Source organism: Episyrphus balteatus, chromosome 2, assembly GCF_945859705.1.
Source record: "Episyrphus balteatus chromosome 2, idEpiBalt1.1, whole genome shotgun sequence".
NCBI classification, from domain to species: domain Eukaryota; kingdom Metazoa; phylum Arthropoda; class Insecta; order Diptera; family Syrphidae; genus Episyrphus; species Episyrphus balteatus.
In genome coordinates, this window is record NC_079135.1 from 118,845,659 (window position 1) to 119,293,350 (window position 447,692).

The 447,692-nt window shown below is 31.2% G+C and overlaps 22 protein-coding genes and 1 long non-coding RNA gene across 24 annotated transcripts in view; 7 read left to right on the top strand and 16 right to left on the bottom strand.

Annotated features, from left to right (window-relative positions):
• The first annotated feature begins 3,445 nt into the window (after window positions 1-3,445).
• LOC129910181 (uncharacterized) lies at window positions 3,446-286,711 on the top strand. The gene is made up of 3 exons (XR_008771487.1): window positions 3,446-3,910; window positions 267,058-267,487; window positions 286,607-286,711. It is a non-coding gene; the product is annotated as an uncharacterized LOC129910181 (long non-coding RNA).
• On the top strand, window positions 130,468-131,540 carry LOC129910165 (farnesol dehydrogenase-like). The gene is made up of 2 exons (XM_055987438.1): window positions 130,468-131,125; window positions 131,195-131,540. The coding sequence occupies exons 1-2, from the start codon at window positions 130,553-130,555 to the stop codon at window positions 131,369-131,371; spliced, it is 750 nt and encodes a 249-aa protein (XP_055843413.1). The 5' UTR covers window positions 130,468-130,552; the 3' UTR covers window positions 131,372-131,540.
• Window positions 197,390-198,339, top strand: LOC129910180 (farnesol dehydrogenase-like). Its single transcript, XM_055987454.1, has 2 exons — window positions 197,390-197,996; window positions 198,069-198,339. The coding sequence occupies exons 1-2, from the start codon at window positions 197,427-197,429 to the stop codon at window positions 198,231-198,233; spliced, it is 735 nt and encodes a 244-aa protein (XP_055843429.1). The 5' UTR covers window positions 197,390-197,426; the 3' UTR covers window positions 198,234-198,339.
• On the bottom strand, window positions 218,374-219,257 carry LOC129910178 (farnesol dehydrogenase-like). The gene is made up of 2 exons (XM_055987452.1): window positions 218,673-219,257; window positions 218,374-218,559 (listed from the first exon to the last, which is right to left on the bottom strand). The coding sequence occupies exons 1-2, from the start codon at window positions 219,240-219,242 to the stop codon at window positions 218,389-218,391; spliced, it is 741 nt and encodes a 246-aa protein (XP_055843427.1). The 5' UTR covers window positions 219,243-219,257; the 3' UTR covers window positions 218,374-218,388.
• Window positions 224,657-225,558, top strand: LOC129910167 (farnesol dehydrogenase-like). The gene is made up of 2 exons (XM_055987441.1): window positions 224,657-225,263; window positions 225,377-225,558. The coding sequence occupies exons 1-2, from the start codon at window positions 224,694-224,696 to the stop codon at window positions 225,551-225,553; spliced, it is 747 nt and encodes a 248-aa protein (XP_055843416.1). The 5' UTR covers window positions 224,657-224,693; the 3' UTR covers window positions 225,554-225,558.
• On the bottom strand, window positions 231,028-232,073 carry LOC129910168 (farnesol dehydrogenase-like). Its single transcript, XM_055987442.1, has 2 exons — window positions 231,469-232,073; window positions 231,028-231,327 (listed from the first exon to the last, which is right to left on the bottom strand). Exons 1-2 carry the CDS (start codon window positions 232,036-232,038, stop codon window positions 231,151-231,153), a joined length of 747 nt encoding a protein of 248 aa, XP_055843417.1. The 5' UTR covers window positions 232,039-232,073; the 3' UTR covers window positions 231,028-231,150.
• LOC129910164 (farnesol dehydrogenase-like) lies at window positions 232,170-259,401 on the top strand. Its single transcript, XM_055987437.1, has 3 exons — window positions 232,170-232,383; window positions 258,535-259,133; window positions 259,203-259,401. Exons 1-3 carry the CDS (start codon window positions 232,326-232,328, stop codon window positions 259,374-259,376), a joined length of 831 nt encoding a protein of 276 aa, XP_055843412.1. The 5' UTR covers window positions 232,170-232,325; the 3' UTR covers window positions 259,377-259,401.
• LOC129910175 (farnesol dehydrogenase-like) lies at window positions 237,822-238,716 on the bottom strand. Its single transcript, XM_055987448.1, has 2 exons — window positions 238,112-238,716; window positions 237,822-238,053 (listed from the first exon to the last, which is right to left on the bottom strand). The coding sequence occupies exons 1-2, from the start codon at window positions 238,679-238,681 to the stop codon at window positions 237,880-237,882; spliced, it is 744 nt and encodes a 247-aa protein (XP_055843423.1). The 5' UTR covers window positions 238,682-238,716; the 3' UTR covers window positions 237,822-237,879.
• LOC129910169 (farnesol dehydrogenase-like) lies at window positions 277,800-278,862 on the bottom strand. Its single transcript, XM_055987443.1, has 2 exons — window positions 278,246-278,862; window positions 277,800-278,186 (listed from the first exon to the last, which is right to left on the bottom strand). The coding sequence occupies exons 1-2, from the start codon at window positions 278,816-278,818 to the stop codon at window positions 278,013-278,015; spliced, it is 747 nt and encodes a 248-aa protein (XP_055843418.1). The 5' UTR covers window positions 278,819-278,862; the 3' UTR covers window positions 277,800-278,012.
• Window positions 286,712-313,021: 26,310 nt separating the features above from the next.
• Window positions 313,022-314,224, bottom strand: LOC129910171 (farnesol dehydrogenase-like). Its single transcript, XM_055987445.1, has 2 exons — window positions 313,330-314,224; window positions 313,022-313,238 (listed from the first exon to the last, which is right to left on the bottom strand). The coding sequence occupies exons 1-2, from the start codon at window positions 313,897-313,899 to the stop codon at window positions 313,062-313,064; spliced, it is 747 nt and encodes a 248-aa protein (XP_055843420.1). The 5' UTR covers window positions 313,900-314,224; the 3' UTR covers window positions 313,022-313,061.
• Window positions 314,225-318,524: 4,300 nt separating this feature from the next.
• On the bottom strand, window positions 318,525-319,551 carry LOC129910170 (farnesol dehydrogenase-like). Its single transcript, XM_055987444.1, has 2 exons — window positions 318,929-319,551; window positions 318,525-318,775 (listed from the first exon to the last, which is right to left on the bottom strand). Exons 1-2 carry the CDS (start codon window positions 319,496-319,498, stop codon window positions 318,599-318,601), a joined length of 747 nt encoding a protein of 248 aa, XP_055843419.1. The 5' UTR covers window positions 319,499-319,551; the 3' UTR covers window positions 318,525-318,598.
• Window positions 319,552-323,879: 4,328 nt separating this feature from the next.
• Window positions 323,880-333,728, bottom strand: LOC129910158 (protein stoned-B). The gene is made up of 8 exons (XM_055987430.1): window positions 331,904-333,728; window positions 330,753-331,844; window positions 330,528-330,696; window positions 330,213-330,464; window positions 329,972-330,153; window positions 329,704-329,914; window positions 329,492-329,637; window positions 323,880-324,897 (listed from the first exon to the last, which is right to left on the bottom strand). Exons 1-7 carry the CDS (start codon window positions 333,726-333,728, stop codon window positions 329,493-329,495), a joined length of 3,876 nt encoding a protein of 1,291 aa, XP_055843405.1. The 3' UTR covers window positions 323,880-324,897; window position 329,492.
• A 42-nt stretch (window positions 333,729-333,770) lies between these two features.
• On the bottom strand, window positions 333,771-350,864 carry LOC129910159 (protein stoned-A). The gene is made up of 3 exons (XM_055987431.1): window positions 350,626-350,864; window positions 335,152-336,528; window positions 333,771-335,089 (listed from the first exon to the last, which is right to left on the bottom strand). Exons 2-3 carry the CDS (start codon window positions 336,497-336,499, stop codon window positions 333,771-333,773), a joined length of 2,667 nt encoding a protein of 888 aa, XP_055843406.1. The 5' UTR covers window positions 336,500-336,528; window positions 350,626-350,864.
• Window positions 350,865-365,886: 15,022 nt separating this feature from the next.
• LOC129909685 (farnesol dehydrogenase-like) lies at window positions 365,887-366,384 on the bottom strand. Its single transcript, XM_055986759.1, has 2 exons — window positions 366,127-366,384; window positions 365,887-366,060 (listed from the first exon to the last, which is right to left on the bottom strand). Exons 1-2 carry the CDS (start codon window positions 366,382-366,384, stop codon window positions 365,887-365,889), a joined length of 432 nt encoding a protein of 143 aa, XP_055842734.1.
• A 1,753-nt stretch (window positions 366,385-368,137) lies between these two features.
• Window positions 368,138-369,058, bottom strand: LOC129910166 (farnesol dehydrogenase-like). The gene is made up of 2 exons (XM_055987439.1): window positions 368,451-369,058; window positions 368,138-368,377 (listed from the first exon to the last, which is right to left on the bottom strand). Exons 1-2 carry the CDS (start codon window positions 369,024-369,026, stop codon window positions 368,204-368,206), a joined length of 750 nt encoding a protein of 249 aa, XP_055843414.1. The 5' UTR covers window positions 369,027-369,058; the 3' UTR covers window positions 368,138-368,203.
• A 1,095-nt stretch (window positions 369,059-370,153) lies between these two features.
• LOC129910172 (farnesol dehydrogenase-like) lies at window positions 370,154-371,027 on the bottom strand. The gene is made up of 2 exons (XM_055987446.1): window positions 370,422-371,027; window positions 370,154-370,358 (listed from the first exon to the last, which is right to left on the bottom strand). The coding sequence occupies exons 1-2, from the start codon at window positions 370,992-370,994 to the stop codon at window positions 370,185-370,187; spliced, it is 747 nt and encodes a 248-aa protein (XP_055843421.1). The 5' UTR covers window positions 370,995-371,027; the 3' UTR covers window positions 370,154-370,184.
• Window positions 371,028-375,542: 4,515 nt separating this feature from the next.
• Window positions 375,543-376,392, bottom strand: LOC129910177 (farnesol dehydrogenase-like). Its single transcript, XM_055987450.1, has 2 exons — window positions 375,797-376,392; window positions 375,543-375,728 (listed from the first exon to the last, which is right to left on the bottom strand). Exons 1-2 carry the CDS (start codon window positions 376,364-376,366, stop codon window positions 375,555-375,557), a joined length of 744 nt encoding a protein of 247 aa, XP_055843425.1. The 5' UTR covers window positions 376,367-376,392; the 3' UTR covers window positions 375,543-375,554.
• Window positions 376,393-379,728: 3,336 nt separating this feature from the next.
• Window positions 379,729-380,599, bottom strand: LOC129910173 (farnesol dehydrogenase-like). The gene is made up of 2 exons (XM_055987447.1): window positions 380,008-380,599; window positions 379,729-379,935 (listed from the first exon to the last, which is right to left on the bottom strand). The coding sequence occupies exons 1-2, from the start codon at window positions 380,575-380,577 to the stop codon at window positions 379,762-379,764; spliced, it is 744 nt and encodes a 247-aa protein (XP_055843422.1). The 5' UTR covers window positions 380,578-380,599; the 3' UTR covers window positions 379,729-379,761.
• A 2,949-nt stretch (window positions 380,600-383,548) lies between these two features.
• On the bottom strand, window positions 383,549-384,480 carry LOC129910176 (farnesol dehydrogenase-like). Its single transcript, XM_055987449.1, has 2 exons — window positions 383,833-384,480; window positions 383,549-383,761 (listed from the first exon to the last, which is right to left on the bottom strand). The coding sequence occupies exons 1-2, from the start codon at window positions 384,400-384,402 to the stop codon at window positions 383,588-383,590; spliced, it is 744 nt and encodes a 247-aa protein (XP_055843424.1). The 5' UTR covers window positions 384,403-384,480; the 3' UTR covers window positions 383,549-383,587.
• A 3,554-nt stretch (window positions 384,481-388,034) lies between these two features.
• Window positions 388,035-390,514, top strand: LOC129909686 (uncharacterized; the record flags this gene model as incomplete). The annotated part of the gene is made up of 3 exons (XM_055986760.1): window positions 388,035-388,640; window positions 390,022-390,141; window positions 390,210-390,514. Coding segments are annotated over exons 1-3 (840 nt in total), but the record flags the coding sequence as incomplete, so codon positions are not given.
• LOC129910179 (vasoactive intestinal polypeptide receptor 1-like) lies at window positions 390,511-391,441 on the top strand. The gene is made up of 3 exons (XM_055987453.1): window positions 390,511-390,909; window positions 390,973-391,153; window positions 391,218-391,441. Exons 1-3 carry the CDS (start codon window positions 390,515-390,517, stop codon window positions 391,380-391,382), a joined length of 741 nt encoding a protein of 246 aa, XP_055843428.1. The 5' UTR covers window positions 390,511-390,514; the 3' UTR covers window positions 391,383-391,441.
• Window positions 391,442-395,048: 3,607 nt separating this feature from the next.
• Window positions 395,049-415,374, bottom strand: LOC129910161 (alpha-(1,3)-fucosyltransferase C). The gene is made up of 3 exons (XM_055987434.1): window positions 415,157-415,374; window positions 402,567-403,644; window positions 395,049-395,523 (listed from the first exon to the last, which is right to left on the bottom strand). The coding sequence occupies exons 2-3, from the start codon at window positions 403,412-403,414 to the stop codon at window positions 395,085-395,087; spliced, it is 1,287 nt and encodes a 428-aa protein (XP_055843409.1). The 5' UTR covers window positions 403,415-403,644; window positions 415,157-415,374; the 3' UTR covers window positions 395,049-395,084.
• A 4,167-nt stretch (window positions 415,375-419,541) lies between these two features.
• LOC129910162 (glyoxalase domain-containing protein 4) overlaps window positions 419,542-447,692 on the bottom strand; it is a 29,444-nt gene continuing 1,293 nt past the window's right edge. The window contains exons 1-4 of one of the 2 annotated variants that reach the window (XM_055987435.1): window positions 429,659-429,901; window positions 429,466-429,515; window positions 429,264-429,370; window positions 419,542-420,276 (exon numbers count right to left, since the gene is read on the bottom strand). In XM_055987435.1, coding sequence (XP_055843410.1) covers window positions 419,666-420,276; window positions 429,264-429,370; window positions 429,466-429,515; window positions 429,659-429,754 — 864 coding nt within the window. In that variant the 5' untranslated portion in view covers window positions 429,755-429,901 and the 3' untranslated portion in view covers window positions 419,542-419,665. Of the gene's footprint in view, window positions 420,277-429,263; window positions 429,371-429,465; window positions 429,516-429,658; window positions 429,902-447,692 lie in introns of those variants that run through there. The other variant, XM_055987436.1, reaches the window with a different exon arrangement.

The window sequence follows — 447,692 nt, forward strand, 5'->3', positions numbered from 1 at the left end:
CGATGTGAAGAGTTTTATACACTCGGTTGTGCACAATAATTTTGTTCGCATGAAGGACGATGGAGATTTGCATCCTGCAACAAAACTATCCTATATCCTGGCCAAAAAGGAATAGCAATTTTATTCTCTATTATAAATATATACACAACACGTATCCTTCTTTGGAGGCCCTTATACCAATGATGCTAGCGGGTAGGTTAGTAGGAAAAAGGTAAACCATCCGGCAAATGGAATATAATTGCATATTTCGTTGCAAGGATAATAAACGAAACAAACCGGGAATGAATAATTTTCAGGATTATGCTGGTTGAAGTTCAAAACCCACACATATATCTACTCTCTGGATGGCAGCAGCTACAAAACTGCTGCTATATGTTTTGTGTTCTGTATCCTGAGATCTGGTGTTTATGGAGCTGATTCAGCCTTGTCAGACCCTCCGGGAGGGGCAGAAAAGGTTATGTTCAAAGTAGTGATGGGGATGCAGCTACAAAAAAAAAAAACATAAAAAAAACAGCACACCACTCTCAGGAATTATATTACTTGCTACAATATAGCTGAGGATATGATGATGAGATTTTTTTTTTGTTTCCTATTTGGACATCCTTTATTGTCGGGCGTTGGAATTCAGTTTGTTTTTCTTTTTGTATTTTATTTGTTTTGCAATGTTACCATGAATAATACCACTGATGTCTGTCGTCCTTTTGGCAAGGAAGTTTTTAACCAACCAACAAAAAAAAAATGGAAAAAGCAATACGAGAAAACCCATCTCTGTCAAGAGTGCAGTGCGATCCTCATCATCACAATGATTAAGGACGATTTAATGAAATTGAATTTAATGGACTGGCAGTAATGAGCACTTAGGTTTTCAAAAAAAAAAAAAAATAAATAAATAAATAAAGACAAGGTTGTAGTTTTTGTTGTTGAGATGACACTTGTTTTGTTTTGTAAATTAAATTAAAATAAGGAAGGCTAATTTGATTAGAATATCCCTTATTACAATATAAGAAGGTAATCAAGAGCACAATAATACAATAGAACAAAATAAGTTCGTGCTTTAATATTTTTTTAAAAAACTGTTACTTTGAAAAAAAAAAAGTTGTGGCTAGCTAAAGTTGAAACTGGAATATGTCAAAGTGAGGCGACTTATCACGGATTTTCTTTATTTCCCAAAAAAAAAACACTCTTTCACTTAAAATAGGGTAACTTCGGGCATTATGGCGCACCGGGCACTATGGCGCACCTCTCAACTACCATACTTCCAATACTCGCATTTAAGTAAAACCAATGCAGAAACTTTGGTCTTCGTCGAATAATAGCCTTGTTTAAATCGCAGGTCAGTGCTATTATTTTTGTGCCAAACAAAAAAGAAAACAAAAAAAATATACCGGTTCTGGGTTCCAATATAATATCGCTTTGTTTTTGTTTGTGTGTAGCTCGGTAACTATACAGTGCACGTGTTTGTTGTGAAGAGTGAAATGCAGAGTACATTTTTAGTTTGGTTATATAACTTGTTATATTTTAAATGAAGTAAGAATTGTGTTTGGTTTTTGGTGTTTTGTGAATATGCACAGAGAAAAATAGACCACATAAAATAGAACAAAAACAATAAGATTTCTCTATGGTTTTAATCCAAGAAGGAAACCTTATTAAAACAATCGGGTTTTCCTTATTGTTTTAAAATCTGCAAAAAAATAAAAAAAAACGATGACCAGGCTGGGAATCGAACTGGAGACTTCAAATCATTAGTCGCCCACCTTACCACCTGAACCAACCTGCCATGAAAATATTGATCGCGATTTTTGTTCTAGTGCTAAGTTGCAAAAAAAATCAACTTTTCAGTCAAATTTTAATAAGATTTTCTCTATAAAAATAATAAGAAATCTCCTTAAAAAACCTTATTAATCGTTGATTTTAATAAGATTTCCTTATGAAATGTATGGACGGTAAAACAATATGGCAATCTGTTAGTTTTTAGCGGGTCATATTTTTCTCTGTGTGTGTATATTTTGCAATATGGCGCAGATGCATAATGCCCTTACGTAAAACTAATTTCAAAAGTAACTTACATAATGTCTCTGCATTTTTTTAATTTGAAATTAACCTCAATTTAACGTTAATTTTATGAAAGTTATTTACAATCATATTTCAGAAATGCCGAATATACGTAAAAAAAGTAAAGGGATCCGAAGTAAATGGGGTTCGCCATATTGCCCGTACATAGGGCAATATGTTTTTTGTTGGACTATTTTTAATTTAATTTATTTTTTGTTAAAAAGCTTCAATTTTTATTCTTAAATAATTTATTTATGTTACGTTTTTATGAAATTTAATAACAAAAAATGATTGAAATAAAAATTGTTGTCTGTAGTAAAGTTATTTGAGTTTGTGCTTAGGTATGCCATAATGCCCTAATTTACCCTATTTGTAAAGACTGCTAAGATTTTTTGTTTCTGTTATAAATGAAACATTTGCAAAAATTTTCATTGGGGTAACATTTTTGTTTCAGTTTTTGTGGTACTAATTTCGAATTTCATCATTTCTTTACAAAAAAAAAAAACACCCTTTCACTAAAGATAATTTTGTTAACTCTGTAGATTCTTAGTTCTAATAACAAAATATAACTTTCTTACTAAGTTTAATAATTTACCAAAATTTATGTTTGCTTTCTCACACGCAACTCAGCCCATACAAAAAAAAAACACCCTTTCACCAAAAATATTTTTTTGTTTTTGTGTTGTAGACATGTCATATTTTTCACCTGAAATTTGGAGTAAAATGATGCAATCTACATATTTTCATGCCAAAATTTTGTTTACAAAAGTTTTGATAGTATGCATAAACTTGAAAATGTGCTATTTAAATTAAATATTAAAATTTGTTCGTTTTGCATTTCGAATCGAACAGTTCCGAAGAGTTCTAAGAATAACCAGTGGCGTATCCAGAAAAAAATTTGGGGTGGGGCTGAAAAATTTTTCAAAAATTTTTGATAAGGTAAATGTAGGTACTACAAATTTGTCTCTTTTTTATTCATCTTTGATCGAGAGAAAAGCGCTGTGCTGCGGTACTGAAAGTCGCATAGTAGCATTTTACTGCTCCCGACAACTTCGTACTACTGTTTCCTTTCACATTCAAAGTAGCTATTTTTCCAAGTTCTTGTATCCCAAACATTTTACACAAACAGCAAGGTGTTTAGTAATCTTTAAAAAAAAAAAAACACTTTTTCGTTCGAACTTTTTCATGTGCTGAATTCAAAACTGTTTAAAGATTTATTCCTATCACGTCTAGTTTTTGAGCTATACTCATCACTTTTTTCGGTATAAATGCCCATATTTCCACAATTCGACCGAAAGTGAACTAGCATCACTTTTCAATTTCACGTGAAATTGATCTTCGATCGATTTCGAAATTTTCGAAAATGCTTCGAACTGTCAAAACTGAAGGATCATCCATTTTTATTTTGTTTCTAAAGTTAAATTACTGCTACTTTGAACATGGATGCAATTTTATTGGCAACTTTATTGGAAAAAAGCAGAGTTTAAAAGAAAAAATAAGAAGTCACATTTTGCGAGACATATGAAATATGTAGGTAAGTGAAATGCAGAACATGGGCGATATTATTGCAAATTTTCAAAGAAAAATGAATTAGATAAAGTGTAAAGCGAATGAGGTTTCAAACACAGAGGCATGATATTTCATGCCTCATGTGTTTTATGTATTTTGTATTAAATTAACAACAATAAACATTACAAAACAATAAAAATATAAGTTTTGATAATATTTTGTCCAAAAATTGGAGATTCATTGAAAAAGATACCAAGTTCACGAGCAGAAACAAAGCGAATTGAATTCGATCAGAAAATCGAAATGAGCGAAAAAATGTAGAACACCTTAATCACTATCGGCAACGCAAGTGAATGTTCAAAAAGTGAAATGCAGAACGTAAAAGTCTCAAAAACTAGTTTTCAATGAAATTCTTTTGATGTTTAATCCGAAATATATATTTTTTAATAATATGTTCCTTTTTTAATACAAATCAGAAGCACAAACTGGAATTTGCTTAAATAAACCATTAGTTATGTTGACCACTAAGATATTGAAATATAAAAAAATTGTATTTCCAATTCCAATATCTTTGAGAAAAATATTATTTTTGAAAAAAAGTAATATACTCAAGACAATAAAATACGACGTGATTATTGTACGTGAATATTTGAAGAATTCTGAATTGGACTAAAATCCTGAAAATCCCAAACCTCAACGTCAACTAAGGCACTTACTCAAACAAACACTAACAACCATTTTAGAATTTGGAGGGGGCTCGATCTAAATCTCTACGATTTACGAAGAAGTTGCAGTTAATCATGTAGATTATGATGAAATCAGCTAAATAGTAACATGATTTTGGTGGCTTGGGGGGGGCTTGAGCCCCCTGAGCCCCCCCCCCCCCCCTCAATACGCCACTGAGAATAACCAAACAAAAACGTTGTGTGATTCGTTTGCTCTTATTTGTTTAGCCTTAAATCTTCACCAATTAAGACCATCCTGTCCTTAAAATACAGTGTAATGTATGAGTACTTCGATTGAATAATTTGCCTTTAAACAACTCTGCATTGTTTTCCGGTATTCCAGAATTATTTTACAAGTTAAAATAAAATCTTTTTAGTTTAATAACACTGATAACTTTCGAATTAATTGTCTTCCTAACCTCAGGCAAACGAATCGCAAGGTTTTGCAAAAAAAAATTGCATTTGAAAATACAATTTTTTTTAAATTTTGTTTTAAAATTGTACGCGAATTTTTTTTTTCTTTTAAGACGATACAGGATTCAAATACCTCTGCCAAAATAAATATTTTTGGCGTAACAGAAAATAAAACAAAATTATGCTAGTTCAGATATTTTTTCGAAATTTCAAACGGCAACGGCAACAACTAATTAAAGAAATGCTTTTATAATATTTTATGATATTCGGCTCTCATTTAATCAGCTTTCAGCGGTTTAAAATATAAAAATTGATTTCGAAGGTTATTTTAAGTGACCTAAGCTTGCTTAAATATTTAATTTGCCTATATTCTTATCTATTCTCGGTTTAGTCAAAATTAAAAAAATTATTTGGATTTTAAATCCATACAAAGCTCTACAACACAGCTTAATTTGTAGCCTATCAATGCCTTATATTATATCGAACGAATCAAAATAATCCTAATCCAGCATAGCGTTCGCTAAAAATATGATCACATCCCCAGATATGGCAAAAAAATTCGGTTGAATACCAATAAATTTTTTCACTTTTCATTTTCGTTCTTGTTCTAAAACTTCGACATTTTTAAAATCATCTTACTCAAAAGAATTAAGTAGCACACAACAATTTCTTGTTTAAGTTTTGAATTCTTGGGAGGGGTCATAAACCCGTGAACCCCCCTGTATACGCCGTTGCTATTCCTAAAAACTCTGAAATCTAGAAACTCATCTAGAAGAAGATAGTGTATAGTCTAGAAAGTGTGAAAAAAATACCTCTTTGAAGGCATCTTTCCTCATTTATGTTTTTAAATTAAGACTTGTGATTATTTTTTACGTTTTCAAACTTACCATTAAATTCGAACTGTAATTTATTTGTTCTTCCGCTAACCTTATTCCGAAGTAAATATAACAATCCTTCCTTCCGGACATCTTATATATTCCAGCGGAGTTCCCATCTTCTTCTTCTTATTATTAAACTTAATATAAACAAATCAGCTTTAGTTTATTTTCATAAAAAAGTACCTACACCGAAAAAAAAAAATTGATAATAACAGCTATCAAATTAACATTTTTCAGTGACAAAAGTCGTCCAACAATTAAAATATCAATTTTGATATTTTATCATATCATTTTGACATTTTTACTTGCTCTATAGGGCAAGTATTGGTTTCGTGTAGAAAAAAAAAATCGAGGTTTTAATCAAAACCAACATTACGATGATGGAGAAGATCAAAAAAGTGGTTTTCGTGCGTCTGTGCGTCTGTGCGTCTGTACGTCCATCTGTACATCGAGCTAGGGCCTAAACGGATGAATGGATTTGCTTGAAACTTGGGTCAGATGATTTTTACGTAATTCCCTAGACCCTTTTTTTAAATTTTTTTTAATATTTCCATTTTAACGCATACCTCCCATATAACGTTTTCGAGGTATTGCAAATTTTTCGAAAACGGCTCTAATGATTTTGATCAAATTTGGTGTGCGGAATACTCTTATTGATTCTAACAAAACTGCGTTTTTTGTTTTTCTCAAAAAATGCGGAGAACGGAAATATGGCGTTGCCGTTTTTCAAAAATTGACATATTTTTTAAGTTCATATTTTTCATGAAAGCATTAGTTTTATTTAAAATTTACAGAGATCATTAAGTATAAAGTGTTAAAAAAAAAAAAATCATGTGTGCAATTCACACGTGGTAGAAGTGAAACCTTAAAAAATCATTTTTCTTGCAAAAAAAAAAAAAAAAATTGAAAAAATCTACCTAATTTTATTCTATCACCTTCAAATCCATGTTTTTTATATGACAACCTAGATAAATTTTATATCATCTGAAAGCTTATTGTCTTAGCTCAATCAATATACAGGGTGTCCCAAAAGTAATGGATCAAACGAAATATGCTGATTGGGGAACTTAAGGGCTCTCAGAATTTGGTAACTTGTTCATCCCAAATCCTTACGGTTTTCGATTTAATGCAATTCTTGTGCAATTTCGAAAAATTCCTACTTGGCAACAGTATTTTGCTTCCTGCGCCCATTATTGTTTTTTGTTTTTTTAAATTCTTTTACGAAAATATTGCCAAATAATTAGGAACCATTAATTTATCAAAAAAATTTTTATTCCATACGCCATTTCGCTGCAAATTAACTAACAGTTTCAAGTTTTATAAAAAATCTATTTCTTACTTTTATTTGAGAGCGCCACCGCAAAAAAAATTTTGTACAGTGTGACACTGGTTTATTATTTTAAAAACTTGTCCCAGTATTGCAGTTTTCAAAAAAGTATAAAAGTTTCCAAAGTTGAAGTTAGATCGCAAAATATTGCAATTTGAATTCAACAAAACAAGGTTTTTCAGAGCAAAAATTCAAACAAAAATAGAGAATTTTGTTCAAAGAGAAATAAACAAACAACTGTTCAAGAAAATTTGTTTATTTTTGTTTGTTTTTTGCTCTGAAAAACCCTGTTTTGTTGAATTCAAATTGTAATAATTTGCGATCTAGCTTAAACTTTGGAAACTTTTATACTTTTTTGAAAACTGCAATACTGGGACAAGTTTTTAAAATAATAAACCAGTGTCACACTGTACAAAATTTTTTTGCGGTGGCGCTCTCAAATAAAAGTAAGAAATAGATTTTTTATAAAACTTGAAACTGTTAGTTAATTTGCAGCGAAATGGCGTATGGAATAAATTTTTTTTTGATAAATTAATGGTTCCTAATTATTTGGCAATGTTTTCGTAAAAGAATTTAAAAAAACAAAAAACAATAATGGGCGCAGGAAGCAAAATACTGTTGCCAAGTAGGAATTTTTCGGAATTGCACAAGAATTGCATTAAATCGAAAACCGTAAGGATTTGGGATGAACAAGTTACCAAATTCTGAGAGCCCTTAAGTTCTCCAATCACCATATTTCGTTTGATCCATTACTTTTGGGACACCCTGTATATATCGATCAGGTGTATGAGACATCTACAAAAAGAGCTAGAATTTTTTAAACTCGATAAAATTTCATCCAAAAAGCAAAAAAACATTTATTTTTATGTTCTCATGCTATTAAATCAATTTTTTTGTTTGACAACCTATAAAAAATTTTAAACCATGTGAAAGCTTATTGTTTCACCTTGTATAATGATGTATAAATTTTATTTTAAAGATGTCTACAAGAGAAGTTAGAATTTTTTAAAGTCAACCATGTCGAATTTCCAGACTGAGATTACGGTACTTCCTACACTGGTAGCTGGTCATCGCCAACAGATCTCCACAGGTGTTTTGAGGTATTTTTAAATTTTTTTCAATTTTAAATTGTGTAACTTGTAGAGCACGTAACGTTATGTGTGATATATCAAATAAAAGGTTATGTTATCAGCATGCGTATTAAAGTAAAATCAAATTTGTATGTGCACTAGATCAAAAGATATAACGTGTGTTGGAAAAGAACATCTTTTTACCGTTATCTCCGAATTTTGAAAATAAAATTAATTGAAATTTTGTGCAGTTATAATTTATTTAATTACCTATCTACAGTACAAATTTCATTTGTCTATCTATTAAAACAAAAAAGTTATAACAAGTTGAAGTCGTGTCGCGTTTTCGTTTCATCTTGTTTCAAATCACTACGATACTAAAGAAGTTTTCACTTCAAAAAAAAAAATATTTTTAAAAACATTTTTGAAAAAAAAAATTTTTTAATTTAATTTTTAATTTTTTGATTTTTTTTTTTTTTTGATTTTTTTTCTACAAAATCTTAAATTTCCAATAGATATTTAAGATAAAGGTACTGTGAACTACAAGAGCAAGTACGTGGGACCCAGTCGTGCATTTTATTTAATTTCACAATTAAAATATCAATGTTGACTAGATTTTACGTTTTAGTTTATTATAATGAAACCTATTTCTTTCCTTTTCATTTATATTATTTTTATTATTTTTAGAATTTTCTTTCTTTTTTCAAAACATTACTGAAAGGGAATATTCTTTACAAAATAATGGTAATATTATTTTTTCTATTATAGGTGATATAATTGTTTTGTTATTTTCTCCCAAACTATGTGAAGTAAAATCTTAGTGCCCATCAAATTTTCTCAGTAAATCATACATTTTACTTCGAAAAAACTCAAAGCGCCTTTAAATTAGTACACATAAAGAATTTTTTATTTAATATTTTTCAATGATTTGGAATGAGAATTTGATATGAAAAAATGATAATAAAATATCAAAAAAAAATTTCCAAAATGTGACATTTAAATATCATCCTGATAATAAAAATGTTGTTTTAACATTTTAAATATCATAAAACACATTTTATAGAGCATTTTTGGCTGATATTTAAAAAATGTTAAATTGATATTGGTTTTTTTTTCGGTGTAGATATCAGTGGAACCTTAGTAACTATTGACACTGAAGTGACAGAAATGAATTAAAAGGTCAATATTTCTTGACATTTAATACTCTGTTATCAATCTTTCATAAAAAAAAAAAATAATAATAAATCTCAATTTTCAAACATAAATCAAAAAGCTCTAACATTGTAATCCTCTTTGTCTCCAAAACAAAAAAATCAAAAAAATGCCTCTAGACAAATTTAATGCTTTTATCTTTCACAATAAACGAAAATTGATTTTATTTCTGCGATTCACAAAAATAAATCTACTCGATTCCACACCAATAGCTTCTTTATAACCAAAAAATCACAAAGTTACCAGGTAAAATGTTCTTTGATATTTATATTTTTTTGTATTTATTTTTTTTGTTTCTCTGAGAAATTGAAATCGAAACTTTATGCTTCTCTGATTCAGTGTGTTGGATTTCATGCGAATGCGATTATATGCTGCTTCGCAAGTTTTCTTATAAAACAGAGAGTGCCTATACCCTGACTACGCACCTTTATTTCTACTTAAAAGAATCTACTTGTAGGTATTTTACCAAAAAGATGTTCAAATTTGATCACAATTTTACTGTTTATGGCATTCAAAATAGAGCCTTTTGTTTTCTCTATAATAATCCCATCGATACAAGTATGCTAAATCCAAGGCAATAGTTAAAAATAGAAGATTTGAAGCAGAGCTCTGTTTTTTTGGGTGTGTTTTTGTTTTACCAGAAGCTCTTCTTTCTGCCACCACCGACCGTAGTCGATACGATACCATTCTCAGATATGCCACTGCTGTTGCTACACTTCCTTTGTGTAGTACACACTCTCTCTCTTCTATAGCAGTTGGTTTTGTTGGTCCTTGTTGTCTGTTGTTTGACATCAGAAACAGGAAATGCTCTACCTCCTTCGACAAACCCAAAATAGCTGCTTGCTGATTCTACTGCTGCTGCTGTTTCTGCTTGTGTTGGTGCTCCAAAAAGATGATATTCAAATTTACTTAAGTTCTTTTGGTTGAGTTGTCTTCGTGTTGAAATTATATTCCTGTATACGCCTTCCTGTTCCTGTTGCCCTACATCGCACAGTTATCTTCTCTATATAGCTCGATGACTGTCTCACTTACTCGTACTTTTTGCCATGATATTTAACTTTCTACTAAAATTCTATTGTTTGCATTTCATATTTTAATGTTCGAAGAAACCCTCTGTTTCCATTTGTTGGTTCGTCTTTTTGGTTAAGTCGTAGAGCTTGAGTTTGTAGAGGTTTATCTATAACTGGGGAGTATAAGGATAAGGAGGTTCATCTTTTGGTGGTTTTGAGATGGTTTTCGGTAGTATACCTTCGATATAAATGGGAATTAACGGAGAGGGATTTTGTAGAAATCTTTTCGCATCGAAGGTTATATGAATTCGAGTCGATTAATATTTTGCCAGGATGTACGAGTAGAGAAATAACGTTGTCAGTTATGTGTTTGTTCAAACGACGAACAACCTAATAGTAATTGGCGGCAATATGGATATCGATTTGAATTCAAATATTTTCGTTACCTCCTTTCGCACTTCTTTGCAAGCAAACTTTTTCATCGATGAGGACTCTAGGACACGACACGGTAGCAACGATGACGATGAAGTTTTAGATCCTTCGACGTTTGTCGATTTGTTTTTAGCGTTTCACATGTATAGAATTTGAAAGGAATACGATAAAATGCCTCAATCTCGACGATGATGAGGAGGAGCTCTCCTCTCCGACAGGAAAAAGCATCCGGCCAACGACGACGACGTAGATGACGATGACGATATAGAAAATCGAACATCAGTTTGTATACATATTTCGAATCATTAGGCAATCGAGTTGGTGATGAAATTTAAATTTATTGAATGAGAATTGATGTTCAAATTCATTAAACTGACTTTACCTGTATACCTTTTCTACCTTATACCAAGCTTATATATCTTTTTATCTATATTCCTAGGGCAGATATAGAAATATTTGTTGCTTTATTTTTGCTGTTGGATGGTGTGTTGAGTCATTAGAGAGTGCTCACTTAATTTTGGTAGCTGTCAATGTGGTAGAAATAACTCTGGTTCAATAATAATTGAAGTATTAAAATTTTATTGCAACTGACAATTTAACAACCATCGATGACGATTGGATGAAATTTAATGAAAATTAATATGGACATGACATGTTTCTTTACTAACTCGTATTTCATTTGTACTAGAATAATTTATTAGTATTCTGTACATAAGAATAAAGGGAATATTTTAGGAAGAAAGATATCTTAAGACGATCCTTACAGAATTGAAATTTTCTTTTTTATTATTATCTATGATACATTGATACATATCATAGATGCAAAACTGGATGTTGAATTCAAAGATGAAATTTCACTGACATTCAACACAACAATAAAACCAGTGGCGTATTGAGGGGGGGGGGGGGGACTAAGGGGACTTGTTCGTAAATCTTATAGATTTAAAGGGAGCTCAGATGCTCGAGCCCCCTCCAAATTCGGAACTAGTGATGGGAACTATCGAATAAAAACTATCAAACTATCGATAGTTGTAAAATATTCATTCATTCGATAGTTTTAAATCATTCATTCATTCATTTAGTTACTATTTTCATTCGAATAGTTTTTTTTATACGGTAGTTTTGTCATTAAAATAGTTTTTTTTATTTGATAGTATTTTCTTTTGAACATTATCCTTATTCGATAGTTTTTTCATTTGAATAGTTTTTTAATACGATAGTTTTTATTCGATAGTTTATTCGATAGTTTGTTCGATAGTTTTTATTCGATAGTTTTATTCGATAGTTTTTATTCGAATAAATAAATGAATGACTGAATGAACTATTCGATAGTTCAAATCATTCGATAGTTCCCATCACTATTCCGAACGGCTATTTGTGTTTTTTTGAGTTAGGGCCTTAGCTGAAGTTGGGGGTTGGGAGTTTTTTTTTTCGGATTTAAGCCCTTTTTTTAGTATAATACGTACGTCGAATAACATCACCGTTTAATTTTGCAAAAGTTCTTACGCAATCTCAATAAACACTTTTTCTCAAAAATAATATATTTCTCAAAGCTATTTGAAATAAAAATGTTTGATATGTCAAAATCTTAGTGGTCAACATAACAAATAGTTTCCTTTCAGCAAATTCCAGTTTGGACTTCGAATTCGGATTAAAAAAGAAACTATTACGAAAAAATAATAATTTAATTGAAAATTAGTTTTTGAGACTTTCACTTTCTGCATTTTTCACTAATTTTGATTTTCTGATCGAATTCAATTCATTTTATTTCTGTTCGTAAATTTGGTGCATTTTTCAATGAATCTGTAATTTTTGTACAAAATATTATCAAAACTTATGTGTCTCCTTATTTTTACTTGCGATATAGGTACTATATATCAAGTTATGCATTCGTACAAAAAAAAAAAGTTGAGATAACATTTTTCCATGACATTACGATGGTAGACAATGCCAAAAAAGTGGGTCCCGGAAGTCCGTCTGTCTGTCTGTCTGTCAGTCTGTCTGTCAGTCTGTCTGTCTGTCTGTCTGTCTGTCTGTCTGTATAAGGAGCTACAGCCTAAACGGATGGACCGATTAATATCAAACTTGGTATGTAGCGTTATTTGGCGACTCTCCAGAGGGGTTTTTGGAATTAATTTTTTTGGACCAAAAATAACGGTACTTGTCATATACCGATTTTAGTAAAATTGAAATTTCTCAAAAACGGCTCAAACGATTTTGTTTAAAAAATTCAAATGTTAGTTTTAAGCTAAGGTCTATCTTTCAATGAAAAAATTTTTTTTTGAGAATCATTATTAACGGTACCTGTCATAGAACCGTTTTTTTCAAATCCGATTATCTCCGAAACGGCTTATTCGATTTCAACGAAACGAAAAAGCATTTATATAATTAAAATATAAATCAAAAATAAGATTTTGAAAAAAATAGTTTTTGGATTTTTAAAAAAATTTTGAAAATTTTTTTTTGAAAAATCAAATTTTCGAAAACGGTACATTTAATTCTTTTGAAATTTTGTTTTTAGATGTTGATTAGTGATTTCTACAAAATGGCATACCAATTTTATTTTAAAACTTTTTTTCCAAAAAATTATTTATAAAAAATTAGTTTTTTAAAAAACGGCTTTAACGATTTTGAAAATTTTTTTTTCTAAAAATGCATCTTAATATATCAATCAAAACTGCATACTTGTTTTGGAGGGCAATTTAATTTCAGATTTTATTTTATTTTTTTTTAAACGAATTTTATTTTTTTCCAAATTTCTATATAAAAAGTCTCAAAAATTAAAGCAACTTTAACTCTAAGAGCAAGTTCGTGCGACCCAGTCGTGCATTTTATTTCTTTTAAATTCTTCTTTTTTTCCATTAAAATTGCCGATGAAATTGCATCCAGCAGTAATAATTTAACTTCAGAAACAAAAAAAAATAAATTGCACGACTGGGGTCGCACGTGATTGCTCTTATGGTAAAAGTTACTCTAATGTTAAAGTTTTCAATTGAACAAAATAAGGAAAAAATTAAAATTTGATATTTTCACTGAATTTCGTTAGTGGTGCAAAAAAATAAAATCTTTTTTTTTATAAATAATTAAATACCGTTTTAAATGCTCTTTTACAAAAAACTAAGTATGCCATTTTATTTCTAGTATAAAAAGGAATTTTTAGAAAAAAAAATTTCGAAAATCGTTAGAGATGTTTTTTAAAAAATTAATTTTTTATATAGGTATTAAAATTTCCTAACATTTGTCAAAAAAAAATTGATATGCAATTTTGAATAATTAATTAATTTACACATAAAAACGAAATTTCAAAATTTTTTACCAACCCGTTTCCAAAAAATTGATTTTTCAAAAAAAAAATGTTGAAATATTTTTTAAAAATCCAAAAATGTGTTTTTTGAAAAATTAAATTATTCATAAATCCAAAAAACCGTTCTATGGCAGGTACCGTTAATAACGGTACAAAAAATATTTTTTGTATTATCAAAGGCGGCTCTTATCAATAACAGTAAGCATAAAAATTTTAATCAAAATCGTTAGAGCCGTTTTTGAAATAAATCAACTTTTCTGTTTCCGTTATATGACAGGTACCGTTAGTTTTGGTCCTAAAAAAAAAATTTCAATTTCTCCTCTAGGGAATCACCCAAAACTGTTAACTACCAAGTTTGAAGAAAATCGCTTCAGTAGCTTAGGCTGTAGCTCGAGGTTCTTACAGACAGACAGACAGACAGAATTGCCGGACCCACTTTTTTGGCATTCTCCATCATCGTAATGTCATGTAAAATTGTTATCTCGAGTTCGATTTTTTTTACGAATCCTAAACTTGCCCTATAGTACCTATATCGCAAGTAAAAAATGGATGATCCTTCAATTTTGACAGTTCGAAGCAATTTCGAAGTTTTCGAAATGAAGAACATGATATTTTGTTTCACGTAAAAATGAAAAGTGATTTCAATTCACTTTCGGTCTAATTGCGGAACATGGGCGTGAAATGTTATACCACTTTCAGTACCGCATCACAGCGCTTCACTCTCGATCAAAGATGAATAAACTAGAGAGACAAATTTTTCGTTCCCCTCTAAAAAATTTTTGAAAAATTTTCCAGTCCCCGCCAATTTTTTTTCTGGATAAGCCACTGAATAACACGTCCACACTTAACTGAAATTGTGGACGTAGCTTAAGGTAAGATATATGGAAAAGATTCAACAGTTTTTGAAAGAAGAAAAATAGTTTTTATAAACAAAGCTTGAAACAATGTTGAAATAATTAACCACAATTAATTCAAATCAAACAATTTTTGGAGTTGAAAATGTTAAAAAAAATTTCTCCCACAAGAAATGTGATTTCATGACCATATTTTGACTTACTTGACTGGGCTCTTTTAAAATTTATAGAAAAATATTTTTGATTATTAATTTTACATATACGAAATTTATTTAAAAACTTAAGAAACTATATAATAACATTAAAGTGGTTAAAAAACATCTCTTTTGCTTTAACATTTCTTGTACACTAAAGAAATTTAATTTTTAAAATTTTCTTGAATAAAATCTAAAATTGAAATCGGTTACGTCGTTAACGAGAAAGTGAGTCATCAACAAAACGGTTCTTTGACAGATAGCATTAAGAACTGTACAAAAAGTATTTTTTTTTTTTTCAAAACTAAGAACTTACTTGCCACAAAACATATATTTTTTTTAATCAAAATCGTTAGGACGGTTTTTGAGAAAAATAACCTTTTCTAATTTGATTATATGTAAAAAATCACAAAATTATGGTAACCAGCGTTTTAGGCTGGAGGTATTCAGAGTTACGAAGCCAAAGTTCTCTTTTTTTTTCGAAAGTGAAAAATCCTATTTCTTGGATCTGGTACATTTTGTAGAGCTTCTTTTAATGATTACAAAACCTGTATGTAAAAATTCCGTAACACCCCCAAAATCTGGAATTAAAGCGAAAAAAAAAACTATTCTTACTATCGAATAAAAAAAACTTTTCGAATGAAAATAGTATACCGAAATGAAATGAATTAAAAAAATAAATGCGGTTTTAAATTATCGAATGAATAAATGTTTTGCAACAATCGAATAGTCCTATAGTTTTTATTCGAAAGCTCTAAATTTCCCAAACACTACTTAAAACCAAGAATTGATTTGTGACTTCTATGACATTTTTTTATTTTTATTGGAGTTTTTTGGTTAGAAATTGAAAAATGAAAAGTTGATTAAGAAGAATTAAAAAAAAAAAAGTTTAAGAATGTTTGGCTAACAAAAATGAGTTATCATCTCCTCTTCATATGAAAATTTTTAATGAAACACGCCGAGTATTTTCAATTTTAATTGCTCATCAAAAGGTACCAGTGTAGTCTTCAAGTCCTCTCAATTTGCTGATTTCACCACATTTTCACTTCAATTTACTTTTAAATAGATACCACTTAATTTTCTTACCCACTCAATATAATAAAAGAAAAGAACAGGAAACCAAAGAAAAAAAAAAAATAAAAAGTCATTGGTAGCAATAAAACTGATAATAATTTCAGCACTTTTGTGGAGTTTTATGTGTTTGACCACGGAATTGCTGCTCTTTTAGTTTAACGTCCATGGTCCATGTCCTACCTTTACAAAAACTACAAAAACACCATTAGGTATACAAAAGGATATTCTTTTCATATTTTTTTTTCTTCGTTTGTATAACTTCCTTAAAACTTTACTTCCTGCCATGTATAGTGCATTCAGAGAAGGTATACAGTACGAACAGTGACTGCATATACCACTTACAAGAGAGTTGAAAAAAAAAGTGACTTTGCCCTCTCTAAAAGTCGAAGTACTTAAACCTTTAGAGTCGTTAGAACAGATTGTTTATTTTTGAAATCCGTTAGCCATTTTGTCCATTTTTTTGAAAAAAAAAGTAAAAAAAAAAAGAGTGATAGTATCTCAAGTCTTAATAACGGACAATGAAAAGATGCTGAGTTCACAAAAGGAAGGAAAAAATCTTTTTTATTACTTCCACTTTAAACTTTGTTAAATAAAGTTTAAATTCTGCCTTGGAGTTTTTAACTGAAAGGAACAACAAACGGTATTATTTTTTCTAGACATGTTAATGACTGCTGAAAATCATCGATTTAAGGTACCTTCAGTAGATTATTGATTGGTAATATTTCTTACAAGTACCTACTACCTACCTTCCCCGATTGTAGTAGATATATACTTGGTCAATAAATGGCACCTATGAATTCAACTTACTCCATAGGGCCATTTTACACATCGCCGAAAATCGGCTTGGTACCGGGTTGTAAAAGGTAAAAGAATATGTAACCTGCAACCATAAAAAAGGGGCGTTTACCCAGTATACCGGGCAGATTTTCGGCGATGTGTCAAATGGTCCATATAGTCGCTTGTTGGTATACCTAGTACCTACTTCTCCCAATTCCATTTACTATTGAACTCATACTTTAGAAGAGAGAGCAGAAAAAAAATAATTTTAAACATAACTTAAGGACATAACTCAAGGACATAACTTATGAGTAATATTTTGGTTATTGAAGAAATACGCTTTTCTTTGTAACAAACCTGTGTGGAGGAAATTTATTTTTATTTATAAATTTTTTTTTAAAGCTAACTTTTGCTTTCAAAGATCACATTTTTAAAATTCAAATTAATCATCATCGATATATCGAAACTTCAAACATTTCTGAATTATTTTCGTACTTTTAGTACAGTTTAACAGAATTTTGTAAAAATATAGGTAATTTTTTTCCAAACCGGTTGCTGCGATTTTTATAAAAACATGCAACCGCAATCGCAATGTAAAATGTAGTATGGTCAACGTTGATTCAATTTTGAATAAAAATACATTTTTAAATGATGGTCTTCAACGCAAAACCATTCCGAAAAACAGTTAAATCAAAGTGGTTTCCGTTTATTTTAACAAGGTTGAAGTTTCACACAGTGTAGAACGGTTATTAACTTCTAACTTTGTTTAAAATGACAACCTCAATAATTTCAACAGATTTTTCTTAAACAAAAGCTTTGATTGTATTAATTAAAAATTTAATATATAAAAGTTCATTTTTTGGATTAAGAAAAATATATTTATTTTTTAAATATCAATTTACAAAAACGGGACATTTTTTTTATTAGTTTTAATTTGGTTAAGTATTTAGCCGAGGATAAGTTTTTGACATTTGTATCTTTTTCACCAGGAAAATAAAATACAGCTAAAGTGAAATATAATGAAAAATATTGATTTTGACAAATACACACTCATAATGTTGCATTACTTTCCCAATTGTATTTCTTTATTTTCAGTTTTTGATTTATTAATAAAATACATTAATCCTTCTGCAAATAATATATCCTCTGAAGATAAAAATTAAACAGGGTCACAGAGCAGGGTAAATGTTTGACAGGTGAAAAATTTTTTTTATTCAAAAATGTATTGTCAAAAATTTAACCTCGGCTAAATATTTAACCCAATTCACACACGACCTTATGTAGTGTGTAAACAATTAGATACAACAAATGGTATGCCAACTATATTTTGAATAGTAATTTTTTAATTTTGTATGTATGTTTCTAAAAACACTTCTTAATGAAATAAATCAAGTTGGCTACTTAGGTATGCAGAGTATTGAGCTTAATTTAAGCTCTGAAACAAAATCCTCTCGAAAATACATTTGATCTAAGATTTTGGATAGAATTTTGTATGTTAGCTAAAATTAAGCATATTGAGGACTTGACCATTTTTTTTTAAATTATCTTTGAAGTAAGTTTTTACTTGCGATATAGGTACTATATATCAAGTTATGCATTCGTACAAAAAAAAAAAGTTGAGATAACATTTTTCCATGACATTACGATGGTAGACAATGCCAAAAAAGTGGGTCCCGGAAGTCCGTCTGTCTGTCAGTCTGTCTGTCTGTCTGTCTGTAATTTTATTTTTTTTCCAAATTTCTATATAAAAAGTCTTAACAATTTAAGCAACTTTAACTCCAAGAGCAAGTTCGTGCGACCCAGTCGTGCATTTTATTTTAATTCTGTTTTTCTGCTTTTAAAATCTACAAGTAGACTACTATAAAAGTGCTTTGAGCTGCAAGAGCAAGTACGTGCGACCCCAGTCGTGCATTTTATTTTAAATCTACCATTATTTTGAAACTGTGTTTGGTACTTGTTGCACAACGTTCTTTCTCCCTTAAAAAAAAACACCCTTTTCGACGATAAATGCCCAGGTATATAAACAGATAGTTTTACTTATTTTGTTTAAAAAATTCCTAGCCAGACTATAAACCAAGCCCTCTCCATAACGAAATCCGGGCCAACGCCAACGGCCGGAAATTTGCACAATAGCACGATTGTGTATCAGCAGACTAAGAAGTTTGAAATTGTTTGGCTACACCATTTCCTTCTAACTATGTAAAGTATTTTGTAAGTACCAACCCGAATCTTTAGCTGGCCGACTATGCGCATGCAAGCAGATGAAACCGACTACATTATTGGTTGATAGAAAGTTTATAGGGGGCTCTAAAGTAGGGTTGCCATGCGTCCGGGTTTTCCCGGACATGTACTCTTTTTTGGCTTTGTGGGGCACGTCTGGGATAGTTTCTATCAATTGTCCGGGATTGTACTCTTTTGAAGCCTTTAAAAATCTCACTTTTTGTATGCTACTCTTAATTCATTCCTTATTCAAAAAACGAATCGAGTTCATTAAAAGCGAGGCGTTTTAATTTTGGTCTATTATCTGCTCAATTCTTTTTTGTGTTCTGTTCCAATATAATCAAAACTCAAAAATGTGCGTATGAGGTACTGGTTAGTGAATTCTCTGACCAACAAAAATTTATTTTAATAATTTATTTAAATTTTATTTTACAGTAGGTACCTTATTGTAAGACTCAAGTAGCAAAATTTTAAACGTTTAAGAAAAAATATAAGGCCGCTTAAGTAAGTTGCTAAGTCAAAAAGACCATTTCTTAACTTAAATAGTAATTTACTAAAAATTCTATTAGCATTTAACTAAGGGCTAACAGTCAGTTAAACAGTCATTTAGAAAAAATAGAGAAAAAATCAATTTTTCAACAAGCAGATATAGCTTATTCCTTAGAATAAAACTATCTGCTTCAATCAGAGACGAATAAAAATTATTCTAAGGAATAAACTCAACAAAAATATTGTGTCAGTTGTCAAAGCTGTTTTGAAAGAATTTTGAAAAAAATACAGTGGAACACAAGAAAACAAAAACAATCATGAATAAAAATGACGTTTAATTTTAAATATTTTTGAATAAATTATTCTTGATTGAAAAATTCAATGTTTTTATCTGATTGTCTATGAGCCTAATAACTTTATTCGTCGAACAGTTAACTGACCTTTTATCAGAAGATTGCAAAATTGGCTCTAAATCGTTTAAAATTTTGAGCAATTGGATTTTAATGGAATTTTAAATTTTTTTTTACTGTAACTACATTCCAACTTTTGTAATATTAGCTAAAATTTTTTCTTTTATTTTTTTTTTGTGAAAAAAATAAGAAAAAAATGCTACGGGAACAAGGGTTAAAGATGTGATTTTTAGTTAAATTTTGAAAACATTGTTCCGCTTTTTTTTGTTTTTATAAAACTATGCATTCCTTTTGTCCTAGTTTTGTACTCTTTTTTGTGTCCTTATTTGTCCGGGAAAGTCCGGGATTTTATCTCGATTACTAGTTTCGTCAAAATACATCTGGTAACCCTACTCTAAAGGTTGGCTCAAAACATGGTATAAGAAGAGAAGGTATGATCATTAGAAAAAACTCAGTATCGAGAACTGTCAAATGAAAGAAAAAAAGATGGCTACTTAAGGTTTTGACAGCCCAGCCCATTGAAATTGTTGTTGTAAACAAATTTGTCTTGGAAATTGTTGTTGCTTTTGACTTTGCCAAATGCCAAACGTCAAAACACTATTACCCCATTTTGTAAGATGGCGGCTCTAATGATCATACCTTGTCTTTTTATACCATGGGCTCAAAAGCCATCGAGCTTTTAAATCAGCTGCATTTGAAAACCTTGTAATCAAATTTCATATTTGCCAACAAAAATGACGGGATATTGATTTTTTTTGGCTAGTTTGATACCTATTCTAAGAAAATATTTATTACTGATGGCAGCAGCCGAATAGGATCATGAGTAGGTGAAATGCTGTAAGGCTGTAACAGTAGGTTCAATCGAGTGCAAAGTGTGTTTTACTATGTTTTAGCTCAAAACATTAACAAAAATATGGTGTGTAGTAATTTTTATAAGATTCTAGGATATCAAATGAGAGCTGGTTGAAATTGTTTGGCTCAAATTTGTTGTTCTATCATAAATCGTTTTTAAATCTTCTTGCACTACTCCTCCCTCATCATTTCTAAAAAAAAACATTATTTTCCATTATCTAACGGACACAAAATTCATCTTAATATATCTTCGTCATTTTTTTTTTAAATTTCTCTCATTTCTCATTTCTTTGACTTTTTTGTCTTCTAAAACCTGAAAAGAACGATTTGTAAAAGAAGTTTTATTTTTTACCAATCTTTGAACTTCATTATATACTTTTCTTTACTAGCTTTTTTGAATCTAGGTTTCGTTTTTTTTTTTCAATCGAGACTTCTAAACGTTCTCATTGCATTTGACATAAAAAGAAAATATGTACCTCCAGGACTTCTCCAATGTGACTGCATAAGTATATTGAGTCACTCACTCGATATTGATGTTCTCAGCAAATTGGATTTCTCTAATGTGGTATAGTTGCATTTGAAGTCATTTTCATCACCTTTTCATATAGCATAAGGTTTTTATTTTATATATTCCAAGAGGTAAAGTTTTAATTTCGAAAGAAATTTTAATAAAAATACTCGTAGCTTTTATGAAAAAAATATTTTCCAACTTTGTCACTGAAAAGGAAACATGATAATTTAGACTTCAATCTTTCCAAATCTCTTTTCGAATAGGTACATTGAATGTGCACATGACACCCATGCTAAAACAGCATACTAATTTCAAAAGCTACTTCCTGGGATATCATCGTCACTTAAACCACCAATCTTTTTCCTGGCAAAAAGGATTTGTCCTTCAAAGTGAACTATATAAACGTTCATTTCAAAAAAACTCCATCACACACCACATACTAAACCTAGTCAAGACTCAAACTATGGTGTATGTATGACCATTGTATTAGCTTTTGTACATCAATCAGAGTTCAAGAATGTTGTTAAGGAATTTTTCCTTCTTTCTGGTTGACACCCAAGAAATTGTTAAAATGGTAACAGCAGGATGCGGAAGTTGTAATTTTCTACTCCATCGAGAGAGTTCAGTCTGTTTAGTGGGGATTTTATTTTTGACCAAATCAGCAAATTTTTTTCTTTTTTGTTCTTCTTCTTAGTTTTCTTTTGTGATTTTTACCGTTTGCGACAAAATGTCATCATCACTTCTTTTGTGTTTTTTCAATGACACATACAAGTGAGAGACAGAGAGGGGGGAACTTTAAGCGACTTTCAGAAGAGAAACCAAATCCCCAATGGTCCTTAAGTGCAATCGGTTACAACTTAAGGGCTGATGCTGCAGAAATGCAAGAAAAGTGATGCAATAACTTAAGCCATGGCTCACACTGTTTTATATAAGCGTTAGTTCCTGGTATATATTATTTGTACGAGTATGTGTTATACCATAGTGCACATTCCGAACGATTTGATTTGGTTTGATGAATTCAATTCAGTGGCAACGACAAGGACAACGGGAGAAAACTCAATTTCAACTGGTAAGCTACTTTAAGCTGACCTGTATATAACGTGTCCAATCAACAGTTAAAGCCGATTTGGAAAAGAACTAGCTATAAAGGGAAAATGGGAAAATGCACGTGAGAGCGGATGCGGTGCATTTTGTATTTTTTTTTTTTTTTTAAGAAAAAGGAATAAAAACAAAGCTTTTAGGAGAATTTCACCAGAATAATTTATGAAGATTTACAAAAACACTTAGTTCAGGTCACCCTAAATGCTGACCCATCTTGATCCTATTTTAATATCAAATGAACAAAATGTGCAGAAGATATTCTGGTGAAATTCTCCTTACAACAATGCCTTTAGGAAAAATCATGTTTCCATTGAAAACAAGGACACGAGAAAAAAATAACAATGAAATAAGAATAAGAATCTTGCTTTTTGGTTGAAGAGTATAATAGTACTACCGGATAAAACTACAACATTGGGGGATAAATCGAGATAAGGTAGGTCGCTTTGGTAACAACAATATGTATGTTCCATGTGGGAAGGAAAAGCCAACACGAAGGCAACATTAAAAGAAATGAAAAAAAAAAAAAAATAACATTTCTCTGCACATTGAAGATCGACGAACAAGATACTCCATGGACATGGACAAGGATATGTACTCAACTCAGCCATGACCATCATCCAGGATGTTCAAGTATGCTGCACTCGAACCGCAGAGATTTGACAGGATATCTCTAACCAGAGTAACATAGATTCGTAGAATGGATTAACGACAAAACGAAAAAAAAAAAAATAGAAAAAAGAACATTGAAAGGAAAATTCCATATCACTACATAATAATTCCTTTAAGCAAAATAATGTAATATAGTTATATTTTTTTTAAAAACAAAAAATTTTAATGCTTTGAGGCAGAATTGAAAACTATCAATTTGAAGAATTTTATGATAGGGATAGAAATGATAGGATTAAATCATTTGCTAATTAGCAACTGTCAAAAACAGGATATTTAATTATGTTTCATAAGAATTCTTTTGTTTCTTATTTCATTTAAATCCAATCTTTTAAAATTTACTCTAGATGAAATAAAAGTTTAACAGAAGATGAAGTTTGGAAAAAAATTTAAAGAAATATTCTGTTTTTAAATAAAATTTAATATAAATATCGTCTTTTGATACGAGTATTATATCGTTTTACCGTTTTAGAGTGGTTTACCGTTTTAGAGTGGTCCGTCAAGCTGGGTACGCCACAACCGAAAATCCAAAATCTGAGTATGCAATAATTTGTTGCTAATTTGTTGCTAATTTGTTACCCCAATCCCGAATTTGTTGCTCCTGCCCTTACCCCTTAAATCTGTGGCGTGCCCAGCTTGACGTCAAGCTGGGTACGCCACAAATTAAAATTCAAAATTTCAAAAATGTAAGTATGCAGGAATTTGTTGCTAATTTGTTGCTAATTTGTTACCCTAATTTCGAATTTGTTGCTCCACGTTTTGCCCTTCAAATGCACATTAACAGATTATGCAAAAAAGCTAAATCGCCCAAAAATTATCGCACAGACAAAAAAGTGGTATCAATAGAAAGAGGTCCTTGAAACCTTTTCAAAAAGGTCCATATCAAGTTTTTATTCCAATCCCTTCATGTCCAAAATTCCTTGTGGAGCTTGAATGCATTTGTGGAACATATGTGGATGAAACGAAAAAACGCAAAAACACGTAATACTCAAAATTTCAAAAAAATAAGTATGCAGTAATTTGTTGCTAATTTGTTGCTAATTTGTTACCCCAATCCCGAATTTGTTGCTCCCCCCCTTACCCCTTAAATCTGTGGCGTACCCAGCTTGACGTCAAGCTGGGTACGCCACAACGCAAATTTGAAAATCTGAGTATGCAGGAATTTGTTGCTAATTTGTTGCTAATTTGTTACCCCAATCTTGAATTTGTTGCTCCACGATTTGACCTTCAAATCGACTGCAACAGATGCAATTTTGTGGAGACTTTTTATCTATACGCTTTTACAAAAAACTAAAAACGCCAAATTATAAACAGAATTTGTTGCTCTGCAAAAAGCTATTTTTAAATTTTCTATCATTACCCAATCCCATCTTACAGGAGGAAAACTAATTTTTCGATGACGTCATCCAACAACGCAAAAAATCGTAATACTCAAAATTTCAAAAAAATAAGTATGCAGTAATTTGTTGCTAGTTTGTTGCTAATTTGTTACCCCAATCCCGAATTTGTTGCTCCCCCCCTTACCCCTTAAATCTGTGGCGTACCCAGCTTGACGTCAAGCTGGGTACGCCACAACGCAAATTTGAAAATCTAAGTATGCAGGAATTTGTTGCTAATTTGTTGCTAATTTGTTACCCCAATCTTGAATTTGTTGCTCCACGATTTGACCTTCAAATCGACTGCAACAGATGCAATTTTATGGAGACTTTTTATCTATACGCTTTTTCAAAAAACTAAAAATGCCAAATTATAGACAGAATTTGTTGCTCTGCAAAAAGTTATTTTTAAATTTTCTATCACCACCCAATCGCATCTTACAGGAGATAAACTAATTTTTCGATGACGTCATCCATCAAGCTAGGTACGATAAAACACAAATTTTAAAATCTAAGTACGCAGGAGTCTTAAGCTATTTTGTTGCTAATTTGTTACCCCAATCTTGAATTTGTTGCTCCACGATTTGACCTTTAAATTGGCTGAAACAGATGCATGATTTTGAAACTTTATGATACAAAGTTAACAATGTTTAGATTTAATACTCTTTGCACACGGGTCGTTTGAACGCGACACTACTCGAAGTGTCTTGCACTCCATATGTTTTGATGCAGAAATGTTCCTTGGGGTCTAAATAGTAAGAAAAAAGCTTTTTTAAAATTTTCTATCGAGCTATTCGTTTTTTATGAGCTTAATAAGTTATGAAAAAACGTACTTTTACGTACTTTTTCACACGTTTTTGTTAATAACTCTGTTAATAATAATGGTAGAAACTCAAATAATGGCTCTATTTTTAGAAAAAATATCCCTCTTTTTAACGGCATTTCAATCAAATTAGTGGCATTTTTAGATCTTCAGATATTCGAATCTAAGTCCGTTCATTTTTTCTGCCTAATTCGATTTCTCTAATCAAAAAGTTTTTTTTTATAAAAGTCAGGGTATACTTTTCTAATGGTTTTTCGTATGCTGAACTCGAATCCAAAGTCAAAAAAATTCCATCACATCAAGTTTTTGAGATATTACCGTTAGAATATCCAAAATACCCTTTTTTAACAGTTTTTGAGGTTATGTCATCTTGCGTGATAATTTTTTATAATTACATTTGTAGCGGTTTCTTAAAGAACTAAGTTTCTTCTTTTAAAATCCGTTTAAATCATTTAGATATCGCTTTTCTTCTCCGAGAAATCCTAAAATCAATTCAACATGTTTGGTGAATATTCTCTATGAAAAAAAAATCATATGTTCGTTTGGGTTTCATGGCAAATCGCAAAAAATTTTTGCATTCCTTTAAGTTTTTTGGTAAGTTTATGGGTAAGAAAATTTTTGACTAACCAAAAAACTTAAAGGAATGCAAAAATTTTTTGCGATTTGCCATGAAACCCAAACGAACATATGATTTTTTTTTCATAGAGAATATTCACCAAACATGTTGAATTGATTTTAGGATTTCTCGGAGAAGAAAAGCGATATCTAAATGATTTAAACGGATTTTAAAAGAAGAAACTTAGTTCTTTAAGAAACCGCTACAAATGTAATTATAAAAAATTATCACGCAAGATGACATAACCTCAAAAACTGTTAAAAAAGGGTATTTTGGATATTCTAACGGTAATATCTCAAAAACTTGATGTGATGGAATTTTTTTGACTTTGGATTCGAGTTCAGCATACGAAAAACCATTAGAAAAGTATACCCTGACTTTTATAAAAAAAAACTTTTTGATTAGAGAAATCGAATTAGGCAGAAAAAATGAACGGACTTAGATTCGAATATCTGAAGATCTAAAAATGCCACTAATTTGATTGAAATGCCGTTAAAAAGAGGGATATTTTTTCTAAAAATAGAGCCATTATTTGAGTTTCTACCATTATTATTAACAGAGTTATTAACAAAAACGTGTGAAAAAGTACGTAAAAGTACGTTTTTTCATAACTTATTAAGCTCATAAAAAACGAATAGCTCGATAGAAAATTTTAAAAAAGCTTTTTTCTTACTATTTAGACCCCAAGGAACATTTCTGCATCAAAACATATGGAGTGCAAGACACTTCGAGTAGTGTCGCGTTCAAACGACCCGTGTGCAAAGAGTATTAAATCTAAACATTGTTAACTTTGTATCATAAAGTTTCAAAATCATGCATCTGTTTCAGCCAATTTAAAGGTCAAATCGTGGAGCAACAAATTCAAGATTGGGGTAACAAATTAGCAACAAAATAGCTTAAGACTCCTGCGTACTTAGATTTTAAAATTTGTGTTTTATCGTACCTAGCTTGATGGATGACGTCATCGAAAAATTAGTTTATCTCCTGTAAGATGCGATTGGGTGGTGATAGAAAATTTAAAAATAACTTTTTGCAGAGCAACAAATTCTGTCTATAATTTGGCATTTTTAGTTTTTTGAAAAAGCGTATAGATAAAAAGTCTCCATAAAATTGCATCTGTTGCAGTCGATTTGAAGGTCAAATCGTGGAGCAACAAATTCAAGATTGGGGTAACAAATTAGCAACAAATTAGCAACAAATTCCTGCATACTTAGATTTTCAAATTTGCGTTGTGGCGTACCCAGCTTGACGTCAAGCTGGGTACGCCACAGATTTAAGGGGTAAGGGGGGGAGCAACAAATTCGGGATTGGGGTAACAAATTAGCAACAAACTAGCAACAAATTACTGCATACTTATTTTTTTGAAATTTTGAGTATTACGATTTTTTGCGTTGTTGGATGACGTCATCGAAAAATTAGTTTTCCTCCTGTAAGATGGGATTGGGTAATGATAGAAAATTTAAAAATAGCTTTTTGCAGAGCAACAAATTCTGTTTATAATTTGGCGTTTTTAGTTTTTTGTAAAAGCGTATAGATAAAAAGTCTCCACAAAATTGCATCTGTTGCAGTCGATTTGAAGGTCAAATCGTGGAGCAACAAATTCAAGATTGGGGTAACAAATTAGCAACAAATTAGCAACAAATTCCTGCATACTCAGATTTTCAAATTTGCGTTGTGGCGTACCCAGCTTGACGTCAAGCTGGGTACGCCACAGATTTAAGGGGTAAGGGGGGGAGCAACAAATTCGGGATTGGGGTAACAAATTAGCAACAAACTAGCAACAAATTACTGCATACTTATTTTTTTGAAATTTTGAGTATTACGATTTTTTGCGTTGTTGGATGACGTCATCGAAAAATTAGTTTTCCTCCTGTAAGATGGGATTGGGTAATGATAGAAAATTTAAAAATAGCTTTTTGCAGAGCAACAAATTCTGTTTATAATTTGGCGTTTTTAGTTTTTTGTAAAAGCGTATAGATAAAAAGTCTCCACAAAATTGCATCTGTTGCAGTCGATTTGAAGGTCAAATCGTGGAGCAACAAATTCAAGATTGGGGTAACAAATTAGCAACAAATTAGCAACAAATTCCTGCATACTCAGATTTTCAAATTTGCGTTGTGGCGTACCCAGCTTGACGTCAAGCTGGGTACGCCACAGATTTAAGGGGTAAGGGGGGGGAGCAACAAATTCGGGATTGGGGTAACAAATTAGCAACAAATTAGCAACAAATTACTGCATACTTATTTTTTTGAAATTTTGAGTATTACGTGTTTTTGCGTTTTTTCGTTTCATCCACATATGTTCCACAAATGCATTCAAGCTCCACAAGGAATTTTGGACATGAAGGGATTGGAATAAAAACTTGATATGGACCTTTTTGAAAAGGTTTCAAGGACCTCTTTCTATTGATACCACTTTTTTGTCTGTGCGATAATTTTTGGGCGATTTAGCTTTTTTGCATAATCTGTTAATGTGCATTTGAAGGGCAAAACGTGGAGCAACAAATTCGAAATTAGGGTAACAAATTAGCAACAAATTAGCAACAAATTCCTGCATACTTACATTTTTGAAATTTTGAATTTTAATTTGTGGCGTACCCAGCTTGACGTCAAGCTGGGCACGCCACAGATTTAAGGGGTAAGGGCAGGAGCAACAAATTCGGGATTGGGGTAACAAATTAGCAACAAATTAGCAACAAATTCCTGCATACTCAGATTTTGGATTTTCGGTTGTGGCGTACCCAGCTTGACGGACCTGAGTGGTTTGGAGACTCTAGGAAAAACTTGCGTTTTTAGGATTTCTTAATTGAGTGGAAACGTGTTAAGATTTTTTTTTTGAGAAGAATTTCAGTTTAACTACAAAAAAATTTCATAAAATGGCATCTCTATACAGACTACAATGAATCTACCTGCCTTGAGAAAAAAACGGAGCACATTTTTAGGAGTTTTTAAATTAAGTACACATCTTAAAATACACACAGAGATACGTACGGAACTGCCAAAATGTATTAAAATTAGAATTTTGGTGCAGCAATATGTAAGTCGAAAAATGTCTTAATGAAGAGCTCCTTTTTTTGTACAAGACACGTATACTGGTTTTGTTGATGGAATATCTAAAACATTATAAAAACAAAAAATATGATGGGACTAAGCGTCGATTTCTGGCCTGTGACAGAAAACTTAGAGACCAAAATTTTCCTTAACAGAGCGAAAATAGAAAATCAAAGTACGCCATCATGTTCAGCATATACGATTAATGTTTAATAGAATGTTAATAGAATGATATGAGCGGAAAAAATCAAAATTAAAAAAAATCAGTTTAACTACAAAAAATTAAATTAAAAAAAAAAAATTGAAATTTGTATTTTTTTTTTAATTTTAACCTTCTAGAGCGGGCGGCCACTGCAGAAACGCTCAACTCATCGAGCTAAAGAAAATTTCAAATGGGAAGTGAAAGAGGGCTATTAGTGGTTACGAAAACCACAGGTCTTCCCTTTCGCATCCTGGCACGATTGGCGTGGTAAAGTGCATCGTGCATCTCATAGAGTTAAAAGACAATATTGGTGTCAAATTAAAGGTGCTATTGTCAGCTATCAAAATTCAGAGGTCTTCCGGGCGAAAGTCTGGCAGTTTTGTCATGCAGCCCGTTTTAAGGTTAGAAGCGATCCAAGTGAGTTTTTTAATAAAGTCTTGTTTTTTGGTATTTTGGTGGATGAGTTAAGGAGTTTTTTCAATATAAAATAAAAATAAGAGTTATTAGCATTTAAATATAAAACGATGTTTTGGAAAAAGCTTGATAGTTTATTAACAATGACCCAAAGTATATGCAAAACTACGAATAATTCACGAAAAAGTCTCAAATAATACGCTGCGCCCCTTACAGCTTACCGAATTAAAAGGCGACTTTAATTTTAAATTAAAGCTAATAATGTCTTTTTTTGAAAACCAGAGGTCTTCCAAGCCAAAAATTGGAAGTTAGGTCACGCAGCTTGTTTTAAGGTTAGGAGCGTTTTTCACTTAAAACGTTCAAGCAGGCTGGGGGGTGAAATGTCAAGATGTGGCTTGGAAGACCTCTGATTTTCAAAAAAAGACATTATTAGCTTTAATTTGAAATTAAAGTCGCCTTTTAATTCGGTAAGCTGTAAGGGGCGCAGCGTATTATTTGAGACTTTTTCGTGAATTATTCGTAGTTTTGCATATACTTTGGGTCATTGTTAATAAACTATCAAGCTTTTTCCAAAACATCGTTTTATATTTAAATGCTAATAACTCTTATTTTTATTTTATAGTGAAAAAACTCCTTAACTCATCCACCAAAATACCAAAAAACAAGACTTTAATAAAAAAATCACTTTTATCGCTTCTAACCTTAAAACGGGCTGCATGACAAAACTGCCAGACTTTCGCCCGGAAGACCTCTGAATTTTGATAGCTGACAATAGCACCTTTAATTTGACACCAATATTGTCTTTTAACTCTATGAGATGCACGATGCACTTTACCACGCCAATCGTGCCAGGATGCGAACGGGAAGACCTGTGGTTTTCGTAACTACTAATAGCCCTCTTTCACTTCCCATTTGAAATTTTCTTTAGCTCGATGAGTTGAGCGTTTCTGCAGTGGCCGCCCGGACTATTCTACTAAAATAACATTATTCTGGATATTTAATGATGAGATTATCAATGTTGCCGTTTTGTTTCACTTTTTTTTCTACAGGGTGTCCCAAAATGCACTAAGTCAAAAAACATAGTTTTGAGTAAATCGATTTTTAAGATTATTTCTCTTGTGAAAATTCAATGTTAACTGTTATTTGTCAGATAATCACTTTAAACACAAACTCAACATTTTGACATTAGTTTCCAAAAACTTTTTTGGTTTTTGAATAACAAAAATGATAATTATGTGAACAAAAGTAGAAAAAGCCATGACTTAGTGCTTTTTACCTGTAATGATTTGCAATTATTTGTTCGTAATGAATACTTTTCTGGCATATGAAGTTAAAGGAAACAACATTATAGCACAAAAGTAAAGACAAAATCTCAATTATACCTAGTTAAATCAGAAATTTTACAACGTAGAAGAATTTAAAACAAGTAACTATTACACAGGAACTGTTGCATTTTCAATGCATTTTCGTGAACTTAGCTTTAAATTTACGTTTCCATAAGAATTGGTGCAAAAGTTATTTTGAACAAAATCACGGGTTTAAAAAAAATCCTTAACATTTGCGTGAATCCCGGTCAAAACAATTCACGTTTACAAAAGAATTATTGCAAAAGTTGTTTTGGAAAAAATCACAGGTTAAAAAATATTGGAATGCAAATGCGTGAGTTCCAGTCAAACTACTTCACGTTTATTGTGATTTGTCAATCACAGGTTAAAAATCACAAGTCGAGATTTTTTACTCATCTCTACTAACTTTTATTTGAGAGCAACACCGCAAAAAAAAATTTGTACGGTGTGAGAATGGTTTATTATTTTAAAAAGTTTCCCTGTTATTGTAGTTCTCAAAAAAGTATAAAAGTTTCCCAAGTTGCAGTGAAATCGCAAAATATTACAATTTGAATTCATCAAAACAGGGTTTTTCAGAACAAAAAATAACCAGAACTACAATAACAACAACAATAGGGTCGCTGAAACCGAATCCAAAGTCCATTTTGCCCCATCACGTCAGGTTTTCAAGATAACCTCAAAAAATGTCACAGCCCCAAACAAATTTTTTGTGTGAACTGGGAGTGCGGAAGGCTGAATATATGTTTATCGGGACGCTAAAACCAGATTCGAAGTCTATTTTGCATTATCACGTCAGGTATAGGGCAAAAAAGAAACGAACATCTTTTTTGAGGTTATCTTGAAAACCTGTCGTGATAGGGCAAAAAAGACTTCGATTCTAGTTTCAGCGACCCAAAAAACATATAAAAAACATTTGAGGTTGTAATATTATTTGAGGTTATTTTGTAAACCTGACGTGATGGGGCAAAATGGACTTCGGATTCGGTTTCAGCGACCCTTAAAACCTATAGATTCCATTAAAGAACAGCGCAAAACACAATATAGAGAGTTACTATCCCTTTTAAAAGGTTTGAGACAGTCATCGGAAAAACCCGTTATTTTAAAAACTGTCCATTTTTCGACTTTCTGTCCAAATCGACTGATCAAGGGCTTCAAGAGAATAACATGCTAAAATTTCAGACAATTTCACCTAGGGCCACTTCCCATACAAAATGTGCGGGGTTCTTTGCTTGTTTTATAACGATATCTGAAGATTGGTTAAAAATCAATAACTGCATTAAACATTTTTAATTAAAGTATGACTTAATATAATTTAATATTAATTTATAAAAGAAATAATAATTGTAGTTTTCAAATTTTGGCTACAAATATATTTTTATTCAGAATCACGATAAACAATTTTGTTTCAATAAAGCTTTACAGAAGCAAGAATAGTATTTGTAAAGCCTTATAGATGTAAAATTAAACTACTTGAAAGCAAACCAGTTTTTGTTCTTACTAAGTCCTAAATCTTAAACTATTAATATCATTTGTTAATTTACTTTAAGAAAATAAATCCTTTAATTTATAAGCAACTACCCGAAGATTTTGACTTGTTTTGAACTGGACTCTTTACTGAAACGAAAACCATCATCTATATATTGCTTTATTCTCGATTACTATTTGTATAGAGCAATCATTCTAAACTCAGTTAAAACTTGCCCTTTTCACTCCTTCTACACTTCTTAAAAAAAAAAAAAAAAAACAAAAAAACAATTTGGAATAGAAATACAATTTTTACATTTGGCTTTTCACTTAATTCCTTTCAGTTATTCTGGTATACTTTCTCTCCTTCTTTAACTTGACATACAATTTTCCATGCCCATCAAAACTGAATATAAAATATATATTATTACGAGTATTATGTTAAATAAAAGAAAAATAAAACTGATAGACATCTTTTCTTCAAATCCATTCACTAGCAAATTGTTAAGACGATTCATCATGATGCGAACTCTAACGAAACATAGCCTGTCCATGTCCAACTTGAAGCAGCTCTTTGGCACAGAAAACGCACAGGATCTCTCCTTTCCATCTTGTTTCACTTCTTCTGTGAAAATGATGACTATGATGGCCGGCTACTTTGAATAAAATTCAAATAAATAAATCCCTTTCAACAGAAGACGAATGAAACGTTAGACAGGACGAGCATCTAGGATTAAGTTATTATTGTGTTTAAAACGGTGGCAATCATATAGAAGCAGAGTGGGATCAAGGATGAAATATATATATCCTGTTGTATTATATTCACCAAGTAGCAGCAGCAGCGCCATCTACACCGTACTCTTGTTCCTTTATCAAAAGTTGTTTGCAATTCAAATAGTATTCACCTTAAACTGGCTCGTAAGTTATAACAACATGCATAGAGGGGCTTTAGCTCTGCTGAACTCAGTTAGATGCTTTTTATGTCTAAGTGTGTGTGTGTGAGAAAGTGGGCAAATTGCAGACACTTGATACTTGCCATTACATTCAAGGATATCCTATCCATCCATCTATCCATTCATCCTTCTGAATCCAATTCGCAGACAAATGTTGAGTGAAAAATGCAAGCAAAATAAAACTGAAAATGAAATTTTCCACAGACAGACACAGACGAAGAATTTAAATATCACAAATTTCTAAGAAGCAATTTTATACCATTGCGCTCTTTTTGATGTGCTTTATCTACTTCTTTGTGTTATTGGTACATATACCTACTTCCTTCTTCCTTCATTCGTACATAAGCGAGTCGTGTCTTGATGCAAAGCTAAAATGTTACTTCATTCAATTTATAACATTTTTTTTTCTCATAAAATAAAAAAAAAAAAAAATGTTATATTTATAAATAAAAATGTGGTGAGAGAAAAGAATTTATTCAATTTTTAATTTAAAATTCAAAATCATAAAATTTTGTTGAATTTACCAAATTGTAAGTATAATCATGAAGAAAATGAAGATTATGATTATTTTTCTATTTTTTTTTTATTTTTTAATTTTAAATATGATTTCAAGTTGGCTTGTTAGTGAAATATTACGACCTCGACCATGATTTCTTATTTCTATATTTTGCTGAAAAAAATTATTTAAATTCTTAAATTTCCAGCAGATATGAGTTACAGTAAAGTCAAATCTTCATTTACACAAAATCGAGAATCGAGACATTGAACCATAAAGTTTGTATTTTATTCTTTTCTCAAAGCCATCAAAGGATTAATTTTTCTTTCGTCGAAATTTTTGCAATGTTTTTGTTTAAGTAAATTAAAAGTTTCAAAATTCACAGAATAGTCAACATTGTCAGGTATTTTTTTTTTTTTTTTAATTAGTCAGTGAGGATTTTGGTTTTTGTTTTTATTATTATTTCGGTTAAATTTAATGAGTCACTGTGGTGTATGTGTAACTTTTTTCAATCTGATAAATCTTCACGGTTACTGTAAGTTGTTCTATTTTTGAGAAATGTATCAAAACATTATACATTTCTTGATCATTTTTTTAACAATTTCATGTATTTTTCTTAGTTTGAAATGTAATTCTGATATTCGGAGCGGAGAGTTATAAAATTTTGTTGGGAGCGGGTCAAAATTCTGACTTCAAGATTCTGATTTACAAAGTTCTGGTTTTTTTTCAAGAAAATTCTGTTTTTCAAAATTCTGCTTTTTTTTCTATTCTATCTTTCAAAATTCTACTTTTCAAAATTCTTTTTTTTTTTTAGCAGAATTTTGCAAAACAAAATTTTGAAAAGTAGAATTTTGAAAAACCAAATTTTAAAAAGCAAAATTTTAAAAGCAGAATTTTGACTAAAGAATTTTTACCCTGGCAGAATTTTGACCCCAACCCAATTTTGTTCAACATTTTTGTTTGTTATTTGACTTTTTTCGAGAAAAACTAAAAATGCAGTTGTTGCATTGTTGCCATTGCTTTGAATATTACGTATGCAAAGTTTAATCACAATTTTTAAGGCCGAGAAAATTGCAATTTTTTAAAAAGTTTTGTTCTAAGCGAGATGTAAAAAGAAACAACTATTAAAATTTCATAATTATTATTTGTTCCAAATTTTAAGAAAATCTGCCCATCCGTTTTTGATTATGCAGTTGAACCGATAGAAAGTGACAACTAAGAAATATGAATAGCAAAAAGTTATTTTCCAAAATAATAAATAGTGTAACGAATTTCAGAACTTCTGTTTAAGATAAATGTCTGAACACACTACCTACTACACCAAAGGTAGAAATGTGAACTCACCTTTAATAATTAAGAAACTACCTGCCCTCTGAACACATCCCAAATTATCCCACTAGACTGCAAGTATGAAGCGCCCCCTCCTGGAAAGGAAGTTTCGAGAAGCAAAGACGAGAACCTTCGAAGACATTCTCGAATCTCGAAATTCCGGTATAAAAGGGCAGCGTAGACACCGACCGGACACAGTTTAATCTTGAAAGTGAAAGAGTACAGTACAAAGTGAAATAAAGTGTTGCGAATTGTTAGTAGTAAATAAAGGTATTTAAAAGTGTGTTTGTTTGAGTGAATAATAAAAGTAAATTGAGTTAAAATAAAGTGTGTTCTTATTTGAACGGAAATATAAGTGGAAATTAAATAAGTTTTATTGTGAACCCGGAACAAAACATTACAATAGCAAAACTAATGTGTTTTTCCCATGTTACATGTAAGCAACATGCACTGCCTATGACCACCAAAAAAAGTCGGAGAACTGGGATAATCACTTTTTATGAAACTATAATGTATGCTACTTCTTCTAAGCTAGGGTTGCCAGATATATTTGGACGAAACTAGTAATCGAGATGCAAAATCCCGGACTTTCCCGGACAAATAAGGACAAAAAAAAAAGTACAAAACTAGGACAAAAAAAAATGCATAATTTAAAAAAAAAATAACCGAACAATCCTTTTAACTAAAAATCACATTTTTAACCCTTGTTCCCGTAGCATTTTTTCTTATTTTTTCAAAAAAAAAAAAAAAAAAAAAAAAACTCTGAGACAAAGTTTGGCCTTCTCGGTATAGTATTATAATAAACATTTGAGCTATAATACTACAAAAGTTGCAATGCAATTCCAGTTAAAATTTTTTTTAAAATTCCATTGAAAACCAATTGCGCAAAATTTTAAACGATTTAGTTAAATGCAAATAAAATTTTTAGTAAGTTACTAAGTAAAGAAATGGTCTTTTTGACTTAGCAACTTACTTAAAGCCATAACTACAATAAACTAAAAAGTGAAAAAGTGAGAAATGTACAAAAGTAAAAAATAAGCTTTCTGCATCATTATTTTTAATTTTGTGGTTGGAAAAACTGTCACAAAATGAGTTTGAAAATTTTCACTTTTTGACTTTTTGCAAAAAGTGGCCGTTGTAGTTATACCTCAAGTGGCTTTAGATTTTCCTTAATCGTTTAAAATTTTGCCATATTCTATATTTTTTGAGTTTTGATTATATTGGAACAGAATACAAAACAGAATTGAGCAGATAATAAACCAAAATAAAAACGCCTCGCTTTTAATGAACTCGATTCGTTTTTTGAATAATAAGGGCCAATTTTTCAATAGTCAGATAAACCTCAGAGCTTATTCCTAGGAATACAAGTTTTTTTTATATTGACATTTATTCTTATGATAGTCTAACTGACGATTGAAAAATTAGGGCTAAATGAATTAGGAGTAGCATACAAGTAGTGAGATACTTAAAGGCTAGATAAGAGTACAATCCCGGACAATTAATAGAAACTATCCCGGACGTCCCCCACACAGCCAAAAAAGAGTACATGTCCGGGAAAACCCGGACGCCTGGCAACCCTATTCTAAGCAAAAAAACAAAACACTTTCTGCATTAACATTTTTTATATATTTTTTTCAAAATTATGACCATATATAAAAAAAAAAATTTTTTGAAAAAAAAAAAAAATGTGAATTTTAGTCCCTTTCTCGATAAAAAAAAATTAAAGGTATGATATTTGACTAACTTTTTGTAATAATCCAGTAACTAGGCATTATTATCTTTCAGTAAAGCCATCGTAACCTAAAAAATTGTTTAATTTAATATATTTTTACGAATTTTTAAAAAAATGTTACATGAGAGTAACGCTGGGTCCGAAAGGTTTAAAAAATACCCCTTTTTTACTAAATGAAGAGACTTAAATATAAAAAAATTGCAGGTCCTGAATTTTCTTCTGTAACATAAAGCTATAAAATACCTACTAATCATTTAAAATTCACGTATTGCTTAAAAAAAAAAAAAAAAAAATAAGAAAAAAGTAAAGACAAAAAACACAAACAAAAAAGAGCATTTTTAACAAAAAAAAAGTATTAATAACTTTTGTATTTACAGCGATAGAAAAAAAAAGTTGTATGGCAGAGTTGTAGAGAATTTTAAGGTGAATTGAATAATCTTATGCCGGAAAGTCTTTTCATAATTTTGACAAAAAGTGCTCAAAACTTTAAAATTGTCATTTTTTCCGTTTTTTTTTTTTACTTTTTTGGCTTTTAACTTTTTTTTATATTCAGAATATCGAAAAAGTGTTCTTAACATAAAAGACGCATAATTTAATTGCCTACGTTTTTTGTTCATACAACTTTTATGTAGGATAAATAGAAATCGAGATATTCAACAAAAACTAAAATCCAAGATGGCGGCCGAAAGGTGAATTTCGCGAGTACAAAAAATCAGGGTAATGATATTCAGCCAATGCTCTATCGTGGTACAAACTGCTGGGTCAAATTATAAATGCACTGGACTATTATGAATTTATCAACTGGAAAGTTGAAAGCTTTATTATATCACTGAAAAAAAAAGTGAAAAAAATAGTTATGTCAACCATTACCTTCCCATTAACATTGAAAACAAAAGAATGCCTTTGAAAGTCCAAAATCCGATTAAGTAAATATTTTTATTGACCCCCGACGCTATCTTAATTTTTTTTGTATTTTTTACCTATCATTAATTTAGTTCTTAAATAATGCACATCCTTTGTCCTTGTTCGTGTGGTAGTACATATATACTTTCACTTTTTTCTGTTTTTTTTCCTTCAGTCTTTTCCTGGCCCCATGTCCCCTCTCCCACCCATTTTCCCACCTTTTATCTCATTGGACAGTAAACAAAACCGTGTGGCCTTCATTAATTCGTTACATTGTGTTGTTTTGGATGCTGTAAAGGGGTTCGTGTCGCTGTCGCTGTCGCATGTCGTTATGCTTTTGGCTCTGAATGTTACTGTGTTGTGTGGTGGTCCCATATAAATATATTTGCTGTTATTGGATATAGTGGTTATGGTAGATGTGCGGTGATGATGTTGGTGGTGGTGTTGGTATGGTGTTGGGTTAAAATTAATGGGCCATATGTCCTGCGACACAAAACAAAAAACAAAAAAAAACACAACAAACCTACCGCTACACAAACCAAGCATTCGCGTGATGTTCAATTTTAATTGCACCCCCGGGTCGTGTTATCCTTGCAACTTTATAGTGGTACAATGCTCTTTTGCTCGTATATAATATAGTTGGACAAAAATTGCTTCAAAGAGTTGATGGGTATTTTTTTGAGTTGTATATAATTTATTTTTACTTTTTTTCTGTGTGTAGTTTCTCGCAGAAAAAGACAATTTAAAAAGACCATAATTATACCATGCATCCTTTTTTTTTGTCTTGTTTTGTAAGGAATCAATTAACCTCGAAAAAGTGTATCAATTTTAAGTTTTGGGAGTTTTTTTTCTTTTAAATTTCAAAACTGACACGTAATAAATTTAAATTACAGACTACCTCAAAACAAAAGGATAATATAAATACAAAAAAAAAGGCTATGATCCTGCAAATATGTACCGGGTGTCCTTCTAGAGACAAACTCTAAAATTCTCTAGTCTGTCTACAAAGTTGTGTATGTTATTATATAAAATAAAATGAGATGTTAAACAGAATGCTCTAGAGCAAAACATTAATATCTACACAAGTTTTGTGTCCCGAAAGGACACCCAATATTTGCAATTCAAATTATTACAAACCAGATATGACCAAAAGTATAGTTGGGGGTTAGGGAATAAATTTCCAACATGTTATCCTTTTTTTTTCCTCTGAAACTGGTGTTATAGTATAATACTGGCAGAGGTATATACAAACACAATAGTGTGTGAAAAGATTGGTTACCGGATGACAATGGATCGTTTTAATGTACCGCATACACATTAGTGCCGAGAAGGATATTGCGGTTCTTCTATATTATACGGTATAGGTAGCGGTTGATCCTAAATTTTGTTGTTATTTAGGGGTTTTTCTATTCGGACAGTACATACGTTTTATTTATGTAAATGATGAAATGCCCTTTTTTAGAGGGTGGTAGGTAAGTAAAAAGGATGAAGGATATGGTGCGGGTTTTCCAATATAAGGTATTGGGGTTATTTTCACAAATTTATACCATTAACTGTTAAATAATGCTGAATTTGGGCTGAAAGCTTGTTTTGTTATCATTCGACGACAACAACAATAAATATAGGTATGTGGGTTTTGATGCCAATTTGTGGTCGATGACACTGATGTTATTGTTGAAAATGTCCTTCTTCTAAATTGAAATTTAAATTTTTGGGGATATTTTGAGGTCGAGAGAAATTAGATAAATAATATTACTCCATTTCAATTACTGAAGGATGTTAGGCACTTGCGGTTAAAAATTTAAAAATAAATTAAATGCTCGGTTCAAACTACAGAACGCCTATATTTTGGTAAATAAAGAGCAAATTTAAAGATAAAGAATAATGTAGACACTTCTTAAAACTAAGTCCTTAAGTTTTGGTCGAATTTGTGTTTTTTTAAGATGTTTGCGCGAGTACAAATAGAAATTGAATTTTTAAAGAAAAAATAAATAAGCTGTGCGGACGTGGTGCAGCGGTGGTGCGGTGTAATTCCATTTATACTCCGGTGAAATATTTTTTTTTTTTCTTTATCTGGGCAACTCTCGAAGTCCAGTCAACGAAGACTTAAAATGTTTAAATAATTGTCAGGAAATTTTTAGGTAGCCTGGTTTATTGTTTTTAATGGTTGTAGTACCTTTGCCACTATTTTCCTTTAATCTGAATAACCATTCCCGCGTTTCCGCTGAAAATTCTAAATAACACAGGTCAACAAAAATAAAAATATTTTTTGTGCTTGGGTTTAATTTGCACTTTTTGGGTTTATGGCAAACCAAAACAATAGATAATAATCGCCCTTTCCCCTGCTAAAATTTGCTTTTGTAGTGTTGGGAGCAAAAATACAATTTTCATACCCTGTGAGCCTAACTCGAGTCTTATATAAGCTATAGTGCAAGAACCGTGGATTGTAAAAAAAAACTATAAAGGTATAAAATTTAGATAATTTAAAGTTCTACATTTTTCCCAAAGCACTTTATTCGACTTTGATTATAACAAAAAAGTTATGATGAAAACAAGGGTTTTTTTGCTCCGAAAAACCTGTTTTGTTGAGTTCAAACTGTAATATTTTTTGTATCTAACTTCAACTTTGGAAACTTTTATACTTTTTTGAAAACTGCAATACCGGGAAAAGTTTTAAAAATAATAAAACAGAGTCACACAATACAAATTTCTGTCGTCTTGTTGCTCTAACATAAAAGTAAGAAATTGAGTTTTTATAAAACTCGGAACTGTTAATTAATTTGCAGAAAAATGGCGTATGAAATAAAAAATATTTTTATTAGTTAATTGTTTCTTATTGTTAGGAAATGTTTTAGTGAAAGAATTGTAAAAAACAAAAATCAATTATGGGCAGAGGAAGCAAAATACTGTTGCAAAGTAGGGATTTTTCGAAATTTCACAAGAACTGTTAGTATTTGGGATGAACAAGTTACCAAATTCTGACAGATCTTAAGTTAGCCTATCAGTCTATTTCGTTCAATGCATTACTTTTTAGACATCCTGTATATGCAACAAAATAATAAAAAAAAAAAAAAAAACTATGCAAAAAAAAATTAATTTAACTTTTCAATAAATAAAGAATTTCAATATGAACTAGTTTGGGCTTCAGTTTGGATACAGTTATTTGTGTAAGCAGTTATTTTTGTATAATAAAAATACCATCAGAGTGAATTACTTTTACCATAAATATTGAAAATAGAAAGTAGGTATCAAATAATGCCTTTAGCTCCCATTTGACAAAAATTCTTTCTTTTTTCTTCTTAAATTTCATTTTTTTTTATTTTTCTGAATATTAATATGAATACAGCATTAAAATGAAGAAAACAAAACAAAAATCAGCCAAAACGGGTAAGACGTTCTCGAGTTTTTGCCAAAATAACGCACGAGTGAATTGTAAAAGACAGATATACTTGAAATCTGGAAATTGCTCTGCTGACTTCAAAAGCTAATTAAAAAAAAAAAGAGTGTGTGTACACATGTACACGCGACTGAAGTTATACTTCTCATTCAGTTTTATGTAAATGAATTTCATTTGATATTTTTAATTTCTATTATTAAGTAATTAATCCCCACTTATTTTTTTTACATTTTTATCAAGTGAACAATAAATTAATTCTTTCATCCTCCTTGCGTCCATGTAGTTTTCAATTTATTCTGTGAAATTTACACATGTTGTGCGGTTCAGAACGTACGGTATACGCTTAACGACTTTTTTCAAAATTCCGAGAAAATCGATTTTGAAAGTTGGGGTACATTTTTTTTTCGAAAAATCCCCGAATCTTTAAACGCTCCTGGAAGCTAAACCGCTTTAGAGCAATTTTTGGGAGTGATGCCAAATGATAGCTTGTGTCATGGGCCTACGCTTTGCACATTATCAGATTTTTAAAAAATCGCCTTCCATGTTAAACCACCACATCATGTCTATTTTTTCAGAATCGTGCCTATTTTTTTTTTACTTTTAAGTTCTCCCGGTTTGAGAACGCGTAGACCTACAGGAATGAGAGTTGTACCCAAATGTAGGTTAGAGTCCCCGCTACCTTTTGGCATCAAAAAATTTTCATTTTCTTCAAAATTCCGAGATATAGGCGTTGGAAGTTGGGGCGCTCACTTTCAGCTCAGCTCACTTTCAGCTCAGCTCAAATGAGCTAAGCTATGGTACCTAGCTCAAATTTGAGCTGAGCTGTGAGCTGAGCTGAAATGTGAGCTTTTTGCAACCCTGGCAACTTGCCACATGGAAATTACCACATGCAACTTGCCACATGCAACTTGCCACATGTAACTTGCCACACGCAACTTGCCACATGCAACTTGCCACATGAAACATGTAACTTGCAACGTGTTGTGTGTTTTATGTTTGCCGTACTGCGGCGTACTGCATTTTTAAATACTAAAGTACTGCCTACTCTAAAGGTGAAACGACAGCCCTGCTACCCAGGGTGATCGCGTCATAATCCCTTTGACATTCTTGTCAAAAAGTAAATTTTCATACCCACCCTCCCATAAGAAGTATAACTTCAAAAAAAAAAAAATATTTTCCAAATGAGTATCAATATATCTATCATAATTTCATAGTCACAGCCCAAGCACAAATTTCGTGTTGACCTGTGTAATCTTTTAGGAAGCACTTGTTTTAATTTGAAATTGCTGCCTTCGTGCCATACTTTGTTAAAAACCTGCAACAAATCTTAAAAGACCGCCGAAATTTTCTTTTTGTTTTTTTTTTCCACGAAACCTTATCAATGATGTTCAGAATTTTGATCAATCATCAAGTGCTTGCTTTAATGGCTGAAAAGACTTAAGAAATATTTTCTCGAAAACTTTCTTTATTACAAGAAAAAAAAAAATGGGCATGTACGATTTCTGGTTTGTTAGTTTCAAGACGATAACTTTTGTGTCTTTCTAACATAAGTGGCATTCATTAAATAAATAATTGAAGAAGGTTTATCAAACCTTTCTATGGGACCATTCTAAGCAACCCATAACCCAAAATTGATATTTCGAACCTAGAAAGCCTTTGCACTTAGGATATTTTGGACGATCACATTATTTCAGCAAACAGCGAGAAAGCATTTTTCTCCACCTAAAAATTTCCTGAACAAATGTCAAATACCAAAAGAGTCTCATTATCTAATTGAATTCTTCGTCTCCGTCAAAGGACATTTGAAAAAAGCATTATAACTGTGGTAATAAGTTAAAAGAGCTTATGTCGACATAAGTGAAAATCGATTTTATTTGCTTAACATGTTCACCTTTTGTTCAGCTTTGTTTTAGTCTGGGTCTTATTTCTCTACGCAAAATATAAACCGTTAAATTAAAAAAAATCATAGTAGCTTAAGTCTTTTTGGACAAAAAACTGCATTTGCATAATAGCGTATGTATATGTTAAAATAAAATCGTCCAAATCTTTAAAAGAATACGATTTTTTAAATCAGCTTAAGGGGTTATATCTAGTTGTAAGTGCAAAAAAAAACTTCTTTTTTGTGGATTTTTTGTGAAGTGGCATTTAATTATATAAACAAAGAATACGTATCCATATAGCAAATTTAATGTATTAAAATAATTCGCTATGTATTTAAAAAAATATTGGATTCCGTTATTTTTGTAGTAGATCTTCTAGACGACCTCCAAAAAAAAGGTGTCTGGCGGTGATAGATATAATCCCTTAAGTCATGACATAAGCTTTTATGACAATTTGAATTCAAATATATTCATCGCTTAGGTCAACATAAGCTATTTTAAACTTGTGGTCGAGTGAACCATTTGTGTTCTTATGTCGACTTAAGCCATTTTAAAAAATTGCATTTTGAATCAAAACCAATTTTTCAAAACGGCTTAAGTAACATAAGCTGTTTTGTTCGTTGAAATGTCCGCCAAATTGTATACTTAAGTCAAAGTAATATATTTTTTCAATTGTAACAGTCGTCCCGATTGTTTTGAAGAAAAAATATACATAATATAGAAATTAAGGGTACAACAAGCCTGTATCCTAAAAAAATAATTGTTAGTCTAGCGGCAACAGTTTAAAAGTAATCACAAAAAAAGTACAAAATAATCATGTCCACAAATTTCATTCGCTTATACTGAAAAATGATAAAAATTGACTTAAGCTCTTTTAACTTATTGACACAGTTTTGATGAAGATAAGAAGGTTTAAGGTAATTGTTTGTCCCATACACATGCACAAATAGTAGTGAATATTATATTTTTATCTTGTTAAAACAATGACAACTAATCCACTTTTTTACCTTTCAAAGTGAAATTCCTAGCAGGGTAATACATACATGTGAATAATTAATACTCCTTATGCTTCCTTTAACAAATTTCTTCGACGACAGAACTTTCACTTCAATTACTCAATATTCTAACAACGATATTATTATCAGTTTGAGTCTTTCGTGTTTGGTTATGTATATGTTCCTTTCCTTAATACTTCCGTAACTTACGTTCAAACAAATTTATACTTATACGTTTCCAGCTTCACTTCTTCCAGCGCCACCATCCTCAAAAGATTGAACATTAATTTTGTCTTCTTAACGCCTCAACAAAAATTATCACATGATCCTCATCAACACATCCATCTCTTCTCTACTACATACAAACATTAAAATACCTAACGGCACACCACATAACATCCATATTATAGAAATCAAGGATATGTCGCTGTCACCTAAAATTGTTGCGTGTCTGTGGGCTGTGAGCATTCCTTTAAACGTATATACCATCTGACATTTCACAGCACATTAAGTTGTCTTCCAAAAAGTTTGACAAGAGGGCTGGGCTGGCTCTTCGGCTGACTATTTGGAACGGGTTGATGCAGCAGCAGCATGTTAGTGCGGCGGTAGTGGAAGATAATATTGAAACTATCCTTGAGGTTGGCTTTATCCTCAATTTCCCTCCATTTCCATTTTCACTTCCGGTGACTCCTGCACATTAAATTACGCCGATATGAAAGTTTTGGGGGGGGGGGGGCGCATTTATTAATTTCCGCATTAAACGTTTTCATTCTTGTGCATATACCACATCAAATCCAACCCCATAACACACTCATACACACTCACCTGTGATTTTGATAAAGGATATCTCAATCACACGGGGATTTGCAATTTCCAATCATTCGCGTGAAGGAATCTACAATTCTGATCCAATTTCCAAAAATCCTTTCTCAATATAGTGCTACACGGCCCAGGACCAACCATCCGCCCTCCCCTATCTCGCGATGATTATGGTGAACTTGGTTTGGTAGCTATAAAGTTTGGCTGAAGATGAGCACCACGAAGCGAGATAATATGGTGGTGGTGAGCGCGACAAGGACGACGGCAGAGATGAAATCGATTATAAGGAAAATTATTATAATTAACGTCACTATCGAACGACAACGACCGACGCGATGTAATCAGCGGCAGTGGCGGCCGGCGATGGTGGGCGTTAATAAGGCCATTATGAGGTTGAGAGAAGCCAGGCAATGGCAAGCAATTTGTCGCGCGGATGATAATAAATGTTAATCCAGTCGATTGCAATTCATGCGATATACCCCTATCTCTACCGCCTTGACTATAGGATTTGCGCGCCTCAAGGCTATGCAAGTGTTATTTAGGTCGAAGTAGAAGGGTGAAAGTTATGTCATCATAATGCATAGTTAGAGACACTTAGGCATTAATTTGATACAATCTTCATCATGAATAAAGAGATGATAATTTGTATTGTTGTAAATAATAATCATTGGCTTAATTACTTCACTCGACATTTACCAAAAGCTACTACTTCTATTAACTTTCTTTAAGAGGTTTTCCTTTGAATAAATTGGTTTTAATTGTTTGGGGGTTTTAACTAATTTAGATTTGCAGTGTTGGACACTTGAGATTAAGTGTTACTGCTTTTGAATTGATTACTATTACTAGATTAAGGATGTTTTGGATATTCTTCTTTAGAGATTCCTATCAACAATTATTATTTTAAGTGAATTTCTCAATTCGTTTCGTTTTTTTTTTTTTTTGACGTGATAACGTCTTATAAATCGATGAACCATGAGGTAGACCTTCGACAAAGTAGTGATTATAGGTAGGGGAATTTTTTTTTTGACAATTTGAAAAACGTCATTCGAAAGATAATAAAAAAAAAGTTAATGAACTGATACGGATTTTTTTTTAAATCTCTGCGTTTTGAAATATGAATTTTTGAAAAACACTTACTTATTTTGAGGTATTTTTGGGTGAGTTTTTATTTTTTTTAATTTTTTGTTGCATTCAAAAAATCTCAAGCTTATAGAACATGTAATCTATGACTGTGCGCATACATGTGCAAAAAATTGGTATTTCAAAATATTTTTTGACCGAATAATGGGAAAAACAAGTTTTTTTGTCCCAAGTTTTTTTATACCTTCAACAGATAAATAAATGAAATTTATATTGTAGATAGATAATAGAAAGGACTATATCTGTGCAAAATTTCAATCAATTTTTAAGTCACAATTTTGAGATAACGGTAAAATAAAGTTTTATTATTCAACAGGTTCAGGTGATCTAAAGCAAATACAAATTTGATTTAACTTTATTGAGCATCCTTATGATGTTACCTTTCATTTGGTATATCACACATAACTGTACATTCACTACAAGCTACACAATGTTAGATTACCTCAAAACACCTGTGGAGTTCTGTTTTACCAATATAACACCATTTAAATTTTTGTATAGACAAAAAAATGTTACTTATACGCCGCAGTGATCAGCTTAATTGTTTATAAGAAGATTCATTTAATTATATTTTTTTTTCGATTTTTTTACACTTGCGATCATTGAAAAAATAAACTGTCAACGCATTAATATGTAATAAGAACAACAAGTATAGAGTCGATATTGCATGAGATCGAAATATTCTAGAAACTCTTAGGTTTAATGTCCATTTGTGTTTTTGTCAAGCATCCTTGGAGGTGATTTTTGTACTTAAATAATCAACTCCCAACTCCAAGGAACTTTGACTACATCAACTCGGAGCATTTTTACTTTCAAATTGACAGGTACCTCAATGTTTGTAACATAGAAGAGGCTTAAGATTCCAAGACATGGCTGGAGACAGGGAAAATAATATAAACGAGAGGCTCTTGAAGAGAAATCAAATGCACGAAAAAGTAGCAAGAAAAAAAATATACATACTATGCATGTATAAAATTCGTTCTTCAGAGGAAAAACACAACATCTTAAAATTATATTGAACTCAAAGACATAATTTTGTTTTTCTAATGACAATACATTTTTCGAAAAAAACATTTCAAAATCGTTTGAGGTGTTTTTTTTAATTAAGACAAAAATTAGGAAAAAATATATAAAATACAAAAATTAAGAAAAAACACCGTTTTAAAAGTTTTGAACAACAATATAACAATGGTCTGCAAAATTTAACTTTTTTTTTCTCCTTCAAATAATTTTTTGATATTATGAAAGATTAGACTTTCCTGAATCTAAATCTGGTTTCAGAAAAATTCTATCTGGTACCATTTTTGTAAAAATGATTTTTGAAAAATGTGAGTAGTTTCTAAAAAATCATCCTTTTAGATTCATTTGAAGTTGTATAAATTTAAAACTATTTGTCGCTTTGAGCTCAAATTTAGAGGACTTATTCTTCATAATATGACCTATCAAATATGTTCTTTTACATTCATGTTTACTCATTTTTTAAAATACTGATTGACAAAAAAAGCAGACATTTCGAAATCCTTCACTTTTTAGTAAATCCTACCTACATGAACAAAAGCACTTTAATTAAGGAAAATGTAAAATATCAATGCCCATTATATTTAAAAAGTCAAATATGTAAAGAAAACCAAAATAAAATACATTAAACAAAATTTGTATGTGTTTTGTAATTTTATATACTATTTTTCTATTTAGAAACATCTTATTTGTAATAAAATATTCGATAAACTGCCTTGTAAAGCTTCAGATTTTGTGATGCTTAATTTTCAAGGGCTGAGGTAAGCTCGCCGCAATCCAAGGTTCGTTCTGAGGAAAGCAATCTTAAAAACTCAGTTAGAGAGAAAACACCGAATTCTTTCCAATTAGTAATGTTCTTTATTCTTTTAATCAACTAACTACTTTCTTATTTACAATTATTTATTCTTTTTTATTTTTTTTTATTTATTATATTTTTTTTTTCATTTATTACATAATAATATATCCTAACATGCTCTGATTAGAAAAGCCCTGCCTTGAGTGGGAATTAGCCCAGGCCCAAGGTGATAGGGAATATTCCAAGCACACCTCCTAACGAGGGTGAATAGAGCGCTACCTATAACTCTCGGCGAAAGCCCAGGCTCAAAATGAGTGGGAAGTAATTAAGTCCCTAAAGCACAGCCTCCTAACGAGGGTGGAAGAGTTATTTATTAAAACTAAAAAAAACTTTTATTGAAAATAGGAACAATTAATTAAAATTGAACCACGGTCACCATAACCAAGTTGCTATTCAACTCTAGTAGCGGCGGGAGAACTACTTCTTTATTGTTCGAAGGTTGACGATTCTCGATTTTCTTCGGAAATTTCACCTCTACTTACATATATTTTTACTTAGACTGAATGTGAATTGTAAAAACTAAACATTAATTCTAGTACAAAATTACACATTATAATAATTCTTAAATATAAGATGCTGTTGTTGTTGCTATTGATGGTGTGGTGATGGTTGGTACGCTTATAGTCAGGGTGGTACGGTTGTTTGGATTTCATAGTCCGGGCATACAGTTGCAAAATTCGATTTCGGTAATGAAGGTGATGGTAGTGGACTGAGTTTATAGTCCGAGCGGTAGGGTTGACTGGTGTGTATAGTCCGGGGGTGGGGGTTGTGGAGAGAATATGTAACGCTTCGTTACAATTTGTTTCTCCTAGAATTGATGATTTTAAGATATTCGTCATGATTTTAATATAATCGCATTAAAGTATCACAAAATCAAGTTTTTTTTTAGAAAATTTCAAAAAAACTACTTTATCTCAAAAACCAGAGCTGACCGAAATTTTTTGAGTTCGGATTCAAAATCAGCACACTTAAGTCCTTTAGAAAAGTATACTTTTGTTCTAGGGAGAAAGATATATTAATTTTTAGAGATCAGTTTCTTAATGGTAAGATATGCCAAACCTACTAAACTTACTTAAATTAAGATATCTCGGAGAAGAAAAGAGATATTGAGAAGATTGAAATTGCATTTGAAAGAAAAAATAAGTTCTTTCATAAACCGTGTCAATTTTAATTGAAAAGATTTCATTGTGCCAAAATATATCTTCGAAAACAGCAAAAAAATGGGTTTTTGAGATTTTCTAACGGAAATATCTAAAAAAAACGTGACGTTCTAGGTCAATTCTGCCTTCAGATTCGGAATCAGCATACAAAAATCATTTAGAAAAGTATAGTTTTATTTAATGAAGGATTTTCTTGCAGACCAGTGTAATGAGAAATTTTTAGAAAAAAAAAAAATTGAAAATCGTTATAATAATTTAGGTAGGTATAGGTATACAAATTTTTTAATACTTTAAACAAAAGTAGGCATGCCATTTTTAACAATATATCAATGAGCACTTAAAAACGAAATTTTAAAAAAAAATTTCAACAACCCGTTTTCTAAAAATTAATTTTTTCATATTTTTCTAAAAATCAAAAAATGTGTGTAATGAAAATATTGCACAAATTTTATATTGCAGTTTCTTTTCATTAAAATTGGTTAAGTCGCTTACGAGAAATTCAGAAAAAAAAAAAACAAAATGGTTATATGCCAGGTACCGGCTCAAAAAATTTTTTTTTTACTGTATGAAAAAACCAAGCACAAACTCTTCTAATAGTTTTTTTTATTTCTAAAATATTTACAGCATTGCCATTCAAAAATATTAACTAAATCGTTTTTAAAACGAATCTTAAACTTTTAACAACCAAGTTTGAAGAAAATCGCTTCGTTATTTTTGGCTCTAGTTCAAGATATAAAAAGACTAATAGACAGTGGAGTAGACTATGAAAAAACTTTTGCGCTTGTTGCAAGGAATATGAGTCAGCAAGAAGTCTTCTGTAATATACCTACCAATTTGACGTTTATATAACATACAAATTCCAGTCTTAATCGAATACAATTCTGTTCAATATATATATTAGTGGTTTATTTTAAATAAGTTTATTTTATTTGAAAAGTCTACAAATAAGGGATTGAGGGGTTATATCTAGTTGTAAGTGCGAAAAAACTTGTTTTTTTGTGGATTTTTTGTGGAGAGGCGTTTAAATATATAAACATAAAGAACACATGTACATATAGCAAATTTTATGTATTAAAAGAATTCAATGAGTATTTAAAAAAATATTGGGTTCCGTTATTTTTGTAGTAGATCTCCCAGACGACCTCCAAAAAAAGATGTCTGGCGGTGAGCAAGATATCTCTGATCCAAATCACTTAAAATTAAAAAAAACCAAAAGATTCATTTCCAGAATAGACAAATGCTGGTAATGAACGAAGGAATAGGCAAAATTTTGATTTCTGACAAAATGGCGGCTTTCCAAAGAAAAAAAAATCGTTTTTTTCACGAAAATTTACACTTTAAAGTGGCTTAAAAAATCGAATTAGTGTCAAAAACCTTATTCCTTCGTTCATTAACTGACAAAAGTACCTAAAAAAATTGTGTAGAAATTTCAAGCCGATCACTAGAACCGTTTCGGAGAAATTTTGCTCACCGACTTTGAAAACACAGTTTCGAGAAAAACGCGTTTAAAAATTTTGCGAACCATGCAGACTTAGTTAAAAAGTCTACACAAATACGTATTTTCTCGGAAACTAATTGCTGTATCAAAATGTGAAATTTTCGGACAACATTCTAATATGTACATTTAAAATTATGCAAAAAAAAATGTTTGATTTTTTTCAAAATTACAACTAGGTATAACCCCTTAAGTTGTTTGTTAAAAAAACTGAATACATATAATAATTTCTAACATTTAAAATGTAAACACAATTCAATTTTTCCTTCAAAAAGTTGTTGGAAAATCGTGCTTTTCAATACCTCATTATTGCGTGCGGTGCCTAAACAAACCTGATTGACTTTTGGCTTTGGTGTTAGGAAAGCTGTGTTACCATATTTCAGTTATACACTTCGCGTCACTTGAATAGAAACAACATTTTTTCTTTAGAAAATAGCGATTGGCGCTTTGGTGAGGTAACTTAGTAGATTTTAAGTTTTGCATTTTCAAAGAGGAACTTTTAACAAACAATGTTGTAAAAACAAAAAACCCAAAACATAAACCGTATGGCTTCTAGTTGCGTTTTTTCGCATTACCTCACAAAAAACAGTGTTTTTTTTGCGTCACTTGAATAGAAACAAGCTCTTAAATTAGATAAAAATGATGAAAAATCATGGAAAACACTAATTATAGTAAAGCAATATTAGGCTTTGACATTATTTGCACATTATAACCAATTATGGGCTACGAGCTACCAATAGGCACCACAGAAAATGCATAAATAGAATTTAACATTGAAAATGCACTTCTACTGTACACAATCGTGGACCTAATTGGAGAAAGTGATAAAAGTGTTTGGTAACTTCTTACAAATTAAGAAAATGACATTTTCTACAATTTAAGGATTGAATAAGTGAAATAAACTTTCGTTTTTATCCGGAATGCATCTGTTTTGTTGTTATTGCGTTGTTTTTTCTTGAACTATCCTTGTGCAATCTCTAAGACGGTTGTTCTTCCACGTTCCTAAACTTGTCAAGAGCTTCTACCATTATTTCTTTGTAAAAGTTAGCATCTGTTTTTGAAGCGTGAAGCTTCAATTTTGCTATTGCACATCATAAAAACAAAGCGTATTACTATAACACATTTTAGTGCGATTTATTGGCGATGCGATAAAGGTTATACTTTTATAAACCAATGAAATAGGGCTATTATTAACGTGGTCCATCTGAGTTGGTATGTTTTCCTTTAAAAAACCACTCTTTACCTCACTACTTTTCAGTTCGAATGCAACTATAAAATAGTTAACTTTTTTGTAATCTTAGTAGAACTGAAAATGTTGTTATTTTGCATTTTGAGGCTTTTTTATGGTGTGCACCTTTTATAACTTCCAGGATGGAACAAACCAACACATTTCCATCGCACTAACACCACGTTTTTGACCGATTTTAGCGGCAAAGAGAAGAAAATTGCAGCTAGTTTTTTAGTTATTTTTTTCTCTGCTCGTGACTTGGGTCTCACCTGTCTAATTTTTTTGATTTGATCACTAGTTTACGATATTTTAAAAATTATCTCATCCAAATTTGGCAAATTTTCCAATATCTTTCTCGATTTTGCATGGCGCAGGTGCATTTCCAATGTTAGCTGCTATTTATGCATTTTCTGTGGTGCCTATTGGTAGCTCGTACCCCATAATTGGTTATAATGTGCAAATAATGTCAAAGCCTAATATTGCTTTACTATAATTAGTGTTTTCCATGATTTTTCATCATTTTTATCTAATTTAAGAGCTTGTTTCTATTCAAGTGACGCAAAAAAAAAACACTGTTTTTTGTGAGGTAATGCGAAAAAACGCAACTAGAAGCCATACGGTTTATGTTTTGGGTTTTTTGTTTTTACAACATTGTTTGTTAAAAGTTCCTCTTTGAAAATGCAAAACTAAAAATCTACTAAGTTACCTCACCAAAGCGCCAATCGCTATTTTCTAAAGAAAAAATGTTGTTTCTATTCAAGTGACGCGAAGTGTACCTACAAATGAAAAATGAGCTTCCAGCTCCTAAAGACAACAAAACCATCATATATTATGCAAATAAAATATACAATTTCATTATTCAAATATTAGAAAATTCAACTTTTGAACTTTTTTAAGATGTAAAATACTAAAAAGTTATCAAATAATTTTAATTTTGAACTTTCACATCAATTTTGTGTAAATGTAGGTATTTATTTTTTTTTATTTTCATTTTCATTCAGGCTTTAGAACTCTTTCATCTAATTCTATTTCAACAGCTATTTATCCTTCATACTCTAAACCTTTTTTCCAATAATAAAATAAGTTAATATCAATTTATTGTTTATTTTAAGTTTCTAACAACACAGACTATTTGAATAGTAACAAATGCTTTCAAAATATTGTGAAACCATCAAAGTAAGCAAACACAGTTATGGTGTATTATTTAAGTTGCACTCTAAACTAATCCATTGAAACGTACATCCGCTTCTATTAATGTTTTTTTTTTTTTTTTGTTCAAAGCTGATGCAGCATTATGTTTACATTTTCAAAATATTACATTAAAATAAATCAAAAGAAATAAAAATTCCCATATTCCATTTAGTAATCAAGCTCAAAACTCCATAGCTAGTCCCTCTCCCTATAGACAAGGATATGAAGTCCCATATGAGAGTTTACTGCAGGGCTCATACAGTCAGCAGAGCTAAATGCATATCCTTTACGCCCATACTACCACCAATCAGTTTATTTTGCATTCAATTGTTAATAAACATTAGAAAATGTATTTATTTGTTTAGTATGAATATTTCGTCGACGTTCATGATCCCTATCTCTCTATCTACTTTCTGTATGAGTTTATTTTTTATTTTACGGTTGACTTCTAACTGTAGTTACTGTTGTTGTTATTTTATTTGATTATTCGATAACGCTACCGTTTTTCGTTCTCTCCATATGATGCTTTAGCTTCTGTTGTTGTTGATGATGGAACCGGAAATTTATATATACACCATGCCAACCATTAATTTTGTTTATGCTATGCGAACATAGCCAACCTTTTTAGGCTTCGTTCGCATTGATTGGCAAAAATATGAAATTATCTACATATAAATTTACAAAATATCCTTTTTTTTGTTTGTCTGTGTTTGTGTATGGTATTGGAATTATTGTCGATATCTATAGCCGATATCCGACAACATGTTCAAATTCACTTGCGTGTAATTATTTATTTATAACATCAGGATACCTTATTTGAAAAACGTCCGCAATAACCGATCAACGATTATGATTATGATTGTACAATACTACTGGATGACTGCGTCGATTTCGGTGGTTATTTTTAGAAAAAAAAAAAAAGTTATTATTATTGTTTTTGTGTTTGATTTCAATACGAATTCCATTGTTTTCATTATTTTCTATGTTTGCCAAAAAAATGTTTGTATTGTAATTTTAGTTAGCAATCAAAAAATATTTTAAAAATTAAATTTTAAGCATAGGTATCGTGAATAATAAATGCCGCTCTACATCATAACACCAGCCAGTAAATTTTTAAATAAATGCAAGAATGGATTGCAAGTATTTGCTCTTAAATGTACATATGTGTTGTGTATTTATAAAGTATTGATTTTTTGAGGATTGGAATTTTGCAAAGTTTGACCCCAAAAAGACTGCTACACAAGACTGAAACATGTCCCGGACATGCCCCGGACTTATGCCGGACATGTGCCGGACATGTCCTAATGTGTCCCGGACATGCCGAGGAAAAAAAATTGGAAATAATTTTATTTATAATTTTGTGTATTTTCAAAATTCAATGCTCTTATTTGTTTTTAAACAAAACCGAAAATTGAATCCAAAAATGTCTTGTCGTTTTCGAGAAATAAAGCAAAGCAAAAATATTTTTTTTTTTTTTTTGAAAATTTATTTTTCAAAAACTGGTCTTTATTTAGGAAATCTTTGCCTTTACAAAAAGGTACAGTTCGTTACTGTCAGTGAAATCGTTTATTTTTTATAATTTTTTTTTTTTTTTTAATTAATCCAATTTTTTTACAAAATTGCCCCGTCATATACAATTTTTTTTCTTGTCTTGACTCAACCTGCACGCTCCAGTTTTTTTGGTACATTGCTCCCGTATATCGTTCCTCTCAATGGTTGCCAACCCAAAAACCACGTTTCATAGCTTTGTTGTTCATAGCTCTGGTTTTTCATAAATTCTGTTTTTCATAACTTTGACGTGCATAACTCTGTCGCGCATAACTCTGGTATTCACACCCTCGGGATATGTACGGGACACATCTTGTTTTCGACACGCTTCACAATGCACCATCATTTTTATCAGAATCGTTTCAGCTATTTTTGAGAAAGATTAATTTTTTTCATAAAAGCATAAATACCGTTTACAATATTGGGCTAAAAAAATTGCCACTGGTCTGCAAAATGTATCTTCTTTAAATAGTTTTTTGAAATCATGAAAGACTTTACTTTCCTGAATCCAAATCTGGTTTCAGAAAAATTCTAGCACGTACCATTTTTTTAAAAATGATTTTTGAAAAAACTGCCTTCTAAAGCTTAAAATTTGTTTCTCCTAAGAAATTACTTGTCTTACGGTTTTTGATGTGCCGAGTTTGAATCCGAAGACAAAAAGAATCTAGCACCTCAGAATTTTGAGATATACGCGTTAGAGAATCACAAAATCAAGTAATTGGTTCGAAAATCTTTTATAAACCGTGACAAGTTTATTTGAAAAAGTTTACATTACGCCAAAGTATTGCTTCGAAAACATAGAAAAAATGGGTTTTCGACATTTTCTAACAGGAATATCTTAAAAAGGTGACGTGCTAGGCCAATTTTCATTTCGGATTCGGAATCAGCACACAAAAATCTTTTAGAAAAGTATAGTTTCAAGGAGGATTTCCTTGCAGACCAGTGAATTTAATGTTCCCCATAGTTAATCACTCAAAAGCTGAAGTACCACTGGGTACCACAGTGACAAAAACCAAACCAATACAAATACATCTATTCAACAAACAAACCTCTAAAAAATCTTTAATCAATTTTCAAAATTAAATTAAAAAAAAAAAAATTTCATGAACTTATTTCAATCACTTGTCAATAATCCGCAGAAAGTTTATTTAATTGGAAAATTCCTAAGAGAGATCCAAAGTCAATTTGTTTAATAAAATAACTTTACCCACTTTATTCAAAATGTCGAGTGTAACTTTAAAAACAAAATAAATTCATACAAAAAAAAAAAAAAACGGGTTAAATCCAGCATCAAGCTATTATGCCTGTGCCTGGTATACAAAACTCACAGATTCATGTCAATTGATTGACGGCAAATTAAATGGACACCAAAAAAAAAAAACCCCAAAGCTAAACGATAGTATGCAAAGTAAATAGCGACGATGTAAATGGCATGAAAAAATTCGGGTAATTAAATTAAATTTACAAAAAAAAAAAGATTTTGTGAAACCAAAAAAAAAAAAAAATTTAACCAACTCGTGGCCGCGACGAAAAAGCCGTAACTTGATCAGCAATTTATTTAGCTATATATTTGGCTTAGGAGTTGAAAATGATAAATGATTAATTTTTGTATCGTTTGGCTGGGACAGTTAGAAGTTTAAAGTGGATGGGTTCATGTCCTGTTGTAATCCCTTTAATTTATTTATTTTTTTATAAAAGGTTGAAGTTTGATTTTTGGTTAGATTTGGAGCATTTTTTAAAACTTGAATTTCAACAAAAATGTATTGGGATGGGAGATTAACTAAATTTAAGTTCCTTTTGCTTTACTTTCTAAAAGGAATATTAATTTCATCTGAATAATAAAAGAGAATTCCCTTTTTCAATTGGAAAGCAAAACCAATTTAAAAACACTAATATTTCAAACAATGGACAAAATTACTTCCCTCAAACCAAACTTTGGTAGGCTTATAAGCGCGTTTACAAAATCAGATGAATGTTTGCATGCTTTTGATATTGAAACTTCTCTAGCTACAGGGCGTCTAAAATAATTTTCAAAAACGTATCTATGAGCTTTCTCTTAATACCAATAAACAGTCACAACATGTTTTTGGTCTGAACCGACCAAAAGCAGCTTCCTACTTAGTTATACAACGCTGATGCATTTAAAAGGTTAGTGGTACGGACTTCTGATGCTACTTATATTCTTTACCAAATGTAGGCTGAGGGCGATTGTGCAACTCAAAATAGCCTTAAATCTGTTGCAAAAATAATTATATGCGCTTCTGGTTTGGTGCAATTTTCTAATAATGAGCTGTTTCAACGTGTACATTTGTCATGAACCACATTTGTTAGAAGTTCTGATGCTAATGACTATCGATATTCTAAGGACGGTATTGCCATGAAGTTGATATTTTAACCATACATATCCTACTACTATTTTATGATTTCGATTGTAGTAAAACAAAAAAAAGCTAAAACCACGAAAACGAATGCCAACTCTATTCACCATCAGATAGCTGGAGCAATGGTTTAGGCAAATTAGTTTTCGACGAAATGCTGCAGAAGTCACATTTCTTAAATACAAAGCAGAGTAAAAAATATAAAAATCGAGTGATTTTTCGAAAATTGTAATATTTCCAAAAATAAATTTTCCAAAAATAATCCAGCGTCAATTTTTGAGAAAAAATTTCATGAAATTTTTCAAAAGTTATATACCTAAATAAAAAAAAATTTAGGTGTGCAATTGACACGGGGTTGAAGTGAAACCTTAAAAATCATTTTTATTGCAATAAAAAATCGAAAAAATATAACTTTTTTTTATTCCATTACTATTTTTATATGACAACCTACAATAAATTTTATACCATCTTGTTTCAGCTCAAAATATTTATATTGACCATGTCTATACAACATCTACAAAAAGAGCTAGAATTTTTTTAACCCAATTAGTTTTCATAAAAGAAGCAAAACAACCTCTTTTCTCTTCTTACGCCATTATTATTTCACCTTTTATATGACTCTTCAATCATATTTCTACAATGTCACAAAAAAAGTAAGATTTTATTAAATCCAAAATCCAATCATGTCGAAATTTCAAACTGAGATAACAAACTACACTGGTCACTGGTGGCTGGTCATCGGCAACAGATCTCCACAGGTGTTTTGAGGTATTTTTCAATTTTTTAAATTTAAGATGTAGCTTTAAGTGTAACTTGTAGAGCACGTACCGTTGTGTGTTATATATCAAATAAAAGGTTATGTTATCAGCATGCGTATTAAAGATAAATCAAATTTTTATGTGCACTAGATGAAAAGTTATAACGTGTATAGAAAAAGAACATCTTTGTACCGTTATCTCAGAATTTTGAATGTGAAACTGTACAATTTATAGTTTATTTAATTACCTATCTACAGTACAAATTTCATTCATCTATCTATTAAAACAAAAAAGTTATAACAAGTTGAATGTTCGTGTCCCGTTTTCGTTTCATCTTGTTTCAAATCACTACGATACTAAAGAAGTTTTCACTTCAAAAAAATAAATTTGTGTGTTTAAAACATAAATAAAGAAAGTTTTCAAAATCGACACGGATTTCATTTTTGAAAACTTAATAAAGTAATTTTTTTTTAAATTCACGCAAATTTCTTAAAACTTCTTTATTAAGTTTTCAAAACTCTTGCAAATGGTCGCTCGTTTCTATTATTTAAAATACTTAGTAAAGTATTTTCAAAAATTCTCCCAAAATTTTTAAAGTTACGTAACTAAGTTGTGAGATTTTATTTTAGAAAAATAATAAAGTAAATTTTGAAAACGACACTCGGGCTAGTTTTTGAAACAATCTGTATGAGAAAAAATAAATAAATTTCTAAAATGTTTTTAAAAATCTAGACAAAAACATTCTTTCTCATCGGTTACAAATAATACATATTTTGACGCACTAACAACATTTTTGAAATTAGATAATTCTGGCTCACTTTTTTGTAAATTTTGTACTCAATTGGTGGGTTGTAATTGTAAGTCCATAACTGTTTTATGGATTTATAACTTATCCACCAATAGTTCGTTATGGACTTTGGCTAGTGATGGGAACTATCGAATAAAAACTATCGATAGTTGTAAAATATTCATTCCTTCGATAGTTTTAAATCATTCATTCATTCATTTAGTAACTATTTTCATTCGATAGTTTAGTTACTATTTTCATTCTAATAGTTTTTTTTATACGATAGTTTTGCCATTAAAATAGTTTTTGAAGTTATACTTCTTATGGGAGGGTGAGTATGAAAATTTACTTTTTGACAAGAATGTCAAAGGGATTATGACGCGATCACCCTGGGTAGCAGGGCTGTCGTTTCACCTTTAGAGTAGGCAGTACTTTAGTTTTTAAAAATGCAGTACGCCGTAGTACGGCAAACATAAAACACACAACACGTTGCAAGTTACATGTTTCATGTGGCAAGTTGCATGTGGCAAGTTGTATGTGGTAAGTTGCATGTGGCAAGTTGCGTGTAGCAAGTTGCATGTGGGAAGTTGCATGTGACAAGTTGCATGTGGTAATTTCCATGTGGCAAGTTGCCAGGGTTGCAAAAAGCTCACATTTCAGCTCAGCTCAAATTTGAGCTAGCTCACTTTTGAGATAGGTACCATAGCTCAGCTCATTTGAGCTGAGCTGAAAGTGAGCGCCCCCAACTTCCAACGCCTATATCTCGGAATTTGAAGAAAATGAAAAAAAAATTTTTTGATGCCAAAAGGTAGCGGGGACTCTAACCTACATTTGGGTACAACTCCCATCCCTGTAGGTTCACGCGTTCTCAAACCGGGAGAACTTAAAAGTAAAAAAAAAAATAGGCACGATTCTGAAAAAATAGGCATGATGTGGCGGTTTAACATGAAAGGCGATTTTTGAAAAATCTGACAATGTGCAAAGCGTAGGCCCATGACACAAGCTATCATTTCGCATCACTCCCAAAAATTGCTCTCAAGCGGTTTAGCTTCTAGGAGCCTTCAAAGATTCGGGGATTTTTCGAAAAAAAATTTTACCCCAACTTTCAAACGCGATTTTCTCGGAATTTTGAAAAAAATCGAAAAACCGGATTATACCACTATCGGGTAGCTGAGAATATAAGCTTTCATATGGCACCACTCCCCTGTCTCTAGATCAAAGCGTTCGAACGCCTATATCGCGGAATTTTGAAGAAAATGAAAAAAAAAATTTTTTGATGCCAAAAGGTAGCGGGGACTCTAACCTACATTTGGGTACAACTCCCATCCCTGTAGGTCCACGCGTTCTCAAACCGGGAGAACTTAAAAGTAAAAAAAAATAGTGGCGGTTTAACATGGAAGGCGATTTTTTAAAAATCTGACAATGTGCAAAGCGTAGGCCCATGACACAAGCTATCATTTGGCATCACTCCCAAAAATTGCTCTCAAGCGGCTTAGCTTCCAGGAGCGTTCAAAGATTCGGGGATTTTTCGAAAAAAAAAAAATTTGCCCCAACTTTCAAACGCGATTTTCTCGGAATTTTGAAAAAAGTCAAAAACCGGATTGTACCGGAATTTTTTTTTATGATAAAAAATTAAATATTTTACTAAAAAAATAGAAATATATTAACTATTAAAAAAACCAAGAGAAAAGATCACGAAAAATTATCTGTTTTATTTATAAAAATATCCATGTGTTAAAATAATTCCATTAATAACTAGAACCAAACATCTTAAGCTATGGTGTTTTATAAAAGTTTAAAATATCTTCATATTTCATTATACTTTCCAATTAAAAATCTATGTATCCTCTCACACATCACAGCTCAGCTCAGCTCACTTTACCTTAGCTCACCCAACAGCTCAGCTCAACGACAGCTCAGCTCACCCAACAGCTCAGCTCAACCATCAGCTCAGCTCAACCATCAGCTACGCTCACTTTCAGCTCAACTCAAATGAGCTGGAGTTATGGTACATAGCTCAAAAGTGAGCTAGCTCAAAATTTGAGCTGAGCTGTGAGCTGAGCTCAGCTCACTTTTGAGCTTTGTAGCAACCCTGCAAGTTCCATATTGCTACTACTAGTGCTGAAGCACACACAATTCTCATAAAATTACCATATCGAACATTTTATGCACAATTTATTTACTTTCGTTAAACATATACGTACATTCTGAACCGCACAACATGAGTAAATTTCACAGAATAAATTGAAAACTACATGGACGCAAGGAGGATGAAAGAATTAATTTATTTTTCACTTGATAAAAATGTAAAAAAAACTAAGTGTGGATTAATTACTTCATAATAGAAATTAAAAATATCAAATGAAATTCATTTACATATACTGAATGAGAAGTATAACTTCAGTCGCGTGTACATGTGTACACACACTCTTTTTTTTTTTTTTATTTGATAGTATTTTCTTTTGAACATTATTCTTATTCGATAGTTTTATCATTCCAATAGTTTTCTTAAACGATAGTTTTTTCATTTGAATTGATTTTTTATACGATAATTTTTATTCGATAGTTTGTTCGATAGTTTTTATTCGATATTTTAATTCGATAGATTTTATTCGAATGAATAAATGAATGAACTATTCTATAGTTAAAATCATTCGATAGTTCCCATCACTAACTTTGGCCTGTGCACGTTTGACCCTTAGCGACCGACGGGAACAGCTTAAAATATAAAACTATCGGGATAACCCTATTCAAATATAAAAAGCACACATTTTTTTTTTTCACAATAAAGTATGAATTTTTCTACACTTAAAGGCTAGAGTACATACCTACAGTTAATTATGGCTAAGAAGTTTTTCTATCGGGTTTCATCCCCATTTTAAAAGTGGAAACTTTTGTTTATTTTCACTATGAACTTATCTCTTATTCAACATCAATTTGAATTTATAAGAAATTCATATGTGGAAAAACGAAAAATGTTAAAACAAGCAGGTTAATAAAAGCCAAAGTTTTATTTTCTCTTATTTGTTATTTGTATAAAGAAAATGTAATAATTAATATAGTTTTTTTTTTTTCAAGCCTTTTAAATGTGAATACAAAATTCCGGTCTGGCAATACTGCTTTTAATTCATTTTCAAAGAACATTATATAAACATAGGTACCGTACAATGAACTTTTTAGATGTCTACCCGATGACGTACTCGTACATACCCAGAAACAGAGATGTCCCAATGATTTTGGACATTGAACATGATGATGATGGTTAAATTAAGGCAATAGGTGAGGTGGTTCAGGGTATATAAAACTATGGTGACGGAAGCTTGTGACGAATAATGTATCTGTTGCAGTGCAATTATCAATTCAATTGTCAACCGCAGATGATGTTTTCGGTTGCATGCTCTATGATGACATCGACTGAAAGAAATTTCATATCCTGTCCTGATGCTCCTGATGCAGCCTCAAATAGTCATCAGAGAAACCTACTGTGAATGAGAGGGAGGTCTAACTCCATCTCTCTCAATTTCACTCTGCATTCAATGCCAGTGATATTGATTATTTTTAATTTCATTGAACTAATTAATTACCAGTATGGCTTGACTGAGAGTATTAGGTAAAATTCGATGCAAAACAGACGACATAAAAAGGATTCTTAGTTGTTTTTGTATTTAGTTTAATGTTGATTGGTTTTAAATAGAAAAGGACTACGACTGGTAAATGGAGGAGGTGAATTTTAATTTGTTTTAGCAACCAGCAACTTTCGAATGAAGGTTAAAAAAAAAAACTTTGGATGACGACAACTAGAATTTAGGACTTTGGGTAAAAATTATAAATTGAAAGTTGTGTGCTATCACAGTCAATTGAGAAATTAATTGAAGGAACGTAATAAGGAAAACAAATTCAATATCTTTAAAACTTCATCCTAAAAGTTCTGTCACACCAAAAACTCAGAAATATTTAAAAAATAATCACTGTTACAATTGAAAAAAAAACATAGATACTTTTGAAGTGGCCTATCAGAGGTTATGAATGAGTACATCATAATAACGGCACTTAAAATTTGTCATAGACCTTCAAAATTTCAAGTTATCGTCAAAAAAACGTTTTCAGGCTTCAAAAGTCATTCTTCGGTCAATTTGATAATGTTCTTACAGTTGTAAATAGACTAGTAGCTATTTGTTCTTTTTAAAAATATTTTTTTTTAGGATTCGGAGACCGTTTTAAGCTACACTTTAAGTTTTGAAATTGGTTTTGATAAACGGATTTCTAAATAATACAATTCCCACTTTAAAACCCATATACTTAAAACAATACGATTTCCGCTTAAAATAAGAGGAATCCGCTTGATTCATTTTTAATAAAACCAACTTAATTCTGTCTTGATTCTATGTGCGAACGTCTTAGTATTAAAAGATTTTCTTAAGACAATTTGATCATTTAAAATTAGTTTGGAAAACTTCTTAATGTTTGGTAGTTGAAACAACTTGAACAAATTATCTAAAAATGCATTCTAATAAAACAAATCAAGTGGCGTATTTTGAACATAAAAACAAAGTTGTTTTTTTTTTCTGTTAAAGAACGAATCTTTTTTTTTATAACTATGGTTAACTGCCATGTTAAAAACATTATAAAAGTTTATTTTTCTTAAAAACGGGTCTTATTATTTCAGTATATGAATATACTATATCGATCATGTCTATTAGACTAGAATTTTTTTTAACTCGATCAATTTTCATCAAAAAAGCAAAAAAAAACATATAATTTATCTTCTCACGCTATTGAATCATTCTTTTTTTCAATGACAACCTTTAAAAAATTTCATATCATGTGAAAGCTCATTATTTCACCTTTTATATGATGTTTAAATCTTATTTCTGAGATGCTTTGAAAAAAAGTTAGAATTTGTTAAAGCCAACCATGTCGAAATTCCAAACTGAGATTACGGTAGGTACTTCCCGCATTGGTGGCTGTTCATGATCAACAGATCTCCACAGGTGTTTTGAGGTATTTCGCAAGTTTTTTAATTAAACATTGTGTAGCTTGTAGTGAATTCAATAAAGTTAAACCAATTTTTTATCTGCTCTAGATCAAAAGATATAATCTGTTAAAAAATAGAACTTTATTTTACCGTTATCTCAAAATTGTGACTACAAAATTGATTGAAATTTTGCACAGATATATCCCAGTCTATTATCTATCTAAAATTTTAATTTCATTCATTTATCAGTTGAAAAAAAGCTAAAACTTAAAAACGGTTAAAAACGGTCAAAAAACTTGGAACAAAAAAATTGTTTTTCACGTTATTCGGTCAAAAATCATTTTAAAATGCTAATTTTTTGCAGATATATGCACATGGTTATAGACTACATGTTCTTTAAGTTTGAGATTTGAACATGAATATAATATATATAAAATAAAAACTCAGCCAAAAATACCCCAAAATAAGTAGGCGTTTTTCAAAAATTCATATTTCGAAGCGCAGAGACTTAAAAAAAAAAATCCGTATTAGACCCCTAACTTTTTTTTATTATCTTTCGAATAACGTTTTTCAAATTTTTCAAAAAAAAAATTTCATTACCTCATGTTTTACTTTTAGAAAACGATTTATTACTTGGTTTTGAAATGATTTAGAAATCATTTCAATACCATTGTCATTTTTGCAATAAATTTATCTATCGATTAAAAAAAATTCAACTTTTTTAATTAAGTTTTACCCCTATTTACCCTATTAAATGACGGAATTTCGAAAATTCCTTCATTTGTATTAAGATTTAGGTTATTATCTTTTAAATAAGCTATAAAAGATATGTGTATCTCTGATAGTTTATTTTTAACATCGATATGTAAGACGTTATAACGTCAAAAACCAGTATCAATAATAGTCACCTTGTAAAATATTCATGTCATTAAGGTTTTTATGAATTAAGAACGTACACCCATATTGTATGCCAGTAACTATTAAGGTACAAACTTTCACAGTTACTTTCCTAGTATAATTTTCCATCGACCAATCACTGCATTAACAAAGACAAACTTTCGCTTAAAGAAATATTTTTTTGTTTTTTTGCCTCAAGCATTTAGGTATTATATTAAGTTGGCTGATGGTGGATGCGGAAATGGCGCTATAAGTTTTCGGATCTGCGACAAAAGTTCTCTTTTTTGTTCTATTTTTTTTGTGAATTTTCACAAAATAAGAATAAAAGAATTTCCAAGAACAAAAAAAAAAAAAAAAAAAAACTCAACCACAGCCATACCTTCGAACGCAAAATTTTAATTGGAAAACTTTAAACAAAAACCTTCGACCACAACGAACAAAAAATAAAAAAATTAAAACAAACGAAATACAAGGAATAGTTTGTGAAAAATTAAAAAAAAAAAAAAAATTAAAAGAAGTACGAAAATTGAAAAACAATTTTGTCGAGTGTATGTGTATGAAAGTGACTGCGGAAATGCAGCCATCTTTGAACCACCACCCCGCCCGCCCACACAAAAATAAAGTGGTACTTAATGAAGTGTACACAATGCGGTAGGACGTCGGAATGCTTTTCGAGTTCATTGGCGACATGACCGAACCGAACCGAACTGAAAACCGACAGCAGAAGCACCACATCACTGACATTGCCGCATAATTCAGAATCATGCCCCAAAACTTTCAGTCCCCCCTCTCCCCTTTCTGTATAACCACACTGCTCGGTCGGTCGTCGATAGCAGCGTCGTCGTGGCTCGAGGTGGACAAAGTATTTGCAGCAAATTATGTTAATTTCATTCTGTATAGTCTGTACCCATATTAGAATGGTACCGCATCATTTTTAGGGCGTGAGAGCGGTTCGTGTGGGAATTTCGTCTGGAAGGACCCGTTAACAAAACAGATGTTTTAGGAAAACAAAACAAAAATTATATAAAAAAAAAGAATACAAATTTATAGAAACTCTGAACTTTTTTTTATTTTATTTTGGGGTAATAATACAGTAAAATAAGGAGAAAAAAGGGGTAAATCTCGGAATGAATGTTAGTAGAAATTTTTTTTGCTCAATATCTTCCTTTTGCCATTCTATAACATATCTCAAAAGTCTAGAAAAATCTCATGTCCGCTTGTCGCGATTTCAAGGTCAAATCGCGAAATGCAGATTTTCAAAATTAGCAAAAATAGGCTATGGTATTATATACACATATGATACATGATTTCAAGCTATTTTTTAATGCTGATTCCAAAAAATCAAAAATCAAGACAATCTGACGTCTCTGGAAAAAGTTATACCTGTTTTTCATCTGTCAACTCATATTATTATAACAGTTGCAAACTTACTGCCGACAAACCCTTAAAAGTTATGGTAGATGAACCAAATTTTGCATGAAGATTTTAGAATCCATCATTATTAAAAATCAAAACAATCCATTACAAAAAATATATATACCTACGAAATAATGGTATTTTTTTATGGAGCGGCAAATTTTAGGATATGCACTAAAGAAGATTCTTGTTCATCTTAGGAATAAGTGCTAATAGGCTATTTTTTTCATTTTAATCTTTGTTTGGATATTCTTTAACTACCCTCAAAAATCTAAAAAAAAATCTCATGTCCGCAAGTCCTAATTTTCTTGGTTTGAAAATAAGGTGCAGATTTTAAAAGATTGAAAAACTTCACTTCAGATATTTGTGTCAGATCAACATGAATAAGGTGCATTACTTTTCAGGGATGGTCAGGTTGACTTGTTTGTGAGTTTTGTTGGAATAAGTGTTAAAAAATACCTTTAAATCATGTCGCTTATGTTGGTATACATATACAAATTTAAACTTTTCTTATTAATTTTTTAAAATATGCACCTTATTTTCAAACCAAAAAAATTAGGACTTGCGGACATGAGATTTTTTTAGATTTTTGAGGGAAGTTTAAGAATATCCAAACAAAGATTAAAATGAAAAAAATTAGCCTATTAGCACTTATTCCTTAGATGAACAAGAATCTTCTTTAGTGCATATCCTAAAATTTGCCGCTCCATAAAAAAATACCATTATTTCGTAGGTATATATATTTTTTGTAATGGATTGTTTTGATTTTTAATAATGATGGATTCTAAAATCTTCATGCAAAATTTGGTTCATCTACCATAACTTTTAAATGTTTGTCGGCAGTAAGTTTGCAACTGTTATAATAATATGAGTTGACAGATGAAAAACAGGTATAACTTTTTCCAGAGACGTCAGATTGTCTTGATTTTTGATTTTTTGAAATCAGCATTAAAAAATAGCTTGAAATCATGTATCATATGTGTATATAATACCATAGCCTATTTTTGCTAATTTTGAAAATCTGCATTTCGCGATTTGACCTTGAAATCGCGACAAGCGGACATGAGATTTTTCTAGACTTTTGAGATATGTTATAGAATGGCAAAAGGAAGATATTGAGCAAAAAAAATTTCTACTAACATTCATTCCGAGGTTAAACCCTTATTTGACTGGATTATAAACAATTTTTGTCTGTAACTTTTTTTTTTGGGTGGGTTTATTCAATGCTGCGGGTAATGAATAGAAGTATATTCGGCGAATTCATCCTTGACCGGGAATATTTTTCCTAAACCGAGACTGATGGGTGTTGCGAGAAAGATTTTTTTTTGTTTTGTGTTCGACTTTGTTATTGATATTGCGAATGAGAGAATGCGAAAGGAGTTTCCAATGAAAAAAGGATTTTTTTTCTTTTTGAAGGCAATCAATTGGAATTTTATAGAATCGAATCTGTTTTTATGATGAAGTTATTGGTTGGTTAGAATGAAATTTATGGATTGGATAGATTTCTATTAGTTTTGGTTGGAAAGATGAGAGTTAACGATTGAAATTGTTTTGCTGATGAAAAATTTAAGAAGTATTTTACTCAGAGATAGAACTTATGTAAAATTTTCTCTGGTAGATGAGATTTTTCTTAATTTTGTAATTGGAAAACGATTACTTCAATTCGAAAAAGAAGATTCAATAGATCCAACTGCTTTTTGTTCATGCTCTTCTTTCTTCAGCCTGAGAAGTCAATTTTCCTTGCTTATTGGTTAAGGTTAGAGATCACGGACTGCTTTTTTTTTCTTCAGTTTTGGTCCCTGTCTGCAGAATTAATTTATTCGACTTACTTAAACTGAATTCATCCCCGTGCATTATTCACCAAATCAGGAACTTTTAAAATGGTGAAAACTGGAAAGTCAGGGGTAGAAGGAATGGAAATGTTTTTTTTTTTTTATATGACCATATTTTATGCATTAAATTGTTGAACCTGGGTACCTACTGAAATTTCAGAAATTTCTTGAATCAAAGTGGCAGAACCTATGAATGTAGAATAAGTGTCCAGGGTTTTGTACTCTTTTTTTATTACTTTTTTATTTGTGAGCAAATTTAGACGGATATCGCATAGGCAATAGTGCAATTCTCAAAATTGGTGTTTACACTCATCGTAGTAAGTTAAATCTTGACTAGCTTCTAATTGCAACTATTGTCAATCATGTTTTGTTGCTAAAATTATACTTGTTTGTTAGTAAAACTAACTTCTTACTTCTTTGAACTTTTTTATGAGAAAAATCAAATTATTTTGAGTTTATTTGAAGATTTTATTGATAATACCGTTTGAATTTAAGATAAACCTAGGAAAAATTAAATGTTTTCAAAAAAAAATAAATTTTGAAAAAAAGCTTTTTATACCATTTTTGGATATTTTTCCTAATTTTGAATTTTTTTTGGTTTTTCTTGGTTTATCTAAAACTTAAACCATATTTATCAATAAAATGTTCAAATAAACTCAAAATAATTTGATTTTGCTCATAAAAAAGTTCAAAGAAGTAAGTCATTTAGACATGCAGAAATATTGGTGTTTTATTTCATCTCAAAAATTCAAACCCTCACAACAGAAAAACTGCTTGATGAATAAGTCTGAAAATTTGCATATTAATTTCATTAATTTTCTAAGTTTAACAAAGCAAACTTAATTTCTTTGTAGAGAATTGAATGAAGTTTTTAAATGTATCCTTGAATATTCTGTACAGTGATCCGTTGTTGAGATATTGCAGTTCAAAAAAAATCGTAGAAGTTTGAAACAAAATGAATCTTAAAGCCTAATAAATAGCCTTTCTAAAAATAATAATCATTTTATCAGAAAAAATGTTCCCACTTTCTTAAGAGAAAAGTAAAAACAAACAAAAATTGGAAAATTTTTGCTTTTTAACAGTTCCAACGATTTAGCTTTTTTACCGTTAGAAAGAAAATATTTTAACATTTAATCCTAAAACTATTTATTTTTTTTATGTTATGATGGGATCATTTTTCACTAAGATACAGCCTATCGAAAATCACTAAAAAAATCACGATTTTTTTTTTGTTCCCTTAATTTTTTGGGCTAGTGTATGTATGGTTAGCCTAAGAAGTGTAAAAAAATATAAATTTATATATTCAGGATTTTTGGAAATTTGAAATTTTAGTAGGGTGAACTCATAGGTGAAAATGAAAGAAAAACGATTGATACTGGAATATATAAAAGTTACACATACAAAAAAAAAAAAAAAATGTAAAAAATCTGCAACTCGAGTTACGGACGTTTATTTATTTATTTATTTATTTATTTATTTATTTAACGTCTAACAAGAGTTACTTTCATAGACTAGATTTATAATTAAAAAAGTACAATACATATATAAAATAATAATAATAATAACAAAATAAGTTACAAAAGTTTCACATAGCAATAACAGATAACATTTTTACATTAAGTTCATGATAAGATTTTTATAATAAGGTCTATTCATATTGAAATCAATTTTATCTGAATATAAATTAAAATTTGTACATGCAGAAGTTACGGGTTCATTAAGACCATAGTTTGTGCGATGTTTAGGAACATATAAAAAATATTCATCTCTAGGACGTAAAGTACGAGACGGAGCGTAAACATTAAACAATGAAAGCAAATAAGGACAATCAAGGTGATTTGTTAAAACGTCTTGCGCAAATAAAACAGAATAATAAGTCCGCCTTTTGCTTAATGGCTTAAGGCCTAGTAAACCACATCTGGCATCATAATTTGGCAAGTCACCATTCCAAAGTCACCAATCAAAACCGTGAAATTTGATGTTTGAGAAATCATTCACCAAAAATCAGTGCGAAAGGTATTGCTATCAGAGAGCAAATTTAAAATAAATTAATAAATTTTGTATGGCTTCTGTGTTTTTTTTTTTAGAAAAATTACATATTTTTACATTTCAATACTCTGTTTATATTTTTCGTGACCTAATACGTTTTGTAGGGCATATTGAATATATTGAAATTAAATATTTTGTTTTTTTTTCAATATAGCTACTTCCAAAATATAGATTAAGGGACAAAAAACGGTTTTATAGACCTTCAAACTCATTGCAAATACTCTAGCTTCGTCAATTTCCAATCGATTTTCATAAAAATAAGTTATCTGATTAAACTTAATATTGTTCAAAAGTATGCTTTAAATTAATGTTCAAGTAGAGATAATATCTTAAAATATCTTCTTTTTAGAACAAGTTCAAAAATTAAAATCGGTTGGAAACTCACGAAGCTAGAGTATTTTCAAGTAAAAAAAAAAAGTACACTATGGCGTATACGTACTTTTTAAAACATTAATTCATAAAATTCGTTTCTAGACAAAATTCAACTTAATTTGAATAGTTAATTTGTTTAAAGGATTTATTGATTTTGTTTTAAATTTGTTACAGTTATTTAAATGAAAGATTCAAAATCAAGCTATGGTACAAAGCGTTATTAGAGCATTTCATTGAAAATATTATATTGTGTGGAACGTAATACTTTGTTTCACGATTCAGGATTCAAGACGATTTTTTTTTAAATTTCTTTACTCAATAAAATCGACTATTGATGTAGTGCTTAAAATGACTTTTGTTTGTCAAATTGGTGTCCGTGCGTTTTTAAAGCTAACTTACATAATAATATAACTTCAAAAATTTGATCCTACTAGAACTAAATGATTTCGTTAACGTCAGAAGATTTTTTAAAAATTTCTCAATCCAAAAACAGACAAGTACCTAGAACTCTCCAAACTTTAGATTAAACAAATATAGTCTTGAAATCTGCTTTAACATATTTATCTTTCAAAAGAACACAATTCCTTGAAAATAGACAAACAAAAAAAGTTCCAATTTTAATTTCCCAAAGTAGTTATACCTAAATTCACACAAAAACATTCGTTTACCTCAAGGATTTTAATTTTTGTAAAAGTTCTATCCCAAGGCATTTCACAAATTTTTTTTTTAACTGATGGAAAATTATACAAAAGTGCAAATATCTTCTCATAATTTCAGTTAAATTACCATCAACTCGTCTAATTGCAATTTTCTAACAATAACTCCACAGGCTAAGTGACATATATCTACCTAAAACTACTGTCAAAGTCTGTGTACCTACCTACATAATCAGGAAAATGGTTGGGTTGGTGAGTTTCATCATCTTCATCATCATAATAAATCAACAAAAATATCATCATCATCATAATTAGAGTCATTGTCTTTATCAAATTTACTCAAAAAAACATCCATTCAACAAAGTTCTGTCCTCCAAAGAGAAATTGAAACCAACTGAAAGTTAAGATGTTTTTAATTTGTACAACAATTTTTCTCAAAAACAGCAAAGAAGCTGCTAAGAAAAAAAAAGTTCTTTCTTCACTTCTAGCAGAAGTATATAAAGTGCAATCATTAATTTAGTGGTTCTAAGGATTCCCAGTTGAAATTAGCTTCAAACGGACTCATTGGCCAAAACAAAAACAAACAAAAACTATCAGAGCGAACGATGGTGGTGGTAACAATCTCAATTATTATCGTCGTCGCCACCGCGCTTTCAATGGAAAAGGAAGAGCACATCAGCGAATCATCCTGAGTGTCCTTAATTTAAAGACTACTCTGGGACGTTGATTTTCAATTGGCAACTTTGAGAGTGCACCTCTGGGGGGTGACTTTTCTTCTTTGTTTTCCTTCCAACCCACCAAATGTACAGTCACAGTGTGCATTTGTGCAGTGACACATCGGTTAAGTGGACTTTTTCAGTTGGCCAACACTTTGGCCATTGCGGGTAGTCAAGGTTGAAAAGGTGGCAAACTATATGATCCCCATTCATATGAAGAGATATACAATTTGGTGTGATTGGAAGTTCGGATAGAAGTTTTGTGAGTTTGGCCAGAATTAGTCATATCAGCACAGGTACACGTGCCACAAATACATGATATTGTGATGGTGACTTCCAACTTTGCCTTTCGATGGTGGCAGGAATGACGACCACTTCGTGTCAAAAGTCTCCCGACCCAACAGTTCCGCTCTTCCCTGCCTCGATACACCCTCTCGCCTCAACAACAACGCAGAGTTTGTTGAAGCGTTTTATTTTGTGGCAGAAGCCATTCTGTATGGGAAACGACGACGACGACGATGATGTTATCCTGGGGATTAAGTATATTGCCGCAATAACATTGTTAGCGAAATGTGTGTGTGCGTGTTGATGTGTATATAGCACAAGAGGGTTGCTATTTTTTTTTTTTTAGCGGTTGCACAGAAGTTTGATGGGCTTAATTGAGAGGCAGCGTTAATCTCCTTTTCGGCACGAGTATACCAATGTTGGTGGCGTTAGGGTGGGTGCCATCAAAAAACCTATATACAAGATCCTTTGCTGAAGGATTTAAGGAACAACAAGCGAGGGAGAGAGTAAACTTGAAGCTCCTCATCAAGTGGTGTGTGTTGCGTGAGCTGGAGAGGAGAGCAATTTTATATATACGAACGGAATGACGAATTGCTTTAAAAGGACGGGATTGTGGTTGATTCATGGCTGAAGTTTTAGCAGAAAGTGGGTGGAAATACCTTCAGGAATATGGGGATGAGGGGAATAAAGTTTTGTTTTTTTTTGAAGAAGCATGAAATACACGCAGTTAATAAGCTGAAAGATAAATAATGCATGTATCTTTTTGAGGATGTGTTCTTTTATGGTAATTGCTGTTGTGTGCATTTGAGACGCACCATGGTTATTCTCTTTATGGTTTGTAATCTTTATACCAAAAAATAATTAGATATGCATATATTTACTATAGGTAGGTACTTTTTGGGTTAAGGTTTGAGCTAGGTAACTTAATAAATATATGAAAGTTTAAGGATTCAATTTTATAACTTTTACAAGGTTTATGATTAAACGTACTTTCACACAAAGGATATAATGATGAGGGATTTCCTGTTTCAGAATTACTAAGAAGACGATTAATTGAATTTTCGACTTCCTTGAATAGATTAGTAGGTTTTTAAACGAAATTATAAATAATGTCTTTTTAATTTTATTTTATGAAATAATTTAAATTTGCATCAATAGAAAACTATTTCCTCTAGCTTCAAGATATATATAATAAAATAATAATTTTAAGGAAGTACTTTGAAGTTTGATGAACTTTTATCAGATTTATTTGATCTCATTAGAGAAACAACCATCAAGGATATTCCTTAAAATTACTGTAGGGTATATTTGGATATTTTTTGATTTTTTGTTTTTTTTTGGAGCGTTCAAAAAATCTCAAACTTATAGGACACGTAGGTTTTTGCCTTATGCATACATGTACAAAAAATCGTTTATTAAGTTTTGACTGAATAACGGAAGAAACAAGTTTTTAAAAAACACGTTTTTTGACCGTTTATAACCGGTTTCATGGTTTTTTATTTTTCTCTTTTTTTCTTTAATAGATACAGGAATTAAGTACAGACCATGAACTCGACTAAATGTGTGCGAAGTTTCAATCATTTTCGTAAACACAATTTTGAGATAAAGGTAAAATAAAATTTTAGAATTCAACAGGTTATAACGTTTGACCAAGAGCAGATAGAAATTTTATTAAACTTTTTTGAGCATTCTGATACAATTACCTTTCATTTGGTATATCACATATAACGGTAGACTAACTACAAGCTACACAATCTTAAATCAAGAAACTTGATTCCATAGCGTGAGGACTTAAAAATAAATGTTTTTTTTAACCTTTTTTAAATGAAATTTGATCGAGTTCAAAAAATTCTAGTTTTTTTTTGTAGATGTCTCATAGACCTGATCGATATATATATATTTTGAGCTAAAACAATAAGCTTTCAGATGGTATAAAATTTTTTATAGGTTGTAAGGGAAAAAATGGAATTAATGACGTGAGAAGATAAAAATTCATGTTATTTTTGCTTTTTTTTGATGAAAATGATTGTTTTCAATAAATTATTTTTTTATACTTTTTGCGCATTATAAAAATATAAAAATGGTTTTATTCTTAAGAAGAAATACTTGGCTTTTAAATTGCATAATTTTTTTTGTAAGCTTTTAAAATAAAAAAATTAATATAGGGTCAATGTGGGTAAATGTAAACAGGGGTAAATGAAAACATGGCTCATAACAAGTTTCAGTTAAATCTCTTTGATGCATACATAAGTACAAATCGCGGACGCATGTATCTTTTAACATATACGTCAAGCTCATTGCTGTCAATAGAGAATTCATTCGACGAGCGTATTTTCCGTGAAAGATAATTTTTTAAAGTGCCAAACAAGTCGTTAGTCTTTCAGAAAAATTAAATATTTTTGCAGATTCAATTATGTCAGTATAATTTGCAAATACTTTTTTGTTTTTAATTTTGATGTAGATTCTATGTGATACAAGCAAATTTTAAAATACAGGACATTTATGTCGATTTGCATGTGTATACATTTACCCCAGAATATTTTTCATAATGGGTAAATGTAAACAACGTATTCTGGGGGTAAATATAAACATATATTTTTGCTGAAATTATTGGTTTTAATAAAAATAACGTATTTTAAGTCAATTACTATTGCTAAAGTGCCGCGGAGTCACATTTTAAAGTAGCCAACACCATCATTTTCAGTGGATGATGTTGCAAAATCGGTCTTTGACGTAAAAAAAACAAAAAATTTGACGTTCGGAGCTGCTCAGGATGCATATTGGGCGCCTATATAAAGAATCAAAGGAAGAAAACAAAAACTTTTATTGGAATTTGAAAAAGTTTTTGTCAAATACCTTCTTGAACGTTTTTCAAGTTGTTATCCATATGATAAATAGGAACTTCTAAATTTTAAACCACCGTTTACATTTACCCCAAATTTGTAAAAAAAACACAAACATGGTGGGGTATTTGTAAACATGCCATATTTGACAGTAATGTAAACAATTTGGGGAATATTTGTTTATATTTATAAAGAAGAATTGCCATCATTTCATATTTGCATTTGAAGATACCATTCAAGTTGTTCCGTGAAAACATATAAAAATCTAAAGTCGAAAGAAAAAAAAGACATGATATTGTTTACATTTACCCACATTGACCCTAATGAGAAAAAAAAAAGATATTTTTTTTTAGCTTTTTCTTGTAAATTATGATTGTTTGAAAAAAGTAAAAGCTTCAATTGACTCATTTTAAACAAAAGCACACAACCTGTTTTCTGATGACGTTATCAAGTAAAATCATCGTCCGTAAACCGACTTTACGGACAACCTCTTTTTTTTTAATTTAAGGTTCTGACATCTTTATCTTAAGCAAAAAAAAAAAAACTATTAACATGTCGAACATCAGTCATGTAATTTAAAAATGTTCTTCCAAAAAATAAAATATATAGGTAACTTTGGATTTCTTCTGAAATTTTAAATTTCCATTTCAATTCATTTTTTTCAATTAGGTATACCTTAGGTCAATTAAATAATACTATAGGTTTATTGGATAGGTTCATTTGAAAAGCATTTAATACAACTGATTTTTTAAAAAGGCTTATTTTTTTCAGGTTTATTTTTGAAAGGGGTCCGCCAACTGACAAATTTTTTGTTAGGGGTCCGCACACTCTCAAAGGTTGAGAACCGTTGATCTAAAGCATAAGTTATTTTATAAAAGAATTTTTGTATTTATAAAAATACCAAAAACAAACGCATTAAATCGATAAATCTACATTACTTATTCAAAAAGTGTTTGACGGAAAGACTTTCCCGAAAATGACGTTTTAGCCAAAACTGTTTTTGCATGCATTCAAAGTCGAAAAGTTGCAAACTGCAACGTATAGAGAGCAATAAAAAAAGGACACGAACTATGTGTTACGATTTTGATAAGAGTCCTAGAACATAATCATAACTTCCTATCATCAAACACATTCATCCACTAGAATGGGACAATATTTGTCTGAATTCCAGCCAATTCTCAAATGAAACATTCAGACTCTGAAAGCACACCACATACGGCAATGCGATTTATTCATAAATACCTATCTTCCCTTTTATAGTCTATTTTACCCAGACCCAAAAAGGTACCCTACAAATACCTACATGGCACTCACATATCTTCGATGGGGGAAGCACGCGTTTACAACAGAAATTGGTACGTTGTCGAGTAAACCAAAACATCTCCCCGACCGGAGTTTTTTACTCCTTCACGAGTCCTTGAACCCCCCGAACCACGATAGAGCGAATGACAGACACACAAAAAAAAAAAAAGAATATGCTCACCTGGTGGAATATTACCCTATAAAGTTGATTCATTTTTCCACACTTCATTTTTCGTTAAGTAGAACAAAACGATGGATAGGGGGAAAAAAAACGGGGGAGTAACCAGGCAATGCTTGACTGGGTCGTATACACATAAGTGACTCTCTAGTCTAAAGGCTTTGAGCAGAGGGAGGCATTTAGAGTGGATTGGGTATAGTATGTTCGATTTTATTGGCAATTTACCTATATGAAAAGCAAAAAAAAACGCAGGAAGTGGAACAATTTTGAAATATGTTCAACACCTGTAGGGAAATGGCTGTTTTCTTTTGAGTGCACAGACTCCTCTCTAAACTGCTATATATAGCGTACAGACAAGGAAAGATAAAAAATATGCTCTCACAAAAAAATATAAAAAAAAAAGGACAAACAAGGAAGACAAGTAGAGAAAACCAAATTTATCTGCCCATTAAGAGGGTTTGAATAATGTTTATATCCCGGAAATTGCGAGCGTGGTGATATATATATTTTTTTTCTTCTTCCTTATTTTCTTGTATATATATGTAAGGTGCCTCCAAAACACACACGTGCAAACATATTATTTGTAAGCATACAAAATATATTGAAGGATAAAAGGCACAAGGTTAAAGATACAATCCGTCTGCTGCGGATTTGTGAAAATCATACCCCCTTAATAGATAGAGAGTAATCAAAAGGAATAAATTTTGGAAAAGAGGTAGGATTTTTGTTTTGCTTTTTTTTTTATGTCCCATACAAAGTATTATAGTTTTATAGTAGGTATAGAGTCTTGGTTTCTAAGGAAAATTTTATTGATGGAGATTTTTCAAATGGTGACCCATATTTGATTGAGAACAAAAAAGAAATCAAAATTCTAGATGATAAATTTATTGATAAATTTAACCATATTTCTTGTCATAAGTCAATATTATGGACATTCGTGAAGAAAATGGTAATGGTAACTTTTTGATTTTTTTTTTTCATTATGAACTTCATCTTATTGATGAGCACTTTCTACAACTCCTTTATTAAACTGAGATTGAAGAACTTTAGAAGAAGTCTAGTACTCGTAATGATCTAGATTTCCGATTGGTTAATGACTTAAAAACAAAAAGATTTTTAAAAATAGAATGTAATAAATAGCACTCATACGCCCTAGTTATCCATTGTTTTCTATTTTCGCTTTTTTTCTGATTAAAAAAAAAACAATTCGTACACTACGGTGTATGAGTAATTTTTTTTTAGTATAAATATGTAGTAAGTAACGATGATGTCGAAATGGACAGTAAAACTAACTTGTTATTCACCGTACCTAGCAGCTTAACCGATGTATTACAAAAATAATGGTGACAATGTTGTCTAACTCTGGATTATATTTTCTGATTCTATAAAATTAAAATTATAGAAACAAAAAATCTCTCAAAATTACTTCAACCTTGCACTATTTTTTTTTAATGAAAAAGTGGTTTCAAAAAAATATTTCACTCGATTTTGAGCTGTTGTCAAATTAGGCAAATTTATAGCAAATAAAACATTTTTGCATTAAAAATAAAATGCGACCCAGTATCGCACGTACTTGCTCTTGGAGTTTGAAGTATCTTAATCTTAAATAAATATTGAAGATTTAATATTTTGTTTAGTATCGAGAAAAAAATCAAAAACAAAATTTTAAGTTAAAAAAATTATAAAATTAAAATTTTTATTTTTTAAGCTTAAAAATTTTTTTTTTTTTTAAACTTTTTAAAATTAATTTTGTTTACATTTGAAACTTTAAAATGTTGTCTGTAAATTTTGAATAAAATTGATTTATGCTTTGATGAGTATATGAAACTAAAAAATATGTCAATTTTTGGAAAACGGCAACGCCATATTTCCGTTCTCCGAATTTTTTGACAAAAACTAAAAACTCAGTTTTGTTAGAATCAATAAGAATATTACGTATCCAAATCGTTTGAGTACCTCAAAAACGTTATATGGGAGATATGCGTTAAAAAGAAGATAATAAAAAAACAAAAAAAAAAACTAGACAAGGGAACTACGTAAAAATCATCTGTACTAAGTTTCAAGCAAATCCATCCATCCGTCCACCAACACGGACCGCATGACGAAAACCCCTTTTTTGATCTTCTCCATCATCGTAATGTTGGTTTTGATTAAAAAATCGATTTATTTTTTCTACACGAAACCAATACTTTCTCTATAGAGCAAGTATATGCATTAAAAAAATGCTATGGCAACTGAAAAATATTTGCATTAAAAAAAAATGTTTAGTGCAAATAAAAAAATATGCATTAAAAAAAAATGCTATGGCAACTGAAAAATATTTTGCATTAAAAAAAATTTATTGCAAATTAATGCAATTATTTATTGAATCGAATGCAAAATGTGTACATAAACATTTTTTTAAATTTTGGCTATTTGGCCATACATAAGGTTCAATAATATATTTGAAATAGTGTATGGCAAAAATTGTAAGAAGTTCGAAAAATATTAAAAAATTAAATGCACGACTGGGTCGCACGTACTTGCTCTTAGAGTTCAAGTTGCTTAAATTTTTAAGACTTTTTATATAGAAATTTGGGAAATGTAAGAACCTATATAAAAAAAAAAAAAAAAAAAAAAAAATTGAAGAAAAATAAAAAATTCGTTTTTTAAAAAAATAAAACAAAATCTGAAATCAAATTGCCCTCCAAAAAAAGTATGCACTTTTATTTCATATATTAAGGTGCATTTTTAGAAAAAAAAAAAATTAGAGCCGTTTTTTGAAAAACTAATTTTTAATAAATAATTTTTTGGAAAAAAAGTTTTACAATAAAATTGGTATCCCATTTTATAGAAATCACTAGTCAACACCTAAAAAACAAAACAAAATTTCATAAAAATTCAATGTCCCGTTTTCGAAAATTTGATTTTTCAAAAAAAAATTTTCAAATTTTTTTTTTAAATCCAAAAATTATTTTTTTTCGAAATTTTATTTTTGGCTTATTTTAAGACTATATAAAAGCTTCTTCAAAAAAATTTCGTTGAAATCGAATAAGCAGTTTCGGAGCAAATCGGATTTGAAAAAAAAAAAACGGTTTTATGGCAGGTACCGTTAATAATGATTTTCAAAAAAAAAATTTTACTAGAAGATAGACCTTATCTTTAAACTTACATTTGAATTTTTTAAACAAAATCGTTGGAGCCGTTTTTGAGCAATTTCAATTTTATTAAAATTGGTATATGACAAGTACCGTTATTTTTGGTCCAAAAAAATTAATTCCAAGTTTGACATCAATCGGTTCATCCGTTTAGGCTGTAGCTTTGTTTACAGAAAGACAGGCTGACAGACTGACTTCCGGGACCCACTTTTTTGGCATTCTCTACCATCGTAATTTCATGCAAAAATGCTATCTCAACTTTTTTGAAGTTATACTTCTTATTGGAGGGTGGGTATGAAAATTTACTTTTTGACAAGAATGTCAAAGGGATTATGACGCGATCACCCTGGGTAGCAGGGCTGTCGTTTCACCTTTAGAGTAGGCAGTACTTTAGTATTTAAAAATGCAGTACGCCGCAGTACGGCAAACATAAAACACACAACACGTTGCAAGTTACATGTTTCATGCGGCAAGTTGCATGTGGCAAGTTGTATGTGGCAAGTTGCATGTGGCAAGTTGCATGTGGCAAGTAGTATGTGGCAAGTTGCGTGTGGCAAGTTGCATGTGGCAAGCTGCATGTGGCAAGTTGCGTGTGGCAAGTTGCATGTGGCAAGTTGCATGTGGTAATTTCTATGTGGCAAGTTGCCAGGGTTGCAAAAAGCTCACATTTGAGCTCAGCTCACAGCTCAGATCAAATTTGAGCTAGCTCGAATTTGAACAAGCTCACTTTTGAGCTAGGTACCATAGCTCAGCTCATTTAAGCTGAGCTGAAAGTGAGCGCCCCAACTTCCAACTCTATATCTCGGAATTTTGAAGAAAATGAAAATAACATTTTTGATGCCCAAAGGTAGCGGGGACTCTAACCTACATTTGGGTACAACTCCCATCCCTGTAGGTCCACGAGTTCTCAAACCGGGAGAACTTAAAAGTAAAAAAAAAATAGGCACGATTCTGAAAAAATAGGCATGATGTGGCGGTTTAACATGGAAGGCGATTTTTTAAAAATCTGACAATGTGCCAAGCATAGGCCCATGACACAAGCTATCATTTGGCATCAATCCTAAATATTGCTCTCAAGCGGTTTAGCTTCCAGGAGCGTTCAAAGATTCAGGGATTTTTCGAAAAAAAATTTTACCCCAACTTTCAAACGCGATTTTCTCGGAATTTTGAAAAAAAAATCGAAAACCGGATTATACCACTATCGGGTAGCTGAGAATATAAGCTTTCATATGGCACCACTCCCCTGTCTCTAAATCAAAGCGTTCAGCTTCCAGAAGTTTTTTCGCGCCCCCAACTTCCAACGCCTATATCGCGGAATTTTGAAGAAAATGAAAATAAAATTTTTGATGCCAAAAGGTAGCGGGGACTCTAACCTACATTTGGGTACAACTCCCATCCCTGTAGGTCCACGCGTTCTCAAACCGAGAGAACTTAACCCTCTACCGCATACGAAGCCAAATATGGTTTTGTCTGTTTGTATGCACTTTTCTCTTCTCTGTCACAAAAAAATGGTAAAGATTAAACACAATCCTCTTCTTTGTGTTTCTGAGAACCCATAGAGATAGTTTTTTCGTGTGTCCGACCCAAAATAAAGGTGCATTTTATAATCACAGGTGAGTCGATCAGTCGTGTGCATTGAAATCGAAAGTGTAGATTATATTCATACTTTAAGTGTTAATTACTGCGTTTGTTTGGAAAGTAAAGTGGAATTAAAAATTTATTTTTGATCGATTGTCTAATTGTGTATGCTATGAACCAATTTTTATTGTAAAAAAATTATTGGCCTGGTCTTAGGAGGGTAAAAAGTACGGAGGCCATATTTGGCTTCGTATGCATTAAGGGGTTGTAAATCTACACAATTTTTTACCGACTTCCAAAAAGGAGGAGGTATTCAATTCGTCTGTATTTTTTTTTTTTTTTTTTTTTTTTTTTTTTTTTTTATGTTTGTTACCGCATAACTTTGGACTGAGTGAACCAATTTTGATAATTCTTTTTGTATTAGAAAGCTGGTGGCTGGTGTGGTCCCATTTCAATTTCGTTCACTTTTAGCCATAGGAACTATTTTAAAAACCATAAAACCCAGTTTTGATCGATGGAAGTCGGTTTTGTTTTTTGCTAAAAATGATTATATAATTTACATAATCTGAATAAATAAAATTAGTAAAATTTCTTACCCCTTAATACATACGAAGCCAAATTTGGCTTATAAACAAATTTTTTAAACAAATTAATTTAAACAAATTTTTTAATGAAAACCGTTTTGAAACAACCCAGTGAACCCATGTAAAGCATTTTTTAATTTTTTCGTCAGCTAATATTAATTCATGCAGTAGAGGGTTAAAAGTAAAAAAAAAATAGGCACGATTCTGAAAAAAAAAGGGATGATATAAAAAAGAAATATTTTACTAAAAAAATAGAAATATATGTATTTACTATTAAAAAAACCAAGAGAAAAGATCACGAAAAATTATCTGTTCTATTTATAAAAATATCCATTGTGTTAAAATAATTCCATTAATAACTAGAACCAAACATCTTAAGCTATGTATGGTGATTTATAAAAGTTTAAAATATCTTCATATTTCATTATATTTTCCAAATAAAAATCAATGTATACTCTCACCCATCACAGCTCAGCTCACCCAACAGCTTAGCTCAACCATCAGCTCAGCTCACTTTCAGCTTAGCTCAAATGAGCTGAGCTATGGTACATAGCTCAAAATACAAACATTTTACTTGCGATATAGGTACTATAGGGCAAGTTTAGGATTCGTAAAAAAAATCGAACTCGAGATAACAATTTTACATGACATTACGATGATGGAGAATGCCAAAAAAGTGGGTCTGGCAATTCTGTCTGTCTGTCTGTCTGTATGTACCTCGAGCTACAGCCTAAACTATTCCACTGATTTTGTTCAAACTTGGTAGTTAAGAGTTTTGGGTGATTCCCTAGAGGACAAATTGAAATTTTTTTTTTAGGACCAAAACTAACGGTACCTGTCATATAACGGAAATAGAAAAGTTAATTTTTTTCAAAAACGGCTCACACATAAGAGCCAACTTTCTAAATAAAAAAAATATTTTTTTTTACCGTTATTAACGGTACCTGTCATATAACGGTTTTTTTGATTTATGAATATCTCGTTCAAGAATACCCTGATTCCAACGAAAATTTTTATACAAAATCGTTTAGGTAAAGGTAATGTTAAAAATTTAGAAAATTTTCAAAAAACTCATTTTTGGATTTTTAAAAAATATTCCAAAGTTTTTTTTTGAAAAGTCAATTTTTTAAAAACGTGTTTATGAAAAATTTTGAAATTTCGTTCTTATGCGTTAATAAATTATTTCTTCAAAATGGCATACCAACTTTTTTTTTTGAAAAATGTTAGAAAATTTTTTTATGTAAAAAATTATTTTTTTAAAAAACGGCTCTAACGATTTTCGAAAAATTTTTTCTAAAAATTCCCTTTTATGAAGTAAACTGGCATACTTGGTTTTTTTGTGAAAGATCATTTAAAACGATATTTAATTAATTATAAAAAAACAGATTTTATTTTTTTTAATTTCTTGAAAATATCAAATTTTAAATTTTCTTAATTTTCTTGAATAAAAAGCTTTTACATTAGAGTAACTTAAAGCATAAGAGCAAGTACGTGCGACCCCAGTCGTGCATTTTATTTTATTTGCAATAAAAATATATTCTTTTTAAATTTCAATTATAACTTATATAAGGATTATAAGTTATCCTTCGTTAGTAATAAATAAACAAGCTAAATTTACTTCATTTTCATTAGAATTATTCCCTACTCTTAGATAACCAAATTTTCAGCTTTGAAGAAAAAGTATAAATCATCTTGAGCAGAACTCCCCTACCATTTGCAATTTTTAAGGAAGAAAATAATAATTGTGAAATATTTTATTTTTCCTTCTTTTCTACTAAATTTTATAACCTTACCACTATGCATTTTTTCAAAATCAATAAATATAAAAAGCAATCATTCTCTGATGATTATGATCATTGGTATTATTATACCAATAGATTTTCAAAAAAATATAAAGATAACTTATTTTGATCTATGTTTTGTATGTGTGCAACTGACTTAAGGTTTTCCGTTAACGGGAAATTCTTTATTGCTTACGGACATTTTAAAATCCCATTGATAATGGCTGAAATAGTTCTTGTAGAATTCCACCGAATATGGCTTCCTATATAGCAAATCTATTTCATAGAAAAAATGGGAGAATCAAATTCTTCTGCGTTTTATTACCCACACAGAAAATCCATTTTCCAACTTAAATCTCTGCCCACAAATCAATTTTAGGGTAAAGTCGGGGGATATGGCACCCATTTTCGTTTTTCGTTATTACTTGAGAAATAAAGAAGATATCTATTTCAAACAAAAGCGGATTTATTTTAAAACTATTTCTTAAATACAAAATAGGTACATAAGTGTAATTCAAATATAATTTCTTGTTATTTTTTGCAAAAATAAAAAACATTAAAAAAAACATGATTGAAAAAATGGAGGGTGATATGGCACCTCATCGAGGGTGATATGGCACCCTATTTCTTTTTGTGACACTTGTTGCATGTGTTGTTGAAAGACGTACACGAATCATGAGACCAAAAGTGACATTATGATTACGCCTTATTTCAGCACTTTTCAGCCAATCTGAAAGCTATTTGGCAAACTTTAAGGTTTTGGTCATTTAAGAAGCCTTTTTAATGTAGTGAAGTGTGAAGGGAATCGCAAAATGCTTAAGTCCGGCTTTTTTTGACATTCAGCAGCTCCAACAGCTGCAGTGATCTGGGTTTTAGTCCACTTGGCCTGGTTTGCTGAAGTTTTTTGTAAATACAATTGTCAGTTGAAAAATTAATAGGTTCAAAAGTAGATGCGGGGGAAATGGCACCGGTGCCATATATCCCGATGTTTTTGGGTGCCATATCCCCCATTTGACTACACTTCTGTTTTTTTCAAATGACACGAATAATCACGTTTGCTTAGTTATGGCAATGAGAAAACACAAGAATATAACCGTTACCGTTCTTTTTGTGTTAAAATGAACCCTCGGCGTCAAATACTATTGGAACCACACGTACAACAATTTTACACAAAAAAACTTTTCGCTCAAATTGAACTCACTTTTTTGTTTGTCCATTTTTTAAATTTTAGTGGCAATGGTTACTGCGGATCCAAATGCATCCACTGAAAGCTTACGTCAGACTGAATTCTTTTTTGCTCTTTTTGCTTTGAAAAGAAGTCACTAAGTGGGAGATATTGAAAGGGTGCCATATCACCCGTGGTGCCATATCACCCGACTTTACCCTAAGGTAAGAGAGTGTAGAAAGGTATATATAAGCACTTGAACATTAAAATTTTTTACTCAATAAAAAAAAAACCCCTTCAGGCATGACCCTGGCTGGTCTTATAAATCAAAACAGTTAACGTGTATAGTGAAAAGCCAAGAAGTTCTTCTTCACAAAATATATAAAGCAATAAATCCATTAGCTACTTCAGGCGATGTTTTTTTTTTTTTGTTCCTCTGTGTTTTTTGTTGCAAGTTACTTCAACTTCCTATAAAGCTCCTACTCCTACTTCTAACTCTTATAATATAGTTAACTTTGTATCCTTTTTGGATATTAAAGCCTATATACAGTACATACGTCTACCTAGAGAAAAGAGAAGCTGGCAAACTTCTATAAGTAATCAACACCCAGAAGTTTGCTGTAAGCTTGGACACAACACAGTAACAACAAGAAGAAAAGAGGACAGGAACTGATGGAAGTTTCTTCCTCTTCAACAACAATATTTCTATTGTCCTTTCTGTGTACAAAAGCCATATCCTTTACTTTCCTTCACTTAACGTGGCAAGTCTTCACCGAACGAAGTTCCGTCCGACTTTGCCATTACTAATAGACGAGTAAGAATAAGAATAAGACAAAACCTCCTTAACATGGTTTTGTGATGAATATTTCAGCGGCGGAGGCGAGGGGAGAGAGTTGATATTATTTGAAAAGTTTCACCATTGCGAAATACCGTTGTTGTTTGCTCGTTTTCATTTTCTGAAAAGATCCTCCTTTAACTCACCCTCTTATATAAAATAATACATACAAGTAGTTGGTGCTCAGTCGCTAGTAATAGCAGCAGCTGCTAACGGTAGTTTAGCAAGAGAAAACTGCAATTTGGTATCCCAGGAAGTTGGAATTGTAGTTTAGAGATAGATATTCTCTCTCTTGGAAGAAAAAAAGGACTAAAGCTCTCTTTCTGAAAACAGTAAACTGAATGAATACGAAATGTATTTTCTGGTGTTGCTTTGTGTGTAATAATTATTGTTTATTGGTTGAAGGATATGCGATGTAATAGTTGTGGAAGGTTCGAGAGTACATATTATATCCTTTTGGGAGGTAATAAAATTAAATGTTGGTAAGAGAGTAATAAAAGATTCGTGTAGTTCTTAAACAGAAACACACATAATTTGGATGTTCTTTACCGATGCAGTTATTCTACTCAACGAAGTTCTTTTGACTGAAAATCAGATATTTGCAAATTTGATTGTGATAAAAACGAGATACATATATACACTGAGGGAAAAAACGAAACGTAAAATGTAAAATATTCAACGTTGATTTAATGTTGAAAAAACTAAAATGAAACTTCTTTAAAATAAAACTTAAACAACGCACATAGGAGTATTTCGATCAAAAACCTGGAAAAAATTATTTTTTGAAGTAAAACAATTAATTTTTGCTAGACATTATTATTTATGCAATGAATGGCATTTTTATGTAAATAAGTTGAAAAACTTTAAAAACGCTCGTAATAAGAAAAACTAAAAAAAAAATAGTAGATATGAAATTTCATACACCCAAAATGTGAAAAATTAATATATCTAAAATGTAAGAGCTTCTAGAAAAAACCATTGTGATTTTTAGGCTTAGTGAATCCAAATGTATCAAGTTCAATAACAAAAATTTCTAGAAAATATTAACAACCAGCAAAAAAAAACCTAGGGCATATGAGTATTTTTTACTCAAAGTGAAAATTTCATTCGCAAATTATTTCGTAAATCGCAAAAATTCGCATCCAAATTTTCGATACTAAATTAAAAGAATAGTCAAAGTTATCCTTAATCTATGTATCGAAGCAGAATAGTAGGGTCTACTATTACAAAGCACTTAGACTTAAAAAAAAAAAGGCAATAAAAATATCTATATGTGGTAGACTCTTTTCCCACTGTCATTTAATTGAGCAAAAAACATTTAATATTTCCAAAAATATTCTTTAATTACACTGGTCAACAAGGTTTTTGCCACAAGAACCAAAATATACTTTTCTATATGCTTTTGATGTGCTGAACTAGAATCTGAAGTTTTTGAAATATTATCGTTAGAAAATGCCGAAAAATGTCATTTTGGCTGTTTTCGAGGTTATGTTTTTATGTGGGGCAATTCCTTATGAAAAAATTTGTAAGGGTACCTATAAGAACTGGTTTTGATCTTCCAAAAAATACTTTAATCTTTCCGATATCTCTTTTACTGCCCGAGATATTTTAAATTTAAGGCGTGGTTTTTGACTCAGAAACAGCACTGGCCAACCAAATTAAACTTTTTCTGCCACAAGAACCAAAATATACTTTTATATAGGTTTTTGGGTTGTTGAACTCGAATCCACAATCAGAAAAATTCTATTGGCCTCCGTTCTTGAAATATTACCGTTATAAAATGCAAAAAAAAGGTATTTTTTATAACGGTTATATTTCAAAAATGGAAGCTAATAGAATTTTTTTGATTGCAGATTCGAGTTAAGCGACCCAAAAACCTTGAGAAAAGTATATTTTGGTTCTTGTGGCAAAAATTTAATGAGCAGGCACTTAAACTTTAGATTAAATTTAGTTTCTCTTTGGCTTACTAACTGAAACTTAAGATATCTCGAGCAATTAAAGAGATATCGGGAAAATTTTAACAGTTTCTGAAAGAAGAATATTTCTGTTCTTTTAATCACCGGTACAAATTTGTTTATAATGAATTACCCCACATAAAAACAGAAGCTCGAAAACAGCCAAAATGACGTTTTTTAGCATTTTATAACGGTAATATCTCAAAAACGGAGGCCAATCAAATTTTGCTGACTTCAGATTCAAGTTCAGCACATCAAAAACCTCTAGAAAAGTATATATTGGTTCTTGTGGCAAAAAAAAAAGTTCAATTTTGTTGACCAGTGTTATTATTCAATGCCTGCAATTTTATTTTTCATTTGAAAATTTTATGTTTAAAAGCACACTCGCTCACAATCAATCTCCTAATAATACTCACCAAATCACCAGAAATTACAAAAAAAAAATCCAGAAAATAAACAGCTGACTTTGAACTTGTTTTGTCACACCAAACACTTTACCACAAAAATAAGAAGTGCATAATATGAGCCCATGTATATTTACCATCCGCTTTGTAAAAAATTTAATTAAAAATTTTGACTTTTAGAAATCGACTTTTGTCCAGCAACGTAAGAAATTTTTTTATTTTTGTCGGACTTCAGCTTTTGTTGAATTTTATCACTCTAATTTTCAACAGTGAAATAGCACGTTGGTAAATCATTCGCCTTGTAAACCAAAAGTTGTAGGTTCGATCCCCAGCCCATTTTTTCTTTTTTTTTTTTAATAAATTGGTGTTTTTTTTTAAAGTTCAAACAACTTTGATTTAAAGGTGTTTTATAACGGTTAACCACTTTAAACTAACGATGTTCTACTTCGATTTTAAAATTTTCGTCTTCAACGCAAAATCATTCCGAAAAATAGTTGAATCAACGTGGTTTTCGTTGATTTTAAGTTGTTTTTTCCCTCAGTGTATGTGATCTGGAGTCGTCAGGTCCCGCTTCTTTTAAAGTAGTTCAGGTTGTTGAGATGATTCCGCTACTTGGTGCATCCTAAATAATTATTCCCTATTAACACTGTCTAGACTACGATTAGATATCGTCGTTAAAGTCTTCTCAATGAAAAGGATTTTTCTCTTTTTTTTGTCCGGAAAGAAAGATCTCCATTAAAATTAAGATATTTTGCATTTTTACTTTGTCACAAACCATTACTCGGTGTGACTCGGCTATGTGAAGTTTGCACCCGAAAATGATATTTTCTTTTCAAACCTGACAACTTTTTTTTAGTACATACTTTAATTCTTTAGTTTCTACAAGGTTAACCCAACATTTTATCCTACTATTTTTTTCAAAAGAATATTTTTTTTTTGTTCAGTGTAAAAAACGTTGATTTATTACTGTGGTTCGTTTGGCTAGGCTAAACCGCTATTTGTTCTAGTCATCCCAACTTAAGTCACAAGCTCAAGCGGATTTCATTTATTTCACCTTGAAAACCACAAAATACGAAAAGAAGTGATGTTATTTGTTGGAATTTCCATGGTTAATTGAGAAAAAGGGTAAAATGGACAATTTTTACACTGAAAAAAAAAAACATATTTTTATTTTTAAGATGTTGATATATACCTAATTTGAAGAAAACTTTTTTGTCCTAATTTTTTCGTTATAAAAAAATATATATAGGACTCCTTTTTACAAAAATACGTACATAGGTAAACGTAACTACTAACCAACCATGCAAAAAGTAGGAATTTTTCAATTTGTTGATTTTATATCTTACAGGATATGTTTATTGTAAATCAAACAAAGAAGACCTGTATTATCTAATAGATAGAGACTTTGGGATTGTAGGCTATTCGAAGAATTTTATTATCAAACCCTTTGGTTCCAATCAAAAGGTTAAGACAAATTGCATATCGATTAATATTAATCCAATATACGAAAATATTCTCCAAATGTGACCTTTTCCTATTTAGTTACACCCAACTCATTTGTAATCAAAGATAGATAGATAACTTGTAACTTGTATACATTTACTTGTAATATGAATTCCCTTTGAACAAATACCATTTCACTGAAGCATTAACACAAACATCAGTATCAGCTTCAGAGAATAGTAGGATTTATAGAAAATTATTTGAATAGTTCATTTACTAAAACAAAGAGAAAGAGATAGATGGTTTACCAACATAAAGTGCGGATAGGTTATTAATGTTTAACTTCAATATTTCCTTAGTAGTCGCATTTGACCATAAACTGTCTGTAAACCAGGAAATTAGTTTCAGAAATTCTATATCTGTACTCAAATTGATTACAAACTTTATATCTATATCTATATTATGAATGAGATAGATATGTTTTAACTCTTACTACTCTATACTATTGCATATTTGAAATGATTTTGCCAAACAAATAATATGGAAGTAAATTGTCATCCGGTCAAAGAGTCTATGGGTGCTTAATGGCATCAATATTCCATTAGTCCAGACATGAACTTATTCGTATTATAATGAGGTTTATGGAATTCGGAAATAATGTTTATATGAACGTTAAAATAGATTGTTGATCTTTTGTAAGGCAATAATTTGATTATTGTACGATTAACAAATACGAACTTTAACATTATGTGGATAAAATTTGTAGTAGAAAAACCATTAATTCATAACTATTCCCTGCACTTAGGAAATAAGATTATTTTCACTAAAAGTTTCAAATACGATTTCCGCCTTTAAAAGAGGTTGTCTGTAAAGCCGGTTTACGGACAATGATTTTACGTGATACCGTCGTCAGAAAACAGGTTGTGTGCTTTTGTTTAAAATGAGTCAATTAAAGCGTTTGCTTTTTTTAAACAATCATAATTTACAAGAAAAAGCTTAAAAAAAAATACCTTTTTTATTTTCTCATTATATTAATTTTTTTATTTTAAAAGCAGCTTACAAAAAAAATTATGCAATTTAAAAGCCAAGTATTTCTTCTTAAGAATAAAACCATTTTTACAATGCCCAAAATGTATAAAAATTGTTTATTGAAAACAATCATTTTCATAAAAAAAAAGCAAAAAAAAACATGAATTTTTATCTTCCCACGTCATTAATTCCATTTTTTTCCCTAACAACCTATAAAAAATGTGTGCACCATCTGAAACCTAATTGTCTTAGCTTAAAATATATAATATATCGCTCAGGTCTATGAGACATCTAAAAAAAAGAGCTAGAATTTTTTGAACTCGATCAAATTTCATTAAAAAAAGCAAAAATAAAACATTTATTTTTATGTTCTCAGGCTATGGAATCACATTTTTTTTTGACAACCTATAAAAAATATAAAGCATGTGAAAGCTTATTATTTTACCTTTCATATGAAGTATCAATTTCATTTCAAAGATGCCTACAAGAGAAGTTAGAATTTTTTAAAGTCAACCATGTCGAATTTCCGGACTGAGATTACGGTACAGATCTCCATCCACCGGTGTTTTGAGGTTTTTCGCAAGTTTCTTGATTTAACATTGTGTAGCTTGTAGTTAGTCTACCGTTATGTGTTATATACTAAATGAAAGGTAATTGTATCAGGATGCTCATAAAATTTTAATAAAATTTCTATCTGCTCTCGGTCAAAAGTTATAACCTGTTGAATTCTAAAATTTTATTTTACCGTTATCTCAAAATTATGTTAACGAAAATGATTGAAACTTCGCACACATTTAGTCGTGGTCTATCATTACTTCATATACTTTATTCCTGTATCTATTAAAGAAAAAAAGATAAAAACAAAAAACGATGAAAATCCGTTAAAAACGGTCAAAAAACGTGTTTTTTAAAAACTTGTTTCTTCCGTTATTCAGTCAAAACTTACTGCACATGTTTGCATAAGGCCAAAACCTACATATCCTATAAGTTTAAGATTTTTTGAACGCTCCAAAAAGAAGCTAAAAATCAAAAACTACCCGAAAATACCCCTAAAAAACAAGATGTTTTTCAAAAATTCATATTTCAAAACGCAGAGTGTTGGAAAAAATCCCTATCTTTTTTTTCCCTTATCTTTCACCTGGCACCTTTAGAATTGTCAAAAAAAAAATTTCCCTACCAAAAATCATCTTTTTGTTATAGCCCCAACACAAGTACAACGTTCAAACAAAACGTTATAGCTTAGTTTAAAAATTTTTAAGAATTTTTTCTTAAATGCAGTTATTCTTAAATAAGGTAGTCTCATCTATCTATAGCAAAAAAATCAACTCTCTACAACTTTGCGTTTAGATTTAAGCCCAAATTTCATCTTTCCGTTTTACCCCTGTTTACCCTATTAAATGACGGAATTTTTAAGAATTCTTCATTTGGATTAAGCTTTAAATTATTATCTTTGAAATAACCTATAGAAAATGTTTGTATCGCTAATAGTTTATTTTTAATTTTGCCGCGAAATTTTTGCCGCGACAGTGGAACGTTAGAAAATGGCGTCACTTTTTTGTGGTGGCTGGTCTATGGTTCATCGATTTATAAGTCGTTATCACGGCAAAAAGTGTAATCCGCTTGAATTCTGTTAAATTCCACCTGAATTTCATTTCATTTCAATAAAAAAATTTATCTTGAGAAAACAAATAAAAATAAAAAGATTCGTTTCCGCAAAACTAGTCCCCAGAAAATAAGGCTCCAATAAAAAAAAAATGAAATTTTTGGGTGTTATTTCATTTTTTGGTCCCTTGTTTCATTTTGTTTTTGGGGCATAATTTAATTTTGAAATAAAGCCGCCATGAAATAGGACCATAACACTAATTTTGGGGCTTACCTACTTTCATTTTATTTTAAAAACAAAAGTTCAAAACAAGTTATTGCTTCACTTCATTTATTTTTGGGGCATTTTTCATTTCGATGGGGCCTTGTTTCACCCCGATTTGGGGCATTATTCCATTTTTTCTTATTTCCAGGGGCCTAATTTCGCGGAGCAAAAAGATTCCATCTTAATTCAAAGTGCATACTTTACTTCTTAATATTAAAAGATAATCTTTAAAAAAAGTAGGTAAAAAATCATCATCAGAGCTTAAGTTGCAGTTTATCATAATTTACTAAATTTCAACAGATAACCTGATGATTTTTTATAATAAAAATGTTTCAACATTAAAATAAGATGATTTTCCGCTTAAATTAAGTGGATTAAGTTGAAATTTGTACATTCAAGAAATGTTTCCCCTAAATTTAAGACCGAAGTCATCTAAACAAAAAAAACATGCAGAAATCCGCTTAATTTAATGTGGAGTCCACTTATTTTTAAGTGGTTTTTTTTCTCCGTGTAGAAGGACATAAACAAATTAGTTGGAAAACCGTGGTTTCTTAAAAATAAGAAACCTTACCTGCGATATTGTAATTAACATATTGAATTTCCAAGGCTTCTTATTATATTCATCACAGTAAATACCCTCAACTGGAGAAATAAAAACTTTTACTTCTTTTCTGCTTTTCTTATATAAAATTAACACACATAAACCCAAATCTTCTATTTCAGCTAGCTAACTTCAAGACATATTTTAACCCTTTTCAAATCAAATCTAAGTGAATTAGGGCTTTCTTTTCCAAACCAAACTCACTCCATTAAATCCCACTATACCTCAAATCCTTTCAAGCTACTAAATTTCTTAAATAAAACTTTAAGCATAAATTCCCTTTCCTCTAATTAGTTGTCTTGCACGTTCTTATAATATCAAAAAAAAGCTAAAAAAAAAAATCTCCCCTTATAAAATGGTGGCTAAACTTCTATAATTCATTTTGGTATTGTGACAGCACCGTGAGACCAAAAAAACCCCTAATATCCCAATTTCCCCAAAACTATACTGCCGTATACCGCCTCACAAAATCATCAACAGGGATGAGTAACTTTTCATTTCGAAGGCGATGAACCAAAGAAACTTCATAAATCATCAAAGGGAATTTATGTTTATTGATAGAATCCTTATGCGAGGCTGGGTTTTAGGTCCTAGCGGATTTTATCGTCTTAGGATTTCTTATACAACATTTCTTGGTTGGTCGTGGTTTCCTTTTTCACTTGATATTTTTATTTATTTCTTATTTCTTGATTTTTTTTTCTAACAATTTTTATATTTTTCCTGTTTTGTAGCCTTTTTCTTTTATCCTGGGCGAATTCTTGGTAGATAAGTCTCTAAGGTTTTTTGCTTTCTTTTTTTTTTACTTTTCCACCCATTTCATTTACTTTGTCGTCTCAAAGCGATTGTAAATCAGATCCTTTCAGTGCCGTTGCTGTCCTAAGGGATTTGCCCTTTTTTTTTTCTTCTTGGCGCATCAACCAACTTCCAACTCTTCGTCCTCCTTCTCAAGGCATTGTTTTTCTTGCGTAAAAACCAAATGAAAATGAGTCTCTTCTGGTGACTTACATACAAACACAGAGATACTAGTTAAGTTAAAAAGCTATTGTTGGTTCTTTCTCTCTCTCTCTCTCTATCTTTGGCAATGCGGATCATAAAACTCCCACAAATCCTTATGAGGAGACAAAATCCTTTGTATTACGAGATGGGATTAGCTGATGGCTGTGAAATGTGAAGCTAGCAGAATTCTTTTCTTTTTTTACAAAAAATAAAAACACTCACTTAAATCTTAAAGCCTTTGGTAATTTAACTCTTGATCTCCATTAAATTGTGAATTTTGTTCAAAAATAACAACGTTCACAGAAAATACAACAGAACAAAAAAAAATGTATTGTGAAACTGCCAATCACAATTAATTACCTCTGCTACGCGTTTGAGAGTACCATGCATTATAAATTACCACTCATCCTTCAATATACACCTGGACCTCGACTGCAGGGCTTCATCAACAAAATTTCAAAAAAAAAAAAAAAAAATAAAAAAAATCGGTTTAACCTGCCTTCGGTATATTTACAGGGCTGGCACTGATTTTTTGACTATATGCGCCTGAATGGTATAATAAAATATCCGTCTGATTTCTACCTTAAAAGAATTATTTTAGACCTTGTGAACAAGCAGTAACTAGAAATGACATTAAAGACATTAAAACTGCTGATTGGTATAAACTGGTCTAAAGTAAAAAAAATAACAACAATTAAGTGATTATGTCTGAAAAGTTAAAATTTTGTTCATACGTGACACAAAGAGATATGTAAAGCTGACGGCTCATTGGTATAAACTGTTCTAAAATGCATATATTTTTATATACTTAGCGGTATAAACTAGTCCAAAGTATGAAACCAACAGGCAAATATTGCTGACCTTTGTAAATAGTTTTCACATGTGTTTTGGTAATGCCAAGACCTTATAAAATACGATGGCCTATTGGTATAAAATAGTGTGAATTGCGTTAAAAAGAGAAAAAATTACGAATGAATCCGAAGTAGGCAGCATAAATACTTTATTATTTTACGAATAACATACACAACAAAAATTTTGACATAATCGCGTGATTGGTATAAACTGGTCTTACATGCATAAAAAAACAATTTTTTTGTGACGTATGAATATGATAGTTAAAAGAACAAGAATAAGGTTTAATTTCAATTGTACCAAATATTTGGTTAATGGAGTTTACTGATTGGTATAAAGTGGTATAACATGCATTACAACTGAACAAATTGTGTGGCACTTAGAATTTTAAGGATAAGGTAGAACAAATAAATGGTTTTGGTATTAAATGATTGACTAATGTAGTTCGGTGATTGGTATAAACTAGTATAACGTGCATTAAAAAATAGAAAAAAAGTTTGAGAGACTAATTAATTGGAAGTATAAGGTACAAAGAATAATTTACTACTAAACCGATGCGAAACGATGGTGCTTAACAATTTGTTCATAAAATTTACTGATTGGTATAAACTTCGAAGAATTAAGAAAAATTGCATGAAGTCTGCTCTGTTCCAAATTTGTGTTATTAATTAAATTTGTTCATTAAAGAAAATGTATTCGTAAACGTTTGTAATAAATTTATAATTGGTATAAACATAAAACTGGCTACCTTGATAATGGTTTTCAAGATGTTTACATGCTATTTGAATATATTCATATATAATAAATTAATTGAGTGACATTTTTCTAACTGGGATAAACTTGTTAAATGGTATAAATTGGTCTTATGCTCTTATTTTCTACCAATACGATTTTTAGTTCAGTTCCTATTAAATTTTTTTTTGTGTTGGGCGCTATTTCTTCCTCAATCTGACCCTTATCATTCATATTGCCCAGAATATGCATTTTTGAGCATATTTCACATTTGTATGAATTTCGATTTCGATACGATATATATGTATGTATAGTATATTTTTGTGAATTATTGCATTGTTTCTGGGCGAATTTGTTGCAAACAAATCAACAATCGTTGACGGCATTCTATGTTTCAGAGATTTTTATGAATAAATCACAAGAATGAATTCCATATCGCAAAAATCGATTTGCACACACTCGTGTTTGTTTTTGCGTATTTTCCAAAAATTTTGTGATATTTTCATTTTTGCCGCGTTGTTAGTTATTGTTATATTTATGTATGTATTACTGGTATTTTTATACTAAGCGCACACACGAATGAATGATTGAGGGTAGTTTTTCCTTATATATATATATTTTTTTTATTTTTTTGATTTATTAAATCATATAAAAATTAGTTGATATGCAAACGTATAAAATATGGATTTTATTTCCGTATATTTTTGTGAGAGTAAACATAAATAAAAATAACGTGATTAAGATTAGAATGCGAAGGGAAATGTGACATATAGTTTTTTTTTTTTTGTTTGAGTGTGTAAGTTTTCAGATTTGAATATAAAAACGAATTAAATTTGAACCTTATGTATACAGAATAACACAATCATAGACAAATTTAAGGCTTAGTAAAGAGTAACTTAAATATTTTTGCAGAGAACCTGATAAGCAACTGTTGATCAAAAAATACGCCCTAGGCCACATGCTTAAAGATAACAATGGACATCATTTTTTTTTTCACAACTCAGCTAATATCAAGCCGGAATGATAATTAAAAACAACATAAGACTGCAAACTTTACCCTGTTTAAATTAAACAAGTCGACTTGGTTATTCCAAACTGTTTAATTTTACCCACTTTATCGGTTAAACTTTACTCAAATTTCAATCAATATAAACAAGTTTATTGGTAATTTTAAATAATTGAAATAAATCAAGAATTTAGAAGGTTTTTACAAAGAGATTTCTTATTATTTTCATGGAGAAAATCTTCTTAAAATTTTAGTAAAATTTTCAATTAGCCGACATCCGTGATTTCAAAAACAAAAGAATGCTCCATATTTCCACTATACGCATTTTTTGAGAAAAAAACTAAAAAACGCATTTTGCTAGAATTACGGACAGCATTACGTGTATCAAATTTTACCAAATCACCAGAGCCGATTTTTCGAAAATTGTTATTTTTTATCGAAAATATTGTATGAGATTTACACTTTATAAAAAATGAGATATTACAAAACAAATTATACAATCAACCTTGAAAATTACAAAAAAATCATATATACCAAATTTCAAGAAAATTCGTCACTCTTTTAATTTTTTTTTTTTTTTTTTTGACACAAAAACAATACTTGCCCTATATAGTCCAGTAAATAAAGTAGTTTTACTATACAAAAGGTCCGGTAGTTCTAAATTTTTTATATGTTATTAGGTATGTGCTTGGTAGATGGAAAAACCAAATTTACACAACCACGCCCCCTTCAGCATCACCGCAAAACCATAGCAATCTGGCACTTTATCCAGATTTATGCCCAAAACTTTCTTCTAGTCCATTTTATTGAAAAAAAAAATTGTTTCCTACAAAAATTACCTTGGTACCTAGTATTTTTTTACAACCAAAAACAACGAAGTTATGAAGCTTCCAAAAACATCTAAAATTTCGGATTTTGCAATATTTTCAGTTTCTTCCCACTTAACAGTGCTATAACTCTTTTACCTACAATAAAATGAAAACAGTTTTGATTTTGTGACTCAAATAATCGAGCTAGGGCTAAAATAGTAAAATAGTATTTTTCAGAGATCAGAAATAAATCTCAACCTTTTGAAAGGTTCCTTAATAACTCTTATTTGTCGCCATTTTCAATAAAGGTCATAAAATAACCTTTATTTTTAAAAAAGAAAAATTTCGGTCAAGGTCTGAGAGAAAACTTTATTTTGTATTTTTGTATGTTTCGGTCAACCAGTAAGATTTATCACTGAGAGAAAAAAAATAAATCTCATCTGCAAATGTATCAATTCCTAGAGACATGGGAGTGGTGCCATATGAAAGCTTAAGCGGCCCATACACACCACACCTGTGTGCACACCGGAGCGACAAAATCAAAACTTTTTGATTTTTTGGTGTCGGTGTCGTGATCGGTGTGCCATCTGTGTTGCGGTGTACACACAAATGTGCGCAAAAATGTGCACACAAGTGTCTTGTCTATGGGCCGCTTTATATCGGGTTTTTGGATTTTTTTCAAAATTCCGAGAAAATCGCGTTTGAAAGTTGGGGTAAATTTTTTTTTTTTCGAAAAATCCCCGAATCTTTGAACGCTCCTGGAAGCTTAACCTCTTGACAGCAATTTTTGGGAATTATGCCAAATGATAGCTTGTGTCATGGGCCTACGCTTTGCACACTGTCAGATTTTTTAAAAATCATCTTCCATGTTAAACCGCCACATCATGATTATTTTTTCAGAAACGGGCTTAACTTTTTTTTTACCTTTAAGTTCTCCCGGTTTGAGAACGCGTGCACCTATAGGGATGGGAGTTGTACCCAAATGTAGGTTAGAGTCCCCACCATCTTTTGAAATCAAACATTTTTTTTTCATTTTATCAAAATTCCGAGATATAGCCGTTTGAAGTTGGGCAGGTGAAAACGCTTCTGGAAGCTTGACGCTTTGACCTAGATATTAGAACATCGGTCTCCTGAAATATTCGAAATTGCATTGGTTGTGCTTGTCGTCCTAGCGACTCAAATCACAGTGGAAAACACATTTTCATCTTTAGATTTTACTTTAAACGAAAAAAGATATAATCTTGGGTCTAAGGAACTTTGAGAGTCTATTTAGTTCATACATTATTTAATACATAAACTTAAAAAAAACATCTTTTTCATATTTATTTTTGCAATATAAAGACATTCTTGACATATTCGACATTTTCCTTTGAATTGACCATTTTTGATTTATTTTCAGCGAAAACGGTTAAAGGTTGACCTTTTCCATTTATTTTTTTTGTAAAAATCTCAACCATTGAGAGATATTTAAAAAAAAAAAAAAATAAATCTCAACCGATAACCTTTATTTTTGATTTTTTAAAATAAATCTCAAACCTTAACCGAAACTGTTTAAAGTAATGTGGTAACTCTCAGAGAGAAACCGATTGAAAATAAAGGTTGACTGTTATTTCTGGTCTCTGGTATTTTTGATAGTTTTCGACACTTTTTGAATTATCTATTAAATGAAGGATTTGTATCCTACAAAAGGTCGGGTGGTTCTTATTTTATATTTTTTATCCGTACCAAATTTCAAAAAAATTCGTCATGAAGAAACTCACCTTTTTAAATTTTTTTTTGACACGAAACCAATACTTGCCCTATAGATAGAGCAAGTAAAAAAAAAGTTATAGTAAGCATATTTTGATAGAGGCTTTCATCAGTCACCTTGTAGGTTTGACCGGTGACTATTTATATTGAAATTTAATTAAAAATGATTACACAAAAACTTTTTACTTTGTACTTCAAAAAGCAAATATACATGTTACCTGAACACCCAAGAACTTCCCAAAAGGATTCTATCAATTTAACATTAATCCACTATTTCTATCCAAGATAAAAAAATCTTCAAAGACAAACTTTCTACCAAGGTCCCTTTTTCCTATCATGTACGTTGTACGTATATTTATGTATGTGTAAGCAAAATGATTTCGCACTTCAAAAACAATCAACGTACGACACGCACTCTATTTTGATATACCTAAACCATCCAGGGATAGAGAGTGTGTATGATGATATCCTTTGAAGGTATTGCGAGATAAGACTCATCATGTCTAGAATAATTTTTTTTGCACTCATTAGCAAACAAATAACATCACCAGTACCAGCACCACACACGGTTACGTTCGTTGGTTGAATTCCTTTAGGCGACCTAGACAAATACCATTCTACAAGTACATGATGAGTATAAAATACTATCACATCATAACAGCCAACACGGCTGGTACTTACGAGTACATAGTTGTTCCATTAGATTCTCTGTAGAAGAATACTTTCAAACAAACACAAAGGCTTCCTTTCCCCCATTTTATTCCCAAAACTGCTCCATACTTTTTCCTGTTTTAGTCCCTGACTCACATTAAATACATTTTTTCTGTTTTTTTTTTTCTAACTAATTTCCTCTACATGCGTTTTCTGCATTATTCTAGGCTTTAAATCTCTCCTTTTGTCCTTTTTGTGCAAAAAAAAGGACTTTTTTTTCTTGTATCTCATGCAACTGCAAGAATGTAATATCTAAGTGCCAAGATCAGCTTAATAAAATAAAAGAAAACAAAAAAAAAAAAAAAATAAATAAATGAAAACACCACCGAGAACAAAGAACAAAGACAAAAAAAAAAAAGGATAAAGGATAATGGGGAAACGCAACTTCATAGCAACGTCAAGCAGGAGGCACATTCAGTTAAATTTACATGAGAAGCATGTAATCCTTGTTATTGAGAATTACGAGCAATTTAAAATTATTTACTTTGTTGACTTGAATATGAGACACTCAATCATATGGTTGCCAGGTTGTAAAAAATTATGCAAATACAAAAAATATTTGTTATTTTAAATATCTCTGGCAGATAATTCGCAGGCTAATTCTAATAACTTCCTTAATAGTCTTTTTTATTTAAGCTGAGGGAAAAATCAAGCTCTCTTTTAAAAAAAATGGAAAAATTGTAGGTGGTATTAAACCAGTAATTAGGTAATACAAACAATAAAAATCCCGTGTTCTGATAATGTTACCTTTCATTTAATTTATCACACATAACGGTACGTTCTCTACAAGTTACACAATCTTAAATTGAAAAACTTGAAAATTACCTAAAAACACCTGTGGAGACCCATGACCAGCTACCATTGTAGGAAGTACCGTGATCTCAGTTTGAAATTTCGACATGGTTTGGCTTTAAAAATTTCTTACTCTTTTTGTAGGCATGGTAGAAATATGATTGAAGCATCATATAAAAGTCAAAATTAAAAGCTTTCAGATAATATAAAATTTGATAAAAAATATATTTAATTGTGTTAGAAGAGAAAAAAGATTGATTTTATTGATTTTTTGGTGAAAAGTGATTGGTTCAAAAAATTCTAACTCTTTTGGTAGATGTTCTTTAGACATGGTCGATATAAATATTTTGAGCTGAAACAATAAGCTTTCAGATGATAAAAATTTACGATAGGTTGTCATAAAAAAATATGGATTTAAAGGTGATGGAATAAAAAAAAATGTAGATTTTTTCGATTTTTTTTCTGCAAAAATATGATTTTTTAAGGTTTCACTTCTACCACGTGCAGGGTTCTGACTTCAGTTTCAAAATTTGAAAGCAACTTTGGAAAAAAAAGTGATCCAAAATTTCGGAAGTAGATTTCAAAATTAAACTTTCAGAACATTTATTTACAAAAATGTATTCTAAAAATTTTATTTTTCAACAAAATTATTTTTCTTAACTTTTTTTATTATGTTTTTTTTTCCAAAAAAAAAAAACCTTTTTCATTTAGTGGTTGCAACAGTGCAGTGGGGTAAAACGGTTATTTCAGCATAATCTAACCAATTTTTGATCAGGAATTCTTCAAAATTAGTCAAAATTACTTGATACATTTTATTTATATCTTGAATTCGAATAATAAATTGACCTCCATTCATATTTTGAGATTTCAGTGGAGCTTTATTTCTCAATGTCTCGACTAAATTCAAAATTGAAGTTAAATCCCTTTCTCTAATTTCTCTGAATTTATTGTTTGAAAAATATTTTTAAATCAAGAAAAATAGAAGTAGTTCCTGAAAAAGAGAATTAGGGAAGTAGATTTTAATTTGTTCCCAAAAACGAAGTAAATCTACTTCGATCGAAGTAAAGTCCGAACCCGAACCACGTGTGAATTCCACACATGATTTTTTTTTTTATGAAATTTTCCTCAAATCTCTTAGAATCCTAATGAGTTGTTTTCCAATACATCGAATATTATGCCTACTTTTTGTTTTAAATTAAAAAAAAAAAACAATATTTTTGAAAAAAAAAGTCTGGCAACCATGTCATCTAACTATATGCCCTTTTTTGCATGTTAAAAAGCGAGACCCATGCTGATGCTTACTAAGCAAAGAAAAATGTTTCTCTAATGATGTTTTGCTCTATGAAAATGATGTATACAGAAATAAAGACAAAGGATATGTTCCCGTCTACAATATTTTCGAAACCACACAAGCACGACAAACATGTAGACGAACCAGTGACGAGGTATAGGTACGTTAAACTTTGTTGAAAACGTATAGTAGTTTGCTCAAGGTCCTGATGATGCACCTCATTTCTGGGAGGCTGGAGCAGCGGTGGTGGAAACACGCTCTCTTGTAAAATTACTTGCGGCAAGGATAAGTTTCCCAAATTGTTGTAGCTGATTGTATTTAATTTATGATTTTGCTTCTAACTCAGGATGTTTAATGTTTAGCTTTACATTTCTTTTTTTTTGTTTAGCGTTCATTATAGTATGCAAAAGGAGAAGAGTTATAAAAGAGAAAATGACAAAAGATGAAAGTTATAATATGCGCGCGGATGTTTCTGAGTATGTGTGTAAGCAAATGTTTGTAGTGGTTCATTTACATTTACACAAAATTTTAAAACGCTGATGTGAATAATTTATTAATATCGTTGAAGTTGAGTAGGATTTCAAATTATTTAGATTTTGTTTTTGATGTGCATGTTCTTTTATATAATTGCGAACGCTTTGTGGTTTTTTTTTACTTTTATTGTAGATTTTCTGGGCTACAATTATAAATTTTGATTCGATTGAAAAAGTACCATCAACATTGGTTTATCGATGTTCCGAAAGGTTTTTGAATTTTTTTGAATTTTGTATGATTAAAAGAAGTAACTGGCAATACAACTTTATATTAATCTATTTTTTAGTTCAAGAATTTAACCTCTAGAGGTCTTCATATAGCTCACAACGCTCTTCATATAGCATACCTACGGAAGAAGCTTCCAGTGATACCTCAACCTCATTTGTCGAATTAAGATCAGTTGTAAAGAAGTTATGAAGGATACCAGATTTTGCTACACATTTAAAAAACTTTTATCAAATAAGAACTTGATGGTCGAAATAAGTAAAATCTGAAAGAATTGCCTTCTTCCCCCTTCTTTCTTACACAGCTTGTTTTAACGAGTTATGTGCAAAAATGTATGTGATTAGGATAAAAAAAAAATTCTAACACCATGACAACCCTGACTTTTGGCGTTTTGGTTTTTTTTCGGAACTACCTATAATAGCTGCGTTCCTTTGGAAATATTTATCTACTTTTTAGTACTTAAAACTACTTTGAACTACTTTGCTATATTGAAAAAGTAGTTCAAAGCAGCTTTAAGTACTAAAAAGTAGATAAATATTTCCAAAGGAACGCAGCTATTGCAAACTTTTTTTTTTTTAAATCAATTTTTTTTTTATTTTGCTTTTATATTTTTTATTTTCTTAATATAAGAAAAATTTTTAATATGCAAAATTAAAAAAAAAAAAAAATTCGATGAGACAGTAAAATGAACCACTGACATACTTCTTTTTATAGAATGTTAATTTTAAATGTAAAGCTAAATAAGGTTGATTTGTAAAAAATTATAAAATATATTAACAATTTGTAAAACAACAGAACCTATTTTAAAACTTAATTAAAAAATTTAATTGCATTGGTTATTTGATAACTTCAAATAGATTCGGTTGATTTGTAACCTTCAAATAATTATCTGTATTTAAAAGGGATTAATTATAATTATAATTAATATTAATATGCAAAATTCTAATTTGGAATCAAAGGTTAATTTGTTACCAAAATATAACCATTTATATAAAAAATTAAATAATTTAAAACTTATTTCAAATTTGAATTAAAAATAAATTTCCATCAACAAATTCGTCATAAAAGTACCTACTTAAAATAAACATACATTAATTGAAGAGTAATATATTAATATTTTAAAATAAAAATTTTCAAACTGAAAAGTTTAATTGTAGGCACATTTAGGCCCAGTTGTACAAATTGAGGGTTAACTCACGGATCAGCTGAACTCGAGTTAACTCTTGAACCAGGTTCAATTTTGAGTGGGTTGTACAGTTGTGGATCAACTGAGAGTCAGCTGAACCGCAGATCAGGTTTATATACAAGGATATTTTAGTATATATATACCTAATGTCACTGTCAGTTGTCCTTATTTTATACAAGCACAAGTTCGTGAAAATGTATCTTCTTTTTTATTTAATTGTCTTTTCTTTTGGAATAATACACAAAAAACAAAGTATTATTTTATGGAAACTAGATTTTTGCTATTTCTAATGGCGACATTCATTTAGTGGACTGATCAGGAAGAGGAGGATTCTTTGGTGGTTGTTTTATTTATTTTTTTTTTTTTTTTGTGAAGAAAATTGTATCCATTCATAATAAAAATAAATAAAGTATTAAAAAATAAAAATAAAAAATAAAGTGGTAAAAGCTGCGTGTTATTATTATTTTATTTATTATTCAGTATCACAAACACATCAAAAACAAATAAAAAAAAACCAATCATTTGGGAAAATATCATTAATTTCCACGAGTTTTTAGGTGAACTGTCAAAAAATTCAGATTAAAGTGAGAAAGCAATATTTTTTCCACTTTAAACCACCTGATCCATGGCGGAACCATTGCTAACCCACCAATTTCGGTGGGTAACTTCTGATCGTGGTTCAGCAGTGGGTTAAGACCTGAACCTCGATTGTACAACACTACAAATGAGTTGAACCGAGTTCAAACGTTGATCCGAGGATGAACCACGTTTGTACAACTGGCCCTTATAACCTGAATAAAGCAGAGATATTTAATAAATATTTTCTTCCTGATAGCGGTGGAAAGCCCTTGCTGTTTGCACTGGGTCTTGGAAAATTTACATTTTTGCATTTAAAACATTGAAAAATTAGTTCTTTCATTTTTTATTATAAGCTTAGGTACCGTTATGATCTTTGTCTATTTTTGGAGAGTTTTAAAATCAAAATAAACAACTAAGAAGAAAACACATAGCATTTTCAAATATTTTTGTCTTGAGTGCTATCCATCGGTTTTCGGAAATTCAGATTTTCAGCCTTAGGGAAAATAACAGGCCATCAGTATCTTTAATATACATACCTACCTAGGATTTATTGATAGTTTAAGCATTGGATTTTGAAAAAGCGAATTTGATTTGCAAAATCGGAGAACTTTATCTAAATACCCTTTACCAAACAGAACAATTTATTATAAAAATGTGTAATGTGTGTTTGTATACTAGACTGATTCAAAAAAAATCATGTGTGCAATTCACACGTGGTTGAAGTGAAACCTTAAAAACCATTTTAAAAAAATAGAAAAAATATAACTATTTTTTATTCCATCACTTTTTTTTATATGACAACCTACAATAAATTTTATACCATCTGAAAGCTTATTGTTTCAGCTCAAAATATTTATATCGACCATGTCTATACAATATCTACAAAAAGAGCTAAAATTTTTTTAACAAAAATAGTTTTCATAAAAAAATCAAAACAATCAATCTCTTATTTTCTTCTAACGCCATTAAATCCATTTTTTAAAAGACAACCTATAATAAATTTTATATCATTATTATTTTACGTTTTATATGACGCTTCAATCATATTTCTACCATGCCTACAAAAAAAGTAAGAATTTTTTAAAGCCAACCATGTCGAAATTTCAAACTGAGACTACGGTACTTCCTCTACTGCTGGCTGGTCATCGGCAACAAATCTTCACAGGTGTTTTGAGGTATTTTTCAAGTTTTTCAATTTAAGATTATATAACTTGTAGGGCAAATACCGTTATGTGTGATATATTTAATGAAAGGTAATATTATCAGCATGCGTATTAAAGTTAAATAAATTTATTATGTGCACTAGATCAAAAGATATAACGTGTTTAGAAAAAGAACATCTTTTCACCGTTATCTCAGCATTTTGAATACGAAATTAATTGAAATTTTGCACAATCATAATTTATTTAATTACCTATCTACTGTATAAATTTTCTTTCATCTATCTTTTAAAACAAAAAAATTATGATCAATTGATTTTTCGTGTCGCTTTTTCGTTTCATTTTGTTTCAAAGAAGTTTTCACTTCAAAAAACTTTTTTTTTGTTCAAAGTATTACCGAAAATATTGTTGGAAATGACGAAAAAAATACTGTACAAGTTTCAGCCTTTAATATTAACATTAAGTACCGCCGCATCGCAAAATTTCTATTTCCCATATGATTTACATGGGATAGATTGTGTTTGGGAGCGTATCGGAATCCCGCTTTTTAAAATCCCGTTTTTCGAAAATCCCGAAAAAAAAGTTTCAAAATCCCGTTTACTAAAATACCGCTTTTTTAAATCCCGTTTTCTGAAATCCCGCATTTTAAAATCCCGTCAAATCCCGAAAATCCCGATTTTTTTACAAAATACATGCTTAATTCACAAATAAAAAAATCATGAGAAATAGACAAAAAATTAGTAAAACTGATTTTTTGCCCACACACAATATGTACCTTCAACACATTATGAAAACGGTATTTCTTTTATAAAAACATAAAATGATTAAAGCCTTAAATTGAGTTCACAAGTATAAGAAATTTCATTTATTTTAATATCAAAATTGTTGAAATGCATCCAAATATAAGTTGAAATATATTTAAATGAAATATCTTTTGATTATGTAGTGTGTACTTAATTTAAGGTGTTGTGATCATTTTATGTTATTATTAATCTATGGGATTATCACGATTTGATTGTTCTTCTGAAACTTTAAAGTAAATATTAGTTTGTTAATTGATTTCTTTTTAGTATCACATTCCTTACTTTTTCTAATTTTTTTTTATTTTTGTTAAAGGTTTTAATTAAATGCGTTTAGAATGTCTCATTTTTTAATTTGTTTTAGAATCCGGATTTTGCAAGCAAAACTAGTTGTTTTATTTTAAAAAATCGCGCGATTTTTTAAAATAAAACAACTAGTTTTGCTTGCAAAATCGGGATAATAAAAACCGGGATTATAAAAACCGGGATTTTAAAAAGCGGGATTATAAAAAGCGGGATAATGAAAAACGGGATTTTAAAAGCGGGATTTAAAAAAACGGGAATATAAAAAGCGGGATATCGAACCCAACCCTTGTGTTTTTGAGTTTGGAATTTTATTACTTTTTAACGGTTCATCAAAAAGGCTAGATTTAATCATTTTTTTGTATAAAATTGAACGCTCAGAATTTAAAAAAATTGCAGATATTTTTTATTCATTTGTAACTTATTCTTATCAAGTCAAATGCACATCGCATTCTCAAACCTTGCGTATTGTATTTTATTTCATTGGTACTGCATTCTATTTTATTAATATTCAATTTCAAGATATATCAAAGCTTATTCATTTAATATCTGGCAAAATAAATATCAAATTTTCAAACCAAATATTTAATTCCCAAAAACAAAAAGAACCAGTAAATACCACTAAAAAGCATATTCTAATTTGAGTAGTAATAAAAATAATTCAAGTTCAATTTCATTCAGTTCTTCTTTCAAAAAGGCAAAAATTCCGAAGAAGGATATAAGATTTGTATAGTCAAAAAATATAAATATCTAACCATTCTTGCAATGAAATTCTTCCAAATATTAATTTCTGCAAAGAGAGCTAATCAAAAAGCATAAAGCTTATATTTCATTTATTTTTCGGTATACTTCGAGTTTGTTCATTCTTATATATCTTTATCCATGATGTTACATGCTGATGTAGAAGTAGATATAAAATATTATATTTCTGTAGGAATAGATAAAGTAGAATTGAATATATAAAGAGCATCAGCTTTTCTCGACTTTGTAATTGAAATTTCCAAAAAGGGATAACTGAGATTTCAAAATTGCATTCTACTTTATTTTATTTATTACATATAAGGAATTCACATGAGTCTACTTCAAAACTTTGTATAAAGCATAACTCTTAACTTTACAAATTTAAGATATTTAAAATGAAGTTTGAGAAGGATTATAAACTGGGAGGATATAACAATCATAAAGGTGGATAAACTTGTGGATAGACTTCTGTATTGGTTTTTTGAGTACATTTAAAATCTTAAACTTAATACTCTGGAAGCTTTTACCTCAAAACGCAATAATAGTACTTCTTGGTTACGTTTACGTTTTAAGAAGTTATTAAAATGTGAAGAGTTTAAGACTTAATTTCGACTTGAAAAATCTTTTGATATACTTTAAAATTTTCTCTCAGGCTAATTGTTAGTGGAGTAACTAAAGCTCAAAAATTGGCATTATTAGGGAACCCGGCCGAACAGATTAGATTTTGATAATCTTTTTTTACAAACGTCGGTAATTTAAAATACTTAAAAGTCTATAGATTAAAAATTACCGGTGTTGCAGTTTTGATTTTTTAAATTTAATTAAAGATTTTTGTGAACAAAATAATTTTTTTTTCAAAAATTTTTCTTAAATTTCATAAATTAATTGATGCCAAAAGATTGTCTAGGAAATTCAAGGATAAAAAATATACAGGAGTGAGGGACAATCTTGTATCGTTCAAGCGATAGATGCAAATTTCTTATTAATTGACTTCAAACACAAAAAAAAATATTTGAACACAACGGCAACACCTACAATATTTAAATATGTATACATTTTAAAAAATTTTTTAGAAGCCTAGTCATATTTGTAGAATTAAAATTAATTTAATTGAATTAAGGGCTTTTGAAAGAATGGTATCTGAACTCAGAATGGTATTTGAAAAAAATAAATTATTGAACAAATTTTAACATGTCGTTTTTTAAACTTTTTCGTATTTATTAAGATTTGAAATTATAAAATGAAATGTCAATATGTATTACGGTTTATGAAAAAAATTAAAAAGTATTTCATTTTCGAAGAACTTTTTTTTTGAAAAAAGAAATGTATCTTATTTTTTTTATTAAAGTTCAACATCTAAATATAAAATTATTTTTTATTTATTTAATAACCCTTACTGTTGAAAGTTCAATAGCAAAAATTTAAAGTTCTTATTTACCAAAGTCTTTGAGAAAATTAATTATTTCGATGCAAAAATTCAGTTTTTATCAAAAAAACCCATTGAAATTGAAGTAATTTTAAATTTTTTTATTTTCAATAGTGTGATATAATATTACCTTTTCTGCTTCGGAATTCAACTGATAATATTTATTTCCCAAAATTTTGTAAAATAAATTCATATTTTATTAGAAAAAATTTGGAAAAAAGTCATTTTTAAATTTTTTTAATAACATTTTTTTTTATTTAATTCTGAGTTTGAGGACCATTTTTTCAAAAAGTCTTAATTAAATTTAGTGGATTTAAATTTAAGAGATAAGTATGAGCTTCTGGCTTTTTAAAAATGTATTTTAAAATATTGTAGGTGTTGCCGTTGTTTTCAAAATATTTTTTTTTGTGTTTAAAGTCAGATTGTGAGTAAATTGCATTTATCGCTTAAATGATGGAAGATTGTTCTCTACTCCCTTATATTTTGTTTCCTTAAATTACCTAGAGAATCTTTTGCTATCATTTGTTTTTTGAAATTTAAGTTTTGTTCAAAAAAATTTATTGTTAATTTTAAAAAACAATACGGCAACATCGGCAATTTTTAATCTATAGACTTTAAAGTATTTTTAATTACCTACGTGCGTCGTCAAAATCAGAGCTGTTCGGCCGGGTTCCCTAATAATTTGCTTTAGTTACTCTACTATGTAGTTTTTTTTAAATTTTCAAATCACAATTCACAATCTTATATTTTACAAGTTAGTGTGCGATAGAAAGTGAACATGACAAACAAATGCGTCACTGACTCATTATAGTTCTTTTTTTAATTCAACAGAACGGATGTAAGTTTTATTATTATTATTATTTATTTAAATCTGGTTAATTTGTAACCAAATTATATAAAAAATAAACAATTTTTATAAAAAACATTATCTTTTTTAAAACATATTCCAAACCTTGTATTGCATTGGTTATTTTGTAACCATTAAATAACTGAGAGCGTAAAAAGTAATTTTTCATAAAACTCTCAATCTCAATTACAAATTTATCTATGTTTAAAGTGTATCTATTAAAAAGTGTTTTTAGAATACTAAAATCATACATAGATTCCCGAATTTGTCCCGGAAGTATGCCGAATGTGTCCCGCACATGGCCCAAACGTGTCCCAAATGTGTTTCTAACGTGTCTTGAAAGTGTTTCCAACGTGTCCCGAAAGTGTCCCGAACGTGTGCGTAGAAAAACGCTTGTTTGAGCCCATCTGGCGGGTATTTGAAACTGGTAAAAATCCCGGTTATGGGTGTTTTTGACATCAGGAAGATGAGAGCGTCAAGATCTTCTTAGTTTTAAATGGTTACCCCAGTAGAAAAAAAATAAAATATAAAAAATAAATGCACAACTTTTGCCTGTTTTGATGATGTTTAATGTTTTGATTTCATTAAAAAGACTTGATTAAGTAACCTCATTTTTCAGTTTCAAAACTTCACGGTACTTTCCTCAGTTAATTTTGTTTTAAAGTTTATTTAATACAAAGCCCTCAAACACATACCTTTAATTCCATGAGTGTTTTAAATTAATTTTCGTGTTAGCAAAAATTCAAACCAGATAAAATGTAAGCCTTGAAGTGTAAATTTATAGCTTCTTGACTTCTTTGAATCTATATAAAGTTTATTCCCCCCTGGTGAATAAACTCTCTCTTACATACCACAAAATCATACCCACACAAAAACATTAACTTTTATACAAACAACTCATCAATAAATAAATCCGAAAAGAAAATTTTTGCTCTTATAGACGCTGGCTTTTTGTTATACAAATGTGCGCCTTATATCACACAAGTACACACTTATAACTCAATAAAATGTTTCCAATAGCCAATGGCTATATACCATCCAAACTACTAGAAGAAGTGTATCCACAAACAATGTAACAAAGAGCCCTCCCAAAAGGCACTTCAGGCAATGAGTGCCAACCACAAGATTGTAGCTTATTGTGATGTTGCCCTCATCCCTTCAAGTTTTATAACTTGTTATAGACCTCAAACTTTCAAAGCCACCTATTACTCTGTGTGTTATCCACACTTGACCTCAATTTTCTTCTTTTTTGAGCAAAAAAAAATTCTTCTTCTTCAATTTTTTTTTTGAAACAAAAAATTTTACGTACGAATACAAAATTTTCTTAAAATATTCCTCGACGTTTGTGCGAAAAATTATATATTTCCAGTATATGGAGGAGTCCTTTTTGAGTGGGAGTGAGAGAGTGCTCTAAAAACAACAACAACATCATAGCCGTATTATGCACTGAAAACAATCAACCTTACCATCAGCATATAGTCATCTCATCCTTATGCTATGATGGTGCATATGGTGAAGATGAACCTATTTGAGTTGGGGGTGACGGCAGTTGTGGGGGGCTGAACTATACTCGTCTGCTACTTTAGCCAAACAACAATGGAACACTCTAAGGCATCAGCATAACTCACCACCACCGCCACAGGCATCCACAGGGATGATGCATGAAAATATATTCCCAGAAAGGCAGCTCATTGTCGTGAGGAGTTAAAGAGTATGGAGAATATAGTAGGTCGGTGCTTTGCCTTGAACTTTCCCAAAAAAAAAAACCTATATCATCCGATGAGAACCATATCCTTTCATCCTTCACTTGATCCTTCACATCTCTGTTTTTCTTTAAACTTTTCCATATCGATTGATAACAATTTCAACCAACAAAGCAGCGTTTGCTTATATTTTTTTTTTTTTTTCAAAAATCGTACAAAAACTTGCATTGTGAATACAAAAAAAAAAAAAAATCGGGATATTTTTGGTATATATGAGAGTGGGAGTTCGGCAGTGGTCGAAGAAAAAGAAACCTTAAAGCTTTTGGGAGTTTTTGTGCTGAATCTGTTGATAAAAGCTTCATTTATTCTATAGCAACATTGTTGCTGCAATAAATTCCCTAGTATTTCTCAACATAACTGGTTTATTTATTATATTGAAGGACAACAAATATGGAACGAATAGTGTGGCGTTGAACTTGTCTGGGACAAGTTCAATAGTACGTAAGGACAACAGCTACCTGGAATACTTTCGCTGTCATCAAATTAAATTTATCAAACATTGATTTCTTATAAAAAGACAGCTTGAAGGAATGTAGAACACAAATACAAGAAATAGCTATTGTTTGGGTATACATGGTGTATGAGTAGCAAAAATCTTGAAAAAAAAGAGGTTGTCTGTAAAGCCGGTTTACGGACGATGATTTTACGTGATAACGTCGTCAGAAAAAAGGTTGTGCGCTTTTGTTTAAAATGAGTCAATTGAAGCGTTTACTTTTTTCAAACAATCATAATTTACAAGAAAAAGCTAAAAGTAATACCTTTATTATTTTCTCATTTTATTAATGTTCTTATTTTAAAAGCTTACAAAAAAAAATTATGCCATTTGAAAGCCAAGTACTTCTTCTTAAGAATAAAACCATTTTTAAAATTTTACAATGCGCAAAAAGTATAAAAATAATTTATTGAAAACAATCATTTTCATCAAAAAAAGCAAAAAAAAAAAAAAAACACGAATTTTCATCTTCTCACGTTATTAATTCCATTTTTTCCCTGACAACCTATAAAAAATTGTATAATATCTGAAAGCTTATTGTCTTAGCTCAAAGTATATATATCGATCAGGTCTATAAGACATCTACAAAAAGAGCTAGAATTTTTTGAACTCGATCAAATTTCATTTAAAAAAAGCAAAAAAAAAACATTTATTTTTATGTTCTCACATTTTTTTTGACAACCTATAAAAAATTTTACACCATGTGAAAGCTTATTATTTCAAGAAACAAGAGAAGAGAGAAGTTAGAATTTTTTTAAAGTCAACCATGTCGAAATTTCCAGACTGAGATTACGGTAGTTCCCACACTGGTGGCTGTTCGGGGGGCAACAGATCTCCACTGGTGTTTTGAGGTTTTTCGCAAGTTTCTTGATTTAACATTGTGTGGCTTGTAGTTAGTCTACCGTTATGTGTGATATACCAATAGAAAGGTAATTGTATCAGGATGCTCATAAAAGTATAATGAAATTTTATATCTGCTCTTGGTCAAAATTTATAACCTGTTGAATTCTAAAATTTTATTTTACCGTTATCTCAAAATTGTGTATACGAAAATGATTGAAACTTCACACACATTTAGTTTTGGTCATGGTCTATCATTACTCCACATATTTTATTCCTCTATCTATTAAAGAAAAAAAGATAAAAATAAAAAACGATGAAAATCAGTTAAAAACGGTAAAAAAACGTGTTTTTTTCTAACTTGTTTCTTCCGTTATTCAGTTAAAACTCACTAAACGATTCCAAAACCTACATGTGCTCTGAGTTTGAGATTTTTTGAACGCTTCAAAATAAAGCTAAAAATCAAAAACTACCTAAAAATAAACCAAAAAACAAGGTGTTTTTCAAAAATTCATATTTCGAAACGCAGAGTGTTGGAAAAAAATCCGTACTGAACCCTTAACTTTTTTTTCTCTCATCTTTTACCTGGCACCTTTAGAATTGTGAAACAAAAATTTCCCTACCCAAAATCATCATTTTGTCATAGCCCCAACACGTGTACAACGTTCAAACAAAACGTTATAGCTTAGTTTCAAAATTTAAATTTTTTTTTTTTTTAAATGCAGTTATTCTTAAATTAGTCTCATCTATCTATATCAAAAAAAATCCACTCTCTACATCTTTGCGTTTAGATTTTAGCCCAAATTTCATCTTTCCGTTTCATCCCTGTTTACCTTATTAAATGACGGAATTTTTAAAAATCCTTCATTTGGATTAAGCTTTAGGTTATTATCTTTCAAATAAGCTATAGAAGATTAGTTTATTTTTAATTTTTAATTGAAATTTTTGTCACGAAATTTTTGCCGCGAAAGTGTAACGTTAGAAAATGGCGTCACTTTTTTGTGGTGGTTGCCATGGTTCATCGATTTATAAGACGTTATCACGTCAAAAAAAAAACACAGTATGATTTATTAAGACTTTTTATTTCCTTGAAGTTTAATTTTACTTCTTGAAGTTCTAATACACTATGAAGACTTTTCACCTCATCTTCAATGAAGACTTTTTACTCCTAGAGGGTATAATTTCTACTCCGTGAAGTTCTAAAACATTATGAAGAATTTTCTTATCATTAGTCTATAATCTCCTTTGAAGCTTTCCTCTTGCCCGAAGTCACACTTTTATGTTCGTGATCTTCATGAAAATATTTGGTTTTGTAACTTTTTACCTTCGATTAAGTCGTTCTCCTCCTTGAAGTCACAGTTCTTACTTGAAATTGCACTTACTTCCAAACTAAACTGTCAAGAATTGTGATTTTTTTGCACTCGAATCCCACAAGACACAGAGCATACACGTTCACAAGGGAAATTGCAACAAATAAATGCTCCTTAAATCGAAACCATCATTGTTTAAAATGTTTCCATTATTTATATATTTTTTTTCTCTGCACAATCAATAAATATTAAATAAATGCAACAATTCTTTTTATTAGTTTTTCATATTTTCACATTGAAACGGACCTCGTCGCCGCTGCCACGCCGTTTTCCAATGTGTGTCGATATCGATATGAATGAGTTTGCACGAACGAAATGCAATAATGAAATTATATATTCCGATCAAAAAATATGAAAATCAATACGATATCCTTTGATAAAGTATAAATATGAAAGGAGGTTACAGTTGCGTTGGCATAAGGACTAAGGCAAGAGTCGGAGGAAAAATATGATCGTTGAAAAGTGTAAAGAAGAAGGTAAAGAGCATGAGGAGGAAAGTGGCGCCAATTTAAATTCATATTTCATTATTGAACGCCATCGTCATCGTTCACCTGTGGCGGAGGAAAGTTGTTAAAAAGGCAACTCTCCCTCTGAATGCTGGATGCTTCTGCTACAGGAGCAGGTGAACTTGAACGGACATTGATTAAGTATATTCGACGAACAACGCCAGCAAGTCATATAGACCAAAGAGGAATTCTATAGCAGTCCAGCAAATATAATATCTCTGACTTCCTGATTTCTGATTTTTTTTTTTCCAGAGAGGACCTTTTCCGTTGGAGTGTAATGGCAACAAATATGATGAAAATGGAAATGGAGAAATTGTAATTTTTTTCCGCTAGTATTGCTGCAATCGTCATCGTTTAAATAAAAATGGGTCGATGATAACGTTGCTTTGCATATCAAAGGCTATTTTTGCATGCGAAACCATCATCGCAAAAGTCGTTGGGAAAAGAGTGTAAATATAGGATATCACTAGCAAGGATATAGCAAAGATATGGCGAGAAAATGGAAAAAATAGTTAAATCAGGAACAACTGGGAAAAAAGAAACACACACCGGGTAGGTAGTGGTTTTTTAAAATTAAAAATTATTTCAAGCCTAGGTGAATGTATGAATGAGTTCGTATATAATATGAAGGTGGTTTTTCATTGATTGCTGGTTTGTTTAAACTTGTTATGAAATTTTTTTGTAATGGAAAAGTGGAACGCTAACAAAAGGGAGTAGAAATGAGCTAGAACGTTCCAATTAGTTCCTCATGACGTAATCTGAAGTGCGATGAACTAATAAGAATTAAGCTCTAACAATTTTTCTTTTTTGACGTGATAACGTCTTATAAATCGATCTACTCTCGCGGCAAAAATTTCAATTCAAAATTAAAAATAAACTATTAGAGATACAAAGATCTTCTCTAACTTATTTGAAAGATAATAACCTAAAACTTAATTCTGCCAACTGCCAACGTTTCAACTCGGAACTCTAAATTTTCTCATAGCCTCGTGTTGCCCCCTGAATCCAAATAACTCTAATCGGTTCAGGGTCACCAATGGTAGGTACGTAGAAGCGGTTTTGCCTGGTGTGGTAGTGCTGCTAGTATTAGCAAGTACTTCCATAATTTCTAAAATATCTGCAATTCCAAAGCTGTTTGAACTAATTGTTAGAGATAATTTATATTTTAACATCAAAGAATATAATATTTTTGATTTACAACATGGATTTATGCCTGGAAAGTCTACTGTAACCAATCTTATGCTTTATAGTAAATTTGTTACAGATGCTTTTGAGTCAAAATATCAGGTTGACACTATCTATACTGATTTTATTAAAGCTTTTGATAGTACATATATGTCACTCAATTTTAATAGCAAAACTAGAATCTATCGGTATAAATGGCATGATTTTGAGGTGGCTACGTAGCTATCTTAATGATAGAAAACAATGTGTTCAAATTGGTAATACTACTTCTAAGATGATTAAAGTTCTTTCGGGTGTACCACAAGGTAGTCACCTAGGTCCGCTTCTTTTTAATATATATATGTAAATGAAATTCCATTTTTAGTTACTTAAAAATGCAATATGCTTAATCTATGCAGATGATATCAAGCTATTTATGTTTATTAAAAATGCCAGCTGATTCCTATAATCTTCAATATAAAAAAAAGAGTGTGTGTACTCATGTACACGCGACTGAAGTTATACTTCTCATCAGTGGCGAAGGGTTCATATAACTCGATTATTTATCAGTGGCGTATCCAGAAAAAAATTTGGAGGGGGCTGGAAAATTGTTCAAACATTTTTTAGAGCATAAATGGTGCAAAAAATGTTCTCTCTTTTTATTCATCTTTGATCAAGAGTGAAGCGCTGTGCTGCGGTACTGAAAGTGATATAATAGCATTTTACTGATCTCGACGGATTCGTACTACTGTTTCCTCCTTTCACATTCCGAGAAACTAGTGTTTTTTCAAAGTTCTTGTGTCGCAAACATTTTACACAAACAGCATCTTTAAAAAAACACTTTATTTCGTTCGAACTTTGTCTGAATCCAAAATACAGATTTATTCGTTACTCCTATTACGTCTATAGTTTTTGAGCTATACTTATCACTATTTTCGATATATACGCCCATGTTCCGCAATTCGACCGAAAGTGAATTCAATTTACTTTTCAATTTCACGAGAAAAGAAATATCAATATATTCTTCATTTCGATCGATTTCGAAAACTTCGAAATTGCTTCGAACTGTCAAAACTGAAGGATCTTCCATTTTTATTTTATTTCTAAAGTGAAATTACTGCTGCTTTTTCAATTGCAGATTCATTGAAAAAGGCCCAAAGTTCACGAACAGAAACATAGTGAATTGAATTCGATCAGAAAATCTAAATGAGTGAAAAAATGCAGAACACCTAATTTCACTTTCGGCAAGTGAATACGCAAAAAGTGAAATGCAGAACGTAAAAGTCTCAAAAACTTATTTTGAATGAAATCCTTTTTGATCTTTAATCACCTACTATTAGTCCAGTAATTTTAGGTTTTATCTGCGGAAAAATTCCTAATGGGCTGAATTTTGGTATACAGCTTAATGAAGGCTTTGTTATGAAGATGTGAAAAATCGACATTGATATCGTGTCCGCGTTAAGAGTTATAGGGGTCAAAAGGTCACAAAAACTGGTTTTTCACGATTTTCAGCAAAACGGTAAGTCTTATCAGAAAATATTCAATGCAAGAATTGTAGACCAGATTATTATATATAAAAAGTGTCATGACACTCTTTTTCCTAAGACCCACCGTTTCTTAGGTATTACGATTCAAAAAGTTGAAGTTTAGTTGTAATCGTCATAATCCTATTCCTGAAAAAAAACTCCTAACTGAAAAGTTCCTGAAATTTCATTATTTTTTTAGCTTGAATTTCGTTCCTCAACTGTTAAGAATATGGGGAAACCAAAAAAAAATGGAAATTTTCGCCATTTTTCCGATTGGGGCCCTTCTCCCGAAACCATTTCCCTGGGAATTTTTGTTTAGAATATGTCTGAAAATATACAGGGTGTGCAATAGAGAATGGACAACCCTAAAACGGCTTATAGCTACACTTATGATTGTTCTAAAAACAGATAGAAAAAAGTTCTATCGCAACCAGTTCATAAAATATGGACTTTTTTTCGTTCAGTGTATTTTAAATTTTATCATCTTATGTTTTCGTTCTCTACAACCACGAATGAATGAATTTTATTTATTTCTTTTTTTTTATAATTTTCTACAATAATTAGATGAGTACATAAACACTTTAAAAATATCATAGCTATTGCACATTTTCGTAAAAAAAATTTTGAAATCTGTTTTTTGATGCAAAATGTAAAAAAAGTATTTTATGAAAAATTTTAAACACCTGTGGTATAAAATAAATCTATAGAAACCTAGGTGGCCAACTTTCTTAAAAATATTCTGGTATAAGGAGAATATTTTTAAGAAAGATGGCCACCTAGGTTTCTATAGATTTATTTTATACCACAGGAGTTTAAAATTTTTCATAAAATACTTTTTTTACATTTTGCATCAAAAAACAGATTTCAAATTTTTTTTTACGAAAATGTGCAATAGCTATGATATTTTTAAAGTGTTTATGTACTCATCTAATTATTGTAGAAAATTATAAAAAAAAAAGAAATAAATAAAATTCATTCATTCGTGGTTGTAGAGAACGAAAACATAAGATGATAAAATTTAAAATACACTGAACGAAAAAAAGTCCATATTTTATGAACTGGTTGCGATAGAACTTTTTTCTATCTGTTTTTAGAACAATCATAAGTGTAGCTATAAGCCGTTTTAGGGTTGTCCATTCTCTATTGCACACCCTGTATATTTTCAGACATATTCTAAACAAAAATTCCCAGGGAAATGGTTTCGGGAGAAGGGCCCCAATCGGAAAAATGGCGAAAATTTCCATTTTTTTTGGTTTCCCCATATTCTTAACAGTTGAGGAACGAAATTCAAGCTAAAAAAATAATGAAATTTCAGGAACTTTTCAGTTAGGAGTTTTTTTTTCAGGAATAGGATTATGACGATTACAACTATACTTCAACTTTTTGAATCGTTATACCTAAGAAACGGTGGGTCTTAGGAAAAAGAGTGTCATGACACTTTTTATATATAATAATCTGGTCTACAATTCTTGCATTGAAAATTTTTTGATAAGACTTACCGTTTTGCTGAAAATCGTGAAAAACCAGTTTTTGTGACCTTTTGACCCCTATAACTCTTAACGCGGACACGATATCAATGTCGATTTTTCACATCTTCATAACAAAGTCGTCATTTAGCTGTATACCAAAATTCAGCCCAGTAGGAATTTTTCCGCATATTGGGCTTAAAAATGACTAAAATGACTGGGCTACTATATGTTTTTTCGTAATATGTTGCTTTTTTAATCAAAATCAGAAACGCAAACAGGAATTTCCATAAAGAAACCACTTATTTTGAGTTATCAAACATTTCTATTTCCAAGAGAATATTATTAAAAAAAAAAAATAACTATACTTAAGACGATCAAATGCTGCCTTTTGAGATTGCATAAGAAATTTTGCAAAATTTAACGGTAATGTAATTCGACGTCAAAATACTAAAAAAATGATCAGAAGAATTCGGAATTGGACTAAAATCCGAAAAAAATTACCCAAACCCTCAACGTCAGCTAAGGCTCAAAAAAACACAAACAGCCGTTTCAGAATTTGGAGGGGGCTCGAGCATCTGTGCTGCCTCTAAATCTCTAAGATTTACGAACAAATTTCAGTTAATCATGTACATTATGATGAAATCAGTTAAATAATAACTTGATCTTGAAGGCTTGGGGGGGCTTGAGCCCCCTTGACCCCCCCCCCTCAATACGCCACTGTTATTTATGTCTTACCTTTTAAAATTCTCAAACTCAACAACATAAACAACATAAATGAGTAATTCCATGTGAAAAGAATATAGGAAAAATACCTGTGTCATAAAATCTTTTTGTGTCATTTTTTACCGGTTCCTTAGCTAAAAATATGAACTTCTGTATACAAATAATCCCCCAAAAAAAATTAGCAAGTGCGTAGAATGAATTAATTCCCTAAGTCACTCAATTTTTGAGAGTAAAAAAAACATGATCTTAAATTACTTTTTTTGCATATTTCTTGCGACTTTATACATAATTGAATGAATGTTTTTTTTGCATTTGTAGGGTGATATTTAGACCTTTTCAAAACCGTTATTAAAAATGAAATTAGTCTATTTCTAAAAAAACCATTTTTTAATTTTTTTTAAGTAAAAAATTATGATCTTTTCAATAAAAATAGTTGCGTAATGATTTTTTCACTTTTAAGCTGTTTTTTTTGCAATTTTTTATTTTGATGATTCAAATAAATCTATCGGCACGAGAACGATAACTTATGCGACAAGAATTGATAACGGTATTTTGTAGAGGAGTTTAATACAATAATTTTTTAATTTGGGAGGGGGGTCTATCTCCCCTCGTTTAGGTGGGAGGGGCAATTTTCTAAAATATGACGTAAAATACTAAAAAAATAAAAAATACTAAATCAACGGCAACACTTACAGTTATGAATGATACCTTTTTGAAAAGCCAGAAATGTACAATTAATTCTAGTTTTTAAATCAAATTGTTTCAAATGATTTTTCTCGAAATAATCAACTTCAAAGTCAAAATTTGGAAAAAAAAAAGTTTGAAAAAAACACATTAAATTCTATTTTTGTCAAGACTGTCATATTAAATATGAAATTAATCAATGAAATAAACTGCCTCAATCAATTTCTTATCAAATACTGTAAACCAAATTCTTTTATGCCATATAGTTTTTGAGAAAACTGAAAACTAAAAAAACTATCTTTTTATCAGATTTGTATTTTTTAGCTGTTTTCGTGTTTACACAAACCTAATGCATGCAAGCAGTATGCCCCCTTGCAACCATCCGGCTTGGGGTCGCTATTATAGGATTTGTGGTTTGTGCGAGTTTGGGTGTATGCAAATTTTCTTCAGAATTTAAAAGTTCAATGATCTTTAAATTTTTGTCCCTTCCAAGCTTGGTCTTCTTAAATAAATAGTTTCTTTTCAGGATTCCCTTCTAACTGAGATTCCCTTATAATTAAGGTTCCCTCCTTCTCCCAGATTCGCCCCTCACTTTTAGCTTTTATGTTGCGGTTTGTAGAGTATCATTGTTATGTTATGCCATTGTTTATTATCGATTTTGTAATTATAATAAGTTGTTTAACAAAAATTAATAACGAATTCTGTTTTAATTACAAATAGTTCATTGTTTTTTTTTCAGCAGAATTTTGCTTTGCTTTCCGCGTTAAAAACCCTGGATTCAACCGAGCTAACCTCAGCCTTATAAATGAAAGAATCAACTATTATATTTTCTAAAAGTAAAAGACTTGTGACCTTCTCTTGCATACTGACATAAAACCGATTATTCCTATCCGTATAGTTTTCACTCTTGCACAAATCCACACACTTTTCACTTTCTTCAGATTTTCTTTTTTTTTTATCGAAAGTTCTTTCATGTATGGACCTTTACAAAACTTGTGTAAGAAATCAAGCAATATCTTAAGAATTTTTGTAAAAAAAATGAAAAAAACTATACATGGTTTACCACAGAATTCTTTAACCTTCTCTCGTCCTTTCTTCTACTTTTTATCAATTTATACGTCAAATTTGATTAAGAAAATTCTTTGTGAAAAGTGAAAAACCTTTTGGGCCAGAAAAAACCCCTTTCTAAAATGTAAAGGCATCATATAAGTAGTTTTACTGCATCATAAAATCTCCAGTAATCATAAAAAAACCCACACACACACATACCACATATCGTCCATCTATATCGCAACGCAAGAATTCAAAATTCAAATTGCGCCCATATTCGAACAAACAAAGCAACTGACGTTTATTATACCAACACAGAGGCGAACTTGCGGCCTCAATGAAAGAGGTATTCTTCTTCGACGCAAACAGCAGCAGTTTTCATATTGTAAACCACCACAGAATTCGGTTTGACAAAAGACTTCATCATCATCATGTCCTGGCGGCCGACGACGATTCATTGAACAAACCCCAGGAATTTCCTGGAGTCATAATAAAAGTGATTTCCGTCCTGGTAGAAATAGAACTACCAACAACTACTGACATCATATAAAGGCACCCAAAAACCCAACCACACCATACTTTCTCTGTATTCCTAATCTCAATCCTGGAAGAGGTTTACTCTTTTATTATGCGGATGCTTTCAATAACCGAAAACGCCGAACAATGCCGAGATTAAATTCCTGAGGCATTGTGTCAAGACCCCACGTTGGTTTTTTTTTTTCTATGGAACTTCTTCCAGATGGAGTACGTTAGTTTAGTGTATAGTGAAATGATTTAGTTTTTTTTTTGGCCTTTGTTAGAGGGTTTAGGTCATCTCGCTGACAGAGAAAAATTGAAAGCGCGTTACCTCCCAATATACTATTGATGGAAAAGCTGCTTTAATGGTTAAGACGATGACGACGACGATGAGAATGACGGGCGTCAGGTGGGATAGACTATAAAATCAATGCGGAAGTATTAGGGTAATATTCACCAACATGTAACTTTTCTGTCTGTAACAAAAAACCACAAAGAGCGAAGTTTTAGCCATGTTCTAAAACATACCATCAACCCCATCTCCAGGACTCAGAAGCGAAAGCTATTGAAAGGTATTTTTTGGAAAGTTTTGGCAAACTTAAAAATGTGTTTCGAAAGAATTCTTCTTCAGTGTGTACCAAAAAGGATAAGTTTTTTTTTTCGTCCTTTAGGTTTTTTTTTGTTTGAGGAGAGAGAGATAGTTCTAGGAAAAGAATGAAGTTTTGTTAAGGACTTTTTTGCAATATAATAGCGTGCGTGTGGTTGTGTGTGTAGTTCTAAACGACGAACTTTTTTCCATATATGAAGAGCCATTGACGACAACGGACGACGGTAAGCAAAAATAGAGCAAATATAAGAGCAACAAACATTTTAAGGATGTTAAACCAAACTTTTAGTGGTGCGTAATAGAGTTTATTTAACACTAGCCACATTTTATCAAAGTTGATGGAATGTTTTTTTTTTTTTCAAATTATTGGAAAAATTAAAAAAAAAAAACTAAACACTATTACAATTTTCTGACATTGTTTCGATAATATAAAATAAATTATCGTTTTATAATAGCCTTTAAAATAGTTCTGTTTCATACTTTTATTTACTATAGGGCAAGTTTAGAATTCGTTAAAAAAAAATAAAACTAGTGATAACGATCAGACATGACATTACAGTGATGAAGATAGCAAAAAAGTGGGTCCCGTAATTCTCTCTGTCTGTGCATACCACCAACTACAGCCTAAACTAGTAGGATCAAAACTAACGGTACCTGCCTGCCATAATAACGGAAATAGTAGTCTATTGAATAGACCCTTTTGGATGGAACAAATTCGTTCAAGTGTTTTTATTGGCGATTATGATTCCTTGGCATACAAGAATACTCCAGCCAAAAGTGCTACTTAATCCATTGGTGCATTTCTGAGAAAACGGCAACACTGGTCGGTTTTCAGTTTTTTTGATTTAACTCGAAAACCAAGCCTGACTTTGAAATGGTTCAAAGACACTTTTCATAGCAAATTAAATTTTCTGTCAAGTTAAGATGGTTAAAAAATTTTAAAAATTATTTTTGACTTATATTCTAACCTAAAATCAAAGAAAATAAAGTTAAAAAATTGACAATTTTATTTTTTTTTACTAAATCAAGGGGCATTTTGTGTATGTAGCCGGGACGTCCAAACTTTGTACTAATGAAATAAAGTAGAGGTAAAATCCTTTGATAATATGCAATTTTTAATTTTTTTTGTCAAGAAACAACTTAAATGTACCTATTCAAAAACTAGCACTTTTCCTAAATTTTTGACTTTTTTAGTTAAAAGCAAGTTTTTAAAACTCGATAAAATCGTATTAATTGGTAACTTTTAGACTTTTAAAGTAAACATACTTCGAGGGATTGATTTAATATAAACTAAATATGACAAACAAAAACATTTTTTTGCATCCTTATGGCCTTTTGTGCAATTTTGTGTATGTGCATTTTTATAAATTCGGGTCGAATGGATGGACGGAGAGCCATTAGCTTTGGTCTATTGCATAGAAGAACATTTAATACCAACTCTTTTACTGTTTTCAATGGCCTGAAAAACAATTCTTGTAAAATCCGCGACCAACGAAAAGTTTCTCTTGAAAAACGAAAAAAATACTCTAATGAGTTTGAAACAAAATAGCTCAGGCAAATTAGTAAATCAAATTGCACTTTTCGCGGGACAAATTTTTTTCACGGAACGTGTTTAGGTGAATGTCCTTATCGTAAAAGTGAATTTTTTGGGATGATAAGATATCGGGAACAGCCGCCATCTTGGAAAAGAGGTCGGTGCCGTTTTTATTTTATAACTCCATTTTTACTCATTTAAACCAAAAATGTCCGAGGATAAACTTATTATCAATTAAATTATCTAAAAAATGGTATATAAATGAATTCCGTGAGTTAGTTAAATTCAATTTTATAGTCGGTCAAAGTCCGGGTTCTTCTCTCAAGGTTAAGACAATATGACATTTTTTAAAATATCTGAAGAACTTTTGATTTGTTTGGGATTTTCTAAAAGAATGAAATATAGCACTTTTAATTATCTATGAAATGAGCCCTTTATCGTTACTGTAACCAACATAATGTATAAGCTATCTAACGTCGAAGTTCACATTCTACCAGTCAAAAGTGAGAAAATATCAAGTTTTCTTCTATTAGACCGAGCAAATTTTTGAAGTGGAGGTATAACCAAAATATAAGTAAACAGTTTTTTAACTATATTCGTCTAAATATTGAATTCAAAGTTTGAAATCTTTAATGTTAACCTTTATATGGTTTTCGAGGTTTTAAATGAAGTGAATTTTCCAATTAATGTGAATAAGCTCAAGTGACACTATTTAAAATTCTAAATATAAGAACTGATGCCCTGTCATTTTTCCTAAACATGAACACCTCAATCTCAGCATTACGATAAGTATAACTCAAGATATGAGGTGTGTAAGCTGTTATGTTTTCGAGACTATTGTGTTTAATTTTTGATTGTTTATTTGATCTATTGAAATCCCAAATATGTTCAGTTAAAAAATCGTATATCATGACTTCGACGTTTGGTTGCCTCTACAATGTGATGGTTACAAAAACAATAAAGGTTTCATTTCATAGATAATTAAAAGTGCTATAATTCATTCTTTAAGAAAATCCCAAACAAATCAAAAGTTCTTCAGATATTTGAAAAAATGTCATATTGTCTTAACCTTGCGAGAAGAACCCGGACTTTGACCGACTATAAAATTGAATTTAACTAACTCACGGAATTCATTTGTATATCATTTTTTAGATAATTTAATTGATAATAAGTCTACCCTCGGACATTTTTGGTTTAAATGAGTAAAAATGGAGTTATAAAATAAAAACGGCACCGACCTCTTTTCCAAGATGGCGGCTGTTCCCAATATCTTATCATCCCAAAAAATTCATTTTTACGATAAGGACATTCACCTAAACACGTTCCATGAAAAAAATTTGTCCCGCGAAAAGTGCAATTTGATTTACTAATTTGCCTGAGCTATTTTGTTTCAAACTCATTAGAGTATTTTTTTCGTTTTTCAAGAGAAACTTTTCGTTGATCGCGGATTTTACAAGAATTGTTTTTCAGGCCATTGAAAACAGTAAAAGAGTTGGTATTAAATGTTCTTCTATGCAATAGACCAAAGCTAATGGCTCTCTGTCCATCCATTTGACCCGAATTTATAAAAATGCACATACACAAAATTGCACAAAAGGCCATAAGGATGCAAATAAATTTTTTTGTTTGTCATATTTAGTTTATATTAAATCAATCCCTCGAAGTATGTTTACTTTAAAAGTCTAAAAGTTACCAATTAATACGATTTTATCGAGTTTTAAAAACTTGCTTTTAACTAAAAAAGTCAAAAATTTAGAAAAAGTGCTAATTTTTGAATAGGTACATTTAAGTTGTTTCTTGACAAAAAAAATTAAAAATTGCATATTATCAAAGGATTTTACCTCTACTTTATTTCATTAGTACAAAGTTTGGACGTCCCGGCTACATACACAAAATGCCCCTTGATTTAGTAAAAAAAAATAAAATTGTCAATTTTTTAACTTTATTTTCTTTGATTTTAGGTTAGAATATAAGTCAAAAATAATTTTTAAAATTTTTTAACCATCTTAACTTGACAGAAAATTTAATTTGCTATGAAAAGTGTCTTTGAACCATTTCAAAGTCAGGCTTGGTTTTCGAGTTAAATCAAAAAAACTGAAAACCGACCAGTGTTGCCGTTTTCTCAGAAATGCACCAATGGATTTAGTAGCACTTTTGGCTGGAGTATTCTTGTATGCCAAGGAATCATAATCGCTAATAAAAAGTCTTGAACGAATTTGTTCTATTTTTGCTCTGGAGCTCGGGTCTATTAAATAGACTATAGAGAAGTAATTTCTTTTTCAAAATCGGATCTAGCTCTAACACGGTGTAACACTCAAAATATACGCGGGCGAAGACCTATCATGTTTTGTACAGCTAGTCGCACTGATTACGAAAGGGTATTTAAAAAGTCCCTTACACCTCCAAAATCTGCAGTTAGGGGCAAAAAACGGTTTATTGGACCTTCACCTATTGACAAAATTCTAGCTTTGTCAAATTTTTACCCATTTTTGATTTTTTTGTAGTTTCTGATAGAAGATCATTATACCTTTTCAAGAATGTATAAAACATGTGATTCAGTTAAACCAGCTAGAATTTATAAGTTGTCAAAGTTCAAAAATTCCATTTTTTTTTTTGCTATATTCCCAACTTCGACATCAATTTAAAGTATATGTTTTCAAAACAACATGCTATTTTAAAAATATATTCCTAAATAATAGTCATTTAAAAATGAAACGAGGTATTTTTTATGAAAATCAGTTTAAAATTGGCTTAGAAAAAAAAAATTTTACGATTTCAACCCAGGCACAGAAATTCGAACGTTTTGGCACCGAACAAAAATGTTATTTTGTCACGTAGTACGATAACTTGGACGCCAGGATTTCATAACTTTTTTTTGTAGAAGAGTTCAATACAATTATTTTTTACTATCTCCCCCCCTTTTGGAGGGAGGGGGTAATTTTCTAAAAAAAAATTACACCGCCACACAAAAAAAAAAAGTGTCATGAACCAGAAACCAGACCTATCTTTCTATATGTTTTTGGGCACGCTGAATCCGAATTTGAAGTCCGTTTGGCCCCATCACCCTCCAGTTTTGAACTGTGAGTGCATTTTGTTTGAATTTTTATGACTTTTTTGGAGTTTTTTGCATTTTTCTCAAAACTGAAGGGTGACCGGGCAAAACGGACTTGAAAATCGGATTCAGCGGTCCCAAAAACATATAGAAAGATAGGTCTGTTTCCTGGTACATGAAACTTTTTTTTTTGTGTGCCGGGTATGACAGCGGCATGTCGCGACAGTGCTAGCACACAAAATAAAAAAGTTGTATGAACCAGAAACCAGACCTATCTTTCTATATGTTTTTGGGACCGCTGAATCCGAATTTTAAGTCCGTTTTGCCCGCTCAACCTCCAGTTTTGAGAAAAGTGTAAAAAAGACCCCAAATTTTTTTGAGTTTTTTGCATATTACTCAAAACTGGAGGGTGACAGGGCCAAACGGACTTGAAATTCGGATTCAGCGGGTCCAAAAACATATAGAAAGATAGGTCTGGTTTCTGGTTCATGACACTTTTTTGAAGTGAAAACTTCTTTAGTATCGTAGTGATTTGAAACAAGATGAAACGAAAACGCGACACGACTTCAACTTGTTATACATTTTTTGTTTTAATAGATGGATAAATGAAATTTGTAGTGTAGACAGGTAATTAAATAAATTATATTTACAATTTTTTCGTATGTTTCCATACTTTGCAGTGACTGCTTTTTGTTCCGTCAATTCCATTATAATCTTTGAACAACAACAACATCTTGAAGGTGCTACCACCAAGTGTTTTATGGCTAGAGTTACAGTACTGTTTCACGGATGCCAATCCGATCATCAGACTCCTTTTATTCCATTTTGTGTGTGGTGCTTGGTCTAGTAATTTTTTCATTTGATTTGAAAAACTTCTTCCGTCACACTTGAGTATTGAACCTAGACCAAGCGAGTTCAGAAGCCAGTACACTACGCACTGCGCTACCTCACCCACGTGATTAAATAAATTATAATTGTACAAAATTTCAATTAATTTCATATTCAAAATTCGGAGATAACGGTAAAAAGATGTTCTTTTCCAACACACGTTATATCTTTTGATCTAGTGCACATACAAATTTGATTTAACTTTAATACGCATGCTGATAACATAACCTTTTATTTGATATATCACACATAACGTTACGTGCTCTACAAGTTACACAATCTTAAGTTGAAAAAATACCTCAAAATAAATAAATTATAATTGTACAAAATTTCAATTAATTTCATATTCAAAATTCGGAGATAACGGTAAAAAGATGTTCTTTTCCAACACACGTTATATCTTTTGATCTAGTGCACATACAAATTTGATTTAACTTTAATACGCATGCTGATAACATAACCTTTTATTTGATATATCACACATAACGTTACGTGCTCTACAAGTTACACAATCTTAAGTTGAAAAAATACCTCAAAATAAATAAATTATAATTGTACAAAATTTCAATTAATTTCATATTCAAAATTCGGAGATAACGGTAAAAAGATGTTCTTTTCCAACACACGTTATATCTTTTGATCTAGTGCACATACAAATTTGATTTAACTTTAATACGCATGCTGATAACATAACCTTTTATTTGATATATCACACATAACGTTACGTGCTCTACAAGTTACACAATCTTAAGTTGAAAAAATACCTCAAAACACCTGTGGAGATCTGTTGGCGATGACCAGCAACCAGTATGTAGGAAGTACCGTAATCTCAGCTTGAAATTTCCACATAGCTGGCTTTAAAAAATTCTTATTTTTTTTCTAGGCATGATAGAAATATGATTCATACGTCATATAAAAGGTGAAATAACCTTTCAGATGATATAAAATTTACTATAGGTTGTCATTTAAAAAAAATATATTTAATGGTGTTAAAAGAGAAAAAAGATTATTTTTTTGCTTTTTTCATCAAGAATAGTGATTTGGTTTGAAAAAAATAAGCTCTTTTTATAGATGTTGTATAGACATGGACGATATAAATATTTTGAGCTGAAACAATAAGCTTTCAGATGATATAAAATTAATATAGGTTGTCATATAAAAAACATGCATAGGTAAATTTTTTCTTTTTTTTTGCAAGAAATTTTTTTTTTTTAAGGTTTCACTTCAACCACGTGTGAATTGCACACATGACTTTTTTTTTTGTGTGCCGGTGTTATTAAAATAAAAAAAAATTATTAAAAAATAATGGCAACACTTAGGTACAGTTATAAATAATACCATTTCTGAAAGGCAGAGTTGTACATTTAATTCCAATTTTAAAATCAATATATTTCAACCAATTGTTTTTGAAATAATCGATTTCAAAGTTAAAAATAGACGAAAAAAAATTTTTTTTTTAAACTCATTAATTACTATTTTTGTATAGACTGTGAATTTAAATAAAAAATTGACTCATGTAGACAACTGCCTCAATTGATTCCTTATCGAACAGTGAAAACTATATGTTTCTCTGCCTTCTAGGTTTTGAGAAAATTGAAAAATAAAAAAAAAAATAGAAAAAATAGTTAAAAAAAAAGAAAAAATCTGATATATTTACAGTGTTCAAAAATAGATTTTCTTAAAATTTTTCGTTTTATAAGAAATTACAAATGGCATGCCTTGTTTGAAGGTTAAAACTATTTAAAGGGATGTTTTTTTTTCATCTTAGAACCAAATTTTATATTGATTTTTAAAATTACTTTAAAAAATTCTTATAAATGTATGAATTTAAAAAAAAATTTAATACATTTTTATTTTTTTGTGTAAACATAATAGGAATTCTGAAAATGTCACCTATGAGGATTTTTTTACTCTCATAATTTTCATTTCTTATTGACTTATTTTTATGAAAATGCTTGATTTCAAAATTTACAAAATGAAGTACAAGTTATGAACAAAAAAAATTTATGAAAATTAGAACTTAATTTACTGATATAAAAAAAAAATACGTCGTTGGACCATCCTTACCATTTCGGGGCAGGTAAAATATTGATAATGATAAGATATTCACAATAGATTTATGGTGATTGATAGCTTGTTCATAAACAAATTTGGAAAAATTTAAGTAATTAGTTATTCATACATACAAAAAAAAATTGCTTGTTTTTAGAAAATATTTAAAAAAAATCTATTTTTTATCACAACTTTCAAACAAAAAATTTGCACTGAAAAATTCAAAGTCCTCAAAAATCTTGGTTTTTTAATATTTTTGACACGTAGGGTGGACAAACGACGATTTTAGGTAACTCGAGATGGACAAACTAGAAAACTTTTTTTGGAAAGAAAAAGTATAGATAAAGTATGGGAATTTTAGGGTACTTTGAACTTTTCAGTACAAAATTAGTACAAATAAGGGTTATTTATGGACACTAAACTAAATTTGTACTAAGTACTTTATGATACAGTACAAAAATTACAATAAAAAAAAAAATAAAAAACTGTAAACCCATTTAAAACAGAACATTTTAAATTGGAAAGTTGAAAATGCTCCAAAAATGTCTTCTTTAGTCAATCAGAAATAATAAATATAATATAAATACCAACTAAATATAAACTCTATCCATCAAACTAACTCACTGCATACAATTAATTAAGTCAAATACCACAGAAATTGAAACTATTACTCAAGATCTTCTTTGTGACAGTCAATTCAAGTATTGTATTACATTTTGCTAATCTTGTCTCATTAAGTTCGCAGTATTCATAACATCTGCAACAGTTTCATAAGGCAACACACACATTTTCTACGATATCATTTAAATGGCTCAGAAAAAAAAATTTAAATTAAATAAACCACATGGGCATCAGTCTCAGGGCCGGTTACAAATACAAGACTAAAATAGGCGACACTTGTTTTCATTATAGTTCATTAATTGAAGATATACAAACTTTGAATAACTCACATTTGTAACATCCAATCTTTCAGTTTAATTATCTTATCGTGGAAAACAAAGTTTGACCTGTACTATTTTTATAAGTTCCAAGCCTATAGATTTTGAATTTGGAGCCTGGCTGGAAAACCCAAACATCAACCAACCCTGAAATTCTTTCACTATGAACGATAAATTGAAATAAGAGGAATCAGCCCTCAACAAGATGCAAACTCGATCACTAAAGTTAGTTATCCGATTGCAGTCTTGAGTTTAACAACCATCTCATCAAATAAAATAAAATTACTTTAAATATCTTAGAATCATGGAACGTTGGAATAATTGTGTTGCTGTTGTAACTGGTGCAAGTTGTGGTATTGGCGAAGCTTGTGCAAATAAATTAGCTAGAGCGGGACTAAGGGTTGTTGCTTTAGCTCGTCGAGTTGATCGTATTTTGGAAAATCGTTTAAAATTGCCAGAAGATTGTCAAGAAAGATATTTTCCACGAAAATGTGACATAACAAATGAAGATGAAGTCAAGGAAACTTTCAAGTGGATTGAAGAAATTCTGGGTGGTACTGATATTTTAATTAATAATGCTGGATGTCTTCGAGAGGGAAACATTTTGGAAATGGATTCAAGTCTTATCGATGAAGTCTTACATACAAATGTGAAAGGTTTAATTTACTGCTCTCAGGCAGCATTTCGAAGCATGAAGGAAAGAAATTTTAATGGACATTTGGTGCATATAAATAGCGTTTGTGGTTCGCAAGTTATCTGTTCAGGACTGGGAACGCCTAGTTTTAATATTTATCCACCGTCAAAGTTTGCTGTTACAGCTCTCAATGAAATTATTCGTCAGGAATTGAATAATTTTGGAACAAAAATCAAGACAACTGTAAGATTTTTTTTTTTTGCCTGTGTTAACACAATTAGGTAAATCTTATTTTGTGTTTTTTATTTTTAGAGCATTCATCCAGGATTAGTGCAAACTGAGATCTTTCCACCTGAGAAATTCAAAGAAATTGGAGAAGCCATCTTGTCACCAGACGATGTTGCTGACACAGTAATGTATGTTATTTCAACACCACCAAGTGTGTTGATTAAGGACTTGACTGTTAAAGCAGTTGGAGAAGTATTTTAATTGAAAAGTGTCAATATTTTTACTATAATTACCAAAATAATTTTCGCATTAAAACAAAAATAAAAAATAATAAATTACACTACTTTGCAAAAAAATAAAAAAATTTGTACACCAAGTGCCAGTACCGTTATACATTTCAATATAGATTTAAGCCCAAAGAACTCGAAAATAGATCTTTTCTAAAAAAATTTCGAGACATAATTTTCCAACGTTTTTTGCCGTTGTTTTTCCCAGCTTAAAAATAGTACAAAATTACCAAAAAAAAAACAGTATATTTTGAAAGTCCATATTTGATCCAATTTTAGCCACCGTGTTGAAAGATCAAGTTTCTTCTTTTCTCTTTCTTTTGCTCAATATCTATACAATCAAGTATTAAATCCTAAAAAAAATAAACTATTTTATAAAAACATCAAAAATTTCTTTCTTTTCTCTTTTTCTAATAGTTTTTCTTCAGTTGTTTACAATATTTTACAATATTTTAATTTTTAAATTTTTTAAAAGGATCTATATCGATAAGAAATGTAATTATCTTTAAAAAATTAATAAAAATTTTCAAGTTATAAAAATATCGAACGAAGTAACAAAAAGAGGAGAAAATTTGTATCCTTGCAAAAATTGTAATATCTTTATTACTTTTTTATGGACTATTTAAAATTACAAGGATTCGAAAGGTTTTGAATTTTCCTTTTTTTAAGAGGCTTTTTTATTAAATAAATATAGAAAAATCATAAATCTCGGAAACGTATCCATTGTAATTTTTTTAATGTGATAAAAACGACTAGGTCGCACGTACTGGCTCTTAGAGTTCAAGTTGCTTAAATTTTTAAGACTTTTTATATAGAAATTTGAAAAATGTAGTTACCTACTATATAGGTACAAAAAAAAAAAATTAAAAAAAATTAGATTCGTTTTTTAAATAAATAAAATAAGATCTGATATCAAATTGCCCTCCAAAACAAATACGCAATTTTGATTGATATATTAAGATGCATTTTTAGAAAAAAAATTCTCAAAATCGTTAGAGCCGTTATTTTAAAAAAATTTTTTTTATAAATAATTTTTTGGAAAAAAAGTTTTAAAATAAAGTTGGTATGTCATTTTGTAGAAATCAAAAATCAACATCTACAAACAAAATTTCAAAAAAATTCAGTGTCCCGTTTTCGAAAATTTGATTTTTCAAAAAAAAAAATTTCAAAATTTTTTTAAAAATCCAAAAATTATTTTTTTTTTAATTTTAATTTTGGCTTATATTAAAGTTATATAAATGCTTCTTCACAAAAGTTTCGTTGAAATCGAATAAGCACTTTCCGAGATAATCGGATTTGAAAAAACGGTTCTATGGCAGGTACCGTTAATAACGATTTTCAAAAAAGTTTTTTTAATTATGAGATAAACATTGTTTCAAAACTTACATTTGAAGTTTTTAAACAAAATTGTTCGAGCCGTTTTTGAGCAATTTTAATTTTACTAAAATCGGTATATGACAAGTACCATTATTTTTGGTCCAAAAAAAATTAATTCCAAAAACACCAAGTTTGACATTAATCGGTCCATTCGTTTAGGCTGTATCTTCGTTTACAGACAGGCAGACGGACTACCGGGACCCACTTTTTTGGCATTACGGAAAAATGCTATCTCCACACAGAGAAAAATATGACCCGCTAAAAACTAACAGATTGCCATATTGTTTTACCGTCCATACATTTCATAAGGAAATCTTATTAAAATCAACAATTAATAAGGTTTTTTAAGGAGATTTCTTATTATTTTTATAGAGAAAATCTTATTAAAATTTGACTGAAAAGTTGATTTTTTTGCAACTTAGCACTAGAACAAAAATCGCGATCTATATTTTCATGGCAGGTTGGTTCAGGTGGTAAGGTGGGCGACTAATGATTTGAAGTCTCCAGTTCGATTCCCAGCCTGGTCATCATTTTTTTTATTTTTTTTTCAGATTTTAAAACAATAAGGAAAACCCGATTGTTTTAATAAGGTTTCCTTCTTGGATGAAAACCATAGAGAAATCTTATTGTTTTTGTTCTATTTTATGTGGTCTAATTTTCTCTGTGCAGTTTTTACTGGCGATATTTTTTTGTACGAATGCATAACTTGATAAATAGTACCTATATCGCAAGTAAAAAGAAACTCTTATTTGAATGCTTCATTTTAACAAAATTAGGAAAAAACCATAACTTATTTTTTAAGGTAAGGATTTTAGTAATGTTAAACAAAATAAAATCTTTTTTATTATGTTTAACACAAAACCAGGTACACAATGAAATTTGAATTCTTGTATACCTAAAAGAAATAATAAAAAAAAAAAAAAATTAAATCGGTCAAGCCGGTTTTAAAAAAATAATTAACTGTATTGTACCTACAAAATTTCTAACATTTTGTCAATAAAAAGGTTGGTATTAAGGAAATATTATTCAACACATAAAAACGAATTTTCGATAAAATTCATTAAACCCATTTTCAAAAAATTAGATTTTCAAAAACAAATTTTCAATTTTTTTTTAATCCAATTTTTTGTTTTATTATTTATTTTTTTTTTAATTTTATAAAATTTGTAAAATTTTTATATCACGATTATTTTAAAGTTTCTGTATAAAAATTTTCGTTTACCAGAAATTTAAAAAAGCCATTTCTACGGCAGGTACCATTATTTAATAACGGTACAAAAAATATTTTTTTATTTCGGAAATTGTTTCTTATGAGTAAAACCATTGAATAATTACAAATAGAAGTGGACACCCAGGGAAACTTCCGCTGTAAAATTGTAGTCGCTAGTATCGTGCGTTGAATTAAAAAAGCAAATCCAACAATCCAAAAGCAAAGCCAACAATCCAAAAGCAAATCCAGCAACCCAAAATCAAATCCTAAACAGCTTATACATATAGATAAAAGTTTCCCTATTTCAAAAAGTGGAGATAGCCTAAAGGATAAGGTGAATGTCTGTTAAGTTTACCTACCTGGGTTCAAATCTGACGGGAAATTGAGATTGTTTTTTTTTTTTTTCTAACATTACTAGAATAAAAATTAATTAAATTTGTCAAAAAAAATCTCCGAAAAAAAAAATTCAAATTTTACCGGTATTCGAACCTAGGCCAGTAGGAGTAAAAGGCATCGTCCTTGTTCTCTAGACTAATATGACTTTTCAAAATACGAAAACTTATATCAATATAAGCTCTTTGAAATGTATAATAATAATTATTAATTTTTTTATGAAGGTTTAAAAAAATTATTAGTTAAGACTCAACTTGAAAATACATGATAGTTGAGGCGCAAACCTGTAGTTCATCTATCTTCCGGTACTCTTATAGTCGCATGAGTAATCTGCGGTGTCACTTCTATTTGTAATTATTCAATGGTAAAACTACACACACAAATTATAATCAAAATCATTACAGTCGTGTTCGAAAATAAATAACTTTTCTATTTTATTTTCATACAAAAAATTTTCAATTTCTTCTCTAGGGAATCACCCAAAACAGTTTACTATGAAATTTAAAGAAATTGCGTGACCAACTTTTTTATCATTGTTCCAGTTCAATTTTTTTTACGAATCCTATACTTAAACTGGCTTTGTAATAGGTACCTAAGTGTCCATTTTGGCTGTAAGCCAGTGTTATTGGTGTTTTGAAGAACAACTTAGTATGTAAGCCTAGCCCGCTCTTACCAAACTAGACTATGAAAGTCAAACTATTTAGCAACAAAACTTTAAAATAAAACAATCACTTTAGAATAGCTGACTTTCTTGAAAATCTGTTGTCATTCAAAAAATAACTCAACCTTTTCTTCGATATCTTTTAATACATTTGCCCCTACACAACAATGTTATCCTATATTTTGTATGTACTGCATCAACAATTTTTTAGGTTTCATTTCACCTTCTGTTCCGGTTTCATTGTGCGTATGTTTTCTATGCAAGAAGATTGTAATTTAAAGCAAAATCAAATATCCCATCAGATCCTGGCATCTCTACTAACATCCTGTCTTGCAAGTGTCGAATCTGTCAGTCAGGACATCGATTATTTTAACTTAGTTTTCATTTTACCCTTTTTTGCTTTTCTTTATTTTGTTCTTATCAATATGTTGGTAGTAGTAATATTGTATAGAGATGTATGTAGTTTTGTATGTGCTGTGCAGTTAACCTACTCTCAAGCTTCATTTCTTTTGTTTGCCATCGCGTTACTGTGTGATGTTTTGTAATATTCTAGAATCTTTGATGGAAGTATATACAGTAGGGAAGTATGTACAAAGAAAATGGAAAATCCACTTCTTCATGCATGAAAACTGATGAAGGAATGTATAGAGAATAGAGTTAACTTGAAGGTGCATCCTTACAAGGATATAATACATCTATGCAAAACTTATAACAGAGATAACAACAATATATGCACATTCGTCTATATGTTAGAGCCAAATGTTTTCAAGCTTCTTGATTTTCCATGCAGATGGTGCTGCCTGTCAATTGTGTACCTCCTTGGCATATCATGAATGAAGTTTTCTATATAAACAAGTATCTATAGAGTGTTACCTATGTGTATAAAATACTGAAAGCTATATCAGAGTTCCATCGCATTGTTTTGTTATCTGTTGTCTTGTGTAGCTCAATGCAAACGGTGATGTGGAAGTTTCTTTACACAACACATCGTTGATGAAAATAAGAAGAAACTTTCACATACACAAACATACGTACCTTTACTTTTTTCATGCAAATCTTGGTTTGTACCGAAATTTTGTCTACTGAGATAGTTCTCCTCCCAAATATGCAAGTATAATTTGATTTAGCAGGTAAAAAGCTTAATCTCTTAATGACATCTCAATTTTCATAATATTTTGAATGCACTCCTGTGAAATTGATCGCCCACACCCAGGTCTATTAATATGCGTAAGTCTGTCACAATTTTTGGGCAAATTCCAGATTAATACAACAGTTCAGAAATGTGGGACTAAATATTTAGTCAAAAAACGCGACTCTGATTGGTTAGCTGGGAAAAAAATAAAACTCTCGTCTACCAAAATTTTTCTTCAGAAAATGACGTTGACTAAATGCCCAGTCCTTAATATTTACTGGACGTTTTCAAGCACAAAAATTGTCAATTTAATACATAGACAAATATGTCATGAGAAATTAATCATTGTCATATTAAGACCAATTTGTCATTGACATATCTTCAAAGGACAATTTCTTTTAGAACTGTGGTCGATTTCTACAAATTTGATTATTTGGCCTTAAGCTAGTTTAAATTTGGTTTAACCCCTTACCGCATGATTTTTTTGTTTTGTGTGAAAAAAATATACATATATGGTAGATTATGTTAAATAAAAAGACACTTGTTTCAGGAATTTTCAATTTTTTGAGTAAAAGTCGGAAAATTTTGGCTTTTCCGGTTTGGATCATATTTGGCACATTGAGCAGAAAACGAACAAAAAAAAATTTAAATTAAATTAATTATACCTAAAAACTACGCGCTGGAACTGTATGAGTGATTAAAAGGCCTTTTAATCTATTTTAAATTAAATTTATACCATTCCGCACGTAAACGTAAAAAAAACGGGTGTAGATAATAAGAAAAAAAGAGAATTTGTTCCCTTGTTGCATGATGGCTCATATATGGACCAACAGGAGAGGAACATTTCTGCACGGTGGCTCATATATGATCCACTCACTTAATGCCACTTTCAAATGACTAAAACTTGATAAATGTAAAAAAAAATATATTAGCAATAATAATCACATTATATCCTTTATTGGCATATTTTTTTAAAAGTTCTTACTCTTTGTTTTATTTTTTATTCAATTTTCAATTTTTCAAATATGCTCCGTCCTGCCTATCACCAGTTTGGCCACTTTAGCGGATAATTATGCTCGCCCAAATCATTATAGATGGCGTTTTATAATGATATTTAGGGGCCTTATATTACTTAATTCGAAAAGTATAAACAAAACTAGATTTTTTTTCAAACTTTAAAGTATTAATGCTTTTTATGGTTTGGCTCATATATGAGCCACTGTGCGGTAAAGGGTTAAATAGATAATGTGAGTGACTTATTGTAAGAAATTTGACGAGTATAGGATATCAAAATATTTTATGCACACATTTCGCATTGAATTAAAAATTAGTCAAACATAAAAATGACTCACCTACATAAAGGATTAAATACGTTAGTTTTGTTCGAAATCGACACATAATGTGAAGTAACATGAAACGGAAATAGAACACCAACACGAAATACATATAAAAAAAGGTCCAAAGAACCATTATTTTATTAAAATCCAATTCCAATTTCAACTAAAATTGGTGTAAAAACACGTTTTAGTAGATAGCCTTAATTTTCAGAAAATAAAATTTTAAAAAAAAAGTTTTTAAAAACTAAATTTGTTTAAATAATAAAATTAAAAAAAAAATATTAAATTTTTTTTTTTGAAAAATCAATCAAAAGGGATCAATGAATTGACTCAAAATTTGGTTGAATATGTGCACAAATAATTTTTTTTTGGCTGACCAAATTTATTTTTGAAAAAAATTTTGAAAAAATTTAGGTAGGTAAGTATTTAAAAAAATAATTTTTTTAAACGACGAAAATTTGTTGTTATTCTAGAAATTAAATGGAGATTTAATATTATTTTTCTACATTTCTTATAAAATCAATTATAAAATTAAATTAAATTAAAATCATTCTTTTGTGAAGTTTATAAAAACCTTTAACCCTTTTCGAACCCAAGCTATGAAGATCAATATTAAAAAATGTTTTTTCGGTATTATCGGGTCAAAAACATCACAACTAAGAAATATGAATAGCAAAAAGTTATTTTCCAAAATAATAAATAGCAAAACTAATGTGTTTTTCTCATGTTACATGTAAGTATCATGCACTGCCCATGACCACCAAAAAAAGTCGGAAAACTGAGAAAATAACTTTTTATGAAACTATAATGTATGCTACTTCTTCTAAGCAAAAAAACAAAACACTTTCTGCATTAACATTTTTTATATCTTTTTTTCAAAATTATGACAATAGGTATATAAAAAAAATTTTTTTTAGAAAAAAAAAATGTGAATTTCAGTCCCTTTCTCGATAAAAAAAATTAAAGGTATGATATTTGACTAATTTTTTGTAATAATCCAGTAACTAGTCATTATTATCTTTCAATTAAGCCATCGTAACCTAAAAAATTGTTTAATTTAATATTTTTTACGAATTTAAAAAAAAATGTTACATGAGAGTAACGCTGGGTCCGAAAGGGTTAAGAAAATAAAACTCTCAAGAGCGATAACTGTTAACTCAAAATACAACGTAAAAAACGCTTCATCGTTTATTTCAACTGTTTCACCAGTTATTTTAGAACAAGATAGTATTCTTGTTTCGTTTGATGTTGTATCTTTATTTACTAATATTCCTATTCCATTAGTATTAGAATTGGTTGAAAAAAGTTGGAATATCATTCAAAACCATACAAGAATTCCAAAGTTGAAATTCCTAGAAATATTACGTTTTTGTGTAATAGATAATAATTATTTGGAATATGATAAAATATTTTATCAACAAAAACAAGGAGTTCCTATGGGAAGTCCTGCTTCTCCATTATTAGCAGACATTGTAATGGAAGCTTTATTGGATAATGTTTTCGATAAAAGTCCAAATAATCCAAAAATAGTTACAAAGTATGTTGATGATATTTTTATGATTCTCAAATCTAGTCATGTTGATTCAACTCTAAATGCTTTAAATTCTTTTCATCCGAAAATTCAATTTACAGTAGAGTTTGAAAATAATGGTCAACTTCCATACTTAGATGTGCTGGTAATAAGAAAAAATAATCGATTAATTTTTGATTGGTATAAAAAACCTACATCTTCTGGTCGTCTCATTAATTACAATTCCAAACAGCCTAAGCATGTTATAACTAATACAGCAAAAAATTTTATTAATAGAGTATTGAATATAAGTGACATTGTCTTTCGTCAAAAAAATATTAAAATTATTACGGACACGTTACTTTCAAATTCCTTTCCTTTGAATATAATAAGAACATTATTGAATCAATATTTCAATCCATTGATTCAGACAAATTTAGTAACAAATGTTACACCATTTTCGTATAGAAGCATTATATATGTTCCCCATCTTGCAAATAGAATTTTAAATGCACCTATTAGAAATAAAGAAAATGTTCGTATTGCTTTTCAGTCGGCAAATATATTAAGAACTACATTGTTTTCAAATTTGAAGGGTAAACTTTCTAAAATTGAGAAGTCAAACATAGTCTATAAAATAAAATGTTTAGGAGATGGGACAAACCATTGTCCTTCAGTTTATGTAGGAACATCGATTCAAAAACTAAAGAATCGTATAGCTGGCCATAGATCCGATATAAATGGCGGACACTCGCAAAAGACGGCTTTAGCTTTGCATTGTATTGATGAGGGCCATAGACCAGATTTTATTGACGTAGATATTTTACAGATAGAAAAACATTACAGCAAAAGAATGTTAATAGAAATGTTACATATATTAGACACAGACAATACTGTTAATAGAAGAACAGATTGTGAAGGGCTCAGTAACATTTATAGTCAGTTTCTTCAAAGAAATATTTTAGGTTGAATTCATGTTTAACTTGATTCTGTAGGCTAGATTTGATAAGAAATTTTGAATTTGTTATCAAACAATTAAAAATTTTTATATTTTGAAATTTTGATAATTTGAAACGTCTTTTTCAAGACTTCGAATTTTTTGAATTTTTAAAATATTTAAAACTATAATCAATAAAAGCAAAGAAAAACCAACCAAAGTTAGAAGTTCTTAAGATTGAATTCTTAAGATTAAAAGACAAAATATTCTCCCTGAAGAAGACTGTAAACACAGTCGAAACGTCGGAGTAAGAAATAGTCAAAAATTAAACAAGACCTCAAGCCCACTTAGGATTGAATTTAAATTCTTTAAAAAAGGTCACGAAGATAGGAATAAAGGTCACGAAGATAGGAATAATTCAAGAGCGATAAGGATAAGTCGTCCTATAGCGCGATCTTCAAATCTATTAACTACAACTTCTGCAAAAACAATAGATTTTTGAGAAATTCTAGTTTTCATATTTCTGAAATATTTCTTTAAATTGAGTTATTTCTGGAATAGATATATTTTTTGTTTGTTTTTTTTTGCAACTTATTTTATGCACACAATATTGAATGCAAATAATGTAAACCGATTATATGTGTTTCTTCTTCCAGTTGGAACTCTCATGCACATTAAAAATGGCTTATGTTTCAGCTTTAAATAAGTTGTTGATAGGATTACAATATACAATTTCTTGTTGCACAGCTCAATAATCTTCATTCTCTTTCAATTGAAGATAGGAAATCACTATTTCCACTTTTATACTAAAGTCCATATATTCTTAATTCCAAGATGAATTTTTGGACCAATTTACCTTACCATAATTTGCTCGATTGAGTTTCCTAAGAAAATAATAATAATTTGTAAATCATATAACTTTCATAATATTCAAGAAGTCCCAAAAAAACATATATACCTACCACGTAAGAGAGGTAACTAAGCAAATCCAAATGCAAACAAATATTTATTTTATTTGATAAAAGTCCAAGAAATAAGAACAAGAAGAAGAGTATAACATTCTTTGCCAAAAAATCTAATTATTGGTTTATTATAATACTTCTTCTGTGTGCCAGTTGTTGTGTTATTTTCTTAACAAATCAATTCTTATGCAACTCAGTTAACACCATAACCAAAGGTATTAGATATTGCTTGATGGAAAATAATATGATTGTCTTTGCCAGAATTCTCTTTCTCTCTCTTTGTTTTTCTCTGAAGGATCTTATATGGAAGAATATAACCAAATTTTGGAAATAAATCTTCATATAAAAGAAAAGAAACAAATAATTTCTGCAAAATAATATTGATGAGCCTAACCAAGCTTGTTATCTATATAAATGTGCGTATATATGTGAATTCCAACACAATTATAACTGAGCCCAAAACAAACACATCTTCATGCAATTTTGTTAGCCAATATAATAGGAAATATAAATTATTCCAATTCCATCATCAAGGATTGCTCATAATTTTGTATATATGTTTTTTTTGCCAGTATCTTTTGTATCGAAATATAGTCTCAGGACGAGAGTCCATCTGTTGGTGAGTGCTATAGTATACTATCTCTCTATCTTTAGGATATTGTTTTTGATTCTTTGTGAATTCTCATGTGTGGTTGACGATGTGGGATTTAGAATATAATATAGAGGTATGGCAATCTCCTTTCTAGGAAAATACCATACTTGGCAGTTGGCACTCTGGAACTGACAACAACTTCTGGGGGAATATTTAGCAGATTCAGAGTCAGAATTGTAGAAAAAAAAAAAGAAAAACATATCACACACGTTCGTCTTGGAGTGTAAACCCACCTATCTGGTATCTATCTATATGAAAGGACGAGAACGAGTGTATTTCAAAGCCAGAGAAGAAGAGTGAATGTGTATGTAGGTATATGTTCCAGCCTACGTGTGTGCCTTGCAAATCAAATTTCCATTTGGCACACATGGAACCAGTGGGGCCAGGACTTCATCTTTTGGATGGAGAGTAGTCTGTCATTTCGCAAATAGGTATGGAGAGTTGCTCTCACATACTCAAATCGGAAAACGCTGTCAGCTTGAAACGTGACTAAAATATTTTATTAAATAATCCACCCACAATATTTAAGTCTTGTATACATGTGCGTTGCAAGCTACCACACATCATTTCTATAGTATATCAGTGCGTACATAATGTTTAGGTGTGTTTGTTTAAATTAAAATAAAAGTTGTCTATTTAAAAAAGAATAAATAAAATGGAATAGGGGTGGAGAAGAAAGCTCAAGAATAAAGATGGGTAGTGATATGGGGAAGGGGGGAGGGGAGATGGGGGAGATAAGCTGAAAGAAAAATTACGGTTTTTTATAAAACTAGATAGAAAACAAAATCAATGCTTCAGAAGATAAGTTTTAGAAAAAAATTAGTTAAATTTTCTAAAAAAAAGTATTTTTGTTTAAAATTCTTACATAACGAAATTATCAACTATGTTGTACATAACTCTTAACTTTATTTGACGATGATATTATGTATACAGGGTGTCCCAAAAGGAAGCATATCCTTTGCTTCCTCCGATCATAAATTATTTTTGTTTTTTTTTTAGAATTCTTTCTCTAAAACATGGTCTAACAATAAGAAACAATTCAATAATAAAAGTATAAATTTAATTAATTAAAGTGTCCCTCCATACAAATTTTGTTCAATGTGTTGCTCTGAAATAAAAGTTAGAAATTGAGTTTCTATAAAACTTGGAACTCTAAATTAATTTGCAGCAAAATGAAGTATGAAATAAAAAAAAATTTGATCAATATTCAAGTGAAGGAACTGTAAAAAACAAAACTCATTTATGGTTGGAGGAAGCAAAATACTGTTGCAAAGTAGTAATTTTTCGAAATTTCACAACAACTGCATTCATTCGAGAACCATAAGGTTTTGGTTTTGGATTAAAATGGCAAGCGTCGATTTTTTTTTTTTTTTTTTTTTGAGACGAAAACAACACTAACTTTTGTTCAAACAAATTAAAACAAAACCTCTATTCATATTTCTCCATTTATCGTAATAATTTGCTGGCGTAGAGGTATTAATTTGTTAGTTACTATTCCAGATTTCCATAGAATGAAATATTACGTATACACCACAGTGACCCATCAAATGAAACAGATAACTTTATTGTTAAAATATAATTTATAATTTCTAACGGAAGTGTGTCATTATAATTAGGTACAAATATCGGTCTCCTTGTGAGTAGAACTATTATATTATGTTAGTTTTGTTTAAATACAGTTTTTTTTTTTTTGTATGGTAAGTTGGGGGAAAATATGCCACACTTGACAGTAAAACAATCATATTAAATAGTAAAAGCAAGTTTAGTTCAAGATTTGTTTCATTTATTAGATTGTCAACTTATTTAAAAGAAAAACCAATAAAAACATAACTTTAAGTCGTTCAATTCATTTGAAATAAAGTTTTAAAAAAACCTTAAAAGTGGCATTTTACCCACATGTGAGGGGAATATATGCCACTTCTGACGGGTGGATATGCCGGCAGACATTTAGGCAGTCTGTCCTTTTTTAAGTTTAATCGCGTGAAACACCGGGTCCTTGTGCATTAGGGTGTCCGTTATTTCCCAAAGTGATGTTTTCGGAGGAAACACCCCCCAGATCGAAAGTTTAGGGCATAAATAAGGGGAATTTAGCAAAAAAAAATTTTTTGGAGGTGCCTCTAAGGTCATACTTTCCCCATACAAAGGAGATGGCACATTTTTGGGCCCAGTGTGTTCACTTACGAAATGAGTATCAAATGAAAGGTGACGGTAAGCACATTACGTGGGTAAAATATTTTCAAATTCGTTAGTGGGGTTTTGGAGATATTTGAGTTTGAAGTTTCGGATTTCAAAATCAAGATTTCAGCTATTTTTGCGATCAAATAATCGTAGAATGCGTAGAAAGGACTTTTTAGATTGGAAATTAGTTAATCTTTCTTTTTCTAGTACATCATTTTTCTCTAGGAGTTATACTTTCAGAGTAACAGAACCGCAAAGTATCTCATTCTCAGTAATTCCGCACTTAACTCTAAGGGTTGTTTAAAATATTTAAAATATCAAAAAACATACAATTTTCGGTAGTGTAACTCTGAAATTATAACTCCTAGAGAAAAATGATGTACTAAAAAAAGAAAGATTAACTAATTTCCAATCTAAAAAGTCCTCTCTAGTTTTCTGTCCGACCAGTCGTTCTCGAGATATTGAGACAAATGCGTTTTTCAAAATGGCGGTCGCCCCACAAGACCAAACAGTACGCAATCTGAGATTTGTACTTGGGATAAACCCCTCTTCAATACTGCATTCAAACTTAGCTCACGTCATAGCTTTTTCCAGATTTTTCCCCATTTACTGAACTATAGTTTCTATTCTTATTATTTAATAGGCATATTTCAGCGCGTTTTTGTGTATTTTGCTAAGGTTTTTGTATGTTTTATAGAATTATTTTATATATAGAATTAAAGGTAACACATTAAGCTATCGAAAAATTACAAAAAAAGTGCATGTCACCACTGAATATTTTGATATTTCAATGTGCCAAATGCCTCGCTTAAAAAAATCACCTTTTGAGAAGTAAATAAGTAATATGTATTTTTTTTTTTAACAAAGAAAAAAACTTTTGATACAGATTTATAGACAAGAGAAATACCTTTTATTTAATACCAATATTATTTCTGTACACCCATTATTACGCATTCTACGATTAATTGTTCGAAAAATTAGCTGAAATCTTGATTGTGAAATCCGAAACTTCAAACTCAAATATCTCCAAAACCCCACTAACGAATTTGAAAATATTTTACCCACGTAATGTGCTTACCGTCACCTTTCATTTGATACCAATTTCGTTAGTGAACACACTGGGCCCAAGCTCCATAGAAAAATGTGCCATCTCCTGTGTATGGGAAATTTTTAACTCGTACATACAATTTTTTCTCTCGAGTTAAATCATCTATTTTTAAAATGTTTGTTGATTCTGGTTGGAAAATAGTTCCTTTAAAAGATTACATTCAAAATTTCCCGTTAACATTTTTTTTTATATTTTATTTCGGTTTTTGAAATTATTAGCTGTTTTCGTAGTTTTTGCTTTCACCTATCACATATGTTTAAATGCAGTTTTATTGGTTTTTAATTCTTTTCAAATATTGCATTCAAAAATTTGTGTATAAATCAAAAATTTTAATTTTGTTTGAAGTTTTTGCCGTTTTTTATAATAAATAAATATTATTAAATACTTTACCCTTTCTTGTTTGCAACTTTTTTGATGTCATTTTAAGGTGAATAATTTTTTAACAAAATTCAATAAAAATATTGTAAAAATTTTTTTTTGCTAAATTCCCCTTATTTATGCCCTCAACTTTCGATCTGGGGATTGTATCCCCCGAAAACATCACTTTGGGAAATAACGATCATTAAATATCTTGCTTTAAAAACTTTAATTAAGTGTACAATTCTAGCTTTTAAAAAAGGTATCACTGATAACTGTAAGTGTTGCCGTTATTTTTTAATAATTTTTTTAGTAATTTTTTATAAAGTTGCCTCTCCCTCCTAAAAGGGGGTTTATAGACCCTCCCTCCCATAACAAAAAATTAATATATTGAATACCTCTGCAAAAAACCGTTTTCAATTCTCGGCGCCTAAGTTATCGTACTCGAGCCTTGCGTTGATACCTATGAATTTTTTTCGAAAAAAAAAAAAACGTTTACGGGGGGTATCTCGAAAAAGGAAGCTAATCCGATTTTGGTAAAAACGGATTATTATTGCTGAGGCCTTCAGGAACAAAGCCTCATTTTTAGTTTTTTTCGTCATTTTAGGTCAACCTTAAACTTGTTCAGGCTCACTGTGAGAATACGTTGGTTCGTCTGTTTTGTAACAATGCAACTTTAAACGATTTACCCGTTTGATGTACGTAATATTCACGCTGTATATTTCTTTTATTGAGACAATGGACTATGGATTGGAGCAGGGCCAAATTTAACGAAAAATTCTTGTATTGATATACCTATTTAAAAGTATAAAAACCGTTTCTTGAAAATCATGAATTAAAAGATTCAGCGAAATAATTACAAATTAAAAATTTTCATAGAAAACTTATAGAAAAAAAAATAAATAAGAAAAATGCAACTGAAAGAATTAAAAGAAAATAAAAAGAACTACTTCCATCAGCACATACACAAGAGTAAAAAGGTGACATTTTTCTCTTTTTTTTTTGTCATCCTTAATTTATGGAACCACTTAATTCGCCCGACAGGATTTGTTCTGCTTCTGGGTATTCCCAGACCCATAACAGAACAGAGCAAAGCTATATACATGAGAACAGAACAGCAGCAGCACGCTTTCCACTCACTCACTCACTCTCTCTGTGTGCAAAAAATAAATGTGCACGCGGAAGGAAGAAAATCCCAACCTAACAAGTGCTTACATGGCGAGTATGTGCTCCCTGGGGGAAATAAAAATGGGATTTACCGTAAATGCACACTTGAGTGGTTTGCTGGGATTACTGTCATGGAAATTAAATGAGATGGTATTACGACAACGACTTTGTATGTAAGTACAACACGCTGCTGGCTGATGTGATGCTGATGATGTTGCAAGAGTGGAATAAAATTGGGCGTTCGAAATGAGCAACGAAGAAGGGAGAAACGGAAGTTTTCCTTCTCATTTTAATGAACGCAAAACCATATAGAGATACAATCATGATTAAGAACTTATATCCAGGTGCCAATACTATACACACTCTGGTTGCGGAAATGTCGATGTATAAGTGAATCTATCAGTTAATTAACATACCCATAAGATAGAAGAAGTGTTTTGAAATAATTTATTATCGAGTAACATCATCCGCATCGGAAAACACAGATTCAGTTGGATTAATGCTTCAATGAACGAGAGCTTCAATTCTGGGTTTCTCTCTCTCTTCTTTGCTGATGATTGAAATAACCGCAGTTATCCTTCGGTATGCATCTGTTTACAGGAAGATTCAATGAAAACCCAGATTTGGAAATGCAAAAAGCGCATTTAAATAGGAACTGTTTCAATATACAATCTGTATCTGCATGGAAGAGGTATTATTTTCCTGGCAGAGGTTTGTATTTTAATTAAGTTTATAAGAGTCTCAGTAAGAAGGTGAAGACGGAGAAAATGATAAAGAAAATCCTTATATCATGCCACAAAGTTTAGTTGATTAAGTTTTTTTTTCTGTTATTTACTAGTCTCTACCACTCAATGCTGAAGGTATTTGTGTTAATTTCGATAAGGTTCAGAATCAGTTTCTTCTTCTATGAACTTTAAAATTTTCTTGAATTTTTTTCTTATTTACTGATTAGATTAATTCGATCTGCAAAGAAAAAAAACGTCTTTCAAAGCGGAATTTCATTAAAAATCGAAACTTAAGGGAATTGGAGCAATATATGATTGCAATGTAAAACTTCTTGTCAAACAAGGTACTAGAAAGTCTGGGAAGGTAAGCTACCAAATTGATACAGACACTTAAAATCCAATAGAAATAGTGAAACCAATGTATTGTATAGATAGTTACTAATACCAGTTTAAAATTTCAATGTAGAGTACCTACCCGTAAATTGATTTGTGCAAGCCGATTCACCAAACATAAATATAATCTTTAACAAAATTTACCCTTGGCTAAATATTTAATCCAATACACGGCCATAGAATAATAAAATTTCAAAATGACAAGGTTTTAATTGCACTGGTTAACAAAATTTAACTTTTTTTTTTGCCACAAGAACCAAAGTATACTTTTCGAGTAGTTTTTGGGGTGCTGAATCCGAATCTGAAGTCAGAAAAATTTGATTGGCCTCCGTTTTGAAAATATTGCTGTTATAAAATGATAAAAAATGTCATTTTGGCTGTTTTCGAGGTTCTGTTTTTATGTGGGGTAATTCATTGAAAACAAATTTGTAACAAATTTGTATAAGAACAGATATTCTTCTTTCAAAAACTGTTTAAATTTTCCCGATATATCTTTCATTGCTCGAGATATCTTAAATTTCAGTTAATAAACCAAAGAGAAACTAAACTTAATCTAAAGTTTAAGTCACTGGACACAGAATTTTTAAATTTTTTTCGTCACAAGAACCAAAATATACTTTTCGGAAGGTTTTTGAGTTGCTGAACTCGAATCCGCAGTCAGAAAAATTCTATTAGCTTCCGTTCTTGAAATATAACCGTTTAAAAAAAAAACCTTTTTTCTGCATTTTATAACGGTAATATTTCAAGAACGAAGGCTAATAGAATTTTTCTGACTGTGGATTCGAATTCAGAAACCAAAAAACCTTCAGAAAAGTATATTTTGGTTCTTGTGACGAAAAAAGTTCAATTTGGTTGGCCAGTGCTGTTTCTGAGTCAAAGACCGCAAATTCAATTTTAAATATCTCGGGCAGCAAAAGAGATATCGGAAAGATTTAAACATTTTTTGAAAGAATAAGACCAGTTCTTATAGGCACCGTTACAAATTTATTCATAATGAATTACCACACATAAAAATATGACCTCGAAAAAAGATAAAATGACGTTTTTTGGCATTTTCTAACGATAATATTTCAAAAACGGAGGCCTTTAGATTCGAGTTCAGCACATCCAAAACTACTAGAAAAGTATATTTTGGTTCTTGTGGCAAAAACCTTGTTGACCAGTGTTATTTGTCACAAGGACAAAGGTCAAAAGTAGTCAGAAAAACCACTATAGTTCTGGCATTTGGAGCATCTTATATGAATTTATAACATTTGGATCAAGTTGTCGCCGAAGAGAACGAAAGGATAAATTCGGCTCTGAATGCATCTTATACGGATCGGATGTCCCTCAAAACTTAAAGTGTGATGGTCTGCGTTTGGGGATGCTTTTCTGGAGATGAATGAGTGGGAATTCAGAGGAGTATCGCGTATGTTCAGCTGGTCGGGACCCAGGTAAAGACTAAATTTTGGGCCCCTTTGCTCTCTATTATTTTTTTTTTCTAAGAAAATGTAAATTTCTTTATATTTTTGTTTATATTTCAACATTTTGTATGCTTCTATCTTCTATCACTAAGTTTTTATTTCAATGTGAAGTAGTGCATTTCTGATTGTAACTCTGAGTCGGTTTTTTTTTACAAAACCTTGAATATTTCAAAAAGTGTTTGACTGACAAAAAAAAAATTTCAATATTTTTTTTTTTCAAAATGTTTCTATTGGCTTAAGCAAACCGGAAAAGTGCACTTTTTGAAATTAAAATTGGAATAAAAATTACTCTTAGGCGCAGGAGTTACAAAATTAAATTTTCCAAAGCAAATTAGAATTACATAACTAGCTTAAGTTCTAGAGATTGAAATTTTTTTATTCACCAAAAAAATACATAGGTATCCGCAAAAGTAAGGGACGTGAAAAAGATTGTTGGAGATAAACAAATGGTAACTCTTGAAATAATATGAACTTGTTTACTAGCAACACATCCTCTATATTTTGACAGAATATTAATTGCCATTCCTAAAATTCCAAAAATTTTAATCAATTTCGTAATTACAATTTTGAGATGACGGTAAAATAGAGTTCTTATTTTTTACACTTTTTATCTTTTGATCTAGAGCAGATAAAAACTTATTTAACTTTATTGAGCATGCTGATAACATTGCCTTTCATTTGGTACATTCTCTACAAGCTACACCATCATAAATTGAAAAACTTCAAAAATACCACAAACACTTTTTGTTGAAATTTAAACATATGGTTGGCTTTAAAAAAATTTCTAGGCATCGTACAGATATGATTGAAGCATCATATTAAAGCTAAAATAATAAGCTTTCAGTTGATATGAAATTTATTACGAGTTGTCATACAAAAAAATCGACTTTAAGCTAATGGAAGAAAAAAAAATCTTGATTTTCTTGATTTTTTTTGATGAAAATTGATTAGGCTAAAAAAATTTCAGATCTTTTTGGAGATGTTGTAGAGACATAGTTGATGTGAATACTGAGAGCTGTAGCAATAGGCTTTCAGATGCTTACCATATGTGATATAAAAAACAATCGATTTTGGGTGATGGAAGAGAAAAAGTTTAATTTTTTCATAAAAAATGATTCTTGTTAGTAAATTTGTTTGTACCTTTTGCGCATAGTGGAAATTTAAATATGGCTGTATTCTTTAAAAGAAATATAAATTTTTTTGTAAACTCTTCATATAAAAAATTGATATACCTAATGAAAAAAGTTATTCCGTTTTTTCTACATAACAAATAGATATAAATACTATAGGTCTTGATCTTTAGCTTAAGTACTTAAGTAAAAAGAAATTTCACAAAAAAATAATTTTTATATATCTAGTTTTTTTTTTTTTTTTTTAAACCCACAACATGTTTGTTTATGACGTTATCACTTAAATTATCTTCAGTAAACCGACTTTACAGACAAACACTTTTTAGTGAACAGTTTCTCTGTAAATACTTTATCACGAAATTGTAACCTGCATCTTTGGTTCTATAATTTTAAAATGTAGTTTAATTCATCGAATTTTGACTTTTATTTGGATTTATTCAAAATATTATTTATATAACTGTTTTTATTCAGTTTTCGAGAAATATTTTAACAAGTTTCTCCCTCTTAGATTTATCAATATTGATCTAAAAGCATTTTTCTTCAAAATTTTCCAAATAAATATTTTTTATCTTTAATTTTTAAAGTCTTTTATGTTTACATTCTAACAAGTTGTTAGACTCCATCGATTAAACAATGCCAATAGCGCATTTGAATTGATTAAGACTAATGCACTGTGTGTTCATTTCAACTAATTCTCACCATTTCCTAATAAAGCCTTCATATATAAGATTGATATGTCTGGGAAATCAATGTTTGAACAATTCAAACAACGAAGAGGATAACAAGGATATATGTATCGTTTTTGGGTATATAGGGATTTACTGGAAACTAAATCAATCATTACGAAGGCAAAAGGTATTGATTCATGGTAAACATTTAAACAATTACCGGCTGTCTCTACTCATAGAAGAGAATTGATGGAGGATATGGATGGATTCCAAGGAAGCATATCCATCAGCGACCTATCATCGTCATTTCGATTCTACTCAACATCATCATCATCATCATCGTTGAAAGAAGGATCAAAATCAAATGCAATTGAGAGTGCTCCTTGCATACAAAAGAGGAATAATTTTTATTAGTTTTGGATATTGAACGTTTTCAAGACTTAATTTAATCTTTAAAATAGTTTTGATGCCTTTTAAGTGGTTTTATCTTCTTTTTCTCAACGAAGTAAATACCTACTTTATTTGTTGTTGTTAAATGGGAAAAGCATCACTGCACAAGGAATCCAATTTGATGGAAAGATTGTTAAGTCGGTTTTCTTTGAAATTTGTTATTGAGTAAAATGAGAGAGGATATCGTTTGTTTTAGATAATAATAAATTTGCATTCTGAGAATTCGAGATGCTCCAGACAAATAAATTCATCGGAAAGGTCTTTGTAGATAGTTGTAAGAATTTCAGTTAAATTAGACAGCTTAGAAAATTAAAGATGTATAAGATTTAACAGAATCATAAATTATAAGGTTTTACTTGTTGAACTTTTTAATTGTCAGACACAGTTAAACTGTAAACAAAATTAAAATAAAATATTTGGAATCATTTAATGTTTATATCTTAAAAAGGTTTCATTTTAGGGCTTACCAAAAATTACAAAAATAATACCATGACCTTTTTAAAACACCTAATTCATCGCATAAATCTTAATTTACATTCCTATAGTAATCATGAAGTGTGTTAATTTTTGTTTGGTTAATCGTTATCCCCATAGACCTTATGATTTTTTGTTGGGTCTAGCTTGAAAAAGGTAAGCTTTAAATTTTATTGCCTTTTTGTGTGGGCATATAAATAAAATGGCTTAGTAAAATGACAGGAGGAATTTAGTAAAAACATTGTGGTTTTCATGGTAAAAAAAAATAAGGCCAGATTTTTAAATGTTGGTGGGTGCTTCAGTAGAAATCCCATTACTTGACTTCATAGGAAAATCTTTTTAGCATTTTTGTTGAGAGAATTTTCTTTAAAAATTCAGGTCCATTTCAATATAAATCCAGTCAAACAAATATAAAGCGTTTTTAAAGCTAAGCTAAGGTTATTACAAATTTCTTGATTTTGTTTCAATTATTTTTTTTTTTAATCATGAAAAAAAACTGCCAGTACAAGCAAGTCAGGCTTTTGACCCAAATTATTCACAGTCACCATTCAAAACATGAAATTTTAAAATTTGTATGGAATTTGACATTTTTTAAAATTTTTAATGAGAATTTTAAACATAATGGAGAGTGAGTAAACTGAGCATTTATGTTTTCAAACTACTTAAAATCTTTATATAAAAAATAGTTTTTCTATTTCTATATTTATTTTGTACCTTTATTTGCCTCCTTTATGTCCCTAACATTAAACCAAAGATAATGGAAAACTTTGGCAGGTAGGTACTAGGGAAATGTTTAAAAAGTAGCAAATAACACAGGTCGACAAATATAAAAATACCTATTTTTTGTGCTTATGTTTAATTTGCACTTTTTGGGTTTATGGTAAACCAAAACAATAGATAATCACCCTTTCCCCTCCTAAGATTTGCTTTTGTAGTGTTGGGAGCAAAAATTCAATTTTCATACCCTGTGAGTCTAACTCGAGTTTTATGAGCTATAGTGCAAGAACCGTGCATTGTACAAAAAAATTGTTGAGGTATAAAATGTAGATAATTGAAAAATATACATTTTTGCTCAAACATTTTATTCGACATAAATTATAAGAAAAAAGTTATGATGAATACAAGGGTTTTTTGCTCTGAAAAAACCCTGTTTTTTGAGTTCAAACTGTAATATTTTTTGATCTAACTTCAACTTTGGAAACTTATATACTTTTTTAAAAACTGCAATACCGGGAAAAGTTTTAAAAATAATAAACTAGAGCCACACAATACAAATTTTTTTCGTCTTGTTGCTCTGAAATAAAAGTAAGAAATTGAGTTTTTACGAAACTTGAAACTGTTAATTAATTTGCAGAAAAATGGCGTATGAAATAAAAAATATTTTTATTAATTAATTGTTTGTTATTGTTAAGCAATTTTTTATTGAAAGAATTGTAAAAAACAAAAATCAATTATTATGGGCAGAGGAAGCAAAATACTGTTGCAAAGTAGGGAAATTTCACAAGAACTGCATATTTTATCGAAAACCGTAAGAATTTGGACTGAACACCGAATTCTGAGAGATCTTAAGTTTCGTTTCATCCATTACTTTCTAGACACCCTGTATATGCAACAAAATAATAAAAATACTATGCAAACAAATTAATTTAATGTTTCAATAAATAAAGAATTTCAATATGAATTAGTTTGACTACAGTATGGATACAGTTATTTTTGTAGATTAAAAGTACCATCAGAGTGAATTACTTTTTACCATAAATATTGAAAATAGAAGGTAGCAAATAATGCCTCAAGCTCCCATTTGACAAAAATTCGAACAAAACGAAAATTTCGATTTAATTTTTCTTTTTTCTTCTTAATTTTCTTCTTTTTTTTATTTTTCTATATGAATATGAAAACAGCATTAAAATGAAGAAAACAAAACAAAAATCAGCCAAATCGGTTAAGACGTTCTCGAGTTTTTGCTAAAATTACGTCCGACAATTTTTGTAAAAGACAGGTTTTCTTGAATACTGGAAATTGCTCTGCTGACTTCAAAAGCAAATTAAATAAAAAAAGAAAAATGTTTTCCAGATGAGTATCAATATATCCATCATAATTTCATAGTCACAACCCAAGCACAAATTCCGTGTTGACCTGTGTAATATAATCGATTATTATGATGTTATAACGGGAATATCTCGAGAACGCAAACTAATAGGAAAATTCTGATTTCTGACTCGAGTTTAGCGCACTCAAGATCTCTTGAAAAGTATTGTTATATTCCTGAAACAAAACCTCTGTAAGCTAAGTAGAAAAAATTGATTATTGAGATCTTATAAAGGAAATATCTCGAAAACGAGAGTTGATAGAAAAGTTTTGATCCGAGTTCGGATTCGAGTTCAGAAATTTTAGGAAACTTAGTAAGATAAAACCCTTGTTGCCCAGTGTAATGAACAAAAATTCATTCATAACTTTGACGAAAAACATTCATACTTGATGATACTTGGAAAATCCTGCAATTTTATTTTTATTTGATTTGCAATTATTTCGTAGTCTCAGAGTGTGACCATCGTTTCAATCAATCGTCACTTACAAGACTATATTAATTGAATTTTGAAATAGGTATTATAAAAATAAAGAAAACCAATGCAGATAAAATTAAAGATTTTAAAAATCTTAAACATTTTTTAAGCTTAACATTATTCCTGAAGACGCCACATAGGAGTATTTGCGGTAAAAACCTGGTCATAAGTCGATTTTCTGAAAATCAAAATTGACACCTAAAAAGTTGGCAAAGTGGGTGCAAAATAAACATGGTTCAATATCCTGTACTAATTTTTTTCGTTTTCGATCGTGTCTTGTTAAAAAATGAGTTCAAAGTTAACTGTTACATCTACCTAATTTTTCTGTCAATGCAAAGTACTTTGGTCAGTGTTATTCAATATGCGATATCAAAATGTTGTGATAGAAACCTAAAAAAATTAAGTGCAGAATTCTTCTTCAGTTCTTTATTAACGATATTAATAAAGTTTTGGAAATATTAGATGGTGTTTTTTATATCAATTCGGGCCTAGAACACGTATAAAAAAAATAGTTATTTTTGTTAAATTGCTATTTGAACTTTAATGATTTTGTTTAAGTATACCCCGTTATTCTGCGATGAATTGAAACTTATGAGTTAGTTTATATATTCCTTAAACCAATGCAACAAAAATTGGGTGCTCTTAGGTGCTCTTTAGAGATTTGAGGGTCTATTAGTTTTTTTCACTTTCTGATAGAAAATACTCCTTAATTTATGCAATGTTTTTTATTTTTAAATTAAATTGACTGATGTTATTAGTATATTTTATTTTGGGTGATCTTAATTAAGGTTGAGAAAGAGAGAAAAGAAACAGAGAATTGCGTATTAGGGATGAGGAAAAAAATTAGAGAAAAATAATGTCGACAGGCGGAGTATAGGCCAGCCATTAATCAAATTTAAGAGTTTTTGATGAAAATATTAAAATAACAAAAATTAGGTTTATATTGTGTTTTCTTGTAGGAATATTCATTTCAAACATAAATAATAACAAAAACCACGAAAAGTAATTATGGCCAGGTTTTTGATGAAAATACGCCTATGTGAGACGGTTGTAAATATTAGGATAAATAACGAATTTGACCACATCGGAGTTAATATCTAATATAAAATACCATATCTATTAATCCCTCCAACTCGAGTTTCCATGTCAATTTTTGTGTCCCATGAATGTTCGATTTAGAGGGAGTCGACTGTAGTTGTTATATTTGTTTTTTATTAAACATTAAATTTTTTAAAACATTTTGATTTAATTTTTTGGTCCATTGATTTTTAAAACTCCCGAACTAGGTATTTCTTTTAGTAATACTGTGGTACCAGTGCTTTTATTTATATTTTATTGTTACGATGCGTTACTTGCTCTCAGAACGTTACTAAAGCAGAATAATTTAAAAAAAAAGAAAAAAAAAACTATTTAAACTGATTCATTGTCTAAGCTCTAAATGTTTTTGAACAAAATTCTAAATTTCTTTCCTGTCTATTTTAATATTCATTGTTCATCCCAATCCACTGATGATTTACGACTCAAACTGAATTTTCACCTCTATAACATAAATCATTTTACAATAAATTCTTCAATCAAATTCGCATATACGACTGACGTTGCAGAGTGCACCGTCATCGTCGTCGTTGTGGTGGCGAAACTAATTAAAATTCATCAAATGAAACGAAAACACCCCAGAACCACCAGGTTAAATAATTCACCAAAACCCAAGTCCATTTCGAAAGTAAAGTCTGCGGTTTGGTTTTAGTTTGATGGTATTTTTCGGTTAGCTAAGATGTGCACAATTTCTACTTTTACATCATGTCACCTGTGGTAACGCCAAAGAGTAACTATGTAAGTAAAGTATTAACCCTAGGGGGGGTAACTATGCTGAATGCAATAGCAGTAGCAAGTAACTAATCAAGGACGAATGCAAAGGCACATCCCAAGAATCGTGCCTTGAATTTAAACCGAAATGCACTTAGTCCGTTGTGTGTGTCGCATCATCCTCATCGAGATGAAAACACCCTCGCACACGCATCCTGAAAAACATTCACTTCCATTCAAGAGATTAAAACGGGGATCTGTACACTCCGTGTCGATTAATTTGATCCAAGAAACTAAATACGTTTTTTTGTATTTTTATTGAAATCTTTGGTAAACAAAATAAAATGCACGACTGGGTCGCATGAATTTGCTCTTACAGTTCAAGTTGCTTAAATTTTTAAGACTTTTTATATAGAATTTTGGAAAATGTAGTTATACATTATACAGGTAATTCAAATATGCAGTTTTGATTGATATATTAAGATGCATTTTTAGAAAAAAAAATTCTCAAAATCGTTAGAGCCGTTTTTTAAAAAAAACTACATAATTTTTTATAAATAATTTTTTGGAAAAAAAGTTTTAAAATAAAATTGGTAGGTATGCCATTTTGCACAAATCACTAATCAACATCTAAAAACAACATTTCAAAAAAATCCAATTTCCCGTTTTCGAAAATTTGATATTTCAAAAAAAAATCTTCAAAATTTTTTAAAAATCCAAAAATTATTTTTTTTTTAAATTTTGTTTTTGACTTATATTAAAATTATATAAATGCATCTTCACAAAAAGTTTTGTTGAAATCGAATAAGCGCTTTCCGAGACAATCAGATTTGAAAAAAAAAAACGGTTCTATGGCAGGTACCGTTAATAATGATTTTTTATTAAGTGATAGACCTTGTCTTTAAACTAACATTTGAATTTTTTAAACAAAATCGTTGGAGCCGTTTCTGAGCAATTTCAATTTTACTAAGATTTGATTTATAAAGATTTTTTACTTCAAAAGCACCAGCCAACAAATTTGCTTCTATAAAGCTTTACAGAAGCTTCTGTATCTGTAGCTCCAGTAAAGCTTTACAACAGCAAAATTTTTTCTTGTGATAATCTTGTGATTCAAAGTGTTTTATACCTACAATGAAATTAAGTAACCTACAGTCATGCAGAAACAACATCAGCAGATTTCTAGGAAAATAATAATTAATTGATCTAAATCCAAATCCTTCCAACTCTATACATTGGTTCCAATTAGGATTCCGGATTTCATGTATGCAGGCAAGCTCCACCGCGGCGGCGTGCAGAAAGGAAGGCATACCGATTCGCGTATAGAATTGAACAAACAAACAGCTTACCTGTCATAAATAAACCAAAATAGAGTCCTTATCCTTGCTGTTATATATAGCTTCAATTGAATTCTAGGTAATGATGCACTATGCACAGGCACTGCACAGTGTAAACCCACACACAAACATACACATTATTCATTTGCCATTGTCGCTGAAAGTTGGATTAGAGATATTGGAGGAAAGCTTTAGCTGTTGGCTGACTGGCATAGTTTTCCTAGGGGTTATTCGCGTTCCAGAATGAAAGAACGCTGTATTCCTTCGTACTCACTCACATATACGAGTAATATGACATAGAGGAATGTGAACGATGAAGGCACAGGTATATAGTTAGAAGGTAACGTATATTTGCATTTGCTTGAAGGCAAAAAGGTTTTCGGAACTTTAAGCAAAGTTTAACTTTCCTTTCCCTTGGCTGCTGCTGCTGCTGCTGCTGCAACACAAACGAGGAGACAAGCCACTTTAGAAGTAAATTAAATTGGGTGGTTAGTCATTTATAAAAGTTAACGTTAAATTGATATTAATGTCAATGGCAATTTTCTGGGAACGTGCTTGTAATAATCGTTGGTATCTGCGTTAGCATTTTGCAATCGATTTGATAGAGCGGATGTTTCAGTTTAGATGATTTAGAAATCGTGTGAAAAGTGGTTGACATTTATAAGGAGATTTTTTTTATGTGAAAAAAGAAAACAAAAATCTGCCAAACCGAACCTAGCGTACTTTAGAAGATCAAGATTAGGAAGAAGACGCACAACCAAAAACATTGCAGAAGCACTTCAGTCAACCATACTGATGGACTACAGTGAAAAATGCTGTCAAAACTAATTTAAAATTTCTAGCAGTCAAATTCAAGCAGCTACTCCGGTTCAACCGAAATAACACAAAAATTTTGAAAAAAAAGCTAAATTTGCATCCCATCGTATCCGCCTCCACTACGACGAAACAAAAATTATAACAATTGACTGCATCTCCAATCCGGTCAAAGCTATCTTCAGAATATAGAAAAGCAGCTCGAGACATCCCGACTCTCGATATCTAGTAGCTTCTCGATGATGACCTGCTCGATGATGATTTGATAAATACCAATGACCAAGATGACATCTGATTCTATGCTTACCGTGTGTAAGTTGGCTGAAAGCTTAAATCTCCATAACAAGTAACAACTTTATACCTACTTAAAAAAAAAAGAATTACTCAAAATTGTAAAATCGTTAATCTTCTAACAGAAAGCTTAAATCGACACAGTTTTTTTGCGACTTACGAACGACATTCTGGTGCGATCACAACATGTTCATAAATTTTGTGAAGTTGGAGCGTATAATTTCACTTAATTCTTTAAACAATTCTAAACGGTTGAAACGTTATTAGTTCAGTCAAATTAGGTTCTTGACCTCAAAAGTATTTTTAACAAACTTTTCTTTATATTACACTGGTCAACAAGGTTTTTGCCACAAGACCCAAAATATACTTTTCTTTAGGCTAAACTGGAATACAAAGTTAGAAAAGTTTGATTGACATCCCGTCGCCTGAGAATTGTTTTGTCGTATACGCCAATTTTGGAATTTTGGGAAATCGCATTTTAAGGTTTGAGCTTTTATAAAAAAAAAAAAACTGTCCGATAGATTTTTTTCAATTTTTAATAGAATATTTTGTGCGATATCTTCTTCATATTTATGTTGTCAAAATTGTCACATCTATTTTAGTTTTCAAATTATCAAGGTTTTTATCCAAAATCAGTTTGTCGTAAACGCCACCAAAATCAACTTTTTTTTCCATCCCATACACGTACGACAAAGTAGGCACACGTACGACATTCCAATATACTAAAAAATAAATAAAAAAAATTTCACAGTTCGTTTTTATTTATTAATTAAACATTTAAAAAATAGTTTCTTATTACATAGAAGTAGTATTGGTTTGACTTAGAGGCTCAATTATTAAAATAAATAGATTAAAAATAAAGAAAAACCAAAGAATATGACCATAAACATAAAAAAAATTAAAAAAATGTCTTAACAAAAAATAAAAGTCATCCTATGGCTGTGAAATATGAAAGAAATAAAATAAAAATAAACCAAGTTTGGTTAAATTAATAAATTAATATATGTCAGGTCATAAATAAAAGTAAATTAAATAAATATCAAACTAAAGAATTTATTCTAATTTTTTGATTTGAATAACGCTTCATAATATTCTTGGTCTGATTTAGGCATAAATATGAAAAGGCTTTTAATATCAATAATCTTATCCTTAGTTATCGAGTTAGGTTTTTTAGTAATTTGAAGACATTGGCTGAACAAATTTACAGGAGTTGCTATGGTAGACTTTTTATATGTTTTAAATATTGATGAGCTTTTATATTCCACTTTTCTACCGCTCGCTTTATAATATAGTGTAAAAGTATCCTCAGTATCATCAATTTGCAAAACAATAACGCAAATTTAGCAAGAACAATGGCGCCTTAAAAAAATAAGACCAGCAGGTGTTTTTTACGAGCGGGTGCAATAACAAAACTCACAGCAACCCTTTTTCCCTTCGTTCACGACAACGCGCGTGAACGAAGAGGCATCACGGGCTCGGCGCCCACGACTACAGTCTACTTGTTGATCTTGTGTGTTCGATACAAGATCAATAAGTATACAGCAATAAAACAGCAACCTTTTTTCACTTTACTTCGTTGAAGACAGCGCGCGCGAAAGAAGTGACAAGATCAATAAGTGTACAACAATAAAACAATAAAACTGCGACCTTTTTTCACTTCGCTCAAGACAACGCGCTTGAACGAAGCGGCGCCCGCGACCGACACGGTCGACTTCTTGATCTTGTGTTCGATACAGGATCAACAAGTTTACATATTTATAAGCGGTACTTGCGACCGAGGATGAGGTCAAGTATCTAGCAGCAGGAACAAACGACAAGAACCATGACAAAATTAAATACAACATTTGAGATGTCTCTCAGATGCACTTTTTTCTTCCTTGCACCTCTAGGAATAGTGCAAAACCTTAAGTAGCGCAAAGCTTAATGCAGCCCTTAGTTTTTAAATTCGTTGTCCTTATAGCACATGAAGTCCTTATTTTCAATAAATACTTTTCTAGTAGGTTTATTATATTTGTTTATATTCTATTTGGGTCATATACCCACATACATGTAAAACAAAACAAGTACGAAATTTTCTACCGTATCTGTTTTGTACGACGTACGACAAACCAATACTGAAGAAAAAAAAAGCTGAAAAATACATAGAATTTTTGTCGTAAACGCCAAAAGTTGGCGCTTACGACAAACCAACGCTAATCCGATGCTTATTTTGTGGATATACGACAAAATGCACACTAATTATCTCAGTAACGGTAAACGATAGGACAAATCTGATAACAGAAATGAAAAGAGAACGTTCTAAAACCTATTACTACATATCCAGTTTAAAAAAGTGCATCTTGGCGTTTACGACAAAACAACTCTCGGGCGACGATTCCGTTCTTGAGATATTACCGTCATAAAATGGGAAAAAATGTCATTTTGACTGTTTTCAAGGTTATTATTTTTTGTGAGGTACCTAATTCATTACGAAGACATTTCTAACGGTTTCTTTATTCCAAAAACTCTTTAAATCTCTCCGATATCTCTTTTATTACCCGATATATCTTAAGATTAAGTAAGTTTTTGGCTCAAAAACAGCACTGGTAATATCTGGTCAACAAAATCAAACTTTTTTGCCACAAGAACCAAAATATACTTTTCCTTGGGTTTTTGTTCTTGCAAAATGCAAAATAAAGGTTTTTTTATAACCGTAATATTTAAAAAAAACTGAGGCTAATAGAATATTTCTGATTTTGGATTCGAGTTCGATTTAAACAGAAGAAAATAAGTTCTCATAGTCACCGTTACAAATTTGTTTGTAATGAATTACCTCACATAAAAATGGGCCAAAATTACTTTTTTTTTTATTATATAACGGTAATATTTCAAAAACAGAGGCCAATCAAATTCAGCACTCTAAAAACCTTCAGAAAAATATATTCTGGTTCTTGTGGCAGCAAAAAAGTTCAATTTTGTTGACCAGTGTTATATTGATTTTTGAACTGTAATTATTATAAAAATACAGATATGTGTATTCCTCCTAACCTCACTTCTTGCCCATTTCACATACAGACCAACAAAAGTTTCATAAGTCATTCTTTTTTTTCAACTTTAATGTTATGTGTTTGTATTTCAAAGCCAATTTAAGGAGTTAAGACATGAAATGTTTAAAATTTTAAGATGAACATTTTAAGATGCCTAAACACCTTTATTATTCTTTTTTATCTTAACAACATTGCAATCAAATCCCAAAAAATTAAAGAAATAAAATAAAATGCATGACTTGATTGCACGAACTTGCCCTTAGAGTTAAAGTTGCTTAAATTTTAAAGACTTTTTAAATAGAAAAAACAAAAAAAAAAAAAAAAAAAAACAAATAAAAAAAATAATATTCATTTTTCAAAAAAAAAAAAAAAACAATATCTGTAATCAAATCGCCCCACAAAACAAGTACGCAGTTTTATTTGATATATTAAGGTGCATTTTTAGAAAAAAAAATTTTCAAAATCGTGAGAGCCGTTTTTTAAAAAACTAATTTTTTATAAATATTTTTTTTGAAAATAAAAATAAAATAAAATTGGTATGCCATTTTGTAGAAAGAAATCATAAATTAACGTCTAAAAAACAAATTTCAAAAAAATTCAATGTCCCGTTTTCGAAAATTTGATTTTTCAAAAAAAAAAAAAAAAATTATCAAATTTTTTTTAAAAATCCAAAAATTATTTTTTTTTCAAAGTTATATGAATGCCTTTGTATAAAAAATTTCGTTGAAATACAATAAGCAATTTTGCAGAAAATCAGATTTGAAAAAAGTGGTCCTTTGCAGGTACCGTTAATAATGATTTTCAAAAAAAAAAAAATTCTTCAAAAGATAGACCTTGCTTAAAAACTATGATTTGAATTTTTTTAACAAAATCTGGAGAGTCTCCAAAACCTGCTATATAGCAAGTTTGAAGTCAATCCATCCATCCGTTTAGGCTCTAGTTCTCTATACAGACAGACTGACAGACAGACAGACGGACTTCCGGAACCCACTTTTTTGGCATTCTCTATCATCTTAATATCATGGGAAAATGTTATCTCAACTTTTTTTTTGTACGAATGCATAACTTGATATATAGTACCTATGTATATCGCAAGTAAAAACCTAGATAACGAAATCCATAACACATATAGGTACTTAATAAATTATATTGTTGAATTAAAATTTTGGGAATTTTAATTTTTCAAGTTTTATAGCGGAAAGTAACTTTCTTAAATAAATAATTAAATATTTTTTTTTAATAAAAAAGTACGCATACGCCACAGTGACCATTTTTTTTATTGCTTTTAAGTAAAAGCTGTGTTTTGTAGAATTACATATTTTGCAATAGATATTTGGTAACGTATGACTTCTGACATCATACCACCGCATTTCAAAGTATTTCTCATTCGTGGTGAAAAGCGATTTCATTTAGAAGAGTGGATATCATTTCTTCAGTAAAAATAAGTCTCTTGAAAATATTATTTTCACTGCTAAATTTTGTATTCTCAAAAAATTCATACGTTTAAATTCATAAGAAGCTGATGCAAAAAAAAAAAATAAATACCAATATTCTATAGAACTTTCAGAAACAATTTTGTTACTTTCTGGACTCCTCAAAAAAAAGGTATTTTCTCAAATAATATAGACAATAACTTCTGCATTTGAATTGTCATATTTATCATTTTATTCTACAAACTTATAAAACATTTCTTAGTTTATTGTACTTTTCGACATTTAAATTTCTGTCTTCCGTCATATTAAAACAATTGATATCCACTGTTTTCCAAAAACTATATTTCAAACATCATTCCATATATTTTGAATAAAAAACATTTCTCATTTCTCTCGATTGCAATCCCAGTAAAGATGATGAGAAATTCACTTAGTCCTGGCTAATGGTCTTTTTCTGGTCTAAGATATCCCCACTATACTCATGCATATTCATACTCCTTTTACCTACATACACCAAAACCAACAACGAAACCCAAACAACTTGAGTTTTGGGTCTTAAAGCCAAACTTTTACAATTCATTTTCTTAGATCTTCTAGGACAACTCGTGTACACTTTCTTCAGATTTCATCTCTAGTCCCTTGCCACCATCGTCGTCGCCATTGAATATCCAAAATGGCTTATGTTAAGGATTTTCTACGGTATCACTCTTCTTGTGTGACTCGTCGGGTTTGGGATTCGGGACTAGGTATAGCTGCTGCTGTTGTGAGTGGGGCAATTTAGGAAGTCACTCTGCGATAGAGTTACTCCTATATAAGCTGGTGGTATTTGCTTAAGGACACATATGCAGATGCTGACGAAGCATTTTGGTTTCAAGGATATTTTGAGGCTAAAGGCTGGTGAGATGGTTGGAGGGGAAGAATTGGCTAAGGTCCTGTGGATGAAATGGTTTATGAATTTTCTTCTAGTTTTTTTTTTTTTACTTCTTGTTGCTTTTGTCTGTTTTTAAGGGTTAACCATGTATAGAGTTTTTGGAAGAAGGATACGATGAATACGAAGACCAGTTTGTTGGACATTTTTGCTGTTGGTCTTCTAGGAATATACTATACCATCCAAAATAGATACATTGAATCCATTCGCCTGAGTGAACGTGATGGATTATAATTAATTGAATTTGACAGATGGAGATGGAATATATCTGTTTGTCTATTACGTTCTGTTTTGTGGCTTGTGACCAATTTATGTGCGTCATTTTGAATGGAATGATTTATTTATTTACTTTATATATTTTTATGTAGATTTGTATCTATTCATATAATGATGACATATACCAGAGAGATTACACAAGATTTGGTTTAATTTTTCTTGTGAAAGAATGAAATTTATATAGGAATTACGTACAGAATTTAACTCGAGCAATTGGAAGAAAGGGGTCTTATTTTTAAAATTTTGCGTGATTAGTTGCTATTAAAAAAAAAACTGTTTTGTTGAAAACATAATAAAGTTTTCCATTAAGCAAATCATACTTAGATTGACCAGAATAGTGTTGTCGTTCTCAAAAAGCCACGTCCCTTATTTTGGCGGACACTTTGTGGCGGAATCAAAAAAATGTATCTCATTAATTGTAGCTAATTAAATACTAATCAGTCATTTTTTATTTCAAAATGACTGAGAGGAGCTACAAAATTAATTTTTGCGCAACAAATTTTGTATTGCAAAGCTACAATTTCTAGAAAAGAAAAAAATTTAAAAATTAAACTTTTTTGAAAATTTTGACCGTTACATATGAAATTGAGTCTTATTTTAGCGGAATATTGAATAACAAAAAAAACTAATCGAGCTACAAAATCGAGGTTTTTGGATTTCGTCTTAGTCTAGGTTACTTCAAATTTGTGCAAAAAAAATTTTTGAATTTCGGATTTTTTTGGATTTTGAAAGGTCACTTTTAAGCTATCTTTTTAAAACAAAATATTGAATATTTCAAAAACGGTTTGAGCTACAAAATTGAGGTTTATATCAAAAATAATGTATTCAAAAGCTACAATTAATGGCAAAAGAAAAAACTTAAAAAAGTGATTTTTTAAAAAAGTCTCCACTGGCCTCATCAAACCGGAACTGCACTTCTGAAACTTTAAGTTGAAATAAAAAATGATTGGGTGGAGCTACAAAATTAATTTTTGTTCAACAAATTAGCATTTAATTAGCTACAATTTTAAGCATCAAAAAAATATTAATTTTCCTACTTTCGTCCGCTAACTTCAGTCTTATTTTAGCGGAATTTTGAATAACAAAAAAAACTGTTCAAGCTACAAAAACAAAGTTTATGTAATTGAAAAGCATTTAAAAAGCTACAAATTTCGATGTCAAGTAAACTCATTATAATTTTCCATCATTTCAGATTTTGTCCGCTAACTTCAGACTTATTTAAGCGGAAAATTTAATAATTCAAAAACTATGCGAGCTACAAATTTTTGGTTTGCGCAAAAAATTAGCATTTAATTAGCTACAATTAATGAGATAAATTTTTTTTTATTCCGCCACAAAGTGTCCGCCAAAGTAAGGGACGTCAAAAAGCCATAATTCTTTACATTTGAAATTAATTTTTCTTATGACAAAGATTTGTTTTTTTCATGGTCCCATAGTCACAATTACTTCATATTATCTGGAGTATCAATCATCATCGTTCTTGTTTGTAGTAGACCAAGTCCAAATGTATTTTTTCTTTTATAAGAATATTTTTTTATAAATTTAATCTAGTTTACTGATTGGACAATTCCGACCTTCTTTCTTTTCTTTCTTTTTTTTCATCACAATAATTTTTTTCAAACACATAATTTATTTGTACAAATATACCTAGGATTATGTAAGCAATAATCAAAATAAATTAAGTGGAAAAAACTGTGGCTTGGAACTTATGTTTATTTTTCGTACCGTAAACTAGGGTAAAAAAGTACACTGCTTGATTTCATTTACTAATCATCATTTAGAAAAAAGTCGAAGCAGAGAGAGCGAACTTTTTTTTTAAATATTTTTTAATTTATTTTTATTTTTTAATTTTTTTTTTTTTGAAAATTTTCAGAAGCGCTACAAATTAGTTTGTATTAAAAAATGTAACTTTGTTCAATCTTTGGATGAAACAATTTTAGTTTTTTAATTTTTTTACCATGCCATCTTTTGCATCGTCCGACCAATTACACATTTCAGATTTGATAAACATAAATAAAAAAATCATGTGTGCAATTCACACGGGTTAGAAGTGAAACCTTAAGAAATCATTTTTTCTAAAAAAAAAAAATCGAAAATATCTACCTTTTTTTTTATTCCATCACCTTCAAATCCATATTTTTTATATGACAACCTATAGTAAATTTTATATCATCTGAAAGATTTTTATTTCACCTTGTATATATGTCGCTTCAATCATATTTCTACCATGCCTACCACGGTACTTCCTACACTGGTGGCTGGTTATCGGCAACAGATCACCACCAGGTGTTTTGAGGTATTTTTCAAGTTTTTCAATTAAAGATTGTGTAACTTGTAGAGCACGTACCGTTATGTTATATATATTAAATGAAAGGTATTATTATCAGCGTAGTTATTAAAGTTTAATAAAATTTGTATGTGCTCGAGATCAAAAGATATAACGAGTTTAGAAAAAAAAACAACATATTTTTACCGTTATCTCAGGATTTTGAATATGAATTTAGTTCATTTAATTACCTATCTACAATATATCTATATTTAAAACAAAAAAGTTATAATCAATTGATTTTTCCGGTCGCTTTTTCGTTTCATCTTGTTTCAAATCACTACGATACTAAAGATGTTTTCACTTCAATAAAATTTACCTCAAACCCGCTTAGGAGTTAAATTATTAATGACATAAAGGTCACGTAGATAAAAATAATAAGTTCTCATAAGACCAGGATTGCAAGCTCTAGTTTCTTGAGGATCATAATTGAACAGTATGTTGATGGATTGCTACTTCGGGATCGGGTCAAAATTCTGGCTTCAAAATTCTGCTTTTCAAAATTCTGCTTTTTTAACGAAAATTCTGTGTAGCATATGCGCTGACTAAAGAAAAATACACCTCATTAATATAATTCAACATTGGTACTTTCCGAAATTTTTTTGTTTAAGTGTGGAAAATATTTTTTAAAAATGCATAGACTGAATTTCTTTCAAATAAAATCTATAACTTATTGCAACCGATGTTGTTTGATACAAAATATTTGAATAATAATTAAAAAAATAATTAAAAAATTATTGATAAATTAAAAAATTTTGAATTATTTTCGGAAATGTTTAGTATTAAAAACCTTTTCTTAATATTTTCAAATTTATTCATTTATAAAACAAAAATTAATATGCATTCAAAGAATGACAAATTATGTAGGTAAGTAATGAAATAAGTAGATAATTTTTCAAGAAGATGATTTTACAGAATTTTGCAAAACAGAATTATGAAAAGCAGAATTTTGAAAAACAGAATTTTGAAAAGCAGAATTTTGAAAGCAGAATTTTGAAAACAGAATTTTGTAAAGCAGAATTTTGAAAGCAGAATTTTGACAAAAGAATTTTAACCCCGGCAGAATTTTGACCCTAACCCTGCTTCTTCATCTGCTCTTCTAGGAATTTCAGAAGACTTTTGTTTTGACGGTTTCAACAAGAAGTTTTTTCACTCAAAAAGTTGGAAGTGTCGGAAAACCTATACAAAATAGAACAGAACTATTAGAAGGGAACGGGTCATAATTCTGCTTGTCAAAATTCTGTACGACAAAATTCTGTGGGGTCAAAATACTGTAATATCATAATTCTGTACGTCATTATACTGTAAATACAAAATTCTGTACGTCAAAATACTGTATCAACAAAATACTGACATGCAAAATTCTGTTTTGTAAAATTCTGTACGGCTAAATACTGTATATCAAAATTCTGTAAAAATGCTGTAAAAAAATACAGAATTTTGAAATACAGTATTTTGACCAACCAGAATTTTGACTTTCAGAATTTTGTTCCTACAGCATTTTGCACATACAGAATTTTGACATACAGTATTTTGGCATACAGTATTTTGAATACAGAATTTTGCAACATACTCATCGCTCCTATTGAAGAGTTGGACTGGATCTAAAATGTACATTTCCGAAAACCGTAGGTGTAGTTGAGAACCTTATATCCCCATAGTATCCCCCCATGATCTAAATGGGTCTAAGAAATTAAGTAAACAAGAAAGTAAATTACTTTGGCCAACACAAAGAGAGGGAGATCATTAACCCTTCTCTGAATTCCTTTTCCTTTGAAACATTTATATTCTGATTTTTGATAGATTTCCCTCTAATCAATTTGGTTAAAAATACAAAACCGAATTCAAATCAACATCGTTATTATATTTAAAATTTTGATTAAATTACCTCAAGTTTTTCACAAAGCACACAATATATAAATATATGCACATCAAAACAAACAAAAAAAAAAACTCCAACATAAAATCACTCTTTCAAAAGTATTCCAATTAAGGTTCTCAAAAAGATCAAAAATCAAATCAATCAACGAGGAACCCAAAGAAAATTCAGAAAAAACAAAAAAAAAAATAATAATAAAACAAAATTAAGAACAACATCTCACTCTGGATCAAATTCTGCCATACATGACATAAATACATATAAAAACATATATCCACCCACATCATCATCAACCCACCACTTTATATACCTTATCGTTTCGTATATTTACAGAAACTTTTCAACATGTTATCCATTCTGCTTCAAAGGATTCTCTCGATTCTCCCCGTCCTACCCCCCCCCCCTACTTTTATCCAAAGTGAAACGACAATATTTTGACATGTGGTTTTTCCACTCACACTTTATCCCCAAACACCCTTTTAGCTTGTCTGGGGATAAAAGCTGGAGCACAGCATTAGACGACATCCCACCATGATGTGAATTTGTGTGAAGCCTTATATATGTACGACCTACGACGAGTTGAGCATCTAAAAGAACTCAAGCTTCCAAGGTGGTGATAAACTTTTTTGACATTTTGATTGCTTCGAGCCAACTTTGCCTAAAATACAGTCACCCTGGTAACGAAGTTTCTCACTTATTTCTCGGAAAACTGAAGAACTCTCTTTATGGAATAAAAAAAAACCGAGATGAAAAAAAAAATTAAAACTCACAAAAGTCTAAAAATTTAATTAGAAAATGGCATTTTTTTATTCGTGTTTTTTTTTTTTTTTTTTTTTTTTTTTTTCCAGGAGCAGAACATAACTCGAGCCAAGTGGGGGTTTAGTTTAGTTGAGGACATCCTCTCTCATCCAACGACCCCATTTAACCCAAACAGGGACACAAATTCATCTGGAAAAACCGATCTAAGAGAGAGTTGACTGAACTTCACCACCAACGAACCAGCCAAGTCACCCATTTCTATCTAAGCCGTCCGGTTTCTATGTTGATTGGGCGAGGAGGAACTATGTATATACAGCACCGCATTGATTTCCAATTGACTAAGTCCCTAAATTTGAAGAGTTGAAGTTCCGAAAAGTTTTATGCTTTTTTGTTCATCATCCATGGCCTTCCTACGCTCTTAGTTTTTTTTTTTGTTCATCGAAGAGCTTAAAAAAAAGAGAATAACTTAGTCGAGTCTGGGGAACGATTGAAATTTTGTCATAGAATTTGTTTTTTTTTTCTGCTACTTTTTTTTGTTGAAAGAATGGGGGAGAGGTCCTTGAATTTAACAAAACACATCATCATCATTCATGAGTTCGGAAGGACAATATAGTTCGGGGCTTCTTCGGGAGGAGAAAAAGAGCGATGGTGGAACAATATGATGATGAAGTTTAGTTCATTTAGGGATTTTGGTAACGAATTTTGTTGGTGTGACGAAAGTGAGTTTTGATTTACTGCAGTTAAATAGTTTTTCTTCTTGGAAAATTTTTATTGGAATTCTTTTTCCGAAAGTTATACCAGGTTTTGACATCGATTTCGATGAATCAATGGCGACATGGTTCAATGAATTTTTCATTAAAATTCTGGTTCATAAAGGTTTTTTTTTTTTTCTTTTTTGTTGGGAGAAGGAATTTTGCTTAAAAGGTAAAAAAGCCTTTAGAGAAATATTTTAGAAATTTTATTTTCAGTCTTAGATGGAAACAATTTTATTGGTCTCTTAAAGGTGAAAATTGCATTGCATTTATTATAGATTCAAAGAACTTTATTTTGAGTTTGAATTTTGGTTCTCATTAGGGCAATTTCAGGATTTAACTTTATCAATGATCAGCATTGCATTGAAATGTATTTTTTTTTTTTTTGTTTTTGACGATATTTTACCAGGACGTCAAAAATGAAATTCTAGCTTTTTAGAGACTCATACTAACTTCGACAAGTCATAATAAAATTTTGTCAGAATTGTCCCAAGAATCTAGAGCGCGTTTGTTGAGTTGAGTAAATAAAACTATGATAGGTAGGGTCTTTTCCCCGTAATAGACCGAGAACCGGGAGCAGATTTCTTGCGTGAGAGGTAACCGATTCATATGAATGTCAGAGGTAGCGTGGGTCATGGTGATGACGAATACCTTAGTCTGCTTGCATTTATTTGGGGCGTTGCACAGTGGGGCACCTTGTATGGGAGACCGGAAAAAACTCAATTAAGACTAAACTAATGAACCAATTTTCATGAAATTTACAGGAAAGGTAGCTAATAGCAAGACAAACCTGCATCAATGACGAACCATTGCCACGACCACTCAGAAAAAAATTATATTAAAAAATCTGAAATCAAGTTTTTGCTGCTGTAAATGACTTACTTCCAATCACTTTTTTACTAGAAAAATCAAATTCTTTTGGGTTTATTTGAACATTTTATTAATAAATACCGTTTAAATTTTACATAAATCAAAAAAAGAATCAAAAATTTTCAAAAAAGGAAAAATATCCAAAAACGATAAGTATAACATTTTTTTCAAAATTTAACTTTTTTGGAAACTTTTTTTTTTTTTTGGTTAGTTCTAAAATTTAAACGGCTACCAAGCCTAAACTTTTCCTTCAATTAGCGGAACATTCCATTAAATCATTCTATCTTTTTTTGGAGACAAGTGGAACTAAAGATAAGAGAGGCTTCAAATATACAGTTTTACTGTATTCCGATTCCGATAGTTATAAATAAAGTCAAAAAAGTGGCTTAGTGAAAAAACATTTGTTTTAATAGATAAATGTGCAATGCAGGTTTCATTAACACAAACTCCTGATCCCAACAGCGACTAAATTGCGAAAAACTTTAAAATTGTGGGTTTAAATTTTTTTTTTGCAATCTTATCAAAAATTTTGGGTTGTTTCGCAAAACGGTCTTCACATTCAGATTTAGCATACCATAATACATTTTTGAAAGATTTGTCTGGCGAAAATAGCTTTTTTGGAATGACTTTTTCAGATTGAAATTGCTATAAAAACCGAATACGGACGTCTTCGGGTGAGAAAACTATTGCTGAAAAATTGCAAACTTTTTGAAGTTTTTTTCCTCAGGATCGAAAACGGTCTGTCAAATCGAAAAACCGTTAATGTAATAAATGAAGGTAATAAAAAGATCTACAACTTTTACTTCAAACTAATTTTTAAAAAAGCTCAAATAAAAGAGATATGACGAAAATAAGAAAATCACCCTTTGACTTGCTTCAAAAAACCACCCTAACTCTTAAGCCGAAGGTTTAATCGAAAAAACTTATTTAACATATTCTGTAGGAAATTCAATTATCTCTAAGATTGCTATGCAATTTTTTCTGCTAGGTCTAATAATACGCGAGTTATGTGAAAAAGTAAAATAAATAAATTTTCAGAAAAACTGCATTTTCGGGAGCGTCTGCCGGGGGTTTGGCCGCACTCAAAATGTCTGCCATTGGTATATTTGTTATCAGTGAGTATGTGGCGTTCGTTATCAATAAATTTTAAGTGGTTACCCTCACTAAATCGATTTTCAGAAAAAATTGTACTTTTGATGCGCTTTTTCTCGACAACGCCCCAAATAAATGCAGGCAGACTAAGGTATTCGTCATCACCATGACCCACGCTACCTCTGACATTCATATGAATCGGTTACCTCTTACGCAAGAAATCTGCTCCTGGCTCATAGACTATAATCTCAGTTTTTATTTTGACATGGTTGTCTTTAAAAAAATAATAACTTTTTTGTAAGTGTTGTAGAGATATGTTTGATGCATATTTTCAAAGGTTAAATAATAAGCTTTCCAATGATATAATATTTATTATAGGTTGTCATGTAAAAATATTGACAATATGATGTGTAAGGAAAAAGAAGTAAATTTTGTTCGCTTTTTTTATGAAAAATGTGTGATTTCAAGAAATCATTTTTATACTTTTTTTTACAAAACATATTGGCTTTAGTTTTGGTTATGGTTTAATTCTTTAGAAAAAATATAAGGCTTATTAAAGGTATATTTTTTAGTTGTATACTTTTGCAAATAAAAAATAATTAATTTTAAATCTTAATTAATTTTGTTCGCTTTTTTATAATACATAAATGTGGTGAGTATAAAAAATTATAAATTATGACGTTATCACGTAAAATTATCGTCCATAAACCGGATTTACAGACAACCATTTTTTTTATAATAATTATAACTTGAATTAATTAAATTAAAAAATTGAATTAGGTAATAAAAAAAAAAAATACTGCATGCATACAAAATAAATGAATAATCATATTATATAATATTATGCAATAGCTTAACGCAGCCCCCGAGTGCCACAAATCTTTTTTTTTTTTTTATTATTTTGTACCTAGCTAATTAAAGAATTTCTGACTCAATTAAAAACCCAAAAGTGCAATTTTGTGACTACAGACTTTAAGATGATTCTCGTTAGGAAAATTGTTTTTCGACTACTTCTTGTCAATCGAATTATATTGTCATTCAAAGAATTTATGTCCGAAAAATTTGATTTTAATTTCGAGTATTTTTCGTCAAATCGTTTTTGGTCTTGTATAAGTTTTACCAAAAATACAAATTTTGATCGTTTTTGAAATTCCAAACCTTAGTTTGGTCGTTTTTTTTTTAGCCAACGATCGTTATTGTGATTTGATCTTAGCAAATATGTATACACTGACTAGTGGAACACATTAAGGGCTAAACAAAATTCATAATTTAAAAATTGTGTTCATTATAAGAATGGTCTCATTGAAATAACAATTTGGAGCTTTAAATTCTTTATGTTCCTTATTTTCTGTTTTACTAGCTTGGAAAAAATTTTCTGGACTTTAACCCTTAACTATAGTGGTGAAAATTTGTGGTGTTTTGAAATGATAAAATAAAATACAAAATTGAATTTTTTTATAAATTTTGTTTTTAAGCATCAAAAGATAACAATTTAAAAAAAAATAAAAAAATAAAAAAAAAAAAGAGAAAATTCATTTTCAACGGTTTTTATTAACTTTTTAAAAGTTGATGTGGGTCCCCTGGACCCACCACTATAGTTAAGGGTTAAACTGATTTTGGCCACTTCTCGTTGAGAAATGTATTTTTGAGTTTAAAATGCCTGATTTGTCTTTGGCCTTTGGAATTTTCTCACAAACTTAAAAACAATAGAACTAAATTCTTTACGCTACGCCTTTTCTTAATCTCCTTCATATTCTTGAATTTTTATGAAACCACCTAGACTGAAAAGGTAAAGTATGTATCTTATATCAATTTTGATGATTTTTCAGGAGAGAAAAAAAAAACACTTCAAAGCTGCCTCTCAAAAATTCTTTCAAGTGGTAGATTTAATTGTATAAAACATTTAGATGTCAAATTTTATGATCTTTTTTATTAAATTTATTTCAAAAAAAAAAAAATGTTTAATATTTTTCCCGTTATAAGAAAAAATATGACTTAAGATAGGAAAAATATGACTTAAGATAGTTTAGCTTTTCTATAAATTGTATTTTATATTAATTTCCATAATCTTAAGTTGACACAAGATGATTTGCCTTTTCACACTCTTTCGGAATTTTTTAAAATATTTTATCTTATGTCAACTTAATAATGACTTTTGTTTCTGCTTGCGCGTGCGAAAATATCTTAAGTCAACATAAGATAATTTAAGATTTCACAATAATATAAAAAAAAAAGTCTTAACCCAATATAATTCTAAGTCCACTTAAGGTTTTGAATATGTGTCTTTTGAACATAAGATGATATTGTTTTTGTGCATAAAAAAACAAAGGGGTGAGATATAAAGATGCCAATAAGACAGAACTGTAGGCCTTTAGAATGGCACTGAGGTTCAACAAAAAAACGCGAAACATCTTAAGTCGACTTAAGGTACTTTACCTTTTCAGTCGAGATCTTAGTTTTCAACCAACCCAGTTTTTAAACTAAAATTTTACTTTAAAATATAATGATGAACATTCAGTGATTTCTAATAGCTGTCATACTCGTATATAACTTCATATTCATATTAATGTTTTCCAATGGCTTCACAATAATTTATTCGTCCAAAAAGGACAAGGTCATGTCAACCGCTCTTCAATTTTCTTGAATTACCTCAGTAATTTTTAAGTTTATTATAAAACTTACATTATTCCAAGGTACCTACCCACTTTCCCTTTTTTTTCTATTTCTCATTTTACCATTCATTCATAAGCGGACTTAAAATTAATTTATAGAAGGTTTTAACAAGGCTTATCCTTGGGCTTACCTCATTCCTACTTTAAAATAATATGTTCATGAGATGAGTTCATTTTTTTTTTCCTACCTTCTGCAACATTCAATATGAATACACCATACAGCTGTAGAGCCTCCTCTAAGCTAAACAGAATTATGATTAGAGGGCCAAGCCATTGGCCTTGAGGCTCTTAGAAAATTTATAGGTTGGAATTAAAAACACCAGATGTCGTCGTGTATGTGTGTGTAATTGATGTCGACCTTCTACCTGTTATAATGGGTCATAATCCAACATCGTCATCGTCGGTCGCCGTGTTCACTCTTCTGTGCATGTCAAAGAGTGCATCACGCTATTTTACACACACTCACTTAAAAAAAAAGTTGGAAAAATGAAAATATTATAAACGGATGTTTAATAAACTTCACAGGAATTTGAAGCCGATATGGCGTAGGTATATTTTTTGTGCTTTGTCAGTTCTCTTATGGCAAATCTTATTATAGCCTTCATGATGGAATTTGTACCTTTGGTTAAATAAAAAAAAAAAAAAAATTACTCCAATGACAAGTTGATGTAATAAGGGAGTCCTCCACGACGTGAACTGTGCTGTGTCTTACACCTGCTGCAGCCAACTTCGTGTCTAAATCACATCTCACTTTTTATTATTATGAACTCTTCACTGCCTCTCCTGTCTATTCTCATAGAGAATCAAGCGCACAGCAGGTCCTTTTTCAGCACATTTTGCATTGTTATTTGCTAAATGAAATTCGAGGTGCATAAGGACGAGGGGGGTGGAACCAGTGTGAATGTGCGTTACCAACGACACGTAGACGATGACGACGGGAACTTTATTATTATTATCATCATCATTGATGAGACCCACCTGTTGACACGCCCTTCAGATCCTTGAATTGTATGAAAAAGGAGGTGAGAAATATTTTCAAACCATACGGACTACGGTTCACAGGACTGCTGATGGAGCAGAAAACGAAAACCGATTTTTTGTTTTTTGCCAACATGCAATGGGAGTATTGAAAAGGTAGATAGATGAGGTACTAGGGCTTTTGATATAAATGAACTTCAATTTACTTGGCTGTTTGTCAAATATAAAGTCTTCCCAGGACACGAGCCCTGCTGGCTGATGTATACGATGGTAGATGATAAGGAGAGAAAATACATAGTTCAGCAGTGTTATATTCGTTTGGCTTTGATGGAATTGGGTCGCGGATAGAAATAGGTTTATCGAACGCGACTGAAGGCCACAAGCTCAAGCCATGCATACTTAATTTTAGTATAGATATGCACCAACCATGTTTTCAAGTGAAAGAGAATTAAGGCTGCTCAAATTAGCAGATGACTTGCTTGTGTGTATTGGTTCATTGTTGTAAATTTAAAATTCATAAAGATGCCTCAATTTTTGTTGTTGTTGTTAAAACCTGCCATATTTGGCTTTCTTTTAATTTTAGAAAAAAGTGAATAGTTGATTTTTGGAGCAAGGTTAAAAATTAAATTAAATTTTTTAATTAGAGGGAATGGGGAAGATTTTTTATCAGCAAGTCATTTTAAAAATGTTTGGTCATCAAAAATTGCACCAAAAGCAGTATAAGGCTAATTTTGGAGATTCGAAAGAATTTTGGTAAATGCTTTGTTAAATCACGGACTGCCCCGGTAAAATCACGAGTTTCTCCGAGTTGCCCCGATAAAATCACGAGTCAACTCGGTAAAATGACGGGTTGCCCCGGAAAAATCACGCTTCGGTAAAATCACAGGTTTTCCTGATAAAATCAAAGACTGCTCCGGTTAAATCACGAGTTGCCTCAGTAAAATCACGGATTGCTCCGGTAAAATCACTATAGTCACCTCGGTAAAAATCATGTGTTGCCCCCTCTAAAATCAAGAGTTTTCTCGAAATGCCTCGGTAAAATCACGGATTGTTCTTGTAAAATCACAGGTTGCCCCAGTAAAATCACAGTTCTCAGCGTTAAAATCATGGGTTGCCCCCACAAAATCACGAGTTTTCCCGAGTTGCCTCTTTGAAATGACAGGTTTCTTCGGTAAAATAGCGGATTGCTCTTTTAAAAGCACTGGTTGCTCCGATAAAATCACAGTTTTCCCCCGAAAATCTCCAGTCCCCCTCGGTAAAATCACGTATTGCCCAGTGAAATCACTGAATTTGTCTCGTTTAAATCACAGGTAACCTAGGTAAAATCTTGGATTGTTCCTGTAAAATCACAGGTTGCCCCGGTTAAATCACGAATCGCCTCGGTAAAATCACGAATCGAATCGGTAAAATCAAGGATTGCTCCGGTAAAATCACGGGTTTTCCCCGGAAAGTCACGAATCTCCCGGAATTGCTCCGGTAAATCAGGGAGGTTTAAGTGTCAGTTAAATATAAATTTTTTATGAAATTCTTTAAAAAATTTTAACTATAATTGTTCTTAAAAGCTTGAACATAAATGTTGATTTTAGCCCAAGACCAAATACTTTTGAGCCAGTCATGCACTTTATTTCAAAACACTATAAACACTAGATATGGTAGGTATCAGCCCTACACAGAAATCTGACGTGTACCAAAAAAAGTATTGAAAATTGACATATACATAGTGATTTATGTCCGGAAAAAATACAGCCTTTTGGTGACGAAAGCTGTTTATAAAGTAGAATATTTGAGAAAAAAAAAAACGCAGATATTCCAAAAATCATTCTAAGCGATGATAATTGTAAAAGGTCTTATAGTCATACCAATACCATAATCCATCAAAATATTTGCTGGAATCTTTAAGGATCACGAATCCAACATCTCAAATTTTTATAAATGAATTTACTTGATTCTAAATTTCTTTAAAAAAGAGCGAAATAATGCTACAAAAGTGCTTCAAAAACTTTACTTTACCTCGAAACTAGACACTTCCCTTCCTTTTAAGGAACTCTGGCGTAACATTCGTGAAATTAGATTTGGCAACAAAACCAAAGATGATTCCGAACTGGAGCCGAACGAATTAAATGAATACTTTCTATCTGATACAGCTCAAACACCTAGAATAGATACAAATATGATAACTCAAATAGACACTAGACCCAAATTCACTTTTGAGGTGGTTTCTTGTTTTGAGGTTATGCAAAGCCTTACAACTATTAAATCAAACTCTGTTGGTGAAGATGAAATATCTTTGCGATTTGTAAAAATTATTGCTCCGTTTGTAATTTTTCAATTAACACACATAATTAACTTTTGTATCACTGCATCAGTGTTTCCCAACAAATGGAAGTTAGCAAAGGTTATACCCGTCCAAAAAAAAAAAAAAACAAATCCACGTCTGCATACTGACTATAGTTATAGACCTATCAGCATATTACCTTGTTTGTCTAAAATTTTTGAAGGTACCTATATTAGCCAGGCAATTAAAAAACTATGTTGAAACGAATGATCTTCTTTTTTCCAAACAATCAGTTTTCGATGAAAACACAATTGCTCAACTGCTATGGTAAACATTTTCCAGGAAAATCGGCAAGATTATGACAAAGGCCATTTGTCCTTACTTTGTTTGCTTTATTTTTCGAAAGCGTTCAATAAAGTCGACCACAATGTTCTTTCTTGGAAACTAAAGAATTTTTTAAATTTTGATCATAACTCATTTAAGTTGATTGAGAGAAAAATATCTCAAGCAATGAGTACCACAGGGATCAATTTTAGGACCCATCCTTTTCTGAATTTTTATAAATGACCTTTGTTCATATGTATGCTGATGACGCGTGCAGCTACACATTGCACGACCTTTTACATCCCAAACTGAACTAGTTTCTCTTTTAAATGGAGATATAAATAGAATTCATGAATGGTCAGTCAGAAATGGTCTTCTTTTAAATGCTAAAAAGTCACAAGTCATTGCGATTTGACACAAAAACTTCAACAAAAATGTGTTAGATGATATAATGCTGTCTAGTACTAAACTTTCTTTTGTTGATTCAGTGAAGAGTCTAGGAATTCATATAAATGAAAAATTGTCTTGTAACAACCACATAAATTCTGTTATTGGCAAAATATATGGTATACACGGCGAATGTTAGTTAAAACTTAAATTTTACCTATCATCACATATTCAGAAGTTGTATATAGTAAACTCAACTCATTATCGAGTCACAAACTTGAAGTTGCTTTTAATAATGCAGTGCGCTACGTGTATGGAATCCCAACGACATGAACATATATCGGCATACACTAGTAACATTATCGGATGCTCATTGTCAAATTATACCAAGGCTCGAAACTGTATTTTTCTCCATTCCATTATGCAAACCCAGATCACCTTTTTATCTATACAATAATTTGAATTTCCCGCGATCATTAAGATCTCAAAGCCTTCTTCTGCCTAAGTTCAAATATTTAATATCTTCCCGATTGTTTTTCGTTCATGCTGTTAAACTATGGAATAGTTTACAAATTGCAATTAGAAAACTAATAAATATTGAAAATTTTCGAAAAGAAATAATGAAACACTTTTCTACGCAGCATTACCTAATATAAAATATAATTTTTCTTTTTGCATTTTTATTTTAAAATTTTCTTTTTGAATTACCTACATTAATTTGAATTATATACATTAATTTTTTAACTTACCTTAGTTATAACTATTATTTTTGAGCTCATAATAATAATTTTTTTGTTATTGTTATAGTTTTTTATATTATCATTAAAATGTTAACACATTTAAATATTTGTACTATAAAAGATTAAGTTCTTAATGTACAGCTCTAGATATATTAAATAAACTGAAACTGAAACACAGCGAAGCTTTTAAGTTATATAGATTGCTTGAGATAATGATCTCATCAATTAAGCCCTGATTTTGCTGCGCTATATTAAGTTATAAAATGTTTATTTTAGTCCTCCCTATAACCATCTGTTGTCGTCTCATAAAATTTAAAAACAAATAAAAGCCTGGAACATCAACCTTTAACCTTTCAAAGCAAAACAAAACAAAAGTTCCTTAATGCTTTATGTGTATAGAGGTACCTTTTCTATTGTTTGCTTTTGAGACCATTCTTAATCCTGGTAAAGAGATAAAATGCGTAGACGCGCTCGCTGTGAAGATTTATTAAATTTCAGATAAAAAACTTTCCACTGATCTGATATAGGTATGGGCCACCATAACAATTTTACCATCATCCCCCTAAATACACCCTTCCTTGGCAAACATCGCTCTTTGTCCGCTATGTCTGTTTGTAATGTTTTGTCTATTAAATGACTGTCATCTTGATTTCATTGAGACCATAAGACTTTATTCGCCTTCGTTATAATATTCTCCCAGAGGCAGGATAAAGCTCTGTTGTCGTCGTCGCATGAATTCCTGTTTTTAGAGTTAATTACAAATGTAAGTGACCGTTAAAAGGTTGAAATGACCCAGGAATTGTGCAAAAGATTTCAAAGAATCTTTGCCTTCTTCGCTAAGATAGTGCCAAATGCCAAAAGACCACCACGACAGCTACTTTGGTCCTTTTTATATTTCTTTTTGTGTTTGTTTGTTTGTTTTGTGCTTCTAATGGATGTACATTGTACAAACTACCCTCGTGCATTTATTTTACACAGGATTTCGTTGGAATGATTACGTGACCTTGTCAGGATTTCACAGCCTGCGGCTGATAAACAGGTTGATGGGGCTGCTAGCTAAATGGCGAAAATAATTTCAAGTCAAAATGTATTAAAAAGACAAAAAAAAAAAAAAAGTATTACATCTTTAGAGCTAGACAATCAATAAACAGCCATCAGAACAAGTAAATAAAAACGGTGACGATGGGGGAGGATACAAAAAACGTGACTAATAAAATTTTTATGTTCTTGCGGATGTGGAAACTGCAACTAGATGAAAGAGAAAAAAGAAATCCTTGTTGTTACTTTTACATTTTCAAGTTAAAAAGAATTCTTCTTGACTTAGCTTCCAGTTCAGATATGTTTCTAAGTTGATGTTTGAAAATAATTAGGGTGACCAGACCATAGCTTGTTGTTGGTAGTAGGTCGGGTATAAACAGTTTGAAACAATATTGGCGCCCAATGTGGGATATTTTGATGATAATTATTCGATCTTCTTCAGCAATTCTATGAGCGTTTCTGGTATAAAGTCACTCCAATAAAATTCGAGCTCATCAATAAACGAATTGAGGTAATCACAAAGCACTTGATACTATTTTATAGGCGATGATCTGAAAAAAATTCTCTCATAATTGATACATAGTAATAAACAAAATGTTCTTTCTTTAAATTGGGCAGATGTTATTGAGGACTTACTCATGAAGCATTCTTTCTCTGGATCATTATAGCAGACTGGCGATGTCTAGGTCACGTGGAGTGCATGAATCCGATCATTTTTTACTCCAACCCAAATAAATGACAATTTGAATCGAAACACTTTTGGATCAAACTAATGACAGACCATAGTAAAGTCAAACGCTTCGCAAATTTTGGTACTAGAATTGAATTTTGTATTTTTATTTTTTTTACTCGGTCCATTTCAGTTATGAGACCTCTATATCCATATCATTGTTTATATTCAATGAAAAACAATAAAAAATTTTGAAAACAAAGTTCAAAAATTGTCAAATTAGTACAACACAATTTTTGACCTCTTATTTCGGTATTTCATGTATTTTTCATTAAAAAATTGAATTGGGTTTTATGGTTGCCAACTATGTTTTAAAAGTAAATATTAAAAAAAAAACATGTTAAAATGAAAAATTTTTTTTTAAGTCTGATTTGAATTTAAAATATTAAAATCAATAAGAAAAGTATATATTTAAGTTTACCACAAAAATAAATACTCAGTTTTATTGAACTATTATTTTTCATTATATCATTTTTTTTTATATATATGTACTTTAAACCTATACTGCATGAATTAATATTAGCGGATGAAAAAATTAAAAAATACTTTACATGGGTTCTTTGGGTTGTTTCAAAACGGTTTTCACTAAAAAAAAAATTTTTTTTTAAATTAGTTTAATTAAAAAATTTGTTTATAAGCCAAATTTGGCTTCGTATGCATTAAGGGGTAAGAAATTGTACTAATTTTATTTATTCAGATTATGTAAAGAATACAATTAAAAATATCAAAAGATAAATATTTATCATTTAAAAACAAAATAAAGTAAAATAAATACATTGCATTACAAAAGGTTAAGAATTAATTCAAATTTGGCTCATTTTAAGCCATGGAACCGAGAAAAGCAATTTGTTTTTTCCGTTATATATATTTTTTCTGGTTCACATTCTTTCCACTGTCGAAGTAAGTATTGCTCCAACATTTTCACCCACTCCCAGATCTTACAAAAACTAAAAAGTAATGAAATGATTGAAAAATATTACAGGTGAGTCCCCCTCCCCCTTAAATTTTTGTGGTTACGCCGCTGGAAATGGGGTTAACATGAGAAAAATGTCTCTAAAAGCGAAAGGGCTCCATTTCTGAAGTAAAACATAGCTTCCAAACAAAATAACAATGTAAAGGAAGAAAATTTTTGCAACAAAAAAATTAACAAATTGTGTAGATTTACAACCCCTTAATGCATACGAAGCCAAATATGGCTTCCGTACTGTTTTGCCCTCCCAAGACCAGGCCAATAATTTTTTTTCAATAAAAATTGGTTCATAGCATACACAATTAGACAATCGATCAAAAATAAATTTTTAATTGCTCTGTACTTTCCAAACAAGCGCACTAATTAACACTTAAAGTATGAATACCTATATTCTACGCTTTCGATTTCAATGCACACGACTAATCGACTCACCTGTGATCATAAAATACACCTTTAATTTGTGTCATACACACGAAAAAACTATCTCTTTGGGTTCTCAGAAACACAAAGAAGAGGATTGTATTGAATCTTTACCATATTTTTTGTGACAGAGAAGAGAAAAGTGACAGACAGAACCATATTTGGCTTCGTATGCAGTCTGGGTGTTAAAACATAGTTGGCAACATTATTACCCCAAAATAGTCAATTTTTTTTTTTGAAAATAAATATCAGAGATGTCAAAATTCTCCTAATTAAAAAAAATAAAAAAATGAAATATAGAAATAAGATGTCTAAAAGTGTGTTCTATTAATTTGGCTCTTTTTGGTTTTTGATTTTAAAGTTTTTATATTTGTTTATTTACATAAATCCAAGACCTTACACCCTTTTGACATTAGCTTTCTAGTTTACATATATACTATTTTGAAAAAAAAAAAAAATAAATTATATTTAAGTGCTTATTGGGTCCACCATTTTGGAGCCGCCATATCGAATAGAAAAAGAAAAAAAATTAACTGAATTACGTGTTGATTGCACCTGGCACGATTTAGTTGCCATTGCCAGTTCAGTTACCTGGAGTCACTCGAAGCTGCCTTGCTGTATGTCGAGTTCGAACAATTCAATACGTCTGATTTATATTGGGTTGGGGTCGAAATTCTGTATGGGCCAAAATTCGGATTCCAAAATTCTGTATTCTAAAATTCTGTATTTTAAAATTCTGTAAATTCTAAATTCTGTATTCTAAAATTCTGTAAACACGAAATTCTGGATTTCAAAATTCTGTATTCCAAAATTCTGTACTCCAATATTCTGTAAATGATAAAAGAAAAATTGTTTTGATAATGAAAAAAGTGCGCACTTTTTTCATTATCAAAACAATTTTTCTTTTATCATTTACAGAATTTTGGAGTACAGATTTTTGATATTTTCTATGCAGAACCTTGAAGCAGTTTGCGTTCGACAGCTTAAGTTAAGTGTTATGAGTTAATCGTGATATAAAATGAATTCAGAAAAATGGAAAATATTATTAAAACCTAATAAAGGAAAGGATAAATTGTGTGTCGATGGTTTTATGTTTAATAACGAAGAAAAAACTTTCGGAAAATAGGGTACTTAACTCAAATTAGTCATGCACTTAATAACTCCATTCGAATTTTGTCGAAAAAAATTGAATTTTTTGAGAAAAATTAAATTCAAGCCAGCAGAACATGAAAATCTCGGAAAACTTATCGGAAAATGGAGCCTTAATTCAAATTAGTCGAACATTCAATTAATTATGTCCAATTTTTTCGAAAAAGTGGAATTTTTTGAAAAAACAAATTCAAGTTAGTAGAACATGAATTTGTATGGAAAATGAAAATATTTTTTTTTAATGGAAAATCTCGGAAGTTTTTCGAAAATTTGGTACTTAACTCAAAGCCCTTAATTATTCAAAATAATTAAAAAAAAAAAAACAATTTTTTCGAAGATCACAGAAAAAAAATCATTTTTGTAAAATTTTTTTTTTTTTTTGAATTTTTGTTTGGCACCTAAATATTAAACCAAACCCGAATTTTTTACTAACAGTTTAAGGCATTTTCTGGTAATTGCTCTGCTAACTCGATTTAAAGTTAGCAGAGCAATTACCATTAAGTTTTTCCAAAAGCAGGGGAGCACTTGATATAATTTTCGGGTACTTGCTCTGCTTACTTGAGGGACATGTTTTAATGTAGAGATTTAAAATTACAGAATTTTTAAAAGAAGAATAATGGATTTGCAGAATTTTGAAAAACAGAATTTTGGATTTACAGAATTTTGAAATACAGAATAATAGAAAAGCAGAATAATGGAATACAGAATTATGTTCATACAGAATTTTTTCTTCAGATACAGAATTTTGGAATACAGAATAACGACCCGTTCCCAATTATATTTTCGAAAGTATGCGATTATTATAATGAAAAAAAAATCACCTTTTACTTTACAAATATAGCCCCGAAAGTTTTTTTAGGAAATTGTTCGTATCACTTAGTTGGCGAAAATCAAAATTGTTTTTGAGTCATTAACGAAACCCTGGTCACACTATCCGGAATCTATTGAACTGACTTTTTCCTGAGGTACAATGTTGTGAAACGAATAAAGGAGGAGTTGAAAAGGTAAAACAAAACTTATTTTCCCCTGTTTTTTTTCTTTTCTTTTCCTTTTTTTGTTTTGTTTCAATGTTACAGAAAAAACAGTAACATTATGGACCCAATTCTTGTCGTTGTCGTCGGAAATCTTATTCGTCCCACCATTAAAGTTCCCCCTTTTTTCAATACAAGGCCAACTAAGACATCGAGATAATTTAATTTTGCCGTAAAAATAAGGTAAAAACACATTCATCGATGTGTAGTTAAAATAAATAGCATCGAATGTTTGTCCTGTTTTTTTTTTTTTTTTTTTATTTATACATTTTTTATACACATTTTACTTTCATTTTATTTTTAAGGATCAATTTCACTTTATTTACATTTTATATATTGTAGCCGTCGACGATTGAAACGCGACGCGACGCGACACAATGATACCTATGCGTATAGCGTATAAATATTTCTGCCTATATTCTGTGTAGGTATAATATAGGCCTTGAATTTAGTTGTTCATAGGATTTCGTCGTTTTTAAGGATGTAAACAAGGTGAAACGTGCCATTCGTTTGTCGGCAACATTTAATGTTGTTATTTCCGTAGTTGGCCTTGTTTATTATACCAAATTAGGTACCGTGATTTGGGACAGCAATTATTTTTTATTTAGTGTCAGAGAGAAAAAGGAAGAAAAAAACCTTATAAGCTCACTAAGTATATCAACCCAAGAACAAAAAAAAATAAGGAAAGTATCAAGGAATGGGGGGAAAAACAACCGGAAATAATGCCAAGTAATTGGAATCGATGGATCTAATGTAAGTGGATTTTCCCAGATAGATAATGAGATGGAAATATTTTCAGTGGATGTCGCATTAAGATATACCTGCTTACATATATTGAATAATGCGGAACTTTGATATTTGGCTTTTTTAAAATGTTTTTGATGAAATGTTTTGAATAATAATGAAATGTGTTTTTTTTTTCGTCAATGATATAATGCACGTAATAGGAATGTATTATGTACGCAATCCAAGTTTTAATTATGAAGTGGAACATGCTAAAAAGATACTTGAGATATTGCCGCACAAAAATGATCGGTTAAAAACAACGTAAAACTCGTGTAAAATTATACGAGTCGACTCGGTTATTCTTTAATCTTACCCACTTTCTCGGCAAAATTTTACTATAATCTCAAATTTTAACCGAGTTTCTTGATCAATATAAACAAGTTGATCGGTTAAAATAACCTTCTTAAATGTTAATTTTGAACAATTTAACTCATCCGAGGCGACTACGTTGATTTTAACAACGAGAACTGCGTAGTTTTTAACCAAGACTCTGTTATTTTTAACACATTTTTTTTTTAACCCACCGAAAAACCTCTCGTTAGGTTCATTATTTTTCGAACTCTTTTCTTACTTTATACCGACTTCCAAAAATTAGGTATTCAATTCGTCTGTATTTTTTTTTTTTTTTATGTTTGTTACCTCATAACTTTGGACTAACTGAACCAATTTTGATAATTCTTTTTGTATTGGAAATCTGGTGCCTGCAGTGTGGTCTCATTTCAATTTCGTCCAGTTATTGCCATAGAAACTATTAGAAAAACCATAAAATCCATGGAAGTCGGTTTTGTTTTTTTGATCAAAAATCATGATATTTATCATGATTATTATCAGAACATTTTCTTGAGATCGATCTCATTTTCTTAAGATCGATTTAAAGCAAATGTTCTGAAAAGTGAGAGAAGAGTTCGAGTTCATGTTTTTTCATATGACCCCTCTTATACTAAACCAAATTTGGTTGAGTACAATTTTTGCTCTGGTGGTTATACTCAACTCTTTCAACTTTTCAAAATTTTGCATATCCCGTTAGTATGCTTTTCACCATACTTTATGTTAATGTGTTTTTTTTTTTTGCACATGAAGGACAAAAGAGAAGCCGTTCGCACTATTTAATAGTTAAAATGTTACAAATTTCACATGGTTTTGCAGAAGGGAAATACCTTTTTTGTTGTATTGCACAAAACCTAAAGCTATTTTTATTTATTCCTATTATTGAAATTCATTTTTAAATTCTGTATAAAAATAAAAAAAAATGAAACATGATTTGTTTGATTTTCAAGTCAAATTATAACAGGAACTACAGGTTTTAAGTACCTTATTACTCAAAAAAAAAAAAAAAAAAAAACCTTTCAAAAAATTACATTTTTCCTTCTAATCAAATAACCATAACATTTATAATAATAAACAAAAATTGTTAATTTTATCTTTCAATTAAAAGTTTGACTTTTTTTAATTCTTCAAAATCAGAGAAAACATTTTCTTTGATTAATTTTTCTCTATGATTTGCTCAATGATGTCACAAAAAATAAGAAATAGTGTTCATAAAAACCTTTTGTGTTAGAATTCATAAAAGTTTTATAAAAATTGTCAGAAATATCTAAAATATTTTGACGTCCAAGAAATAATCAAAACAAACAATGACGGTGCCGATTTTTACAAAAAATGATTTAATGTAGAGATGCCATTTTGTGATGTTTTTTTTTTTATGAATTGAGCTTCATTTAAATGCCTAGTAAATAACACTTTTCTTTCAATTTAACAAAATCCTTCACCCACGGTATTGGTCTAAATCATAAAATTACAAACAAATACTTGTGTTCATATTTGCGTGACCTTTTTTTGAATAAATTAATTTGTTCGTATTTTTATCATACAGGTTTGTTGTTGTTTACTAATCTTTTATGCGTATGTTAATAATAAAACACGACTCATATCATAATAAAAATATATGAACAGTTAAAAAAGTAAGTTTTTATAACGGCTACAGTAAATTTTGTATCAATTTCGAAAATTAAAAGCTTCTGGGTCACTGTGGTGTATGTGTAACATTTTTTTTTTTTTTTTTTTACAAATTTTTATAAACAAATAATGAAGATTGTTTATGAATAATATTCTGACCATTAATACTACGTATTGTTTACTCAAAAATTTTAATGGGGAGGATGGACCCTATACTTTTTTCACTCAAACTGTCATTTGAAACGCCAAAGATAACAAAAATTTAATTCAATTTGCTATTTTAGTTTTTCGAAAAAAAAGACCTTGTCGTCAAAGCTTTACTTTAAAAAAGTTATATATGAGAGGTATTGGGGAGTAAACAAAAAGCAATAATATGCAGAATTTCATAAAAATTATTATCAGTAATAAATTTTAACAATGACTATAGCACTGTAAGTTCCTCGGTTTTTCGGGCGTATTAGGAAATTTCATGCCTTTCCCTTTTTTATGTTTTTTTTTTATCAATGTTGTGATGCTTTTTTGCTTATGCTGAGGTAAGCTCAGGGGGGAGGGGTTCCAGGATTATTCCCAAAGAAGCAACAAAACTTGGGTTTTGAAAGTTCCAAACTCAAGGAAACAGCCCTTTTTTTATCCTTACTTTCAATCGGTTTTATTTATTGTTCTTGCTTATTACTAATTTACATTGATATATTGATCTCTATGTCTAACAAGTTATTTCATATAATTCGTGTCCCCGGCACGCAATCCGGAGAAAAGTCTGGTAGGAACTCACTATGAGGACCTATGTCCAATGACCTAAGAAACTCAAAGGAAAAGTCTTTGGAAAGTCCGAAAAGTCGGAACTCGGCAGGAGAACCTATGTCCAACTAGAAACTCTAAGGAGTAGTCTGTGGGATCCTAATGGAAACCCTTATGTCCCCAAAATCTGAAGATAATTCTGGTCGGAACTTACTAGGAGAACCTTTGTCCAGCGAGAAAATCGATGGAGTAGTCTGTGGGAATCCCAATGGAAACCCTTGTGTCCCCAAAATGTGGAGATAATTCCGGTATAATTTGTTAGTATAGTAATAAATTTCCTGTTCTAAATTCTATTGTAAACTACCTGTGTTGATTTCTGATTCCCTAATACAACTAGCTACTTAATTACTATTTAGGACCAAAAATTCAAGAAAATGACGATCAAGAAGAGCTGCCTCTAATTGCCAAGTCTTTTTCCGGGTCTACTTGGCCCTGTATCTATGCACTAAATGAATAGGTACTTGGAAACAGAGAATCGCAAGATCAACGATTTAGTGATAATTTTTGCTTCCACCTATGATATCGGCGGGTGAAACTCACTGTGAAGTGTAAAGGCTTAACTATGTACATTCACCACTTTTTGAAAAAGTACAAAAGTGAAAATATTTTTTTTCTTTCTAGTGCAATTGTTTTGTAGAAAAGAGTAAAGAAATTGTTTTTTAGACCAAAAAATAAGCTTTCTGCATCATTTGTTTTAATTTTCAAGCCGGAAAAACTGTACAAAATTGGGTTTGAAAATTTTCACTTTTGTACTTTTTCACTTTTTGAGCCAATGTAGTTAAGGCTTAACACACTTAAACGTTAAAATTTCATTAAAACTAAAATTCATTTTTTTTATGTAGGATGATGATGACGATTGTCGCATACGACAACTCGTACTGTCTTTGCTTCTTTGTTTTGTTTCTTTTATTTTTGTGTTTCTGGTGGTGCAGCTACGTCACTTGGCCTACCCTATCTAGGCATTGTTGATACGCGAATTGTGTATAATTACACGGTGCGACACTGAAAATACACCCGAGAAATAACATAGTGTAGGCTGTTCGTATGGTCGAATAATGCATAAAAAGTCTCTAACTTAATTCTAACCCGTGCCGCCAAGCGGTTGAAGTTTCTTATGGGAATAACATGGGGTTTCTTGGACGTTGTTCCATCAATTTTAAATTCCAGCCAAACCATTCGTTCAAAAAATTTAAAACTTTACAGACTCAAGTATAATAAGTGTAGCTATCATGTGAAAATTTTTCAGATTTTTAATTGTTATAATTTTAGAGATTTAGCTTGTTAAAAAAATCATTTTTTTCAGACTTTTTCAAAAATCCCTTTTTACCCGTTTAATGTCAAAAAATTAAAACACATACATTTTTATTCACAAATAAGCGTTGTATGTATATTTAAAATTTATTTATTTATTTATTTACTACAGTACTTTTTCTTAAATCGGGAACACGGTTTTTGAATATCGATGTGACTTGAGAATGAATACACAACTAATTTTTTATATATAATTTAAACAATAGGCTTATATACATCATTCAAAAGGTCTGTAAATCCTCTTTCCAAAAACATATAACATATTGAGAGTTGTAAGAAAAATGACTGAAATATTGATAGATTACATCGCAAGGTCTGTAAAAATGGTTTTTTTGTAAATAAAAAAAAAAATGGAGGGTTCCAAAAATATAACAAAAATATTTTTATGCATTATTCGACCATACGAACAGCCTACACTATGTTATTTCTCGGGTGTATTTTTTTTTTTTATTTTGTAGCACAGTGTTATTTATACAATTTTCATTCGTTTGTTGAAAATGAAAAACTAAGTTGTGACGCTTCGTCACAATGTTACCTTGAAAGCATTCCTTCCCTTAAGAAATTTGCTCATTGCACTCGCCAAGCTATAAATGCTCATCAATTCACTTTGCAACCTAACTTCGGATAAGATATAGGGATTGTTTCTTTAGCCGGTACGTAGAAAACTTTATCAAATTCAATATTTTACAAAACCATAATGAAAATGCATTCAAAAACGGTTTCTGTTCTTAAAATCCTTCTAGTAGGACACTCCAATAATTCAAATTTATTAATTCAATTTGAATTTAAACTTCAGATTTGAAGTTTTATTTTGATACAGACTAGGTATTTGAAATCAACAAGATGTAAATATTCCACGTATTCATCAACAGCTTCAAGAGACGTGATGACTTATGAATAATGCACTTTTTTCCTAGCTTAGGTAGTGTTTTCTGAAAAGTGTTTTTTTTTAGAATAATCTGTCTATTGCCTAAATGTTTAGTTTAGTAATGAAGTATCTACTAATGTTTAAGTTTTTTTTTACAACTCTTATATTGCCACTTACAATGTACTCATAATTATTTATTTTTCAAAATTTTCAAATCATTTTATGAGCCACTTAAAATAAAAAAATCATATAAAAAACTCTCCAAACTAAAGTGCCAGGTACTCCATTTTACAAATCTTACTATGAAAAATGCCACTACATAATAAATTTTAACAAATTCTTTAAAAAAAAAAAAAATACATTAAAAGAATAAACTCTTGCAATTTCAAGACAAATTGCATGAAAGGAATACACTTTTTTTTTTGTATACCTACAATAATTAGGGCAAGGTTATTAAAATTAAATTTACCCATAAGAAGCACCCTCTTATACGTAGTATGCCATCATGCCACTTAATAAGAACACTTAGAAAACATTTGAAGGTTCAAATAGAGTTGTGTGGTTCGTTGTAGCATCAAGTCGCGTCACCATCAATGTCATAATATAAGGTTCCACCAACATTAGAGAGATGTCTAATAAAGACAGGTAGGAAAAAAAGTGAGTAGCTATATGAAAAAGTTCTTTCATTGAAACTCGGGTGCATCTGCATCTGCATAGCTCTATGGCAAAAAAGTTTTTCACCGTGAATGTAAAACCAAAAGCAAGGTTTTCGTTCAACTACTGTAGTAGAGATGCACTAAACATACTTTTTTTTTTCATAAAATATCTCTATCTTCATGTATAGGTACCACTAGCTATTACCTTTGGGGTACATAAATCTCTCGCAAAACGAGGTTCTTCTCTTCTTCCAAAGAAAATTTTATGGCCCTCACACTTCTCGCTCATCATCATCACATGCTCCAGAGGAATCACCCAGCACCCACAACCTACTTATTCGGTACCAAGCTTCTTTCGAAGGAACCAGAACCACCAGGAATATTTAGATCTTTCGTTCATTTGAGTTAAGCATTTTTAGTTCGTTGCATATACCCTTCAAACTTTGGCATTCAATTCAGCGATGACGGAGACGACGAGTGTACAAGGACGAGAGATGAAATTTTTTTTTCATTCGACGAACGACGAAGAGTAAGGTAAGGTACCTTAGCTTGGTTTGAAGTTTTTTTTTCAGCTCAAAATTAGTTCCAAATAGCAACATAATCTTCTCAAAAAATTAAAAAAAAAAAAAGAGGAAACAAACGCTATGTTGAAGCTTCGTCGTGTTGTGTTGGTTTTATTACCCATTTTGTCTGTTTTTTTTTTCGGGGGAAATCTATAGTAAAGTTGGGGGATATGAAACCTTGACTACATAATAGCAACATGCGCTCCACAGGTATTCCATAAATAGCTACGTCTTGAGCGACAACGTTGTCGTTGTCGTCGTCGTGCTTCCACTGAGCTGAAGTAATAATAATTAGTTCTGGAGAATGAGTAGTTTTTTTTTGTTGGGTGAGGGAATCCTTTTTGAGACATCAAAGAGTTGTGGGTGCTGCATCATTGACGTCTTCTTTTTCTTCCCATACCCATCACTCAAACTCAACGGATGTTACTTCCTATAGAAAAGTCAACTTAGTCAAGTGGCACAGAAGGTAAATTCATCAGGGTAAAATGCCAACACATAGCTACATTTCTTGCAACTGCAAGTTACAAGTCAAAAAGAGGTAGTAGCTCTTGAGAGCTCTGCTGCTTAAGCTTTTGTCGGGCGGGTTACATTTTCAAAAAAAGTATATAAAAAAGACATCGCGTAGCACTACATTATTATTCCATTCCCGTGGGGGGGAACTTAAATTATATGTACTGGAAAAAGACTATATGCGAGTGTAACTTAATAACCTACCTAACATAGCTTGCAATTTGTTTCAAAGTAGCGTTAAAATTAAAATATTATTTCCTGAGCGTGTGTCATTTTGTGTTGTCAAAGTGTTGGAGCTTATAAAGAAGAAAGTGCAATCCCTTTGATAGTGAAACAATTGGGTATGCTTTGCGGTTTGTCGGTAGAATGATGAGGAGGTACTTTTTGCAATGTGAATAGTGAAAGAAAAAAAATCATCTCATTACTTGTAGGTACTTACGTCATTATATTAAAAAGAAAAAAAAAAAAAATATATATATAGTGAAATAGTTCTTAAGCTTTTGGAACTTTTTTTGACAAAATATAAACTCTCTTTGTGGATATTTTCGAAAATATCAATTTGACAAATGTATTTTTAAGAATTCGATAAAGAAGACTTCACTTTGAACAAGCGACAAGTAATGGATTATAGATATACCTTCGGTTGTAATGAACTTATTAAGTTTAAGTATTTTTGGACAAGTTCTATTTTTTTACGCAATTCTTTTAAAATCATGATAACCTTGTTGTGCGATTTGCACAATTTTTTTTTATAATTAAGAAAGTCTTGTGTTTTTTTTCTAACCAACTTTTTAAAAAGAGATTGTCCTGAAGTTGATCAATATAATTACTAAAAAATGGCATTGGTAACAAATCATTTTTTTTTTTTTTAACATCTGTTTTTCAAAAAATTATTATATAGCTATTTTTCAAAACAAAGGTCCATTAAATTATAACTAATGTACATAAATAGGCTGCATATAGTAGAGTAACTAAAGCAAATTATTAGGGAACCCGGCCGAACAGCTCTGATTTTGACGATTTTTTTTTCAAACGTAGGTAATTAAAAATACTTTAAAGTCTATAGATTAAAAAATGCCGATGTTGCCGTATTGTTTTTTTAAAATTAACATTAAATTTTTTTTGAACAAAACCATTGTTTTTGCTTAAATTTCATAAAACAATTGATAACAAAACATTCTCTAGGTAATTTAAGGAAAAAAAGTATAAAGGAGTAAGGGGCAATCTTCCATCGTTTAAGTGATAAATGCAATTTTCTCACAATCTGACTTCAAACACAAAAAAAATATTTTGAAAACAATGGCAACACCTACAATATTTTAAATTACATTTTTAAAAAGCCAGAAGCTCATTCTTATCTCTTAAATTTAAATCCACTAAATTTTTTCCAAACTTTTTCTAATAAAATATGAATTTATTTTTTAAAAAATTTTGGCCATAAATATTATCAGTTGAATTCCGAAGAGGAAAAGGTAATATATATTACAGTTTAAAAAAAAAAAATAAAAATTACTTCAATTTCAATGGGTTTTTTTGATAAAAACTGAATTTTTGCATTGAAATAATTGATTTTCTCAAAGACTTTGGTAAATAAGAACTTTAAATTTTTGCTATTTAGCTTTCAACAGTAAGGGTTATTAAATTAATAAAAAATAATTTTATATTTAGAAGTTGAACTTTAAAAAAAAAAATAAGTTACATTTTTTTCCAAAACTTCTATTCAAAAAAGTTCTTCGAAAATGAAATACTTTTTAATTTTTTTCATAAACCGTAATACATATTGACATTTCTTTTTATAATTTCAAATCATAATAAATGTGGCCAAAAAAAATTTGGAAAAAAATGCATTTTATATTACGAAAAAGTTTTAAAAACCACATGTTAAAATTTTTTCAATAATTTTTTTTTTTTCAAAATCTGAGTTGAGTTACCATTCTTTCAAAAGGCCTTAATTCAATTAACTTAATTTTAATTTTACAAATATGACTAAGCTTCTAGCTTTTTAAAAATGTACATTTAAATATTGTAGGTGTTGCCGTTGTGTTCAAATATTTTTTTTTGTGTTTGAAGTCAATTAATAAGAAAATTGCATCTATCGCTTGAACGATGAAAGATTGTCCCTCACTCCCATATATTTTTTTCCTTGAATTTCCTAGACAATCTTTGGGCATCAATTAATTTATGAAATTTAAGAAAAATTTTTGAAAAAAAAATTTTTTTGTTCACAAAATTCTTCAATAAAATTTAAAAAATCAAAACGGCAACATCGGCAATTTTTAATCTATAGACTTTAAAGTGTTTTTAATTACCGACGTTTGAAAAAAAAGATCATCAAAATCTAAGCTGTTCGGCCGGGTTCCCTTATATTGCCAATTTTTGAGCTTTAGTTACTCCACTAATAATTGAATTTAATTTTTGAATTGCTTCAATTTTTAGTGTAGAATAATGATGTTTTTTCTTCATGTCTTTAATTCAACACTGGACTTTAGTTGCAATTTTTATTTCAGAATAGCTTACCAAAATAAATGTTTCGGGCTGAATAGGGAATCGAACCTTTGACCTCTGCTTCAAAAGAAAAATCGTTCAAAAGCTTAAGTCGGTCTTATATGACTTGGCCTTTAAGATTGTTTCGCAATTTATGCCATTTCGTCGAAAAAAAATAAATGCAAATGAACGAGATAGCTAAATTTTTGTTATGACGTAGGGGGTGCTTTGGAAATCTTAACTTGAAGCTTTCGATCAAGATGCAATGACCTATGAGCGTTTTCAACAATTTGGAAAAAGGATAAAACTATTTTTTTTTTGTTTTTTTACAATAACGACAAGAGACCAAAATTTTAATGTAGTAGGTAATGTTATAAAAGGCTCCGCGAAATTAGGAACCAGGAAATAAGGCCCCAATAAAAAAAATGAAATAAGGCCCCAAAAAAATACACACAAACAACAACAACGAAATTTCTCAAATATTGGGGTGTTATTTCATTCATGTTTTTGGGGCATGATTTCATTACGAAATAAGGCCCTCATGAAATTAGATCCCAACACTTATTTTGGAGCCTACTTTCATTTTTTTTTTTTTTAAACAATTTGGGGCTTTATTTCATTTTTCATAATTTACATAAAAATGTAATACTAAATTATCTTTCAAAAAAACTGTTGTGAAATTCCGCTTATCAAGGACCCAGAATTGTCAAAGTACCGCATATTGTGGACTCCCTGTTGGTTTGCAGCAATATCTTTACATTGAAAAGCATTATTAAATAACAGAAAAGCTGAAAAATCACGCGATATCAGGTGATATTTCACTACCAAAAATAAATTAATTATGAAAAAGAAAAATTGGGGTCTTATTTTATTTTTCTAAAAAAGTTCAAAACAAGTTGGGCCTTTATTTCATTTATTTTTGGGACATTTTTTTTAATTTGGATGGGGCCTTGTTTCACTGGGGCATATTTTCATTATGAAAAAATACCCCAATTTGGGGCCTTATTTCATTTTTTCCTTTGGGGCCTTATTTCCTGGGGCCTAATTTCGCGGAGCCTTATAAAATACTAGACCACAAGCACTTTCTCAGTAAAATTTCAGTTGACCTCTACATAGTAAAAATAAAACAGATTTATTTATTTGTTCACCAAAATAAAAGTTTCAATAAAACTTGTTAAAAAAAAAATGTCACTCATACACCACAGTTACCTTGAAATTTTAAATTTTGGAAATTGATATCAAATTGACTGCAGTTCTTTTAAAAACTAACTTTGTATGTATCAATATAAGGCAGTGTAGGTAAGAAATCAATTTAAACAAATAACAACAACAAACATATAGCATACGAAAAAAACAATTTCGTATGCTACAATTCAGTAAAAATCTTTCATTTCGCATGAAAAATAGTAAATAGGTACTTGTTCTAGATATTTAAAAATTATATGTTAGTTTTGCTTTCCACAAAACGAGAATAAAAACGTTAGTACCATAAGATTTTGCTAGTGAAATATTTTGCTATTTTATATTATTATGTTGTTATTTCAACTATATTATTAATGCAATAACTTGCTATAAAGGGATTTCTTTTTTGGTAAAGAGAAAGTTTAATCTGAATTTTTACTGCAGGAATCCTCTGTTTATTCACTAATAATGTATTATTTTTGTGTTGCTGAATCTGTAAAGGGCTTAAATATAAATGGCAGGTTTAAGATTTATTTGATTTATATTAAAAAAAAAAACATTTCAACTGAAATTAAAAAAAAAAACATTGTCTGTAAAGCCGGTTTAAGGACGATGATTTTACGTGATAACGTCGTAAGAAAACAGGTTGTGTGCTTTTAATATGAGTCAATTGAAGCGTTTATTTATTTCAAACAATCATAATTTACAAGAAAAAGCTAAAAAAAATTACCTTTTTTCTTTTCTTATTATATTAATTTTTTTATTTTAAAAGCTTAAAAATAACGGTACTTAACATATACCGATTTTAGTAAAGTTGAAGTTGCTCAAAAACGGCTCCAACGATTTTGTTTAAAAAATTCAAATGTAAGTTTTAAGACAAGGTCTATCTTCTAATGAAAGAATTTTTTTGAAAATCATTTTTAACGGTACCTACCATAGAACGGTTTTTTTTTTCAAATCCGATTCTCTCTGAAACTGCTTGTTCGATTCCAACGAAACTTTTTGTAAAGAAGCACTTATATAATTTTAATACAAGCCAAAAATTTTGAAATTTTTTTTTTTTGAAAAATCAAATTTTCAAAAACATTACATTGATTTTTTTTTGAAATTTTGTTTTTAGATGTTGATTAGTGATTTCTAAAAAATGGCATACCAATTTTATTTTTTTTCACTTTTTTTTTAAAAAAATTAGTTTTTTTAAAAACGGCTCTAACGATTAAAAACATTTTTTTTTCTAAAAATGCATCTTAACATATCAATGAAAACTGCATATACTTGTTCTGGAGGGCAATTTGATTTCAGATTTTGTTTTATTTTTTCAAAAAACGAATTTTATGTTTTTAGTCTTAAAAATTTAAGCAACTTTAAACTTTAAGAGCGAGTTCGTGCAACCAAGTAGTGCATTTTATTTAAAAATATTTTTCGTCTTGAAAACTAACACAATAAAATTATGATAAGATCTCACAATTATTTCTATGAAAGCTTCATTTTAACCCTATATGGTCATATGGATTCATTTCAAAAAAAACTTATCGATTAAACACTTAACTCCGACACACCTCCACTTGATGTTGTTTACATTATTTTGCTTTGTTATTAATTTGCAACTTCGATGACGTTGGTTGTATTCACACATTACCTATAGTAATTTAGCAAATCATTCATTAGATAGATATCATTAGCAAAGATAAAGCTCCAAAGCAACTACTATAAAAAGCCAAAGGAACTTTTTGCAATATTGACACTTAAATCAGTATATTCATTCACAATGGAACGTTGGCAAAATCGTGTTGCAATCGTTACAGGAGCAAGTTCCGGTATTGGTGCAGCAATTGTCAAAGACTTGGTCAAGGCTGGTTTGAAAGTTGTTGGTTTAGCTAGACGAGTTGAACGAATTGAAGGGTTGAAAGCCAGCCTTTCAGCCGAACAGCAGAAACGACTTTTTTCAGTGCAATGTGATGTGACAAGTGAGATTTCGGTAAATCAGGCTTTCGATTGGATAATTGAGAAACTTGGAGGTGTTGATATTTTGGTCAATAATGCTGGCATTGTACGACCTGGTAAATTAGCAACCATGGATATTCCACTTGTTAGGGAAGTCATTGATACGAATATTATGGGAGTTGTATTGGCCACTAAGAGGGCATTTCAAAATATGAAAGATCGAAAATTCGATGGACATGTTGTCATTATTAATAGCATTGTTGGGCATAGTATTCCTTGTTTTCCAACTTTGGTCGATTTGAATATTTATCCAGCTTCGAAGTATGCAGTTACAGCTATTACCGAAATCTATCGTCAGGAATTTAAGGGTTTCGGAACAAAAGTTAAAATTACGGTAACATTTTCTGTTTTATTTTTCACTTTGTTATACCTAATTCATTTTTTTTTTTTTTTGTTTTACTTCAAGAGTGTCAGCCCAGGATTGGTTAAAACAGAAATCACTGAGGGTTTTGATGCAGCACCAATATTGAGCCCTGAGGATATCTCAAGTGGTGTAATGTTTGCTATATCAACACCTCCCCATGTACAAGTTCATGAATTGACAATAAAACCAGTGGGGGAGAATATGTGAAATATTGTAGCCATTGAAGTAGTTTTTATAATTTATTGTTAGTTAAGATAAGCGCACTTGAGCGATAAAAATAAAAGTTAACTTTGTTGATGTCTTTTTAAATTTATAGTGAGCTTTTCATATGCAGAAAAACTTATCTTAGACAAAAAAAGGTATGAAGAAATTATTCGATTTTGTGTTTACTATTCTTGTCGAACTCATATATAGGGGAAAATGTAAAAAATTAATGAAGGTACTGAGGTGAAGCGATGCAGATAAGCCACTTACAAATTTTTGTGTGAAATCACTCATGAGAGTGAGTGCACCCAACGATTTTTAACTCAGTCATTTCTTACCGATTTGAAAATAATAGTAATAGTTCTTTTCAACGGTGTACCTATATTATTTGTAGCACTAATAATAATATTTATATATTTCTCTAAAATGTAATCAAAAATATATAATAATTTTCAGGGTTTGGAGACTGTTTCTTGCAACTTAAAATAAGTAATTTTTCTCAAAAACTGCTCTACGGTTTCAATGACAATAAAAATAGATTCGTCGTATAAGGTCCTACATTTGATATAATAAAAATATTGTTTGAACCGTTATTAATGGTATCTGCCGTAGAAAAAATTTTCTGATTTTGTCATAAAGACAAAAATTAAGGAAGATTTTCAAAAAATAATGTGTGATTTTTTTTTTAAATTAAATTTTTTGAAAAACGATAGATAAATTTTCTTTAAATTTTGTTTTGTTCGTCCATTCATATTAAAGAGATTTTTTGAAATTTTTTTTATTATAAAAATGTCTTTAAAAAAATATTCACAGTTTTGAAAATATTTTTCAATTTTTTTTTGTCATTCAAGAAATTAAATTTCCTGCTTGGTTTATAATGTTGAAACTTGAATTTAGTACAAAAGTTTTTCTTTAATAAAATTTTTTATGTTATTTTTAAAGTTTATACTAAATTTCATATGAATTTAAATACAAATATTTTGATTGAAGTTTTCCATCATAATCTTAAATGTTCTTATCATTTCCATAATAAGAGTAAGCTTTTTGAAAATCGTTGGAGCCGTTTTTATTAAACACTTTTTTCTTTAAATACAAATTGTGCGAGACTTTAAAAAATGTAACACGTTTTACTAAAACCGATGGTACTCCTACAAATTTTTTAAATACAACCTTTTTTAAATAAAAGAACCACATTTTAGCTTCAAGATCCATCACAAATTTTTTTCAAAACCTAACGGTAATGTTAGAAAATTAAGCTTCCAAAATAACTCGTGTTGTTTCAACTTACCCCACACACGGGGCAAAGTGTAACACATACCGAGGTAGGTTGTACCAAGAACTTAAAATAAGAAAAAAAAATACCTTTATTTGTTTATATTTATTTATTTTATTTATTAATAATAAAAACAAACCTCAGTAATGAAATTTTGGTACAGATTTGAAAAAAACAGGGATTAAATCCAAGATTTCGGAGAAGATTTGACTAAAGTCTTAAATTAAAATTAATTGAATTCATACATTGTTTTATAAGCTTTATAAATTCAAGTGTTGCACACAGGTAAATTTTCCCAAATTCATGGCCAAAACTACAAAAAAAAAATTTGCGATTTGTTGTTTTTTTTTAATGCCAAGTTGTTTACAAATAACATAAGCTTAGAACCTGATTGATTATGCGATGCAAATTGTAACTGTTTAATCAGTAGATGCTTTCAAAGTAGAACATTTTAATTAACGAGTGCAGTAGCAAGGTTGGTTTCTTATAAGAAGTAGTTTGCTTTATTTTTTATTTAATTTTTTTGGCGATTTTAAAAATAATTAACATGGATTCTGTTGCTAGTGGTATGTTAAAAAAAGATAATGACAAAGATAATGCAAAATTTTAAGTCTAAAGTAAATTTTAAAGCTTCTTAAGATAATGTGTTTGAGCAGTAAAAACAAACAAATTTTTTTTCTTTGATAATGAAAAAGTTAAGTTGATTTGCGTTTTTCTGTACTGAAAATAGTGTTGAAAAATAGTTAAATGTTTCCTTTATGGGAAACAATCCTAAAACATTGCGGTTTTTTGCGACTTTTTATAATATTGGCTTCAAAAGGTGTTGGGGACGGTGATTTTTTTTTTTTTTTTTTAACTAGATTTTTCTTTTTTGACACAGGATCGTAATTAACTTTAATTTTTCTTTCAAGAAATAAGCTTTCTGAATTTTTAAAAAGCTGTTCGTCACGTGACATTACAGAAAAAATTAATTTTTTTGGTGCCAAAGGTTGAAATATTGAAATTTCGGAGAAAATAGAGAAAAATTTAACGGATTTTGATTTTGCATATATGAACATAGAAGAAGATGGCTGAGTGCCTCCAGAAATAACAACACCTTCTTAAAACAAAATATAAATTGGTTGCAATATGAAATATCGTTTCCATGCTGAGCCCATGGCTTTGTTGGACGGCCTCAAATGGATTTTTCAGACCTAAGCGAACGGTCAAAGAGACGTAAAACAGAAGATTTACGTTCTAACTATAATGCCGAAGAATTAAGCTATGCTGCGCCATGCAACTGCGAGAAAAAGGGAAACTTGTTCATAAAATGTAATGAAAAATATAATATTTTCAACTCCTTCACGTGCTGAAAAATATCAAAAGCTTTGAAAAAAATTGACCAGAAAATTATTCCATATACAGCAGAAGAAGCACTTTCAATAGTTGTTGAAGGAAAATTAACTTAGTTTCATAATAACCATAAAATTTATTCATTCATTGGACAGCTCGGCGAAGAAGCCCAAGAATCACGAAACAAAGATATAAAGCGTTTCGAGAAAGTTTCCCAAGAAAATTTTCGAGGCAGCAAAATATGGAAGATGTGTTTTATAATCTCTTGGTGTCTTCTGACCCATTAATAAGTGGTTTGAGAAAACTAAATCCTAAAACAAAAAATGCGTTTCCCTCTGAAATACTTCAGTTTCTAATAGAACCAGAGATCGAGCAAGCAGACTTATAGTTACAGTTTCACAACTCACAAGTCATTGAATGATGTACACACATACAAACTCACACTCATGTTTATTTATGTATATAGTTGTTATCTATGCCTGCATTATTTATTTATTTATAATAACGACTGTTCAACTGTTTTTTTCAATCTATTGAATGTATAAATATTGTATTATTAAATGTCAAATGCAAGAAACCCTATGGCGTAAAGTAAAAAAAACGACTTTTTTCATTTTTTGCTTCTTTTTTGTGAATTTTCGTGTAAATTTACTTAAAAATGGTGAATTTTATGGAAATTATCTTATTTTGATATAATCATGCAATAATAAATTGAATAAAAACAAAAAATAATTTTGGCCATGTTTTTGGGAAAATTTACCTGTGTGTGTTGGTTCAAATGTGTTTGCAATTCCAAAATAAATACAAATTCATTTACAAGCATTCATATCCAGGGTTTTTGGTTATACTATTTTAAAATTTTTATGTAGGTAAGATAAAAGTGGGGTAAGTCGAAAAAATCGTTACGTTGAGCGTTAAAGTAAATCTTTCTTCCCTGAAAGTGGAATAAATAAACTCCAAACCGAGCAAGGTTTGAACTCTGGTACTTATTCAAATAATTAGTTTGCATTAGTTGATAATAAACAGCATTTGTTGTAATGCAAAATAAATAATAATAAAATAAACGAAAAATCACAATTCACGTGTAAAAAGTAAAATAAAGTCGAATGAATACAAATTAAAATTAATATTAATCTGAGTCACAGTTTATGCAAACATAAATACCTAAGTGAACAGATCTATAGGTATGTTTTTGGATGTTACAACTTGCCCCGGAAAAATGTTACAACCAGCCCCAGCATGAAATTTTTCACACAAAATAAATTTGAATAAAAAGCGAAACTAATATAGACATAACATTCACGCAATTAGAGCCAAAACACAAATACGTATAACAAAAAAACACTTAGCACTCTATCTTTTTCGGGTTAAAAGGTAGACCAAAAATAAAATTAAAAAAAAAAAGTTACAAACATGCTTTTTTTGGGCACCACCAGTGATAGGGGTTAATTTTCAAAAAATTGTCTTGCAAACGAGTATATTAAAAAGAATTCAGTCTTTTTTTTATTTTACAAGTATCTCAGGCTTTTGTATAAACATTTTCGTTGAAATTAGATAATTGGTTAGTGAGAGTCAGAAATTAGGAAAACAGTAGTTATATGTATACATATCAGGAAATGATTCAATTTTTTTTTTTCAAAAATCAATTTTTTGAAAAAAGAGAGCCCTTTTTTAAACTTTGATTCTACGTGTTCTGTTATTTTTGGCAAAAAATGTATTGCCAACTTTATTCAAAAATATTTGTTTTAATTATTTACTTATAAAAAATTAGTTTTTTTTTTTTGTTAAGCGACATAAACGATTTTGATTTTTTTTTAAATGCATCTTAATTAAAAAAAAAAATCAAATTGTAGGTAGGGTAACTTCGGGCATTATGGCGCACCGGGCATTATGGCGCACCTCTCAACTACCATACTTCCAATACTCTTTTTTAAATAAAACCAATGCAGAAACTTTCGTCTTCGTCGAACACTAGCCTTGTGACGATCGCAGGTCAGTGCTATTATTTTTGTGCCAAACAAAAAAGAAAACAAAAAAAATATACCGGTTCTGGGTTCCAATATAATATCGCTTTGTTTTTGTTTGTGTGTATCTCGGTAAGTATACAGTGCACGTGTTTGTTGTAAAGAGTGAAATGCAGAGTTCAGTTTTGGTTTGATTATATCACTTTTTATATTTTAAATGAAGTAAGAATTGTGTTAAGTTTTTGGAGTTTTGTGTATATGTGTTTTTTGTGTATTATGTAAAACTAATTTCAAAAGTAACTTACATTATGTCTCTGCATTTTTTTAAATTTGAAAATAACCTCAATTTAACGTTAATTTTATGAAACTTATTTACAATTATATTTCAGAAATGCCGAATATACGTAAAAAAAGTAAAGGGCTCCGAAGTAAATGGGGTTCGCCATATTGCCCGTACATAGGGCAATATGGTTTTTTTTGGACTGTTTTTAATTTAATTTATTTTTTGTTAAAAAACTTGAATTTTAATTCTTAAATAATTTAATTTCTTAAAAAATTTAATAAAAAAAAATGATTGAAGTAAAAATTGTTGTCCGTAGTAAAGTTATTTGAGTTTGTGCTTAGGTATGCCATAAAGCCCTAATTTACCCTATTTGTTTTTGCACCTCAAATACATTTCAGAAATTTTATTATCTTTTATTTTGCTTAATAAAAAATTAAAATAAGTGTTAAAAACCCGGCTAAAACTAAACGGTGAGGGGGAAATCGGTACAGGAGCCCAGCAAACGCCTTAAGTGTGTATGAAGTGCCCAGCAACATTTGAAGAATAAAATGGAATTCGGTAACAATGTTCAGAATCACCAGAAGAGAGAAGAGTGAAGTGAATTCGATTTTTTGTTACTTTACAAAGTTTGTTGCTGAAATTTCGCAATTCATCTTCAAACAAAGGGAAAAAAATACATACCTATTGTTTCAAAAGTTCCCACGAAATCTAATCAAGAATAACAAAAAACTTGCTTGAAAATAAAAATATAGAACTCGTTTAAAGTATTATAAAAGATAAACACTTTCATCCAATTGCTGATACTCTCAATTTAATAGTTCTACGAACAAAAGTTTATGGCAATCAAAACCCTTCTTTTCCAAAAAATAACGTATTTTTTTTGCATCGCTTTAATTTTCCAATAATCGTCTATAAACATAAAACTTGCATAGAAAAGATGAAACAAAAAAATGAAAAAAAAAAATCAGATAGAAAACTTCTCTCTTCATCTTCTGCTCGAGTAGGCTTCCAACGTCTGTAAATAATATCAAAGAAAAAAGCAAAAAGAATATAAAAAAAAACACACACAAAAAACTTGAATAGAATGCGAGAGGCAGAGCAACTCTAGAGAACACAAACGAACAAAAAAAAAAAAATAAAACATATTTCCTTCGTCTGCATACCAAACAGGGAGCATCAGCAAACAACACTCCCACACACATGTTTGTTTGGCAACTTTATCTGCCGCCATAAAGAGACATATCCATCATCCGTTACATACATAATACTCATGGATTGGATAATCTCGTCCTTTGATTTTTCTCTCCACTTGACTCGGCGCACTCAAATGTGAGCAAAATGTTACGTGTCTCGAATCCGGGGATATCCTGATCAGGGGCGGACTGGCCCACCGGGCATTCTGGATTTTTCCCGGTAGGCCCTCGGGCAAGAAAACATTTCTTAAAAGCACTTGAAATTCAATTTTTAAATTCACTCACGTCATGCTTCAAGTCGGTTTCTGGCCTTTTTAGTCAGTATAAATCTATTGTGCCCCTTATGGATCTTTCAAGACCTATAGAATTATGCTTGTGAGCCCCCTATGTATGTTTCGAGGACCACAGAATTATGTTTGCGGCATTTAAGTCAACGTAGGCCTCCTGTGGATCTTAATGGGCCTACCGAATTCTGTTTGTGGCCCCCCTATGGATTTTCAAAGGGCCCCATATGGATATTTCGAGGCCCACTGAATCATGTTTATGGCGTTTAAGTCAATGAAGGCCTCCTATGGATCTTTAGGGGCCTACCGAATTCTGTTTGTGGGCCCCCTATGGATTTTCAGGGGGCCCCATATGGATATTTCGAGGCCCACAGAATTATCTTTGTGGCCTTTAAGTCAATGAAGGCCTCCTATGGATCTTTAAAGGCCTACCGAATTCTGTTTGTGGGCCCCCTATGGATTTTCAGGGGGCCCCATATGGATCTGTCGAGGCCCATAGAATCATGTTTATGGCGTTTAAGTCAATGAAGGCCTCCTATAGATCTTTAGGGGCCTACCGAATTCTGTTTGTGGGCCCCCTATGGATTTTCAGGGGGCCCCATATGGATCTTTTGAAGCCCACAGAATCATGTTTATGGCGTTTAAGTCAATGAAGGCCTCCTATGGATCTTTAGGGGCCTACCGAATTCTGTTTCTGGGCCCTTTATGGATTTTCAGGGGGCCCCATATGGATCTTTCGAAGCTCACAGAATCATGTTTATGGCGTTTAAGTCAATGAAGGCCTCCTGTGGATCTTTAGGGGCCTACCGAATTCTGTTTGTGGGCCCCCTATGGATTTTCAGGGGGCCCCATATGGATCTTTCGAGGCCCACAGAATCATGTTTATAGAAGGCCTCCTATGGATCTTTAGGGGCCTACCTAATTCTGTTTGTGGGCCTCCTATGAATCTTTGGAGGCCTACCGAATTCTGTTTGGGGGCCCTATATGAATCTTTCGAGGCAAAAAACAACAAAAACTTTATCTGTATAGATTTTTGAAAAATCCAGATAATTATCCAGATTTTACTTTCTCTCGATAAAAACAGTGGTGCCAAGGTACTTTATTTGTTGTGTTAAGCCTGAACTATCAAAACACAAAGTCAAAAAAGTACAAAAAAGTAAACACGATGTTTTTTCTTCTTCCCCCTAGTAGCTTGTTTGTATATCTCTCTTTCATTTTAAAAAAGCTTGAACAAGACCAAGCTTTCGATTTTCACAATGTTTTAAAAACAAATACATACACTGAAACAATATTTCATACCCTTTCCGTAAGGTAGCTCTTCGATCACATAGTTCCTCTCATTTTCCGAAAAAAAAGCTCTTTTGACAAACAATTGAAATTTCAAATACATTCGATTCCCTATAAGTCATACTGTATCACTAACGATTCTCGAGCTACTTGTATTGTTTCAACCGTCCTTTGCTTCAACAGTACCTAATCTCCCCTAATTAGAGATTTAGGTGACAAAATTTTGAAATAAAAGTAACAAATTGAGTTTTTAAAAAATATTGAACTCTTAATTGATTTGCAGCAAAAAATATTTTGATTTATTAATTATTTCTTATTATTAAGAAATGTTTTAGTGAAAGAATTGTAAAAAACAAAAATCTATTATGAGCGGAGGGAGCAAAATACAGTTGCAAAGTCGGGACTTTTCGAAATTACGCAAAAACTGCATTAAATCGAAAACCGTAAGAATTTGAGATGAACAAGTTACCAAATTCTGAGAGTCCTAAAGTTAGCCTATCAGCATATTTCGTTTGATCCATTACTTTTGGGACACCCTTTGTATACAAAATATTTAACAAATTTTTAGCAAACACGAGTTATGGTATAATTACGGTGAGTCACCGTCGGTGACCATATTTCTGGGAGCAAAATCCGGGACAAAAAACATTATAAAATCGTAATAGAATGCATAGATAAAGTTGCTCAGAATATCAAAGCTTTTTATGTACCTGATAACTCACAAAAATATTTTTAATTTAATTTTATAAGAATTTTAATATCAATTTAAAAAATGATATAAAATTTAATTAATTTGTCGAAGTACCTAATTTACCGGTTCAGTAAAAGGTACTGTTAGTAACTGTTAAAAATATTATTTTTTTTTTTGTAACATGTAATTAAAAGTTTTGAAATTTTAAAGGGTTCATTATTCAAAAAACTTTTTCTTGTGAAGCTTTAACATGACAAACAAAAGCACTGGATAAATTCACGAAAACTTTTAAAAATAAATGCTTTTATTTGAAAAAATAAATGATTTTTAGCATTTACATTTTCCAAACTTGGTCAATTAATTTAAAGTAGGTACAATTAATAAAAAGGACTATCACCGACTAATTTCTATAAGTCAGTTAATGTGGTTGCAGTCCTCGTAAATTGCCACATGTTCCAAAAAAATAGATAAAACGTCCTTAACAAATATTCCTGACAGACCAACCCCTTATATTTTAGAAAAAGAAGGTGCAATAAAGACGAGATCGTTAATAAAAACATCAAGCTCTTCAAATGTCTCTGTTAAAAAATATTTCTAATATTTTTTATTTATATTAAGAACATACATACATTTTGAAAAAAAAAGAGCTTGTTTCTAATTATTTTTCGACCACTGTATATAAAAAAACAATTTCTGCATATCAACTTTTATTTTTAAATATTTCGAGTAAGTAAATAATTATGTAAGTATTTTGTGGCCCTTTTCCTAAAAGTCCCGGAAGGCCCTTTGACTCCCAGTCCGCCCCTGATCCTGATTGAGTATTTGCCCATGGATTAAGCATTTTCTTCGCCTCTCTTCTCCCTTTCGATGACGATGAATTCCATATAGAAATTCCTCTTCATTCTCTTCCACATATTTGCCAATCAATATACTTCGACAAAATCGGAATGATGAACTGTGGAGGACCGAGTGTGTGGAAAATTCATAGTCTGCAAAATAGGATACGATACTATACACTGCACTAATATCCTTGCTAGCATATACTCAGCGTCAGCAGGGTTTGGATGCGAACCCCTAAAGGACGACGGGAAAAGAAAATGTGCTTGTGATTTACCGCTTTTCCGTTCCTCTAATTTTCTGCTCACCTGTCACTTTTGCCAAGGTGTTGTAAGTACGGGGGAATGTATTGTACAAGAGGCAAGGTTTTCAGGGTTGATGTCTTTACTAATTGGTTTTGCATTGTTACAGATGTTTTAGGATTTCTATACCATACAAATTCCATGCCACAGGGGCAATTTCAACACTGTTCGTCGATAGATAAGTAAGCTTTTCACGCCAAAGGGGTCTTATATTGTATCAGTTGTTGATGAGGTAAAATACAAACAAGACCATTCTGATGGACTGATTTGTAAGGGATTCCTGAGAGTTGGATGTATTTTTGAAATACTAGAAATTTTTAATACAACGGGTTTTAAAGAAATTTTTAAAAGGACTTCGCAAATTTTAAAAACAAAAAATATCCTATGTTTATCTGTAGATTCAATTGAATATCTTCACCAAGTTTTATTAAAGTAAAATGAATACTGTAGCTTTTATGTCTCCACAAACAGGCATTTTTTAAATTTTCGTTTTTTTGTCAAATCGTTTGAACAATGAAACGAAATTAAAGAGAAACTCCATGACTCACTGTGATCTTTCCATTATTTTTTTTAACTGTAATTTTAAGATAATATATTTTTATAACATCAGTCTAAAAAGATTGTAAAATTTTGTTTAAAACTGATAAGAGATAAATATTTGATTAAACTTGGAGAATTTAGGTTAAATGGTTATTGAGAACAAGCGTGTACCTGAACGCTATTTTGGACTAATTGAAAGAAAGAAAAATAAAGAAATTATAGAAAGATGATAATTGTTAAGTTTACTTAACACTGTCTCTAACTTTAGTTTGAATAAATATAAAATATAATACGAGTCAAGGTTGCATGCGAGCTGAAAAAAGTTTAAGTTAAATAAATAGATAATAATCAACACGCATTGTGTTATGTCAATATTCTACTAACATAAATAAATAAATTTAAATTATTTTTTTTTTCATGTTGACAAACGAAATAAAATAAACTATACAAAACTGGGTTAAGAATATTTTCTCTTTAGGGGGTTAAATCTATTCGTGAGTGCGAAAAAATCGTGCTTTTTCATGAATTTTTTTATGAAGAGGCTTTCTATTAAATTAATACTAACAATAAATGGACATATATAGCGAAATTAATTTATTTAATTAATTTATTTCATATTTACAAAAATATTGAGTTCCGTTATTTTTGTAGTAGATCTCTTAGAGGATTTCCACAAAAAGGTGTCTGGCAGTGAGGAAGACATCTCTGATCCAAATTAATAAAAATAAAAAAGATTCGGTTTTAGAATAGTTGAATACAGGTAATGAACGAAGGAATAGTAAAAATTTTGATTTAAAAAAAAAATCGTTTATTACCAAGAAAATTTTCACTTTAAAGTGGCTTAAAAAGCGAATTATTGTCAGGAAAATTATTCCTTCGTTCATTACCTGTCAAAAGTATGTAAGAAGATTGTGTGAAAATTTTAAGCCGATCGGTTCAGCTGTTTAGGAGAAATTTTGCTCATGTACTTTGAAAACATCATTTCGAGAAAAACGCTTTTGAAAATAGTGAGAACCATGTAAACTTAGTTCAAACGTCCTCACATATACCTACGCTTATTTCTCCGTGACTAATTGCCGTATCAATGTGAAATTTTCCGACAGTATTTTTAAATATAGGTATGTACATTCAAATATTGCACAAAAAAAATTTTCGGTTTTTTCCAAAATAACAACTATAGGTATAACAACTTAAGTGAAAAAAAAGAACAAATTTAATGAATAAGGTGTTCCAGGCAGGAGACCTTTAATAAATACCTTATAAGACAACCTTTGGAATTAAGCCTTTTTCAAAATAAAAAGAGGTTGTCTGTAAAGATGGTTTACGGACGATGATTTTACGTGATAACGTCGTAAGAAAACAGGTTGTGTGCTTTTAAAATGAGTCAATTGAAGCGTTTATTTATTTCAAACAATTATAAAAAAATTGCTTAAAAAAAATTACCTTTTTTCTTTTCGCATTATATTAATTTTTTTTATTTTAAAAGCTTACAAAAACAATTATACCATTAAAAAGCCAAATATTTCTTCTAAGCAATAAAACCATTTTTAAATTTTTACAATGCGCAAAAAGTATTAAAATAATTTATTAAAAACAATCATTTCTGATAAAAAAAGTGAAAAAATCATTTCCATCACCCAAAAATTCATTTTTTTGATATAACAACCTATAATAAATTTTATACCACCTGAAAGCTTATTGCTTAAGCTCTAAATATATATATCGATCACGTCTATTAGGCATCTACAAAAAAACTAGAATTTTTTGAACTCGATCAATTTTCATCTAAAAAAGCAAAAAAAAAACATATAATTTTCTGTTCTCACGCTATTGAATCAATTTTTTTTAGACAACCTATAACAAATTTTATATCATGTAAAAGCTTATGATTTCTCCTTTCATATGACGTTTCAATCTTATTTCTGCGATGCCTAGAAAAAAATTAGAATTTTTTAAAGCCAACCATGTCGCATTTAGAAAATAGCCAATTTTTTTAAATTTTGTTTTACCCCTATTTACCCTATTAAAAGATAGAATTTTTTCAAATCCTTTAAATGTATTTAACTTTAGGTTATTATCTTTCAAATAAGCTATAGACGATGATTGTATCTATAATAGTTTATTTTTAATTTTTAATTGAAATTTTTGCCGCACTGCAAAAGTGCGAGAGTGGAACGGTAGAAAATGGCGTCACTTTTTTGTGGTGGCTGCCATGGTTCATCGATTTATAAGACGTTATCACGTCAAAAACATTAGTTTTTAAATACATTTTTTACTATATAATTTTAAATATGTTTGTATTTAAAAAAAATTAATTTTTTATATAAAAATCATTAAAATGTAATCAAAAGTATTGAAATATAAGAAATGTGGATTGCAAAATAGTTCCAAGGTACCTAAACAATAACTTTGTCTTGGTAAGAATTAAAGTTAAATACTCAGTTCTTTTGTTTTTAATACAAAAATATCAAACCTTAATCAAACTGTATTTTAAAAGTACACGAAGAGTGGCGCTATTTTAAAATTAAATTTCTTGTGTACGGGTTCAAGGTAAACATTATATGGTATGGTTTGATCTTAATTTTTGCTGCCGACCAGTGTAATTAATAGAACAAAAAAGCTTAGAAAATGGACATATTTAGAAAATAATGTTCCATTAAAAAATTTTGAATTTTTCAAAGTTAATGATTTCTAGAAAATCTTTTACTTTACTTATTTACGACGTTTTTATTTTTTTCGCAAGTTCTATTTTGATACCAAATTAAACCTTGGTAGGTGTGTCATTTAATTCTTTAGCTTACCTACATTTTTTTTTTTTTTGAAGATTTAAGTATATAATAATTCTCTGTTAAGTTGTTTGTTATGCTCTTTTTATTTTAATTTTTTACGACTTTTGAAGCTTTTTAAATGCTTTTCAATTACATTAACTTGGTTAAATAAGATTGAAGTTAGAGGACGAAAGTAGGAAAATTAATATTTTTTTGATGCCCAAAATTGTAGCTAATTAAATGCTAATTTGTTGCACAAAAATTAATTTTGTAGCTCCAACCAGTCATTTTTTTTTTCAATTTAAGGTTTCAGAAGTGCACTTCCGGTTTGATGAGGCCCGTGGAGACTTTTTTAAAAAATCACTTTTTTTAATTTTTTTTCTTTTGCCATTAATTGTAGCTTTTGCATTCGTACAAAAAAAAAAGTTGAGATAACATTTTTCCATCACATTGCGATGATAGAGAATGCCAAAAAATTGGGTCCCGGAAGTCCGTCTGTCAGTCTGTCTATCTGTCTGTATAAGGAACTAGAGCCTAAACGGATGGACCGATTGACTCCAAACTTGCTATGTAGCAGTTTTTGGAGACTCTCCAGAGGGGTTTTTGGAATTAATTTTTTTGGACCAAAAATAACGGTACCTGTCATACAAAAATTTCGGAAAAGTTTAATTTCACGAAAGCGGCTCCAACGATTTTGTTAAGAAAATTCAAATGTTAGTTTTTAAACAACGTTTATCTTTTGAAGAATAAAATTTTTTTGAAAATTATTATTAACGGTACCTGCCATAGGACCGCTTTTTTCAAATCGGATTTTCCGCAAAACTGCTTATTGTATTTCAACGAATTTTTTTTATACAAAAGCATTTATTTACTTTAATATAAGCCAAAAATAAAATTTTGAAAAAAATTATTTTTTGATTAATTGAAAATTTTTTTTTGAAAAATCAAATTTTCGAAAACGGGACATTAAATTTTTTTGAATTTTTGTTTTAAGATGTTGATTAGTGATTTCTACAAAATGGCATACCAATTTTATTTTAAAACTTTTTTTTCAAAAAATTATTTATAAAAAATTATGAATATTATTTTTTTGTATTTGTTTTTTTTTTTTTTTTTTTGTTTTTATATACCTACATTTCCCAACTTTCTATATAAAAAGTCTTAAAAACTTGAGTAACTTGAACTCTAAGAGCAAGAGCAAGTTCAAATGAAAAAAAAAACACCGCCAAACTATATTAAACAGTTCAAATATCTAAATAAAAAACACTAAAAAGACTCACTTTTCATCCAAAATCTATGATATTGAAAGAGTCGAAGCCTAAAACTGCTGACACTCTCTTCTATCTTTTGAATGCCGGGTGCCATTTCTAAATTATAAGAAAGTACTCGGCAACCCTACTAAAATCCTAAGTTGCCGAATACTTGTTCGTATTTTAAAGATGGCACCCGACATTATCAAGACTAAGGTCTGACCTAAAATCTGATGTATGTTTTACCATTTAATTCTATCAAATATCATTAATGTGCATGTAATCATTTAATTGTTACTTTTTCTATTCGATTCCATAGATACTAAGTGTGTTATTTGGCAAAGTTAAAATAATTTTTTTTAATTATCTAATAATCTCTTTTAACAAAAGTCTATAAAAACAACAATAAAACGATAAAAACTTGCCAAAATTCTTATTATTATATCTCTGTCAGATGAGATAGATAAAATTTTTGCAAAAATACTTAAATATTATAACCCAAATCTTTTGCAAATATTGTTTAATTTTTTTTTTCTTCTACTATCTATTTTAAAGCAAATAATTTCATTCGACTTTCAAATGTATAAAAAGTCTGAATATTTAAAAAATTATCACAGTATATTCCACAAACTTAAACAAGCAAACATAAAAAAAAAACGCAAGAAAATTAATTAAAATGAAAATTTTTATCAGTCTCATTATTGCAATTTGTAAGATTTCAAATTATTTTTTGTTTGTTTTGTTTTTGACTTTCAATTATAATTTAAATTTTTGTATAAATTCCAGTTGCAGTTATCTGCATTCAGACAGCTAAAGGTAATTTTTGGCCAGCGAAACCAACCATGAATACACCAAATAATAATAATAATAATAATGGAATGGAATTAATATGTTGCCGCAAAGGAATGATGTGCGTTAAAACAACAAAGAGTGATTGTCAACCAAACTCGGCCGGCGACAGACGTAAGTTTGTTTTTGTTTTCAACACAATTTATTAGAAATGGAATGATTTTTTGTTTGTTTTTTTTTTTTTGCTTTTTTCACTTTACAGTTGTTCTCCAGGTAAACAAACTTTACTGCGACAATAAAGGAGTAGACCAAAAAGGTGATAGAGCAGTATGTTAAATCTTATTTTTTTTTTTTTTGGAATATTAAACAATAAATAATAAAAATATATGTATATTATTTAAAAAAAAATGTTTCTCTTGTGATGAAGAGTTATTGTAAAGTCATTTTCGACTGCCCTTGTCAAAACAACGAAAGCAGAGAATAAGAATACGAATTTGTTAAAAAAATAAAAAAAAAGTTACTCATACACCCCAGTGACCGGTTATGTTTGAACTTTAAAAATTAATACAAAATTTGTTAAAACTGATAGAAAATAGCAAAAGAAAAAGACTCCAATCGAAATAACCTTTTGGTTCTCAAAACTTTATAGGATTACATTTCATTGCACTTTGAAAATAATCCCATAATCTTTAATGAAATTTAATCTTGGATTTTCTCCTTCAATAGGTTTTTAAGAGCAAAAAAAAAAGAAATTCTCCCCTCTGTATAAAATGTCAGGTTCCGATATTCCATCATCATCATCATCTTTTAAGGAAAAAAAAAATAAAAATAAATTAATCTTCACTCAAAAAACTTAGTAAGAAGAGATTTCGTCTTGATAATTCAACCAACACTCAACAGCAGACCGCAAAGCACAGCTGATAATAATCATACCCACCATCGTCATACACTTATTTTATATAGATTTTTTAATACTTCCTTATAAGTGATGATTGTAGCGTAGACGGTGATGGTGGTGGCGACGACGTTGGCGGTGGCAGAGTGACGGTGGATGGCACTCAAAAGTCTTCATCAAAACTTTTTTGATTGCAATCAGCAGGCCTAAGTAAGCGTAAAATCGAAAATCGATTATCTTTTTTTTTTTTTGGAATGGAGTCAATCAGGAATCAGCAAAAGACGATATGGTAGCAGTAGATATTTTATCTCAGTCTATCATAAGAAAGATGGCATTTATTTTTTTATTTTATTAAAGTTTTGGGGGGTGATTTTTGACCTTAACATATGTTGAACTTTAAAATTTTTAACCATTAATCATAAAAACATTCGATGATATTGGTTTGTACTTTTCTCATGTCTTTGGGGAAGAAAACATTTGAAACTTGTAAATTTTCCGTTTTCCCATCAAAAGGGATAGAGAAGGATGATATAATTTCATTTTTTTTTTTGTGATACTCATGGATTAGTCCATCACATAAAATCAATTAAATCAAATCGATTAGAGGTTTTTTTTCGTTGATAATAACACTGGTTAGCAAAATCAAACTTTTTTTTTTGTTGCCGAAACAAAAATATACTTTTTCTGAAGGTTTTCGGTGTGCTGAACTCGAATCCAAAGTAAAAAGAAAATCATTAGCTCCCGTTTTTGAAAGCGACACGTTGTAATAGATAGATGAATGAAATTTATACAGTAAATAGGTTATTAAATAAATTATGATTGTGCAAAATTTCAATTAATTTTATAATAAAAATTCTGAGATAACAGTGGAAAAATGTCTATTTCTAAACACGTTATATCTTTGGATCTAGAGCACATAACAAATTTATTTAACTTTAATACGCATGCTGATAATATTACCTTTCATTTAATATATCACAAATAACGGTACGTGCTCTACAAGTTATATCATGGGGCACGATAGTGCCCAGCCAAGTTCTCTAGCAACTTTGGCACTACACCCTTATTTACAGGAAACAACTCAGGCCATTTTCGACCCCCCTCTAACTTCCACACCAAAGATGCTAGAAATTTCAATATCGCTACATTTGTTGAGCTGATCAGCCTCCTACGATGAGTAGTTTCTGAGATATAGGGCTTTAAAAATCGCAAAAACCGTAACTGACTCACTGATTCACTAACAGATCATCAAAATTATGGAGAACTTCCCGATATCGTAGAAACTTGAAATTTTACACGGTGATAGGACTTGTGATGTAGGTATATAAAGGAAAAAATCGAAAACTTGAGATTTTCAATTCAGGGGGCGTGGCATCCGCCCATTTCCGCTGAATTTTCATAAAATATTATAGAGCACTTCTGATTATCGTAGAATCTTGAAATTTGGTAGAATGGTAGAGCTGGTAGTTTATACAAAGGAAAAAATTTAAAATTTGAGAATTTCAGCCAGGGGGCGTGGCAATCGCCCATTTCCGCTGAATTTTTCATCAAATATTATAGAGCATTTCTAACTTTCTTAGAACATTAAAATTTGGTAGAATGGTATACCTATGTCTCTCAAGTTAGCAGAGCAAGGTCAGCAGAACTATTGGATCTATTAGTGCTTATTAAGTGCTAATTAAGTACCCCAAAATTAAATTAAGTGCTCCACTACTTTTGGAGAAAATTAATGTTCTGCTAACTTGATTTAAAGTTAGCAGAGCAATTACCAGAAAATGCCCTAAACTGCTCGTAGAAAAATCGGGTTTGGTATAATATTTAGGTGCTAATTAAGTGCTTTACGAATCCAAAAAAAAATTTCCAAAAATAATTTTTTTTCTGTGATTTTCGAAAAAAATTTTTTTTTCAAACTGTCTTAAATAATTAAGTGCTTAACTAATATAAGTTAAGTACCCCATTTTTCGAAGAATTTTCCGAGATTTTCCATTAAAAAAAAATATTTTCATTTTCCATACAAATTCGTGTTCTGCTAGCTTGAATTTTGATTTTGGAAAATCTCAGAAAATGGGGTACTTAATTCAAATTAGTCGAGCACTTAATTATTCAATTCGAATTTTGTCGAAAAAAATTGAATTTTTTGAAAAAATCCAAATTCAAGTTAGCAGAACACGAATTTGTATAGAAAATGCAAATATTTTTTTTTATGAAAAATCTCGGAAAATTCTTCGGAAAATGGAGCACTTAATTCAAATTAGTCGAACATTCAATTATTTAAGTCGAATTTTGTCGAAAAAAGGGGAATTTTTTGAAAAAATCAATATTCAAGTTAGCAGAACACGAATTTGTATGAAAAATGAAAATATTTTTTTTTTAATGGAAAATCTCGGAAAATTCTTCGGAAAATGGGGTACTTAACTTATATTAGTTAAGCACTTAATTATTTAAGACAGTTTGAAAAAAAAAAAAAATTTTCGAAAATCACAGAAAAAAAATTATTTTTGGAAAAAAAATTATTTTTGGAAATTTTTTTTGGGATTCGTAGAGCACTTAATTAGCACCTAAATATTATACCAAACCCGATTTTTCTACGAGCAGCTAAGGGCATTTTCTGGTAATTGCTCTGCTAACTTTAAATCAAGTTAGCAGAACATTTATTTTCTCCAAAAGTAGCACTTAATTTAATTTTGGGGCACTTAATTAGCACTTAATAAGCACTAAAAGATCCAATAACAAAACATATGTTCTGCTGACCTTGCTCTGCTAACTTGAGAGACATGGTATACCTGGTAGTTTATACAAAAGAAAAAAATTTAAAATTTGACAATTTTAGAAAAGGATCGTGGTAACCGCCCATATTCTCTGCCTTGCAAAAAGTAGTGAAATCACAACAAAAACATTACTGTTAAAAAAAGAGCCAAGTTCTCCTATGTTGAAGTTATGCTAGCACAAAAAGTACTGAAATGTAAAAGTGTACCAAGTTCTAAAGCTTGGCTTTAAATTTGTATACATAAAATGTTGATTGTTTACTTGGAAATTTTCCAAATAGCTTTAAAAATCGGTAATTTAGAGAAAAATTGTCAAGAGAACAATCAACATTTTATTTATACAAATTTAAAGCCAAGCTTTAGAACTTGGTACACTTTTACATTTCAGTACTTTTTGTGCTAGCATAACTTGAACATAGGAGAACTTGGCTCTTTTTTTTAACAGTAATGTTTTTGTTGTGATAATCTTTAGTTGAAAAACTTGAAAAATACCTAACATCTGTGAAGATTTGTTGCCGATGACCAGCCAGCAGTAGAGGAAGTACCGTAATCTCAGTTTGAAATTTCGACATGGTTGGCTTTAAAAAATTCTTACTTTTTTTGTAGGCATGGTAGAAATATGATTGAAGCGTCATATAAAAGGTGAAATAATAATGATATAAAATTTATTATAGATTGTCTTTTAAAACATGGATTTAATGGCGTTAGAAGAGAAAAGAGATTGATTGTTTTGCTTTTTTTATGAAAACTAATTGGGTTAAAAAAATTCTATCTCTTTTTGTAGATGTTGTATAGACGTGGTCGATATAAATATTTTGATCTGAAACAATAAGCTTTCAGATTGTATAAATTTATATTTATTTATTATTTATTGTAGGTTGTCATTGTCATATAAAAAAAGTGATGGAATAAAAAAAGTTAAATTTTTTCGATTTTTTTTTAAATGATTTTTAAGGTTTCACTTCAACCACGTGTGAATTGCACATATGAATTTTTATTAATAACCATATTTTGAATACAAAAAAAAAACTTTAAAATGTCATCAAAATTATTAAAATATAAGAAATTTTAATTAAGAACCAAATTAAATTAAACTCTCGTCTTCTTTTTTAATAAAAGAGTATTAACTTTAAATAGAATTGTATTAAAAGCCTAAAAAACATCAGCAGCCATTTTAAAAAAGAAATAAAATTTCTGGTGTCTGAAAAAGTACATCTAAAAATACATATTTTGTTCCAAAAAATATGCCACCTTAAAAAAACGTGAATTTATACTTATTTGAAGGCACGGTGTTATATTTTTTGGTAAAATTACAAATAATTACTTTCAGTAATGTTTTGTTTCATTTTAAGGACAAAAGAATGAAAATATCGAAAATAATAAAAAAGAAAAAAATATTACGTAGTAATAACATTTTAAAAAACCTTGATATCAAAAATAAGAAATTTTTTTTTAATACATGCCTTCAATGAATTTTTAAAGAATTTATTTCTACATAATATTTAAAATTGTACATAGGTATGCTTGTTTGTATCCTTAATAAAAAAAAATGCATCAAGAACACATCGTCACATAAAATATTAAAAATGTTAAAGTTCTTAATTTTATTTTCTGACAGAAAAAGTTAAGAAAATCATGAACACGCAATAGTTTCTAAGATCACGCAAATATGACTTAAATATTAATCTTAAGGTGACAAAAATTATCACAAAGATTCTCCAACTGCCTTTAATATCAATTCATGCACTTGAACGTGAGGTGGAGTCGATATTGCGTACATAACTGCACTTGAGACATCTTCTGATTGAAGAATGCAGTCTCCAAAAAAGCTTTTTATATATTCGTTTTCTGTGTGAACCAATCCTGGACTAATGCTCTAAGAAAAACGAAAAAAAAAACACATAAAATGATTAACAAAAGTGAATTTTTTTCAATTTTCAAAAAGCTTTGTAGATCTCAAAATACAATTTAATTGAATAACAAACTTACGGTGATTTTAATTTTTGTCCCGAGTCCTTTAAATTCCTGTCGATAGATTTCTGTTATAGCAGTAATTGCATATTTTGTTGGAGGATAAATATTCATATCAACACGATTTGGCATTACTGGTATTTTGTGTCCTACAATACTATTTATTATCAGAATATGTCCATCGAAATTACGCTCTTTCATACTTTTAAAAGCATGTTGTGTACAATGTACCACACCCACAACATTTGTATCAATCACTTGACGAACTTTTGAAATATCCATTGTGGACAATTTGCCAGGACTCAACATGCCAGCATTATTAACTAATATATCAATTCCACCCAATGACTTCGTTATCCATTGGAATGCAGAATTAACTGAACTTTCATTAGAAACGTCACACTTGACAGCATGAATTCGTTTTTGTTCTTCTTTGGTTAATCCTTTTTTCAATTCTTCAACTTTTTCAACCCTTCTTGCGAGTCCAACAACAATAACACCAGCTATAGCTAAATCTTTGACAATGACTGCACCTATTCCCGAACTTGCACCAGTAATTACGGCAACACGATTTTGCCAACGTTCCATTGCAATAATAATATTTAATGAATGTCTTCTTTTATAATTTGTCAGTATTTATAAGTTTGCAAAAAAACACAGCCAAAGAAAATGCAAAGGGCTTGAAATGATGCGAGCTTTTTATCATGTAACAGTCTTCAATTTATTACAACTTATTCGTACGTGACTTGTTAATTCTAATAAGTAATTCATAGCATTCCAGGTCAATCGTAAAATTGTGTGTTTAATTTAAGCAGATTTTTAATTGCGCGCCGTTCGTCGCCCTCAGTTTTCAATTTAACAATAAATCTATGATGATAACTAAAATTTCAATTGAGAACTATTAAATTACATAATAATTTAAGCTGTAATCATTATTTCATAAAATAATACCTGCCACTTTGAGTTATTTCTATTTTTTAACACTGCAGAATTTAGAAGTTGTGAGATTAAGGCACTCTGAAGTTTACATTAAGAATTGACATAGGTTCATTAAATTGTCATTAACACTTATTACAAAGAAAAATAGTGTGGGCATCTGAGAATGAAACAAGAGCTTTCATTATTAAATTAATTACACTGGTCAACAAGGTTTTTGCCACAAGAACCAAAATATACTTTTCTATAGGTTTTTGATGTTCTGAACACGAATCTGAAGTCAGAAAAAATGTATTGGCCTCCGTTTTGAAATATTACGAAAATGCCAAAAAAACGTCATTTTGGCTGTTTTCAAGGTTCTGTTTTTATGTGGGGTAATTCATTATGAATAAATTTGTTAAGGTTCCTATAAGAACTGGTTTTATTCTTCCAAAAAATGTTTAAATCTTTCCGATATTCTGTTTAACTGCCCGAGATATTTAAAATTTAATCACCGTTACAAATTTATTCATAATGAATTACCCCACAAAAAACAGAGGGTTGGGGTCAAAATTCTGACGGGGTCAAAATTCTTTTGTCAAAATTCTGCTTTAAAAATTCTGCTTTACAAAATTCTGCTTTCAAAATTCTGCTTTTCAAAATTCTGTTTTTCAAAATTCTGTTTTTCAAAATTCTGCTTTTCAAAATTCTGTTTTTCAAAATTCTGGAAAAACTAAAAAAAAAGGGTTTGGAAAATGTTAAAAAGCGCCCGCTTTTTAACATTTTCCAAACCCTTTTTTAATTTTTGCAAAAATTTGTAAAATCATCTTCTTGAAAAATTTTCTGCTTATTTGATTACTTACTTTCATAATTTGTCATTCTTTGAATGCAAATTAATTTTTGTTTTATAAATGAATAAATTTGAAAATATTAAGAAAAGGTTTTTAATACATTTCCAAAAATAATTAAAATTTTTTTAATTTATCAAATAAAGATGAATATTCAAAAATTTGAATAAGAAAATGAATATTTTGTATCGAACAACATCGGTTCCAATAAGTTACAGAATTTATTTGAAAGAAAGTCAGTCTATGCATTTTAAAAAATATTTGCGACACTTAAAAAAAAAAATTTAGGAAAGTACCATACCAATGTTGAATTACATTAATGAGGTGTATTTTTCTTTAGTCAGTTCATATGCTATAAAAAAAAAAACAGAATTGGCAGAATTTTTTTGTTTAAGTATAATACTGGCAGAATTTTGAAAAGCAGAATTTTAAAAAGCAGAATTTTGAAAAGCAGAATAGAAAAAAAGCAGAGTTTTGAAAAACAGAATTTTCGTTAGTAAAGCAGAATTTTGAAAAGCAGAATTTTGAAGCCAGAATTTTGACCCGATCCCAAAAAGGGTTGGGGTCAAAATTCTGCAGGGAATGACGTTTTTTAGCATTTTATAATGGTAACATTTCAAAAACGGAGGCCAATCAAATTTTTCTGACTACAGATTCGTGTTCAGCAAATCAAAAACCTATAGAAAAGTATATTTTGGTTGTTATTGCAAAAAAAAGTTCAATTTTGTTGACCAGTAGTGTTATTTTTACTGCATGTTTTTTTATTCATTTCCGTATTAATATTTAGAAATTTAAACGTGCATGGTAATTGTCGTATATAACTTTGGCTATAATGAATGTAAATAAATTTGAGTAAATGAGGAGTGGGTTCAAGCTTCAAACCAAACTTTATACAAAATTCATCATTAATAAATTACTTGAAATAATGTGTCACCGGTGGTATATTAGCACTCATAGGATGGAAACTTAACATATTAAATGGGGGCAACCTTGAATGATTCAAACTTTTGGCTAGGTAAGGGGCCGGTTATAGCGATTAGGAAATTGAATCAGGAAAAATTTTCAAATATGTAGATATTTTGTGATGTTTTAATCCGATTTGAAATAAAAATGCTATATTAATCGATTATAAAAATGACTCAAAGAATTTTTTTTCGAAAAGAACAATTATTTTTTTTTTATACTGTACCTATTTATTTCTTTTCCTGATGCAAATTTATTTTTCAAGCCAGCTGATTGACATTTCACACAAAATTCCTGTTCCACTGCAAATGAAAAACTTTTTCGTGTGTATTTCAATCTGGAAAAAGGAGAGGGTAGGTAGATTTTTTGGTTTGTCAACTGCCATAGAATTTTTATTACTTCTGAGTATATCGTACACGACTAACCCGATTTCAATGAAAATTTTTATACAAAGGCTTTTAAGTAAAAACAGTACTAAAATTTAAGAAAATTTTCAAAAAAAAAAAATTTTTTGGATTTTTTAATAATAATACATACTTATTTTTTTTTTTACGTAATAACGTCTTATAAATCGATGAACCATGGCAGCCACCAAAAAACAGTGACGCCATTCTCTAACGTTTCACACTCGCGGCAAATTTCGCAGCAAAAATTTCAATTCAAAATTAAAAATAAACTATTAGAGATACAAAAATCTTCTATAGCTTATTTGAAAGATAATAACCTAAACCTTAATCCAAATGAAGGATTTTTAAAAATTCCGTCATTTAATAGGGTTAACAGGGGTAAAACGGAAAGATGAAATTTGGTCTAAAAGGTTTTGGTTTGAAGGTTGTACACGTGTTGGGGCTATGAAAAAATGATGATTTTGGGAAGGGAATTTTTTTTTGACAATTCTAAAGGTGCCAGGTGAAAGATGAGGGAAAAAAAATTAGGGGTCTAATACGGATTTTTTTCCAACACTCTGAGTTTCGAAATATGAATTTTTGAATAACACCTTCTTCTTTAGGGGTATTTTTGGGTAGTTTTTGATTTTTAGCTTTTTTTTGGAGCGTTCAAGAAATCTCAAACTTATAATACATTTAGGTTTTGGCTGTATGCATACATGTGCAAAAAATTGGAATCGTTTATTGAATAACGGAAGAAACAAGTTTTTAAAAAACACGTTTTTTGACCGTTTTTAACCGATTTTCATCGTTTTTTATTTTTATCTTTTTTTCTTTAATAGATACAGGAATAAAGTATATGAAGTAATGATAGACCATGACCACGAATAAATGTGTGTGAAGTTTCAATGATTTTCGTAAACACAATTTTGAGATAACGGTAAAATAAAATTTTAGAATTCAACAGGTTATAACTTTTGACAAAGAGCAGATAGAAATTTTATTAAACTTTTATGAGCATCCTGATACAATTACCTTTCATTTGGTATATCACACATAACGCTAGACTAACTACAAGCTACACAATGTTAAATCAAGAAACTTGCGAAAAACCTCAAAACCCCAGTGGAGATTTGTTGCCCCCCGAACAGCCACCAGTGTGGGAAGTTCCGTAATCTCAGTCTGGAAATTCGACATGGTTGACTTTAAAAAATTCTAACTTCTCTTGTAGGTAGGCATCTTTGAAATGAGATTGATATGTCATATAAAAGGTGAAATAATAAGCTTTCACATGGTATAGGTTAGGTTATCAAACAAAAAAATTGATTCCATAGCCTGAGAACATAAATATAAATGTTTTTGTTTTTGCATTTTTTAATGAAATTTGATCGAGTTCAAAAAATTCTAGCTTTATTTGTGGATGTCTCATAGACCTGATCGATATAGATATTTTGAGCTAAGACAATAAGCTTTCAGATGGAATAAAATTTTGTATAGGTTGTTAGGGAAAAAATGGAATTAATAACGTGAGAAGATAAAAATTCATGTTTTGTTTGCTTTTTTTGATGAAAATGCGAATTGCAAAAATTTTAAAATGGTTTTATTCTTAAGAAGAAATACTTGGCTATTAAATTGCATAATTTTTTGTGTAAGCTTTTAAAATAAAAAAATTAATATAATGAGAAAATAAAAAAGGTATTTTTTGTTTAGCTTTTTCTTGTTAATTATGATTGTTTAAAATAAATAAACGCTTCAATTGACTCATTTAAAACAAAAGCACACAACCTGTTTTCTGACGACGTTACCACGTAAAATCATTGTCCGTAAACCGAATTTACAGACAACCTCTTTTTTTTTTTAAATCAATTTTTTGAAAACGGGTCAGTGAAATATTTAAAATTTTCGTTTTTAACCCTTTCGAACCCAAGCTATGAAAATCAATATTAAAAAATGTTTTTTCGGTATTATCGGGTCAAAAACATCACAACTAAGAAATATGAATAGCAACAAGTTATTTTCCAAAATAATAAATAGCAAAACTAATGTGTTTTTCTCATGTTACCTATATGTAAGTAACATGCATTGCCTATGACCACCAAAAAAAGTCGGAGAACTGAGAAAATAACTTTTTATGAAACTATAATGTATGCTACTTCTTCTAAGCAAAAAAAAACAAAACACTTTCTGCATTAACATTTTTTAAATCTTTTTTTCAAAATTATGACCATATATAAAAAAAAAATTTTTTACGAATTTTTAAAAAAATGTTACATGAGAGTAACGCAGGGTCCGAAAGGGTTAAGTGATAACTAAATATTTCTTCAAAATGGCATGCCAACTTTTTTTTTGTTGAAAATTTTAGAAATTTTTCATGTATACGTATTACATGAAAAAACATTTTTTTTAAAACAGATTTTATAATTTTTTACATTACTGGTGAAATTCCCTTATTATAAAATATTTTAAAAATTGTCTATTTATTTTATCCGCAATATGGGGATGAATAAAGAAAAGCATTAAAATTTTTTTGAAAGCTCTATGTTCAGATTCCCACACCATTTTTCTATTACTACTCTGTAAAGATGCTAGTGATAAATTAATGAACCTCAGATAGCTTTATTTTGAACTTTTAAAACATCAACATTCTAAAGTGCTAAAAAATAGAAGTACATAAGTCAAAGTTGTCGATATCTATATGAACTAATGATCAACACTTAAAATATTATGCAATTATAGTAACATCTACAATACACTTAACACACAATGTTTTGACTTTATTTTTAGAATTAGCAAGTCACGCTAGTTATAATAATTGAAAAGCTCGCATCATTTCAAGCCGTTTGAATTTTCTTCGACTGCGTTTTTGTAAACATATAAAACTGACAAGTAATAGAAAAAGACGTTCAGTTGATATTATAACTATTACAATGGAACGTTGGCAAAATCGTGTTGCTGTAGTTACTGGTGCAAGTTCGGGAATAGGTGCAGCTATTGTCAAGGATTTAGCCAAGGCTGGTCTTATTGTTGTAGGACTCGCACGAAGGGTCGAAAAAGTTGAAGAATTAAAAAAAGGATTAACCAAAGAAGAACAAAAACGAATTCATGCTGTCAAGTGTGATGTTTCTAATGAAAGTTCAGTGAATTCTGCATTTCAATGGATAACCAAGTCATTGGGTGGAATTGATATATTAGTTAATAATGCTGGCATGTTGAGTCCTGGCAAATTGTCCACAATGGATATTTCAAAAGTTCGTCAAGTGATTGATACAAATGTTGTGGGTGTGGTACATTGTACACAACATGCTTTCAAAAGTATGAAAGAGCGTAATTTCGATGGACATATTTTGATTATAAATAGTATTGTGGGACACAAAGTTCCAGTAATGCCAACTGAAGTTGAAATGAATATTTATCCTCCAACAAAATATGCAATTACTGCTATAACAGAAATCTATCGACAGGAGTTTAAAGGACTAGGGACGAAAATTAAAATCACCGTAAGTTTGTTGTTCAATTGGAGTTCAGTTATATTTTGAGATTTGAAAATTTTTTCTTAAAAAAGTGAACTTTTAGTAATCATTTTTTGTGTTTTTTTTTTAATTTATTTTAGAGCATTAGCCCAGGATTGGTTGACACAGAAATCGTAAACGACGAATTAAAAAATAGTTTTGGAGATTGCATTCTTAGATCAGAAGATATTTCAAGTGGAGTTATGTACGCAATATCGACTCCACCCCACGTTCAAGTGCATGAATTGACAATTAAGCCAGTTGGAGAATCTATGTGATTAAATTTTAAATCATTGTTTATAAAGAATCACCTTGAGAAGAATAAATTTTTAGCTTATACTTGAGTGATCTCAGAAAATATTCTTAATATTCTAAAATTTTAATTACAGAAAACATATGATATAAAGAACTTTTACAATTTTAATGATTTTTAATTTTTATGATACAGACAAAAGTACTTTGTGTTATGCCATAAGTCAAATGGCAAAAGTCAATCGTTTTTTTTTTTTAACGAAATTTGTTCAATTTTGAAAAATATTTTGCAAATGTACATTTTTGTGTTTCAGGACCTTAAGTTTAATGAAAGTTTTTTTTGTGGATGAAAAAAATGTTATAGCGCAATAAAGATTGTCAAAAATAAAAAAAAGAAAAAGGATTTTACCAACAAGGTCAATTGTTTTGTAAATGCCATAAATTAAGATTTTTGAATGAGTAATAAAATTAGAGAAATTACATGATTTGAAACACCTAATTCAAAAAAGTGTTTTTTTTTTTTGACGTGATAACGTCTTATAAATCGATGAGCCATGGTAGCCACCACAAAAAAGTGACGCCATTTTCTCCCGTTCCACTCTCGCACTTTCGCAGTGCGGCAAAAAATTTCAATTAAAAATTAAAAATAAACTATTAGAGATACAAAAATCTTCTATAGCTTATTTGAAAGATAATAACCTAAACCTTGATCCAAATGAAGGATTTTTAAAAATTCCGTCATTTAATATGGTAAACAGGGGTACAACGGAAAGATGAAATTTGGGCTTAAATCTAAACGCGAAGTCGTAGAGAATTGACTTTTTTTTGTTATAGATAGATGAGATTATTTTAAGAATAACTGCATTTAACTGCTATAACGTTTTGTTTGAACGTTGTGATAGCTCCAACACGTGTAGCTATGACAAAATGATGATTTTGGGTGAAGGAAATTTTTTTTGACAATTCTAAAGATGCGGATTTTTTTCCAACACTCTGCGTTTCGAAATATGAATTTTTGAATAACATCTTGTTTTTTAGGGGTATTTTTGGGTAATTTTTGATTTTTAGCTTTTTTTTTGGAGCGTTCAAAAAATCTCAAACTTATAGGACATGTAGGTTTTGGCCTTATGCATACATGTGCAAATCGTTTAGTGAGTTTTGACTGAAAAACGGAAGAAACAAGTTTAAAAAAAAACACATTTTTTTACCGTTTTTAACCGATTTTCATCGTTTTTAATTTTTATCTTTTTTTCTTTAATAGATACAGGAATGAAATATATCGAGTAATGATAGACCATGACTACGACTATATGAGTGCAAAGTTTCAATCCTTTTCGCAAACATAATTTTGAGATAAAGGTAAAATAAAATTTTAGAATTCAACAGGTTATAACTTTTGACCAAGAGCAGATACAAGCCACACAATGTTAAATCAATAAACTTTCGAAAAACCTCAAAACACCAGTGGAGATCTGTTGCCCCCCGAACAGCCACCAGTCTGGGAAGTATCGTAATCTCAGTCTGGAAATTCGACATGGTTGACTGTAAAAAATTCTAAATTGTTTAAACAATAAGAAGTCTTCATTGATTTTGATTGATATTTGAGATGTTAGATGCACTGCAACCTTTAAAATCTATTGTGCCGTATTTAAATAGTTCCTACGACAGAATTTAAAACGCACTTGGTTCCCGAGAAGAGTTTTAGATTGTCTCTGTTTTGGTAGTTCTGTTCCGTTTTTTGCTGGTCCTGGTTTAATTTAAGTGCTTTTAAGGCAGCTTGACTATCAGACATAATGTTAAAATTCTTTCTTTGTATGTTATTTTAAACTTAATATATCAATTCATGTTTTATCTCTTTAGTATAATAATAAATAAAATACACGACTGGGTCGCACGAACTTGCTCTTAGAGTTGAAGTTGCTTAAATTTTAAGGCTTTTTATATGGAAATTTGGGAATCGTAAGTAGGTACTTATATAAAAACAAAAAAAAAAAAATTGAAAAAAAAAAATTAAAATTAATTTTTTTTTATTTGATATATTAAGTTGCATTTTTAGAATAAAATTTTTCAAAATCGTTAGAGCCGTTTAAAAAAAAATCTAATTTTTTATAAATAATTTTTTGTAAAAAAAGTTTTAAAATAAAATTGGTTTGCCATTTTGTAGAAATCACTAATCAACACCTAAAAACAAAATTTCAAAAAAGTTCAATGTCCCGTTTTCGAAAATTTGATTTAAGAAAAAAAAAAATTTTAATTTTTAAAAAATCGAAAATTTTTTTTTTTTAATTTTATTTTTGGTTTCGTTAAAATCGAATAAGCAGCTTCGGATCAAATCAGATAAAAAAAAAAAACGGTTCTATGGCAGGTAGTGTTAATAATGGGTTTCCAAAAAATTTTTTTTTCATTAGTTCATTAGTTCTTAAAACTTATAATTGAATTTTTTAAAAATATAATAGAAGCCGTTTTTGAGCAATTTCAACTTTACTTAAATCTCGGTACAGTACAAGTACCGTTATTTTTGGTCCAAAAAAATTAATTCCAAAAACCCCTCTGGAGAGTCGCCAAATAACGCTACATACCAAGTTTGACATTAATCGGTCCATCCGTTTCGGTTATAGCTTCGTATACAGACAGACGGACTTCCGGGACCCACTTTTTTGGCATTCTCTACCATCGTATTATCATGGAAAAAATGTTATCTCAACTTTTTTTTTGTATGAATGCGTAACTTGATATAGTACCTTTATCGCAAGTAAAAATTATACCCAACCAATTCTAAGTCGGTAATTTAGTTTACTTTAAGAATTTTCTAAAAATAAAAATAATTTATATTCTTGTTAATTGAGCTTCCTCAATAAAATTTATTCATTAATCTTATATATAAAAGAGAGTTCGTTTAGTGTGTGTGGCCGATAAACTTGCGTTTGGCTGGTCCAATTTTGGTAATTTTTTTTTGTTTGAAAGGTATTAATATGTAGATGGTTTGTATCAAAAAAAAAAAATAATACCTTTTCTCGCATCTTTACATAGTGTAAATTTCTACGAGTAAAAAAACACTCTCGCTTTTTAAAAATTTTAACCAAGCTTAATTTGTAAAGCTTTCAAAATAATTAAATAACTCTGATTTTGAGTGAAACAAATAATTATTCGTCTTGTGACATTAAATCTACATTTGGACTGCAAAAAATAATGGTTTGTAATGCCATCTGTTAGACCAACCTAATATCTACCGTTCCTTAAACTCAGAATCCTCTTAAAGTTCATTGTTTTTATTTTATTAGCAAATTACAATATGAAAACTCATACAAATGTCTTCAAAACGATTTTGTTTTTTTGCTCTCCTATAAAATTTGCTAAAATGGAGTTACACATTTTTCTGGTTTCACCAACGATATGTGAAAAGGTCCATCCGAGACAGGTTTTGTTTTATAATTGGACCCGGTAGGTGGCGTTGCTGTCAAGTTATAGGCAAATTCCATATTTGGGGTCGAATAAATGGACAGATTTTTGTGAAATTTTGTGTATGTGATAAGGTCTATCCTTTACAAGTTTTGTTTTATAATTTGATCCGGTATGTGGCGCTGTTTTCAAGTTATAGGCAAATTCCATAGGTGGGGTCGAATGAATTGTGAAATTTTGTGTTAAGACAAGGTTCATTCGAGACTGTTGTCAAGTTCTAGGAAAATTGTATATTTTGAACGAACGACTGCACAGATTTTTGTGAAATGCTTTGTGTCGGAATTCATTCGAACCATGTTTTGTTTCATAAATTGGACCCGGTAGGTGGCGCTGTTGCCGAATTATGTATAGAAAAATTTCATATTTGGAGTCCGAAGGACTTGACAGATTTTTGTGAAAGTTCGTTTGTATGATAAGGTCCATCCATGTTATGTAAATTATAATTGTATGCGGTAGGTGGCGCTGTTGTCAAGTTATAGTTAAATTCCATATTTAGAGTCCGAACGGCTGTATAGACTTTTATGTTTTTTTTTGCGTTTGATAAGGTTCATTCGAGACAGGTTTTGTTTTATAGTTGGACCTGGTGCGTGGCGCTGCTGTCAAGTTATGAGCAAATTCAATATTTGGGGTTCAAAGAGCTCATACTCAAGGCTAATAAAAACAAACTCTTTAAAATGTTATTTCCTCAAATAAAATTGTTTACCACTAAGCTATCTCACAGTTGAAAATTGGTATGATAAACTAAAACTTAAAATTTGTTTAAGTTGTTTCAACTCCCAATTAGTAATACGATTTCCGCATTAATTTAAAATGATTTAATTTTTTTTGAAAATATTTTAATATTTAGACGTATTTATAATATTAAGACGGAATCTTTTCACTTTAAGTTGTTTTTTTTTACAATTAACAAAAAAAAATCGCTACTTTTTGAATTTCTTAAATAGCCAAAAAATATCAAATTTTAGTAGCGATTGCAAGTGATTGAAAGGAGTTCGAGACGCATAAGATTTTGTTTTTAAAAACATTTTTTTACTATTTGACCCAAAAAAACCGTGCCAATAACAGAAAAAAAAGTGACATGCATATCGCCTGGGAAAGCAAAATTATTGTAACTCCTACTCCATATGATCTGTTAAGGACATAGCACCATTTTGCTTTCCGCTGAAGATTTTTATGTTGTTATACCTTAACCCTCTGTAGGCACACGGGTGCGAATTTGGCTGGGCGAAAACAAAAAGTGGTCACAAAAAAGTGTCTTTATAAGTGTGAAAATATATTTTTCACACAATATACGAATTCCTCGGAAAATTCTTCATCTATTTCATATATGATTCTCTATAAAATAGTGAGACCGAAAACAGTTCTAGCGATATGAAAAAGTATGAACCAAATTCGCAAAAAAGAGGTGTGCCTACAGAGGGTTAATAATAATGTTAATGAAACTTCGTACACATTCCAATTAAAATTATAATAGCTGTCAAACAAATGGTTTGCTTTTTTTAATACTTTATACAATTTTATGTTTGTGCTCCACATATCAAGTTGTGACCCTATTTTTTTGTATTGGAAAAGGTTAACACATTACAAAGCCAAAAATTGGAAATAAATACTAGAAAAATGCGGAACGAAGTCCGCCGGGTAAGCTAGTAATTTTATAATCATTTGAATAAATTTCCTTTATAGCCTAGGCAAATTAGTCAAAATATGGGCATGAAATTGCATTTCTTGCGGGACAGAATTTTTTACATGGAATGTGTTTTGGTGCTTTTAAGGAACCCAAACAAACTCCATGGAAAAACAAAAATTGTTCCGCAAAAATACGATTTTATTTACTAATTTAACTGGGCTATTAATATTTTTGTTATTTTTTTGTAAACTTTTTATTGTAGACAATGTTTAGCTATTATCAAATTTAAATTTCTACGAAAATTAAGCAAACATGTTATTTTTTTTACTATTTTGACAGGAGAATCTTAAATTACTTTAATTATTAAGATCACGCAACATTATCTGAGATCACCCACACCCATACATAAACTGGTTTTAGTATAATAGAATTTTTTATTTGTTTTTATAAAAATGTACATAAATGTTAGGTAGCTGTGCTTATTATATGTTCTAAACAACACATTTCAGTAATATCTTAATTTTGTTATTTTTTGTATCACATAGATTCTCCAACTGGCTTTATTGTTAATTCATGCACTTGAACGTGGGGTGGAGTGGATATTGCATACATAACTCCACTCGAAATGTCTTCTGATCTAAGAATGCAATCTCCAAAATGTTTTTTTATTTTGTCGCTAACGATTTCTGTGTCAACTAATCCTGGACTTATGCTCTACATAAAACGAAAAAAAAAGAAAAAAACATAAAATAATTAACAAGAGTTCACTTCTAAATTTTCTCTTAAAAAAATGTGTTAAGATATCAAATTTTTAATATTTCTTTTTTTATTTTTTAAATTGAATTACAAACTTACTGTGATTTTAATTTTTGTCCCGAGTCCTTTAAATTCCTGTCGATAGATCTCGGTAATAGCAGTAATTGCATATTTTGTTGGCGGATAAATGTTCATTTCAACATTCCCTGGCATCACCGGTATTGTGTGTCCCAAAATACTATTTACAATCAAAATATGCCCAGCGAAATTACGCTCTTTCATACTTTTGAAAGCATGTTGTGTGCATTGTATCACACCCAAAACATTTGTATCAATCACTTGACGAACTTTCGAAATATCCATTGTAGATAATTTTCCAGGATTTGTCATACCAGCATTATTTACCAATATATCAACTCCACCCAATGTCTTTACAATCCATTCGAATGTAGAATTAACTGAACTCTCACTAGAAACATCACACTTGACAGCATGAACTCGATTTTGTTGTTCTTTGGTTAATCCTTTTTTCAATGCTTCAACTTTTTCAACCCTTCTTGCAAGTCCCACTACAATTAGACCAGCCTTAGCCAAATCCTTGACAATAGCTGCACCAATTCCTGAACTGGCCCCAGTTACTACAGCAACACGATTTTGCCAACGTTCCATTGTAATAATATTAATATCGACTGAATTTCTTTCTGTAATGCTTGTAAGTTTTATAAGTTTTCATACAAAAAAAAAAACGCCCCCAAGAAAAGCGCAAACGGCTTGAAATGATGCGAGCTTTTTATCATGTAAGAGTCTTCAATTATAACCTATACGTACGTGACTTGCAAATTCTAATAAAATTAACTCACAAATATTCCATGTCGATCGACCATAATTATTTGTTTAGTATAGGAAGCTGTTACGTAGCCGTCGCGTCGTCACCCTCAACTTAATGACAATCTGCGATGAGAATTCTAATTGAGAACAGTAATTGCATAATAACTCAAGTTTTGATCAGTATATGTACATATGTGTATGTATGTATACCAGATAGTTTGATTTGTTTTTATTTTTAGCACTTTACAAACATAGATGTTGTGATCTTATAACATGCTAAATTTGACTTTGAGTTTGGCAGATAACATTATTAAGTCGTTTCAACCTATTGCAATACAAAGTAATTTTCCAACAATTTTCAAAAAAAAAGTGTGGGAATTCCAGATTAGTGCCTTCAATGTTAAATTTAATATTTAAACTGAGAGTTTTTTATTCATCCCCATTTAAATGAAAAGTTGGTAGAGTATCAAACGAAACCCCAGGCAGAATTATCTTAAACGTTCCTCAGCTCTAATGGTGAATTTTTCAATTTAGGTTTTTGAAGATTTTTTATCCTTTGTTCTTATCCCAAAAGCAAACTTTTTGCCAAGTTTCATGAGTGTAAAAATTTTTCGGTTTTTCCTGTTTTTTCCTTTCGGTTAAACCGGCAACCGGCACAGGGCCAAAAAACCGGTTTTTGGAAAAACCGGTTTTCGGTTTTTCTGTTTGATTTGATAGCCAAAAACAAAATTTAACTTAATTTGTCAACCAAAAAATAAAAAACTTTTCGAAGAAAATTACTAAGCAAAGCTTTTTTAGATTTATTTCGTTTTATAAGAGATGAATGAAAGTTTTTATGGTTTTCAGTTTTTTGTCTCGTCGGTTTTTTTTTCGGGTTTTTCGCAAAAACCGGTTTAAACCGGGAGAACAAAAAAACCGAAAAAAAACCGGTTGACCGAAGCAAAAAAACCGAAACCGGTTTAAACCGGCCGGTTTTTCCCATCCCTACTATTTTACCTGTACTAAAAGAAGAAAATGAAAATTCTGTTCTTCCTTTTTTTCAAAAACGGTTCTAAAGATTCTAATAAAACAAACCCCACCAACAATTTTGCTTCTATAATGCTTTACAGAAGCAACAATTGCATCTGTAAAGCTTTATAGAAGCAAAATTGTTTGTCGGGAATACCTGTTCTTTCGAAAATAAGGTTCTAATTTTGAAAAAAAAAAAAAAAATAAACAACCGTTTTTTACAGTAGCTACCTGTTACCTATCAACCGTTTTTTTTTTTTATATGTAATTTTTTGAACATGTTTGGTTTGTACAATAAAATTTTCATATTTATATTTTCATAAAAATAAGAAAAAATAGAAAAAAAAGAGTGTGTGTACACATGTATGTACACGCGACTGAAGTTATACTTCAGTATATGTAAATGAATTTCATTTGATATTTTTAATTTCTATTATTAAGTTAATTAATCCACACTTCGTTTTTTTACATTTTTATCAATTTTAATTCTTTCATCCTCCTTGCGTCCATGTAGTTTTCAATTTATTCTGTGAAATTTACTCGTGTTGTGCGGTTCAGAACGTACGGTATTTCTATGCTTATAGAAAGTAAATGAATTGCGCATAAAATATGCGATATGGTAATTTTATGAGAATTGTGTGTGCTTCAGCACTAGTAGTAGCAATATGGAACTTGCAGGGTTGCTACAAAGCTCAAAAGTGATTTGAGCTCAGCTCACAGCTCAGCTCAAATTCTGAAAGTAAGCTAAGCTGAAAGTGAGCTGAGCTGATGGTTGAGCTGAGCTGTTGGGTGAGCTGAGCTGTCGGTGAGCTGAGCTGTTGGGTGAGCTAAGGTAAAGTGAGCTGAGCTGAGCTGTGATGGGTGAGAGGATACATTGATTTTTATTTGGAAAGTATAATGAAATATGAAGATATTTTAAACTTTTATAAAACACCATAGCTTAAGATGTTTGGTTCTAGTTATTAATGGAATTATTTTAACACATGGATATTTTTATAAATGAATCATTTATTTTCAAAACATGATAAGTCCACTTTTTTTTTTAAATTCGTTTTTTTGACTAAATTGTTACTCTAGGGATAACCACATCTATCTTCAAAATAATGAAGTATCTACTCCATCTATATCCGATTTTACAGCTAAGCGAAAAATTTTTTTAGTATCAAAAACAGGATAAGTCCCGGACTTATCATCTTTTGAAAATAAACAACAGCTTTTTTATGTGTAAATGCTATATTAAGCTACTGGCTGAAAATCTTAAGTTTAAAGAGTCTTTAAAGTTAAAGAAGACTCCGGACATTATATTTTAATCTCAAATACAATTTTGTGATAGACTGGGGATGAAAGCAAAATTGTGTACCCATTTTAAAATTAATTTCACATCCGTTTCTTTTCAAAGTATGATAAGTCCAAAAGCGTTTTTATTTTTTATCTTTTGAACTATCGCTCCAAAAATTTAAAACGAAACGGTATTTTGTACCTATGCAAAAGTTCTACAGAATATATTTTTTATAAATTTTGCTACACACATCAAAAGAAAATAGAACCTTTTTTCTTCTCCTGCAAAATTTAAAATCATGGACTTATCATGTTTTGAAAATAAATGATTCAAATAAAACAGATAATTTTTCGTGATCTTTTCTCTTGGTTTTTTTAATAGTAAATATATTTCTATTTTTTTAGTAAAATATTTCTTTTTTTATCATAAAAAAAAAATTTCCGGTACAATCTGGTTTTTCGACTTTTTTCAAAATTCCGAGAAAATCGCGTTTGAAAGTTGGGGTACATTTTTTTTTGCGAAAAATCCCCGAATCTTTGAACGCTTGAGAGCAATTTTTGGGAGTGATGCCAAATGATAGCTTGTGTCATGGGCCTACGCTTTGCACATTATTAGATTTAAAAAAAATCGCCTTCCATATTAAACCGCCTCATCATGCCTTTTTTTTCAGAATCGTGCCTATTTTTTTTTTACTTTTAAGTTCTCCCGGTTTGAGAACACGTGGACCTATAGGGATGAGAGTTGTACCCAAATGTAGGTTAGAGTCCCCGCTACCTTTTGGCATCAAAAATTTTTTTCATTTTCTTCAAAATTCCGAGATATAGGCGTTGGAAGTTGGGGCGCTCACTTTCAGCTCAGCTCAAATGAGCAAAGCTATGGTACCTAGCTCAAATTTGAGCTGAGCTGTGAGCTGAGCTGAAATGTGAGCTTTTTGCAACCCTGGCAACTTGCTCTATGGAAATTACCACATGCAACTTGCCACATGCAATTTGCCACATACAACTTGCCACATGCAATTTGCCACATGCAACTTGCCACATGCAACTTGCCACATGAAACATGTAACTTGCAACGTGTTGTGTGTTTTATGTTCGCCGTACTGCATTTTTAAATACTAAAGTACTGCCTACTCTAAAGGTGAAACGACAGCCCTGCTACCCAGGGTGATCGCGTCATAATCCCTTTGACATTCTTGTCAAAAAGTAAATTTTCATACCCACCCTCCCATAAGAAGTATAACTTCAAAAATTGGATTTTTTATTTTTGAAAAGCCAACTGTGAACTGTTTTTTTTTTAACATTTGAACAATTTATGCAAAAAAAAAAAAAAAATGAAAGATGAAATGCCCTTTTGTAGCCATTAAATCAATCATTAAATCAAAAAATTCAATGCTCGGTTTTTGAAAACTATATTTTTCAAAAAAAAAATAATTTTTCTTTAAATACAAAATATAAAAATAAAATTTTGAAAAAAATTTTATTTTTATCTATATTAAAACTATTTACATATATATATACACTTTTTCATAAAAAATTATTTTAGAAAATTAGGAATGATTTTCGAAAAAAAAATGTTTTAATCGAAAGATACCTACCCCTTTTTAAAAACTAGCATTGCATTTTTTTGAACAAAATGTTATGAGCCGTTTTTGAAAAAATGTATCTTTTCCAAAAATTGTATATTTCAAGTAGGGGAGAGTGGGGCTAAATGTAACAGGGGTAAGAATTAACAGCTAAAAAAAGCGATGTTCCTTTCAATATTAAGAAACGCGTAAAGGAGAAAAATGCTCAATTGTTGCATATCTACCGGCACATTTTCTTCAGATGAAGATTAGACGACAGGGTGAGAAGTTACACTAGTGGTGCCCAAAAAATGCATGTTTGTAACTTTTTTTTTTAATTTTATTTTTGGTCTACCTCTTTACCCAAAAAAGATAGAGTGCTAAGTGTTTTTTTGTTATATGCAACTGTGTTTTGGCTCAAATTGGGTGTATATGTTATGTCTATATCAGTTTCGCTTTTTTTTTAAATTGATTTTATGTGCCAAATTTCATGCTGGGGCTAGTTGTAACATTTTTCCGGGGCAAGTTGTACCATGTAAAAACCTACCTATACTGAAAAATTGTTTACCTAATATAATTAACAACCCTGAATATGAATGCTTGTAATTGAATTTGTATTTATTTTGAAATTGGAAACACATTTTTGAACCACCACTTGAATTCATAAAGCTTATAAAACAATTTATGAATTCGAATAACTTTTATTTAAGACTACTGTCAAATTTTCTCTGGAAATCTTGGATTTGCTCCACTTTTTACAAATTTGCACCAAAATTTCATGACTGAGGTTTGTTTTTATTGTTATTAATTAAAAATAAATAAATATAAGCAAATAAAGGTATTTTTCTCTTATTTTTAGTTCTTGGTACAACCTACCCCGGTATGTGTTACACTTTGCCCCGTATGTGGGGTAGGTTGAAACAACACGATTTTTTTTTTGGAAGCTTTATTTTTCAACATTACCGTTATGTTTTGCTTAATTTTTATGATGGATCTTGGAGCTAAAACATGGGTCTTTAATTTAAAAAAGGTCTGGTTGGTCCACTTTCAAATTTGTAGGAGAACCATCGATTTTAGAAAAAAGTGTTACATTTGGCCCCACTCTCCCCTACCGTTATTTTTAGTTAAAAAAAAAAATTCACTTCGAAAATCCCTCTGTAGAGTCTCTTGTGTCTTGTTCAATTCAAATCCTGTTCGAAAATACTTGCGAAATTTACCTTTGGACTATGCTATTGATCCAAAATCTTGATTGTTTTAATCCTTGAAATATGTGTAACACAGTGAATGAAATAAATTAAAATTTCTCCGAAAATTAATTTTCACGTAATTTTGAAAAATTAGCTCACTTGTTTTAAAAAAAAAAATTTTAAATCTGGTTTTTTTTTTATTTTTGGAACTGTTTTTTTTTTTTAATATTTTTTATAGGTAGTTACCTATGTTTTCAAACATTCGCTTAAAAAAATTTCTTAAGAGATTATTATTAATCCACACATAAAAAAAAATCTCAAAAATTCATATTCACCGATTTTAAAAGAAAAACTTTGAAGCTTTAAAAAAAATATTAAAATAATGTTTTTTAATTTTTTTTTTCTAATATTGCGTTGAAATCTTTTTAATCGTTTACGTGCGACCCAATCATGTTTTTTATTGTATCAATTTTTGACTTAGATGCAAATACAAAAAAAAAAAATATCAAAATTCATCAAAAATTGATTTTATAAAGCCATGCAATCATAATCTCTATTGTCAAATTAATAGAATCATTTCCAAAAATAATTTATGAATGTTTTAACAGCTGTTTGTAATATTATTTTATTAAAAATACTTGTTTTTTTCACATATTTTCTCCAATTGGTTTAATAGTCAGCTCGTGAACTTGAACATGTGGTGGTGTTGAAATGGCATACATCACTCCATCAGAAATATCTTGTGCATTAAGAACAACAGGACCAATATCCTTTTTGATATCTTCAACCATATCTGTTTCCACTAATCCTGGACTTATGCTCTATAAGAATGAAAATAAAATTATAAAAAAAATTAATTTTCACTTGAAATCAACTTACAGTGATTTTAATTTTAGTCCCAAGTCCTTTAAACTCCTGTCGATACATCTCAGTTATAGCAGTTAAAGCATATTTACTAGATGGATAAATATTGAAGCCAACATGTGTTGGAAAAATCGGAATCGAATGCCCCAAAATGCTATTCACAATTAAAATATGTCCATCAAAACTCCGATCCTTCATACTTTTGAATGCATGTTGTGTGCAATGTACCACTCCCATAACATTTGTATCAAGAACTCTCCTGATATCTGCAATGGGCATAGTAGAAAGGTTGCCATCCAAAAGTAATCCAGCATTGTTGACTAAAATATCAACACCACCAAATTTTTGAATAATCCATTCGAATGCTGAATTTACTGATTCTTCACTTGAAACGTCACATTTGTAAGCATGCACACGAGATCTTTGATCTGCAGTAAGGCTTTTTTTCAACTCTTCAACACGATCAACACGACGAGCTAATCCAATCACAATTAGACCAGCCTTAGCTAAATCTTTGAAAATTGCAGCACCAATACCTGCACTAGCGCCAGTGACTACAGCAACCCGATTCTGCCAACGGTCCATCTTAACTGAAATATCAATAAATACTATGTCTGATTTATATCTTTTGATCTATTCTTAAAGGTTTCGTTGAAACGAAATTCTTATGTGCTAGGTTCTAATTAATCAATTTTTTATTAGATTCTTACGTCAGAAACACATTATGAATGTTAATTTATTGCTAAGCTACTTTGCAAATTTTAAGACGAACACATGCGGATAGGTGTCAAAATTTGCTTAATGTACGAACAAGTTTGTTAATAAATTAAAGGTGTCGTTATGCTTCCACGAGGGAAAATTTGGATATTTGAGTTTAATGTTGCTGATTTTAAATTTAATTATGAAAGTGGACTAAGTCACTCCTAAAAATACGATCATATCTGGCCTAAAAATATTTATTATTTAAGTGGTAAAATTTATTTGATAGCGAAATTACGGTGGATCTCAAAAGTTCTTCTTTTTATCAGTCCGTCATTCTTTCAGGATGTCAGCATAAATGGATGAACCAATCCACCTCAAACTTGGTATGTAGCAGTTTTTGGATCTTGTACAGAGAAACTTTTGGAATAATTTTTTTTATGTCAAAATAACGGTATACCTATCATGTTTTTTTTTCAAAAATCGTTATTAACGATACCTCCCATATAACCGTTTTTTTTTTTTAATAGTTTTCCCCCAAACGATTTGCTTAGTTTCAACAAAATTAAAAAAAAAAAAAAAAACTTATATGGTTTGTGTATACCTGCTATAGGTACATCAAAAATAAAATTTTGAAAAAATAATTTTTGGATTTAAAAAATATACCTAATTAAAATTTTTTTTTGAAAAATCGAATTTTCGATTACACTGGTCGGCAAAAAAACAAAAAAAATCGGGAGCAAGAACTTTGTAAGGTGATTTAAATAATCTTAAATGTGCTGAATTCAAAACAGTTTACAGATTTTTTGCATCACGTCTAGTTTTTGAGCTCTGCTCATCACAATTTTATCTATAAAGTCCCAAAAAATAATTTTAAATCAAATGTTTTTTGACATTTGATCTAAAAATATTATTTTTAAATAATATTTTGCTATTTTTTCAACCAAATCAGGAGTCGAAAACTGAAATTTACTTCAAATCTGCTTCAAAAACCATAAGTTACCTTAACCACCAAGATTTTGAGATATTATACCTTTCTATACCAAATATCTTTTAGAAAAAAATAATTTCGAAAATAAAAATAAACGTATTTAAAACGATAAAATATGGCTTTTGAATATTGCATATGTAGTTTTGCGAAAAAAAATTTAACGGTGATGAAATTCAACGCCAAAAGTATCACAAATACACGTTTTTGACCTGTTAATTTTTAAATATTTCAAAAACTTGACGTGCCAGTTAAATTTTGACTTCAGATTCGGAATCAGCACACAAAAGTTCTTTAGAAAAGTATGGTTTGGTTCAAGCTCCATTTTCGTTGCCGACCAGTGTTATTAATCCAGTCAAATAAGGGTTTAACCTAGGAATGAATGCTAATGGAAATTATTTTTGCTCAATACCTTCGTTTTAACATTCTATAACATACCTCAAAAGTATAGACAAATCTCATGTCCGCAAGTCGCGTTTTTCAAGGTCAAAGCGCGAAATGGAGATTTTCAAAATTAGCAAAAATAGACGATGGTATTATATACACATATGATATATGATTTCGAAGTATTTTTTAATGCTGATTCTAAAAAATCTAGAATCAAGGCAATCTGACGTCTCTGAAAAAAGTTATACCTGTTTTTCATCTGTCAACCCATATTATTATAACAGTTGCAAATCTTACTACCGAAAAACCCTTAAAAGTTATGGTAGCGGAACTAAATTTTGCATGAAATTTGAAATTTTGATTTTAGATTTTTTGGAATCAGCATTAAAAAATACCCTTAAAAATCATATATCATATATGCATACAATATCATTGTTTATTTTTGCTAATTTTGAAAATCCCCATTTCGCGCTTTGAAATTCAAAATCGCGACTTGCGGACATTAGATTTTTCTAGACTTTTGAGGTATGCTATAGAATGCCAAAACGAAGGTATTGAGCAAAAAAAATTTCTATTACCATTCATTCCGAGGTTTACCCACTTTTTTCAATTTATTTGACTGTATTATATTTTAATTAAAATTTAAAGTGTTGATTAAATTACTGCAAAATGGCATACCATCTTTATTTTCATTTTTTTTTTTCAAAACGGCTCTAACGATATTGAAATTTTTTTCTCAAAAAATAGAGCCCAATCGGATTTGAGTTTTAAGACGCTGTTTTTTTTTTTCCTTTTAAAAACGAATTGTGTTTTTTTTTTTTTATTTTCATATTCATTTAAAAAGTTTCTACATAAAAAGTCTCAAACATTTTAGCAACTTGAACGCTAAGTTTAAGAGCAAGTTAGTGCGACCCAGTAGTACATTTTATTTTTTTTTTTTGTGTTTTTTTTTTATTCATTTATATTTCTGAATTTTTACTTGCGATATTATAAGTACTATAGGGCAAGTTTAGGATTCGTAAAAAAAACTCGAGATAACAATTTTACATGACATTACGATGATAGAGAATACCAAAAAAGTGGGTCCGGCTGTCTGTCCGTCTGTATATACATACCTTGAGCTACAGCCTAAGCGAGTGAAGTGATTTTCTTCAAACTTGGTAGTTAGCAGTTTTTGGTGATTCCCTAGAGGAGAAATTGAAATTCTTTTTATGACCAAAACTAACGGTACCTGATCCATATAACGGAAATAGAAAAGTTAATTATTTTCAGCTACAACAATTTTGATTAAAATTTTTGTGTTTAGTATTACACATAAGAGCCAACTTTTGAAATAAAAAAAATATTTTTTGTACCGTTATTAATCTGTCGTAGAACGGTTTTTTTGGTCTCAGAATATCTCGTACAACATTAACCCGATTTCAACGAAAATTTTCATACAAAAGCGTTTAGGTAAAGATAATCTTAAAATGTTAGAAAATTTTCAAAAAATGCATTTTTGAATTTTTTTTAAATATTTCAAAATTTTTTTTGAAAAATCAATTTTTTGAAAAATTTTGAAATTTCGTTTTACAACTTTTTTTTTTGAAAAATGTTAGAAATTTTGTATACATATAAAAAATTATTTATTTAAAAAACGATTTTCGAAAATTTTTTTCTAAAAATATCTTTTAATAAAATGACATTACTTTGTTTCTTGTAAAACATCATTTAAAACGGTGTTTAATTAATTATAAAATAGATTTTATTTTCTTACACTACTTTTGAAATTTCTTGAAAATATCAAATTTTAAAATATTCCTAATTTTCTTGAGCAAGTACGTGCGACCCCAGTCGTGCATTTTATTTTATTTTATTTATAATTTAGTATGTACTACACTACACATGCCCCTTTATGATAACCAATAAATGTTTGAATTAATTTTCATCATGAACAGTGTTATGGTCTTCCTGGTTGTCTGGTGGGAAATACAAAATTACTGTAAACTATAAGAAAACTAATGGAATAAAAACACCACTTTGTTCTTGCATTCGTAACTATAAAGAAAAAAAATCCCACATCGAAAACACCCATAATACTCAATATGCAAACGCACATTCAAAAGAAAAAAAAGAAATCACAAAAACAAAAACTAAGCATCAGACTGCTGGAAACAATTCGCATGTGGCGCACACTGTGTTTGTGTTGTTTGTAAAATTCAAATGATTGCACAACGAGAGCAGATTGTTGTATTGTATATAGTGCATTATGCTTAGGAACTGAAACAATAGATACTACAAAACCTAAAGACAAACGAACTTTTGTAAGGTCCTGCTGTTAAAGGACATCTACAACAACATCTAACACAATACACAAAGCAATTGCAATGCTTTCTCTATGGCCCATTGATGGTTAAGGACGACGACGAACAGTTAGGACGGACTTACAAGACGCATATCGTTTTGTTTTAAGCCAGGTACGGTGTAAAGAATTGCTTTAAGGGGGAAGTAATCAAAATTAAAAAGAATGAAACGTTTATGATAGATAGGTATCTAGGAATATAAAAAATGTACTGATACTTTAAAGAGTTCGTTTAGTTCAGTAACTCACTTGACTGGAAAATGACTGGCCCTGAAGAGAGTACCAAGAGTACCAGTTTTTAATACATTTCGACTTCTAAATACTTTAAGAGTACCTTTCTTTAAAATAGTACTCAATCTCAAAAAATATACTGTACGTGAATCAGTTCAGGTACCTGATAAATATAATGACATTCATAAATAGTACATAATACTGAAAAACACGTTCCACAAATAAAAAAATCTTTTACTCTTTTATTGTACCTACTTAAAAATACTTGAACTTGTTAGAGTACGTGTACTCAAATATAATTAACTGAAGGTGGAAAATATTATGCTTTTGATATAGAACTTATAATTATAAAAGTACTTGTACTAAAAGTATTTGTTCTCTAAAAGTACTTTCACTTGAAACAGTACATGTACCTTTTTGGAACAGTACACATATTTTTTGTTTAAAAGATCATTAATAAAATGTTTGTACAAATCAGTACACCTTCCAAGCGACGGGTTTAAGTTGCGCGTTATGGCCATTTCCACGGTTAAATATATTACAAAGCTTCTAAATTATAGAACCATATCGAAGAAGGGTAAAAGGGTGCACAATGCACATTCAACACAGAGCCCATATATATAGATAGATCCTTAGTGTAAGAAGATGCTTCTCTTCTATTTAATAAAGCAAACGACAGCTTTTATGTATTTATTGCACTCAGTTAGTTCGCAGTTGTGTTTGTTTTTGCCTTCGTCTTTTGTCCTTTCGACGCTATTCTATAGTTGTCTTTTAGAGTAGGTACAGTAAACGTACTATAAAACGCGACGAGTTATATATGTACAATTTCAGGGTGAATTTGATAGGAGAGTTTGTAGTTGTATTAGATAGAATATAGCTATATGCAATTTTAAGAGGTAACATCCATTGCAACTCCTTTTTTGAGATGATTTGTGCTTTTATATCATTGTTCTTGTTGTTGTTGTTGTTGTTTGTAATTTGGCTTTTAGAAAGAGAGTCATTCAATTGAATTTGTATTTTATTTACACTTGAATTGACAGAGAGTTAACTTTACAGCTTTTCTTTTGGTTTGGTATAATACCTACAACATTCTATGTATTTTGAAGAACAAAAATATAGCACAGAGTGTTTGGAAAATAACAGTTAAATTTATTTTTCTTCTTGTCATTATTTACACTTCAATTGAGAAATTAAAGTAAAAGTCGGTTGTATAATTTATTTCGATACTTCTTTTCTTAAGCCTGAACTACATCAAAACACAAAGTCAAAAAAGTACAAAAAAGTAAACAAGATGTTTTTTCTTCTTCCCCCTAGTAGCTTATTTGTATATCTCCCTTTCATTTAAAAAAGTATTCGATTCAAAAAGCTTGAACAAGACCAAGCTTTCAATTTTCACAAATTTTTAAAAACAAATACACTCAAACAATATTTTATATCCTTCCCGTAAGGTAGCCCTTCGATCACATAGTTCCTGTCATTTTGCGAAAAAAAAGCTCTTTTGACAAACAATTGAAATTTAAAATACAGTCGATTCCCTATAAGTCGCACTTCCTTTAGGTCAAAATTTCCTCTAACTCAAATTTTTTTACCGTTTTTAATGAAACCGACTGCAGCAAAAAGATTAAATAGATTCCTCATAGTCGAATTTCCCTCTAACTCGAACCAATTTTCGTGTCCTGTGGCGATTCGACTAAGATGGAGTTGACTGTAATTTGTTTACTTTTTCAATTTTTTTTTATTTGAAATTTAAAACTTTTTTAATTAATTTTTTTCCATAGATGTCAGGTAAATATACATGTGATTTTTATATTTTGAGCTTTTTTACTTTTTCGTACTTTTTAGACTTTGTGTTTTGATGTAGTTCAGGCTTTACAGTACCGAAAAAATAGAATAACAAATTTAAGAAAAATGGATAAATTAGTTTATGATATTATTTATCAATCTACTTTCGTATATTTTTACAAACTTTTTTAAAAGTAAGTATCAAAATGACGGTGGTTTCAGAACTGGTTCCAAAGTACCTATTTTATTTGTAGTTTGAGAGTGATTCGGTTTGATTTGGGATAAAAAATGTCCCAAGTAACAAAAAATGTCCCAAGTTACAAAAAATATAACAAAAAAAGCTACAAGTGCCAAAAAATATCCCTAAAGATAAAAAATGTCAAAAGTTTCAAAAATGACCTTATGTCAGAAAATATCAGAAGTGACAAAAATTATAAAGTGACAAAAATTAATAAAAAATATCAATCATAAAAAAAAAAGGATTTGAAATAAAAAAAAAAAATATTTATTGCAAAAAAAAAAATTGCATTAAAAAAAATGTTATTGCATTGAAATTAAAAAAAATTTTATTGCATATAAAAATGAACTGAAAAAAAATCAATGCAAGTGCGCATTAAATATTCGTCGAATGTCTTACAATTTTAACTATTTGGCCTTATTAATAGTTGAAATTGCTTATGTATGGTCAAATAGATGAAATTGTAAAAAATTCGAAGCAATATTAAAAAAATAATATTAAATAAACAAATTTTACATTGAATTTTTTTTTTTATTGCAGAAAATTTTGTATTCCAATGAAAATTTTATTTTCGATGCAAATATTTTTCAGTTGCAATACATTTTTTTGAATGCAATTTTTTTCAGTTGAAATAAATATTTTTTTTTAATGCAAAATTATTTATTTGCAATAAGATTTTTTTTAAAAATTTGTAATGTAAAACAAATGCCTTAAAAAAAATGTTTACAACCCTGTCAAGAAATGATAAAAAATGTCACGAAGTACGTGACAAAAATTGTCTCAAATCACTAAAAGTGTCACAAGTGACAAAAATTTTGTACGAAGTAACAAAAAATGTCCCTTGTGAAAGTATTTTTAAGTGACAAAAAATGTCACAAGCGAAAAAAATGTCACAAGTGACAAGAAATGTTTAAAGGTACAAAAAAACCCAAGCTACAATAAAAAATCCCGAGTTACAAAAAAATCTCCCAAGTGACAAATTAGGGTTTCTGAAGTGGATTTGTAGTTCAGGTAGTTGGACAGTACGAATTAGTAATGATGAAACGCAAACAAATGTTACTAGCAACTATGATATGAGCAACTATGATACGAGTATAACGATGTTACGAATTCAAATGCCCCGAATTCAAATGCGACGAATTGTATGGAGGCTTTTTTTTCGTGTTGTATTCGATCTGGCAACAATAAGAGGAACGTTGTGAAATAATGATAATAATGGAACATAAGAGATGTTAGATGATTGGTCAAACATTAGTATATAAGCCAAACAGAAGGTGGGGTTGGTTGAAATTTTTTTGTAAGGTCTCAAAGAATTATGAAGTCGTTGTCGGTGCAAAGGAAAAATGAAAAAATGATAGAGAAGCAAAAGAAATAAAATTGGAGGGGTGATTGCCATTGCATGTACATATGCTTGAAAGTAAGAAAGCTGGAACATTATAAACGTAAAGGCAAAAACAATGTAAGTAGGTTTGAGCATCTTGCAGACCTTTTAGAACAAGTTTTGGTCTTGTAAGGAGTTTTGTTTTTTAGATTTTAATGAAGGGAGGTCTTTACTAGAGCCTGTCGTAGAAGTGTCCGTGCATCTGTTCAGTTAAGGGTCCATTTGTTAGCTACTGTTTTGAAGTTTGATGATTTTTATGTGACTACATTTTTTATGTTTTAGGTTTAGGTTTTAGGTTTAGACTCAAATAATTTTGTTAATATATAAATACCTACATATCGTCGTCGGTGGAAAGCAAAATTGTTCTTAATCCACTTTTTACCATTAATGAGATAATGATGCAGTTTTACTAATTTGAGGGTGCTCTTTCCGAATTTGAAAAGCGTTTTTGTCTAAAAAAATTTCTGAAAGTTAGACCCGAGTATTCTTAATTGTTCTAGGTTCCATCATATTTTGTTCTAAGTCCACTTTTTATTTAAGGAAAGTGCGTAGATAGGTACTTGTATAGGAATTTTTCTATGTTCAATTTTGGTTTTTAGTAAGAAAAATAGAAGTAGGTTTGTAGGGTTTCTTCAAAAGGAAAAAACAAACTTTATAAAAAATATAACTTGAAATACCGAAATTGAAACTTAAAAATCGCTTTTTAGTGGGGTGGCTTAGCATTAAAAAAGACCTCCATTATGCACTACTTTGTGATAAAAGCGTGAAACTTATATCTTTGGTAGTACTTAATAGAAGAGTTATTTTGAGATATTGGACCAATTTGTATTCCATCCGGTATGGTAGATCCAAAAGTTTTTGTCTGTTGCACCCGCATTGTTGCATTTTATAGTAAAGCTAATGAAACAATTTTATTAATAAAATACATGATTTCGAGGTAATTTCAAATGCCCGATCGAATAAAATCAATACCAAAATGTCTGAACCATCATGGAAAAAGTTATTGCACTCTTTATAAATAGTCATTTACTTAAAGAACAAGAAGTGAAGTGACATGATGGTCGAGACATTTTGGTATTGATTTTTTTCGATCGGGCGTTACAAAACACCTCGAAATCATGTATCATTTTACTAAAAATGTTTCATTGTCTATACTATGATATGCCACAAATCGAGTGCAACACAGAAAAAGTATTGTATCTACCCTTCCGGATGGAATACAAGGTGGCCCAATATCTCAAAATAACAAAATAACGATTGAACTATTTTTTAACGCTAAGCCTCCTCACTATAAGTTTTATGTTTGACTTCGTTCTACATAAAATGCTTCAAAAGCCAAGTTTAGCTATATGAGCAAATACGTGCGACACTTTCGTGCATTGTACTTATAATTATAATTACATATGCAGAACCTTCTCGTCAGGAGGCTATTGAGCCACTAAAAAAAAAAACAAATATAAGAAACAAAATCTTCACATTTCAGTTGTTTTGGTTTGGTGGGGGGTTACTTATAAATTTTTATTTAGTCAAAGTAACCACCAATCAAAATTTTTTAAAATGACCAGCCAATAGAAATTGCTTTTCAAATATATACTTAACCTACCTATTTAAAAATTTTCGCAACTACAAAAAAAAAAATTCAAATTTCCTATTGGCTATTGCTTTGATAAATAAATTACAAAAATGAAACTGCCCCCACCAAATTGAAACGACTGAAAGTGAAATGCAAATTTGTGTTTTTTTTTTTAGTGGGTCTCTGACCTCCTAAGCAGAGGGTGGTGTAGTTTGTATTACTCTTCTTCTATATTTTTAGCAGATATATATAATATAGATGAAAGATATCTTCATTTATGTGGTCGTATTAGTCTAGGTGGTAAGGTGATTGCCTCCCACTCTCACTGTTTTGGGTTCGCATCCCAAAAGTTACATATGTTTTTTTTTAATTTTTAATTTTTTTTTTTTTATTTTAAATTTCAAAAAATATTGCAATATAGCATATGCCATATGAATTTAAAATGATTTTTTTTTTTTAAGAAAACCTTGAAAAATTTAAACGCGCAGTCTAATTTTCAAATGCTCAGAATGATCTTCAAAAATTTTTCAGCTTCCAACGTCTAGGTATTCAAAAGAATTTTTGGGTACACTCAGGTGTATACGTACTTATTTTTATTACTTCAAAAGAAATGATAATATTTGAAAGCTTTTAGCATTTTTATTTTTGAACTCATTTTTATGTGGAATTAGAAGATTTACACTTTTAGTCCACGAAATTACATAAAAATTATAATTAATTAGTTTAGTTATAGGTTGTCATCGAAAAAAATTGATAGAATAGCGTGAGGACATAAAAATAAATGTTTTTTTTTGCTTTTTTTGATGAAATTTGATTGAGTTCAAAAAATTCTAGCTCTTTTTGTAGATGTCATATAAGGATGATCGATACGAATATTTTAAGCTCAAACAATAGGCTTTCAGATAGTATAAATTTGTTTATACACTGTTTCAGAAAAAATTGCATTTAATAGGTGTTTTTTTGTTTTTTTTGATGTAAATGATTGTTTTCAATGATATATTTTATACTTTTTGCGCATTGTAAAAAGTTAAAAATGGTTTTATTCTTAAGAAAAAGGGTTTTAAGTTGCATAATTTTTTTTAAGCTTTTAAAATAAAAAAATTAATAGATTGAGAAAATAAAAAGGTATTTTTTTTTAATCTTTTTCTTGTAAATTATGATTGTTTGAAATAAGTAAACACTTCAATTGACTCATTTAAAAAAAAAAAAAAAAACACAATCTGTTTTCTGACGACGTTATCACGTAAAATCATCGTCCGTAAACTGGATTTTTTAATTGAATATCAATTGATAATTGTTAAATTTTCAAAGTCCATACCTACTTTTCATAAGATTTAAGGTAAAAAGTTTTTAAAAAATTAAGTGTCACTTAATTTTACACTCATATATAAAGGAGAGTGGGCATTTTGGCCCATCGGTGTAACACATTGAGTCATACATCAAATGAAAGGTCTCGATGAGTGTATTATTTTTTTGTATGGGCGCAAGTCTGTATCTCGTGCAGGGAAGGTGCAGTGGTGCATTTTATGTTCAAAAATGTATTCAAGGTTATTTTAAATGTTTATGTTTTTAGAACAAAAAAAGGTGGAGAAACGACTAAATCCATGTCGTATGGTTTGTGGTTTCATAATACCTACCAACATTTTTTGAGTAATATATGTAACTTGTAGTTTGAGTTGCATTTTTGAAAAATTAGTCACAACCTTCGTATATTTAAATTATTTTAAAACCAACAAGGTAGTTTCGCACACGACTTCAAAGTACAGAAGATCATATACTTACTCAAACATTTTTTGTTATTGCATTTCAATCTATAAAAAACGATAAATGCATTTTTTTTTTAATTAAAGCAGTTGATGGATTAGTCCAACAGAACACCGTTATTATTATGTTTTTGAATCTAGTCAATAGAGCATCTAAACAAATGAGCCACGTCCCATACAAAAGTGTTCTAAAAAACGAAAAATGCATTGCGTCATGGGTGAAAACTGGTGATGGAATAGCCCAACTGAACTTCCAACACAGTTTTGTAATGTTTTTGAAACAATTTTATCGAACGTCTAGTCAAAATGTATACTTTTATGAATTTTATTACATACATTTTTGAAAATAAAATGCACCAATGCACTTTCCCTGCACGAGATACAGACTTGTGCCCATACAAAAAAATAATACACTCATCGAGACCTTTCATTTGATGTATGACTCAATGTGTTACACCGATGGGCCAAAATGCCCACTCTCCTTTATATATGAGTGTAAAATTAAGTGACACTTAATTTTTTAAAAACTTTTTACCTTAAATCTTATGAAAAGTAGGTATGGACTTTGAAAATTTAACAATTATCAATTGATATTCAATTAAAAAATCCAGTTTACGGACGATGATTTTACGTGATAACGTCGTCAGAAAACAGATTGTGTTTTTTTTTTTTTTTTAAATGAGTCAATTGAAGTGTTTACTTATTTCAAACAATCATAATTTACAAGAAAAAGATTAAAAAAAAATACCTTTTTATTTTCTCAATCTATTAATTTTTTTATTTTAAAAGCTTAAAAAAAATTATGCAACTTAAAACCCTTTTTCTTAAGAATAAAACCATTTTTAACTTTTTACAATGCGCAAAAAGTATAAAATATATCATTGAAAACAATCATTTACATCAAAAAAAACAAAAAAACACCTATTAAATGCAATTTTTTCTGAAACAGTGTATAAACAAATTTATACTATCTGAAAGCCTATTGTTTGAGCTTAAAATATTCGTATCGATCATCCTTATATGACATCTACAAAAAGAGCTAGAATTTTTTGAACTCAATCAAATTTCATCAAAAAAAGCAAAAAAAACATTTATTTTTATGTCCTCACGCTATTCTATCAATTTTTTTCGATGACAACCTATAACTAAACTAATTAATTATAATTTTTATGTAATTTCGTGGACTAAAAGTGTAAATCTTCTAATTCCACATAAAAATGAGTTCAAAAATAAAAATGCTAAAAGCTTTCAAATATTATCATTTCTTTTGAAGTAATAAAAATAAGTACGTATACACCTGAGTGTACCCAAAAATTCTTTTGAATACCTAGACGTTGGAAGCTGAAAAATTTTTGAAGATCATTCTGAGCATTTGAAAATTAGACTGCGCGTTTAAATTTTTCAAGGTTTTCTTAAAAAAAAAAAATCATTTTAAATTCATATGGCATATGCTATATTGCAATATTTTTTGAAATTTAAAATAAAAAAAAAAAAATTAAAAATTAAAAAAAAACATATGTAACTTTTGGGATGCGAACCCAAAACAGTGAGAGTGGGAGGCAATCACCTTACCACCTAGACTAATACGACCACATAAATGAAGATATCTTTCATCTATATTATATATATCTGCTAAAAATATAGAAGAAGAGTAATACAAACTACACCACCCTCTGCTTAGGAGGTCAGAGACCCACTAAAAAAAAAAACACAAATTTGCATTTCACTTTCAGTCGTTTCAATTTGGTGGGGGCAGTTTCATTTTTGTAATTTATTTATCAAAGCAATAGCCAATAGGAAATTTGAATTTTTTTTTTGTAGTTGCGAAAATTTTTAAATAGGTAGGTTAAGTATATATTTGAAAAGCAATTTCTATTGGCTGGTCATTTTAAAAAATTTTGATTGGTGGTTACTTTGACTAAATAAAAATTTATAAGTAACCCCCCACCAAACCAAAACAACTGAAATGTGAAGATTTTGTTTCTTATATTTGTTTTTTTTTTTTAGTGGCTCAATAGCCTCCTGACGAGAAGGTTCTGCATATGTAATTATAATTATAAGTACAATGCACGAAAGTGTCGCACGTATTTGCTCATATAGCTAAACTTGGCTTTTGAAGCATTTTATGTAGAACGAAGTCAAACATAAAACTTATAGTGAGGAGGCTTAGCGTTAAAAAATAGTTCAATCGTTATTTTGTTATTTTGAGATATTGGGCCACCTTGTATTCCATCCGGAAGGGTAGATACAATACTTTTTCTGTGTTGCACTCGATTTGTGGCATATCATAGTATAGACAATGAAACATTTTTAGTAAAATGATACATGATTTCGAGGTGTTTTGTAACGCCCGATCGAAAAAAATCAATACCAAAATGTCTCGACCATCATGTCACTTCACTTCTTGTTCTTTAAGTAAATGACTATTTATAAAGAGTGCAATAACTTTTTCCATGATGGTTCAGACATTTTGGTATTGATTTTATTCGATCGGGCATTTGAAATTACCTCGAAATCATGTATTTTATTAATAAAATTGTTTCATTAGCTTTACTATAAAATGCAACAATGCGGGTGCAACAGACAAAAACTTTTGGATCTACCATACCGGATGGAATACAAATTGGTCCAATATCTCAAAATAACTCTTCTATTAAGTACTACCAAAGATATAAGTTTCACGCTTTTATCACAAAGTAGTGCATAATGGAGGTCTTTTTTAATGCTAAGCCACCCCACTAAAAAGCGATTTTTAAGTTTCAATTTCGGTATTTCAAGTTATATTTTTTATAAAGTTTGTTTTTTCCTTTTGAAGAAACCCTACAAACCTACTTCTATTTTTCTTACTAAAAACCAAAATTGAACATAGAAAAATTCCTATACAAGTACCTATCTACGCACTTTCCTTAAATAAAAAGTGGACTTAGAACAAAATATGATGGAACCTAGAACAATTAAGAATACTCGGGTCTAACTTTCAGAAATTTTTTTAGACAAAAACGCTTTTCAAATTCGGAAAGAGCACCCTCAAATTAGTAAAACTGCATCATTATCTCATTAATGGTAAAAAGTGGATTAAGAACAATTTTGCTTTCCACCGACGACGATATGTAGGTATTTATATATTAACAAAATTATTTGAGTCTAAACCTAAAACCTAAACCTAAAACATAAAAAATGTAGTCACATAAAAATCATCAAACTTCAAAACAGTAGCTAACAAATGGACCCTTAACTGAACAGATGCACGGACACTTCTACGACAGGCTCTAGTAAAGACCTCCCTTCATTAAAATCTAAAAAACAAAACTCCTTACAAGACCAAAACTTGTTCTAAAAGGTCTGCAAGATGCTCAAACCTACTTACATTGTTTTTGCCTTTACGTTTATAATGTTCCAGCTTTCTTACTTTCAAGCATATGTACATGCAATGGCAATCACCCCTCCAATTTTATTTCTTTTGCTTCTCTATCATTTTTTCATTTTTCCTTTGCACCGACAACGACTTCATAATTCTTTGAGACCTTACAAAAAAATTTCAACCAACCCCACCTTCTGTTTGGCTTATATACTAATGTTTGACCAATCAGCTAACATCTCTTATGTTCCATTATTATCATTATTTCACAACGTTCCTCTTATTGTTGCCAGATCGAATACAACACGAAAAAAAAGCCTCCATACAATTCGTCGCATTTGAATTCGGGGCATTTGAATTCGTAACATCGTTATACTCGTATCATAGTTGCTCATATCATAGTTGCTAGTAACATTTGTTGGCGTATCATAGCCGCTTTCCCACTTTGAAATCAGTTTGGGAGTGGTTTAAGGTAAATTAGTTTGGAAGAAGCTAGTTCCTAATTTTAAAATTTGTGGTGGACAATTTTCATCTAATTGCAATTTTTAACTTCAAGTTGTAGTAATTTTTTTTCCTTTTATATTTAAGCGTATAGATAAAAATAGTTAAACTTGGCGTTTAATACTCTTTAAACATTCTATCATTGACTGCCACCTGTCTGCAACAATTATAAATCTTTCCAACCCATCAGAAGGGTATTAACCTATTAAATCAGCAAAACAGCCCCTCAAAATATCTTGTATTTCAAACACGTGCATTTAACAAATTTTCCAGCTGAGTGCGCGTTCAAGCATTTAAACTTGGAAATATTGTTGTTCCAAGAGTTCAATGATTTATTGTCATAAAGCTTAGTGTTGATCAAAATTTATATCCATGAAATAATTTCACACCAAACATCAAAAGACATAAAGATTTCATTTCTCCTACAGTTTTTTTTTTTTTTTTTTTCATTTTCACACACAAACCACAAGGAACTAATGAGTTAACCATTTGTCGGAAATGTGTCTCCAAAAAGAAGAAAAATGCGATATAAATTACTTAAATTGATGGACATAGTAGCACTTCATATTCTTGGTCATCGTTATGGTTGTTCCTTAAACTGTGTACGGACTATGGAGAGCTCTGACAATATTAATTTTCTTTTGCGTCACTCAACCGAATCAAATAATGGCATTTTCAGTGCCAAAAACAGAGTAAAATGGGTGCAATAAATATGTACGGTTACGTATACTATATTATACACAGGACACATTATAACACTTTGTTGGTGTATTTGTGTTTTGTGTACTAATGGGTGAGTAAAGGCGTTTTGTAATGGAGAGAGCGTACCTAATATGCGGAAAAGTCACTTAACTTATAAAAAGCAACAAGAGGCAAGGCTGGAACGAACAGATTTTTGGGTTTTCTTTTAGGTACATAATATGTATTGAAGGCAAATTTGAATGCATGTGGCCAAGATGGCAAGTCTTAGAGGATAGTTCATGCAGAAAATGGAAGCTTACTACGGAGAATTTCTTCTTTAGGGAAATCAATAACAAGAATATAAAAAGGAGGAGTTTTTTTTTATTTGTTTAACACAGCTAAATACTATATAATGATAAAAAAAGTAAAATTATAAATTAGAATATGGAATAGGCATATAATTTTTTAAAATTAGTTGAGAATTAAACTTATCTGAATTTGTTATTGAAAAAATTAAATAAATTAAACATTTTCAATTCTAAGAATATTGAAGTTGATACGAGACAAAAGGTTCAAAGAGTTAATATTTTCTTTAATTACCTAATTAAATAATTAAACAATAAATGAAAAACATAAATTGAAGAATCTCTTCTCAAGGCAAGGGAAAGTATATCAATAAGTTTAAGTCTATTCTTGTAAGGGAGGAGTTCATAATAATCTTTTCCAGTTTAAGCCTCTTAAAAAAAGTGTAAAAATCTTTTTTTTACCCTTGTTATAAGACCAGACAAGCGAACTCAATAATTAGTCGAATGAATGTTATGAAAAAATGTTTTGCAATAAAGATCAGAATTTATAAATAAAATTAAAAGGAAAGGGCCAAAATGGCTGCCCTGCGGTATACTGAAATAAACACAAGAGTAATTTGATAGGAAATCTTTAAAAATCACCTATTTGGCAAATAAGATTGAAGCCCAGTTACTAAATATTCAATAAATCGCAAAACTCTTCAATAATTCTTAGTAAATATCTTAAGCAAAATACGATGCGAGATCTTATCAAACGCCTTACTAAAATGTGTGAATATGCGATTCTTACTGTTTCTTATTTTTAAACGAATCGAAATATACCTAGGCCTTTTGTTAACAATGACGTTGCATTGAAATATAGAGATTCACATTGAAGGCCTCGAATAGTTTTGGAATAACCGATAATCTGGTTGATGCGCTATAAATTTCACCTTCCTTGCCTTTCTAATGAAGAGGAATTATAAATGATTTCTTCCAAATTAGTACAGGTAAAATAGGCATTAAAAAAAAAAAAATTGTTACACTCATGAAACTTGGCTTTTGGGATAAGAACCAACGACAAAAAAAGTCTATAAAAAAAGGGGTTTTTTTCGAAGACACAGTAAAATCTGTAATTGGTTCCAAAAAGCCAATGATTTATTTTATTTTGGGTTTCGATGACAAATTAAACGTTTATACTGAAGTTCTTAGACCTTTTACACGAAACATTGGCTTTTTGGAACCAATTACAGATTTTACTGTCTCTTCGAAAAAAACACCCTTTCACATAATTTCGTTTTATAAAAAACTCTTTATTCTTGCTTTCTATCCCAAATTCAACGCTTTCATCAAATTTCTAAGGGTGATCCATCATTTTTGTTTTCCTTAAAAAAAAACACCCTCTTTTAACCATGAAATTTTTATAGACACTTTAGATTCTTGTTTCTTATCTCAAAAGTAACATAATTTCTGAACTTCAATAGGGTACTACTCTAGTATAGCACACTTTTCCAAATATACCCATATTTTCTCTACACCTAAAAAAACACCCTTTGACATGAAAAAAAATTATAGATTTCTTTTATTTATTCCCCATGAGAAAGAGAACATATATATTGAATTTCGTGAGGGTACCTTTTATACCATTTTAACTATTTTCCCCAAAAAAAACACCCTTTAACCTTAAATATTTTTATAGACATTTTGGGTTCTTGGTTTCTGTTATAAATGAAACATGTTTACCAATTTTCATTTTTGTAACAATTTTTTCCCGGTTTTTGTGGTACTAGTTCCGAATTTCATCATTTCTTGAAAAAAAAACACCCGTTTACTCAAGATAATTTTGTACTTCTTATAAATTCTAAATTCTTATACCAACCAAAACTTTTTCACCAAGTTTTAAAAATTAATAAAATTTAAGTAAGCTGTTATAATACCTTTCTCACACACAACTTAATCTATCAAAAAAACATCCTTTCACTAAAAATAATTTAAAGAACTTAATGAATCCTTTGTCACTGCTTTATCTAAAACCTTTATCACGAATTTCATCAGTGTAGCATGTTTTTCACATGGGTTTTAGTTATATTTTACCTGTTGAAGTCAAAAATTCACCAGAAAGCATCCTTGTTTTTAATCTTAAATAACTTTTCTTAGAGCAATCGTATTGACTTTATTTTTATGTCATTAGATTCAGCATCAAAAAATATCTTGAAAACATGTGTAATATGATGATATTCTACCAACAATTTTTTGTTTGTCCTCTTGTTTGTGAAAAAACACCCTTCCACCCAACTTTTTTGTATAGACTTTTTTTGTCCATGGTTCTTATCCTAAAAGCAAACTTTTTGCCAAGTTTCATGAGTGTAACAATTTTTGTTTTATTTCTTGATTTTAAGTACTATTTTACCTGTACTAAATAAGTTTGGGTCAAAATTCTGTATGTGCCAAAACTCCGATTCCAAGATTCTGTATTTTAAAATTCAAAGCGCTGTTTTTTTTTTAATTCTTTAAACACAAAATTCTGTATTTAGAATTTCTGTATATTCCAAAGTTTTGTAAATGATAAAAGACAAATTGTTTTGACAGTGAAAAAAGTGTGCAATTTTTTCATTATCATTATTCACAGAATTTTGGAGTACAAACTTTTGCTATTTTTGATTTGCAAAACTTTGAATTACAATTTGCCATTCTAACGGAACTCTCCCCTAAGAATGTAAGCCAAGAATTTTTTCTCAATTTATTTGCACAATTTTGTTTAAGATAATAAAATTTTTACTCTCAGGACCTCGTACAGATAATTTAAAAAACTACCACTATTTTAAAAGTCGATGGAGCCATTTTCTTACGTTGCGAGTCATTCTTTCTAGTATCTTGGTTGTTTTAACCGCTTTCATCTGATGCCTACTTTTTATTGTAGGAGTTTTAAAATATGTGGTCACTGTGGTGTATACGCAACATTTTTTTTTTCCAGAGAAGCATTTAATCACATTTTATACAATTTTTATAGCTGACCAAATAAGTTAACATATAATTTTAGATCTCTTAAGAGATAGTTTTAGGTGGTTCTTCGTGATATTAAATGTAACGTGTAACAATGGCAGAACAATAATTGAATGTTTTTAAAATACATTTTGTATCCCTTTAAACCAGTTACATTTTGCATCTCCAAGGAGCAGTATTCTTCTTCTTTATTTCCAAAGAAGTAAATATTCATGAATTTATGCAAAAGATGTAAAAAAACAAATCCATAAGCATTTTCTTTCCACTTTAAGAATCCTTTACCTTAAGAAGCTGTAATTCCATACAACCGGTGTTAAATTTATTTCTCCTTTTATATCCCAAAAACTAACCACAAGTTGCAACAAAATTACCTACTTTCCATCGAAATCCTTTCAAGATATTCGCTCTTCTCCCACAATTTTGACCTCATATAACACACATACCCTCTTTCTATAATATTCCTCCACCACACGCACACATTAAACCAAAGCATTTAAATTTAATTTTAAATAATAAAATTATTATATCTTCTGTGTATGTGTGTTTGTGTGTGCACTTTTCTTGTAGCACATTGCAAAATTTGTGGTTAACCAACATTTCCTTTTTCCTTAGCCAGTCTGTATGGGGAAATCTGGTTACTGGAAGAGGGTTCCACTTGTATCCGGGTTCAAGTTCGGAACGTTTACATTGTGAAAAATTTTGATATATTATAATTCTCAGGCGGTTGTTGGCCCTACTCTCTCTTTTGTGCAAAGTGGTGGGGCATCATCGTGTGGGTAGTTATATTTCAATATGCTTGAGCTTATAGTGGGAAATAAAATTCCAGATGGTTATTATTTTTATGTTTTTAAATTAGCGTTAAACAAGGAAAATTTATTTGTATCTTTGTGTGCCAAGGAGTATTTTATTCTTCATCATTTTGTGTCTTAAGGATTTTTGTAAGAATAAATTTATGAAATTTAGTACAAAAAAATATTAACTAGAGATTCTTTGTATTCCATTGTAAACCTTATCAGAAATTTCTTATCAAGGAACTTTTTAATGCATTTCTGTAAAATTACTACCTTGAACTATTGAAATGAACTTGGTATTCTTTATTTATTTATTTTTGCATCCAAGCAGATTAATATGTTTACAGATAACCGCTTCTATAAGTAACTAGTAAGTAGTTTAAAAGCATCAACAAAATCCCACTTAGACCACAGTTGAAATTCTTTTCTCTTCCCAGACTTAAGTAAGCTAGTAGCAAAAATAATGGAACGTTGGCAAAATCGTGTTGCAGTTGTAACTGGAGCCAGTTCAGGCATAGGAAAAGCCATAGCAAATGATTTAATCAAAGCTGGAATGAAAGTTGTAGCTGTTGGAAGACGTCTTGAACGTTTAGAAAAAAATCGTTCACAACTTCCCAAGAATCTTCAAGATTTCTATTATCCCCGAAAATTAGACATTACCAACGAAACAGAAGTAAAGAAAACTTTTTCTTGGATTGAAGAAACTCTTGGTGGCACGGATATTCTAGTGAATAATGCAGGAATTCTACGATTTGGCAAGTTGCTTGATATGAATTCAAGAGAATTCAACGATGTTATCGATACAAATGTTAAAGGATTAATTTATGCAACTCAAGCTGCTTTTAAGAGTATGAATGATAGAAATATCGATGATGGTCATATATTGCATATTAATAGTTGGCTTGGACATCATGTAATTGGAGATCCAAGTTGTGCCAATTTGAATGTTTATTCAGCATCAAAATTTGCAGTTACAGCTATCAATGAGACCTTGAGGAATGAATTGAGGTCGATAGGAAGTAAAATTAAGACTACAGTGAGTACATATTTTGAGAATACTAGCCAGTTTTAATAGTATGTGTTTTTTTTTTTTTAATTCTTACAGAGCATTAGTCCTGGTGGAGTGAGAACTGAAATTCTACCCAAGGAAGCGTATGAAAATAATTCAACAGTTCTTGAAGCTGAAGATGTGTCACAGGCTGTGTTATTTGCAATTTCTACTCCAAAACACGTTCAAGTTCTTGAGTTGATTATAAAAGCTGTTGGAGAACCAATTTAGATTGAAAATTTAGGGTTAAAAAGTTCAGAACATCAAAATTGATTGCTATGAAATTTTAATAAAATCTTAACTTTAAAAAAAAAAACTTATTGACATGATTTTTCCTATGAATCGCAAAATTCAGCGTTCATCGGAAAATGAAATATTGTACATTTATTCTGAACTGAAATTTGTTTGTGGGCCCTCAAGATATGCAACTAATTTTGCACGCAGTGTTGATGACACTATATTTTTCATTATTTGATAAAGACTAACCAGTAGGCGTTTAACATCATTTATGGTAGTCGATCTCGATAGGTATAATTATAGAATAGGAATAAGAAAAGCACTATCAACAGTCTAAGAAAAGTTGGAAAAGTTGGTGAACATCCAACAGAATTACTTCATAAAACCAATAAGAACTTAAATTCTGATACGAACTTTAGTTTTATCAGCGAATTTTTTTTTAAATAAGTTCCAAAAAATGTCCTGAACTACCAGGATGAAGCAAATATCGTTTATAAGTTTGGTTCCGTAAAAACCTATCCTTGGAGATTGAATAAACTCATTTCGCTATTTTAATACAGTAAGAAAAATTAGCAAGTTGATATACATGTCAAAGGCTTAATGTTGTGAGAAAATCGAGATTATCTTTTATTTTAATTAATTATTTTATTTATTAGTCGGGTTCTACAAGATAAGCAAAATAAAAACTACATTTCGTTGAAGACTAACTTTAAACTAGTATGTTTTCCTATGAAAATTGACTACGGTGACTACGTATTATACCTTATACGTAACATTTTATCTGTGAATTTTTCTAATTCACCGAGAATTCTCATTTTTCATCACTATGCAATATTAGAATGCCAAGTATTTTTATGTTTTTTTTTTTGTTTTTTCTTAAGAGCCAATTTTTCAATCTTCTAATAAACAGTCAGTTAACTGTTCGACGAATAAAGTTATTAGGCTCATAACCAATCAGATAAAAACATTGAATTTTTCAATCAAGAATAATTTATTCTACAGAATAACAAAAAAAAATTGTCAAATTCAAAAATATTTAAAATTAAACGTCATTTTTATTCATGATTGTTTTTGTTTTCTTGTTTTCTTGTTTTCCACTGTATTTTTTTCAAAATTCTTTCAAAACAGCTTTGACAACTGACACAATATTTTTGTTGAGATTATTCCTTATAATACAGTAAAATAAGGAGAAAAAAGGGGTAAATCTCGGAATGAATGTTAGTAGAAATTTTTTTTGCTCAATATCTTCCTTTTACCATTCTATAACATATCTCAAAAGTCTAGAAAAATCTCATGTCCGCTTGTCGCGATTTCAAGGTCAAATCGCGAAATGGAGATTTTCAAAATTAGCAAAAATAGGCTATGGTATTATATACACATATGATACATGATTTCAAGGTATTTTTTAATGCTGATTCCAAAAAATCTAAAATCAAGACAATCTGACGTCTCTGGAAAAAGTTATACCTGTTTTTCATCTGTCAACTCATATTATTATAACAGTTGCAAACTTACTGCCGAAAAACCCTTAAAAGGTATGGTAGATGAACCAAATTTTGCATGAAGATCTTAGAATCCATCATTATTAAAAATCAAAACAATCCATTACAAAAAATATATATACCTACGAAATAATGGTATTTTTTGATGGAGGGGCAAATTTTAGGATATGCACTAAAGAAGATTCTTGTTAATCTTAGGAATAAGTGCTAATAGGCTAATTTTTTCATTTTAATCTTTGTTTGGATATTCTTTAACTACCCTCAAAAATCTAAAAAAATCTCATGTCCGCAAGTCCTAATTTTCTTGGTTTGAAGATAAGGTGCAGATTTGAAAAAATTGAAAAACTACTCTTCAGATATTTGTGTCAGATCAACATGAATAAGGTACATTACTTTTCAGGGATGGTCATATTGATTTGTTTGTGGGTTTTGTTGGAATCAGCGTTAAAAAATACCTTGAAATGATATGGGTTATGTTGGTATACATATAAGAATCTAAAATTTTCTTATTATTTTTTTTAAATCTGCAACTAACTTAGTTTAACCTGGAAAATAAGAACTTGGGGTCATGAGATTTTTTTAGATTTTTGACATAAGTTATAGAATATCCAAACAAAGATAGAAACAAAAAAATTAGCCTTTTAGCACTAATTCCAAAATTGTACCAGGATGTTTTTTAGTGCACATCCCAAAATTTCCCCTTTTCTCAAAAAATACCATTTTGTCATAGATATAAATGTTTTTTTGCATTGCATTGTTTTGATTCTTAATGATAATGGATATAAAAAAACTCATGCAAAATATGATTCCGCTACCATTACTTTAAGGGTTTTTCGGTAGTAAGTTAGCAACTGTTATAATAATATGGGTTGAAAGATGAAAAACAGGTATAACTTTTTTCAGAGACGTCAGATTGTCTTGATTTTAGATTTTTTGGAATCAGCATTAAAAAATACCTTGAAATCATGTATCATATTTGTATATAATACCATAGCCTATTTTTGCTAATTTTGAAAATCTCCATTTCGCGATTTGACCTTGAAATCGCGACAAGCGGACATGAGATTTTTCTAGACTTTTGAGTTATGTTATAGAATGGCAAAAGGAAGATATTGAGCAAAAAAAATTCTACTAACATTCATTCCGAGGTTAAATCCTTATTTGACTGGATTATTAGAATAATTTTTATTCGTCTCTGAAAGAAGCAGATAGTTTTATTCTTAGGAATAAGCTATATCTGCTTGTTGAAAAATTGATTTTTTCTCTATCCTTGGGAATAAGTACTAACTGACTGTTTAACTGACTATTGAAAAATTGGCCCTAAGAAAAATTAATTATTTAATTAGTAGTAAATAAAATGCACGACTGGGGCCGCACGTACTTGCTCTTATGATAAAAGTAGCTTTTATGTCAAAGATTAAAAAAAAGAATATTTTAAATTAGTTAAAATTTGATTTTTTTAAGGAATTTCATAAGAAATAATAAACCAGTGTCACACCATACAAACTTTTTTCTGGGTGTTGTTCCGAAATAAAAGTAAGAAATTGAGTTTTTATAAAACATGGAACTGTTAATTAGTTTGCAGCAAAATGGAAAATGAAATAAAAAATATTATGATTAATAAATGGTTCTCAATTATTAGGCAATGTTTTAGTGAAAGAATTGTAAAAAACAAAAATCAATTATGAGCGAAGGAAGCAAAATACTGTTGCAAAGTCGGGAATTTTGAAATTTCACAAAAACTGCATTAAATCGAAAACCGTAAGGATTTAGGATGAACAAGTTACCAAATTCTGAGAGCCCTAAAGTTGGCCTATCAGCATGTTTCGTTTGATCCATTACTTTTGGGACACCCTGTATATTAAAATCACTTAAAGCATTATGTATGTCAAATTTAGTCTAGAAAATTGTAATAACTCATTAACGGTGTACGGGAAGAGCCGACATCAAAGATTAAAAAAAATGTAAAGTCATATTTCCATTATCCGTATTTTTTGAGAAAAACTAAAAATGCAGTTACCTTAGATTTACGTATAACATTACTTGTGTAAAATTTAATCGAAATCGTTAGAGTCATTTACGAGAAAATTGCAATAACTCCATTAAGATGTACGGGAAGAGCCGACATCCGAGATTTAAAAAAGAGTTAATGTCATATTTTCACTATTCGCATTAAAAACGCAGTTATGTTAGAACTGCAAACAGCATTACGTATGTTAAATTTAATCAAAATCGTTAGAGCCGTTTTCGAGAAAGTTGCAATAACTCCAAAACTTTGCATGGGAGGTATACGTTTAAAGCGAGATATTAAACAACAAAAAAAAACCAACCTTGGAAATTACAAAAAAATCATCTGTACCAAATTTCAAGAAAATCCCTCAACCCGTTTAGGCTGCAGCTTCATGTACAGCTTTTTGTGACGACGCACCGACGCACAGTGTGGTAATTCGCCAATCTGACTGGACAAAATAGAAAAAAAAAAGTTTAGCCACATGATTTTAAATCATGAGTTGAGCTTCTCAATACAATGGGTAACTGTAATTCATGTTTGGTTTTTTGGTTTTTCATCTCGGATTAGCTAAAGCTAAGCTTGAAAGTTGGTTCTTGCCAACAGTTGGATGGAGATAATACAAAGTATTCTATTTTTCGCTTGAGTTTGGTTGACGATTAAAAACGCTTTGGTAGTTTTTTTGTTGTAATTGTTTTTTTAAATTGTTAATCTACATTTGGAGGTAAAGTATTATAATTTTTATTTATTAATTACCATTGCAACTATTTAAAAAAAAATAAATTCTGTAAGAAGGCTAGGAAGTGCAAAAAAAATATCTTTGTTTTTCAAATAGAGGTAAAGTTAATTTTTCCGCATTTTTCCGGTCTGAAATTAATTAATTAATGTATTGTGGAGTGTTGTCATTGAGATTAGCTATTTACATGTCTCGCGTTTTCTCGACCGCCATACAACTTTTTTCACTTTTCAAAATGAAGTCAAGATTTTCAAAAAAACAAATTTTCGAAAAATGTGTCAAAACTGCCAAATAAGATCGAAAAGACAGTTTTTTTGATCTTTTAATGAGCAGGTATCATCTTTGGAACATTTTTGACAATAAATAAAAATTAAAAACATATATAAAAGTTTTGTGCTTCAAGTTAAGCAAAAAAAAAAAAACAAAAAAGGTGGAAGACACTTTGGACCGCTCTTTAAACATGAATTTCATTTTGCTTGACCAATATTATGTGGTAACTAAATAAACAAAAACAGTAGATAGTGAAACAAAGAAGAAAAGAATTTTTAAAAATTAAAAAAATGGGAAAAATATAACAAACGAAAGGTTAAAAGTGCACCTATCCATTAGAAATAGTTAAAATCAGTAGAATCGCTCTCCGCAAAATTGAAAAAGCATATTCCAATAAAACCGTAAAGGATCTATCGAAATTTTCTTTGAGTGAAGGATCAAAATGTATAAAAGATAAAGTTCTGATCCTCTGGAACCACTAAACCACTGGAATTTTCAACTAATCAGGCATTATCATTGATGAATGATGCTTTTCTGTCGGAACACCTAAAACAAGTTAAATGCAAAAAGCAAGCAAGTGTAAAAGGCCAGAAATAGGGACACCAAGAAATTTAGAGAATTATTAGCTTGAAAAACATCGAAGGTAATAATAAACACAGCTGCTTTTAATAGGCCCTTAAGTTTCAAGTTTGCATCGCACGAAAAGGAGTTACTTTTTTGAATTATCTGCAGATATTTTTAAAGGTGATGCCATTTTTTATGATTGGCAAACATATTTAATTAAAATTATTGCTTAAATTTTAATTTAAAGCATGATATTGAGAAAATAAATCATATATGTCACCTGTCAAAAACGTGTGTAAAAGTTCTATTTTTTAATAAAAACTAATTATTCTGCCTCTCTTTTTTCGTGAATAGCAAAAGAGTTTTTATTTATTGAGATTTTTCAAGCGTTTTTTTTAATAATTAAGTATATCCAATCATAGAATATGTTTACGGAAACATAAATTCAAATACTATAAAAATTCATTTTCTTCATCACTATTTTGACCCACTTTTTGCAGAAGTTATAGATTTCTTTTTAAAAAATCTTTCTTTTTTATAGAATTTTATCTATTCACATTCATTTGTTTAAAACTGTTTAGAAAAAAAGTCGATTTAACGCGAGTTATTAATTTTGTCCAGCTAGATTCGTGATTGGCCACACTGTGCGACGCACAGACCGACGGACGTCATGAGGAAAACCACTTTTTCGGACTTCTCCATCATCGTAATGTTAGTTTTGATTAAAACCTCGAATTTTTTTTTAACACGAAATTAATACTTGCCCTATTGAGCAAGTAAAGAATTCAGAAAGGTTAGCAATAGCAACACACACCGTCGCACAGTGTGGCCAATGGTATCAAAAGCTGGCAAAAATAGCTATTTTCAAATTGTACCGAACTGCCAAATACAAATTTACTTTAATAAAGGGATTAATAAGCTACACAAAACCGGTTTTTATTCCACGGTTTAAGTCTAACGCGGTGAGTAACTACACTTTAAAATGTCGCCATTGACGAAATTATTCGTTATTTACCTTATTCTAGCTCCCGTCTGTGTTTCAAGTTTTAAGTGCTATTTCGTTAAATCAAAAGATAAAAATTTGAAATAAATATGGAATTACAAGCAAAAGGAAGCTTTCGATTCTCATTCCTCTTTTGAATTATGAGTGTCTAGTTTGTTTGAAAAAATTATTCGAATTCGGTGTCTTTAAAATCATTCGTTTTTTGTGTGCGTCATACAAACTCGTTAAGAAAAAGTTCACAAAGGTGTGAAGTGGCGCTTTGTTTTTATTGTCCCTTTTGTTGAGAGTGTCGTCTTTCGTGTCAATTAAAAAAGTGGTGCCCATGTTTGCCCCTTTTTGAGTAAACACTATGTGAAGTTATCTAAAAATAACGATTTTTTTGTATAGGTATATTTCTCAGATTCCGGAAGTACTGACAATACAGTTCAACAGAATTTTACTTTTCTGAAGGTGTTAGAAATTCTGAACTCGTATCCATTGTCAGAATTATTCTATTAGCCAAAACTGAAAGTGTGTACGGTTAGCATTGTGGCTAAAAATTTAAGGAAATAGTGTTGATCTACACAATGGAGACGCAGGCGCAGCTTGAGATATCTCATAAATGAAAAAAGATCGCAAAATTTGAAACGGTTCTCTGAAGAAGATGACCGCGTCAAACTATGCTTAAAAAAATTACCACATTTTTTTACCATAACCTCATAAACATTCAAAATAACGTGTTTTTTTTGCATTTTATAACGGTAGTATTCCAAAAAACGGAAGCTAATAGAATATTTCTTTCGTGGATTCGAGTTCAGCATCAGCATCCCTAAATCTTTCAGAAAAGTATGTTTTGGTTCTTCGGACAAAAAAAGTTGAATTTTGTTGACCAGTGTATTTTTTCATTAAGAAGATTTTGTTATGACTAAACCGTTGAGTCAGGTCTAAAATCTATTTTTAAGAATAATCTTATTAAAAAAAAAAACAGTAAAATCTAAGTATTGAACAAATAAATATAACAATTTTCTTTCTCAAACAACTTCAAAGTTAAAGGTAACAGATACTTATGTCCTTATAATGTGCGTTTTTGATAATTTTTCATAGAATCACAAAAGTTGTCTCAGTTTTGTGCTTTAATATTGTATTTTTACCCATAACAAACTTAGAAACGAAGAAAAATAATTTTTGCCAACTTTACCTACCATCGGCCACACTGTGCGTCGGCGGAAAGCAAAATTGTTCTAAATCGACTTTTTACCGAAAATGAGATAATTTCTCAGCAGATAATGTAATTTTGATTGTTCTAAGTCCCATCATAAATTTTGTTCTAAGTCCACTTTTTATTTAAGAAAAGCGCGTATTTGTTTAGAAATTGTTTTATGTCTAGGTTTTTTTAGGTTTTTAAAAATATTAAAAAATAGTATGTATTTACTAATGTTAAGTTTGTATGGTTTCTTCAAGAGAAAAGAACAAACTTTATAAAAAAACACAACTTGAATTATCGACGAGGAAACAAATTTCGCTTTCAATCAATTTGAAACTTAAAATTCTTATAGTGTCCTTTACAGCAAAAATTAACAACTATCGTATAGATTCTTTAAAGTTACAAAAAGTTGCACAGAGAAAAATAGACCACATAAAATAGAACAAAAACAATAAGATTTCTCTATGGTTTTCATCCAAGAAGGAAACCTTATTAAAACAATCGGGTTTTCCTTATTGTTTTAAAATCTGCAAAAAAATAAAAAAAACGATGACCAGGCTGGGAATCGAACTGGAGACTTCAAATCATTAGTCGCCCACCTTACCACCTGAACCAACCTGCCATGAAATTATTGATCGCGATTTTTGTTCTAGTGCTAAGTTGCAAAAAAAATCAACTTTTCAGTCAAATTTTAATAAGATTTTCTCTATAAAAATAATAAGAAATCTCCTTAAAAAAACCTTATTAATCGTTGATTTTAATAAGATTTCCTTATGAAATGTATGGACGGTAAAACAATATGGCAATCTGTTAGTTTTTAGCGGGTCATATTTTTCTCTGTGTGGTTTTTAATTCTTTTCAAATATTGCATTCAAAAATCTGTGTATAAATCAAAAATTTTAATTTTTTTAAATTTTTATTTGAAATTTTTCCGTTTTGTTTATTATATTGTTATTGAATTTTTTTAAACATTTATCTACCAATAAAACTAGGTACATCAAAAATTTTGTGATAGGAGGTATACTTTAAAAAAAATAAAAAAAAAAAACGTAAAAGCAAAAACTACGAAAACAGCTAATAATTTCAAAAACCGAAATAAAATATAAAAAAAAAAATTTTAACGGGAAATTTTGAATGTGATCTTTTAAAGGAACTGTTTTACAACCAGAATTATCAAACATTTAAAAAAAAGATGATTTAACTCGAGAAAAAACAATTTTATGTATGAGTTTAAAATTTCCCATACAAATTTGTATGGGGAAAGTATGACCCTAGAGGTACGGGTTAATGACCTCCAAAAAATTTTTTTTCGCTAAATTCCCCTTATTTAGGCCCTAAACTTTCGATCTAGTGGGTGTCTCCCCCGAAAACATCACTTTGGGAAATAACGGACACCCTAATGTACATATTTCTTACAATTCATTGCGATTTGTGAATAATTTGTTTAGATTGAAGAACGGTCTTTTGTTGATACATTCCCCAATTTTTTTTTAAACTATGACGTCTACTTAAAAAAAAAGAGATATTTCTTGACAAGTCGATATATACTGAAGTTTTCAAATTGACTGTTTTCGACTTGATTTGTTCTTCTCTGGTTTTGATAGCCCTTATTTACCTCTTAAAACCTACTTAAAATAATTCTTTTTAACTTAATATTTTGTGCATCTAAGAAATATTTTGATAAAATTTCTATCAATGAAATAACATCTTTTATACAAAAACGGAAACAATTTTTTTTGATCTTATAAATAAATTGAGCTCTCAATATGTATATTTTCAATAGACAACCCCAACTCGTGGTACATCATCGTTAAGATTAATATGAGGCCTTAATTTGATTTGAAATAAGAAAAAAATCATTCATTCAGTGCGGGTGGCGGTGGTGTTAAATGCCAAATCGAGAAAGATTTCCAATTCAAAATGTAAACAAATCAAATTTACTCGAAATCGACACAAATCCATCCCCTAAAATAAGATTCCCCAATATTGATTAAAAGGATTTCTGTTACACTTCCCACTTCAATTAATGAAAATGACTCAAGAGTATTTCAGCTTTTCAAATTGATTTGGAGCTTCTTGTCAATTGACATCTCTCTCTCCATGAATATACTCTTCAATGTTTTTTTCATTCATTCAAAAAAATCAAGCAAAAAAAAGAAACAGATTGACAAAAAAAAAATAAGAGACATTTGGAATATTTTTTTCGCTTCATAACATTCCTTGTTCCATGTTTCAATCGAACGCCACCGAGCGCAAGGAAATTCTTTTCTTCTTCCTTTTCCTGTATTGATGAAGATTATCTATACCGATGGCAGTTTCTGCCATAAGAATAAGTGATGTTTGCGATACTTATTCTCGAAAAGAGGCAATAGATTCAGCCGCCTACACTTACACCTACATTTATATACACAGAGAAGAGAACTGCTTATGCTCAGCCATGTTTGTTGAAGTCAATCAAATAAAGTAATCTTGCTTCGGAAATAGAAGAACAAGCTTTAAGTAATCGCTAGTCATTCCATTTAATTTCCTAGCTATGAACAACTATACTCGTCGTCATCGTCATCGTTCTCGTTGTCGTCCTACATAAAAGCCATGGAATTGAAATAGAAATAAAATAAAATAAAAAAAATAAGAAAACAAAAAACTAAAAAAACGATGTTATTGATTGATCCTTGGATATCCTGCCACGGCAAATGCTCCTTTCAATGAATCCCGGTACTCATTTATTTTTCTTCCTTTTATCTGTGCTTAAATAGAACGACTTGTGTCGTCGAGAAAGACATCTAATTTTTTTTTCCTTTTTTTTTGGGAATATAGGTTTGAGTGACTGTATGGTGAGGACAAGGAGAGCTTGAAACCACCATCACCATCCACACTACTACCATCGTCGCCTTGAGGAAGGAAGCAATCAGTTTGGATTAAGATGAATGACGATGTTCACTATTACACAGGACTAAGGAAGAACTTTAATTTTTTAGTCCTGCGAATATGTTGTGTCGTAGCTTGTGGCAGTATTAATACTGTAAAAGGACACCCTTCCAAGACTTACCATCACCATCACAATCCCCAATCACAATCACCAGCTCTAGCAATAATATCGAATGGGTGTTATCGTAAAAACTAACGAGCATTACAATGATGCTCAAATGTAATTGACTTGTCACGGAGAGTGTTTGAATTTAATGCCAATGACAAAACATAGAATTTAGAATAAAATACATAACTTGAAGTGTGATAAATGGGAGCGCGCTTTTAAATAGAAAATTAGGATATTATTATAAACGGTAAGGAAAATAAACAATTTTGTTTTATAACCAAGTTTGAAGTTTTGAGTTGAAATTGAAGAGAAAGAGTACGATATTAGTTATAAAAAGGATATTTAATTATAGAGATTATGAGATTCTTTTAAAGTCAGTGCTGTTCAAATTATTTAGATTGGACAAAATGATTGTATTAAATGGGGAAATCAATTTAAGTGGGAAATATTAGGCATAAATGGGTTTGATGTCTCAAGTAACTCACTTTTTTTGACGTGATAACGTCTTATAAATCGATGAACCATGGCAGCCACCACAAAAAAGTGACGCCATTTTCTAGCGTTACACTCTCGCACTTTTGCAGTGCGGCAAGAAATTTCAATTCAAAATTAAAAATAAACTATTAGAGATACAAAAATCTTCCATAGCTTATTTGAAAGATAATAATCTAAAGCCTAATCCAAATGATGGATTTTTAAAAATTCCGTCATTTAAGAGGGTAAACAGGGGTAAAACGGAAAGATGAAATTTGGGCTAAAATCTAAACGCGTGGTCGTAGAGAGTTGATTCTTTTTGTTATAGATAGAAGAGATTGATCTAAGGATAACTGCATTTAAGAAAAAATTCTAAAAAATTCTTGAACTCCGATATAACGTTTTGTTTGAACGTTGATCAGGTGTTGTGGGTATGAAAAAATGTTGATTATGGTTAGGGGAATTTTTTTTTGACGATTCTAAAGGTGCCAAGTGAAAGATGAAGGAAAAAAAATTAATCGTCTAATACGGATTTTTTTCCAACACTCTACGTTTCGAAATATGAATTTTTGAAAAATACCTACTTTTTTAGGGGTATTTTTGGGTAGTTTTTGATTTTTATCTTTTTTTTGGAGCGTTCAAAAAATTGGAATCGTTAAAAGAGTTTTGACTGAATACGGAGAAAAATAAGTTTTTAAAAAACAGGTTTTTTGGCCGTTTTTAACCGATTTTCATCGGTTTTTATTTTTACCTTTTTTCTTTAATAGATAGAGGAATATTATATATGAAGTAATGATAAACCATGACCACGACTATATGTGTTCGAAATTTCAATCATTTTCGTAAACACAATTTTGAGATAACGGTAAAATAATTTTAGAATTCAACAAGTTATAACTTTTTACCAAGAGCAGATAGAAATTTGATTAAACATTTATGAGCATCCTGATACAATTACCTTTCAATTGGTATATCACACATCACGCTAGACTAACTACAAGCCACACAATGTTAAATCTAGAAACTTGCGAAAAACATCATACCACCAGTGGAGATCTGTTGCGCCATGAACAGCCACCAGTGTGGTAAGTACCGTAATCTCATTCTGGAAATTCCACATGGTTGACTTTAAAAAATTCTAACTTCTCTTGTAGGCATCTTTGAAATGAGATTGATACGTCGTATGAAAGGTGAAACAATAAGCTTTCATATGGTATAGGTTGTAAGGGAAAAAATTCATTTAATAGCATGAGAACATAAAAATAAATGTTTTTTTTTGCTTTTTTTGATGAAATTTCATCGAGTTTAAAAAATTCTAGCTCTTTTTGTAGATGTCTCATAGACTTGATCTATATATATATTTTTAGCTAAGACAATAAACTTTTTAGATGGTGTAAAAATTTGTAGAGATTGTTAAAAAAAATGTATTTAATAGGGTGAGAAGATAAATTTACATGTTTTTTTTGCTTTTTTTAATGAAATTTGATCGAGTTCGAAAAATTCTAGCTCTCTTTGTAAATGTCTAATTGACATGATCAATATATATATTTTGAGCTGAAGCAATAAGCTTTCAGGTGGTATAAAATTTATTATAGGTTATTGCATCAAAAAAATGAGTTTTTGGGTGAAGTGATTTTTTCACTTTTTTCATAAGAAATGATTGTTTTCAATAAATTATTTTAATACTTTTTGCTCATTGTAAACATTTTTTATTTTTTAGAAGAAATATTTGGCTTTTTAATGGTATATTTCTTTTTTTGAGCTTTTAAAATAAAAAAAATAATATAATGAGAAAAGAAAAAAGGTATTTTTTTTAGCTTTTTCTTGATTGTTTGAAATAAATAAACGCTTCAAATGGCTCATTTTAAAAGCACACAACTTGTTCTCTTACGACGTTATCACGTAAAATCATCGTCTGTAAACCGGCTTTACAGACAACTTCTTTTTTTTTAATAATAAAAAATATATGTAGAAATACATAATTTAACATAAATAAACTGATTTAATACATAAAATAAATTAGGGGTACTTGGAACCCAAAATTAAGTTCCACTAGATTGGCCAAATTGCACCTGTGCAACGCAACGGTTCAAAAAATATTTTTATTATTATAAAAGTAGGAAACTATATGCCACAGTTCATGTATTTTTTTTAATCAAAGTTAGCTTCGTTTATATGCAAAAAATTTCCATTTTAATTTAAAAAAAATGTTACGCATACGCCACAGTGATCGTTTGAAAATGTATATGAAATTTATTTAATCAGTTTATTTAATTAAAAATCATGCTCCTTTAATAATTGGCTATGTCTTTTTTTTTCTTATTATGTCAGTACCCACCTATTTTTCAGAGGCCAAAAGTTGAATACGCATTGGGTTCATTTTAAATTGATCTTATGATATTTCTGTTCAAAATGATTTTTGAGTTAAAAAAAAGCTAAATTGGATTTTATACAATTCTTAGTTTCTTTACTTCCACTTCTTGTCGCAGTAATTTTTTTTTAACATCCTTTACAACACATACAATCAGTAGATATTGCCTTAATAAAATGTATTACTTTGATGACCTAACTTCAATTGAGCTTCGCCATCATAAACCTGGAGAGTATAAGAATATAAGCCAATTTAATAATCTTCATGATATTGCTAAACTAAATCCGTAACTTCATTTTAATTTTCTCATAAAACCACTGCAATCCTCGTATTGAAACACTTTTTCCGTAATTGAATTGCCATATAAGCAGGACACATTCAAACACACACACATGCACACAATTTGAAACGTATAATAACAAAGCACTCATTCACCATAAGATTATCTTTTTCTTCGACACTCAACAACAGCCATAATACAATCCACGTTTTCTCCAAAGAAACCAATGTCCTGGCCAGGCTCATCAGCTGCTCCCCAACATATCGCTCGCCCAACTGTATTGTATTTTGTTCTATAGTCCTCCGCAAGAAAAGTGAATTCCTTAAAGGAAATCCCTGCAGCTTTCTATGCAGCACAATATTCTGCTGCTTTATAAACGTCAGGATATAACTATATCGCTTTTGTTACAACTTACAACACTATCCGTTCCGTGTGCTCAGCAGTGTTCACTATTCAACAATGTCTCAGTCAGAGAGAGGGCGCTTGGAGCTTGAAGCGAATTTCCTTGTCTATCTATACACATATCTCTTGAAATTGGCCGAGAAAAATTGTATGTTTTTTTGATTTTCTGTGAAAAGGAACTTTGTGATGATCGTTGAGTTGGAGCGAGAGGATGTGTTAGGAGTTAGAAGTAGAATTGCATTAAAGACATACTTTTCTTTGACTATTACCGCCACCTGCTGGCTAAGGGGAATGGAATGAGAAATTGGAATTGAATCTTCTGGATTAGGTTAGCGAAAAAAAGAAACGACTTGATATAACTACTTAGCACGTTGTTGGCTTGAATAAATGAGTGAATGGCATAGTGTTCGGTTTCGGAGACTGGGGAAACGGTCTTTTGTTATAAATGACGACGCGACGATGTCGACAATGGCGGCTAGTGAAATCATGTCAACAAAAGGCACGTTCCTATCGAACGTTGTTGGCTCTTTGTTGGAACTCTGGTAGCTCGTCTTATATAGTAAGTTAGGAGTTCTCAACTCGAGCACGCCACAATACTTAAGAAGTATTCACGTCTTTCGGTTTTGATGTTGTGTTCCCATCATCTTTTAAAAAAAAGGGCATTTTACAATTTTTCTTTATACTAAGTTTCATCACAAAGTGAAAATGTGTAGAAATACACGAGAGGGCGAGACATAAAAATTTGATGACCATAAAACTTTGGCTGTTAAATGAATAAAAATAAAAAAGAGCACGGAAGTGGAACTTTGATGCGGTGCTGATTGCAAAATTTTTATGTTTCGTTGTGAAATTGTTTTAAACCAGAGAGTAATGGAAAAGAATAAATAAAATAAAATGTATGGAGTAAATACATTTTTGTCAAACAATGTTATTTGATCGTCTGTTGGTGAAAAATCAGGTTGTTTGAAGAATAAAGGTAATAACAAAATCAAGCATTTTCAAGTGTTTAAGTGTTAAAAAACAATAATTTTTACTGCGCTAAGTTTTGAAAAAAAAAAAAACCAATATAATACAAAGAAAGTTAACAATTAAATTTTTGTCAACTTTTTTGTATACAAAATTATAAGATAATAATACCATGACATACTATGATATTAATTAAGATAAAGTTTAAGATGCTTTTATACTGTAAAAAATAGGAATAATTTTTTGAAGGAACAAAATTAACCTTTTTTTAATAATTTTGTCAATTTGTAGGTAATATAAAAAGTATTTTTTTGACGTAATAAAGTCTTATTTTTTTAATCAATAGATAAATTTATTGCAAGACTGACAATGGTATTGAAAAAATTACAAAAAAAATTCAAAACCAAGCTTTTAATGGTTTTTTAAAACTAAAACATTAGGTAGACTTTTGACAAAGTAGTGATTATAGGTAGGATAATTTTTTTTTTTGACAATTTGAAAAACGTCATTCGAAAGATAATAAAAAAAAGTTAGGGGTCTGATACGGATTTTTTTTAAGTCACTGCGTTGCTAAATATGAATTTTTGAAAAACACCTATACTTATTTTGGGGTATTTTTGGGTGAGTTTTTATTTTTTTTTTTTAATTTTTTGTAGCATTCAAAAACTCTCAACCTAACAGAACATGTAATCTATGACTGTGCGCATTCATGAGCAAAAAAATTTTATTTCAAAATTGGTTTTTGACCGAATAACGGGAAAAACAAGTTTTTTTGTCCCAAGTTTTTTGAACTTTTTTAACCGTTTTTTATTTTTATCTTTTTTTCTTCATCAGATAAATAAATAAAATTTATATTGTAGATAGATAATAGAGAGGACTATATATGTGCAAAATTTCAATCAATTTCGTAGTCACAATTTTGAGATGACGGTAAAATAAAGTTTTATTATTCAACAGGTTCTATCTTTTGATCTAAAGCAAATCTAAATTTGATTTAACTTTATTGAGCATCCTGATGATTGAAACGGGATCGGGTCAGAATTCTGGCTTCAAAATTCTGCTTTTCAAGATTCTGCTTTTTTAACGAAAATTCTGTTTTTCAAAATTCTGCGTTTTTTGTATTCTGCTTTTCAAAATTCTGCTTTTTAAAATTCTGCTTTTCAAAATTCTGCCAGCATTATAATTGAACAAAAAAATTCTGCCAATTCTGTTTTTTTTTATAGCATATGCGCTGACTAAAGAAAAATACACCTCATTAATGTAATTCAACATTGGTACTTTCCTAAATTTTTTGTTTAAGTGTCGCAAATATTTTTTAAAATGCATAGACCGACTTTAAGAAACAATCTATGTTTAACTTATTGGAACCGATGTTGTTTGATACAAAATATTCCTTTTTTTATTCAAATTTTTGAGTATTCATCTTTATTTGATAAATTAAAAAAATTTTAATTATTTTCGGAAATGTATTAAAAACCTTTTCTTAATATTTTCAAATTTATTTATTTATAAAACAAAAATTAGTTTGCTTTCAAAGAATGACCAATTATGAAGGTAAGTAATCAAATAAGCAGAAAATTTTTCAAGAAGATGATTTTACAAATTTTTGCAAAAAATTAAAAAAGGGTTTGGAAAATGTTAAAAAGCGCGCGCTTTTTAACATTTTCGAAACCCTTTTTTAATTTTTTGCAGAATTTTGAAAAACAGAATTTTGAAAAGCAGAATTTTGAAAAACAGAATTTTGAAAAACAGAATTTTGAAAAGCAGAATTTTGAAAGCAGAATTTTGTAAAGCAGAATTTTGAAAGCAGAATTTTGACAAAAGAATTTTGACCCCGGCAGAATTTTGACCCCAACCCGATTGAAACGTCATATGAAAGGTGAAATAATGAACTTTTACATTATATAAAATTTTGTATAGGTTGTCATTGAAAAAAATTGATTCAATAGCGTGAGAAGATAAAATTATATGTTTTTTTTTGCTTTTTTTGATGAAAATTGATCGAGTTCCAAAAATTTTAGCTCTTCTTGTAGATGTCTAATAGACATGATCGATAAATATATTTTGTGCTGAAGAAAAAAGCTTTCAGGTGGTATAAAATTTATTATAGGTTGTTATATCAAAAAAATGAATTTTTGGGTGATGGAAGTGATTTTTCCACTTTTTTCATAAGAAATGATTGTTTTTAATAAATTATTTTAATACTTTTTGCGCATTGCAAAAATTTAAAAATGGTTTTATTCTTTAGAAGAAATATTTGGCTTTTTAATGGTATAATTGTTTTTGTAAGCTTTTAAAATAAAAAATTAATATAATGAGAAAAGAAAAAAGGTAATTTTTTTTAGCTTTTTCTTGTAAATTATGATTGTTTGAAATAAATAAACGCTTTAATTGACTCATTTTAAATAAAAGCACACAACCTGTTTTCTTACGACGTTATCACGTGAAATCATCGTCCGTAAACCGGCTTTACAAACAACCTCTTTTTAAAGAATAAAACTATTTTCAAATCTATGATTTATTGAAGTCACAAATTTTTTCTGAAAAAGGTGAAAAAAAAACTTTTTTTTCACTGAACGTTTTGTCAATGTTTTTACTTAACAAGTTACCATAAAATGTAAATCGTCTGAAATTTTATTACTTAAGCTAAAAAAAAATCACCTCTATAATGCCTCTTCTGAACATATAAAAAAAGAGCTGGAATTTTTTGAATGCAATCAGCCATTAAAAAAAAGCAAAGAAAAAGCAATCTTTTATTTTTTTCATTAACCTTTTGTCCATTCTTTCATGTAACAACCTATTAAATTGTATACCATGTCATTGGTAAGTTTATCATTTCAGCTTTATTTATATGCATCAATCATATCTGTACGACGCACGTCAACAAAAAAAAGTAACAATTTTTTAAAGCCAAAACTGAGATTACATAGTACTTCCTGCACTTGTGATTGGACATCTTGCGAAATAAAGCTAAGTCAAATTTCTATGAGTTCCATTTAAAAAAAAATTACCATGTGTCAAAATAAATAACATCATTTTACAGATATCTCAAAATTTTTAATGTATGAAAATAATTGAAACTTTGTCCAAATATGAAAAATGAGATTTTTAAGAATTTTTTAACACCTATGACATACTTGTAAATTTTTCTATTGATTAAAAAAAATTCAGCTCTTCACTAACAATTTAGCCAATAATAATAAGGCATTTTATCCCTAATTACCCTATTTATTGATGGAATTTAAAAAAAAAAAAACATTTTCGGTGTTCACGTTTATGACGTTTGCTACCTTTCAAGATTTTTGTAGGTATCTCTAAAAGTTTTAATTTAATTTTGAATTGCAATCTATAACATGCTACTAACGGAAGAATATGGCCGCGGTTTTTCTTGAATGCAGAAGGGATTCATCGCTTTAAAAGACGTCACGTAAAAAAAAAACTTTAACTCAAAGTAAATTAGGAACTATTTCCTTCCAAACATGAAATTTTTGAGATCAAAAACTCGCTTGCGCAACTGTGAATCCAAAAACCGAAAGTGCCCTAGTTTGGAGTAAGTTTCGGAAGCATGCCGACTAAAATGATTTCATTTATCAGCAAGCATTTTATAATAATTATTCAATGTTTTAGTGTAATAAGCTTTTACTATCTCTTCCACGAGACAAAATAAAAAAAAAAATATTCCAAATTGATAAGAAAATCAAAATCTTTGACTAAAAATAAACATAATTTATAAACACATTCACTTTATAAAGAAAACATTCACTCCAAACGATTTTTCTATCTTAAAAATATAAAAAAAAAAAAAAATAATTGAAGCTATTAAGTACATTATTTCTACACAATCTCTCCAACTGGCTTTATTATCAGCTCATGTATCTGGACATGCGGTGGTGTTGAAATGCAAAACATCACAGCTTGCGACACATCTTCTGGCATAAGTAGGGCGTCAAACAAATCATACAATTCCGGTGGAGCGATTTCGGTTTTTGTTATTCCAGGACTGATGCTCTGGAATATATTGAATGTTTGAAAAAGATTCCTCAAAATATAAAGTTTTTAATACTCACAGTGGTCTTAATTTTCGTTCCCAAAAATCGCATTTCGTTTCTAAGTGTTTCATTGATAGCTGTCACTGCATACTTCGACGGCGGATAAACATTTAAACTTGGAGCTTCTGGTGTTCCCCCGAGGACATTATGTCCCAAAATGCTATTTATATGGACAATATGTCCATTGAACTTTCTCTCATTCATACTCTTAAAAGCTGCTTGCGAACAATATATCAATCCCTTGACATTTGTACTAAAGACCTCATCAATCATCTGTGAATCCATATCAACTATGTTTCCAGGTCGAACTATTCCAGCATTATTGATAAGAATATCAGTGCCACCAAGGGTTTGTTCAATCCAATCGAAAGTTTCCCTCACTTGAGACTCAACGGAGACATCACATTTGCGAATATAGTAATGCGATTGCAACGATTCCGGAAGTTTGGACTTATTTTCTTCCATTCTCTCGTAACGTCTGGCCAAGCAAACTACCCTTAGACCAGCCTTAACCAGGTCATCGGCGATAGCTTTTCCAATACCACAGCTAGCCCCAGTGACGACAGCAACACGATTTTGCCAGCGTTCCATTTTTATCAACGCCACGACCGAAAATGAACTAAACTTTGTTTTAAGATCGGCGAGTGCTTTTATACTAAATCTTAGAAAGTTTTTTTAAGATGCTGATAATGAAAGTGTGTTTTTTATTGATTGAGTCTGGAAATTGGACTAAGACCGGGCCCTCAAAAATAAATACAAAAAAAAAAGTGATAACAAGCGTTTCCGATTCGATGGATGTTTTTATTTTGGGTAGATTTGAGATGACTTGCAATGAGGCTATGGTCTTTCTGAGCAAGATATAGCAAGGTACAAAGTCCATTTGCAATCATCGTTTATACGAGATGATGTTTTGTTTTTTTTTTTCAATTTCGGTATAAAAACCCCCTATAACAGGTCTTACCCCCAAATCTACCTTAAGACAAAATTGTCTGGCTGAATAATCAATTCGAAAAGATTTCTCTGGATTTATATGCTAATTTTTTTGGATTTTAGTGGATTTCTTTGGATTTCTATGGATTTCCTTGGATTCCTTTGGATTTCTATGGATTTCTTTGGATTTTTATTAATTGTTTTTGGATTTCTAGGGATTTAATTGGATTTGCATGGATTTCTTTGAATTTCTATGATGGGTTTTGTTTCAATTTCTATAGATTTATTTATGAATTTCTTTGGATTTCTATGGATGTCTGCAGTGTAGATCAGTTAACTAGAGAATTTTGGCATATACTACTACCCTTTTAAGAGATTTCTATAGAATTTTATGAAATTGTATGGATTTCTGTGGATTTATATAGATTTCCATACATTTCAGTTTGTCGAAAAGTTTGGCATGAATTACTACCCTCTGCTGAGATATCTGTAGATTTTAATAGATTTCTATAGAATTTTATGGATTTCTGTGGATTTATACAGATTTCCATAGATTTTAATGGATTTCTGTGAATTTCTATGGATTTTGAAGATCGGTTTACAGGAGAATTGGGCATGAATAACTACCCATTGTAGAGATATCTGTGGATTTTAATAGATTTCTATAGAATTTTATGGATTTCTGTGGATTTATACAGATTTCCATAGATTTTAATGGATTTCTGTGAATTTCTATGGATTTTGAAGATCGGTTTACAGGAGAATTGGGCATGAATTACTACCCATTGTAGAGATATCTGTGGATTTCAATAAATTTTTATGGGATTCCATGGTTTTTATATGAATTTATATAGATTTATTTTGATTTCTATGGATTCTATCGATTTCAATGGATTTCTATGGAGTTTTGTAGATTTCTTTGAATTTCTGTTCTCTCTCGAAAATTCAAAATCCAATTTTGGAATACATATCTCAAAGATTGGAATGTCAGAAAAAAAGTAGTTCTCAATTCCCATACCTATCACCTTAAAGTATCACGCACGAACTCTCCATCATCAAAAACAAGTAATTTCTGATACCTCATGTTCTTCATTAAAATTCTCACAAATTTGAATCATCTTTGCTCCTTGCTGTCATGCTGAATGCAAAACCAACAACAACTGTTTACATCATTAACGCAATCATTTCTGACTCACTGACAATTAAAACAGTAGGTAGAATGCATTTCCAAGTCCAATCATATTGAATACGCCTACAATACCTTTCCCTTGTTCGTCAAACACTCAAAAACTCAATTTCAAAAGGAATAAGGCTGTGCTCCCAGCAGAAAACTGAACTTCATTAATCCAAGTCAGAGTGTGAGTTGACCATCGTCGTTGTCAAGTCAATTCAATTGACATTTCATTTGGAGTCCATCTCCGGAATTTCAGCGAGAGGTATCCATTTCAAAAACAACAACGTTATTCGCACAATTCGCATTATAGAATAGAATCTCTCACTCTTTCTCTTTCTCTCGCCAAACAAAAGTCAATTTCGACCTCATCTGGGAATCCGTTTCGCATCTATACTAACGAAAAGTTCAAATCAATGTTCGTTCTACAACTTCTATAACAAAACGAATGACGAACGTTCCCATGGTGTCTAGGTATTTCTATCTCTTCGAAGAGGACTTGTGTTGGCCGGTTTGGTTGGTAGGCCATCAGCCAGGTTTCATGTACAAATCTCAACACTGAACACGTGGTTAATTGGATTGCCAAAGTTTTCTTTTCTTCCATCTTTTTCCAAAAGTGCAAAAAGTCCCTAGATTCATTTCTCTCTAGAAGCTGTAGGTATATATCTACCTTCATCACATACCGTTAATCAAATTTCCCTTTAAATGCGTCAGTGGAGGGAAATTTCAATTTACAATTCACATTAATATTGCATGTGTTTGTGTATGTGGTTGGCATCCAACACAACAGGAGGAGTTCTCTTTTATGTGGATTCAGCAGACTTGAGGCACTCACTGGACACTGGACAGTGATCCATGTTGAACATATGACCTGGACAAAAAAACACATGTCCAAGTGCACCTTGGTACAATTTTGACCACACAAATAATCCAGACAGACAGCCATCATGACTATTGTTTCATTCCAAGAAAAAGTTCATGTGTTTTGTATAAATGCAACAGTACCGCAGATACAAAGCACAGTTAAGATAATATATATCTCAACCAAAAGTTTGTTTTTACTTTTAGGGTTGCCAAATGGTTTTGTTAGAACTGCAATTACCGCAAGAGACGTTAAACAATAATGTTGGCTCAATCCATTTTATTATTTTAGCTTAAAATACTCACCAACATCATGTCTGTACGACAACTAGAAAAAGAGCTAGAATTTTTTTAATGCAATAAGTTTTCATAAAAAAAGCAAAAAACTAATCTTTTTTTTTTTTCCATCAACATTTAGTCCATTTTTTTATATGACAATCTACTTAAAATTTTATATTACCGGAAAGCTTAACATTTCACCTTTATTTCTATGCCTCAAACATATCTGTACAATGCTTATAAAAAAAGTTAAAACCAACCAAACCAAAAGTTAAACCAACCACGTGAAAATTAAAAATGAGATTACTTTCCGTACTTCCATCGCCGGCAAACCACATCCACCAGTATACTTTTGGACTTTTCGAATTTAAGATTGTGAATGTTTTACTATAAATCAAATAATATATTTCACCAATCAGCATGTGAAGAAAAAATTTTAATCAAATGTTTTATGCAAAAAGATTTCAAAAGCCAAAGTTCTGAAAATGAAATTCTTAAAAATTTTTCACAAATGTGCCTTTTACCTTTCTACTGTATAAATTGTATCTATCTATCAAAATAAAAAAAAAATAATGCTGAAAACGGTAAAAAAAATTCGTTATTCGCTCAAATATCATTTTAAAAAACCCAACTTTTTGCCCATCCATGCACATCCATAGTTGTTATTGGTTCTGTATTTTTTGAATACTTTTAAATACTTTAAGAAATTGTTAAGAATACAAAATCCAAAAAAACGATAAAAAATAGGTGTTTTTGATAAATCATTTTTCGAAAAAATCCGTACTAACCACCTAAATTTTATTTAACTTTTCATTGTTATAAGACATATTGTGGACAAAAATTTGCCCTACCCAAAATCAGGGGCGTACACTCCCTTGGGGCAAGCTGGGCGGTGCCCCGGGGCCCCCGACCGACCCCAGGGCCCCCACTGGAGACAATGCAGGGAAAAAACTGTTAGCATAAATTGAGTTACGAAGTAACCAGTGAGACAAATTATGACATTGGTATAATGCATTGGTAGCCACACAATATATGTATATTGATTTTAAAAAAAGTTACCCCAGGGGCCTCAAAAAAAAAAAATAAACTGCTTTTTTAAAAGAAAAATTATAAGTTTATCTAAGGGCCCCAAAAAATATTACTTGAAAAATCTTTGCCACCACAAATAATACATTAGTGGCCCCAAAAAAGCAAAAAAATATTATTTGAGGATCTTCAAAAGTGGTTCAAAACCATCAAATGGAAAATAAATATAAATTCAGGGGCCCCAACATAAATACATCAGGGCCCAAAATAAAAACATTACGTTATTGGTGGCATTCCGAATATTACTTCAGAACAGAGGCCCCAATACCTATTAATTCTTGGCTCCAAAAAAATTATATTATATTTTAGGGGCGTCTAAGCACTTAATTTTGAGGCTCTAAAAATAATTTTTCAGGGGCCCCACAATTAAAAAAAATATGTCTGATGATGGAAAATAAAACATATATTTATCACTTCAGAACAGAGGCCCCAAGAACTATCAATTCTAAGCTAAAAGAAATTTTATTTTAGGGGTCTCTAAATATTTAATTTTGGGGGCCCCTAGTACAAGTGTTTACTACTTTTATAAAAGACATTTTAAGTAAGTATAGCAAAGTGCATTACGAACATATTAAAAAATTAAAATAAACCTAAAAATAAATAAGCCATCCAAAAAAAAACTATGGCGTATACGTAATTTTTTTTTAACTAAGGGGCCCCCAAATATCAAAGGGGCCCCAAAATTTAGTCTTACCCCGGGGCCCCGGCTACTCAACGTACGCCACTGCCCAAAATGACGACTTTTCGAGGCTCTTTTAGTTCAAAAATATATACAACAGTGATTTTTTAGAAATTTCTGAAACTTTTGACTTTGATTAAAAAATTAAAACTATAACAACCTGTGTCTAAGGAATTTATAAAATGCTTAAAAGATATCTAGGGAACAGAGTTTTGTACGTTAGACAAGGAACAAGTATTTATTTATATTTTAAAGACATACTGACTGGAGTACCACAGGGTAGTCTCCTAGGACCAATTTTGTTCCTTTTTTTATTTTGATTTAGCTTGACGAACTAAATTCAATTCAATTTAAAATTTTAGCAAAGCTATTAATATCGATGATGAACAAAATCCATCTCCAGCGGCAACCCTGTTTGTATACAATCATACCACTTTAGTGGTTTTTGGTTTTGCAAAATTGTTTCTTTCGAGACTCTACACACAAAGACTATAGTTACCTTCCTTACCAAAAGAAAAAAAACTCCAAATCCTTACATAGATGAATACACCCACATTTGCTCTGTACGCGAACCTACCATAAGATGCAATATAATTCAAAAGGGACTTTATAGTGATCCTTTTGTGTCTTATATGGAGCCAGGCTTAGTTGTTCCCATATACTTTACTTTAGAGCAAAACTCGAGGGTTTCTAAGTCAAATGATAAATTGCCAAAACTATTTGGGAATTAAAGGAATGAGAATGAAAAATCTATGCGGCTGATGTACACCTCCTTCTACCCCCTGTGCTCTTTATCAAGTGAAGTGGTATCCGTTTCCGTTTCCGTCGTGTGCATCCTTTTTCCTCATTCTCATCGTCGTTCTTTTTTTTTTTCGCTGGTTAAAGTTGTTCTTCTTTTGCCTCTTACTTAAGTGGATGGGATTTTTATTATATAATTTTTTTTATTTGTGTTTGTATACATGAATGTGTGTGTGTATAGTTTTCCTTTTTGAAAACTAGCGAGTCCGGTCAAAGGGTAAGAGATGAGTTTGACTATACTCGAAATGCTTGAAAGATTGTGCGAGTATCTCGTCTGAATTATGAGAATGGATGTGACATGGATGCACTATAGAAACAGTTATGTGTGTTTGTGTGTATTTGTATGGCTGGTATATAGCTTGACAGACGACCACCACTGATAGATGGGATCGCTTCATCTTTCTATCTCTTCTCTAGAAGTCGCCTTCTTCGTCCCGTTTTGTGAATTTTGTTTTGCAATTTATGAAAGTGATTTTGATATGAACTCTGTGTCCGTTCACGTCCTTTCTGTCCGTTCATTTGTCCAAAAGAAGAGAAAAGAGAGAAAGAGAGAGAGAAGAACTCTGATATGCTACTTTGTGAAAAATGATTTAGATTTATCTATGGAAAATCCTTTGATGCATAATCCAATGAAATACAAAAATAAGCTAAAGCTATACCTACACACAAAGTTTACTGATAAATAAAGCATTAAAGGATTCACATGTTGTTGTATAGTGTTTTGTGTGCAGTAAGGACATTAGCTTGTTATGAAATTAATCTAGAAATACCTTTTGTAACTATGTCAAAGAGGTCAATGGACAAAGTGAGTTATTTTAAGTTAATAAAAATATTTTGTTTAATGAATTCCTTCATTTCAAGAAACTGCATTATAGGAGTCTTATAGAAGTTTTATAGAAAAATCCTTTAAAATTGAAGCTTAAAAGAGCTATGTCCAATTTTCTATGATTTATAGGATTATGTAACTATACCCAAAGACTTACTTACTTGTCAAGTACCCTATCCCCCCCCCCCTTCCCCCTCAGCATTCTTAAAACTCAAAACCAATCTGTCGTTGTCTCCTTGTTGAAAGCAGCTTACTGGGCAAATCCTAATATCTAATTCACGGTGTAAAATAAATCAAATTTTATTGCAAAGATTCACCCAAAGCCCTCATCACTTGAAGACAAAAGAATTGGGACATTACTCTAAAAGTTACTCTCTTTTGTAATCCCTCATTTTTAGAATCAATAAGTCCTTTCATTGTATATGGCCAAATAAAATCATCATTTTTGTTTTTTTTTTCTCTGTTGGTAAATACAAAATTCTTAAAAATCACCGATTATCCCCTATTTGTGTGTTTGAAATCCTCAAATCTATACTACAAAAAAGTACCTAGACCCTAGCCCAACTTTGGGTATAGAATGAAACATAATTTCTAAGGTTGACTTTGGCAAACAAATAGATCCCTTTGATATGAGATTGATAGGTAAATCACAGCATTTTTATACTTTACCGTGTACCATTTATTTGTCGACCTTAAAAAGAAGAAGACGAAGAAGAAGAAAAACCCATAATCCGCTCGATAAATGTTCCAGGATCAGAGCTTAATCAGATTTTGTTTCAGGAAACAATTTGCCTACAGATTTTTTTTTTTTTGTTCCTTTTTTTTTCAAAACGAAAAGGGACACGAAAAAAAAAATCTGGGGAAAAAAAATTGAACCCCACATAACATTTTTCTTATATTGGATTGTATTGTTTACTAGGCATTTTGGCAGCTTTTGAAAATCACACCCAAGTCAGAGGAGATGAACACAAAAAAAAAAAAAAGGTATCCAATAAAATATGCAGGTGGACGACCTAAGTCCTTTCAATTCTGTTGACATTGTATTGAGATTTCATTCTAAATTGGACTGAGAATTTTTTTTTGAAAGGGGAAACAATTTTGGAAGGTTTGATATAATAGACTGTTGTAGGGCACAAGGGTATGATTTAATTTGGGTTTTTGGGAGATTTTTTTTTCTGTTTGTGTTTAAAGAGATATTAAATCAAAAAGGCATGTAAGGTTGGCTGGAAAATATGATACTTGCGAAATAAAGGAAAATAGTATCTAAAAAAAGGGGTTTATTTAATCTTTTTTTAGAAACATATGTAAATACTGAAAAAATGTACTTGCGTTTTTCGCGAGGCATTTTTTTTTTTTTTTTTTTGACGTGTTAACGTCTTATAAATAGATGAACACTTTCGCAGTGCGGCAAAAATTTCAATTAAATTTAAAATTAAAAATAAACTATTAGAGATACAAAAATCTTCTATAGCTTATTTGAAAGATAATAACTTAAAGTTGAATACATTTGAAGGATTTTAAAAAATTTCATCTTTTAATAGGGTAAATAGGGGTAAAACATAATTTCAAAAAATTGGCTATTTTCTAAACGCGACAATGTAAAGAGTTGGATTTTTTTTAATCAATACACAGTGGGTCCCGCCATAGGTCAAAAATAAAAAAAGTAAATGTCAATTTTTTAAAATCCAATGATTAAACAACGTTCTACAATCTCCTATCCATTCAAAGTCGGTATATAAAAAAAGGTAGGTACAGTTTTTTAATCGCTGCAGTTATAAGGTGTGAACTTGCGATAGTGATAGCGGGTGTTAAAAATTGTGAACAGTATTAAATTGTTATGGATATTAAACGAGAAGATTAATACTTTCTAAAAAAATAAATTATATTGTTAAATAACATTAAGGCTTATTGTAATGGATCTCGTTAGCGAAGCAATTTTAACCATTTTTATTTAGCTCAATTTTCATTAAATTAGAGATTTAGTTGGTTTTCCTTCGAGTGCCCTCTACAATTTAAGTTCTCAAATGAAGAATACCGTCCTACCTTTCGAAATAAAAGCGCCGTTTTTTCCCCTTTTCGAGTAATACGAGTTTAAATGATGAAAAACGGAGAAAAAAAAATTACAACGTAAAACTAAAAAAAATCCTTTTTGGCACTATTATTTTTATAAAAGACTGAACTAGAGGCTAAGGGTAAAGTGCTCGACTGACAGGCAGGTCCATTTCCGGCATTAACCATTTTTTTTTTTTATATTTTCAAAAAAAAATTTTTTTTTACCTTTTTTTATTTTTCTTGAAAATAACCAAAATTTTAAAAAACTGACTTGATGCATTTTTTTGCAATAATAAATCATATAAAATGATAATACAGGTGTTTCATTAAAAAAAAAATGGTCATTATATTTTTGACCGCACTTTGTATGGGAGGTGACCCACTATGCAATAGATAAATTTATTGCAAGACTAACATCGGTATTGACAAAAATTCTAAAAAATTTCAAAACTAAGTAATAAATGGTTTTCTAAAACTAAAACATGACGTAGACCTTTGACTTAGTAGTGATTTATAGGTAGGGGCAATTTTTTTTGACAATTTGAAAAACGTCATTCGAAAGATAATAAAAAAAAAGTTAGGGGTCTAATACGGATTTTTTTTTTAAATCTCTGTTTTTCGAAATATGAATTTTTGAAAAACACCTGCTTATTTTGGGGTATTTTTTGGTGAGCTTTTATTATTTTTAATTTTTCGTATCATTCAAAAAATCTCAAACTTATAGAACATGTAGCCTATGACCGTACGCATACATGTTTAAAAATTTGGTATTTTTAAATGATTTTTGACCGAATAACGGGAAGTTTTTTGACCATTTTAACCGTTTTTTATTTTTATCTTTTTTTCTTCAGCAGGTAAATGAATGAAATTTATAATGTAGATAGATAATAGGAAGGACTATATCTGTGCAAAATTTCAATCAATTTTGTAGTCACAATTTTTAGATAACGCTAAAATAATGTTCTATTTTTCAACAGGTTATATCTTTTGATCTAGAGCACATACAAATGTGATTTAATTTTATTGAGCATCCTGATATTGCCTTTCATTTGATATATTACACATAACTGTACATTCACTACAATCTACACAATGTTAAATTAAAAAACTTGCGAAATATGTACCTCAAAACACCTGTGGAGATCTGTTGATCATGAACAGCCACCAGGAATTTCGACATGGTTGGCTTTAAAAAATTCCTAATTTTTTTTCTAGGCATCGCAGAAATAAGATTGAAACGTCATATGAAAGGTGAAATAATAAGCTTTCACAAGATATACATTTTTCTATAGGTTGTCATTGAAATAATTGATTCAATAGCTGTGCGAAGATAAAATTAAGTTTTTTTTTTTGCTTTTTTTGATGAAAATTGGTCGAGTTCAAAAAACTCTAGCTCTTTTTGTAGATGTCTAATTGTTTTTAGCTTTTTCTTATAAATTAGATTGTTGAAATAAATAAACGATGTATGAAATAAATAAACGCTTCAATTGACTAATTTTAAACAAAAGTACACAACCTGTTTCCTTACGACGTTATCACGTAAAATCATCGTCCGTAAACCGGCTTTAGAGACAACCTCTTTTTGAAGTTATACTTCTTATGGGAGGGTGGGTATGAAAATTTACTTTTTGACAAGAATGTCAAAGGGATTATGACGCGATCACCCTGGGTAGCAGGGCTGTCGTTTCACCTTTAGAGTACGCAGTACTTTAGTATTTAAAAATGCAGTACGCCACAGTACGGCAAACATAAAACACACAACACGTAGCAAGTTACATGTTTCATGTGGCAAGTTGCATGTGGCAAGTTGCATGTGGCAAGTTGCATGTGGCAAGTTACATGTGGCAAGTTGCCAGGGTTGCAAAAAGCTAACATTTCAGCTCAGCTCACAGCTCAGCTCAAATTTGAGCTAGGTACCATAGCTTAGCTCATTTGAGCTGAGCTGAAAGTGAGCTGAGCTGAAAGTGAGCGCCCCAACTTCCAACGCCTATATCTCGGAATTTTGAAAACAATGAAAAAAAATTTTTTGATGCCAAAAGGTAGCGGGGACTCTAACCTACATTTGGGTACAACTTCCATCCCTGTAGGTACACGCGTTCTCAAACCAGGAGAACTTAAAGGTAAAAAAAAAGTTAAGCCTGATTCTGAAAAAATAGGCATGATGTGGCGGTTTAACATGCAAAGCGATTTTTTAAAAATCTGACAATGTGCAAAGCGTAGGCCCATGACACAAGCTATCATTTGGCACCACTCCCAAAAATTGCTCTCAAGCGGTTTAGCTTCCAGGAGCGTTCAAAGATTCGGGGATTTTTCGAAAAAAAAATTTACCCCAACTTTCAAACACGATTTTCTCGGAATTTTGAAAAAAATCGAAAAACCGGATTATACCACTTTCGGGTAGCTGAGAATATAAGCTTTCATATGGCACCACTCCCCTGTCTCTAGATCAAAGCCTTGCAACGCCTATATCTCGGAATTTTGAAAAAAAATGAAAAAAATTTTTTTGATGCCAAAAGGTAGCGGGGACTCTAACCTACATTTGGGTACAACGTCCATCCCTGTAGGTACACGCGTTCTCAAACCAGGAGAACTTAAAGGTAAAAAAAAAGTTAAGCCCGATTCTGAAAAAAAGGCATGATGTGGCGGTTTAACATGGAAGGCGATTTTTTAAAAATCTGATAATGTGCAAAGCGTAGGCCCATGACACAAGCTATCATTTGGCACCACTCCCAAAAATTGCTCTCAAGCGGTTTAGCTTCCAGGAGCGTTCAAAGATTCGGGGATTTTTCGAAAAAAAAATTTACCCCATTTTTCAAACGCGATTTTCTCAGAATTTTGAAAAAAGTCGTAAAACCGGACTGTACCTGATTTTTTTTATGATTAAAAAAGAAATATTTTACTAAAAAAATAGAAATATATTTACTATTAACCCTAGAAAGATAATCTACGTCTGTAAGACGTATGGCGTGTAAAGAACTGTTTTATCTAATTCAATTCAAATTTCTGGGTTTTTGTTAAATTGATTTGATTTATTATATCACTTCTTTAAAATAATCTAAGTAATGAGTTAAATAAATATGACAAAAAGTGTTAACATAAGACCAAAAATCTTTTTTAGAATCATACGTCTCTGAGACGTATATTATGATTATCTTTCTAGGGTTAAAAAAACCAAGAGAAAGATCACGAAAAATTATCTGTTTTATTTATAAAAATATCCATGTGTTAAAATAATTCCATTAATAACTAGAACCAAACTATGGTGTTTTATAAAAGTTTAAAATATCTTCATATTTCATTATACTTTCCAAATAAAAATCAATGTATCCTCTCACCCATCACAGCTCAGCTCAGCTCACTTTACCTTAGCTCACCCAACAGCTCAGCTCAGCTCACCCAACAGCTCAGCTCAACCATCAGCTCAGCTCACTTTCAGCTCAGCTCAAATGAGCTGAGCTATGGTACATACCTCAAAAGTAAGCTATCTCAAAATTTGAGCTGAGCTGTGAGCTGAGCTCAGCTCACTTTTGAGCTTTGTAGCAACCCTGCAAGTTCCATATTGCTACTACTAGTGCTGAAGCACACACAATTCTCTTAAAATAACCATATCGCACATTTTATGCTCAATTCATTTAGTTTCGTTAAGCGTATACCGTACGTTCTGAACCGCACAACATGTGTAAATTTCACAGAATAAATTGAAAACTACATGGACGCAAGGAGGATGAAAGAATTAATTTATTGTTCACTTGATAAAAATGTAAAAAAACGATGTGTGGATTAATTAATTTAATAATAGAAATTAAAAATATCAAATGAAATTCATTTACATATACTGAATGAGAAGTATAACTTCAGTCGCGTGTACATGTGTACACACACTCTTTTTTTTTGTTTGTTCTTTTAAGAGCCTTATCCAATCGAGGTTTCATATTAGTAGAAACTCACACTTTACAAAAAAGAGTGTGTGTACACATGTACACGCGACTGAAGTTATACTTCTCATTCAGTATATGTAAATGAATTTCATTTGATATTTTTAATTTCTATTATTAAATTAATTAATCCACACATCGTTTTTTTACATTTTTATCAAGTGAACAATAAATTAATTCTTTCATCCTCCTTGCGTCCATGTAGTTTTCAATTTATTCTGTGAAATTTACTCATGTTGTGCGGTTCAGAACGTTTGGTATATGCTTAACGAAAGTAAACGAATTGAGCATAAAATGTGCAATATGGTAATTTTATGAGAATTGTAGTACTAGTAGTAGCAATATGCAACTTGCAGGGTTGCTACAAAGCTCAAAAGTGAGCTGAGCTCAGCTCACAGCTCAGCTCAAATTTTGAGCTAGCTCACTTTTGAGCTATGTACCATAGCTCAGCTCATTTGAGCTGAGCTGAAAGTGAGCTGAGCTGATGGTTGAGCTGAGCTGTTGGGTGAGCTGAGGTGTCGGTGAGCTGAGCTGAGCTGCTAGGTGAGCTAAGGTAAAGTTAGCTGAGCTGTGATGGGTGATAGGATACATTGATTTTTATTTGGAAAGTATAATGAAATATGAAGATATTTTAAACTTTTATAAAACACCATAGCTTAAGATGTTTGGTTCTAGTTATTAATGTAATTATTTTAACACATGAATATTTTTATAAATAAAACAGATAATTTTTCTTGATCTTTTCTCTTGGTTTTTTTAATAGTAAACATATTTCAATTTTTTAGTAAAATATTTCTTTTTTTATCATAAAAAAAAATTCCGGTACAATCCGGTTTTTCGACTTTTTTCAAAATTCCGAGAAAATCGCGTTTGAAAGTTGGGGTAAAATTTTTTTTCAAAAAATTAACGAATATTTGAACGCTCCTGAAAGCTAAACCGCTTGAGAGCAATTTTTGGGAGTGATGCCAAATGACAGCTTGTGTCATGCCTATTTTTTCAGAATCGTGCCTATTTTTTTTTTACTTTTAAGTTCTCTCGGTTTGAGAACGCGTGGACCTACAGGGATGAGAGTTGTACCCAAATGTAGGTTAGAGTCCCCGCTACCTTTTGACATCAACATTTTTTTTTTTCGTTTTCTTCAAAATTCCGAGATATAGGCGTTGGAAGTTGAGGCGCTCACTTTCAGCTCAGCTCACTTTCAGCTCAGCTCAAATGAGCTAAGCTATGGTACCTAGCTCAAATTTGAGCTGAGCTGTGAGCTGAGCTAAACTGTGAGGTTTTTGCAACCCTGGCAACTTGCCACATGGAAATTACCACATGCAACTTGCCACATGCTACTTGCCACATGTAACTTGCCACATGCAACTTTCCACACGCAACTTGCCACATGCAGCTTGCCACACGCAACTTGCCAAATACAACTTGCCACATGCAACTTGCCACATGAAACATGTAACTTGCAACGTGTTGTGTGTTTTATGTTTGCCGTTCTGTGGCGTGCTGCATTTTTAAATACTAAAGTACTTCCTACTCTAAAGGTGAAACGACAGCCCTGCTACCCAGGGTGATCGCGTCATAATCCCTTTGACATTCTTGTCAAAAAGTAAATTTTCATACCCACCCTCCCATAAGAAGTATAACTTCAAAAAACAGGTCCATAGATTTGCTGAAAATGTAATTAGTAAACTCGTGACTTCACCTCTGTGTGGATTAATTTTCGATATTGCAATTGAATGATGAAATAAAATATTTGACTGAGTCGCGTAAAATCTGAAAAAAGTTGTTTCATGTTTGACCATTTGGTGTTCCCGTTAGTTTGAAAAATGTGGTACTTTTAAAATTTCAAGTCACAAGCTTAAAATTTTTTTCAACAGCCTTTCTAAAGGCTGAAAAATTCTCGTACTCGTAGGTTTTATTATAATGTCTGCTCTTTAAGTTTTGACTATCGAACCCAAAATTGTACTCCTTGCCTTGCTTGATGAAATGTAGTTTTCATAGAAAGCATTAGTGCATAAGGCAAAAAAGGATTAAAGTCAAGTGGTAGTAGGAGAGAATTGTTTAAGTTTGACCATCCCTGTTGCCAGACCTTGCAATATTATAAGAATTGACATGAGGTTAGAGTCATTAAGGGTGAGATTGCGCAGTGGGTAAGAGCGCGCACTGCTTATTTCTCGAGTTGTGTCCAAACAAAATTAAAACGAAAAATGAGGAAATCAGCTCTTAGTAAGGCGTCAATAAGTGACGATCTTCGCGAGTGTGTGTCCAGCTCCATTTTATTTTAAAAGAGGGTTGAAAAAACCCGGCTAAAAACAAAAAAAAAGTTGTGCTGGAAAAGTGTGTGGCGTGTCGGCGTGGCAGCATTAGATTCTGAGAGTAGCATATATTTTTGAATAGTGCATATTTATATTTGATTTTAGTCAAAAATTTGTTAGACTTTGATTTATTTAATTATAAATTTGATAAATAGAAAAAAAAGTACCTTCGAGGGTAAAAAAGAGCACGCACTTCTTCCCATATTAAACTTTTCTTTTTTTAATCTGATTTACAGTACAGAGAATTTTTAAACTTGAATCTTGAGAAACGAAGGCTGTAATTCATGAATTCTAAAAAAGAAAGGCTCTGATTTAATTAGAAACATTTTTTGTTTGTTTTGTTTTATAAAAAAGTTTAAGTTTTTGTATTTGAACTTAATTTGTTTTTTCTTTAATATTTTCATTCATTTTAGTGAAAACTTGCAACTTTTGAAAGAAAGTTTTGTTTAACTTAGTATGTATTACATTAAGTTTTTAGAAATTTAGTAGCCCTAAGCTGTCAAGATATTAAAATTGTGTGCGCGCTCTTACCCAAGACTTTGCGCCATCTTACCCTGACTTAGGGGCAAGAGTGTACACTTTGACTTCATACGGTTTTTGCTTTGAATCATATGAAATATTTAAACTAAAAAACTTTTTTTTGTGTTTTCTTGCTCCCAAAATATAGGTTTATCAAATGTAAAAAACCTTATGCTGATATCTCTTACAGAATCTTCACAATTTTGCCTTAAAGTGAAAAGTGCGCGCACTTACCCCAACCAACTCTAAAACCATTTATTTCTTCTGCTATTGTTTTTATTCTTCTATCGTTAAGTAATAAAACTTAAGAAAAAAGCCTTAAAGGAAAACACACAAAGAAAAGTTCCCTAGAAATCTATAAATATTTTATTAAATTAAATTGAGAAAACTTAAATGAACGCACTCCATACAATTATCAACCTTGAATGCATAGATTCACTCTTCTCTTCTCAAGTTAACCTAGTTGTCAACAACAACAACTCATATACATTATCTTCTATAATATTCACAAAACATACCTCCTTGCGCTCCTCTCTCAAAAGCAATTCAAATATAAAGAGAACATACGAAAGTTGTACAGAAAGAAAAAAAAAAGACAAGAATTATGAGTATATTTCAAACAAAATACTTCAAAATGAAAAAGTTCACGGTCACGACAATGCACTCTAGAGTCATTCACCATATAAATATTCCATACTGGCAAAAAGGATTCTAGAGCATGACTTTTCAACATAGTCTCACATACACACAGGTACCTTATACAGATCAACATATTCATACACAAGACATGGCAATCCATTCAAAGCTATTTAGACAAATATCCTTTCACATATTCATTAGCTCAAGAGTCCACCATACACAAAAATATATACATATATCTACTTCTAGGAGCATAACGTTGCTTGCTTTGCTTTTATTTTACCCTCTCACAAGCCACTAACGTCGTGTAATCCTTATAATATCCCCTTGGAGCTCAGAGTCGTACACTCGGCGTACAGCACACTCCTGTACTCATTTGTGTTTCACATACCTACACGACCCACTTATGTCAAAAAGGTTCCCCTAATATCCTTTAACATTGGCTTCCGGGTAATTGCAAACTTTTAGGATGAAAACTCACCTACCAACCTACACACAATACACACACACAATACACACACACTGTATAAAGTTCTCTTTGCCTTTTAAATGGGAAAACTTTTGCATGTTAAACTCGGCTAGCGGTATCCGAAATGCAACCGTACCCTAATTATAGGCAATGTTTTCCGTTTTCCTTGTTTTTTTTGCTTCTGCCCCTCTGGCTAACAAAACGGGTCCAAGTTTGCTTGCATTTTGTATGTTCATGTGGTGACGACGACAGCGATGCCAGAGTGGGAGGTATAGAGAGAAGTCATTTAGCCCAGGTGGCGCTGGCTGCAATGTATCGCTATCGTCTTTTGAGCCGTTTGTATTGCAGACATTTTACCATTTTTTATGTCATTCATTTGTCACATACTTTCAGGTGTTGTTTCTGTTTTTTTGAGTGTGTGATTTGATGTCACATCACACATCTTTCACATATAGAGGTTCGGTTCGGGGTCGGGCTAAAGGTCAGTTTCTCTCCCTGTCAGCATTGCACATTTGTGACATAACACAAAAACTAACCTTTTTCGACTACAAAGCAAAGCTGAATTCTTTCTATATAAGTTCTGTGCCATTAGGAGAATAAACAAACACCATGTCGTGATGATTGAAAGAAAATTCTCCTTTTGAAAACGAGAACTTTTTCTATCACTGCGATGCTTGATGATGATGTATTTGACAGGTAAATATCAACAAAAATAACGGGGTTCTGTGTCCTGTTCACTATTTAAAGATTGAGTATAAGCAAACTTTGGCAAACAATAACAGACTAACTATACTAAAAAAAACCCCCCACGATGATTGTTTTGTGTGTGTTTTTCGTTTAAATGATTGACATTGGACTTGACAGAATTCTTGTGATGGTTTTGAATGAAAGAAAGAGAGAGAGAGAGGGTTTATTTGATGTGTTTTAGGTCTAATGGCTATTTAATGAGGTCGTCGACTATATATTCCATCGTTAAAATTGCCTACAATTTGAGTATGTATGTGAAGTTCAAGGAAAAGGATTATTATACTCGGATATGTCTTGAAGAATTGTTTGGCTATTGAAATACACAAATGACAAGTTGCTTATGGTTATGATATGGAGGGGTTATTAGAGAGTATTATTTTGAATGACATAATGAGTCTCGAGAGAGTTATTGTTGACAATAATAATGTTTAGAAAATTGTAAAGAAAGCTCTTTTGGCAACAAAAGATGACCATTCAGATTGTTGGAGATTGTTTTTTTTTTCCAAAGGCATGAAAACGGATGGTTTCTTGAGGTCAAGGTCGAGGAAGGATGTTCAGTTGGGAAGAACCGCAACACTTTTAATAGGTATTTTAGTACAATTTTGTGTGTGAATACTAAGTTTCTTGATTCTTTCTTTAGAAATATCACGGCCACAGTCTTTGCTGTCTTTTAATATTTCTAAAATATATAGTTGTTTAAGGTAATTTTCAAAAAATAACCGCTGATCATAAATTCTAAAATAATTTAAAAAAATGGACAGATTTAATACAATAAGCTTCTAGGTGTCATGAGATAATTTCGGAAAGTGACGAAGTTATTCACGGAAGGTATAAACGGGTTACTTTGGGTAAGTATAAACGGTTCTCCACAAAGGCATCGAGACTTTCTTCCGTTAGTTTATATGTTTGCACCGGGAAACTGTAGGGAACTATCACCTGTATTTTTGTTTAAATAACAAGTATACACCAGAGTGAACTGTCTGTGAAATCCCTTATTCAAACTCTCTTAAAGTTAAATCGGTTAGATCTCAAAAGAAAACAAAGTAAATAAATGGGTTTACAACACGCACAGTTTTGTTGACAATTCAACTCTAGCACACCCAAAAAAATACCTTTTTTCTTTTCTCATTATATTAATTTTTTATTTTAAAAGCTTACAAAAAAATTATACCATTAAAAAGCCAAATATTTCTTCTAAATAATAAAACCATTTTAAAATTTTTACAATGCACAAAAAGTATTAAAATAATTTATTAAAAACAATCATTTCTTATGAAAAAAGTGAAAAAATCATTTCCATCACCCAAAAATGTTGTATTCTAAAATTTTATTTTACCGTTATCTCAAAATTGTGTTTACGAAAATGATTTAGTCGTGATCATGGTCTATCATTACTCTATATACTCTATTCCTGTATATATTAAAGAAAAAAAGATAAAAATAATAAACGATGAAAATCGGTTAAAAACGGTCAAAAAACGTGTTTTTTAAAAACTTGTTTGTTTCTTACGTTGTTCAGTCAAAACTCACTAAACGATTCGTAGTTTCTGCACATGTATGCATAAGGCCAAAACCTACATGTCTTATAAGTTTTGAACGCTCCAAAAAAAGCTAAAAATTAAAAATTACCCAAAAATACCCTTAAAAAACAAGGTGTTTTTCAAAAATTCATATTTCCAAACGCAGAGTGTTGGAAAAAAAATAGATATCAGGCTCCTAATTTTTTTGTTCCTCATCTTTCACCGGGCATCTTTAGAATTGTCAAAAAAAAATTCCTTTACGCAAAATCATCATTTTGTCATAGCCCCAACATGTGTACAACGTTCAAACAAAAAGTTATAGCTTAGTTTAAAATTTTTTTTTAAATGCAGTTATTCTTAAATTAATCTCATCTATCTATACCTATAGCAAAAAAAATTAACTCCCTATAACTTCGTGTTTAGATTTAAGCCCAAATTCATCTTTCCGTTTTACGGCCCTGTTTACCCTATTAAATGATGGAATTTTTAAAAATCCTTCATTTGGATTAAGCTTTAGGTTATTATCTTTCAAATAAGCTATAGAAGATTTTTGTATCTCTAATAGTTTATTTTTAATTGAAATTTTTTGCCGCATTGCGAAAGTGCGAGAGTGTAACGTTAGAAAATGGCGTCACTTTTTTGTGGTGGCTGCCATGGTTCATCGATTTATAAGACGTTTTCACGTCAAAAAAAAAAAAAACGAAAAACTGCATATTTTTTAAGTGTGTACTCCTCCGTATGAAAAATTGAGTTGCATATACAAATAAATTTTTGCTAAAAATACTCAACATTAGTGATAGGAACTATCGAATTAAAACTATCAAACTATCGATAGTTGTAAAATTTTCATTCATTACATAGTTTGGAATCATTCATTCATTCATTCATTTTGTTACTATTTTCATTCGAATAGTTTTTTTTTTTTTATTCGATAGTTTTTTCATTCAAATAGTTTTTTTATACTATAGTTTTTTCACTCGAATATTTTTTTTAAACGATAGTTTTTTTATTCGAATATTTTTTTTTTTTTTGATTCGATAGTTTTTATTCGATAGTTTATTCGATAGTTTTTATTAGATAGTTTTAGTCGATAGTTTTTATTCGAATGAATAAATGAATGAACTATTCGATAGTTCAAATCATTCAATATTTCCCATCACTACTGAACATACCTTCATTGTCGATATCCATACCAAAGTTTTTTACCAAAATCACTTTTAAGATAAAAGTCACTCTGAGAAAATTCACTTTATTTTAAAAAGCAAACAAATTCGTGCTTTTTCAACTAGTGCAAGTTGTAACAACTGATGGTGTTGCGAACCGGGGTGACCAATTTAAAGATAGACTTCACAAAAGACTAGCCTGGTTACCTAGATACTTGTAATGGGTTATGGGCCATCCTTGGAAGCAAAGTTTATCGCGGCGCGAAGGGGCGATCAAAAAAAAATAAGTCTGAACTTCTATTTTTGCGCGGGTGATTTTTTGCATAGGAAAAACTGGCCCAATCATTGACAGTTTCGATTTTTAACCATGCTTTTGGTATTCAAATGTTCCAAAACCCAGTGGTTCATTGTCAAGGTCTTACGTCGCACATAGGAGTATTCTGGTCGAAAAGCTGGACAAAAGTCGATTTTCTAAAAATCAAAATTTTGAATTAAATTTTTTACAAAGTGGATGGTAAATATACATGGGCTCATATGATGCACTTCTTTTTTTTTTTGTGGTTAAGTGTGTGGTGTGACAAAACAAGTTCAAAGTCAGCTTTTTATTTTCTGGATTTTTTTTTTTGTAATTTATGGTGATTTGGTGAGTATTGTTAGGAGATTGATTGTGAGCGAGTGTGCTTTTAAACATAAAATTTTCAAATGAAAAATACAATTGCAGGTATTGAATAATAATTAAACAGAAGTTATGGAAATATTAAATGTTTTTTGTTCAATTAAATGACAGTGGGAAAAGAGTCTGCCACATACATATATTTATTTTTATTGCTTTTTTTTAAAGTCTAATTGCTTTATTATAGTATACCCTACTATACTGCTTCGATACACAGATTTATGATAACTTTGACTATTCTTTTAATTTAATATTAAAAATTTGGTTGCGAATATTTGCGATTAACAAAATAATTTGCGAATGAAATTTTCACTTTTAGTAAAAATCACTCATACACCCTACGTGTTTTTCTTCCTGGTTGTTAACATTTTCCAGAAATTTTTTTATCGAAATTAATGCATTTGGATTCACTAAGCCTAAAAATCATAATGGTTCCTTTCTAGAATCTCTAATATTTTAGATAAATTATAATTTTTCACATTTTGGGTGTATGAAATTTCATTTTTTTTTTTTTTAGTTTTTCTTATCAAAAGCGTTTTTAAAGTTTTTCAACTTATTTACATTGCATAAATAATAGTTTCTAGCAATAATAAATTGTTTTACTTCAAAAACTAATTTTGTCCAGGTTTTTGATCGAAATACTCCAATGTGCGTCGGTGATGTCAAAACTCCTATCTGATTCCACCACAAAATTAAAAGAAGAAAAATAACCTGCCATGTTTCCTTTTGGATTTAAAATCTGTGGCCATACTGACTTCGGAACCTTTGATCCTTAGTTTTTCCTACGCATCTTTGGGTTCTTGAAGTGAGCAGCAGATTCTTCGTATCCTCTTTATGAGAAATATAATCGGCAGGCTATCCTTATAAAATCCACAATATCGTTCTTCTATCTAAGGCATGTGGATCTACTGAGAATTAGGGTAACCTGAAACACATTTCCCGAAATAACAATATGATATGGTACGTAGAAAGATTAAAACATATGTCCCTAATTTCCTCAGGTTGTATCTAAGTTAGAGTGGGATTTCTATAATAATCCAACGAAATTGTAAATTAAAATCATATTCATATTTATGGCAAATATGTTACAACTGGAAGAAATTTCCAATTAAATACTCTTAATTGAAGAACAAACCAATTCCACCCACCGAACCGCTTAACATTTTCCTTCCAATCAACTTCATTCATTTACTATTATATTTGTGCTCAAAAACGTATGTGCCAATTTCGAGATAACCCTAATTAATTTAAGAGGCCATTTGTATTCGGAAAATCCCACAGTCAGCCGCCGACATCGATGAAAACCCTCAAAAATATTATAATGAATCTTTTCGAAGAGAAATTTTAGTCAGTTTAAAATGACATAAGCCTCGCCAATGCCAACACCGCTCCCGCCACCATCCCACTACCATCACCCGCTGAGTAGCAATCCAGATTAAATTATTTCAACCAAAAATAACCCAATTAAAACGTAAGCCCCTATACAACACCACCGCCTGCCATATACACCAAGTAATTACAATTTCCTCTCCCAAAAATACACTCTGAAAATATACGTACACACACTTTGGCCTGAAGCCACGCAATACCCATCCAAAAAAGCTGCTGGGCAATCGACCTGATGGGTTTCGTTCTCTCTGGTGTAATCCACCAAACGCATAAAACGAAGAACCTTCTTCGTCGCTCTTCTCGTCGCCGAAAGGACATTTTCATTTAACTTTCCAAAGCATCAAGTCTAATAAACCATAATTTACGGCAAATTTCATCGCAAGCTAACGCTACCGCAATCAACTACCGGACCAGGACACCGCCACGCCACCCAAAAGCCAAAACAACTACAATCATTTTCAACGAACCACGGTTCATAAATCAAGCAGTTTTGGCTTCGGTGAAGTAGGATGTGCGAAAGAGTAGGAGATTGTTGTCGTGGATGAGAGTTGGATTCGTAGGTTTATATCCCAAAATACCTCAACTTATTGTTTGTTGTGCTACGTTTTTGGTGAGGTAAGGCTTTTCCACACATTTTGTACATTTCAAATCATAGAAACATTACAAAATGTATAAATGGAAGGGTTTTATGTTGCTTTTGCAATAGACTCTTCCACTTTTTGTGTACTTTGGTAAACCGATTTTCTTTTCGATCATAAAAATGTTATTATCTTAAGTAAACCACGGATTTATTCAACCATAATGGTATATTTTGGGCATCAAAAATTCTTTTACCCTTTCAAGTTTTTTTCTATAGAAGAAAATGTTCCACATACGCCACAGTGACCGAGTAAAACAAAAAATAATGAAAATAAGATAAAAGAATTCTGGGACATGTTCATTGGAAATTGTCTGAATAGGAATTTTAATTTCATTAATTTTTTTAATTTAGGAAATTTGATTCTATGTTTTTTGCGATGTTTTCATAAATTATAATAATGTAAAAACGCTCATGGAAGAGGACAAAAAAGGTAATTGTTTGAAGGGGAAAGCCAATGAATGGCACCTGCATATCTTATAATTATGTTAATGAAGAGAATTTAATTCTATGTTTTTTTTGCGATGTTTTTTTTTTTAATTTTTATAAGAACGCTAATGGAGGTATAACGCGTGATCGGATTTGAATGGTATTGGGTTATAGAAAGAGTGACTGAATGGGGTCAACACTTCCAATAAGATCCGTAAATTTTGAATATATAATTCTACGTTCTCGCGATGTTTTCATTAATTATATTAAATACACTCAAAGAGAGATATCGCATCAGGGGATGTAAATGGGTGTAAATGTAAAAAAATTGATTCTACATTTTTTCGATGTTTTCATCAATTATATAATAAATACGTCCAAGACAGTAGTGCATTGAAGAGTCTCGTTACTGTTAAAAATTGTATTCTATGTTTTACGATGTTTGTCTCAATGATTATAAGAACCCTTGTGAAGTTAGTGGTTTGTAGACAAGTTGGATTAATGGGCCCTGCATTTTCAATAAGTCTCTTCAGTGAAGAATACCTAATTCTATGTTATTTTGCGATATTTTTTTAATTATATAATAGAATTGCTAATAGAGACATAATTCGAAGGTGGATAAAAATAATTCTCGTTTGCAGACAAAGCTGGTAAATGGGGCCTTTGCTTTCAGTAAGTCCCGTTAATAAAGAAAATAGAATTCTATATTTTAAGCGATGTTTTTTTTTTATCAATTTTACATAAAAACGATAATAGAGGTAGGTATAACGCGTGGCGGGATTGAAATGGTAGTGGTTTGTAGAAAACGAAAGCTGTTGTCTTTGCTTATAACACTAGTCTTGTTAATGTAGAAAATTTAATTCTATGTTTTTGAGCTCAATTTAAATAAAAAAAACGCCATTTTTATCCGACCTAGTGCTATGAAAATGCAAACTTTCCCCTTTATTATGTTAAATAAGAGGTATTATATTTCTTTCTTTCTCTCTTCAACAATGAATGACCTTCACAATCTATAAGTAAAAAATAATTTTTGAACAAGAAATGTCTAAACAAAAATCACAATAAAACTTGCAGAGGTCACAAGCCCAAAAAAAAACATTTAGATGTGTGAATTTTATGAGCCTTGGTTGGTATTCCAACAATTATATACCTAAAAACAAAAACATTAACACAACATACTACATAAATTACAATCTTACCATGTTAAATACAAGAAAATCTTTAATTATGAACTGTTATCTTTGGAGAGAAATAAAACTTTCATCATAAAACAACTTAATGAAGCCACTCTTCGATGCCCCATCATACACATGTACAAGCTTCGCCTTCGTATAATATAATCTTTGACCTATTATAGTCGTTTCGGTAGGAAATTCCAAGTAAACTTATACACAAATCACATTAACATTATACACTTTTAACGAGCCCTTAAGTCTGTTATGTTTGTGTATGATGGAGAAAAGAAAATCACTGCTCTATAGACAAACAGACACATACACAAAACATACAAAACATAGACAAGAAACTTACCAACATTTCATAGCAAAATGACATGATGAACGTCTTTACATAGAATGTGTGTTACGCACATGCAGTCATTAAACGTCCAGACCATCATCATTGTCGGTCGTCGTGAAGAGATAACACACAGGTCCTTGTAATAAGGAGATGTGCCCATACCCAAGAAGGATGTCAGAACTTAAGATTCCTAACCGCAATCTTTGGATTTCTAAATTATTTCCTTTGCAATTATTCAACGTTTATGATGCTTCCTATGTGGTTTATTAATGGACATGAGGTCACAGGGGTATATGTTTTCTATTGTTTCAAGAGAGTGTATGACTAAAACTTAATTTAAAGTGTTATATGGGGGTTTACAGATCCGGACAAGACAAGAATTCCAATTGTATCCACTGTGAAGTGTTTTGACTCACATAACACAAAAATGTTTTTTTTTTTTTAATTTTGGACCCGTAGATTTGTTTTAATACAACTTTGAATTTTGAAACATTGAAGGTCCTAAAAAAAACAATACGGGTTCAAAATCTGTAAAACAAAATTCATTTTGCTAATGTGTGAATTGATAATTTTTTCTTCTAAAGCATAAAAACTCATTTTTGTGCTCTGTGTGTCGATCCTAAGTTCCTCAAAATTCCACAATTTAAAATCCTCTAAAGCAAAAGCCAAGGTCAAAAACTCTTAAAAAATCCATTTTTGCATGGATTTACAGAATACAAAAACTATTTTTAACAAGCTTTTGGACCCGTAGTTTTTTGTAACTTTGTTTAAGTTTTTTGTCCTTATGCGCAGGACCCTCAGAGCAATAAAAAAGTGTTCTTTTTTTAATTTTGGGACAAGTAGTTTTGTAACAGAGAATTTTGAATTTTGGACCTCTTAGGGTCTAAGTTTAAAGGGTACTTACTTATAGAACACAAAAGTATTTTTTACGAGTCTTGAAACCGTAGTTTTGTGATGGATGATTTTTAAAGTTTTTGGACCCGTAGTTTTTTGTAACTTTGTTTAAGTTTTTTGTCCTTATGCGAAGGACCCTGAGAGTAAAAAATTGTGTGTTTTTTTTTTTTTTTAATTTTGGAAGCCGTAGTTTTGTGATAAGAAGAGAATTTTGAATTTTGGACCTATTTGGGTCTAAGGGCGAAGGGTATTTTACGAGTCTTGAAACTCTGGTTTTATCATGGATGATTTTGAAACTTTGAAGTTCCTAGCATTGACCCACAAATCAATGTATTTTCTACTAGTTTTAGACCTGTAATTTGGCTATAGATAATTTAAAGGCCTCTGGAGCAGAGGATATCGACCCAAAAACCAGAAAAAGTTATTTTGAATAGAAAAAGGTGTTTTTACAAAATGTCTTTGTTTTTTTGTTTTGGACCCGTAGTTTTGATTTAAAATTTCGTACTTTTTGGGGTCAAACCTCCCATATTTACAAAGTTATGGGCAACGGTTTATTTATTTCCTTTTTTTTTATGAGTATCGAAACACAAAGCACAAAAATATATTTTTTACAAGTTTATGACCCTTAGTTTTTCTTTTATTTTAAAACTTGACAATGAAAAGAGTTTGGGCTCACATATGTATAAAAAATGGATTTTTACGAGTTTTTGACCTTGGCTTTTTCTTTAGAGGATTTTAAATTTTGGAATTTTGAGGGTCTTAGGATGGACTCATAGAGCACAAAAATGAGTTTTTATGCTCTAAAAGGAAAATTATCAACTCACACATTAAAAAAATTAATTTTGTTTTATAGATTTTGAATCCGTATTGATTTTTTTGAACTTTGAGGGTCTTATGATTTAAGATATCTACTCACAGACTTTTTATATGTTTCGGACCCCTTGTTGTTTTTAGAGAATCTTGCATTCTGGAACTTAAGTACTTAGAAAAAGGGGTTATACTCACAAAGCAAAAAAAAATGGATTTTTTTACTATTTTTGGACCCGTAGTTTTATATTAGAGAATTTTGAAGTTGTAAACCCTTAGGGTCCTAGGGCGTTAATAAGTTATAACGTTTTAAAGATGGAACATGGTTATTTATTACACTTACATAGCACAAAATGTATTATTAATTTTGGGCCCCTAAGGCGTTTTTTTTTAGTTTGAGAAAAATTTCAGATAAGATAACTTGTGTCCAATGTACACCCCTGCATCCAGACAAATAGACCTCATTTTTCTGAGGTTAATTTACTCATTAAACCCAAAAACCAAACTCTTGTAAATTCTGGTAGTGAAAGGTTGAGTATCTCTTTGTAAAAATAACACCTCCAAGATGATTTAATCTTTCCAATTTATTTATTATTTGTATATCTCAAACTGTTTGCAATTTTATCTCCATTCATATCATTTTTTGTAAATCAATTTCATGTGTTTCAAAAATTTTCTGTGTTCTCGTAAATACTGAAAATTACTCTATAGCTTTATTTATGATAGTATGTATTTATTTTTTGTTTTTAACAGAAAATAAATTTTATATTCATTGAATAATTAGCAACAAGTCATATTCATATTTGCTCAACATGCTGTTAATCGATGTTTGCAAATAAAATATTTAATTAAATCATACGCCCCTTTAACATGAGTCATCGAGTTCCAATATAAATACACAAAAACTTAAACATCATAACTACGATATTTTCTCTGTAATTTCTGTATTTTCAAAAAAAAAATCAATTTCAAGCATTTTCTACGGTAATCTGTATAGGTAATAAATATAAGTAGGCATTATGGTTTAATTACAACAAAAACAACAATTACAAGAGCCAGGATGAACAACAACAACAAAATATAAATGATTCAACGCCAGGAACTGTCTGAATTCAAAAACAAACATAAAATTAATGCATATAAAATTAATCCAGCCACCACTTATATGATGCAACTACCTTCGACTGAAGTATACGTGTATATTCACTTACAAAACGGATACGGATATGACCAAAATTTGTTGTCTCTTTTCATGTGTAACGAGAACAGTTCTGATTTTTCGATAACTCGATGATTCGATTGAACGCAAATTTATTTATGTATAATTGAATTCTTTTTTTTTTTTTTGTACATGTTAAATCGGTTTACAAGACTGATCCACTCAGCAATCATAGCACATGTAACATCGTAATATAAAGTGTAGAATTGAGTCGCACGTACTCGTTGATACTTACAACTTTCTACTGAAAACATGCTTTCAAAAAAAAAAAAATGAAATTTTTCGAAAATAACACGGTGTTACAAAAAAGAGGTTTTAAAATATACGCGGGCGGAGACCCATCACGTTTTGTAGAGCTGGTCGCACTGATTACGAAACGGTATTTAAAAAGTCCCTAACACCCCCAAAATCTGGAGTTAGGGGCAAAAAACAGTTTTTTTGACCTTCATCCATTGAAAAAAATCTAGCTTCGTCAAATTTTTACCCATTTTCGATTTTTTTACAGTTTTCTCAAAAACTAGAAGACATAGAAAGATATAGTTTACACTGTTCGATAAGGAATCAATTGAGGCAGTTTTCAGTGTGAGTAATTTTTTTTATTAAAATTCACAGTCTGGACAAAAATAGTATAAAATGAGTTTTAAAAAATTTTGTTTCGCCTATTTTTAACTTTGAAATCGATTATTTCAAGAACTATTAGTTATAATATATTTATTTAAAAATTAGAATTAAATGTACAATTTTGCCTTTGGGAAATGGTATCATTTATTACTGTAAGTGTTGCCGTTGTTTTTCTCTAAGCCAGTTTTGAGCTGATTTTCATAAAAAATACCTCGTTTGATTTGGAAATAAATATTATTTTAGAATATATTTTTAAAACAGCATGTTGTTATGAAAACATATACTTTAATTTGATGTCGAAGTTGGGTAAATGACGAAAAAAAATGGAATTTTTGAACTTTGACAGCTTATAAATTCTAGTTACCGAGTTACATGTTTTATACATTGTTGAAAAGGTATATTATTTATCTCCTATCAGAAACTGTTAAAATCGAAAATGGGTACAAATTTGACGAAGCTAGATTTTTTTTCAATGGCTGAAGGTCAAAAAAACCGTTTTGTGTCCCTAAGTTCAGATTTTGGGGGTGTAAGGGACTTTTTAAATACCGTTTCGTAATCAGTGCGAATAGCTCTACAAAACGTGATAGGTCTTCCCCCGCGTATATTTTGAGTGTTACACCGTGTAATTTTAGGGAAGATAGAGAGACCAAAGGATGTGACATTCAGAAAATAAGTCCTCGATTTTTTACTTGCTCTATAGGGCAAGTATTGGTTTCGTGTCGAAAAAAAAATTTGAGGTTTTAATCAAAACCAACATTACGATTATGGAGAATTCAAAAAAAGTGGGTCTCGCAATTCCGTCCGTGCGTCTGTACGTCTGTGCGTCTGTGCGTCCATCTGTACCTACACATTTCCACAGCCTAAACGGGTGGACGGATTTTCTTCAAACTTGGTACAGATGATTTTTATGGAATTCTGAAAGTTGTTTTTTTTTTGTTTTTTTATATCTCGTTTAGAACGTATACCTCCCATACAAAAAAATACGATATTGCGAATTTCTCGAAAACGGCTCTAACGATTTTGATTAAACTTTGTATACGTAATATTTAAAGCAGTGGAAATAAAACTGCATTTTTATTTTTTCTCAAAAAAGTCAAATAAAAAAAAAAAATGTCGGCTCTTCCCCAATATCAATTTTTTTTTTAATTTTGAACCAGCTTATAAAATCTACAAGTAGACAAACATAAAAGTGCTTTAAACTGCAAGAGCAAGTACGTGCGACCCCAGTCGTGCATTTTATTTTTTCTTCAAATCCGAAATTTTAATGTTTTCATCAATCCAATAGAGATGACTCAAAAAAATAAAGAATTATTTTAATGGATTTATAAAATGACCTACTTGAACCTTGTTTTTGTTATTTGCACGTTGAATGTTTTCATCGCTGCATCCTGTGTAAAGTCCTTGAGTTACATTCGTACATTGGCTGAAAGAGATTCCTTCATGATGACGTGTTTTACTGACTATTTTGTATGTTGGATTTTTTATTACAACCTTCGGGAAAGCTATGATTGTGTTGATTGAATATATCTCCGAAAACCAGGTATTCGTATTTTTTTCGTATTTAAACAAATAGTATATATTTTTTTTTAAATAAATGAAAGCAATAAATTGTAAATAGATTTATTTATTATTAATAATACTTTGGTCAAGTTTTTTTTTTTTTTAACACAAATTCAATTTTATTTGGCTTTCCATATAAAAAGTTTATTTGATTTTCGAAAATTTCCATTTATGACGAAATTTTTTGATATTTATCTCTGAATACCTGTTACAGTAAATATTGATTTTAGGACGAAACAAAATATACACGATTATGTGGCAAGTAATTTCTCTAACCGACGTTAAAATTGATTAGAAAAACTGATCGTTTTATAAGTAAGTTTGACAATATTGTACAATTTTATAAGGAATTCAAAGCTAAAAAAAATTCTTTAAATCACTGAAAAAAAAATTAATTAAAAATAATATGCAACTAAAGGTTAGAAATCCCGAGGGCGAGAGCTTTTTTAATAATTTTGTATGGAAAACTAAAAAAACTTATTGAAATTTGAAAAAGTACATTATTGTTGAAATTATGCAGTATTGAAACCTACAATTTTCTTAAAGTAAAAATATAACAAAGCTGAACCTAAATTTAGTAAAAAATGTAAAATGTACGACTGGGTCGCATGAACTTGCTCAAGATACTAACATTTTTAAAATTATATATGAAAGTGAAAAAAAAAATAGAAAAACATAAAATATGTTGTTCAAATAAAAAAAAAAAAAAACAACTCTTTAAATGAAATTGAGTCCAAAAAAGTATGCAGCTTAATTTCTTTTATAAAAATGCAATAAAAAAAAAAGAGGTTGTCTGTAAAGCCGGTTTACGGACGATGATTTTACGTGATAATTTCGTAAGAAAACAGGTTGTGTGCTTTTGTTTAAAATGAGTCAATTAAACCGTTTATTTATTTCAAACAATCATAATTTACAAGAAAAAGCTAAAAAAAATTATTGGGTGAGGCTAATCACGTGGGTGAGGTAGCGCAGTGCGTAGTGTACTGGCTTCTGAACTCGCTTGGTCTAGGTTCAATACTCAAGTGTGACGGAAGAAGTTTTTCAAATCAAATGAAAAAATTACTAGACCAAGCACCACACACAAAATGGAATAAAAGGAGTCTGATGATCGGATTGGCATCCGTGAAACAGTACTGTAACTCTAGCCATAAAACACTTGGTGGTAGCACCTTCAAGATGTTGTTGTTGTTCAAAGATTATAAAAAAAATTATATTTTTTTCTTTTCTCATTTATATTAATTTTTTTTATTTTAAAAGCTAACCAAAATAATTATACCATTAAAAAGCCAAATATTTCTTCTAAAGAATAAAACCATTTTTTAATTTTTACAATGCGCAAAAAGTATTAAAATAATTTATGGGGCATTTCACGTGAAACCAGCAGCTAAAAATGTGGTGGGTCGTCAAATTTGTTCATATTTGGTATATGTATTCCTTAATCGAATTAAAAAATACATCTGGAAGGATTTTGAATTTTAAGCCTTGATAGCGGAGTTATGGGCTTCTAAAGTTTTGGAAAACTCTGGGAAGAGTTTATTTGAAAAATTTATATAAATTAAACGAAGGGGTAACAAAATTATTTTAATGATGGATTATACGCAAAATTAGACGTGCTTTTCAAATATGAAATCTAAACCGGAAATAGATTTATTTTTTCGACAGAAAACCGGAAGTTGGCACTTCAAATCCAAATTTAAGAAACTTCGACCATTTTGATATTTTTTTAAATAGTCTTAAAATAAAGCTTATACAATTTAGAAAATACATGCCAAGTTTCAGAGTGGGATATCAAGCCGTTTAGAAGATACATAGGTTTTAGTGAGAGGTCTTCGTGCATGTAAAACCGGAAGTACCCAGTTTTCTCTGCTCTGACCCAGCAGTTTGTACCACCCCCAAATTTTTTTTGCCCATTCGATAGAGCATTGGCTGAATATCATTATCCTGATTTTTCGCACTCGCGAAATTCACCTTTCAGCCGCCATCTTGGATTTTAGTTTTTGTTGAATATCTCGATTTCTATTTATCCTACATAAAAGTTGTGTATGCAAGAAACGTAGGAAATTCAATTTCGCGTCTTTATGTTAAGAGAACTTTTTCGATATTCCTAATATTAAAAAAGTTGCAAGCCAAAAAAGAAAAAAAAAACGAAAAAAAATGACAATTTTAAAGTTTTGAGCACTTTTTATCAAAATTATGAAAAAAGGTCCTGAATTTTCTCTTGTAACATAAATCTCTAAAATACTTACTAATCATTTAAAATTCAATATTTGTTAAAAAAAAAAATTAAGAAAAAAGTAAAGATAAAAACACAAACAAAAAAGAGCATTTTTTAACAAAAAAAGTTTAATAACGTTTGTGTTTATAGCGTTACAAAAAAAAGTTGTATAGGAGAGTTGTAGAGAATTTTAAGGAATAATCTTTCCTCGGAAGGTTTTTTCATAATTTTGATAAAAAGTGCTCAAAACTTTAAAATTGTCATTTTTTTCGTTTTTTTTTTCTTTTTTGGCTTGCAACTTTTTTAATATTAGGAATATCGAAAAAGTTCTCTTAACATAAAGACGCGAAATTGAATTTCCTACGTTTCTTGCATACACAACTTTTATGTAGGATAAATAGAAATCGAGATATTCAACAAAAACTAAAATCCAAGATGGCGGCTGAAAGGTGAATTTCGCGAGTGCGAAAAATCAGGATAATGATATTCAGCCAATGCTCTATCGAATGGGCAAAAAAAATTTGGGGGTGGTACAAACTGCTGGGTCAGAGCAGAGAAAACTGGGTACTTCCGGTTTTACATGCACGAAGACCTCTCACTAAAACCTATGTATCTTCTAAACGGCTTGATATCCCACTCTGAAACTTGGCATGTATTTTCTAAATTGTATAAGCTTTATTTTAAGACTATTTAAAAAAATATCAAAATGGTCGAAGTTTCTTAAATTTGGATTTGAAGTGCCAACTTCCGGTTTTCTGTCGAAAAAATAAATCTATTTCCGGTTTAGATTTCATATTTGAAAAGCACGTCTAATTTTGCGTATAATCCATCATTAAAATAATTTTGTTACCCCTTCGTTTAATTTATATAAATTTTTCAAATAAACTCTTCCCAGAGTTTTCCAAAACTTTAGAAGCCCATAACTCCGCTATCAAGGCTTAAAATTCAAAATCCTTCCAGATGTATTTTTTAATTCGATTAAGGAATACATATACCAAATATGAACAAATTTGACGACCCACCACATTTTTCGCTGCTGGTTTCACGTGAAATGCCCCTTATATTAAAAACAATCATTTCTTATGAAAAAAGTGAAAAAAATCACTTCCATCACCCAAAAATCCATTTTTTTTTTGATATAACAACCTATAATAAATTTTATACCACCTGAAAACTTATTGCTTTAGCTTAAAATATATATATCGATCATGTCTAATAGGCATCTCCAAAAAGAGCTAGAATTTTTTGAACTTGATAAATTTTCATCAAAAAAAAAACAAAACAAAAAACATATAATTTTATGTTCTCATGCTATTGAATCAATTTTTTTTAGACAACTTATAAAAATATTTATATATCATGTAAAAGCTTATAATTTCACCTTTCATATGACGTTTCAATCTTATTTCTGCGAATCTTATTTTTTGCACATGTATGCGCACAGTCATAGACTACATGTTCTATAAGCTTGAGATTTTTTTAATGCTACAAAAAATTAAAAAAAAATAAAAACTCACCCAAAAATACCCTAAAATAAGTAGGTCTTTTTCAAAAATTCATATTTCGAAACGCAGAGACTTAAAAAAAAATCCGTATCTGACCCCTAACTTTTTTTTTATTATCTTTGGAATGACGTTTTTCAAAATGTCAAAAAAAAATTCCCCTACCTATAAATCACTACTTTGTCAAAGGTCTACCTCATGTTTTAGTTTTAGAAAACCATTAATAGCTTGGTTTTGAAATTTTTTAAAATTTTTTTCAATACCATTCTCAGTCTTGCAATAAATTTATCTATTGATTAAAAAAAAAATTCAACTCTTTACATTATCGTGTTTAGAAAATAGCCAATTTTTTAAATTTTGTTTTACCCCTATTTACCCTATTAAAAGATGGAATTTTTTTAAAATCCTTCAAATGTATTTAACTTTAGGTTATTATCTTTCAAATAAGCTATAGAAGATTTTTGTATCTTTAATAGTTTATTTTTAATTTTTAATTGAAATTTTTGCCGCACTGCGAAAGTGCGAGAGTGGAACGGGAGAAAATGGCGTCACTTTTTTGTGGTGGCTGCCATGGTTCATGGATTTATAAAACGTTATCACGTCAAAAAAATTCAAAATTATTAGAGCCGTTTTTGAAAAAATTATTTTTAAAAATAATTTTTTGAAAAAAAATTTTAAAATAAAGTTGGTAGCTTATTTTGTAACAATGATTAAACAACAAAATCTATCTAACTTTTAGTTAATTTTTTATTTTTTTCTACAATATCACTGTTTCCCCTAATGTGGTATACTTACCATGCTCTAATGTGGTAAGTATATAAAAATCCTATAGAATATATCCACAATGAAATAAATATTTTATCTTAGCCCTGATTTTTCAATCGTAAGTAGTTAGACTATCAGAAGAATAAATGTCAATATAATTATTCCTAGGAATAAGCTCTATCTGAGGTTTATCTGACTATTGAAAAATTGGCGGCCCTTAATTAAAAAAAAAACACAAGTAATCTTTAGTCTAATGTTCTTTTTTCCTTCATTCTAAATAAAGAAAAACAACATTTTTTGCAATAAATAATAGATATTATTATATTGGGGAAGAGTATACCACATTAGCAATATGTAGAAAAATTTAAGACACGAAGCTAATTATTATCGATGAGTTCACAAATTTTCGATGAGTGTGATTCAAAATTTTCCAAAATATATTCCGAAAAGTAACATGCATGTATACCACTCGACTTTACTCTATCATGGTAATCTCATGTTTCACTGTTATCTCAACTTTTTATTTTGTACGAATGCACGAATATACTTCGCAAGTAAAAACAAATAAGTAGAAATTGATAGTAAATATTTAGTATTTTATTTTTAGAAAAACACTTTTTTAAGCCTCTTCACCAACAGGTTTAATAGTAATTTCATGAATTTGTACATGAGGAGGTGTTGAAATTGCATATAATATTGCCTGAGATACATCTTCTGGATTCAAAATTACATCTCCGAAAAGGTCAAAAAAGACTTTTGTACCAATTTCTGTCCTTACCAGGCCTGGGCTAATACTCTGTTAGAAAGAAAAAGAAAGAAAAAAAAATTAAAAACAAAAAACAGAACTTTGAATATTTTAATAAATAATAATTTATTTTTAAACTCACGGTTGTTTTGATCTTAGTTCCAAGATGACGAAGTTCATTTCTTAACGTCTCATTGATCGCTGTCACTGCATACTTTGAAGCTGGATAGATATTGAAACTAATATCTTTCCCCATATCAATAGGTTTTTGTCCAGCAATGCTATTAATATGCACAATATGTCCAGCAAAATTCCTCTCTTTCATACTTTTGTAAGCTGCTTGAGTACAGTAAACCAAACCTTTAACATTTGTATTAAGAACTGTATCTATATCAGCTGTATCCATATCAACAAGTTTTCCAATTCTATTGACACCTGCATTATTGACAAGAATATCAACTCCACCTAAAGTTTTTTCGATCCACTCGAAGGTTTCTTTAACTTCAGCTTCGTTAGAGACGTCACATTTTCGTGGATAGAATTTGGATTGTAACTCCTTTGGAAGCTTTGAACGGTTTTCATGCAATCTATCTTCACGTCGAGCTAAAGCAACTACTTTTAGCCCAGCTTTGCAAAGATCAGCTGCTGTAGCTTCTCCAATACCACTACTAGCTCCAGTAACAACTGCGACACGATTTGACCAACGTTCCATTTTGACCGATCGTATTGAAATGCAAACGTACAACTAAGTGAATGAGTTCGGGAGGAGTATTATTAATATACGACAAAAGTCTTGTTTATAAAGCTACAGATTTTATAACGATGTTGTTAAGAGTACTGAGTACCGGGGTACAGGTTGTGAACTTAAAGGTCAAGTATGAGTTTATAAGAATATCAAATTGCTTCCTAAACAAGTACTAAAAAATTCGGATATACCGGAAAATAAAATTAAATCAGTCAAAACAAATCCCAAGTTCTTCAAATTCGATAACTGATGTTCTGGCTTAGCTTTTGATTTTCATTCCGAAAAAACTCTTTTAACACACTAGACGTCTTAAACAAATACAAGTTTATGCGACCCCCTACTTGTCACTTATCGTTCATAACAAGCTGTTTGGTATGACAGGGAAACAGAGTAAGAAATTAATTGGTTGTTAGACTGTTCTGTATATCTGACCCAAAGCACACCTTCCTGACTTTAAACCTAGGTAAACTCATATAAAAATGGACAGCAAATTTAAGCTAGAGGCTATTTTACGACAAATTAAAATTCGAGTAATTGACAATTTATTTTCTTTATGTCTACAGTAGGGTGAAAAGGTTAACGTCCAAATTTAGATTTTGATAAATTGCCACATCGTGTTTAATACTGTTTTGACCCTTAAAAAATAAGTATAACAAATACAAAATTTGTTTAAAATTTAACTCACGTTTAATAAAGTTTTTCAAAACACGAAGTCAAAAGTCATTGATCGGATCTTAAAAAATAGAATTTTTATAACTTTTGCTCTCATTAATACCACTGTTATTGCAGGTAAACGAAACAAAATTAGTTTATTATGCAGTGTATTTATAATTCAAACTATACCTATTTTGAATGATGTAATAGATTGTTTATAATTAAAGTGTATGTAGGATGTCCGCTGCTATTGAATTGAGTATTGCGCTTTCTATAGTTAATGTCGAGAGCTAAAAAAAACATTTTTGTTAAATGTACAGCGTTTCTTTGACTTCAAAATAGTTTTCAGGAAATTTTAACTTTATAATGATTTAAATTAAAAATATCAGTTTCTAAAAGGTATCGTTACAATTTATTCAATATTTATCGTTTATTGAATAAATATTTTTCACGTAATATAAGTTAAGTGTGTTTAATAAATATTCATATAATGATAAAAAAAATGTGTATTCCCTTTACCTTAAGGCATACCTATCATCGTTTAAACTAAAACTGCCACAATGACTTGATTTTATTAAGGGTAGGTGGCATACGACCACTGTTATCCTATAAACATTGCAATGAATATTTATAAAACAAAAATTTAAATATATTACGTAACAGATGTTTGTTTTAATTAAAATAAAACTTGAATATCTAGTTTATTTTCATAGCACTCTTTTTTTGACTCATAATTTTTAGAACGTTTATTTGTGATATAAATACTATAATATCAAATTCGTAGAAAATGCACGAATGGGTCACACGTACTTGCTTATAATTTAATTTAGTTATTAATAATTGTAAGAAAAGTTAAAAAAGATTTAAGTTATTAATGCGAAAACCTTTTTTTCGAATGTTTTTAATCTCCAAATGAAGTATGATATCTCGTATAACAAAAAAATTTTGAAAATTGTTGAAGCCGTTAAAAAACATATTTTTATACATAAAATTTAAAAAATTGGTACATATTTATACTGTTTTGAAAAAGTTATTTTTCCACATAATTAAACAAAATTTCATAAGAAATCATGCATATTTTTAAAAAATTAAAAATTTGTATGATTCTTAATTTTAATATTAAAGTTACTAATATGTTCTTGAATAAAGTTTTTTGTTGAAATCGGTTAAATGTTTGAGTGAGTATGTATGAGTCAGAAATCAAGAAAATGATTTTTTTTTTTAAATCTTAAAAAGTTATCTTATTTTCGGCATTACACGTTTTTGAATAAAAATCGTACAAGAGCTATTTCGGTGGAAAAAAAAAACTTTTTCCATTTTGGTCATATGGCAAGTACCATTAATTTTGGCCATATAAAAATTCAATTTCCCCTCTAGCGATTCAATAGATTTAAAAAAAGACCGTAAGACAGACCGACAGAATTGCGGCAACTCTTTTTTTCTCCATTATCCTAGTGTCATGTCTCTTTGTTATCTCAAGTTTGATTTTTTTTTACGTACCTTATAGTATCTACTCCTACATACTATATCGCAAGTAAAAAAAGGTAGGTACTAAACATTATTTTCTACAAAACGATTTCAAAGTAAATAAAATGCACTATTGAGTGTTGAATCCTACTTTTTGCTCTAGTTTAAAAAAATTCTTAGAATAAAGCTTTTCATGTAAAAAATTAAATATTTAATTAATCTTTAAATGAAGTATTTTTATTTAAATGAAGCCGTTTTATTTCCTGTGCAACAAAACAAAAAAATATACAAAACTTGTATCAATGTTTGCAAAAAAATATGTTTTTGTATATAAATGTATTTAAATGTTAAAACTAAAAAAAAAAAAATTAGTAGGTAGGTATTCTATTCTTAAGAAATTAATCTAAAATTTTGTTTTTAAATTTGGTTTTAAAAAAATTGACATATTTTTGAAGAATAAAAAATACGAATTTAAATAATGTAATTTAAGCTCTGTAACTTCAAAAAAAAATTTTTTTCTTGAGGCATAAAAGTTTTATGAATACTTCCAAAAAGGAGTACCTAGGTATTCAAATCGTCTGTATTTTTTTTTGTTACCTCATAAATTTGGACTGAGTAAACCAATTTTTATTTCGAGTGTGGTCCTATTTTAATTTCGTTCAGTTTTGGCTATAGAAACTATGAGAAAATCCATAAAGCCCAGTTTTGATCCATGGAAGACGGTTTTGTTTTTTTTTTTAATGATTACACTGGTTTACAGCCAAAATGGACACTGAATCCCACTATTTTTCTTACGTACTTTGACCTCAGGAACTCGGAAATCACTTTAAAAAAAATTACGATGGATACGTTTTCGAGATAAATTTTTTCAAAGTTTCTTGTCGTTTTTTTTTTTTTAGCATACTTAGTATTCGGGCTATATCTTGAGTAATAAACATTTAATCTGAACAGAAAAACCTTTTCCTGAAAGCTGATTAAATAAGCAACAAACACTGAAATAACTATTTTGGGTCACTCCAAAAGTTTAAGTGCATTTGTATCAAAATACTTACAAAAAATCGACTTTTTAAAGGAAATTTTTTCAAAAAAAGAGTTTCTTACTGACATAAAAAATCTAAATCTTGTGAATTTACACAGCTTTATATTTTTTATGTGTGCACTTTTTGGCAAAGATAACAAGATAATTTTCTTCAAACTCTATGGATAAGTTATAAAGATATGATAATTTTTGTAACGATCAGTATTTTCGACTTTTTTTTGTTATTTTTTGTGTTTTCGTCTATAACTTGAAAAGGAAGCCGAATATGAAAATTTTTATGAAGTAATTTTTTTGTAGATAATAAAATTTCCTATCGACATGTATTCTTTAAAAAAAAATTTAATTAATTTAATTAATATTGTAAAAAACTAATGAAAAACTATTTGAAAAAGAGAAAAACATGACATTTTTGGTGTTTTTACTAAATAGTTTATTTTTATCATTTGAGCATTTACAGATATTGAACATGTAGCGGAGAAAATAAAATACTTTATCTTTCAACATAATGGTCACAAAAATTGAATACGACAAAAATTGGATAAAATATGCACTTTCAAAATCTACTGTTTTGGTCTCTTTAATCCAAAAAAGTTATTCTAGTGTTTGTTGCTTATTTGATCAGCTTTCAGGAACCGGTTTTTCTGTTCAGATTAAATTTATTAAAAAAAGAGACTGGTTTTTCGATTTGCATTTTAAAAAGTTGAAATAATTTTTAAGTGATCGTTCGTATCGAAAAATTAGTGCAGAACTTTATGTAGAAAATATTTTTTTCTAAAATTTAGAAAAATTAATAAAAATTATTTTCTTTTTATTTAATTTAAAACAAATCAATTTTTTTTTTTCATTTTCTGAAAACGGATTATTTAATTTTTTGAAACTTTGTTTCTATTTGTCCATTAATGCTTATTTCCTTCTTCTATTTAACTACTTTTAATATACGAACAAGTTTTTTTTCTTTCCTAACTATTATTTAGTTATAATTAATCTTCAATTATATCAGATGGTGTATCTTAGAACAAAGAATTGAGAAAATGAAAAAAAATAACATTTATACTTTTCTCCTGTCGAAGAGTGAATTGCTCATTTCCAGGTTTTCATACAAAATTCCGTATTTTTTTTTGTTTGCCTCGTACTATAATAGATACATTTATGCCAATTAAATCCCTTTTAAAGCATATAAAGTAGGTATATTAATACCAAATATAAACAAATTTCAAGACACGCGACTTTTGTCGTTGTTCGCTTCACGTGACATTAACACACATTTCTATTTCAGCGTTACAAGGAATTGCCTGGGTTCATATGGTTTCTTATAAGCGCTAAGGTGTTTTTACCGTAGCACCGAAGGTATTTATCTATAACAATTCAATACATCAATATAGCAATAAACGTAATTGACTGCGTTTGATTAGATACAGTGAATAATAAACAATTTCCAAAAGTCACATAAATGTCAAATATTTATTATTATTATTTTTGTAAACAAAATCATGCAGATGTAAACGTCTAAAAATGTTCACCCACGGGTTTTATAGTAATTTCATGAATTTGTACATGAGGAGGTGTTGAAATTGCATATAAAACTGCTTGCGATATATCTTCTGGATTAAGAACCTTTTCTTCAAAAGAGTCAAAAAAGATTTTTGGAGCAATCTCTGTCCTCACCAAACCAGGGCTAATACTCTGTAAGAAAAAAAAAAAAGTCAGAAACATTTAACCATTTTTAAATTTTAAATGGAAATTATTTTCAATGAAAAATCAGAAAATTTCAACAAATAATAATGCACTCTTAAACTAACAACATTTTGCTGCTTATCAATACTTATAGGTACTTACAGTTGTTTTGATCTTAGTTCCTAGATGACGAAGTTCATTTCTTATCGTCTCATTGATCGCTGTCACTGAATACTTTGAAGCCGCATAGATATTGAAACTAATATCTTTTCCCATGTCAATAGGCTTGTGTCCGGCAATGCTATTGATATGTACAATATGTCCAGCAAAGTTCCTCTGCTTCATACTTTTGTAAGCAGCTTGAATACAATAAACTAAACCTTTGACATTTGTATTGAGAACTGTGTCCATGTCAGCTGTATCCATATCTAAAAGCATTCCTCGTCGACTGCATCCAGCATTATTGACAAGAATATCAACTCCACCTAAAGTTTTTTCGATCCAATCGAAAGTTGCTTTAACTTCGGCTTCACTAGAGACATCACATTTCCTTGGATAGAATTTAGATTGTAAATCTCTCGGAAGCTTTGAACGATTTTCTTGAACTTTATCTTCACGTCGAGCTAAAGCAACTACTTTGAGTCCAGCCTTAACAAGATCAGCTGCTATAGCTTCTCCAATGCCACTACTAGCTCCAGTAACAACTGCGACACGATTTGACCAACGTTCCATTTTAACAACCACCACCGGATCGAATGGGAATGCAAATAAGACTAACAATAGATATTTAATGAGACCGCAGAATTTATTATTGCTTCGACAGAAATTTTGTTGATTAAAGTTCTATAATCAAAACATTTGTTTAAAACAATATACGTATAACAAACTATGGAAGGGGTATTTCAAGCAGGTAGGTACTTACTAAGCTTACCTATGCGATACGGTTCCATATAAATGTATTCTAATGGTCAATTATGGGTTTCTAAAAATATCGAGAAAAATAGTAGTAATGGAAACTAACGAATAAAAACTATCAAACTATCGATAGTTGTAAAATATTCATTAATTCGATAGTTTTAAATCATTCATTCATTCATTTAGTTACCTACTATTTTCCTACGAAAAGTTTTTTCATTCGATAATTCTTATTCGATAGTTTTTTCATTAGAATAGTTTTTTTTAATTAGATAGTTTATTCATTCGAATAGTTTTCTTGAACAATAGTTTTTTCATTCAAATATTTTTGTATACGATAGGTAGTTTTCTCATTCGAATAGTTTTCTTTCATTCAATTAATTTTTTTAAGAGATAGTTTTTTCATTCAAATAGTTTTTTTTTCATACCATAGTTTTCTCAATAGTTTAATCGATAGTTTTTATTCGATAGTTTATTCGATAGTTTTTTTCGATAGTTTTGTTCGATAGTTTTTATTCGAATGAATAAATGAATGAATGAATGAACTATTCGATAGTTCAAATCATTCAGTTACTAACTATCGATAGTTCAAATCATTCGATAGTTCCCATCACTAATCGATAGTTCTCTAATAATTTGTTTTAGTAATTTCACTAGTAAGTTTAAAAAAAAAAACGAAATATAAGAAAAATTAAATATTATACCCAAAAATACGTTTGGGTTGAATAAAAAGTGTCTAAGTTTAACATTTAAATTCTCTTTTTTCTTTTGCTGAGTAAAAACAAGTCGTTGATGCGACACTACTTCCCACTTATTGTTGACAACAAGTTTTGTGGTATGACTGGTATAGTGGCAAAATAATAAATTGTTTACGAGTTTAATCTGTATCTGTTCATAAGTAACGGGTTTATAATGTAATTAATTTTTACCTACTATTGTTTTGCTTCCCTTAGTTCAGTTGCGAATTTTTTGTCACTTTTTTACCTGCGATATAGGTACTTTATAGTCGGAGAGGCGACCACCGTCGCGTAGTCGAGTTGCTTAGCTCATACGGTTAGAGGTTAAAATCGGTGTCAAATGAAAGATATGTTAATACTAAAAAAACAAAATAGGATTGCCACTTTTAAAATGGGAACTTCTATGTGGCAATCCTATTTTAAATTAAAAATTTTCACATAACTATTGAAATGGTAAACGAAATTCTATGTAGAAAAAAAATTAATAAAATAACATAAGGAACAAAACAGTGATAACGTCTTATAAATCGATGAACCATGGCAGCCACCACAAAAAAGTGACGCCATTTTCTAGCGTTACACTCTCGCACTTTAGCAGTGCGGCAAAAATTTCAATTAAAAATTAAAAATAAACTGAGACACAAAAATCTTCTAGAGCTTATTTGAAAGATAATAACCTAAAGCTTAATCCAAATGAAGGATTCCGTCATTTAATAGGGTAAACAGGGGTAAAACGGAAAGACGATATTTGGGCTAAAATCTAAACGCAAAGTCGTATAGAATTGATTTTGCTATAGATAGATGAGATTAATTTAAGAATAACTGCATTTAAGAAAAAATTCTAAAAAAATTTGAAACTAAGCTATAACGTTTTGTTTTAACGTTGTACACGTGTTGGAGCTATGACAAATGATGATTTTGGGTAAAGGAAATTTCTTTTGACAATTCTTAAGATGCCAGTTGAAAGATAAGGGAAAAAAATTAGGCGTCTGATACGGATTTTTTTCTAACACTCTGCGTCTCGAAATATGAATTTTTGAAAAACACCTTGTTTTTTAGGGGTATTTTAGTGTAATTTTTACCTTTGTTTTGGAGCGTTCAAACTTATAGGACAAGTAGGTTTTGGCTTTATGCATGCATGTGCAAAAACTTGGAATCGTTTAGTGAGTTTTGACTGAATAACGGAAGAACAAAGTTTTTAAAAAACACGTTTTTTGACCGTTTTTAACCGATTTTCATCGTTTTTTATTTTTATCTTTTGTAATGATAGACCATGACTACGACTATATGTGTGCGAAGTTTCAATCATTTTCGAAAATACAATTTTGAAATAACGGTAAAATAAAATTTTAGAATTCAACAGGTTATAACTTTTGACCAAGAGCAGATAGAAATTTTATTAAACTTTTATGAACATCCTGATACAATTACATTTCATTTTGTATATCACACATAACGGTAGACAATGTTAAATCAAGAAACTTGCGAAAAACCTCAAGACACCAGTTTAGATCTGTTGCCCCCCGAACAGCCACCAGTGTGGGAAGTACCGTAATCTCAGTCTGGAAATTTGACATGGTTGACTTTAAAAAATTCTAACTTCTCTTATAGGCATCTTTGAAATGAGATTGATACGTCATATGAAAGGTGAAATAATAAGCTTTCACATGGTATATATTTTTTATAGGTTGTCAAAGCAAAAATTGATTCCATAGCCTGAGAACATAAAAATAAATGTTTTTTTTTTTGCTTTTTTTAATTAAATTTGATGGAGTTTAAAAAATTCTAGCTCTTTTTGTAGATGTCTCATAGACCTGATCGATATATATATTTTGAGCTAAGACAATAAGCTTTCAGATGGTATACAATTTTTAATAGGTTGTTAGGGAAAAAAATGGAATTAATGACGTGAGAAGATAAAAATTCATGTTTTTTTTGCTTTTTTTGATGATAATCATTTTTTTCCATAAATTATTTTTATACTTTTTGCGCATTGTAAAAATTTAAAATTGGTTTTAAGAAGAAATACTTGGCTTTTAAATAAGTAAACGCTTCAATTGACTCATTTTAAACAAAAGCACACAACCAGTTTTCTGACGACGACGCGACGGTGACGTTATCACGTAAAATCATCGTCCGTAAACCGGCTTTACAGACAACCGCTTTTTTACCCTACGAAAATGCTGAAAAAAACTAAAATCACTTTTTTTAAGCCAAAGTGTATATTATTCGAAAGAGTTAAACGTTAAAGGCTAAAACATACATCAGCTCTTAGCTAAGAATCTTTTCTGTTTACAAAATGTCGGGTATACCTAATGTGTTTGATACGGTTAATGTTCGATACATTGATTTAATTTAAAAAAAAAAGTGATTTTAGTGTTTTTTGGCATTTGATTTGGGTTGCCGAATAGGTACTTGTTTGTATTTGGGAGGTGGCACCCTACATTTTTAGATAGAAGAGAGTCTTAGCTAAAATCTGATGTACTTTGGTTTAAAAAGAAGTAATTTTATTGTTTTTCAGGATTTGCGTAGGGTTGCCGAGTACTTGTCTATAATTATTGAGAAGTAGAACTCAGCGTTTTTGGTGTATAATTTAGCTTTGTAGTGCATACAAAGTTTTACTGTTTTGTTCAAAACAGATTTTTTTTTCAGTGTTGTTTTCATTTGAATAGGGTTGCCACATTTGTAGGCTTACGTTCCTGATGTTATTATTATTATTTTTTTACTTGCGATATAGGTACTATATATCAAGTTATGCATTCGTACAAAAAAAAAGTTGAGATAACATTTTTCCATGACATTACGATGGTAGAGAATTCCAAAAAAGTGGGTCCCGGAAGTCCGTCTGTCTGTCTGTCTGGTATAAGGAGCTACGGCCTAAACGGATGGACTGATTAATGTCAAACTTGGTATGTGGAGTTATTTGGCGACTTTCTAGCAATTAGCTTTAGTATTCCTGAATAAAAATACTAATACTTGTTTACAGGACTACCACACATACGAGTAGTATTCAATTTATTAACAACTTTTAAGTATATTCTATGCTGCAAGCTGCAGGTCGGGAGTATATATATATATTTATATCTCTTCTTACTTTTTTTTTTACAGTTTTAACTTACTAAGAGCGAGATGATATAATTATAATAATAATAATAAGAATAATACATTTTATGTTTAAAATTTAAATAAGATTTTTGTTTAATGATATAATTAAAATTTAAATTTAACATAGCTTTTTGAGGTTTATATATAAATATGTCAACAACGTAAATTTTTATTTTTTAAACAATAATAATACATTTTATTTATTACTTTATTTTTTTTGTTTAAGTCATACATAATACTTATTTATTTATAAATATTTTATTTTTATTTTATTTATGTTTTTTTACTTATATTTAAATCGTTCTTACATTCACATTGGTTGGTATACTTAATTTATACATAATAATTTAAATATAATATATTTTAATTTAAGCTTGTTTTTTAAATTAATATGTAGGAAAGCAGAAAAATAAAATTTGTACTAGTTAAATAAAATCTGTATATAAAACAATATTTTAGTTAATTCTTTTTTTGTTTTTCTTATTTTATACAATCTGTATTGTTTTTCTTTTACTATTTTTTGTTTTGTATTAATTTAATATTATAGTTAGATACATATTTATAATCGAATAACAATTCCACACATTAGCGTACGAGATATTTTAATTTAATTTTATTTTTTGTTTAATTTTTTTTTCATTTCAGGAAATATGTATTTTTTTTTCTATATATTTTTTTTAATTTTTTATTTATGCTTATTGTCAACTAATATGTCGATATTTTAAGTACATTGCAGGGGAAAATTAAGGAAAACAAATAAAATTGTGTCCATCAACTCAATTTCGCTTTGAAAAAAAATTTGAACGTTCCAATTTGTTACGATCCAAAATTTAGTTCAAAATTTTGAGTCAGATAAACATTTAAAGATTTTTTCATATAATTTTGATTAAAACACGTAAATTAGTAAATTACATCGGGCAACATTATTCAATTTTAAATTTATTTTTATTTTTATGTTTATTTTTCTCTTTATTTAGTCAGCCATTTTTTTTGGCTAAAAATCATATTATACAAATAATAAGCGATTTAGCTTAAAATTGCTTTCATGATGATATTGATGATGTTTGATGACAATAAATCAGCTTATTCGATTTCTTTTTTCTAAGCATTAATATTAACTACTATTGCTTCGATGTTTAATTTATCATACTTAATTTTTTTTTTTTTGTTTAATTTATTTATGATTATACATAATTAATATGATTTTTTTTTGTATAGTAAAATAAAATGTTAAATGAAAGTTTACTTTTTTTTTGTTTTTATTTCGGTGAGTTTAATGATAGGCTAATAATACTACATTTATAACAATTTTTTAGTTATGATAAGTTCATTTATCTGCTGATTTCTTATTATTATAATCGAGTCATATTTGATCTGGAAAAGAAGAAAAAAATTTAAATAAGAATTAAAAAAATTAAAAAAGGTTGCAAAAAGTTTGAAAATATTAAAAAAAAAAATGGCTTTTATTTCATTTTCTAAACGATTCAAATACATAATTTGCTTTTCTATCAAAGATGATAAATTTGTTATTAAGAAGATTTTAGTAAAGAAAAGTAGCTTACTAAAAGAATCTTGGTCTCTAATAAAACACGAAAATTTTAAAGGAGATTCACACAACACACAGACTGGGGCAATTAACAGTTTCACTTAGTCAAGGAATATTAATAGGAGGAGGGACTTGCGCTGTGTTTTTAGTATTAGTGTACGGTTGCCGAGTACTTGTCAGAATTTTAGAGGTGGTACCTGACATTTTTAAGATAGGTAAGAGTGTAATGCTAAATTTTTTGACTATAGTTAAGCCTTATAGTGTTTAAAAAAATAGTACTCTTTTGTTCAGAGAAAATTCTTGTAAAGTTTTTTTTTTTATTTTAATAGGGTTGGCATATTAGTGCGCCTACATTCCCTAAATTATTTTACTAATTTTTTCTTTGGTCCTTGGCATTTCAAAAATGCTCTTATTTGAGAAAACTACAAGGGTATGAATGTATTTGCTATGTGACAATTTTTCCTTTAAAATAGAGTTGCCACATAGAAGTTGCTTTTTGAAAAGTGGCAACCCTATTTTTTAACTTTCAGTAAAAAGTCTTCGGTTCTAAATAATTTGTATCAATTAAATTATGATTGTTAACATGGCAAGTTTCCAAATAACTTTTAAAATTGATAGCTAAAATAAAAATTGCAAAGAGAACAATAAAAATTGATACAAATTTAAAACCTGAGGGCCATCATTAATTTTCTTACTTGCTCTATAGGGCAAGTATTCGTTTCTTGTCGAAAAAAAATTTGATTACGATTATGGAGAATTCCGAAAAAGTGGGTCTCGCAATTCCGTCCGTGCGTCTGTGCGTCCATTTGTACACATTTACACAGCCTGAAGTTGTTTTTTTTTTGTTTTTCTTTTTTTATATATCGCTTAGAAAGTGTATAATATAGGTACATATTCAGCCCTATTTATAAACTCATCGTCATCATAAACAGTATATAGCATTATGTACTCCTTATAATGTCTTTAAACAGAAAATTGTTATTTATAAAATGTATGCAACGTTTAAAAGAGATTGTATTGGGTTGTTTAGAGCCTGAATAAGAATATAATATATATATTAGGGTGGGTCAAAAAAATCGAAATTCTTTTTTTTTGATTTGGTACTCCGAAAAATTTAAAAATTCGTTTTTTGTTCTTAATTTTGTAACAAATTGAAAAATAATAATAATCAAACGCGCAAGACATATTCTTATTGGAAATTGATTGTTCTACAAAAAAGGTTTTATTAACTTTTTTCATTAATCTAACCATTCTAAAGATATTCGAGGTCAAAGTTAAAAAAAATTATAAAACCATTTTATATTTTTAAAAAATTTCCAATTCACTTAAACTTCATTATTTTCAAATTAGCAAGATATATTCTTGTAGGGGCTTAAACGTTCTACAAAAAATTCCTTGGAATCAAAGTGATTGCTTTAACCGTTTAGAAGATATTCGTATCCAAACCAATGCTCACTGATTTCAATAGTTTTCTTATGACCCGTATGCATTGCGATTTGGTGTGTATATTCTAGAGGGGTCTAGCAATCGATTTTTTGGAGTACCAAATCAAAAAAAAGAATTTCGATTTTTTTGACCCACCCTAATATATATACAGTACCTTGCCATATTATTAAGCCCAAGCGAAAAAAATACAATTTTTTGCTTCATGTTGCTGAATTTTTAAAGTTTTTGTCGAAATATCTTCATTTTTTTTTTGTCTCATTTACTTACACTTATCATTTAAATGAGGATTGCATTAAAAAAATTAAAGTATTCATAAATTTTGATAAAAAATAACGTGCAAAAGGGAATAAGCTCCAAAAGAATGTTTCTATGGAATTCATGACCGGAAAATTTCCAGACGGGTCCAATACTTAAATTTTTGTTTCGAGGAATAACTTGACATTCTTAACTTTATGGCAAAGGCCCCATCTTGCATAAATATAAAAGCTCTGATCGTCTGGTTATTACGTAATGTTCTTAGATTTGGGACAGTTTTTACTTTCGTAGAAGACCAGACAAGCAGAGCTATTCACAGTATGTTTCCAACTTTTTTTTTATGTAAATCCGTGTCTACATGATAAAGTAAATGTAAATGTAAGTAGATGAGACAAAAAAAAATAAAGATATTTCTACAAAAACTTTAAAAATTCAGCAACATGAAAAATTGTATTTTTTCGCTTGGGCCTAATAATATGGCAAGGTACTGTAATATCATTTAAACATCACATAATTTTCAGAAAAAGAAAACATTATGTAGCAATGATTTGTATAGGTACAAGGTTCATACATATTTTTTTTTTCAACTAAAACAAAAAATAAGAAATTTGGACATTTTTTCCTGATATAATTTACGAGAAACTTTGGCGTTATTGTTTTTTTTTCTTTTTTTTTTTTCTATGTTTATTTTCGAATCAGATGGAGTTATTTTATTGACAGATGGAGTTGTTTTCCATTTTTAGTACTTATTTGGACACAAACCTGGCATAACTGTAATGGCTAAGAAAATGTTTTATAAATATAAATTTATGTAACGTTGCATAGAGGCTATATAAAACTTTATGCACTGTATAACTATGCAGCAGTTTAGAGCTGTTTAGTGAAATCTAATAATAGTCCAGTGCATATATAATGGTCATGTATGGGCGACCCAGCAGTTTGTACCACCCCCAAATTTTTTTGCTCATTCGATAGAGCATTGGCTGAATATCATTACCCTGATTTTTTGCACTCGCGAAATTCACCTTTCGGCCGCCATCTTGGATTTTAGTTTTTGTTAAATATCTCGATTTCTATTTATCCTACATAAAAGTTGTGTATACAAGAAACGTAGGCAATTAAATTTCGCGTCTTTTATGTTAAGAACACTTTTACGATATTCTGAATATTAAAAAAGTTACAAGTCAACAAAGTAAAAAAACCAGAAAAAGTGACAATTTTAAAGTTTTGAGCACTTTTTATCAAAATTATGAAAAAACCTTCCGAGATAAGATTATTTACCTTAAAATTTTCTACAACTCTGCTTTACAACTTTTTTTTCTATCGCTATAAATACAAAAGTTATTAATACTTTTTTTGTTAAAAATGCTCTTTTCTGTTTGTGTTTTTTATCTTTACTTTTTTCTTAATTTTTTTTTTTTACCAAATCTATATATAGCTTATAGCTTTATGTTACAAGAGAAAATTCAGGACCTGCAATTTTTTTATATTTAAGTCTCTTCATTGCGTAAAAAAGGGGTATTATTTAACAAAAAAGTATTAATAACTTTATTAATTATAGCGATACAAAAAACAGTTGTATGGCAGAGTTGTAGAGAATAATAAGGCGAATAATCTTTTTTCGATACGTTTTTTCATAATTTTGATAAAAAGTGCTCAAAACTTTAAAATTGTCACTTTTTTCTTTTAATTTGTTGGCTTGTAACTTTTTTAATATTCAGAATATCGTAAAAGTGTTCTTAACATAAAAGACGCGAAATTTAATTGCCTACGTTTCTTGTATACACAACTTTTATGTAGGATAAATAGAAATCGAGATATTTAACAAAAACTAAAATCCAAGATGGCGGCCGAAAGGTGAATTTCACGAGTGCGAAAAATCAGGGTAATGATATTCAGATAATGTTCTATCGAATGAGCAAAAAAAATTTAGGGGTGGTCAAATTTGGTATAAATGCACTAGACTTTAAATAGGGCTGATTATGTATACCTCCCATACAAATTTTTCAAATTATACCAAATAACTCGTTATTTTGATTTGAAATAAGGTTGAGTCTTGTGGGTATCTTTTTTTTTGCTTGTTAAATTTAAGATTTTTTAAATGTTTCTCACTAAATTGAAGTTGAAGATTACGAATTCACTCTGACTTCAAATCTAGCAGTTCGAGTTTTCAAAATTTTCTGATCTGAATTTTTTTTGGAAAACGCAGCAGTTTTCGATAAAAATCAGAAGGCGCAAAGCACACAATGTGTAATTTAATGAAACAAAACCAAAATCAATAGATTTCAGAAGGCATTTACTAACATAGACCGAAGAACACTTCCATCGTATCAAGTCAAAGATACAATGAAGCCCAGATAGAGAGAATTGGAACTTGAAAGATCAATTTTAACTTTTGGCTTGACTTATTTATATTATGCACTCGTTTTTGTTCCTCACTGTACTGTAACAAGTACATAACTATTAACATCCAAGATAATATACAAAAATACAAAATACATGGGATAATTGTGTGTAATTTTGCAAACTTATCAAAAACTTCGTGCAGCTAAATACCTGATTGCTCTAAAATTAATTACCTTTTAAGAGTTAAACCACTTCATTTCTAGATGTTATTTTGGTTTCTGTGTGACTTAAAAACAATTCGCAGATGTACACAGTTTCCATAATTTTTTGCTCTAAGAGTTTTCCATTTTCAGTCTCTGAATACTATAAAATTACCTTAATTTGAATCTGAATCCGAATCACTTGGTGGCATTGGAGAAGCAGCTGGCTGTGGTGATGCAGGTGCTTCCTTAATACTCGTAGGCCTGGTAGCAGCCAAGTAAGCATTTTGTGATTCGCCATGTGTAGTTTCAATTCCAACCCTAAACCACAAACTTATTTAGTAACCTTTTCTTAAAGATAGTTAAAAATTATCAAACAAAACTTACTTATATTCATGTCTTGCCAAATATCGAACATACTTTTCTGGTGGTTCATCGCTATCCGAATCTTGAACACTTACTGAACGAACAGTTGTATGCGAAACCTGTGTTGCTGGCATAGTAAATTCAACCAAGGCAAATGGTGCCAGTTCACTTGGTATCTGGTCATAGGAAGTTAATGCCATTCGACAGACCATTTGATGAGTTGTGTAGGCTCCTAAAAGTATACTCGATTTAGAACTTTCTTAAAGGTGTTAAGAAGTGTTTATTTTACCTTGCCCTTCTTTTGGAAGTCGCGGACAACGCCATACAATAGCCCGATGATGATGCTCATACTTGGCTTGACCCGATGTAACTTCAATAAGTGATTCCTGCAGGGTGTCAACTGTTCCAAGGATTCTCTCAATACCTTTAATTTTGCCCGTACGACGATGTGCGGATTTTACCGAACCGTATCTAAAAAGATTAAAAAAAAAATTAGTACCAAATTTGAAATGTAGATGGCGCTGTCATACCTAAAATGTTTTTCTACGCGAAACAGGTAAATCCAACATTCCGGTATCGGAAATCGAATAGAGACATCCTCACATGGAATTTGCCCCAGCTTACGCGATGCAAAGCCTGGCACCAAGATATCAGCTCTAAGTTCAACTTTGTTACCTGTAACGCACCACGTAGCTTTAAGCTGTAGTGGAAGCTCTCGATTCTTTGGCGGGCGTACTCGGAAACGGAACAGCTCAATATAACAAGCATCTGGTGGCTGAAATCTAAAAAAAAAAAACAAATATTATAAAGGTTTAAAGCCTAGAAGTTCTTTGAAGACTGCTTACTTAATAGTTCGGGTTCTTTCATATTCTTCCAAGTTAACAGAATTATGGAATTCAACTTTTTCCAGACGAATCCATTCTTCGGTTACAACTGGAATGATATCGTGACGTCCAACAACTTCCTTTCCTTGTCGCCACATGTCGTTCATACCAAGTTCAATAGTTGGCATTCCTGGTAAAAGTTATCAAGGTCAAGGTTATTCTTGACAATTTTCGACAAAAGCTTACCTGATAAGAAAGCCAAAAAGAACAGTCTTACTCTTGCAATCTGCTTCAGAATCTTCCCTTCTGAATCCTGTTCAACATAGATCTCATCCACTGCAGTAACTTGAACTTCTTCCATTTTATAATTCAAAGCCCGATCTCGATGAGCTGAGATCTTAAACAGTGCTTCTTCAATGCAAACTGAAAGCTGCTTCATATCTTCATAATTCATTGATCCAATCTTAAACAACTGTGAAGATTGCGGAGCATGTTCAACCGGCAAACCAAGCTTTTTCAAGTCACTTCCAAACTCCTTGACACCCTGGTAATCCCCAGCGATTGCATATTGGGCAAACTGACTTAGCTTATCTGTAATTCTTCCAGCCTTGGTAACCTGGCCTGGTCTAACTCCAGGCCTTTCTTTATAAAAGATATACTGCAGCTTCATGGTGAAGATCTTTCCAAACTGATCATATTGCTGAGCTCCAACTTCCGAAACCGAATAAGACGGTTGAAGTGGTAACTCTTGGAATGGTTGCTTATCTGAAGCTTGATTGAATAGCTGAATAACTGGCACATCATTTTGTATCGCCATTTTGACAAAGATCTTCTTCCAAAACCTTTGACCGGTAATCTTCTTTTTATTCGGTTGTCGAAGTTGCATTTCCCATCCGGGTCCAACATAGTTAAGTCTTGGAAAGTCTTCTAATGGCTGCGAAACATCTTCATCGAAGAGAGGAGTCTGTGGAGTTTCTTGTGAGTCTGTGCGTTGCATTGGTGGTACGGTTTGATCAGCAGCTACTGCTGGTGCTGGAAAACCTGCATCTTCTTCACCTTTATCGAATGGATTGACTCGGGGTGAAGTGTCTCCCGAATACACTGAGTTATTTTGTGAACCACGTGGTGGTGGTGGTGGAGCTAGAGCCGGTGTTACACCCTGAGCGTTTTCAGCTTTAGGTCGAATAACAACGCTGAATTCCTTGTCAACAGATTCAACAGAATCACTGCGTTCGGGAGCTTGCATGGCCAGGAAGGGATCAAAGCCGTCTTCCACACCGAAACCATCGTCAGGAGCTGCAGGTGTAACAGCACCAAAGTCATCGGTATCACCCCAAGCTAAAAAACAAAGTGACTGTGAATTATATAAAACGAATGAAAAAAATGGTTTTGCTTACCATCACCACCTCCAGTACTGGTTGGAGTGATTCCACCTCCAAAACCATCCAAAAGACTAACATTGTCCTTCTTAACCGAGTCGAACTTGGCTGAGAAAGCATCAAACTCATCTGAAGCAGCAAATATATTTGTTGCAACGACCGGAACTGGATCTGGATCAGCAGCAAAGATATTAACAGCTGGTTCCGGATCAACAGCAAATATATTAGTCACCGCTGGTTCTTCCACAGCGAATATATTCGTCACAACTGTTGGTTGTGGATAGGTTTCTTCATCAGCATCAGGACTAGCAAATGGATTAGCCGAAGCTGTTCCCGATGGTGGAGCAAAATCAAGCCCCGTATCCATTTGCTCCGGTTCACTAGCCTGATAGCTTGAATTGGCATCGATTGGAGATTCAGGAACAGCTTGAGTTGTAACAATCGATTCAGTTGGTGGACTATGATCAGCTTCGGTCTTTTCCACCTCAGCTACCTCTTCCGGTTCCGATTCTAACGGTTCTGGGTCAGCATGTGTCTCAATGATTTCTGGAGGCGGTACAGGTACAGGTTCGGGTTCTTCTTCATCGTCAGATCGGGGCAAATCTTCAACGGTGGTTATTTCTATATCCGGAGTTGGTGCTCTCATTTTAGGAATCTCTGGGGCAATGGCCAATTTTTCTTCCTCAACAGCTGCCTGAGGATGGCTGGTTATGTCTTGACTACTCTCATCTGGATGTGTTAGAGTTGAAGAGAATATTGGATCTTCTTTACCTTCTTCAACCGGTTCCTCAGTCTCAATTAATGGACTTGGCTCAGCTTCGGCAGCGCCACCTGGTGGTGTTGTTACAGCGGCTTCTTCGGTTTTTTGCTGTTCTCCCTCTGGCATTGGATCTAGTACGATATCTCCGCTAAGTAAGTCTTGTTGCGCTGGTTGTGGAGGTGACGGTTTCGAGAATAAACTCAAAATGTCCTCCTTACTTTTTGGTGGTGGCGGTTTAGCTGGTGCAGTTGTTCCGAACATGTCAAACAGATCATCAGGTTCTTTAGCCTGTTGTTGCTGATTGGGCTGAGGTGGAACAGGTCTTGGGGGAGCTCCTGGGATAGATGGTGGCGTTGGCCTTGGTGGTGCCGGTCTGGGCGGTGGTGGTCGTGGCGGTAAGGCTTTAGTCTGTTGCGGCATTGGTGTTGCTGCTTGAACGGTTGGTATGGAGGTTGGAGCTGCGAATGGATTTTCATTGCTACTTCCCATCAAGTCCATATCGAAGCCTTGAGTTGCTGAAGATCCACTGTCGGAAACATCAAGAAGATCCGCCAAGCCTGAGTCTGGTGTTGGGCTTGGAGAATGAAGATCCCGCATTGATACTGGACTTGGGGACCTAGTTGCAGGAAGTCGACCAAGCAGTTGAGAACTCGCCTGGTCAAGCTGATCTGACACCGAGTAGATAAGATCTTGAGTCTGCTGGGAAGGTGGTGATGGTCGGGGTGGAGGACCTTTCTTTCCACTCTCCTCTGAGCTAGGATCCATGGCATCATCATCAGCTTCGATAGTGGTTCCAAAAAAGCTCATAGCTGGGTCAATCGATTGAAAGGCGCTTGCATTTGTAGTCTTGGCAGCTGTCGGCTGAGCTTGGAAGATGTCAGCCATTGTTGTTGCAACTGTTGTTGGTGGTAGCTCCTCCTCAGCATCATCACCAAATGCAAACGGATTGGTTTGCCCAGCGAAAGGATTGTCAAAATCTTCACCAGCTGGTTCTTCGGGACCGGCTTGCATCAAGAATGGATTGACAGCAGCATCAGCCCCATCATCCATATCATCTCCCATCATAAGGAAGGGATTCGCCATTTTGAATTTAGTTATTTAAAGTCTTGTCTGTGATGGAGCTTTTTAACGTTCGATTAATTCGTTTTCAAGAAGCTTGATTTCTGTCTGCCCTGGGGCAAGATTCTCAGCTATTGAAGTGTCAAATGGATCAATATCCTCTGGAGTACTAACTTCCCTCCGGGTAACCTGTGGTGTCAAAACCTTATCACCCAATCCGAGCTCCTGAGCGTCGGTAAGAGTATCTAGAACTCCTGTAGTGATTTCAGGAGTCTGTGCTGGTAAAAGCTCACTTTCCAAAAGCTTTAGCTCTGCTTTTCCAGGGGCGATATTTGCTGCAATTGATGTGTCAAATGGATCGATAACTTCCTCTGGCTCTTCAATTATATCCTTGCTCTCTTGAGATGGTGTTAAAACCTTAATGTTAATGTTCTCTTGAACTCCCAATAAATCAGCTGGTGCAACTGGTGTTGGTGGAGCTCTGGGATCAAAATCTGGATCAGATAAACTGTGTTTAAGATTGCTTGTCAAAAGATCTTGCTCTAAATTCTTTAATTCAACTTCTGATGGTTTATTTGCTGGCACAAAAGATGTATCAAATGGATCTTCGTTATCTTTTTCAGGGATTGATTCTGACTTGGCGTAATATGGTGTTAATGGTTTTTGAACCTTTGCACCATCATTATTTGCACCAAGTAAATCTTGAGCTTTTGGAACCAAAAATCCAACTGTCTTCGATTGAAGGTTTAAGCTGAGGGAAGACTTGCGGCGTGCTGGATCAAAAGGTTCTGAAGGTGTTTGAACTGGGGCAACTGGAGTTGCTGGTTCTTCTTCAGCCCTTGGATCGAAGTCTGGGTCACTCAGTGAGTGTTTGAGTTTGGAGTCTTGCAAAAGCTCCTTTTCGAGGACTTTAAGTTCGACTTCTTTTGGTTGAACAATACCAATTACTGCTGAAGTGTCAAACGGATCAAAATCTTCTTCACTTGGTTCAGCAACCGGAGCTATTGGAGCTGCACCAACAGTACTTAAGTCTGTGGTGCTACCGGCAAGAAGATCCTTTTGTTGTGTACTGAGTAGGTTTGATGAGGAGTCAACTTCTGCAAAGTTTGTGTTACTGCCTCCAAGAAGATCACGTTGAAGTGGTTTCTGAGATGGTGGTGGAGGTACCGCTGGAGGAGCGGCCTTGCGCTCGTCAGCTCGTGGATCGAAATCAAAATCGTCGTCGTCGTCTTCCTGAGCGATGACAACTTTTTCGACGAAAGTTGTGTCAAATGGATCGTCGTCTACTGCAAAATCGTCGTCGTCACTAAGATGGATGACACCTGGAGCAATATGGGGCCCAGAAGTTGGCCGAGGAGGTGGACCCGGAGGTCTTGGAGGTTTAACTGTTGAAGAAATAATTCAAATTTAGCACAATTTTTTTTTAAACTAATATTTTCGAACTTACCTTTACCACCTGTTTCGTTTGGAGTCTGTTCAAATTCAGCCCAATCACCTTCAATAGGTCCACTTACAGCTACTGGCACTGGAACCTGTTTAATTACTTTGACTTCTTCTTTCTTTGTCAACGATTCAGCAGCTAATTCAGCAAATTCATCATCTTCTTCGTATTTTAAAACATCAAATTCAGCAACAATATCGTTTGGTGGTAGATCTTCAGCACCTTCGGCTGGTTCACGTTCGGGTAAAAACCCTCCAATATCACCTAGTTCTTCTTCTTCTTCGTCTCCTTCTTCGTTTTCAAGTTTTGGTTTTTTCAAGAACTGCAAGTGTAACGATGCAGTTAGATCGATAGGAACGTCGTTTGGTATATCATCGGCTAATTCGTCTAGAAGATTAGTTGGCTCTGGTGTAGCTGAAACTGCTTCAACTTCGGTAGCAACAGCTTCTAGATCAATACTATCATCAAGTAGAAGATCTTGAACACCTTTTCTAGGCTTTCGTTTAGCTCCACTTAGGGCTACTGCGTGGTCTCGGTCAACACGACCTGTAAGAACCTCGACAGCAGCACCAAGGCTGACAAGTTTTTTGCCTCCTTTAGCCTTGTCAGCTCCAACGATAACTTTTTCAGCGTAAGCAGTGTCAAATGGATCAGGCCCTAAGTCGATTTCAAGCTCGGGTGAATCAGGGACAACACCTAATTGTAATTCACCACTGGTTATGGCATCAATATAGTCAGTGGCAAAGATGTCATTTAACTCTTCAGACTCTTCCTCAGAATCGGAGAGTTCTACAACAGCTTCAGCAAGTTTATCTCGATTAGCTTCCTTCTCTTCTTCTAATCGTTTTACCTCAGCAAGGCGAGCAGCCTCGCGAGCTGCAGCTTCTTCCTCTTCTTGCTTCTTCTTTTCAGCAGCTGACGGAAGACGTTGATAGAAAGAAGTTTGCTTGATATGATCTAACTCCTGTTGAGTCTTATGAAGGACTGAATCAACCCCTGAAGTTAGAGCTTTGAATTTAGCCCACTCTTCGTCGTCTTCAGTTTTTGCAGCAGTGGTTGTACCGTTGGTTGCTGCACCACCAGCAGCAGCACCAGTTTCTCCTGATGTATTTGCTGAATCAGATGTTCCAGTTGGTTTAGCTGCAGTTGTTCCACTAGTTGAGCCCTTTTCAACGTCTGACGCACCACCGTCAGATTCACCAACGTCAGATTTGGCTGCCTCAAGTGCGGCCTCTTGTTTGGCACGCTGCTCACGCTTGTATTGTTCTAATTCCTCTTCGGTGAAGAGTTCTTGATCTTTTTTCGATTTCTTTCCTTTCTTTTTCTTTTTTAGGCCTTTTGGTAGCTTAAGCATTCTCTAATATACGAGACATCGATATCGGTCTAGAAAATAATAACATAGAAGTTTTTTTAAATATTAATTAAAGCTATAATGGCTTTGAACTTTTGATACTTCTTTCCAATAAGCTTATTGGAAAGTGTTGTTTACACGGCGTGAATAAAGTCTACAAATTTGATGTTTTTAAAACTTCTGATATAGGTATGAGCACTAAGTGAAGTATGTCCTTGGACACGCCTTAACAATATATTCTTAATGGCAATGTTTTTCTATATCAACAAAGACTATATGTTCAATGGAAAATGTTAAACTTCAAGGCGCAATATTCAATATTAGAATAGATAAATCTGAAAATCAGATTAATCAATTGCTTGTAGACTCGACTTCGACTATTTGATAGTGGAACCCCTCACAACGGTAGGGTTACAAATGCTCAAGCCTTTGGCTGTCAATATATAATCATAATTTTAGTTTTAAGAAAATGTAACTACATATATATCGTTAATATTTAACGGAATAAACTACTACTATGGCTATCATTTTTGGGTGACACCTTATGGCAAATATCAGAGTACTAAAAAGCTGGCAGTCAAAGGGCTTAGGTCGAAGCAGAATACATTGACGCACCGTCATGTCCTGACGGAATCACCGACAGTGTCTCAAGTTCACGAACACTTATAGTTTGCCTTAAGTAAATAATCGAACATTCGTTGCGGTGAGTAAACAAGCAACGTACTGTCAAAAAATTCGGTTAAGGCCGCAAAAACTTGCATCCAACTGATTTTTTGGAATATTTTAAGGATAGAATAAAACCAAGTTTGCAGCGACAAACATGGTATAAAGCCATGAGACTGATGTCAAACTATACTATGATATGCAATAAAGCAAGTGCAACACAGAAAAACTCTTGTATCTTCGCTTCCAGATGGAATACAAGGTGGCCCAATATCTCAAAATAACTCTTATATTGAGTACTACCAATTATGTAAATTTCATGCTTTTATCACAAAGTGCACGATTTTGTTGCTAAGACGCCTCACTATTATAGCCATAATATTTTGTGAAGTTCATATTCGGCCCTAGCAAGGTAATCCGTCGGAGAGGATTTTTTACCGATTTCATCCGTTTTTACCTGTCGGAAACACAACTCCAAGCATGTTTCGTATGAAATCGGACAATTTTCCGCTCCGACGCGACGGTAACCTCGCTAGGGCCGAAAATACATTTTCTATTAGGAGCATAAGATTCGAAGACAACAAAATTACCTACCATTTGATTCTAAACATTAAATTGGATGTAGTGCTAATGGAATATCATATCATGAACTTTACTCTTTGTAGGAAAAACTTCCAACATTTCGAGTGATTTATTTCAAGAAGTTTTTTACCTACAGATATAGAGCTGTCCCTACGCTCAAATTATAAAAAATTTTAACTGGTTCTTGGAATTTTACCATGCATTTGTAGAAAATTTAAGCCAAAAATTGATAATAGTAAAAAAATTTTGCGGTTTTTCGCACACCACTGAATTACCCCGTTTTCCTTCAATAACAAACTACAGAAAGAGCTTTAAAATCATATTTACATGGGATCGTCTGTGAAAAAAATAGGTAAAATTTTCTTAATTCTCACGAAAACACATCTATTGTTGTGAGTTTTCCATTCTGAAAAACCATCAAAAATCTGAATTTGTTTTCCTTTTAACTTTAATAAGTGGCTGAGTAAAACCTATTTTTTTTTTTATTTTGAAATTAAAAAAAATATAAAATTATTATTTTTTAACCAAATAAAAAAAGATGGTGCCTCTATATTAAAACAAATTCTGAGCCGTTATAAATGGTATCTACCAAAGAAGATTTTTTTATATCTGAATTTCTCGTAGACGATTTAGCTAGTTTTAACTAAATTTTTTAACAGAAGTTCAAGTTAGCGTATTTAATTAAAATTTAAGGAAGTTTTCAAAAAAAACCATTTTTGGATTTGGATATTCTAAAATTTTAGAATACGTTTTTTCATAATTTTGATAAAGTGCTCAAATCTTTAAAATTGTCATTTTTTTCGTTTTTTTTTACTTTTTTGGCTTGCAACTTTTTTAATATTTAGAATATCGAAAAAGTGTTCTTAACATAAAAGACGCGAAATTTGATTGCCTACGTTTGTTGTATACACAACTTTTATGTAGGATAAATAGAAATCGAGATATTCAATAAAAACTAAAATCCAAGATGGCGGCCGAATGGTGAATTTTGCGAGTGCGAAAAATCAGAGTAATGATATTCAGCCAATTTTCTATCGAATGAGCAAAAAAAAATTTGGGGGTGGTACAAACTGCTGGGTCAAATTATAAATGCACTGGACTATACATATTTGTAATAAAGCTTTAACACGTAGAGCCTGGTGGTTTAAATTGTTTTTACAAATACAACAAATATGTTTTTGGTTTTTTGTCTCTGACTGTGGGACACCCTTTACTTTTTTTTTTTTTTTGTTACGAAAAGGCGATTATAAAAATGAAAGCAAAGTTTCAGCACAATACAAAAAATTCAATAAGTGGTAGTTTTCAAAATGTATTGCAATGTCATTTTTGCTTAAAAAAAAAAAAACATTTTGTTTGAATATTTTGAATGCACATTATATTTATGATATTTTTCCGAAAATTAATCATTGATCTGGCAAATAGTTTTTGCGAAATTAGTGTATTTGTAAAGACGTCTTATAGTCTATTGAATAGACCCTTTTGAATGGAACAAATTCGTTCAAGAGTTTTTATTGCTGATGCACCATTGGTGCATTTCTGAGAAAACGGCAGCACTGGTCGGTTTTCATTTTTTTGATTTTACTTTTTAAAAATTATTTTTGACTAAAATCAAAGAAAAAAAAGTTAAAAAATTAAGGATTTAATTTTTTTTTACTAAATCAAGAAGCATTTTGTGTCTGAAGCCGGTACGTACAAACTTTGCACTACTTAAATAAAGTAGAATTAGAATCCTTTAATAATATGCAATTTTGAATTTTGTTTGTCAAGAAACGACTAAAATGTACCTTTTCAAAAATTAGAACTTTTTCTATATTTTTGACTTTTTTAGTTAAAAGCAAGTTTTTAAAACTCGATGAAATCGTATTAATTGGTAACTTTTAGACTTTTAAAGTAAACAGATTTCGAGGGATTGATTTAATAATAACGAAGTATGACAAACAAACAAATTTATTTGCATCCTTATGGCCTTGTGTGCAATTTTGTGTATGTGCATTTTTATAAATACGGATCGAATGGATGGACGGATAGCCATAAGCCTTGGTCTATTGCATAGAAGAACATTTAATAAAAACTCTTTTACTGTTTCCAATGGCCTAAAAAACAATTCTTGTAAAATCAACGACCAACGAAAAGTTTCTCTTGAAAAACGAAAAAAAATACTCAAATGAGTTTTAAACAAAATAGGCCAGGCAAATTAGTAAATCAAATCGCATTTTTCATGGAACGTGTTTGAGTGTATGTCCTTATAGTAAAAGTGAATTTTTTGGGATGATAGGACATCGGGAACAGCCGCCATCTTGGAAAAGAGGTCGGTGCCGTTTTTATTTCATAGCTCCATTTTTACTCATTTAAACCAATTAGTTTTTTGTTTTAATTTGGATTGCGAAAAAAAGAAGAAGAAGAAGAATGTTTTTCGAAAAAAAAAAATTTGTTTTACATTAACGAAATGAAAGAGTTAATAAATTAACTATGTATAATATGTATAATTAAAATTGAAATAATAACAGATTATGGTTCGTCTTTAATAGCTTCCCACTAAACCCATTTTTGAAAACTTCATGGATAAAAAATTTTTAATCAATATCCGGCCAAAAAAAACTTGATTAAAAATTCAATTTCTCGTTTTGTATCCTTTTATTCTTCTCTTGAAAAGATACATTTGGACAAAGGATGCAATTACATGTTTAGTACCAGTCCCAACCGCATGCATGGTATGCCCATAACTACCCTTGCAATCCCTATTCACTATGAATACATAATATGTATTCTGAAAAAAACAACAGCAAACTAGCTACTCCTACACCTTTTTCATGTTTTCTCTGGCCTGGCTTATGGTGAATGTCATTGCGTGCAATTTACCACACAGAAGAGAAGGAGAGTCGAGTTATTTTTGAGCCATCAGAAACCATATACTCGAAGCTAAATTAATCAACATACAAGGCCAGCGCATTTTCGTTTTGTATTCTGACAGGACACCATCTATAATAGTCTAAAAATAGCGCCATATCATTGTAGGGGTTTTGTGTTCGGGTAGCATCATTCCCCCATTTGTTGGTGGTTACTGGTTACACTCTGCATACCGGAAAAAGGAGGTGGCAATGACATTTTAGTTAATATCTGGGAATATGACTCTCATTTTGAGGTCATGTCGAAATATCAAGTGTAGGGGAGAGTGGGGCTAAATGTAACAGGGGTAAGAATTAACAGCTAAAAAAAGCGATGTTCCTTTCAATATTAAGAAACGCGTAAAGGAGAAAAATGCTCAATTTTTGCATATCTACCGGCACATTTTCTTCAGATGAAGATTAGATGACAGGGTGAGAAGTTACACTAGTGGTGCCCAAAAAATGCATGTTTGTAACTTTTTTTTTTAATTTTATTTTTGGTCTACCTCTTTACCCGAAAAAGATAGAGTGCTAAGTGTTTTTTTGTTATATGCAACTGTGTTTTGGCTCAAATTGCGTGTATATGTTATGTCTATATCAGTTTCGCTTTTTTTTTAAATTGATTTTATGTGCCAAATTTCATGCTGGGGCTAGTTGTAACATTTTTCCGGGGCAAGTTGTACCATGTAAAAACCTACCTATACTGAAAAATTGTTTACCTAATATAATTAACAACCCTGAATATGAATGCTTGTAATTGAATTTGTATTTATTTTGAAATTGGAAACACATTTTTGAACCACCACTTGAATTTATAAAGCTTATAAAACAATTTATGAATTCGAATAACTTTTATTTAGGACTACTGTCAAAGTTTCTCTGGAAATCTTGGATTTGCTCCACTTTTTACAAATTTGCACCAAAATTTCATGACTGAGGTTTGTTTTTATTGTTATTAATTAAAAATAAATAAATATAAACAAATAAAGGTATTTTCTCTTATTTTTAGTTCTTGGTACAACCTACCCCGGTATGTGTTACACTTTGCCCCGTATGTGGGGTAAGTTGAAACAACACGATTTTTTTTTTGGGAGCTTTATTTTTCAACATTACCGTTATGTTTTGGTAAATTTGGATGATGGATCTTGGAGCTAAAACATGGCTCTTTAATTTAAAAAAGGTCTGGTTGACCCACTTTCAAATTTGTAGGAGAACCATCGATTTTAGAAAAAAGTGTTACATTTGGCCCCACTCTCCCCTACAATCATTTTATCCCAAAATCTACTATAAAATGAATTATCTCCCCTTAAAACCGCAAGAATATTATCATCATCATGGCATCCATATTCAGGTTTTTGTATTACCAGCACTATTTCAAAATGCCCCATATCTGCAATGGACCATTACTTTGACCTTATTCACAAATAAAATATGTAATTTGTAGGTATATCCTTTTGATATTTGAAACCAACTAAAAGCATTCTTGGTTCTTTTTATCCTGTTCAAAATGCAAAAGTTCAACAAAATCAATACTTCAAACGAATTGAAAAGGTTGACAAACTCACAAAATCACCCACTTGTGTATGTGGTTGTGGTAGAATTTCCATCCATGGGTTTATTTAGGACATTTTATATGGGAAAGTGTGGTCAAAAGTTCAGCAAAACCTTTAATTAAATTGATTTTAGTGACAATTATTATTTTTGTGTGCATTAATTACATATTGAATGGTCGGGGATTAATGCTTTTTGCTTTTACAACTATGGTGACCACAGGTAAAGGATTTACATGCGATATGAAAAGAGGATATGAGGGTATGTTGACTGTTTCTAAAATAGAGATAGGTAAATCAGGATTACACTGGTAACTCTGTTTGTCATATTACCGTTAAAGGAGAGATTATTAATTTCTCGGAAACGACTCTGTGGATATTAATTAAATTGTTTTTTTTTGTGTAGGAGCATAGTACTTAAAATAACAAATCATCAATTACAAACATAATTTTGGTTCTGATCTCACAAAAATGACCCCCTGCCTTAAGGCAAAACAGGCGCCACTCAGCTAGGGCCTCAAAACTGGTGGAACAAATTTAAAACTGGCAAAAGGGATATTTCAAAGTATGTTGACATTAAGGATTGAGAGAAATTTGAAACAATTTTAACAGCAAGAATTGACGACAAAGTTCAAAAGGATGTAATAGCTAGGGATCTCTTTAGTGAAATTAATATATTCAAACAAATGTCAAATCATACTGATCTCGAATAGCTATCAATTTTAAATTATTTAGCTTCAAACCATTTGCTTGCATTGTATCCAAATTTAACAAATGCTTTAAAAATTCTCTTAACGTTTCGTGCAAGTGTTGCTACACTGGAAGCAAGTTTTCCAAAACTTGAAATGAAATCATATTTACGCTCAACTATGACTGGAGAACGATTAACATTTACAGCTCTGGCAACAATTTCCATTCAAAAAGCCATGCAGAATCGTATCGAAGAAGAACATATTAATATTAATTTGTACGATTTTCTTTTTTTAAAGTTTGGGGCGCCAAAATTGAATTTGCCTATATAATTGAAGTGTAATCTAAGTAATGAGAACTTAGACCCATTTTATGAATAAAGTTTAGTATCTTCAAAATTTGCTATGGCGGTTCTCTGTGTTGGAATAACTCACAGATGAGTTTCACCATGAAAACCAAACAGAAGAGGGTGACCTCTTCCATGCCCCGATCTCCCCAAAAAATTGTTTGGGGGTGGAGGCAAATATGACCAAATGAAAAAGGTGTTTTTTTTTTCTCAAAAAATACGTGTACTGCGACAAATATGATCCTACTCTAGAAATGAAAAAAAAAATATTTTCTGAACCGTTATTACCGATATCTGCCACGAAATAATTTTTTTATTTCTGACTTTTTTGTGAACAAACTTACCGATTTCAACAAAAAATTTTGTACAAAAAACATTGGTTGTTTGTATAGGTATTTGGTTTACGGACAATAGTTTTTGAGAAAATTCAAAAATAAAAACAAATAAAAACAAAAAAATATTTTGAAAGAAGAAAAATCTGATAAAATAATTTTTCAATTTTCTCAAAAACTAGAAGACATAGAAACATATAGTTTTCACTGTTTGATAAGGAATCATTTGAGGTAGTTTTCTGGGTGAGTAATTTTTTTTATTAAAATTCACAGTCTAGACAAAAATAGTATAAAATGAGTTTTAAAAAAATTTGTTTCCCCTACACGGTGGGCAGGAAGCATCGATAGGTATCACAAAAATGTCGACAAAAACTGCAAGTTGGGTTGTATTCGTTGATGATTATACGTCCAAAATCCGTTGGAATTGAAATCCTAGCTGCTCCTTTTCAAAAGTTATTCATATTTTTGTGTTTCTAATCGGGACAATGTGGAATAAAAATCTTGGGGAGATTACGATAACTTAGGCGACAAGAATTGATAACTTTTTTTTTGTAGAGGAGTTTAATACAATAATTTTTTACTATGGGAGGGGGGGGTCCATCTCCCCCCGTTTAGGCGGGAGGGGCAATTTTCTAAAATATCAAGTTAAATACAAAAAAAAATTATCTAAAAACAACGGCAACACTTACAGTAATGAATGATACCTTTTTCAAAAGCCAGGATTGTACACTTGATTCTAATTTTTAAATAAAATTATTGCAATTAATTTTTCTCGAAATAATCAACTTCAAAGTCAAAATTTGGGAAAAAAGTTGAAAAAAAAACACATTAAATACAATTTTTACCAAGATATTGTAAGTTTAAATATGAAATAAATCTATGAAGTAAACTGCCTCAATCAATTTCTTATCAAATACTTAAAACCATATGCTTCTATGCCTTATAATATCCGAGAAAATTGAAAATAAAAAAATTACCTTTTTATCTGATTTTCATTTTCTTAACTATTTTCGCCAATATGAACAGCTTTTTAACTTAAAAGTATCATGTCTGGCTCACTTCGCGGATTCTCAGGATTCAAATTTCAAATGCTGCCCCCCTGCAACCCCCCAGCTTGGGCACACTATAGGAATTTGGGGTGGGGTCAAGGTTGGGTATGTACAAAGTTTCTTTTGAATTCTAAAAAACTTTTAAATTCTGAAGAAACTTTGTCTTCACCCAAACTCGCACCCACCCCAAATCCTATAAAAGTGAGCTCAACCAGGGGGGTTGCAAGGGGGCATACTGCTTGCAAGCATTATGTTTATGTAAACACGAAAACAGCTAAAAAATAGAAATCCGATAAAAAGGAAGTTTTTTAATTTTCAATTTTCTCAAAAACTAGAAAGCATAGAAGCATATAATTTTCAGAATTTGATTATAAATTAATTGAGGCAGTTTATTTCATTGATTTATTTCGCATTTAAATTCACATTCTTGGTAAAAATAGTACTTAAAGTTTTTTTTTTTTCAACTTTTTTCACAAATTTTGACTTTGAAGTTGATTATTTCGAGAACAATTAATTGCAATAATTTTATTTAAAAATTAGAATCAAGTGTACAATCCTGGCTTTTGAAAAGGTATCATTCATAACTGTAAGTGTTGCCGTTGTTTTTAAATAATCTTTTTTGTATTTAACTTGATATTTTAGAAAATTGCCCCTCCCGCCTAAACGGGGGGAGATGGACCCCCCCCCCCCTCCCATAGTAAAACATTATTGTATTAAACTCCTCTACAAAATAGAGTTATCAATTCTTGTCGCCTAAGTTATCGTACTCTCCCCAAGATTTGTATTCCAAATTGTCCCGATTAGAAACACAAAAATATGAATAACTTTTGAAAAGGAGCAGCTAGGATTTCAATTCCAACGGATTTTGGACGTATAATCATCAACGAATACAACCCAACTTGCAGTTTTTGTCGACATTTTTTTGATACCTATCGATGCTTCCTGCCCACCGTGCCTATTTTTAGCTTTGAAATCAATTATTTCAAAAACTATTTGTTATAATATATTGATTTAAAAATTAAAATTTAATGTACAATTTTGCCTTTCGGAAATGGTATCATTTATTACTGTAAGTGTTGCTGTTGTTTAAAAAATTTTTTTTTTATTTTGATAATTTTTTTTTAGAAATCTGCCCGTCCCACCTAAACGGGGGGAGATAGACCCCCTCCCAAAAAAAAAAATGTTTGTATTGAGCTCCACTACAAAACCCGTTATCAAATCCTGCCGCCCAAGTTATCCTACTACGTGCCGAAACAACATTTTTGTTCTATACCTAAAAGTTCGAATTTCTGTATCTGGGTTGAAATCGTAAAATTTTTTTTTCTAAGCCAATTTTTAACTGATTTTCATAAAAAATACCTCGTTTGATTTGGAAATAAATATTATTTTAAAATATATTTTTAAAACAGCATGCTGTTGTGAAAATATATACTTTAATTTGATGTCGAAGTTGGATAAATGACGAAAAAAATGGAATTTTTGAACTTTGACACCTTATAAATTCTAGGTGGTTTAACCGAGTTACATTTTTTATACATTGTTGAAAAGGTATATTTATCTCTTATTAGAAACTGTAAAAAAATCTAAAATGGGTAAAAATTTGACGAAGCTAGATTTTTTTCAATAGGTGAAGGTCAAAAAAAACCGTTTTTTGCCCCTAACTCCAGATTTTGGGGGTGTTAGGGACTTTTTAAATACATTTTCGTAATCAGTGCGACTAGCTCTACAAAACGTGATAGGTCTCCGCCCGCGTATATTTTAAAACCTCATTTTTGTAACACCGTGTAATAGAAATCAAATTGAATACTTGGTTTGCACGTTAAAACCATATAAAAAGATATTTTTGTAATCTTAAAAACCAATTATAAATTAATTTAAGATTTTTATAGTTTTTTTTTAATAAAATTAACCCAAAAACATTCTTTATAAATTGTGAATACCTACACAATTTAATATTTAAAGCAACCGTTTTCATAAGAACAAATCCATGAGACCTAATAAAGTTTTAAATGCAGGGAGTGAATTACTATCCGCGTATCCCCAGTTGGCACTTATATGCATTAGAAAGAAAACGAAGCTGCGGATAGCATTTTGAAAAAGTGTATAAATTTACGTCTTCCTTTCTCTTTATGCCTGCATATAAATTTTTGTTCAGTGTTTGGCTTTTGGTGTCGAAAAATTGATTAACATATAATTATTTTAAATCTCAAGAAACATATATGCACAATATGTTCAGATTATATACATTAACAAAAAAAAGAACCAAAAATAAAAGAAAGCCATTTTCATTTTCTTGTTCTTATTGAAATACAAATTTCAAAATCCAGTCAGTAATTGTATGATATTTTGAAATCACAGCATACGCATAGTTATAACAAATATCAATCAAAAAGAAGCAGATCTCGAAAGCCAATTGCCTGCATTTATGAATACATTTTGTATTAAATTAAAACTTGAATGGTCACTGTGGCGTATGTGTAACTTTTTTTTAAACGAAATTAGAGGCCAGTTGAAATTGAACATGAGTAGGTACGTACTCGTTTGGTTCTCATGGACTTTTAAGAATAACATTTATTTTTTCATTTGTTGGTAAAAGTATCAGGCCTGATCGACTTCTTACTCTCTACTTACATAATGAGGCAACGAGAACAATACTGGCGTAAGCCACAAAATTAAGTTTTGAGCTACGAGAGATTTAAGATACAGGGTTTTATAAAACAACACTTTTTTGAGTGCCATCTAGTTCTGAGTGTATCTAGGTGCATAAATCTCTTTTTGTATTAAAATAGATATATTAAGAGAACAAGTTTTTATGAAAAACTCATTTTTGAAAAAAAAGTGGGTACGTCACTATTGCTCTCATAGCCTCATATTATCAGTTACTGTTAACAGTTGAATTGACTTTTTTTCTATTTTATGTTGGAAAAAAGATTTTTATTATAACTAAATTCTTTTAACTACTAACATCAATTCACCAAGTAGGAGATTTATAACTTTTTTGAAATATTCGTGTCACAAGATAGAGAAAGTCAATTAATAAGTTCAAATTTCATGCCACATTTTGTTTGCACCAAAATCTGTTTTATATAAAGATATAAATCAAAAATTTTAAAAGTATAATCAATATTTTTAAAGTCTATAACACAGCTGTTGATTTCAGAAGACTTAAGATTATTAATTTGTTATTAAAGTAGGTAAATTTGATTTTGAAAGAAAATATGTATTACAGTAAATTACTTAAAAAATATTACTTGCAAAATAGTTTTTGGTAATAGCTAGTTATTAGTCTTGTAGGCACTATATACGGGATGGTATTTTATAAAAATATTTTATAAACAAATTAAATTAAGATTACATTTAAAAATAAAATTAGAAAAAAAATGCTACCTTCTTTTAATTTTAAAGTTTTGTACAAAATTATTATTATTATTATATTATTTATATTAACCTCTACATGCGACATGCTCCAAATCATGTATTATATGAAATACATATATATACACGTCCCCACCATATAGTGTCTTTCCAGTAGTGACTGTGTCAACTCAATTAAGAAGTTTATTTGGAGCAAACAATATTTTCTGTTTTTACATGAGTGCAAACAAAAATATAACTTTTCGAGTTTTGTCCGTATACCAACTTTTACTGAGTGCTTTCTTTTAAAATTTTTTTAACTTGTGTTTTTTCATAATATCCAAGTTATTTTTGTTAATTTGAACTTTATTTATTTTGAAGAAAATAAGAAAACTAGAATTTATTACCTTCACAAAATATACAAATATTTTTCTTGAACAGGGGCCAATCTATAGCAATATTAATATAGATGCATCGGCTGGCGTCAACCCCTGACAAAAAAAAAAACACTCAAGTTGATTAATACAAATACATATTAAAATATTGCCGTCTTGCAATCGTAAGCGAACCTACCATAAAGTCAAAAACCATTTAAATTTTTAGTTCAAAAATTGGTATTAGTTCTTGAAATTTCCATTTTTTCAAAAAAGTTTCAAAATATCCTATATCAACTTGCAAGATTTTTCTTTTTAAATTCGATTATTTTTTGTATAACTCAATGTTTTATGGTTATAAACTAGACAAAATTCTCATTTATAACAATAGGTATGCAGCTCGATGAACCTTCACAAAGGACATTTCGCAAGAAAATCGATTTCTCTATAACTCATCATCACAATAAATATATAGCTACAACCGACTACCATACAATTCAATCAAAAACCTAAAAGGCTAAAATCGATTACTCAAAAAATAAATCCTTTCTGTCTATCTGTTATATGTATGTTGTATATTCAGTAACTGCCATGCCATTTACATTCCAATTAATCCAAAAGTGTAAAAAAAGCCTCAATCAACATTCACACCATTTGCCATCATAACTTGTCTATAGACATTAATTTCCGTAGTTTCCAATTAAAATTCCGACAAAATATATCTACATTCATCTCCCGCATACAAGAAAAAAAATCAATAATCAATTCCTTTACTAAAAACTGACTGACATACTAAAAAAAAAGTCCTCATCTCATATTTACATCTACATTTTCTATATACACTTGAATAGGCCATAGAGATAAAAAAAAAATATACACACATACTTTTATATTTATATTACGTGACGAACATTTTCTCACTGTTGTATAAAAAAAAGACGTCTAAATGGGGTCCGAACAGAAAAAAAGTAAAAAAAAAATCAAAGGATATCACACCAACTTGACTAAAAAAATAAAAAAAAAAGGGAAGCTAATGGATGGTGATGATGGTGAGATGCTACTCTCTGAGTGGAGATGGTAAAATGAGGAGGCTACAAAGGATCAAAAGTTCAAACAAGGATGCAACAATATAATATAAAAAAAAACTCAACCTACAATATCTACTTTTACCTACAACAACAACAAGGACACATTTTAAAATGTATCTATATTGCATTTTGCCTATTTTCTTCCTTTTTCTTTTTTTTTTCAAAAAAACCACCATAGGCAACTTTATAAAAATAGATAGGTTGGTAGGTGCCTAACCTACTCCAAGGTGAATAAGTATCTACATTTGAAGGGTGGAGGTATATTGTGGGCACTTTTCTTCTTCTAAAGTGAATCAGAGATGAAAAGGAGAAAAGTCCTTTATTTCCTCCGCAGGATGAGTAATTTTATTTTCTTTGTTTTATTGCATCCAAAAAGCATTTGATTTTTATCACGGATTATGAAATTCACTTTTCACCACACTAAGTAATAGAAGGCGGATGGGGAGTATTATATTGACAGAAAGGATGAAAAAAAAATGGTGAACTACATCCTTTTAGAAGGATATCTAGAAACAAAAATGGAATATTTACAAGGGAGTCTAGGGAAAAACTGCTAATTCACACTTTTTTACAGCAATACAAAATGGTACTCACCACTCTAGTGGCATCCATTTTTATTTAAAAATATAATTAATTCTTTTATTTTTGTAAAAAAAAAATTACACTTCTTTTCGATGAATTATTTTTTCACAGTAAAATAAAATTGCCCTTTCGCAGTTATATTAAATTTTTTCACACATTCACCTCATATTGGCAATTCACCACTATTCACCACCACCCACCACCATATCACAACTTTTAATATCCATCATCTCTGCAATTTTCAACATAAGATTATAAGCGAGAAAGAGAGAGAGAAAGGGAGAGGAGTGAGGGGAGAGAAAAAAATCGTTTTAACCGTTGCTGGTTGGGAAAAATCGATTTTCATCAAGGAAGAAAAAATTTTCTTCTCTATTGGTTTTTTTTTTCTTCTTGGGAATTTTTTTTTTTTTTTCTTTTGATGGAAAAGAAAAGTGGATTTCCTGTGAAATAATCAGGATTTCCGTTCAAAATTTTTACAAAGAATCAATTTAGCTTTTTAGTTTTTGTTCAAGTTGCAAGCATTTGTATCCTTAAATAGAAAAGGATTCATATACAGAAAAGAAATGAAGAAAAAGAAAAAATGATTTTTTTTTTCAGAGCAGGAATAGCCATTTTTTTCTTGATTTTAACTTACGTCTCTTTGTACGGCACAATTATGTAAACTTCGTATATCCTTGTAATGAAAAAAGGATATTACTTGGTCTTTTTATATTTTTTTTTTTTTTTTTTTTTAAGTTTTAGTATCCTTTAATGGTTATGCAGAATTTTTCAATTTTTTTCAGTGAATGGAAAAAGATAATCACTTTGGGGCTCAGAACAGAGCTAGAACACGACACTTTGTAACTCGACGAGTGTAGGAAAAACTCTGAAGTCGATTTTCACCGAAAAGAGAGGACTTTTTGCAAATGTCGCAAATGGCAATGGCGTTTGAAATACACCACACTTGAAGTTGGTTACAATTTACTTTTTCTACGGAAGTTTGACATAACCTTAAAAAAAACCCTTACGGATATAAACAATAAACAAGTTTTCAACTCAAAAGATATAATAACTTCAGTTTTTTTAACTTTAACTATGATTTAATTAGATTGAATTTAATAATTTTTATTGTGACAGTTAACATACCATTTTGAATAACAGAAAATCACATATATAATATTTTTACAAAACATAAACAAAAGATGGGTGGTGAATGGGGTTGGTTTTTTTGGCAACAAAATAAATCTGTATTCCACACCCCATCCCCAGTGACACATATAATTTTTTTTTTTTTTCAAGACAAAAATAACACTTCTGCGTAGGTAAGGCCATGATTCTGACATTCGTTTGACATTTATATGCCCTAGCACTTTTAACAATAATAAAATTATGGTAGAGAGAATTTGGCTGAGAGATAGGCATGCGCATTCATTTTTTATAGGAATTTTATGGAAGATATGGGGAAGAAAAGTATAGAAGAAAAATGGACGTTAAAGTAAAAAAAAAATAATTGGGAAGAAGAATTTTTGTACAAAATAATACTTTATTTGTATAAGGTAAAGACATGAAATGGAAATTAAGAAAACACACATATTTCACCAATTTAACATTAAAACCGTTATTTTTCAGAATTTTACATGTTTTAGTTTAGAATACACATATTAAAAGGATTTAAATGCTACAGGTTGTAAATTACTTGCCTTGATGGGATAAAAACTATTACAGTACTGAGTTTATCATGTGATATATCCAAATAGGGTTGCCAATATGTTGAGAATTATGAAAAATTATTCCAAGGAAGAATTGGGTTTAGTAAACAATATATCATTGGGAAACTGTAGTTGATTATAGATCTTGAACAGAGAAGAAATAACGCAGGTTTAACGTTACTTCTGGTATATTTAACCTTATTTCTGATTAATTTAACTAATTTCTAGTATATTTTACTATATTATGACTAAATATACCAGAATTAATTTTTTCTCAGTGTATGAGTTACTTGAAAAGTCACATCATCTAAGTTCTTTGGCTGAACCCGTTCTGTTTAGGCATCAGGAGATAGATACGATGTAAAGTGAAGTCAGCTTTCACAAAGTTTCGTAATTTTTAAAATCAAAGAAATATTTTTTTTTGGAATTTTAAGAGTTTTTGTGTAAAAAAAACTTGGAAATGACCCACGTGGGGCATTTGGAAATGACCCACGTGGGGCATTTGGAAATGACCCACGTGGAGCATTCGTAAATGCCTTCGTAAACGCATTCGTAAATTCGGAAATGACCCACGTGGGGCATTTGGAAATGACCCACATGGGGCATTTGGAAATGACCCACATGGGGCATTTGGAAATGACCCACGTGGGACATTTGAAATGCCCCACATGGGGCATTCGTAAATGCCCCACGTGGGGCATTTGGAAATGACCCACGTGGGGCCTTTGGAAATGACCCACGTGGGGCATTTGGAAGTGACCCACGTGGGGCATCTGAAATGCCCCACGTGGGGCATTTGGAAATGACCCACGTGGGGCATTTGGAAATGACCCACGTGGGTCATTTGAAATGCCCCACATGGGGCATTCGTAAATGCCCCACATGACCCAAGTGGGGCATTTGGAAATGACCCACGTGGGGCATTTGAAATGCCCCACGTGGGCATTTACGAATGCCCCATGTGGGGCATTTCAAATGCCCCACGTGGGTCATTTCCGAATTTACGAATGCGTTTACGAAGGCATTTACGAATGCCCCACGTGGGTCATTTCCAAATGCCCCACGTGGGTCATATCCAAATGCCCCACGTGGGTCATTTCCAAATGCCCCACGTGGGTCATTTCCAAATGCCCCACGTGGGTCATTTCCAAATGCCCCACGTGGGTCATTTCCAAATGCCCCACGTGGGTCATTTCCAAATGCCCCACGTAGGTCATTTCCAAATGCCTCACGTGGGGCATTTACAAATGCCCCATGTGGGGCATTTCAAATGCCCCAAGTGGGTCATTTCCAAATGCCCCACGTGGGTCATTTCCAAATGCCCCACGTGGGTCATTTCCAAATGCCCCACGTGGGTCATTTCCAAATTCCCCACGTTTGTCATTTCCAAATGCCCCACGTGGGTCATTTCCAAATGCCCCACGTGGGTCATTTCCAAATGCCCCACGTGGGTCATTTCCAAATGCCCCACGTGGGGCATTTACGAATGCCCCATGTGGGGCATTTGGAAATAACCCACATGGGGCATTTGGAAATGACCCACGTGGGGCATTTCAAGTGCCCCACGTGTTTCATTACCAAATGCCCCACGTGGGGCATTTACGAATGCCCCATGTGGGGCATTTCAAATGCCCCACGTGTTTCATTACCAAATGCCCCACATGGGGCATTTACGAATGACCCATGTGGGTCATTTTAAATGCCCCACGTGGGTCATTTTAAATGCCCCACGTGGGTCATTTCAAAATGCCCCACGTGGGTCATTTCCAAATGCCCCACGTGGGTCATTTCCAAATGCCCCAAGTGGGTGATTTCCAAATGCCCCACGTGGGTCATTTCCAAATGCCCTACGTGGGTCATTTCCAAATGCCCCACGTGGGTCATTTCCAAATGCCCCACGTGGGGCATTTATGAATGCCCCATGTGGGGCATTTCAAGTGCCCCACGTGTCTCATTACCAAATGCCCCACGTGGGGCATTTACGAATGCCCCATGTGGGGCATTTCAAATGTGCCATTTACGAATTCCCCACGTGGGTCATTCGTAAATGCCCCACGTGGGGCATTTGGTAATGAAACACGTGGGGCATTTGAAATGCCCCACATGGGGAATTCGTAAATGCCCAACGTGGGGCATTTGGAAATGACCCACGTGGGGCATTTGGAAATGACCCATGTGGGGCATTTGGAAATGACCCACGTGGCACATTTGAAATGCCTCACATGGGGCATTCGTAAATGCCATACGTGGGGCATTTGGTAATGAAACACGTGGGGCATTTTAAATGCATTTGAAATACCCCACATGGGGCATTTCAAATGCCATACGTGGGTCATTTCCAAATGTCCCACGTGAGTCATTTCCAAATGCCCCACGTGGGGCATTTATGAATGCCCCATGTGGGGCATTTCAAATGCCCCACGTGGGTCATTTCCAAATGCCCCACGTGGGTCATTTCCAAATGCCCCACGTGGGGCATTTACGAATGCCGCATGTGGGGCATTTCAAATGCCCCACGAGGGTCATTTCCAAATGCCCCACGTGGGTCATTTCCAAATGCCCCACGTGGGTCATTTCCAAATGCCCCACGTGGGGCATTTACGAATGCCCCATGTGGGGCATTTCAAATGCCCCACATGGGTCATTTCCAAATGCCCCACGTGGGTCATTTCCAAATGCCCCACGTGGGTCATTTCCAAATGCCCCACGTGGGTCATTTACAAATGCCCCACGTGGGTTATTTACAAATGCCCCACGTGGGGCATTTACGAATGCCCCATGTGGGACATTTCAAATGCCCCACGTGGGTCATTACCAAATGCCCCACGTGGGGCATTTACGAATGCCCCATGTGGGGCATTTCAAATGCCCCACGTGGGTCATTTCCAAATGCCCCACGTGGGTCATTTCCAAATGCTACACGTGGGTCATTTCCAAATGCCCCACGTGGGTCATTTCCAAATGCCCCACGTGGGGCATTTACGAATGCCCCATGTGGGACATTTCAAATGCCCCACGTGGGTCATTACCAAATGCCCCACGTGGGTCATTTCCAAATGCTACACGTGGGTCATTTCCAAATGCCCCACGTGGGTCATTTCCAAATGCTACACGTGGGTCACTTCCAAATGCCCCACGTGGGTCATTTCCAAATGCCCCACGTGGGTCATTTCCAAATGCCCCACGTGGGTCATTTCCAAATGCCCCACGTGGGTCATTTCCAAATGCCCCACGTGGGTCATTTCCAAATGCCCCACGTGGGTCATTTACAAATGCCCCACGTGGGTTATTTACAAATGCCCCACGTGGGGCATTTACGAATGCCCCATGTGGGACATTTCAAATGCCCCACGTGGGTCATTACCAAATGCCCCACGTGGGGCATTTACGAATGCCCCATGTGGGGCATTTCAAATGCCCCACGTGGGTCATTTCCAAATGCCCCACGTGGGTCATTTCCAAATGCTACACGTGGGTCATTTCCAAATGCCCCACGTGGGTCATTTCCAAATGCCCCACGTGGGGCATTTACGAATGCCCCATGTGGGACATTTCAAATGCCCCACGTGGGTCATTACCAAATGCCCCACGTGGGTCATTTCCAAATGCTACACGTGGGTCATTTCCAAATGCCCCACGTGGGTCATTTCCAAATGCTACACGTGGGTCATTTCCAAATGCCCCACGTGGGTCATTTCCAAATGCCCCACGTGGGTCATTTCCAAATGCCCCACGTGGGTCATTTTAAAAGCCCCACGTGGGTCATTTCCAAATGGCCCACGTGGGGCATTTACGAATGCCCCATGTGGGGCATTTCAAATGCCCCACGTGGGTCATTTCCAAATGCCCCACGTGGGTCATTTCCAAATGCCCCACGCGGGTCATTTTAAAAGCCCCACGTGGGTCATTTCCAAATGCCCCACGTGGGGCATTTACGAATGCCCCATGTGGGGCATTTCAAATGCCCCACGTGGGTCATTTCCAAATGCCCCACGTGGGTCATTTCCAAATGCCCCACGTGAGTCATTTCCAAATGCCCCATGTGGGGCATTTCAAATGCCCCACGTGGGTCATTTCCAAATGCCCCACGTGGGGCATTTCAAATGCCCCATGTGGGGCATTTCAAATGCCCCATGTGGGGCATTTCAAATGCCCCACGTGGGTCATTTCCAAATGCCCCACGTGGGGCATTTACGAATGCCCCATGTGGGGCATTTCAAATGCCCCACGTGGGTCATTACCAAATGCCCCACGTGGGGCATTTACGATTGCCCCACGTGGGTCATTCCAAATGCCCCACGTGGGTCATTTCCAAATGCCCCACGTGGGTCATTTCCAAATGCCATATGTGGGGCATTTCAAATGCCCCATGTGGGGCATTTCAAATGCCCCACGTGGGTCATTTCCAAATGCCCCACGTGGGTCATTTGCAAATGCCCCACGTGGGGCATTTACGAATGCCCCATGTGGGGCATTTCAAATGCCCCACGTGGGTCATTACCAAATGCCCCACGTGGGGCATTTACGATTGCCCCACGTGGGTCATTTCCAAATGCCCCACGTGGGGCATTTCCAAATGCCCCACGTGGGTCATTTCCAAATGCCCCATGTGGGGCATTTCAAATGCCCCACGTGGGTCATTTCCAAATGCCCCACGTGGGTCATTTCCAAATGCCCCATGTGGGGCATTTCAAATGCCCCACGTGGGTCATTTCCAAATGCCGTACGTGGGTCATTTCCAAATGCCCCACGTGGGGCATTTACGAATGCCCCATGTGGGGCATTTCAAATGCCCCACGTGGGTCATTACCAAATGCCCCACGTGGGGCATTTACGATTGCCCCACGTGGGTCATTCCAAATGCCCCACGTGGGTCATTTCCAAATGCCCCACGTGGGTCATTTCCAAATGCCATATGTGGGGCATTTCAAATGCCCCATGTGGGGCATTTCAAATGCCCCACGTGGGTCATTTCCAAATGCCCCACGTGGGTCATTTGCAAATGCCCCACGTGGGGCATTTACGAATGCCCCATGTGGGGCATTTCAAATGCCCCACGTGGGTCATTACCAAATGCCCCACGTGGGGCATTTACGATTGCCCCACGTGGGTCATTTCCAAATGCCCCACGTGGGTCATTTCCAAATGCCCCACGTGGGTCATTCCCAAATGCCCCATGTGGGGCATTTCAAATGCCCCACGTGGGTCATTTCCAAATGCCCCACGTGGGTCATTTCCAAATGCCCCATGTGGGGCATTTCAAATGCCCCACGTGGGTCATTTCCAAATGCCCCACGTGGGTCATTTCCAAATGCCCCACGTGGGTCATTTCCAAATGCCCCACGTGGGGCATTTCAAATGCCCCATGTGGGCATTTCAAATGCCAAACGTGGGTCATTTCCAAATGCCCCACGTGGGTCATTTGCAAATGCCCCACGTGGGGCATTTACGAATGCCCCATGTGGGGCATTTCAAATGCCCCACGTGGGTCATTACCAAATGCCCCACGTGGGTCATTTCAAATGCCCCACGTGGGTCATTTCCAAATGCCCCACGTGGGTCATTTCCAAATGCCCCACGCGGGTCATTTTAAAAGCCCCACGTGGGTCATTTCCAAATGCCCCACGTGGGGCATTTACGAATGCCCCATGTGGGGCATTTCAAATGAACCACGTGGGTCACTTCCAAATGCCCCACGTGGGTCATTTCCAAATGCCCCACGTGGGTCATTTCCAAATGCCCCACGTGGGTCATTTCCAAATGCCCCACGTGGGTCATTTCCAAATGCCCCACGTGGGTCATTTACAAATGCCCCACGTGGGTTATTTACAAATGCCCCACGTGGGGCATTTACGAATGCCCCATGTGGGACATTTCAAATGCCCCACGTGGGTCATTACCAAATGCCCCACGTGGGGCATTTACGAATGCCCCATGTGGGGCATTTCAAATGCCCCACGTGGGTCATTTCCAAATGCCCCACGTGGGTCATTTCCAAATGCTACACGTGGGTCATTTCCAAATGCCCCACGTGGGTCATTTCCAAATGCCCCACGTGGGTCATTTCCAAATGCCCCACGTGGGGCATTTACGAATGCCCCATGTGGGACATTTCAAATGCCCCACGTGGGTCATTACCAAATGCCCCACGTGGGTCATTTCCAAATGCTACACGTGGGTCATTTCCAAATGCCCCACGTGGGTCATTTCCAAATGCTACACGTGGGTCATTTCCAAATGCCCCACGTGGGTCATTTCCAAATGCCCCACGTGGGTCATTTCCAAATGCCCCACGTGGGTCATTTTAAAAGCCCCACGTGGGTCATTTCCAAATGGCCCACGTGGGGCATTTACGAATGCCCCATGTGGGGCATTTCAAATGCCCCACGTGGGTCATTTCCAAATGCCCCACGTGGGTCATTTCCAAATGCCCCACGCGGGTCATTTTAAAAGCCCCACGTGGGTCATTTCCAAATGCCCCACGTGGGGCATTTACGAATGCCCCATGTGGGGCATTTCAAATGCCCCACGTGGGTCATTTTCAAATGCCCCACGTGGGTCATTTCCAAATGCCCCACGTGAGTCATTTCCAAATGCCCCATGTGGGGCATTTCAAATGCCCCACGTGGGTCATTTCCAAATGCCCCACGTGGGGCATTTCAAATGCCCCATGTGGGGCATTTCAAATGCCCCACGTGGGTCATTTCCAAATGCCCCACGTGGGTCATTTCCAAATGCCATATGTGGGGCATTTCAAATGCCCCATGTGGGGCATTTCAAATGCCCCACGTGGGTCATTTCCAAATGCCCCACGTGGGTCATTTGCAAATGCCCCACGTGGGGCATTTACGAATGCCCCATGTGGGGCATTTCAAATGCCCCACGTGGGTCATTACCAAATGCCCCACGTGGGGCATTTACGATTGCCCCACGTGGGTCATTTCCAAATGCCCCACGTGGGTCATTTCCAAATGCCCCACGTGGGTCATTTCCAAATGCCCCATGTGGGGCATTTCAAATGCCCCACGTGGGTCATTTCCAAATGCCCCACGTGGGTCATTTCCAAATGCCCCATGTGGGGCATTTCAAATGCCCCACGTGGGTCATTTCCAAATGCCCCACGTGGGTCATTTCCAAATGCCCCACGTGGGTCATTTCCAAATGCCCCACGTGGGGCATTTCAAATGCCCCATGTGGGCATTTCAAATGCCAAACGTGGGTCATTTCCAAATGCCCCACGTGGGTCATTTGCAAATGCCCCACGTGGGGCATTTACGAATGCCCCATGTGGGGCATTTCAAATGCCCCACGTGGGTCATTTCCAAATGCCCCACGTGGGTCATTTCCAAATGCCCCACGTGGGTCATTTCCAAATGCCCCACGTGGGGCATTTCAAATGCCCCATGTGGGGCATTTCAAATGCCCCACGTGGGTCATTTCCAAATGCCCCACGTGAGTCATTTCCAAATGCCCCACGTGAGTCATTTCCAAATGCCCCATGTGGGTCATTTCCAAATGCCCCACGTGGGTCATTTCCAAATGCCCCACGTGGGTCATTTCCAAATGCCCCATGTGGGGCATTTCAAATGCCATATGTGGGGCATTTCAAATGCCCCCCGTGGGTCATTTCCAAATGCCCCACGTGGGTCATTTCCAAATGCCCCACGTGGGGCATTTCAAATGCCAAACGTGGGTCATTTCCAAATGCCCCACGTGGGTCATTTGCAAATGCCCCACGTGGGGCATTTACGAATGCCCCATGTGGGGCATTTCAAATGCCCCACGTGGGTCATTTCCAAATGCCCCACGTGGGTCATTTCAAATGCCCCACGTGGGTCATTTCCAAATGCCCCACGTGGGTCATTTCCAAATGCCCCATGTGGGGCATTTCAAATGCCCCACGTGGGTCATTTCCAAATGCCCCACGTGGGTCATTTCCAAATGCCCCACGTGGGTCATTTCCAAATGCCCCACGTGGGGCATTTACGAATGCCCCATGTGGGGCATTTCAAATGCCCCACGTGGGTCATTACCAAATGCCCCACGTGGGTCATTTCCAAATGCCCCACGTGGGTCATTTGCAAATGCCCCACGTGGGGCATTTACGAATGCCCCATGTGGGGCATTTCAAATGCCCCACGTGGGTCATTACCAAATGCCCCACGTGGGGCATTTACGAATGCCCCATGTGGGGCATTTCAAATGCCCCACGTGGGTCATTTCCAAATGCCCCATGTGGGGCATTTCAAATGCCCCACGTGGGTCATTTCCAAATGCCCCACGTGGGTCATTTCCAAATGCCCCATGTGGGGCATTTCAAATGCCCGTGGGGCATTTCATTTCCAAATGCCCCATGTGGGGCATTTCAAATGCCCCATGTGGGGCATTTCAAATGCCCCATGTGGGGCATTTCAAATGCCCCATGTGGGGCATTTCAAATGCCCCACATATGTCATTTCCAAATGCCCCACGTGGGTCATTTCCAAATGCCCCATGTGGGGCATTTCAAATGCCCCACGTGGGTCATTTCCAAATGCCCCACGTGGGGCATTTGAAATGCCCAACGTGGGGCATTTACGAATGCCCCATGTGGGGCATTTCAAATGCCCCACGTGGGTCATTACCAAATGCCCCAAGTGGGTCATTTCCAAATGCCCCACGTGGGTCATTTGCAAATGCCCCACGTGGGGCATTTACGAATGCCCCATGTGGGGCATTTCAAATGCCCCACGTGGGTCATTACCAAATGCCCCACGTGGGGCATTTACGAATGCCCCATGTGGGGCATTTCAAATGCCCCACGTGGGTCATTTCCAAATGCCCCATGTGGGGCATTTCAAATGCCCCACGTGGGTCATTTCCAAATGCCCCACGTGGGTCATTTCCAAATGCCCCATGTGGGGCATTTCAAATGCCCGTGGGGCATTTCATTTCCAAATGCCCCATGTGGGGCATTTCAAATGCCCCATGTGGGGCATTTCAAATGCCCCATGTGGGGCATTTCAAATGCCCCATGTGGGGCATTTCAAATGCCCCACATATGTCATTTCCAAATGCCCCACGTGGGTCATTTCCAAATGCCCCATGTGGGGCATTTCAAATGCCCCACGTGGGTCATTTCCAAATGCCCCACGTGGGGCATTTGAAATGCCCAACGTGGGGCATTTACGAATGCCCCATGTGGGGCATTTCAAATGCCCCACGTGGGTCATTTCCAAATGCCCCACGTGGGTCATTTCCAAATGCCCCATGTGGGGCATTTCAAATGCCCCACGTGGGTCATTACCAAATGCCCCACGTGGGGCATTTACGAATGCCCCATGTGGGGCATTTCAAATGCCCCACGTGGGTCATTTCCAAATGCCTTACGTGGGTCATTTCCAAATGCCCCACGTGGGTCATTTCCAAATGCCCCACGTGGGTCATTTCCAAATGCCCCACGTGGGTCATTTCCAAATGTCCCACGTGGGTCATTTCCAAATGCCCCATGTGGGGCATTTCAAATGCCCCATGTGGGGCATTTCAAATGCCCCACGTGGGTCATTTCCAAATGCCCCACGTGGGTCATTTCCAAATGCCCCACGTGGGTCATTTCCAAATGCCCCACGTGGGTCATTTCCAAATGCCCCACGTGGGTCATTTCCAAATGCCCCATGTGGGGCATTTCAAATGCCCCACGTGGGTCATTTCCAAATGCCCCACGTGGGTCATTTCCAAATGCCCCATGTGGGGCATTTCAAATGCCCCACGTGGGTCATTTCCAAATGCCCCACGTGGGTCATTTCCAAATGCCCCACGTGGGTCATTTCCAAATGCCCCACGTGGGTCATTTCCAAATGCCCCACGTGGGTCATTTCCAAATGCCCCACGTGGGTCATTTCCAAATGCCCCACGTGGGGCATTTCAAATGCCCCATGTGGGCATTTCAAATGCCCCACGTGGGTCATTTCCAAATGCCCCACGTGGGTCATTTGCAAATGCCCCACGTGGGGCATTTACGAATGCCCCATGTGGGGCATTTCAAATGCCCCACGTGGGTCATTACCAAATGCCCCACGTGGGGCATTTACGAATGCCCCATGTGGGGCATTTCAAATGCCCCACGTGGGTCATTTCCAAATGCCCCACGTGGGTCATTTCCAAATGCCCCATGTGGGGCATTTCAAATGCCCCACGTGGGTCATTTCCAAATGCCCCACGTGGGTCATTTCCAAATGCCCCACGTGGGTCATTTCCAAATGCCCCACGTGGGTCATTTCCAAATGCCCCATGTGGGGCATTTCAAATGCCCCACGTGGGTCATTTCCAAATGCCCCACGTGGGTCATTTCCAAATGCCCCATGTGGGGCATTTCAAATGCCCCACGTGGGTCATTTCCAAATGCCCCACGTGGGTCATTTCCAAATGCCACATGTGGGGCATTTCAAATGCCCCACGTGGGTCATTTCCAAATGCCCCACGTGGGGCATTTCAAATACCCGACGTGGGGCATTTGAAATGCACCACGTGGGTCATTTCCAAATGCCCCACGTGGGTCATTTCCAAATGCCCCACGTGGGTCATTTCCAAATGCCCCACGTGGGTCATTTCCAAATGCCCCACGTGGGTCATTTGCAAATGCCCCACGTGGGGAATTTACGAATGCCCCATGTGGGGCATTTCAAATGCCCCACGTGGGTCATTTCCAAATGCCCCACGTGGGTCATTTGCAAATGCCCCACGTGGGGAATTTACGAATGCCCCATGTGGGGCATTTCAAATGCCCCACGTGGGTCATTTCCAAATGCCCCATGTGGGGCATTTCAAATGCCCCACGTGGGTCATTTCCAAATGCCCCACGTGGGTCATTTCCAAATGCCCCACGTGGGTCATTTCCAAATGCCCCACGTGGGTCATTTCCAAATGCCCCATGTGGGGCATTTCAAATGCCCCACGTGGGTCATTTCCAAATGCCCCACGTGGGTCATTTCCAAATGCCCCACGTGGGTCATTTCCAAATGCCCCACGTGGGTCATTTCCAAATGCCCCATGTGGGGCATTTCAAATGCCCCACGTGGGTCATTTCCAAATGCCCCATGTGGGGCATTTCAAATGCCCCATGTGGGGCATTTCAAATGCCCCACGTGGGTCATTTCCAAATGCCCCATGTGGGGCATTTCAAATGCCCCACGTGGGTCATTTCCACATGCCCCACGTGGGTCATTTCCACATGCCCCACGTGGGTCATTTCCAAATGCCCCACGTGGGTCATTTCCAAATGCCCCACGTGGGGCATTTACGAATGCCCCATGTGGGGCATTTCAAATGCCCCACGTGGGTCATTACCAAATGCCCCACGTGGGTCATTTCCAAATGCCCCACGTGGGTCATTTGCAAATGCCCCACGTGGGGCATTTACGAATGCCCCACGTGGGTCATTTCCAAATGCCCCACGTGGGTCATTTCCAAATGCCCCACGTGGGTCATTTCCAAATGCCCCACGTGGGTCATTTCCAAATGCCCCATGTGGGGCATTTCAAATGCCCCATGTGGGGCATTTCAAATGCCCCATGTGGGGCATTTCAAATGCCCCACGTGGGTCATTTCCAAATGCCCCACGTGGGTCATTTCCAAATGCCCCACGTGGGTCATTTCCAAATGCCCCGTGTGGGGCATTTCAAATGCCCCACGTGGGTCATTTCCAAATGCCCCACGTGGGTCATTTCCAAATGCCCCATGTGGGGCATTTCAAATGCCCTACGTGGGTCATTTCCAAATGCCCCACGTGGGTCATTTCCAAATGCCCCACGTGGGTCATTTCCAAATGCCCCACGTGGGTCATTTCCAAATGCCCCACGTGGGTCATTTCCAAATGCCCCATGTGGGGCATTTCAAATGCCCCACGTGGGTCATTTCCAAATGCCCCACGTGGGGCATTTCAAATGCCTAACGTGGGTCATTTCCAAATGCCCCATGTGGGGCATTTCAAATGCCCCACGTGGGTCATTTCCAAATGCCCCACGTGGGGCATTTGAAATGCCCCACATGGGGCATTTCAAATGCCCCACGTGGGTCATTTCCAAATGCCCCACGTGGGTCATTTCTAAATGCCCCATGTGGGGCATTTCAAATGCCCCACGTGGGTCATTTCCAAATGCCCCACGTGGGTCATTTCCAAATGCCCCACGTGGGTCATTTCCAAATGCCCCATGTGGGGCATTTCAAATGTCCCACGTGGGTCATTTCCAAATGCCCCATGTGGGGCATTTTAAATGCCCCACGTGGGTCCTTTCCAAATGCCCCACGTGGGTCATTTCCAAATGCCCCACGTGGGTCATTTCCAAATGCCCCACGTGGGTCATTTCCAAATGCCCCACGTGGGTCATTTCCAAATGCCCCACGTGGGTCATTTCCAAATGCCCCATGTGGGGCATTTCAAATGCCCCACGTGGGTCATTTCCAAATGCCCCACGTGGGTCATTTCCAAATTCCCCACGTGGGTCATTTCCAAATGCCCCATGTGGGGCATTTCAAATGCCCCATGTGGGGCATTTCAAATGCCCCCCGTGGGTCATTTCCAAATGCCCCACGTGGGGCATTTCAAATGCCCCACGTGGGTCATTTCCAAATGCCCCACGTGGGTCATTTCCAAATGCCCCATGTGGGGCATTTCAAATGCCCCACGTGGGTCATTTCCAAATGCCCCACGTGGGTCATTTCCAAATGCCCCATGTGGGGCATTTCAAATGCCCCACGTGGGTCATTTCCAAATGCCCCACGTGGGGCATTTCAAATGCCTAACGTGGGTCATTTCCAAATGCCCCATGTGGGGCATTTCAAATGCCCCACGTGGGTCATTTCCAAATGCCCCACGTGGGTCATTTCCAAATGCCCCACGTGGGTCATTTCCAAATGCCCCATGTGGGGCATTTCAAATGCCCCACGTGGGTCATTTCCAAATGCCCCACGTGGGTCATTTCCAAATGCCCCACGTGGGTCATTTCCAAATGCCCCATGTGGGGCATTTCAAATGCCATATGTGGGGCATTTCAAATGCCCCCCGTGGGTCATTTCCAAATGCCCCACGTGGGTCATTTCCAAATGCCCCATGTGGGGCATTTCAAATGCCCCATGTGGGGCATTTCAAATGCCCCCCGTGGGTCATTTCCAAATGCCCCACGTGGGGCATTTCAAATGCCCCACGTGGGTCATTTCCAAATGCCCCACGTGGGGCATTTCAAATGCCCCACGTGGGTCATTTCCAAATGCCCCACGTGGGTCATTTCCAAATGCCCCATGTGGGGCATTTCAAATGCCCCACGTGGGTCATTTCCAAATGCCCCACGTGGGGCGTTTCAAATGCCTAACGTGGGTCATTTCCAAATGCCCCATGTGGGGCATTTCAAATGCCCCACGTGGGTCATTTCCAAATGCCCCACGTGGGTCATTTCCAAATGCCCCATGTGGGGCATTTCAAATGCCCCACGTGGGTCATTTCCAAATGCCCCACGTGGGTCATTTCCAAATGCCCCATGTGGGGCATTTCAAATGCCCCATGTGGGGCATTTCAAATGCCCCCCGTGGGTCATTTCCAAATGCCCCACGTGGGGCATTTCAAATGCCCCACGTGGGTCATTTCCAAATACCCGACGTGGCCCATTCCGCGGCTGACCGCGCAGCCGGCCGCGAGGTTTTACTATCATTAAGTCTTTGCACCTACTACATATTTCAAATCCTGGTATAATAGTTTTTCTATTTTCTTGTTTCAGTTACCTATGTATATGCCTGAGAAAAAAAAACTTATTTTATCCTGGAACACTTTTTTTAGCATTATCACTTACTACTGATCCACAGTGGGAAATTTTTTTTAATTTGTTAAAATTTTGGACATTAAAAAAAGTATGTGTGGACATGTACACGCGATTGAAGTATCTATTCTCACTCACAGAAATTCACTCAGTTGGTTGATACCATAACTAAAATCTTTAATAATTATGAGCTTAGATGGTGCTACTTTCTCATATCCCAACGCTCGCGCCGCAAAAGAAGTATAACTTGAAAAATAATGTATTTTAAAAAACTTATCTCTCCACATTTTTAATTCTACCCCTGATTATGGCCTTTCGTTTATTTAATTCTATACCCACATACATGAAACTAAAAATAAGTAGTAATAATTCTCTATGGCTTTAATGTTTAAAAAATAATGAAAAGAAAATCGTAGCTCATTACAGCTTTTCACCAACTGGTTTAACAATAATTTCATGAATTTGAACATGCGGTGGAGTTGAGATGGCAAACAATACAGCTTGTGATACATCTTCCGGGTTCAAACAGCATCCAATTTGATCAAACACTTCATCTGGAGCTAATTCAGTACGCACTACACCAGGGCTGACGCTCTATACAAAAAAAAAAAACCAAAAACAATAAAAGCATATATATGTAACTTAGAACTCTAGAGTTACCGTTGTTTTAATTTTCGTCCCCAAATTATTAAGTTCCTGGCGTATTACTTCATTAATTGCAGTTACAGCAAATTTTGTTGGTGTATAAATATTGGTACTTTCTGACCAATCAGGAACTCTATGTCCATGAATACTATTTATATGAACAATATGACCAGCAAATTCACGTTCTTTCATACTTTTAAAAGCCGCCTGAGTGCAATAAATTAGACCTCTTACATTTGTATCGAGAACTTGATTCATTGCCAATAGATCCATATCCACCAGATTTGACATAAACTTAAACATTCCAGCATTGTTAACAAGAATATCTTTCCTCCAAGAGTTGTTTCAATCCAACTGAACGTGGCCTTAACATCATTAATATCTGTTATATCACATTTTCGTGGAAAATATAAATTTTGAAGGTCTTTTGCAAATTAGATTGATTTTTTTCAAGACGTTCCAATCGTCGTCCAAGAGCAACAACTCTAAGGCCTGCCGATACTAAATCCTTGGCGATAGCTTCACCAATTCCACTACTTGCTCCAGTCACAACTGCGACACGATATAACCATAACGTTCCATTTCGAGAGATTAATAGAAACTAAACTTATTTGATACTTGAACTTATGATAGTAGACACTTAAGTAAACAAGTGCTCTATATGGCGTTAAATTCAATAGTCAAAAAGCAAACAAAACAATGTTTTGGTAATTTTATTGGATATTTTTATATGCCTCAGTAATGCCTGACAATACAAAAATTGAAAGATGTGAAAAATTAGATATGTGCTTTTTTTTGTAAATTCTAGTTAGTTTAGTACTTAATTTTAATACCCATGAAACGCTTTGTTCACTTTTACATTCATAAAAAATAATAACTTATGGGTATTGTAACGGGTGCGACACAGTTAGTCAATTTTTTTTATTCACTGATATTGTATTTTTTAGCTTCAACACCTAGTAACATCTTGTTAACATGTCTTTCAACGTCACATCGATAGTACTAATCTTAAGAGATTATATGTAACGGGTGTGACGTTAGAAAATCGGTTCAGCATTCTTCAATGAGTTTGAGAGCCAATATTGTAGATTTTTTTAATAAAAATTCGTGGATATCGTATTCAATTTAAGAATTCAAAAATGTAACGGGTGTGACATATTTTTTTTACGGGTGTGACATCTGACATTGTATAAAAAAATTATTAGAGTGTTAAAATTTCCTGTCTTCTACCAAAAAAAAACTCCTAATTTTTTGAAGATTTAGAATGAAAAAATTACATTATAACTTGCTAAGATAGAGAAAAAATAACTATAACAATTGTTATGTAAGAAGTAATGTTAAACATGTTGCAAATAAGTTAAATAGTTTGGCATCGAGTCCTTAAGGTTTTTCTATTATTTAGTAATCAAACAGTAGTAGCAACATAGTTTTTTTCACCAACAAAAACGTGCAACATACGCATCCGTTTAATTTTTGTGTCAAATATCATCATCATCATATTCAATGAATATCATATTCAAAGATAATGATATCGCCACACAGTTGTGCATTTGGTGGTTAATGGCGTCAAAACTCATTTTCATGGCCATTTCTTTACGAAAAGTCATGAAATTTAGTAGATACACTGAAGCAAATTAAGATGAGAAATACGAAAAATCTTCCAACTTTCATTTATTCAAAATGGTGGCTCCACAATGACGGACAGAATAAGCGTTTATAGAATTTTCTTTTTCAAAACTTATAATAAGCTAGAAATTTTACGAAATTGATGCCAAAAAGATATTTAATAAACATCATATATATAATAAAAATAGCATTTATGCATGCTTTTCCATGTATAAATTCGAAACGGGAAAAGCTATTTATAATTTAAATTTTGTCAAACTAAAAAATTGAGAATTTTTGTTCTTAACTCGTAAAATATGATTTTTTTTTTGTCAATATAATGTAGGATGGGCGAGCAGATAATTTACAATAATCGTGTCGTTAGTACTAATTGGCACAAAAAGTTCAGAAAAAAATAAAATTTGCAAAATGTTTCTCAATTATATTTAACTTTTATATAGCTTACAAGAAAATAGCAAACAAAATCTCAAAAATTCTCTCCAACTGGCTGGACTGTAATTTCATGAATTTGCACATGAGGTGGAGTAGATACTGCATACATAACAGCCTGTGATACATCTTCTGGATTAAGATAAATACCAACTTTTTCATAAAGTTCTTTTGGAGCAATCTCTGTCCGTACAAGTCCGGGACTTACACTCTGTATTCAAAGAAAAATAAGAAGAACCACATTGTAACTTTTATTTTTGTATGGAAGAAAGTAAAATACTCACAGTTGTTTTAATTTTGGTTCCTAAATTCCTTAATTCACAACGAATTGTCTCATTTATTGCAGTAACGCAATATTTTGATGGGGGATATATGTTCAAACTGAAACCTGTTGGCATAGTAGGTAGACCATGTCCAGCAATGCTATTGATATGCACAATATGTCCATCAAATTTCCTTTCCTGCATACTCTTATAAGCCGCCTGGGTACAATAGACTAAACCTTTGACATTTGTATGAAGGAGTTTGTCCATAAAAGCACTATCCATTGTCAGCAAATGTCCACCACTACGCCCACCAACTCCGGCATTATTTACAAGAATATCTGTGCCACCATGAGTTTTTTCAATCCACTCGAATGTGGCCTTAACTTCATCTTCATTGGTAACATCACACTTGTGAGTGAAATAGCGTTTCTGTTGTTCTTCTGTTAGTTGCAAACGATTTTCATCTAAACGTTCTAATCGTCGACCTAAAGCTACAACACGAAGTCCTGCAGCAGCAAAGTCCTTGGCAATAGCCTCACCGATGCCACTGCTTGCTCCTGTTACAACTGCAACTTTATTTTGCCAACGTTCCATTGTCACTGTGCTAATAAAACTAAAAATTTTTAACCCAAGACTCGATATTGTTTTTGAAAACCGAAAAGCTTTGGTATAGGAATGTAGATATTGATATCAAATAAGTTTGTGATATGATAGCATTTTTTAAGATGAACAATCTTATCTCATAAGGCTAGTTTTTGTTGTTGTATTGAAGGGGTTTTGATTAATTCTTATTTAAATCTCTTAAACTAAACAAACTTTACTTTAGAGAGTGCCGGTTTAAGTGTTTTGTTGGTGCAAGGTCATCAATCGAACGAGCCAAAAGCCCATAATGGACTATTGGCCCTCTTTGGTGGGTTTTTACTTATAAATTCACAAACCAATTAAACCACAGAAACACAGGTACTAAGACATCAAGGTATTTTTTACTAAATAAGAGATTTAATAATACACTACAAGCCTGAACAGAAACATGTAACTTTTTGTGACCCGGTCAAGGAGAGCTGAGCCTTTCATTTTCATATCAAGACCATTTATATTAAAAATACGCTTAGCATTCTTATTTATTCTATCGTCAACCATATGTACCAAATCGATAGCTCAGGGGAATTTTAACATCGTCTGCACTGCACACAAAGATATTCGTTATAAGAATTCTATCGAGTATTAAGAGAGATCGTTGTTGAACATCGTAAATAAAAGTGGAACTTATAATGATCCTTGAGGCACACCAGGACCAACCCGCGTTGAAAGAAAATCGGACAACTCGAAGTTTGCATAAAATTGGAATGGTAAACTTTGATGGGTCAACAGAACAAAAACAACTGCTGGACGAACGTTAAACTGCGACAAACACTAGTTCCTAAAGAAATAAATTTTTTTAAATTCCTTTCTCGCAAATATTTTTATGCAAAATGTTAACGAGATTTTTGCTTAGCTCAATCGCCATTGGCTTCAGATGTACTTTGTTTTATTTTTCGGAGGTTGTATTCATACCGAATGCCAAATATGTAAAAAAAAAATTTCCCAATACTCAAACTATGTGCAGTATTTTTTTTTATGCTGAATAAACAGCACCGAAATTGGTATACAACTATATGAAATATTTTTCTATAATTTTTGTTGATTAAATTTGAAAAGTTTTGAGAAAAACACTTGTTCAATTAAAAATCCCAATACAGTAACTTAAGTATTCTAAATAAATTCACCAACTGGCTTCACAGTCATTTCATGAATTTGAACATGTGGTGGTGTTCCAATAGCAAATAAAACAGCTTGCGATATATCAGACGGGTTTAAATAGCATCCAATCTTCTCAAATACTTCATCTGGAATGATTTCTGTTCTAACTAATCCAGGGCTAATACTCTACAAAAAAAAAATACAGAATTTTTAAAATCTTGTAAAGAAATCTGTATGGGTTTTACTTACAGTAATCTTAATTTTAGTTTCAAAATTAATCAATTCATTTCTCATCACTTCAGTAATTGCCGTTACAGCATGTTTTGTTGGCGAATAAATGTTCGAACTCTGTCCTGCAGTTCTAAATGGCACTTTATGTCCATAAATACTGTTAATATGGACTATGTGTCCATCAAAATTGCGAGCCTTCATGCTTTTAAAAGCCGCCTGACTACAATAAACAAGACCTCTCATATTTGTGTTGATAACATCATCGACTTTCTCAAGATCCATATCCAAAAGATTTTGTCCACGTTTACTTATTCCAGCATTATTAACTAAAATATCAGTGCCTCCAAGGGTACTTTCTATCCATTCAAATGTGGCAGCAACATCGTCTTTATTCGTAACATCACACTTTCGAGGATAAAATTGAGATTTCACGTTATCAGGTAGTTCAGAATGATTTTTTTCAATACGTTCCAATCGACGACCTAGAGCAACGACTTTTACTCCAGCTAAAACCAAATCTTTGGCAATAGCTGCACCAATTCCACTACTGGCTCCGGTAACTAAAGCAACACGATTTGACCAACGTTCCATGATTACGAATTAATTCAAACTGAATAATACTGTTCTATACATATATGAAATTTTGTTAACTTACGAGTAAAAGTTAATTGGTAATAGTTATTGACATACGAGTAAATATAAGATATTCATCTTAAAGACACAATAAACATTTTAATCAAAAGATTGTAAAAAAAAAAAAATATTTTTAACACTTTTATCACAAAAACTGATTACGCTTTAGTTCAATTGCAAAATTTGGCACAATATTCTGCTATTATCGAGATAAGTTTTTATTATCTCGAAAGTTTTATTTGTAAAACAATCCCCTAAAGTTTTTTTATGGTATTTTTTTTCAGCAGAACTGTTTTGACGATATGAATTTTGCATTTGTTTAATTTATTGAACTATTTGAATAAATGTCTGGGGATTGAACAAATTTGAAGCTTACCAATTAATTTCCTTGGCGACTGAACACAATTCTACCGTAAGAACCAAGATGCATGAACGGAAGGGAAACACATAAGTCCCGATTTTTTTTTTGTTACTTATGTATGTCCCACTGTACTGGGTCATAAATCAAATAAATCAAATTCTGGATTTAATTCCCACACTTCTGAGACCAGTGGCGTATTGAGGGGGGGGGGGGGGGGGGGGGGAGGGCTCAGGGTGCTCAAGCCCCCCCCCCCCCAAGCCTCCAAAATCATGTTATTATTTAGCTAATTTCATCAAGGGGCACGGTAGTGCCCAGCCAAGTTCTCTAGCAACTTTGGCACTACACCCTTATTTACAGGAAACAACTCAGGCCACTTTCGACCCCCCTCTAACTTCCACACCAAAGATGCTAGAAATTTCAAACTCACTACATTTGTTGAGCTCGTAAAAACCAAACTCCTCACAAAATTTCAGCCTCCTACGATGAGTAGTTTCTGAGATATAGGGCTTCAAAAATCGCAAAAACCGTAACTGACTCACTGACTCACTGACTCACTGACTCACTGACTCACTGACTCACTGACAGATCATCAAAATTATGGAGAACTTCCCGATATCGTAGAAACTTGGAATTTTACACGGTGATAGGACTTGTGGTGTATACAAAGGAAAAAATCGAAAATTTGAGATTTTCAATTCAGGGGGCGTGGCATCCGCCCATTTCCGCTGAATTTTCATCATATATTATAGAGCACTTCTGATTATCGTAGAATCTTGAAATTTGGTAGAATAGTAGAGCTGGTAGTTAATACAAAGGAAAAAATTTAAAACTTGAGAATTTCAGCCAGGGGGCGTGGCAACCGCCCATTTCCGTTGAATTTTCATAAATTATTATAGAGCACTTCTGATTGTCGTAGAATCTTGAAATTTGGTAGAATGGTAGAACTGGTAGGTTATACAAAGGAAAAAATTTAAAATTTGAGAATTTCAGCCAGGGGGCGTGGCAACCGCCCATTTCCGCTGAATTTTCATAAATTATTATAGAGCACTTCTGATTGTCGTAGAATCTTGAAATTTGGTAGAATGGTAGAGCTGGTAGTTTATACAAAGGAAAAAATTTTAAATTTGAGAATTTCAGGCAGGGGGCGTGGCAACCACCCATTTTCACTGAATTTTCATCAAATATAGAGATTTTATATTCTACAGCCATACCTTGCAAAAAGTAGTGAAATCACAACAAAAACATTACTGTTAAAAAAAGAGCCAAGTTCTCCTATGTTGAAATTATGCTGGCACAAAAAGTACTGAGATGTAAAAGTGTACCAAGTTCTAAAGTTTGGGTTCAAATTCGTATCAATAAAATTTTGATTGTTTACTTGGCAATTTTTGAAATAACTTTAAAAATCGATAATTAAGAAAAATTGTCAAGAGAACAATCAAAATTTTATTGATACGAATTTGAACCCAAACTTTAGAACTTGGTACACTTTTACATCTCAGTACTTTTTGTGCCAGCATAATTTCAACATAGGAGAACTTGGCTCTTTTTTTAACAGTAATGTTTTTGTTGTGATCATAATCTACATGATTAACTTAAACTTGTTCGTAAATCTTAGAGATTTAGGCAGCTCAAATGATCGAGCTCGAGCCCCCTCCAAATTCTGAAATGGTTGTTTGTTTGAGTAAGTGCCTTTAGGATTTTAGCCTAATTCAGAATTCTTCAAATAATATTTTTGGTATTTTGACGTCGAATTACATCACCGTTAAATTTTGCAAAGCTTCTAATGCAATCACGCCATTTTTATTGTCTTGAGTACCTGTATTTACTTTTTTTCAAAAATAATATTTTTCTCAAAGATATTGCAAACAAAAATTTTGTATATCTCAAAATCTTAGTGGTCAACATAACTAATGGGTTTCTAAGCAAATTCCAGTTTGTGCTTCTGATTTGTATTAAAAAAGGAACATAATTATGAAAAAATATATATTTCGGATTAGAAATCAAAAAGAATTTCATTAAAAACTAGTTTTTTAGACTTTCACGTTCTGCATTTCACTTTTTTAACCATTCACTTGCCGAAAGTGAAATATAGGTATTCTGTATTTTCTTATTCATTTAAATTTTTTTGATCGAATTCAATTCACTTAGTTTCTGTTCGTGAATTTGGTGCCTTTTTCAATGAATCTGCAATTTTTTGACAAAGTAGGAATAAATCTGTAGGTAAGCAAAGTTCGAAAGAAATAAAGTTTTTTTTTTAAAGATTACTCAACACTTTGCTGTTTGTGTAAAATGTTTGGAATACAAGAACTTTGAAGAAAACACTATTTTGAATGTGAAAGGAGGAGACAGTAGAACGAAGTAGAGAGAAGTAAAATGCTACTATACCACTTTCAGTACCACAGCACAGCGCTTTTCTCTCGATCAAAGATGAATGAATAAAAATAATCATTTTTATCAGAAAGCAAAACCGACTTCCATGGATCAAAACTGGGTTTTATGTTTTTTTTTTAATAGTTTATATGGCCAGAACTGAACGAAGTTGAAATGGGGCCAAATTGCAGCAACTTTCCAATACAAAAAGAACGATCAAAATTGGTTCACTCAGTTCAAAGTTATGAGGTAACAAACATTAAAAAAAAAACACATGAATTGAATACCTCTTCCTTTTTGGAAGTCGTACATTCACCATTATAAAACATTTTGGAAAAATTTTCCAGCCCCCTCCAAATTTTTTTCTGGATACGCCACTGTCTGAGACATGTCCAACGAATATTCTTACGAAATAATAGAACCGGTATTGTTCTCATGATTTTTTTTCGGCAGTACCTACTCCAATGTTTCGTTTAAGTAAAGAAAAAAAAAATAGACCCAGTTGGATTTTTTAAAAACAAATTTGGTTTATTTCTTTTCGTGCAAGAGAAATGAACCCAACTCTTTTACTTGGCCTTATTTCGTTGCACCAAAAAATAATCTCATAGATTAATTAGTACCTACCAACCTATATGGTCGATATTATAGTACCAATGTGTATAAAAAATATTCCTTGTTCCATTTGTGACTTATGTCCCATTTTCGAACAAAAATTCAGGACTTATGTCTCAGTATTTGGGGCATAATTCCCGAACTCCATTTTAGTCTTATGACCCCGAAAAAAATTAAGGACGTATGTTCCTCCACCGAATTTTAAAATAATCAGACCCCCTTAGCAATATTATAGCTTCAAAAACAGACAACACATCACATCCTCTGAGTCTGAACCTGGGGACAGAACAAAATGAAAAGTTGAGAAATTCGAGAATTAAATGAGCTGGCAATGAATATCTGAAAAAAACTGAGCCCTGATCTTCATCCGGTCTTAAGAAAAAAATTAAAGATTATTTTCGTTGATAAAATTTCAGTCGCCAGCTAGATGTCTATGTCAACAGTTTCATTAATAAGCAGTTCTCCAATTTTAGGCTTTAGTTAACATTGAATTATACAGGGTGTCCCAAAATAATAAAAGGAAAATTTAAGGTGTAATTTTTGGATTTTAAGAATAAAATTGTATCTACTAATAAGGATCTATGCCCAGAGTTAGTATAATTGTTTGATGATTTAAGAAACCACTTACTTTGATATACCTTGTTAACGGTAATTTCTTTTTTAATATTAATGCTAGAAATTTCGTTAAGGTCTTAATTTTAGGAGAAATTTTTTACTCTCATACTCTGTAACTGTTTTTAATTAATTTTTATATCTTTTTTGGTTACTCAGATACTATTTCTTAAAGGCTATTAATTTTTTCTTGCCCACGATAATTTTTGACTTTGAGATTAGTTTGAAAAATGCGTATTGAACATAGCGTTTTATTACTTTATTCTTATGAAAACGAAAATAATGAACAAAAAAGTTATTCGAAAGGTTGAAAAAAAACCACACATTTTAAGATACTTGAAAAAACCTGTAAAATCTTAAATCTTTCTTAGAACCCAAAAAACACACCCTTATCTTATTCCGGGACACCCTGTATGTTAACCTTTTTTGTTCTTTTGCTCACTTAAAAATTGAAATATAAAAGTACGTTAGGCAAAAATTTAAAAAAAAATTCCATTAAAACACTTGTGTTATTTTTGAAAATTTGCTTTAGGTACTATTCAAACTTAGTTCTAATATCTATTTTAAAAATTTTCACCAACTGGCTTCACAATCATTTCATGAATTTGAACATGTGGTGGAGTTCCAATGGCAAACAATACAGCTTGTGATATATCTTCGGGCTTCAAATAACATCCAATCATATCAAACATTTCGTCTGGAACAATTTCTGTTTTAACCAATCCAGGGCTAATGCTCTGCAAGAAGAAAAAAATAATCACAAATTTTAAACTTTCCTTCATAAGTACTCAAAACTTCTACATACAGTAGTCTTAATTTTGGTTTGCAAATTTATCAATTCTTTTCGCAAAACTTCAGTAATTGCAGTTACAGCATATTTTGTTGGTGTATAAATATTTGTACTGTGTCCAGGAAGGATATCTGGAACCTTATGTCCATTGATACTGTTTATATGGACAATATGTCCATCGAAATTACGAGCTTTCATGCTCTTAAAAGCAGCTTGTGTACAGTAAATTAGACCTCTCAAATTTGTATTGATAACATCATCGACTTCTTCAAGATCCATATCGACAATATTTCCCATTTTACATATTCCGGCATTGTTAACTAAGATATCAGTACCACCAAGAGTTTTTTCTATCCATTCAAATGTAGCAGCTACATCGTCTTTATTTGTTATATCACACTTTCGAGGGTAAAATAGAGGTTTAACGTTTTCTGGTAATTCGGATTGATTTTTTTCAATACGTTCTACTCGACGACCTAAAGCAACAACTTTGACTCCGGCTAAAGCCAAATCTTTGGCAATAGCTGCACCAATTCCACTGGAAGCTCCAGTAACTACAGCGACACGATTTAACCAACGTTCCATGATCACGGAGAAATTCAAACTGACTATCGAATGAAATTTGGTTGCTCATAATACCTCATAGTCATTAGAGAGTAGATTCGCAGGTAAAATTTGGTATACCTAAAGGTTGAAATTTGTATCTTGTAGATAGCAGTGTATCTAATCATTCACAGCAACAAAGAATCTGTAAAAACAAAATTCTTTTAAAAAACATTGTGGACTTTTGTTTACCTCAAGTCAAAATCAAATTCAAAGTCTGGCAAGGAGAAAAGTGTGTATAGTGAAGAAAATAAAACCTGTTGTTAATTATGTATGTATTAAGAATAGGAACTAGAGCTAATAAATGAGAAACGCTGGATTCGTTTACACACGAGAACCAAAATATAATATTGATGTATTAAAAATGAAAGTAAAAACAAAAGAATATTTGAGTCATTAAAGATACATTTTTATGCATTTATTAACGAGATTTGAGATGCTTTTACTGAAAAGAGTAATCGTTTTCTAATAGTAATTTAATTGGTTAGCCAAAACTTTGACACAAGGTCATAGTCAAATTCTTAGAAGCTTTGTATTGAGCCTCAGCAATATATTTTTGATACATTTATGTTATTGTCATGAGCATATTTCTTCTTATTATTGCGGTTTATTTTCCTTCTTCTTTGGGGTAATCTCTACCATTTGATTTTTTTTCCCGAGTTTTTAATTTTCATACCTTCTTCAAAACCAAATACAAACTTAAATAGCAAAATTTAAAAAAAAAATGTATGTAGGTACCTACATTATTTTTAATTTGAGAAGAATTAAGTTTTGGTGAACATTTTCAGAAGGTAAATTTGATTTTCGAAATTAATGAATTTTTGAAAATTTGAAAAATTTTTTGCAATCGCAAATTAGTTTAAAAATGTTAAAAAGAAAAGGACAAGTTTTTAAGGTTTCGGTAATGTGAAAAAAGTTGTTTTGTTATAACTTTTGAACTAAGAGTGTTTTAGCGAAAAAGTGATTAAACTCAATTTATTGAAATTACCTTGCCATTGTTAATGAGAATAGCGTAAAAAGGACAATACTTAAAACAGAAAAAAAAAAAATAAAATAAAATGCTCGACTGGGTCGCACGAACTTGCTGTAAGGGTTCAAGTTTCTAGAATTTGAAGACTTAACCCTCTACTGCATACGGAGCCAAATATGGTTTTGTCTATTTGTATGCACTTTTCTCTTCTCTGTCACAAAAAAATGGTAAAGATTCAATACAATCCTCTTCTTTGTGTTTCTGAGAACCCATAGAGATAGTTTTTTCGTGTGTCCGACACAAAATAAAGGTGTATTTTATGATCACAGGTGAGTCGATCAGTCGTGTGCATTGAAATCGAAAGTGTAGAATATTTTCATACTTTAAGTGTTAATTACTGCGTATGTATGTATGCTATGAACCAATTTTAATTGAAAAAAAATGATTGGCCTGGTCTTGGGAGGGCAAAAAGTACGGAAGTAATATTTGGCTTCGTATGCATGTTTTACTTCAGAAATGGAGCAACTTCGCTTTTAGAGACATTTTTTTAATGTTAACCCCATTTCCAGGGGCGTAACTACAAAAAATTTAGGTGGAGCGAGGCTCACCTATAATATTTTTCAATCATTTTATTACTTTTTAGTTTTTTTAAGATCTGGGAGTGGGTGAAAATGTTGGAGCAAGACTTACTTCGACAGTGGAAAGAATGTGAACCAGAAAAAATATATGTAACTGAAAAAACAAATTGCTTTTCTCGGTTCCATGGCTTAAAATGAGCCAAATTTGAAGTAATTCTTAACCTTTTGTAATGCAATGTATTTATTTTACTTTATTTTGTTTTTAAATGATAAATATTTATCTTTTTATAATTTTAATTTTATTCTTTACCTAATCTGAATAAATAAAATTAGTAAAATTTCTTACCCCTTAATGCATACGAAGCCAAATTTGGCTTATAAACAAATTTTTTAAATTAATTAATTTAAACAAATTTTTTTAATGTAAACCGTTTTGAAACAACCCAAAGAACCAATGTAAAGCATTTTTTAATTTTTTCGTCCTGCAGTAGAGGGTTAAAAAAAAAAAAATTTTAAACACATCGTTTTTCAAAATAATAAAACAACATCTAAAATCAAATAGGTAGCCCTTAAAACAAGTATGCAATTTCATTTATTTTATTAAGATGTATTTTTAGAAAAAAAATCAAAATCGTTAGAGCCGTTTTTTAAAAACTAATTTTTTATACCTAAATGATTTTTTGGAAAAAAAGCTTTAAAATAAAATTGTTATGCCATTTTATTGAAATAGCTAATCAACATCTTATAAAAAAATTTCAAAAAAATTCAACATCTGATTTTTCAAAAAAAAACATTTCAAAATTTTTTAAAAAATCCAAAAACTAATTTGTTCTTTAATTTTATTTTTGGTTTATATTAAATTAATGTTAATGCTTTTTTACAATAAAAAAAACTTCGTTGAAATCGAATTAGTAGTTTCGGAGAAAATCAGATTTAAAAAAAAGGATCTATGGCAGGTACCGTTAATAATGATTTTCAAAAAAAAAAAAAATTTCATTGATAGATTGACCTTGTATTAAAACTTACTTTTAAATTTTTTTTAACAAAATCGTTGGAGTCGTTTTCAAGAAATTTAAACTTTACTAAAATCGTTATATGACAAGTGTACCGTTATTTTTGGTCCAAAAAAATTAATTCCAAAAACTTTTCCGGAGAGTCGGCAAATAACGCTACACACCAAGTTTGACATCAATCGGTTCATCCGTTAAGGTTGTAGCTCCGTTTATAGACAGACATCGTATCATCGTTATGTCACGGAAAAATGTTATCTCACTGTTTTTTTACGAATGCATAACTTGATATATTATAGTAACTATATCGTAATTAAAAAACACAATAAAACTCTCACCTTAAAAAATAAAAGAAAATACAATTTTTTTTAGATCAACAAAATAAGGAACTCTAATTTATGTACAAAAATATTGGTCCACTATATACATTCAACTAGTTTATTTATTAAAATGATTTTACATAAATCGATATTAAAAAAACATCCTTAGAACAGCATTCAAGCAAATGTTTTTATTGAGGTGGACCCAGCCATCTGGACAAGAATTTTGTCGACTTTTTTTAACTTTCAGTAGAACAATATTTTGCAAATTCTTACACCCATTCAAATAAGTTAAATTTAAAAAAATCAATACAATATTTTACTATATAGTGAAACAAAATCGTTTCCTCTTATCTTTTGTGTATTTTTAAAATTTATCAATCGTAAAAGCTTCTTTTTTGAATCTATATTTTATAATTTATTATCTTTTGTTATTATTTATACAAAATCAACATCTTTAAAATTCGATCGGCATAATTTGCCTTGTATTTATTTTTAATCAAAACATTTCTCCAACTGGTTTGACAACGATTTCATGAATCTGGACATGAGGAGGTGTAGAGATAGCAAACATTACAGCCTGTGATATATCTTCTGCATTCAAGTATATTCCAATTTCATTGTACAGCTCATCGGGAATAATTTCCGTACGAACTAAACCAGGGCTAACGCTCTGCAATAAAAGTTAATAAAAAAAAAACACATCAGCCAATTAATACAACATAAAGCTCATATTTCATCTTACAGTTGTTTTGATTTTCGTTCCCAAATTCCTGAGTTCGTTACGCATTACTTCATTAATTGCAGTCACAGCAAATTTAGTTGGTGCATAGATATTATAACTCAAACCAGGTCTTGTTTGAGGTACGTTATGTCCAGCAATACTATTTATATGCACAATGTGACCATCAAAGTTTCTCCCTTTCATACTTTTATATGCAGCTTGAGTGCAATAAATCAAACCCTTAACATTTATATTGAGAACTTCGTCCATTATTGATGTATCCAATTCTACCAAATTTCCAGGTCGAGTTGTGCCGGCATTATTGACAAGTATATCAGTACCTCCAAGGTTTTCTTCAATCCAATCGAAGGTTTCCTTGACTTCATCTTCTTTTGTCACATCACATTTTTTGGCGAAGAAACGCTCTTGAAGATCAGCTGGCAATTCGGAATGAATTTTCTCCAGACGATCTTGTCGACGAGCCAAGGCTACAACTCTTAGTCCTGCTTTGACCAAATCCTTAACAATCGCTTCACCGATTCCACTACTTGCTCCGGTAACAACTGCAACACGATTTTGCCAACGATCCATGACCAAAGATTGATAGAGACTAACTACTAAAATTATTATAATTTTCGATACCTACTAGAATTATTGATTTGATCTCTTTAACTTATTTCAATTTAAAAAAAGCTCAATTAAACAAAATCTTTTATGCATTTACGCATTGATAATCTTAAAGCTTTTAAGTGAGCTTTGTTAAGTGGATACACTTGGAGAAAAAAAAGTGTTTTCGTGTTTTGAATTTTTAATATTTGAAATAATTTCTTGAATAATGATACTTCACGTACACGACGTAAATATTTAACAGAATTGAGATAAAATTAAACACGAGTCATACGTATATGTTATTAAAGATTAAATTCGTTAGTTATAAATTTTGATTTTTTGGGTAAGAAATTGTTACAGGAGTTATTTTTTAATCTCTAAAAAAATTTAAGTTTTTCAACATTTTCTCAGATATTGGTGAAGTTCTTTTAAATTGTTTCTATAGGTAGTCGAAATTACTGAGTTTTTACATTCGTTTATAGAAAAATTAAACCAACTTTCAGAATTGTTTTGACCTCCAAACAAAACATACAAATAAAACGATTTCTCAGAAACGATTTGTCAGAAATTATTGATCAACATTTTAAAATAAAACCAAGTTTTGGGAAAATTTTGATTCGCGAGTTCGTTGTCAAAATAATATAAGTTCCTAAAAAAAATAGATTTTTTTCAATGACTTTAAAACTCCAAAAATGGTCGCAATTTGATTTCTTTTGTTGATGCATTTTTAGAAAAAAAAAAAAATAATTCAAACCCGTTAGAGGCGTTATTTATTTTATTTTTATTCCCATAAAAATGATTCCTCGGACGCAAAATGAAATCCTCTTTTTCAAAATCTTGTTGGGAAAAAGGCTATGCCCAAAATTGACAAACTTTGAAAATACTCAAATTATAAAAATATAGGCATTAAACACATAGGTTTTGTTTTACATGAATCATGAAAACTCCATTTCCTGACAACCGTCAAGATGGTGGCAAAAAAAAACACATTTCTCAAAATGTTAATAATTTTGCACATCAAAACAATATCGGTTACCAATATCCGTGTCAAATGAAATTTTTTTTTTTTACTGAAGAAGAATATGTAGCTCTTTTGATATATTGTTTTTTCGTAACTCCCAAGATGGCGCCTAAAAATGATATCAAATGATGGATGTTTTTTTACTGAACCAACTTCTTTCTGACAATCGAACAGATAGCGGCTAAAAAAAAAAACTTTTCCAAATCTAATAGATTTAAAATATGTATTATTTAAAACAAACGCTTCACTATCGTAAATCACCCATTTATTGTGGCAACCTCCTATCATCTATACAGAATGAACTGACATCCGCTATGACAAGACAAAGTCTTAGAAGCGAAGGTTCTGTGTTTCTTGTCGTCGTGAACACTAGGGCTTGGAAATCCATTTTGGACCCATGTCTCCATTTGCGTTGCAGTTACGTATAAAAATAATCAAGTTTGACAAATTCCAAGTTTTACTATAACAGGAAATTTGTTGATCTATCAATGAGTTGGTCATTCACGTGGGATTTTATTGAAGCCTTGTATCTCAGGAACTTCTAATCTTTAGTAGCTGAAATTTTCTGAAGTACTTACATTCTTTGGACTAGCACAACATTAATGTTTGTTTGAAATATCTCACTTTTCGATATATAAATGAGAGAGTGGTCGAAAATGGACTGAGTTGAGTTGGTTCTTTGTAATTAAAGGGTTAGGGCGCTGAAACTAAACTATAGGTAACACTGGCCAACAATTTTAAAATTTTTTAAATTTTCCATAGAGATTCATATCAAATATTATAGATTTGGGTTCAGTAATCTCAAAAATCATGTTGGTTTCTTTCTAGCAGTTCTAGTTTTTGAAATATTTAATTTTTCATATTTGGGGGACTGTTCATATTAATTTCTAAGTTTTCCTTATTTCGAGCGTCTATTTAAATTTTTCAGAAAAATTTATATTAAACTTAGGTCCATTTTCTTCACTCTGAGTTGAACAAAACTTGAGAATTTTTATATTAAAAATTCGCAAGTTATGTTCAACTCCGAGTGAAGAAAATGGACCTTAATGTATTTGGGGTCCATAAGCCTAAAAACTAAATTCATTTATTTCAGGAGTTCTATTTTTTTGAAATATTACCTAATTTAATTTTCCACATTTTGGGGGTAATTTCGTACTTATTTTAAAGTTATGATTTTTTTAACTGTTTGTTAACATTTTCCTGAAAAGACTAACGGATTTGGACCCACTAAGCGTAAAAATCACACAGGTTCCTTTCTAAGAGCTGTTATTTTTTAGATATTTTCATTTTTCACATTTTGAGGCTAGTTTCATAACTATTTGTTTTAGCTTTTCTTATCACAAGCGTTTTTTAAAGTTTTGCTAGAAAAATTTATTACGAATGTAATGTATTTCGGTTCAATAAGTAAAATAAAAATACAAAAATTAAAAAAAATAAAAACAAATTTTACAAAAGAAAGCTTGTATGAATTAGCATGCCCATTCATGTATGAATAATTTAAAAACTAGAGCTGCTAGAAAAAAAAAACTATAGTTATTTTCGGAAACAGAATCCTCCATTTAGTAAGAAATGATAAGCAACTGTCTGGAAAATGTTTGTGTGTTGGGCAGTGAAATAGTATAAAATTCTATGTACGACTGTTACCCGTTACCGTTAATATACTAATACTGGTTTACCCAGATTCCATGAATAACCAATAAGTCAACAGAAGTGTGTTTGGGTACTATAAGTATTGAACAGCTGCGTCGTTGAGCGTCAAAAAACGCAATTTTATGATCAAACAAAAACCGCTCGCTTCAACTTTCTTTTTCGATTGCCATAAGCGATTTATTCTTTGGAAGGCAAGAACCTACCTCAAAAACGGCCTTTAAGCATTTTCTTAATCTTGAATCAACCAATTTATTCTAAACAAAAATTTTTTTTTCGAAAAATTTTGTATTTAAAAATGAGTAGAAAAAAAACAATAATTTTTTAAATCTTTTCTCCAATTGGTTTCACAATAAGTTCACTTATTTGTACATGAGGCGGTGTTGAGATTGCAAACAAAACAGCCTTGGAAATATCTTCCGGATTTAAGAAAGTTTCAATTAACTCAAGATCTTCCTTCGATAGAATTTCAGTTCGAACAAATCCAGGGCTTATGCTCTAAAAAAAAAATAATTTAAGAACAAAAATTAACAAAATTCTATAAAATAAAAAAAAATTGTATTCCTTACTGTTGTTTTGATTTTACTTCCAATATCCCGTAATTCACGTCGTATCGTCTCATTAATTGCAGTCACAGCAAATTTTGTTGGTGAATAAATATTCAAACTATCATTCTTTTCCATCTGAGGAACCGAGTGTCCTGCAACACTATTTATATGCACAATGTGACCATTGAAATTTCTTGCCTTCATACTTTTGTAAGCTGCCTGAGTGCAATAAACCAAACCTCTTATATTTGTGTTAATAGTTTCATCTATCAACGATGTATCCATATCAATGAGTTTTCCCAAACGAGCTACACCAGCATTATTGACAAGAATATCGACACCTCCGAGTGTTTTTTCAATCCAATCGAATGTTGTTTTAACATCTGCTTCATTTGTAACATCGCATTTTCGAGGAAAGAAACGTTTTTGCAACTCAGGTGCAAGTTTTGAACGATTTTGATCGAGACGTTCTTGCCGACGACCCAATGCAACAACTCTTAATCCTGCTGCTACTAAATCATTAGCAATTGCTTCGCCAATTCCACTACTAGCTCCTGTAACTACTGCGACGCGATTTTGCCAACGTTCCATGATGCGATTTGAATTCAAACTTAGAAGTGTTCTGCAGCTGCACCTTGGTTTTATATGGGTAATTATATTATTGTTATTAAAGTTAAAACTAAAATTAAGTTGTATTCTGGGTAAATCCCCAAGAATTTTTCAGATGAAATTAAAGCTCAACAATCAGGTTACTACTGACTAGATACATAGGGTAAATTAATCAGATTGTGTTTAAAATAATTAACATCGTAGCCACTTTGCATATAGCTCTTACTCAAAAATGTATTTTCTTTTATCATTCTCAATTTTTTTTTTTTATTAAAGGAGGCCCTAAAGAAGCATTACAATAACAATGAGTGGACAGGTCCAGAAGTTATATTTTTGGCAAGGTTGTTTATATTCCAAAGTTTCCGATCTCGATTGTCGAAAACCCCATAAAACATGTCAACATGTCAAAAAATTAGCAAATGACAAAAGCTTTTTCATTATTTGCTTTGAAATAACTTAATTAAAAAAAATTGAGTTTATATGTATATTTCATAAGACGGAAAAAATTGAACATTATTTTAAGTATATTTTGGAGTTTTTGTTGGGCCGCAACATTCTTAAATAATACACCTAGCCTTGGAGGCATAAATAAATAAAATAAATCAAACAAAAAAAAAATCATAGGACTTGTAGATTTTGTTATGTTGCAAAATGTACCCTATAATATATTTAAAATATTCATCAAGTGAATATTATATTATTTTCATTCTAAAATATGCTTTGTCATCATAACAATAGATGAAGTTATGTTTTTTTTTTTTTTTTGTTTTATTTAACTTATTTATAATATCATGTTAATTTAATACAAAGTTTTTTTAGGGAAACAAATTTTGATCGCTCACAACAATGAATAAAAATAATTGTTTACCTTTTTTATAGCATGTCGTAGAATACTATTAAGGTTCAACCAATTACTCTACAAGAGCTTGTACAGATTTGCAACTGGTTTTGATAAAGCTTTTAAATACTAGACAAATTGTATGATATTATAAGTTTTTTAATGTTTTTATTCTTGTGTCTTAAAACGAGCTTTTCTTTAGAGAAACAAGAAATTGTAATTGACATGTACTGTGGTATCTATTGATCTTTTTTGCGGCAAAAAAAAAAGAAAATTTACAACTCTATCACACTTACTACCTTAAAATTAAAACCATATAAATTTACCACCTCGAATTTTACTTGCTTTATAGGGTAAGTATTGGTTAAATTATTAAAAATTATAAAACTGTCAAATCGCATACAAATTTTAAAATTTCCCTTTTTTAATGGCGACTTTAAATTTAATGGAGTGTGAATAAATTAGACCTAAGTGTTAATTGCCATATTTGAGCTTGAGGGAAATATGCAAAAGGAACTGAAGAGAAGCAAATTTTGTTTTAAATTAATATACACCTGGAGAAGTAAGAAACACTTACGAAACGTTGGGAAAAATAATGGGATAAAAGTTGTTTTATTCGCATTTTCTTCAAAATAAAAAAGTGGAATATTTTTGTTGGTAAAAGTATTCTTTTCCGTTTAATTTCAGAAAATATACAAAAAAAAAAAACAAAACCGTTCACATTAAAATCAATTATTTTAGATAAGATGCAGTTTTATTGCAATCGCTTTGAATATTACGTTTAATCAATAGCCGTTTTCGAGATATTTGATTTAAATTGAAAAATTTGTATGAGAGGTACACTTTCTAAGCGAGATATAAAAAAAAAAAAAACAAATAAAAAAAAACTTTCTAAATTCTATAAAAATCATCTGTAATAAATTTGAAGAAAATCCGTCCACTTGTTTAGGCTGTGGAAATGTGTACAGATAGACGCACAGACGGACGACGACACGGGTGGACGGTCAGAATTGCGGCACCCACTTTTTCGGAGTTCTCCAACATCGTAATGTTGGTTTTGATTAAAACCTCAATTTTTTTTTCGACACGAAACCAATACTTGCCCTACCTATAGAGCAAGTAAAAATTAATAAAATGCATTCATTTTATTTTGATTACATAATGTTGTACGCAGAAAAATGACTCATCGTATTAAAATATATAAATAAATCATAATCATATAATCATATAAAGCCTACAGGTGGCGTTTATAAATGTCTTTTCGGTAACTCATTAAATTAATTTACGTCACATCACCATTTTCATGGATAAAATAATTAAGTCAATGTTTAAATTGTGTTTCAATATAAACTCTAATTAGCGTAGGTACATAAATTAACCGTCATTCCGAGAAAGCCAGTTTTGCAATGAGAAAATCAGATTAAAATTATAATTTTTTGCGAATAATATGATAATCGAAGTCATTGTAATAGTTTTTCAAATATATTTCGATTAACAATGCTAAAAAAATAATAAAGGTCAAACCGTCATTTCTGGTAAGAGTAACGCTCTAGGACTAAAAATGATATCTAATCAAATCGATAAATATGCAATGAATGGCTAATAAAAGCCAGTACGTGCGATCCAGTCGTGCTTTTTATTCGTCTTTTTCGATGGTATAATCTGAACCCATTACGAATGGTTATAGTAAAACTTATCAGGAACAAAGACGGGTCCAAACTAGGATGATCATCAACAGGTCCAACATTTATGTCATCATATGCAGAGTATATTTATAAGTCAATATAATTTGGACGAGTTTAACTTTTAATATCTTTATTTAGAGCATTATGATGGTATGTTAAGGCTAACAAAAGTATGCCTCTCATGTAGATCTATGTGAGACCACTTAAATTTCGCAATGTCATTTTTGACAGTTACTGGAAGTTCGATTACCCGATACCCGAGTCTTAAGCTATCAAACGTTTGCCACTAGGTAAAATTGATTACTTTTAGGTTAAACAATATTGACATACCTTTTAAGTATCTAATCTATATTATATTATAGTCAAGTTAGAACTTCCGATTAAGTTTTAACGTGTTGCCAAAGCTGGAAAAAAAAACTAATTTTTTCGAGACACTTGAAGGTTTTTTCAAAAAAAGTTATTTTCCGCCAAAAAAAAATAAGCAAATCCTCTTGTTTTCTGGGCTAAATCCTATAATTAAAGGATTTTATTATTTCGATTGGACAAAAAAATATGGAAAAGTTCCTCTTGGTTTTCAGAAAATCTTAAACTTCTTATTACTATTTAGATTTACCCACTGAATAGGTAAACTTAAAAAAATTTCGACATTTTCGATAATCTGCAGGTCTAAAATCTAAAATCTTTTATTCCAACTTTCTAATACGTCTCAAACTGTGCGTTTTTGAAGGATTCTCACTTAAATTAACTCATTTTAAGGCGCCAATGAAGTGGGTAACTCAAGTAAGCTAAGTAGCAAGTGAAATAGCAAGAAAAACAGTAGTGTTATGATATCGACAAGCCCCTTATAATAAAAGTTATATCAAATAGCCCACACCACTTCCTATTCCTACACTTGAAAAAATTAATTTATTTGACTTATTTAGCTCGTGCACACTGGGACTGAATGTCTGAAACGAAATACTTTTTTGACATTTTCCACCTTCAAGGTCGTCTTAAATATTTGTGTCTTGTTTGTCTTGTAGGAAAACTCAATAAACATTTATTTATTTGTGTTCAATTTCTCGATATCACACAATCCATAACGATAAGATAGCTTTCTTCAAGAATGATAAGACAAAAAATAAAAAATACAAATATCGACTGATAATGACTTAGAGCTTCGTCTATGAATGGCTTTTTCATTTAGTTAATAAGAATTCGTAAAGCCGCCATCGATGTCATAAATTATAAAATCGGTACAAATTTTCTTTGTTTGTTTTTATTTAAAAATATTTTGAAAGTAATGAATAAAAATTTGTTTATAAATAACATATTCGTAGTGATATGTTTTTTGCTGATATCATCATCATCACAGGTGAAAAGTGATTGTCGGTATCGTAGTTTAGAAGTTCCCAAAGAAATATTTCAATATTGGGCTAGTTGGGGTTGTTATATTTACACTAGACCTGATTTTTTTAATGAAGCTCCGCTAGAACTTGAAACATGTTCTTTATATACTAATTCTTCGACTTATTTTGTTCCTGGAATCAGTCATAATGGAGGAAAATTTTGTCATCCGTTTCATTATACAAGCAAATATGTGCGTCGTCAAGTGGAGAAATCGTTTGCAAGCAATCGAACCTTAAGTCGATGGATCGAGTGTACAAATGAAGCTGAAGATTGTTGCGCTGATAAAATGGATAATGATGTGGCTGTTGGTGAGTGATTTTGTGATATTGTTACCCAATACTAATTTTTGTTTGTTTTGTCACTCGTCTAGTGAAAAAAAGACAAGAAGATACTCTTTTTTTTGATAGCCCAGAGTAAGAGTAAGAGTAAGAGTAAGAGTAAGAGTAAGAGTAAGAGTAAGAGTAAGAGTAAGAGTAAGAGTAAGAGTAAGAGTAAGAGTAAGAGTAAGAGTAAGAGTAAGAGTAAGAGTAAGAGTAAGAGTAAGAGTAAGAGTAAGAGTAAGAGTAAGAGTAAGAGTAAGAGTAAGAGTAAGAGTAAGAGTAAGAGTAAGAGTAAGAGTAAGAGTAAGAGTAAGAGTAAGAGTAAGAGTAAGAGTAAGAGTAAGAGTAAGAGTAAGAGTAAGAGTAAGAGTAAGAGTAAGAGTAAGAGTAAGAGTAAGAGTAAGAGTAAGAGTAAGAGTAAGAGTAAGAGTAAGAGTAAGAGTAAGAGTAAGAGTAAGAGTAAGAGTAAGAGTAAGAGTAAGAGTAAGAGTAAGAGTAAGAGTAAGAGTAAGAGTAAGAGTAAGAGTAAGAGTAAGAGTAAGAGTAAGAGTAAGAGTAAGAGTAAGAGTAAGAGTAAGAGTAAGAGTAAGAGTAAGAGTAAGAGTAAGAGTAAGAGTAAGAGTAAGAGTAAGAGTAAGAGTAAGAGTAAGAGTAAGAGTAAGAGTAAGAGTAAGAGTAAGAGTAAGAGTAAGAGTAAGAGTAAGAGTAAGAGTAAGAGTAAGAGTAAGAGTAAGAGTAAGAGTAAGAGTAAGAGTAAGAGTAAGAGTAAGAGTAAGAGTAAGAGTAAGAGTAAGAGTAAGAGTAAGAGTAAGAGTAAGAGTAAGAGTAAGAGTAAGAGTAAGAGTAAGAGTAAGAGTAAGAGTAAGAGTAAGAGTAAGAGTAAGAGTAAGAGTAAGAGTAAGAGTAAGAGTAAGAGTAAGAGTAAGAGTAAGAGTAAGAGTAAGAGTAAGAGTAAGAGTAAGAGTAAGAGTAAGAGTAAGAGTAAGAGTAAGAGTAAGAGTAAGAGTAAGAGTAAGAGTAAGAGTAAGAGTAAGAGTAAGAGTAAGAGTAAGAGTAAGAGTAAGAGTAAGAGTAAGAGTAAGAGTAAGAGTAAGAGTAAGAGTAAGAGTAAGAGTAAGAGTAAGAGTAAGAGTAAGAGTAAGAGTAAGAGTAAGAGTAAGAGTAAGAGTAAGAGTAAGAGTAAGAGTAAGAGTAAGAGTAAGAGTAAGAGTAAGAGTAAGAGTAAGAGTAAGAGTAAGAGTAAGAGTAAGAGTAAGAGTAAGAGTAAGAGTAAGAGTAAGAGTAAGAGTAAGAGTAAGAGTAAGAGTAAGAGTAAGAGTAAGAGTAAGAGTAAGTGTTTATATCAACAACTACTATTTTTTCTTTTTAGAAAACCGTTGCCCTAGTGTCTGGGATGGCTGGAGCTGTTTCCCTTCAATTCCGGCTGGTCAAAACATCAAATTGCCCTGCACACGTTTTGCCTATGGCAATGAAGGACCTAGATGTCATCGTAAGCATTTTCCCACAAACCATTTGAATTCATCTAAACTTGAATTAGTTGCTGGTTGTTGGTTTTAGATTTCAGCTATAAACAATGTTACAACAATGCAACTTGGGATCAACAAACAGATTATTCCCCATGCGATATAACACCACCACTCATCGCTCGAAATCAATATTACATTGCAATATTGTCAATTTCAACAGTTTTCTGCATACCAGCTATTTTGGTCCTGTTTTTTACCAAAGCTACTCATTCGCAAAAACTTCGTATTGTCCGAGCACTTCTTCTAGCAATTTGCATTCACAATGTGATGGTAATTCTTGTTCGAGCTATAATAATCATGCCAGAACTGACATCCTTGCAACCAAGAACAACAACTATGCATCAAAATACAGTGTTTTGTAGAGTTTTGACAGTTCTTGAAAAGCTCACTGGAAATATTGTTTTCGGATGCATGCTAATGATTGGAATATTTTTGCATCAATTGCTGACCAATTTGTTCCGGATACACGATCGAAAGAATGGAGCTTTAATGTTGCCATTTTATATTGGAACAGGAGTCATTTCGATTGCCAGTGTATCTTGGTGGACTACTTTAATGGCGAAATATAACGATCAGTATTGTTGGCAGGTTGCGGAGGATTTTCGTGTGGATTGGATACTCGATGGACCTAGATTGGCGATGTTGTGTGTCAATTTGATTCTTCTATTGCATATAACTGTGAGGCTTTGGCATGCCTTCAATGCCAAGGAATCTGATGACAGTCCATTCTTGTAAATTTTTTTCCTTTAGAATCTTTGATTTGTTGACTAATTTCTGGTTTATTTCATTGAAAGACGAGCTTTGAGAGCTGCTTTGATATGTCTTCCGGTCTTTGGAATGCAATTTCTCTTTTTAATCATACGGCCAGATATGGATAGCTGTGACATAGAGCAGTTTTACTACATCACAAATTATTCTATAGCTGGAGCTCAAGGAATTTTTATTGCTATATTCCATTGTTATACAGAACGTGAAGTAAGTTAATAATTTTAACAGAATTTTTTTTAAATCTAACTTTTCTTTTTCTATTTTGTTTAAGGTCAGTAAATATTTTAAAGACTGTTGGTTTAGTTTCAAAAAGGTTTGGCGAAGAGATTCAATTATATCAAGATGTAGTCATACGACTGCAAATGAAACACAACAAGAATTATTCAACAGTGTTTTGGTATCGAAGAGAAGTGAGGGAAAATTAATGGCATTTTGAGAATAATTTAAGTTAACTTAATTGAAATTGTAGGATCAATTCACAGGCCACGCAGCATGAGTCTTTGAATTAAAAAAGACAAACAAAAGAGTCTTCTTAAATGAAATGATTCTTAGATAAACAGTATTTCAAAAATAGTAAATCTCATGAAAAGTTTTGATGTGTTTATTTTCTTTATTTTGGAACTGTATAAGAAATAGCAGGACACAGAGGTCAATGGACCACAGAGAGCTTCCTTTTAAAACGATTAAAAAGATTTTTTTGTTAAAAAGTTAACTGCGTTCAAAATGTTTTTTTTAATTAATTGTGGAATTCGTAGTCGTCACTCAAGTTGAGAAATTCTTTAAGGATTCGCTCAAGCGAATCCTTATTCATAGTCATCACTGGAGGAGAAATTTTTCTCAAGTGAACGTATGAGGAGGTTTTTTTACTTGAGGAAACGCTTAAGTTTTTTTTCGGTCAGATGACACTAAAACGCAACAAATTTGTACTAATTTTATAATAAAATAATTAAACGCCAATATTTGTTTGAGTTGTACGGTTGGGACGACGATTTATTAAAAAAAATGTTTTTTTGATGACAGTCAATTAAAATCAGTCAAATTTTCGAGTTTGAGAAACAATTTTCCTCAAGATAAGATTTTTTTTATTCAAGTTGTAAGCCCTATTTTTAATTCCCCTGAGCGATTGATTGAAATATTTCTCAAATTATATCACTGGAGTTAAGAAAAATCTTAACTCGAGTAACGACTATGAATTCCGCTTTTAATGTGTTTTTTTTTTTTTAATAAATAAAATTGAAGCATTAGAAAAAAAATAACATTTTTTTAAGGATTTCTCAAATAGCTGTATTTTGGTTGGAAATGCTTGTCTAATCACCACTTGAACCGATGATGATTGTTAAAACAACATGAGTGATTTTTTATTTTTTTCTAAAGCTAAACTAATACTGCTATTATTTAAAAAAGTAAGCAAGTTTGTATGTTTAAATAGTCAATTTGAATTCTATGATTTTCAATTGAGATATTAAAATTGTCAATGTATTTTCGGTTACTTCACATAGGTTCACGAGTACGATAACTGAGGCGACAAGAATTGATGACAGTATTTTGTAGAGGAGTTAAATACAATCATTTTTTACTATGGGTGGGGGGTCTATCTGCCCCCATTTAGGCGGGAAAGAAAATTTTCTAAAATATGACGTAAAAAAATACAAAAAAAAAAATAATTAAAAAACAACGGCGACACTTACAGTTATGAATGATACCTTTTTCCCAAATATGTAATCAAAATTATTTCTTGGTATTTTTAAATGAAAAAGGATCTATAAAAGTGTAATTAATAAATACAAAAATTTCTTACCATATTTTACAATTTATACAATTTGTATTAACCAATTAGATATTTTAATATAAAAAAGTAACACATACGCCACAGTCACCCGCATTTATTACAAACAAAATAATTAAAAAAAATAATTTATAGCTGACTTAACAATTGTAATCCAGTTCCAGAAATATAGTAATTATATTTTGATTCAAAATGTTTTTATTTTATTCTACAATATTTTTGGATAAGTGTATTTACCAATTTTAGCTACATTCGATTTTCCTTCAAAGATATGTTCCATATGTTTAATATCTACATACATATAAATTCTCGAAACACAAAAATAAGTTATTTAGTAAAATCATACAAAATCTGCTTTTTTCTCTTTTGTGGAATAGTTTTTTCTGTATGTACAATAGCCGTAGCTGCCATATAAAGAAAACAGAAAAGTAAATTTTTCAAAAATGGCTTCAACGATTTTGATTAAAATATTTGTGTGTAGTTATACAGATAAGACCCAACTTTTGAAATAGAAAAATATTTTTTTAATCGTTATTAACGTTACCTGCCAAAGAACCGTTATTTTTTGGTTTCTGAATATCTTATAAAAGACTAACCTTAACATTTTTAGATTTGTTCATATCAGAAACAAATTGTGTGTATACAAATTTTAAGTTGCATGTACTTTGTACTCGTACCTATAATATATCCAAAAATTGAAATTTAGATTTCTCATGAAATCGAAAGAGCTCATATCCAAGCAACATTTCTAAAAATTGGAACGATTGCACCTTTTAAAGAGCAAAATTACCCATTTGTGATGAAAAAAAATTAAACTCGATTTCGACAAAATTGACGAATAAAGCAAATTTTGTAAACAATTAAGCACATAGAATTCTGGAATATTAAAGGGCGTGCGATACATTACTTTTTTTCAAAAACTAGTTCTTAAGAGCTAAGATCACCAGAGACTGAAAAACATGCTATTGATTTGATGTAGGTACTATTAGTGAAAAGGATTTTTTCAATATAACTGGTCACCGTGGCGTATGCGTATCATTTTTTTCACTTCTGTTGATTTTGGTGAGACAAAGTCTTTCATTTTTTTTTTTTTTATTCTGTTTTCTTTTTTTCAGTTACTTTGTACTCAGTTGTAGGAACATAATCATTTTTATCAAAAAAAAAAAACAAAACCGACTTCCATGGATACAAACTGGGTTTTATGAGTTATCAAAATTGGTTCACTTAGTTCAAAGTTATGTTGTAACAAACATTAAAAAAAAAAAAAAAACTACACACGAATTGAATACCTTCTCCTTTTTGGAAGTCGGTAAAAAGAACACACTTTGATTTTAATATTTTTTTTTTTAATAATTTAGTTAAAAAGGTGAATAATGTATTTTAAAATCAAATTAAAAGGTCGAAAAAATACCATCTTTACAATATAGTATAGAGTCAAATAATATTCCAAAGTATTTTTGAAAAATTTCAATTTTGTTAAAAGTTATAAACAAATGAAATTTTTCAGGTCTTTTTGTTAAAATGGCTATATCTCAGTAATGAAATGATAAAAATAAATAAAACTTGGTACACATATTACCAATTGTACACAAAACAATTTACTTAAACAAAAATTTTTTTTTTATTTAAATTATTTATAAATAATTGATTTTGTTATAAACAATAGCATTTTTTACTAACTTCTGGAGTATGTAGGAAAACTATTTTTCTTATATTCGATTTGAAATTTTATAAGCTTTCATTATCTGAAAGAAAATTTTAGTGCAATTCATAAGAAAAAAAGTTATGCATGTTTAAACTTTGCCGAATATTTATTTTTAATAGCACTTTTCAACAAAATTGAACTTTTTTTTGCCACAAGAACCAAAATATACTTTTCTAGAGGTTTATGGGGTGCTGAACTCGAATCCGAAGTCAGAAAAATTTGATTGGCCTCCGTTTTTGAAATATTACCGTTATAAAAAGCAAAAAAGCTTAATTTTGGCTGTTTTCGAGGTTATGTTTTTATGTGGGATAATTCATTATAAACAAATTTGTAACGGTGTCTATGAGAACATATTTTATTCTTTCAAAAGCTGTGTAAATCTGACTCATAGGTAAAGATTCTAACAACTTGTCAGTTGTGTAGATACAAGACCAAAATTCTCCTCAACAGATAACGTTTTTTAAAAGCCAACAATTTGAATTATTACGTTACATACAACAACATTTAATTATTTTTTTTTTTTTTTTGTACAAATATAAAAATATTTAAAATTAAGTACAATTATAATTAAAAGTAATGGTACATTAATTTCTTAAATTCTCTTATAAAACTATCATCTATACTTTAATCTTAAAATATAAATAAAATTATAGCAATATTTTTGGTTCAAAATAACAAGATCCACCAAGCCACCAATTTTCGATGTCATCATAGAATTGTACTTTTTCAGTTGCAGCTGGTGCATTCAATTTCGAACACAAATCACAAAATGGTGATCGTGACGTGAGTCTGTAGAATTTACGCCACCAAAAATAGCGTGCATATTCTTTGGGATGATTGTTCAGGTAAATAAGGTAGTCGGCAAGTTCTTTGACAGTTTTGAATTTTTCTGCATTAATATAAGAATGAGGTGGTGCAATTTTTGTATAATCAGCTCCACCAAAAACAACTGGCACCACTTGACGATTTAAGGCATTATAGAATTTCTCAGTTACATAATCAAGGCACAATGAATTCTCGAAGGCAAAATAAAATTTGTAATTACTGTCGATCATTTGATCGCATTTAGATGAGTTGTGTGGACACCTGAAAAAAATAAAGAAGGAAAAATTGTTTAATAAATGAATTATTTAATTAATTAATAAAAGTAAACTATATTCAAGGAAAAATAAAATGCTATTTTTTTTATTTTCGAAAAATAATTTGTAATATATGACCTGTCACTTTCAATTATTACAATTAGATAAGCTTTTCTCATAACACGTCCTTTTTGGACATTTCCATTTAATTACATCTTTGATTCCATTAATTAATGAAATTTCATTAATTCACCATACCTCGCACCTCATCAATTAGACATTTTTATCAAACTAATAAACAAAAGTCACGACTAGGGCTGTAAAAGTAACGACAAAATGAGTACCCGCATCAATAATATCGTTACTCGTTACTTTCGTATGTTTCGCATTTTTCGCATATTTCGTATGTTTCGGGTGTTTCGCATGTTTCGTTACTTTCGTTACTTTCGCATGCTTCGTGTGTTTCGTACATTTCGTATATTCCATGTCTTTCATACGTTTGGTATGTTTGGTATTTTAAGTATGTTTCGTACATTGGTATAAGGGTGTAAAAATTTTTTTTTTGAAAAAAAACCAAAAACAATTTCTATAATCTAAGCTACATTTTAAGGTCATAAACATTAAAATTAGTTGCGGCATTCTCATGTAATAAGAGTTTAAAGGTAGCTATATTGAATTTTTTTCGTTTTTTTTTTAATCAAACGTGGAAACTTTTTTGATTTTTTTCCAAATTTTTAGACAAAACTTGAGTAATTTTTTGTTTATATTCTTTCAGTAATCTTATCACAATTCTTTAGAGACCTTTATTTCAAAAGTGCAACGCGCAGATCTCGAAATATTAACACTTCAATACAACCATGTCGAACAATTTTTCATTTATTTTTTCTATTGAGAGTGATTTTCAAACCTCGTTTTCTCTGATTTTTTTTGTGTTGAAAATTTTGCACCGATAATAAACTAATTTTTCGAAAAACCAAAAAACTTTTGTACATTCTTAAGCTAAATATCAACTATTAACACAAAGGCCATAAACAGATTGGTTGCGTCGTGGTGATGAAGTGATGATACCGATATCGAACCGATACGAGATGCGATAAATGCTGTTCAATTCAGAATGTTCTACCGAGGGGAACCGCAAACGAATACGTAAAAAGCGTACTCAGTTTTAGGGAAAATTGCGGAACGCAAATTATCCTCATTCCCGAACACGCCCATGTTTCGTTTCCTCCCGGTCCAAACTTAAAAATTGTCATTGCAGCCAACCTAAAATAAAAAACCATTCAATCATTTCATTCAGTAAAATTCATTCCATATTCTCATTCAAAGTTGTCGTCACTCATGTCAGACACCACCTCACCACACACAAGCAAGAAAGTAGTACCTACTTGAAATCAAAAAAAAAAAAAAAACAAAAACTTAAAATCACGAATAAAACCAAAATTGTAATTATTTGTTTGAATCAAACTAAAGAATAAAATAAATTAAACAAATCAAACAAAGGAAAAGAAAAATTACAAAAGGAGAAAACAGAATACAAGTACGGCTACGCCCCAACAGATGCAGTGTACCATTTTGTTTTTGTTTCACATTTCGTATACCTATCCAAATTGGTATTCTAATTGGAATGTATCTACACTACACTCAAACACACTTTCACATATCTCACTCCCACATGTCCATAAAAAACAGGTACGAAAGAGAAAGAAACAGAATTCTTATTTACCCGTTTTGATATACATACACAAAAACAGAACAACAAAATGGTAAAATACATAAATGATGATACCGAACCGATACGAGATGCGAAATAATGCGCACACGACAAATGCAGTGTACCATTTTGTTTTCGTTTCGCATTTCGTATATCCAATCCAAATTGGTATTGGAATTGGAGTATCGTCGTTACTAGTATGTTCCGTATTTTTCGTATGTTTCGCACGTTTCGCACGTTTCGTATGTTTCGCATGTTTCGTTACTTGTTCAGTACTAGTAACGAAACATACGAGTAACGAAATTATTTGGGCAGTAACGTTTCGTTACTCGTTACTGAAGTGAATACCCGCATTTAAGTAACGAATACATACGGTTTCCTACAGCTCTAGTCACGACGCATGTCAGTATATTGCAATTCGTGTGTGTTTTCTTTAATTTAATAACTTTTCCATTTCAATTTGGTTTATTAAATTTCAAAGGTTCAGGAGATTAGTGGTGATACAAATCAACTTTAACCATTACCGTGAAATAAATTAAAGTATGTGTCCTTTCGCAAACAACAATAAAATTGGAATGTAGGTGGGTGGTCAAGAAATAATATTGTAACACAAGTAAATTAATTAATTAAAATGCACGACGGAGTCAATTGAAGTTAGATTTTTAAAATTTGTATATAATTATTTTTGAATGTATTTATATTAGATTTATATAAAAAATATAATTGTAAAAATCATAAAATTCATTATTAAAAAAAAAAAAAAAAAACAAGTTTTCAAAGTTTGGCCTTCTGAAAAAAGGACTCTTCTATTAAGATGCATTTTAATAAAAAAAAATAAAAATCATTTAAAAGATTTTCCTTAAAATATTTGTAATTGATTTTTACTAAGGCTTCTCAGATTTTGTTCTTTTTAAGAAAATATCGATTTGCATTTTGAGAAAAAGTTGGATAAAAAAAGAACCAAAAAAGAAAACTAAATTCGATCTTAAGATGGGCTGTATGCCGAAATTTGTAAATGGAAGCTTAAATGCGGTAATTTATCAGCTTTGTTATTTAAAACTATACCAAAAAAAAAAAAAAAACGTTATACCCTTCCTTTTATAAACTATCTATCTTCTATTCTCAAATTAATCACGTTATCTAATCCAAAAGAGGGTTTTTTGAAGACAAAAGTAGTTTTTGAAGTGAAAACTTCTTTAGTATCGTAGTGATTTGAAACTAGATGAAACGAAAACGCGACACGACTTCAACTTGTTATAACTTTTTTTGTTATAATAGAAAGATGAATGAAATTTGTACTGTAGATAGGTAATTAAATAAATTATAATTGTACAAAATTTCAATTAATTTTATATTCAAAATTCGGAGATAACGGTAAAAAGATGTTCTTTTCCAACACACGTTATATCTTTTGATCTAGTGCACATACAAATTTGATTTAACTTTAATACGCATGCTGATAACAATCATAACCTTTTATTTGATATATCACACATAACGGTACGTGCTCTACAAGTTACACAATCTTAAATTGAAAAAATTGAAAAATACCTCAAAACATCTGTGGAGATCTGTTGGCGATGACCAGCTACCAGTGTAGGAAGTACCTTAATCTTAGTCTGCAAATTCGACATGGTTGACTTTAAAAAATTCTAACTTCTCTTGTAGACATCTTTGAAATAAGATTTATACATCATTATACAAGGTGAAACAATAAGCTTTCACATGGTATAAAATTTTGTATAGGTTGTCAAACAAAAAAATTGAATTAATAGCATGAGAACATAAAAATAAATGTTTTTTTTTTGCATTTTTTGATGAAATTTCATCGAGTTTAAAAAATTCTAGCTCTTTTTGTAGATGTCTCATAGACTTGATCGATATATATATTTTGAGCTAAGACAATAAGCTTTCAGATGGTGTAGGTTGTTATAGGTTGTTAGGGAAGAAAATGGATTTAATAGCGTGAGAATATAAAAATACGTATTTTTCGCTTTTGAAGGTGATAGAATAAAAATAGGTAGATTTTTTCTATTTTTTTTTTTTTTTGCAAGAAAAATGATTTTTTAAGGTTTCACTTCTACAACGTGTGAATTGCACAGGTGAATTTTTTTTTATTATACCTTAACGAATGTACACTGCACTGCTGATTGACGGTACCATGATCTTTCAAAATGTGACCAGGAACCAATAACTTTTTAGGAACTTAATAGGTCTGTTTGGGTACTGCCTAAAACTAAAACAGAAATATTTCTCCTTTTGTCAAAAATAATGTACAAAACTACACCATTCCAGAGTACGCAAACAGGAATTGGACTGAAAATGTTTATAAAAGTAGAAATATTTCTGTTTTAGGCAGTACCCAAACAGACCTAATTTTATAAATAACACGGTGCAACAAGAATTTTGTTTTCCTAATTTTGATGAACTTTTCCGAAGGTTTTTGGGGTGCTGAACTTGAAACCAAAGTCTATCGAAGTTCTATCAGCTCGCGTTTTCGAGATATTCCCGTTATAACATCTCAATAATCGATTGTTTGCTAATTTTTAAGCATTTTCCTTGTACCTGAAAAAAACTGAGGGCAGATTTGAAATCAGTGATGCCAAGTTCAGAATTCAATACAAAAAAAGGTCAATTATGTTTACAACTGTACGTACCTAATCATTTATTTAACATAAGAATCGTTCAGGAATCAGGAGTTCAGGATAACAATCTCCCTGGACTGGATAACAATCGCTCTTAGACTACATACTTCGTTTCGAGATAAAAATCATTTAAAAATGTGTATTCGAGATTTAAAAAAAAAAAGAAATTTACCCGTGTAAATTTGATCGGTGAAATTGGAAGACGTTTTGAAAATACTTTTTGGAAAAAAATGTGAAGGTTATTGATTAAACTTTGAAAAGTATATAGCATTTAAGTTTGAATGTTACTTTTTGTCGAGATATGGGACATTTTTCTTAGGGGGGGGGAGGCATTTTAAGCCACCTTGCCCTATGTAGAAATGTATGAAGAATATTGTGTATAAATGGTATTAGAGAAAGGAATGCTTAAAAATAATTGACTTTAATGTATTTTGAAGCCATTTGAATTTTAGACATTTAAAAAAAAAGTAGGAATGCCACTTAAACAAAATTTAAATCAGCTTAATAGGGACTTTATTATAACTAACACAAAATTTAGACAAAATAGTTAACATTTTTCCCTCTAATGAATAACCTTAAACTTTTAACTCCCAATGTCGAATACTCAGGGCCGGATTTAAAGCTGTGGGGGCCCCGGGGCTTTTTCCTTTACTATTTATGAGCTTATTTTTAGAAAGCCGCAAATTCATGGGTTTATTTTACACAGAGTCTCAATCAAAATATTTACATATATCCATTTAATATTGAAGGAGACAAGGTATTTCGTAATATTTAACTCTTCAAATTTAAATTGTATCGAATCAGTAAGAAACTTGTTGCAAAAAAAAATAAATTTATACCCTTGAAAACTTTGGATATTATATGCTTTACCTTATTCTTAGGAGAGATTAATTATAAATCTCATTTTGACTGGATATCTTATATATTTCGAATTACTTTGTGACAAAATTTATAGGCTTTCAGTTAAAAACGGGAATTTCTGAAATATTAAGATAGTTTTTTGAATTGCTAATACTTTCAGAAAAAAAACTCTCATACTAGGTATTTTTCTTTATGTACGATGAGGTGAGATTTCTAAGAAGATTTGAAAAAATTTGACTGATGAGGAGTTTCGCTTAGAAACTGTTGTTCCTAAGCGAAACGCATTATTTTGAGATACAAACCAATAAAATTGAATTTATTTCAAATTGTCCACAAAACAAAAAATTATTTTTTTTGCATCATTCTTTTTTGGTGGTAAAATTTACTAAAGATGTTGTTTGTTGTTTCTTGCCTTTGAAGAACGAATTTTACATTTTTTCTCATAGTCTTACATGAAATAAATTTTTATGAAAAAAAAATTAAATCTATGAGCAACCCAGCAATACATTTTATTTTTTGTGACGACAATTATAGCTGCGTTCCTTGGTACTTAAAGCTGCTTTGAACTACTTTTTCAATATAGAAAAAGTAGTTCAAAGTAGTTTTAAGTACTTAGCAGTATACTGAGGGAAAAGCCACCATAAAACCACGTAAAATCAATGACAACCACATTGATTTAACTATTATTCGGAATGATTTTGCATTGAAGATGAACATTTTAAAATCAACTTGGAATAAAGGTTAATTTTCGATGGTTTCGTATCTTAAAGTCACATAAATAAAGTAGTTCATCTTTGAAACAACGATGTTTCAACTTCAATTTATTTTTTCCCTCAGTGTAGATAAATGTTCCCAAAGGAATGCAGCTAATGATGCAGGTTCTTTTTTTTTTTTTTTTTTTATTTTGTGGTTGCCCACTTGAAAATTACCTCAAAACACCTGTGAAGATTTGTTGCCGATGACCAGACAGCAGTAGAGGAAGTTCCGTAATCTCAGTTCGAAATTTCGACATGGTTGGCTTTAAAAAATTCTTATTTTTTTTGTAGGCATGGTAGAAATATGATTGAAGCGTCATATAAAAGGTGAAATAATAATGATATAAAATTTATTATAGGTTGTCTTTTAAAAAATGGATTTAATGGCGTTAGCAGAGAAAAGAAATTGATTGTTTTGCTTTTTTTATGAAAACTAATTGGGTTAAAAAAATTCTAGCTCTTTTTGTAAATGTTGTATAGACATGGTCGATATAAATATTTTGAGCTGAAACAATAAGCTTTATAATTTTTTGATTTTTTTTTTAAATGATTTTTAAGGTTTCACTTCAACCACGTGTGAATTGCACACATGATTTTTTTTTTGTTTTTTTTTTTTCCATTTAACGAAAAATAAGTGATGCCACATTTTAACGACAAATTGCACCCTTATAAACACTTCATAAATAACATAAGCAAACAAACTTTAAGTGCAAACACTTGATAAGCAAATAAAATATTTCAGTTATTTTTCTAAAAAAAATATCTGCTTAAAAAAAAAAACTTCAGGTACACTATCAAATGCTAGTCATTTGTTTAATCCGTGAATAACCATGATATCTACTTTGTTAAAGTAACAAGAAAATTGTCATTTGTATTTGTTTTCTACACACTTTAATTGCTTTCAAACTTTTAAAATGGTCGGGTACTAGAAAATTAACCACTTTTTAGATGAGTTATTCGTTCTAAAAACCGTTGCAGTAAAACTGCTTTCAATGATTTTTTTCATAACAAGAATGAAATTTGTATTCAATAAAACTTAACAAAATTTTACCTGACTTAAATAAAATTCAAAACTCACTTTAACGTTCCACAAGCGCCATAAACATCAACATTAACATATTTCTGTAGACTTTTGGTCAATTCTTCCCGTTTCGATAGAGTATCACAATGTGAAACAAACCATGCAGCAAATTTCTTCTTTCCAGCTATTAATTTATCCAATTGTTCATCATTTGAAGATTCCATAGATTCCACTGTACGCCAAGTAGGATTTAAACTAGGAGCCACTATATACCCACTTTCGATATCCTCAAAAAACATATATGGCCAAAATATATCCGAATCCAGTCGATAAGTCATGGTCAAATTGTAGAATCTCTCCTCATTACCAAGAATGTGTTTGGTTTCACCTGGTGGTTCCATCAATGCAAACACATACTGTTGATAAGGATTTCGACGCCTCGGCACCGGTTGAAGAAATGGAAAATGTTCAGCTACATGAAAGACAATAGCGTCGAACATTTCAATGGCAGGTAGAAAATCCTTATTATTTGTCAGCACACAATTCACCACCGGACATCGTTGTTCTCTAAAGTAATCCGGTCCCAAGGTGTCGTCGGGAAGTTTCCATCGACGATCACCGAAAAATGCATTCCATAGCAATATCGATCGAGGTTGTCCTTGTGTTAATCTCGAATATCTGTGATTTCGATTGTAATTTTTCAAAATTTCATATTGATTTATAGCTGGTTGCTGACGCAGAAAATGTATTATAAACAAAAGTCCGCCTCCTAAAAATAGGAGAATTAGGAAAAACTGGCAAAGTCTACCTCGAAATCGAAGTGACATTTCACTAGAACTAGAATTGTCGTTGTCCGCGTCGTTGTTGTAGTTATTATTACTACCAAGTAATCTCTCCGAACTCATTTTTCAACTAACTATAACTCATATTATCATATTATGAGGCTTATCGAAAGTAAACGATATATAGCTTGCTGCCATGTCTTATCTGATTTTGCTGTACTGTATGCAGGTTGATAACATTATTATGTTTTCATTATATTGTACGACAACCATATTGATTTAGTTACGTCAACAACTACTCATGCAAGAGGAGAACATATGTATTCATTTAGATCCGTCAAAGTATAGCTAACCTGTGGAAAAAACATAGAAAAAATGTACTCAGGTTAATCGCAAATATGAAAAAGATATGAAGTGGTTATAAAACATTGATACCAGTCATACTTTTTATCAGTAAATATCCGCACAACTTTATAATACTACAGGAAATGTTGTTGCTGTTTTACAATATATTTTTCAGTGCAATGTTGATTGTATATATGCATACTATGTACTTTTATTATTATTTGTTTAAACTTATTTTTTTGGATTGAATTAATACTATAAAATTCAGAAAACAAAAAATTTCATCAAAGTCAATTAAAGATATTAATGCGTTACTTATTATATTTTATTTCAAATTTACTGTTAAAGTTGGTGAAAAATTTTAAAATATCTTCAAAACTATAAAAAGTCAGGATTTTCAAAAAATCGATTTTTTACAAATTTATCACAGAAAATATTATTTGAAAATTTCAAAAGAATGCAATTTATTTAATAATAACACAGGTCAACACGAGATTTGTGCTTGGGTTTTAACTATGAAATTATGATCTGGAAAACATTTTTTTTTTTTTGTTTTAATTTGCTTTTGAAGTCAGCAGAACAATTTCCAGTACTCAAGTAAATCTGTCTTTTACAAAAATTGTCGTGCGTAATTTTGGCAAAAACTCGAGAACGTCTTAACCGATTTGGCCGATTTTTTGTTTTGTTTTCTTCATATTTATATTCAGAAAAAATAAAAAAAAAAAAAGGAAATTTAAGAAGAAAAAAGAAAAATTAACTCGAAATTTTCGTTTTGTTCGAATTTATGTCAAATGGGATATTATTTTTGATACCTTCTATTTTCAATATCCATGGTAAAAATAATTCACTTTGATAGTAATTTTATTATACACCGAAAAAAAAACCAATATCAATTTAACATTTTTTAAATATCAAATTAACATTTTTTAAATATCAGCCAATTGCTCTATAAAATGTGTTTTATGATATTTAAAATGTTAAAACATCAGGATGATATTTAAATGTCACATTTTGGAAATTTTTTTTCATATTTTACTATCATTTTTTCATATCAATTTCTCATTCCCAATTATTGAAAAATATTAAATAAAAAATTCTTAATGTGTACTATTTTAAAGGCGCTTTGTGTTTTTTCGAAGTAAAATGTATGATTTACTGAGAAAATTTGATCGGCACACAGTGTGGCCGATGGTAGGAAAAGTTGGCAAAAATTATTTTTCTTCGTTTCTAAGTTTGTTATGGGTAAAAATACTATATTAAAGCACAAAACTGAGACAACTTTTGTGATTCTATGAAAAATTATCAAAAACGCACATTATAAGGACATAAGTATCTGTTACCTTTAACTTTGAAGTTGTTTGAGAAAGAAAATTGTTATTTATTTGTTCAATACTTAGATTTTACTGTTTTTTTTTTTTAAATAAGATTATTCTTAAAAATAGATTTTAGACCTAACTCAACGGTTTAGTCATAACAAAATCTTCTTAATGAAAAAATACACTGGTCAACAAAATTCAACTTTTTTTGTCCGAAGAACCAAAACATACTTTTCTGAAAGATTTAGGGATGCTGAAATCGAATCAACGAAAGAAATATTCTATTAGCTTCCGTTTTTTGGAATATTACCGTTATAAAATGCAAAAAAAAACACGTTATTTTGAATGTTTATGAGGTTATGGTAAAAAAGTGTGGTAATTTCTTTAAGCATAGTTTGACGCGGTCATCTTCTTCAGAGAACCGTTTCAAATTTTCCGATCTTTTTTCATTTATGAGATATCTCAAGCTGCGCCTGCGTCTCCATTGTGTAGATCAACACTATTTCCTTAAATTTTTAGCCACAATGCTAACCGTACACACTTTCAGGTTTGGCTAATAGAATAATTCTAACAATGGATACGAGTTCAGAATTTCTAACACCTTCAGAAAAGTAAAATTCTGTTGAACTGTATTGTCAGTACTTCCGGACTCTGAGAAATATATACAAAAAAATCGTTATTTTTAGATAACTTCACATAGTGTTTACTCAAAAAGGGGCAAACATGGGCACCATACTTTTTTAATTGACACGAAAGACGACACTCTCAACAATAAAGGGACACCAAAAACAAAGCGCCACTTCACACCTTTGTGAACTTTTTCTTAACGAGTTTGTATGACGCACACAAAAAACGAATGATTTTAAAGACACCGAATTCGAATAATTTTTTCAAACAAACTAGACACTCATAATTCAAAAGAGGAATGAGAATCGAAAGCTTCCCTTTTGCTTGTAATTCCATATTTATTTCAAATTTTTATCTTTTGATTTAACGAAATAGCACTTAAAACGTGAAACACAGACGGGAGCTAGAAAAAGGTAAATAACGAATAATTTCGTCAATGGCGACATTTTAAAGTGTAGTTACTCCCCGCGTTAGACTTAAACCGTGGAATAAAAACCGGTTTTGTGTAGCTTATTAATCCCTTTATTAAAGTAAATTTGTGTTTGGCAGTTCGGTACAATTTGAAAATAGCTATTTTTGCCAGCTTTTGATACCATTGGCCACACTGTGCGGCACTAAGATTTTACTTCACATAGTTAAGGAGAAAATAACAAAACAATTATATCACCTATAATAAAAAAAATAATATCTCCATTATTTTGTAAAGAATATTCCCTTTCAGTAATGTTTTGAAAAAAGAAAGAAAATTCTTTAAATAATAAAAATAATAAAAATGAAAAGGAAAGAAATAGGTTTCATTATAATAAACAAAAACGTAAAATCTAGTCAACATTGATATTTCCATTGTCAAAGTGAAATTTTCACTATCCACTTAAACTTAAAAAAAAAAATGTCAAAATGATATTTTAATTGTCAAATTAAAATTTTCACTATCCCACCTGAAATTAAAAAATGTCAAATTGATATGATAAAATATCAAAATTGATATTTTAATTGTTGGACGACTTTTGTCACTGAAAAATGTTAATTTGATAGCTGTTATTATCAAATTTTTTTTTCGGTGACAAAAATAACTGTATCCAAACTGTAGCCAAACTATTTCATATTGAAATTCTTTATTTATTGAAAAATTAAATTATTTTGTTTGCATAGTATTTTTATTATTTTGTTGCATATACAGGGTGCCTAAAAAGTAATGGATCAAACGAAATGTGCTGATAGGCCAACTTAAGATCTCTCAGAAATTGGTAACTTGTTCATCCCAAATCTTTACGGTTTTCGATTAAATATGTATGCAGTTCTTGTGAAATTTCGAAAAATCCCTACTTTACAACAATATTTTGCTTCCTCTGTCCACAATAGATTTTTGTTTTTTTACGATTCTTTCACTAAAACATTTTCTAACAATAAGAAACAATTAATTAATAAAAAATATTTTCAATTTCATAAGCCATTTTTCTGCAAATTAATTAATAGTTCCAAATTTCATAAAAACTCAATTTCTTACTTTTATTTCAGAGTAACAATACGAAAAAAATTTGTATTGTGTGACTCTGGTTTATTATTTTTAAAACTTGTCCCGGTATTGCAGTTTTCAAAAAAGTGTAGAAATTTCCAAAGTTGAATCTAGATCAAAAAATATTACAGTTTGAACTCAACAAAACAGGGTTTTTCAGAGCAAAAAATCCTTGTATTCATCATAACTTTTTTTCTTATAATTTAAGTTGAATAAAGTGCTAAAGCAAAAATGTAAAACTTTAAATTATCTACATTTTACATTTTTACAGTTTTCTTGTACAATGCACGGTTCTTGCACTATAGCTCATAAAACTCGAGGTAGGCACACAGGGTATGAAAATTGTATTTTTGCTCACAACACTACAAAAGCAAATCTTAGGAGGGGAAAGGGTGATCATCTATTGTTTTATTTTACCATGAACCCAAAAAGTGCAAATCAAACCCAAGCACAAAAAGTATTTTTATTTTTGTCGACCTGTGTAATCATTGATATGATCCTCATTGCTTACAAAATCCCTCTACTCATAAACCAAGTGTTTCCAATTTTTTTTTTTTTTTCAAAGTCGCTGACCACTGTTACTCAAAAAGCAGCTAAAAGTGGCTAAAATGGCCGAACAACGTGAAATGGCCCTCTTGCTAGAAATCGTAGAATCGAACAGAATTAGGTTTTGTTAATGCAAATCTTTAGTTTATCTAACAACCCCAACATAATGTATAAGAATTGTTAGCAACTTCAAGCCATTTTATGGAAATTGACAGGTTAAATTGTCTCTAACCGTCGCAAAAAGAAGAAATTTGTGAAAACTTTCTTGACAAAAAAGCACTTTAAAAACATTTGATTTTGAATGACTGACAAAGATCTGGCGAGATTTTAGAACTACTTTTTCCATGCAAATGGAGAAGGAGCTTTGTAAATATTTTTATATAAATAGATACAATATATAGGAAGGGCAGGTTTAGGATTCGTAAAAAAGTTGTTCCGGTAATTCTGGTCTGATTTCTGACTGTCTGTATATATTTCGAGCTACAGCCTAAAGTACTGGAGCGATTTTGTTCAAAGTTGGTAGTTAACAGTTTTGGTGGATTCCCTAGAGGGGAAATTGAAATTAGTTTTAAGACCATAAACTAACGGTACCTGCCATATAACGGAAATAGAATAGTAATTTTTTTTCAAACATGGCTCTATCGATTTTGATTAAAACTTCTTATATTTTGTATTTTACTTCTAGTTTAATTAAAAAAACTCCATTTATTTTTAATAATTTTCCAATATATTTTGAGGTAATACTCGTATAAACCTCTTCTCCAGGACTAAAAATAATTATAAAATTAAGGTTTTTTTTAATTTATGTAGTAATAAATTAATAATTACACTGGTCAACAAAATTTAACTTTTTTTTGCCACAAGAACCAAAATTTACTTTTCTAGTAGTTTTTGGGGTGCTGAATCCGAATCTGAAGTCAGAAAAATTTGATTGGCCTTCGTTTTTGAATTATTACCGTTAGAAAAAGTAAAAAAAACCTAATTTTGGCTGTTTTCGAGGTTCTATTTTTATGTGGGGTAATTCATTATAAACAAATTTGTAACGGTTGTTATAAGAACAGATATTCTTCTTTCAAAAACTTTTAAAATTTTCCTGATATCTCTTTTATTGCTCGAGATATCTTAAGTTTCATTTAATAAGTCAAAGAGAAACTAAACTTAATATAAAGTTTAAGTCACTGGTCACAGAATTTTTTCGAGTTGCTGAACTCAAATCCGCAATCGGAAAAATTCTATTAGTCTCCGTTCTTGAAATATAACCGTTATAAAAAAAACCCTTTTTTGCATTTTATAACGGTAATATTTTAAGAACGAAGGCTAATAAAATTTTTCTGATTGTGAATTCGAGTTCAGCAACCCAACAACCTTCAGAAAAGTATATTTTGATTCTTGTGGCAAAAAAAGTGTAATTTGGTTGGCCAGTGTTGTTTCTGATTCAAAGACCGCTTCTTAAATTTTAAATATCTCGGGCAATAAAAGAGATATCGGAAAGATTTAAATATTTTTTGAAAGAATAAAAATAAGCTCTTATAGGCACCGTTACAAATTTATTCACAATTAATTACTCTACATAAAAACATAACCTCGAAAACAGCCAAAATTACGTTTTTTGACATTTTCTAACGGTAATATTTCAAAAATGAAGGCCAATCAAATTTTTCAGACATCAGATTCGGATTCAGCACCCTAAAAACTACTAGAAAAGTATATTTTGGTTCTTGTGGCAAAAACCTTGTTGACCAGTGTTATTTTTAGCCCTGAAGATACTTACTTACTTAGGGTGACCAGCGCTGTAAGGCAGCTACAATCCGCTGAATATGATATTTATTATTAAATATTGTAGTTAATAAGCTTGAAATGGCAGATTTTTTTTTTTTTAAGAAAAATTGCAACAGTTATGAAAACTTTTAACTTCTTATTTAGTGAGTCAAGTATTGTAGAAAATTATAAATAAAAAATAAATTTATAAAATTCATTTATTCGTGGTTGTGGTGAACGAAAACGTAAGATGATGAAATTTAAATAATTGAACGAAAAAAAGCTTATATTTTCCAAAATGGTTGTGATAGAAACTTTTTCTCTTTGGTTTTAAAACTGTCATAAGTGTAGCTATAAGACATTTTCAGGCTTATCCATTCTGTACCGGACACCCTGTTTAATTAATTTTTTTTTGTGTAATGCTACAAATTAGATCCAACTTTTGAAATAAAAATAAAATTTGAACCGTTATAAACGGTACCTTCCATAGAACTGCCATAGAAAAGTGTTAGTGATACTTCAAAATTTTGTTTTTAAGTGTTAAATAACTATTTCCTCAAAATGGCATACTAATTTTTTTTTTTTGAAAAATGATACAAACATTTTATATTAAAAAAATTTTTTTTAGTGACTCTAACTTTTCAAAAAAATTTTCTCAAAATTCCTTTTCGTACAAAAAATCAGATGGCATACTTTATTTAGTGATCAAAATCATTTAAAACGCTGTTTCATTAATTTAAAAAACAGATTTTATATAATATGTTTTTACATTATGGTGAAATTTATTTATTAAATTAAATTTTATTTGTTTTTTATTATAAAACGCTGTTTTTTATTGAGATGAAATTTTTCTTGCCTCTTGCTCCCCTTTTTTTTTTTTTTTTCTTTCTATCAGATTTTTGCATCATGTGCGTACCTCTCAAAGTTGTAAAGAAATCAAAACTTTCCTAACTTCTTCATTGAAATAATCAACTGAGGTCGCATGTTGATATTATGTGTATTTGGCGTTTTCGTGACAAAAGATTGTTAACACACAAAAAAATGTTTTAACTGTTGCACGAGCTAAAATTAGATATAAAATCCTAGCTATTAATTCTCCATCTATAGTAAACTCAGTGACTAATAACAGAATAATAAGTCTATAAAAATTACTCTATTATTTGCAAATACTAGCACTCATTCAAAAACTCATAATTATAGGTTCCTTCAGTTGTTTTTTTTTTTTTAAAGAACCATGAGCATTTCTAGGGCTTTATAAATGCAAGTTAAGGTGTTTAATACACATTCAATGTCAAAATAGTCGCCTGATGCGAGGTAATAGTTAAATTGAATGAAAAATCGTATTCGAGGGTTCGCCAGTTTAACTTACCCTCACGCTATACACTTTACGTTACTTGATTAATATCAGAAAATAAAAAAAAAATAAAACAATTATTGTCGTCAAGGGGATGTTATCTCGTCAAGGGATTTAATTCAAAATTGTCAACAGATACTTCTTATTTTTTGCAAACTTGTAAAAGCTTCAGTTTCCTACTTCAATTATTGTTCCTACTCTTTTTTATATACAAATTTGGTAAATGTAATGAAAATAAAAAATTTAAATTCATTCTTAAAATGTAAAAAAAAAACAGCTGCTATTTAAATAAAATTGAACTCCAAAAAAAGCATGCAGCATAATTTATTTTATAAAGATGCATCTTTGGGAAAAAAGTTTCAAAATCATTAGAGTCGTTTTTTCTTAAACTAGTTTTTCGAAAACAAAGTTTTTAAATAAAGTTGCGGTATGTCATTTTGTAGGAATTTTTAATCAACAGCAAATTTCAAAAAAAAATTTAATGTCTGTGTTCAAAAATTCGATTTTTCAAAAAAAAAAAATTGTTTTTTGCTTATATTAAAATGACAAATGCTTTTGTATAAAATATTTTGTTGAAATCGAATTAAAAAAACTAAGATTTTTTTAACAAAATCGTTGAACAAAATTTAACTACTGTTAAAAATATTCAAAGGCTAAATCTAAAGATGTTGAGTGTGTTTTTTATTTATTTAATCACACTTTAAATGAATCACATTATACAGACTTTATCTTAAGAATTGTGATGTAATTCTTAGTTAAGGCCGTCATAATATTTAGTTAATTAGATTCTTTTCTAATTGAAACAAGTTATTCACTTATTTAGGGTGGTTTTGTGTTATACAAGAAATGGTTAGTATTTTTAGGATTTGAATATATTTTTAAATTTGAAAGTTAAATTTTCATAGAAAAGGCTTAGTTACATGCAAATTAAAATGTCTTATTTTTCAAAATAAAAATTTGTTCCCATTTTTTGCGTGAGAATAATGTATTTGTTCTTGTTGTCTATAAATCTGAATTTGCTAAAACCAATTTTTTGCTTATTCACTCTTTTTCGTGAAAGCTCTAAAGTTTATCAGAAACAACCCACTAACAACGAATGTATATTAAAGTTATTAATTACTCCCTTTCTTGCAAAAATAAAAATTTGTTTTGTAGGAAGAAGGAATAGTAAATATGTAAATATAAATTAATTTCAGCAAATGGACAGTGTAGCTTATAGATAGTTATCTTAAAATAATTCTGTCACTTGAGGATATTTCAATATGAGTCGCCATATTGCAAGTGATATGATTCTTATCCAAAATAATTATGAATAATTATTACTTTCATACAAACCTCACTTTATAGTATACCTATACTATGTTTTGTGTAAATGTTGGTTAAAAGGAATTGCAAGCAATAAAACGTATACTATCTATAATAAATCTATATTCGCATGTGTAAGTTATAGTAGTTATAAAGGGAAGTAATGTAGAGATATTTTTTGTATCTTATCTACAGGGTGTCCCAAAAGTTAACGTCGAAACGAAAACGGTATAGGGTAAGTGGTGACAGTTATCAGAAAAATAATAAAAAAAATCGTAGCCATATATTTTGTGAGTTATGGGCATTTGAAAAAAAGTCGAAAAAATGGTCACCCTGTGACGGTTTTTCATGTGCCGTGACTACAAATCTTGAGTTTTCTCATTTTTTTCTTTTGTTACGGAACCTTGAATAACCCTGCTACCAAATGCATTCAAAAATTTTAACTCAGCTGCATCAGTTTTAAAGCAAAAATTACTTTTTTGCCCAACTAAGTACTAAAAAAATTGGTGTGTTCAATTCTCTTTTCAAAAAGGTATAACATTGTTGAGAATATTCCATAAATAACCGAGATAACATTTTTTTCTTAAGAAATCCGACTTTTTTATTAGGTAATTTGTCCATATTTTTTAAGTTTTGTACCCTTTCAGAACCTTTCAGAATACAAAAACATAAATAATATTTTATTATTTTTTTGATAACTGTCACCACCTACCTATCTACCGTTTTCGTTTCGGCGTTAACTTTTGGGACACCCTGTATATGAAATACACTTTGTAAATTGAGGAGATATCATGAGTCAGATAGCAATGTAAATTGCATTTTAGTTGCTTTGACACATTGAAACACAAAAACGATGTTGGATTAAAATTTTTAAAACGTCTATCAAACGATTTTTTATTAACTTTGTATACGTCCATTACTCTATTAAAATGCATTTTAGAGAAAAATAAATGCAACTAGATTACATATCTTGAAACTGTAAGACGAATTGAAAATGAGAACGTTCGGAGTACAACAAATTTTAGCTGAGCTTTGATTTTTTATAATCTTGAATTGTCATATTTACACGACTGAAAATTGTTGAAAAATAAACCTACCTAAATAGCTGTTATTTGATAGTTTTATGATCTAGAAAGTTTTGCGGGATTTTTGAAAACTTTTGTTTATTTTTCATAAAAATAAAATACTCATCGGAGTCGAGCGCCCCAGGTATAAGATAGAGTCAATCCAGTACTGTGGCACTTTAATATACAATTCTGAATTTAAAAAAAATAAAAGTTGGACTGTAAATTTTTTTTCTATTCTAGTGTTAAAATATTTTGACCCATCTCTTTGCGTTTGAATGAGTCCTAATGTTATGTGTTGATTTTTTGAAAAGTGACAATAAAAGAGATTTTGTCAGCATTATAATTTTCAAAATTTTAAGGGCGGTCTAGTGACAGCCGCTTTTTTATAAAAACAATTTTTTAAACATTTTTCAAAATTTGTATATCTCATAAGTACAGCTTGCCTTCAATTTAACTGTTTCAAGTTTTTGATATTCTCTTGAAAATGGCTCTAATGATTTCGATTAATTTCGAATGCTGCGATGGTCAAAGTGATTTTAGTACCTACTTATTAAATTTTTTTCATAAAATCTTAAAACGGAAATTAATGATCCTCGAATTTTCGGCTGATTTGATTGTCCCAATATTCTTCTCATTTTTCTTATAAAAATTTACTATGACATAACTTTACCAAGCAAGATAATAAATGAAAAAAAAAAAAAAAAAAACTGATTAAGAAATAATGTACCTATAGGTACCTACAAATGGGCTGTACCAAATTTCCAAATGGTTAAGTCATAGCTCTATCAACATACAGATACACAGAACCATGGACTGAAAAGTTCTTTTTTATAAACAAACGAAGCAAAAATAACACAACAAACAGGAGAATTGATCAATAAGCTCATAAAAATAAAAAAATATTTAGCTTTAAGATAGTAAAAAAAATGTTCCACATACACCATAGTGACCGAATTTGATAATTCTTTGCCTCTTGATCTTACGATTCAACCATCAAATAAAAACTGATACAGCAATCAGTATTTCAACATAAGCCAGAATATTTTTGAAATGGGTCACTGGGGTGTATGTGTAACTTTTTTTTATTGAAAAGGTCTAAACTTAGAGAATATGGAAATACTGATTTTCTTATATTAGTTAGAAAACTAATTCATGAATACTTCTGCAAAAATATCTAAAAAAAACTCTTGTAAAACCACTAAGGAAATTGTTTTCTACCTATAAGTGTTAATTAAATGCAATTGCACCAAAGTATTGCAATTAAAGTAAATAAAATGAAAATACACTTCTTAAATTACCTACCGTAAAATATTACATTAAAATATTACATTAACCAGCTAAAAATAAATAAAAGCACATCTACTACCCAGAGCTTCAAAGACACACTCATCAGTTATATTTACCACTCACACCCATCGTAACTACATATATCTTCATTTGCCCATCATTTAAAATGCCGCCAATTCAGTAGTTTTCAAGAAAAGTATACTAATGTCAATTCGTCCTCCTTGTCAAATCGTCCCGACCTATCCTATATACAATTCAACAATTTTTTCCCTTCTTACACTCATATTTGGTACAATGTACAAATACACACATAATGATATCAGTTGAGTAATCACAAGTTCACAAAAATGCACTTCCTACTCAATCATTTAATTTTATTTGAATTCAGCACTATTTTCGGACAATCAGTTTTTTTTGTATCCTTCCATCTGCAATTTTATACTTCCTATGCAACATAAAGTTGCAATAAAGCTGTCATAAATTTGTAGCCAGTATTTTTGTTGTTGTGAGTATTCCGATATTTAAAATTAAGAGATTCTAAACTGACACACAAGCAAAGATAGTTCAACCGTGTTGTGTTAACAACTTTGCAAGTTAAGATAAACAAAAACGAAAAGATCAACAAAAATTTTTAATGGATGCAAAATTAAGTGTTAGCAGATATGCATCTTTAATGATTCATGCTGACTAGTCATAAAAAAAAAAACAACAACAAAATCCATTAGAACTTTTATCTTCACCCACCATTCAATTTCACAATAGTACTTCTGGAGTTAGATAAAATTTCTTCACTGAAAAGTATCTTAGTCAAAAACGAAGTCGAATTTAATTCAAAATTAAAATTTTAATTAAACGGTCAGCAAAACAAAAATTAAATCAACAATTCGGTTAAAACCTCGAAACGACAAAAGATTACCAGAATAAACCATCCAATGTGAGCAATGGTCAAATGAAAACTGCAAAACCAATGCTCCTACTTTGTATATCTCATGTAACGCCAGCGCAAAGAAAGTATTTAGTTTGTTCTGAACAATAAAGTCTACACCGAAATAAAATTGGAGACTCTTTAGCATAGAGCTCGCAATAACCCTGTAAATCTGAATGAAGATTATTGTAGTTTTCAATTTTGAAATAGGTACTCAAATGTTATGAAAGTTAAGTTTTAACATCATTCGCAAGCTGACTCAGCTTTAAAAAAATAAACAAACCTGCATCATTAAAAAAATTTACTACTGCGTATCTACATCAATGAAAGTATCTATCATCTATTAACCCTGTGAAAAAAAGTGAGCAATAAATGCATTTCTTGGGTGGACAACACAATACACTCCGCGAAATAATTATAAGGACAAATTTATTTGATTCGTCTTAAGATATGTAAATTATATTATTTTTTATTTCTTTTATGAATAAGGAGATATGTATATGGGGGATTGTTTCCCACCATTTGTTTTAATTTAATTCATTAGAATACAATAATACAGTTATTTTTTCCGGGTCTGGAACGAAATAATTATAGGGACACATCTGATTTTTGCACTAAAAGTGAGGTTTAGCGAGATCAAATGTAAACAAAAGTATGCAAAACAGTTAGAAAATGAATTTAAACCCATTATGACCATTTCATAAGTAAAATTTTTCGGTTATTTTAAAATAAGGCGTGAAAAATCCTTGATCCAGGCAGAAATGGGCAAAATCGAGGCCTAGCATGAATAGGGCTTGTGTAAATGGGAAAAACTGGAGGATTAGAAACGTCCGATTGTGTAATTGATAATTTAATTTACAAAGGTGACATGTATGTTTAACTAAAACGATCAGGGAGGAAGCCTTTGGTCGAAGAGAGAGCCAAAAGTGACAAAAAATTAAGTATTTTTCGTAAGAATTTGACAGTAAGAGAAATTTTCGAGAAAATGAAATTGGAAGTGAGAGTATGTTGAGTGCACTAAATAATGGAGGTGGACTAAGCCCATTCCTGTGAAGGTAAATGGTGAAAAACGGCGCTCTTACCGAGACATAAACTTGCCCGCCTTCGCCTCGGCAAAAAGCATAGGTTCTGGGATGAAAAATGGAAAAACTTTTAAGTTCATCAATGAGAGAAAGTTTAATTTGGATAGCCTAGATGGTGTACCTAACGGTTTTTCCATTTTTCATCCCAGAACCTATGCTTTTTGCCGAGGCGAAGGCGGGCAAGTTTATGTCTCGGTAAGAGCGCCGTTTTTCACCATTTACCTTCACAGGAATGGGCTTAGTCCACCTCCATTATTTAGTGCACTCAACATACTCTCACTTCCAATTTCATTTTCTCGAAAATTTCTCTTACTGTCAAATTCTTACGAAAAATACTTAATTTTTTGTCACTTTTGGCTCTCTCTTCGACCAAAGGCTTCCTCCCTGATCGTTTTAGTTAAACATACATGTCACCTTTGTAAATTAAATTATCAATTACACAATCGGACGTTTCTAATCCTCCAGTTTTTCCCATTTACACAAGCCCTATTCATGCTAGGCCTCGATTTTGCCCATTTCTGCCTGGATCAAGGATTTTTCACGCCTTATTTTAAAATAACCGAAAAATTTTACTTATGAAATGGTCATAATGGGTTTAAATTCATTTTCTAACTGTTTTGCATACTTTTGTTTACATTTGATCTCGCTAAACCTCACTTTTAGTGCAAAAATCAGATGTGTCCCTATAATTATTTCGCTCCAGACCCGGAAAAAATAACTGTATTATTGTATTCTAATGAATTAAATTAAAACAAATGGTGGGAAACAATCCCCCATATACATATCTCCTTATTCATAAAAGAAATAAAAAATAATATCCTTTACATATCTTAAGACGAATCAAATAAATTTGTCCTTATAATTATTTCGCGGAGTGTACACTGCAAACATATAATTTCAAATTCAATTTTACTTACATTCTTCAAAATTATTTTTAATTGAATCGAAATTCTATTGAAGCGTGGGAAAAATATTGTTTGCATTCCTTTATTCGCATTCGTTAATATGGGTGGCGAAGTGAGAAGGCATTGAAAATGCAATGATAAATTAATAGATCAATGAGGTAATCAAAAAAAAGATACAAAGCAGATAGTCTATTTGGTTTCGGGGTGAAATTATTTACGTGATGACTGAAGTCATTTTTCCGTTCAAACACACCCAGGTGATGGAATAAACGCATATATAGCATTTTACACTCTAATTCAATGAGTTATATACAGTCAAGTTTTTCGATATAAAATATGTATGTTTCTAAGCAGAACAGAAAAAATAATAGTCAGTATTTAGCTCAGTAAAATTTTGCACGGTAAACAACAACATATGATTGCTAAGTTTTTTATTTGTTGGTTATTAGAGAAATTTTATTTCTAAACTTATATCTACATTTTTAAACCTTCAACAAAATAAATGTAATTGTTTGCTGTTGTTTACAGTATAAAATGTTAACTCAGTAAAATACTGGGTACCAATAAAAAACGACTAATGATAAAAATTTGGTCAAAAAAATTTCGATGAACTAGACTTTCTGACATTTTATCTTAACTCTAAAAGAGCTAATTTTCTTTCTTTGTCTCGCTACATGTATTTTGTGCTTAAACTGTTATAAAAAAACGGAGCAAAGAAGATTTTGGCTTAATCCAGATTGGGCCTACTTTAATTACGATTTACGAGCAATTGTATGGAATCACCCTCTTAATTCAATTTTAAAGTTCAAGTGACCTCAACTCCAAAAGCGTTTGGCCCAGGTACGAACTTTAAAATTGAATTATCTTCAATGGCACTTAAAATATAAAAATAATTTGTATTATTTTTTGTTTTCGTTATCACCCTCTTAATGTTAAGATAGTAAATGCTCTCGATTTGTTTGAGATGCATTTAAGGTTTGTGCTATCGTTTAAAAGCTTGATTTATTAGCCTGAAGCCATAACAATCAATTGAGGATGTTAGGAGTTAGTCGAAGAAGTTGAAACAAAGATTAGACCTAGTAAACCTCCTAATAAAACGCCAAAAGCGTGCATATATGTTGGACAAGATTCATGTCCAGTACCCGAAAAAAAAAACATAAAATAAGTAATTAAAATCAATTGCACCAGAACTTTCAACTTTAAATACATTGTGACTGGGCTTTTATTTACTTACTTAGGTCCTAAGACCTATTCGGCCCTAGCGAGGTATCCGTTGAAGCAGAAATTTCCCCATTTCATACGAATTTTGCTTCGAGGTGTACTCTCCAATTCGTATGAAATCGGACAAATTTCCGCTCCAACGGATACCTCGCTAGGGCCGATTATGTCAGTGGATGATCCCTAAATACACGTAAGGCCTTAACTACATCATCATCATGTACGATAGCTGGAAATGTACTTCAGCTCACTCCAGCTCTTCTCCGGAAAGCAAGACAAATAAACTGCCTGTTGACGCTGTCAAAAGCGAATTCGATGTCATTAAACAGCAGGTGAATATTGCTCATCGATATTCAACATACTGCTCAAATGTGAACCTGCTTGTTCAGCATCAGGTCTGGCTTTTAGAAGTTCTTTTATGCGTTTATACTATCTGATTTTCTGCTATTATACTATCTGATTACATTGAGAATATTTTTGACCATTTTCTTTTTGTTTTGCGATTGTCCTGCAGCAGGCTTCCCTATTTGCCAGCACATCAGACTAAAAAACCCATCAGACTGAAATTTTGTCCAATCTTTCTGTTTAGAAAATGTTAGGTATTTACGTATTTTGTCGATGTCATTTCCATTAGGCTTCCACCAAGTTCAAGTTCAAATTAACTGTTGACTTATAATAAAATATCTTGATTGCATTGACCGCGGTCAATCTCATTAGAAACGTTTCAACAATGCGTCTCATTAGTTCAATATGGATTTGACCATTATTTCTTTATACTCTCCCTCAAACTCATTAATCATTACAAAAGAATTATTGTTTTCAAATAAATAACTCCCATTTAACCCTTGCAACAGTCAAAGCTAATTTAGAAATGAATTAAAAGGACATAACTCTTACTCCAATCGAATAGTTGTATTTTTCTTTACGCCAATTAGTTGTGGTAGGCAGTTCATTAAGACGGAAAGAATGTGGAGTGGAATACAATTAACAGGCAAACCATTTCCAATTATGTATTATCAATCATTTTTTTATTTAAATAAACAAAGCACTTTTCATCACATCAAATTAAGGAGTTCAAAATAAAATCATACGAGTATCTTACAATTGCCAATTAAATCTAACTTCACTTTCCTTGAAATGGATCCTTTTCAATGTATCTATCTAAAAGTGTATCACCTTCTGGATCAACTGCAGATAATTGAGAGAATCCTTCTTCGTCGACAAAACAAATTTCATGACCATCAGGATCAGCAAGAATAATAACACGCACTGTGGCTTTGCCAGGTGTATCCAAAGTAATTAGGGGAGTGAGAATCGTTCCAGACGCTGCTTTTATTAATTCATCGATTTTTGGTTGCTCATCAAGAGGAACTGCAAAGGCAATGCGACCATAAGCCTTGGCACGATTCAAAGGATCTGAGATTTCACGAATTCGCAGGGATGCTTGTTTATTGCCATATGAAAGAAGCAAAGATTTGCCTTCTTCTTTGAGAAGCTTCATCGTAAGAAGATCCTTCCAATAATTTTTAGATTTAATGAGATTTGTTGAGTTAATTGTAACTTCAACCACTGGATCAGCATTGCTAGGTTGTGGTTCATCAATGACGAAGAATTTGTATCCATCTGGAGAGGTCAACACGTCCAGATTGTTCTCCTTTGTGATTGGATAGTTGTTTGATTTGGCACGATCGAGAGCTTCTTTGGACTTAATGGTGATTCCACCAAAGTCATTACCTGAAAAAAAAGTAAATAAAAAATTGATCAGGTTGAAAAACTGCAATAGTATTATTTTCTTCAAAAAAATAATGTAAGGATTATGTAATTCCACCACAGTTGAGCTGTACCATCAGAAAACAACTTGTTCTTGAAGCGTGAATTTGAGCTTCAGAAAAATACTCTAAATCTAATATTATTTTAAAGAAAGTTAGACCACCTAGAGTCGCGAATCGTACCCCGATTGCATAAAACAAATTTTATTTCAGATGACTGGTATACATCTCTTTTACTTATTTTGAGCATAACTTCACAATTTAGTGTGTTGGTGCCATTTTAAATGCACTGAGAAAAAACCACATATAAATCACTAAAGAGTTTTTCTCTCTTTTCAGCTTGTAGGGTGGAAGAGAAGTCGGCTCTCTAGGTGTTACCTTCTCCTATACTTAAAGAACATTTCCTATAGTGGTTGTTAGGTCCCAAAGCATTACACAACCCCATGACTGATTGATTGTATAAGAAATTAAATATCGGTAAATGTCAACTAATATCATATATCAGTTAAAGGCTTTGGGCCTTACCAATAATAAAATTTAAAGCTCACTTAAATATTGGACTGAATTCTACATATTTCACCATACCAATAACCAATTAACTAGCCCTTGTTTTAAATTCACAGTTAGCTTACTTAATAAAATGTTCCACATACGCCACAGTGACCCTTAAGTGTGAAATCTAAAATATGTGTTCAAAATTCTATTTTTGTTTTTTTAACTACTGCATTTATGACTGGGCGAAGTTTTCAATTGACATTATAAGAAAATACTAGACCTAAGGAGTCTGATGATCACATTGGAACTCATCAGATAGCAAAAACAGTAGCAATATCACTTCGTGGTCGATTCTTTAAATTGATGTTATTTCATTCAAAGATTTACATCCAGTATTCAATCCAGATTTAATTTCCAGTTTAGCTGAACCGTACGGTAAGCTCAGGTTAGGTTAACTTGGCTATCAGCAGGAGAGCCGATACACTAAGACCATGATTGATCTGTTTTTTGATATCACAAAAAATCTTTAAAACTTTTCTTCCTTGACATTGAACCATTTGAAACTGCTCCACAGAGGGAAGATTTATTTCATTTTGTTTGAAATTTTTATCAGCTGGTACGAAAAATGAATTTGCATCAGGAAAACAAATAAATACAATTTCTGTAAGAAAGGAATAGATTAATTGCAAATTTTCTTTTCAAAAAATTCTTTGAGTCATTTACAATAGAGCAAGAAAGATTGAAATTCGGAAGGGAACATTTGGAATTCTTTTTTCCTTCGAAAACAAATTAAAGTTCTTTTGCGTTGAGTGGATCACTGCGAAAGAGTTTTATTCGGATGCGGTCCATACCAAAACAACTTAATTCCAAAAGGAAAACGTGTTTTTTTACGAATTTAAATCTTTACAATTTTGCTTATGAGGTAAATACGTTGTTTTCCAAATTGTCTTTCCTTGGCCCTAGCTTCCTCTGAACTTTTAGCTAACATTTTTTTAAGGATTTCATTTGCAATACTTTAGCCTTTTAGGGTACAATCCGGGAAAGAATAGTAAAAAATACTTCATTTTCATTCATTTCTTTTGATAAAAACAGAATTTTTGTATTGAAATTACAAAAAGTAATATTAATTTTAATCAATATTTTTAAAGAAAATATTATTTTTCACAAAAAAATTAAATTTTAATTTTGAAAAACAATACGGCAAGAGCATCAAATCTTTTTCGATACCGACGATATTATAGGCTGAATTCATTAGCGCATCAAAAATGTGCATCAAAAATATTTCTGGTGCAAACGTGATGCTTTGTAGGTAAGGTAGTGTTTTCTTTCCATACAAAAAGTTGTGATGCGAAGGCAGTGATGCGTTTGTGAATTCAGCCATAGGCACGGCCCGGTATATAGAACATAACAAAAAGTGGGGCAGTACATTTTTCGAATCTTCGATTTTAATAAACTTCCTTTAAAATATTCTTAAATATGATTCGATAATATACATTCAAAGTAAATATTTCTTGGCGGCCCGTTTGAGAAATGCTGCCCTATCTAATATGTCGAAAATAAATAAACACAAGAACACTTATTATAATGCAAGTGCAACAACACTTGAAATAAATTCTTTCAATTTACTGATAATGATAATGAAGCAAAAGTACTTTCTTATCGGTTCTTAATTTTCAAAAAAAATTTTTACTTGATTTAATTTGCTTCACTTGTATTGCATGAGTAATGCTCATTGAGAATGTTCGAATAAATTTCAAAATTTGCATTGCATATTAAATAAAATGCACGACTGGGTCGCACGAACTTGCTCTTAGAGTTGAAGTTGCTTAAATTTTTAAGACTTTTTATATAGAAACTTGGGAAATGTAGGTACATAAAAACAAAAAAAAAACAAAAATAAAATAAGATTCATTTTTCAAAAAAATAAAACAATATCTGAAATTAAATCGCCCCACAAAACAAGTATGCAGTTTTATTTGATATATTAAGGTGCATTTTTAGAAAAAAAATTTTCAAAATCGTTAGAGCCGTTTTTTAAAAAACTAATTTTTTATAAATAATTTTTTGAAAAAAAAGTTTAAAAATAAAACAGGTATGCCATTTTGTAGAAATAACTAATCAACATCTAAAAACAAAATTTCAAAAAAATTCAATGTCCCGTTTTCGAAAATTTGATTTTTCAAAAAAAAATTTTCAAAATTTTTTTAAAAATCCAAAAATAATTTTTTTCAAAATTTTATTTTTGGCGTATATTTAAATTATATAAATGCTTTTGTATAAAAAATTTCGTTGAAATACAATAAGTAGTTTTGTAGAAAATCCGATTTGAAAAAAGCGGTCCTATGGCAGGTACCGTTAATAACGATTTTCAAAAAAAAATTTTTTCTTCAAAAGATAGACATTGTTTAAAAACTAACATTTGAATTTTTTTAACAAAATCGTTGGAGCCGTTTTCGTGAAATTAAACTTTTCCGAAATTTTTGTATGACAGGTACCGTTATTTTTGGTCCGAAAAAATTAATTCCAAAAACCCCTCTGGAGAGTCTCCAAAAACTACTACATAGCAAGTTTGGAGTCAATCGGTCCATCCGTTTAGGCTCTAGTTCCTTATACAGACTGACAGACTGACAGACAGACGGACAGACGGACTTCCGGGACCCACTTTTTTGGCATTGTCTATCATCGTAATGCCATGGAAAAATGTTATCTCAACTTTTTTTTTTTGTACGAATGCATAACTTGATATATAGTACCTATATCGCAAGTAAAAAATTCTTAACCGAAAAGTAAAATAATATTATTGAATGTAAAAAGCTTGATCGTATAAAGGAAACCCTAAATTTTGTTTTGCGTTGCATTTTTATGAAGTTTATGTCAAACAATAGAATTAATTTCTATTGTAGTTACCTTACATTTCTTATAATCTAATGTTTCTTGCTTTCAAATTTTAATTTAATATTTTCGAAAAGTAAATCAACTGATATCAAACACACTAAAATTTTGTTGAATACAAGTCAATTTTGTTGCTGGACATAATCTATTTTATTCAAATATTTTTTTAACTAAAATATACAAGTTGGTTATTAAAACTATAATCTCTCAAATGAAGTGTAATTAAAAACTATTGCATATCTAGGGTATCTGAAAGATATGATTCTATCTAGAATTTCTTTCCTTAACAACACACGTGCTTTAACACGCCCAAGGTACATGATAGAGTTCCAAAGGTAGTAAATCGCAATGACTTTTAAAATAGGCCTAACACTCAATAAAAAATAACAATTATGCAATTAAAGTGCCAAAATGTTCCACTTAATTAAAAGTACTAATGATAAGTCAAAATCATAAAAAAAAAGCTAATATCATAGACTAAAACTAAAAATCACATATCGTCAACCATAACTATAAGACAATTTGCGCGGTAGAAATTCAATACTCAATTATTTCACCACAAATTTATCTTGATTTTAAAATAACAAAACAAAAAAAGAATTAAATGACGAAGCTCGATGCGATTGTCGGAATTTAGACTCAAGCCAAAAAAAAAGTCATATCTCAATGAGACGATTTGATAACCTACAGATAACAGTTAAACAAAAAGCAAACAATCCCACAAAATTATAGATAGACTGAGTCAATTAAAAACCACGTTGAATTTTTGTTCTATCGGTCTTGGCTTTGTTTATAAGCTATTTTTATCGACAATGATTGTCTTGTTTGTTTATGGAAGCTACTCTGAGAACGTGAGAGACGTTAAGAGTGCTTAGTCACAAGACTTGAGATAAATGATAGACTATCATAAAAAGATTCTGAAGAATCCATTGAAATGTAATTGAAATTACATTTACTTTTAGATTGTAACATGTTTATTCACTAAGGAATACAAAAAACTTAAATGAAATTTCAGAATAGCAACTTCTTCTCCGTCCAAATCCTTTTAAACTGTTCTTGTTATAGATCGCCAAAAAGAACAGTTTAGAATAGGAAACAATTCCTGGATTTAGGGTCAATAATATTATGTTGTTTAGTATTGTTGAGTACAATAAGTAACCAGTATATTTACATTAGCCGTATTGTAGTGAGAATTATGCAGAATTAGGCAAATATTTTACACAAAAATCAAAGCTTTTATTTTTACTGGAAGGAAAAGGGTAAAGTAAGTCCTAGTTAGTTTTGGTTGTTGAACTCTGTGTTTAAATTTTATTGACTATACTAATCGAAGTCTCACGGTTATTTTCATCTAAATAGGACAAAAAAAAATGTTACATAGTAATCTTACGATATCACATCATGCCATTACGGTTCCAAATCATCAAAAAATGTGGCTCTTTTTTATTATTGGCGGTGATCAACAAACTGATAAATCGATATTGCGATTGTAGATTACGATCAACAATATTATCGATTATTCGACACATTTTTAAGTGGTTGACAGAATTTTTGCTTACTTGTTTAAGGAATTTTAATAAAAAAATATTTAATTTTATCTTCTTAAATATATTAAACACAGTCTTGTTAGTAACTTACAAAGGTATTTTTTTTTTCGCTTCGCTGCGAATAGCAGAACAACTTTTAAAACAACGGAAACAATTATTAATCATCTTCGCTTAATGAAAAGGCTTTCATTAAACATTATAAAGACTTTTTCAAATTTTGTTAGATGTTTTTGCAACCGATATTTCTTCTTTTGATCGAATTCTTTTTCTTCTTTCTTTAATTCGGCTTACTTGGCAAATTATATTGAAAAAGATTTATTGCTCAATAAAATTTTTGTTGCTTTTAAATAACCGTTACAAGTGTAAAAATATCTTTTATCTTTCATCTATTATGGTCTATCATGAGTCAAATCCTCCATGGTGAGTCAAAAAGTTTGTAAAAATAGCAAATTAGTGGTCAAATCGCCACATACGCAAACGAATGTATAGCTAATCCAGAGTTTTTAGAGAAAAATTAAAAGTCTGTTGGTAACTCAATTACATTTTGGACACTAATAATAATAATGATAAATATTGCATACCTATGTACATATACATATACCAAATTACAAATTTAAAAATTATTACGATCACCAACATTTGTTCAATACATATTACGAAAAAGAAACTTGAAATGTTTTTCGTTCGCTTATACCATAAACATTCTTGTAGATGACTTTTACTCCTTAAATTTCTATGCAAAGGGTATATAATAAGGAATCTTTTTTTCCAGGTTGCATAAGAGTTTCCATAATAATTAATTGTTCTTCCACAATTTCAAAAGCCTACATAATTCTTTTGAAATTCATGTCCACTTTTTCTCGAATTAATCTTTAGGGAATAGGTACTTTATTTTGAAGACAATTTTGTGGCACAAATACATTTTTTTTTTATCGATGAAACTTTTTCATCAGACGAACCATACGTTGTAAATTTTGATGCTTAAAATGTGGACTAAGCTGTTGGCAGATAGAAAATCTATAGTGTGCGGGTGTTTTTAAATAGTTGTTAGATTAAATCAGTTTAACTCACAAAATATAAATTAAAATTTTTAAATTATATTGTGGGACAATAAGAACAAGTGTTTTAATTTATCCTCTTATTAGTAAAATGTGTCATTGTTCCATCAAGGCCCAATTTATCTACTCTACATTATACATATGTATTCAAAGTCGCATACGAATTTTAAAATTTCTCATTTTAAATAACCACTTTAAATTTAATGGAGAGTGAATAAATTGGAAAAAAATTAAAGTAAAGCTCATTTGAAGTAATTTTTATTTTTTTGATATTAATTAAAAATACAACTTTAACATAATTCACTTCAATTTCATGTATTTTTCAGTATGCCTACGTGCTCGGTACGCCACTGTCTAGGCCTCAATTTGTTATCTTAATTTATCAATTCAATTAATTGAAAACACTTACGAAGACACTTAACTAACGATTTTTCAAAGAAAATAGATAAGATTGAAATATATCTCGATAACGTAGCCTAATCTCATCAACTCGGAGGTCTTACTCGAAGTATTAAAAATTCCGTTATTATTTGAAAGGATAATTCGATCGTTTTTTGTAAAAACAGATTTTCAAAAGTTAAAATTTGTTTATTTTATAAAAAAATGTATGAAGCCAATGTTCATCATCTTCTTCTTCAAGGAATCAAGAGACGATAGAGAAATATTGATAAGAAAGAAATTTTAAGGCCCTTTACCTTCATTTACAAAAAAGTAAAAATGTCTGCCGAAAAAAATGAAATAATGATGATTCAATTTTCGATTCGGCTCGTTATGTGATAATTCGTAAGAGCAAACTCTATCAAGTACAGTTCTTTTGTATATATTTTCTGATGGAGATAAGACTTCAAAATTTCTGATTCTTTTAGGTACAAATCAATTGATTTTTTAAAAGAATTGTCAAGTCTAGAAGAAAATGGATTTAATCGACATTCAAAACTGTTTATCGTCAGTGATAAAATTATAGAATATAGGAAAAGGCCACAATAACTTTGAGGTCTTATTTGAGGCATCAATAACCTAAGTTCGAAGGATAATTTTATTAAATTTGAATAAGTAATAAATAACTTTCTTGGAGACTAAATGAGTTCTTTAAATAAATAATATACATAGTATATTTTCTTATACTCATATGAATGTTGTTTATAATTTTATTATTTTCGCAAAAAAGTAATTTTACTTGTCAAGGTTTTACAATTTTTGTATACACAATTTATGAAGTCGTTGGCTTTATTGATAAGTTTAAAAAGAATATAGAAATGACAAATGAACCTTAACCTTTTTGTTAAAAAAAGTATGTATATTTAAAATGGAGCTTTACGTGATAATTCGCACAGGCCAACTCTTTCAATAAAGGTACAGTTTCTTCAAATTTTCTGACAATAGATAAGACTTAAAACTTTCTTATTACCAAGTGATAAGAATTATATCTATATTGACTAATGTTTTTACAGCCAATTTTGATTTACCATCAAGACAAATTTAAAGATTTCTATCGTTGACTAACCTTTTTTTTCGGCGTTTCAGATCTTTTCTATTTCATTAACATTACAATCTGAACAACTTACTCATGGGGTTTTCGCTTGGTAAATTTCTATTTTGATCTATAGATTGATTTTTTTCGTTACGAAACGAATACGTTTTCAGATTGATTTTTATTTGCTATAGTATTGAAGTTTTGAATGTATGTGAACCAGGCAGCGAACGCAGTTGTCAAATATTGATTCGACCGTTGATTTTTGTATCTGAAGATGACGAATAATTTAATTCATTAAAAATGACTTCCATTTGAATTCAAAACTATTTTAATTCTGTCTTGAAACCGAAAGAAATTATTATCAAATAAAAACTTATCAAACAGAAAAATGCTAATGCAATTCTGCCGAAAAATCCAGATCTGGAAAATTGATCTAAGATCAAAAAATAAATAATTGTTTTTGGCCAAACGCCAAACGAATACAAAAATTGTCAAAATTAATTTTTTGACAGATCTAAATAAAAAAAAAATTGATTTTTGTACCAAACCCCATAAAATAAAACCGTTATATTGATCGCGAGTTAAAATCTAGCTAATCATATCTGCAAATTTGGTGAGTTAAATCGTGGGTCGTGGTCGGAGTTTTAAAAATTTAAAATATCAATTGAAAAAAAAAAAATGCATTTGAAATTTTAAAAAAATATTGGTTGCAACTGAAAACTGAATTTGCATTAAAAAAAAAAAACTAATTTATCGCAACTGAAAAATATTTGTTGCAGATAAAAAAATTTGCATTAAAAAAAAACATATACACATTAAAAAAATAGGTATTATTGCAACTGAAAAATATTTGCATTAAAAAAAAAAATAACTTTTATTGCAAATTAAAAATTTTCAATATCATCAAATATTTTTTTTTAATATTCCTCGAATTTCTTACAATCTTGGCTATTTGACCATACATTATCTATTTTAACTATAATATTGAACCTAATGTAATGCCAAATAGCCAACATTTTAAGAAATTCGACGAATATTACAAAAAAAAAAGATATTTCTTTTGCAATAAATATTTTTTTTAAATTTGTAATGGAAAAGATATGCATTAAAAAAATGATTTTTCACAACCCTGGTCGTGGTTAACTTTAACCTAAGAAGGAAGGATTTTCATTGTTTTACATTTTCGTTTTTAGAGATTCTACCTAGCTACAATTAACTTTATTAACTTGGCAAATAAAATATGTAACTACTTAAATTTAAATCTTAAAATTATTAATTTTAGAGAAAAACATCAATCTCGCTTCCATTGATCTATGAATAGAAGCCGTTTAGACTGAAACCTCGAAAATTCACACATTAAGACAGGTCATGAAAATTTTAAAAATAGAACTAATAAAATAAATTTGATTAAAAAACTTTATCATAATCTGAATGATTAACGATAGAGTGTTAGTTGGACATTTAATATGAAGCTTATTGAACAACTTACCCATTTCATAGCTCTTAACTCCATAGTTGTATGTGAGTTCAATGACAAAATGTGAAGCCTCTGGCCCATAGCCAACCATAGTTTTGCTCCAACGATTGTCATAAGGTCTGGAATTCACCCCAAAAAAATCAATTAAAATCTTAACAATCCTCTCCAGCTGGAAAAACTAAAGTTATACTTGTTATTTTGCAACGTGACTTACCCATTACATTGAGCATCGCAGCCCTCTGTGAATTCTTCGTGCCTCAGTACCTGTAATTATAAATACAAAGTAGGTACTTGGATTAAATTATAATTTATTACATGACGTGGAAATTGGATAATTAAATTCTAGATTTATCTAAAATCCGGTTTTTTGCAATTGAACAGATAGAATAATAATTCTAATAAATGACCTTCATTCCGAGAATGCTGCGATAAAAGAAAGCATTCTTTGCTCTGTCTCCAACTTTGAAAACATAATGGAGAGCTCGTCCTGTGATTGATGACATGGTAATTTTTAGTTTTTTATTTATTTAGAATCGATTTATTATTTGTTTAGTATTTTTTAAAGATGACTCAATTGGAAGTTCTGAATTCTGACTAAAAAAAATTATTCGGTATCGGTAGACACCACACAACATCAACAAGTGAATAGATAAATCGAAATGAAAACGGTTCAAGCAAAATGAGAAAGATAAATAAAATTTTTGACGTTCGGCTTTTTATTCAACTTTCAAGTAGGTTGTATGTGTGTAGTTGTTGTTGTGTTGAGTTTTTTTTAGATAACACAAATTCACCACGTAACTTTTGGTTCTTAGTGTAGACAAAAGGTTTGTGTATATGGTAGAAATAGTTCTTGCAACAACCCTAATTAATTCATACACAGTGACATCTATAACTTCATGAAAGCAACTTATGTGATATAAAACCGTAGATTTTCAAATTCAAATTTGAAACTGGGAAAGAAAATTTTCGAGAAAATGGAATTTTCTTTCAAATACATACATTGGCGCTATATTTTAATCGTTTTAGTAAAATCATTGAATAATTATATATAGAAATGACACCGGAAAAAACGTCCGCTTTGCATTGTATATATATTTCTATAGTACTATCAATCCATGAAAATACTTTAGCGACATCTTTTGGTAGATCTGCACTTCAATTTTCTGCATAAGGTTCAAACATAAAATAAACTAGCGATCCCTGTGGTGGCGACGCAAAACAGAAAATTCTACTTCATGAGAGTACTATAAGAATATATATACAATGCGCTTTGTTTGAGGGGTGGAGCCACAATCGTTTGAGGAGTGGCGCCACAATCGTTTTAGGATTGTGTATTCGATGGCCGAAAAATCCCTGAAAAGGACTTTTGGTTACTAAGTAACCACATGTACAATATTATTTATATTTGGTGTATTTGTATTAGTTTCTGTAATATTGAAATTGAATTTATTTTAAATTTTTGTAATATTTTGAATTGAATATTTATTTTTGAATGTTTGATTCTTATATTTGAAAGGATTTTGTTTTTTGTTTTTATTAACGACAAGAAGATTTTCTTCAGTTATAGAAGTGTTTATTTAATTTTGATTAGGGTGCTTTTTGTAATAACATCTAGGCCAAAGTTGTAGTTCACATTTGAATGTTTTCCACCATGCACTGCCCTACTAACAATTTTGCTTCTATAATGCTTTACAGAAGCAACAATTGCATCTGTAAAGCTTTATAGAACCAAAATTATTTGTCGGGTGTGGCATATACTTACTATTTTCTTAAACCGCATAATGCAAGAGAATGTTAGGATCAACATATGTACAATATGGCCATATTTCACATTATTTTAAAGTATTTTAATACATATTTCAAAGTATTTTAATACAATACGAAACAACCTCGTTTATTTGCTTAAACTGATGTGTTTGCGATATGTTTGCGAACAAGAACTTTGGATATACGGCTTTGTTAAATGTTAAATTAGTCTAAGGTAGTTTAAGTTAGTTTTTAATTAGTTTTAAGTCATAGCTTGTACTAAGCTTAAATAAATAAATGTTCAAATTTGCAACTTTAAAGTTATTAGAACTAATTTTTTTTACCAAAAATAACGATACCTGTCACAAACCAATTTCGGAAATGTTTAATTTTCTCGAAAACGGTACCAGTGATTTCGTTAAAAAAAAATTATATAATAGTTTTTGGGCAATCATTTAAATTTTTTAAAATTATTAGTAACCTACCGTAGAACCAACCGTGCCAAACTACCAATTCAATTTCAACGATTTTTTTTATAAAAAAGCATTTACCTATATAGTTTAAATATAAAATAGAAAGAAAATTTGTTAAAATAATAGTTTTTGGATTAAAACAAAATTGAACACTTTTTCAAATTATCGAAAACGGGAAATTAAATTTTATTGACATTTTAGTTTTGAATGTTGATTAGTAATTTCTACGAATTTTATTTTTGATTTTTTTTTTTTAATTTACTTATAAGGTTCCAACGATTTTTTTCTAAAAATCTATCTTAGTAGAAGAAATCAAATGGAACAGTTACTTGTTTTGGAGCTATAATTAATTTTGCTTTGTTCCTTTAACTTTTTGGGCTAGTGTAAAAAAACAACTCAGGTTGAAAACTAACGCTCGATTAAATTTTATGGTTATGAAACTCAACTATTAAATTTGTCCGAGCGTTGGCCTTTAACCTGAGTATTGAACCTGAGTGAAATATGTATAATTCAGTTAAATGTTTGAGCGAGCCTTTAATTTGATTATTGGTAAGGTTCGTAGAAAATAAAATTTCCTAATGATAAGTTTTCTTGAATAATAGTAATAATAGCCTAATAGTAAGTGAATATACAGGGTGTCCATTAGAAAATGGATAAGCCTGAAATGGTTGATAGGTGCACTTTTTACTGTTCTGAAACCGAATAGAAAAAGTTTCTATCGCAACCAGTTTAGAAAATATTAGCTTTTTTTCGTTCAGTGTACTTTAAATTTCATCATCATACGTTTTATTTAACCACAACCACGAATGAATGAATTTTATAAATTTCTTATTTTTATAATTTTCTACAACAATTGGCTCACTACATAAGAAGTTAAAAAATTTTAAAACTGTTGCATCTTTTCTTTAAAAAAATTTTGAAATTTGTTTTTCGATGCAAAATGTGAAAAAAAAAATTTTATGAAAATTTTCAAACACCTGTGGTATAAAAAAAATCCATAGGAACGTAGGTGGCCAACTTTTTTAAAAATATGCGCGTCCAAGGGGGATTGCAGAATGGTAAAATTTTTTATCAAACCTAGAGTTACTAGGAAGTTATTAGTACCTAAGTGCAAAAAAAGCCTATTAATTTAATAAATTATTTTAACTGTAAGATCTTAAGTTTTTCACATTGCTGCCACAAATGCATGGATTCCATCAGTTTTTTTAATCAGTCATATTTTACAATAATTCTTCTAACACATAACTATTAAAAAAGCGTTATAACCGTTGAACAATGGCTATAAAAAAATAATTTAACTTTTTTTTAATGCAAAGTAGACAAAAAACCTGATTTACAATATTACGTTGAGTTTTTCTTAACGCTTTTCTTTTTTTCTTTAAGGGCCATTAGCTGAAACGAACCTTAAACAATTTATGTTGAACATAAACGTTTAGGCTCTACTTTAACTTCGGCGTAAACTGACACATAAGGATTTATGTTGTAATTAAATGCTTAAGTTTCGATTCAGCAAAAATAAGCTCTAATTGTTACGCATTTCATATTATTGCAAAACAAAATATAATATAAAAAAAAGCAACCTCTGTGGGGATACAAACTCAGAAAGCAAAATTAAAGAGCAATCACCTTGTCACCTACGCTAATAGGACTATTGAAATAAGGGTAACTTTAATTTTCAAGCTCTCGTCTTTAATAAAAAATTTCTTGTTTTTAATTTCGAGTTACTATGGATACATTTATAATGTCAACTAACTTTTCTATATTTTTGTTTGATATTTGTGTAATTTTGTATGTATGAGTAAAATTTCCTTATTTTCTTTTTTCATTTATAGGATGTCGATGTGTCGATGTGTCGATACGAATTATTTTTGTTTGATATTTGTTTAATGTTTTATGTGTGAGTAAAATTTCCTTATTTTTTTTTCTATTATAGGATGTCGACGTGTCGATACGATTTATTTTTGAAGTTATACTTCTTATGGGAGGGTGGGTATGAAAATTTACTTTTTGACAAGAATGTCAAAGGGATTATGACGCGATCACCCTGGTTAGCAGAGCTGTCGTTTCACCTTTAGAGTAGGCAGTACTTTAGTATTTATAACTGCAGTACGCCGCAGTACGGCAAACATAAAACACACAACACGTTGCAAGTTACATGTTTCATGTGGCAAGTTGCATGTGGCAAGTTGTATGTGGCAAGTTGCACGTGGCAAGTTGCATGTGGCAAGTTGCATGTGGAAAGTTGCGTGTGGCAAGTTGCATGTGGCAAGTTACATGTGGAAAGTTGCGTGTGGCAAGTTGCATGTGGCAAGTTACATGTGGCGAGTTGCATGTGGCAAGTTGCATGTGGTAATTTCAATGTGGCAAGTTGCCAACTCACATTTCAGCTCAGCTCACAGCTCAGCTCAAATTAGAGCTAGCTCAAATTTTGAGCTAGCTCACTTTTGAGCTAGGTACCATAGCTCAGCTCAACTGAGCTGAGCTGAAAGTGAGCGCCCAAAACTTCCAACGCCTATATCTCGGAATGTTGAAGAAAATGAAAAAAAATTTGTTGATGCCAAAAGGTAGCGGGGACTCTAACCTGCATTTGGGTACAACTCTAATCCCTGTAGGTCCACGCGTTCTCAAACCGGGAGAACTTAAAAGTAAAAAAAAAAATAGGCACGATTCTGAAAAAAAAAGGCATGATGTGGCGATTTAACATTTAAGGCGATTTTTTAAAAATCTGACAATGAGCAAAGCGTAGGCCCATGACACAAGCTATCATTTGGCATGACTCCCAAAAATTGCTCTCAAGTGGTTTAGCTTCCAGGAGCGTTCAAAGATTCGGGGATTTTTCAAAAAAAAATTTTACCCCAACTTTCAAACGCGATTTTCTCGGAATTTTGAAAGAAAATCGAAAAACCGGATTATACCACTATCGGGTAGCTGAGAATATAAGCATTCATATGGCACCACTCCCCTGTCTCTAGATCAAAGCGTTCCAACGCCTATATCGCGGAATTTTGAAGAAAATGAAAATACAATTTTTGATGCCAAAAGGTAGCGGGGACTCTAACCTACATTTGGGTACAACTCCCATCCCTGTAGGTCCACGCGTTCTCAAACCGGGAGAACTTAAAAGTAAAAAAAAAAAATAGGCACGATTCTGAAAAAATAGGCATGATGTGGCGGTTTAACATGGAAGGCGATTTTTTAAAAATCTGACAATTGGCAAAGTGAAAGCCCATGACACAAGGTATCATTTGGCATCACTCCCAAAAATTGCTCTCAAGCGGTTTAGCTTCCAGGAGCGTTCAAAAATTCGGGGATTTTTCGAAAAAAAAATATACCATAACTTTCAAACGCGATTTTCTCGGAATTTTGAAAAAAAAAATCGAAAAACCGGATTATACCACTATCGGCTAGCTGAGAACATAAGCTTTCATATGGCACCACTCCCCTGTCTCTAGATCAAAGCGTTCAGCTCCCAGAAGTTTTTTCGCGCCCCCAACTTCCAACGCCTATATCTCGGAATTTTGAAGAAAATGAAAAAAAAATTTTTGATGCCAAAAGGTAGCGGGGACTCTAACCTACATTTGGGTACAACTCTCATCCCTGTAGGTCCACGCGTTCTCAAACCGGGAGAACTTAAAAGTAAAAAAAAAATAGGCACGATTCTGAAAAAATAGGCATGATGTGGCGGTTTAACATGGTATAACAGCAACCCTGCAAGTTCCATATTGCTACTACTAGTGCTGAAGCACACACTATTCTCATAAAATTACCATATCGCACATTTTATGCGCAATTCATTTACTTTCGTTAAGCATATACCGTACGTTCTGAACCGCACAACATGAGTAAATTTCACAAAATAAATTGAAAACTACGTGGACTCAAGGAGGATGAAAGAATTAATTAATTGTTCACTTGATAAAAATGTAAAAAACGAAGTGTGGATTAATAATAGAAATTAAAAATATCAAATGAAATTCATTTACCTACATATACTGAATGAGAAGTATAACTTCAGTCGCGTGTAAATGTGTACACACACTCTTTTTTATTTGATATTTGTTTCCTTATATTTGTATTAGAGAAATTTCCTTTTTTAAAAACAAATTTTTGAAAACATAATTTTCTAGGACAAGCTCCATTCTCTCTGGGGATTTTTTAGTACATCTGATTGCCGAAAAAAATAAAATTCTGTGGCGCTAGAAACTATCGGTGTCACTTCTATATATAATTATTCAATGGTAAAATTCTAATAGCCTGTTTTCACTAGAGCCCAAATGACCTAATTTCGCAAATTATCTCATATGGAATGTATAAATCTTATAAATAAAAATTAATTTGTAATTCGAACTGACTCTGGGCTTCAGTGAAAACAGACTATAAGGCCGTTTTCGAAAGTTACTAAGTTAAAAAGTAGTCTATTTTTAACTTAGTAACTCACTGAAATGGCTTTACCATTTTACTATTTAAACAATTAATATATCCGGTTTGTATGGAATTCAGTTTTTGAAGGATCATTTTATGTAAGAAATAAGGCGTTTAAGGGGCCAGTTATATCGATCAGGGAAACGGGTCAGGAAAATGCTTTTAAACTATTATTGGTGCAATTTCAAGAAAAGATCCCACACTAATCGATAGGAAATCATTTAAGAATAGGTTTTCAAAAACAAAAAAAAAAATTGAATTCAACAATAAATGCGTTTATTGTTAAATATGAATATTTGTGTTTTCCTGATGGAATAATTGTTCAAATGAAAATATTTTTAGAATGACATAAATTCTTTTAGAGTTCTTCTATCGAAAAGTGTGGCATTTGTTCTTTAAAAATTTTCCTGATCCGTTTTCCTGATCGCTATAACCGGCCCACAATGGAACGTCTAGTACAAAATTCCGGACATTGGGTGAAATTTTTTTTTTCATTCTTGTAAATATTTTTTGTTTGTTAATCATAGAAAATTGTCGCTTCTCTCATAACCCACAAGTTATTTTTATCAAAATGTTTTGGTTTCCAAGATACAGAGTCTCAAGTGGGGACTATTTCACAAGAAAAAAAAATGATGTTTTTCTTAGAAATTTTCATACTCTTATATCTGGCTCATTTTTTAAGATATCTTCTTGAAATAAATTTTGTTGATAAGATACTAAAATATATATTTAAGAAAAAAATCTTAAAATTATATTTCTTAATAATTCTAAAACACGTTTTTCTATAATAATCCAGTCAAATAAGGGTTTAACCTCGGAATGAATGTTAGTAGAAATTTTTTTTGCTCAATATCTTCCTTTTGCCATTCTATAACATATCTCAAAAGTCTAGAAAAATCTCATGTCCGCTTGTCGCGATTTCAAGGTCAAATCGCGAAATGCAGATTTTCAAAATTAGCAAAAATAGGCTATGGTATTATATACACATATGATACATGATTTCAAGCTATTTTTTAATGCTGATTTCAAAAAATCAAAAATCAAGACAATCTGACGTCTCTGGAAAAAGTTATACCTGTTTTTCATCTGTCAACTCATATTATTATAACAGTTGCAAACTTACTGCCGACAAACATTTAAAAGTTATGGTAGATGAACCAAATTTTGCATGAAGATTTTAGAATCCATCATTATTAAAAATCAAAACAATCCATTACAAAAAATATATATACATACCTACGAAATAATGGTATTTTTTTATGGAGCGGCAAATTTTAGGATATGCACTAAAGAAGATTCTTGTTCATCTAAGGAATAAGTGCTAATAGGCTAATTTTTTTCATTTTAATCTTTGTTTGGATATTCTTAAACTTCCCTCAAAAATCTAAAAAAATCTCATGTCCGCAAGTCCTAATTTTTTTGGTTTGAAAATAAGGTGCATATTTTAAAAAATTAATAAGAAAAGTTTAAATTTGTATATGTATACCAACATAAGCGACATGATTTAAAGGTATTTTTTAACACTTATTCCAACAAAACTCACAAACAAGTCAACCTGACCATCCCTGAAAAGTAATGCACCTTATTCATGTTGATCTGACACAAATATCTGAAGTGAAGTTTTTCAATCTTTTAAAATCTGCACCTTATTTTCAAACCAAGAAAATTAGGACTTGCGGACATGAGATTTTTTTTAGATTTTTGAGGGTAGTTAAAGAATATCCAAACAAAGATTAAAATGAAAAAAATAGCCTATTAGCACTTATTCCTAAGATGAACAAGAATCTTCTTTAGTGCATATCCTAAAATTTGCCGCTCCATAAAAAAATACCATTATTTCGTAGGTATATATATTTTTTGTAATGGATTGTTTTGATTTTTAATAATGATGGATTCTAAAATCTTCATGCAAAATTTGGTTCATCTACCATAACTTTTAAGGGTTTGTCGGCAGTAAGTTTGCAACTGTTATAATAATATGAGTTGACAGATGAAAAACAGGTATAACTTTTTCCAGAGACGTCAGAATGTCTTGATTTTTGATTTTTTGGAATCAGCATTAAAAAATAGCTTGAAATCATGTATCATATGTGTATATAATACCATAGCCTATTTTTGCTAATTTTGAAAATCTGCATTTCGCGATTTGACCTTGAAATCGCGACAAGCGGACATGAGATTTTTCTAGACTTTTGAGATATGTTATAGAATGGCAAAAGGAAGATATTGAGCAAAAAAAATTTCTACTAACATTCATTCCGAGATTTACCCCTTTTTTCTCCTTATTTTACTGTATTATAACCCTTTTGAAAATTTCTCTTCAACTTTGAAAAGGCTTTTAAAAAAATGCTTACATATGCCCGCTTTCTTAGTAATCTAGAATGAAAGCTTAATAGTTTGTGTGTAATATTTTAAAAATTTGGATCCGACCCCGTTTTTTAGAGCACCATCTTTATAAATTTAACCCTTTAGATAGTATTTTTTCCTATCTATAAAGGGGAGGGTTGGTGTTATTTGGCTAGCTTAAAGTGACATGGGGTAGTTTAAACCAAGAATATAACTACTGAATACATAACGTAGGGCAGATTGAACAAAAAAAAATAAAGAAAGAGTGAGTAAAAACAATTAATTTTTAAGCTTTTTTTAAGAGTAAAGCATTGTCAGAGCGACTAACGAACTGATGTAATTTTTTACGCTTATGTATTTTCTAACAAAATCTGGATAATAAAGTAGCAATCTAACTAAAGTTTAAATTAAAAAAAAAAATATATCAAGGGGCACGGTAGTGCCCAGCCAAGTTCTCTAGCAACTTTGGCACTACACCCTTATTTACAGGAAACAACTCAGGCCATTTTCGACCCCCCTCTAACTTCCACACCAAAAATGCTAGAAATTTCAAACTCGCTACATTTATTGAGCTTGTCAAAACCAAACTCCTCACAAAATTTCAGCCTTTTACGATGAGTAGTTTCTGAGATATAGGGCTTCAAAAATCGCAAAAACCGTAACTGACTGACTGACTCACTCACTCATTCACTCACTCACTCACTCACTCACTCACTCACTGACAGATCATCAAAATTATGGAGAACTTCCCGTTAACGTAGAAACTTGAAATTTTACACAGTGATAGTGCTTGTGGTGTATACAAAGGGAAAAATCGAAAATTTGAGATTTTCAATTCAGGGGGCGTGGCATCCGCCCATTTCCGCTGAATTATCATCAAATATTATAAAGCACTTCTGATTATCGTAGAATCTTGAAATTTGGTAGAATGGTAGAGCTGGTAGTTTATACAAAGGAAAAAATTTAAAATTTGAGAATTTCAGCCAGGGGGCGTGGCATCCGCCCATTTCCGCTGAATTTTCATTAAATATAATAGAGCACTTCTGATTATCGTAGAATCTTTAAATTTGGTAGAATGGTAGAGATGGTAGTATATACAAAGGAAAAAATTTAAAGTTTGAGAATTTCAGCCAGGCGGCGTGGCAACAGCCCATTTTCACTGAATTTTCATCAAATATAGAGATTTTCAATCCTACAGCCATACCTTGCAAAAAGTAGTGAAATCACAACAAAAACATTACTGTTAAAAAAGGAGCCAAGTTCTCCTATGTTGAAATTATGCTGGCACAAAAAGTACTGAGATGTAAAAGTCTACCAAGTTCTAAAGTTTGGATTCAAATTCGTATCAATAAAATTTTGATTGTTTACTTGGCAATTTTTGAAATAACTTTAAAAATCCGTAATTAAAAGAAAAATTGTCAAGAGAACAATCAAAATTTTATTGATACGAATTTGAATCCAAACTTTAGAACTTGGTAGACTTTTACATCTCAGTACTTTTTGTGCCAGCATAATTTCAACATAGGAGAACTTGGCTCCTTTTTTAATAGTAATGTTTTTGTTGTGATTTCAATTTCTAAAGCCCAGTATCCTGCTGAAGCGAAATGGAAATTTGTATAAAAAAAACAGCAGAACGAAAATTTTTTTATGCTTTTCGTTTCACAGCGCACGAGATTGACAAACGGCATTATTACCTGTACTTGAACAGAGGCGGCGGAAGAGGTGTGCGGAGTGTGCCCCCGCACACGGCCCCGCTCTTGGAGGGGCCCCGCGGGCGTCAAATGAAAATGTCTTTATTTATAACAATCAAACAAAAATAAATAATTGAAATTGGCTTGTTTCCACTCGATAGAAAAAGAAAATTAAACAATTTAAGATTATTGTTTAACTTTTTTTTTCTAAAGTGAAGCACATATTTAGTTTGCAAGCACCTTGGATTATTTAAAATGTTTGCCTTAAGATTCCCAATTCAATTTAAAACATAATGAAATGTATAGGGTAGGGCGAGGAGGTTTTGACACGTTAACGGACATGTTAAAAATTAAGAACTTCCTTTTATAAATAGCCATCTTTTTACATAAAATGCTTTTTATTAAGGTTTAAGCTCATTCAAAAACAAATTTTAGTAAGTAAATTACTAACCATATCAAAGTTTATTGTAAATTAGTAAATAAAGAAAAAGTGATGAAACATCCTACCTTGTAGGAGGTTCCGACTTTTAAGTAGGAGGTTTCATCATGCCATAGGAGGTTCCGTCAGTTCGAAAAATTATTTATCGACGAATCACCAGGAACATAAGAAATTCAAATTAGGGGCCTTTTTGGCTAACCACACAATAGGTGGGGGCCCGTAACATTTATTGGGTTCTAAAAAAAAATAAATGAGGAGTCAGAAAAATTCAATCTCAAGAACTCTAGGTAGTTATGCTCATTTGACGTGCCAAAATTATTTTTTTCCTCCTACGAGTAAATTTTTGTTGCAATAAAATAGTAGTAGCGCTTCAAGTTTGCTTAAGCCATTTGAGAAATTGAGAAAAAAAATATCTTTTTTTAATTTGCTTTTTCATTTGAACGTTTTTTAAAATATTCAAGCTTTTGTAAAAAAAAGGGGCTCCGGTGAAAAAAAACGCTCCACAAAGTTTTAAATCTTTCTTCATTGGTAAAACGAACCAGAAGTGCACTTATTAAACTTTAAATTGATATAAAAACTGGCCGAAACAAGGTACAAAATGTTGAATACCTAAGGTAAACAAAAATAAAAGTAAACTTACATTGTCTTACAAAGAAAAATAAAGAGCAAAGGGGGCCAAATTTAGTTTTGCTCCGGGACCCCAGCAGCCAGAGGCGGCGCTAGACCAAAATGAGACGTGTGCGAGAGTAAATTTGCGGGGCCCCTAGGAAAATGATTTTGGATTATCACTTTTAAAAAGGATCAAATATTCCGTCCAAGTTCAAGTTCAAAATTGTATTGTTTCATTTCAATGTAGATGAAAAACAAAATGCACGACTCGATCTCACGAACTTTCAAATTGCTTTAATTTTTTTTTATAAATAAGATTTGTTAAATGTACGTAGATATCGTTCTTCAACGAATTTTTCTTTTATCTATACAAAGTATTTTTAAAATCATTAAAATACAAGAAAAAGCTTTGACAAAAGGTGTTATGCAAATGTTATTAATATAGGATTTAATGACATCTTCTTTCAAAATTAAGAGGTCTGCCGGATCGAAGCTTGGCATTTTACCCTCAAGCCTGTGGGAACCTTAGAAGTGAAAAACGCTCTGGTTTTCAAAAGTAGACATTATTAGCTTTAATTTGAGATTAAATTTGCCTTTTAACCAGTGGCGTAGCTAGCCCTGCGGGGGAACTGTATCCAAATAATTTTGGGGGCCCCTCCCAATTATATATTATTTTTTTGAAAAAAAAATTAAATAAATCACGTGAGTTTCATGTGAACTAGATTCCACTCGGAAAAATTCAATTTCACTTTTTCAAAAATGACACTGTTGTGAGTTCCGGGCGAAAAGATGTGCATGTTCCACCATTTTGCTTTATTTTCAACTTTTTTTCAGGTAATTTGCGAGGTGTTCGACACTTCAATTTTGGTGCCGAACAAGAAAGAAGTTTAGCGGAAAATGTAAATTCCCTTCGGGTGAAACTCATGATAGCTTTTCAAATTCCGGGCGAACAAATATATTTCGGGTTGAAAACAGTCCACGTGAAACTCACGATAGGGCTGAATATTGAATGTTGGAATTTCTTAGCAATTGTTAACAAACATTTAAAAAAAATAAATGTCCCATTTTCAAAAATTTAATAGTTCATTTTTTTATTCAAAATCGTATTTTGTCAGAATTTTATGTTTAATTTATATTAGAGCTGTATAGCAAATGCTTTTGAAATAAAAACTTAGTTGAAATTGAATTAGTGAGTTGTAGACCAGTGCCAATAATTTTTGAAAAAAAAAAAAAAATATTAGCAGCGTATGGAAAATTCAATATCTCAAAAACTTGACACGTTAGAGCCATTCTGATGCTAGATTCAAATTCAAAAGATCAAAAGCCATTAATATAATTTGGTTTTTATGGACAAATTTTTCTCACCAATAAATGACAGCAATATCACTATGACAATGACAGTAATGTTTTAATGTCATTTAAGGAAATATCGATCATTCGATCGTTTTTTTTTGTTTTTTTTTTCAATTTTTCTCAAATTTTTTTTAACCTATTTATTGTCTAAAACCTATCGTATTTAAAATAAAAACTGTTGTGACCTTTGACAATTTTTCGCCTTTTTTTTCCTGGATTTTAAAGTTTAATTTTTCTACATATTCTTAAAAAATGTTTTCTTCTAAATAACGGAATTCACAACTTTTCAAAAAACAATAATTTTTCGGTACCTTTTTAGATAAAAAATAATCTATTTTTAAAAATTAAACTCAACAAAAATCCGAAAGTTAATATTTTGATAGAAACACGTTTTGTTAAAATCAAAAACTAATAAATCATATTTTTTAATTTGTCATGAAGTTTGTTTAAGCTTTAGTTTCTTATAGAGACAGACAGACGAACTTGCGAGATCCACTTTGTATACCTGATTTGAGTGTCTTCGAATTGAAGAAAGTGATTAAATGTTTAAGTTGTAGTGGTAGTAGTTGGTTGGACGTTCATAGAAACACAGGGAAAAATAAAGGCGTGTACAAAAAATAATTATCATAAATAAAATTATATTTTAAGTTTAAATGTTTTTACACCCGTCTTGTGCTCTGTATCTTTGGGGGCCCCCAAATCCTGGGGGCCCTGTTACATGGATACAGCTGATACAGCGGTAGCTACGCCACTGCTTTTAACTCCATAAGTTCAAAGGGACGGAGCGTACTATATGAGACTTTTTCTTGAATTATTCGTAGGTTTGCGCATATACATACTTTGGGTAGTAAGAATCTATCATTTGTATTAAAATGCTAATGACTTTTATTTTTTATTTTATTGTGAAATAATTCCTTAACTCGTCGACCAACAAATTAAAAAAAACAAGACTTTATGAAACTTCCATCGCTTCTAACCTTAAAACCAGCTCTGTTATGAAACTGACAACCTTTGACCCGGAAAACGTATGAATTTGAGAAGAAGATGGATGGCATTACATTTAATTTAACACCAATATTGTCTTTAAGCTCTACCTATGAGATACACCATGCACTTTCTTAAGCCAACAGTGCCTAATGCAGACGGGAAGACCTGTGGTTTTCGTAACTACTAATAGCCCTCTTTCACTTCAAATTTGAAATTTTCTTTAGCTCGATGAGTTAAGCGTTTCTGCAGTGGCCTAACAAAATCTTGAGTGAATTTTGAGCAATTTGATTTAAGGCGCATTTTTAGAAAAATTATCAAAACCGTTAGAAATCGTTATAAACATTTTTCGGAAAAAAACTATTTTGAGTGAAATTGTTATGAAATTTTGCAGAAATTATTTATCTACATTCCAAATTTCAGAAAAAAATTAATTAAAAATTTTGATAACTATCTTTAATGAATAGTTATTTAAATTTGCTTCTTGCTACCGATTTTCCGCCCCTAAAATGTATTTGTTTATTGCGCATTTTAAGAGACGTGACCTTTCAAAGCAAAAGTTACTTTATAAAGAAAAAAATGGTACAAATTAAAAGTTATTTGTATAGAAGACTAGCGTATTTCTACTTAAACCAAAATATTAAAGGACTTTCTTGCATTGGTTGAAAGAGCGTTGTGTTGCCACTTTCAAAAAATTTTTGCAAAATAAAGTAGATTACAAAATTTTAGCAGTAGATTTTGGAGCGAACACAGAGTCAACTTTTTTCATTAATAACACCTGACACTTACCTGAGAAGTTTTCTTACTATGTCTGGGGTGCTAGCCGCCCATGGATTCTTGCTGTAAAGGCCTTAAATCGCAATTTTGTAATGAAAATTGAACAACAAATAATAAATGTAAATTTTTTTCGAATCAAAAAAACTTTTACTTTAAGATATTTTTAGTTTATTACTTTTTTAAATTATTTTGGAAATTTTTAAAAAAAAAAAATTATGTTTAGAATTTAACGACAAAAATTTATTTAAATAATTTTAGATTTTGCAAATAATCTGACGATGGGAATTGTAATTCCCGAAAACGTTAATTATTAATAAATAATAATATTGTATGAGTATAAGAAGTCTTTCGTTTAATTAATTTCAAAAAAACTGAGTAAAACAAATAGAAAATCTACTGACATACAAAAAACTCCATATTCCTTAAGGGTTTTTTCATTTTTTTTTTCAAGTGACTTGTGAACCTTCTAAAACTTCTTTGATCGATCGGAACATTTTTTGCAGTTATTTAAGTTCCAAATGGCACCCATCCTGGCTATGTATATCAAAAAATAAGACCACTTTTTTACTCCACCCTAGCGTACACATCATTTGGGACAGCAACATAAAATTTAATAAAAAAAAAAAAAACATTACCTCTGGGTCCCAATGAAATAAATTTTTATTTTTTAAAGAAAAATTATATAATATCTTGAGGCCTCAAACAATATTACTTATTGAATAATCTTAGCGACCAACAAATGATAGGTACATCAGGGTGTCTAAAAAAAATGAGAGCGTATACGTACATTTTTGTCCGTTCCCTAGATATCAAAGAGTTCCCAAAATTAAGTCTTGCCCCGGAGCGGAGGCCCCGACAACTCAACGTACGCCCCTGAGGAAAAGGAAGATATTATGTACATTAGTAAAACCATGGAAAATATGTTATTTGTCTCTTTTGATGAACAGTTTGTTTGTCAATTATCATTTATTACTCAAAATATATGTATACGCAAACGCTACACAGCGCTACACAACGCTTCACAACGCACCATAACGTGAAACAACGCGATACAAAGCGAACAACAAAATTAAAACACCACACCCAGGAACAGAGGACTACTAGACAAAAATAAAAACATAATTAAATTAAACATTTAAATATTTCTATTGGGGGAGGGGTCATATTTTCCTATAAAAAGGGCCACACCACACATAAATTATTCAGTCCGTCCGTGGTCGTCGACCAGTGCACATCGGTAAGCAGCTCCTGGGGATCGGTAAGTGATCGCATGTCTCATGAGACATGTAGCATGTTGCATATTTCATGTTGCAAGTTGCATGTTGCATGTTACATGTTGCATGTTAAATGTTACATGTTGCATGTTGTATGTTTCATGACGCATGTTGCGTGACACAACGCGACACGACGCGACACAACGCGAAACAACGCGACACGACGCGAAACAACGCGACACGACACGACACGACGCGACGCGACACGACGCAACACAACGCGACACGACGCGACACGACGCGACACGACGCAACACGACGCGACACGACGCGACACAACGCGACACAACGCGACACAACGCGACACAACGCGACACAACGCGACACGACGCGACACGACGCGACACGACGCGACATGACGCGACATGACGCAACACAACGCGACACAACGCGACACAACGCGATACAACGCGACACGACGCAACACAACGCGACACAATGCGACACAACGCGACACGACGCGACACAACGCGACACAACGCGACACAACGCGACACGACGCGACACAACGCGATACAACGCGACACGACGCGACACAACGCGACACAACGCGACACAACGCGACACAACGCGACACAACGCGATACAACGCGACACGACGCGACACAACGCGACACGACGCGACACAACGCGACACAACGCGACACAACGCGACACGACGCGACACAATGCGACACGACGCGACACAACGCGACACAACGCGACACAACGCAACACGACGCGACACAACGCGACACAACGCGACACGACGCGACACAATGCGACACGACGCGACACAACGCGACACAACGCGACACAACGCGACACGACGCGACACAACGCGACACAACGCGACACAACGCGACACAACGCGACACGACGCGACACAACGCGATACAACGCGACACGACGCGACACAACGCGACACAACGCTACACAACGCGACACGACGCGACACAACGCGACACAACGCGACACGACGCGACACAACGCGACACAACGCGACACAACGCGTCTTGTCGCGTCGTGTCGCGTTGTGTCGCGTTGTGTCGCGTCGTGTCGCGTTGTGTCGCGTCGTGTCGCGTTGTATCGCGTTGTGTCGCGTCGTGTCGCGTCGTGTCGCGTTGTGTCGCGTTGTGTCGCGTTGTGTCGCGTTGTGTCGCGTTGTGTCGCGTCGTGTCGCGTTGTGTCGCGTTGTGTCGCGTTGTGTCGCGTCGTGTCGCGTTGTGTCGCGTTGTGTCGCGTTGTGTCGCGTCGTGTCGCGTTGTGTCGCGTTGTGTCGCGTTGTGTCGCGTTGTGTCGCGTCGTGTTGCGTCGTGTCGCGTTGTGTCGCGTTGTTTCGCGTCGTGTCGCGTTGTGTCGCGTTGTGTCGCGTTGTGTCGCGTTGTGTCGCGTCGTGTCGCGTTGTGTCGCGTCGTGTTGCGTCGTGTCGCGTTGTGTCGCGTTGTGTCGCGTCGTGTCGCGTTGTGTCGCGTTGTGTCGCGTTGTGTCGCGTCGTGTCGCGTTGTGTCGCGTCGTGTCGCGTTGTGTCGCGTTGTGTCGCGTCGTGTTGCGTCGTGTCGCGTTGTGTCGCGTCGTGTTGCGTCGTGTCGCGTTGTGTCGCGTCGTGTCGCGTTGTGTCGCGTCGTGTCGCGTTATGTCGCGTTGTGTCGCGTCGTGTCGCGTTATGTCGCGTTGTGTCGCGTTATGTCGCGTCGTGATGCGTCGTGTCGCGTTGTGTCGCGTTGTGTCGCGTTGTGTCGCGTCGTGTCGCGTTGTGTCGCGTTGTGTCGCGTTGTGTCGCGTCGTGTCGCGTTGTGTCGCGTTGTGTCGCGTTGTGTCGCGTCGTGATGCGTCGTGTCGCGTTGTGTCGCGTTGTGTCGCGTCGTGATGCGTCGTGTTGCGTTGTGTCGCGTTGTGTCGCGTCGTGTCGCGTTGTATCGCGTTGTGTCGCGTCGTGTCGCGTTGTGTCGCGTTGTGTCGCGTTGTGTCGCGTTGTGTCGCGTCGTGTCGCGTTGTGTCGCGTCGTGTCGCGTTGTATCGCGTTGTGTCGCGTAGTGTCGCGTTGTGTCGCGTTGTGTCGCGTTGTGTCGCGTCGTGTCGCGTTGTGTCGCGTTGTGTCGCGTTGTGTCGCGTCGTGTTGCGTCGTGTCGCGTTGTGTCGGGTTGTGTCGCGTCGTGTCGCGTTGTGTCGCGTTGTGTCGCGTTGTGTCGCGTTGTGTCGCGTTGTGTCGCGTTGTGTCGCGTTGTGTCGCGTCATGTCACGTCGTGTCGCGTCGTGTCGCGTTGTGTCGCATTGTGTCGCGTTGTGTTGCGTCGTGTCGCGTTGTATCGCGTTGTGTCGCGTTGTGTCGCGTTGTGTCGCGTTGT

Excerpts from the sequence above, each read along its gene's own strand:
- LOC129910165 (XM_055987438.1), top strand. The coding sequence starts at position 130,553 with ATGGAACGTTGGAATAATTGTGTTGCTGTTGTAACTGGTGCAAGTTGT. Across the intron at positions 131,126-131,194 it reads GAACAAAAATCAAGACAACT|AGCATTCATCCAGGATTAGT; the intron begins GTAAGATTTTTT and ends TTTTATTTTTAG.
- LOC129910180 (XM_055987454.1), top strand. The coding sequence starts at position 197,427 with ATGGAACGTTGGCAAAATCGTGTTGCAATCGTTACAGGAGCAAGTTCC. Across the intron at positions 197,997-198,068 it reads GAACAAAAGTTAAAATTACG|AGTGTCAGCCCAGGATTGGT; the intron begins GTAACATTTTCT and ends TTTTACTTCAAG.
- LOC129910178 (XM_055987452.1), bottom strand. The coding sequence starts at position 219,242 with ATGGAACGTTGGCAAAATCGTGTTGCCGTAATTACTGGTGCAAGTTCG. Across the intron at positions 218,560-218,672 it reads GGACAAAAATTAAAATCACC|AGCATTAGTCCAGGATTGGT; the intron begins GTAAGTTTGTTA and ends CGTTTTTCTTAG.
- LOC129910167 (XM_055987441.1), top strand. The coding sequence starts at position 224,694 with ATGGAACGTTGGCAAAATCGTGTTGCTGTAGTTACTGGTGCAAGTTCG. Across the intron at positions 225,264-225,376 it reads GGACGAAAATTAAAATCACC|AGCATTAGCCCAGGATTGGT; the intron begins GTAAGTTTGTTG and ends AATTTATTTTAG.
- LOC129910168 (XM_055987442.1), bottom strand. The coding sequence starts at position 232,038 with ATGGAACGTTGGCAAAATCGTGTTGCTGTAGTAACTGGGGCCAGTTCA. Across the intron at positions 231,328-231,468 it reads GGACAAAAATTAAAATCACA|AGCATAAGTCCAGGATTAGT; the intron begins GTAAGTTTGTAA and ends CGTTTTATGTAG.
- LOC129910164 (XM_055987437.1), top strand. The coding sequence starts at position 232,326 with ATGAGAATTCTAATTGAGAACAGTAATTGCATAATAACTCAAGTTTTG. Across the intron at positions 232,384-258,534 it reads TCAAGTTTTGATCAGTATAT|ACTTAAGTAAGCTAGTAGCA; the intron begins GTACATATGTGT and ends TTCTCTTCCCAG. Across the intron at positions 259,134-259,202 it reads GAAGTAAAATTAAGACTACA|AGCATTAGTCCTGGTGGAGT; the intron begins GTGAGTACATAT and ends TAATTCTTACAG.
- LOC129910175 (XM_055987448.1), bottom strand. The coding sequence starts at position 238,681 with ATGGACCGTTGGCAGAATCGGGTTGCTGTAGTCACTGGCGCTAGTGCA. Across the intron at positions 238,054-238,111 it reads GGACTAAAATTAAAATCACT|AGCATAAGTCCAGGATTAGT; the intron begins GTAAGTTGATTT and ends TCATTCTTATAG.
- LOC129910169 (XM_055987443.1), bottom strand. The coding sequence starts at position 278,818 with ATGGAACGCTGGCAAAATCGTGTTGCTGTCGTCACTGGGGCTAGCTGT. Across the intron at positions 278,187-278,245 it reads GAACGAAAATTAAGACCACT|AGCATCAGTCCTGGAATAAC; the intron begins GTGAGTATTAAA and ends AATATATTCCAG.
- LOC129910171 (XM_055987445.1), bottom strand. The coding sequence starts at position 313,899 with ATGGAACGTTGGTCAAATCGTGTCGCAGTTGTTACTGGAGCTAGTAGT. Across the intron at positions 313,239-313,329 it reads GAACTAAGATCAAAACAACC|AGTATTAGCCCAGGCCTGGT; the intron begins GTGAGTTTAAAA and ends TCTTTCTAACAG.
- LOC129910170 (XM_055987444.1), bottom strand. The coding sequence starts at position 319,498 with ATGGAACGTTGGTCAAATCGTGTCGCAGTTGTTACTGGAGCTAGTAGT. Across the intron at positions 318,776-318,928 it reads GAACTAAGATCAAAACAACT|AGTATTAGCCCTGGTTTGGT; the intron begins GTAAGTACCTAT and ends TTTTTCTTACAG.
- LOC129910158 (XM_055987430.1), bottom strand. The coding sequence starts at position 333,728 with ATGGCGAATCCCTTCCTTATGATGGGAGATGATATGGATGATGGGGCT. Across the intron at positions 330,465-330,527 it reads GAAAGAACCCGAACTATTAA|ATTTCAGCCACCAGATGCTT; the intron begins GTAAGCAGTCTT and ends TTTTTTTTTTAG. Across the intron at positions 330,154-330,212 it reads CGCGTAGAAAAACATTTTAG|ATACGGTTCGGTAAAATCCG; the intron begins GTATGACAGCGC and ends TAATCTTTTTAG.
- LOC129910159 (XM_055987431.1), bottom strand. The coding sequence starts at position 336,499 with ATGCTTAAGCTACCAAAAGGCCTAAAAAAGAAAAAGAAAGGAAAGAAA. Across the intron at positions 335,090-335,151 it reads AAACGAAACAGGTGGTAAAG|TTAAACCTCCAAGACCTCCG; the intron begins GTAAGTTCGAAA and ends TTTCTTCAACAG.
- LOC129909685 (XM_055986759.1), bottom strand. The coding sequence starts at position 366,384 with ATGGATCTATTGGCAATGAATCAAGTTCTCGATACAAATGTAAGAGGT. Across the intron at positions 366,061-366,126 it reads GGACGAAAATTAAAACAACG|AGCGTCAGCCCTGGTGTAGT; the intron begins GTAACTCTAGAG and ends TTTTTTGTATAG.
- LOC129910166 (XM_055987439.1), bottom strand. The coding sequence starts at position 369,026 with ATGGAACGTTGGCAAAATAAAGTTGCAGTTGTAACAGGAGCAAGCAGT. Across the intron at positions 368,378-368,450 it reads GAACCAAAATTAAAACAACT|AGTGTAAGTCCCGGACTTGT; the intron begins GTGAGTATTTTA and ends CTTTGAATACAG.
- LOC129910172 (XM_055987446.1), bottom strand. The coding sequence starts at position 370,994 with ATGGAACGTTGGTCAAATCGTGTTGCTTTAGTTACCGGAGCCAGTAGT. Across the intron at positions 370,359-370,421 it reads AAACTAAAATTAAGATTACT|AGTATTAGCCCTGGATTAGT; the intron begins GTAAGTAAAACC and ends TTTTTTTTGTAG.
- LOC129910177 (XM_055987450.1), bottom strand. The coding sequence starts at position 376,366 with ATGGAACGTTGGTTAAATCGTGTCGCTGTAGTTACTGGAGCTTCCAGT. Across the intron at positions 375,729-375,796 it reads AAACCAAAATTAAGACTACT|AGCATTAGCCCTGGATTGGT; the intron begins GTATGTAGAAGT and ends TTCTTCTTGCAG.
- LOC129910173 (XM_055987447.1), bottom strand. The coding sequence starts at position 380,577 with ATGGATCGTTGGCAAAATCGTGTTGCAGTTGTTACCGGAGCAAGTAGT. Across the intron at positions 379,936-380,007 it reads GAACGAAAATCAAAACAACT|AGCGTTAGCCCTGGTTTAGT; the intron begins GTAAGATGAAAT and ends CTTTTATTGCAG.
- LOC129910176 (XM_055987449.1), bottom strand. The coding sequence starts at position 384,402 with ATGGAACGTTGGCAAAATCGCGTCGCAGTAGTTACAGGAGCTAGTAGT. Across the intron at positions 383,762-383,832 it reads GAAGTAAAATCAAAACAACA|AGCATAAGCCCTGGATTTGT; the intron begins GTAAGGAATACA and ends TTTTTTTTTTAG.
- LOC129910179 (XM_055987453.1), top strand. The coding sequence starts at position 390,515 with ATGCATCAAAATACAGTGTTTTGTAGAGTTTTGACAGTTCTTGAAAAG. Across the intron at positions 390,910-390,972 it reads TCTGATGACAGTCCATTCTT|ACGAGCTTTGAGAGCTGCTT; the intron begins GTAAATTTTTTT and ends TTTCATTGAAAG. Across the intron at positions 391,154-391,217 it reads ATTGTTATACAGAACGTGAA|GTCAGTAAATATTTTAAAGA; the intron begins GTAAGTTAATAA and ends ATTTTGTTTAAG.
- LOC129910161 (XM_055987434.1), bottom strand. The coding sequence starts at position 403,414 with ATGAGTTCGGAGAGATTACTTGGTAGTAATAATAACTACAACAACGAC. Across the intron at positions 395,524-402,566 it reads GGCGCTTGTGGAACGTTAAA|GTGTCCACACAACTCATCTA; the intron begins GTGAGTTTTGAA and ends TATTTTTTTCAG.